The sequence below is a fragment of the Pantherophis guttatus genome, chromosome 1 (genome assembly GCF_059756535.1).
Source record: "Pantherophis guttatus breed Tessera chromosome 1, ASM5975653v1, whole genome shotgun sequence".
NCBI classification, from domain to species: domain Eukaryota; kingdom Metazoa; phylum Chordata; class Lepidosauria; order Squamata; family Colubridae; genus Pantherophis; species Pantherophis guttatus.
The window spans coordinates 102,123,266-102,688,167 of NC_142063.1; the positions used below are offsets into that span (position 1 = coordinate 102,123,266).

The following is a 564,902-nucleotide window of genomic DNA, read 5'->3' on the forward strand; positions in this document are numbered from 1 at the left end:
TCAAAGGGTTGTTAAAAGTGGGGGAGGGACATTCCTACAGCAACCTCTTTAAAATAATAAATCTAAAATTATCTTTGTGAACTTTACAAGCTAGGATCAAGTTTTATGACTAAATCAAAATAGTCCCTGACAACTTGGGGCATACAGATTCAGGTACAACTTCAAATAATTCCACTATCAGTCTATGGCACTTGTTTATTTGCAAATCTGTTATTTTCAGGCTAACCTTACATTATGCTAGATAAAGTTGGACTTAAAAGATTTATCCTCAAACTATCCCTAAAATGAGATAACGTGAGGAAATCACCTCAGTTCATAGCTTCTGTATGGCAGCAATGGGCCATTCTAAATGAGTCTTTTTCAACCATTCTGTTTCTCTGAGAAAAGGCCTGTTGTGAGAGAAGATGAGAGATCCGTGCTTGGAGATGGAGGAAAGAGACCCCTTTCCTCCAACTTGTTCCCTCATAGCATCAGCAAAAAATCATGACATCTACCCTTGTATGACAGCAACTCTTTTTTGGGGGGAGGCAGCAACAATTTTCTGGAGGAGAACCCGTAGCTGGGAATATGGGGAAGTGCACTCTTTAACATGTGAACACATTAAACCGCACACATTTGGAGGAGATGCTATATTCTGGTATATTCCAGAATATGACTATATTCTGGTTGCGAATCATTTTGAAACATATTCTGCATTGAGAAGGAGAAAGAGGGGGGGGGGAAATGATACACCGATGTCTATACTTTTAGTCCTTTGGAAAATGCAATGTAATTGTTGACTTTCTTCTTATATTAGTGATTTGAGTTCACATTAATCATTCTTCTTCAAATGATCAGGAAGATAATTCTGTAGAAGATGTAATTACTACGTATGAATCACCGTTAATTTTTTATTATTTCCCTGCACTTGATCAAGTAAACTTTTCAATAAATATCACCCTCCTTCTTAAAGTCTTAAGCTTACAGTACAAACAGAAATAGTAAAATAGAGATGGGACTGCAAATATCCAGAGTTCTAATGTTCAGTTTCTAACTGCAATATTCAATATTACTCATGATTAGTACATTAGATGCCTAACTGTCTGAGAATTGCAAATTCCTTGCTTTTCATACCACAGATTATGTGCTGTGAATTATGGATTTTTTTTTATTTCCACAGCTTCAACCTTGCCATCATAGTTATCTCAACATGTGAGACAGAATAGCAAAATTGTGTTAATGCTACTTTGATGAGCATTGCATGTGATTTTTGCCATATGCACAAGTTCACCACTACCCTCTCTGAGTAGTACATATACATTAACAGGAGAAGATATACCATGTTTTCCCCAAAATAAGGCCCTGTCTTATATTTTTCTGAAACCCGAAATAAGTGCTTGGCCTTATTTTTGGAGAGGTCTTATTATTTTGGGGGGGCGTGGAACAAGATGGGGCTCCTCTTGCCATCTTACCTGATTTCCAGCTCTGCGTTTAAATATTTTTGGGGAGGGCTTATTTTTGGGGGGAGTCTTATTTTAGCACATGCGCTCAAAAGCCCGATTAGGCTTATCATCAGGGGATGTCTTATTTTTGGGGAAACAGAGTAAATAGCTACGTATATGTTTCTCCACTCCAACTTCCATCATGGCTCTTTTAGAAGCCCACACACACACAAACACACTCCAGGGCATGGCATGTACACATAGGAGCCTAAGTGCCTTTGGTCTCTTTGCAAATGATAAAACTGAGCATGTTAAGAAAAAGATGGAATGTCTTCCAGGCTTTCATTAGCCATTGAATAAGGTGACTATGAATAAAGTGACTATGCTCTAGGTCACCCCACAAATCTTCTGCTTCAATCTGTGGGTGGAGGCAGAAGAAGTACCAGCCTAGAATCTCTACATGGCCACAAGCAAATTAAGTTCTATCTCCTTGAATTCCGTTGACACTTATCTAACTCCTAACAGGTGCTAACCATTAGTTGAAAATATTCCTGAGCATTGGCATGAGTTACAATAAATCAGTTTAATTGGACCTTCACATGTGGACCTGATTTTTTGTGCCTGACATGTGGGTTTATATGAATATTACATGGACCATCTTTGTTAACAGCAAAGTCCATTCTAATTTTTGGTTATGTCCAAATGGCCATTTGCCTGCCTTCCTATCTTCTTTCTTGACTTCTTTCAACTCATTTCCACTTCATATCCTGCAGCAGTTCAAGTCTTTGTGTAAATTGCACAAAGATCTATAAATCTATAAATGTACAATCAAGGCTTATGTTAGCTATCTTCCCTTCAGGCTGCCTCTAAATTCCATGCTCTTCTTCTGGCATGAGAACAGAGATGTTTGAATTGATTCACCAAGGATTTCTTAAAAGGGATTTTTGCAACATATGAAAAAAATTAGTTCCAGTGGCAAAACTGCAGCATGAAATAACCCGCTCAGTTCAATTTACTAGTGACCTCCTCTCCTGGCTCCCCAATTGAGGTTGGGATATGTAAAATAATTATGTGTTTCCTCTTATGTCTCTAATAATGACCGTAGTAATCATCTGGATGATAGTCTCTACTAGATAACAGTAATACTTGTAAAGAAAGGTTGTAGTTGTTTCTAGCAATGTAGAACAGTATATTTTTCTTAGCTTCAGATAAGAATATTTCATGTACCAAAATATATATTGTTGCAAGGGCATGGCATTTTCCATCAATATATGTGTTCACACAAAAAAGATAATTTAAATGCACAAAATCACAAGTCAAACCAAAGGGGCTAAAATCAAATGGAAGCTTCCAAGAATGGGATAGTCAATTCATTGGCTTTATGCAACTTAGAGACCATAGCTGCCACTGTTAGGAATGAAACATTCATTTAATTTCTTAAACTATTCCCAATCTTGGGTCCCTGTATATTTTTGAGTATCAGTCTCATTGATAGCTGGTTATGTTAATCAAAGATTATGGAGATCATAGGCCAACAACTGCTTGAAACCTAAAATTGGAAACTCTGTTGGCCTGAGATTGTTCCCATTAATAGACTATAAAAAACTGTGTCTGGTTGAAGGCTACAAGATCTAGGCTACACAAGTTTGGACAACCAATAGTAGATAATGAGAGCCAGTTTTGTATAGTGATTCAGGCAGGGGTCCCCAAACTCCGATCCATGGACTGGCACCGGGCATGCAAGAAACCAGGCTGCACAAACAAGCAAAGCCCCATCCGTGGGATGCAGGAAACACACAAATCCATGCCCCTCCAGTCCGCAGAAAAATCTTTCTCCCAGTGGTGGGAGAAAGGTACCGGTTCGCACCAGATCAGGCGAACTGGTAGCGGCAGTGGCGGGAGGCTCTACCCACCTGCCTGGATAGAAGCGCCCCATGCTCATGCTCAGGTGTACGCGTGCACAAGCAAACCAGTAACAACGGGATTTCGAACCTGCCCCTGCTTTCTCCACAAAATTGGCCCCTGGTGTCCAAAAGATTGGGGGTCACTGAATAGAAAACAGGAGACCATGAGTTCAAGTCCGACCATGGGTGCAAAAGCAGCTGGGGCCAGTCACTCTCTCTCAGCCCTAATAAGGAGGTAATGGAAAACCAGTTCAGCATTCTTACCAAGAAACGAGTCCAGGAGTCACCAGGAGTCAACACTGACTCAAAGGTGTGCACACACCCCTGTGGATGGCAGTAAAGAATAGAGTTTTCTGGTGGTTTGGGATTTTTCTAACCCAAATCTTACATCCCTAATCCAATCTAAATTATATGTATCCTCTATGGACAATATGGTGCAAGTAAAATCCAAAATCAGGTGACTTTAATCCATCAAATTGGCTTTCTAGATAGATCAGAGGCTTAAATAATGCATCAAAAGCAGCTTTGGGGGAATGGAGGAAGAAAGACTCCTGACATTATTAAAAACTGAGACCACCTCAATGTTAAATAGCAAGTGAAGAATTAGGAGAAGGAGGAGCATGATTGATTCTGTTAAGTTAAAAATGGAATTAGAATTGACTCTAAACAGCCAATTAAAAAGTATACATTGGTTCCAGTTTCCTGCTTTTCCTTATCTTTCATCACATACCGAATGGAAGAAAAACATCCGTGTATTTTTCTGTCCGAAATTAAGAGACAAATGCTGTCTTTTCAATGAAATGGCTTTTGACCCTCCCTACTGATAGTAGCATTGTCTCTTCCAAAATGCTGTTCTCAAGCTGTCCATTTCAAGCAAGAACTGGAGAGTGAATTCCCTACAGAATTAATTCATTCCAATGTTTAGGCTGGAAAGTAGGAACCGCTTTTCTTTCTTTTTTTTTTTTTCCAAAAGAAGCTGTGATTGTGGGGATGGGACAGAAGCACCATTGGAGAAAGTAAAGTTTGATTTCAGTGTTTTTTCCTGGTTGAAAGGCTTTTAGCTCTTTTGAGATTTGTCAGGCAATTCAAAGCAACACACACTAATGACAGTTTAAACCTGAATTGGGCACAGCTTGCCAAAAAGTGTCTTTCTTGATTTGATACTTTTACACTGATGTATTGCACCTTAGAGTGTCTGCTTTGTTTTCCTAATGGTGAACACTATTCAAAGGTTAGTGGATAAAGTAATAGACATCCTCATTGGGACCACTCAGCCAATAACAATGGGTGGATAATGAATACAATACAGGCGAAACCAATTGCCTACCATGATCATTCTGCCACAATAAGGTTGTTTTTCCCCAAACCTCACCCTCAAAATCATCTTTTGGGTGGCTTCTCTGACTTCTTTTGCCTAGAGTGGATGTTGGCAACCCACAGCTCCAGAGCCGCATGTGGCTTTTTGACCCCTCTCCTGCGGCTCCCTGCCGACACGGTCGTGCAACTTGCTCTCTGCCCTGAGAAGGCGCGAGCCTCTCTGCAGAGCCATGCAGCTGAAATGCCCCTAGCATTTTTTCTACTCTGCCTGCGGCCAGCTGCTTTTTGCAATTCTGCGTTCTTTGTGGGCAGTTTAGTGCCAGCCATGGTCCCCTTCGTGTCAGCTAAGAAAGGAGGGGAACGGGGAGGAGCAGCTGCTGCCACTGGATGCCAGGAGGGAAGAGCTCCAGATCTCCTGTGCAGCAAGGCTGGCTACACACCTGAGTGAGCAGTGGTGGCAGCGGGAGGAGAAGTTGCCGCTGCCACTGCCATGATCCCAGCCCGGGAGGGTATTCTACTTGTGCATACGAGAGAGAGAGAGAGATGAGAGAAAAAAGGGAAGAAAAAGAGAGAAAAAGAGAGAGAAATGAGAAAATGATGGAGGGAGAGAATGAGAGAGAGGAAAGAGAAACAAATGAGAGAGAGAGAGAAGGGGGAGAAAGAGGGGGAGAGGGAGGGAAAATGAAAGAGAGCTGGAGGGACAGAATGAGAGAGAGGGAAAAGAGAGAAAAAATGAGAGAGAGAAGTGGGAGAGAAAGAAAGAAAGGAAGGAATGAAGGAAGGGAGGGAGGGAGGGAGGGAGGGAGGGAGGGAGAGGGAAAGAGAGAAAAACAAATGAGAGGGAGAGAAAAAGAGAGAGAAATAAGTGAGAGAAAGCAGGAGAAAAAGAGAGAAAGAGAGAAATGAGAAAATGATGGAGGGAGAGAATGATAGAGAGGGAAAAGTGAGGGAAACAAGTGAGAGAGAGAAAGGAGAGAGAAAGGAAGAAAGAAAAAAGAAAGGAAGGAAGGAATAAAAAAGAAAGAAAGAAAAAGAAGAAAGAAGAGAGGGAGAAGAAAAACAGAAAAAACAGAAATGAGAGGGAGGGGAGAGAGAGAGAGAGAGAGAGAGAGACAGACAGACATTTCCCACAGAAAATACTGGGAGCCACAAAACCTGGGTAGGCGTGGCTGGGGGAGGGTCATGTGACCGGATGGGAGTGACGTTAAGTTGACCATGCCTACCAGATTTGTGGCTCCCAGTGTTTTCTTTTGTGTGGGAAGCAGGTTCAAATGGCTCTTTGAGTGTTTAAGGTTGCAGACCCCTGGATGGAGCCAGGGATGGAGCCAGGGATGGAGCCAGGGATGGAGCCAGGGATGGAGCCAGACATGTCAAGGAGCACTGGTGTCTCCAGTTGTTCCTCATCACATCCAAGAAAAATCTACTGAAATCCGCACCATATTTTGATTTAACTTTGTGCAGTCTGTTTCTTTTTTACAAACAATATATTAAATGTATTAGAGGTTTGACATCCTAATTGTTTATTGCTTTGTTTTGTTGTTTATTGGGAAATTGAACCAATAAATTTCCCAATGATATGAAGGACAATTCATTGGGCACTCTGTTAGCTGCTGGAACATGGAGGGTGTTAGAGAAGTTTCTCCTGAGTGGATTGTTATTTGCCAGTCTTGGATGATTCCTTGGTTTTCTAAGAAGCTCCAAAAATGAAGTGGGTACAAAGCAACACTGGTACAAAACAAAAGGTACAGATATGGGCTGAAATCCAAAGTTACTCTGGAATGATAAGGCAGGAAATAAAAACTACTTTTTGCACTTGCAGAATGTCAGCTAACTGCACTATTTAAAATGTTCCAGACTTTCAGAGAAAGGACTGGGCAGAAGATATAGTAAGTCATGATAATTTGGTAACAAGCATTTCATGGAGAAAATTTCTCATATTTGCCTCAGGTTGGAAGCTAAATGGATTGAAATCTGTCAAAGATTTCATCATTTTCCATAAAGAGAGTATATTTCCTCATGGTTAATTTATGGGAAATATTAATATTTTCACTACAATTTTGTCCATTCTTTGTGTAATGTTCACTGTTCTTTAATCAGTATATATACAGTATGTATATACACACCAGGAGACATGTCTTACTTTCTTGTGTGTTTTTCATTTTAATTTACAAGCAGATACTGAGCTAGGCCAGCTTTTAGAAATGCAGATTTGGTAATTCATTGAAGACAGGATATTTTGAACAAAGGCGGAATTAGGTAGAATGGTAGGATTAGCCCTCACTCAAGATCCAAAACAGGAGGAAAGCCATTAAGACACATTAGGAATTGCCCGACACCCTTTCAGAACACAAGCCTCTTCATTGCATCATCTCACAGCAGCCCAAATTTCAACCAAACTTAGCTCAGACAAACATGACCCCTACATGGCCCCCATGGGAGTCTAATAACAGCCAATAGAATACATGTTCTTGCACAGGAACAGGAAGCTCAGATACAAAACCCAGAGAAGGTATAAATGCCACCCACTCTCAACTCCATATGGTCAGCTGCCCAGACCCCATATGCTTGGTGGTTCTGCTTTGTCAATAAATGGCCCCTCTTTCCTATCAGCCTCCAGCCTCCATTTTGTCTCTAGTGCCTTTCTCCTGGCTTGGAATTGAACCAGATGGATATTTCTTCCAACACTCTTGAACATCCTATCTATTTATGCAAGACTACTTTGTCTTGTCTTTTCTGTGGGTCACAGAAACCAGATTGTGATGCGTCACTGTTGCAATATTTTCAGGATCAGACTCAATAAATCTAGTAAGAGTTAAGAGTTCAAATATATCTCTCTTTATTTACACAAGGCATTCTATATTCACTGAATATTCACAGATAGAAGCGAGGAAATGGATGCATGCAGCTCCTTATATATACAATGGGTGGAGCTAGGTATGGGAGTGGTGAATTATGAATACATTAAGAAGTGAAGAATAAATTAACCCCTGATACCCCGTTCATATACTATTTACACATTAGAGAATAAGGCATTTACATGTGACAAATCCCCCTCTAAATGCCGATTCGTTAAGCTACACCAATTACATTCAGATTCAGGACAATACAAGACATATAACTTGGAAGTCAAGTACTTATGCTGCTTAGAAGGTAGAGGCTTTGTCAGTATGTCAGCTAATTGTTCTGATGTTTCACAATGTACTGCTCTGATAAATCCATCCTGAGATAATTGCCTCACATGCTTAAATTTTATATCTATATGTCTGGACCTTTGTCCAATGGCGTCAGATCTAGATATTTCAATAGCTGCTTTATTGTCTTCATGCATAACAAAAGGTAAAGCAGGTTTTTTCCAAACATCTGAAATTAAATCATTAAACCATACAAGGTTATTTGCAGCTTTAGATAAACAAACATATTCTGCTTCTGTCGTTGAAGTGGCCACTAATTCTTGTTTGCCAGTGTACCAGTAAACTGGACAATCATTTAGGAGGAATACATAACCGGATGTACTTTTTCTACATGAGGTGTCTCCAGCCCAATCCGCATCTGCGTAACATGTGAGGTTTGGTTCCTTAATATTATTAGGTTCTAACATCAAACAAAAGTCTAATGTATTTTTCAAATATCTTAATATCCTTTTAACAGCTTCCCAATGGTACATTGTTGGTTTGCTGACATGTCTGGATAATAAATTGAGGGGTAAAGCGATATCAGGTCTTGTCCAATTGGAAATATAAAGAAGTGAACCTATGACTGATCTATAAAACGTGTTATCTTTGAATTCAGGGGATGATTCATCAGCATTTCTTAGGAAGTCAGTCTGCATGGGAGTGTCACAAGGCTTGGCATCACTTAGATTACATTTGTTTAAGAGTTCTATGATCTTATCTCTCTGAGTAAGTTTGAATCCTCTTTTAGTCTTATTAATTTGAACACCAAGATACTTATTTACTTTGCCTAAAGATTTCAATGAGAAATGTTCATTTAGCTTAGTTACAAATGTTTCTCTTCTCTCTTTATGTTTACCTATGTATAAAATGTCATCCACATAGATCAATACAAATTCTATATAATCATCACCTTTTTTCACAAAGAAACAGTTATCAGCAGTAGTAGCATTGAAATCCATAGTTTTAAGTACTTTTACTAAACAATCATACCATCGTTTACCAGATTGTTTTAACCCGTATAAACTCTTGTTTAACAACCAGGTCTCATTCTTGTTTGTGTATTGACTGTGAGGTGCTCTTACATATATTTCCTTATCTAGTTTTGCGTGTAGATACGCAGTCTGTATGTCATATTGGAATACATCGAGATTGAGTGCTGATGCTACTACTAGAGCTGTTTTGACACTCTCAGTTCTTACTGTGGGGGAATATGTGTCAGTATAGTCCTCCGGATATTTCTGTGCATAACCTTGTGCGACTAGTCTGGCTTTGTATAAAGTATTGCCTCCCTCTAAGTTTTTAATTTTATATATCCACCTAGTACCAATAATTGTTTTGTCTTTTGGTGCAATTGCAGGTGTAAATACGTTTAATCCTTGTAAACTTTCCATCTCTTTTTTCATTGCTAATTCCCATTTTTCTTTTTCTTTACGAGGAAGTTTTAACACTTCTTCATATGTATTAGGTGTCATTGATTCACTATCCATATGCATTATGTAATCCTTGTATTTATTTGGCATTTGATTTCTGGTGTTTCTAATTGTTTTTTCAGGTTTACTATTATTATCATGCAAATATCTTGCTTCCTTTTTTGTTAGTGTGTCTGTCTTTATTTTGTGTTGGCTATTTGTCCATGTTTTGGTTTTGTTTCTATGTTTGTTGTCATTTTGCTTTTCTATAATTCCTTTTTCTTGGGATTTTGTATCTTTGTTGTTACTTGGAAATATTTCATTAAGATGTATTTTAGACCAGTTGGCCTGCTCATGGAACACAGCTGTTCTGGAAACTATAAATTTGTTATTATTATCAATGAATCTGTATCCTTTAGTGCCTGTCTCAGATCCCATAAATCTGAGTCTTCTGGACACATTTTCTCCCTTTCTTCTTAATTGTTTAGGTATGTGTACGTCTGCAGTGACTCCAAATATGTGCATGTGTGCTAATTTTGGTTTCCTATTATACATCACTTCATATGGTGTCTTATTTACAATGCTGGACCAGGTTCTATTCTGTGTGTAATTGGAATAATGTAGGGCTTCTGACCAGAATTGTTTGCTTAAGCCAGCATCTTCCAATGTGCATCTAATCATGGTTTGTAACGTTGAGTTCTTCCTCTCTGCAATTCCGTTCTGAAACGCAGAAAATGGGCTAGATGTGTAATGTAACATTCCTTTGTCCTTCAGCCATTGGGAGAATTCTTTAGACATGAATTCACATCCCCTATCTGTCATGATTTGTTTTATTTTGGTATTGTGTTGTGTTTCTACGCGCTTATAAAATTCTTTAAATTTCTGAAAAGTTTCATCTTTGTGTTTTAATGTATAAACAAATCCATAGCGACTGTAATCGTCCACTATGGTCAAGAAGTAACGTTTTCTATAAGTGATTGATGGAGTTAGTGGACCAACTAAGTCCATGTGTACTAAATCAAAAATTTTGTTGGTTGACCTAGTTGATTTCCTTGGCCTGGGGCTAGTTTTTAGTTTTGTAGATTTACATACTGAGCATTCCAAATAGTTTTCACAATTTTTTATTTTAACACCTTCTGCGTGTTCAGTCATTTTTTGTACTACAGGAAAACTGGCATGTCCTAACTTCCTATGTAAAATATGAGCACACTCATCATGAATTGGCTTACCTATTTTTGGTTTTTTTTCATTATGTGCATCTTTGTGATCATGAGCTATTTTACATTCATCATTGTCACTATTGCTAATGTTTTCATCATCTACTTCAATACAATCTTCCATATTTGAATCAATGTTATGCAAACATTTTTCTTTTGTTATTAAATAAGGTAGGCCCCCTTTAATCATCACTGTACCTATATCTATTTTATTTTTCTCCAAGGTCGCTTTTCCTTTTGAAAAGACAATGTTAATATCAGAATCCCTGCTTAGTTTTATGGCACTTAGTATGTTATGAGGTATTTCGGGTATTAGTAATACCCCCTCTATTTTTCCTAGGCCAGGTAAGGTTACATTCCCTCTACCTAATACTTGAACCTTTTCTTGGTTAGCTACCTTTATTACAAATTTATCTTCTACAAATGAAGATAGTATATTTTTGTTATTGGTGGTGTGATTAGTTGCTCCAGAATCAATAAGCCAATTATTGTTCTCTGTTTGCTGTATGTTAGTGTTGTCTTGTTTATTTAATCCATTCAGTGAACCAGATTTTCTATCCTTTGAATTATCTCTGCCCCCTCTATTCTCTTTGTAATTTGGCGGGCTTCTATTTCTATGTCTATCAATGGAAGACTGTCTATAGTTGTATTTGTTTCTGTATTCTGACCTATGTCTTTCTTTTGAAATTTTGGGGCAATCTCTTCTATTGTGTTCCCTAGATCCACAGTTGTGGCATCTAAATGCTTCATTATATTTTTCTTGAAAAGCTACTTTTCTATATGGTTTGTGTTCTATGTGATTGTTAGAGCGACTCCTCCTTGAATTGTCTTCAGCTATTAACTTATTGGATAGACTTTCTTTGGATAAGTATCCTAGATTGATTGTGTCTAAATGTGACATATAATTATCCCATGATGGGTCAAGTGAGTTGATGATAACACTTTTCATTGTTTGATCTGAAATCACCTCCCCCCTTAAATGCAGTTCAGCTCTTATTTTGTTTAAAGATATCAAGTGCTCACTTATGGAAACCCCTGGTTTTATCCTAGATGAAAAGAAATCTTTAGACATCCTTGTGGTAGTAGCTACACTGTCACTGTGAAATAGATTGAACATGCATTGAATAATTTCTGAAACAGTCAGATTTTGCTTAATGCTGTGATACATAGCAGGAGATACACTAGAAATTAATAAGAAAAATGCTCTATGGTGTAAACAGTCTAATTTTAGAGTCCAAGGTCTTTTTGGGGGACTAGTGATAAAAAACAGTAAGTTTTCTTTCATAAAGACAACCTGGAGCTGCTGATACCATTCTTGTAAATTAATGCCATCTATCCTCAGCTTTGGGAAGTCACTGGGCAAATTTCCGACATTATTAGGTCCATTACTTACAACCTGAGGTAGTCCGTGGTCTCGTAAATGCAGAAAGTTACAAAACGGCGTGGGGATGCTCGCAACGAGCCTGCACGGTCTTCTCAGCAATTCATGTCTTCCTGGGCCGTCTGCGTAGTCTTGCGCATGCGCGTTGTCCATTTCGTCCCTGAAGTCGTCGTGAGAGGTTCTCGTCGTTGCAGCTCGCTCGTTCTGCTCCTCCTCAGACGAATCGGTCTCTGGCTCGATCTTGGGAGTCCTGATGATGTTGGCTGTTCTTTTTCTTCTTTTGAGAGCGTTGGTGCTTGCATCGGTCTGTGGCGTGGGGCGGTATCGGCAGGGCTCTCTGGGTTCTGGCGTCGGCGCTCTCGTAGTCAGGATGGGAGCGGGTAGATTTTGAGGCATTGGCTTGCTCGCTTGCTTCTTAGTTAGCTTTTTGGTAATTTTTAGTTTTGGTCCAAATGCAGCAAAAAGCGTTTTCATTGCTGATTTTATCTGATTATTTGTTGAATCACCTTCACTTTCCGATTCTGATTCTTCTGAGGTGTTTGAATTTTCTTTTTCGTTTTCGTTGTCTGGTAATGTTTTTCGCGCCAGAAATTTTGAATCGAGTTTTCTGATTGGCTCTGCTTCGCTCACCCTGGAGGTCTGTTGAAACCAAGATGGCTGCCATTCAAAATTTTGCGCGGGATCACCGTTTTTCTTCTTCATAGTAATTTTTTCTGCAGTCATATCACTCACTATTTTTGGGTCTTTTGTTTTTCCAGTAGTGATGTGCTTCTCTCTCGCTGCTCCGCTGTTTTTCAGCATATCTTGGAGGTTCGCGATGAGGCTTTCATCATTTTTCTGGCTCTTTAATAGTTTTAATATCTCTGACCTGAGTTCGTTGTTTTCTATTTTGATTTCCTCCTGATCATCATTTTCATCTATTATTTCTTCGTCTTCAGTGGTGTATTCTTCGGATTCTCTCGAAATCGCGTTTGTTGATTCGTCAATTATTTCTTGATCCGTTTCCATTTCTTTGCTGTATGCCCTGGTGTTGGGCCTATCTCTCTTAGACATTCTTTTTAAATTTTTTATTGAGTCAATTAACCATCCTCTGCTACCAGCTTGTTGCAATATTTTCAGGATCAGACTCAATAAATCTAGTAAGAGTTAAGAGTTCAAATATATCTCTCTTTATTTACACAAGGCATTCTATATTCACTGAATATTCACAGATAGAAGCGAGGAAATGGATGCATGCAGCTCCTTATATATACAATGGGTGGAGCTAGGTGTGGGAGTGGTGAATTATGAATACATTAAGAAGTGAAGAATAAATTAACCCCTGATACCCCGTTCATATACTATTTACACATTAGAGAATAAGGCATTTACATGTGACAGTCACAATGTGACAATCATCCTATAATTTCCCTTTACTCTGTAGAATGCAGCAATAGATGCACACTTGTCATTTTATACAGCATCCATCTATACTTGCGTTCTGAATGTCCAGTGGAAAATCAACAGTCTTCCTAATATGTCAACTTGCAATTTAAAAAATAGTCATTATCTGTAAATTTTGCCATCTGAATATATTATCCTTGAAATCAAGTGTTAGAGGGGGCAGAATACCTTCATTTTTTGGCTCATTTCCCACCTGGAAAGTAACTTGGCCACTTTTTTGTGTGTATAATGAATTTGAACCAAATCAAATCAGTTATGCTGCCTTATAAAACTACAGCCTGGCTCAAAGAAACTTAATGTGATGGCCTTCTATGCCTCTGGATGCATAGAAGAACGATTTACTAATGGGCATGCTCACCAAACATACGAACTCAGTCTATGCAATTCTATGGAGAATGGAAAATACAGATTTGGTTTGAGAAGACATGAAGCAGCATTCTTCAACTTGACAGCTGTGCTGGTTTGTGGTTGTAGGGTTGCAGTCCAACATACAGCATCTGGAGGAATCAGCATTGGAAAGTTGATTTAGAGGTTCTCCATTTTTTTTTTTAATTTATACTATTTACCAAAATATTCAGTCATGTATAGAAAGTATATAAAACTTTCTATAAATGTTAGCCTTGACACGGTCTACCATCTACAGGTTGTCCTCAATTTGCAATCCCAATTGAGCCCAAAATTTCAGTTGCTGAGTGAGATGGTTGTTAAGTGAATTTGGCTCCATTTTGCACCACAGTTTTAAGTGAATCATTGCACTTGTTAAATGAATCTGGCTTTCCCGTTGACTTTACTTGTCAGAAGGTTGCAAAAGGTAATCACATGACCTTGGGAAGCCACCACCGCCTTAAGTACAAGTCAGTTGCTAAGTGTCTAAATTTTGATCGCATGACCATGAGGATACTGCAACAGTCATAAGTGTGACTCACTTTTTTCAATGCCGTTGTAACTTCAAATGGTCGCTAAATGAACTGTTTGTAAGATGAGGACTACCTGTATAAGTTCATCCTCCTCAGATATAGGACACAATGTCTGCTAAAGCTTCTCCATCTACTGCTGTGATGCTGAATTGTCCACACTGTCAGGGAGAAGCTAAAGAGTTGCTCAGCATGTAACTCAATCTGTGCTCAGCACAATGCTTTACTTGTAGTATCATGGTTCAAGTCAGCCAGCTACTGTTATTCTCAGCAGCAGGTGTGAAGACTGTCACTTGTGTAATTGTATGTTACCACTTAGCTGAGTTCCACTGCTGATATCACTTCACTCAACATTTAATGAGTGTGGAGGTTTTTTTTCCCCTAGCACATCCCAAGCAAATTGTAAACTACTAATTGTAGAAAGGGCTGTTTAGATACCTGTTTTAGATTGGAAATGTCTGTGTATATATAAATGTGGAAATTTTCAGTTATGATGGACATTGTCAAATTTTCCCCCACTGCTGCTAAGACTTCATTTCCCACATTCAGAACAGCCAATAAGTCTTAATAAGTGAAGGAGTTGGTATATATATATATTGCAATTACAGAAACTGACAAAAGTGATTTGATCAAATTTTAGAAACCTGAGTAAATATTAAAAAACCTTTTTGTAGGCCGGCTTTATGATCATGCAACCTCATGACAGATATTATGTTTCACAGCTTTTTCGAACAAAAAACTTGTATTTCTCCTTTGAACTATCTGCGAAATAAAACTCTGGCTCTTATAAGATAACCAACCTGACTTTCAGTTGTATGAAACTGCAAGGATACGTAGTGAAGTATGCTCTCAAAGCACAGAAGGAGACGCAACGTTTTCTCATCCAGAGAGTACAATGGTTTTAAACAATGCAAGGAACATGCATTTCAGTTGATTCAGAACTTCGGTTGTCTGAAGCAGATCGTGCTAGATGTATGTTTCTTCCACAGAGAGAACCAAGTCATAATCATGAGGTTCAGAGGATAGAAACTGCATTGAGACAAGGCCATTGGCCTTCATGTGGATGGTAACAGTGTGCATTGAAACAGCTGCCAGAGGATGGATGGAGCACCTGCTGTGGAGAGCAGCAGCTGGAGTTCATTTTGGGTGCAAAGGGCTGGGGCCAAGCAGACAGGCTGCATGTGCACTAATCCAACACCATCCCCAACTCCACCACCGACAGGTGCCCCCTTGAAGAAGGAAAACTATTTGGGGAGGAACCAAGTTTTATAAGAACAAATCCCCAGCTGGCTTAATCAGCAGCGCTCCAATTACTTCAAGGGAATAATAGTGGTTTCCACAATTGAGGAGATGACCCATTCATTCCCCATCCAGTTGCTGCCTTGACTCATTCCTGTTCATTTTGCCGTGTTATTTCATTGCTTTATTTGATATAGATTGGGTTCCTATTAGAGTGGTATAACCTGTACAAGAATTTCATTTCACAATATTTGGTCCAGTTTTATTTTGTGACCAGGTAACTGATTCTTCTACTGGTTGCCTTTTTCCTATCCACCTCAAAATCATGCTCTGAATAAGCTGCAACTCTGTATACAACAGGGGTGTCAAACTTGTGGCCCGCCAGCCGGATGCATCATGCGCTGGCTACACCCACTCCCGGTTTAGCGAAGGGGAAAAAAGTCACGATACGTCATGTGATGACGTGATGACATGAGTTTAACATCCCCGGTATACAATGATATGCCGAGTAAATAAGTACAGCACAGAAAAACTGAATTAAATATTGGTTTAATGAATATTCTTTTAAAAAAGTTAAGATGCCTTTTGTAAATGTAGGAACCATGATCCAATGCTTGTCTTTCATTAATATGTTGTATCAATGGTTGAGCAAATTAAAACTTATGAACGCATATGCAGGGTTGCTAGGTTCTCCAATGGCTGCTAGAGTTTAGCTTTCAATGGCAGCTTAATCTGCACAATTCACCAGATGATGCTTTCTTGCTATGGTAAATTTCAGTTGATGTTTTATGAAGTTCAAAAATACCCAACACACACTAATTAAAGTGCTGGCAATACTAGTGGAAGCTATTAAATCGTTAGATTTGATAGAGCTCACCAATTTACCGTATCTCCAACATTATGGACATTTTCTCTCTCACAAGGAGCCACAGTACTATGTGGAGAAACTAGGCCATTCTGGAAAGTTTCGAAGATCCTAGAATTTCCTTATGACTAGCTGCTTGATAAAATCACAATATTAGAGAAGACAATACAAGAAGTTTTTATTTTTTGCAAGCATAGATATAGTAGGGCAGGGATGAAATGCTCCCGGTTCGGACCGGATCGCCTGATCCGTAGCGATGGCGGTGGGTAGTTTGGAGAATCGGTAACAAAAATCCCTGCCCCCCCCATGCCCAGCTGAGTCATGTGATCATCAGAGGCTTTTTTTTTTTTTTTTACTTTTAAAAGCAATTTTTTGGCCAAAGAAAAAATGCTTTTAAAAGTTTTTTTAAAAGGCTCTGATGATTGTGCGGCTCAGCTGGGATCATCAGAGCCTTTTAAAAGCATTTTTTCTACAACCTCTTCGAAGAGGTTGTAGAAAAAATGCTTTTCAAAGTAAAAAAAAATGGCCACGCCCACCCAGTCACATTACCCCCCCACCACCAAGCCACGCCCACAGAACTGGTAATAACAAATTTTACATTTCACCACTGTAGTAGGGGTTTTGTTTTGATACCCTTGCTGACTTCATTTACTAATCATGATTGAATATTTTTGAATCTTCATCCCTGCTGTTTTTCAAATAAAATTTTTAACGCACCTTAAAATGTTTTCACTCAACATGGAGCATTCAACAGTTGCTTTAAATAGAAATGCTTAGAAACTAAGACAGTTATAGCAGAGCTGAAGAGAATTTCAGCTATAAAGCTGCAGTAATGTTGACCTTTTTAGCATGTGCTTTCTTGTTCTATGGGGAGATTTGCACATGTATTAAATTATAGTTGTTTTATTATGGGTTATGGAAAATGCAGCTGGTTGGATTCATACAATATGCAAAACCATAATTAGTTGCCCGTCTACAGTTGTTCTATATCAGTGGTGAAATCCAAAAATTTTTACTACTGGTTCTGTGGGTGTGGCTTGGTGGGCGTGGCAGGGGAAAGATATTTCAAAATCTCCATTCCCACCCCACTCCAGGGGAAGGGTACTGCAAAATCCCCATTCTCTCCCCACTCCTGGGGGAAGGATATTGCAAAATCTCCATTCCCTCCCCACTCTGGGGCCAGCCAGAGATGGCATTTGCTGGTTCTCCGAACTACTAAAAATTTCTGCTACTGGTTCTCCAGAACCTGCTGGATTTCACCCCTGTTCTATATTCACAATCAATTCAGCATAAACACACCATCTTTTGCTTTATGTCTAATTTAACCAGGTTGGTAATAACACAAATAAAAAAGCCATTGTATGCAATGGAATTATCAATAGAATAGCTATTTGTACTCTAGATATATTTCTATTTTATTACTTACAATATTTACAGTCAAAAAGGTAGGACACCTGTGATAGATAAAATATAACACAGAAGCCTATCTTCCTTACTCTGGAAACGAAATGGCAGGTATTCATTTCCCCACCGAAATATGAAGCAGACTATGACTGAAACGGCAATTTTATATACTTGTCTTCTGATTTGCGTAAAGGATTGTGCTATGAAATTTTAGGCAGGACTTTATGTGTGGCTGAGCGATAGCTGCTCACATTGTTCAGGACAAGGATTCCTCAGCAGAAGCCAAATGTCATATAAAAAGTTTTGAGAGATAAATTTCATCTGCAGATACAGGGCTACATTCCTGTGTCCTGACATGATTTACCAAAAGGTAATAAAACAATATCTCCTGTCTAACGTGCTATATATGAACTGTCTGAATATCCAATCAAGCCTTGATCGTTTTCAAGGAAGTAAAGCAGTGGTGAAATATAAAATTTGTTACTACCGGTTCTGTAGGCGTGGCTTGGTGGTGGTGGGGTAATGTGACTGGGTGGGCGTGACCAACTTTTTTTTTTCTTTTAAAAGCATTTTTTTCTACAACCTCTTCAGCCGAAGAAGTTATTTAAAAAATGCTTTTAAAACGCTCTGATGATCCCTGCTGAGTTGCCTGATCGTCAGAGGCTTTTGTTTTCTTTTAAAAGCTTTTTTTTTTTTGCTTTAAAAAAAAAGCCTCTGATGATCGTGCGGCTCAGCTGGGATCGTCAGAGCCTTTTAAAAGCATTTTTTTCTACAATCTCTTTGGTTGAAGAGGTTTTAGAAAAAATGCTTTTAAAAGTAAAAAAAAAGCCTCTGATGATCGCACGGCTCAGCTGGGCATGGGGGGGGGGCAGGGATTTTTGCTACCGGTTCTCCGAACCACCCTCCGCCATCGCTACCGGATCGGGCAATCTGGTCCAAACCAGGAGCATTTCACCCCTGAAGTAAAGGTAAGTTTGACAAACCTGTTTTGGTTTAACCTAAATATGTCTTTGGTAGAGTGGTCGGAAAGTATTGTAGTCCAGTGGGCATTTAGAGAAGAAAGAAGATGGCAAGAGATTGTCATACCTCTTGCCCACTTCCTAGTTCTATCAGTAGAAAGGCATTGTATAGCAATTCTGTTTTTGTGACAAAAGACGATGGATAAGTTGGTAAGTGAAGGAAGAAAATAACATATGGACTATATTAAAACACTATAAGGCAAGTCAATTTCACAATATCACCAGAAGACACCATAAATCCTTCTGTCAAACCTTCTTTTCCAGGTTTTTACCATATTAAGTCTCCTTTAAATTAAGTGAGACTCCTGGTGAATTCTTAAAAGAGGTCTAATTCTAATTCTAATAATTTTATTACAAATGGTTTGCTATTGTCTTCTGGATACATTTTCCCCCCTACTCATCTGTCTAGCCTAGAGGCCTAGAATTGCTGGACTTTCATTCAAATAGTCATCAGCCTAACCCTGCTTAGCTTCTAAGCCAGGGATGCTTAACTATTGATCCGTGGACTTCAACTCCCAGAATTCTAGCATGGCTGGTTCAGGAGTTCTGGGAGTTGAAGTCCACAGGTTGTAAAGTTGTCATAGTTGCCCACGGGCATGCTCAACTAGATGCTTCCACCTGTGGAGTCTATTTGGTGATTTGTGTCTAGATGTGTGACTTTGCTTCATATTTTGTGAATAATGTAGTTAAGAGTTCGATAAGCAGGGATATTTACATCCAAAATCTAATACTAGGCAACCTCAAGCAGAAAGATTAAAGGGGGAATCATGACCTCAGAAACTAAAACGTAATTTTCCACTAGTGAAATAATAAGTTTTAATTTTGCTTTGGGGAATGGAAAAACTACTAAGAATAGCTTAAGCAAGTGAATCCCAGAACAATGTAACATCGACCTTATAAACCCCTTGCATTAAGGGACGGTCAATTTTTTCCTTTGTAAAGCGCTATGTGTTATGGTGATGTATAAATAAATATATTTAAAAGCCCCAAAACATCGCTAGGGGAAAGAGATTTAGCATCAGTTGAGCATGACTGAAACATAAGCTGTGTTTATCTACTGCAGAAACTATTATGGAGTTTTCTTTGAGGTGTGCATTTTATACCCAGCATAACTATGCCACTGTACTGTACATTTTGTCACATTAAGCTTGAAGAAAAGGCCATCAAATGGTTTTAGATTTCACAGCTTTCTATATATAAATCACTGGTTTCAGATTATCTGGAAAGGCTCTTCAGTGAATACTCTGGTACCAATCGGCCTAAAACATGTTTTATGAAAGCTATATCAGAAGTTACAAATACAACTGTAAATTCCATGGGAAATAGAAATGTTGTATATTTAAAGTTTTACAAAGCATGTAACTCCTTTCTGGAAAAGATCCAACAGGGAACTTGGTACAGGAAGAACAAAGAGACAAGGGTCCACAGCAGTGGTGGGATTCAAATTTTTTTACTACCAGTTCTGTGGGCATGGCATGGCTTGGTATGCGTGGCTTGGTACACATGGAAGGGGAAGGTTACTGCAAAATCCCCATTTCCTCCTGATCAGCTGGGACTTGGGAGGCAGAGAATAGATAGGAGCAGGGCCAGTCAGAGGTGGTATTTACCGGTTCTCTGAACTACTCAAAATTTCTGCTACCGGTTCTCCAGAACTGGTCAGAACCTGCTGAATACCATCTCTGGTCCACAGTCCATATTGTTCAATTAAATACAACATATTTTTCCCCTAAGGAAACTGCATTATTTGGGCTCTCCCAACTTGCTGTTGTGATGAGCACACATTGTCTAAACCAGTCAAGTAGGATGTACAAATCCTATAGAAATCAAGATATAGCATATGGAGATTACCATAAAAATCAATGAATGGGAGGCTGATTTAATAATGGAAAGTTTGGTTGATTTGAGAGTTAAATCTATCAATGCTGTCAGCAGGCAAAAAACTATTTTAATGGCCTTAGCTAGTTTTGATTTTTCTCCATTAATTTTGACTACCAGCAATGGAAGAAAAAGAGCTTATGGGAAATTAGCCTTTCCAAGTGAGATATCTACCAGGTGTGCATCTATATTTGGTGCAAAGCCTTATGGAGAGTCATGGAGTCTGGTGGCTTATTGCAGCTAAGAATGTCATGAAGAAAGGAACTGGAAGTGACATTTCGTATAACAGCCCAGTGTGAATTTTGTGAGTATTTCAAAGCCATATACTGAAGATTGAATATAAATGGCAAAATGGGAAAAATGTATAAATTGTACAATCACTTTGTACTAATCTTATGACTTCCGTTCTTCACAATTTAGGACAAGGACTTTAGTCAGAAGTTGGGAGAACTGAGATTTCAAGATAATCCATGTCCAGAACACCTATCTTCTTCTCTGTCTGTCACAAATCTCCTTCTCCCCAACTGTCTTCAGATTCAGGCTGAACGGGACCAACAGATTAATGGATTGATCCAGAGCATGGAGTAGTAAATTTATCACTGCCTCAGATTACTCCCTCATAATATTCTGGAGAAGGAAAAGAGCTCTCAGCGACTCCTGAGTTGGCAATTTAAATATGAAAGCTTCCATTTGATTCAAGCTGAGAGTAATATATTCAATAGCTAAACAGCTTTCTGGTTACCACCATTGAAAAAGATCTTGATCACAAACTGAAATAGCCAGAGCAGCATGACTTTGCTTCCCAGGGAAAAGATCAAACAAGTATATATTTTAGGGGCTGATGTCAGGCTCCAAATACCAAGAAAAACATGTGATTCTTCCAAGCAGATTTCTTTATTGTTCTGCAACTATAGACAGGACCTTGCCAAACTAAAGCAAACGTCCACCACCTTAAATCTGAGTAGGTGCCTCAGTGGCTAAAACACTGAGCTTGTCGATCAGAAAGGTCGACAGTTCGGCGGTTTGAATCCCTAGTACAGGTCTCCTGCATGAGCAGGGGGTTGGACTAGATGACCTCCAAAGTCCCTTCCAACTCTGTTACTGTTAAAACTGTTAAAACTCTGGGAACCATTTCTCTCACATGAACTATCTGAATTATCCGGACCAACCCAGGGATGCCCTTTCCGTGATGTCTAAGTACCTGGAGGCGGTGCGGGTCTGGATGGGTAGGAACAGGCTCAAACTCAACCCCTCCAAGACGGAGTAGCTGTGGATCCCATGATCTAGCGGCCCCATCGCTTTTGATGGGAGGGGAATTACTTACTCCCTCTGAAAGGGTTCGCAATCTTGGCATCCTCCTGGATTCGCGACTGTCCTTAGTTGACCATCTGACGGCCATGACCAGGGGGGCTTTTGCACAGGTTCGCCTGGTGCGCCAGTTGCGGCCTTTCCTAGATAGGGATGCCCTTTGTACAGTCACTCATGCTCTCGTTATCTCTCGTCTGGACTACTGCAATGCCCTCTACATGGGGCTGCCCTTGGGGTGCACTCGGAGGCTCCAACTGGTCCAGAATGTGGCCACGCGGGTTGTTACGGGAGCTTCCCATTACTCCCGAGTTACACTTCTCCTGCACAAGCTGCACTGGCTGCCAGTGGTCCTTCGGATCTGCTTCAAGGTGCTGGTGCTTACCTATAAAGCCCTTCATGGCATGGGCCCAGGGTACTTGCAGGACCACCTTCTACCGGCCTCCCACCGCCCAGCGGGCTCACATAGGACTGCCCTCCTCTGGGTGCCATCAGCCAGACAATGTCGGCTGGTGGCACCCAGGATGAGGGCGTTCTCTGTAGCCGCACCGACCCTCTGGAACGAGTTACCCACTGGGCTCCGGACGGCCCCTGACCTCCGCTCTTTCCGCAGTGACCTGAAGACATGGCTTTTTCAGCAAATCTTCTGATCTGTTTGGGAGCTATAGTTTTAATTTGGGGATTTTAAATTGGATTTTTAACATTATTTATTGTCTTGTTTTATTGCTGTGAGCCACCCTGAGTCCTTCGGGAGAAGGGCGGCATATAAATATTATCCAAAAAAACCCCAAAACCCTGAATTGTCGCTTGCTCGTCTGAAAAGTACGCCCTCCCTCCTGAGAATTCAAGCTATATCCATTACAGCTGGATGGGATTCCAAAACACTATATCCATGCAGACTTTACGCCAATGGAATCAGGACTTTTGCTTTCGAAAATTAATATAGGCAAAGGAACAATGGCTTGTTATCTCTCCATGATACGTTTATTTATTATCTCTAACTGTAGGAGTCCTTATGGATCAAAGAGCTATCTGTGAGGTTTGACATCATCATGGAGATAAAGGTAACTGAGAGGTTCAATCAAAATATTTGGAAACTGTTGCTTTTGAAACACACTCATTATCTTGCCTCTCTGGGATACAGCAGAACACCTTCCTATGAGTAATCACTACTTGGTAAGGTTTGTGACAGTTCAGTTGATAAAGTGACCTCACCTCTGATGACGTAAGCTGCAGTTCACAGAAGTATATATGGTACCTTTTAATAAAAGTTGTTGATTGGAAAAGGGCTATCAGACTTCTTCTGATCTTTTGTTATCACAGACCAGTGTATCTCAACATCCACTAGCCAAAAAATTCTGGAAATTGAAAGTTCATACAGTTTTAAGTTGTTGAGGTTGACTAACACAGTTTTAAGTTGCCATAGACGAACACAGCTCTCCTCCTACAATGAGCATAGCTGAGAGATGCTGAGAAAGGGAGTGAACCAAGAATAAACTGTATGATGAAAATATTCAGTCTGGCTTTATTGAGAAGGCAAGCTGGAATCATAGTGCTAATAGAAACACAGTTGTTCCTATAAAATAAGACAATATATTGGTTCATAAGCTTACTTCTGATCTGTAGTAGCAGTAGTAGTAGCAATAGCAATAGCAGACTTATATACTGCTCCATAGTGCTTTACAGCCCTCTCTAAGTAGTTTACAGAGTTAGCATATTGCCCCCAGCAATCTGAGCCCTCATTTTACTGACCTCAGAAGGCTGGGTCAACTTTGAGTTGGTCAGAATCGAACTCCTGGCAGAGAGCAGACTCAGCTTGCAACACTGCATTCTAACTACTGAACCACCACGGTTCCTACTCAATAGTAATTGAGCTTGACTATCTCTTTATGGCTTTTGAATAGAAACTACTGAATGAATATTTTAGTAAGCTTACATAACTAACAGCTCACAAAATGGTAGTACACATTTTTAAATTTTAATACAAGAAAAAAAAATGAACTAATATATGGAAGCTGTAAGGGGGAAATTTGCAATCTCAACTACCATGCACACGGTCATTTAGAGTCACAGCATTAGCAATACACTTAGTTTGCTCAATCAAATCCATTCATATATTTTTTTCCTATACGAAAACATTCTAACCACCTAAAACTATTACAAATCTAGTGATTCATCAGTCTTTCTCGTTGCCTTTGACTAAAGAAGAAAAAAAAGGAGGGAAACCTTTTCTCCACCATAAAAATGAGCTTTGGAGAGCAGCTGCACATTTTCTGTGCCAAGTGGAGATGCGGTAACTAATCCAGAAAATGAACACAGAGACCATCTTGCAAGACAAAGTAAAACTTGGAAATAGACGGCAAGTTTGCATGGGTGTTTGACTAAAAAGCAGCAACTATGAATTCTCTTTTTCCTGAACATTATTATCAGTTTGATAACCACACGATTTGGAAGAAGACGTTCCTGAAGTTTTTATTACGTAGAATTTTCTGTCTCAAAAATAATGTAATGTATGAGAAAGAATGGCCCAGTGACAGTATGGCTTCAAGCCTTACTCTGACATCAGCAGAATGAAAAAAGCAACGACGATTCCTATCTGCTATTTGTCTCCTGCATGGCCTGGTCATTCATTATTATAAAACCAACGCAAGAGTAAGCTTGGGGATCTAAACCAGTTCATATATATCCTAAAGGGCATTTAAAATACCTGGATGTCAAGTATCCCAATATGACTGGTGTTCTGCAAACAGTCCAGGGGTGGGTTCTATCTACCTTTACTACCAGTTTGCATCGCACCCGCGCGCACACACACACTCTTCTGCGCATGCATAGAAGCTTCTGCGCATGTGCAGATCACCTATGATTACGTCCGGGTCAGTGGGCGGAGCCTCCCGCCAGTTTTACTACCAGTTCTTGCGTACCGGGCCGAACCGGGGGCAACCCACCACTGAAACAGTCCATGAAATTTAAGTGTATGGCTTAATCTGATCTTCATCTTCAGAAAATAATCTTTAAAGTTTTATTAAAAATTATGATATTGTTTTAAAATAAATTTATTAATTACTGGTTATGTCGATGGATGTAAGCGGTGTCACTATATACTGAAAATCTGGGAGTATATGAACCCCAAATTATTATCCCAAAGGTGCTTTTTCAAGAGGCAACTGGACTTCCTTGTTTTTCTTTGAAGACATTTCGCTTCTCAGAGCTGAAGAAGCTTCTTGGATGTGAAGCGAAACGTCTTTAAACAAAAACCAGAAAGTCCAGTTGCCTCTTGAAAAAGAACCTTTGGGACAACCATGACCTGGATGACTGAGAACCTCCATAGACCCAAATTATTAGATTTACAGTTAATAATATGGGAGTTACGTTTTATATTTCCTTTTCTAAGAAAGTTTGACTTTACTTATCTCCTGTAAGATTGGCTTATCTCCAGTGGTGAAATCCAATTTTTTTTATTACCAGTTCTGTGGGTGTGGCTTGGTGGATGTGGTGTGGCTTGATGGGTGTGGCAGGGGAAGGATATTGCAAAATCTCCATTCCCACCCCACTCTGAGGCCAGCCAGAGGTGGTATTTGCCGGTTCTGAAAACTACTCAAGATTTCTGCTACTGGTTCTCCAGAACCTGTCGGAACCTGTTGGATTTCACCCCTGCTTATCTCCCAATGAGGAAAAGGAGTGAATCCTCAAGTCACGGTGCCTATATACCTAAAGGCCAGGAGGTGACACTACAGAAATTATTTCAACTTTTGTAGTATATTATAATTGCCATAAAATTAGCACAAAAGCATGAAAGCTCCCCCCTACATACACACACATTCGCATACACACACCAAAGTTAGAGACTGGACACCAAGATAAAAAGTGGCAACAGGAACAACCCAACTGCCACCTCATAGCAGAAAGTGGAACCAGGTTATGAAGATCCAGAGAGAAGACTTGGAAAGATCACCTTCTACCCTGCAAGCCTCAGACTTCTGCTAGAATGGAGAAAGGCACTAAAAGAAAGAGAGAGAGAAGAGTTACATATCTCCACAATCTATGATAGGATGCTAAAAAGGCAGGACATTCTTGAAGGGCATCTTACTATTCTCCAATCAACACAAATTCATGGTCTAACGCTATTTAATTTTAGAGCAGGTTGATAAAAATGAAAGTTTAAACCCTCAGATATCAATTATCCTTTTTCTAACAAATGACATTTCAAAAATCTCTACCAATGAAGAGTTGGCTTGAATAACTAGTTAGATGATTTCTCCAAAGGAACCCCATCTTAACCCCAACTTCAACATTAACCAACAACTTCAACCCTGTGCACTATTCACTACTGCAATTTCTCAAGAGTAAGATTCTCCCTTAGTGATAGCAGCACTGCTGCATTAAAAAAAAAAAAGCAGTGTAAGGAATTTCCTTAATTATAATTTCTCTTGGGATTTAATTGAAGAATGGGAAGCCAGAGAGGCTATGGACTGATGGAAACAGTGCTTTTCAACCTTGGCAACTTTAAAATAAGTGGAATTCAACTACCAAAATTATCCGCCAACGGTTGAGAAACAGCGCGTGAAACCATGATTGCACAATGAAAGAAAGGAAATTCACGCACTCCTTGCCCCCTTGCTCGACTTCCTTTTTAAGTGGAAGAATGTCAGAGTCTACTCATGGTCATTTCTTTGGAATTTTCTTCATTCTTGAAATAATTTCTAAAGCAAATCCTTATTCATCCAGAAGAATGGCAATCAGTTTTAAAATACAGAATTTCTCTGAACAAGATTATTTCTTAAAACAATTAAGCTATGTGAAACTACTAGGTGACCTTAATGCATTTATGATATTGTAGTTCCTAGTGGTCAAATGTCATAGAAACTTAGCCACTCACACATTTCATCCTAAGCATGGAACTCCCCTAGAACTAGACTATAAATCTAGATTTATTATTGGTTACAGTAAAAAGAAACAGTAAATGTCTGCACTAGGTTTGGTCAGAAGAGAAGGCTACGGGTAAGAATGTTGTATACACCGCATCAAACTAGCCTCTTGTCAATTATGCTAAGAGATGACTTCCTGGAGGACAGCTGGTTGCACTCAACTTAAGTGGTCCTATGTCAAAGGTCAATTCAATTTAGGACCTGAAGTGGTTAGTTGTCCATTAGTTGCAATTAGAATTGGCAAAATTGGAGCCAAGAAGGTTCAAGGTACCCATGTTTGTTTATCTGTCACTTACCTACTGGTTTAAGTTACTTTTCTTCTTCTACTCACCTCTCTACCTATTTAATTTCCTGAATTAACCTGAATTTACTGCATGATACCAATAAATGAGTTACATTTACAATAATCAAGGTCAAACACAACAGTAACAAAATTAGCCACTTGTTTGGCACATGGGGCACTCTAGCACCTTTTCCAATCTGATGCAATACAAATAAAATAATTAGTAAAATAAGAATGCTTTGCTCATTTGTGACATTTAAAATCTGAAATTTGAGGCGACCCCACTCTGTTTCATGATAGAGCTGATTCTTTTGTAGAGCTGAAGCTGGTAAATAACAAACTAAAGAAATGATGTTTCCACTTCTAACCGAGAGGACAGTTCCACACAGCAACTATGAGGGACAAGTAGTCAAATCCTTGGTTGTTGCTATATTGGATGCTCCAGTGTGGAAGGGATTGCCACTCTCGAATTGGCCTTTTTAGTCACACCAGATGCTGTTTTAGGACCTCTTTCCAGAGGTCCTAAAGTATTCTGAGCCTTGTAGAAGCCAGGAACCTTCTGCCATTTATTTATGCAGGGACATTTTATTTTAAGGCTTCTAAATCGAAATAAAGACCCACTCTGTCTTAAAGTAGATGCATCTTTTTCAGATTCCAGCAAAAATATTTGAATTATTTGAAAATAAAATGTACAGCTCTGAAAGTACTGGGGCAAAGATCCCTGTATGGAAAACCAAAGTCAGTTGTTCTTAAAATTCTTAAAAGTGTGTACATGTGTGTCTATAATATGCATTTATTTCAAGAGGCAGGGCTATTTTGTGTTCAGAAAATACAACTGCCCCTCAATACAACTTTCCAGACAGCAATGAGACCTTCCAGCTACAGCCCCTGAACATTCACTTAGAAGTCTGAGTGAATTTGGCTCTGCCTTTTTTAAAAAAACTTTTTATTCCTACCTTTATTATTTTTATAAATAACTCAAGGTGCCAAACTTACCTAATACTCCTTCATCCTCCTATTTTCCCTACAAGAGCAACCTGTAAAATGGTTTGGGCTGAGAGGAAGTGACTGGCCCAAAGTCACTAGGATGGCTCTCATACCTGGTACTAGAAATCAGTCTTTTGTTTCTAGCCTGAGGCCATAACCCACCAAAATGTGCCCAGAACAGTAAACATGGCTTATACAATATAGTATCCACCGCGTGTGTACGTGTATGTAAGCCCACATCTCTTCTTGAAAAATGACATGAATTAGATCAAAGATCGGTAACCAGTGTTTTTTTGTTTGGAAAGAAATACCCAGGCTAGGCGCGCACTAGATGCCCGTGTTGCCTCAGTGCTTTAACCTTGAATCTGAACTTTGTATATAAATGAAGGAGAGGAAGACTGCAGTGACCCGAAGCCTCGCCAAGACTAAGCCTCGCCCCAAGAGCAGCTTCCTCCCCTGCTTCAGCGACCGCTACGAAGTGCTCTGGGGAAGCTTGTGGAGCAAAGCTTCCCAATTGGAATGGAGGAAGGCAGATGCAATGCGACCAATGTCTTACTGGAAGTCCCTGCATCTTTCAGGTGCTGATAAGGCCTCACTGAGCAGCAAAGGGGGGCAACGCATAGGACCAAAGCCTTACAGTTTCACGCGCTCTGGCGCAACATGATCTGGTTTTGTGCGTTTTGAGTGTAATTTTGCTCTTTTGTTACTCAACCTCTTAAAACTGTCCTCTCTCACATTAGTTGGTTGGATTGTTGATTGGTATAGAGTCTCCTGCTTAAGCTAGACTAGAAGACTTCCAAGGTCCCTTCCAGCTCTATTCTGATTTCTCCAAGGCATTCCTTCTCCACCCATTTAACATGATAATGACTTATAATGTCTAAGATTTGTTTAAAGGTGATCAAGGAAAACCAGCCATAATAAAAGCAGTAACTGATCCTCAAAATAATACTTCATTGTTTTATGCACAGCTAGCAAACATACATAAACTTCCTTTTTTTCCATCCCCTCCTTTGTTAATCTCTTTCTCTTCCTTAATTTTGGATTTGCATGCACAAACTCAGTTAGTGACAGCTTGGATACCTGAATAGGAGAGATTCAGTTTTTAACAGATTTAGCTCATTATGATACTTGGAGGCACGAGGGGCAGGAAGCAGTGGTTCAGAATAACTAGACATAGATGGCCAGGAAGGAATGGAAAGGATGAGGCAAAGTTCAGAAATCATCCAAGCCAAATTGAAAATTAACAGAATGCAACCAATGCCAATCCAAGAAAAAAAAAAAAGTGGGGGGGATACTGACTGGGATCGAGTGGTAGGAAGCTGTGACATCTTTTCAGCTGTCACTATAGTACATTCTTTCTAAAAAGAGATAGGGGAAAGTTGACATCAATGGTCTGGTTAAATATAAGAACCAGTTTAAACTGATAATATTCTAAGAATATCAAAACTATTTTGTTACTGAAAACAGTGAAGAAGATTAACATAGCAATGGCCTACAGCTGGAAACTGCTGTTGTGTATTTGGTGGAACTTAATATGTACCTCAATCTCTTTCTGTTCTTCAGATGTAAATATTCTTCAAATCTTAGTGGATGCTTTGTCGAGTTGCCTTTTTGAAATCTTCTGCAGTTATTGGGCATGTCATTGTACCAAATGATGCACGGAACTGCTAAAATCCTTAAATACTGGCAAACCAGAGAAAGCCCATTAAGAGGGTCCATCCAGGGTTGAACAAAGAACTTGGGGGGGGGATTCTCTGTGTATATGTATTGAATCGGCGGTATAGTGGTGCTGGACTAGGAATTAGGAAACCCAGTATTAAGTGCATTCTCAGACATGGGAATTCTTGGGGAGCCTTTGGGTCAATAACTCTTTCTCAGCACACAACACACTCACAAGATTGTTGTGGAGAAAAATGGGAGTGGCCGTGATATAGATGGAGCTACCATTCCCAAACAAAAGGCAGAAGAGAGATAGAGGGAGGGAGGGAGGGAGGGAGGGAGAGAGAGAGAGAGAGAGAGAGAGAGAGATAGAGAGAGAGAGAGAGAGGGAGGGAGGGAGGGGGGGGATTGTAGGTGATATATGATTACTGATAAACCAGATTCTACCAGTGTACTGATAAACACTGCCTAAATAGATGATGGGCAGATCAAGAGGCAGAATTTCTTAACATTATTAAAGTCAAGATGGCAGGTGTACCTATATGATTAAAGCCCTGCCTCCTTTTTTTTACATCTGTATACACATATAAAGGGATGGGATTTTTATTATGTGATTGCAGCCAGCATTTTGACTTGTTTTTAAAGCCTGTTTTTTACACTGCTGTAAGACTAACATATACACAAAAATGGATATACTCACAATGATAGAATGGTTGGTGAAGCTGATGGAACTAACAGAAGTGGCAAAATGAACTGGTTTGTTTAAAGAAGGATGGTTGGTGAAGTTGCCAATGATATCAATCAGAATACATTTAGTAGCTTATATATTCTGAACTTTTAAAAAATCCAGTTTCCAAAAATCAACAGGTAACATTACTAGCAGCATTACATCCAAGAAGCTGTAAATAACTTCTTTTGTGAATTGTGTCTATGGAAGTAAAGGTCAGACTTTGAAAGAGCAGGATAGAAAGAGTGTTGATCCTTTTGAACTCTGGTGTGGGTGAAGACTCCTGAAAATATCATGGACAGCCAAGAAATTAAACAATATATCATGAAGCAAAACCAATCTAGAGTTTTCACTTGAGGCACAAATGACCAGAGTCAAATCATCTTACTTTGGATGGAATGTGTGAAGACTTCTCTGGAGAAGGTTCTTATTTTGGGAAAGGTAGAAGAAAACAGAAGAAGAGGATTATCATCAGCAAGGTAGATAGATTTATTGAGTCCACCACTGAAAGACCAGGTTAGGGATAGATTGTAATGGAGAAAATGTATCATACATGATCCCTAACAGTTGACAACAACTTGATGGCACATAATCATTCTCAAGATATGAGGCAAAAACTTTTCTTCGTATAAGATTTTTTAGTACATCTTTTATCACTTTATTGAGTCATGAAATTCTTTTTTTTTTCATAAATGCAGCAGATATTGTTGTAATATCTGTTGTATTGTTGTAATCATGTTGTATTATTCTGCTGATAGATACTGTCTTAGAAACACATTTTTGATATCTTCCCAAACATTTCTATACATTGTTCTAAATCTGTGCCGGTAGGATTTGGGGAATCCAAATCATATTTGGGATAGACCAAAAATGGAAACATTGGAGAACAATGTAAAATCCCATTGTATAGAAATATTATTATTTATTGTGGCTATTCCCACCTACTTTGCCCACAATCTTTTCTTTTTTTAATTTATTATGTTTCATTAAGATGTAGACTGGTCAATACTACTCAATAGTTATTTATGAGTAAACTGAACATCTGACATAGGGTAGCAACTCTATATAATTTAGAATTATAAATTTAGCGAATATGACATCATCTAAGGAGGACATGTATTCATATTTCTAATTTAAAAAAACATTTAAGGCTGCCAAGAAAAACACATGAGTGTGACCACATAGTCACCAGGAATTGAGGTGACTCAAGGGCATATTTACTTGAATGTGGAATAATGTATTTTTAACATCACTATTCAGTAGTAGCACCTAGCTGATTTTGTTTAATCTTCAAAGAAGCTAAGCAGTGCCGGACTCAAGTAATGGATAGCTAGGAGATTACAAGGAAATCTCAGGTCTCTAAGCTAGACAGGGATGTTGAACATATGTCCAGGACAACAGCATGGCAATTCGATATTGCAGCCAAGAAATTGAGATGGATGATTAAATCAGGATTTGTGGAAGGATTTCTAGAAATTCAGATTGATGTGATGGGCCAGTACAAACTACCTTATCTTTTTATTTTCCCTTGTATCAAACTCTATCTTTAAGAGATACTTTATGTATCCCAATAATAGCATTGTGTTACCAATTTTTATGGAATTTTTTAATAGTTTGCCTTCCTGGGATTCATATAAATAATAAACAATTTCATTATTATTTAACCTTATGAATTAGGTTTCCACTTCTGTTTTATAAACTAGCAAGATCTCTTGTGCTGCTCTAGAATTTTTGTTCTTTTTACTTGAATTTTATGGAAACATGATAAATAAATAGTCTTAGTATATCTTGAATCACCTGATTGTCAACTAACTAGAAAACTGGTGGCAGAAGGGCTGTCTTACTTGATCTGCGGTTTACCTCTGGTTTTCCTCTTCAGGTAATTCGCCTTAGGAAAATTAGTATTAAGAGAAATATAGTCACAATAATAACATGGATCTGGGTTATTTGGAAACTAGGCAAGGCACCCTTGAAACCAAGTAGTGCTGTTTGAATATATTTTAGTACTCCAAGTAATATTGAAAGCAACGTTATAATGCAGAAAAAGAAAAATCTCCACTTAATATGACTCAAGATCAATATAGAGAGAGCATCCTCTAGTGGACACTTAATAGAATGCATTCTGAAGCTCTGTTAAAAGATCAGAGTTGATGGAAGTCTCCAAGCTGAGTTCAGTTCCTGATTATTTCATGGGTATGTCCAGACAGTTTTCTTGGCAGCAGCATAATAGTGACTTGCCATCTTTATTTTTCAGAATGATTTTTAATTTCCCAATCTAGAGCTTGACCCTTGGATTTCCAGGTACTAATCTAAATAATAATCATATCTGAACTTGCTATATATATATATATATATATATATATATATATATATATATATATATATATATATATATATATATATATATATATATATATATATATATATATATATATATATATATATATTAAGTATGTTTCCAACAGATTGAAATTATCACAAAGCTATGCTTGTTCACATAATTCCCATGTAAAAACACTCTGTGGCAACATATTACTGAGTAATTATTTCTACTTATTAACTTATTCATAATTGTGCTGTATCAAAATACAAGAAAAAAAGTAGAAACGTTAGACTGTGTCTTGCAATTTATTGCTATTTACCAGTTATGTAAAATAAGTAATTACTGTATATCTAGGACTATATTATACTGTAGTGTAGTGTTTCCTAACCTTGCCATCTTTAAGATGTGTGGACTTCAACTCTCAGAATTCACTTCTTAAATTTGCTAAGGTTGAAAAATACTGTGGTAATGTAGATAAAAAAGTGCACTGCCTATTTATCTCTGGATGTAGACTTCGATTCTTAGAAAGAACAGTTTGTTAAAGCTTGTCTGCAAAGTACCTCTAGATATAATTCTAATAAACTCCAGCCAACATCACCAAGGATGATCAGTGGAATATAGCAGAAGTACTTTCTGGAAGATATGATCACTCCCACTATATACAGTATATTGCTTATTTGTAACCTATGACTATCATTAAATGTTGTACCTTATGATTCTTGATGAACTTATCTTTTATTTTATGTACATTGAGAGCATATGCACCAAGACAAATTCCTTGTGTGTCCAATCACACTTGGCCAATAAAAAAAATTCTATTCTATATACCGGTAGTATTGGAATACAATGCAGTACATATGGGACCATATAGATTAGAATCCTGTGGGCAGCTGGAGAATAAAAAAGTAAGGAAATACTTCCAAGTAAGGTTAAACTTAATATCTATTTATATAGAAGTAAATCCCAGCCTGTCCAGTGAAAGGTACCCTGTTTCCCACAAATTAAGACATCCCCTGATAATAAGCCCAATCAGGCTTTTGAGTGCATCGCAAAAAGGCCAAGCACTTATTTCAGGGTTCAAAAAAATATAAGACCGAGTCTTATTTTGGGGGAAACACGGTATTTCTAAGTAATCACCAATAAAACATGCTCTTAATTAGTCCATCATTTCCATATTTCTGAAAAATGTTGACTACATCTCAACTTGGTGTCAAGATTTAGAAACCTCCAGCATCTATTTATTTTCCCTGTTTAAAATAACAGACCCTTCTTTCTGGTAGCTGCAGCACTCTCAATGAGCAAATATTAGTTCTCCAGAAGGATAAAACAAGGATTCCCCTGCTCCTTCAGAAAGCCAAATCAACTCAGGCAAAGTCTTTCAGGGCTCTCCTTCCAAAAGGGAAAGAGCTGATAATACCCCTCCCAGATGTACTGCCATTTCAATTTCCCCAAAAGTCCCGCTAAACTGGGGTGGGCACCAGAGATTAGGTTTATCAGGCACCAAATTTGCAAACTCTGTTGGGCAGAATGAAGCTGGCCTTGAATCGCTTGGCGGTTTTTTAGGAGCAGAATACAAAGGGAAGATAGCAACCGAACAAAGGCATAAAACGAAAGTAAATTGGATTGAAGTTGACAAATTCTGCCCAACCGTCCAAAATAGATGTTCCAGGTTGACAATAGGCACCACGTACTCCCCTTCTCGGCTTAGTTTTACTAGTCCGGCCCGAACGATTTGCCTTGGCTTGGGAACGACATGCCTTGCCTAGTCCAGGCTTTCCACTTTTTTGGCCTTCGGAATTTCTTTTCCCACCCCTTGCTGGTCGGCTGGGGGGTCTTCTTACCCTTGCAACAATTTCTTGGGTTGGCTGAATGTTACCAATCATGAGCCAACCCCCCTCCCACTCCTTCGTCCCATTTTATAAAGCACCCAAAGGACTTTTCGCTCTTACTCAAATCAGACCTAGCCGCGGGGGGCAAAGTTAAACGGGTCCGCGATCTATAAATCCTTCCCATCAGACATTGGGAGTTCAATGTCTCCTTCTAACTCTTTTTCTATCGATCTAAATAAAGCACTCTTTTAATTTACTCGCAGCTCAGGACTCCGGCGATTCGGTTCCCGGCGATTCAAAATCAAGTAAATGAATAAAATAATCCCGAAAACTAAAGCAACGAATGCCGGGGATTATTTTGGAAAAAACTCCCAGGCTGGCGGAGAAGAGGCGACATCCCACCCTCTGGTTTGATAATCCCACCCCCGTTTCAAAATCCTACCTCCAATTTGTCCCCAGGGAAAAGGCAAGGTATATAGGTCGCAATCCTACAGGGACTGGCATGGAAAAATGGCTCTTTATTATCCAAAGGGCTGGGAAGAGCAATAGAAAAAGGCTTCATTTTTGTCCGCCTCCTATTCGAACGATAGTTGAAATCGAAAAAATAAATACGGAATCAAAGAGCAGGCACGGTGGAAGCCTAAGGATTTCCTGGCGAGACGCGTCTGCGTCTTTCATTTCCACCGTGAAAATAAAAATGTTGAATCGAAAAAAACTAAAGGGACAATATTCAATAACGAGAAGACGCTTGCCCCGGATATTATGGCCTCCAGTGATAACAGATCGTCATCATTCGTATGCATCTAAATTTAAAACAGGGTTGAAAAAATAATAATACCCAAAGCTGCAACCGATGGCCACGTTTCGGGAAACAACCTTGCGATCGAATATTACCAACTGGATCACCGACGTGCTTCATAGACGGATCAATGAAAAGCAGCGACAGGGGTAAATCAGATTAAAGCAGGTTCAGAACTACGACGGCTTCGATGGAAAAATCCTCCAAGAAGCCTCTTCCAAATAATAATAATAATAAAGCGATATTGGCATTTGCCAAACCTGGGGAAACCTCTATAAATCGCCTCCCAAACGCGTTCGATTTTAAACTATTCACCCTTCTCTGTGATTTCGCGCTCCTGGGAAAAATAAATTTTAAAAAATTCGATGCGGTCTCAAAAGATTATACATTATTATTACTATTTACCTTTCAGTTAGATAGCACAGAGTGTAACGTTCCTGACATGGTAAAATGAAGATTTGCCTTATTGGAGGGGAGGGGTGAGGGAGAAGAGAAAGGATTTTAAAAAGCCACCCGATTCCAAAACCGGCTCTTATTACATAGCTGCATTTATTCCTGTTTTTTTCCCTCCCAAGTTATTCCAAGAAGCCGGACAAAGACTTAAAAAAAAAAAAAAACCACGTTGAAAACGAACGAAAACCGAAACAAGCATCTGAATATGAGGCAGATTTCGACCCCCATTCCGGCTAATTCCCCCGACGGGCGTTTTGACATTTGTCCCCTCTCCAAAACACGGCCACGTTTCTCCCACTCTCGTCTGACGGGCGTCTCTCTTCGGCCTCCCTCCAATCACGACGGCCCCGGTCTCTGGCCTCTCCCTTTCCCGCCCGCTTGGAGACAACCCCCCGCCGCCGCCCCTCCCGTCGACCGGGCTTTGCGAGGCCCGAGGGGATAGGCCGGCAGGTGGGGCAGAGGTGGCTGCGGAGGAACGGCCAGCCTCCTCTCCGGGATAAATAGAGCCACGAGGGGACCCGGTGGGATGGCATCGGGAAGGGCCCGTCGTTTGCTTCCAGGCAGGCAGAGCGGCGGAGGAAGGGGGAAAGCAGGGATAAAGAAGCGGGAAGCGAGACCGAAGCCCCCTCCCGCGCTCCTTCGCTCTCGTTTGGCATCGGAGCGCCCCGCGTCTCCTCCAGCCCGCCTTTCGCCCTAGGAAAGCCCGGGTGGAGAGCCCGGCGGCCACCGCTCTTCCATGGACGTCCTAGGCCACATGGAGCTGACCGAGGGCTCCCTCTGCTCCTTCTCGCCCGCCGGCGATTTCTACGACGACCCTTGTTTCAACACGTCGGACATGCACTTCTTCGAAGACTTGGACCCGCGGCTGGTCCACGTGGGAGGCCTGCTGAAGGCCGACGAGCACGGCCACCACCACCACGGCCACGAGGACGAGCACATCCGAGCGCCCAGCGGGCACCACCAAGCGGGCCGCTGCCTGCTTTGGGCCTGCAAGGCCTGCAAGAGGAAGACCACCAACGCCGACCGCCGCAAGGCGGCCACCATGCGCGAACGGCGGCGGCTCAGCAAGGTCAACGAGGCCTTCGAGACGCTCAAGCGCTGCACCTCCACCAACCCCAACCAGCGCCTGCCCAAGGTGGAGATCCTGCGCAACGCCATCCGCTACATCGAAAGCCTCCAGGCGCTGCTGCGGGAGCAAGAGGACGTCTACTACCCGGTCCTGGAACACTACAGCGGCGACTCCGACGCCTCCAGCCCCCGCTCCAATTGCTCCGACGGCATGGTGAGTCTCAGCGCAAAAAACCGCCGCTAACCGAGGACGCTTCGCTTTGCATGAGGACCCAGATTGTGGGGGGGGGAGTTTTAAGCGGGAGGGGCATATGCTGATTCTCTAAATCGTTTTCAGAGGGGCTGTATTCTTTCTTCCACAATTGAGCCTGAGATTTCTGTTGTTAAATGAGACATGTTTTTTTTAATTTGATTTATATGCCGCCCTTCTCGGAGACTCAGGGCGGCTTACAATGCGTTAAGCAATAGCCTTCATACTTTTGTATATTTATACAAAGTCAGCTTATTGCCCCCACAATCTGGGTCCTCATTTTACCTACCTTAGAAAGGATGGAAGGCTGAGTCAACCTTGAGCCTGGTGAGATTTGAACTTACAGTAATTGCAGACAGCTTGATGTTAATAACAGTATTTTAGTCTGCTGAGCCACCACTTAATTCCTGTTAAGTGAATGTTGCCCCATTTTACAACCTTCCTTGCCACAGTTGTCAATTGAATGATTGCAGTTGATAAGTGGGTAACGTGGTTGTTAAGTGAATCTGACTTCCCCATTGATTTTGCTTGTCAAAAAGTTACAGAAGATGATCAAAACGATTTTGGGAAACCGCAACAGTCATAAATATGAACTAGTAACCAAGTGTCTGAATTTTGATCACATGATCACGGGGATGCCACAATGGTTATAAGTGTGAAAAATGGCCATAAGTCACTTTTTTCAGTGCCGTTGTAACTTTGAACAGTCACTAAATGAACTGTTGTAAATCGAGGACTACTCCTATAAGTCTAAGTGCTGTTGCTATTCGCCTTGATTAGAGAGATGGGCAGTCCACAAGAGCGGCTTCCCCGCATGTCTTGACAGTCCCTCTTAAAGATGAAAAGCTCTGGCCTGAGACGGTAGGACGTCTTGCCCTGAAATTTGTGGCACAGAAACAGGAAGCCCTCATTTGTGCCCCACCCAATCATTGGGGTGGGGGGCAGGATTCAGCCTGCTTTCATGACTTTTTCAGAAACTAGGGTTCCCCAAGTGGGAGAGAGAACCCCAACTTCTAGTCTTGGCTTCCTTAAAAAGCTTCTTAGGGTTGCAGGTGTTAATCTGCCTTTCTGGAAGTGGTAACTACTGCCTTTCTGGAAGTGCTAGGAGGACTTCTTGTTTAGTTTGTGTTCAAGAGGAGATATGGTGCAGTTATTCTCCTTTAGTCAACATGCGTTCTCTCAGGTTTTCTCTGCTTTTAATTTCCAGGACAAAAGAGAAAGCTTATAATCAATCCGAGATGCCTTTTGAGAGCATCTTTCTTCAAGTGCCCTCTGATTCCTTGGCAAGGGAGGATCAGTTTCTGTTCATCCTTATTATGTCCAGGAAAATAGGGAATGCTCTCCTCTGGTGATGAAGCAGGCTTAGTCTCTTAATCCAAGAGAAAGAAGAAAAAGGTCCATAGGCAAGGTTTTTTTTTTTTTTTTTTTTTTTTGTGCTCAGCCTTAGAGTAAAAAGGGAGGGGAGGTTTGCTGTCTTAATCCCAGTTTGGGTTATTTGTTCCCTCAGGAATTAGGGTGGAGACAGGAGAAATTTGATATGGACATTCCTATGCGTCAGAGGTTGTAATAAATGGATGGAATAAATTGTCTCTCTGTTCTGCTTTTAACTGTGTAGTTCCAATTCATCTTTCCATCCAGCCCTAATTGTATTAGTGAGGTTGCATTCTAAGGAATGAGTGCCCACTGAATTGGTGGGATTTCACTTCAAGGGGACATGCTTTCTAATCCACAGAGTACATTTATTTATTCAAGTAACGGGTTGCTTTTCAACAGAAGCTTCTTTGGTGATTCCAACTAAAGAAAAATATATACAGTTTTGAAACATCCTCAGCAAGAGATCCAGATTGGTATACTAGTTAGGGCAACAAGCTAGAAACCAGGAGACCTGAGTTCTGCTTCAGGCATGAAGCCAACTGAATGATCTTGGGCCAGTCATTCTGTCATAGCCCTAGGCAGGAGGCAATGGCAAGCCACTTCCAAAATAAAATGCTGCGTGGAATTGTCCAGGAGTCAAGAATTGATTCAAAGGCATTGGTGCACGGACATGCCCGTACACACAAACACCTTAAGAAAGTCACATATAAAATACTGCAACAGCAACTTCAAATAGTTAGGGGACAAACTTTTTAAGTATCACTCTTTCTGCTCTAGAGGATTTGTGGTATGAAATTCAATCTGTGTCTTCTGAAATTCAACTCCCTCTGGCCTCCTTGCAGTAAAATGAGCCCTTCTGGTGTTTTTTTTTTCTTGGAGCAAATATAATTACTATTTGCTTATGAAATTTAATCACTGGGGAAAATGCATACTTACCCCGTCCGTTAAATGGAACATTCTCATTTTTCTTGTCCAAAGATACACCTCCCCTTTTCCATAGCCATACAGCTATATATCCTAAAGCTAGTATTTTTGAGATGGTGGATGGCAGTTAAAATTACATCCTGACCTCATTCACTTCCTCAGGAACCGAACAGTCCATAGTAAATGCTTCTGAATCTGCTCATTTATGGAGAACCTTCATTGAAAGGTGTTCATTAAACATGCTGGTTCAAAGCCTTTCTGGAAAAAAGCATTATTTGCCAGTGGATCCTCTACATTATTTTCTAAGGACCATCCTGCCTTCTTTGGAACTTACTCTCTAGTAAATGTGCATGGAGTTCTGTGGTTTAGGAAGAAGCCTTACTAGGCAAAAAATTATAACACTGTTGTGAATCTAAGTAACTTATTGAAGATTTTTTTGCAATAATAAAGTGCTTTAATATATCTAATAGCAATTTGGGGAAAAAAAGATTAGCATTATGCCGCAGTAAAATCCGATTTGTAATTTCACACTCTTTTCTACCAACCTTCTTCTCCTTTTCTAAAAAAAAAAAATCTTGTTCATGAGATATTTTTCCCCTGAAAGGAGGAACATCATGGTAACATAAGAGAGTCTTCTCCACCTAAATCCAATCCCCACAATAAGGAGCCCATGAGGTAGGCTAGATTGAAAAAGAATGAGTGTTTTTGTATGATTTAGTGAATTTCATGTTGGGCAGGACTTGGGTTTTCTTGATATTTAATCTTTCGTTGAGCTGATTTTATTCTATTGTTGGGGTGTGGCAGAGGGGGTTACTGTTTAATATACCTGTCAATCGCTCTGAAACCTCCCAGTCTAAAATAGTCCGAGAGTAGGAACCTTCTGGAGGATTTAATCAAAGCACAGGAATTATGATCATTTCAAATGAGTCATGCATAATCCTTGGCCACTGTGCAACTAACAGTTCTCTTGTAATTTAATTTTGTTTCCTACTTTGATGAATATTTGGAATTCAGTTAAGAGTAAAAAAACAGTTCTTCCTGTTCTAAGAGCCAAGGTCCGGTGGTTAGAATCAGGGTAACTCTGACCACAGCCAAGAGTTCAATCCTAGAGGGGCTCAAGGTTGACTCAGCCTTTCATCCTTCGGTAAAATGAGGACCCAGATTGTTGGAGGCAATATGTTGGCTCTGTAAACTGCTTAGAGAGGGCTATAAAGCCCTATGACGCGGTATATAAGTGCTATTGCTTATGCCAGAACCATGGACTTCACATTCATAAAATTTATTGATTGATTGACTTAACTGTTATTTTATTAATTTTTTAAAATGTGCATGGCCACTCTCCACAGACATGGCCACCCATATATATAAAGTACCTCCGGATGCACAACAGCAATTAAATAATTTTTAAAAAGTCAATAGTAATCTAAATAGACCCTTTAAAACATGATCAATCAGAATAATCTTCCCTCCCTTCTCGCCCCGTGCCTGAGGGGGAAAACCAACTTCCTAATGGCCTTCTGGAAGACAAGGAATGCTGCTATCATTAGGTGAGACTTTTCTACCCAAATGGCCAGTAGCCCATTCCAATTTCCAGCACCACTTTGCATAAAGGGCTTGTTGTAAGAGCACATGAGCCTGGTATGTATACATGCAAAATTGTTCCACAAAGTCTAAATAACTAAGATGGTAATTTGTATAATTCTTGAGTTTGCTATGAAATGCAGTAAATATCAAATGAAATGTTTGTGTATGTGTATATACGTGTGTGTGTAATATATAAAAATTCTCATTACAAAAATGAGAAATTTGTGGTATCTGATATATAAAGGACTGCATATCTATCACTATATGAAAGTATCATTACACTTTTGACTCGAGATTTGTGTTCATGTTTCTGATTGAATGCCTTGTATTGTTGGGTTTTGTTTCAGATGGAATACAGTGGTCCTCCTTGCAGTTCTCGCAGAAGGAGTAGTTATGACAGCAACTACTATTCAGAATCACTCAGTGGTGAGTATTTTCCCTTAAAAAATACTCTTCTCAGTTAAAATATATAATATTTTGGGTACCTTTTTATTTATTTACATGTACCTGAAAGTGTATACATTTTATCAAATATACTGTTACTGTTATTAAGTAATTTTCATTGGTGATCAAAATGACCAGTTGTTTTGGTACATAACCTTAGACTTGAACAGTGAGATGGGCAGTGTATAGATTTAATAAATAAATGCATAAATTTTAAAACAGTCCCATTTTGAATTCTCAGCTTCACTTATTCCCAGTTTATGTGCCATTACTGTAATGTCCATTGAATTTGCAACTAGAGGGGAATTGAGTAGACATTTAGCTGAAATCATTCCCTTGACTGCTGAATAGCAATATATGATATAAAACATATGTATTTCATTGTGTGTGGTGTATAAGTGTGAAGACCCCTGCAAAAAATAGCTTTTCAGTATTGTCCTGAGATTGACGGATCTCCCTATCTTTAGATTCAAAGCAAGGGAAGAATTCAGTCGTTTCCAGCCTAGATTGCTTATCCAGCATTGTGGAACGGATTTCAACAGAGAGCACAGCTTGTCCTGCTCTACCCACAGCTGAAAGTGGGATTGAAGGCAGTCCTTGCTCACTCCACGAAGGGCCCAGCCTGAGTGATACCGGAGCCCAAACCAGCTCCCCAGCCAGCTGTACTCAGATTACTCAGGACTCTGCCAACAACAATGCCAGCAACCCTATTTACCAAGTGCTATGAAGTGCAAATATGACAAATGCTCTCTTTTAACCAGCAATCGTACTTAAACCTGCATTTCCAAGACTGAGAATGAACGATACTTAGGCTATTTTTTTTTACTCGCTTTCAAATCTATCTAATAATTCCTTTTTTTCCATGCTTGTATTACTCCAAGAATGCACTTATTTATTGGTTATAAACAAAAGCTATTTAATTTGTATATAGAGGACTTTTAGAATTGTGCACCATGAAATGGCCAATGTTTTTACCGTGGAAAGGTCAATGGACGGGGATCCTTGCAGTCCTGGATAGGCTGCTCAATTCCCATTACAATCTGTATACTTTAAGCAGCCAGATGCATTCAGAATTGCTGCTTTTCTTTGCAATTCCCCCCATCTAAACCCCCACCCCATAATCACATCCACATATACGCAGAAAAGGTTGTGGACCACTTTTTTTAAAAAAAGAAAAAAGAACAAGAGCAATTATTTTGTATACTTTGCAAAAAAGTTTCCATGGAAAGAACAATAAAAATGTATGTATTTAATGTTGCTTGGTTTGTTGTGCAAAACTTTAACTTTATATATTTATACAATATGGATGCTGAGAATGTTTTCAACACTATTCTAAATAAAGATCCTTATTTATAAAATGGTTGGAGTTATTTGTCTTCGGCTAGGGTAATATTGACAAGTAATTTTTAATTCTGTTTGGTCATATTAAGTCCCCAAGAATTTCATGATCAAAATAGAGTTTGGAAAGAACTGGGTGTGCTATTATTGTGCATATTCTGACATTTTCATTGCAGATAATTACTTGGCAAGGCATGCAAACAGTTCAGACATTGTGCTAAGCCATGTTTATTCAATAATTCTGTGCATAGAATCATGTGTTGTGGTAAACCACAAAACATCAACTATAATGACTGAATTCATACCATATGCCAAGTTGTGATCAAATGCAGAGTGACATGTTAAACCCAGTTCATGTTTTCTAAGGATTGCAAACTCAGTCAAAAAATACTCATTCCTGAAATGAGCACTTGCTAGATGTACTATTTTTTATACGTAATGCAATTTTATATTTGTAATGTCATGACCGTACAGTTGCTATTGTCTAGAAATACTTTAAATAGTATGAGCAGTAGACAGGAATCTAGATTTTAGTTAACCCACTCAGATTTTAAGCCGTAATGTGGTTGGTTTGGTTTCAGGTCAATGTAATGCTTGTTATGTGTTATGTGGTTTATTCAGTTTAAGCAAGGCATAGTTTAAGAGTAACTTGAGTCAGTTTGAGGATTGCTTGAGTGTTTTTTTATAACACTTCTTGGGCTGGTAACAGGCAGTTTAAACATTATTACCAACATCTGTTTTAAGAATGGTATTTAGAGTTTGGTTTTCCTGAATCATATTGATATATGTTTCTGAACTCTTTAATAAGTTTGTATGGGAGATATTATTAATTAGGTGTTGTCAACTATCTACTACTGCCAAATGTAAAATATTAAAATCAAATATGTTTAATTTTGAGAAAAAATGCAATATCCCTAGAATATTGAAAATTTAGCGATAAGTGGGACTGTTTTGTTCACAATACCGAATGTATTTACCCCAATCAAATCAACTTTATTGACTTCAAATTTCTAGTCTATTTCAACTATAATTGGCAAATTGATTTTCCTATTATGAATGAGTTACCATGAAACCACAGCTGCAAAAAAATTACAATTGCTTCTGGAATTTCACTCTCTTTTCAAATCACCTTCAGTTGCACATCAGATCTTGAACTCAGTTTCTTTCTTTAAAGCAAATTAGGAGTAAGTCATGACTTCATACTGTGGTTTAAGGTAAGATTCAATCCTCAATACATTCTGCTTCTGCTTATTGCTACTTACTTTATTGCTATTTTGATAATGCCAGAAATTTTGCATGGTAAACAAATGGGATGCTGGTAAAAATACAGGGAAAATTATCCCTTCTAATTAGATCCAATATATATTTCAAAGGGTCACTTACTTACTTTGTGAGGTGGTACTAGTCAAAGAGACCCATAATTCTCACTAAATGAGATTTTTATTATAAGATACTGGAAAAATGCAGATTTTTTTTTTACAATGTTAAGAGATTTGCTTCTTTTTTCTTACAATCAGTTTTCTGCTTTATTTTCTCGTGTCTATTATCTTATATACTATTTTATCAATATGCTTACATTCTATATTCTACAGCACTCTTTATTCCTGTTCTTTAACTTTCCCTTTTAACTTGAATTCTGGCCCCACTAGTATTTTTGGCCTGTGCCTGGTCCTCTATAGCCCATATTAATTTATATTCTCTTACTGGATTGTGCTGGAAAGTGGAGGGTGTTGTAAACTGCTTTTAGCCAGACTTTAATTCCTCACCTACTCCCAGTAGTTCTTTTAGTTGTATTAACTGATGCTTTCTTTCTTTATGGAGGACTTAGGCTGCCTTCAGTGCTCAATTACTGACCACATGTTGGGCTTCTGTCTAGATGCTTATTTTCCCCCAGTGTTTAGTTCTCAGAACTTTGGGTTCAGAGAACTTCTCAGTGTTCTGAATCTAAAGTTACTCACTTCCTGGGTCTTCCTGCTCTGCCAGGAAGTAATATCTGCTTACTTTGACTGGCTAAGCCAGGGGTCGGCAACCTTAAACACTCAAAGAGCCACAAAATCCTTCCTGTGCCTGACTGTTTCTTGAGCGGCCACAAAACTAGCATATGTAGTTGAATTAAACCTGTTTTCTTCTGAAACTTTTCTTGGATTTATCCATGGTTGGCCTACCGGGGGTTGAAAAGCTCAATAAATTGCGTGATGGCGGGTGTCGCACATTGGCAGTTGTGATGCATATTTTGAGTGACGGAGCCGCAGCAGAGGGGTGAAAGAGCCACATGCGGCTCCAGAACCGCAGGTTGCTGACCGCTGGGCTAAGCCTTCCAGATTCCCTGAAATGCTGTTGGTCACCAGAAGGGTCTTCCCAGTCTTTGGAGGCCTCTATTTCTTATGCTTCGTCTCCGTAAGACAGTAGTTGCCAATGCTTCTTCCAGATCCTCTGCTATCTGTGGATTTCTCTTATAAGCAGCCTGGCTTGGACTAGGATGCTATAAATGACTGAATAGCCCTTATTTGTCTTATCTTCCCTTATGCCTACAACTCCCGGGCAACCAGCAGCTGGAGCCAAATGTTATTTCTGGCAGGGACGAGGAAAATAACTTCCATGCAGCTGTTCTTTTTCTGGGTAGTAAACTGGCTTCTTGGAAGCTGTTTTTCCTTCGAAGCACAGGGTACCATCTTCCAGAATGCTGTGCTAATAGCCACACTTACCATTTCTATCCTCCAATATATTATTTGTATTGACATACCAATATACCAAGAATAGTCTTCCTTGGTGCCTTCCAGATAGATCCAACTTCAATTCCCATAATCCTTAATCCACACACATGGAGGAGGTAAAATGGAAGAGGCTCTGAGGATACTGTATTATTCTGGATCTGATATTTTCTGGCTTAAGACATGTCCAAACATTCCATTTTAATGGGACTGACTCATATAAAAATGGACAAAGCTCCAATTACACGATTGAAGTTACCATCATGACTTATTTGACTATGTCCTGTCCTGAGGATATTCCTATCTATAGGGCATGATAAGGACTTACTGTTTTATTTTTCCTTTCATTTAGTTTAATGTAAATTTAAGCACATTGATCTAGAGCTGCCCCCTTTGTCCTGGTTCAGTCTCCAGTTTGAAGGCTGTTCACCAATTTGCCACTCATCCTGAAAAAGATTGTGAATCTTACCTTTGGAGAATTAGGTCCAGGTGACAATACTTGGCTGGGCCTGGAAACTAAACAGGATCTGGACTGGTTAGTATTTCAGCAGGATTCTTTCATGGAATACCAGAACTGGAGGCTAAAAAAATATCCTGTAAGAATAGAGCCTGAGTGGCGCAGCAGACTAATGCTACTGTTAAAGGTAGTATTTAGCTTCCAGCTGCCTGCAATTACTGCGAGTTCAATTCTCACCAGGCTCAAGGTTGACTCAGCCTTCCATCCTTTTAAGGTAGGTAAAATGAGGACCCGGTTTGTGGGGGCAATAAGCTGACTTTGTATAAAATATACAAAAGTATGAAGGCTATTGCTTAATGCATTGTAAGCCGCCCTGAGTCTCCGGAGAAGGGCATATAAATCAAATAAAAAAAAAAAATAGCAAACTACTTCCTTTGCCAAGAAAACTGTATGAATTTCTCCATGCTGTTGCTTAGCATCTCTATCAAGCTGAAGATTTTCCCTTTTCTTTATAGATGAAAACCCCTTTGGAGAGCAGCACCTCTTAGTCCAGTTATTGGGCATAAGAGAAGGATCAGTTCTGGTTCTGAATGCCACTCCAAAACAAGAATTGCATTTGCTTTGGAGTTAACAGTTGCCTCCCTTTCTCTTGGCTTTTAGGAATGGCTAAACAACTTTTAAACTTGGTCTTTAAAGATAGTTCAGTAAACGTTATTGTTTTCTTTAAAGTTAGTCATTATTGGTTCTTATGTTGTTTATGTTCAATTTGAAATCAGTTGTGCATTACTTTGGTGGACTTTAAATATTAAAAGTAAAAGATTTTTTAAAAACTGATAAGAGGCTGTGTAAGTCATATTGAACCCTTTCCATGTTGCCTCATGAGATTGGCAAAAATCTAGTGTGCTAAATCTTGCTTAAAATTATTTGTTTATTTTTATGTATTTATTCTTGGAGAAAATATATGCGGTCACTTTGTGTTGACACTGACTTGATGGGACATAGGAAAGAAGGAAGGAAAGGGAAGGAAGGAAGGAAGGAAGGAAGGAAGGAAGGAAGGAAGGAAGGAAGGAAGGAAGGAAGAAAGGAAGAACCCAACCAATGGATTAGGTATAAACAACACAACTATTGTTGGTTTGGACATAACAGACTTGCAAAACTCCTTCCCAAGTCTGGTAAACTTGTATTTCTCACTGAAAAATTCTCTCACTATTCAAAAGAGGTACTACATATCCACAAAAAATTGTCTCTCAATTCTCTTTTTTTTCCTACAAAAATCTGCATTTTCCTGAAAGCAAAAGAAATGATCTGCTCACATAAAGATGGAACCTTACAGCTCTCTGTCAAAATAGTTGTGCACAATAACGAAGGGTCTATTCTACAAGTAGTCAGTATTGAATTTCAATGATTTATTTTAGCAGTCCAACTTTCCACAGCCTGCTTCTAATGTTACAACAGAGAATATGCAACACATCTCAAAATAGACACATTCTTCACATTCACACTCACTCACAGAGGCACATGGTTTGTATGTGCATTTTTTTTCTAACACAGCAAGAAAAAGCTAGGATAACATGACAGGACAATGAATTAATAGGATATCAGCTTCTCAGTTATACTACCATATGACAGAAAGCTGCAAACACATATCTGTTCTCCATGGATCCAGTTCCAGCAGAATGACCCTATTATCAGTTCTACCCCCACTACTACTGCCTACTGTACTAACTACTATCAGAGTGCCATTAGGTGGGGAGGCAGAAAAAGCAAACTTCAATTATAGAAAAAAAAAGGAATCTGGAAGTTCAGAATCCCTGTAGCCAACATTTTTCTAGCTTACTTAAATACCACTAGTTGTAAAAAAAATGTAGAGGAAAAACAACAATGGGCAAAATAAAATATAAACAGAGCAGTGATCACTTTAAGATGAATGGGATAATTACTTCTTCACAGAAAATACTGGGAACTTTTCATACCTCATGAGAATGGTATTTAATTTAGGAACATTAGAATCTCCCGACTAATGAAATTGAAACTCTGGGGTTTAAAATAAACATTGGAAAAACAAAGATGATAGTTAAAAATATGACAACAAATCAAAAAGAGGAGTTACAAAGGGTAATGGGATGTGAAATAGTCAAAAAAGTTAAGTACCTAGGAGTTTATATTGCATCTTCTAATGGCAAATGGTATAAGTATAATTATGAATTGATATGGCATAAAATACAAGCTGAAATGGATAAATGGGAAAAATTACAACTGTCCTTGTTAGGTAGAATAGCAGTTATAAAAATGAATGTTTTACCTAGGTTTTTATTCCTCTTTCAAATGATACCAATACTAAAAAAGGATGCCAACCTGGAAGAATGGCAGAAAGGTATTAATAAGTTCGTATGGCAAGGTAAGAAACCAAAGATAAAATTGAAAATAATGCAGGATACACGAGAAAGAGGAGGATTGAAAATGCCAAATTTAAAATTGTATTATGAAGCAGCTGTTTTATCAGCAATTAGTGATTGGATTAATTTAACAAATGGAAGGATATTGAATATTGAAGGGCATGATTTGGTTTATGGTTGGCATGCTTATTTAGTGTATGAAAAAAGGGTGGATAGAGCATTTAAGAGTCATATACTGAGAAATGCTTTATTGCGTGTCTGGAAGAAATATCAATATAAGTTAAATGAAAAGATACCTATATGGACAGCACCCAGGCACGCAATAGAGAACACGCGCATAGAAAGTAGACAGGATGTAATTACATATATAGATATTCTCAATATGGAGGGAGGTATATTAAAATTAAAACCTGTGAATGTGTTGAAAGAGGAGAAAATAATTCAAACTTGGTTTCAATATGTACAATTACAAGCCAGATGGAGAAAAGACCAGAAAATTGGTGTTATACAAAGTGATGAAAATTTAATTAAACAAATTAGAGACCAAAGTCCAATGCATATAAAAAAATTGTATAATATATTGATAGAGATGGACTCGGAAACAGAGCTAGTTAAGGATTGTATGATAAAATGGGCGCAGAATTTTGAACAGCCAATAATGATGGAAACTTGGGAAAAAATATGGGTGACAAATGTGAAATTTACTAAAGCGCAAAATTTAAGGGAGAACTTTTATAAAATGTTTTATAGATGGCATCTAGATCCAAAAAAGTTATCTCGTATATATCCGAATGTACAACCAAAATGTTGGAGATGTAATTGTGAGGATGCCACGTATTTCCATATTTGGTGGACATGTAAAAAGGTTAAAGCATTTTGGATAAAAATTTGGTGGATTTTACAAAATATTCTTAAAAAGAGGTTGAAATTTACACCACAGCTGTTTCTGCTGGGTATAGTTACGGATTGTACAGTTATAGAGACTAAATTGATTTTGAATTTAATAACTGCAGCAAGACTGTTGGTGGCACAATATTGGAAGAAGCAAGATTTACCTACAATCCAAGAATGGACAATGAAAGTTATAAACCTAGCGGAAATGGCAAAAATTTCGGTGTACTTGAAGGATCATTCAAATGAAAGATACTTAAGAGACTGGAGAAGATGGATAGATTATATTCAAAATAAATACCGAAATAAGAAATTGCAGATAGATTATGAATGACTATATAGATATTTGGTGTGTCTTTAAATAGTCAAGTTAGTGGGGTAATTAGGGAATTGAAGGAACAAGAGATCTGGAATGTTATAATTATTTAGACTAGGATTGATCATGATTGTTGAAGGTTATACCCTGTAATTTGTTCTGGGAAGAGGAGGGGGGAGGAGGTGGTTGGAAAGGGGAGAGGGTGGGTGGGGTAGGGAAGGGGGGGGGAATATGTAAACTTTTTGTAAAACTTTTCAATAAAAAATAAAAGAAAGAAAGAAATTGAAACTCTGTTGAATCCAGCATCCTGTATCACAGCTTTCTCTAAATCTAGTCAAGACTCCTGATCTCTTGGAATTAAAATTTAGATTTGCCACTGGCTGGAACTATTGTTCCTGTTCTCCAAAATATAAAATCCTTTTTTTTTGGGGGGGGGGGGGTCAGACCTATGTGTACCAATTCATCCCAGATGAAAAATGGAGAAAAGATCAGCTGGGAAATCTTCATCTCAGGAATCAGAATCTTTTTTTTTTTAATTTGTAAACTTTTATTAATTTAAGAAACCACAAAATACATTTATAAATATAAGTAAAACCATATACAACAAGCATCATCTTAATGACATCTAAATGTAATGTCTGAATTATTATAATATCAATAACCTATATTCTTCAGTACATATTCTTTCTCTCACCTTATATAATGATATTATTTTATTGATATCTGGTATTTCTTTATTAAATTTCATTTGATATAGAAATTTATTTTACTCTTTTGAGATCTTCCTTTTATTTGATTTTTCTTTCTTTTCTTTTTTTTCCCTCTAACCATTGATACCACCTTTGCCAGACCAGATAATATTCAGATTCTTCCTTTCCTTGAATTTTCTTGGTGAGTCTATCCATCTCAGCACATTCCATAATTTTAGATACTATTCTATCTTGAGTTGGGACTTCCTCTTGTTTCCAATTTTGTGCATATGTGATTCTTGATGCAGTCAAGATATGTGTTATTAAATATATTATTTTAGGAATGAGAATCTATAGTTTGCATAGAATTACAAAATTACAATTTAAAAGTTGGAAAGGACCTGGGAGATCTTCTAGTCCAACCCCATGCTCAAGCAAGAGACCGTATACCATTTTGGACAAATGGTTGTCTCTAGTGATGGAGCATCCATAACTTCTGGAGGCAAGCTTTTCTACTGATTAATTGTACTCATTGACAGGAACTTTCTCCTTAATTCTAGGTTGGATCTCTTGTTGTGAGTTGAATCCTTTGGGTCAGCCCTGGGTTCCACCAAGATCATACTGTCAAGGTTTATTCATAAATTGTCCAATATACCAGCACAATTTTCCAAGGATTTCAGTAGCAAATAGAATTATTTAAATGTATTTTCTTTGTTACATTTAAGATCTATTTTAATTACCATTTAACTGGCTTTCTTACCCTTCACTAAAATAAATGAAGATTATGTTTCCAAGCTCCATTTTTGTTAAACAGGAAATAAGATATAGTATGTGAGGCTTTGAAAGCAACTTACACAGTATCTGAAAATCCTATTATTAGACACTGTTGCCATGCCCTATCTTTATAAGTTTCTAGATGACCAGGAACTACTGATGAAACTTTCTGTCCAGAAAGTGAGATTAAGTAACATGTTTATTATTCAGACAATAATATTTATTTATTAAATATTTATTATTATTAAAAAAAAATAAGGGACACGGTGGCTCAGTAGCTAAGACACTGAGCTTGTTGATCGAAATGTCGGCAGTTCAGCGGTTTGAATCCCTAGTGCCGCGTAATGGGGTGAGCTCCCATTACTTGTCCCAGCTTCTGCCAACCTAGCAGTTTGAAAGCACGTAAAAAATGCAAATAGAAAAATAGGGACCACCTTAGGTGGGAAGGTAACAGTGTTCCATGTGCCTTTGGCGTTTAGTCATGCCACCACGGAGACGTCTTCAGACAGCGCTGGCTCTTTGGCTTTGAAACGGAGATAAGCACCGCCCCTTAGAGTTGGAATTGACTAGCACATATGTGCGAGGGGAACCTTTACTTTTACCTTATTATTAAGAAAATAAGCTATTACCAGGATACAAAGCATTTCTAGCTCTGAATAGTTAACCAGTGATTTCTATCCTATATGTAGGTGGAATCTGAAAGTGCGAGAGAAGAGGGATAGTTGGCCAGAACTCTTATTCCCTTATGAGTCACTTCTCAATAATTGTCTGAGTGTTTCAAGTTTAGGATGAGAGGTTAGTCAATTTTAGAAATCACAAAACATTCAGACGTTTCCTAGGAATAGATATACCAAGCTTTCTCCTCACATTTCCCCCAAATGTCAAGAGGGCTCTCATGATCTATGTGACTATGACAGAAGCTCAAACTATTGCAGTCAGAAGACGATTCCAGAGTGTGGAAAGACAGTGTCATTACACAAGCAAGTGAAAAAAAGAATGTTATTTAGAATATATCAGAAAATCTTAACTTCCACAAAACCCTTTAAGAAGAGGGATCATCCCCCTTATGACAGTCATGGCCAATCATATCTTTTCTAGAAAGTTTCAAAGCATGAAATGCAAACCTTTTCTCCCTCTCTGATTCAAAAGCTTTAAAAAAATCCCCAAAAGAAGCAAAACCAATTCAGTGCACTTGCTAAGAAAACAAGCTCCTCCATCTATCAAGTTCCTTCAGGCCATATTCAAGGAAAAAATATTTCTGCTGAAAATTCAAGTGCACTTGCTTCTCTTCTCTTCTCTTCTCTTCTCTTCTCTTCTCTTCTCTTCTCTTCTCTTCTCCTCTCCTCTCCTCTCCTCTCCTCCCCTCCCCTCCCCTCCCCTCCCCTCCCCTCCCCTCCTCTCCTCTCCTCTCCTCCTCTCCTCTCCTCTCCTCTCCCCTCTCCCCCTCCCCTCCCCTCCCCTCCCCTCCCTTCCCTCGCCTAAATCAGAATCCTATGTATGATTACTGAGCACTAGCTTTAGAAACTGTTATTTGCCTATATTTTAATGCCATCCTTCCACAGACTCCATTTAAATCATTTTTGTGGCCATGGACCACAGCCATGGACCCCCAAGACTTAAAATTTAAATCATAACATTTCTTCAAGACTTTGCGGACCCCCGTGACATCATTGTGCGCCCCCCAGGGATTTGTGTAGCACAAGTTGAGAACCACTGCTTAAAAAGTCCTTCACAGTGAAAATGGATATGGGCAAATAAAATATATAAATGGAAATTAATGAGTGAATAGAATTCCGTGCATCATGAGATTCCTCAGTCAAAATGGGGCTGTCATTTGCAACACTGATGTATGATGAATTCATAGAGTAAGATTTTATGATGGTGGTGGTTTTCCAAACTATAAATAGAACAGATGAAGAGAATTAATTCTACTTGGCACTAAGGTGTTTATTCAGGCAAAGGCCTAGTTATACCTACAGGTAGCACTTTAGATTAAAGCAACATTTCCCAAATTATTTCTCTCCAGATAGGTTGAGACTACTTGACCATGCTGACAACGAGTTGCTATCACAACATACCTAGGAATCCAAGAGCTTTAATAGCACTTGAAGAAGGAAATATACAGCCAGCATGTTATGAAAATGCTGTTTGGAGTAAACATTTCATATGGGATTCAAAAATAGTTTGATGGAAGAGATATGCATTGAGTGTATCAAACCCAGGGGTGAAATCCAGCAGGTTCTGACAGGTTCTGGAAAACCTGTAGCGGAAATTTTTAGCAGTTCGGAGAACCGGTAGCAGAAATTTTGAGTAGTTTGGAGAACCGGCAAATACCCCTCTGGCTGGCCCCAGAGTGGGGTGGGAATGGAGATTTTGCAATATCCTTCCCCCAGGAGTGGGGAGGGAATGGGGATTTTGCAGTATCCTTCCCCTAGAGTGGGATGGGAAGGAAGATTTTGCAGTATCCTTTTCCTGCCACGCCCACCAAGCCACACCACAGCACACCCACCAAGCCACGCCCACAGTAGTAAAAAAATTTGGATTTCACCACTGTACTTCTTTGGCTCTATAAAGTGAAACTGGATCTCTATGGAGTGACCTGACACAAACTGGGAACAGTTTACTGCTTCTGAGTACCAGAAAAAGGATTCAATGTTCCTGGAAAATCAGCTACACTGAGATTATACATACCTGTAAAATATGAGCAAGGGGATAGGAGAGAAAGGCATTGAATGACATATCAATCTAAGTGGAAAATTTTACTGATTATGTCCAAATAAAAATACTTATTTGTTTACCCAGTGAAAAGCAAACTCCTGGCTGGAATTTGTAAGGTGTTATGCATACAAGAACAGACTATTATGTCTGTAAATGTCATTTAATTTTCCTGAAGATATAAAAAAAAAATGTCAAGAAGCTGTGTTTTAAAAATCTGCACTAATTTTATTGAAATTGGGGATAATGGGAGAGAGAGAGAGAGATGGGTAAAATCTATGTCTCCATATGTGTACCCACAATGTCTGCAGATTGGGGATTTTACCTGAAAAATATAATAAGGGGAATCCATATCTAATTATTCATATATTAACTGCCAGCTATGATTAACAGCTAGAATCATATTCGCACAAAATTGGAAAAGTGAAGAGATCCCCACAGATGAGAATGTGATCAGGAAAATATTAGAATATGCAGAAACTAACAATAGCAATCAAGGAAAAAGAACAAGCTGAATATTATATGACATGGGACTTATTTTATGAATGGTTAGATAATAAAAACAGAAGTTAGAAACAGGGAAACAAAAGAAAAACATTAGTGAAATAAAGAAGATATGTTAAGAGAAAGAAGCAAATATTATGATTATTATATTTAATATTATCATTTTAATATTATGGAATTAATGTTAAAGTAATGAATATTGCTGTAAATTTTGATTATTACTTTACAAAGATATCTGTACCCAGACAACACATTGTTTAATTGAAGATGGAATTATTATATTGAAAAATTAAAAAATTAATTATATAAAAATGTCTGCAGATTTCTTCTTATTATGATCAAAAGTTTTGTTTTGTTTTGTTTTAAGAAAAAAGTTACACATAACATTCCCTCGCAAACTAAAGAAGTGCATCTCACTGTGGAGTCCTTGTTCTCTTTTAATGAAATATACTGTATCTCATTTTGGAGTCATGGCGCCAATCCAAATATTACGAATAGTGTGTAATTTTACAAACTTTTCCAGCCTGTACAAAAATATATAGGAATTATACAATTTACTTTGAGCTGTACAACTCTGCCATCTGCAGGTTAAAATATGAATACAGTTAGAAATGTTTACTAATCATGAAGGTAGAAAGGAGTTATGATCTAATTTGAACTCCTGAATTGATCTGAAAAGTCTAATTAACTTGATTTGGACTTTCATATCTATCCAGAACAATCAATATGATTTAGACTTTTTACTCAGGAGAAAGGCCAGACTAATTCATAATCTTGACAATCATTTGAATTCAGAATGTGAATCAAATGATGAAATGAAAATGCCTTCAAATCATATTTTCAATCAAAGCTACATATGTGTGTTATTAGAACACTAATTCCCTCTTAGCTTTGGTGAAGTATACTAGAACATATGAAGTATTTTTCATTTATATTAGTAGCTTGCATTAGTATCAGTAGGATGCATTAGATATCCTTGCTTTCGTTGCAACCTAAAAATATAAAACACTAAATAAAAAGATGCAATATTCAATGAATATTTTCACGCAGTTCTACATATGCATTGTGATTGATTGATTGATTGATTTATATATGTTTTCTCAGACACAATCAATTTTGGTTGGTTTCAATCTTAGTAATACCCTGTTTCCCCCAAAATAAGACATCCCCGGATAATAAGCCCAATTGGGCTTTTGAGCACATGGCAATAAGACCAAGCGCTTATTTCAGGGTTCAACAAGACAGGGTCTTATTTTCAGGGAACATGGTAGAAATCTCCAGAGTATCCATAACTTGACATAAGTCATCATGAAAGCATGAATAAAATCCTAAAATAATAAAAAGCAATAAAAACTGACATCTATAACTCAAAGGTCCTCTTGGACATTCTTTTTTTAAAAAATAATTTCATAAAGTCTCATAAAGTGACACCATTAATGGCCGCTTGACAGGGGTATAAATCTCCATTCCACACCCGTAATCACCTACCACACAATACAGGTAGACCTCAACTTACAACCACAATTAGAATCAGAATGTCCATTGCTAAGCAACACATTTGTTAAGTGAGTCATGCTCAATTTTAGGACCTTTTTGCCAGGGTCGTTAAGCAAATCACTGCAGGTGTTAAGTGAACCATGCAGTCGTTAAGCAACTCCAGCTTCCTCCATTGACTTTGCTTGCTGGAATCCAGTTGGGAAGATTGCAAATGGTGATCACATGACCCGGGGATGCTGCAACCATTGTAAACACATGCCAGTTGCCAAGTATCCAGATTTTGAGCATGTGTCCATAGGAATATGGCAACCATCATAAATATAAGGACTGGCCATACACAGTGGTAGGATTCAGCCAGTTTGCACCTATTCGGGAGAACCAGTTGTTAACTTTCTACACAGTTCGAAGAACCGGTTATTGGAAAAAAATTTATTTTGTTTTTTTCAACTTTACAGGGCTAATCCTGTAAGGAAGGCAGGAAGGAAACATTCTGGTGTTGTTTCTAGCCTAATCTTTATTGCCCTGCCTACAGAAACTGCCTCTCTGGTTAACCCTTATTACATTGTAACACTTCGCTAAGGTGAAGTGCCCATCGACCTGAGTGACATTGAGTTGGCCACGTCCACACGGTTACATCACCAACGAGCCATGCCTACCCAGATGGTCATTAGGGCAGAGAACCGGTTGTTAAATTATTTGAATCCCACCACTGGCCATACATCACCTTTTTCAGTGCTGTTGTAACTTCAAACAGTTGCTCAACTAATGGTTGTCAAGGACGATCTGTATGAACAGCCCAAAATAGCATTTATTCCCACCAGCAGCAAGAGCTGAATGGGAGAAGGAAATTTAACTAAGGGATTCCATTTAAATTGTCCTGCATTAAATCTGTAATGTGATTAGCTCATTCCTAAGAGCTACTCAGTAAACAGATAGTGGAATTTATATTGGCATCTTTTTCTGCTGACTAGTGAACATCCATGTGGTTGTGAGGATGAATCCACAGATTAAAATACTTGTGTTTGTTGCACTGAGAATAAACACTAGGTGGCAAGCTTTGCACAAAATTGAGGTCTCACTTTAACTCAGATTAATGCAAGTACTTGAGGCCAAATAATCGCTCCAATTTAGTAAGCCATTTTTTTTCACCTTGCATTTTCTCTTTGGAGAAAATACAGAAGAATATTATTGTTCATACATGCATTCCAGTGGTGGGTTGTTACCTGTTCGGTCCGGTTCTTGCGAACCAGTAGTAACAGCAGCGGGAGGCTCCGCCCACCCACCCGGACGTCATCACGGACAATCTGAGCATGCACAGAAGCGTGCTTGCGCGCTCCCGTTGTGAACCAGTAGTGAATGTAAGTAGAACTCACCCCTGATGCATTCATCCTTGGTGGCTAACGTTTCCTGCGTGGTAAATCATATAAGGTCACCATTGCAGCTTACCTTAGAAGTATGTATTAAAATGCTTGAACTCTCCCTGCAGATGGTTCCATAAAGCTGAATTCTGCCTAAACTGATAATGATAAATGTGCTTTTGTAGTCATATCACTGCTATCAGAAAAGCCCTTCAGAATCAGAAGTTTTATTTTTCTAAACATTTACAATATTATGCTATGTTGCTTACTCAGTGCATTTCTACTGCATCCTATTATTTACAAATTGTTTAACAGAGTTTCTCAGAAATAAGTTTACTTGAAAGGTTTTTCTGGATTATTTTTCTGGAGGTTTTTTTTAATAGACGTTTTAGAAGGAGCCACTGGGATTCAGCCTCCCCTTTTCTGGATTTTTGGATGAATGGATACGTGAAAGAGATTTGGTTTTAAAATTTGGTGTCCCTTGACTGTGTTCACAACAACACATTTAAGCAAAAGAAACGAGGATCCAGTGAAAGCTGTTGTAACGTGTGGGAAACATTTGAATCTTGGTCAATATTTACATCTGTAAAAGTAGCTTAGTATTTTATGACCACCTAGGCCCATGATGGCGAACCTATGGCACGCGTGCCAGAGGTGGCACACAGATCCCTGTCTGTGGGCACATGCGCCATCACCAGCTGCTCTTCTGGTTTTGGGTGCGCTGATCTTTGCGGGCACCGGAGCGCCCGAAAATGGCCACAAAACAGGCCATTTTTGGGCCGTTTTCAAGCTGTTTTTGGCACGCCAGCCAGCTGGTTTTCGGATTTCCGGCACTCTAGCGCGCACACATGCACGCAAGTTCCGGTTTGGGCACTCGGTGCCGAAAAGGTTTGCCATCACTGACCTAGCCCATTTCATTAATTCATTACTCAGTGCAGTCTGTGAATTTAAAACATGGATTAAATTCAGTAACAAAGTATGCTATGTGAACGTTGTCTTGAAACAAGTAATGAGCAACCAAGTTAGTAAACAAGTAGTTGAAAAATTTGCCAAAACCTTCTGTGAGAAAAGATTGTGTGAGTATCACTTTAGAACCCTATAAAAGCCTTCCCCGAGGTAGCACGCTGCAAACATATTAAGCTTTACATGTAATCCTTGACTTATGGCCAGTTGCTTAATGAACATTCAAAGTTATGGATTTCAAAAAAGCTACTTGCAACCTTCTCAAAGTTATGATTGCTGCACTCACAATCTATGGTGACTAGATTGTATTTCAGGTGCTTAGCAGTCTGCTTACATTTAAGACTGGTTGAAGTATTCTGTATCATGGACCACTATTTGTGACTTTTTTGCCATTTTCCAGCAGAAAATTATGTGGTTTACTTAATGAACCTGTGATTCATTTAATGACTGTGGTGACTCAATTATGATCATCATAAAAGCAGTTCTAAAAATGAGTCCGGTCTTGTGGTGCCTTTATGTACAACCACAATGATTTATGATCAAAATTCCAAGCTTAATTGTGGTTGTAAGTCAAAAACTACCTGTAGGCCTTTAACTCCAGCCTGGGGCTCATGGAAAGTAGTCCATCACCTTTAGAGGTGCCAGACTGGGGAGGGGGGGAAGGGGGGGCTATCTGGAGCTAATGGCTCCAGATCAGTTCTCTATGATTGAGTACAACAGCAAGTTAGAATGGGCTGTTGTTCTAAGCTGCTTGAAATACCCACCAGCTGTAAGTTAATTAACCTTATTAAGAATGTGAAACTTCCTTTGTCTGCTTGACTAATTTCCTTAAAAAATGCTGCCTAGAGACTACTACCTCTGAGAAGTGTTTATCAATTTAAGAAAACCACCAGATAGCACAGTAGAAACTCATCATGTGCTGGTGGATTCAAAGCTGTTCTTTGTCTCTTTGCAATGTTTGCTCCTGTCTAATGTTTACTGAATTGTTGCATGGAATCTGGAAGACTTCTCCAGTCTCCATAAAAAAAGACTTTATAAAGAAGGTATATTACACACAGCATTTTTGGATTGGACTCCTATTTCTTGACCACAGAAATCAGGATGACCACCAAATGACAATAAAAAGCTAACATTTTCTGTATATCTTTTCTGCCAGCCAGAGCTCTGCACTGTAGATCTAATGCCTCTAGCTAGTGACCTAGTTGAAATTCAGAGAGTGCTCACGGAATAGTTGTCACAAAGAGCTTTGGCGTATCTTTATATTATAAATTCCAAAAAAGGGGGATTCCTAGGGGCTTCATAGGACCCAGCAATACAATCTGAAATAAATATAATGCTGGAGGTTAGTATTTTGCAGTCTGGAAGCATCTGAAATAGTTTACTGTTGGAAATAAATAAAACCAGATTGTATATGGGTAGCAAAGAAAATACCACTGCATCAACCACTTTTCAGAATGAAATATCCAGCAAGAATGTTTCAGACATTCATGGCTTTTAGGCTGAAAATAGAACAGAACAGAACAGAACAGAATAGAAATTTTTATTGTCCAAGTGTGATTGGATACACAAGGAATTTGTCTTGGTGCATACACACTCAGTATACATAAAAGAAAAGATACATTCATCAAGAATCATAAGGTACAACATTTAATGATAGTCATAGAGTACAAGATTGCATGTCCATTTTGCACAGATAGTAAACACTACATGAAACCAAATGGACCAACTGTCTAACCCTGAAGAAGGCAGGACCTTATTTATTCATGACCTGCTCAGGTCAATGAAACATCATCCTTATGAAAAAGATAAAGAGGGTCAAAGCGAAGGTGATTTTATAGATCAGGAGCCTATACTGGTACAAAATGATCATCTCCTTGCTTCTTCCAAAGAGAAGGCTAAGGTTGAGATGAAGCAATGAAAGATGTCCAGCAATAGTACGGATCTTTCAGCGTGATTTTGGGAAAAGAATTGTCAGATGAAAGAGCTTGATTAGTCAAATCACTCTGCTGGCTTTTCATTCCTCTTTCACCCACAACACAAATATGGACTTCTTCAGTGATTTCTAAAAATGCTTTAGCGTCCAGCTTGCAATAATGACTTTTAAAGAAATCAGTATGCATATAAGAAGCAGGCATAAAACTAATCTTAGCACAGGTCCCATTGGAATGACATTCCCAGATTTGATATAACATCATAAAAATATTGGGACTTACTCCTGCTTATAAAATGGGGATTGATACTAAAGACCAAGCAAGGCAATAGCAATGGAGATATTTCACTGTGTCTTCATTTCTTCAAAGATTTTCCAAAGAGCAACTGCAGGGAAAATCTACTCTGTGCTGAAATCATGACCTATGGAACCAAAGTCAATTCTTATCTTTGAAATGTTCCAATCAAAAATGTATCTGCAATGTGAAATCATGTGAAAGGAAAAAAGGTTGACCTGACCCCTCTTTTTAGTACCACATTTCTAATCTACAATATTCACCGCCAATAATAGATGTTTACAGTTGCAATTTATGAACAAAAAATATGGCACTTTAAAAAAAGATATGCGTTCACACATAAGTTGCCACAAAACATGTTTTGACCATAATGAATATTTAATAGAACAATGCATATAAATAGTTATTTATTTTCTCTGGAGCCAAATATAATTTAAGAACAGTTAGCAAAATTGACTATATGTTACAACATTAGTTGCTTCATGAAGACTGTTTGGAATAAATATATTAACCCTGGAAGCAGATTTAATTTCACAGAACAGAGTTGAATGACTCACTTCAGCGAAGATTTTCTGGCAGATATAAGTTTAGTTCTTCCATCATTAAACCTAACACTCTGACAAACTGATGAAAATATCAGTATAGTTCAGAGTTGCCAAGCAATCAGTTTATGCCACTACTTTCTGCCCTTGTAATTTTGAACCCCATTCCAACAGAACCATTAAAAAGCTGTCTGAGTTTAACATGGAATCTCATTAAGAATAGCACAACTGCTGATTAAAGGACTGCGTTGTTTTCATTTGAACTGCAAAATTAAAACATAATTTGCAAGAAGCTTCAACCCAACTTGCAAACTTTAACTTAAAAAAAAAAAGACTGAAATAGATTGGATTTAAATACAATATTTAGAATAGAGCTCCACTAATTCCAGTTAAGTTAAAGACTAAATATCTGTATAACTAAGGGCAAATTCTCACACCCCATTGCCAATATAGGCATCTACTATAGGCGACTGGAACAATCTGAAACTGAACACACTCAAAACCGTAGAAATGGTGGTAGACTTTAGGAGAAACCCTTCCATACTTCCACCTCTCACAATACTAGACAACACAGTATCAACAGTAGAGACCTTCAAATTTCTAGATTCTACCATATCGCAAGATCTAAAATGGACAGCTAACATCAAAAACATCATCAAAAAAGCACAACAAAGAATGTTCTTTCTGCACCAATTCAGAAAGTTCAAACTGTCCAAGGAGCTGCTGATACAGTTCTACAGAGGAATTATTGAGTCTGTCATCTGCACCTCTATAACTGTCTGGTTTGGCTCTGCAACCCAACAAGACAGACACAGACTTCAGAGGATAATTAGAACTGCAGAAAAACAATCGCTACCAACCTGCCTTCCATTGAGGACCTGCAAGAGTCAAAAAGAAGACTGTGAAAATATTTACAGACCCTTCACATCCTGGACATAAACTGTTTCAACTCCAACTCTCAAAACGACACTATAGAGCACTGCACTCCAGAACAACTAGACACAAGAACAGTTTTTTCCCAGACGCCATCACACTGCTAAACAAATAATTCCCTCAACACTATCAAACTATTTACTAAGTCTGCACTACTATTAATCTTCTCATCGTTCCCACCCATCTCCTTCCACTTGTGACTGTATGACTGTAACTTTGATGCTTGTATCCTTACGATTTATATTGATATTGTTTACTGATTGCTTATTTGTACCCTATGACTATCATTAAGTGTTGTACTTTATGATTCTTGATGAATGTATATTTTCTTTTATGTACACTGAGAGCATAGGCACCAAGACTTGTGTGTTCAATCTTGTGTGTCCAATCACACTTGGCCAATAAAAAATTCTATTCTATTCTATTCTATTCTATTCTATTCTATTCTATTCTATTCTATTCTATTCTATTCTATTCTATTCTATTCTATTCTATTCTATTCTATTACTTTTAGAATACAAAAATGGATGATGTCATTCTTCATCTACTCCCAGTTAGAAGATACAATAACAACTCCTTAATCCACAACATATGGCAGACTCAACTTGGAAACTGAGCATTCTAGGCAAAGTTAGATTGAAAAATGCTAGGTACTTCCTGGAAGCTTGATATTCAGACAAAGCAGCCATTAATAGATGCATAGAAATAAACCATATTTACACACCATTCAAAAGAGACAATAGAAAAGCTAAGAAGGAAACAAAAAGACCAGAATACCTTGTCTCCAGCTACACCCAGATAAGCAGAGTTTAATAGCAGGGAAACAAGCAAGCAGAAAGCTATACCCTCATCAAGCAACTATCAAGGAGAAAACCACATGTCACCAAACCTGGCAGAACAAGCAACTATATGTAAACACACAGCAAACACCACTCCAGTGGTGGGTTTCTACCGGTTCATCCCGGTTCATGCGAACCAGTAGTGGCAGCGGCAGGAGGATCCACCCACCCACCTGGGCGTCTTCACGGACAATCTGTGCATGAGCAGAAGGTTCTGCCCATGCACAGAAGCGCTGCGTGCGCACAGTCACAGTTGCGAACCGGTAGCAAAGGTAAGTGGAACCCACCACTGCACCCCTCACACTGATGATGTTACCTAGTTGGGTAACGAAATGTCTGCAAGCAACAACCAAGCTCAAAGACCCCCGATGAACTCATCCATGGCCACCCACAAAGGTAGCCCTCAGCAAGACTTACCTTCTCTGTAGAAAGCAGACTTAGGATAGCTGTAGCCTAGACTGAGTACAGCCCAGGCCTATTGCCAGACCAAATGAAACAAACAAAATGTTAAAAAGTTATGTATGTAGTTACTTATCAAGCACATCTAAATTATGTTAAAGTAACCAAAATATGTTTACAATCCCCAAGGCATGTCACAACTGTTGAGCATGTTTGGAAATTGAAAGTTGAAAAAATTGACATGTCCTACCAGACCATAAAGGTGGCTTCAGGAAGATCTGGGAGCAGTAGAAACAGATTGGTCTGCAATGCTGAATTGCCCTAAGTTTGAATATCCACCGGTTTGTTTATTTTTAACTAGAAAAAGCTTTAAGATTTGAGGGATGACTAAACAGCTCAAATTTCTAAGCCATGCAAATATTTTACAGTAAAGACCATATGTATCAGGACTTTAAAAAAGAAAGTCATGACAAGAACCCCGTAAGGATATATATATATCACTCACACAGAAAAAGAACACCCAAAAAGCTCAACCCACCCAATCATATACAATTATGCATTCCATAACTAACTAATACACCTTATTTCTCAAGGATCATAGTGTGGAAGATGTCATCTAGGTGGGAAATGAAGGAAATAAAACATCTGCAATTGAAAAACCAAAACTTTCAGGAAAATGTAAAAGAATGTAAAAAATTTATGAAAGATTTTTTTATTATAAAATATGCATAAGGGCACATCTATGGAAATGGTTTGGGATGCAAGCAAAGCATATATGAGAGGCATTCTGATATATTTGAATAATAAATATAGACGCAAACAGGGGAATCCAGCAGATAAGAAAATAAAAGAGGCAATTAATTTATTGCGAGGGCAATTTAATATGTTAATGGCTGATCAGGTCGCAACTAATTTTCAATATGCTAAACATAATACTTTTTGTAATGCTAATAAACCAGGGAGGTGGTTAGCATATTTGTTAAGGAAAAAACAAAAGTCATGGACCATAGAGAAAATAGAATATAAAGGTAAAGAGGTTTATCAGCAAAATATGATTAAAAAAGCATTTTTAGAATTTTATACGAGGTTATATGCTGGTGATAAAATTCAAGGTAGAGATATAGATAGATATCTACAGAAAGAGAATATTCCTACAATTACAAAAGAGCAAAGGGAGGGTTTAAATCAACCAATAACCACTGAGGAGATTATGTCTGCAATTAAGCAATTGAAAGTGGGTAAAGCTCCTGGGACGGATGGATTGACCGCTGCTTATTATAAACATTTGCAGTTAGAAATGGTGGGTCCACTTAAAGAATTATTTACTAATATACAATCTGGAGGAGATGTACCCCCATCTTGGAGGACAGCTTATATTTCTTTGATTCCAAAGGAGGAGCAAGACCAGACCCAGCCAAAAAATTATAGGCCCATATCACTTTTAAATACAGATTACAAGATTTTTGCTAAAATATTAGCAAATAGGTTAATGACAGTCATGCAACAAATGATTCATAATGATCAAACTGGTTTTATAAATGGTAGACAAATGAAGAGTAATGTAAGGCAAGTTGTTAACCTATTGGAGTATTTGGGGAAGAACAACCAAATCCCTGCGGTGCTGATATTTCTTGATGCAGAGAAAGCATTTGATCAATTGAATTGGCAATTTTATTGAAAATAAAAGAAAAGATGCAGTTTGGGGAACATTTCACAAAATCTATTAAGCAATATATCAGAAACAAACAGTGCAAATAATAATTAATGGTAGTTTAACAGATACTTTTAATATAGAAAAAGGAACAAGACAAGGATGCCCTTTGTCTCCATTATTGTTTATTTTGACTTTGGAATTTTTGTTAAGTAAGATACGTGGGTCGGACAAAATAAGTGGAATTAAGATTAGGCAGTATGACTATAGACTACGAGCATTCACAGACGACTTAGTTGTTACCTTAACCCAACCATTACAGTTGGTTGTAGGTCTAATGGATATAATTAATCAATATGGACAAGTATCTGGATTTAAAATAAATGCAGGGAAAACGAAGATAATAACTAAAAATATGACTATATAATATAAATCAAAAAGAAGAATTAGAAAGACTAACAGGATTTGAAATTGTAAAAAAAGTTAAGTATTTATATTATGACATCAAATACGAAATTATTTAAGTATAATTATGATCCATTGTGGCAAAAAATACAGAGAGAGATGGAAAACTGGAAAAAATTACAATTATCCTTGCTAGGAAGAATTGCAGCAGTAAAAATGAATGTTTTGCCTAAGTTTTTGTTTCTTTTTCAAATGATACCAATACTTAAAAAAGATGAGAATTTGAAGATATGGCAGAAGGGTATTAATAATTTTGTTTGGGCAGGGAAGAGACCGAGAATAAAACAAAAAATAATGCAGGTGAAAGAGGAGGTCTCAAAAGGCCTAACTTAAGACTTTATTATGAGGCAACTGTTCTATCAGCAATGAGTGATTGGATGAATTTAACAGAAGAAAGAATTTTGAATATTGAGGGATATGATTTGGTTTACAGGTGGCATGCTTATTTATTATATGATAAGAAAGTGGACAAGACTTTTAAAAGTCATATATTAAGGAATGCTCTATTGCGTGTCTGGAAAAAGTACAAGTATAAACTAAACGAGAAGTTACCATTGTGGGCAATACCCAGACATGCGATAGAGAATATAAGTGTAGAGCAAAGGCAGGATGTGATTACATATAAAGAGCTTCTTAACAGGGAAAGAGGTATACTACAATTAAAATCTTTGAATCAACTAAGAGAAGAAAGGACAATTCAAACATGGTTTCAATATGTACAGTTGCAAGCTAGATGGAGAGAAGATCAGAAAATTGGTTTTCTGCAAAATGAGGAGAACTTGGTAAAACAGATTAGAGATCAAAGTCAAATGCATATAAAAAAGTTATATAATGTGTTGCTAGAAATAGATTCAGAAATGGAGTTAGTTAAGGACTGTATGATAAAGTGGGCACAAAATATTGAAGAACCAATAATGATGGAAACATGGGAAAAAATATGGGTTAGAAATGTGAAGTTCACGCAAGCCCAAAACTTAAAGAGAGAATTTTTATAAAATGTTTTATAGATGGCATTTGGATCCTAAAAAGCTAGCCTGTATGTATCCAAGTGTGCAACCTAAGTGTTGGAGATGTGAATGTGATGATGCCACGTGTTATCATATATAGTGGACATGTAAAAAAATTAAGGCATTTTGGATAAAAATATGGTGGATTATTCAAAATATTCTCAAAAAGAAGATAAAATTTATTCCACAGGTTTTTTTGTTAGGCATAATTACAGATTGTACTGTTATAGAGACTAAGTTGATTTTAAATTTAATAACAGCAGCCAGACTCTTGGTGGCACAGTACTGGAAGAAGGAAGACTTGCCTACTATTGAAGAATGGACACTAAAAGTAGTGAATTTAGCAGAGATGGCTAAAATTTCAGAGTATTTGAAGGACCATTTAAATGAAAGATATATATTGGAATGGAGAAGATGGAAATTGTTGTAATGACTGTTAAAACTTTTTAAATAAAAAAAAAAAAGAAAAACCAAAACTTTCTACAGTTTGACATGTTTAGCTAAGTGCAGGGACAAAAAGCATTTCTTGTAGTTTTTTTTTAATTTTTATCCCAGTCTCTTTCTCCTATCATTTCAGAAGCTGAGAGATGCTCCATGCTCTTGCTGTTGAAGCAATAAGCCAAAGTCTCAGATGTTTTCTGAACCTAGTCCTGCTCCCTCTCTGCCATTCCACCTTGTTCTGGAAGAAGACAGAATGAAGGGATTTTAGAAGGGGGAAGGATTAGACCAGTGGTGAAATCCAATTTTTTTTACTACTGGTTCTGTGGGCATGGCTTGGTGGGCATGGTATGGCTTGGTGGATGTAGCTTGGTGGGTGTGGCAGGGGAAGGATACTGCAAAATCTCCATTCCCATCCCACTCCAGGAGAAGGATACTGCAAAATCTCCATTCCCACCTCACTCCAGGGGTGGAGAAGGGGACAATGTTTCTGTGTGCTCCCGTTTCTGTGTGGCACTCTCCCCTCAATGCTAATGGCTACCACTGCCCCCTTCTCCCTCTCCGTCTACACTGCTGGGTGATCGTGTGCGAAGAAGGGGGCTAGCAGAGAGGGGAAGAGTGCGAGGTTGCTGCTTCTGGGATGAGGGGACCCCGGAAGCATCTGGGTCCAGCTTACCCAGTTTCTTTTCCTCTGGATATTACAAAATCTCCATTCCCACCCCACTCTGGGGCCAGCCAGAGGTGGTATTTGACTGTTCTCCAAACTACTCAAAATTTCCACTACCGGTTCTCCAGAACCTGTCAGAACCTGCTGGATTTCACCCCTGGATTAGATTCAGATGAAGTTTTCTCTATACTGTGGATCTAACGCTTCCCTTATCTCCTTACTTTTGATTCTATGCACTGTAGGCCCACTTTTAAAAAAAACAAAAACAAAATACAGGCTATGTTGCTGTTGTGAAACCCACCACTGGTGAAGTACTCCCTTTTTGGCAGTCGGTGCCGCATGCCCACGCTCCCTTTTCGGCACTTGGTGCCAAAAAGGTTCGCCATCACTGTCCTAGGCAGTTTATAAACATATGCTGCATTTCAAGTTCCTAAGTTTTCTGTGTTAGACAATCAGCAATTTCCTTTTTTTCCACTCCTCCTGTCTCTGCTTCTTTTGTCTCTGGATAGCACAGATCTTGATGGCTCTCTTGTTCCATCATTTTTAAAAACTCAGAGCTTTCTCTCCAACAACAATAACTGACTAACTGATGCAAACATTCCAATCTGAGTCACAGATTAAAACATCATCAAAAAACTACAAAAGAATTGGTTATTCATATGTTTAGCTAACGTATTGAAAGAAAGGCGATTCACTAGATATTACCTATTTGAATTTTCAGCAAAAGCTTCTGAGCAAATCCAGCTGCCATGGCATAAGATAATAGATGCTTTCATGGATTTGCACATGGTTAAAAACTCAGAAAACAGGCTAATACCTGGATAAATCTCACACATACAAAGTTAGGGTCTATCAGGCATTGAAATTGGAACTGATGCTTTTTTAATTTGTATATAACCTGATCTGAGGTTTGAGCTGAGCAGTGAGTGATCACATTTCCTGATAAAACAAATTGTTCAGGATAAGATCAGAAATAGCTGTAAAGAGCTCCAGAAAGATCATATTAGAAAAGTGCACCTTAATAATTCAAAGGCAAACAGGAGGAAAAATTATAATAGTGTCACCAAAGAACTATTTCAATTTCACCTATAGATTAATGGAATCTGAGTTGGCAGTGAATGACCAGGAAAAAAATACTGAGTCATGATGGACAGGTAGGGAAAGCAAAGAGCATAGCTCCTGCTTACGTGGGGGTTTGGACTCGATGACCTACAAGGTCCCTTCCAACTCTATTAATCTAAATCTGAATAATTAACAGTGGTCATAGGAAGAATTCCTATTTCACTCTGTGTAATAAAGTGATGCATTGTGTATGTGTGTGTGCACACATGCATATGCATTTCTGTTTTGCATTTGTGATGCATCAGGCTGCATATGTTTTATTGTGGGTCAAATGACCAGGAGGGAGGGGCTTAGAACTGAGCAAATGGCAACATTCTGAGCCGCTGCCCAAGGACATCTGTCATGGAGATGAATTAGGAAATATTTTTTTCTTTGTAGCCCTCAGCCCAGTGGTGGGATTCAAAATTTTTTACTACTGGTTCTGTAGGCATGGCTTGGTGGGCATGGCATGGCATGGCATGGCATGGCTTGATGGGCGTGGCAGGGGAAGGATACTTGGTGGTGCAGCAGACTAAAGCACTATTAAGTAACACCAGCTGCCTGCAATTACTGCAAGTTCAAATCTCACCAGGCTCAAGGTTGACTTAGCCTTCCATCCTTTTGAGGTAGGAAAAATGAGGACCCGGTTTGTGGGGGCAATAAGCTGTCTTTGTATAAAAAAGAACACCCCTGGGGGGGGGGCAAAAGCCCTACTAAGCAGGTATATACAAAAGTATGAAGGCTATTGCTTAATGCATTGTAAGCCGCCCTGAGTCTCCGGAAAAGGGCGGCATATAAATCGAACCAATAAATAAACAATAAATAAATACTGTAAAATCTCCATTCCCACCCCAAACTGCTTAGAGAGGGATGTAAAGCATTATGAAGCAGTATATAAGTCTAAGTGCTATTGCTATTGCTATTTATGTGAGTTAGAGGCTGCCCAGATCTGAATGACTCTGGAAGGCTTACATTTTAAAAACAAGAAGCAACAAGAAATGGACCGTGAGCATCCAGAAGAGAAAAATATACATTACAGTCACAACACTCCACCCGCAATTGATGAATACTCAACATCTACCCTATCCCAATGCCTTGGACAACCGCTAGCTTTTCAAAGACATTTGGAACATCATTAGGATGGGAGCCATAGATATCCCTAGAGGGATACTATTCTAGAGGTTAGGTGCCACAATTAAGAAATGCAGCTTTAATGCAGATGCCTCTCTTTTTATTCCACTATATGACATTTTCTTACTTTCAATGGAATTTGCCTCCATTGCAAAATGCCATATTTAAGATCATATTGAGGTATGAAGAATTTGTATTTCATCTGATGTGTCCGCCATATGTAGAAAACTATTTGTAAAATCAGAACCCCCGAACAGATATAAGAAACAAGTCCTGATGAATTGTTATAACCCTAATGAAATACATTAGGATTGCAGAATCTCACTCCTTTCCCCTTTGAAGGTTAGGATTAGGGTTAGGGTGAGAATTTCACCTTGTAATATTTTAACTTAATAGACATGAGACACCTTCCTTTGCCATATAAAAATACCCTTACTGGTTCACGTTGAACTGATGGTCAGATGATGTAGGACTGACCTTGAGGTGACCTAGGAAGTCCAAACATTTACTTTAGTATACTGTGATATAAGATACATGTATCATTTTTATCCCTGCCTCCATCAATGTACCCAAAGAATAATTGTATCTCTAATATACTGTGATAATGTAGAACAGATATTTGATCAAATTCTATTATTTAGATAATAACTTAACAGCTTAACCAGCTTTCTTTTCTAAGGAAAGATTATATATTTTTGCTACATTTTGGTATAGGCTTCAAATCCAGTTAATTTGGAATAATTCCAGAGCTGAAAACATGATGGCATTGTCCATTATTCACTCTCATGAATATTCTCTGATATTTGCTAAATCACTATTTCTATTTTTTTTCCTTCTGCAATCTTTTGTATCAGCATAGTGATCATTTGCCCAAATTTGCTGCTTAAAAAGCAATTTGACTTCCAAGCAAAGATGATAATTTCTTCAATTAAATCAGAAAGGCAAGTCTTTGCAGGATTCTGACAGCTGTCCTTAGAAAAGATGGATCGAATTGGGTCCAAACTCAAGAAAGAGAGCCAAAGCTCAACCCAAAAGCATAATTCTCACAGGCAAGCTCATGACAAGGGTTAAACAAAATAAAGAGGGAAAGGCAAGGCAAAAAGGAGAGACACAGGTGAATCAACCGTCCAACAATGCATTTTGATATTGGCATTTCTGAATGAAGATGTCTATGTTCTATGAACAGTTACGTTTAGGTTAGTTAGGTCTCCTCCAACTTGGTGCCCCATCCTCCCCATAATCCCCCATCTGGCATGAGAAGAACCTATCACAGACAGGATCTTGAACAGGTCCCTAGCAACCAATCAGCATTTGTGTCTTTCAGCATTGTCTTTCATCTCCTACTAGAATATTGAAAGCATGAAAAAGATATAATCTATTCCCACAGAGAGACCCAATAAGAATCTATGAAAGCCTACTGGCAACCAGTGCAGCTCCCATATATTTTCTATTGAAGAGGTTTTTGCAGAGAGAATACAAACAGTTGCATTTTGCACACTATCACATAGGACTTCAAAGGCGCAATCATGAGTGTCATTTTCTTAGAAATAGCAGTTTGTTGGTTTGTTTTGAAAATACCTGTAATTATATCATTACTTTTTTTTAATATAACTCACCACTATTGGTTAGCACCTTCCACTCATTAACAGAGATTCATCATAATCTGATCCCTGAAATGCTAACACTTTGTTATTGAAGAGAGAAAAAAATAAACTACAGAAATCTATAAAAAAAAATGTTGAGACTTTGGCAAGAGTACAGAAAAGAGCAACAAAGATGATTCAGGGGCTGGAGACTAAGACATATAAAGAATGGTTGCAGGAATTGGGTATGTCTAGTCTAGTGAAAAAAAGGACTAGGGGTGATATGATTTTTTTATTTTATTTTTTTTATTTTAATTTGATTTATATGCCGCCCTTCTCCGGAGACTCAGGGCGGCTTACAATGCATTAAGCAATGCATTGTATTGATAGCAGTGATAGCAGTGTTCCAGTATTTAAGGGGTTATCACAAAGATGAAGGGAGCAAACTATTTACCAAAGCACCAGAAGGCAAGACAAGAACCAATGGATGGAAACTAGTCAAGGAGAGAAGCAACCTAGAACTAAGGAGAAATTTCCTAACGGTGAGAACAATATAATATTGGAATGCCTTGCTTTCAGAAGTTGTGGGAGACCCATCATTGGAGGTTTTCAAGAAGAGACTGGGCAGACACTCTTCTGAAATGGAATGCTTGTGCAGGGAGTTGGACTACATGGCCTCCAAGGTCCTTTCCAACTTTGTTATTCTATGTTCTATGAATAACAGTCAAGCATTCTTTCTTACTAGGATAGAGGAATATTTGGTATTTTCTTATTATATTTCATATTACCTAATATTTATCTCCCTGGAAAAAATCAATATGTAGATGCACATTAGTTAGAACAATCAAAATGGGACCAAGCCATGGAGACCAGAAAAGGCTGTGATAGAATATATTTTATCTGTTCTATCATATATACATATAGAAGGTCCAAGGACTCTAATTCTGGGATGGATGGATGGATGGATGGATGGATGGATGGATGGATGGATGGATGGATTCTTCATACTGTTTTTCTTTGTTACAACTTAGTTAGACATCATACCATTTTTTGTAAGAACATCCAGATGATTGATGCTGTTAACAATGAATAGTTGATGGTTCCAAACCACAGAGAATTAAACTGTGCTTCCATTAAGTAGGTAAACATGAACATGAATACTGGAATATGATACTCCTCAACTAAGTAATTGGCTATATAGCAAATAGGACATACCTTAAAGCTACACGAAAATATTTTAAGAGATTTTAAACTGATACTTTAAATGACATGTATTATTTCTGTATGGATAAAATGGTCAACTGTATTAAGCAAAAAGCAATAGAAATGTAGAGCACATTTTTCCAGTGTCTTTTTCATTGAGTATACAGAGAAAGCAGAAAGGAAGTAAGATGGGAGCGACAGATTGATTTTTCCATTTATAACAAGCCTTTCTATATTGTTATTAAGACAATTTTCTATCCAGCAAGCTATATCTTCTAAGATTCCACAACTCTAAGTCATAGTCATTCATCATTGATGTGAAAGACTATCAAATGTATTTTGTAAATATAAGTGCATTTTGTCACTTGAATCTGTCTTATCTGTTTCAACACAACTATTTTAAAAATAGTTTTGCAGCTTACTTGAGTTTGACTATTTCTTACAGATTCCTTCCACAGCACTATAATCAGACAGCATGCAACACCTATAGCCTAACATTATGCCTTTCCTGATTTATTTGGAAAAGAGTTGCATCAAGAGAAACTTATAAACAGGATTTGTTTCTCCCTGAATTACTCAGCACTTAACAATATAAGTTTTTAGGTAAGATCTATTTGACAGAAGTCACTATTCTTGATGACATCTAGTTGGGCTATGAAAATATATTTTATTCAGTTTTTTTTATTTGCTGGTAAAGGTAGCATCAGAGGTCAAAGTGCAAGTGATATAACCAATGCCACATAGTATTTGCTTTTATACCAACCTAGATAAGAATTCTATGTCCATATATTACTCTCCTCTAATCTATTACTCTCCAGAAGTCTCTAGTCTTCAACTCTCATTTTCTCATTATGATGAAAATGGAATTTGACACATATGGGGGAAATTAAAAACTAGAAATTTGACACATATGCAAGAAGAATGGGGAAGAATGTCTTATGTGCTTTACATTGAGAACACTATGTTAAAACTCAGAAGTCTCACCATGGTTAAATTTATTATACAACTTTCCTAACATCAGTACATCAAGAAGTTTGGGTATAGTTATTCAGATCCAATGCAGAGTCAGAACAGCTGATTTAGTATATTTCAGTCAATAAGACCAGCAAAGCAGATTGAGGACAAATCACAGGTCGATGTTTCTAAACAATCATAAATATGCAAGATGGATCTGAGGACTCCTGGCCCAATGTAAAGGACAAGGATAGGAAGGAGGAAATGTGTTTTTTTTAAAAAAAAAAATCTTCTGTAGCTTTCAGAGAAGAGTCAGGGCCTTACTGCAGCAAAGAGTTGCTTTCTCTTAAACTGACACATACAAAATGTTAACTCTATAAAATTAGACATCATGATTATAGATTAAGAGCATTTGCAGATGACTTCGTTGTTACCTTAACTCAACCAGTACAATCAGCTATAGGTTTAAATGGATATAATTAGCCAATATGGACAAATGTCTGGATTTAAAATAAATAAACAAAAAACAAAGATAATAACTAAAAACATGATGGCAAAGCAAAATGAAGAACTAGAAAGACTAACAGGATTTGAAATAGTAAAAAAGGTTAAATATCCAGGGGTATATATCACAGCCTCAAATGTAAAATTATATAAAAATAATTATGAAATGTTATGGCAAAAAATACAGAAAGAGATGGAGAATTGGGGAAAACTACAATTATCTCTGTTGGGAAGAATAGCAGCAATAAAAATGAATGTTCTACCTAGGTTTCTATTTTTGTTCCAAATGATACCAATACTCAAGAAAGATGAAAATCTGAGGGAATGGCAGAAGGGTATTAATAAATTTGTCTGGGCAGGGAAAAGACCAGGAATAAAGTTAAAAATAATGCAAGATATACATGAAAGAGGAGGTCTTTAAATGCCTAATTTAAGATTATACTATGAAGCAGCTGTCCTAACAATAATTAGTGACTGGATTAATTCAACAGAAGAAAGAATATTGAATATTGAAGGATATGATTTGTTATATGGCTGGCATGCTTACTTATTATATGACAAAAAGGTGGATAAGACCTTTAAAAGCCATATACTAAGGAATGCCTTGTTACGAATTTGGAAGAAGTATCAATATAAGCAGTGATGGGATTCAGCCAGTTCGCACCACTTCGGGAAAACCGGTTGTTAACTTTCTGAGCAGTTTGGTGAACTGGTTGTTGGAAGAAATCATTAGGGCAGAGAACCGGTTGTTAAATTATTTGAATCCCACCACTGAAGATAAGTTAAATTATGAGATACCTATATGGGCAATACCCAGACATGCGTTAGAGAATATAAGTGTAGAACAAAAGCAAGAGGTGATTACTTATAAAGAGCTTCTTAAAATGGAAGGGGGGGTATTGCAGTTAAAATCTTTAAACACATTAAAAGAAGAAAGAATAATTCAAACTTGGTTTCAGTATGGTCAGTTGCAAGCTAGATGGAAAGAAGATCAGAGAATTGGTATCATGCAGAACGAGCAAAATTTGGTAAAACAAATTAGAGACTAAGGTCAAATGCATATAAAAAGATTATACAATGTATTGATAGAAATAGATTCAGAAACGGAATTAGTTAAGGATTGTATGATAAAATGGGCACAAAATATTCAGGAACCAATAATGATGGAAACTTGGGAAAAAATATGGGTTAGAAACGTAAAATTTACGCAAGCACAAAATTTAAGAGAAAATTTTTATAAAATGTTCTATAGATGGCATTTAGATCCTAAAAAGTTGGCTTGTATGTATCCGAATTTACAATCTAAGTGTTGGAGATGTGATTGTGATGATGCTACTTATTATCATATATAGTGGACTTGTAAAAAGGTTAAAGCATTTTGGATTAAAATATGGTGGATTATCCAAACTATTCTTAAAAAGAAGATAAAGTTTACTCCACAATTGTTTTTGTTGGGTATAATCACAGATTGTACAGTTATAGAGACTAAATTGATTTTAAATTTAATAACTGCAGCTAGACTTTTGGTGGCGCAATATTGGAAGAAGGAAGATTTGCCTACTATTGAAGAATGGACATTAAAAGTAGCGAATTTGGCAGAAATGGCGAAGATTTCGGCATATTTGAAAGATCATTCACAAGAAAGATATATATCGGAATGGAGAAGAAGGATTGATTATATTCAAAACAAATATCAGACTAAGAAGTATCAAATAGCTTATGAATGAATAGAAAAATTAAGAGTATTTATGCTTAGTTAGTAAAAGGGGAGTTAAAGTGTGAAGGGGGGGATAGGAATCCTTAGTTTATTAGCTTAGTTTAGCATATGATTGTTAATTGTTATTCCCTGTATTTTGTTCTGGGAAGTTCGGGAGGGGGGGTAAGGAAGGGAGGGAGGGATGGGGAAATACTTGTAAAAAAATTTTTGTTTTTTTTTTCTTTCTGTAAAACTCTTTAATAAAAAAAAAGAGTTGGAGGGCAAAAAAAAAAAGTTAACTATCAATATAAGGATTTGAAAATGTAGCGGGCACTAGCATTCCCAGATAAAAGAGGTGTCACACTTGTATGTCATAGGCTTTCTGGAACATAGGATTATAGAAATATTTCATTCAAAAGCCTGAATGAAAAACTAATATCACTTCAATTTCTATTACCTATGCAAAGGCCCGTGATGGCAAACGAGGTGGCATGAGTAGCCATATCAGTGGGCATGCGAGCTCAGCTCCGGTGGGACCAGAAGTCGGCAAATGGGCCATTTCTGGCCTCTGGAGGGCCTCCGGGTGGGTGGGTAGGGAAGGCCGTTTTCACCCTCCCCAGGCTCCTAGAAAGGCTCTGGAGCCTGGGAAAGAGCAAAAAATGGGTCTTCCAGTCCCAACGGAAGTTGGCAAACTCTGGAGGCCTCCAGGGGGTTGTGGAAAGCCGTTTCTGCCCTCCCCAAGCTCCTAGAAAGGCTCTGGAGCCTGGGGAGAGAGAAAAATGGGTCTATCGTGTCATCGCGTGCCAGGAGTGGGGGGGGGGTTGCACGCGCATGTGCGGGGGTGGGGCGCATAGAATTATGGGTGTGGGCACAGGTGCGCATGACCCCTCTCCCCCCCGATCCTGGCACGCGATGGCAAAAAGGTTAGCCATCACTGCAATAGGCAATTGGGGCGGGGGAGTAATAATTATAGAATGAAATTGAGATGTTTGAATCAAAACCTTCAGCTTCATGTCATGCTGCATCTGAAATCATAAATTCTGGATTCTCTCTGGAAGAATGGGCTTTTGACAAAATACCATAACTCTGGATTTTCTGTTTCCATTGGACACTATGTGAGAAGAACTCATCTATATCTGCTGAATCTTCATCTGCTGAAGCAGGAGTTAGGCAGAAACTAGGTGGCGCCTCAGGAAATCTAGTTTTTCTCAGTAAAGCAAATCTAACTTCAGGCCGGAGCTCATAAACAGATGGATTTCTTCCCTGAAATCCTCTTTAATTTGTAGTTTTATATTTCTAACTGTTGGATGTTACTGTAGCAAATATCTGCTCTCTTAATCAAATCAAGAGCCATTTGTGTCATTTTTCTTTCTACTTCTGCCGAGAAATAACTGACGTCAGGGAGAATTTCTTTCTTTTTTTGCTTGAACTACATACACCAACTGATGGGATGGTCGATGGATATTAGGGGAGACGTACATTTTCTCTGGGGTGTGTGTGAAATGTTATGTGTTTAATGTCAGATGTTGCTATCTTTGGCAAAAGTGTGAGTAGAAAGGTTGCTTCTTCCCTGCAGTTGTCTCAGCTTGTTCTGTTACAATGAAGGCTGAATTGAATCCTTCTATTAGACCTTCAGACCTCAGATGCCCCTGGCCAGTTCCTCACTGGCAGTTTATAGCACCTTCCAGCACCATCCCACCATCCTGTTGCTGAGATATCCATTATGAAGACCGGTTTTCTTATCACCACGGTGATACTCAGGTTGATGTTAGAAGATGCTATCAACCACCGGTGAAGAGGAAATGACCTGGGTGTCTCAAGTGCAATGCAACAGGAAGCCTAGACTTTAATCCCTTTCCCACTTAGGTAATTCCCACCAGGCTCTGAGGCTGGTAAAAGGAGACAGCAGAAATACAGAATCTCTCTGATGCTGTTGCTTCCTCCTTCTTCAGTAGCAGGGCAGCACATTCCAAGGCACGGTTTAGGAATGTTTCAGAAGGTCTCCCCAAATGTTGAAGGTCTTCCATCGGAAACTCTCACACAATAAAACCGGAGATCGGGCAGAACGGAGAACACAGCCAGACGGAGTCAGGTCTTCTCCAAGCTGCGTGACCAACGATATCGTTCCGCCTCTCTCTCTCTCTCCCGGCGCCTCCTGTTGAAAGAAACCGGGAGGGTTGCACGCACCCTCCCAGTTCGCTGCCATCTCGACTTCGATCGCTCCTTTCCCAGGTGAATTCCGCTCCGCATCCTCCCGCCGGGGATCTGCCTCTCCCGGTGCTGCATTAGGACCCAGAGAGAACTGCTCTATTCCTGGCCCAGTGCGCCTGCGCCAAGTGTCCAGAGACCGAACTAGCTGGATTAGCGGCAAGAACGGCGGCGGCGGCGGCAGAGGCGGCAGCAGCTACCAGCAGCACCAGCAGCGTGTTCTCTGGCAACGGAGCCTTCAAGCACCACCTGCCAGAGCTTTCGGGCAGCGGGCGCGTGGGAGGGAAGAACAGAGGGAGAGCGAGGGCAAGGCGCGCCGATCTTCCCGTCTCTTCGCAGCACAACCCACCTGCGGCTTCAAGCCTTGCTCCAACCTGCCTGAATCGCCGGCTCCATCCAGCCTGTTGTGAAGGAGGAATAAATCGCCTTGATTTATTCCGGCTACCCGGTCCCCGCATCTCGTTCCACCTTCTGCTTCAAGACAGATATAAGCCAGCCAAGTCCTCTCTCTCTCTCTCTCTCTCTCTCTCTCTCTCTCTCTCTCTCTCTCTCTCTCTCTCTCTCTCTCTCTCTCTCTCTCTCTCTCTCTCTCTCTCTCTCTCTCTCTCTCTCTCTCTCTCTCTCTCTCTCTCCTCGAGAGGCGCTTCCTTGGCGAAGGTATCGAGCGCTGTCCGTTCAGCACCACGCTACCGTAAACCCCGGCAAACCCCGTGCCTTGCGTTTCTGGCGCTTTTCTTTGCTCAATCCCAGGAGGGGCCCTCGAGGCGAGAGCTGCAGGCGCTGAGGGCCGCTTTTTGGGCTGCCGCGAAGTGTGAACCCGCATCAGCAGGGCGGGCGCCAAAGAAGACACCCAAGAGAGGAGGCGGATTTCGTGATCTTTTCTTTCAGCTGGGGGGGGGATTATTAGATACATCTTCCCCCTCTCCCCCGCCCGCCCGCCCCAATATTAGTTGTTGCTTCATCACCTCCATCGTTTCTTTTTTCAGAGCCTTTGAATTTCACGTGCTTGTTGAATTTCTGTCCTGAAAAAAAAAAATCGACACCAGGATTTGGATTGCTATGTGTTGAGCTCTTCTGAAGAGCTGCCTTTTTTTTTTGCGCCTGCTCCTGCCTCTAGGACTGAGGTACCGAAGGATTTTGTTCAGCGTTTTCAGGAGATTTAGTCTGCTGAACATTTGGTATCTGCCTTTTCTTCCTCCTCCTCCTCCTCGCACTGTATTAATTTGTGTGCTTGTGGTGAGTGCATGTGTGGGTTGTGTCTGTAAAACCCTATTTCACTGCCCTTAGTGTCTTGTTGCAGGCCCCTATTGCCACCCTTTGCATCTTCTTTGTAGGTCAGCTGTGTGGCACTGGAGGTATTAATTGCCACAGCTCAGCAAGGAAGCAATTCCTCACCCACAACCATACTTACCTCCCTAACAAAACACCCCTCACAATCTCTGTTCTTGGAAGGAGCCTTTCATCAGCATATTCTATTTATAGGCACCTGAACCTTACATTTGCATGCTACTCTAAGAGCATGTTGATTTCCTAATAAAGAAGTTGAATCTGCCATCATTAACTTTCACTGGTACTCTTGATTTTGCATCACCTGCTGTGAAGGATATAAGTGGCTAAGAACAGTGGGCGTCTCTTGCCCACATGTCTAAGGTATCAAGTTAGTTACTGATTGCAGATGATTAGCCACCCCTTATGAGCTTGCTGTGTGTTGTGCTTGCTTGGATGATTCCACGACATGCCTAATAAGAGACGAGATGGGCCAGGGCGATGAAAGTGATCGTATTGTGATCAATGTGGGAGGGACTAGGCACCAGACTTACCGCAGCACTTTACGCACCTTGCCTGGCACCCGGCTGGCCTGGATCGCTGAGCCAGATGCCCACAGTCACTTTGACTATGACCCCCGTGCAGATGAATTCTTCTTCGATCGGCACCCAGGTGTCTTTGCCCACATCCTGAACTATTACCGAACAGGTAAGCTGCATTGCCCAGCAGATGTGTGTGGACCTCTATATGAGGAGGAGCTAGCCTTTTGGGGCATTGATGAAACAGATGTGGAGCCTTGCTGCTGGATGACCTATAGGCAGCATCGGGATGCTGAAGAGGCCCTGGACAGTTTTGGTGGAGCACCTCTGGATAGCAGTGCTGATGATGGAGATGCAGATGGCACAGGAGACTCAGGTGATGGGGAAGAGGAGCTGGAGATGACTAAACGCCTGGCCCTGAGTGATTCCCCAGATGGAAGGCCTGGGGGCTTTTGGAAGAGGTGGCAGCCTCGGATCTGGGCACTCTTTGAGGATCCCTATTCCTCCAGATATGCAAGGGTAAGCCATACAAGTCAAAACCCAGACTACTTGTTTCCAGATCCTTTAATCTGGTGTTCTTTAATCCCTATTTGTATTTCATGTCCTGCATGTTCTTGCATATACTGTACTTAGAGACAGATAAGGAACAATACTGACTCTAAGACAGACACCACACAAAGTTAGCCCTTTGGAACAAGGGCAGATACAATGGCACTTTTCTTGCTTGCTTTTTTTTTATTTTTTTGTTTGTTTAGGAGGAGAAAAAACATTCCAACAAGTTAAATTCTCACCAAAGAAAGAGACACCTTCCAAGACTTGCAAGTAATTGCCTAGAACATGTCTTGTGTCAGGATTCCTCTTTAACTTTCATTCCATTTTTCTTTCCTTTCAACAATATTAAGAGAAATTCATTACTAAAGCTTCTTAGTGGAAGACCTGTGTCTTAAAGTTTTTGTTGTTTTTCAATGAACTGCAATGGCACTTTTATCTGATTTCCAAGACAAATGGCAGACACAATGCTCCAGACTTAGTTTTCTCAATAATAATCGCATTTTCATTTGGCTAAAGCAATTCGCATCAAGATATGCATGTAAACAATTATTTCACTATAGGGTAAGATGACTATTCTACATTCTGCTCACCAACAGTTACAGGCAACAGAAAAGGAGTTTTATACTCAGCTTATCACTGGGATTGTGATCATGTTAGACAAAGGATTGTCAGAATAGATGTATATGGTGTTGTGAGGACACACTCCTTTGTGCTAAAATGAGAAAAGATTTTGTTCTCTTTGATGTCATCAAAACACATACTGACGTCACTGGGGGCTGACTCAATCACATGTGGCTCTTGCTGCAGGAAATATGGAGAGAATGGAATAATGGTTGCAGGAAAAATAGGGTTAATTTTAGTATCTTTGTGGCTATATGTGTACATAATCACATACTTATAAAACTACACATGAATGCAAACCCACAATTATTCATCTGTTGTTGGCATTTCTACATTTTCCTTATGCATTATATGATAGTTTTCCCTCTCCCTCTTGCTGAGGCATGTTTTTTGGTGTCTGTCTGTCTATATGTATGTATATCCATGCATGCATACAGAGATGCATGCATGGGCATACATGAATGGCCAAGCATGAATACAGAGAACTAATTCATTGCTTGATTGATATTTTCCATCTGGAGAAGTGGAAGGCTCTAAAGCACTTCAGAAGCAATTGTTGATTATCTAAAGATGAACAGAAAATTTGATGGGAACAACAAAATGAATTATTGGGTACATTAAACCATTTTTGTTATTTACTGGAAGCATTTTGCTCAGCCAATATCTCAGAATAACTGGTGTGGTGCCAGTTTGGCAAAAGAATAAATGAGATGTTCTGTCTGGAAGCGAGCCCCAAGATGATTTCTACACTCTCTTGTAGGTGACATTGTTTTTGTTGTGTCGTTTCTTCTGAGATTCCCTGCTGAACTTAGTGAGTTGAAAGTAGTGAATCTTTAAATAGTAGGGAACAGGAAAAGATTAATTAAATATTTACTACATCATAAAAGCAAAAAGTGTTATGAAGTAGCAACTTTTGAGTCCTAATCATCTTTCCCAGGAGAATGTATGGAAGCCAAGCTGGGGGCCTTTTCAGGTGAATCTTGCTGGCTTTGAGCAAAATTATAGGCATAAATTGTTTTCTGTAAAATCTACCCAATGCCTTGCCTCTCTAGAGTTGCTAAATTACACATATGCATCAAGATTAGATTAGATTAATCTAATTTGCAATTGTTTATGGAAAGATCAAATTCAGTGCATTTTAGGAGAAGCTGTAGTTTGTTGCTAAAGCTCACGCTTTGTAGACAGAAAGCTGCATTCCTAGCAGCTTCAGTTAAAAACTGTTTCAGATATTCTGGAATGTCCTGCTAGAGTATAGGTAGTCTTCAACTTATGACCTCAGTTGAGCCCAAACTTTCTGCTAAATGAGACAGTTGTTAAGTGAGTTTTGCCCCAGTTCACATCCTTTCCTGCCACAGTTGTTAAGTGAATCATTGCAGTTGTTAAGTTAGTTACATGGTTGCTAAGTGAATCTGGCTTCCCCATTGACTTTGCTCGTCAGAAGGTCACAAAATGTGATCACTTGACCCCAGGACTCTGCAACCGTCATAAATATGAGTCAGTTGACAAGTGTTTGAATTTTGATCATGTGATCATAGGGATGCTGCAATGGTCATAAATGTGAAAACTGGTCATAAGTCACTTTTTTCCATGCTGTGGTAACTTTGAACAGTTCTAAGTGTAACTAAGTGAACTGTGAACTGTTGTAAGTTGAGGACTACCTGTAGAAGGCAAAGTAGAAAGCATAAGTGAAGGTTCAAGTCACTAAAGGTTTAAGAGAGTCAGTAGAGGAGCTGTGGTCTATAATATGCATTGTTTCGTGCATTGCCTGCATCAGTTTTGATAGTTCATATTCTGGAATTCTACTTTATATTCCTTTGATATGGTAGGCATGTGATTTGATTTCTTCTGTTAATAGACCTAAACTATGTGTATATAGTCTTCATAATATTTATTAATATGCAGATTTTGCAAAGTTTCTGTAAAGAAGCATAAATGTCCATGCAGAGAGCTCAGTCTATCCTGTATGTTCACAAGCTACACATTGAAAATATAGTAATGGACACTTAACAATACTGTATATCATACAAAGATCAATCAATGAATATGTGTATAAGAGACTACTTGGATGAATGATATAATTTAGCAGCACATAGATTAACAAACCTCAACCCACCTAAAATGCCATTAAAAAGGGAAACTCATGTAGATTGCTTTTAAAACATAAAGCATACAAAATAAAGCATTTATCTAGCAAAGAGTCTCCCAAAAGTATTAGCAATAGCAATAGCCCTTAGACTTAACTCTTCATAATGCTTTATAGCCCTCCAACAATGTCAGCATATAGCCCCCAACAATCTGGGTCCTTGTTTTACCAATCTCAGAAGGCTGAGTCAAGCTTGAGCCAGTCAGGATCAAACTGCTGGCAGTTGGCAGAATTAGGTTGCAATACTGCATTCTAACCACTGCGCTGCCACAATAACTCTTTATTATATTTTTTCCAATATCTGCAGTTCACATGCATAATGATGATTATATATTTAGCTGTAACCAATTTCCAAATGGCACCCATATTCAGATAAAACTCAGATCTACGAAGTGTTTAGAGCTCTCTTATTTAGAGTTCACGGTATTTTTTAGGCTGTGGAGTTGAGTCCAAGAAAGAGATATTACAGTGCACGAAGCATAGCTGTAGTAGTAATCATCACCATTATGCTCATCCTGATATTGAATGAAATGATATAGCTTCATCCAGGCCAAAAAGAATGAGCCTTCATTATACATCTTTCCAGTATAATCTGCATTATATATTCCTGTGCAGAAAGCAGAATGTCTTGACTTTTCATTACTGACTTTCTGCAATGGATTCATCTATGGGGGACCCACTTGTCTCACCCCCTCATATTAGATAGTCAAAAGAAAGGGTTTAAGTTGAAAAACTGCTATACAAGTGTGCAGACTTGTTCTAGGGGTGTGGGGGGGGGGGGAACCAGTTCCTGGTCAATGTAAATTGAGACATTAAGGATTTAATTTTAAGGGTTTGAATGTATTACAGATTTAATTTCAAAACCTTACATAATAGATTTCACTTTAATATCAGAGCATGTGTTACTATCTTAGGACCAAACCAATTAGTATTAAATAGATATGCTACAACCTAGGAAAACACATTCTACCTTCATCTTTGAGACAGCCACCTTCTTCTTCCTGATATATAGGCCAGCTTTGCTCCTATGGGCTGATTAGTGGTTACGAAAGACGCTATAGAGCACTACGCACCAGAACAACTAGACATAAGAACAGTTTCCCCGAATGCCATCACTCTGCTAAACAAATAATTCCCTCAACACTGTCGAACTATTTATTAAGTCTGCACTACTATTAATCTTCTCATCATTCCCATCACCCATTTACTTCCACTTATGACTGTATGACTGTAACCTTGTTGCTGGTATCCTTACGATTTATATTGATGTTGTTTCCTGATTGCTTATTTGTCCCCCTATCATTAAGTGTTGTGCCTTATGATTCTTGATGAACATATCATTTATTTTATGTACACTGAGACTTATGCGCCAAAGACAAATTCCTTGTGTGTCCAATCCCACTTGGCCAATAAAAATTCTATTCTATTCTATTCTAAATAGTTATTGTTCCTAGAAGTTGATGGAAAGGCAGGAAAGGGAGCTGGCTTAGGAAAATATGGATTAGCTAGCATCCTAAATATTGTAATTGCATCCCTTGGCTCTTTTCTTTGTGGCAAGTTCCCGTTATACTAAAAATAGAAACATTAGGACCAATGGTTGTAGCAACTGTAAGGTATCTACATTGGTAAAACCAATACCATAATAAGACACATTCCATGACACCCTGCCTCCGTAATTTGATTATCCTCCTTATTGATTCTGTTTGTCCAATCACCATCATTCTACTTCATTTCCTGGCTTGTGCGGCAGGCAAAATCTCTTCCTTCCCCTTGACCATTGCCCACAACACCTGCCCATCCACACTTGCCTTGGGAGTGGGGCAGAGTGAGCAGAGAGGAAATCCTGGGTCAGCACTTCCTAGCTAAATTAAACAGATTTCAGATCAATCTTAGCATAAATGAGCGGCTTTGGCTTTTAGGATTCCCCCCCCCCGATTTTGAGATTTTTCATCTCTTGTTCTGGGGTGAACTACTACAAGGAGAAATGTTGCACAATGTGAGAGGCCCTCGTGGACTTGCAGATAGATGGCAGCTGTGGTCAGGAGGGTTTTCGCATAACTTCACGTAACATGCCAGTTTCACCCTTTCCTGGGCTAGGAGGCGCTGCTCACGGTCACTCATGCTTTTGTCCCCTCCTGAGTGGATTTAATCCAATGCTGTAACCAGGGGTGAAATGTAAAATTTGTTACTATCAGTTCTGTGGGTGTGGCTTAGTGGGGAGGGTAATGTGACTGGGTGGGCGTGGCCAACTTTTTTTAAAAAAAAACTTTTCAAAGCATTTTTTCTAATGCTTTGAAAAGCCTCTGCTGATCAGGCAACTCAGCATTTTTTTTACCACCTCTTCGGCCAAGAGGTTGCAGAAAAAAATGTTTTGAAAAGCCTCTGACGATCCCAGCTAAGCTGCACAATCATCGGAGGCTTTTTTTTTTTTTACTTTTAAAAGAGCCTTGGTAGTACAGGGGTTTAAGGCACCCTGTTATTAAGCTTATTAAGACCAGCTGCCTGCAATTACTGCAGGGTTCGAATCTCGCCAAGGCTCAAGGTTGACTCAGCCTTCCATCCTTTCTAAGGTAGGTGAAATGAGGACCCAGTTTGTGGGGGCAATAAGCTGACTTTGTATAAATATACAAAAGGATGAAGGCTATTGCTGAGCACATTGTAAGCCGCCCTGAGTCTTCGGAGAAGGGCGGCATATAAATCAAAATAAAAAAAAAAAGCATTTTATCGTCGGAAGAGGTTGTAGAAAAAATGCTTTTAAAAGTAAAAAAAAAAGCCTCTGATGATCGTGCAGCTCAGCTGGGCATGGGGGAGGGGGGCACAGGGATTTTTGCTACCGGTTCTCCGAACCACCCGCCGCCATCGCTACCGGATCGGGTGATCCGGTCCGAACCGGGAGCATTTCACCCCTGGCTGTAACCCCTCCAAAGTAGACTCAGTTAGAAACCAAAGTCATGAATGCTAAAGAAACCGAATCTTGCAAGTCTGAATGAACTTCCCCCCTCCCTCCTTAATCTTCTTGAGAACTAGGAAGGGTATTTGTCTAAGGTGCTTGCTCAGATTACAGTTTTGCCCTGGACTCAGTTTTCTTTTATTTGATTGTTGTCTCAGTGGTTGCCTCCCATTCCTCAAGGGTATTCTTTCTGCCTATAACAAATGTGCTTTACCTTGGGCTACCCTTGAAAAGTTTTCTTAAGCTGCAGCTGGTTCAGAATGTGGAGGCACTGGCAATTATAAGGGCATCTTGGTGTGCTTATGTTATAGCTCTGTCCTAGGAGTTGCACTGGCTGCCAGTGTGCTTCTGTGTGCAATTCAAGATGCTCACAGTCACCTATAAAGACCTATATGACATGGGGCTGTTGTGGGACACCTTCCGTTGACTGTCTCTACTGATTCCATTTGGTATGGCAGGAGAGACATGCTACAGGTCCCATTAGTTAAGGAGTATCATCTTTCTGGATTCAGAAAATCAGAAAACACTATATTCCCACAGAGAAAAGATGGGCCTGATTCTGCCAGTTTTTCATAAAGTCTTGCTTGCGTGTGTTCTCAGACATGGAGGCCAAACCATTAGTTGGTAAAGTTGTTGATTTATAGCAAACTGGTTTTAAGGCCAGGGTTAAAGCTGCTATCTGTGGATTGACCCACTACATCAGTTTTCTTCTGATGCCAGGAGTCTTTGGATTTTAGGAGTAGAGGAATTGGGGGGGAGGGGTAAGGGTGTGGCTATGACACTTGTGGATTATTGTACAGGTTAAGCCCATCTGTCCCCAACTTTAAGGAGTAGTTGTTGCACTTGTAGCAGAGTTATTCTGTCTTCATTAAAAATATTGATGCATGTATTGTGGGTTTTATGTTATTTGTATGTTGATTTTAAATGCTCTTAGCTGTCCAGAGTTGCCATGGCAAAATGGATGGCCATATAAATTGAATTAATTAATTGATGAACAAATAACTGAATAAATCCATCACTACATTAGACTGTTACTTAAGAGGCCTAGAAGGCCATGTTCTTCTACGATATCAGCCCAATATTAATTGGACTTTCTTTTTTTGCTGTCTAGATATGTCATATAGAGTGATAACATTTGTATTAACATAATCCCAGGATCAGCTTTTGGAAAACTTTTACATCACAGATGTTTGCACAGTCTGAAGCCACAAGCCTCTGAAAGTTGTTAACCAAATTGCAAGTGATTAAAGGAGCAAAAAAAAAAAGCAAATAAATAGATTTTTTTTTTTTTTGCTTGGAGTGGTGATTGATTGATAAAATTTATAAAGTCACTCATCTCATAAATGTGACTCTGGGCAGGGTACAATGAAAAATGCCAGTTAAAATGCATCTTATATAATAAAAGAGAGTGATAAGGGGAAGACAGAATGAGCCAGGAAAGCATCTTTTCCCCAGTATGATGAGTAGCTAATTAGGTGACTGAGCTATTTAGTCTGCACAATCAATTAATTAAAGCCAAATGGTTACATTAGAAGTATTCTGAAGATGGAACTTCAAATGGCCTAGAAACAGAATTCCTTGCCTGTAGTCCCTACCCAAATCCAATTCTGAATTCTGAAGAGTAGCTAAAAGATATGCAGCAGAGGAAATCTGGTGGAGGAAGTCAGTTAACCCTAAATGGGCAAGGGTAAAGCCAGTGTCCAAATTTATAGGAAGAATCTTTTCTCTGTGATTTCTATTTTTCTCTCTTTCTGATACCTCCTCTTTTCTCTTTCTCTCTTCCAAGCAACAGGCTGCAGGAAAGCATAAGAGATCTCAACTGTTTAAACTAGGCAAGTGGCACGAAATTAAGTGGAGGATTACAAGATTCCAAAAATGCTCACCCTAGATTTTATGTGATTGCCTAACTGAAGGAAAATTTGTGTTTACGGACAAGGCTGATATGAGTAACCTGCTGTCTAATAGCCTTGTGGAGGAGATGGGCAGCAAATAATCAAATAAATAAGCAATAAGCAATAAGCAAATAATCAAATAAATCAAATTTAAAAAAAATAATCAAACAAACAAACAAGCCAACCAGAATGCATATGCTTAACAATAGGCTAGATTAATCATTCTAAAAATTCAACATATATAAATTTTAAATGTGGATGGGTGGGATTAATTACATATTTAAATCAATACTCAAGTATGAGAACTATTGTATGGTACCGCAAATAAAATATTTCCTTAACTAACACCAGCCATAATTAATTCCTAAACAGCAACAACAACACCTCTAGCTGCTACCATTCTGGTTCATCACACCATCAATCATTCCTACATTGTTTACATTGTAAACATTTCCGTGAGCATAAAATATCCATTAAAAAAGAATGAGAGAAGTTCCCTCCATGGGAAAGTTGTGCCACAATATAGTAAGTTTGCAGTTGAGGCGTCTACTCATGTGAATCAGGTTGAGAAGACTTGAATTTGGATCTAGGTTGTGTGTTTTTTTTTTAATCTTTCACAGTCACCTCATGTGTTTAATCTTGGGTAAGTCATCTTCCTCAGTTTATATATGGAATGATGTACATCATAAGATCAAAGCAGTTCAATACTTACATTTTTAGGTGTAGGAGATGGCCAGGCTGAGCCCAAAGGAGAGGGTCAAATGTGTCATAAGTCATGAGTCCCTGTGTGCCCACAAGTGATTTAAGTCCAGCTCACTTTGAATGCTTTCTTAATTCCTGTTCATTTCCTTTCACCATTAGTAGCTCAGATTTTTGCAGAGAGTTTAAGCTTGCCATAAATCTTTAAACTCATTTGAACTGCCTGAATCTCCTGATTTCCCTAGCATGTGACATCAGGACTACATTCAAAGATACATCCAATAACATAGCAATGTGATAAATACTTATACATTTCAGTGCACTCACAAGGAAGCCATGATTGATTGCCATTTCCTTTTTCGCACTTTTTTGGGGGGGGAAGGGAGGAAAAAAAATAATGTTTGAATGGTGCTTGGGGTAAAAACACTTACAGTTAAAATGGAAAAGCTCTCAGCAACATATGAACTTTCACAGGTTTTGTGTAGAGGAGGGACTTAAAACAGGATTTATAACTTTGAAGGCAGAATATATATTGCCTGCAGAAAGTCCCAGATTTAACTCCGACATCTCAAATAGTTGGTGGGAAAGACTTCTGCCAAAACTCTGGCAAACGTTATCCAGATAGCAGACTCCGTGGAGTAGATGAATAGTCTGATATGCTATGAGGCAGTATTTTATGTTTTAAATTAATTGAAGTGCTTCGCGAAATGAAATGGGAAAATTAAAATGAACATCCTTGCTCAAGTCCTATTTTATTTACTTGCTTGCTAGACTGAGAAATTGAAAAAAAGCATACTGAGAGATGACAGTGACAACCTGCTCCGATATCATGCCAAGAAGTAATGCTGACAGAAGTAGAGCTGAAGTTACTCTACCCTGAACAGGAGAGAAATGATTTTTTTTCACGGAATTTGCTCTTTTTTTCTGTGTGTGCCTACAAGTCAGTCTTGACTCCTAGTGACTGCCCAGATGAGTTTCTGCTGTTTTCTAGGCAAGATTTTGGAAGTGGCTTGCTCTCTTGCCTGCTTCCCAGGACTGAGAGAGTGACTGGCAGTGGTGGATTTCAAAATTTTTTACTACCGGTACTGTGGGTGTGGCTTGGTGGGCCTGGCAGGGGAAGGATACTGCAAAATCCCCATTTCCTCCCCACTCCAGGGGAAGGATACTGCAAAATCCCCATTTCCTCCTGATCAGCTGGGACTTGAGAGGCAGAGAATAGATGGGGGTGGGGCCAGTCAGAATTTTTACTACCGGTTCTCCGAACTACTCAAAATTTCCACTACCGGTTCTCCAGAACTGGACAGAACCTGCTGAAACTCACCTCTGGTGACTGGCCCAAGGTCACCTAGTTGGCTTCATGCCCCAAGTGGGACTAGAACTCCTGGTCTCCTGGTTTCTAGCCTGTGATTTAACTGGCTCTCATAGTTGGTTACCAGGATATAACTAACTTTCAGATTATATGCAAATAGAAATAACCATCATCCCTAACTCTGAAGATACACAAATGAAAGTCATTTAATGTGTGTGTGTGTGCACGCGCGCGCGCACACACACACACACACACACAGATATGCATAGACATTCCATCAACAAATTCCTACCCTAGCATAAGCGATCGTGGTAGGCATATTATATAAAATAATGGTGCATCTCACTATACAGAATGCAAAAATCATGCGGCTTCATTATCTCTGTCAATTTTATCCATATATTTGGAAAGAAAAAAACAATAAATAAAATAATGTGTCATTTTTTTAAAAAAATTGTTAAGTCATGATGATACTAATGAAAATGTTAATACTCTGAAAAGCAACTTGAATTGTGATGCTTAATACTTGATGGTAATTATTTAAAATGTGATAATTGGGAATAAATTAGAGATCAATCCTACTCTTAGTACCAGTCTAATAGGACCAGTTCTACCATTGTTCTTATTCTTACTGGCAATATTAGGGTATTCCTGATTTTATACCGGGAAAAACAAAGTGTCTGGTCCAAACCCACCAGGGTAGTAACCAGGGGTGGGTTCTACTTACCTTTACTACCGGTTTGCAGAGGGGCCACGCACGCGCGCTTATTTTGCTCGTGCGTGCACGCGCTCTTCTGCGCAAGCGCAGATGACGTCGGGTTCAGTGGGCGGAGCCTCTTGCCAGTTTTACTACTGGTTCTATAGAACCGGTGCGAACTGGGGGCAACCCACCACTGATAGTAACCAATACTATTGTTAAGTGGAGACTTGAACCAGTGTTTCTTCAGTCCCAGATTGATAACTTAGCTATTGTACCATATTGGCCAAGTGAGGTAGTGTGGAAGAAGTTGGAGTTCAGCAGAAATAACTCCCAACTCTGCCATACAATGTAGCCTGAACCCACTAAACTAGGTTGCTGCCTTGAGATGCAGTAGAAACCCTTCTCCTACTGCTTGTGTTTGAAACAAGATGCAATGCTTCTACAATGGTATCTGTCTAAGCCCCCCTCTCCAATTTCCTTCCTCATTTTCTTTCCTCATTCTCATATTCACAGATTTTCCATGCTTCCATTCACCCTCTCTCTATATCTCAGAATATGGGTCTGGAGAGATTTAAAATATCCCCCTTCCACTACTACTACGGAGAAGAATGAATAAACATACAGTAGTGGCCAAAATTGTGGAAATCTTTTGGGAAAGATCGGACATAAATACAATCGAGAGAGTCCTGAGATATTTTACAAGAAGAGTCCTCCATTCCTCTAACCGCAATAAAATACCTTATGCCACCAGACTCCAAATTTTGGGCTTAGACAACTTAGAACTACGCCGACTTCAGTCTGACCTAAGCATAGTACATAAAATTATCTGCCACAATGTTCTTCCTGTCAATGACTACTTCAGCTTCAACCACAACAATACACGAGCAAATAATAGATACAAACTCAAGGTAAACCGTTCCAAACTCAATTGCAGAAAATATGACTTCAGTAACAGAGTGGTCAATGCCTGGAATGCACTACCTGACTCTGTAGTTTCTTCCCCAAATCCCCAAAACTTTAATCTTAAACTGTTTACTGTTGACCTCACCCCATTCCTAAGAGGTCTGTAAGGGGCATGCATAAGTGCACCAGCGTGCCTACTGTCCCTGTCCTAATATTCCTTTTTACTTACTCTTTTCATGTATTCAAATTATGTTTATACTTTTACCTGTTATCTTATATATGCTTGACAAATAAATTTAAGATTATGATTATGAAAAGTGTATTTTCTAAAACCAGCTAATAACACCACTTTTTTTTTGGAGTAGTACCATAAAATTATATATCAATGGAAAGATAATTTAATCACGAATGTAATGCAATAACTTTTATGAAGGATTTACTATTAGAATAGCAGTTACAGTATAAAGAAGAAAAGTGAAACATGTAGAAAAAGCAAGATATACAAAAATCACCACCATAGAAAAAACGAGATATACAAAAATTATCCCATCAGTTAATACTTAGTTGCGTAACCTTTAGCATGAATTACGGCCTTACAACGTCTTCCCATGGAGTGAACCAAGTCTTTTAGTTCTGCAGCTGTTATAATGTGAAACCAAGATTGAATGATTGCTTCTGTTAACTGGGTTTTATTGTTGGGTCGCTTCTGACTAACAAATTTCTTTAGTTGGCTCCATAGATTTTCAGTTGGGTTAAGGTCTGGGCTATTCCCAGACCATTCCAGCAGTGGAATATGATTATCTTGAAACTCCCCCCCAAAAAAAGTGGTATTATTAGCCATCAAACCTCAAAAATACACTTTTCCCAAAAGGTTTCCACAAATTTGGTCACTACTGTATATTATGGTATCACTGAAATATGCCTTTTTGGATCATCTTTGGACCAGTGAGGGAGATTACAGTCCATAAGTGAAAGCCATCTTGACAGGATTAGAAGGGTTTCATGGATTGGCTACTTTAAAGAAATGCAATAAAATTCAACTAACAGTAAAAGTGTCTTTATGCTCTTTGTCTCTTCCTTCCTTTCTATGTATCACTGTTAGACATTTAAACTGTAAATCCAATAATCTCTAGTCCACAGATTCTCTGAGCTTTTGCTCTTTGACTCTGAAGGAGAAATTCTGTGATTTATCTTCTCTTTCTCTCCCCATCAATATGTCTGCCTGGCACTTTCTGAAGTCAGGAAATCACAATATCAAAAAAAAATTCTACATATCTGCCTGTCATAAAGCACGAGAGAGAATGCTGGGAGATGCTAAGAATCCAAAGGTTCTTCAAAGAGTCTAAATTTTTTTCTAGGCCACTAACACATAGGCATATTTATATACCTAGGGTGACTCTCAAGCTAGGCAAAGTATATATATATTCCTATTCTGAACAGTGAGGTGGGAACAGAGCCTTTTTTTAAAAATTAAAAGGGAGTTTCCTTTATGAAAAATCAAAGAGGAAAAAGTTGAAAAGAAGAGGGCTTTTTTCCCTTGCTCATTAATAAGATTGTTCTACCCATTCAGTTGATGTTCCTTACTAACATGTAATTTTAATTCAGAGTATGCTTCATTATAAGCTCTAGCTTAAAATGGCAATTAATTACTCAGCAGCTTTCTGGTATAAAGTAGGTAATAAACAATCACCCAAGGAGAGAGTATGTCATTTTGAGTTTTGTTTTGTTTTTAATTTGTAATGTGAATGTAATGGATCTAGTCTTACTATGCTCACGTTTGCTGCCAACATTCCCATTTAAGGCAGAGAGAAAGAAAGAGAATAATGTCTCTTGGGTTTAAGGCAGAGAGGCACACAAATCTCAGTGACACAGTTATTTTTTTTAAAAAAAATACATTATGCATACTCAGATAATTTGGGATAATTTCAAGCTTTCCATGGTTAAAGTCTTTTAAAAAGTAGATAGTTCATAGATGTAATTTCGATAACTGTTTATATTTAGTACCAGCTCACACTACTCTTTCCAGAAACTGCTAGGAGAAAAATTGCAAAGATCTAATTGTAAGGACTATAAAGAACTGAAAAATCCATAAACGTGCTACATTTCTATTACAGAAAACCCTGATATTTTACCAGAAATAATAAGAAATGCTAACAAAATTTATTTTTATCAGTTGTAGTTAAATGTTAGCTTCTATACTTTATACCCAAATTAATTCTGACAATTATATCTAGTACCCTAAAATGAAATGAATCCAAAAGATTTCTTAACACATATTTTAACCAGCAGGCATCCAGATTTTTCCAAAGACAGCTAGAGATCTCTAATTAATTGCACATTTATATTTAATTCATATTAGCATTCACTGAATTTTATTTGCTTTACTTTCTTTAATTAAACAGCAAAAAGAAAAGGAAAAAGGAAAAGTTATACATACATATATAAAATACATACATAAAACTTCAACACAAAACCATTTAAATCAAGGATGTTTGTTTCACTATAGTCTACATCTATCAGCAACTGTTTCCTAAGTCTCAAATAACATCAGATCTTCAGCCTACTAAATAATTGCGATTATTATACATGTATCTTTCCAACACTGAAAGACGTGTCTCTTAGCAGTAAGCATAATGGAGATAACCCATTTTTACTGTCCATTCGTTCATTTCCATATAATACATATTGAACTTCCTTCCAGGAATCCAAATATGGATATCCCCAAAATAATTTTTTAAAAAACCCTTTTTCTACTATATGTAATTATGTCTTCCAAGAAAATAGCACTTTTTGTAACATATTTTGTATCCCACCTTTTAATGTTTTTATAATTAACTCAAGGCCACAAACATATCCAATGCACCTTCCTCCCTCTTTTTTCACCACAATAACAATCCTGTGAGGTGGATTTGGCTGAGACTGACTGGCCCAAAGTCATCCAGTCGGCTTTCATGGCTAAGGCAGGACTTGAACTCATTTATTTATTTATTTATTTATTTATTAGTTCGATTTATATGCCGCCCTTCTCCGGAGACTCAGGGCGGCTTACAATGCTTTTAAGCAATAGCCTTCATACTTTTGTATATACCTGCTTAGTAGGGCTTTTGCCCCTCCCAAGCGGTGTTCTATTTTATATAAAGTCAGCTTATTGCCCCCACAAACTGGGTCCTCATTTTACCTACCTCGGAAGGATGGAAGGCTGAGTCAACCTTGAGCCTGGTGAGAATTGAACTTGCAGTAATTGCAGGCAGCTGGCAGCTAAATACTACTTTAACAGTAGTTTAGTGCACTGCACCACCAGGCTCCTTCTATCCTGGTGCCCTTAACCACTAGACCAAACTGGTTTTCTACGTTTGAATAAAATATTGCCATTGCATCTCATGCAAAAGGATGATTTACTCATTCCTTTTCAAACGCAATGAGATCCAACGAACCTGAAATATTGTTTTCTCGTGACTAAGTCAATCTACAATCAATTGACATTCTTACATAGATGTTAACATGGTCTCCCATCTTGCATTCAGCTGTCAATATCTGCACATCAAATTGATTTATTGACAGCAAATACTTACAAAGACTATTTGTGGGTTTTTAGTTTCAGCCATTTGATAATCAGGTCTAACCATTTAAGTCTCTCTTAAGCTGAAAATTGATATGTCAGAATTTGTGACTATGAAATATAGAACATCTGGATTATCGTCTATTAAAAAAGACCTTTCATGTTATAAACCTGCAAAGTTTATTTTATGTGATGTTACATTTGTGTCAAGGAAAATTGTTGCTAAGTAAAGAGAGAATGAGTCCTTTATTAAGATTCCATTTATGCCAGCCTGCTGCATTTTAAAATAAGCTGGAATAAAAAGCAATTATCAACCATTTTGAGGATTTTGTAATTAGCTTTGCAGTTTTTATATACTTAATATACCTTGCTGCTTACTGAGCTGAGTATTTTCTACTGAGGAAATTACATATTATATACTCCTACTGCAAAGAAAATTCATTCAAATTATTATCACAGGATGGATAAATGTTAGATTAAATGTGTTTTAAAATTAGTTGGCATCTTTATCTCTGATCCTTCTGTTTCAAATTTTAGCCATCTTGAACTGAGTAAGCAAAGTTGACATTAACTAATCTAGGCTCTTGAGAAAGTGCTTTTTCCCCATTTCTCTATGTACCGATAAATATACAACTATATGATGCTGGGCAACCAGTCTTGGTTTTTTAACCTTATGAATCAGTTTAAGACAGTCAAATTTATTTTTGAAGTTTCTTTTGTTTCATAAAGAGTTGCCATATTTTTTCTGTCACTAACAACCAAATCAAGGGCAAATGGATCAGGTTTCAAGGGATTCTTATTTCCTTCAACATGATTTATACATGGCAGTGCTGCCCAAGTTAATCATGCCAAAAAATTAAGAATAAATCTTTGCTCCAAGATTTTTTAAGGTAATTGCTCACGAAAAGCTTCTTTAATAACAGTATGTTAAAATTACATGATAATGACCTGGAATGTGGGGAAAATGTAATAATTCTGTAATTTTAGTGAGCTGCACAAAAAGCTGTAATGTAGTTGCAGCAGATAATACTCCTTCAATAATCTCTTGTTCTGTAGCATTTTTGTTACCTGTCTGGGCTCTTGGATCAGATAATTCAGATAAACAACTATTTCAATATTTAGCAAGATGTGGTAGATATTTGAGCAATTAATTTGCTTTGCTAACCTTAGTGAGAAGCGGTGTAGAAGTGAGCAAAGGCTATCATGTTTTCAAACCCTTTGGCTGTGTTTAGTTTTGGCTCCAGCTAATATATTCATAAGGGCCAGTTTGGTGTAGTGGTTAGGCTAAGAACAGGAGCCTGTCAATTCTAGTCCTGCTTTAGGCACAATGCCAGCAACTGGGTGACCTTGGTCTAGTCCTTCTCACTCACTCCTACAGGATTCAAGGGCAAATCACTTTTGGAAAACCTTGCCAAGAAAACTACAGGAACCTTTTTCAAGCAGTCTCCAAGAATCAGGCATGATTGAATGGAAGAGATAGAGATGGGTGAGTGGGAGGGTGCGTGGGTGGGTGGATGGATGAAGAGAGGGGGGGAGGGAGACAGAGACAGAGAGAGAGATGATAGATGATGGGATGGAGGGATGGATAGAGAGGGGGAGGGGGAGACAGACAGAGAGAGATTATAGATGATGGGAGGGAGGGACAGATGGAGGGATGGAAGGATGGACGGACAGACGGACAGACAGACAGACAGAGATGATAGTTAGAATGCCTTACTTAATTTTCACATGCATGAAAGGATATTATATACAGCAATTTTTCTTCACTGAGGTCTTTATTGTTCTTCCATATCCTATGGAATAGTTTTGAAAAGGAAGCAAGGGGCAAGAGCTTCATCATTAGTTTTCTTTGGTTAATTTATGGAAGAGAATATTTATGACGCAAATCTCTTGTAATACATACCATGTTTAATCTTCCACCCCTTTTCCTCAGATTAACTGATACCAGGTTTTACCAGCAATTTCACCAGGCTGCAAAAAAAAAAAAAATTGTCAAGGATAAATATGTATAAAGCTTAGTGGGACTTTTTTTCTGGGAAAAAGATATATAGGATTGCACAGCAACTGCAGCAGATGCTTAATGTCTATTTGATACAGAAATGAAAGAGTTGTTTTGAGAAACAAACACATTCATAGAACTATACTCAAGCAGTAAAGATAACTGTAGTTGCACTGACTGGTCTAAGTGTTTATTCCTTTAAGAAATCCCCAGAGTATGTGTGACTTTATTAAAAGACTTAATGTAAATTTAAATCACTATGGATTATTTAAAATGTTAGCTACATCTAGGCAGCAATAAATCAATATACCAAAGTGCACTGGGGCTTCTTGAGAAAAGCTCATGTGGGAAGACCATTCCATTTTGTCCTTTCATGAAAATATTTTTGTCAAATATTCTGTCAGATGTAAATGCCTTATTCTCCAATGTGTAAATAATGTATATATGGAACATCAGAGGTTAACTTATTCTTTGGACTTTAATGTATTCATAACTTACCACTCCCATTCCTAACTCCACCCCTTGTATATATAAGGAGCCACCCTCACCATTCTAACTGCTTCTACCTTGAATATTCGGTGAATATAGAATGCCTATCATAATTAAAAAGAAATATATTTAAAGCTCTAACTCCTATTATCTTTATTGAGTCTGATCCTGAAAATATTGCAACAAGCTGGTAGCAGAGGATGGTTAATTGACTCAATAAGTAATTAAAAATGTCCAAGAAAGATAGGCCCAACACCAGGGCCTACAGCAAAGAAATAGAAACTGATCAAGAGATGACCAACGAATCCACCAATGCGATTTCGAGAGAATCCGAAGAATACACCACTGAAGAAGAAGAACTAATGAGTGAAAATAATGACCAGAAAGAAATCGAAATAGAAAATAACGAACTCAGGTCAGAAATATTAAAGATACTAAAAAGCCAAAAGAATGATGAAAATCTCATCGCGGACCTCCAGGAGATGCTAAAGAACAGCGGAGCAGCGAGAGAGAAAAACGTCATTAAAGAAAAACCCAAAGATCAAAAAACCGTAAGTGAGATGACTACTGAGAAAATAGTTGTTAAAAAGAAAAGATGTGATCCCGCGTGAAATTTTGAATGGCAGCCATCTTGGTTTCAACGAACTTCAAAAGAGAATGGAGCAGAGCCAATCAAAACGCTCAGTTCAAAATCTCTGGCGCGAAAAACACTATCAGACGAAGAAAGTGAGAAAGAAGTCTCAAACTCTTCAGATGATTCAAAATCAGAAAGTGAAGACGATTTAACAAAATCTCAAGTAAAATCAGCAATGAAAACGCTTTTTGCTGCTTTTGGGCCAAGACTGAAAATTACCAAGACATCTACGAAGAAGCAAGAAATCAAACCGGCGACTCAAGACCTGCACGCTCCCATCCTGACTTCGAAAGCGACGACGCCCGAGCCCAGAGAGCCATGCCGATTTCGCCCTACACCACAGACAAGATCGTATGCCAACGCACACAAAAAGAAGAAAAGAACCGTCGCCACCACCAGAACCCCAAAAACCGAGCCAGAGACCGACTCATCTGAGGAGGAGCGGATCGAGAGAGCTGAAAGGGAGAGAACCTTCCACGACGCCACCAAAGAAGAAATGAGCAACGCGCATGTGCGAAACTACGTAGACGACCCAGAAGGACTTGAACTGGCCAGAGAACCGCGCAGACTCATTGCAAGCATCCCAATGCCGTTCTGTAATTTCCTGCACTTGAGAGATCACGGACTGCCCCAGGTTGTAAGTAATGGACAGAATAACGTAGGTAACTTACCCAGTGACTTCCCAAAACTTAGAATTGATGGCATTAATTTACAAGAGTGGTATCAACAGCTTCAGGTTATTTTCATGAAAGAAAATTTACTATTCTTTATAACTAGCCCTCCAAGAAGACCTTGGACTTTAAAAATAGATTGTTTACATCATAGAGCATTTTTCATAATAATATCCAGCGTGTCTCCTGCAATGTATCATAGCATCAAACCAAACCTAACTGTATCAGAAATAATTCAATGCATGTTTAATCTATTTCACAGCGATAGCGTAGCTACAACCACAAGAATGTCTAAGGATTTCTTTTCCTCTAGAGTAAAACCAGGGGTTTCTATAAGTGAGCATTTGATAAATCTAAACAAAATAAGAGCTGAGCTACAATTGAGGGGGGAAGTGATTTCAGATCAAACAATGAAAAGTGTTATTATCAATTCACTTGACCCATCATGGGATAGCTTTATGTCACACTTAGATACCATTAATTTGGGATATTTATCCATAGAAAGTCTATCTAACAAATTGATAGCAGAAGACAATTCAAGAAAAAATCGATCCAGTAACCAAACAGACCACAAACCTTTTAGGAAAGTAGTCTTTCAAGATAAACATAATGAGGCCTTTAGATGCTACAATTGTGGATCCAGGGAACATGGTAGAAGAGACTGCCCCAAAGTCTCAAGAGAGAGACATAGGCCAGAATATAGGAGCAAATATAATTACAGACAATCTTCCACAGATAGACACGAATATAGAAGTCCACCAAATTACAAAGAAGGTAGAGGGGGTAGAGAAAATTCAAAAGAGAGGAAATCTGGGTCACTGAATGGGCTAAATAAACAAGACAGCACCAGAACACAGCAGGATGAGAATAACAATTGGCTTATTGATTCTGGTGCAACAAATCACACCACCAACAACAAAAGTATATTATCTTCATTTATAGAAGATAAGTTTGTGATAAAGGTAGCTAATCAAGAAAAGGTTCAAGTACTAGGCAAAGGAAATGTGACCTTGCCTGGTCTAGGGAAAATAGAGGGGGTATTATTAATCCCAGAAATACCTCACAACATACTAAGTGCCATAAAATTAAGCAGAGAATCTGATATCAATATAGTTTTCTCAAAAGGGAAAGCAACTATAGAAAAGAACAAAACAAATGTAGGTACTGTAATGATAAAAGGAGGTCTACCCTATCTGATAACTAAAGAAAGATGTTTACATAACATTGATTCAAATATGGAAGATTGTATTGAAGCAGATGATGAAAATGTCAGTAACAGTGACAATGATGAGTGTAGAATAACTCATGATCACAAAAATACATACAAGGAAAAGAAACCAAAAATAGGTAAACCAATTCATGATGAGTGTGCTCACATCTTACACAGGAAGTTAGGACATGCAAGCTTTCCTGTAGTACAAAAAATGACTGAACACGCAGAAGGTGTCAAAATAAAAAATTGTGAAAATTATTTGGAATGCTCAGTATGTAAATCCACCAAACTAAAAACCAGTCCCAGACCAAAAAAATCTAACAGATCAACTAACAATATTTTTGATTTGGTACATATGGACTTAGTTGGTCCATTAAGTCCCTCAATTACCTATAGAAAACGTTACTTCCTAACAATAGTGGATGACTACAGCCGATATGGTTTTGTTTACACATTAAAGCACAAGGATGAAACATTTCAGAAATTTAAGGAATTCTACAAACGTATAGAAACACAACATAATATCAGAATAAAGCAAATTATGACAGATAGGGGATGTGAGTTCATGTCTAAAGAATTCTCCCAATGGTTAAAGGATAGAGGAATGTTACATTTCACGTCCAATCCTTTTTCTGCATTTCAAAATGGAGTTGCAGAGAGGAAAAATTCCACACTACAAACCATGATTAGGTGCACATTAGAGGATGCTGGTTTAGGCAAACAATTTTGGTCAGAGGCATTACATTATTCAAATTACACTCAAAATAGAACCTGGTCCAGTATTGTGAATAAGACACCATATGAGGTGATGTACAATAGAAAACCCAAATTATCACACATGCACATATTTGGAGTCACTGCAGACGTACACATACCTAAACAATTGAGGAGAAAGGGAGAAAACGTATCCAGGAGATTAAGATTCATGGGATACGAAACTGGAACCAAAGGGTACAGATTTATTGATAGTAATAACAAATTTATAGTATCCAGAACAGCTGTGTTCCATGAACAGGCCAATTGGTCAAAATTGCACCTTAATGAAATATTTCCTAATAAATGTAAAGATACGATATCTTGCGAGGAAGGAACAACAGAAAATCAAAATATTAACAAAAGTAAGAACAAAACCAAAACTTGGACTAATAGTCAGCATAAAATAAAGACAGACACATTAACAAAAAAGGAAGCTAGATATTTGCATGATAACCATAGCAAGCCTGAAAGAACTATTAGAAACAATAGAAACCAAATACCAAATAAATACAAAGATTACATAATGCATATGAATGGAGAACAAATAACACCTAATACATATGAAGAAGTATTGAAACTTCCACATGAAGAAAGAGAAAAATGGGAACTAGCTATGGAAAAAGAGATGGAAAGTTTACAAGGATTAAATGTATTCACACCTGCGATCGCACCTAAAGATAAAACAATTATAGGTACCAGGTGGATTTATAAAATTAAGAACTTAGAAGGAGGCAACACCTTATACAAGGCTAGACTAGTTGCACAAGGCTATGCACAAAAATATCCAGAAGACTATACTGATACATATTCACCCACAGTGAGAACAGAGAGTGTCAAAACAGCCCTTGTAGTAGCTTCTGCACTCAATCTGGACGTATTCCAATATGACATACAGACCGCATACTTACATGCAAAATTAGATAAGGAAATATATGTAAGAGCACCACACAGTCAATACACTAATAAGAACGAAATTTGGTTATTAAATAAGAGTCTGTACGGATTAAAGCAATCCGGCAAAAGATGGTACGATTGCTTGGTAAAAGTACTTAAGACCATGGATTTCAACGCCACCACTGCTGATAACTGTTTCTTTGTAAAAAAGAGTAATGATCATATTGAATTTGTATTAATTTACGTGGACGATATTTTATACATTGGAAAGCATAAAGAGAGCAGGGAAATCTTTGTAAATAAGTTAAATGAACACTTCTCACTGAAATCCCTGGGTAAAGTGAATAAATACCTTGGTGTGCAAATTAACAAAACTAAAAGGGGATTCAAACTTACACAGAAAGATAAAATCATCGAACTCCTAAACAAATGTAACTTAAATAATGCCAAAACCTGTGACACCCCTATGCAAACTGATTTTCTTAGAAACACTGATGAATCTTCCCCTGAGTTTAAAGACAACACATTTTACAGATCAGTTATAGGTTCACTCCTTTATATATCTAATTGGACTAGGCCAGATATTGCATTACCTCTCAATCTACTGTCAAGATATGTTAGTAAACCAACCTTGTATCATTGGGAAGCTGTCAAAAGAATTCTAAGATATCTGAAGGGTACATTAGATTTTTGTTTAATGTTGGAACCCAATAATGACAGAGAACCAAAAATTACTTGTTATGCTGATGCAGATTGGGCTGGTGATACATCATGCAGAAAGAGTACTTCTGGTTATGTTTTTCTATTGAATGATTGTCCAGTTTACTGGTATACTGGTAAACAAGAACTAGTAGCCACTTCTACTACAGAAGCGGAATATGTTTGTTTGTCCAAGGCTGCAAATAACCTTGTATGGTTCAATGATCTGATCACTGACGTTTGGAAGAAACCCACTTTACCATTTATTATGCATGAAGACAATAAAGCGGCCATTGAAATATCCAGATCCGATGCAATTGGACAAAGGTCCAGGCATATTGATATAAAGTTTAAGCATGTGAGACAACTGTCTCAAGACGGATTCATTAAAGCAATACATTGCGATACTTCTGAACAATTAGCTGACATATTAACAAAACCCTTACCTTCTAAGCAACACAAATATTTAACTTCTAAATTATATGTATTATATTGTCCTGAATCAGAATGTAATTGGTGTTGTGTAACGAACCGGCATTTAGAGGGGGATTTGTCAGATGTAAATGCCTTATTCTCCAATGTGTAAATAATGTATATATGGAACATCAGAGGTTAACTTATTCTTTGGACTTTAATGTATTCATAACTTACCACTCCCATTCCTAACTCCACCCCTTGTATATATAAGGAGCCACCCTCACCATTCTAACTGCTTCTACCTTGAATATTCGGTGAATATAGAATGCCTATCATAATTAAAAAGAAATATATTTAAAGCTCTAACTCCTATTATCTTTATTGAGTCTGATCCTGAAAATATTGCAACATATTCATCATCATCATCTCTTTTATTTCAACTTATTTCTTAGGAATGCAAATGTGTGCACACCTACTGAGCCACATAAGCAGCTTATCCCAGCAACATAAGTCTCTGCAAAATGTAGAAAGATGTGTCAGATATCTCATGCTGCTACAGGATTTGCAGGTTGTCCATTGCGCCGTGGCAGCTATTGTTGAATCTTTGCTTTTTATGACACAGTCCCAGAATTGTGATTTCAAAATGCAGTAAGTGACTTAAAAAAAAAAAAAAGCAAGGTAACTCAGTAAACCTTTACATAAGATACATCAGAGAAGCTTGTTCAAGAAATGGAAGAAAGAGCTGGCTTTTTAAAGGTATGTCAAGATTCCTCTTCCTAATTATAGAACATTGCTAATTATTTTGCAAAATGAGATTGGGGAATACCCTCAGTTTAGAGAGTCTTACTAGCCTTGCACAGTCTTATGTAGTCATTTGAAATTGCTAACTCTATGAATCATGAATGCTTTAGATTATTGTCTAAATTAAAATAGTGACCCAGTAGCCCATCTTTCGAGTGCTCTTCTATCCTGAACCCTAGTGAAACAATTGACCTTTGGGAACCTCAAAATCTTCAGCCAATCTGAGCAAAAATTAAACACAAAACATGTCAATAGAAAATCACTTGGTTTGACTTCTTACATAGCTGAATAACTACATGATTCATTAGTATATCCAGCCCACATTTTATTTACAAGGTACAGTGTCTAAGCAATATAAATATAGTAATGCAGCTTATTGAATTTAATTTAGACTGGATAATCTAATTTGTCATCTAGGGATGAAGGAAAACAGATATATTTTTAATATCCTAAAATATTTCCCAATAACAAAATGATAGTGTCTATCAGAGTTTGGGAGGAATAGAAACTCATCTAGTCAATTCAGATTTGGAACCTACTTATTTTTTTTTACCATAAGTTCAAACACAAAATGAGCACAAACCCAAGACTTATGTCAAGCATATTTAGCCTCCTCTTTTAAGTCAGCAAAAAACAAACTACTCTGGGCAGGAAAGACTGAGAGAAAAATGCTAGAAGCTGGTCAGTAAAAGTGGAGAAAAATGATTCCCTGCATAGCTGAGTTTCCTATATTTTACAAAGAGGAACTAATATTATTAATTATTTTTAAAATATTAACTGTCATTCTACTAGGAAGGAAGAAGGGAGGAAGGAAGGAAGGAAGGAAGGAAGGAAGGAAGGAAGGAAGGAAGGAAGGAAGGAAGGAGGTGCCACAGAGAATCCTAGATTCTCCTTGAGAGTCCAGTGAACTTAAGGTGGAAGAGAGGTTTTGAAAGATTTTGAAAGGCCTCAGCACAAAATATTGCTTTGATCTCCCTCCCATACAGTTTTCTTTCCATTGAATATTCCATGGAATATATAAAGGAGCCCAAACACTATAAGAAAATAAAACAAATAACAAAAATACCCAGGCTGGGAAAAGCCCACATGTAGTTCTCTAGCAAAAGATTTCTTTTCTTATGGAAGCCAAGCACGGCGGACTGTGGTTAAAAATCTGTATGACAATCTTTAAAATGGATTCTTCACAGAACACATGGAATTGTCCCGTGGTGACTTATCCTGTGGCAAGATGGTCATGCCGGGTTGATGGCAGCGAAATTGCTGTAACAAGTTGAACACGGCGAGTCATCCTAGCCCAAACCAAGGCCCTAGTAACATCTGTGGAGAGATGTCCATGGAGATTCTCAGTCATCCAGGTCATGGTTGTCCCAAAGGTGCTTTTTCAAGAGGCAACTGGATTTTCTGGTTTTTCTTTGAAGACATTTCATTTCACATCCAAGAAGCTTCTTCAGCTTTCAGAGAAGCAAAACTTCTTCAAAGAAAAATCAAAAAGTCCAGTAGCCTCTTGAAAAAGCACTTTTGGGACATCTGTGGAGAGGCCTTCAGACTGTGCGAGGGATTTTAGTACTGATAGTCCTCGAGTTACAACCACAATAGAGCTCCAAATTCCCATTGTTAAGCAAGGCAGTTGTTGTGAGGGGATGCTGCAATGCTTGTAAATATGAAAACCAGTCATAAGTCACTTTTCTCAGTGCCATTGTAACTTTGAACAATATATATGAATGGCTGTAAATCAAGGATTACCTGTAAAATAAAATACATAATTATGCTTGTTTGGACAATTCCCACATCTGCTAATCCACCTTGTGATGTATTGTGATCTGCATAATATCTATTCTCTGCATGAAATGGTAGAACCATGATTGTAAATTAAAATTATATTCAGCAAGGCACATTAGAGAATAAGAAGCAAGAGGGTAACAATGGAATGGTTTATCTTTGAGCTAAGATCATTGATTATTGGAAAGCAAAGGCTGGGTTTAAAGAAAGGCAAGACAAATACTAATCTCTTACCTATTTGATCATTGGTACTTTAATTACCAAAAAATGTTAAACTGCCATTAGCAATTTCTCTGCAAACATGAAGTCTTGAATGCAGGGGTGAAATGCTCCTGATTTGGACCAGATCGCCCGATCCGGTAGCGATGGAGGCGGGTGGTTCAGAGAACCGGTAGCAAAAATCCCTGCCCACCTGAGCTGCACAATCATCAGAGGCTTTTTTTTTTAATTTTTAAAAGCATTTTTCTACAACCTCTTCGGCCGAAAAATGCTTTTAAAAGTTAAAAAAAAAGCCTCTGATGATCGTGCAGCTCAGCTGGGATCTTCAAATGCTTTTAAAAGCCTCTGATGATCCCAGCTGAGTTGCCTGATCAGCAGAGGCTTTTTTCTTTTAAATGCCTCTGACGATCCAAGCTGAGTTGCCTGATCAGCAGAGGCTTTTAAAAGAAAAAAAGCCTCTGCCGATCAGGCAACTCAGCTGGGATCATCAGAGCCTTTTGAAAGCATTTTTTTACAACCTCTTCCCCAAAGAGGTTGTAGAAAAAAAGGTTTTAAAAGTAAAAAAAAAAAAAATGGCCACGCCCACCCAGTCACATTAACCCCCACCAAGCCACGCCCACAGAACTGGTAGTAACAAATTTTAGATTTCACCACTGCTTGAATGGCTCCATCAAGAGTAGCCTTGGTAGTACAGTGGTCTAAGGCACCCTGTTATTAAGCTGGTTATTAAGACCAGCTGCCTGCAATTACTGCAGGTTCGAATCTCGCCAAGGCTCAAGGTTGACTCAGCCTTCCATCCTTTCTAAGGTAGGTGAAATGAGGACCCAGTTTGTGGTGGCAATAAACTGACTTTGTATAAAACATACAAAAGAATGAAGGCTATTGCTGAGCACATTGTAAGCCGCCCTGAGTCTCCGGAGAAGGGCGGCATATAAATCAAATTTTAAAAAAAGAAAAGAAAAAGAAAAAGAGGCAATTCTAGCCCCCCCCCTCCTGCCAGCCCCCCTTTCTGGCTCTAGGGATCTGGCTAGCATAAACCAGCAGGATTTGGGATAAGAATATAAATTAATATTATCACACCACATCTAGGATTGTTATATTCTTCAGAATTACCATGAAACAAATTATTTTCAGTTGGTCACTAGCCAGCGGCTCTGATCATATTCATAATCTTTCTTGCATAAAGATGAGACACTTCAGAAGCTAACTAGAGTCAAGGAAGCATAATTTATGAGGCACTGCAGAAGATTCTATCGATAATTCTTGCAAGTCAACCATTCAAAATATTGAAATGCATGACTGGCGTGTGACATACAAGAATCTGATCCATAAATGTAGTGTGTGAGCCAAAGAGAACTGGGGAAAAAAATCAGAAAAGATGTGAGAGAAAGTGCAACAGAATACAGGAAGCGGGAAGGACAATGTGATGGAAAAACAGGCAGTGTTCCACTTACCCCTTTGTAACTACATATGTAAAGGAAGATTTATGTATCCAGTAGATAGTTCAAGTTTAAGTAAGTCAGATGAGAAACAGCCACAGTTCTTTAATTTTGTAATGTATTGTTGTGGCCCATCAGCGGCCTGTGCGGATTGTAGCTGATTCTGACAGTGAGGAGGCTGGTGTGGTGTAGCGACAGCAGCCTGTGCAGCTGGCACCCGAGTCAGACAATGAGGAGGCTGGAGAAGATGTGGTGCCAGAGGCAGGGATTCAGCCAGGGCCTTTAGAACCTCCAGAAGCTCCTTTAAGTGAAGAGGATGAAGAGGAGGAGCCTCTTCTCGAAGGCTTGGGGCTAATTGGCCACTCCCTTAGCCTATTTAAGGAGGAACGCCGACTGAAGCAATTTGTAGGAAACAACTTTAGTTCACTCTACTTCGCCTCTGGATTCTCTGAAAATTGCTTCTGGGCTTTCTGCCAACCTTAGTAAGATTGTGATTACTTTATCTTTGGTTTCTTGTAGGCTGTTAAGAAAGTTTATTAACAGCCTTTGTTTTGAAAAAGACTGATTTATTTTAGTAAATTATGTTTTGTACAAACTTTGTGTGTGCTGTGTTCTTTGGGATCCGTAGCTGGGGCAGAACAGGTATTATCTTTTTAGGCAACATTACATTCGAATTTACATCATCCTTGAGTTCCCCAAACATTTTCAACTCAAAGTTAATGAAAGGGAGAGTTGATTTGGATATGTTGGGTTACAAAAAATATATATATCACAGCTATATCCTATTTTGAATCCCACTGGGTTCAAAAATAATGTTAAGATTGTTCATATATCAGAAAGAAAATCTTCAGTTAGGTTCATGCATGCACATTTTGTAAAAGTGATGCTGGTGGTACCAGATATTGAAATATGCTTGCATAGCAGCTACATTTTATAAAGGCTATTTGCTGTTAGAGAATCTGCCATTTACGTATCTTTGTGAATTACAGTATTGCTCTCTGTCTAAACCATCTTCTAATAGGGTTCTGTTCTATTAGAGCAGGGGTGTCAAACTCAAGGCCTGCGGGTCGGATCCAGCAGTGGTGGGGTGCTTAGATCTGGCCCGTGGGGCCACCCTGGAAACAGCAAAGAACCGGCCCTCAATGTCTCTGCCAGTGAAAACAGAGCTCGGGAAGGCTGTGCACGTGCTCCGTTTTCACTGGCAGAATGCTAGCAAAACAATTTACAAGCAAAAGTGGTATTTGATCACACAAATGATGTTGAGCAGGCCACGCCCACCGTGTCCATGCCCCCTCTCCAGATCAAACACAATCCTGATGCGGCCCTCAATGAAATTGAGTTTGACACCCCCGTATTAGAGCCACTAGTTTAACTATCAGACACATATAGAGTTTTTGAAATGCACCAAGAGACTCTACCATCTGGCTCCTATGGTGTTAGACACACAGTATTTATCTTTTTAAAGTTTCTTTGTCCTTGTTGATTCAGAAACAAGCTTACTACAACTTAAAACAGGCCAAAATAATAACAAAAGCCAGCAAAAGTAAGTTAGCAGAACATTTTCATAATGAAATCACATCTACTTTTCTCAAGGTTTATAGCAATAAGTGCTTACCAAGCCTATCTGAAATAGGGTGCACACTTTCATTTCAGATAGATGAAATGGTTCCTTCCATATTTTTTTCCATCTAATTATTCACTTAATAATTTATGCCTCATATTTAGATTGATACCATGTTTGGTTAATTTAAGATAGCACAATCTTCCTTCCCAATTATTGTCATATCTTTTGGGATCAATTTTTATTTTTATTATTTTATTCATTAATGTAATGGTAAAGCTAATGCAGGTAAAATCATACACACAAGATTTGAGTTCTTCGGACAATATTATCAATCTTTCATCTTACCGCTTTCTGTCATTTGCTGAGAAATACAAATTATTTTGACCCATTTTGCTTTTATGGTCCCTCCTCTGGCATGGATTACTGCCTGATGCCAAGCTAAAGAAAGTTGGATGCTTTCTGTTTTGATGGCTGTCACAAAATATTCCTTGCATTTCATTTAATCGTTATCATTAAATTCTGTTTCTTTGGAGCACATATTTATTTGATTCACCGATATTCTCTTCCACATTGACGGTGCTTCCTCCGTCGCATCTGGATTTGCAAAAGGACACTTATAATTCATGAGATTCATATCATCCATGGCTTCCTAGAAAAGCAGTCCTATTTTAATTCTTTGAGGTTTGCTGTTATAGGACAATAGAAAGAATTATCTGACATAAATAATGTTCCCAGCTCTTAAAATAAAAGTATTGCTCACTTGGGTGGACCTGTGAATAGCTGTCTGGATTACTACCAGAGAAACAGAAAAGATGCTGGGCTCAATCCCTCTGAAATTGCAGAGAGAAGAATAGATAATCTTAAATGGTATAAAACAGATCTTTTTTTTTAAAAAAAAGTATTTTTAACAAGGTAAATAGATCTAAATTAGTTAAATGTTCAGGAAATATGTTGATGTTGTAAGCTACCCAGAGTCATTGGACAGTCAGACGGGCAGCATATAAATTTAATAAATAAATAAATCCTTGTTAAAGAGCCATCATTTTAGCTATGGTCTTAGTGTGAACAACCTGTTAAGACTTGCCAAAATATGACATCTTGTATGACAGATCAGAGCTCATTATTCAAAGGTAGGTGTGGTTGCTGAAGGATGAGTGACCATTGTTCTGGCCTGAGGATATTGCAAGAAAACTAAGAATTGACATTGATATTGGAACAAAAGTGCAATGTTAAGAGCTTTTGAGAACTTATGGTAGAAAGGTACTGGGGCTTTTTAAAAAAAAAAAAAAAAGATCAATGAAACTTTGATTGAAACACACCATCCAAGTCAATTTGCAAATCACTGCACAGTTCTGCTTTCATGGAGTAATTTGAATCAGGTAGCTGTGGAACACTCCATATATTCAGGGTCTTTTCTACCCTTGTTGCAGATACTATATAATATTGCAGCTTCACTTATATAAATGCTGATCTCTGAGTGGCAGTGGAAAAGTGTAATGGGCTTTCTCATAAAGACATTAGTTTTATGACCTCTTTAAATTTTCCTTCTATAACAGCTCTTTGAGGAGAGCAAAGTTAACAGAGCTTTGATCTTCATTAACTTTCTCAGTTTTAAAATTCTTTCATATGGGCCATCATAAACTTTAACTTTGCTCTGTCTTTGCTGCAGGGAGGGCATCTGATGGTGACTATTATCTGCGGGGGCTCCCTTTCTTGGGAACAGCTTGCCCCCTGATGTTATACATGATCTTTCAAAGAGCCTCTGAGATAAGAAAAGATCCTATGATCTTCCAGAAGCTTATAAAAATGTGACTGTTCTGGATGACCTTGGGCAGTTAAATAGATCTCCTGGAATGTTACAGTTACTTCTATGGTTGATTTGAACTTTTAATCTACAATCATGTATTATATTTATTGAACTTTGTTGTATGTTATTGTCTGTTGCTCTTCTACACTGCTTAGAATACATTGGTCTACACGAGGGGTATCAAAGTCGCGTTGTCATGGCGGCATCACGTGACGTATCAGGTCTTTTTCCCCCTTTGCTAAACCGGGCAGGGCCAGCACATGACGCACGGGCCACGATGTTTGACATCCCTGGTCTACACATTCAAACAGAAAGAAGGAAGGAAGGGAGAATTACTTCTGTGCTGATCCTGGCAGCACAACTGGACTTTCAACATTGAATGTGGACTTAGCGCTCATCATCCAGATATTGAATTTGGGATTAAACTTTATTCTAAATTCTGCACGATTGGGATAAAATTTCTCAAGAATGTATGAAAGGCCATCGTATGACAGAGCTGGCCTGCTTGATGGCTGAGTGGTGGGTGGGGAGGGGACAGACAGAACTATAAGGCTTTGGATCCCCACTTTCCTGCCCACGAACCATTTCTGTAGCATTGTGTCATAAAGCTCCAGCCTTCATCTGTTGCCTTTACTAATTAAAAAAAACTCAGAGAACTGCCAGGATACTACAAACCCAATCCAACTGAATCCTGCCGAGAAGAGGCCGAGGGGCTCTATCCAAAACCTGTCCTTTCTCAAGCTTACTTAAGTGTTATGCCAACCGTCATGGTATCCTCTCAAATCCATTGGTCAGCTAGGCTGCCTAGTGAGAACAAATCTGTAGTCATTTTTCTGAGACTGCATATAAGAGCCAAGGTTGCCAGTGTGCCCTTCATAGCCTGGCACCCTATCTAAATCAGAGACAAGGTCCCTTGCAACTCTGTTATTCTGAGTCCTTTTCATGAAGGATCAAGCTTCTCAATCAGCTATGCCAAGCATCCAACATTCTATTCGTTTACCCTGCTAAACTGGGTGAGTAGAAGCATCATCTTCAGGTAAGCAGAAAGGCCAGGGAACGACATCTTCCAAGTGTCACATTCCGAGCTCTCTGTCCCAGAAACAGCACGTATGGCAACCCCGAGACGGGACGCCGGACGCTCACCGTTTCGGGGTTGAACACCAAGCCTGCCATTCCAGAAAATGACGTGGGGGAAAAAATAAGAGCTTGCTTGTTAAAATGCTTTTGAATGTTTTAAAGTGAAGTAGAAGTCTTTCTAGAGCAGGCGTCACCAACCTTTCGGACCTCAAGGACCACTAAATTCATAATTGTAAATCCCGCAGACCACTAATATGAATTTTTAAAAAGATAAATAGTATTTAGTGCAATATAAAAAATGCAAATAATTTTTTTCTGACCACCAAAATTTTCTCACGGACCACCAGCTGTCCATGGACCCCCAGTTGGTGACTGCTGTTCTAGAGCCCTTTGCAAACCTTAGACTTTATGCTGGACAATCAGTAGGCAACTGAACTGTGCTTTCCTCTTCCCTGCTAGTTCCCTTTTAAGAGGCACAAGATTAGTAATCAAAGCTTTATTGAAGCTTTCGGAAGTATCTGATAGATACAGTATTTGACAGAGTTACACTATAAGGGATAAGGTTATTCCTTCTCGTATTCATCCCACTCTGCACATGCTATGAATAGAGACTGTATTAGGTTCAATCAATAGTATTTCAAAGAAGGGTGAGAAAACAGTGGAGAAAACAGTGGAGAAAACTGTTTAAAACCCCGGAGAGATGTTACCCATAAGCACAGAAAACACTAAGTCTAATTTGCTTTTTTTCTGTGCTTCTTGTTATAAAATTGTAGTTATAATTGGTTCTTACAAAAATGGGTCTAATATTTGTCCTATTTAAAAATATAATATAATTTCTAGAGTTGTTAACACAGAAGCAAATTGTGAGGTGATTAAACCGCAATAACACCATCATCATTTAGACTTTCTTTTCTCAATGATATTTGTGATGTTGCATGTTCTACTAGAATACCACTAACAAGAGGAGAAAGTACCGTATGAATTTGTGTGTGGTCTGATTTCATAAATAACCAAGCTAGTGGACCTACTTATTCCGGCTCTCACCTCTCGTGCGTCTTATGATGCTTGTGTCACAAAAAAGTTTCTCATAAATTAGTGCCACTGGTATTTTGAAAACATGCTCCAGATTATGTTACACCAATAGTAAAAGAGTAGAATAACAGAGTCAAGAGTCAGTAGAATAACAGAGAGTAGAGAGTCAGTAGAAAGCCAATCTACTACCAGTAGTAGAGATCCAGTTTTGTCTAGTGATTAAGTCGCTAGGCTAGAAAGTGGGGGACCATGAGTTCTAGTCCCGCCTTAGCCAAGAAAGTCAGCTGGGTAATCTTGGGCGCGTCTCTATCTCTCAGCCCAACCATCACACAGGGTTGTTGTTGTGGGAAAAATAGGAAGAGAAAGGTATGCTGGATATGTTCGTTGCCTTGACTCATTTGTAAAACTAAGAAAAGTGAGATACAAATAAATAAATAGTGGATATTTGAAAGTTGACTGACTCTCAGTATTTTGTCTGAAACAGCAATTTAATTAAGGCTGATAGATTGCCAAACATTACTTATTAATTTTCTCTATGAGTTCACGGCAGCTTATGTGGGTAACTCTTTCATTTTATTTCCCCAATAAAACCAGGTGAAATCAGGTAACTCAAAGTCATCCAGTGAGTTTCTATGGCTGATGATGAACTTGAACTTGAGTTGAGCTAATTTTGGCTCAGTCAGCACCTTAACCTTTATGCCACAACGATGTTCCCAAAGATAAAATCCTTAATATAAGTGTCCTCTAGAAATAATTACAACCATCTAACAGTTAAAATAGTTGTTCCTTATACTAGCAGACTGCTGAAGCTGATTTCCTAAGATAATATCTTTTGTTGTCGTTTATGGTTTTCTCTTCCAGAGAAGCACATGACCTGTTCCTCTATCTTTTTGTTTGTTTCTGGTTTTTAAGATATAAAGTGCACAGAATTATTTGGAGTCAGGTGGCCTCTAAGTAATACAAATCAATTAATATAAAAAGCATTTCTGAAGTCCACAGCACAACTTCTGTGACATGTTGAGATTTCCATCTTTATATCAGGCTCTATTGCTACCAAAGTCTAGTGCACAAATATTTCTTCATAGCTACTAAAATTCAGGATTATTGACAAAGATTAATTTAGGCAGCCATGTTGCCCTAAACTTCTTGGTTTCTCTCTTTTAAGTCAGGACAAGTTTCTTCAAGTATACGTGCCCTGCATTTCATTGGCATCACATACAGGGGTAGTCCTCGACTTACAACAGTTAATTTAGTGACCGTTCAAAGTTACAACGGCACTGAAAAAAGTGATTTATGACCATTTTTTCACACTTACGACCATTGCAGCATCACGTGATCAAAATTCAAATGCTTGGCAAGTGGTTCCTATTTATGACGGTTGCATTGTCCTGGGGTCGTGTGATCAGTTTTTGTGACCTTCTGACAAGCAAAGTCAATGGGGAATCCAGATTCACTTAACAACCATATTGCTAACTTCACAACTGCAATGATTCACTTAACAACTATGACAAGAAAAGTCGTAAAATGGGGCAAACTCATTTAACAAATGTTTCACTTAGCAACATAAATTTTGGGCTCAGTTGTGGTCATAACTTGAGGACTACCTCTTATTTGGTAGAGATTTTCCCAGGAAGAGGGGATTTTCATGAATGTAAGCAAAGTATATGCCTGTGATAGTTACCACCATGTCCACCTCACCATGGTTTACTGACGTGTCTTATTATTGGGTCTTTTTTAGGGTTACTAGACATCTGCCATAAAGAGGGCATGTTGAAAAAAATCAAGTTGGTAGCTGCAACTGTGCAATTGAAGCCGTTCACGCAATCTTGGCTCCCCTTATTACTTTCTTTAACCCTCCACATGTCTGCCCCATGTGTTATACTTGAATGACAGACTATAAGCAATACTCTAGGGCCAAGATACCACAATATAGTTTGTCTGAGAGTAAGATATTCATTCGCTGGAGTGGGTAGGAAAATAATAGTTTACTTAGTGCTTTTGCAGATGCTTATACAGTTACTGGTACAAAAACACCACTAATTTCACTCCAAATGTTTCTCTTCGGTCTTGTTTCTGTGTCCTTCTCTGTTCTTTCTCTCCCTGTGGATTTCTTCTCCTTCTTCTCTACTGACAAAGTCAGATCCTTGGAAAGAAAATTAAGATGATTTAAATAGCTAGAACTGCAAAGAATTTCATATAAAATTATCAGCCTAACTCACAAACCACTAAAAGATAGTGATTGAATGCCTGAGAAAGAGGGTAGTTATGTGTTATTGACAGATTGAAATTGCATAACAGATTTCAAATGAAGAAGCCTAGCCTCTTGTGAGCCCCAAGCAAGGCTGCCTTCCCAAACCATGCTGACATGCATATATTACAGATAGTCCTCGACTTACAACAGTTCATTTCGTGATTGTTCAAAGTTACAATGGCACTGAAAAAAGGGACATATGACCAATTTTCCCAGTTACAACCCTTGTAACATCCCTATTATCATGTGATCAAAATTCAGATGTTTGGTAACTGGTTCATACTTATGACCTTTGTTGTGTCCCAAGGTCATGTGATCACCTTTTGCAGCCTTTTGACAAGCAAAAGGGGAAGCCAGATTCACTTAATCTTACGAATTTATCAACTGCAATGAGTCACTTAACAACTATGTCAAGAAAGGTCATAAAATGGGCAAAACTCACTTGATAAACATCTCACTTAACAACAGAAATTTGGGACTCAAGTGTGGTCCTAAGATGAGGACTCCCTGAAAATACATGTGGATTTAGCTCTTCAGAAAGAGAACAGGTAGATTATAATCTTAAAAAATCCAATGCAAACCAGTGAACAGACTTAAAAAGAGACAAAAGATGTTTCACCAAACACTTGATTATTCAGGGGTTTAGGGTTTGAAAGCCTGTGTAAAATTAACTTCTTGTTGTGACTCCGACCCCCGAGCCTGTCCTAACAGAGGGAGAGGACTCAGAAGGTGAAGGAGAGGATTTGGCAAGGCCTCCCTCTCCAGGACCCTCCTCTCTGGCAATGTCTCAGGTTTCTTCCAAAGGCCAAGAGATATCCCAGGAGCAAGGCACTTCGGAGCAGCCGCAGATAGAGAGCAAGGGGGATGAGTGTTGGCTGGATCCCAGACAGCGTCGGAAGGATAAATGCGCTCAGCAGAGAAAGAGGCGTGGGCGGGCCAGAGATTGAGCTGAGTCATTGGACCATACCCCACAAGGGATAAAAGGGTGTGTGTCAGCTATTCAGGCCTTGTGACGGACAAATTGAAAAACTCGGAAGTCATATTGTGTTTCTAGAACCCTGTTAGAATCTCTTTTTGGATTTCTTCGGACTGGACTTTGACAATTCTTTGCTTTGAGGAATTAATTTAGTATATCGGACTGAGGAGTAAAATTTTACTCCCTTAGTGAGTAAAATCTCTTGGCAGGCAGTTCATGGTTCGCTGCCAAGACTGTTATCTTAAAGGAATTCCTGACTGTTTGATTCATTAACTCCTGGCTGTCTGTTTGTGTGTGTTCGTGAGACGGGGACAGAACACTTCTGCTTTTTGGGCACAAAGTAAAATTAGGTATTGGAAGAGATTGTTTGGTTCTAATTACTGAGAAGCAAATTGACTAGCGTGTTTCCCCGAAAATAAGACAGGGTCTTATTTTCTTTTGACACCCAAAATAAGCGCTTGGCCTTATTTTCGGTGGGGTCTTATTATTTTTGAGGTGCAGGAGGTGACGAGTGTGGTCACCTCATGCCTGCTGCTGACAAAGCCGTTCATCAGCTGTTCACTCCTGAGGCCTTGCACGCGCTTCTAGCCATGCTTCCCAGGACTCTGCACCATGCTGTCGGCCCAGACATGCCACTGCGACTGGATGTCCCATCGCCCCTGTCACCTCCCTGTTCTTCGCTAATGGCTTTTGTGGTGGCCATTAGCACGACAAAAGGGGCACTGTGGCTAGGCTAGCGGCCATTTGGTAAGGGCATGTGGGGTGTGGAGTGCATGTTCCCCCTCCCTTCCCCTCCTCCGGCCTCACCTCCTCACCTTGTGTTGTTTGTGTGGCAAGCAACCAGAGGAAATGGCGGGGACTGGCTTTATATGCAGTTAAATATTTTCGGGGAGGGCTTATTTTTGGGGGAGGGCTTATTTTAGCACTTGCGCTCAAAAGCCTGATTGGGCTTATTATCTGGGGAGGTCTTATTTTCAGAGAAACAGGGTAATTAATGTTAGGCTTTAGTTTCTCCAGACATCCTGGACTTAAGAGCAGAAAAGAGAATTGCACACCATGGGAAAACATAAAATCTCTTACAGATGTTGTTTTTAATGGCTGACTTTATTGGTTGTTTGTCTCACTGTTGCCTGGACATAGGGAACTGGTCACAGTAGGCTAGACTTCAGTGCAAAGACAGCCTTACATTTCTTATTTAACATCCTGAAATGAATAAACACCTCTAATGCCTGACTATCTTCAGTTGTGGAATTCATTATTTTTAGGGACAGAGAGAGATGCACGAAACCCCTGTTTTGCTTTACCTAATTTAGAAAGTTATTTGGGGGGAAAAAAACACAGGAAACCAAGTGGCCAAATATAGCAGAAGCAGACTAACCCTGTGAGAATATTGATGCACTCTAAGATTGTTATATAATGATTTACCAGTCTGTAGGCAATGCACTGAATTTATTCCAAGCTTATTCTAATCCAGGTATTGGCCACCAATATATTCACAGTGTTCATCTCCTCCAGCAACTGATATGTCAGGTCAGAAGAGCACCATTGATCTTTCTAAATGGGTTGACTAAGTTCACAGATTGTGCTAAGTCAAAATGCAGCTTGCTTTTTCATGCTGCAGTGAGTTCTATGATCTGTCATTGCAGCTCGCAGACCATCAGTAATAGATTAGTGTATCGCGAACCTCACTGGTTGCAGTTTATTTAATTGACTTTGATTAAACCTCCCATAGCTTAATGCAAGGTGTGAATCTTCTCCTTGTGGATATTAGTGGGAAACGTTAGGGGCACGAGAAATTAATAATCAGCAGTTTGGGGAATGGGTCTGAAAAAGCAAATGCACTGTGCAATAATGTAAACATCATAGATATATACTAGGGTTTCTTTCCATCTTGGAGTATTGCTGTATTTGGTTCTCTTAAACCCACAGTTAGAACCAGCGTGGTACAATGGTGAAGGCCAAGACTAGAAATTGGCTGCCTGTGAGTTCTAGTCCTGCCTTAAGCACAAAGCCACTTGAATGGGTTTGGTCCAGCCCTTCTCTCTCAGCCCTAGGAAGAAGGCAATGGCAAACCAGTTGCCCAATAAATTGCAGGGGCTTGTCCAGGCAGTTTCCAGGAGTCAACACTGACTTGAAGGCAGTTGCCTTTGAGATTAATCCTTGACTCTATTGTTGGAAAAGGACAAGAAGTAGAATTTGGAAGCTCAACTTTCTTTTGTGTCTCTTGCAAATTAGACACAGCTATCATGCCTAAAAAACCATTTTTCTCAAGACAGTTCATTTGTGGGTTCTCTCCAGGGGTGAAATCCAGCAGGTTCTGACAGGTTCTGGAGAACCAGTAGCGGAAATTTTGAACAGTTCGGAGAACTGGCAAATACCACCTCTGACTGGCCACAGAGAATGGAGATTTTGCAATATCCTTCCCCCTGGAGTGGGGAGGGAATGGGGTTTTTGCAGTATCCTTCCCCTGGAGTGGGGTGGGAATGGAAATTTTACAGTATCCTTCCCCTGGAGTGGGGTGGGAATGGAAATTTTGCAATATCCTTCCCCTGCCACGCTCACCAAGCCATGCCACCAAGCCACACCACACTACACTACACCACACCCACCAAGCCACACCCACAGAACCAGTAGTAAAAAAAATTAGATTTCACCACTGGTTCTCTCTCAGTAACTTTTTAGGTTGTTTCATAAACTGAATCCCGGGCCGAAGCAGTGTGTTTTTTCTGGTTATTGTAAAACATTATCACATTTATAATAAATGTTTGCTTAAATTTTTTAATGGTACCTGGGATTGACATCCCAACTCTCAAACTATTGACAATAGTACAGTACAGATTGTACCTGAGGCAGTAGATGGTGTACTGTCACATGATCTATTTATATTTGTAAAATATACTCCCCTTCTATGTGTATTTTAATTTGGTCTCTGACCGCAATAAAAGCTTACTTCTGACAATAGAGGATAGCAAAATGAAAGCTTGGCCCCCAACTATAGCCAGACAATGCTGATCTGTCCTTCCTTCTTTTGTTGAAGGAAAAGTCTTTTCCATGTCTGGGAAGTGGGATTTCTACTATCCCAAGGGCAGCTTGTCCTATTGCTGCCGGAGGCACTTCCCCACCAGCATCAATACAGAGTTGAAAGAACATTGCAGTCAGCCCATTAGCCCATAATGGCTTCTGATCATGGCAATCACAAGGCAAAACAGTCTCAGGTGAGCAGCTGCTCTAGTGCCATTGCCCAGGATGACTTGGAGAAGCAACAGAGCAAGAGCAAACAACCCGCCTAACACTGCCCAAAGCTGGCAAACATAGAAAGAAATGAAGCCCCATAGAGCGCACTAAAGATGCCCCCTGGGATGTTTACTTTCATCAATTATTGTTAGACATCTGCTCAGTGTCAGTCGGGACTAAAATGCATCCTTGGTTGTCTCCTCTCTGATACAGGCAACATCTAGCCTTCTTTCTCACATATTTAATGCTCATCAATGTTTGCTTCCACCAAACACATTCTTGCATTCCTAAATGCAGAAGTGCCTGGTGCAGCAGGAGGGCAGAGGAACAGTAGGAGGCTGCATAGGTGAGGCAGACTTACTTACCTGAGCAACTTTCAACCTTCCCTGCCAGTTTCCCCATTGACTTTTCCCCTGCAAGCTTCCCACGAGCAAAAACTTTGCTTGTGGGAAAGGTGTCAGAGAATATTGGCATTCATGATCAGTTTGACGGTTCATACCGGCTTCCTTGGTGACTTTTGAACAGCCGTCAGGGAGTGTTGGAAATGAGGATTGCATGACCACAGCTGTTCACGGCAGTGCAGAAATACCCAAAATATTCTCCAATTTCATCTCCATGGGGTTCATGGGTCCTGGCATTTTTTAAATTGTCCCAGTTGTGTTTTCTTGGTTCAATAATTGTTGCCCTATCCCTTCCCATTTGGCCCAGTTGAAGGTTACAAGAAAAGAAACATGAGGGGTTTGGTAGAAAATAGCTTTCCTGGCTGTCAAAATCATTTTTCACCATTCATCAGTAGTGATGTTTTTCAAATGAATTTATACTATTATTTTAATTAGCTAAGTAGACAGTAGATTAGATGTCTTTCTATATACGTGGGATTTATATATGCCTGTGAGACGGTACAGGTAGATCTCAACTTACAAACAAAATTTCTGTTGCTAAGCAAGACATTTGTTAAATGTTAATTCATTTTACGACCTTTCTTGTCATAGTTTTTTAAGTGAATCATTACAGTTATTAAGTTAGTGACATAGTTGTTAAGTGAATCAAGCTTCCCCATTGACTTTGCTTGTCAAAAGATGGTCATATGATCCTGGGACACTGCAACCATCAGTTGCAAAAGGTCTGAATTTTGATCAATGACCTTGGACCGTGATGGCGAACCTATGGCACGCGTGCCACAGGTGGCACACAGAGCCATGTCGCCTGGCACGCCAGCTCAGCTCCAGCCATCTGATTTTCGGGCCTTCTGGGCCCAGCAGAAGTAGGGAAACAGGCTGTTTCCTGCCTCCGGAGGGCCTCCAAGGGGGTGGGGAAGGGTGTTTTAGCCCTCCCCAGATGCATAGAGAGGATCTGGAGCCAGGTGAGAAAGAAAAACAGGCCTACCAGGCCATCACGTGCCAGGAGTGGGGGGGGAAGGGGGGGTCGCGCACACATGCACAGGGCGGGGCTTATAGAATTATGGGTGTGGGCACACGCAGGTGCGAACCCCCCCACCCCCTTCCTGGCATGCAATGGCAGAAAGGTTATCTATCACTGACCTTGGAAATGCCAGAAGTGTGAAATAAGGTCGTAACTCACTTTTTTCAGTGCCATTGTAACTTTGAATAGTCACTAAACAAACTGTTGTAAGTGGAGGACTATCTGTAATTTCATCTTACATATCTTGATTCTCATTCATACCATAGACAAGCAGCAAGGAGTTGCTAAACCTCTATTACATGGTTTTTTAAAAAAACTGACAAAAGCTGAATTACAAAAACAAAGCGGAATACTTAGAGAACTGACTCTAAGAGTCATTTTTCTACATTGAAAAATGTAGAAATCCCAAACATCTCTTGGAACTGATTTACAACTTGTTAGTGAAATACAGCTCCAAAATCCAACAAGTTAAAGATGACATGTTTTAAAGAATGAAGCATTTGAACAGGATAATTGATATACAACAATGGGAAATTTGATGGAAGACAAATATTAAATTTGCCATGAATATTACGTTTACAGAAAATGGATACAAGATACTTCGCTATGGATATATTTCTCCAATGCTGACTGCCATAATTGATAAACACATTTTATAAAAACTGTTAGAAATGCAGTAATCAATCCGGATCATTCTCTCATATCTGGTGGCAATGTTATAAAGCTCAAAAAAAGTGTGGAAGAGATTTATTATCAAAATAAACACATTTTAAAAGTTGAATTCTCTTTTCTGCCAGCTGTTTTTCTGTTAAACATCCCCAAATCGCATATCCCTACAAAGTGTACTGAGTTGGCTCAGTATATGAAACCAGCTGCCAGGACAAATTATCCCTTTTATTGGAAATCACACATAATTCCCTCTTTAGAACCATAGCAAATTAAACTGTGGGAGTAGGCATCAATGTCAAAAATAACTTTACATTTGAAAAACAAATCTGGTACAGAATTTAATTCAACTTGGAAACTGCTTATGTATTATAATTCTACTACATATGGACCTTCTAGCACAACTGAAATTTGAGTTTCTTCAACATAAGGCTTTCGTTCATTTGCTTTTGCCTCATTTGTTAAATAATGATAGACACATTAGAAAAGACAGAAACCTTTGTTAATGGTTCATTCTGACTCATTTATAGTATATTGATCACTTTTTTTATTTTTTTTATTTTTATCCAACCCTTTTTTTTTCATATAATGACAAATAAACCTAATACTCCTTCCTCCTCCTATTTTCTCCAGAAAAAACAACCCTGTAAAGTGAGTTGGGCTGAGGAGGAGAGAGTAGTACTACCACTAGCACTTAGACTTATATACTGCTTCACAGTGCTTTACAGTCCTCTCTAAGCAGTTTACAGAGTCAAAATATTGCCATCTGGGTCTTCATTTTATCGACCTTGGAAGGATGGAGTCAACCTTGAGCCTGGTGAGATTCAAACTTCCAAATTGCAGGCAGCTGGCAGTCAGCAGAAGTACCTGCAGTACTGCATTCTAACTACAGCGCCACCACGGCTCTTAACTGGCCCAAGGTCACCCAGCTCGCTTTCATGGTTAAGGCGGGACTAGAACTCATACTCTTCTGGTTTCTAAACCAGCATTTTAACCATTAGACCAAACTGTCTCTCGGTATTTGATATTGGATATCAGTATTAGATATAGAACTGATTTCAATAATGGTTTTGAAATCTGATACAAGATACTTCAATATGCAGAATAGAGCTAAATTTACATCAATGTTTTTATTCAATATTATACAGGTTGTAAATATAATTTTTCTTTTTTTAAAATCCTGTTCTTTCTGAGGGCTATGCTTTCAGACGTCTATTTATATGAAATAATGAATGAATATATAATTACCTAAAACCTTGGACATTTTCTATAAATTAAAAAGAAGTGTCTGATGAATATGACGTTGCTAACAGTTTCATATGCTTCAAAACATAAATAATAAGTTATGAGGCAGATCCTATGCTCTGGAAATTCCCTATGAAGAATGACTTCACAAGGAATGACCAAAGGCTTTGGTGCAAACATTGAAATATATGGGTCAGAAAAACTATACTTTTTAATGACAGGGAGGCATTAAAATCTAAGATAAATTCACTATTCATAAAAATTGTGTTTGTAGTTTTAATTTAAATAAAAGTAGTCATGATAGGTAACAGCATCTTGGATGAGCATACTGTATTTACCAAGAAATATTTGTAAAATTTGATGCATTCTTTTGAAAAAGTAAATTTTGCAGCAGTCTTATTTATTTATCTGTTCCTTATATTTATATATAAGGGTTGTATCAGAAATGTTCCCAAATTTTGCAGGGTGAAGAGGAAGCCAGCAACAATAGGTCTGACACTCTTGCATTATTTACATGACCCAGATCAAGAATTTTGCAAAGGTGTGGCATAGGTCCTAGAAGAACAGCAAGGCTCCAACACGAATATGTCCTTCAAAAACTGAAGCACAGAACTTTGTGCTTCTAAGACCCAAGATTCATAAGAATTTAAATCTAAACTGAGTTCCAAGAGAAGCTGGCTGTCTCCCAAAGCAAGGAAAGGGCACTGTGAATAGAGAATGCTATCAAATCATCAGTTTTTTTTTTTATTTGATTTATATGCCGCCCTTCTCCGGAGACTCAGGGCGGCTTACAATGTGCTAAGCAATAGCCATCATCCTTTTGTATATTTATACAAAGTCATCTTATTGCCCCCACAACTGGGTCCTCAATTTACCTACCTTAGAAAGGATGGAAGGCTGAGTCAACCTTGAGCCTTGGCGAGATTCGAACCCTGCAGTAATTGCAGGCAGCTGGTCTTAATAACCAGCTTAATAACAGGGTGCCTTAAACCCCTGTACTACCAAAGCTCTGGGGCAAAGGTGAGAAAAAGGAAAGAAATTCCAATTGGAAAGCATTAAAAAAACCCTAATAGAATAACAGAGTTGGAAGGAGCCTTGGAGGTCTTCTAGTCCAACCCCCTGCTTGAGTAGAGATCCTATACCATTCCTGACAAATGTCTGTCCAATTTTTTCTTTAAAACCGCTAATGATGGAGTATCCACAACTTCTGGAGGAAAACCATTCCACTAATTAATTGTTCTCACTAGGACATTTCTCTTTAGTTCTTGGTTGGATTTCTCTTTGACAAGTTTCCATCCGTTACTTCTCGTTCTACTATCAGGTGCTTTGGAGAATAGGTTGATCCCCAATGGTTTCATATTCATAATGTAAACTATTGTATATGCTACTTTATAGGCTAGTCAGTCAACATCTTCCCTCTTTCTTTGCCAGAAGCCCATGCATTTGTTTTAAGATCAACACTATGTAATCTACCAAATGTATTCCAGGATGGCCTCCTACCATCAAGTAGTGAAATGACTCTTTTACATGCCTATCTACACCACAAAACAATTCTTAAACCAGCCTTCCTAGCCAGGCTCTCTTCTAGAAGTTGATTTGGGCTCCAAGAATTATACAGCTAGAACGTTAATTGCTGCACATTATAGAAATTGCAGTGTACACATCTGAAGAATAACCAAGTATTAGGGAAGGCTGATAGACAGTCACTTTGCTTTTTTTCTGAAGACAAATATATGACCGATTGTGTCTCTGCACACCGTTTGGCTGTTCTATGGAATTTTGCTGGAAATGGAACATGGTTCCACAGGTTCCATCTAGAGCACATTTCAAATCAAGAAGATTCCTTGGTTCATGCTTGTTCTAGATTACTTCTGTCCCTAGAGTACGTGTAAGAGTGTCTCAGTAGGAGCAGAGGTGAAAGAATCAGTTCAGATATGAACTTCACTTATTAGATATTGTGTACAGTGAATATATTTCATCCTCGTAGGGCAAGGACTATGGGGAAAGTGCTAGATAAATTTTTACTCAAGTATTTTTTATTATTTTTTATGCAGATCCACCTTTTGAAATTTCTGCTTTTTTTATTTATTTCTTTAGCTATTGCTTGCTTTTCTTCTAGGAACTTGGTAACATTCATGAACAGCTTCCTTTTAGTGTTCTCTGTTAAGAATACTATTAGCAATAGCAATAGCACTTAGACTTATATACCGCTTCACAGTACTTTACAGCCCCCTCTAAGCGGTTTACAGAGTCAACATATTGCCCCCAACAATCTGGGTGCTCATTTTACTGACCTCGGAAGGATGGAAGGCTGAGTCAACCTTGAGCCGGTGAGACTTGAACTGCCGAACTGCTAGCAGCTGGCAATCAGCAGAAGTGGCCTGCAGTACTGCACTCTAATCACTGCACCACCTCGGCTCAGTTATGTTGCAACAAGAAGCAGTAACTCACCCAAAAACTCCCAATCAGTTTTTGTTTTGTTCCGTACAGACTTAAATCCCAATACTTTAACATCTGCACTATCCTTTTTCTCATACATGAAATTCAGACTGGCAAATTTTTAAAGGTAGTAAGAACATATAGATTGTGAATACCTAAAGATCATACTTGGATCATGTTTGATAGTGATTTAGCATTTTTCAATTAAACGGTGTTTCTTAAATATGTCTGGATGAATGAGATTTTTCTGCAGAGATTAAAAGTAATGACAATGTTCCTTGGCAGAAAAATTCAAGAGAGTGGCTTTAAAATAATGTAAGTACTGGTAGCATTTCAACAGTGATCTATTACAAGAAAAGTACACAGCCATGGAAGGGTCTCAAAGCCAGTCCACCCAGGTGAAGCCTGTTGAAAGGTACAAATGAAATGTAAAGGAGATAAAATAATTTGCCCAAAGTAGTATAGTTCTGAAGTAATCAGTGTTTTTATTATATAAAAGGGAAGCAGCAGATGAATAATTTGTAGATTTAAAATACATTAATTGGTTTCAAACACATTAATAGATTGGAAACTAATTTGCAAAATGTGGATAATCGTGTGAACCAATTAATGCACAGGCCAAATTTCCTTCCTTAACCCTCCATGGAACTTCTTGATAACCAATGGCTATTTTTTAATTCCCCCCCCCTTCATCTGTAGTCACCGATCACAGGAGGGTAGAATTCATGTTCTAGTTGAAGAGATTAGATTCTTCGCAGAAATAAGAGGCGTGAAGGGATCATCTTTCTTTTTCATGACTTCTAAATTCATTCTCTTCCAGATCTTGTCCCATTTTGTTATAGTGAATGGGATGTGAAGTTAGGAGGGCATGTAAGGTATTTCTTTGGGTATATTCAGCCCATAGCGTTACTGCTTCTCTCAAATGTTTGTTGCTTGCACTCAGGATGTTTCTTGCACAGAACTGTGGAAAAGGAAAACACTTTTACTTATATAAGACTTTATAAATGCTAACTGGAATTGAAGTGACCACATATTATCTCTGTCTTCAGTCTACAGCATTTTGTTTTTGCAACACATTCTGTTTTATTTCCCTCTAAGGTTGTGTGAAGGAAGGAATTCTTAGTCGCCAACCATATAAACAGATTTCAGGCTACTATTACCAGGCAGGAAATTATTAATTATTTACTAGAAGGAGTGTGTAAGTGTGCAAAAGATTGTACTCTATGTTGCTATTTTAGTCATCACTACAAATCATTGTGATATTTTGTCTCACGCTATATGAGCAATAACTCTTCAGTATTTATATTTAAATATTTAATCCTTATGATGGGGGCTATTGTAAGTTTCATTTTACAGATAAGAGTAACAATTGTATGATAAGCTGTGAATTGCTTGAGACCATTCAATTAATTTCATAATTGCATCACAAACTGAATCTGTGTCTCCTGTGCCAAGATTTTATCTATCAAGTGGCACTGAGCAGGATTAGACAAAGTGTTTTTTCAGATATCCACAATAGAAAAGGGTGAGCTTTGCAGAATGAAAAAAAAAAGTTTTAATTGTTCTCTCATAAGGAATAAATCCATTTTTACTTCATAGTTCCATCGTGAAATTAATTCCAAGTAGCTTAGAGGCATAATTTCTTAACCATGATGGGAGAGGGAAGAGACACTGCAGAAGATTGTTTAAGGATGAGATATATAGAGCCGAGGTGGCACAGTGGTTAGAGTGTAGTACTGCAGCTACTTCAGCTGACTGCTAATTCAGCAAATCAGCAGATCAAATTATTTAATCTGGTTTTAATTATGTCTTTTAACCTTTGTATCTATGTATTTTATTTTGTGCCTGTTCACCGCCCTGAGTCCTTCGGAGTAGGGCGGTATATAAATCTAATAAAACAAACAAACAAAACAAACAAACAAACAAACAAATCTCACCGGCTCAAGGTTGACTCAGCCTTCCATCCTTCCGAGGTGGGTAAAATGAGGACCCAGATTGTTGGGGCAATATGTTGTTCATATTGTCTTTGTTGTAAGCCGCCCAGAGTCTTCGGAGAGTGGGCGGCATAGAAATACGAATAATAAATTAATTAATTAATTAATATTATCATGATGGTTCAATGCACAATCAACCACATGTGCAGATGAGATTTGGCATTTTTGTCCACTTATTGAGTGCTTCCCAAGGACCTGGAATAAGCAGATGTGGATGTTTGCTGGTGTTAGAGGTTTTGCTGTAGGATGTAAACTGTTCCAAGTAAAGCTGGGTTTTTTGAAATTGACCAATATTCAATTTATTTATTTCACTTGTGCCACTCAACTCTCAAAATGGTTCACTTGCACAAAGAAATCACAACAAAATCAATAAAAATGATAAAATCAAAGATGGCAAGTGAAATGAAGCGAGGGGGTTGAATCTCCCTCACCAAAGGGCTGGTGAAGAGCTAGGTCTACGTGGCTTTTCTGAACAACAACCTAGTGGATCCATCCAGTTATCAGGAGGAACCTAGTTCCAGAGGGCAGGTGATGCTGCAGACAAGGCATGCTTTGGGGGTCCCAATAAATGATGTTTTTCATTCAAAGGACCCCAGAGAATAGACCCCTACAGAACTAAAGGACTCCTGCAGCATCCAATTGGCCAGGCAGATGCTGTGAGAGAAGGCAGAAAAACTCCTATTAAGAAGCTTACTAACCTGGACAGCTAAACTGCTCTCTGATTAAATATCAGAGTTATCCAATTAACTGATTCTGCATTTTAATCCACATCATACACAAATAGCTTACTATAAACAATTTAAGTTTTGAGTGCTTCCTTCTTTCCGTGGAATAATAAGGTACTATACTCTTATAGATTGATTTTTTTAAAACATCAGAACGGATGCGGCTACATCTACATAGGATGCTGCACTTAAAAAATATACTAGACAGTGGTCCTTTGTATGACTATTTTAAAGAAGCTGTGTTTTTTCATGCATCATGTCCTAAATATGACCCGCTGAAGCAGAACTTTAGAGGCCTTCCAAGATACTATTTATCTTTGTGTGCAAACCAGGATGAGTTTGGATTTTCATGCTGCTGCCTTTCTGCTCATTAGTTCTGTTAGTGGCAGAAGAATAACAGTCATGTGAATGAACCTAATCTTCATAAGTATTTTCATTGAACATTAACAGTAGGGAACACTTTTGAAAGTGAGGGCACGTCAAAGCTGTCTCTCTAATCAGAGTGAAGCAACCATCTCAGGTGGCAGATGTTGGGAAACAAACAATTGTGAGCATGCCAAAGTGATGGCCGTTACTTAATGGCATTTTGGAGTCTGAAGCAGATATAGGGTGTAGCATGTGTGTAATGATTTCACATTTCTCACTACCACCCCTGGAGGAACATATCAGGGGATGAGAGAGGGGAGAATGCTCTATTAGCAACTTCCTAGCTGTTCTTGAAATTCCTCAGCTTTTCTCTTTCTTGACAAATTATGATGAGTTCTCTAAACTAAGGGTCTTTAACCTTGGCAACTTTAAGATTTGTGGACAGTGGTGAAATCCAAATTTTTTTACTACCGGTTCTGTGGCCGTGGCTTGGTGGGCATGATGTGGCTTGGTGGGTGTGGCAGGGGAAGGATGCTGCAAAATCTCCCTCCCCACCCCACTCCAGGGAAGGGATAGTGCAAAAATTCCCATTCCCAACCCACTCTGGGGCCAGCCAGAGGTGGTATTTGCCGGTTCTCCAAACTACTCAAAATTTCAGCTACTGGTTCTCCAGAACCTGTCAGAACCTGCTGGATTTCACCCTGCTTGTGGACTTCAACTCCCAGAATTCCTCAGCCAGCTTTGCTGGGTTTGCTGAATTCTGGGAGTTGAAGTTCACAAGTCTTAAAGTTGCCAAGGTTGGAGACCCTTGCTCTAAACTACATAACTGTCCTCAGATAAAACAGCAAACATTATTCCATGATCAATGGGATTCAGTCAGATTCATCCAACAATAGTTTAGAAGTGGCTTCTATTTTCCCCAAGAAATTAAATGTTTCTGCACTAGCTTGAAAGCACATTTAGCATACAGTACATCTTTGAATAGGTCGGTATAACTAGGCTTGCCCTCTGGAATCAATACTTCTCTTGTTTTCCTTAAACTTACTTTAAAACTTTGGGAATAGAAATCACTTTAAAAAGTGGGGTTGCACGACTTGCTAGATTTAGCCAAAAATGAGATCATGTAGTTTGTAATTCAGTTTGTGATCATATTATTTATACATTGATATTTTATGGGTCAGTAATGTCTTAGATACCATAATGACACCAAAATACAATTTTGGCTCAAATTGTTTGTAGGCATTTATCCAAGGCATCTGTATGTCATTAGCATTGTTGTTTATTTTATTATCATTTTGTTGTAGTTGCTTGGGGCGGCCTACAATTAAAATATAATAAAATACAGTAAATGAATAAACAATAATTCTTCACAGGAAATGAAGAATATGGCATATACTGTATATAAATCTCCACCTTACTTTTTTCAGTGATTTGAGGATTCTGCTGCTCGGATTCAATAAGTCATCTACAGTGCCCTGTTGTGGTTTCAGAGCTGATCTTCCTGTCAGCACAGGGGACCAGGTTTGCATAATTGCAGAGATGGTTTTTCTGGAAGGCATATGACTTTTCCATTTTGAATAATATGCCAGCATTTTAGCCACAGGTTCATAGAGAGGCAGAACAAAGAGGTCTGGAGGCCCAATAGGAAAGTACATCACTGGCGGTAGTTACTGGACTAATGAGCTAACACCCCCCCATCCCTGTGTTCCTGCTCCCTTCTGCCTATCTTTTTAATTTCATATTTTTGTACTTCCATTGTTTATTTTTATTGTTTTATTCCTTTGGTATCATTCTGTTTACATTTTTGTCATCTTTTTTTTGCTGCCCAGCAAGATGGATGGCAAATAAATTTAGCCAGGGGTGGGCTTCAAAAATTTTAGCAAGGGATTCTCTGCCCGGTTGCTGGGTGGGCATGGCCTAGTCAGCCTCCTGCACCACAGCAGGGGGGCGTTTTTGCCCTCCCCAGGCTCCAGAGGCTTTTCTCGACCCTCCGGGAAAGTGAAAACAGCCTCCCCAGACTCCGGAGGCCTCCTGGAGGCTGGAAACTGGCTCATTTCCGGTCTTCCTAAACTTCCAGTAGGCCCATTTTTCGACCTCCCCGAGCCTCCGCGCACACCCTGCACTTGCCTGCATTCAAAACAGGCTGCATGGAGACTCCTGGGAGGGGTGGGCAGGGGTGGACAGGGCCAGCCAGGAGTGGGATTTGGAGGTTCTCCCGAACCCCTGCGAACCACTAGCAGCCCACCCCTGAATTTGGGAAATAAATATACAAAATAGATACCCACACAAATCCAACAGAAAAAAAGGCACAATCTTTTTTTTTTTTTTACTGCTTTCAGGGATACATCATTGGTTATCATTCTTGAAAACTAATTCCCAGTGTGAATACAGAATAGTGTCTGCTAATTGTTATTATAGCCTTCATGGTATCTAAGTATATCTTGATAGAAAAAGAAAACACAGAATAAGAGAAAGCCATTGGTTTTTCAGATTGTTGCCCCTATTATAAACAAATTATCCAATATGTATTTTGTACCATAATATCAACAATATGTTTCCACTGGATATGTTTTAAAACTCTGTTTAGAACATTTTAAAAGACTTACTGATGTTATTTGCCAGGAAAAAGTTCTATAATGTATCAAACTAAGAAGTTATATGAAAAGATTTGAGGTTTAATTTTTGTCTATTGTTATGTGTGGGCTGGTTTCTGCATTTGGGGAGGTAGGAGGCTTTTTGTGGGAGTGTTACTCTGACTATTAAAAAACTGATTCCATCAAGCAAAGGGCTACACCAGCTCTGGCAAGGCAAAATTCACTCCCAAAATAGATGAAGCACAGACCTATGTGGTGTGTTAGTGGGTAGAAGAATAGTGAAATTTTTTACATGAATATTTCAGACTTTTAGACTATCAAACCAATCTGCACAAGTATTTGATGGCTTCATATAAATAGTTATTGATTATTGGCAAGTTAATGGCAAGATTTTCAAACTAACATAATCAATGCTGAATAAGAATTTTAAAATAACATATTCCTCGTAGAAGAATAGCATAGAACAGGGGTCTCCAACCTTGGCAACTTTAAGACTTGTGGACTTCAACTTCCAGAATCCCTCAGCCAGCAAAGCTGAGGGATTCTGGGAGCTGAAGTCCACAAGTCTTAGTTGCCAAGGTTGGAGACCCCTGGCATAGAACACTAATGGTTCTAATTACCCCAAACTTAATTTCCCATGATTTTTTTAAAGATGCCCTCTTTAAAAAGGAGGCAAAATGTTTGGACCTGTCTCCGGTGGAATCTCTCAAAGCCGCCAAACTGACTATTTTCTATTTCCTTTTTTGGTCCTTTTATCCCTTTTATCTTTTTTTCTTGGTTCCCCTTTCAAATATCCATTGAAACAAAATAAATAAAAAGAACAGTTTTTGTGGCAGCAGAGATATCTTCAGATTGATTCTTGAATTGGTGAAGATCTGGCTCAATTCATCATACAATGCAAGTTTATGAGAACTCCTGGTTTTCATTGCTTATTAACAGAAAAAAAACACTCTCTTAATTCTGGTGAGTTTTGACTTATTTTATAATTCTCTTGCCACAGTTGTTAAGTGAATTACTGCAGTTGTTGAGTTAGTAGCAGGGTTGTAGAGTGAATCTAGTTCCCCATTGACTTTGCTTCTCAGAAGCAAAGGCACAAAAGATGATCACATGACCCCGGAACATTACAACTGTCATAAATAAGAACCAATTGCTAACCGACCAAATTTTGATCATGTGACCATGAGGATGCTGCAACGATCATAAGCGTGAAAAAACATTCATAAGTCACTTTTTTCAGTGCTGTTCTAACGGTCACTAAACAAATGGTTGTAAATCAAGGACTACCTGTATATCTCAAATTTAGAAACCGCCATCTCCCTCACAGAGGGGCCCTAGATGGTGGACAGGTAAAATGGAGCTCCAGATGGAAGAGAGTTCCCTCTTTTTTCAAAGAGCAATCTGCCTTATCAGAGAAACATGGCTATGTGCTCTTCCACTGGATCATATTCAGCAGCAATAACATTTTGAAGAATCAGATTCAGACATAAAAAAAAATGGGATCTTGAGAGACAGGGAGAAAGAGTATGTCATTACATAATTATTCTGCACAAAGCAGAAACTGTAATTAATCGCAAAGGAAATTAAAGACTGAAATTAGAATTAGAATTCAGACACTGCATGGCACCTTTGATTAACAATGACTAAGAATAAATACCAATAATGAGTTTAAATAGAGACTTAGATAGGCCTAGCAAGGGAGACAAGCTAAGAAAGACCACAGAAATGCAAAGTGGAACAAACTCTGTGGCTACATCAATCTGGTACTGCCCTTATGGCAATGACATAAAAATACAGCTGTCCAAAGGGATTCCTTCCCACCCATGCTAAAACAATGTGCAGTCATGCTGTTATGCAAGTAAAACATGTATTTAAGATAAGGAGTAACTGTGTCAAAAATATGCTCAGTTAAATATAAGGGAGAAAATGTTGTTTATCATGAATCCATGGTTAACATAACTTTCCTTGTCAAGGTGACAAGGAATAGGATTGCTCGCATCTTCAAAGGAGCATTGGGTTATCAAGGCTGATTGGTTTTATCTCAGCCCCACTGTTCAAACCAACAGAACCACATTTCCATTAGGATGCGCATAGGATTCAACCAAATCCAGAAACAACTTGGACTCATTCAGGCAGATTTGCTCATGTTCTGAACTGAAGCACAACTCCATCTGAAGGCTTCTGTCCTGGAATGGATTTCAAGAGACACAGAAATAAGGCTGTGTATTATAAAGGTTGATGCATTTCTCTTGAAGCTCTCCATGATTAAAAACAAAAACAAAAAATCTTCCAGAATTGGGAAGGAAAGGAGGATTTCAGTTTTCTGTTTGACAACTGTAGTTTCTACTTATATTAAATGATTTTAACAGGCTTAGCAGCCACAGGACGTTGTGACGGTAACGCTGAAACATAACTACTGCTGCACTCTTGGAAAACACGGTGGTATTGCTAGTTTTCTCTTCCAAGGACAGACATTTGAAAGGGTTTCGGTGGAGCTTGTGAAATCTGGATGAGTGAACCTTTAAGTGCATAGATTTTATTTCTTAGAACTTTCTGTTTTCTTGCAGCTGCTATTCTGGAATATTTCCAATTCCCTGTCTAGTCATATATGTGTGATGCATGCTAGCTTCATACAGGTTGCTTAGTGAAAGGAAGAGAAAGCATCATTCATCTCCCTCCCTTCTTCTTCTTCTTTTTTTAAAGATTTATTCCAGGGGAATTACCACTGCTGCTATTCCTCTGAATATTTTATAACATTGCCCACTAAAAGCATAGGGAAAAAAATGACATCCTTTTTTTTTCACCCCTCAAAATCTAAGTGCTGCTCTTACATAATCCACCCTGTGGGTTATTGTTATGGCTGATTGGTTAAACCTGCCGCTGATCTTGTGTTGTTGTTTAGTTGCCTTGGCCTGGCTGCATAAATTGTTATTCTGGCAGACTCGCTGGAGTTGGATTCTTCCAGAGGTTTTAATAAAATAAGGAGCAGAGAATATTAATCCTGATTCAAACATTTTTTTTTAATCAGTAGAAAAAAATACCACAGCCGCAATCAAATAGGATTTTTCAAGCTTTCAAGCTTCACTTTATCTCCAGAAGGGTAGAAAGGGCAGAAGGAAAAACAACCATGAGAAATCCATCATCAAAATAATGATGAACTGGTCACAATCAGTAAAGACAAAAGGAAAATAAGTATGGCAAAGTGGCTAGTTTTATTGAGAAGATTTATGTGTTTGATAGTGCTATAGATTTTCCCCAATTTTCCCAGTTTTTTTTCCAGGCCTTCCCATCTCGAATAAGGAATTGAGTTTCCTGGAAATGCAACTAATTAAAAAGAAGGGGGGAAATTAGCTATTTCTGTTATATTTCTATGTTTATATTGATAGTAAATTCAGGTTCTGCATCAAGATTTGAATTTAGTTATGAAGTTGACTTAGAATGGCTTGTAAACCAATCCAAGGCAAAGTGGTTGTTTCCTGAATCTATCTATCAGAATTGAGATTTGATTGTGCAAATCATGCATTTCCTCATACTTTTTTTTCCCCCTGAACCTTCCCTTTCTATTTTGTAACAGTGCAGGATGATTTGCTACCCATCTCAAATGTAGAAGTAGCAGCATGATGAATCACAAATTGGAATGTCCTTGCACAACTTTTTGTAAAGGTCAAAGGCATGGAGTTGCATTCCCACTTCAGGTACCACATCACATATTCTCGTATGGAAACTACATGAAAACTGGATTCTAAATACCTGATTCCAAGGCAGAAAATAAATCTGAAAGATCAGAAGGAACAACATAAATAAGACTGATTAGCAATTAATTGCAATAAAATAAGAATGTTGTAGGATCCATTTAAATGCCTATCCTTTTTCTAGAATTTTTTTAATACACAGCCAATAGATTTTTTTAAAAAAAATGCTACAGCTTTAAGTGTTACTTCAACTGCAATGAGTGGATTCCTTAAAGCAGTGACATTTTGTTTTCAAGGTTTTCAAGGAAACAATTAGTTTTAGTTCCACATAGAGTGAACAAATGCAATGAAAGATTAAATGTGTTACATAAAAGCAATTCTGGGCATCTCCTAAAGGCTCTACTTATAATTTGTAAACTCACAGCGATAATTCTTCTTTAAAATATATTTTTCATGTACCCTATTATATATTTTCAAAATCAAACTCATCTGCATCCAAGTATTACATCAACCGCAATGAGTGGATTCCTTAAAGCAGTGACATCTTGTTTTCAAGGTTTTCAAGGAAACAATTAGTTTTAGTTCCACATAGAGTGAACAAATGCAATGAAAGATTAAATGTGTTACATAAAAGCAATTCTGGGCATCTTCTAAAGGCTCTACTTATAATTTGTAAACTCACAGCGATAATCCTTCTTTAAAATATATTTTTCATGTACCCTATTATATATTTTCAAAATCAAACTCATCTGCATCTTCTACAATAAAGCAATTCAAGCAAATTTTTGCTCATTCCTCAAGTACTATTTATCAATAAAGTATTCTGTATTTCTGAGAATGCACTCAATACTCAAATATATAAAAGTATCCTTTAGGGAGAAAAAAGAACTTTTATCCTAGTTTTGTCCAGCCTCTTCCACCAAAAGTCAATTTTTACATAAGAAAAAATCTGAGAAGAAAGTATTTCACAGTGTGACATTATTTCAGCGGTAAGAATATCATCTGTAGACTACAGTTTTAGGACCAAGCTTCTTCCACACAGCAAAAATATATAACTGGATAACAGCTGCAGCTCAAAGATGCTATAGAACAGGGGTGTCAAACTCGCATCATCACGTCATTGTCACGTGATGTATCGCAAAAAATTTTCCTTTTCGCTAAACCGGGGGTGGATGTGGCCAGTGTGTGACGCATCCGGCCCGCAGTTTGACACCCCTGTTATAGAATGATGTTTCAAACATCTCTATGAGAACATACATACAGGTTTAGTAATTTTTGCAGAAAAAATGGCTTGGAGAACAGATAATCCTCGACTTATACACATTTGTTTAAAAGTCTTTGAAGTTACATGAAATTGAAAATAGTAAATTAAAACAGGTCCTCACACTTACAGCCATCACAGCATCCCCACAGTCACATGATCAAAATTGAGGGACTTGGCAACGGGCATGTAGTTACAATGGTTGTAGCATTCCAGGGTCATGTGATCACCATTTGCTACCTTCCCAGATAGCGTCTGACAGGCAAAGTCAATGAGGGAAGCTGGATTTGCTTAATAACTGCATGAGTCACTTAACTGCAGTGATTCACTTAACAACCATGGCAAAAACAATCATAGAATTGGGCAAAACTCATTTAACAACTGCTTTGCTTAGCAATTGAAATTCTGGTTCCAATTATAATCATAAATCAAGGACAACTCGCAGCCCAAGGGCCAGATGCATCACACGGTGGGCACGCCCATGCCCGGTTTAGCAAAGGGGAAAAAGTCATGATACATCATGTGACGCTACTGTGACAATGCAAGTTTGACACCCCTGACTGGTATCCATTTATTTCTCTTCCCCCACCCACTTTGATCAACTTATGTGTCAGAAGAAATGAACATAATGTATAGACTTTAAAGGAACACTCCAATTTATTTTAAAAATAAAATCCAAAACTGTGCATGTTACTTGTTTAATATGCATCTGATAACTTACGTGGTGAAATCTCTTCGTGGGGTGTTTTTGCCTCATAGCCGAATCAGCCCTAATCTCTTTGCTCTTACATCAACCAGGCTCAATTGCAGCCCATCCAAAGTTACAAGGGGGGAAAAAGTGGTATTTCTTTTTTTGTTCTAAATTTTTATTTTGTTTTATAACGAACAAAAATTCCAATTTCAATTGAACAGTGTGTTGTCTGGGTACAAATCATTTTAGGAAATAATAATCAGAGTGTTTACAACAGGGGTGAAATTCACTTACCTTCCTTACTGGTTCGCAAATGTGCATGCCCACTCCTCAGCAAAGCCGGCCTGGAGGAGCATGGAGAGTTGTGGGCCTAGCGCCGGAGCATCAGAAGGTGCGCTTCCACATCACCCCAACATGCATTTCTAGTGCATGCTCCTCTGTCCCGAAGTGGGATTGAATGGGGGGTAGGTGGGATTGAATGGGAGGTAGGGGGAAGGGAGTAGGGAACAGGGAACAGGGAGCAGAGAGCAGGGGGAAGAGGGAAGGATAGGGGGGCTTCTAGGAGGAGAAGCCCGGCTGGCTTTCCTTTTGGTGTAAGGACTGGGGAAATACTCAATAAAAATCCAATTTCCCCCAATAAATGGAGAAAATAAAGGCCCGGTGGGTGGGATCTGTTCATCGGAGGATCAGAGAGGAAATCAGTTGAAATCTGGGTGGGAGACTATTCAGAGAGGGATCTGCCTGGGTCTCTTCTTCCCTCCCCCTTAGATTGTCCCCTTCCGGCTTTCTTCCCTAGCCTCATTTTAAGGGGAGGGGGAAGCAAGGTGGGACAATAGTAGCTAAAAGGCTGCAAGGGGGGTTAGGGTTGGGGTTTATTAAAGATGGGGATGGGGAAAAGATGCCATTCCTTTCCCAAGGACCCAGGGAAAGTGGAATAAAAATTGTGTGTGTGTGTGTTTGTGTGTGTGTGTGTGTAAATAACAGCCCGGGATAGCTTCAGCCGCAAACAACAGCTGCTGTTATTTTTGCTGAGAGCTTCTAAGCTACACAGCATTCTTTAATAAATACTAACAATAACGAACCATAATATACAGGATTAAAGGAAGGAAGGTGAAATCAGAGGAGGGGGGAAGGAAGGGAGGGAGGGAGGGAGGGAGGGAGGGAGGAAGGAAGGAAGGAAGGAAGGAAGGAAGGAAGGAAGGAAGGAAGGAAGGAAGGAAGGAAGGAAGGAAGGAATAAGGATGTGATGGCCCACCAGAGGCTACTGCACTACACTTCCATCATTCCTGAGTTGTGCTGTTAAAGAAATCCAGTGCCACCAGGGAGAAGTCAAGTTGTGAAAGAGTTTGTTTCATTTTGTTTTTGTTTTTATTGGATTTGTATACCGTCCTACTCCCGAAGGACTCAGGGCGGGGAACAGCCACAGAATAAAACACATAAATACAAAAATTTAAAATAGAATAAAAACGAATTAAATAATTTGGCTGAGACAAATTAAAATACCCAATAATTTAAAAAACAAATTAAAATTTACATTTAACAGGGGAAAAGATTTAGGCCAGGCCAGCTTGATGAAATAAGAAAAACCTGAGCGCGCGATGGAAGGTGCGCAGATCTGGGATCCTCCGTATCTCCGGGGGGAGCTCGTTCCAGATCGTAGGTGCCCCCATAGAGAAGGTTCTCCCCCTGGGGGCCACCAGTCGACATTGTTTGGCCGACGGCACCCAGAGGAGCCCCTCTCTATGGGAGCGTACTGGCCGGTGGGAGGCTACTAGTGGTAGCAGGCGGTCCTGTAGATAACCAGGTCCTAAGTCATGGAGCGCTATAAAGGTGATAACCAAAACCTTGAAGCGCACCTGGAAGACCACCGGGAGCCAGTGCAGCTCGCGCAGGAGGGGGGTCACATGGGAACACTACTTCGCTCCCATAACCACCCGCGCGGCCACACTCTGCACCAGTTGGAGCCTCTGAGTGCTCCTCAAGGGGAGCCCCATGTAGAGAGCATTACAATAGTCCAAACGAGAGGTGACGAGGGCATGAGTGACTGTGCGTAAGGAGTCCCGATCTAGAAAGGGATGTATTTATTTATTTATTTATTTATTATTCGAATTTCTATACCGCCCTTCTCCTTTCGGACTCAGGACGGTGAACAGCCAAAATAAAAACATTTATACATAAATACGATTAAAAATAGATTTAAAATAATTAAATTTGGCCCATAGTTTAAAATTTATCAATTTAAAATCCATATCAAAATTTAAAACCAACCATAAAATCATAAAATCAAGAGAGACCGGCTAACTGAAAGAGATGAGTTTTTAGGGCCCGACGAAAGGTCCGGAGGTCGGAGATCACTCGTATCTCTGGGGGTAGATTGTTCCAAAGGGTAGGTGCCACCACAGAGAAGGCTCTCCTCCTGGGGGTCGCCAGCCGGCATTGTCTAGCCGACGGCACCCTGAGGAGGCCCTCTCTGTGGGAGCGAACTGGCCGGTGGGAGGCAATTGGTGGCAGAAGGCGGTCCCGTAAGTACCCCGGCCCTAAGCCATGGAGCGCTTTAAAGGTGGTCACCAACACCTTGAAGCGCACCCGGAAGTCCACCGGAAGCCAATGCAGCTCGCGCAGGAGAGGAGTCACATGGGAGCGCCCAGTCGCTCCCATAATCCCCCGCGCGGCCGCATTCTGCACCAGTTGGAGCCTCCGGGTGCACCCCAAGGGGAGCCCCATGTAGAGAGCATTACAATAGTCCAGACGAGAAGTGACGAGTGCTTGAGTGACTGTGCGTAGGGAGTCCCGATCCAGAAAGGGGCGCAACTGGCGTATCAGGCGAACCTGATAAAAAGCCCCCCTGGCCACGGCCATCAGATGCCCTTCTAAGGACAGCCGTGCATCCAGGAGGACGCCCAAGTTGCGGGCCCTTTCCGTGGGGGCCAATGATTCACCCCCAATAACCAGCGATGGCGTCAGCTGGCTATACCGGGACGCCGGCAGCCACAGCCACTCGGTCTTGGAAGGGTTGAGTTGAAGCCTGTTTCTCCCCATCCCCCCCTCATGGCCCAACCAGATCTCCGTAATACCTGCCAGGTCCGCTCCCCCCTCCTGAATAAGATCACAAATGAGGGGGGCTTTATTTACTACGGACCTGGCATTACACAACATCAGCCGGAAACTCGGGCCCTGAGACTCTAAGCAGCCTGAGGAACGGGAAGAGCTAAGGGGACCGGGGCACGCAATCGCTCGGAGATAGCGAGCGCGTGCCCCCACCACATGATGCGGCCCCCTGCTCCCGCCATACCTGCCCCTCCCACTCAGCGTATTGATGGAAAAGCCCTCAATAGAGGGCATTCTAACAGTCCCCTTTCCCCCAGAGTCCGTACCCCCTATGGCACCATTAACAGCCAGACTGGCCTCCGTCCCCACCCCCCTCCCCAAACCCCTTAAAAATTTACACAAAGACAATTTTAAAAAACCCCTCAGCCCCCTCTTTGCGGCATGCCACCTCTCAGGATTCCAAAATCAGTCATCAAGGTAGGCCCTCGATAACGTGGGGGGCCAAGCCTGCGAGAGGGGGGAATCTCGCAGACCAAGAAGCTCCGCTGCTGTGTACGTCTTGCCACAGGGATGGGGTGACCGTCCCCTAAAGGGTCCATACAGAAAAGTCCGAGGGAGAACATAAAAAAGACAGGAGCCACAAAAGGATTCAAGACCCAGTCCACTGTTCTCTCACAACAGAGGCCAAGTCCGTCTCCAGGTCGACACAGTCCAAGGGGGGAGGAAGAATAAATCATACCGCCCTCTCACAGCGGCTTGGCTCGATGGTCTACCCCCTTTACTGGTGAGATGGAAGTAATGGTTCAACTTGCGCACTTGGCACCCATAATATAGGTCCAAAATCCGCCCTCTCACGGCGGATTCGATGATCCGTCCCTCTGCCAGCAAAGTGTAAGTGTAAAGTGCAGGTGCCGAATGATGGTACAACAGAGACAGTACAGCACCCAGGATATAAGTCCCCAATCCGCCCTCTCAGGCGAATCAGGCGAACCTGATGAAAAATCCTTCCGGTCACGGCTGTCAAGTGCTATTCTAAAGACAGCCGTGAATCCAGGAGGATGCCCAAGTTGCGAGCCCTTTCCGTGGGGGCCAATGATTCGTCCCCAATAGTCAGTGATGACACCAACTGACTATATCGGGATGTCGGAAACCACAGCCACTCGGTCTTGGATGGGTTGAGCCTGAGCCTGTTTCTCCCCATCCGGACCCGTACGGCCTCCAGGCACCGGGACATCACTTCAAGGGCATCGTTGGGGTGGTCCGGGGTGGAGATGTACAGCTGGGTGTCGTCAGCGTACAGAGTGATTGAAATTCCTCACAAAACCTCATTATTCAGGTTAAATTGCCATGTTGGCACTTTGTGATAAATAAGTGGGTTTTGAGTTGCATTTTGGGCACTCGATCCCTAAAAGGTTTGCCATCACTGATATATAGGCTAGAAATATTCTGAGAAGCACAAGAGGGCAGCAAAGAGAGTTTTCAGTACCTCCGCTTTGCTGCATAAACATAGTGTGATACACACCTGAAGAGACGTAGAATTAAGTGTGAAATGCTGACAAGGTTAAATAGAAATCTAGATAAAAATGGAATTGGATTAGAGTATCCTAGGAAAGACATAGTTCAGGAACACTGAGTCTCATTCCATGCCTGGCAATTTTTTTCTGGGTCAACAGTTTTAGGAAGTTCATGATTGCTCTATATTTGGGGAAAGACCTTTTCCCTCACTTTGGCATAACCAAGAATCACAATTATCATTATACTTGTTAGAACAGTGGGAAGCCAGAACTGTGAGTTAGCCAAACCAATTTATCCGGTACTTCAATTAGAATGATCTGATGATATTAATTATTTCTTACAGGAAATGGAATTTTATAAAATATCCACATAACTGATTGTGAGAGTTTATTTTTTTCCCAGTAAAATATTTAATATATTTTGGTTAATTTATCAAAGCTTAAGTATGTGGTCAGTGACAGAGTACTCACAACATACGGGTAATAGTAATCCAAAATCACCCAAGTTTGTTGAAACCATGTTAGAAAGGAATAAACGTTACACAGATGGAAGAGACCTGGATGGATTTGACCATGTCATCACAAAACTGAGACAGCTAACCTGAGGGACCCTTATGGTGGTAGAGGCAGGCATTATTATACAAATACAATAGTCATTTTCACAGGTTTTGTTCATTGTCATTTGTTTAAAGTTAATGAACTGATAGTTGCTTCATTCCAGGGGTGGGCTTCAAAAATTTTAGCAACGGATTCTCTGCCCGGTTGCTGGGTGGTGTGGCCAGGGTGGGTGTGGCCTAGTCGGCCTCCTGCACCACGGCGGGGTGGTGGTGTTTTTTTCCCTTCCTTTTTCCTTGAGGCTTTTTTCGAGCCTCCAGGAGGACAAAAATGGCCACCCCAGGTTCCGGAGGCCCTCTGGAGTCTGGAAATGGGCCTGTTTCCAGCCTTCCCAAACTTCCGGTAGGCCCATTTTTTGCCCTCCCCAAGCCTCCGCACGTGCCCTGCACTTACCTGCATCCAAAACGGACCGCGTGGGGACTCCGGGGAGGGGAGGGGAGGGGTGGGATGGGCAGGGCCAGCCAGGAGTGGGATTTGGGGGTTCTCCGAATTGCACAGAATCTTAGCTAGAGGTTCTCCTGAACCCCTGCAAATCCCCAGCAGCCCACCCCTGCTTCATTCTATTTTGCACAAACCTAGAATGTATATAAAAGTATTGGTTTATGCCATAATTATCCAAGGTGTTATCAATAATTATAATCTGATGAAATCAGTAAGATTTCCTTTCACTAAAATGAAAACTGTTCAGCTGCTGGCAGAGCCTAGAAATTTCTGTCCAATGAATCACGGTGGTCATGCCTTTATGTTTCAGTAGTTGGCTTCTCCAGCAAAGAGCCAAAATTGAAATATACAGCATGGGAAATAAAACACAAAATGTCTATATTGTTCTTTTTTTAAAAAAAAGAATTCTATTAAGAATTAATAAATAATTAGCATATAAAATTCATAAGTATATAAAAAATAAAAGTCAATGCAAACTATAAAAATGCAAACAAATATAAAAGCAAAAGAAATGAAAATGGGAGGAAAAAGCAAAAGTAACTTTCCCCTTTATCCCAGCAGGTAAAAATAATTGTAATAGTTTGTCACCGTCTCTAAATAAAATATAATCTCTCTTCTCCCCTTAGCTCATATCTTAGATAAGGAAAACAAAACAAAAATGCTGCATCTGTCAATCTTTGTCAACAAATTTCAGTAAAAGCAACCAGATATAACTATTTTTTTTCTTTCACCCTGATCAAACAATCAATCTTATAAATCATCCCTGATTTGATCCCTTTAAAAAAATATCCTGTTCATTTGTGTTTCAAGTTTTGAAATTCTTCAAAACTTTAACAGATTTCTCTTGTATCCAAAGTTATCCTTTTGTTTGTCACTTCTTAAAAAGTCCTTCAAATCTTGGCAGAGCTCATTTGCATATCAAGAGGAAAAAAGAATATCCAAATCAATTTCCTGATTTAATATTTCTTCATTTCCTGTAGAGAATAAGTCTTTCATCAGATTCATTTAAATTACATTTAAGATCCCTTTCAAATTAATTTCATAAACATTCATTGCAACTTGTTCTGGATTTACAACTTCATAGGAACATGCTCTGTCAATTTCATCAAGCATCTGATCCATTTCCTTCCAAAAGTTTAGCTAAAAGATATTCAAATATTTGCCTTAAGGATATCTGCTCTATTTTCTTTATCCTCTGGCACTGGCAGCCTGGCACTGAAAGTAGCCTTCAAGTCTCCTTATCAAATTAAAAATGAAAAAATTTCCATTTTCCCATTAGAACATATCTTCTAAACAATTAAAAGCTGTAATCCCAAATCTTTTTGGCCCTTTAATCCGTTATTAATCTTCCAAAATCCATATACTAAGTACCCTTTCGCTGCACTACCCCAAAAATTGTGAAAGTATTTTTGAAAGCTTCAAAAGTATATTAGGCAGGAATATTGGGAAGGGGGATGAGTTTTGACCAGAGAAGATGGACTGGACTTAATATCAACAATCCACATTATCTATATATCTTTATATTTACATCAAAAGACATTGAACTTTTCACAACTACACTATTGCAAACAATACCATGGATAATATTATCCTAAACAATGCCAAAGGGAACCTTAATCCTTTTATGTACATAACAGTAGCAGAGTAGAGAAGGACAGTAGGATACCAAGTGATTTATTCTGTACTTTGGAGAAACAATTTAGTAAGAAGCGGGTGATATATCCAATATTATGCAGTTATAGAAGCTTATCTGCACTTTTGCACACACAGAAAGTAATTTTAAAAAGGATCAGAAATAGCTGTATATGAAAAACTTCACAACAAATACTGGCATCTGATCTCCTTTTAGCAATCACAAAACCACAGATAAAATGCACTACCTGTATTTTATTGAGCCGCTCATCATTATTTAACAAATCTCAAATATAGGTGCAAATAGTGGTATATAACATTGCCATGAATGAAAAAAGAAACCTATGTTGCTATTTTCCCAGATTTCACAAATAGCAGTGTGGTGAATGATTTAAAACCACATTCAGAAGTATCCATAAAATGAATTAAAGCCGCAAGCAGTCATATAGAGATGGCTTCTGTAATTAGATACAAGCAGAAAAGGAACAATTTCCTGTGCTGAATGCAACCAAGTAGGACAGGTTTATTCTACAGGGCATTTCCCAAAAGAAAATGTAGCTAAAGGTTAAATTTTAAAAGTTGGCTGCCACTTTGCCCAATTACACGCGCTCAAAAAGAAAAGAAATGCCTCACTGGATCAGGCCAATGCCCCCATCTGGGCCACGTTCTGTTTTCTGCAATTGTCCAAACAAATTGCGTTCAAGAAGCCAATGAGAAAGGCACGAAAACAATCTTCTTTGCTATCAGTTGTTCCCAACATGTGACATTCATAGATATATTCCCTCCCCACAGGGCAGAAATTCCACAGAGCACATTTTGTACATTAGTTAATCTAAAAGATCTCATAGAAATTTCAGTTCCACAGAAATGTATATGGTGGTACATCAAGTGAAAGTGAAGAACCTGTGTCCTTAACTTGTTGACCCTAAGTGAACAAGTTCACTTAGAGTCAACTTATTTTCCAAAGGACCAGAAAAGCAAGACAAGAAACAATGGATGAAAACTAATGAAGGAGAGAAGCATCCTGGAACTAAGGAGAAACTTCCCATTAGCTGAGATGCCTTAGTTCTCCCCATCCGTAATAACAATAGTCTATTGCTTTCATACAAAATGGAAGAAGCTATACCCAAGGGGGAAAAGAAAAGAACAGTTAGTGGAGACAGATTTAGAGAAAAAACTAGACAAGGAACAGATCGGTCACTCTACTGCTTCTTCACAACAAATCGTTCTTTCTGGATGTTATTTTGCAGTGAGGAAATGGGCTGACCTATATTCTCAAACCATGTATAATTAGTAAAGCTGTGCAGCAATCTGGATTCAAAGGGGAAAGGTGATTTGGATTCTAAGACAAGATCCATTTCATTTCAGGAGTTGCTGAAAGAAGGGACATGTATGCCCCACATGTGCTCTGGGTCACTTTCCCCCCTTTGAATCTGAACCACTGCACAGCTTTTTACTATTAAAACTTAAAGAAGATGGGAAGTCGGCCAGAGTTGATTGAAAAATGGGCAGCTAGATAAATGTTTTAATTAATAAAATAAATAAATAAATTAAGCTCATTGAAGATCCGTATGACTGATTATTGAACTGTGTACAAGCATTTATTCTTTCTAAACATCTTGCTATCATACTTATGAAGTGATGAAACCATATTGAGGTCAGTGAAACACTTGATACTGGTCTTAAATTGTTTTGCAGTATTTTTTTAAAAAATCATTGTTAATTGTTTTTGCCCATCAAATAATATAGAAGGGATAATCTGAATGTATTAAAATTATTATGAGGTATTATAAAAACATGATGCATAAAAGAATGATATGATGAATATAACCTGCTTGTGGATCCTAAAAGCACTAGAAATGGTTGTATAAAAAAGATTATTTTTAAGTACATACATAACTGGAAAAAAAATGCCCTTTCATTACATAACAAGCAATCAATGGAAATAATAAATTGAAAAACAAATAATAAAGCCACGACACAATCATGTATCTCAAATTTCAAGAAGGAAGAATAATTTAAAATGCTTGCTAAATATCAGCAGAATATGTTTTAAAAATGGTATGAAGCAAGAAAGTTAAAGGAGCATCAACAAGATCAAGGTGACTTGGGGCTCCATGGGCACCAACATTCAAATTTGGGTAGAGCCCTCAAAAGTCCTTATTTTGCATTCCATGGTGAGCACAGCTAAAATTGCTGGTGAATTGTGCAAGGGCAAACTGCTTATAGCAGTGATGGCTAACCTTTTTGCCGTCACGTGCCAAAAGTGGGGGGGAGAGTGGGGAGGGTTGTGCGCGCGTGTGCCCACACCCATAATTCAATGCGCCCCGCCCCCTGCACATGTGACCCCTTCGCATTCCTCCCGCTTTTGGCATGCGATGGCATGGTGGGCCTGGTAGGCCTGTTTTTCACTCTCCTCAGCATCCAGATGCTTCCTAGGAGCCTGGGGAGGGTGAAAACGCCCCCCCTCCCGGGAGGCTCTCCGGAAGCCGGAAACAGCCTGTTTCCTGACTTCCAGTGGGCCCGGAAGGCCCAAAAATCAGCTGGCCAGCGCGTGCATGCGTGCTGGAGTTGACCTAGGGCAATGCTCGCGTGCCCACAGATATGGCTTCGTGTGCCACCTGTGGCACGCGAGCCATAGGTTCGCCATCATGGGCTTATAGTATTGGTTTTACAGGCATTATTGAGAATCTTCTGCAGCTTCTATGAAGTCATTTTAACTTTCTTTTTTATTCTAATAGTAAAAGCAAATGTAACCTAAGAGAAAGAAAGAGAAATAGAGGGAAAGAATTAAAAATGCGAAGAAAAAGGATAAAGAAAAAAGAAAAGAAATATATAAAGAAGTGACTTCATTACAAATATAAAGAAATTTTTTTATAACTCTTCACTCCCTGAAAGTTACAAACAGATATCTCTTCTTCCTATAATTCATTCCTTATCTATATGCAAATACATAAATCATACAACTTTTCAGTCCTGGTGTCAACGAAAAGTCCACAAAGGGTTATTATCAGAACTTTATAGGGAAGGGCAGTTCTGAAAATAGGTTCAAATGACTAATAGTCTCTCAGGGTTTGAACTGTGTTGCTAACTACTTGGTATTGGTATATGTAACTATATCTTTCCCAACTTCAGACGTGTTGAAAATATAACTCTCCAAATTCTGAGCCAGAACATCTGGAGGACACTGAGAAAGCCACTGAATAAGGCACCCAATTTTTGCTCAAATTGTTTCAATATTATATTTCAAATACCTGCTATTTAAGCAGTGGTTTATGCTCTGCAGTCTAAATAAGCCTTTTTTAAAAAAGTCCAGTCCTTTTGTAGCTTTACAGAATATATAGTATTGGCTTCATTTGAGACCTTATTTGATTAACTTTTTCAATATGCCCTGTCTTCTGGGATACTGAGAGAAAGCAAGGGAATTTGCTAGAGCAAGTCAGGAAAGATGAAATAACATGGTTGCTCAGCTGTGTCAAAGTGTACAGGCACAGATCCAGCCACTGTTTCTCAAAGCAACACCAGAAATCTAAGGAGGCATAGAGCAGCCAGAATGACCAAAACTTGTAGCCACTCTTGTAGAAGAAGTAAAGGATTCCAGGTTGGAAAGAAAGACAAATAACATGATAGAGATGTGGAGAAATTATGGTGACATGGGTATGCACAACAAATGAAATTTTTGCAAAATAATGAAACCTGCCTCTTAAATATTTGAGTGCGAAATTATGGAGAGTATAATTATCCCAGAACCAGCTTCTAGAATTCAAATAGCTACCCATAGTGACAACCAAACATTGAATAAGTAAAGAACATTGATTGATTCTACTTTACCAGCCTCTGGAATCTGGCTTTCTACATGGTTCTTGCTAGGGTTCTTAATTCACCTGATTTCATTTATTTAAATGAATGAATGAATCACATACCCATCCACAGAAAGAGAGGGGGGGAAAGAGAAAGCACGTTGGCATTCTGTAAAGCACCAGCCATGAATATTCTTATTTCATGTTAAAAAGTAAGAGGAGAGTTGCATCAAAAGGCTGGCTTTGTCTGGATTTAGAAGCTAAGCAGTGGTGGACCGGATTAGTACTTGGATAGAAGATACTAAACAACCCTGTTGGGTTATTCTTTCAGAAATATTTCCCTACCTAAACAGATAAACAGAGTGATCACAGATGGGCAAAAATAAATAAGTAAATAAATCCAATGGGCTCAAAGTGACTTCTGACTTCTTGCTGACTTCTCCATTGTCAGCTTGTGGGAAACTGACAGGATGTGTTGGAAATCATGATCATGTTACTACAACTAATGGGGGCAATGTTGCAGTGCAAGGGTGGGTTCTACTTACCTTTACTAATGGTTCGCAATGGGGCCACGCATGCGCAGAAGCATTCTGATGACGTTGGGCTCGGTGGGCGGAGCCTCCCTCTGGTTTTACTACCGGTTCTATAGAATCGATCCGAACTGGATCGCACCACTGTTGCAGTGGTCACAAGTTTGTGAATACAATCGGTGTGAAGATTCTTGAAATTTCAATTACACAGGAGTCATAAGTCCTTGATTTTGTATCCATTCTTTAAGTTAGCAGATTTGAGGTACCTTGATTCAAAAAAATTTGAACAAATATGCACCATTTGAGCTTATTGAAGGCTACAGATAGACAGAAGAGTATTAATAGTACATAAATGTATATCAAAAAATATATCAAAGGAAGCAAAATCAAAATACCATTGTTGAGAAGGCCCATGAACCTATCAGGAGAACATCTGACTCAAAGGGATTTAAGGGGGAAAAAAGGAATAGAAATATTTTGATTTCCAAAGGTAATATATAACACAATTTTTAGCTATTTTGAAGCACCTGATTTTCTTTGGAAAGTCTAAAAATTCATTGTTACCATAGTCACCCGTGCATAGATCAAAAGTAAGTAATCCATTCATTTCCAGTGGAATGCAGTATGTTCTATTCTATACCATATCTTGGACTTCCAAAGATAAAACAAATGTAGAATGTGCTAGAAAGTGGAGTCTGATACTGATTGGGTTATAATTTTGCTGTGAGTTTATTTATGGTCATATGTAAATGTAGGGAAAAGACAGCAAAAAGCAGAGAAGTGAGAAATTAGGTCAACTGATCCAGTCCAGACCTCTTATTTTTCAGAATGGATTTTTGCTCCATGCTATTGCTAAGTAACTAATAAAAAAGAGAAAACAAAATATTACAACCATTCGAAGTTGGAAACAATATAAAACACCAACACATGTTATAAATATGATAACAGAACTGATTGGAAACAAGCCAATCCTAGATGCTGTATAAAGGTAAAGGTTCCCCTCGCCCATATGTCCTAGTCGTTCCCGACTCTAGGGGGTGGTGCTCATTCTGTTTCAAAGCCAAAAAGCCAGCGCTGTCCGAAGACGTCTCCATGGTCATGTGGCCAGCATGACTAAACGGCAAAGGCGCACAGAACACTGTTACCTTCCCACCAAAGGTGGTCCCTATTTTTCTACTTGCATTTTTTACGTGCTTTCGAACTGCTAGGTTGGCAGAAACTGGGACAGGTAATGGGAGCTCACCCTATTACACGGCACTAGGAATTCGAACTGCTAAACTGCTGACCTTTCGATCGACAAGCTCAGCTTCTTAGCCACTGAGCCACCGCGTCCCTAGATGCCGTATAAAGTCTGCCTAATTTACACTGCTGATATTTAATTTCATAGTTTGGAATGCCTTCCCTTTAACCACATTTGGTGAAACATGCTGACTTTTTTTAAAAAAAAAAAATATGACTCACATCTCACTGTTAACATTTTTCAATCTGTTTTACAGATAGATATAATTTGAATTGCTACAGTAGTTCTTTTTCGTTCTGTACTATGATTTGAATCACTAGATGATATTGATTTCCTCTGGGTTTACATGATCAAAAACGTGTAATATATAAACATAATAGCCTGAAGTCTTTGTTCCAGACCTTTAGTTACTAACAAATTCTATTAATGGTATGATCTGATTTGCCTTTTAGAATATTGCACCTCCTTATGACTTATTTTTACATGCTTGAGCTTGTTTTTACTTATTTTAGCTCTCTGCTGTATTTTGTAAAGATGCTCAGTCATCCAGGTCATGGTTGTCCCAAAGGTGCTTTTTCTGGAGGCAACTGGGCTTTCTTTCTCTCTCTCTCTCTCTCTCTCTTTTCTCTTTTTTTTTCTTTTTCCCCCCTCTGCTGTATTTTATTTATAACATTTTGAAAGGATGGGTTCAGGATATTTTTGCTTCTTTTGGTTTGATATTTTGCGATTTGATTGTATACACACTCATGCAAAAAAAAAAAAATCCTTTCTTTTGCCTTTGAAAGAATATCCTAACATAAGTAGTTCTAATGGAGAACATCTAATCCATTTTGATGACATTTTGTATTATCAAAAGAGATTCTCTCTTTCTTCTTTGCTTTCACTCCCCCAAGGAATCCCGAAAGAGAGGGAGCAAGTTGGAGCCTTGCTTTTCTGACAGTTTGTAGGACAACGTGGGCCCTGTTTAGTGCTCGACAGAAGATCATTCATGTATAATAGCAGGAAAGGTTACCCAAGCATTTAATTCAGAATGACAGCAGATTGCTTCCCGTGACTGATCTGCTGCATTTACATACAGCTTTATTTAACCAATTCCTCAGCAGGAGGATGTGAGCCCGCCAAGGCTCATGGCAGTAATCAGAAGTGAGGCGATTGGCGTTCCCCTATGAAAAGGATGGGTTCACGTTGTGCTACTGAATTGAACTGAAAGGAGGAGTATACACCCATGCATATAGATTTAATAGGTAGGTAGGTAGATAGATAGGTACTTCCAAGCTTCTGATTAACCACTTGCCAGTTGTTAACATTCGTCCATGTTCAAGAATAAAGCCAAGACAATTTTACTTCTACACCGTTCAGAATGGCTCTGTGAGGGAGATGGGCAGTTTTTAAATTTGACATATAGAAAATAAATAAAATCAAAATCCAGAGGAGTTTTAGTATTTTTGTTACAGTTTTATTTATAGTTTTTTCTTTAACATCCATAAGTGCTTGGTGGACAAAGTATTGTCTACGTCAATATATTTTACACACAGTAATACCGTACTAGTAGTAACATTGTTTAGATATACATAATCATAACTGAGATTTAGTATTTTTTAAAGAGCTGTATTTTAAGCCATAGCTTGGGATCATCTCCTGGCTGCACAGTGACCCCATCCACCCACCCATCCGTCCCCAGTGAAGAGATGCTTTTATTTATTTCCATATCATTACTGTCATTCATTTATTACTGGAAAATGAGGCTGCCTGAATGCATATGGTCTAAATCTGGCTGTCCTTCACCATTAACTTCATGTAACCTGGCTTTCATCCACAGTGACCCAGCAGGGAGATGCATTGCATTGAGGGTTGACATCAGTCCATTTTCCCTGTGATTATGGGCCTTTTGCTTGGTTTTACGCAGCTGGTTGTTTACTTCTGACCTGCGGTCATGCTGAGCTTTTATCCTGTCCAGATGAAAGGAGCCCAAATGAGTAGCTTCTTCAATAGCCACTGGTAACCTTGACCTGCCTGGACTTAATGGGATTGGTCTTGCGCTGGAAGTGGGTGGGATTTAGCAATCTTCACTCTTCTAAACTCAGTCTGACTCATTTCTCATAAACGAAGTAATAAAGGAGTTACTGGTATCACATATGTTCTTATGTAATAAACGTAATTTACCTCATATACAGGCTCTGAAGAAAACTGCATTTTTATGATAAAAAGTAGACAATATTTTCTTCAGTATCATTGTCCAGATAAAAGTCATTAATTATTAAGTTATTCTTGTAATAATACTTTAGTTTTTTTTAAATATATATATGTTTTATATTATAGTGTTTCTTTAAATTTCCTTAATAAAAAGTGACTTATAGGTTATGATTGGCAAGTAGTTTTTTCAGAGAAAAATCCTTCTCTTTGCATCAAAGAAACAAAACTTTGTTGCTAAACTTAAATTTAAGAGAATTCCAATTATAGTGTACATAGGAAACGATATCATCAAAAGCCAAATGATTTTAATAGACATAATTAACATAACTGAGACATAATCAAGTCAATTATAATTTATGTGCAATTAAAATTCTGTACATTTCCAGGTCTGATTTCTGCAATGATATAATGCTACTTATACTGAGAAATATTCAGCCGGAATACTATTATTCAGTTCTTGTCCTGTCCTCTACAAACTTTGAAGTTAAGTGGTAAATTCAATAGTGCTATATTCACTATAGGTTATGCTCTACACTTCCTATCTATATACTTAACATTTGCTTACTCTGCCTTCCTTTCAGTGAGCATTAAAATGCCATTAATTTCCAGCACTGTTTCTGAGTAAGAATTTTGCCAGTCATTGAGAACTTGTCACTAGCATTATTGATATAATTTCAGACTGTATTTCCTAAAACTTGAGATTCTCTTCAACATTGTTTTCTCCTCCCAGGCATACATATGTTTGTTTGCTACTTTATCCCAAACTGGGCTTTTAATGTTTTCTTTTACTATTTATCTTATTATTTTAAGCTTAAGCATTTGTATAGCAATCTAATCAAGTCCTTTTGCACAGCTGCCATAATAGAGAAGAAGGTGAGTCAGTTACCTCTAGTTCTGACAAATAAAACATGCTCCAGAAAGTTCGCAGAATAAGCTTGGTACCAGTTCTTAATATTTCTACATTTCCTTTCTTGTTGTAGCATCTCTGCAAAGCATCAAAATGTAAATATATACCAATGTTTCCCAACCTCAACAATTTTAAGATGTATGGATTTTGACTCCTATGCTGACTTGGGAATTCTGGGAGTTGAAGTCCATACATCTTAAAGTTATTGAGTTTGGGAAACAGTGATATGTACATTGGCATATATTCTTGTCCCTGTAAGGATAAACAATAAACAATCTATGTTCCCTGAAGTATTAGAGATGCCATAATCTTTGAAAATGAGAACTCATTATGCTTAATGAATTGCTGAGATGCCACTACTCTAAACAAAATTGGTTTAATGATTGTAATTGCATTCTTTGTCATAATGCTGTGTTAAGTTCCCTAGGACTTACAGTTGCTTTTATCGATCTAATATTTATTTGTATTTTCATCTCAAAAATGGGTGAGATTTTCTGGTTGATATTGGCATTGAATTGGTTCACTTTTATATCAGCTATATGGCTATAGAAGTGGCAAGATGCCTTGTTAATCTTGAAAGTATTTACAAAGCCAACACAACCTCTTTCACAACCTCTAAGATTTTAGTCAATATCAGTGAACATTCCACACATTCTAATATTGCATGTTTTTTATATATATTTGTGCTTGGTGGAGGGAATGTATTCCCAAACCAAAACAGATGGGGAAGGAAAGATGTCCCATGTAGCTCCCATAGAATGTTCCATTACCTTTAGAGAAGCTATACATGCGTATAACACACAAAAACAATATTGCATGGTAATGAAATTACAATATCTAATACAAATTGTGCCAAAAAAATGTGAAGTAAGCAACGCACATTGGGTTTAATACATGACTGAATAAGCCCCAGTAATGGGATAATCACATGACACTAAATTGTAAGCCTTGATTTATAAGCCATCAAAGTTGGGCTCATCCACTTTGTTATATTGAAATCAAGTAAGCGCCATAATGGCTTAAACAAATGGGTAAACCTAGCAGCAATATAGGATAGCAAAATTTTAATCTCCCTCTTCTGTTGTAGCCATTTCTTTGTAGAAAGGCCTTTGGCCAATAAGGTAGACTCCCACAGCCTGGGATTTCTGTGCAGCCTCTTTTCTCTGATATGAGAATAATCATATTGTTAGTTAGGGGTGTATAATTAATTAGAATAGCATTTGGAAAGGGATTAACACAGCTTGTTCAGTCATAGTGGAATGACATAATTAACACAGAGCTTTAACTATATGCATGTACTTAGGTATATGAATGTTTCTTAAAAACCTCAAACATTTAAATTTAAGAGGTGGCTGCATTTAAGCAAAGGCCTCTGGCCAAGAAGATAAAAAGGATTATTGGGAGACTCAGATAGCTATTTCTGCCTTATAATATATATCATATTACTTTGCATATTGTGTTACTGGAAAATGTGGGTTTGTGTGTGAGAGATATTACTTTAACTGAAATTAACTCTACTGGAGATGAGGGAAGAGTTTATGAAAATATTTTTTTGCTCTGGTTAAGAAAGGATCATCTTTTTTTAGAAGAGTGAAGTGTTATTTTAATATCCTGAATTTGACTAGATCAGAGTAGGCAGATAACCCAGGAGGAAATCAATGCATGAATGACTAGTAACCAAGCAGAGGACCAGTCACCTTAAGGCTGCTAGAATAGCTTCCCTGCCTGCTGGCTTATTTCTCTTCTATTTGATCCGTCTCACGACAGATGACCCACTCCAACCAAAGCCTTTGGTATTTTTATTTTATTTTTTATTTATTTCTATCCTGCCTTTTATTATTTTTTTTACAAATAATTCAGGGTGGTGAACATATCCATCACACCTTCATCCTCCTATTTTCCACACAACGAAACCCTGTGAGGTGAGTTGGGCTGAGTGAGAGTGACAGGCCCAAAGTCATCCAGCTACTTTCATGCCTAAACTGAGACTAAAACTCTCAAGTCTCCTGGTTTCTAGCCTGATGCTTTAACCACTAGACCAGCTATCCATATCTATATCTATATTTATATAATCTATCTATCTACTGTATATCTATATTATCTACTGTATATCTATATTGATATAGATATGTAGATATAGATAGATATCATCTATATCTATCTTATTTATATTTCATATTTCTGAATCACCCATCTCTCTCAAAAATCTATCCTCTCTCTCTCTCTCTCTCTCTCTCTCTCTCCCCCTCCCTCCCTCCCTCCCTCCCTCTCCCTCTCCCTCCCCCACATTTACATCTATAGTCATATCATAAATACACATATGCACCAATTTCCCCAAAGCATCTACCTTGGTCTGCACAGAGCTGCTGTAGAAACTCAGGCTATGTTCATTTCTAAGTACATTTTACAGCTACACTGTGAACAGCCCACATAATGAGTACATGGCACTCACAGACAGCAGTCTTGGTGGGAGTGCTGGTTTGGATTTAGAGCAGCAGCAGAGAAATTTATTCTGGTATCTCAATCTGTGGTTGTAAAGGTAAACTGTAGTTTCTACATGTTCATAAAGCTGATAACCCATCTATTTCCATGATAGAGAAAAGTCATCTAAATGAGTAATATTTAAAACTGTAGAATTTCCGAACAGAGATGGTTACATTGAATATTGAAATCCAACAAATGCAATAGCAATAGCACTTAGACTTATATACCGCTTCATAGTGCTCTACAGCCCTCTCTAAGCGGTTTACAGAGTCAGCATATTGCCTCCAACAATCTGGCTCCTCATTTTACCAACTTCAGAAGGATGGAAGGGTGAGTCAACCTTGAGCCTGGTGAGATTTGATCTGCCAAACTGCTGGCAGCCGGCAATCAGCAGAATAAGCCTGCAGTACTGCACTCTAACACTGCTCCACCAATGGCTCATATGATGCAAATAACTTTTAGTAAAATGTAGTAAAATTTCATATCCAAGCCAGAAGGCTCCCATCAGTTATTCATTCTTTTGAGGAATTACATTGTATATTTCATCTGAAAAATGAGATAAAAAGAGGAAAGTGCTTGGACCTGGAATTGTTTTCCTAGCATATTTAGATATTGCAATATTGGTGCCATTTTGCCTATCTACATTTTCTATATGTGTGTACAGAGCTTTGGTCAAATCTAACTGATTCTTTAAGAGGAACTGAATAATCAATTTCTTATGGAGATAGTCAGAGCTCAAAGAACAGTGGACGCAATACTCTGGGAGGCTAAATATGGTGGTGGTAGCTTATTATTCTTATTCTTTCTTATTCTAATCATTAATGTTATTTTCATATCAAATATTCCTAATTCAGTTTATCAGTTATACCTGCAACATATCAAACAGAGCAGACCATGTGTTTATGACTTTAATTGTATTTCCTGCATTTAATTTTGCTTTAAAAAATCAATTTTGTTTTATTACCGCTCATATTCATTTTAATTTATCATGTAATAAAACAGAAGCTTCCATTAATCCTAAGTATTTGTATCCTTCTACTAGTGCCAATTGTCTAATTGTGATGGCATTCATTAGCTGTAATCCATTTTCTTCAACATTTTTGCTTCCTTTAATTTCAAACTTGCATATTTCTCCAAAGCAAATTGCAATTGCATTTCTCTAGACCAAATTGCATTAATTGTCAATGTTGCGCATATCCCTAGTCCAAATTGGATAATGTTCGAAGCTTCTGCTTTTCATGTTGTGAAAAAAATTTAGATCACCCATGTGAAGCAAATGGGTTACTTTGATATTTTGTTTTGTAAACTGACAGTCATTGCTTTGTTTAGAGTAGTGTAAGTGGTATCACTGCTAAAGCTAATAGTACAGATGACAATTAGTCATGTTTGAATATTCCTCTTCTGATTTCCTATGATATCTTCATCATTGTACATTAGATTTGTTTTCCATGCATTCATCGACGCTTCCAATTATCTTTGTCTGTTTTTACTAATTCCAAAACTTTTTACTCATTTTCTAATCCAGCAATGTAGGAGTGAATCAAATGCTTTTTAAAGTGATCTATCCAATATGTAAATATGTAACAGGATTTGTTTTTCTTCTTTGAGCAACCAGTCTATTTGCTTTGTAAATTTTAGGAAGGTCCTTTTGGCTCATTGGGGAAAAGTGCATCTTTTTAAAAAGCAGAATATAATAAGTTTGCTATGAATCCTGGGTAACTTAAATACGTATTTTCTTTTATTTTTCTGTATTAGAAAGATTCTGCCAGTTGTCATCTATTCATCATTCTTTGCAGTTTGCGGAAACTCACTGAGTTTGTTGAGAACTTGAAATGAACGTGGGTGTTTCATCCCAAAGCCATACAATTTATCCCTTCCTGAGACACATCTTGACATTGGATACAGAAGAGCCATAATCTCCATTATGGTCCTTGTTCATCTAGCTGGCCAATCAGGGAGGCAAATTGAATTGTTTGTTTTCAACATTACTAAGATGGTTTGAAGGTGTTTAGCCTGGTTTGTTTATAACTTCTGTAAGCAAGTATATGGTCACTATAGCCCTCAGCATTTTTGAAGCATGTAATAACCTCACAATAAGAAGGTGACTATTATGTGGATGATGTTATAAATATTATTGATGTTGTTGTTGTCGTCATCATTTTTATAGCACCAATTCCTGATTCAGAGTCACCAAATCATGGTTGCATATGAGGCTCAGGGCTCATATTCAGACTTCGAAATTTTGGAAATCTGAACTTTAAACCATTTCTCTTTCTCCTTAGGTTACTCAGTGACTTTTCATATGAAACATAATCATACACACTGTGCATTTTGTCTGTATGGTACTTGACAACTCTCTACTGGTTTATTTTGTTTGTTTGTTGATTTATTTATTTATTTATTAAATGTTTATGCTGCCCATCTCTCTGATCCAGTGACTGATATACAATAAAAAAAAAAATAGAATCCTACAAGACAATTAAAATTAGAGGAATTAAATAGAAAAGCTACAAACCAAGATGATGGGTGGCCTGGTGGTGGGGGTCTTCTCTACCCAATCAGCCAGTCCCAATGTAGCTCTCCTAATATAGGTTTCTATGCTAGTTATCAATCAATATATTTACAAACTTGTTCATCAAACTACCTAATGCAGCTGACCACCTGGATGTATCACATGGCAGTTGTTCTTCCATTGGGACTCATCAGACATTAGTCGTCAAAAGTTTTTCTATGAGGTTTGAACCTTCTATGGGGATTAAATTGATAGATCTTTGCACTTTAGATGTTCATGTATGGTGCATTATCTTTAGGAGGTATCCAGATCCTGATGCTCAGTGGTTGCAGGCAGGGAAATCTAGAAGCCCTCAGAAGATATGTGCCTGTCTAGGTGGCTCAGTGGCTAAGACACTGAGTTTGTCTATCAGAAAGGTTGGCAGTTTGGCAGTTCGAATCCCTAGTACAGGTCTCCTGCGTGAGCAGGGGGTTGGACTAGATGACCTCCAAGGTCCCTTCCAACTCCGTTACTGTTACCAGTCCACCTTTCCTTAAGCTCTCAGAGTAGAGAGATATGGATGTTGCATTATATCATGCCTCCATAATGAAATTCTCCCTTTCCCAACCAAGAGAGGTGATAGTAAAACCCTATACTAGGGTCATGACATCATATAACATCTGTATTTCTCTCTTTAGGAATTTAATGGAAGTTGGACTGTATATATCCCATTCAGAGCATTGTTAATGAAGACGGATCAGGCATCAAGCCCTGGCTAAGGAATTAAAAAATGAAGAATGTTGGTTTTGTAAAAGTGCATTTAGCAGACTCTGTCAACGCTTGTAATCGATGTAAAAACCAAATATCATTTCTTAGGCAAGGAAGGAGAAGAAGCTATACCCTGAACAGCCTGTCCCAAGAATTATAAGCATGCAAAAATCTGTGCTGATAACTTGTGTTCCAGAAAGCCATAAAATCCAGCATGCAAGTGAATATACAACCTTGTCAAGCAGGATAAGTGAAGAGGAATGATGAATATTAAAGTAGCCCTGCTTTGCTGAACTACTTCCATCAGTAACTTGCCGCTACAAGGTTCTTCAATAAGAGAACTTGTAGTACATCATCCTTCTTTTTATTGGAAACAGTCAGTGGTGGCCCTAAGAGCTGCCATAAGCACTTCGCAAATAGGCAGGCAGACTCAGTTTAGAATAAGCAGACAGGCAGGAAGCCAAAGCAGGCTTAGTGAGCTCACCTAGGATCAGTTCTGCTGTGTTTGCACACAAAGTGATTAAACTGAAGGCTGGAATGGTAATCAGGGATGAGTGGCCCAGCTCAATGTGGAGAAAAAGGTTTGAAAGGGTTTTTTGCTTTTGAGTGGCCATTGTTTATGCATCTCTACATTTAAACTATGGTTGTTATTTTTCTGACAGAGAAATAGGGTCCTTCCAAGCCGGTCAATTCATATTATATATCAGAGTTAGGCAATTATATTTCTGCCTAGCAACATCCCTGACACTTTTAATCTCCAGGGCATGATGGGCAGAAGCTACCTAATTAACCACACCGGTGTAAAAGGCAAAATTTATATACATTCAATTCAGTGGTGGGTTTCAATTTTTTTTACTAACGGTTCTGTAGGCATGGCTTTGTGGATGTGGTGTGGCTTAGTGGGTGAGGCTTGGTGGGCATAGCAGGGGAAGGATACCAGGGGTGGGTTCTAAAAATTTTTACGACCAGTTCTGTGGGCATGGCTTATTTTGTGAGCGTGGCTTGGTGGGGGGGTAATGTGACTGGGTGGGCATGGCCAACTTTTTTTTTTTTTACTTTTCAAAGCATTTTTTTCTACAACCTTAAGAGGTTGCAGAAAAAAATGCTTTGAAAAGCCTCTGCTGATCAGGCAACTCAGCTGGGATCGTCAGAGGCTTTTCAAAGCATTTTTTTTACCACCTCTTCAGCTGAAGAGGTTGCAGAAAACAATGCTTTGAAAAGCCTCTGCCGATCAGGCAACTCAGCTGAGATTGTCAGAGGCTTTTCAAAGCATTTTTTTTACCACCAAAGAGGTTGTAGAAAAAATGCTTTTAAAAGTTAAAAAAAAAAGCCTCTGATGAGGTGGGTGGGGTTAGTGAGCGGCGACTGGTTACTGGTTCTTGGAACTACTACAAATTTTTACTACCGGTTCTTGTGAACCGGTGTGAACCGGAAGCAACCCACCACTGAAGGATACTGTGAAATCTCCATTCCCTCTCCAATCCAGGGGAAGGTTACTGCAAAATCCCCATTTCCTCCCGATCAGGTGGGCCTTGGGAGGCAGAGAATAGGTGGGGGCAGGGCCAGTCATAATCTTTACTACTGGTTCTCCAAACTACTCAAAATTTCCGCTACCGGTTCTCCAGAACTGGTCAGAACCTGCTGAAACCCACCTCTGATTCAATTACATTATTTTATAGATCAGGGGCTGGACTTGGTGGCCTATACAATGGCAGCATTCATATCAAGCATGACCTGCTTGTATTGATGACATGGACATAAATTCTGGACATTTTTTTTTTCACATGGGAAGCATTATAGCTCAATGACAGAATACGTGCTTTGGCTCTTGGATTTTTACATCAAACCTGCCAGAAGTAAATTCAAAATGTTCTTTCAATTTAAAGTCAAACTTTCTCTGAATGAAAAGAAAGACTTATTCATCAAGTCTACTGCAAAGTATGGATACTGCACAGTATGGATTGTCCCAGGTTGCCAGAAAATATATTTTCTTTTATACCATGGTCTAGCAAGTACGGTATATAACAGCTGTAATGCTGCAGCATCTAACACATTTTATACCATATCTACAGGCTGTCTGCTGGAGAAAATATTATATGCTTTAACACCCCTTTAAAAAAAACAGTGCCACGCTAGGTTCTAATTAGCAAGGCATCTGTAAATTGCCAGTATTGGATTTCTATTCGACATTCTGAGGAATTTACTTGCCTATTAGCTTTTTATTGAAGGCTGGGTGAAATGAAGACAGAACTGAACCTGGTATTAAACAACAGGGATGCCTTTTGATGTTGTGCTCTGTGGCAGCAAATATGGCCTGTATATAAATATGAACAATGAAAGAAAAGAGTTTAAATGCATACTGTAATTAGCAAATACTAGGCCTGTACAACATTTGATGAAATGCTTCACTTCTGAGCAAAGCACCTCTCTGGATTCTCTCCTGGAAGCTGTAAAGGAACTCAGAATCCTGATGTGATTGATTTGGGACTCTTCTAAGCTCTTTTGGGAGTTTTCAAACAAAGGTCGAACAGACAATTGTCTAGGAAGGACTGAGGATTCCCATCTTGGCAGGAAACTAGGCAAGAAGACCTCCATCCCTATGATGCTATTTTGGATAAGATTGAACATGACCAATACTGTCTTGTGACTTTGAGAAGCAGATCCCAGGCTATTTTGCTCAATGCAATACTAATTGTATTGATAGCAGAGACTTAGCTATTTACTTCTTGGAGCTGGTCCTCAGATATAGGCTCTTTGCCCCCAAATTCCTGTCCTATTGCAGTAAGATGAAGAGCAAATGCATCTTGAAATGGTATGTGGGAAAGACAGGGTGGGCTTCAAAAATTTTAGCAAGGGGTTCTCTGCTCGGTTGCTGGGTGGGTGTGGTGGGCGTAGCCTAGTCAGCATCCTGCACCATGGGGGTGAGACGTTTTTGCCCTCCCCAGGCTCCAGAGGTTTTCCTTGAGCTTCTGGGAGGGCGAAAATGGTCTCCCCAGGCTCCAGAGGCCCTCTGGAGGCTGGAAACAGGCCCGTTTCTCAAACTTCTGGTAGGCCCGTTTTTCGTCCTCCCCGAGCCTCCGCACGCGCCCTGCACTTACCTGCATCCAAAATGGGCCATGTGGGGACTCCTGGGGTGGGGTGGGCGGGGCCAGCCAAGAGTGGGATTTGGGGGTTCTCCAAACTGCACAGAATCTTAGCTAGAGGTTGCGATCCCCCAGCAACCCATCTCTGGGGAAAGAGCTTGAGAGATAGGTCTAAGAATCACCATCTAGAAGAGTCAAATAAGAAGTTGCATAGCATGCAGCTGACAGTGAGTGAGGCAAGAGGATCAGAAGACACCTTCCCTAGTATCTCGGATGGTAAAGGAGAGGGGGAGAGAATTGTACTTTCAAAACTTGCAAAATTCAGTTAATGTAGCTTTACAATTAAATAGAATTATCTCATTTGGTCATGTTCCCTGTTAGGTTTATCTAGTAAAGCTGACACATCTTTTGGTTTTGGTGGTCACCACTGGGCCAATGGGAAATAACAGTTACCAGTACAAGGAAGGAAGGAGAGATGGTTGATTCTACAGCATGTAGTGATAAATACAGTGAATTGGCTAACCTGGCAATGGATAGCCACATCTTAGTAGCTTTATTTTTCTCACTTTAACTGGAATATTAGTCCCAACAGGAAAAAAACAATGTTAAAAACGGTGTTTAATTTTGCATGTTTACCAGTATGATATAAAGCTGAGAATGTGGGGCGAGGAGAGGGCAGGGATGCTGCAGTTGGATATAGAGAGAGCGAGGGGGGTGGAAATATAACACTGCTACTAGTGATTCAATTAGCTGAGTTAAGTTGCTGGGATTCTAAATTTATATGTGGGGGTGGTCAGGTTTATTTCAAAGCATTGCTCTATCTGGCACCCTAGGCAGTCTGCTTAGCAGTTTTGGGACAGGAATAGCATAGTGATTACAGGTCACGATCGTAGAAAGTAAGAACAGGCAGCATAGATAACTGCAGAGAAGTATCTTAGCATATGCTCAGTAGCTGTCCCTATTACTGCCTTTTCCCCCTTCCTGTCAGTGGAATTAGCCAGTGATGGCTAACCTTTTTGCCATCGCATGCCAAAAGCAGGGGGAATGCAGGGTGGTCGCACGTGCACGTGCCCACACCCATAATTCTATGCGCCCTGCCCCCCCATGCATGTGCGCGCGACCACCCCGTGCTCCCGCCGCTTTTGGCATGTGATGGCACGGTGGACCCGATAGGCCCATTTTTTGCCCTCCCCAGGCTCCAGAGGCTTACTGGGAGCCTGGGGAGGGTGAAAACAGCCTTCCCCACCTCACCGGAGGCCAGAAACAGCCCATTTGCTTACTTCCGTTGGGCCCAGAAGGCCCGAAAATCAGCTGGCCAGCACGTACATGCGTGCTGGAGCTCAGCTAGGGCAACGCTCGCGTGCCCACCAATATGGTTCCGCGTGCCATCTCTGGCACACGTGCCATAGGTTCGCCATCACGGCCCTATACTTTATATCTATCTTAGGACCAAAGCCACCATGAAGCACTTCTTCTAGAGTAAAGTGAGCTTCCTCTACTATTCTATGCATTTAGAATCTTTACAAGTTTGAGAAATGTAGATTCTTGAAAATGAGATTATTTCTCCTCCCGCTCCCTTCATTACATTGAATATTACAGAGGAGTTCAGTATGGAAGCATTTTTTTAAAATTAAGCTAGCTTCAAATGTGGTGCCAATAGAGATTTTCTCACTTGAGCCTTATTTTTTAAGCATTCTCTTCTTTTGTGCTGCTCGGAAGGTCATATCCCTTCAGAAATCATCTTTAAGCCTGAACTTGGTAACATGCAAAGTGCTGATTCATGAGAACAATTTTATTTTTAAACCTGTCATATGGTAAAGAAATTGATCCCAGCATGGTTAAATGTTCCTTCTATACATTTTTTTTCCCAGATCCAGTTTTAACGGTCATATTTTTGGATATATCTTTTAAATGCCCTGCAAAAGATTACAGTTGTAAATACTTAATCGTGTTGCAGACATTAGTCATAGCACAGTGCGGCACAAAATATATATCATTGGGGAAGCTCTATCGGTTTAGGCCTTAAGATTACATACAGGCAAGAGAATTGTTCAGTAAAGGATCCGATAGGCAAATGAACACCCATGTAATGGGGCAAGGTCATCCAGTTAAAAATGATGCATTGCAACACTTGTATTCAACTGGTTTGCAAGTGGCACCTCCTACTGGATTGGGACATGTACACAAGCCAAAGGATGTTGAATTTTGGATTTCTGTCATGGGTCAACACATCTAGATCAGGGGTGGGTTCTACTTACCTTTACCACCGGTTCACAATGGGGCCGCATGCACGTGCACACGCTTCTGCGCAGAAGCTTCCTGATGACGTCGGGGTTGGTGGGCAGAGCCTCCCACCAGTTTTACTACCGGTTCTATAGAACCGGTCCGAACCGGGGCAACCCACCACCGATCTAGGTCCGTGTTCCACTGCGAGATCACACGGCTAGATCTCTATATTCTGACTCAGTTCTGATTTTTCTGCATTCTCTCTTATTCATAAAGATGCCAAACACTGGAGTGGTACTACTGAATTTACTCAAAGAAGGCTGGCATAAAAGCAAAGCCAAGCAAACTCACAAACAGGTTATACAGAATGTCACAGTGTGACTTGGGTCTTTTTTAAAAATGGAAATATATTTAGGCTTACAAGAATGGCAATTGAGACAAAGAAATCAAGGCAGCGTAGACTTCTTCTTTACTATATACACCAAAATTATTTATAACTGGTATTTACAATATGATTTCAACTTCTATCCAGTGTTGGGTTTCCTTGAAGTCTCTCTCTCCAAAAGTATTCCCCTCGGACTCTCCTCAGCTTCCTTCTTTTTTCTCCACCTCCCGCTCCCATTTCTGAGATAAACAAGGAAGAGTTATAAGGAAGGAATATGCTGGATTTACGAATGTGTTCAGCACTGCTCACTATCTTTCTTGGATCTGCTCAGCCAGTCAGCACCATCTGTGGCTTCTCTGTTAGAAGAAGATCCTCTCTCAGGAGTCTTCTGCTTAGTCTTTCCCCAGAGACTGGGACTTTGCCAAAGACAGCTCTCTCCCTCCTACCTTCTTGAGTGAAGATCTTGTGTCTCTGAGACTTTGTCCATGGAAATACTGCCTACCTCTGCCCCACAATAGTTCCAGCTAGCAACCAATTTAGCTCATCAGCTTTTGTGACAGCATCACTGTACTTCAGGGCCAGAATCAAGTTTCTTCTCTTTTTCTCTCTCCATTTGCTGACTCATGTCAGCATAACAGCAGCCATAATAAGCCACTAAAACCATATGCCACCGTCTTCTTTGGGTTCTTCATTTCATTCACACACACGTACCATTATATTCGGCTATAATTTAAAACATCTTTAAGGACTGACATTGATGGGGTAAAGTATAGGAAAATGACCCATTAAAGATGAGCAATTAAAAAACAGAGGATTAATTAGAAAGATGGTGGCTCATTCTGCTTGATTCTTTAAGTCTGATTTAAAGAGGGAACAAAAGACGCTTCTTTTATATCAAGTCAAGTAGCTTTTCAGTATTGCTTACCCCTTTCTCAGAGGAAATCTATCTCTTCACCCATAGCCTTATTCTTTTAATAAGAAGCAGCAAAGCTCTTCTAAATTCGATGTTCTGATTTTACCTTTGAATTCCCACCATGTCCCTGTGTGCCCTTCAGCTTAATATGGTCCTTAGAAACAAAACTTGTTAGAGCGGCGCAAGGCAACAGGCGAGAGTCGTTAGTGAATTCAGTACCTTTTATTTCCAGCAACGTGTGACTGCACTCTGCCGGCTGGGCTGCTGGAGCTCGCCTTTTTAAGGAGCCCCAGGCAGACCACCTGGCCAATGACAGCAGGTTAAATCTCCCACAATCCGGACAGCCAATCAGTGGTGAGCATGAAACCTTATGCAGATTCTAGCCAATCCGTGGTGAGCATGAAAACTTATGTAGATTCTAGCCAATCAATACATAACACCCAATCCCCTGCCTACGTATGTGACGTAGTCCTCTAGGTAGGCGGGGCGCGCTGGCTTCCTACTGGACCTGCACAGTTCACTTGTCCCCGAGATCTTGGCTGCAGCGGTCGAGTCAGGTGTTCCTCTGGCTGCCTGGGAAGGAACCTTCTGGAGTTCCTCGGCCCGCGAGTCGACTTCCGGCCTGGTTCCTTCAGCTTCAGAGACTGTCGCTTCCCGCTGGACGCCCTCGATCCCCGACGAATGGTCGCGGCTCTGGTTGGTGAGTAGTCCCCCTGTTGGGCCACCAAGTAGGCCTGGTTCCTGCTTGTCTGCTTCCCGGCCAGCGGTTGAGCATGCTCCTTGGGGCGGAGACCTCAGGTTCTGCGACTGTTGCTCTGGCCCTCTGGTCATGGTCCAGTCGCCCTGGTTCCTCAGCTCGGTGTCCCCCAGGCAGTATCTGAGTTGGTTGATATGCCTCCTCCAGATCCGGCAGTCCTCCAGCTCAATGCAATATGACTTGGGGCCAATGACAGCCATGACTCGGCCTGCCAGCCAGGTCGGATACCCCGCATAGTTGTGTGTGAATACCCGGTCCTGTACATTGAATGCCCGCGTGGGCTGTGCGGAGTCCAGGGGGGTCTCAGGAAGGTAGTCCGGGTGGTATCGGTCAAGTTGCGACTTCAGCCTTCTTCCCATCAGCAACTCCGCTGGGCTCTTCTTGGTGGTCGCATGGGGGGTGATGTGTTGAGCGAGGAGGAACTGGTCGACTTTTTCCTGCCAATTCCCTGGGCCCATTCGGGTGAGGGTTTCCTTGGTTAGTCTCACCATTCGCTTGACCTGCCTGTTGCTTGCTGGGTGGAAAGGAGAGATGAGTACCTGCCAGATCCCTTGCTCTGCGAGAAATGCCTCCATGTCAGTTGTGGGCCATTATTGGAAACCAGGACGTCGGGTAGACCATGGGTGGCAAACAGCCGTTGGAGGGCTCAGATGGTGGCTTCTGTCGTGGTTGTCTGCATGATGATCACTTCTAGCCACTTGGAGTATGCATCCACGACAATCAGGAACGTCTGTCCTTCTATTGGCTCTGCAAAGTCAATATGTATGCGGGACCAGGGCCCCTTGGCCGCTTCCCATTCATGAGTGGGTGCCTGTGGTGGCACTGGTCGCATCCCCTGGCAGGGTTTGCAGGTGGCTACCCACTGGGTAATGTCCTTGTCCATCTGAAACCACCGGATGTAGCTCCAGGCTAACGCCTTCATCATCATGATCCCAGGGTGGCCCATGTGCAGGGCGTCCATGGTGCACCTCCGAAGCTTTTGGGGAATGACGACCCTTTCTCCCCACAGCAAACAGCCCTTAATGGTTGACAGTTCGGTTTGCTTGCTGTGGTAACTCTTGAACTCCTCACCCAGGTTCTCCTGTGGCCACCCCCTCAACACTCAGTTCAGAACCTTCATCCCTCATCCCCAGGATGATCCGGTCCTTCATCATTTCTTTGGGATTTATGAACTTGCATCTGGTAGCAATCTCCCGGAGGCTGGCCACAAAATCATTGACGGTTTCTCCCTCTCATTGGCGCCAGTGGTAAAACTCATTTCGGCTGACCATGGGGGAGGTGGATGGTGCATAGTGGTCTTCCAGGGCACATTGCAGGGTGGCCCAGGCGACGGTTTCCATATCTGCTGGGGTGATCAGCATCTGTGCCATTTTGTAGATCTTGGTGCCGCAGTAGGTCAGGAATAACGCTCGCTTCCTGTTGTCCGGCCTGTCCTGGTAATTGTTGGCCTCCAGGAACATTCTGAAATGGCCCATGTATGTGTGCCAGTCTTCCGTCTGTGGGTCGAAGATCGCTGGGGCCAGCAATACTTGCGATGCCATTCGTGCAGGTGGTCGGAAGGCCTTGTTTCAAGTCAGCTGTGTCGTTCATGAGGAGGTTCTCAGGTCCCTTTTGTCCTTCATCGCCAGTGTTAGATCGGTGCAAGGCAACAGGCGAGAGTCATTAGTGAATTCAGCACCTTTTTATTTCCAGCAATATGTGACTGCGCTCTGCCGGCTGGGCTGCCGGAGCTCGCCTTTTTAAGGAACCCCAGGCAGACCAGCCGGCCAATGACAGCAGGTTAAATCTCCCACGGTCCGGACAGCCAATCAGTGGTGAGCATGAAACCTTATGTAGATTATAGCCAATCTGTGACAAGCATGAAAATTTATGTAGATTCTAGCCAATCAGTACATAACAAAACTAGTAACCAGTAAGTAACTCCAGCCCACTGTTCCTAAGACAAGAGTTAGTCCTCCTTATACTGTACTTTGTAACTCTTGTATTTCTCTTCTTTTCATATTTGGATCTCTAGATATTTACTGGTAGGAAAGTAGCCTTAACCTGATGCTCAATATTCTTTAAGAATATGCTTATTGTATGCTTATGGCCATAGTTAAATAGCTGTAGGTCTGCTAGAGCTGGGCTGCAAACGTAGATGGCACCAAATAATTAGTGTTCACTATCACTTTACTGTCATTTAATTTAACTAAATTATCATTAAAATCTTGGCCCCTGAAACTCTAATAGCTATAGATATCTGCAACTGTGCAGAGTCCACTCCTCCCCACCCCCCATCCTCCCGGCTTTATCACCTGCAGATAATTCTTCTGAAGACATTATGGCTTGGCATTAGCAAGTAGATTTCCCAAGCATGCCACGAAACCATTAATGTGGGTGGCCACAAATATATGGACAATTACCATCATGTCTCTAAATAGAACACAGCTTGTGTGCTTCATTATTTTTCATCTGATGAGCAGGAACAAAACTTTGGATGAAAATAGCTGCATTCTTGATGTCAGTAAAAAGAAAATGGACCATGCTGTTGCTCTGTTTAGAGTTTAATGAAGTCTGATTTCCATATTTTTACAATGGTACATCCAGGAATTGGGCACAAGTCCAGGCCCAAACTCTACAGTTGAAATGCCCTCCTTCTAACTTCTGTAGCACTGAAAATATTGAACATGAGGAGAGATTTACATTCAAGTCATTGATAGGTATTGTTTTTCTCCTTCAGATCTGGAGAAATCAAGGACAGAATTTGACTGCCCACTTGTCTGCCACAAATAAATGCAAACAATCCCATTGCTTGTTTTTTATTTTTCACCCTCTAATTTTGTCTACAATACTTTTTTAATTTTCTTCATTGGTTTGAGCCATATTTTTCTATTCATCTTTAAACATAATTAACTTTTCAGCAGTTTCTTAATATGGCTTTTATTTACATTCAATATATTCTTTAACTTAATTCCTTCCTTCCTTCCTTCTTTCCTTCCTTCTATCAATCCATCCATCCCACCATTGCCCATCCATCCAGATGCCTTCCACAGCTACTCTGATCACTTCTTCTCCTTTTAGAGATGGTGAGGCTACTCTGAATGCTGGATTTCAATGGATCCCTCTGTTTGCATTTTGATATCCAATCTATTTGCCTTTGATTTCAGTTGTCCTTTTTGATTGCTTTAAATTGTTGCTGTCAGGTAGCTTTCTGAGGCCAAATGATGAAAATCAATATTTAACTAAATAAATGAATCTTTCCTCCTCTAAAAGTCCACTACCAGAGAGAGAAATATTATTCTTGTAAATAATGGCTAGCTAGTAAATTAGCCCAAGTTAAAAATAGGAGTCTAGGACAACTTGCCATGGCCATCCCTCCACAGCCAATCCAGCACAGCCATCTCACTGCAACCAACACGGTACGGCCATCTTGTTGTGGGACAACTCACTGATAAATGTTATCTGCCACTAGTTTTTTTTATATATTATTTCCATTGACAGAAATGGAAATAGTGAATTGGCCATGGCAAGATGGTCATGGTGAGATGGTGGCACCAGGTTGGCCACAGCAAGATGGCCATGGCGAGTGCACCGTGGCGAGATGACTGTGGCAAGATGGCCACAGCAAGTTGTCCCATTCAGAAAAGATGGGGGAATCTGTATTTCTTTATAAGGGTTTATTCTTGATTTTTAGAGTTATATTATAATATCCATATGATAGTAGGATATTGGACTATTCACTATGTGTTAACAGAGTGGCTTATATATTTTGTTTGTTATATTCTTCTTTATAATATAATGATTTCTCATTTACTGTTGAACATTCTAAATAACCTAGTAATCTTCCCAATTAGTTTTGATTATTAGGTTAATTTAAAATGAAAATAAATAAATAAATGAGATTTCTTTGGGTAAATAGATACTTTCTAATTCTGCATCAATTAACCTCAGAAAGATTTATTTCTGAGTAGATAAGCCTAGGAAGGATTTGTGAAACCTATGACAAAGTGCAAAGGTATTTTACCTGAAGGTTAAAACAATATGATTCTGTTTCTCTGTTAGTTTCCTTCTTTTCAGGTATTACTCACAATTTCTTGATATATTTCATTACTATAGTTTGTCAAGCATAGGATTACCTGGTAAGCGATCCCAAACAATGAAAATACCAAGTGCAGGTACTGGTAGTCCTCACTGAATGACCATTTGTTCAGAGACTATTCAAACTTAAGTCAACTTAACTCAAAGTTCAACTTAACTCAACGTTAAGACAGCATGAATGAAGGGTGACTTATGGCAGCTCCTCATAGCTGTGGCCATCACAGCATTCCTGTGGTGATTTAGACACTTGGCAACCAGTTTGAAATCATGCTTGCAGCATGCCACAGTCATATAATTGCATTTTCCACCTTCACTGCTGGTTTCTGACAAATAAAATCAATGGGGAAAATAGTAGGAGGTTGCAAATGGTGATCGTGTCACTGAAGGACACAGTGACCATACAGGATTTGCCTAAAAGACGGCAAATGCAGCTGCCAGAACTGCTGTCATAAATTGGTACAGTTACACGACATAGAACATTATGGACTCATCATTTAGCAATGGAGTTCCCGATCCCAATTACCATTATTAAGCAATGGCTGCCAGTATTGGTTATTGCTATTTTTAAGTAAGCAGAAGTATTGTTACTTATTAAAATAGAATAGAATATAATTTTTTATTGGCCAAGTGTGATTGGACACACAAGGAATTTGCCTTGGTGCATATGCTCTCAGTGTACATAAAAGAAAAGATATGTTCATCAAGAATCATAAGGTACAACACTTAATGATAGTCATAGGGTACAAATAAGCAATCAGGAAACAATAACTCTACTTTTGGACCATGTTTTTCAACAAATGAATTGGCTGCCATTTTTAAAAAGGCATTAACCAAAGCTTCACTTTCTAATTTTCTTCCCAATAAGGTCCAAATAAAACTGAAACATAAGCAATCAAAGACATCCTTGATGGATTCCTTGTTGGATTTCAATTACCCATAAAACAATCCCATTAGAGATGACTTGAGCAGGAGGATTAGAATAATTCATTGTAATCCAATAAATACTGTATTAAATCTAAACTTCATCGCTTTAAAAAAATAATTTTCACCATAACAAGGGCCTTTTCTGTGTCCAAAGATGCTAAAACCATTAATTTGAATGTATCAATATAACATCTATAATATCAACCTTCAACCAATTATCTGAAGTATCACTCTCTTTCATAAAGCCACATTGTCCCGAAATAATTGTTATGGGTAAATCTTCCATATTCATTTTGGGAAGGTAGCTGTCAAAAACTGAACATCAGCATTTAACAAAGATACCAGGTAATTCCTTGTGCAGTCCATAAGATACTTACCTACTTTCAAAATTACAGTTATATAAAATTCATAATACAAACCAAAACTTGGGCAGCATGCTTAAAAAAGAGACAAGAGCTGATATGTATATGATTTCTAAAGCTCTTTCCAGATCTTGCCTCAAGTCCCACAGACTATTGCATGTAGTAGCAGAAATTTACATTGCCCAGGATATTTTAGAGTTACTACTCCAAACGGAGGCAAAGAAATGAATGTAAACTTTACATGCTCCATAATCAGATAAATCATCGGTCTGGAAGATACTGCATTGGTCTCAATGGATAAGATAAGATAAGATAAGATAAGATAAGATAAGATAAGATAAGATAAGATAAGATAAGATAAGATAAGATAAGATAAGATAAGATAACTTTATTGTCATTTTTTACTATATATATATATATATATATATATATATATATATATATATATATATATATATATATATATATATATATATATATATATATATATATATATATATATATATATATATATATATCACTGTCCATTTTGAATACGTAGCGGAAAGAGGAAATTAGAGAATTCATGAAGTTGATGCTATATGGAACAAAACTGTGACTGAATCTAGATGTTCTGCTTCAGACTAGTGGATGGAAGAACTGTCCCAGAGTCTCACATGTAAATAAGAATCTTTGTTTCCTCCAGTAATGATAAAGGTAAAGCAAGGACCCATCCTATGCTCTCCATTTCACCAAAAATTTATGAGTTCCTTTACTTCTGAAAATTGAAGCAGAATTACAGAGGATGATCCAGTGCAGAGGGACTGAGTTATGAACTAAACAGACTGATGTGTACAATGGTACCAACAACAACAAAAACTTTTGCATATACATAACATTGAAACAATTGGACATAACCATGAAAAGTACAAGGTAAATTCTCCTACTATAAATGGCATTCTTTCTCCTATTCAATACTGCAGATTTTTTTTCTTTTGAAGTATTTTATTCTTCCCTCTATTCAGTTTGGCAGATCCATCTAGAATTCAAACCATGCTGAATTCACATTGAACATATCATTTCATTGATTTTCTCCCTATAATATCTTTGTAGTTTCTTGTCTTCTCCCACGTAAAATTGGAAGTGTCTTGGCGACGTTTTGACGAAGTCTCATTCGTCATCTTCAGGCTGGTGTTCTCGGCTTCATTGCTCCTGGAAGCACGAAGCCGAGAACACCAGCCTGAAGATGACGAATGAGACTTCGTCGAAACGTCGCCAAGACACTTCCAATTTTACGTGGGAGAAGACCCGAATAACCAAAGACCTACATATATATATATATATATGTGTGTGTGTGTGTGTGTGTGTGTGTGTGTGTGTGTGTGTGTAGTTAATATTTCGGGTTTCTTCCCGTGTAATTGTGGATATATCCCTAAAAGGGTAGAAGCGACGTTTCGGCAGAATCCCATCTGCCATCATCAGGCTTATGCCAGTAGTCATTTTGCACTAACATTTTTGATCCCAAAAATGTTAGTGCAAAATGACTACTGGCATAAGCCTGATGATGGCAGATGGGATTCTGCCGAAACGTCGCTTCTACCCTTTTAGGGATATATCCACAATTACACGGGAAGAAACCCGAAATATTAACTATACACACATACATACCCGTGAAAACTTACATAAACATATATATATATATATATATATTCTAACTATTCTAATATTGTTGTGGTCCGTCAGCAGCCTGTGCAGCTAGTAGCTGATTCCAACAGCAAGGAGGCTGATGTGGTGCTGCACCAGCAGTCTGTGCAGCTAGTACTCGAGTCGGACAATGAGGAGGCTGGAGAAGATGTGGTGCCATAGGCAGGGATTCAGCCAGGGCCTTCAGAACCTCCAGAAGCTCCCATAAGTGAAGAGGAAGAAAAGAAGGAGCCTCTTCTCGATGCACGGGCGCGCAGAGCTGCCAAAAGGCAGGAGTGGCTCCTCAGGAGGAGGTCTCCTCGAGAGTAAGGCTTGGGGCTAATTGGCCATTCCCTTAGCCTATTTAAGGAAGGACGACGACTGAGGCAATTTTCAGGGAACAAATTCATTCACTCTCCTTCACGTCCTGATTTTAGTTCTCTTATCAGTTTCCTGCAAATTGCTTCTGGGCTTTCTGCCAACCATAGTAAGATTACGATTATTTATTCTTTGGATTCTTGTAGGCTGTTAAGAAAGTTAATTAACAGCCTTTATTTGAAAAAGACTGATTTAATTTAGTAAACTAAGGTTTGTACAGACTTTGTGTGTGCTGCGTTCTTTGGGGTCTGTAGCTGGGGCAGAACAAATGTATATATATTCATATGGCTTTCTATGAAGAACCAGATCAGAGATTGTCCCTGTAAGGATAAACGGCCCCATATTTCTCACAAACATGGGATACTGTATCAATGAATCCAAAGTAAGCTCAGAAGCAAAGAAAGTGGAAGCTCCTTTAGGAATTAACCCCCAGAATTCCTAATTAGGCTGAGGAGTTTTGGCAGAGATTCTCCCACCTTTTCATTGAACTACTCAAAATAAATATCTCTGGCATGTACAGAAGACAAAGCTTCAGGGGGGATCAAATTATTCTTATCTACAGCGCTGATAGTGATTGATATCAAGTGGCACACTGCAGTGTTGGTGTGGGTGTTAGTCAGACTAATTTACTTGTTTGTTTGCTTTCTGAGGGGTGCTTGGTGCTCTCTGAGCTTGCTCATTTTCTTGCAGATGTTTCATTACCCAAACTAGGTAACATCATCAGTGCTTATATTTATGGCTACCCAGCTTGAATATTGGGACACCTGGGGACATGTAGTAGGCCCTAATAAGTTCAATATTTCTTCATAGTCACAAGGCAGATCTGAAGCCTATTGGCCCAAAACGGTCACAGGTGCAGAAATATGATGAGCTCAAACTGAGAAAGTTTGGTAGCTCTGGGGGTAGAATCAGGGATGGGTTCCACTTACCTTCACTACCGGTTCGCAACAGGAGTATGCACGCTCGCTTTGCTCGTGCACGGCGCTTCTGCGCATGCACAGAGTGTCCGTGATGACATCTGGACAGGTGGGAAGAGCCTGCCGCCACCGCTACTACCAGTTCGCAAGATCCGGAGTGAACTGGTAGGAATTCACCACTGGGTAGAGTATATTGTTCTCAAGATATCTGTATGGTCCAGATTCTTTCCAGATACAAATATGGACTGGAGCTCATTAGTTTGTCTGAAAATTTGCATGGTTTTGAAGTAAGATGCCAGAATTTCTCCAGGTGATAAGCTATGAAGCTCGTGATGAATAATATCCAGGCAAAATATCTCTGGGATCAAAAATGGGATTTAAGTCCCACTGAACTCCTCTAATGCAAACTGAATTCCAGGTTTAGGAGACGTGGAGACTCTGATTGGCTGCTTCTTGCTGTTTCTGATCCAGGTCTACAGATAATACTGAACTTTATGCAAAATGCTTATAGCCTTGTTACTATTTTATTTCCAAGACATGCCAACTCTTTATGAGCTAAAACCCTAAGGAAATAAATGCATAATGTTGTCCTCAATCCATCTCCAGCCTGGACAAAGACAAGCTCTGTCCCTTCTTACTGTCCATCAAGAGAAGTGTTTTCCCAGTTGTGTTAGTAATAGTCATGCCAAATGGTCCTTCTGCTATAATTTATTTTGGTGTGCTCAGGGCCTCCCCTCCAACTGATTAATATGCACTGTAGTAGGAATGCTCCCTTTCCTTCAGTCCCTGATATTTGCCATCCTCAGCCATTTCATCTTTGGAGGATTAAAAAAAAAAAAAATAGCAGTAGCACTTGTATAACACTCCAGAGTGGTTTGCAGCACTCCCTGAATGGTTTACGCCGGCAGCATACAGGTAGTCCTCGAGTTACGACCACAATTGAGCCAAAAATTTATGTTCCTAAGTGAAACATTTGTTAAATGAGCTTTGCCCCATTTTATTATCTTTCTTGACACAATTATTAAATGAATCACTGTAGTTGTGAAGTTAGTTAAGTGCATCTGGCTTCCCCATTGATTTTGCATATCAGAAGATCTCAAAAAGGGGGTCACATGACTCCGGGATACCGCTATAGTCATAAATATGAATCAGTTACCAAGCATCTGAATTTTGATCATGTGACCATGGAGATGCTGCAACAATCATAAGTGTGAAAAATGGTCATGTCACTTTTTTCAGTGCCACTATAACTTTGAATGTTCGCTAAATGAACTGTTGTAAGTCGAGGACTACCAGTATTGCCCCCAATAGTCATTTTACTGACATCAGAAGAATGGAAAGCTGAGTCAGCCTCGAACCGATCAGGATCAAACTCCTGGTTATGGGCAGAGTTAGCCTGAAATACTGCATTCTAACCACTGAGCCACCACGGCTCTTCCTACGAAAAAATGTTGCTAGAAAACAAAACACAATAGCCCGATGAAAATACAGTCTGGCACTGTTATTTTCACTACTCTGATACCGTTTTGTGTACTTTGTGATAACTCTGGATGTTTTGGATGCTTGTTGCCAACATGCCCCTGGCCTCACATTGAGTTTGCATCAGTGGTGAGTTGCCCCCGGTTTGGACCGGTTTGCAAGAATCGGTAAAACCAGCGGGAGACTCCGCCCACTGACCCCTGACATTATCAGGGAGTGAGTGAGCGAATGAGCGAGCGAAGCAACCGCGCATGCATGGCCCCATTGCAAACCGTAGGTAAGTACAACCCACCCCTGGTTTGCATATTTGTGAGCAGGGGGTGAAATGTGTTATGACAGAGGATAGAGCTTCAATAGAGTCCTTTATTGTTCTACTAATTTCACAACAAATGGGCCTGCAATGGCCAGTAAATCTCCATCCCAAACTTCCCTGAAGATGGCCACGCACAGTTCCACAAACAAAGCCAATAATCACCAGAGCCAAATCACAAAGGCAGAGAGAAAGTCCAAAAACAAGGTGCAAGTTCCGTAAGTTGGACATGAGATTCCAGATCCACAGGGCAAAGTCAGAGTCCACAAGTGAGAGTTGAATTCCACAGGCAGAAACACAATGCAAGGCAGAGTTATTCCAAGGCAGGGGAAGTGCATGCCAAAGCAAAATAATTGTTTCCAACAATCTCCTCTGGCCTCTGCTTAAATCAACTCAAGCCTTGTGTTCCTTGCGAGGAGGGGTGGGGAGACCAAGCAGCCTCTCAGACCTTCTTTGAGCTTGCCTCCGCTCTACTCTCTGTGCCCTCAGATCGAGTGGGGGAGGTAGCAGTTCCTCATCAGAGGGGATCTGCTGCCACTCAACACCGCTGTCTGTCTGCAGCCAATCCCCCTCTGTGTCTGTGAAGGCAGGCAGTGCCTCATCCACCTCCCCCAATGTTTGAGGGGTCTGGGACAGCATCGTCCTCAGCTCCTGGCCAAGCATTCCAGGGGAGACATGCCATCCCCGTTAGTCCCAGTCCCAGTTCCAACTCCTGCTCCTGCTTCTCCTCCTCTTCCGAACAGGGATCCAATGGAGTCATGACAAAATGGACAACAGCTCGGTCAGGGGTTTTTTTCTACCTAGAATGACAGAAAGATGTGAAATGATGGTGTTTTTCTTACCCCACCAATGGAACAATGATGCACAGGGGGAACATAAGCAGTAACGTATTGGATCAGAACTCTGGCTCATCTAATCTTGCAGTCTGTTTTCACAGCGGCCAACCAACTGCATAAGCAAACTCACTAATCTCCCAGCAGATGGCCTTCACAGGGATCAAGACTAATAGCCATTGAGCCAATAAGGGAGAATATTTGTAGCTCAGGGTTGAAATGAGAAGCTCTTGGTGCCCTCTGAGCTTGGTTGTTTGTTTACGGACATTTCATTACCCAGACTAGGTAACATCATCAGAACTGAAATGATGAAATGCAAAAAAACAATCAAGCTCAAAGAGCAACAAGGAGCCATTGATCACTTCCAGGAATTGATCCAACCCCTTTGTGAAGGCAGCCAAGTCGGTGGCCTGCATCACTGCACCAGCCCTCATGCTTAGCAAATCTCAATTTTTCTTTATTGCATGAGTTTCACGAGTCATTGCTAGAATGGTGAAGTGGGGGTGTTGTCCCACTTAGCAGTTCACTGAGTGCTCATCATGAGCAAATAACTCCAAGTTATTTGCTCATGATCCTTTCTAACTCTATGATGCTATGATTCCTGAATGTTGTTTGTTCACACAGATGGAAATGTGTCCTGAAAGAACTGCTGCTGCCAGCCCCACTCACACGCATACACACCACATACACAAATTATTGGCGCTTGCTTTCTTGGAACAGGTTGAAGGGTTAAAGAAACAGGGGAATCCACCAATCAAGGCAATCACCATCTGGACAAAAAGTCTAGCCAACATTGTTGCCAAAACATGAAATATGACAGCAATTTCTTAACTAGTTTCATTTCTAGCTAATGTCAACAGAGAGGACAAGAGCTGAAGGATACTATGGGGAAGTGCCCAGAACCAAGATTTTAAAATCAGTCAATCTTCCTCCAAAGCTGTACTTCCGCAAGAAAAATAACCATTAATGATTACGCTAATGCCAAACCAACCATGAAAGAAAACTAGAATTGATATTTGTGAACTTAGTTGTTATAGCTCCTTTTTTTCCAGGGATCTGGAAAGTAAACATGTGGCTACAAAAAATATGAGATTTACTGCCATTAATTGTTTTTAAAAGCCAAAAGTTGGATAGAAACATTCTGATCAACTGACAAGAGAGAATGCCTTACAATTCCAAAGAAAGAGATCAGTCAGAGCAGTGGTGGGTTTAAAAATTTTTTACTACCGGTTCTGTGGGCATGGCTTGGTGGGCGTGGCAGGGGAAGGATACTGTAAAATCTCCATTCCCTCCCCACTCCAAGGGAAGGTTACTGCAAAATCCCCCTTCTCTCCCGATCAGCTGGGACTCAGGAGGCAGAGAATAGATGGGGCGGGGCCAGTCAAAATTTTTACTACCAGTTCTCCGAACTACTCAAAATTTCCGCTACCGGTTCTCCAGAACTGGTCAGAACCTGCTGAAACCCACCTCTGACTCAGAGGTAGAAGTTTATTCCTCTCATAATAGATCCTTCTTCACTATCCCTTAAGCCAATAGGGCTCCTCAGATGCCTTACATATATAAGCCATGGTGGGAGGTATTTTATCTTCAGAGATCCAGGCTGGGCCAGTGAATCCGATCTATTTTTGTAAAAATCCCCTTCTATTGCCTTTCTTCTTCCTTCCTTTCCATTCTTCTCCTTCCATCCTCACTATTCTTCCCCGTAAGCTTTCCGCTGGGATTCTGTTTCTGATGAGACAGCTTGTTTTTCCTCCCCACCCCCATAGTCTTCAATATTTCTCCAAGGCTGCTTATATTATCAGCTGGAGTTAGAATTTATAATGCCTACCAATTTAAATTGCTTTCAGAGCAATTCACTGAGGAATACCTATTGGTGGCTACGGGGCTCAGTGGCAGCATATTGCATCTCAAATTAAAGAAAGTATATCTTGAATAGCAGATGATGGGGAGAAGCAGTGGAAGAGAACTATTGTCCTACTACCCATACTTGTGAGCAGGGGTAGTGTCATTTCGGTGATATGCTATCAGACTCATATGAGTTATTTAAAAAAATGAGCATCAAGTAAACTATATAGTGAATGCTTTAGCTGGTGACTGTCGAGAGGACCATCAATAAACATTACATCCTCAAACCCCCACAGCTTCAACTTAAACTGTCTACCGTGGACTTCACCCCATTCCTAAGAGGTCCGTAAAGGGGGCGTGCATAAGCACACCAGCATGCCTACCATCCCTGTCCTACTGCCCCCATTTATTTGTATTCATTTCCTTCATTCATGTTCATACCTGCTATCTTGTACATGTTTGACAAACTATAAATAAATAAATAAATAAATAAATAAATAAATAAATAAATAAATAAATAAGCAGTTCTTTGCAGCTCAAGAGCAATCTGATCAGTTTCCAGAAACAACTGTTTCCATTTATTTATTTATTTATTTTCTTCATATTTCTGGTGAATTGTAAAATTATATCCACACTCTGAGCCTTGCATTTCCTAAGGCTCATTTATACTAAAGTAAAATCTACATTATCCATAGTATGTTTTTCCACTGAGGTCAGAATATAGTGTGATAAGGTCAAAGTGACATTATAAACCAGCAACTACTGCTGCTACTGCTGAATTTTATTCCATGAAAGGATTTGAAATTTCAGCAGTCCCACATGATATGAAAATATATAAAATATTTACTTATAGTAAGATCTGCAAAGAACAACATCATCCAGAGCTAATTTATTATCCTTGCAAATGTTCTTGCTTTGACCCTTTCTCTCACCTAGGACCACAATCGATATGATTGCATGAGAGGCCTGGACTGTAATACTACCATCTTGAGCCACCAGCCTTTAGTCCAGAGGAGTTTTTGCTGTTTATTGTCATCCCCAAACTGTTCCTGATGATGTCTTTTTAAAAAATGCAATTGTTCATCTCATTTGGGAAGCAACGGACTCTTAGTACAAAGTAGTAAAAGCCACATAAAATTCAGTAGCAGAATTTGTACAGTGAAATGTAGATCTTACCTGCACATTTCTTCAAGAATTCAAGCCAACAGGCTAAAATTATTTCTGCAGGTAACATATAGATGCTAAAATCACATTCATTTGACGACACAAGCCACTCATTTAGTTGAAAAAAGATAATTTTTCTGTTTATCAATTGAGCAGTAAAGCTGTCAAAAACATAGGAAATTGCCACTTGGGAGAGATCCAGGCTTATAAATTCATTGCCATAACACACAGGAAGTGCTAATGTTCCCCTTACTGCAAGAGCAATTCCTTACAGATGAATTGCACTAAGTCAAAAATTGTAGTCTTTGACAAGATGCTTACTTTACCTGGGTGGTTAACCTAAAACAGAAGAGATGACCAAATCACCAAAGAGATTGAAAGGTGCTATACTTCAGTGTTTTGTTTGCATGGTCCATGATTATAGGTTGTAACCTTATAAATTATGCGTTCCATAAAGCTTCAGTTAATCAATCTGCTCTAGCTCATTTTTTTTAATTAAAGGATGCAGACAGTACATTTGTTCACTAGTAATGCAGAGAAGAAATGTTCAAATATCTCTTACTGAGGTTTTTCTATGAAGTGAAGATGATTGTGCACCTGTTTTGCATTTTTTTAATATTGGGGCTCAGCAACTGATTGCATCTATTTTGACTCCATTGCCAGGAAGAGCTACTGGGTTTTATGTTAAATATTTACAAGGAGATAAAATTCCAAGGATAATTCCTTTCATGAATATGTTTCCATTAATGGCTGTTGTTGATAAAAGACCTGTTTTAGAGATCAGAATTACTTTACGGCTCCGTTGTATTACATTTATGCACTTTATTATGGTATTAGTTGGGGGCATATTTTTTACTCAATTTGCTGTGTGCTATTTTACCTTTCAACTATTGACAGTAATAAACTTTAGAGCTATATGAGCTATCAATAATAAGTTTAATCACTTCTCACTAGGGTGACTAGATTGTAGCTTATTTTGTTGACTATGGAGCATATAATATTCAACTGTGAAAAAGAGCTATTTTTCCCCATCAAATCTATATACTGTTTGTACATTCTGAGCAAATTCTTAAATGCATGATACACATACAGTATTATTGTGGTTCTGAGTCATTGTGTCAAACTTTGAATTTGTTGCTGATTTAAAAGATATTTACAAAACTTAATTACCTTCAGAATTCTCAATTCTCACCAAGTCTGCCTTAACCAAATATTCAGTTTATAATTATCACTCTAAAATCCCTTATAAAGTTCTGCAGAGGGACAAGTGGGAAATTCAGGGAAATTCACAAATTTTTTCATCAGTCTGTTTCATGTGAAGCAGAGGCAAAAAATATCTCTATATTGGGCCAACAAATGGTTCATGTGCCATGTTTTTCTGTCCCAGAACCAAATTCATGGTCATTTATTTTTAATGTAATGAAATTCTGTTGCCTGGCTGCTATTTGCATATATAATAACAGTACTTGGTATCTCCAAGATGCATTCCAAGCAGCAGAGCCACAGATATTCCAGTTGTACTTGGTATACTAGATGTGCTTCAATAACAGTTCCATGTTTTTGTATGTTTCTTTCATGTGTGCAGCATAGCCAACAGGTATTGAAGACTATATATTGCAATTGTGTAAAAACGGAAGATTTCTATAAAATGGTATGTGACAAGTTAAATTACAGGTTATTTTCATGATTAGCAGCCAAAAATCCACAAGATACACCTAGAAGTGTTCAGGAAACAAAATATTTGTTGTCCAGTCATATCTGAAGTTATCTATTCCTATTTGCAGAGTTTTCTTCATCCAATGGAAAAAAAGGATGAGGTGGGGCTGAATAAGATATCTTTGCGGTATCTTATATTAATTAATTAAATATAAATAAGATATCTTAATTATATTTCAAGAGACGGTACACATTTCATTCAGTTTTTCTGAGTGCAGTATAATAACCAAGGGAGCGTCCAGATGAAACTCTTATTGCACAATCACGTTTCTTAAATCACAGAATTTTAACAGTTTCCAGTTGGTCATATTGTCTGTAACCAACTCAATTTTTCCCAACACTTTTTCTATATATTTTTTCTTTCCCAAGAAAATCCATTAAGGAAGAAGAGGTCGAGTTGCTATGCCATCCTCTTTGATTCTTAGCACTCAGAGCTGTCTGTATGGAATCAGTCCAAAAGTCATTATATGGATATTTTACTGGAAGGACAAAGAGGATGAAGGTTTGCCAATTTGTCTTCCATTTAACATATGGACTATTATCTGGTTTCAAATGTGTTTCTGGCATAATTTAAGGATCTCATTTGGACTCTCAAAGTCTTAAAGGTGAATCCACCCTTTTGGTTTGTACACAAGTCCCGCCTGGAAGACTCCGGAAGTTGTCTTCCTGAATTAGGATCATTCACATCACAATTGCTTGCAATTCAATTTATAATATGGAAAAGTAATACTTTATGTTCAGCCAAGTACAGCTTAGCTGTATATCTGGAGACAGATAACAAAGGAGTGCCGAAAATATGTAAAATGCCAGTAAGAACATCTTGTACTTAAGCTGCTCATCAAAGAGGTTGCAAAGCAGACAAGCCGTCAGACTAATTAGATTTTTAAAAACTAAATTAAAACAAGCTGCAATCTTTATAATAACTGATCAACAATAGATATGCATGCGAGCGATACCCAAATTGTATCTTTAAAAAGAGAAGAAATAAAACCCAATAGGAATGTTTTTAGAGGGATGGCTTCAGATCCAGTAGTGGGTTGCTCCCGGTTCTGTCTGGTTCTATAGAACCGGTAGTAAAATCAGTGCGAGGCTCCGCCCACCCGGCATGACATCATCATTGGTGATTTGCACATGCACAGAACTTCTGCACGTGTGCAGAAGAGCATGCATACGCGCAAGCAAAGCGAGCACATGCGCGCGATTCCACTGCGAACCGGTAGTAAAGGTAAGTGGAACCCATCCCTGTTCAGAACATGTTTGTAGAAGTAGACTATGTAATAATTAGGCAACAGTATATTTATGAACCTTAATATTGCAGCAACGTTTTTTCCCATTATTAATTGACATCTGAAAACATCCTCAGATTCATCATCAAAACCTCTTAATAAGATTTCAGGGCTAAACCCAGACAGGTGTTGCCATGGAAATGATCATCTGTTTCCCTTTATTCTAAAGAAGTAAAAAGAACCCTCCCTTGACAAGCTTTCTCAAAAAAGATAATTGGTTTCATTCCACCCTCTTTTCAATCAGAGAGCTGCATTTGACACCCCCATGCACGTCTGTGTTTGACAGGACTCTTGCATACACCCACACAGACCTTCTCACCAACCTGTGGAAGCCTCCCCCATGAAGCTGCACAATGAGGATTGTCCTCTTTCCTTCATTAACAGAAAGCTTGCACTGAGAAATAGGTATCCAAACAGGGGTCAAAGATACTGAAAATAGACAAGCCCAATTTGGGGGTGGGGGAGGTGAGCATAGTATACCACATCAGTACCCTGCAGAATTGCCCGGTCACAGAATAGTTCAATGCTGTATTTTGAGGAAAGCCTCTTTTAGAAGAGTCTGCTAAAGTGGACATCCCTTACATTGGTTTGGTACCAAATTCTATGCATTTTAACTTCCCTGACTGGGAATTCAGGAAGCTGCAGTTCCCACACATCCAGAAGATACTGTTTGGGCTTGTGCAACATCAAAAAGTCATACAGTGAGTCAATCAGGGATTTGAGTAAAGAAGGAAAGGGAAAATGGTTTCGTCCATTTTCATATCTCCTGAGAATCAACAGAGGTAGTACAAGGTTTCTGTTTCCTGAAGCCCATCGTGTTATGAGATGAAAATATAAAGCATGAGCAAATAGATTGCAGCATGTTTCACACTTCTCTGATTTGGAGCTATTGACAGCAGACAAAGGTTGAGAAGGACAAAACCACATGATTCTTTGCATGTTGCTGCCCATTGTATTCAGTGTGACTATAAATGTATTGTTCTAATTTGCAAAACACAGAATCAATTATTATTCAATTCTGACCAACTTATCCCCCTTCCCGTGGTGTATCATTCAGAATAAACTGATTTTTGGGATAGAACTGCATGACTTCAACTCATATGCACATATTTAAAAAATCCTTTCTTGCCATAATAGAACAAAAATAAGATTCCTGAGAAAGTGTTCAGACTTATTGTTCGGGGTCAAAATCAGTACAAAAATGTATTTGCTTGTTAACTCAAAAAGTTTTATTTTGCTTTGAAGATGCTGTTATCAAAAAGAAATCTTATATCAACACCATTTTCATTTTTAAAAAATGACACAAAGGATTCTTCAGCCCAAATTATATTGCATATTAACATGCAGTTAGCAGGCCATACATTATTGTTACATCATATGGACTTAGTGGCTCAAAATGGTTGAATAATTTCTTCTCAAACCAACAGAGAACATGAGTAGGTTTGTCTGACTTTACAATAAATAGTATTACTCCTCCAGTTGCCTTGGTAACCAAATGAAACTCAATTACCTTGGTTGCAGTTTTCAAAACCGAATCCGAGCTAGAAGAGTAGCTGTGATGGTCTGGTACAGCAAAAAGAACAAAAGGTTTACCTTGTGATACCTTGAAGGCTAACAAAAGGCTTATTATGCTACAGGCTTTGGTAGATTTAAGCCCATAACAGGAGATTCATTTGATAAAATCAGCTTCTAGTCTCAAAATGCTTATGCCATTATAAATCTGTTACTCTATATCAGAGGTCTTCAAACTGGGCAGCTTTAAGACTTGTGGACTTCAACTCTCAGAATTCTCCAACCAGCATAGCTATGATGGCTGGAGAATTCTGAGAGTTGAAGTCCACAAGTCTTAAAGCTGCCAAGTTTGAGGACCCCTGCTCTATATGGAGCCTCATACCAATAAATAAATAAATAAAAACACATCCTTCTTATCTGTAGATGTATAATTTTAACAACTAAGCCCCATGCTTAGTATAAGCAGTGCTACCTAATGAATACGGTAAAATGCAGGCTTGAAGGTCAAATCCAGATCACTTTGATAGGAATTTAGTTTTGTTACTGCAATATTACAACTCATGAGAACTTTCCCCAGAAGTTAAAGAATAGGAAAAGCAGATTTCTGATACTTCAAAACTATTTTTAAGTTTCAAGCCCCACTTTCTTTGCTTTGATGTGCTTTCGTATCTCAGTCAACCATTCTAATTTTTCACCTCTACTAAAAGGCATTGTCTAGGGCTCCATGAATAATTTCTTTTTGCCAGGCAGCACAAACAGTTTTTGACATTTTCTTCCCTAAGCAATAGCCAGGGTATTGTTGAGTCTGTGCCAATTTTTGGAAGTCTCCTCTTGGCAGAGTTTGGCAATGAGACTCTCTGGGTAATGCACCTTTCACTGATTTGAGTGTTGTTCCCAATCTGTTACAGAGGCTGGACAGTGTCAGCAGTTTGAAGAGAATCTTTGAAAAGAAATGCTATCATCAGAACCTGCCTTGCAATAATTTACTATTGTTATTTCCAATGCAAGAGAGTCTTCTGTTTCCCATCTTATTTAGAATTTATTTCACATTTCTCTGAGTGGTCCTTTAGAGTTGATTTGATTGGGGTGATGGCAGAGTTTAGAACTGATGTGGCTTTCTGTATACAGCTTTCTCACTGACTGCCCTCCTGACTGCCAATACCCAGTTGGAGAAGTTCCCTTAAGACATCTCTTCTCTTGGAATGCAATTGATGCTTACGATGCCAGGGCCTAATAGTAATTCATAGATGGAACTACACCAACTTAAAATTGCATTCTATTCATCAAAGGCTTTCTGGATTGCATTTGAGGGATTATAATCAAATCAGTGCAAACTGCCATCTCTGAAGTCAGGGCCCATGTAGTTATTTCTTTTGGCAGAACATTTTCAAGGAAATTGTTGACTTTATGGCTATCATCTGATAAGAGATATAAAAGAAAAGCTTCGCAGATTGGATGATCCACCAGGAGAGATTCTGCCATAGTTCTCAATTCTGAAGTTTAGGGCAAAATGATGTATATATTTATTTTATTTCCTTATTTCTTTGCTAGCAGCCAAGGCTTCTTAGATATCAATGGTCTAATCCCAGAAAAATATTCAAGGGATAAGTAAGTCCTATAAGATGGCTTCATAGAATAGGAAACAACATCAGGCAATCTATGGAAGTCTGGAACATGGAATGTAATAGCAAAAGTTAACTATTTCCTGTCACACAGAGAAAAAGCCTGAAAGAGCTTAAATGCATCAAGTCCCAACAATATATGAATACATGTAAATCCGGTCTATAAAAAAACTAAAGGTAAAAAAAAACTATTTGCCGCCCTAGCAAAAAAGTAAAAGAAAAGGGGGGGGGGCAGGCAAGACAAGGAATTCTCAAGTGGCTGGCTACTACCTGCATCATAATTTTAGCAACAGTCTGATCCCTTTGATAAAATAAAGCATTTAGTTTCCTTTTTAAAAATGCCCCTTCTTTTCCTGCCAGATGCCAAAGTTTATAAAAGAAAGATGACATTTGTTGAATTGTACAATGCACATAATTGAAAGGTTTTAGACAAATGAATTAATGTTTTCTACAACTAAATATGGTTGATGAATATCCTGGGGAAAATTTTCTTCTGACTGTGCTGTAGGACATTGGCTTCAGTGAAGTCCTTTGCTATGGCAATAGGATAACTGCAAAGACGAAGCAGTGGTGGCTACATATCATGCCAGCCTATATTCAGTGTTTATCCATGCAGATGTGAGCTTAAGATGCAAAGGCTGGAAACATCTAGCTTCTAGGTGTGTTGTGCTCTCGGTCTCTCCTCCCCAACCTATCCAGACCTCCATTCAGGTGTTATTAAAATCAGAAAAGCCCCCTTCCTAAAATCAATCAGTGGATATAAAAGAACTGTCCACCCTATGAAGCCTTCATCTTAAATTGCTCTATAGTTGGGCAAACTATTCTGAAGGCTGTGCAACCTGCCAAGAAAAAAAGCCACATCTAGCCACACAACATTCCACAATGATGTTCTTTGATGAGACAGTATCAGGCAAGAGTTGCTCCTTGGTGATTTTGTTTATTTATTGGAGGGGAGATCATTGTTAAGTGGGGTTATCCAATTTATATATTCCCCTTACTAGGAATGTATAAGATAACTGGATTGTGGTAGGATTGTTTTTCTATATTTGCAATACTCTTCACAGTATTAATGAAAAGCCAAATGCATTAGAGGGACAATAGGCTTTTTGGGGTCTTAATTTTTTAACTTTGGCTATGAGCCTAAAACAATACCAATGTTTGTGTCAATATATACCTCCTTGGACATGATATAGTTGTTTGCAGCAGCCTCTTTAATACCTAAGTAATACAACCTGTTCCATAGACAAAAATAAACCATATTACGTCTTAATCGTTATATGGGATTGGCCAATATTGAGGGAAGAGAAAGGATGCCTTTAAAAGAATTCCCTGGAATGGTAACATGTCCATTAGGAAAAGCTCTGAAACTGCAGCAGAAACCCAGTCGAGAAATTAAAATTGCAAGCAAAGCAGACATGCATCCCCATGACAACAGAATGAGAACAAACACCCTCTTGAAAGCAAAGAAGAATAGATGCTTAAAATGAATAGAGCAGAATTAAAAGCAGAAAGAGAATTTCCTGAAGGAGAGTCAGAAGTAAGACAAAAGAAATTTCCTTGGCTATTACAAACTGCAATATTTATTCATGCTGGTTCATTTTTCAGGTTTTTGCTGACACAGAAAACCAGAGATCTGATTTGGACATAAAATAGAGTTAATTCAGTACCTCCCTGATCTTTGGCATGATTTCATGGAGATGTATGTTTGTACTGGATGGATGGATGGATGGAGAAAGGGAGAGAGGGGGGAGGGAGGGGGAGAGAGAAAGAGAGAGATGAAAAACACAATTTAAATAATTGTCAGTTATTAGTGGGGGGTTTCTTTTGTCCTGACGCCTCTCTTCCCAAGCATGACATGGTTGAGGACAATGACTTACTCAAATTCATGAATGGGATTAATTATTCAATAAATACTCGAAGGACATTTACTTTAATTCTTATCATTATAAATCTATGAAACCAAAACCATCTGTCATTTTGTAAACTTCACCAAACATATTTCTGGAGCAGGGCAAGCATTTGAGATATAAGATAGATAGATAGATAGATAGATAGATAGATAGATAGATAGATAGATAGATAGATAGATAGATACCATGTTTCCCCGAAAATAAAACCCTTATATTTTTTTGAACCCTGAAATAAGCACTTGGCCTTATTGCCATGCTCTCAAAAGTCCAATTGGGCTTATTATCAGGGACTTATTGGGCTTATTATCATTATTTTGGGGGAAACAGGATAGAGATAGATAGATAGATAGATAGATAGATAGATAGATAGATAGATAGATAGATAGATAGATAGATAGATAGATAGATAGATAGATAGATGATATAGGTAAACAGACAGAGATATATACACACACACACACACTACACATAAACCTAACATGCTTAATCTCTGAATGACCTGGGATTTTTCTTTTTCTTTTAAATTCAACTGTTTATAAGCTTCTCAGAGAAGCCAATCTTTTCAGAAGTGTTCTGTATAAAAAAAAAAAAATACAGTTCCTGTTAGTAGTAGTGTTACAGCAAATTTCTTACCATAATAATAGTGTGGCAGATAGGTATTGTGTAGTATCTGAGTCTTAAACAAGAATTCAAATAATGGTACAGTAAACACTATTTCTACTTACACAAGTATTTTATTTTATTTGGTTTATAGTTCGATGCTACAAAAAAATGTAAACTGTTTTTTAGAAATAAGATTTGTTAGGTCAGTTAACAACTGTAAAGCATTCCAGGAAGCTGAAAAGGAATTATTATTTTAGTTGGAAGTGCTTAATGAAAGCAGCTTCACCCATGATGGTGGGAGTTGTTTAAATAAAGATGATGATGATTACAAATAGGAGCCCTGGGTAATCCCTTACATTTTGTTTTGGTGCTTCATGTCAGTTTTTTTTACTTCTGGGGGCTGCCTGGACAAATCCCTGCAGTTTTCTTGGCAAGACTTTAGAAGTGGTTTGTCTTTCCTACTTCCTAGGCCTGAGAGAGAGAATGATTGGTCCAAGGTCACCCAGCTGGCTTTGTGCCTAAGGTGGAACTAGAATTCATGATCTCTGGGTTTCTAGCCAGGTACCTTAACCACTATACCAAACTGGCTCTAAATAGAAAGAACTCTAGGTAGACTGTAAGTGCTCCTTGTGACCAACATAGCATTTAAAAGATGTGCATTTAAAAGCCCCTTCCTCTGCTATAGCATCAGAATTTAGAATTTAGAATAACAGAGTTGGAAGGGACCTTGGAGGTCTTCTAGTCCAACCGCCTACTTAGGCAGGAAACCCCACACCATTTCAGACAAATGGTTATCCAACATCTTCTTAAAAACTTCCAGGGTTGGAGCATTCACAACTTCTGCAGAAAAGTTGTTCCACTGATTAATTGTTCTAACTGTCAGGAAATTTCTCCTTAGTTCTAAGTTGCTTCTCTCCTTGATTAGTTTCCACCCATTGCTTCTTGTTCTACCCTCAGGTGCTTTGGAAAATAGCTTGATTCCTTCTTCTTTGTGGCAGCTCCTGAGATATCCCCTGAGATATCTCAGGGTAGGGCCTGAGATATCAGAACAGGATTATAGCCTTGTGAGATTATTGTATGAACAAAAAGACGGAAAGATTTGCTGATATCTGCGCAGAGGAAAGATAGGTGCCGCAACTTGCTAAAGCAGCCAAACCAGTTTGTTGGATTAGAACAGTGGTGAAATCCAAATTTTTTTACTACCGGTTCTGTTACATCTCATGAAGATGTAGCATGACCACGAATGCGGAGCCAAACAAAAGCAACGCAGACCACGAGTTCAAATCCCCCTGCAACTCAGACCAACCTGAGCACAGCCAAGCCCCCACCCTATCAGAACACACCCCCAGCCAATCAGAGCACAGCCAACCCACCACCCAATCAGAGCACAGCCAAGCCACCTCCCAATCAGAACACACCTCCAACCAATCAGAACACAACCATGCTCCCACCCAATCAGTTCATACCCCCACTGGCAGTTAAAAAGAAGAAACAACCACGATCACACATTGCTCCTAGAAGCACAAGGCCGAAGACACCAGCCTGAAGATGACGAATGAGACTTCGTCGAAACGTTGCCAAGGTACTTCCAATTTTGGACGAGGATAGCCTCGTCCACAGAATTAGTGATATCTGATAGGTGAATACACTATTCGGATTGCATAAGCAGGTGCAAGATGTTTGGCCTGAATAAAGACTTTTGGCATTGCTGCCTGCAGGCAGCTCAACATTATGTCTTTGCTAGCCTGTCATTTACATGGCTCTTTGCAATAAGAAATTTATGCGTACAGCCAGCAAAACTACACTATATATATTTAGGAACAGCTGACACATAAAAACATTAAAATAATTTCTCACACTTCGTGAGCCCTGGCAAATCTCCCATATCCATATATTTATATCACTATCTACTGTTGTGGATGTGACAAGCTGTACCTTTTAATTTATTGCCGAGTCTCACCTGAATAGCACCAAGGACTCAGTGAGCAAACTAAACATCATGACTCACACACTAAATCAAAAATGTCAGCCCTGCTTATTATCTTTTTAGATGTTTCTAATTTTAGGAGCAAACACATCCTATCTAAAGTATCCTTCAATTCAGAGTTATCTGCAAATGTCTCACCTGCTTGCACTTATAAGAAAGGAACATTGTTTTGCTGCTTTGATTATCCCCTGTCTGGTTTTGGCTTCGAATATCTTTTGAAAGGCTAAGCAGGAGCAAATAAGTGCATCAAAATTTCTTTCCTTGACTTCCTTGGTCAGTGTTTATCACACTGCCTTATCTCCCAATTCCTCACTTCTCCAATATAATTGCTTACCTGTCTTCTTTGTTCAGACATCTATTCTGGCCCTAACTGGATTTACCTCCCTTGGAAATTTCCAGGCTTTAGTTATCCAAACTTCTGCCTATACAGTTTCTTTCATGCCTATCACTACACGAGGCTTTTCCCCAGGGGTGGGTTCTACTTACCTTTACTACCGGTTTGCAATGGGACCGCACACGCACTTGTGCTTCGCTCGCTTTACTCACGCGCTTCTGTGCATGCACGGAAGCTTCCTGATGACGTTGGGGTCGGTGGGCGGAGCCTCCTGCCAGTTTTACTACCAGTTCTATAGAACCGGTCCAAACCGGGGGCAACCCAACACTGCTTTTCCCCCAATATCTTATTTTTACTCTTTAAATACTCTATGCTGGTTTGGCATTTAGAATATTCAGAAACACTGAAGGTAGAAGCAGCTTATGATATTTGTATAGCAATGGACACAAACTTCATATAGTAACTAAAGTGTTGCATGCAATGGAATATAAACATAAAGATTCTCCTCCCACAACACCAATGATTAAGTCATCCCTTCTGGCATTTGGTTGACTTGCTTTTCTGGAGAAGCAGCACACATGATTTGGTCAGGAACTTTTTTGGTCCTTTCATCCACCACCAAAGGGACTAATATTGCTTTCCCTGGTATTTTTTTCCATCCTTCGGAGAAAAAAAAAATCAAAATCTACTGCATTGTGATTGCAGTTGGCATCACAGTGGAAGCTTTGATGGGGCTGGGTAACCTGTATCCAATTCTACCTCTTTTTCACCCCGCATGGCCACAGGTAACCTGAAATGATCATCAGGATTAAGTGGGTAGAAAAATATTGTTTTTGTGAGGCTTCTCTAGGGTTTATCTCTACCATAGATATCAGAAAGGACAGTTAACATTCCTCTCTTGACAGCATGATCATTGAGGTCCACTGAATTTCTACAACAGATACTTTGCAGATGAATCTGTCTGGATTCAAGACAGAGCTTGCTAACTTGATGAGGGATAACTTTTATTCTAAACCTGCAGTCGGATTTACAATTACTTAAAATGTCAGTCAATCTTTAATGAAGGTGTTGTTAATGAAGTTGTAATCCCGCCTCACAGATTTTCTGGTGGAAGGATCAGGTAGTAATTCTATGCTAACTTATCTGGGAACAAACCCAACTGAATTTGATGGAGCTTACTTTAAAATAACAATCTGTAGGATTGCATAGTCACTGGGTTAGTTTGACATACTGGCAGTGTTTGAACTCTAAATGAAATTATTGCATTCCTGAATGCCAGGAATTCATTTTAACTGCTCAACTTGATTTTAGATGCTTCAATTAGGGAGCTGTCTTTCAGCACTGCTTTATTCACATTAAAAAAAAACCTTTTTTTTTTGGCGTATAAGATGCACCTTTTTCCCACCTAAAAGGGGGTGAAAATTTAGGTGCATCTTATACACCTAACGTAGCTCCACCCACCCACTGGCCCCCACCCTTTGGCCAGTGGGTCTCCCAGCAGTTTACCTCCTTGCAGCAATCAGCAAGAAGAAACAGCTCGTTTCAGCTGCAGCACAGCCTAATTAGCACAAATTAATTGGATCAGCCTCCCAACTCTCAGATGTTTTGCTCTCAGCTGTTTTGTGTGGGCCTCTGCTGCTTGCTGCAAGGAGGTCAATTGCTGGGAGCAGATTTTTTTCTTTCTTGTGCTAATCAAGCTATGCTGAAAACGAAAATGAAAGTAAAGCAGGCTATTTGTTTTTTGCTGCAATGAGGCAAAATTGTTGGGAGGCAGAGGCAGAGGCTGATTTCTTTTTCTTGTTTTCCTCACCAAAAAAGGTAGGTGCGTCTTATAGTCTGGAGCGTCTTATACTCTGAAAAATACGGTACCCAATATAGACTGAGTACCATTTGCAAGCCACATATACTATGCTTTTCAGAAGATGATAATTAATGAAAGGTGTGTCTCCTATCAGGGGGTGTCTGGAGGAAAATTGAACCCACAGGGCTTCAATCCTATAGCCATGGTTATCATTCTTTTTTTTTTTTACCCCAGCTCTGCAGATACCCTAACTTCCACTGAGTGCATCTCAAAGTTTACTCCATCAAATATTGTCCTTTCTTTTATACACCAAGAACTTAGGGAGGGTTTTTTTTTTTTTTAACTCTCCAGATGGCAGCACATTGATTCTTTCACAGTTTTCTCATCTGAGCGTTCTTCCCCAAGACAAAGCCAGACACCTTATAGAGCACAATGCATTCTGTTTTCAGGGTTGCATAATCGGGTCTTTTAGCTTCTCTGAAAGCAAATGGACACTCTTTATCCTCCAGAGCTAGCTTAGCTTGTCTGCAAGCTTGCGACTTCATTATATCTCACAGCTGGATAACATAAATGCAAAAGGTTCTGTGACTGAGTGAATGGTGTTCATTGAAGTGAATTGTTATATTGATTACCTTAATATTGGTTCATGGCACTAACTGCAAGAAGAGAGAACTAGAAGGCAGATTATTATTTGCAAGAATCCTTCTGTTGAAGAAATGACTCAACCAACCTCCATAAAATTCACATTTGGGGAGCTGGGAGAGAAGAATCCCTCTTGCTTATAACTGTATATTCTTTTTGCTTAATTTTGAATCAGAAACAGGGGAATAGAATAGAATAGAATAGAATAGAATAGAATAGAATAGAATAGAATAGAATAGAGTAGAGTAGAGTAGAGTAGAGTAGAGTAGAGTAGAGTAGAGTAGAGTAGAGTAGAGTAGAATAGAATAGAATAGAATAGAATAGAATAGAATAGAATAGAATAGAATAGAATAGAATAGAATAGAATAGAATAGAATAGAATTCTTTATTGGCCAAGTGTGATTAGACACACAAGGAAATTGTCTTTGGTGCATATGCTCACAGGCAGTGGTGGGTTGCTACCGGTTCTTCCCGGTTCGGGAGAGCCGGTAGCGAAAATCTTGACGTGAGAGTGAACCGGTTCGCTCCAACTGGCAGCTGGGCTCTTGTGCCCATTGCCACGCAATACCTATCTTTATTCCTTTGTTTTTTGCCCAGCTGTAAGGCACGGCAGAGCGGATTGTCATGCCTCTGCTTTTTCGAAATTCGATAGCGCACGAAGCATGTGCGTGAAGTGAACTGGTGATAACACCAATTAGAACCCACCACTGCTCACAGTGTACATAAAAAGACAAGATACATTTGTCAAGAATCATAAGGTATAACATTTAATGATAGTCATAGGGTACAAATAAGCAATCAAATCATACTAGGAAACAATATAAATCGTAAGGATACAAGCAACAACGTTACAGTCATACAGTTATAAGTGGGAGGAGATGGGTGATAGGAACAAGGAGAAGATTAATAGTAATGCAGACTTAGTAACTAGTTTGACAGTGTTGAGGGAATTATTTGTTTAGCAGAGTGATGGCGTTTGGGAAAAATCTGTTCTTGTGTCTAGTTGTTCTGGTGTGCAGTGCTCTATAGTGTCGTTTTGAAGATAGGAGTTGAAACAATTTATGTCCAGAATGGGAGGGGTCTGTAAATATTTTCACCGCCCTCTTTTTGACTCATGCAGTATACAGGTCCTCAATGGAAGGCAGGTTGGTAGTTAATTGTTTTTTCTGCAGTTCTAATTATCCTCTGAAGCCTGTGTCTGTCTTATTGGGTTGCAGAACCAAACAGAGGAGTAGTTACCATTTCCCCCTCTTTCTGGACACTCCGAAGCACTGAACTCTAAAGACTGACACACTATTTGTTCTAAGGCTGAAAAAGACCTTCAGGAATTGAGGCAACTCAAGCTCTCAATCTGGTACACTTTTATAATTCCAGCCCACATATGAAACTATGACCTAGGAACTGCATTGTGTACTTAATCTCCTGACTTCTCCTGAGCAACAATAGAGAAGAGATAGCATCATTCTATGAGACATGTTACTAAGAACATCTCTGTTCATCTCTGCACTATTGTAGACCCGGTTCGGTTCAGGGCCTAGGAATGTTTTTTCCTCTCATGAACATAATGCCTCCTCTTATTAACAGACTAGATTCCATTGTTTGCATGTCTGGGTCTGGAAATGCAGCAAATTCAGCACAGACTGGAGGACCACATATGAAGATCCAATGCTCTTGGATTTAAGGAAGTTCCTAGGTGACCACATGACAACAATGGCAAGAAATCCCTTTGCAGATTCTTGGATAATGCATTAGTTGCATTCCCCTCTGTTATAGGTGGATTTGGCCTCAGTGACCCATGCTTTAATAATTTCTTATTTAGATTACTGTAACATGCTTAAGTATATGCTTCCAATATCTCAGGGGTTGCCACAAAGAAGAGGGAGTCAAAGTATTCTTCAAAGCACCTGAGGGTAGAAAAAGAAGCAATGGGTGGAAACTAATCAAGGAGAGAAGCAACTTAGAACTAAGGAGAAATTTCCTGACAGCTAGAACAATTAATCAGTGGAACAACTTGCCTGCAGAAGTTGTGAATGTTCCAACACTGGAAATTTTTAAGAAGATGTTGGATAACCATTTGTCTGAAGTGGTATAGGGTTTCCTGCCTGGGCAGGGGTTGGACTAGAAGACCTCCAAGGTCCCTCCCAACTCTGTTATCCTATTCTATTCTAAGTATTGCAAGCAAATTATAGCCAGCATGATATATTATGCATTATGCATTCTACAAATCAGAAAGTAGCATACAGTACTTCATTTGTTACTTTGTTCTTCTTTTTATTGGCAGATTTTAGGCTTGTCAGATCTCCTTGAGTTATTGTTTGTTTGTTTGTTGTTTGTTTGTTTGTTTGTTTGTTTGTTTGTTTGTTTTAACAGAATAAGATTTCTGTTAAATTTGTGTTAAATTTAACACAAAATGCAGAATTTCCAAATGTCCATCTAGTAAAATAACATCTCCTTTCGGTCAAAGCTTAACTTCTGATGACTTCATACATAAATCCATGTATTTTTCTTGGCAATACAATGCAACTGATTTCATGCTATTTTCTTTTAGAATAGTTTTTTGCTTCCCAATCTAGTCTACAACTCAGGCATTTCCTTGAAGTCTTCCATCCAAGAACTAACAAAATGTAATCCTGTTTAGCCATGAAACCCAAACAAGGCCAGCCAGTTATATTCACCTGCTGAGATTCTACGTAGAATTAGGACTGGAGACTGGTTTTATATAGTATCTAGTTATTTGCCTGCATTTAAGGTGAACCTATAGAGTAATGCATTTATGGCTACCAGCAATGACATTAATTTCAGCAATTTTTTTTACTTGTATTTTGTTTTTGCTATCATTAAATATTCTCCTAATCTAAATGTTACTGAAAGTATATTTGGGGTTTGTGCATGAAATGGGGAAGAAAAGTAGCCATCCCAATCTTCTGCAAATCAGTCAAAAGCATTGATTGATTGATTGACTGACTGACTGATTGATTGATTAAATGGATTTTGTGTCATCAAGTCATGTTCAACTCATAGAGACTGCATAGATAGATTTCTCCATAACAATCTATCCCTCACCTGTTCTTTCACTAAGAGCCTTGGTGGCTCTGTGGTTAGAGTGCAATACTGCAGGCTACTTCTACTGCCTGCCGGCTGCCTGCAATTTGGCAGTTCAAATCCCACCAGGCTCAAGGTTGATTCAGCCTTCCATGCTTCCAAGGTGGGTAAAATAAGGACTCAGATTGTTGGCGGCAATATGCTGACTCTGTAAACCGTTTAGAGAGAGCTGTAAAGCACTGTAAAGTAGTATACAAGTTGAAGTGCTATTGCAATTGCTATCACAGTAATTGAGCCCATCAATTTCTTGTAGGCATCTGATGAGAGCAACAGTGTTGCAGTTATATTGTATACTGTTGTATTGTATGCAAATACATTCTATCACTTTGTTCTCTATCATGATAAAGCCTAAGAATCATTAGTTAGCCAATATTGATCTATGAATGTCCCACTGCCTACTCTTACTATCATATATGCTTAATGTTTGAAATCACTGAGTCAAAGAAATGCATTAAAGAGACATGAACACATTCTGTTACGTATGACACCAATACAGATATGGCATAAAAACTAGTGCCAATCATTTGCTATTCATGGCAAATAGATGCCAGTTCTTGTACAAAGAAAGCAGCTGCCCATTGTAAGCAAGTATTGCCGTACAATTATGTTCTGTATTATAAAAGCCTCCAATGAAATCCTGAGTGATGATAACACTCATCATGCTATTTCTTAATAAAGGTCACTTAGCTGTAGAGACTGAATAAACAAGGACCATCTGGAAAAATAATTACCCAAACAGCATCTTGATTAAAATCAAGAAGATATTTAGGGACAAAATAAAGCAAGCCATGAGCAATTCAATGGAAAATTCATGCTTGGCATGCATAAAGTTCCAAGTTTAGATCCTGGTATGTCAAGGTCATTTTGTATTGTTTATCCATCATCATCATCATCATTGAAGACCTCAGCACCATTTTTTAAAATCACAATGAGACTAGTTGTGGTGTGTCCCAAGAAGACTGAAGAGATCAATTGAAGCACACTATGATCTCACACATATTGGATAGATATGTTGTTGCACTAAGCTCTGGTCTTATGTAGTTTGTGGTTATGTTGTGCTTTAGTATTGCACCTTGCTTCATAAGCTTCATAAGTTCAGCCATAACTTTGTGGAGGTAGGGCACCTTTATGCCAGATTTTTCCAGATGCTTATGCAACCTCAGAAAGACCTTTAGTGTGTCTTTGAAATGTGTTTTCTGCCCTCTACGCAAGCATCTTCCAGCAGAGTGTTCTCTAAAAAGGAGCTGCTTGTATATGTGCTCATCCAGCATACAAATGATATGACCTGCCATTGGGTCGGTGCTCTCATCATCAGTAGTATGGACTGAGGGTAGACATGTTCTAGATAAAATTTCAATGTCTGACCCTTTATCTTGCCATCTGATGCCCAATTTCCTGCAAAGATAAGTCATATGGAAATAGTTGAGCTGTCTTTCATACCGATGATGCATAGTCCATTTTAGAAGACCCTGGAGAGCAGATGCCCCTCAGTATAAATAAGATTTATCTATTCATCTTTAATACAGTGAAGGTTTTATGCCCAATATTGCTAAGGCATAATGAAGTGTTTGAATGTAATCAAATGTTTTAATTTAGTAGATCTGTGTAATGCTCTGGATATGATTTATTTCCCAAAAAAATTACTAGAAATAGAAGAATGCTTATCCATTGATAAGTAACTGTTCAATAGCCACAGGGCCACTAAAAAGGGTTTTTAGAATTTAATTTGGAAATGGCATTCAAGCCTCACATTTCACAGCCCATAGAGAGGGAGATGTCAACAACAATAACAACTGTTAGTTGTAAAAATCACTTACACTGTTTCAGAGATAATAACCTTCTAATACCGATTAGTAACTGATACTGAAATGAGATTGGAATTAATCCCAGTTTTCACTGAAGTCTTCCATGTGTCATGAAATGCCTTCCACTTTCAGTTTTCCTAATTCCTGCAATTTTTTTTTCTAACTCAGTTTCAATGAGAGAGTACCTGTTTTGCAACTGGAAGACAAGAATTTGGAGAAATATGCTAAAGAATAGAAAGCAATTCTATTCAAGCAATTCTGTGTTTGTATTAATTAGAAATAGGGAATCTAGTTTCTAGAGTAGTTTTGAAGGATGATTAAATGAACACAGCAGCATATATAAAAAGCAGGTATAAAAATCAAATAAAATAAATAATAAAATAAATAAATAAATATGTAACCAAGAAAAGGGAGGGAGGAGGAAAATAATGTAAATAACGAAAATAGGGAGGGGGTAATCTCCGTGAATCTTTCTTTGACATTCTGAACAAAACTTGACTGAAATTAAACAATTCTAGAGTGTTATTACTAGAAGTCTTTCCACTTCCTTTAACAGAAGTGACCATAATGGATTTTTCCCGGTAGTGGTTAAAGGACCATCCCAATGACAGGAAGGGCTATACTGCTAGGAGTATATATTCCCAGAAGTGTCACCTGTGATGGGCAAATCAGAGATGAGGGATTAAACTAAATATGATCCACTGGAGAACCCATTTCAGTATTCTGCCAAAGAAAACCAATTAGACATTCACAACCAAAACAATGTGGACATGATACTGGAAAATAAGTCAGCCAGGTTGAAGGGTATGAGCTACTGAGGAAAAATAATAGAGGACAAATATCAATAAGCACTGGTGCTTATGACATGGCTGAATTAAAGCTGAAAGGATGTCCAGCTGCTAAAGTGGCCAGAGTTAAAAGAAAACTTCAGTATTGCAAAGAGATTCTTAATATTGGAACCATGAATCAAGGATTTGTCAAGTTTGAACATTAATATTCTGGGTATGAGCAAACCGAAATGGATTGGAATGAGTCACTTCATATCAGAGGAGCATCAGATCTCCTTCTGTGGACAAAAAAAAAATTAAAAGAAGAAATGGAGCAACCATCTTTATTAAGAAAAGGCCAACAAATATTTATGGGGATCCAAGAATATGCTTCAACTACAGAATCAGAATAGATAATTTGCAACACTTTGCACAACCCCCCCCCAAAAAAAAACATATCATAAAGATAGGAATGCTGTAGTCAGAAGTAAAATTTTATTTGGAATAATGAAAAAATGGGCTCAGTGTATAAAAGAAAGCTGGAGATAGATTAATAATATTCTGAAAAGAAAATTAGTAACAAATGTCTCCTTCCAACCATCTAAATAATGATTCTTTATAAGGACATCACTGGATAAACAATGTCAAAATCAAAATCATAGTTGGAAAAGTTCTATTTGGTCACCAAAAACAGTGCTTCTCGTGATTGAGGCTGAGCCCATGAATTGTATCTTGCAAAATTACAACTTAAAGAAAATAGATAAAATATTCAGACCCAGATTCATCACATGATGAAGACAAAGTAAAATTTACAGGATTCAATCTGATAAAGAGAGCGCCTCAAAAACTCTAAAATTTCTGACATCATTATACAAAGACCTGCAAATAAAACTAGAACTTCTCAGGCAAAAAAAAGTACCAATAGTAATGTAAAAAATATGAAAATGAAAATCTGTCCAATTAAATGCCCAGTCCCAGAAAAGAGCAAAAAGGGGCAAGGAGTTATATTTAAAGAACCTGAGAATGACAATTGAATGGAAGGGACAAAAGGTTTATTTAACTGAATTACAGAGACAAAGGAAACTTTGTTCATTCAAAGAGGTGTACAATAAAAGACCTACTGGAGAAAGAGGATATAAAGAAAAGATAATGTGAATATAGAGACTAATTATAAAAAACAACTTCCCTAAATCAATGATACATATCAAGACTTGATAACTGAACAGACATTCTGAAAAGTGAAGTGAAATGAACTCTAGGCAATATTGCTAAATGAAATTGGAGGAATTAATGAAATATTATCAAATCTCCAAAATCTTAAAAGATGATGTGGTTTGTCAGCAGGTTTAGGGGAAAAAAATTCCTCCATTCAAAATCTAAATCTTGGAAACTGCTGAACAAGTTCCTGCAATTTTCTTGGCAAATTTTTTCAGAAATGTTTTGTTATTGCCACCTTCCTAAGGCTAAGAGAGAGTGACCGGCAATGGTCACCCACCTGGCTTCATGCTTAAGGTGGAAATGGAGCTCATGGTCTCCCGTTCCTTACCTGATGCCTTAATCAAACTAGTTTTGTGCAGAATATAATATAATACAATATAAGACACTGCATATCGGACATTAATACAATTGAGCGAGTCCAGAGATATTTCATGAGAAGAGTCCTCCACTCCTCTGCTCACAACAGAATACCTTATGCCACCAGGCTTGAAATTTTGGGCTTAGAACTACTTAGAGCTATGCTGCCTTTGGTCTGACTTAAACGTAGTACATAAAATTATCTGCTACAAGATCCTACCTGCCAATGACTACTTCAGCTTCAACCACAACAATATATGAGCACACAATAGATACAAACTTAAGGTAAACCATTCCAAACTCGATTGCAGAAAATATGACTTCAGCAACAGAATGTTCAATGCCTGGAATGCACTACCTGACTCTGTGGTTACTTCCCCAAACCCCCATAATTTTAACCTTAGACAGTCTATTGTGGACCTCACCCCATTCCTAAGAGGTCTGTAAGGGGTGTGCATAAGCGCACCAACGTGCCTACCGTCCCTGTCCTACTGTCCCCCATTTATTCGTATCCTTATCCTGTATTCATAATCATGTTTATACTTATATCTGTTATCTTACGTGTTTGACAAAATAATAAATAAAAATAATAATAAAAAGAATGACGAAGTCGAACAACTAAAATTTATGCAATTTGGAATAAAATTTGAAAAAATGATAGGGAAAATTTGTACAAAACAAACAGCAAGAGTAATCATGAATGACAATACAACAGAACAATTTAGTATAATAAAAGGGGTAAGACAGAAATGCCCCTCTCTCCACTTTTGTATATATTAACGTTGGAGATGCTCCTGAAAAAGGTTAAACAGGATCAAGAAATAAGAGGTCTAAGAATAAAGAATGAAGAATACAAGGTTCAGGCCTTTGCCGATGACATGGTGTTCATAGTAGAAGAACCGCTAGAATCAGGACCAAAATTAATTAAGAAATTAGAAGAATTTGGAGAAGTAGCGGGACTTAAGATCAATAAAAACTAATCAAAACTAATAACCAAAAACCTTACTAACATACAAGAAAAAGATTTGGAAATTAATACTCAAACAACATGGCAAGTAAATTCAAAATTAACTTTATCAGCGGCATACAAGGAAAACCAGTTTTGTTTTGTTTTTTAATTTGATTTATATGCCGCCCTTCTCCGGAGACTCAGGGCGGCTTACAATGTGCTCAGCAATAGCCTTCATCCTTTTGTATATTTATACAAAGTCAGCTTATTGCCCCCACAACTGGGTCCTCAATTTACCTACCTTAGAAAGGATGGAAGGCTGAGTCAACCTTGAGCCTTGGCGAGATTCGAACCTGCAGTAATTGCAGGCAGCTGGTCTTAATAACCAGCTTAATAACAGGGTGCCTTAGACCACTGTACTACCAAGGCTCTTTGAAGATGTTTTATAGATGGCATTTACCACCGACAAGAATTGCAAAGATGTTCCCAAATAATGACCCAACATGTTGGAAGGCTAAGAAAATTCATGGAACCTATTACCATCTATGGTGGACATGCCCGGCGGTGAAAAAATTCTGGACAAATATAAAGAAATGGTTAGAAAAAATAACAGATCAACCAATAGAAAGAAAACCGGAAACATTTCTACTAGGAATATTTACAAGAACATATACCAAAGAAATAAAATATCTGATTTTACACATCATAACAGCGGCTCAAATAACATATGCACAAAAATGGAAACAGGAAGAAACACCAACAGATGAAGAAGTGATAAAAAAAAGTTTTAGAATGTGCTGAGATGGACAAGTTAACAAAAGAAATTAAAGAAAAGGAAGAGACAAATGGTATTTTATTTTATTTTATTTTATTTTTATATGCCGCCCTTCTCCGGAGACTCAGGGCAGCTTACAACGTGTTAAGCAATAGCCTTTATACTTTTGTATATTTTATTATGTATGAATGTCTCAAGAGCAGAAATAAAGAACAACACAAATAGGGGGAGAAGATAAAATGTAAAATATGTAAGTAACAAATATATATATATATATACTGTATATATATCTTAGCTAATTGTTTTAAGGGAAAAAAGTTGTTTTAAGGGAAAAAGTTAAGCATTAATGGGTTTTTCAGGCGAAATGTATAAGATTAAGGCTATTAGGATTAGAAAATACATTGTAATCAATCAAAAAGGGGACAATGAAGAAAATGAAACAATATGAGAGACATGGGTTGGGGAAGTCACAGTGGAAAGCAGACCACGAAGAAACATTTGTAAAAAAGAGGATATATTTATATGTTGTATGTGATGTGTTTGTCATAATGTGTAATTTTAAAACAATAAAACTTTTTTTAAAAAAAGAATGAAGAAGTCTGCAGCATTCTGAGCCACTGCCCAATTGCCTCTCCCATAAAGAATGCAGTAGGGATTTTTCCCCTCTATCTACAGTGCATAGTTTGAAATCTTTTTTTTTTTTTTTGCTGACTGTTTTTTCAGTCTCCAATTTGGTCCTGCTCTGTTGTTTTTGGGAAGTTTATCTGCTGTTGGTAGCAGGGGTGAAATGCTCCCGGATCGGACCAGATCGCCCAATCCGGTAGAAATCTTGGCTGGTGGTTCAGCTATCTGGTAGCGACGGCGGAGCATAGCTCCGCCCACCCAGCCGGGTGTCATTACTTCCTGATTGTAACCAGGAAGTGAAGTAATGTGTTTGGTGCATGTGCAGGAGGTCTGTGAGCACGCACGAAGCAAGTGCACGCACACGGCACATGCACTTCCGAACCGGTAAGGAAGGTAAGTAGATTTCACCCCTGGTTGGTAGGCAGATGGGCAGAGTCCCAACCTCTTTATCAAAAACCCGCCCCCCCAAAAAAATACCCTCTTTAAGGATATCACATCCAATATATTTATGCCTAGATCAGAACACTCCTGCTGGGATCCAAATAAACAAGGCAAAAAGAAAGGACAGTATTTGCTTCCCTTCCTTTCTGCATGTTTTGCCCTCCGCTCCTGATCTGGGAAAATCATCAGAGAGCAGAAGGCATTTGGCTCCCTCAGAGGTCACCAGCTGCTCAGCAGTCATCACATCTCTGGGTCTTTGGGATGCATCTTTTAAAAACCTAAAGCAGGATGCTACAACTCGTGAGTTACCAAATCTTCCTTAATGAGGACCATTGTGAGAATCCCAAAGAAAGGTCAGCAGAAGATGAGGCACTGTCATTACTTGCTCTTTCAGTTAGAAGGTGATAGGAGTGAGATGCTTCCTTGACAAGGGAAGTGAGAGCCTCGCTTTTCACTTCTCTTAAAATAGCCCAATTGAACTATCTGCATTACAATTTGCTGCCAGCTGTAATTGGAGATTATGCATGCATATCAACTCTCCTTTCAAAACATTACATTTTGCATTATTTATCCAGGGAAGCAAAATCTTCCCTGCTTGCCTATAGCTGGTTTTGAAAATCTGAGCCTAAAATCCGTGTTGCAGCTTGATTTTTAAAAGAAGAGACAGCAAGTGGCCCTACTGGCATCAGAGTCTTTTGGCAAATGTGCCCAGCACCTCACTTAGTAGAAAAAGACATTCATTGCTTTGGGATATTTTAATGAAAATGATAATTTAACTGTAGACAGAGTCATATCTGTTATATAATCTGCCACTGGTTAATCGTGTTTGGCTATAAAGATCAAAGAAGGTGATCCTGAATGAGAAGTTGTGGAGAAAATCAACCGTGAGGTTAAGGAATACAAGGTTGAGATCATTTTGAAAAATCTATTTGCAACCCAAGGACATAGGTGAGCACAACAAGTTTTGACTAAAGATTGGTTTTAAATATGTGGCACGTGCGCTCACATTTATTCACTTATATTTCCAACAACACCACGTAATCACATTATCTCAGACCTGTTCATTTTTCAACAGTTGTCTCTGTACAAAATATCAACTCTCGCACATTCAAGCACCAACTGATTTCAGACACAACCAATGCAGTCTTTAAATTAGGTGCTGGGCATCCATGGAAGAGGAAGTCTGGATCTGATTTTTGTCTCTGGTCAGTGGCAGAATGATCTAGAAATAGGGGATTTAATCGCCGAACCCTTGTCGTGGTCTGATCATTCTCTCCTTCGTATGGACTTTTGAACCACTACCCCTTACCGCAGGGAGACGGAACCGACTAGATGGTTCCATCCCAGGTGCCTGATGGACCTTAATAGGTTCCTCTCACCCCTCCTGTTCAACATTTATGTGAAACCACTGGGCGAGATCATCTGTGGCTTTGGGGTGGATTTCCATCAGTACACTGATGATATTCAGCTGTACATTTCCACCCTGGGCTATCCCAATGATGCCCTTGACGTGATGACCCAGTGCCTGGAAGCCATACGGATCTGGATGGGGAGAAACAAACTCAGATTCAACCCCTCCAAGACCGAGTGGCTGTGGTTTTCGGTGTCCCATCATAGTCAGCTAGTCCCATAGCAGACTATTGGGGGTGAGACCTTGACCCCCTCAGAGAAGGTTCGCAACTTGGGTGTCCTCCTGGACTCGCAGCTGGCCTAGAAGACCATCTGAAGGTCGGCTGTGGCCAGGGAGCTTTTTATCAGGTTTGCCTGATCTACCAGTTGCGTCCCTTTCTGGACCGGGACTCCTTGCGCACAGTCACTCATGCCGTCGTCACCTCCCGTCTGGACTACTATAATGCTCTCTACATGGGGCTCCCCTTGAAGAGCACCCGGAGGCTCCAGCTGGTCCAGAATGCAGCCACGCGGGTGATTATGGGAGTGACTCAACGCTCCCTTGTAACACTGCTCCTGCACAAGCTGCACTGGCTCCCAGTGGTCTTCCGGGTGTGATTCAAGGTGTTAGTTGCCATCTTTAAAGTGCTCCATGGCTTAGGACCCGGTGCTTACGAGACCACCTTCTGCCACCGATAGCCTCCCATCGACCAGTACGCTCCCACAGAGAGGGACTCCTTAGGGTGCCATCGGTCAAACAATGTCGACTGGCGACCCCCAGGGGGAGAGCCTTCTTTGTGGGGGCACCTACCCTCTGGAATGAGCTGCCCCTGGAGATTCGTAGGATCCCCGACCTTCGCACCTTTCGCCACGCCCTCAAAACACTATTGTTTCACCAAGCAGGGCTGGCCTAAATGCTATTTTAATGGGTGGTTTCTACTTTAGCTCTTTCGGCCAAATTATTTAATATTTTTAAATTTTCTTTTAACTTTCATATAGTTGTGGGTTTTATTTTTGGCTGTACACTGCCCTGAGTCCTTTGGGAGAAGGGCGGTATAAAAAATTAATAAATAATAAATATTAATAATAATAATAATAAGTCAGCAGAAAGGTTTCTTAGGTTCCTCAAGTTTATCACCATATACAAGACTTCTATTTGTGCTGGTTCTTGGTGAACAAAAAGCTTGATTGGTAGCTACTGCTTGTTTTTGCTTATATTAATGCTTGGGGACATGGTGGCTCAGTGGCTAAGATGCTGAGCTTGTCAATTGAAAGGTTGGCAGTTCAGCTGTTCGAATCCCTAGTGCTGTGTAATGGGGTGAGCTCCCATTACTTAAAACGCCCCAATTTAAAAAGGGCCCAATGAGAGGCTTCCCTCCTAAGATATGCACTTGAGAGTTTATTTACAAAGAAAGGTAGGAAATTCACACAGACACTTTAGTCATCTTCTTGTTGTTGTTATTGTTCAGTCTCTAAGTCGTGTCCCACACTTCGTGATCCCATAGACCAATTAGTCATTTTGCTACTAAGTATAGAAACAACATGCTCCACCCAGGAGTATTTCTCAGCAATTCTCTCGTCCTTTGAAATAAATTTCTGAAGCAAATAAATTTTCTGAAGCAAAACAGCTGGAAGAGAACCTGAAAGAAACAAATGACAAAGAGATGATCTGCTAGCATTCCCAAACATATTTTCACGTTTGTGTAAATCTTGAGTGCCTCTCAGGTTTATACTGAAGTACTGCCAGATAGCATGTTAATGGCAAAAAATGGCTTGCTACAGAACTCTAAAATGAAGAGAATGATGTCAAGGCCTTTTCCTCCACACTTAATTTACCCATGACTGAGCAGTTCTCCAAGAACTCACAGCTGATAGCTAGAAAAGATGCAAAAAACGTTTGGATATAGTGATGTCCAATACTGATATTTAATCATTGGTGACATTCAGTGAACTTGCCTTGGTGTCCATAGCAACTACATGCCAACTAGCTTTCACAATGGGTCAACTTGGGAGGGGAGGGAAGCCTTTGTCAGCCACAACATCTTATGACCAGCACATTAGACAAACAATATTTTTTGTAACAACAAAATATCTTGCCATGATAGCTCTTCTCTTATTACTGTCCATGCATTATCTGGTTAGGAAGCATCGGAGATATGGAATTTGGATGATTAGTTAAGCCTGAATAATTATTTATCCTATTTAGAAAACTTTGGCTCTATGTTGGTTTCTTATCTATGATAAGAATGTGTTTAACACATTCTTTTCTGAAACAGAAGAATGAAGATGATGATGATGTTGTTCAACTATGTGAATTTTGAAATGATGATGTTCTGACTGATGATGATGTTGTAAAAGAGCAACTCTATGCTATATAAGGTGGAAAGAGCCTTGGTGGCACAGTGGACTAAACTGCTGCTGTTAAAGTAGCACTTAGCTGCCAGCTGCCTGCCAATTACTGCGAGTTCAATTCTCACCAGGCTCAAGGTTGACTCAGCCTTCTATCCTTTCGAGGTAGGTAAAATGAGGACCCGGTTTGTGGGGGCAATGAGCTGACTTTGTATAAAATAGAACACCGCTTGGGGGGGGCGCCAAAAAGCCCTACTAAGCAGGTATATACAAAAGTATGAAGGCTATTGCTTAATGCATTGTAAGCCGCCCTGAGTCTCCGGAGAAGGGCAGCATATATAAATCGAACTAATAAATAAATAAATAAATAAATAAATAAATAAATAAATAAATAAATAAATAGTGATGTATTCCAGTGGTATCTGATAGTGCTGTTGAACTCAGAGAAACAGGTGTTTTGGAGTGCATGGAGGTAGCTGGACAGCTCTAGGAAGCTGCTTTTTAAGGAGTTTTTTTAAGGAGTTACAGACAGATGTTTTGAGTGCACTCCTATATGCTCTGAAACATCTTCTTACTTTCATAGCTGAAGCGCTGTCCAGCACTATGGTCTAGCAAGAGTCAATGAAGCTAGAAACAAGGACTGCTTCTCAAAATCTTACACATTTGAATGTCACAATAAATAAAAATGCCCAGTGTCAACTGCTTGATTGCTCCCACTTGACTCCTTTGGCTCATTTCATATTAAATGGGAACCAGAATGGCTCATAGAATCATAAGCCATATTTTATTTCCTGGTTTGTGGTCCTGCTGTGTTACAAAACAAGCAATCCAAAGTTACTGTTTCACACACTAAACAAATAATAGAAACAGCCTGAATCTAGATTAAGCATATGTTAGTTTCATTTTTAAGCCTATGATGTTTTAGTACAATCTCTGACTCTTTTTGGAGGGGGGATTGATATTTAGTTGAACTGACAATCTTTAATTCAGAATATTTGTGTTTTACCTTTTAAGATATCTATCTTAATTTTCATTTCAGAGACTATAACTTGGTAGGCATGCCTAAGGCATTCTTGTAATGCATATGAATAAACCTGTGTTCCCATTTTTTACATTAATATGGCATTCTCGCACAAGTGGTAGCAGCACTGGAGTGAAATAGAAGCAATATTCTTCTTGCAACTAATGGTTACATTGAAAATGACAGTTGTAAAACAATCAATATTTATTTTAAATTTGGCTGTCCTTGACAGAACGTTATCACCTTCAGGATTAACCGTGCAATAACCTGAATAGACAAAGTGATTTCTGAATACAGTCATGATAGTGCACTATTTGGAACTATCTAAAAGCATGGTGCTGTCATCCCAAAACACTTAAGTCTTTTCCAACTTCTGAGATCAGTAAAATAGGAAAAATGAAAACAACAAGCATATAACTGGAGATATTCTTAATAAATATCTATTCATGAACTTTAATAGACTAAAAGAGAATTCTTTATTGGCCAAGTGTGATTGGACACACAAGGAATTTGTCTTGGTGCATACGCTCTCAGTGTACATAAAAGAAAAGATACATTCGTCAAGAATCATAAGGTACAACACTTAATGATAGTCATAGGGAACAAATAAGCAGTCAAATCATACTAGGAAACAGTCAATATAAATTGTAAGGATACAAGCAACAAGGTTACAGTCATACAGTCATAAGTGAGAGGAGATGGGTGATAGGAACAATGGGAAGATTAATAGTAATGCAGATTTAGTAACTAGTTTGACAGTGTTGAGGGAATTATTTGTTTAGCAGAGTGATAGCATTTAGGAAAAAACTGTTCTATAGTGCTATAGTGCTCTATAGCTTCGTTTTGAGGGTAGCAGTTGAAACAGTTTATGTCCAGCATGTTAGGTGTCCATTTTAGGTCTTGAGATATGGTAGAATCTAGAAATTTGAAGGTCTCTACTGTTGATACTGTGTTGTCTAATATTCTAAGAGGTGATAGTATGGGAGGGTTTCTCCTAAAGTCCACCACCATTCTATGGTTTTGAGTGTGTTCAGTTCCAGATTGTTCTGGTTGCACCACAAGGCTATTTGTTCAACCACCCGTCTGTATGCGGATTCATCATTGTCTTGAATGAGACTGATCACTGTTGTGTCATCTGCGAAGTTCAGTAGTTTAAAAGATGGATCGTTTGAGATGCAGTAATTGGTATACAGAGAGAAGAGAAGTGGGGAAGAGCACACAGCCTTGTGGGGGCCCTGTGCTAATTGTACAGGTATCTGATGTGATTCTGCTTAGCTTCACCTGCTGCTTCCTGTCTGTTAGGAAGCTTATGATCCACTTACAAGTGTGTTCAGGTAGTGCTAGCTGGTTTAACTTAGTTAGAAGAATGTCTGGAATGATGGTGTTGAATGCTGAACTAAAGTCTACAAAGAGGATCCTTGCGTAGGTCTTTGGAGATTCAAGATGTTGTAGGATGTAGTGCAGAGCCATATTAACAGCATCATCTGTTGAACTATTTGCTTGGTATGCAAATAATAATTTAATAATTTAATAATTTAATAATTTAATAATTTAATAATATATGTAATTAATTAATTATATATATATATATATATATATATATATATAATTACTTAATTATAATTAATTAACAATAATTTAAATATTTATTTAAATAGTCACCAGACATTAGTAAGTTTCAAGTGTTGTACAGTAATAAATTATGCATTCCTGATTTTCTGTTTATAAAACCCTGTGACTTTGACTGGATGTTTTAGCTGAGTTTCTTGGAACAAGGGCTTTGCAGTATCAGGCCTTCATGTCAGCACCAGGTCATGTGTATGAAACAGCATATGTGGGGGGAGGGAGGGATAATGGACTGAACAACTGGGATTTTAAGCATGTGAAGTACTACTTTCCTGGTGTTACAACATTAAACAATATAATATTTAATCTAAAGTATACTAGCAGCTCTGTTCAAAAGAAAAGAAAAGAAAAGAATATATATGAAACATCCAATTTGAAATGTCAGGATGTTTTCACTGCTTTCTTACAGCATAAGGGCAATTCAGAGAATGCAAGTGTCACCCATTTTCACTAGATGTTTCTTCCACTATTCTGTAATTAGATTATAGATATGGATATGGATAGAGGATAGAGATAGAGATAGAGACTGAGACAGATATAGAAATAGATACCCATACACACACACATATCATAAAGCATTCAGCACCTTGTTCCAAACAAATTTTGCAAATGTACAGATCTTCCCTCTATTCTGAAAACTTTGATCATGATTTCTGGTATCATTTAATTATCAGACTTTTCTTCTAGTTATACCTATGATTACCACCTCCCCTTTTTTTAAAAAAAAAAATGCCTACCTTCTTATTCATTGCTGCATTTCTTTTATTTGAATTCATGACCAGTTTTGCTTTTAATGCAGATATTCAAGGAGGCTTGCAACAAATAAAATGCTCTGATCTCCAAGCTAAAACAAGGCTATGACCTAAAATAATGCAACTTTTAATATCTTTTTCCCCCTCAGTGCTAAAACTTACTAACTGTAGTAGCATCAGCTGTCATGAGATACAGTGATAAACATTGAGAATTTTCCACTATATTAAATGAACAATTGGCCTGACTCTTGTCATCTAAAAGTAATCATGCCATATCATATATTTTGGCCAAACACTTTCCTGCATTTAATATAATGCTTCTTTTTTATGATTCCAGAATGTTGAGTAGCCGAAACAACATCCACTTTCCTCTTTGAAGCAAAATGTAAACATACTAATTTTTTTTTTAAAAAAAAAAAGAGAGAACTCGCAAAACAAATTCCATACAATAGAATGAGACGAAGATTCCCGAGATGGGTCCTGAATTGTACATGAGCCTTCTCTTTGCTCATAAATTAACTAGGCCAGACCTGATTACTTTACTGCATGAGTACCAAGAATCTGCATTTAGGTGTTTGTGCCAGCCTTATTTTCTTTAATGAGTCACAAATGGATCTCTGTATGCTTGGTGGTCTTTCTATCCTTCCCAAAGAAACTTAATTCTCTAACTATTTTCTTCTTCTTCTTTTTTTTTTCTTTCTACAGTACATCGCATTTGCTTCCCTCTTCTTCATTCTGGTTTCCATCACCACCTTTTGCCTCGAGACCCATGAGAGATTTAATCCTATCGTTAACAAGACAGAGAAGGAAATTGTTGGCAATGACACCCAGGTGCGGGTCTATCAGGAGACTGAGACGGAGGCTTTCCTGACCTACATTGAAGGGGTCTGCGTGATTTGGTTTACTTTTGAGTTTCTGATGAGGGTCATTTTCTGCCCCAACAAGATGGAATTTATCAAAAACACCTTGAATATCATTGACTTCGTGGCCATTCTCCCTTTTTACCTGGAGGTTGGACTCAGTGGCCTGTCTTCCAAAGCCGCTAAGGACGTCTTGGGCTTCTTGAGGGTGGTCCGGTTTGTGCGAATTCTGCGAATTTTCAAGCTGACTCGCCATTTCGTAGGACTGCGGGTTTTGGGTCATACACTCCGTGCCAGCACAAACGAATTCTTGCTGCTCATCATCTTCTTGGCACTGGGCGTCTTAATCTTTGCCACGATGATCTACTACGCTGAGAGAATAGGTGCTAAACCCAACGATCCTAGTGCCAGCGAACACACACATTTTAAAAATATCCCCATTGGCTTCTGGTGGGCTGTTGTCACCATGACTACCCTGGGCTACGGAGACATGTATCCTCAGACTTGGTCAGGCATGCTGGTGGGGGCCCTCTGTGCTCTCGCAGGCGTGCTGACCATTGCCATGCCTGTACCCGTCATTGTGAACAATTTTGGAATGTATTACTCCTTAGCTATGGCTAAGCAGAAGCTACCAAAGAAAAAAAAGAAGCATATCCCGCGGCCGCCCCAGCTGGGATCCCCCAATTATTGTAAATCTGTCATAAACTCTCCACACCACAGTACTCAGAGCGACACATGCCCACTCGCCCAAGAAGAAATGTTAGAAATTAACAGAGCAGGTAGGAAACCTCTTAGAGGAATGTCCATCTGACTTTTAATCTCCATCCTTTCTAGAGCTTGAAAGATTCAGTCAGACTGCATTCTTAGCCCAATGGATAGCACGTTATCCCATTATTGTCCCACTACCACAAATGGAATCATGTGTGGGACGTACAGGTTGCAGGGACAGGTGACAAACAGGAGAAGCTGATGAACAAAATTTAGCACTGCACAGGTTTGTTAGGAGCCCTCAGATCAGTCCTGTTTAACGGGATACTTAAAGGCTCCGAAGGAATAACTAGATTGAGGAATATTTTCAGAGTTCTATTATTTTCACTGACAGACTACATTTTTTATTTCAAGATGGTTCACAAAGATTGTCTGCTGCCTAGCATATTAGCAGTCAAGGGCACAGCTTTTGCCCCAGAAAGAAAACACAAACATAACAATACATTTTCCCCTACTTTCCTTTTATACTTAGCTATGTCTAAAGTTGCAGAAAACCATGGATTTGGGGGATTAGAAGAACAAAGCGAACAGTAACTTACATCTACATGCAGATCCATAAGAAAAACACTTTCCCCCTCAAGTGGTTTACTTATTTATTTATTAGAATGGCAGCTTAGATTTCTTAAAGACATGTGATGAGGTTCAGAAAGGAACAAAGCTAAACATAAGGATTTTATTCTGTGGCAGGCAATTCCAACTCAGTAGGATCATACAGAAGCTTAGCACTTAGCATTCAAAACACAAGGCTCATCAATGCTTTCTTAGTCTGAAAACTTAGTCTACAATCAACAGCTTCTTCAACCATCTACTATTAAAAGGCTGATGGAAAAAGGGGAGCATGGTGGCCATTGGGGGCAGATTTCTTCTGAAGAGCCTTGAGCGATAATCTCACAGGGTATCTTTTTTTAAAAAAAAAACAAACAAACCATAGAGATAAATGAAAGCAATAAGAAAATAATTCCATTCGGACTAAACTATTTTTCACATTGGTTCAACATAGAGGTTGGGGAATAAAAATACTAGTCATCATGGAATATGTTATAATATTCCATGGCTAGTGGTCAGTTATGGGACTATCTCAGTTTTATGAGACTCCTCAAAGAGCACACAAACATACAGGGCTTTGATCTGATTAGTTCAACCCCATAATCTACCTCTATCCATGGAATATCATTGACCTATTCTGTGGAAAAAAATGTAATTTTAAGAAAAAAAACACACCAATTATTTTGGCTGGTGAAATCAATGTAAATTGCAAGCCATGTGCAATATTCAGCCTAAGTGTTGGGGGTGGGACATTTCTGATTGGTATATATCGAGAAAAAAATAATCATTTATACAGCAGTTCATGCTAAACTTTAGGGGTAAGAATCTGTTTAAAAGGATGAGCTTATGATGGTCTTGCAGTACCATTTATTTGTTTACTTTTGTGGAAAATCTAATTTATTGCTCCATGCGGTGAGGACTCTTCTCTTTCCATCTCATAGCCATGCATGCAGATGCTATTGAAAGAACACAAAAGAAGTATAACTTTCCTTTGTGTGTGTGTGGCTTTACCAGTGCCAAATGCTAATTTCTAAGAGATGACAAAGAGATAGTACAACTTTTCAGTTATTTCGTTGTGGAACTTGAAAATCCATCCAGATGGGTAAAGTTTTCATTTTTGCCTCTGTTCTTTCCTGTGGATTTTTTTTTAATCCTTTAATTTAATTTGAAGACTTCCATTGCTCCAGGCTGGCCACAATCCATGCAAATGACTGCCTCTTTACTATTTTACCCTTTGCACATACCTACGCATTCTTCTCAGGTTGCAAATGCTTATCACAAAGTCATCACCAAGAATAATGCAACTTCTTCATGAGTAAAGAAGTACATGTATGATTCTGTAACACAGGGACGATATAACAATGCTTATGAAGCAGTATGCTGCATACTTCCAATTGCTGAACAATGTCCCTGCTTATTGGGTGCCTATAATCCAGAGAACCAATTGGTTTTCATGAAGGCTCTAAAATCATATGTGACCCTTGTGTGTAAAAAAAAAAAAAAAAAAAGATCTGTGGCCATCTGTTATCATTGGTCTATTTCTTCTCACATGTGGAATTATGTGCAGTATGAAGTGAACTGTACTGTATATGATATAAGCCAAGCAGCTCTTTTGTACTGGTTATGACTGGGCTAGCCCTTCTATGCAGCCCAGTTCATGTTAGGACATCAACAAATGGTTCTATACATGAAAAGGGTTATGTGCAGAAAACAATTGGCCAGCTTGCATGCATGAGCCTTAAAGTCAACAGTTTGTTTGTGCTTTTCATCAAGCTCCAAGAGCCCATCTGTAATTTGTTTAATAGAGTTGGATTACAGTACCTGGTTGTTTATTCAATACAATAGAAGCAAATGTTTAATACTTAATTGGCAGGGAAGGCATTAAGGAGTTGAGGAGGCTTCTGTCATATCCAGGATAAAGAGATCTGGAGATTCCAAGGTGATAAAGTAAATCCTATTCCCTGTATACAAATGCCATCATAAGCTAAACCCAATTCTAGAAATGAAAAGCAACCAAAAGAGAATCACAACCAACACCCAATTATCAGTGGACGTTGACCTATGAAACAGATAGTATCTAAGAATGACTGTAGATGCCCACTTTATCCTGGGTTTCTTTAATTACTCTCATTTTCATATCTGAAGAAACATGTTTTCTTTATAATTTTGTTATAATTCCTACCATTTAGTGATCAGCTACTACTTTGTTATATAGAATACAAGGAAGTAAGCTGCTTCAGAGGCAGATTTAATGAATGTTCTGTGCACCTTGCAATAAGATATTGATCAGCAGTAGTCAGTTTCTGGTGCAGTACGAAATTTTAAAATTAGATTATTCTACTCTTAACATATTAAAATATCCCAAATTTTATTTGAATCTCCCTCTAATGACTGCTGCTAGTAGTAGCACTAGTAACACTAGTAAATTCCAGTGCAAAAATATTCCTTTATGTTTGCACAAGTCTCTGTTTTCTCCAGCTTTTACAGTCCATCTTAAGGAAGAGGCAGATTTTTTTTTCTAAAGAGTTTTGGAATGATTAAAAGGCTACTGAAAAGAATAAAATGGGTGCATTTGTGCATCAGATATCTAGCTGTCAACAGTTAAAGAGAAATATTTGATGTTCTTCCTGTGCTTGGTGCAACTTTCCAGTGTTTAAAAGTAAGGCACCTGTTCTAGGCTACCAGATGAGCTAAAACAAATGAGCTCAGGCCAAGTCTAACCATGTAGTAAAGGTACGATAGAGGATAATATGTCTGTTTGTTGACTAAGGTGATATGAGCCTAAGTACCACACCATTTCATTTAGGATGGTCTAGCTGTCTCTGTTTGGAGGATTCATTAGAACCCGCATAACCGGCTTCACTATAGATTGCACTACCTACCTCATAATGGATAGTTTACTTCAATAGAACTGTTTTGCCTTATTGAAGGAAAAAGTGATTCCTGATCTTAGTTGCACAGAAGCAAAATTATTAAGCCAACGAGGTATATTTGAATGCAGTAAAAGTCAGGTGAGATGTTGTGTTTGGTGAGCATATTTGCAGTTTTCAGCGCTTGGGGTGAGCACTTTCACAAAATGGCTGCCAAAAAAGCACTTACCTACTCACATTCATTGATATGTTCCATCACAAAACACCCCCATGTATCTAATGGCAGATTAGTGATGGTACTTCCTGCCATCCCATCTAATAATTTCTCCTTCCCCTATCTTCAAAATGCAGTCTGTAATCTCATGTCAGTTTTGCCTTTTTCTTGTAACCTCTTCAGTCAGCCACCATTATTATTTCCTAAGAATGCCTGTGGGCCCCCATGTGAGTCCATAGGCAGTCTAGAAAATCTATATGTATAAACAGTTGTTTGCAGGAAAACAGCTTCCTGCTGTTTTAATTACAGAAAAAAGCTGGTGGACCATAGAATGTATAGAATGTCATCACTTAGGAGTCAAGTTTGTTCTTCACATCCAGAAGGCCCCTGAGTCTATCTCCAATATATTCAGGGGAAACTTGGAAGTGGAATTGCTTCCATTTAATAAAAACAATATGCACCAAGCAGGACCAGTGGTTATACTCAGTAGAAGTCAACTGCTCCATCCCAATGAGAATAACCCTAAACTTTATCCTTCATTAAATGGTAATTCTACCCCAACTCATTCCATGGCCAGACTGGTATTAGACTTAAGACAAAAATGAAGATATTCCAGTCTTCAGATTTATAACCAACTTAAATAACTGATATAATAAATGCTTATTTGTTTTAATTTGGGGCTAGTTATTTTCATGTTCTTTGGACTGGAGCCCTTGCCCTTTTTGATAACTTTATCAGGACCAAGAGCAGACAATTTGCATTTCAGACCTTTTCAAGAGGGAGAGAAAAATCACCAGAGATTTCATGTGAACAGGCCCTTTGTTTATGAAAAGGAACAAAGACCAGAAACAGCACAATGCTATTTTTGTTTCAATCACTTAATTTAACGATGTTTGCTGCAATGATCAAGGCATAAGTGTGATTCAGCTCCGCATAGACCAGAGAAAGAGATATATACACATTACATTTCCATGAGTACACCATGAATATGGAGTTTACATAGTAATCTTTCTCCCTTGTGCCTGTTAGATTGAGAAATATTTTTAGAGGTCTCGCTAACATTACATTAAACATTTCTCTGCTGAGATTGATGAGGCTGGAGAAACTACTGTGTGATTGCATGATAGCATACGATAGGAAGTCTGAAGTCTAAAGCATGATGAGGTTAAGAAAGAAAATATGGCTGATGGATGCAGCTTTATTATACAGAGTTTATAATGCTTATTCACATCTTATAGAGGATCATTTGGGATGGATCCATTCTGAACTGAAACAGCCAAGCATAAACAATGACCCATTGCTATTTTTGATTCTTTTGAGGCACGAAAGTGAGATTTTTCCAGATTTTAATTGAAAGTCAATTTCCCTTTGGCTCTCTGCTTTTGCTATGCCAGAAATAGAGAACACAAGTAGGAACCAAATTTGAATTTGAAGACTTGTTTACTTATTTCCCAAACTTGCACTGAATTTGAATCATTGCTGGAACGTTTCATTCAACCTTGACTTAACTTGTCTCCCTTTTAGACCATAATGGTCTAAAAGTCTACATTTCTTTATTAAAACATATGAGTTTGAATAGGATGCCTTGTGTTTTCTCCTCCAAAATTATCTACAGTATACTGAGAGATTAGGTTAAAAAATAGGGACAGACCCAAATTAACCCCCTCAGTGGCTGAGGTAGGTTAGATCCTGCCGTTCCCTGGTTCTAGGCTTTCACATTTACTGTGATACTACCCTGGCTGTCTTTTCAGCATATTCCAATTCCATGCCTTTGTACTTAAAAGAAATAACTCAATGACGAGGCTGTTTATGATCATCCCAATTTGAAATTCTAGCTTCAGTAATACAATGCCATCTCTCTGTCTAGGAATGTCTAAATCCTGGATTCAGTCATGTCTGACTAATAAATAGAGGCAACTGTGTTACAGCTCCTTAAATACCAAGATTGGACAATCATTCACTCTGCATGCAATGAAAGCCTAGCAGCAATGTTATATAATTGACTTTGGAAATTTGTGAATGTGAACGTCAGTCACCCAATTGAAACTGGGTAGGAACAAAATGAGCATCTCTCTACCTTGTGGCATTATCCAAACCTATTTGCTTCACTGAAAATGATGCAATCACAGGTCACGTTGACAGCCATTTGACTTTCAATGGTCATTTTCTGCACCAGTGCTGATCAACATCAAAGCAGCTGCGCCCCCCCCCCAAAAAAAACCCAAAATCCAAGATAATAATCTGATCAGAATTCAGAATTATGTCTTAAAATCAGAACTTGTAATAAGATGGGAAGCCTAAAGCACTGGTGATTTGAATCCTAGAGCTGGTGATAAAAGTGTATACTAGGCCACGAACAGAAAACAAATGATGGTTAGCTTGCACAACTAGAAAAGGCAGCAAACGATCATTTCATAGGGATCTTTTCAGTGTACTTTTTCTTACTCTCTTATACATGATGTAAACTTCTGCTAAGGTCCTTCTGCATCTGCTATTTTCATTAACTAACCATTCTCACACTCATGGTCCTTCACGTTCATTTCCACTCCATGAATGGCATAGATTATCACCATGTTGCAGTGTTTATTATCTAAGAATGTATCTAAACTCAGGGATCTTAAAGGGTAACAGGGAGAGGTAGTACCCACATTAAATCTCCCTCTCCCAGCTGTACATTGAATGTAATATAATATCCTTCAATGTCTGATTTGTGCATAGTGCATTGTAACAGAGCATTGCTATGGTTTTAGTATGATTTCATAGATAGGGCCACTATCTATGATGGGCCGTAAGTACTGCAAGACCACTTCAAGTTCCAAGATACATTTTGGGAAGTGCTGCTGGGAACAAACCTTTTTTTCAGGATTACCCAACTGGAACTTTCCAGAGTTACCTGTAAATGAAAGACTGCCTGACCTTCTCATACTTATTTTAACCCCTTGGCTTCAGCGGTTAGTAAACCATTGTGCTACCTCATTCATTTTTAGAGATATGAGATATTGTGTCTCTAAAAATGGGGGTATTGTCTAGGAGGGAGATCACAGTTTTGGCCAGTAAGATTTGAGAGAGGTTATTTGCTGAAAGATCTTTACTGGGACCTACACTTCCTGGAAGGATCCAATTCAACACGCTGGTGAGTAACTACTCACAGGTAGGTTGGGTTTAAGGGCCTTTGGGTTTAGTATGCTAAGCTAAAATTTATCAAGATAAGCTCTATTGCTAGAAAGATAACATTGAATCACACACTTAGATACATGCATAAGATAATTCTAAGTTTTATGAAAAAGCAATATTACTTTTTGGTTCAAAAAGCTAAAAGTATAAAGTTTTGAGATAGTTAAAATCAGCTTCTGTGTAGAAACAATTGAAGTCTTTACATGTTCTTCATGTTTCTCTTTTTCTCTCTTTCTCACTATTTGGTTTATTTATTTGTTTCTTTATTTACTCCTATATGTTGCTTCCAACTTATGTATGTTACAGACTGTCACATTTTATATTCTGAAGTTTTTCTTCAATTGTCATCAACCTGAGTTCCATACTGGGCAACAGAAGGACATTAGAGTACAGTTCTTTAAATCCAACACAACAAGGGATATCACAGGCTGTAGGTAAACTCCACTGAGGTTGTGACACACACACAAATCCTGATGAAAAAGGTATAAATACCAAAAGAAAAAGTAAGTACTTGATGCAACATGGCACTAATTGGCTATGTTGTTCTCTTTAGTACTATCTGCATGGAAAACAAGTTAAGTTGCATAGCTCTCCAGCAGAATAATTCCAAAATGTATCCGCTGTAAGAGGATTCCACTACTGCTTTCAAAATCACTTCTGTCATAGCTCGAAGCTGTACTTGTATCCATCATCTTTCTAAGCTGTCATTTTCTCACGTCATCATTACTTGTCTGGGTGTTCTTGTCTCTTCTGTAATTCTTCTCTGTTATAATTAATGGCAAATGTGCTACCCTACCCTTAACAATCAAAATGAGTCCATGGTTTTCAGTGGAACTACTCCTAAGAGAAGGTACTTAGTATCAGAATGAGTCATCTCCTTTCACAGAAAACAATGGAGCAGAGTTGGAGTCCTTTTGGAATTCCACTGGAGTTCTGGTACACATAGATATCTAATGTTTCTTTCTGAGCACAGTCTGCTGCACAAGGCAGACAAATATTTTGTTGATCTAGAGCCTGACTGAAAATGTCCCTTTTGTTTTCAATGAAGCAAATCTTGATAGTGCTTTTGTGTTTATTTCTCAACAAAAGAGAAATAAATATATGGATGTATCATTCTGAATGCAGAAGGCTGGATCCTAATTTATCATATATTAGTTGAGCCTAACTTAAGCCACGTTGATTAAAGTATTAGTAACTAAAAACAATTCCATTAGAAATACACATAAAGGTAAGGGATGGGGTGGGAAGAAGAGCAAACAGAAAGGATATTAACAATTCAGCTCAAGAACCCAAAAATTCTAAACTTAACAGTGTAAAGTGCAATTTCACAAAAACTGAGTTAAATGTATAATTGTATTAGAATTTTACCACATCTAATGAAACCAGGTATATAATCAAACCAATATTTTCATTTGGAACTAAACTAATAGCTAAATAACTTGATCTCAGTTAGTGCATAAACAAACATTGATTTTTACAAAGAAAGAAACTCCTGTTTTTAAGTTAATTTTAAAAATCCTTTATTTTTTAAAAAATATTTTTTAAGTTTGGTTCCATTGTGTCAGTCTGGTCTTTGGCAATTATGCAGATAAATGCCCACCATCTCAACCTTCTACAACCAATAATTCATATTTCTCCCAGGATAGTCCAGGCAACTCCTAAACCCCATTGATCCATCTGTTCTATTCTCTTTTTTCCACTTTCCTCAATTTTGCCAAACATTGTTATTTCTTCTACTCCATTGCCTGCTCACATCTACAGTCCAAAGTAAATGTGACTTTCTACTTTTTGGTCATCCCTTCAAGTGACTAATCAGGACATTATTTCATCAAGGGCCAACTGGATTTTCTTGAAGTCCATGGTACTTAATAATGGTTTCTAAATCTATTATTTAAATCATTTATGTTCTATCTTTTGATCTCTCTCAATGTCCAGCTTTCAGAGTTGCATATTACTCTTAAGTAATATGTTACTAAAGTTTAGCTTTACTAAAGTAAAGCTAAAGTAAAGCTAAGTAATATGTTACTAAAGTAAAGCTGTTACTTTAATTATTCTGATTTTTGTTGTCACAGAAATACCCTTGATCTTGTCTAACCTTGCTTTCTTCCCATGAATCAAATGACTCGGCTGTCCGTTTTTATTTCTGAGTCCCAGAAAATCAAAACTATCATCTACATTCACTCCCTTGCATCAACTATGAGTTCAATAGTGAGCCAGTTGACGTTACCTTTGTAACTTTAATCTTTAACTTTAATCCATATTGTTCGCTTTCCAGGTTTGTTTTTTTAATGAGCTCATTTCAGGCTTTTTGCTTCAGCTAAGAAAGTAGCCTTGTCTAGGCAACTCAGACATTAGTGTTTAGCTTGAATTGTGTTCTAGCTGACATCTCTTCCAGTCTTGTATGTTTTATAACAGATTTGCTGAACAAGTTAAATGAATATAGGAACAAAGCGTGTGTTCCTTCTCTATTCTGAACCACCATATCTCTCCCTACTCATTTTTAAGAGTAGGTAATTTGTGCTTTCTTCTGCATCTCTCTCCAGTATACCCTCTTCCTTTGTGACCTTGGATCTGTCAGCTATTTAAATGCTGCTTCTCCGTTAGCTGTAAAGCTTTTTTCTGTACTGGGTATTTTCCAGTATGGCGGCTATTTCACTGAGTCTTTACTTTGTAAGGGAGTCAATTCCTGAATATGTTGTCTCTGAAAATGTTTCTGTTGTTTATAATCCACCATTACATTTGTAAAGGCAACATACATTTATATAACATTGATATTCACCAGAAATTAATTATAGCAGATAATAATCCTAACATTTATAACCAAGCCATTGTTGGTTATACAACTGTTGAAAAATATTGATTTTTCAATATTGATTTCTTGATTTCTTATATGGTCTTATGCCTGAAATATTTACTATATGGTCATCTGATATATAGTAACTAATCTGGCCCATTTAAATTCACATATGCCTAAACCATCCATTTAGTAGGCTTCATTTCTGCTTTGACCATTTCAATTTTCCCTTGGTTCATACTTCTCACATTATGTTTTCCAAATTGTATATGTCCTTGAAAGATGAGGAGTCCCCTTTTAGTGAAGGCATCATCAGTGGCCAGACTCTCTTAAAGCTTTGGTCTGGTCATATTATCACCACTGTTTCCTTTCCAATAATTATAGGGACTGCCTTCCGATATGAGATTTTCATCATCTGGTATAAATTTGTTTCACTTTTCAGCCATGTTCATATAATTGTGTGCACTTTAGTACATAAGTGGTTTGCCATTCTCTTCTACCAGATTAGATTTTGGAATTCATTCTTCTAGGTGGATTGGCTTTCAACTCATCTGCAGGGCCCCACATTCCCTCATGCCTGTCATGGATCATCTTAACCTCCTTATCAGCAAAAATGACCCTCCAACTCCATCAGTGTTACTCTTAGATAATATTAAATTTACCAAGCCATCCCATCATGTCAAGTTTCTAATTCACAGTAGGCATAACGTAGTTTATCACTCTGTTAATATTAAGTTAAAATATTGTAAGATTTCTTGGCATATCTCCTAAGGTGTTGGATGAAAATTTTATTTTAGATTGCATCATCTGCATTTCTGGCTTCAATAAAGTGCTTCTCTGAATTCTAAATCACAAATGCAGATTTTAGAAAGAACAGCCAGTATTCTTTATAACTTGTGCCCACAGGGATGGTGCAAATAATCTCTTGATAGAGTTTACAGTTGCTCATTAGTGAAAATGCACAAATTAAATCAATCAACTGATGGGACAAATCTGATCCAATTGTCAGTTACCGTAGTGATTATCTCTTAAAATGTTCCTTCCCTTCAAAATTTTAGTTTTTGATATCCATTTTGCTTCATAAAAACTCTTCTCCCAAACCAAAAGGGTCATGAGCTTTCGCCCCTCTCCATCTGGTGACCTCATGATGCTCACATCTGTTGATACTTGGAAACCAAACAATTTTTATGTTTTGAAATGTGGTCCTGCCCACCTGTTTGGGTTTTCTTTTAATGTCACACTGTTCTATCCACAAGTATTCTTAGTGTAGAGGAATTATTTTTTATGTTGTGTTGTTTTGAATTATGCTTTCTAACACAGCTGTGCAATGCTTTGTGTTTTATTGCCATGCCAATTTAAGAAAACATACAGCTGCTTTAAAGCATGCAAAGAGATGGCACATTCTCACTCGCATGTTTTTGGGACTCTAATTCAAAGCACATACCTAATGTGTTAAACCTTTTGCAATTGAGCATATACTGCTCAGTTTGGTTTCATTTTAAAAAAAAATATCCTATATTTTGTATGTACAGAATTTGCAAGAAGAAAGAAGCAGAGGCATGGGGAGATGTACATAATTCCATGTTTTGGGGGGGGGGGGTTGTTTTCTCTTTGCAAACACAAGCAAACAAAATATAATAGAAAGTAATAAACCTGAATTGGACCTTTATTATATTTTGAAGAATTACGTGAGTCAAATGTTATATAAGGAGAAAAATAATAATATCCCTTATCAAGAAGATAATAATTGTCCTTTGTATTTTTCGTCTACTGATATAACTCAGATTTACTAATATTAGTTTTGAAACTCAGGCCTCACTCACCGAAATCATCTGGATATAACAGGGTTTGATATTTGAGCTTTTCTGGCTCTTTCAGGGTCAGTTCTTATTTATTTCCTGGGTTGGGCAGCCATTGTTGCTATATTAGAAAATTGAGAACTGTGGGTTAAGGAAAATGGGCACAGGCCATTGATTGTTGATTCTGATGTAATGTCTCGATTCCTTCCTTGAATTCGGAATTCAAGTGAGAATCAAGTGAGTGGAGGATAAATGTTGGGCATCATAAAGTTATTTTACGAGATGTCCAGATATCTTTTTCTTAAATCATTTTAAAAAGAGGCTGAAATTTCCAGTATCAAACATGGTTTAAGAGTTCAATTATCTTGGCATAGTTCATATGCTGTCTTAAGAAATAAACACATAATACCGAGTTTATAAAAGTGCCATTTCATGCAACCTTCCCTTTTTTCTGGAGGATTAAATGAATCAATTTTATTAAAAAACATGTATTATTTATTAAATGTAATTATTTACATCCTACCAAATGTCCACAAGCTTCCTTGTCTTGGCCCTTTTATATATTGTGATTTAATCGCTCTGTTCTGTGGTAGAACAGATTAAGTGCTTTTAAAATTAATTTTTGTGAAAAATTATAATTCTCCATGATAATTTACAAAATACTATAAGACACGACATTTCCTTCTAAAGAATGGCAATACATGTACAAAGATTCAAACTACCGGTATCTCAAAATCCAAGTATTACTTTTTGATTGGATGAAAATATTAACAAAAATGTGAATGATATAGTAAAAAATGAAGCAATCTGTATTTGCAAGTAGATAACACAGAAAACATAGGTCTGGGATTGGCAAATTTTTCAGGTGGCAGGTACCATTAAGCAATTTTACATAATGACACAAATCACAAGAAAAATAGAATTAAAACCATCAAATTTTCACAAGTTCCTCCAACCTCATGACATGTTGGCAATCTCACTATGAAATCTGTGGAGATTTCAACATTTGCACCTAAGATCTTGTGATATTTCAATATTATCAGCTGAAATCTTACAAGGTTTTGAAGATCATTATACTCTCTAGTGAATTAGCAACCTCGCTGAAATTTTAGCTTTTACATTAAGTTTTAGTTTTGCATTAAAAATGTGGTTGCTTGGATATTCTCTAGAGATGTTACAAGCTGAGTGCTGTTGCCAGTTGTCATTAGGTTTTGAATCCAGTTATAGTAAAGTTAAGGAGAATCAGGGACTTGGCACTATCCATTTATAACTGCTTGATCCAACAGACTTCAATTTTTTAAAAAAGCCAGGTAGAAACAGATCTGGTGAAAATTCAGTATACTAATTTGATAAGGCAAAATATAATGCCATGCCAGGCTATTTCTGTACTATCATATCTTCCAGGTAATTGTAAAGATAAATGTAAAATAGTTAACTCCTAAATAAGCTAGAGTCAGTATAGCAGGTATAAACTACAGAATTGTAAAAATCAAAAGTAATTTGTCCACCAATTCTACCTACTACACAAGATAGGAAGTAGATTCAGAGCACCTTACCTAAAATTTTCTAACAAGAATAAGAAAGGAGATCAACTTAGGAAGAAACATTATTATTACCACTTTTATTAAATGTATTTGCCACCCATCTCGCAATTTGAGGCATCCTAATGTTATTTGTATATGTTATGCTCTTAAAATTATTTAAGTCTCAGGAAGTTTTCACATTATTTACTGATGAATACACTTGATTGTTACATGGTCTCTTATAAATGAGGAGATTGATTTTACTAATTATCCATTATGAAGCAATGAAACAACAGGCTGTGCTGGACAAGTTTGAGCATTAAATTCTAGCATAAGAACAGAATATATTAGGCTCCATTAATTTCCCCTTTAGCTAAAACTGGGTAGAGACACTTCTATGTCTATCCAGCTATCTTTATGTAATAAGCATTGTGCAACTGAGCGTTTGAATGATGCAATTATAGCATGTCAGTTCCTCTGAAAAGGTTACTTTTACATAAGGTGATTCCTTCTTGGCCATAGTGAACTATGCCATATTTCACCTATATTCTTAATATACTAATTTGCACTTTAGTAAAAATTTTAAAAGAGCACTTTAAATTGCTTTGAGATTGTGAAGCAAGTCACACAGAGGAAACAAAGTCAGTTCTCTTTAAAAACATGTAGATGGAAACATGTTTACAAGCCATTTTTAATCATGTGCCATGTATGTTTGTTTTTCAATCTCATTTGATTATCCAGAGATACCCAGCATCCCTGCTGCCATAGAAATATGTGGGGCAAGGCAGGGGCGGGGGAAAGAACCATCAGTCAACTTCTCGGCACATGGATTTTTACTGTGGAAAAAAATCTATGTTCTGCTATCACATTTTCATTGCATGCTACGTGTGTCTGCGTAAAATGAGTGCCACTGTTTTGTATATACGGAAATGGATAATTTTGTTCAAAATTCACGCTGGGGAAAAAAAATGTAAGACAGCAAAGCTAGAAGTTACTCCAATACCACAATCTGAATCATTGTGAGTGCCAACCTCAAAAAAATGTGGTTAGTTCTAGACAGCTAGATGAGAAACAGATCATGTGGGTGCCAGCTTCCATCCTACTAGATATAATCACATTTTTAATTACAGACTTCTGCTCACAAAGTTAGGAGCCATGTTTCTAGCAAGCTAACATTCTCTTTTTTCTGTTTTTTCCCCACATTAACATTTTTCCTTTAAACAAGAGTGCCCTGCACTTCACCAAGCTACCCAGGACAAATGTGTTCATTTTTCTCCCCTCACATACTGTTACCACCTAGTTGTGGAACTCTACCAAGAGATTTCATGTCAACGAAAGCATGCTTAGTGTTTCAATAGCCTTCTGCTTATATGTTTGAAGATTCGAAACGGAATGGGGAGGTGGCCAAGGCGGCGCTGGCAAATGAAGACTGTCCCCACATAGACCAGGCTATGTCGCCTGAGGAAGGTCTGCCATATACCCGTTCTGGCACTCGGGAGAGATATGGACCTTGCTTCCTCTTATCAACCGGGGAATATCCCTGCCCGCCTGATGGAGGAATAAGAAAGGGTATGTAGATAAGGTCCGCTAATCACATAGATAGTAAGATAGTTTAAGATTATGATTTATTGGAGAGTATTAAGTTTGTTTGAGAATATTGGTTTCTTGCACTAAAAGTAACAGTCAGACATCTTGATCCATTCATCAGACAAGAAATGGGCATGGCTGAAATTTGCACTGGTGTACCTTTTGAGGATAATTCCATCTGATAAGGATGTCCGACATATTCTTTCATTGTGCATTATGACCTTAATGGTCATATGACTCCACTTCAGATTTCTTCCATTATTTTTGGTATTATGGCACTGCTGGGCCAGCCTGGTGCCAACTGTTTCATCACCACCGATATTTTCAGACCTGTAGTTTTGCTGCTAGTTCCTTCTTTAACTCTTCTTTCCTGTAAGGCAGGGGTGAGCAACTGTGGCCCTTTTACAACCTGTGGACTTCAACACCCAGAATTCCTGAGACAGCCAAGCTCTCAGAATTCCTGAGACAGCCAAGCCAAGCTGTCTCAGGAATTCTGGGAGTTGAAGTCCACAGTTGCCCACCTCTGCTGTAAGGTTTGTAGAGGCAAGAAGGAAGGTCCACTATGGCAAATGCAGGTGTTTGTTTTTTTTTGTTTGTTTGTTTTTTGCAGTGGGAAAGTGATCATTAAAACATCTCTTTGCCATTTCTCCTGGCAGAAGCTCAAGTCCCTAATGGGCTTCAGGATCCTAGTTTGGAAACCACCAAGTTTAGAAAAGCTCCCTCATCAAGCAGGCTAGTCATCAAGGGATAGTATCTCTTCCTGCTTGTTCCTGAAACACATGAAAATATTATATTGTTGAAGTTAGTAATTAGTAGCTAATTGGACAAGGCAGGCATATTCTATTATTTGCCCACCTCCGTATTTTATGACATCTAAGTGAAAATTCCTAGATAAATTAAAAAGGCATAAATGCTTTATAGTTCAGAAAAATAGCTACCATCAAAATTCTACCGCCATTTTATGCTCCTTTGTTCAGTTGTATTAATTGATGTTGAATTTTTGTTTTTTACTGCAGTTTATTACTGAGCTCCCTGAATATTTCTTACAATATTGCCTGCACATATGAAAGGAAAATAAACAAATGGTGGCATATTTAATCTAAATCCAGGAGAATTAAAATAGCAATTTCTTAAGGTCACACCTATGATAACTTTAACAAGTGCATATTTGGGGGGGGGGAACCTACATTTTCCTCAATTAAATCAGCATAGGCAAAGGCTCTGTTGTGGCCATGGTGCTTCAGATGAGCAGTTCCCTCATATTGAACAGAATACTTAATGTGCTATATTCAGTTTAGTAAATGCAGACTTATATTTTGGATGATTGTCACAAAAGCCTTGTGGATTGTAACTGCAGAGTATAATAATATTACTACAGACTCTGCAAAAACTGGAGTGTGGCCCAAATCAGTTCTTTACCAAACCTGTAGGATGCATTGCATGTTGACAGAAAAAAAAAGGGAGGGGTGGCTATAGAGCAGGGGTGTCAAACTCGCGGCCCATAGGCTGGATGCATCATGCGCTGGCCATACCTGGTTTAGCAAAGGGGGGAAAGTCACGATACGTCACGTGATGACGCGAGTTTGACACCCCTGCTATAGAGTATACTTAATTGTAATTTCACCATTTACTAACGATAAGATATAGGAGGGTCATTTTACTTTCTTATGAAAGTTTTTGCTTAAGTTTACCTTTGTAGCAAAAGTGTTTTACACCTGATTCTATACTGGAGACACGTTGGTCATTTTTCATTCAGCTTGAGCCCTGGTTCTTGGTTCAGTGCTTTGTGAGTTTGCTTCTAAAAGGTTCCCCTTTTAGGATGACAAATGGATAATTCTCACAAAGCAACTGAAAGAATGAGGCTCCACCCAGTTGATTGAAAGTGTGGCCAGCTGGCCGAAGGAATGATAAATGTCAGCATATTGTTGGCTTGTGTTGGGGTGGGTGGGGGAATATTATCAAGGACGCCTTTAGTGTTTCTACAGATTTTCATTCCATAGATTGCATAACAATGCCTCTGATTTGCTGAGCTGTTTGGTGCATGACTAAAAAACTGGCAGAGGGAAGAGGAAACCGAATGCATGCAAAAATGCTGGTAAACAAATTGAGTAGTATCTCTATAGCAACAGAACTATAAATGCTTTTGATAGAGCATTGGGGTGGGGAGATAGAGACATCTTTAGTATCAGATAATACAATGTGAAATGCCAAAGGTTCAGTACAATCGCATACAACACAATGACTTGGTAGTGTGACAGTTTCTCTATGACAGATTGAGGGTTTGCATTTATTTAGAATAGAATAGAATAACAGAGTTGGAAGGGACCTTGGAGGTCTTCTAGCCCAACCCCCTGCTTAGGCAGGAAACCCTACACTTCATTTATTTCCAGCTCCTCTATATCATAGCAGGGGGAACATTGAAACATAGGAATATTTTTTCTTCCACCATTTCTAGCCAAGGCCATGTTGCAAGGGATACTACTCTTGGCATGTCAAAGCATGAAAGATGCTGCTGCAATCAGGCTGTACTTTACTGAGTTTGACCATTCTGTTGTTGATCCAATATTCTGTGATTTTACCTTTTTTTTTTTCCTTTTAAAAGAAGGTTTTGAGATGTTATAAGCCTTAACAGCTTAGTTTGCAGACATGGAAAAATGGTAGAAAGATCCTTCAAGCCTGGAATTCTTCGAACTTCGTGAGACATTCTTGGTCTCCCATTCCGTAGCATGGATCCGTAGCAAAGAATGGTCTTCTAGATTCTAGTATTCTAATCATAAAGCTAATAAAAAGAGGGAAAAGAAAAGCAATGATTTCTCATTAGCTTATGTGGTGTCACTTGTAAGCAGATCCTGATGTTTGAAAGTATCACGGCTTTTGGTAGCATCTCATGGGGTTGATGTTACTACTGGGGATAGTAACACTTATCTCGGCCAGATCCTTCATCATGTAGAGCTAAATTGACACTATTAGTTGCTTTGGCGGGCCATAACACTGCATGTTATTGATACATAAGATGCTAAGCTGGAGGCACCACATAGTTTCTTGTGGTGGTGCACCCCATCCTGGTATGTGCTTTTCTCAGCTACCGGTAGATCCACTGGCTTTTTGGAAGTGGGTTAGATTGTCATATAGTCCAATGCTGAAACTTGCCAATGACTAAAGATTTTTGCTTTTCTCAGGATATTGTTGAGCCATAGGAACCTTACAAGAGTGTGAGCAAAATACAAGCAGTAGGACAAAACTTTGCATGGTGTCTCTTCTATGTTGAAAGCAATAAGATACACTTTAGAGAGGTCTCTAGCTGGCTGGCTGACTGCATGGGGAAAAAAAAATATTGATGGAGAAGAAAATTGGCTGCCTCTGCATGTAGCTCTTTCTCCTTTCTCCTCCTTGCTATAAAACACCCAGCTTGGTTTGAAAAGCACAGGAGAGAAGCTCAAGTATTGATTATATTCTTTACATGCAGATCTTTGCAAAGAAAGTCCTGTCATTGCTAAATATATGCCAACAGAGGCAGTCAAAGTGACTTGACATGGAGAAAACGAGATGGACAATGATGGCTTATAAACGTCTGGGTGGAACTGTGCAGGCATAGAAGACCTCTTCTTTGGACAAATGTAATCTCCCTCCATGCAAGTTTGCAGGATGATATATGTGGTTTCAAAAAGGGAGACATGCAGGATTTCTCTATGGCCAGAATGTAACAAATGGCAGATTTTTTTCGTTGTTGTTGTTTCATAGCATGAATTGCATGAAAAAAAAAAGAAAACCCCTGAGATTGTACAAGTTAACTTACTTTACTATTAAAGGGGTGTTTTGGGGGAAGGGTGGGGAGATAAAGTAATATATTTTCCTTCAAAGCTCTTTACTTTTACATATGTTGTAGTAGCAAACTGTAAAAGATATTCTAAAGCCGTACATTCCTTTGCAATGGATTGTTTATTTGTATACATGATCACAAGGGTGGATGGTTTAAAAAGTGCAATTGGCAGTCACATTGACCATGCCTTCATAAATTCATCACGCAGAACATGAAACTCAAGAACTTTTCATCCAACTAGACTTGTGTAAAATGTACAAACAATCTTCTTTTCTTGTCTGTTTTTGTTGGCATGCTTGTGAAATCTGGGACCAGTTTTTGATCCTGATGGAAACAGCTGGTCTAAACTAATTTTCCAGCTCTGTACTTTATTGGTGTATAGATCCAGTGTGAAGACCCTTTATGACAAATTGTTTATATTAAGTGATCAGTAAAGAATTCAACCAAAAAAGAAACCAACATTGTTTTTTTTAAAAGCAACCACAGCAACACCTGGGGATTTACAATATACAAATCAGGAACCTACTTCGATATAAACTTATCTCAGAGTTTTAAGAAACAACAAAATGGCATTGTATGCAATTTAGAATTCTGAATAGAATGCATGCACAATGTTATGCAAAATAATTCTAGCATGAAATAAATTTTGTATAATGGTTTCAATGCCTGCTGTATAGTGTAAATCAGAATTCCTTCCTGAAATGTTCAGAACGTCCCAAAGAAATGCTTTTGAAATTGTAAATAAATGCCATGCAAAGATTCCCAATGGAACAATCAAAGAGAAAAATGCTTTGCTTGTAAGATGGTAAACTGGTGAGTGCCTAAGGAAGTCACCTCCCAAATCCTTGATACAACTCATGTCTTCAGTCTTCACAACACTAATAAATATTTCCATAATTGAATAGATAAAATCTAGAGATTGGTAGATTTCACTCTATTCCTTTTTTCTCAATTAATAATAAAAGTTTGGCTTTTTAGTTGATAATGTGAATTCAGTTTTTCTTACTACTGTGGTTCTCTTAACAATTGATAGCACTTAGAAAGATGTAGAATTAGATACCTTTTAATCATACTAAATGATGTTTTAATTACCTAACATTAAAGGTAGTGTAGAGGTTTGAATCATATCATTTTATTTCAGATTGAAAGAAAACATTTAGAATTTTTGTCATAAATTTGCTTGTAGTTAAAACAATGAAACAAAGGAATAAGTTTCATCACATCATAAGACCTAACTACTTCCTAGGAAGAAGGTAAGGCTATTGATGATGATGATGATGATGATGATGATAAAGCTTAGGAATGAAGTATTTCATAGAATAAACATAAAAGGAAAAACACAAGACAGTAGCAATAAGAGTTACATAAATATGGAAGCTTTACTTTTCTTCATCCCACTTCCAAAATTCTTTCCATTCCTTAAAACAAAAACGGCAGGAAAAAATTCCAAAAGAATATATCTTTCTTATACTTGAATGTTTAAGTCAGTATATTTAATAAGAAAAATGAGGCATCTAATGTAATAATTACTATATGCAACCCACATTTCTAAATAGTCTTTTAATTATCTATAAAACATGTATTCATATATAGGAATGCATATGTACATTCTTCAGAATATTGTATAAACTGATAAGAGCATGGATATTGCAGTATCAGGATTTAAGCTATTTATTTACATTGCTATCATAAAAACTCACATGTGCCTTTGTTTTTGTGTTTGTTTCACAATTATCAGTATACAGTATATCAGACCACGTGAGAATCTGTATAAACCTTCAGTTTCCAGAACAATAATTATTCTGTGATGTAAGTCTAAAAGGGAATTGCTTGAATATATGATCACATCACATGAACCAATGCAATACTTTGAGCACATGTCCAGCAAGTAACTGAACCAATTAGTTTTTTCACTAAATGGACACAAAGATGTTAAATAAACATAAAATCTTATGGAAATAATCATAATCTGACATCAGTTTAAAATGTGACATAAATGCCAAATTGGACATCTGTTGTCCTTTTTTTTTTCACATACTGGAAATCTCTTGAATATCTGCCTTTTAACACCCATTTACAACTAGTTATTATAGCCTCATTATTTTTCAAAGAACATGACTTTCATGGCAAGAAATTCCACTGCTAAAATGTGCTTGGGCTGGTTGTTTAATAAAGTCCCATTTGAAAGCTAAACTTTAAAGGAAGTAATCTTGTGCTACCTAGGACAGCGAGTAGGAAGAAAAACACAAAGCAGCAGCAATAAGAATTACAAGGATATACAAGAAGCGTTATCTTTCCTCATCCAACTGTTGTGGCCCGCCGGCAGCCAGCGGAGCTTGCAGCAGAGTCGGACAGTGAGGAGGTTGGGGAGGAACTTGGGCCAGTCCTGGGGGCTGGGGAAAACTCGGACGAGGGCTCTGTGTCGGAGGCAGAGAGGGAGTTACACAGCAGCAAGGCAGAGGAACAGCTGGAGCCCATTCCCAGTGTGCGCATGCGCAGAGCTGACAGAAGACAAGAGCAACTCAGAAAGCAGGGTCGACTTGGGAGTAAAGCCACACTTTGGAGGTGATTGGCCCCTCCCATAAGAACTAAAACAGGAGCGAACGGGGAGGGGGCTTTTGCAGGAATCAATTCGTTCGTTCCGTGACTCTGAGAGACTCTGTGCCGGGTTTTGCCTTGTACTGCGATTGGAAAAAGTTACGTGGCAGTTTGCCAAACGAGATAAGGTGTGTTGAGAAATATTCCTTTGCAAAACTCTTTGGACTAACCTTGCTGACTGTGAATGAATGTAATTCACAGTCGTGTGAATAAAAGAAGCTTTGCCGGGACCAATTCCTGCCTCCTGCGTGTTAAGGGAGCCTAGGCCAAAACACCAACTTCCAAAATTCTTTCCAGGAAAAATTCCAAAAGAACATATCTTTCTTATCCTTGATTGTTTAGATTAGTTTAATCTCCTTGAGGAGTAGCAGAGGCTGTTTCCAGAGGCAACCTGTGGAGCTGCAGAGCTCTAAAGCTTTCTTATTCTTCATGCATGCCGTCAAAAGGGTCTCCAAAATTACACCAGCCCTGAGACAGGGACAGAGCATGTTATCTGCAATCGATGGGATGGAGAAACAGTTAAGTTTGAGCATAGAGAGCTTGTGAATTCCTTGGTATCTTTTTAAACCCCCTTTGTTGTTGGAGGTGGCAAAAGATTCCAGTGCTGGTGTTGATGTTTATGGTTGCACATTTTTCAATCTCTCTGGATCTCACATGGGAAAAAGACTCACCGGGAAATTTCCCCCCTGCTCTATTTCCTTGGGATTCAATGAAAGTGAAAGGTGGAAAACTGCTGAAGACATGATTGTACATGGAAAGATAGCATCTTTCATAGGACCCCTGGCTCCCTGGCTCCCTGGCAACCGAGTACGTACTAGAAAACCATACTACATCAATGGCATTTGGCTGAAACTTTCATTGGAAAGTAATTTCCAAAATAATTCCCAACTAAATTCTTTTTCAACAAATGTGGTGATACCAGAGATGTTTTATCACATATTTCTAGTTTTGACAGATGTGCCAAACTATAATTTTATACCCATTTAAAAGGAACTACTCTTATTTAGCATTAGTAAGATTGCTTTTTTTTCCCCCACCAGAGAGTGGTTTACTGCATAGTCATAGATATTCTATATTTCATTTTCTTATTAATACTATAAAAGTATTTTATTTTGGGAAGCATATGAATCCTGTGTGGGTTTTGTCCAACGCAGTCAGAGAACTTTGATTTTTTTATATATATAATAATGTTTGCTGAAGTTTAAAAATACAATGATAAAAAACTAATAACAATTCAGAAAAAATACATAAAAAGCAAAAAGCAAAAAGTGCAGAGGGAGAAAAGGAGGGATGAAAAGAAAGAAAAATATGAAATGGATAGATAGACAGACAGACAGATACTGTAGTTAGGAGAGAGAGAGAGATGATAGACAGATAGATGTATATTCATATATAAGATTTATTTACAGTTATGACATAAATTAAGGAAAGAAGTGTTTTTGTAGTATTACAGAAAATACTAAATTACTGGGTAAAGTAAATGAAAGAAATATTTTGTTTAAATCTAAATGTGTATATATCTTTATTTCTGGTAGCTGTTAATGGACTTTGTTGATTAGTATTCAGTTGTGAATTTTTATGATTTGCTAATAGATAAAAGATGAGATACAATTTCAGTAATATCATCTTCTCTAACATTTCAGCCTACATTTACTGGTCTTAATGAAGGGAATGGTCATATATATGACTATATATATGTGACTTCTCCCTTCATCAAGACCAGTAAAATCTCTTCATTTTCTTTAAGAGATTTTAGACTGAAATGTTAGAGAATTTGATGTTACTGAAATTGTATCTCATCTTTTATCTATTAGTAAATCATAAAACCTCACAATTCAATCTTAATCAAGAAAAGTCCATTAATAGGTACCAGAAATAAATATAAATACATATTTAAAGTAAATCAATTTCATATTCCTTTCATTTACTTTAGCCAGTAACTTAGAATTTTCTGTAATAATACAAAAAATGACTTCTTTCCATATCTTATCTCGTAACTATAAATAAATCTTTAAAGCTTTATCATTCGAAATTCATTTTAAAAATTCATTAAAAGGTACCCGAGAAAACATATTGAAATTTAATCCCATCAAATAATGTCCTATAAATTAATTTCTCATCATCTATTCATCTCCTTTCGGAAACTCCTTCACAAGTTCAACACTTTCCTTCCATTTTAATACCATAGCTCTTCACTTTTTTAAAAAATAAAAACAAAAAATAATTTCTTCTTTCCATATCTTATCCATAAACAAATCTTTAAAGCCTCACCACTGGGTGCCAATTTGCTTCCAGGTTCAAAGTGTTGGTTATTCCTTTTAAAGCCCTACATGGCATGGAGCTAAATTACATGTGGAACCATATTTGCCCCATCACATCAGCCCCTTCTACCCCCTCAAGCAGACCCTATCAGTTGAAGAATTCAAACCAGCACATCTGTGAAGACAGCCTTCTCAGCCCTTGCCCCTGCCCTTCAAATATTCTCCCCTTACAGACAAGGCTGGCCCTGTTTCCTGCACTTTCTAAAATATCTAAAGTCTTGCCTCGGCCATCTTGCTTGGGGCTCACACAAAAGCACGCAGCAGTGCGGTTGGCTAGTGCCCTGAAGACAACTTTTAATGTAAAATTTTAACTATCCTTATTTCTTTTTAAATTTTATATTCAGTTTTTATGTTTTTAAGATTTTATTTGTACACTGCTCAGTCTTTCACATACTCTATGAGGGAGACGGGTAGTTTCTAAATGACACAGGCAGGCAAGCAGGCAGTTCTGACCCAGCCTTAGCAGAAACAAGAAACAGACTCCTTGTCACAAAAAAACCCCTCTTTATTTATCTCCTGTGAATGAATGGCATTCACACACCAGAAAGTCCAGGCAGTAGTCCTTCAAAGAGTTAACTGAAGTAACAGACCTTATCAGTTCCTTGCAATAATTGCCAAGCCGTGAGCTCCCAGCCGCAAAGCTGCAAATTAAGTTCTGGCAATCAGTTTCTGAGGCACGAAACACGATGAGCCAAATCTTCAGAAATCCGAACTGTTGTCTCCTACGATCACCACTCCCCTTTCCTTCTACTTATTCTGCAGCCAGGAAGGGGCCATTCAGTGTCCACGTGCATGTTGCTTCCTGAGTCGCCTCCTTGTCCTCAATTGTTCTCCTCTCCTAACAGCGCTGCGCATACCCGCATCTGGAACAGGCCCCAGCTGTTCTTCCTCCCCACTTATCTCAGCCTCCAAAGGTAGCTGCCTCTCTGGTGGCTGGGAAATGTCGGACGGCCCTGGCTCTATCTCTGCATCCAACGCAGAGCATCCATCAGAGCCTTCCCCAGACTCCAGAACTGGCCCAAGTTCCTCCCCAACATCCTCATCATCTGAGTCACAACAGAGCCACAACAGAGACAGACAGGCAGACATTAGATGATTAGATGGATGGATGGATGGATGGATGGGTAGATAGATGGCTGACTGGACAGACAGACAGATAGACGATATATAATAGATGGTAGATGATAGATAGAGAGGCAGACAGAGAGACAGACATAGAGATTATATATAATAGATGGTAGATGATAGAGAGGCAGACAGACAGACAGACAGACAGACAGACAGACAGACAGACAGAGAGGTAGTCCTCAATTTACAGCCACAATTGCGCCCAAAATTTCTGTTGCTAAGTGACAGAATTAAGTGAATTTTGCCCCATTTTACAATCTTTCTTGCCACAGTTGTTAAGTGAATCACTGCAGTTGTTAAGTTAGTAAAACGGTTTTTAAGTGAATCTGGCTTCCCCATTGATTTTGCTTGTCAGAAGGTCACAAAAGGTGATCATATGATTATATGACCATGGGGATGCTGCAATGGTCATAAGTGTGAAAAACGGTCATAAGTCACTTTTTTCAGTGCCATTGTAACTTTGAACGGTCACTAGATGAATGGTTGTAAGCGAAGTACCACCTAGAAATAAAAATAAAATTCAGTGCCCTATCCTGCTCACATACACACACACCACGGGTGTTAGAAATCCTTGAGGCTTCCAAGCCCCGAATAGTCTTCCCCAGAAATTCCTCACACACACACCAGCGCCATCCCAAGGATTCAGTAGGCTATTCAAGGAAAACCCCATACCAGTCCACAGGGCAAAAGCAAATCTGCAAGACAAAGGCAAGTCCACAAGGCAAAGGCAAGTCTAGAGTTCAAGAAGCACGAGCCAAAATTTTGAGGTACAGAATCAAAATCTGGCAGTCAAGGAAAAAATCACTACGGCTGAAGAACGCACAGCAAGGAAATGGACATGTTGCTTCCAGCGTCATTTCAACTCCACGCGCTGAGGTAAATAGCCACTCCCTGGTGTAGTTCATCAAGAGGGGCAAGGATGCCGACTCACAAATAGCCTGGCTGAACTTTGTTGTGCCTGCCTCAGATTGGGAGTGGTAGGCAGATTTTCCTCATCTCCTGAAGGCTTTGGACTTCCCAGCTGCAGCTGGACCTCTCCTGTCCATTGCTCAGCTGACCACTCCTCCTGTCACTCCTCCTGCGACTGCTCTGTTGTGCTTGGTCTTGCAACTCATGGTAGCCTCCGGCAACCTCCAGATGGTCCTCCATGCCCGCTCCTGATGTCCCTGGACCTGGCTCTTCCTTATCTGAACTATCATCTGGAGAACTATCATCTCCATATATATATATATATATATTAACCTTGATCAAATAAGTCAACTGTATAAATCTTTTTATTTTTTAAAAAAGTCTTGATGTTTATTCCTTTTAAGTAGTGTCCCAGAAACTGATTTCTTTTCATCCTCTACCTTTTCTCAGGAATACCCCCATAGATATAATACATCTCTTCCCTAAGTCCAACGTAAGGAGATTGTCCATGTCACTCTTTTGAATTTTTTCTGATAATTGACACCTCCCAAAACTGCTGAAAAGATGGTTGTTCTTCCCGACTTCCCCTATCCATTTTACCACTTTACCCAGTTCTAAGGCAAATCTTTCCTTTATTTGGCTCTTTTTCATAAAATTGTATCTCTAGTCATTCAACCCTTCCCCGACCTTTTTCAGTCTGCAATTTTCAATAAAGCAGGAGAAGCAGTCTTTCTCTCCATAGTAATAACAGTATGGCAACTAAGCTGTGCACCCTTTGAAAATAAGAATCTTTGAACCTCACAGGAGGATAGGACTTCCCTGTTACTCATTAAAGCAGCCTGGTTTTTTTTCCCCCCAGGCTTCTAGATGGGACTGAAAATAATGTCACTTCTTAAAGATATATTTGAATGACTGCTAATCATTGCTAATTCCAAGGCTGACTGGACCTCAGGATCTTATTTGAAGTTCTCTAGTTGCCCCTAATCTACGGTATTCTTTTTTTTTTTGGCCCCACTGGCAGGATATAACATCTGGCCAAGCAGTTTATCTGCCTGAAAAGAACTGGCTTTTCTGCATTTCTTTACTGCCATCTAGTGATTTTTTTTTTCTGCAGACCAGATCTGATAGCCCTAAATAGTAATCATGCTTTCCAGCTTTGTACCTGGGAAACTCCCAATTGTGGACCTCCATGTCTGGTAATATAGAAGGAAGTTATTTTATTTATTGCATCTTAGGGCTGAAATTTATGAATTCTATTTTTTTTTTACCTAAATTAGAAATAAATGGAGGGTGGGAAGAGCAATAAATTCTATTTCTGTAGTCAACCATACGATTAAACTGCTTAGATGCCATATTGGTCGCTTAGATGCAAATAGCCACATTTCTGTAGTCATCCAGAAATGTTGTAATATTTAAATTGGATGTATCTAAAAGTTGGCAATAGATTGTGTTTAACTTTTTTGCTTCATGTTCTTTTTATTGTTTGCCTGGAATAAATAAAAATAGGCAAAAATTATTTTAGTGCTAAAAGTCAGGCATGAGAATGTTTCAATGTAATCATTGAATTGAATGAAAATCAATGTCATGCATACAGTACAAATGTTAGGCAATAAAAATACAGATGAAATCCATGTTAAAATGCATTTAAATTAACATTGCCATCATATCACTTAACATTTTAATCAAAACTTAATTCTGCTGGTTAAACAGATTCTAGACCTGAGATATAATAGGGCAAAAAATGTGTTAATCAGCTCCTTCCCCAATTTCTGTTGAATTTCATCACCCATCATGAGATCTAAAGACCCCTCTCCCCCACAATAATTCATTTTGGGTAAGATTCATAATTTCCAACATTACAGCAGAAGGGGAAAGAGGTGCCTCACTTGACTTCCAGTGTGTCATTCTTTGATTAACTTCAGGACAGGCTCCAAAATCAATCATCAAATAGTTCTATAGTGAGGGGATTTGGAGGGCAGACGGAGAGCAATCAGGAGGAGACCTCTTTCAGCCTTCACAATCATGATAGGTTGCAGGAGGAAAGAAATTTCCTAAGGGGAGTAAAATCTAAGCTACCAAGTTTCTACTGCTCAACACCAGCCTCTTGATATGCTGGAATGTCACAGCAACCTTCTGTTGTGGCCCACCGGTGGCCAGCAGAGCTTGCAGCAGAGTCGGACAATGAGGAGGTTGGGGAGGAACTTGGGTTAGGCCTGGGGGCTGGGGAAAGCTCAGATGAGGGCTCTGTGTCAGAGGCAGAGAGGGAGATAGACAGCAGCGAGGCAGAGGAACAGCTGGAGCCTGTTCCCAGTGTGTGCATGCGCAGAGCTGCCAGAAGACAAGAACAGTTAAGAAACCAGGGTCGACTCAGGAGTAAGGCCACACCTTGGAAATAATTGGCCCCTCCCATAGGAAATAAAAGAGGACAAACAGGGAGTGGGCTTTTGCAGGAAACAATTCGTTCATTCTGTGACTCTGAGAGACTCTGTGCCAAGTTTTGCCTTGTACTGCAGTTGGAAACAATTCATGTGGCAGCATGCCAAACAAGATAAGGTGTGTTAAGAAATATTCCTTTGCAAAACTGTTTGGACAAACCTTGCTGACTGTGAATGAACGTAATTCACAGTCGTGTAAATAAAAGAGGTTTTGCCGGGACCAATTCCTGCCTTCTGCTTGTTAAGGGAGCCTAGGTCAGAACACCTTCTACAGACTTTTCAGAAAAGGGCTCCTAACAACTCTTCTCTCTTTAAAGGAAAAAAAAGGTGTATTTAAGTAGAGTAAAACCTACTAAGATTTAATTCCACTTTAATGTCACAAGGCAAAAGTATCTCAACATCCACTTCTGTGGAATTGGGTAGCATTGCTATAACACTGCTAATAAAACTAACAAAACTGTTGTGGTATTTTAAAGATTAACAAGGTTGTTTTTGTTTTTGATTCTGCAATGGGCCACAGGCCATTGCAGGTAGATTCCTTCTACCTTTCGCAGGCCAAAGACAATATTTGGCTATTGTCTGTTTTGTTTTGGCAAAGATATTTGATTTGTGATGGAAGCAGCAGCTGAAAAATTAAGGGAAATCAAAGCAAAAGATATCCCCATCTAGACACCCCGTACAACAAATGGGTTCAATGACAGAATGTCATGTCCTCCAATACATTTTTGCCTAAATATCTGCCAGAGTCTCTCATTAGAGTGCATGCCTATTTTAACTGAGGCTAGAAAATATTTCCTGAAAGCTACATAAAAGCCTTTATTGTAAGGCTACATTAACAGAATATTGCAAATCTCGAGGTACAAAGGTACAAACTTCCTGCCACTTTTACCTGCTTGACCCTTTAAAGCAGGTTTTTCCCGAGTTTCTTTATCTGTCCATTAAGCCACTAGGAGTTTCTGCCTCTCTTGTGTAATTGTTTCCTAGGTAATTGTTTTGTGGTGTAATTGTTTCTCTTCCCCTTCATTTTCCAAGTCATCTACATACATTTCATTACATACAAATGCAATTTGCCTTATGTAAATAGACACCATGAATGAGAAAATAAGACTTTGTAGCTCTTATTCTTAGCATCAGCACTGGACAAATCATCGGGCTTCCCTTTACTATTTATTAGGAACAACTGCATTGATGTTTGCTAAATATTGGTTATGCTGCATTACAGGTAGTCCTCAACTTATGATCCATTGCTTAGTGATGGTTCAAAGTTATGACAGACCTCTCCTGGTGTACTCATGAACTGGTTCCTAAGTTAAAACATCTGCCACACACACGCCAGAGTCACATTACTGCACATTGGGGCATTCAACAACTGGTCCATATTCACAGGACCTCATTTTATGATGTTTTTGCCAAAAACTGGCATTTACAAGCAAACAGTGAGTTATCCATTTATGACCTTTTTTTTGCAAAGCAGTTGTTAAGCGAACAACTGCTTTGCAAAAAAAAGGTCATAAATGGATAACTCACTTTATGACTGTCACAACTTACAACTGTAATGGGCAGGTACTATTACAGTCATAAGGAGAACATCAACAGAACCACTGTATATCCTTGTTTATCTGAAGGACTGAGAATTCATATGCTAGAATGTTCTGATGTTTCTTTTAGTGATGGAACTTATTGTAAATGATCAATCCCATGTTTTTTATTATTAGAAGTTTGTTCTAGGGATATACAATCCAATAAAAACTTGTCTAGCAAACAGATGAAATAACATGCATTGTAGGAACATAACCCTTTACAACAGGGATGGGGAACTATGGCCATTTTATGACCTGTGGACTTCAACTCCCAGAATTCCTGAGCCAGCATGGCTCAGAAATTCTGGGAGTTGAAGTCCACAAGTCATAAAGGGGCCATAGTTGCCCACCTCTGCTTTACATGAACAATCCTAATTTAGCTGCATTTAATAATGTTCCATTTTTGTCACACAAAATAATAATTTACCAGCAACTTTCAGAGGGCTATTTGGGTTGCATACATAGATTCAGAAGGGCACATAAAAATGTGGGGTTTCTAGTTCTGTCCAAGGGTACCTGGTAGGCCTTTGCTTTGACCAACAGGCTCGGAATATAATTAACATCAAAAACAGTGAGGAAAAGATTGTTCTATCCATCTATCTCATATCAAAAGGCCAACCCCCTCAAAAAATAAATGAAAGTAAAAAAAAAAAAAATTACATGATAAAAATAAAATATATACATGATCAAAAATAATTAAATATTCTGCAATGCATCTTGATGCCCCTTACACAGATTAAACAACTAATCAGATAATTTTACTGTTAATAATATGCAAATAAAGGAGGAGGGTAAAGGGAAGAAATTCTATTTATTTTATTATGCAAAAAAGATTAATGAATGCAAACAATAGATACACAGCACAGAATTAACAATAGTGTAAATCACTATTGGTGTACACCTTAAATGAACTCAAGTTTAGGAGGAAAACTAAAAAGGAAGAACAAAGGAAGAGGAGCAAAAGGGACACAAAATGCAGCTGTGAAAGAAAATTCAATTCATAATCTTTCCCTGTAGCCAAGGATATACAGATAGAACAAGCAAATGCCTAATCAAGAGCTTGAGATAAAAAGTTTAATAGCCTGAATACAAGCAAGCCTAATAGCAGAACATGATTTTTTTTTTAAAAAAAAAATCCTTCTGCAAAAGGATGTCAGCAAAAACATGAAGAGGTAAAATAGTTTATAGCATGCTCAACATTATGAAATGATTTCTGAGTGCTGATGATGATTAAAAACAAAACAAAGACAGCTGGAAGGACACCTCATGAATACTGTACTTTTTTTCTTTCAAGCAATCTTCCTCATCAGATTGAACATCTTTCTGCGCTATTGAATTTTTATGGTGCAATCTGAGGGAAAGCATAATAGAAGACTTTTTTGTCACCCCATTTAATCTCATTGAGTTAGAAGGAGCTAATTAGTTCATTCCCTTGCTTAATGCAGGATCTACTAGAGGTAGATGTAGAGGTGTCAAACTTGTGACAACACGTCGTCACAAAAGTGTCGCAACTTTTCCCTCCTTCGCTAAAATGGGTGGGTGTGGCCAGCATGTGACTCATCTGGCCCGTGGACCACGAGTTTGACACTCCTGTACTAGAACATCTCTGATACATGACCATATAGGCCTCTGTGTTAACCAGGTCAATAACAATAGTAATACTGCTTAGACTTATATATCATTTTATATTGCTTTATAGTCCTCTCTAAATGATTTACAGTCAGCCTATTGCCCCAAACAATCTGGGTCCTCATTTTACCAATCTCAGAAGGATGGAAGGCTGAGTCAATCTTGAGCCCATCAGGATTGAACTCCTGGTAGTGAGCATTGACTTAGCCTGCAATACTGTATTCTACCAAATATATTTGTGTACATACATTACGATTTATGTTGACTAGGGTATGTACTGTATAAAAGGAGCAGTCACCGCAATAATTTCTGGTAACATGCCTACAGGTAAAGTAACAGAGATCACAAATAGCTAAACAGATCTTGCTAATCCGTCTTAATTGGCTTTCCAAATAAATTGGTTGTAAACAGATGGAACAGATTAGGCTTACAGAGTATCAGACTATTAACATAAAATCCTGGATTGGTAGAGTACTGCTATCACTGATTCAGTTGATGTGGCACAGAACTCCAAAAATTCTGCATTTTATACATATGACAAACTCCAGTCGAGGAAAATAAAACTTTTTTTTAATTAACTAGCTTATTTGTGAAGACTGCTATTATATTTATGCCCCTTCTACGACCTAATATATACATATAAAGGCTATGATTCAATTCCAAAAAACTGCGTTAGAAGGCACAGGAGAGCAAATGTAGCAACTCTTTAAAGCAGCCATATTTTCCCCTATCTCTCACAGGGTATCCATCAAATCCTGAGAAAAGACATGAAAGTTTCAAAGAGGTATAGGCAGGTATTATGTTCACAGACCTGCATATGATTGAAACTGAATCAAAAGGGCTGCACAATTCTAATAAATATATTCAGGAGTTTGATTTGTAAAATATAGGAGATGGGCATTCAATCCAGGAATGCCCAAAGAATAAAGGAAAAGTAAAGCTGCCACTTAGATATTGAACTAATTCAAAGGCCTTTCAAAATACCATCTGGATTCGTGACCCAGCAAAACACCCAGTCAATGGACAGTAAAATGTAGAGTAGTAACAAGGAACCATGAGTTTGGCAACATATTCTACTATATACTTGATTGCTTATGTGTGTATATGCATGTGTGTAAGAGATATAAAAAAATAAATGAAAAAGTGAGACAAAGAAGAAGAAAGATATCTAAAGAAGCAACTTCCAATCTTCTTTGCAGCAGATAACAGAACATATACAACAGAATAATAGAATTGGAAGGGACCTTGGAAGTCTTCTAATCCAACCCCCTGCTCAAAGCAAGAGACCCTACACCATTTCAGACATGTGGCTATTCAATATCTTCTTAAAAACCTCCAGTGATTGAGCACCCACAACCTCTGAAGGCAAGCCATTGCTAGCATAATGATTCACCATTTCCAGCCTCTGAAATTATATATTTTGGATCCCGTCTTCCTGTAAACAACGCTTTTTAATCAGTAAATCCCCCAAAACCACACACTTTTGTCCATTTGCAGCAAAAAGTCCATAAAGGGTTTCCATTCTTTTATTTAAAAAATATTGTTGTACCTTCTTTAATTAGACAAGTCAATTTAGCCATTTCAGTCAGTTCTACACTCCTCACATTCCACTCCACCATTGTGGGTATCTCTTCTAATAAATTTACAGGAACCTACAGTCTACTGGTCCCTATATTTGTTTAAAACTTTTATAGTCCAAGCTTTTAATGTGCTTTTTGCTGCAAGTTAATTTCTGGAGAAAAAAATCTGGTTTTTTTTTCCTGTTAAACACAGATGGTCCAGTTAAACTGCTATTCCAGAGAATTCTTTAGTTTTTAAATAGCTACCATCCGAAGTGCTTAAGAAAGTGGGACTTGGTATCCATTAAAGGCTCCATTGAGGCTGCAAGTCAGATCTTCCTTGGCTCCAAGCACTTCACTCATGAGGTGCCTGTAGAATCCTTTTGGGTGCTGCAGGTTTCCGCATAAGGAACTACTATCCAGAGCACCCATGGGCAATCTTTTTAGCTTTTCATTGTCTGGAAAAGTTGTGTAGGAACAGCCTCACTGGCAGGCATAATTCCATCCTCAGCATCCCTACCCTTTCAGAGAAGCATCAATCCATAATTTTTCTCACCTGGAAGTCTCTATATCTGATTGCATTTGCATTGATGAAACAGTATAGTCCAATTATAAATCTCTGATATTGAGACTAATGCTCCAGTATATATACTTGGATAAAAACTGGACAGGTAGTCTTTCACTTAATTATCATAATTGGGACCGGTAACTCTGTTGCTAATCAACACAGTCTTTAAGCAAGCCATCAGATGATTGTGACTTATAATTTTATTGTTGGCTTCTTCATTGACCTTGCTTGTTGGAAGCTGGCTATGAGGTGTACAATTGGAGATCCCATAACCGCAGGCTGCTGTAAACATTGCAAGTGCAGGGACTGGTTGTAAAATTATTTTTTCAACACCATTATAATTTTTAAGAATCATTAAACATGGCAGTCATTAAGCAAGGACTACCTGAGGTAATCATGTGCTTGATATCAATAAATGTAGGAAAGAGACTGGCAGAACCAGGGGGAGGAGTTAAACTAGGCATCAGTTTAGAATGATTTTGTAACCACAAGCGAACTAAGTCCAATCCACCCTTGTCTGCCATTAATACTTATCTAGTTCTGTCCAGGTGCTAACTCTTAATATCAGGAGACTCCTGTGTATAGGCTGTAGTAATAAATCAGTTCATTAGAAGCTTTACATGTAAATCTGGTTTTTCATGCTTGACAATAAATAAAGCACATTCTGTTTCATTTCATCACACCAAAATGTTTTCATACTTTGCTCCCCTCAAACAAAAGCAATTTTTTTTAAAAAAAAACTTCCTCTTTCTTTTAAATACGAACACGGCAAAATGACTATGTCAGTATATAACATGGATAATCTTGCCATGGCTAGTATGACTGAATTGCTTTGACATTAACTGCATTTTATTAACCAAAGACAAACCTCCAGGTGAATTTAAAATTGTGCAGAGGGTGTTATGTCTAAGCTTGTTAAAGAGCAAAATGCTAAGGAGTGTCCGGCTCCACATCCAATTAAAAGCAGCTCTGAAGAACTAAGAGGTTCCACAGGCTGAGGAAGACAAACATTTTCTTCTGTTTCGTTGCCACACATGCCATGCTCGTTCCATCCCCAGGAAAAACACTGGTTACCTAAGTAAAATGAAAAGAAAAAAAAAAATAATCAGCATATTAAAGCAGCCAGTGAAAAATCGTAACAGCCAAATTCCTAGTGAATCATACTTAGCAAAGCTCACTAACCTTGTCGTCCTAAAAAAAAATGAAGACAAAGAAGGTATACAGATAGTCCTTGACTTACAACCATTCATTTAGTGACCATTCGAGGTTATATCAGCACTGAAAAAAGTAACTTGTGACTGTTTTTCACACTTATGACCACTGCAACATCCCCATGATCACACGATCAAAATTCAAATGCTTGGCAACTGATTCATATTTATGACAGTGGCACTGTCCTGGGATCACGTGATCACCTTTTGTGCCCTTCTGACCAGTAACGTCAATGAGAAAGCCAGATTCATTTAACAACTGTGTTAACAACAACTGTCGTGATTCACTCAACAACTGTCACAAGAAAGATCATAAAATGGGGCAAAACTCACTTAACCACTGTCTCGCTTAGCCACAAAAATTTTGGGCTCAATTGTGGTCATAAATTGAGAACTACCTATGATAATTTACAGATCTTCACAGGGATTAAAAATTCCGATGCAGGGACTGCAATTGAAATGATTATTACATTGTGGATCATTCGTAATTGTTCAGTTAAAAAGAGAATAATGTGTAGTGGGAACTTTTTAATTGCAATCCAATTTTGCTCATATAACATTTCACAATTTTCCATGATATCTTCACTATCCTTTGTCTGATCAAGAACCAAGATTGATTCTTAGTGGTATTTAGAGATAGAAATTCCATATGAAATTCTCATACACTTAAAATAATCTGATGCCAAAGGGAACTCTTGGTCTGAAAAGAAGCAATTTGCTTGTGGGAGAATTATTTCAGCTACTCTAATGCTCTTTTTGGCACTTACCATCGAAGAAAAATACTTACAAATGAAATGATTATTTTTTTAAAAAAACTTTCATTAAAGTATCTACATGACATTTAGTATTAAATAGATTTCTCCAGAGAAGAAAATTCAGCTGAACAATAAAAACCAAACAAATTTCTAACAGCATCTTGGGGAGTACTTCAACCACCAGGGAGGCAATATCTTTTCTAATTGCAAGAAGCAGCTTTGTTTACATCAGCTGTCTTTGTGAAAAAGGAGATCTTCATAGCAGTATTTCTTAACCATATCAACTTTAAGATGTGTGGACTTCACTTTCCAAAATTCCCCAGGCAACATGTAGGCTAAGGAATTCTGGGAATTGGAGTCCACACATCTTAAAGTTGAGAAACTTTGTTTTGTAGAGTTTATGAGAAGCTCCATTCTGAAAGAGCAGACTGCAATTTCCCAGTATTTTATAAAAGTTTTGTTGAATTTTGACAGTGAAAATCTCAAGTCACATGTGGCAATAAAAAAAAAAATCTCTAATGAGGTTTCAGGACATATACTTTTGGCCAAGCTCATTCATTGTCAGTCTTGCCAAAAACGTCAATATATAAAATCTAAGGAAAAAAAATAATATAAGACACTCGTGGAAAGAATCCCCTTGATTCGTATTTTATTTTCTAGAATTGTTATGGCTCTAGCTGTTTTTTTCCATAGTCAGTAGAAGAAATCAATATATGCTTGTGATTTCAGACTCTAGTACTAAATGCCCAGAGGCAAATTCCTTGTGCACAGTCACAACAAAAAAGATATTGCTGATGAATTGCTCAAGTGTACAATAGTGAGGAAGTCCCTGGTGAAATTCTCATGGATCAAACCCCAATCCATCCAGTTGGTTAAAGCATTTGTACATCCACTTGGATTCGGGTCTTTAAAACTGAATGGGACGAAACCAAAAGCATTCTTGTTGTGAAGGATGGACCAGTGAAATTCCAGATCCAAAGACCTAGCTGACTATATTGTCACACAAAGGAGGAAATGACATAACCTCAGTGACATGGCATAGGAGGATTTTAAACCTGTGGAAGGCCCCAAGGAATGTCATTATATTAAAGCCACAATGAAATCTCTACAAGTGTTGCTTTTGTTGATATTCAGGAATGTAAACTGCGAACTACAGTAAGTGGTAAGAGCTATTTACCCTAATCCAGAGAATGGGATCTTTTAACTACATGAAGTGAGTAATGGAAGTTTTATCGTTAGGGTGTAGGGTGTAGGGTATGAATTCAATACAATGACATACAACCAACTAATAGTTTGATTAGAAAAAAAAATGAAAGTTCTTAATAAAAGACTTACACATTGTTATTTGATCTTTCAACCAAGCACCAAGCTACTCCCTTTCCAGTCTTCATATGAAACTGACCCAGAGACAGCTATCTGTACACTGTGTATCACTGACACCTGTGAATGTCCCCGCCCTTTTCATAAAAGAGGAGGGTCCAATGTGCCACCATAGCTTCTTCACCCATTCTTACCCAAACAGAATAGTTTGTTTAAACTTTGCTGATACAGAGATTACAGTAGGAGTTAGTTTTGTCTCTCAAGCTCTCATAGGGGGTAGAGTATACCAGTAAAAGATGCCATGCTGACATTAGAGGTGGGATGAAACCCAACTAGGGAAGAGAAGAAAGCTGGAAATGGAAATAATGGCTGGTGGCCCAAAAGAGCCTTGATAGTACAGTGGTCTAAGCACCGTGTTATTAACACAGCTGCCTGCAATTACTACTGGTTCGAATCTCTCCAAGGCTCAAGGTTGACTCAGCCTTCCATCCTTTCTAAGGTAGGTGAAATGAGGACCCAGTTTGTGGGGGCAATGAGCTGACTTTGTATAAATATACAAAAGTATGAAGGCTATTGCTTAACGCATTGTAAGCCGCCCTGAGTCTCCAGAGAAGGGCGGCATATAAATCAAATTAAAAAAAAAAAAAGCTGAAATGATTGGGTTGCTGGTTTTAATAAAACCCAATAAGGCATGGTAAATCTGGACTGGACTAGTTCTTAGGCAGCTAAAAAGAATGCTGAAAAGAATTGTTTGGACATGATCTGAAGAAGCATGCTGAAGAGGAAGAGATGCTATGCAGAAGGTTTTTGGTGGATTTGAAGATGACAGAAGAGAAGATGATCAAGGGTTTACCTATCATGGGGAAAATAAGCCACGAGATAACAAGTTGCTAATCTGATTGGTGGAGGATGCTACCAATATAACTTTAAGCCCTTTCCTAACTCTAGTTTGAAATACTTTAGTATTTACTACTATATAGAAGGATGTATATGTGCAAGGTGCATACATATCTTAAGTTCATAATATAACCTATATGATTTGTGTTTAAAATGGCTCTGAGCTGGAGTTCAGAGGGGAAAATACTCATTTAATACAATTGCAAGAGACTGTCAGTTGGGAGGATAGAATTGTTCACAAAGAATGCAAAACAATTAGTGAAACTGTGTGACTGTTAAATAAAGTTTGGCTGAAATTGCTTTCTACCATCTTTTAAGTGAATAATAAAGGGGAAAACCACTGGAAAACGGTGCCTCTTTCAATCAGGTCCCTTCAACCCATGTGCCAATCCCATGGCACATTGCCTGTAGAAAGAGCACTCGCACAAATGAAACCCAGTTTTAATTAAACCACTTTATCTGGTGTTATTAAACTTTTTGTCCAATTTTCTGTTGTGATAAGTTATGTAATTGTGATTGATGAATGCTGTTAGCTGATGAAACTGATCAGTTGATTGATTATTTTATTTTATATTTTATTAGACTATTTATTTGTTAGACTAAAATGCCACTTCCTTACACTTTATCCTTGGCCCTCAACAATTAACTTCAGTGCATTCAGGAAAGAGGCTCTTCATTCCTTCATTCCTTAGGAACACCGGTTTTTTTCCTTTGAGACAACCATGACCTGGATGACTGAGAATCTCCACAGAGATTCTGGAAATGGCCATTTGAATAAGCTACAGTTAGTCCCCAATTTATGGCCAGAATTGGGACCAGAAGTTCCAACGTTAAATAAAGCAGCTATTAAATGAAATATGCCCAATTTTACAACTTCTTTTTTGCCATGGTTGTTAAGCAAATCATTGCTGTTAAGTCAACCATGCTCTCTTTTAGCAATTCTGGTTTCCCCCATTGATTTTGCTTGTCAGAAGCTGGCTGGGAAAAGTCACAAATGGCAATTACATGACCTTAGGAGGTTGCAACCATTATAAATACATGCCAGTTGCCAACCACCCAAATTATGATTATGTGACCACGGGGATGCTGTGGAGGTCATAAGTGCGAGGACCTATAGCAAGTCTCTTTTTTCAGTGCCCTTGAAATTGAGAATAATCACTAAAGGAATGGTTGTAAGTCAAGAACTACATGTAAAAGCAGAATGAACCATTTGTAGATCTCCAGTTTGTGGTGTCCCTGTATTCCTCTTGTAGCAGATTCCCTCTGTGTATCCAGTCCACAATGGTATGCTTGCAATTATTTCTCAATATTTTTAGTATGCAGTCTAAATCTTTTTCTTTGCCTGGGCATTTCAAATGGGAAAACAATCATCCTTTATTTGTATGTTTTAAAGTTAACCCAAAGGAAATTTGGAATGGGATTCTATTACTTATTTATAATTTATTTATAAATTTTATTTGCCATCCATCTCACATCCAATGACTCTTCTATAAGTTTTCATAAGAGAAATTGATAACAAATATCCCAAAGGATAAAGATAAGCAAGAATCCACAATAGAACGTTCTTCAGACAGCAGATATCTTGTCTGACAGAGAAACCCTTTGAAGTGAGCTAGTCCCACATTACAGTCACTTTATGGTTGATCTGGAAGCCCCCGGTAACCATTTTGTGAGAGTGCCCACAAAACACGTTCAAAATACCTAAATATGCTCTCCAGCCTCTGCGACAAGATGAAGAGGTTTCGGAATAATATTGTAAATCATAAATAAAAAATATCGTCCATCAAGTTATTTCTTTGAAGCAAAATATAATCTATTACCCATCCGTGAAAATGAATATTGGGGAAATCTCCTCTAACTATGGTGTTGCTTAATATTGCAAATGGTGAAAAGTCTGTTAAATGAGATATAAGACGTTAATGTTTTATGGGATGTTAAGTTTCAAAGTGTCCTCCTGAGCGCATTTATTATTCAGCTGTTATTTGGCAAATAAGAACAAACACACAAATGCTGCCTTCAGTTGCAAAAGGGACCATTTGTGATGTAACTTAATGCACTCTGTGTTTGAGTGCTCTGAGACACTTTCTCTTTTTTCGTGTGTGTCTCTCCTTCTCATATCAGGTGATTCAGCAGTTTATTTCCTTTCAACTGTTCATCTGAAACCACAAGTGGAAATATCAACATAGAATGATAAAAGCTATTCTTACGTTGTAACAGGGATAGTTTTGCGTGTCAGAAATTCAGTGAGAAAACATGTTCTCTTTTTCTAAGTTTATTCTGCTGATTTGAACAAGCAGAGGATATGCAATGGAATGGAATGGAATGGAATGGAATGGAATGGAATGGAATAGAATAGAATAGAATAGAATAGAATAGAATAGAATAGAATAGAATAGAATAGAATAGAATAGAATAGAATAGAATAGAATAGAATAGAATAGAATAGAATAGAATAGAAGGGACCTTGGAGGTCTTCTAGTCCAGCTCCCTGCTCAAGCAGGAGAATCTAACTATTTTAGATAAGTGATTGTCTAGACCAGTGTTGGTGAAACTTTTCGGCACCAAGTGCAGCCTCCCAGAGGTCTTCCGGTTTCTGGCGCGCATGCCAGCGCACAGGTGTGCGCCAGAAACTGGACAATCATCTTCCCAGCACGCACATGCACGCCGGGCAGCTGCTCTTCCAGTTTCCGGCACTCCCGTGTGCGTAAAGACCAGCTGGCCAGTGCGCATGCGTGCCAGAACCCAGAAGAGCAATGGGCGATGGCTCGCATGCCCGGAGAGATGGTTCTGTGTGCCACTTCCATAGGTTCGCCATCACGCATCTAGACTCTTCTTTAAAACATCCAGTGTTGGAGCGCCCACGATTTCTGGAGGCAAGCTGTTCCACTGGTTAATTGAACTCACTATTAGGAAGATTCTCCTTGGTTCTAGATTGCTTTTCTCCTTGATTAGTTTCCAACCATTGTTTCTTGTCCTGCCCTCAGGTGCTTTGGAGAATACTTTGACCACCTCTTTTTTGTGGCAGCCCCACAAATACTGGAATACTGCTACCATGTCACTCCTAGTCCTTCTTTTCTCTAGATGTAGGACATGGATGTCCAATCTTTCGGCTTGCCTGGGCTGCAATGAGTGAAGAGGAATTGTCCTCGGCTGCACATAAAATATAGTTGATGTATATAAATAACAAGCCTTTTAATTTTTATATATAAATTCTGTGGGGCTGCATTACAAGCTCTCCAGGACTGCATGTGGTCTATGGGCCACAGGTTGGACATGCCTGCATTAGGATCTCAAAATTCGGCTGCTTAAATAATTGTTAAACCAAGTAGACGAAGGTCTCTCTAGTTGTAAACTGGGACAATAATATAACTCTACTCTTAGACAGACTGAGTTCGTAAAAGTTTCTCAATTTTAATGCAAGTAGTTATAGCTGCATCCTCTTCTTGCTTGTCTAAATTGGCTTATATTTTTTTCCCAGGGTTTAAAAAAACGTATTTAAGCATAGCATAAATATCTATCAGTTTTACATTACCACCAGCACCCTGATTTAGTAGAAATATGGGCAATTTAAAGAATTGTTAAAAAAAAGAAACTTTTCCAGCTAAAAATCAAGGAAAATGATTAATCCACACAATTCAGATTTCCCTGTCACATAATATGATAATGAAACAATAACCAAGATTGAAAGAAGGAGAAACGGGAATGAGCTGCATGATCAGCATTCCTTGCAGAGATGCACTTTGGCTAAGTCAAAGATCAGAATAATTTTGAACAGAGCAGAAGATCAAAAACAGAAGATTTTTTGTCTCTTGAAATAATTGTGTCTGTGAATGTAAATGCATGCAAGGTGCAAGAAATTTGCTCTGCCAGTATATCCTTTAACTGAGGTTCTGAATATAAAGTTAATGACAGTTTTTAATACAGAACAATTCACTGAAGATAACAATGGACAGCAGGCATAGATTCTGTCAGCTTGTTGGAAACCCACAGCTATTCTCATGCTTTTTAAGAGCACATCACATCTGAAATAGCAAATTATTTCCTTTTACAATATATATATATATATTGTAAGTCTAAAAAATAAACAGCCTTTTTGTCTAAAAAAATTAGTTTTCCAGGAGAAAAGACATTTCTCCCTCTCTTCTCTTTCTTAAGTGCCAGTGCAGCCCATTTTCATGTGCAACGACTTAGAAATGGAAAGATGCTCAATTGTTAACATAATTCTGCTGAATCTAATACCCCTGCAGCATACTTGCTATTTTGAAAGGACAGAGATGCTGGGTTGCTATAGAAACAAGGAGGCAAGTCTTTAGATTGCTCATCCCTGAAGAGCTACCCTGTCAATATATTTAAAGACTGAAAATAAAAATGTAAGCAGCAACAACATGTAAAAGAAATTTTGAACAATTGTTTAATACTAGCCCCTCAGTTTAGACATGGTCATGCTCTTTCTTATGGGCTACCCAAAACAATGTCTTTCAATAATCTATGGTATGAAAACAAAAATCATCAACCTGCAGTAATACCCAGTTGAGTTACTTAGACACATGCTCACAACGTAAGGTGTTAGTTCTTACATACAAACATACCCACAAGCTCTTTCTTTTTAGGATAACCAACGTTATGCTTGGTGCAAAGTAAGACACAATAAGCCAAAAAGTTAAATAAATGAAAAGAAACACAGAAAAAACTAATTTATATCATTTCCTATGCTCCTGTATACTTTACTATATTTGCAAACCATCCTCCTCCTGCATTCATACAATACTATGGATACTGCCTTTTGTGTCTTTAAAGTTCTCACACTTTTTTCTTTTAGAACATTATCAGTTTAATTCAACCACAACTGTATCGGTCTTCCTTTTCCTTTTGAGCCATTTATTCCTTTTCATGTATTTGTTTTGCAGGTTGTTCCCCATCTGTTATGTTTAGATAATTGAACAACTCAAATACTTCTTTCATAGTAGTTGTCTACTTTTGTATTCAGTTCACATGTATTCAGCATCCATTCATTCTTGGCCCAGTCTCATTTTGGTTTCTCACACTTTTTAAAGTATCCCATCCCATTGTATTCAATTTATTATGTTCACCTTTATATACCCAACTATCATTTTCACAAACAAAGCAGGCAGATACATGCATTTTTGCATCTTTTGACTAAACATTCAGTCCTCACACTAGACCAAATACTACCTTCTATATCTCAATTTTTTCCATTCATATTCCCATATTTAATTCACATTCTACCCATTTCCCATTTTTTTTTATTTAGAACTTGCAATCATTCACTCTTGTTAAGCACAACTATCTTGGGTCTCAAAACATTAATTCTCTGTTCCACATTTACCGAAAATCATTTGGGTTTTCAGCCAACATCTGCACGCACAAGTGCATGTACTTCTGCATCATCAACCAAGATACGTCTAATGAATTCCATATATATTTATCCAAAAATTCATTAAGCAACCAAAGTGGCATCACACATCCCTACTACTCAGTACTGACCATTCATAAACTATTCCTTTTATTCTCACACATGCATTGTTCTATAATTAATCATGAAAGTGAGATGGGTGACTTTGATTCAGCCAATCTCTCTCAGCCCAACCCACCATATACCTACGTACTGTCAGTCTATACCGGTCTGCGACTGAGCATTGTAATGTTGAAGCACCAAAACGAAACACCAGCTTGGAGAATCAACGGTTTATTCGCACCAACCGGCAACAGCAAACTCTGAGTTCACAAAGATGAAATAAAGTCAGCTCTGAGCGTTCCATCTATGTAGCTGATTTTAAAGAAACCGTGCGACCGCGCCCCATGCCCCACCCCCTCTAATTGTACTTTGCAGCTGATTCCGGTTTTCCGGGAGGTTGCAGCGGTCTGTGGATTATCATGTGGTTCCGTTTCTGCGTGCGGTATCCTGGTTTCATAGCCGGACTCTCTTAGTAAGGTAATTTGTCCCGCAGCCTAAACGCTTCTAGCCACCACCATTGTAATACAGAAGCCTAACCCGCCACCATTGCTAAACCCAAGTACTGTGTGCCTGTTCTCAGTTGACATGGCTTCAACGAATGCCTTGGCTTGCCTCTCCCTCCGGTATGTATGTCGAGCAGAGCAGAAAGCGGGCTCGATACATACATACATACATACATACATACATACATACATACATACATACCAGTGGTGGTATTCAGCTGGTTCTATCCGGTTCGGGTGAACCGGTAGCAGCGGCACTGGGAGGCTCCATCCACCCGCCCAGATGTCATCACATCCCGTTTTTGATGCTCTGCGCATGCGTGGAAGGTCCTATGTATACGCAGAGGTGGTGTGTGCAATCTAAGCAAGCGTGCACATGCTCACATTTGCAAACTGGTAGCAAAGATAAGTGAATACCACCCCTGATACATACATACGTTATATCAATGGTGGGTTTCCCTCAGTTCGGGCCGGTTCTATAGAACCGGTAGTAAAACCGATGGGAGGCTCCGCCCACTGACCCTGATGTCATCAGAAGTGATCTGCGCATGTGCAGAAGCTTCTGCACATGTGCAAAAGCAACGTGCACATGCGAGCTTTACTTGTGCACGTGCATGATTCCGTTGCGAACCAGTAGTAAAGGTAAGTAGAACCCACCCCTGCGTTATATATAACCATGACTTGAAGGAACCCCCCCCAAAAAATCCTTCAAACCTCTTTAGACAGAAGAGATGATCACCTCTTTAATAAAATATGGCTCTGGAAGCTGGAGCTCCAATCTTCTTTGTAACCAACAAGGAGCTACTTGGCAGGTAAAAATGTCAGAGACCAAAGTAAAGGGGTGGTTCCATAGGAAATTAACGAACTAATATAAAGTGGAGCCACAAGATTGCCAACACATAGCATTTTAGGCTGCTTCCCCAAATATATCAACATGTCCTACATTGCCTGACATTTCAGGTGAGGCAATGGTGAGCTAAGACATCTACAGAGGATGGCCAATGGACAGGCAATGAGCTTGGTCCAACCGAACCTCTCTGGACAAAGAGAGGACAAGAGACTGCCTGCTCCTCATGAGGAGACCACAGGAGAACAGACAACTCACAGGTCTGAAGTAGAGAAGATGAGAGAAGCCATTAACCTCTCAACCAAGGAAGAACTTTCAAGGACACTGGATTGTCCACCTACACTTTTTAAAAACACCCTCGCTTTTGAAATCTGTTTAATTTAGTTTGCTTACATTTAATCCCTGAAGATACAGGAACATGATATATGAAGGGGCAGCTAACTAAGATGGGACTTCATGTTAAATTTTGATAACTCATTTTAATGGTTACAGACCCCCACTGTACAGGGGAGATTTGGTAACAGGATAGGTAACTCATAACACTGTTACTGTTACATATCTGTCATACCTCCACTCCACAGAAAAAGCAGATTGTTCACTGGAGAGGAGGCACACAAGGACCCTGTTAAGGTCTTCAATTCTATCCATGTGAACAGTCATCATTTTCTGTAATGGAAATCTGCCAATGGTTAAAACTTTCTGCAGTTATAGCAAGAACTCTCTGAAGGGTGGCAGCTTAATTGCTGCATATTATCTCCCTTTTTTAAAAAAATCATTAATGATATGTGTTATTAGGCTAAATCTTCATTTTATAAAAAGGAAATAGAGTAGCAGTTTAGATGTATTAATACATCTTAGCAGTCTATTATTCTATGCAGGCTACAGAGATTAAAAGACAATTTGCAACATATAAGAACATTTCTGCCTATTATAAGAATAAATGTCATTGGAAAAAGCAAAATATACAATCCCAGAAAGAACTTGCCTATAAATAAAAATAAATATGTAAAAACAAAAATAACAGGAAACAAGGCTGACATAGCCACAAGTGAGAGTGGCAACTGAATTAAAATACATTTCCTTACACATCTACAGGATAAATTCAAAGGTATATCTTCTCCATGGCAACATAATTGTCTCAAGAATAAGACACCATTTCTAAAAAAAAGTTAAATAAACTTCAGCTCTTGTGTTGTAATAACATTTTGAAATAGAAAATAGTGGCCTAAGAGAAGTTAAATATCCTTCTTTTTAATAGATGTATATTTTTTTTATTCTTATCCAAGATGAAAAAAAATTAAATTTTATCAGCAAATACACCTTTTAGCAGCATAAGGAGACTTCAGCAGAAACCAAGGGATGTCAATTGTTTGTTTGTTTATTTATTTGGATGCCATCTGACTCCAACCAACTCTGAGTAGCTCCCAACTATAAAATAATATTAAAAACCACAAAATATGGGAAATGAACAAAAAAACAAGAACAATATTAGTTACAAAATAATCACAAGATGGCAACCCAACAACAAAACAAACATAAAACCTCACAAATGGTAGAGGCCCATCCACCTAATGCCAAGGCTTGTGCAAATAGCTTTAAGGGTTTTGGGAACATCATCAGCTTAGGATCTCAGAGAGGATCTCACTGCAGAGGGTACTTTATAGGACTCTAGTTTATAGAATGTAGCTGTTTACACGTTGCCCCAATTCATTCCCCTCAAATCATTCGCACTTCAGAGCCATGGTGGAGCAGTGGTTAGAGTGCAGTACTGCAGGCTACTTCTACTGACTGCCAGCTGCCTGCAATTTGGTAGTTCAAATCTCACCAGGCTCAAGGTTGACTCAGCCTTCCATCCTTCCAAGAGGAGTAAAATTAGGACCCAAATTGTTGAGGGCAATATGCTGACTCTGTAAACCACTTAGAGAGCACTGTAAAGCGGTATATAAGTTTAAGTACTAGTTCTAGTGCTATTTTCTGGATGTATAAAGATGCAAGACCAGGGCAGTCCTTGTTAGCGTCCCTACTTTTAGAAGCCACTGCCATACAGCTCTTTCCTGCAATAGAGTTGTAATACTAGAATCCTCAGGTTCCCTGAGAAAGTCTGTAAGCAGCCAGCTAATGCAGGTGACATCTTTTAAGTGCCTTTTCCCATATTGGTGCTGTTCTGGGAAATGGGCTGTTTAGATAGATCAATCAATCAATCAATCAATCAGAATAGAGTTGGAAAGGACCTTCAAGGTCTTCTAGTCCAACCACCTTCTCAAGCAGGAAACCCTATACCATTTCAGACAAGTGATGTCCCTGTCTCTTCTTTAAAATCTTCCAATAATGAAGCACTCACAACTTCTGACGGCAAGCTGTTCCACTGGTTAATTGTTCTCACTGTCAAGAAGTTTCTCCTTAATTCCAGGTTGCTTCTATACTTGATTGGTTTAGTTGCTCTTCTTTGCACTTCTTCCAAAGTCTCAATATCTTTTTTGTAATGTGGTGACCAAAACTGGATGCAGTATTCTAGGTGTGGGTTTATAAACTAAGGGTTTATAAAGCAGTGCTAATATTTCAAGTGATTTTGATTGTATGCCTCTGTTTATACAACCAAGGATTGTATTAGCTTTTTTGGCTGTTACCGCATACTGCTGGCTGATATTTAAGTGATCGTCCACTTAAATATGAGAGAGAGGGAGAGGGAGGGAGAGATGACAGGCAGGCAGGCACGCAGGCAGACAGACAGATGTAATAATGGCATTACAGTAGGTCATAACAGACAGGAGAGGTTCACAGAAGTTCTGATATCGCAAGAGTTGTTGTAGTTATAGATACTTGTGTTCAGGAGCTCAAGACAATGTTTTTTCTTCCTCTCCTTTCTCACCAGAGACCTGTGGACTTAGAAAAAGTGACCAGCATGCTTCCATACGTAGGGTGGACTAGAATGTGGGTCTCCTCATTCCCAGTTCAATTCCTTAACCACTACATCACATTGCCTCTCAGTCACAGGCTCCTTTTTCATCCTAATGTTTTCCAGTTATATAGACTTCAGCTCTCACAGCCATGAGCCAGTGCAATCAACCAAAAGCAACAATACGTAGCAAGAGCCTGTCATAAAAACAGCATCAGAAGGTGGCCTTTGGTGACAGAGGACAATAAAATAAGACTTGGTTTTTTAGTATTAATTTAAAAATATTAAATAATGAAAGACTATTACAAGAAAGCTTGATATTTGTCAAACAGCTGAACGGCAAGCCAAGAGCTTATTTTTGCAGATTTACCTTTTTCAGGATTGAAGATCAACAGAGAACAAACAATAACTTCACTGACAGAGCTTCACTTTTCTGGAGAATGCTTTTCTCATTAAACAGTCCTATTTAAAAAAAAACCATTCTAACTATCTCCCTCCCAGCCCAACAACAGTGCGGGAGCTTTTACCTTGGAGCATTCTGACATTTTCTGCGGCCTGTTTAGACACAGGCAGTCTGAGTAAAATATAGGAAAGAACACCAATTGCCTCTCTCCTCTTGCTGTTTCTATTTATTCCCACTGTGTGGAAAGAAATAAATTGACTCCAGGCCTGTAGAATATCAAATATTTAACCAGGCACAGCTTGTGGGGGAAGATGGAGAGGACTTTGGATGCTGCCAGATGCCCCCCTCCTCCCCACATGTCTCCATTAGGGTCTTCCTCTGGTCAAGATTTCCTGATTTCTAAAACAGCCTGCTTCAAAGTCTAGGAGAGGTAAAAGGTAGATCTAATAATACACATATATTGCTAGTAGTAGTGGTGTTACTATTATTTCTAGTGCAAGACTGGAGTCTAGATAAATTGTACAGCCTGAGGCACAACCCAAAGATATTTTATTTGACACTCCCATTTTGTTTTCCCTTCACGGCAGTCACAAGAGTGGGGGGAAAGAAATTCTTCTTTTTAGAAGAGATCCTATAAGAAGATCCTAGCAAACAAAACTACATTATATGAATCTATTCCATGATGCCCCTGCAACTCAAACTATTCTATATTTAGACTTGCCAAGATGAGTCAGACTCATTCCCAAGGGGAAGTGCTGCCTGCAATGGAAGTAAAATGGATCACGAGAAATAAAAATGACAGAAAGAATCTGTCAAGTAAGATGCTAGCAGAAATCCCTAAAGTCTTATCTTGTAAATGCATATACTAATCTGGATTAAGGGGAACCAGGACTATGGTTGCCAAAAGCAGCTAAAACCACCCACTCTACCAACCCCTTATTCTGGAGGGTTCACTAACTATTCAAATTATTATTTTTTTAAAGGCTCCCAAATTAGATCACTGTCTTTGAGATGAAATATTTAGTTGTTTGTGTAACAGCCTTTTAATTTAGCCAATGAAGTCATGGCTCAGAGATAAGTCTGTCTGTCTGGAATAGGGATTTCTTACATGATATAAGTAAAGGTAAAAATTCCCCTCGCACATATGTGCTAGTTGTTCCCGACTCTAGGGGGTGGTGCTCATCTCCGTTTCAAAGCTGCCCAAAGACATCTCCATGGTCATGTGGCTGGCATGACTAAATGCCAAAGGTGCACGGAATGCTGTTACCTTCCCACCAAAGGTGGTCCCTATTTTTCTACTTGCATTTTTTACGTGCTTTCGAACTGCTAGGTTGGCAGAAGCTGGGACTAATAACGGGAGCTCCCCCCATTATGTGACACTAGGGATTCGAACCGCTGAACTGCCAACCTTTCAATCGACAAGCTCAGCATCTTAGCCACTGAGCCAACGTGTCCCTCTTACATGATATGGATCTCCTTTATTAACTACTCTTTTTTTTTATTACAATATGAAATAAAACTGTTCTTATGTTGCCATTTGTATATAAAGGGGATTTTCTCTCTCTTCCTCCCCCCCCTTGTATCTATACAAACATGGCATTTTATGGATACAGAGAAGAAGCCCACTGACCCAGCAAAAAAAAATGTAGCTCAGATCAAAAAATTGTATTAATAAAAATCTAGGAACTTTGAATAATTGCCTTATGAAATATGGAAGGTATAATTCCTACAAAATTATTTTAAGAAGTGTTGGGAAAAAAAGGAAGTACGGTCAACGGCAGGCAATTTAAAACTTACAAGGCTTGAGAGAGAATGTTAGTACATACAGAAAATAAAATGTCAGTTGCTCGGATCTAGGGATTAATCATATTTGCTTGCATGGGAAACAGAATATGTGTCAGCATTATTTCTGGAGGGTAGCCAGTGTAATACATTTCAGAAAAAAAGACTGCAACAAAACCCATATTGTACCTTCACACACACACACACACACACACACACACACGTACCTTGCGCTCTCTCTCTCCCTCCTCTCTAGGTGCTCACTAAGAAAGGATTTTTCAAAATGACCATCAGAGCATTAGTATTTCCTTTAGTATTAACAGGCTCTGATGCTAAGGAGTTCTACTCCCCATCCCCATCTGAAAAGAAATCTGTTCCAAATACAAAACACAAGCAGAGGAGAGGAGTTTCACTTTCACAGCAGCAACCAGGGGATAGGATAGATAGGCTTCTGTGGGGCAAGGCTGAGGGAGAGAAGGGGATAGGAGAGACTGATCGTAACTACTCATTAATTTTCAAGTTGTGTTGATTTATCAAGCCCCATCACATAGTTTCTTGGCAAAGCACGGGTATCCAGCTAATATAGCTGCAACTTTGTAACATGAAAAGAGCAGTTTTGGGTGTCAACAGCCACCCTATATTTAAGCTATGCAATGATCAGTCGCAAGAAAATTTGTCTCTGAGCCTAAAATGAGATGCTTTGACACCTCAGAATCTTGTAGTAACATGCTCCAGAACAGATGCATGCTTTGGAAAAGATTGTTTAAGTTTAAGTTTATTAGATTTCTATACCACCCTTCTCCTGAAGGACCCAGGGTTGTGTACAGCCATATTAAAACACATACATTTATACAATTTAAAACCAATTAAAATTGAATATAAAAATTTGACCCGCGAATTAAAACACACATACACCCATTTTAAAAATTCAAACTAGGCCAGTCCGGCTTGCTGGAACAGAAGGGTCTTAAGGGCGCGGCGAAAAGTACGCAGGTCGGGGCTAAGACAAAGCTCTAGGGGCAGCTCATTCCAGAGGGCTGGTGCCCCCACAGAGAAGAGTCTCCCCCTGGGTGTCGCTAGTCGGCATTGTTTGGCCGACGGCACCCTGAGGAGTCCCTCTCTGTGGGAGCGTATTGGCCGGTGGGAGGTTGTTGATGGCAGAAGGTGGTCTCGTATATACCCTGGCCCTAAGCCATGGAGCGCTTTAAAGGTGGTAACCAACACCTTGAATCGCACCCGGAAGACCACCGGGAGCCAGTGCAGCTCGCGCAGGAGGGGTGTTACGTGGGTGCGCCAAGTCACACCCATAACCACCCGCGCAGCCGCATTCTGGACCAGTTGGAGCCTCCGAGTGCTCTTCAAGGGGAGCCTCATGTAGAGAGCGTTGCAGTAGTCCAGACGGGACGTGACGAGGGCATGAGTGACTATGCGCAGGGCATCCTGATCCAGAAAGGGACGGAACTGGTGCATCAGGCGAACCCGATAAAAAGCTCCCCTGGCCACAGCCGTCATGTGATCTTCCAAAGACAGCCATGCATCCAGGAGAACACCCAAGTTGCGAGCCCTCTCTGAGGGGGCCAAGGTCTTGCCCCCAATAGTCAGCAATGGAACCAGCTGACTATACCGGGACGCCGGGAGCCACAGCCACTCGGTCTTGGAGGGGTTGAGTTTGAGCTTGTTTCTCCCCATCCAGATCTGCACGGCCTCCAGGCACTGGGACATCACGTCAAGGGCATCATTGGGGTGGTCCGGGGTGGGGATGTACAGCTGCGTATTGTCAGCGTACTGGTGGAACCTCACCCTGAAACCACGGATGATCTCGCCCAGCGGCTTCACATAAATGTTGAACAGAAGGGGCGAGAGGACTGACCCTTGCGGCACCCCACATACAAGGTACCTCGAGGTCGACTTCTGCCCCCCTGCCAACACAAACTGCACACGGTCGGAGGGGAAGGAGGAGAACCACCGCAACAGGTGTCCCCCACTCCCAACCCCTCCAATCGTCGCAGCATGATACCATGGTCGATGGTATCAAAAGCCGCTGAGAGATCTAATAGGACCAGGACAGAGGAGCAACCCCTGTCCCGAGCCCTCCAGAGATCATCAACCAATGCGACCAATGCTGTTTCTGTGCTGTGCCCTGGCCTGAAGCCCAACTGGAACGGATCTAGATAATCAGCTTCATCCAGGTTCTGGGGAAGTTGTCGCGCCACCACACTCTCAACAACCTTCGCCACGAAGCAAAGGTTGGAGACTGGGCGATAATTCGCTAATACAGCCGGGTCCAGGGAGGGTTTCTTGAGGAGGGGCCTCACCACCGCCTCTTTCAAAGAGGGGGGGAAATAACCCTCGCTCAAAGAAGCGTTAATAATCCCCTGGAGCCAGCCTCATGTAACCTCCCGGGAGGCCAGCATCAACCAGGAGGGACACGGATCCAATAAACATGTGGCAGTGCTAAGCCTCCCCAGAATCCTGTCCATGTCCTCGGGAGTCACAAGGTCAAACCCCTCCCAGATAACATTCTCAAGGCCCCCCTCTGTCATCCCATCCAGATCTACCCAATCAGAGTCCAGACCTTCCCGAATCTGAGTGACTTTGTCATGCAGGAATTGCACAAAATCCTCAGCCCTGCCCTGCAAGGGGTCTTTCCTCGCTCCCAGATGAAGGAGGGAGCGGGTCACCCTAAACATTGTCCCCAATGATCAAAGAGTTATTGGCTTGTTGCAGGCAAATTAATTAGTTCTTTTGCAGACAGACAGAAACCTTTCAAGTCAGTGCTGACTCCTGGCAACTGTCTAGACTAGTTCTTGTTGCTTTCTTGGAAAGATTTCAGAAGTGGCTTGCATTGCCTTCATTTTAGAGCTGAGAGAGAGTGACTGGCCCAAGGTCACTTAGTTGGCTTCATGCCTAAAGTGGAACTGGAACTCACAGTTTCCTGGTTTCTAGCCTGATGGCCTAACACTACACAAGGTGGCTCTCTGCAGAATGCAGACGGAGTGTATTCTTCCTGAGAGTAAAGTCTACTGGTTTCTATTCAGAAATGCAATATATTATGCACATCCACAATCACAGACCAATCAGAACACTAATGGCTGCAAATGTTGCAGGAGCACTATAATTTCGTTCCTGTCATCTGAATTTCCATATCAGATTAGAGAGACTATTCATATCAGAGGGAGCATTAGTACAAGCCCCTTTCCATTTAGTCCATTTTTCTGGCAATTTTCTCTCTATGTATGAATCAATATCAAGTCTTGGTGGCATTATGGACACATCAATATGGTTTACTTGACAATAATAGCAAATAATTTTTTGATTCTAGAATAAAAATTCCCAGTCTAGGGATTTCCTAGAATCTCCTATTCATATATAAGTAGGTCCAATACCGCCTAGCTTTTCAATATAAGCTAAGTAAGGGTGATCAGATGCTACCACCTAGCCGGATTATTTTTACTTTTACTTTTACTTTATTTTCTACCCAACTCCAGACTCACTTTGGGCAGCTCACAATATAATAACAAATACTTAAGATAAATAAATAATACAAGAGGAAATAAGCAATGTGGCAAACCTGGAGCACTAATATCAGAACTTATGAAAATATGATTACATCTAACAAGGGTTCCATACACCCTATTCCAAGACCCAAAAGAACAGCCAGATCTTTAAGGCCTTCCAGAACACCATCAGGGTAGAAATCAACTGGGATTTCAACTAGGGGGGGATCTCATTCCAAAGGTCAGATCCGATAGAGAAGGTTCACTTTCTTGCTCCCAAAAGATTACACTGTTTAATCTGTGGTATCCAGAGCATACCCCCTGTTGGCTCTTACCTGCTGGGTAGACACCACGGGATATAGGTAGCCTTTTAAATAACTAATTTCCGTGCCACAGAGGGCTTTATAAGTGGTAACCAGCATTTTGAATTACGCTTAGAAGCATAGTGACAACTCCAGCATGCAAACCAAGAGTATCATGTGGTCTTGTCTAGGTAGCCCACCATTTCTCAGACCAGATATATTCAAGGATATTTGGATATGAATTCACTAAACAAAGAAACATAATGATCTTGAGCTTTGATTTAAAGAAAATTAAGAGTTTTTACAAGTATGTATGGAAGATACATAAAAAATGGTTAAAATAATAGAAACAAAATTGTTCACAATGATAATAATGATTACATATTATCAGAAATAGATATATATAAAACATATGAAATTTGATTCATTTTCATGCCATCATTTCATTAAATATGATTGGACACTATTACAAAAGAAAAGCCATATCAGTTTTTGTTTTTTTTTTAATTTTTGCAGCATGATCAATCTTGTCTCTTTTCTCTGGAACGAGTACTGGTGCTTTGTAGAGCACCACTGACAAATAAAGGCTGAACAAATTTTCTAAATTATCTGAAAAAAATGGCAACCTCCAGTGCAAATTAATAAAAAAGGTCACATTAAATCAGCCCTCCAGATTTTCACTTTTCAAAGACAGCTAGAGTTGAGAGTTCCTGCAGAGATCTATACAATTGTCCCCAGTTATGTCTAGAGCAACTATGATTCCCAAATTCATCCATTAATCAAAACACTGTTAAGGTACACAGTAGGTTCTAAAGCTTTTACCTGGACAATGTCATCAATTTTCAAATACAGTCCTACTTTTCCTTTGACAAAGGAAATCAAAATCAGTGTAAGAGTTTCAGTGAACCAGACTTTTTGACATATTAAAAATGGTCCATTAGTAGTATGAACACTGGCAGCACAAGCTTTTTCCAAAGCTCAGATTTTGTTCTCCACATTTTTAGTAGAACCCATAATGTCATTCTGAGATAGAATAACTCTATAGAGAGAGCTGGTGATCCCATGCTTGATCTCATTTACACAAAATCTATCTGGCATGTCTTGATCCTACAGTTTAATAGGACTGTTCCATGATTTGGACTTAATTCCAATGAGGTGCTTAGGTGCAACTGGAGGCACCAAGGTAGTCTGCAGTTCTTTAAAGCAGCAACATCGTATCCTGATGTGTGACAACTGTGACGAACAGCTATGCAATACCAAGAAAAAAATCATGTCTGGTTTAATGAGTTATAGACAGATGCTACATTTGTATTCTTATATTCCAAAGCATCTTTTTGTAATCAAATCCAAAGCACTATATAGCATTACTGTTGAATACTTAGGTTTACTGTATCTGAAAGATACATAGATTGTTTGAGACTGGAAATCAGACATATATAAATCAATATCAATATAACAAACATTATATTGACATTAAATGAAACATGCCATTCCCCCCTCCCTTCCACCAGCATTATTTCTATGTAAAATTCAAACATTTTTACATTTCATGTCACAAAAAAATATAGTTCTTACTGACCTCCAAAGTAGACTTTAGAAGAATAAGAACTATGATCAGGAAAAGACCACGACATCAGGTGGCAGACAAGGAAGAAGCTGAGGTGCCCATCCAAAGCCAATGCCCATAGCCAGTTGACAGCTCAGTGTTTCATTCTGAAGTCACAGAGTAAACTTTTAAGTAAGCACAGAGTTTGCTAGAATCCCAACCTTTTCCCATGCCTTAAATAGCTATGCAAGCTTGGGCAAAGATGAGTGGCTGGGACTGGGCACATAGGACATTCTCCATTACTGACGCTTTTCCCCTATCCTAATATGTGGTGGATAAAAATGAATGGGATTCCATATTCCTATCTGCCATCAAGAGTTGTGCTGGAGATAACCTGAACATTCCTATCTTAACTAAAAGAGCTTACATGGGGAGAGGTGGGAGTGGGGGAATCGTCCTAAATCTCATGTATGTTTTGATAAAGTACTATTTTTGTTTTTAATTTAAAGCATCAACTATCCCGCTGATCAGTCTAAAAGGACTCCAGTTCTACCACCTCAAACCAGTGGCTGGAGGAGGTTTCGAACTTGATGAAGGTGAATCAGCTGAAGCTTAATCCAGACAAGGCAGAAATGCTGTGAACAGGATCACCTGGACAGAAACATACAGAGGCTGGATGAAGGGCATGCCTCCTCTTGAAGGACCAAGTGAGCAGTATGGCAGATTGCAGGATTTAAGTCTGGGGAAGCTTAACTGATTACAGCAGATGGATACACATATGAACGGTTTTGTACCACAGATCAGAAAATGTGGATCTTGACTTAAATCATGCATGCATCAATTATATCCAGATTAGGCTTCTGCACTTTTCCCTCCACAGGACTGCACTGGAAAACAATTCACAAGCTGTTCAGTTATTTTTGGAACTAAATACTGGTATAGTATCAATACTATACTATTTGCATCAGATTCTGATCCAGTTCAAAGAGTTGATAAACTAAAATCCTAAACTCTTTAAAAGTCACTACAGCCATATGAACCTGCACTAATCTTAAAATCAGCATCAGAGGCCTTGCTGGCTAGTCAACTGCTGAGAGAAAAATTGACTGAGATAACAGACTATGGACATCACAGACAGGATATTTTTCAGTCATAGCCCGTAAAGTGTACAAGTTCTTTCAAGGGAAGAATTTTTGTTTCAAGTGACTTAACTGAGATGATTCTATTATGGCTGCTGCTGCTATCAGATTCAGGATTAATGATTTCTATTCTTAGTTTTGCATTACTGTGCACTGTTCACATTTGCTAGACTGAACAGTGCTAAATGTTTGTAAACTGTAGTTATTGTTCAATTGTTTTTGGAATGTTTGATGTCTACGCTTTGCATTTTAAATTGTGTTATATTCTGGAATTGCAATTTTACTATATTCTCTTTTGTAAGGCACCATGGAAGGACAACGTCCTTTCAGGCTATCTAAAAACCTTAGTAGAAAATAAATAAATATTAGTTTATATGACAGCATTGGTATTTCATACTGCTTCATGTATGTATGTATGTATGTATGTATGTATGCATGTATGTATATATGTATGTATTGTTTATGCTCCAAACAGTGAGTGTGGAAAACCAACCAAGAAAAAAAGAAAAGTAAGAATGGCAAGATTAACAGGGGATGTACACAGGTAGTCGTTGTTTAGCAACCGCACTTGGGACTGGCAACTCTGGTGTTAAGCAAAGCGCTCACTAAGCGAAACCGCAACTGTGCTTATGATCTTATTTCTGCTTTCTTTTCTTTTACAGACCTACAAAAGTCGTCAAAGCAAGGATTGGTGAGCAAAGTTTTCATATCTGTCGTAACTGCAGACAGTCACTAAACAAGGCAGTTGCTAAACGAGGACTACCAATATATCAACATTCAGAGTTATGCCAGAGGCTTTTTCCATGAAGTCTGAGCAAAACTATGAAAGTATATAAAAATACAAAAGTTTTGAAGCATTTATTTTTCTGTGCTTTACTGAAATAGAGGCAGTGATATTTTTTTAAAGCTCCATCAAAGGCGCCACTGCCCTCCTTTCATTTTAAATGTTAGATTCGGTCACTGCATTTTAGTGAAGGCAAAGTGACCTGCAGCATCCCTTCACCAGCAGCATTTACAGGAAGTAGAGTTAATTGCTAGGATGAATCCTTTGCCTAGTATTACATTATAAAATTTGGTGATTTTTCTTCCCTCTACCCTCCTCCTTTTGTAAACAGCTCAGGAGTTAAGAGAAGGAAACGAACAGAGAAAGCCAGAAAGCTGCCTTACACTGAATAAGAATAATGCTCTCCAAAGCCCAATATTACTGACCCTGAGTAGCAATAATTTTTCAGAGTTTTATGCAGGAATTTTTTCATCTTAATCAAGGATATGAATCTGGGACCTTTTGCATGCCAAGAAGGGCCCTCCCACTGAGATACTTATCAAATTTCATTCTCAAGGGGCATGATGAACCCAACACTTAAAATTCTAAACCAAACAAAGGAGTTAAATCCAAAGGATTTGCTTAGCACTACAGCCAAATAAAGCTGGCTTTGCATTCCATGTAGGAGATAACTATAGGAAATAAGCAACAGGGAAATTAAGAATCTCTGCCTATGTTGGTCTTGACTACTTATATCCCCAGATCATGTGGGACATTTGGGAAGCATCTTTGAACTCAGAGAAACACCTCAGGGCAATGAACTAGCAGTGACAGTGATCAAAACAGACACTCATTTGTTGGTACAGATCTATTCAAAGATGCATCACAACCTACAGGATCAACCAAAGGCAACGTGGATTTTACATGCTCTGTCACCCAAGCCAGTGAATATTATAAAGCTATTGTTTGTGACAGGAATGCTCTCATCTCTTCCCTGAATACAGATTCACCCTGAACATCAAGGTTTCACTTGATAGAAAAGGCCATCTCATCCTGTAAGTCAAGCAAGTACAGCGCTGAGAACATCAGCACGCCTGTAATGAATAAAAGACTTCACAAAACAATCCAAAAATAGGTCTGCCCACCTGGGGAGGAGAGGCATAAACGCTTTTGATGGAATGCATGGTGTAATAAAGCTTTTACAGACCTGCCCAAAATTCAGGCCATTAGTGCTAACCTGACACTGTCGGCTTCTGGTAATCAGTCATTGGAAGAGGGGGATACAATTCCCTTATTCACAAACTACAAACTTGTTTACCTATTATAAACAGTACTTTTTAATCCCTCCGACCAGGTATGTCATGAAAGAAAACAATGTTCAATAACCAATATAGCTTTTAGGGTTAAAAAGACAAAATAAACTAAAAAGAGAGAAATTCAACAGTTAATCTGGCACCATAGGGTACAATCCAGTGGTGAAATCCAAATTTTTTTACTACCAGTTATGTGGGAGTGGCTTGGTGGACGTGGTGTGGCTTGGTGGGCATGGCTTGGTGGGCGTGGCAGGGGAAGGATACTGCAAAATCTCCATTCCCACTCCACTCCAGGAGAAGGATACTGCAAAATCCCCATTCCCTCCCCACTACTGGGGGAAGGATATTGCAAAATCTCCATTCCCATCCCACTCTGGGGCCAGCCAGTGATGGTATTTTCCAGTTCTCCGAATTGCTCAAAATTTCTGCTACCGGTTCTCCAGAACCTGTCAGAACCGGCTGGATTTCACCCCGGTACAATCCAAAAGAAACTCTATTTAAGTAACTGGTAGCTGAGTGCTTGGGAGCGTCCATTTGTAATGTGTGGATCATCACTTTAGGGCAATTTATAGCAATAGCAATAGCACTTAGACTTATATACCACTTCACAATGCTTTTACAGCCCTCACTAAGCGGCTTACAGAGTCAGCATATTACCTCCAACAAACTGGGTCCTCATTTTACCAACCTCAGAAGGATGGAAGGCTGAGTCAACTTTGAGCCGGTGAGACCTGAACTACCAAACTGCTGGCAGCTGGCAGTCAGCAGAAGCAGCCTGCAGTACTGCATTTAACCACTGTGGCATCGCGGCTCTATTATGGCAATAATTAGCTGCCCAATAGTTCCCAATCTTATTTTCTAAGATGAAAAAGGTGATAGAGCAGCTAATGACAGAGAAGATACCTAAGAAGTAATCATGCAGCTCAAAAGTTAATTAGGACAAATATGGAATGGAGGGCTTATTTCTTCACATACATTATATGAAACAGCAGTAATACCCAGTAATTGAGAGTTGACTATTATAATTCTTTTTTTTTTAAGGTACAGTAGTCCTCATTTAACAACTGCCTCAGACAGTAACTGTTCACAGTTATGACTGTAGTGAAAAAGTAACTTTGCAACCAATCCTCACTGTTACAACCTTCACAGGAAACCTTTGCTTTTCAAGTAGGCAGACTCTAGCTACCCTACTCTCACCCAGGCCCTCAGGGGGGGAAAGCATCTCATATTCAACATGCCAAGCTAGGATCCACCTCCTCCCCCATCTCTCACCTCAGAGATGATGTCAAGCCACACTATATAAACCAAGAAACGAACACTCTAAGGCTAAAACTACCTTTATTACTTGTTGAATGCTGCCCAGAGTCACTTCTGGTGAGATAGGCAGTTACTAAATTTCAGTAAGTAAGTAAGTAAGTAAGTAAGTAAGTAAGTAAGTAAGTAAGTAAGTAAGTAAGTGGCTATAACAGAAACTTGCAAATCCTTCCCTCCCTCCTTTATACCCATGTGAATTAAAGGGGTTTCCACCTGAGCTGCTTATGTAAATCACCTTGTCCTGATCTCTTTTTTTTTTTTTTGCTGGAGTCCACAATTTAGTCCCACTGGATTTGCCAAACTTCCCAGCAGCAGAGCAAATGCCAATCCTTCCAAGTGCACAGTCCAGTAGAAGAGAGGGAAGACTGCAAAAAATGGCCACTACATCATATAGTCAGTTAAACGGCAGTTGCAAGACCCCCAGCCTGCTTTCACTCCTACTATCCATCTAGAGACACTTAAAGCTCCATTTCACCAATGGTCTATCTCCAGGATGCTGTTACCACTTCAGAGCAGTGCAGTCATGCCAGCCTTGTCTAGCCTGTACTATGTCATTCTCAATACTGGCCTCAAAATGGAATGGGTAGGTCAACTCCACATCTTCTTAGCTGCTTTCTCCAGCAAGATCCCACTAATCAAAAAATAGCTGGTCCACAGCACTGCTGAAATCTCCAGACCACTACTTATTCCCAGAGGGCTCTCTACAACAAGACAGCATGATACAAAATGAAACTGCAACTACATTCTATTGCTGACTGTTGCTGACATCCATCTATCTGTTGTCCAGCTGAACACATATGAAGCTTCTATCTCCACGCTGTCACCACCTTCCCCATCAATCCATACTTCACCCCAGACTGGAATTGGGCTGCTCTAGGTAAGACTCCACCAAGCCTAAACATACCAAACTTACAAAACCACTGGTATCCCAGAGTCCAACATCTCAGTGCCATATTAATAATGCTTTTTTTAGAAAATAGTGCAAGTCCTAAGAATATTCAGAAATCACTGCTAATATTGGGAGGGCAATAGAATATTGCTTTAAGGACCAAATACTGAAGATGTAAAGAACCTATAGTCCTTCATATGTTGTGGTTATCCTTAACCACTTACTATGCTAGCTATAACTGTTCTATTGATACCAGAAGACTAATGCAAGAGAGAGGCAGGAAGTATTCCAAATCTTTCTTTTTTGCAATGCATGGGTTTATCTCTCTGTTAAAACTTGTCACCTCTATAGGAAGTGATTGGTGGTTGTTTTCATCCTAGTAACTGTTGCCAAACAGCCACTTTGTGCAGGGTTAAGGCACCAGGCTGAAAACTAGGAGACTGGGAGTTTTAGTGCCTAAAATTGATTTTCAAATGGTCCAGGTAGTCCTCGATTTACGACCACAATTGAAACTGGAATTTCCATTGTAAAAAATTGCAATCATAAGTCCTCACATGATGGATCCAATTTTACAGTTATTTTTACCACATGAATGAAGGTGAATATATATGTCCCAGGATAATTTTGCAGGATCCAATCTGAGTTGTTCACTGGGACCAGAGAATTTAACAAGTCCTATCTATTTCATAATGTTGATCTATCTTTATACCAGTATGCTTTTTATACCAAAAAATATAATACTGGTCAAAATATGGAGGATAAATTTTAAAGAACAAGCTTAAGTATAAATGATTTCACAATGGAAGATTCAAGGACTGATCATACAATAATACTTAATCTGGTTTCTCCACCTTGGAGCCATCTTGTTACACAGGTAAACAAGCCCGGGGGAGGCAGAGCAGGAGGCGGCTTTTTATTTTTTGGTTTATAGGACTGTATTTCCTCTGACCTATTTTTTTTTTTTAACTAAAAATAGTCCTTCTTAGGTCACTACTGCAAATTGAATTCTGCTGCTTCATTGCCCATCTTAGTGAGCTGCCTACACACAGAGCTTAACTCATTCTCTGCTAAACAGATGTGACTCTTCCTTGGCAAAAAGCAGGCATTCAAAGGAAGCATAGTTTCAACAAAGCCCTGCTAGAATATTTCACATACACATTTATTTGGAATCTAAATTTAGATTCATAAATTCATGGATTCATAACAATTTTTTTCCACAGAATCATAGAATGTAAGTGCTACAAGGGACTTTGGAAATATCTAATTCTCTGCTAAATGCAGGAATTCGATATTTTAGCATTCCCACAGACAGCTATTAAATATCTTCAGTAAAGAACAGTCCACCTTCTTTATTGATATAAGACTCTTACAGTTATGAAAATATTCCTGATTCTAACCAAAATCTACTTTTCTGTAATTTAAACACATTGTCCCTCCCTTGTCTTCTCGAACAGCTAGTGTATGAACAATTCTGCATTGTCTTCCACATGGCAGCCTTTCAGGCATTTTAGAACAATAATCACATCTCCCTATTATTTTTCATTTCCAGGCTAAACAACACACTATCAACTATTCGACTAAGCTTTTCCTTCCAGGCCTTTTATCATCTGGGTTGCTCTTCATTGGACAATCTCCTTCCTAAAATGCAACCAAACTGGACGAAATATACAAAGTGTGGTTTGACCACCATGGAGAAGAATAGAAATAGAAATAAAAATAATAGGAATAGAAATAATAGGAATAGGAATAGGAATAGGAATAGGAATAGGAATAGGAATAGGAATAGGAATAGGAATAGGAATAGGAATAGGAATAGGAATAGGAATAGAAGAGAACAGGTTAGAAAGGACTTTTGGGGTCTTCTAGTCCAATCCCTCGCTTAGGCTGGAAACATTATACCATTTCAGACAAATGGTTGTCCAAACTCTTCTTAAAAACTTCCAGTATTGGAGTATTCACAACTTCTGGAGGCAAGTTATTCCACTGATAATTGTTCTAACTGTCAGGAAATTTCTCCTTAGTTCTTGGTTGCTTCTCTCCCTGATTAGTTTCCACCCATTGCTTCTTGTCCTGCCCTCAAGTGCTTTGAAGAATAGCTTAACCCCCTCTTCTTTGTGGCAACCCCTGAGATATTGGAACACTGCTATCATGTCACCCCTAGTCTTTCTTTTCATTAAACTTGACATACCCAATTCCAGCAACCGTTCTTTATATGTTTTAGCTTCCAGTCCCCTAATCATCTTTGTTGCTCTTCTCTGCACATTTTCTAGAGTCTCAACATCTTTTTTATATTGTGGCGACCAAAACTGGATGCAGTATTCCAAGTGTGGCCTTACCAAGGCATTATAAAATGGTATTAACATTTCACATGATCTTGAGTCCATCTCTCTGTTAATGCAGCCTAGAACTGCATTGGTTTTTTTGGCAGCGGCAGAGCAAGGACTTCTTCTGATCATGACACTATACTTCTACTAATGCAGAATAGAATATTTTTTTTGCAACCAGATCATACATGGTTCACGTACAGCTTGTGTTGCAGAAGACATCTGAGTTCTTTTCACATGGCTTGCTGCCCAATATGCACTCCCAATTCTTGTTCTTTCCTTCCCAAATGTAGGACCTTGCATTTGATGAAATTCATGTTGCTATTTTTACCTACTGTTTGCCAGCATCTTCCTATAGATACCGTCTTCTAAGGTATTTCCATCGACCTTACTAAAATTTTCAGAATCATATTTTCAAACCTCCCATCCAACCCACCTATAAGTATGTTGAACATCATACAGCTGTGAAAAGAATCCTGGGCACACCATTGCATACTTTCCTCCAGTCCAAATAAGAATCTTGTAATGGTATCCAAACCATATTTTTGACATGTCTGAAAAATTTTATGTGAACTCTGTTAAAGTCAAGGTACACCGTCTACCTTACAATCTCATGGTAAGTGAACTTGTCCCTCCATCAAAAAAATATCAGTTTTGTTTAGCATGATTTACCATTGATAAAGCCATGCTAATGCCTATTAAACAATACATTCTTTTCTAATAATCACTGCTTAATAATTTGGTCCAGAGTTTTGTCTGGCATCAGCATCAAGCTAATTAACCTTTAATTAACCATATTCTCTTTTTTTTTACCCTTTTTGAAGATAGGAACAACTTTTATTCTTATCCTATCCTCTGCCACTGCATCTATCTTCTATTTCTCAAAATTCATGAAAGAGGCTCAAAGTGACATCTGCAAGTTCCTTCAAAACACTTGATGCCATTGATTTGAACCATAAGCTCATTTATTGTTAGCAAAGTGCTCCTTTCCTATCTCCTTACTTGAGTTACTACTCCCTTTTTCGTCAATTTTCTCTTTAGGTCTATTTGAACACATTGATTTCAAGTCATGAACACATAATGTCTATTGAATTAAAACACTACATATACATCCTATACATGTTCTTTGTCTAACTGCAAAAAAGTGATAGTGATTATTTGATTTTAGTACAAAGCCTATTTATTAATTATGAATGAATATAAAAAAAAATAGGTTTTAGAATCTCTTTAACAACTTGTCTTCCTGCAAACATATAAGGTTGTAATTGCAATGATCATACTAGGTCAGGGGTGCCAAACTCGATTTCAGGTTAAGGTTGTGTTTGACCATGGGGGGGCAGGATGGGCGTGGCCAAGGTGGGCATGACCAGCTCGATGTCACTCATGTTGGGGGTGCCTATGGTGGCCCAAGCGCGCTGCCAGCGAAAACAGGCTCTCGAGTTCCGTTTTGGCAGTGATGGCCTCCTGCAACCCTCTGCCAGCAAAAATGGAGGTCAGGAGGGACACACGCAGCCCTCCTGAGATCCATTTTCACTGGCAGAGGCACTGTAGGCCGGTCCTTCTGTTTCCAGGGTGGCCCTGTTGGTCAGATCTAAGCACCCCGCAGGCCAGATCCAGCCCCCAGGCCTTGAGTTTGACACCCCTGTACTAGGTAGAGATAATATGATTTTGCCAGTGTATCTGGAAACAGATATGTTTTCACAAATAAGAACAGACAATTTTATACTACCTTCCTAATAAAATAGATAAGGATAATTCAGTTTATGACTATATCTAATTTGGATAGTGATTAATATCTTGATTCTGCCATGTATTTTATCAGTTGCTTCAGAAATTATGGAGGATATATTAATGGGTAAATTATGAAATATTGCTTACTGTAAATTAGGCCATGTAGATTTCAGAAATTTTGTTTATTGTGCCCAAATCGTGGTTGCCCTAAGGAAAAACAAACAATCTGCTCTTCTTGAGTTTGGGCCAGTAGAGTTCAGGACGCGCCATGTTGAACGCAGCTAAGATCACCATGTGCCAGCTATGATTTTCATAATTTATACCTGAAGATATTTTTAGTTTATGAAGACAAAACTTAAACTGTGAGGATGCCCAATCAGAAAATAATTACAAACAAGTACATTTTAAGGACAGCTTCCATTAGAGGACTGAATCCTCCCTTTCTTCCAATATATTTAGGAAGGTCAGGAACCCCTTCTTGGCAGTTTTGAGAAATTCACAAAGAGATCCAGAAACCAGGGAAGCCTCATTGCATAAATGAAATTATATAACACAACAATGTAGCTCTGAGGCAGCCTAATAATATTTATAAAAATATACATTCTAACACAACCTTCTCCACAGGGCGGGGAAGGTTGCCAGCCCAACAAAGTAGGCTAGGCTATGAAATATAAGTCATAAACATCTTTATTATAACAGCTGTAGTAACAGAATCTTGCAAATCTGAATGTGCTTTCCCATCCTTCACTTTATCCTCATGTGAACTAAGGAGGGACTTGTCTGAGATGTATTCTCAAGTTTTCTTGGCCGGGCTCAAGCTCCTCTTATCTGACCATTGCCTTGGTACCGGCTCTTCCTCGGATGGAAATTAGGAATATCACGGGGTTGTTATTGTGCGGAAAATAAAAGGAAGGTGTCAAATACCACTGGACCTGGTTTTTGTCTTTGGACAGTGGTTGAGTGATCTTGAGATAGGGGATATAGTGATTGAACCCTTGTCATGGTCAGATCACTCCCTCCTTCGAACCGCCACACCCCACCGCAGGGAGGCGGAACCGACGAGGTGGTTCCGCCCCAGGCGCCTGATGGATCCTGATAGGTTCCAGATGGAGCTTGTGCCATTTCCTGAGGTTCTGGCACACGACTCGGCTGAGGACTTAGTAGCCGCCTGGGATAGGGCAGCTGCTGGGGCTTTGGACCGAGTCGTGCCTTTGTGGCTTCTGACCCGGCGCCGGTCTCACCTGGCTCCTTGGTATACTGAGGAGCTGAGGGAGATGAAGCGCCAGAAAAGAAGCCTAGAGAGCAGTTGGAGGGCTAGTCGTTCTGAATCCGACTGGACACTGGTATGATCTCATATTAAGAATTACCTAGTGGCGATAAGAACAGAGAAGAGTAACTACTTTTCTGCTCTTATTGCGTCATCAGATAATCGCCCAGCCTGTTTAGGGTGACCCACTCCCTGCTCCATCAGGGGGCGCGGGAGGACCCCTTGGAGGGTAGAGCTGAGGACTTTGTACAATATCTGTATGACAAAATCGCTCAGATTCGGGAACAGCTGGACTCTGACTGGGTAGATCCAGGGGAGATGACAGGGGCAGGTCCTGAGAATATTACATGGGAAGAGTTTGATCCTGTGACTCCTGAAAGCGTGGACAGGATACTGAGCAGACTGAGTGCGGCCACATGTTTATTGAACCCGTGTCCCTCCTGGTTGGTGCTGGCCTCCCGGGAGGTTACACGAGGCTGGCTCCAGGGGATTATAAATGCTTCTTTGAGTGAGGGTGTCTTTCCCGCCGCCCTGAAATAAGCAGTGGTAAGGCCCCTCCTCAAGAAGCCTTCCCTGGACCCGGCTGTGTTAGCAAATTATCGTCCTGTCTCCAACCTTCGCTTTGTTGCAAAGGCTGTTGAGAGTGTGGTTGCGCGACAGCTGCTTCAGTACCTGGATGAATCGACCTATCTAGATCCGTTCCAGCGGGCTTCAGGCCCGGGTACAGCACGGAGACGGCATTGGTCGCATTGGTTGATGATCTCTGGAGGGCTCAGGACAGGGGCTGCTCCTCTGTCCTGGTCCTATTGGACCTCTCAGTGGCTTTTGATACCATCGACCATGGTATCATGCTGCACCGGTTGGAAGGGTTGGGGGTGGGGGGCACTGTTTCACGGTGGTTCTCCTCCTTTCTCTCCGACCGGTCGCAGTCTGTGTTGACAGGGGGGCAAAGGTCGATCCCGAGGCCCCTTGTATGTGGGGTCCTGCAAGGATCGGTCCTCTTGCCCCTTCTGTTCAACATTTATGTGAAGCCGCTGGGCGAGATCATCTGTGGTTTTGGGGTGAAGCATCACCAGTACACTGATGACACCCAGCTGTACATCTCCACCCCAGACCACTCCAATGATGCCCTCGAAGTGATGTCCTGGTGCCTGGAGGCCGTACGGATCTGGATGGGGAGGAACAGACTCAGGCTCAACCCATCCAAGACAAAGTGGCTGTGGTTTCCGATGTCCCGATATAGTCAGCTGGCACCATCACTGACTATTGGGGGCGAGTCGTTGGCCCCCACAGATGGGGTTCACAATTTGGGCGTCCTCCTGGACTCACGGCTGTCTTTAGAAGAGCATATGACGGCCGTGGCCGGGAGGACTTTTTATCAGGTTCACCTGATTCACCAGTTGCGTCCCTTACGCACGGTCACTCACGCCCTTGTCACCTCATGCCTGGACTACTGCAATGCTCTCTACATGGGGCTCCTCTTGAGGAGCACCCGGAGGCTCCAACTGGTCCAGAATGCGGCCGCGTGGGTGGTGATGGGAGCGACATGGCGCTCCCATGTGACCCCCCCTCCTGCGCGAGCTGTACTGGCTCCCAGTGGTCTTCCGGGTGCATTTCAAGGTTTTGGTTACCACCTTTAGAGCGCTCCATGGCTCAGGACCAGGGTACTTACGAGACCACCTTCTGCCACCAATACCCTCTCACTGACCAGTTCGCTCCTATAGAGAGGGGCTCCTCAGGGTGCCGTCGGCCAAACAATGTCAACTGGCGGCCCCCAGGAAGAGAGCCTTCTCTGTGGGGGCACCTGCCATCTGGAACGAGCTCCCCCCGGAGATACAGAGGATCCAAGATTTACACACTTTCCGCCGTGCCCTAAAAACGTTTTTATTCCAACAGACTGGTCTGGCCTAACTCTCCCTTTTAAATTGGGTTTTAAATGTTTTATATAAATTGGATGTTTTTAAATTTGTTTTTGAGCCCAAATTATTTAATCTATTTTTAATAGCTTTTAACTTTTGTATGTTATTGTATTTTTTCTTGGCTGTTCACCGTCCTGAGTCCCCCGGGAGTAGGGCGGTATATAAATATGATAAAATAAATAAATAAATAAATAAATATGTTTTGATGCCTTGAGTTGTTTGTAAAAATAATAAAGGTGGTATTCAAATAAATAAATAATTATAGTCCAAACACATTTCAAGGGTACCAATTTGGGAAAGACTCAAGTCTTGGATGTGGCTTCTCAAATACTTCTGCCCATATCAAACAATGTTGGGGGCAATATGCTGACTCTGTAAACTATTTAGAGAGACTGTAATGCACTGTGAAGTGGTATATAAGTCTCAGCGCTATTGCTATTGCTAATGTGTTTACAATATTACTGTAAACTGCCCTAGTCCAGAAAATAATCATATAATAACTTTGTTGCCATTTGAGTTGTGGAACTGTCCAGACTTCCAAACCTTAACTAAACTACCTTTTAAAACAATTAAAACAAAAGCTCTGTCACTGGCTGTGATTTTCTGTCAAAATAGCCTTTTGGGGTTATTTGGGGAAAATGTTTTAACACAGAGCTGAGAATAGAGGATCAGGTTATCAGAAAACAAAAAATGTTACATCTATATACAAAGAATTAAAAGTAACTGAAGACTTGTCCAATGGGATTCAATAGCAGGCATATTAGAACAAACTTTAAAACAAAAGGGGAAAAAAGATAATAGTTTGTGGGACAGAAGCCAGGACAGAGATGTTACATAACCATAAAAATAAGGGACCATTCCACATTAGTATTTATTATTATTATTATGTATACAAAAATGTGGAATCATAGTTCTTTAGCAGGTATTCACCTTCAAACACATTAAATTCTTCCCAAGAACTTAGGATGTCATAATATATCAGCATAGCATATGTGTGAATCCAAGCACTATGGCTTTTTATATTTGACAAATGGAAATTTTGTTAATGTGCCAATTTACTAAATGCAGTGCAAGACTTTGGCCGCCCAGCATGCCAATAACTACCACACCTTGGTGGGTTTATGTCATAACCTTTCTTTTTTTATTTTCAAACCTTGATACTTTGTGTTCTCCAATTCTTTGTTTTCTATTCTACTATGTCCTGGTATTATCCAAACTTTCTTCTTTTCAACCATAGTTAAATCTGGTATGCTATGAGCCAAGATTTTATCAGATTGTATTCAGAAATCCACAGTATTGTAACTTACTCATTTTCGATTATCTTTTCAACTCTATGTTCCCATCAATTTTTCATTATTGGCACATGATAATTCTTATAGAGGGTCCGGTGAAATCTTTTTGGTCACTGTCAATTTGTGCAATTTTCTTGTACAAGCTGAGCGTATGATCTACTGTTTCTTTGCACAATCTGCACTTTGAATCATTTGATGATTTTTTTTCAGATCTGCCCTTGACTGCATTTGTTTGAATAATTAAATAATAATTCAAATAATACAAATAAATTGAATAATTTATTATTGTTGCTGCTGTTCTTATTGTCTTCATTTTATTACAATTCACTATAGGCCACCAAACTCCCAATGACTCTGAGAAGCTTTAAAGTAAAAAAATTGCAAAAGCAAAAAATAAATTACAAGCAAACTTAAAAATAAGATATGACCAGATATATCTTGTAATACAGGCTCCCTTCACTCAACCACAAAGCCTTGGAGAACACCCAAATTTTAATAGCTTCCTGAATGTCATCAAGATACTCAAGGGATGGTGTTAACCAGGAAAGGAAAAACACAATAAAATGGTTCCTCCCACTCTCAGGCCTTGCAGCTATTCCAGAAGGATACTGTGATTGACAGTACAGAAAGCCACTGAGAGATCAAGGAACATGAGGATGAATGCACAATCTTCAGTGCATTTCCACCTCAAATAATTCACAAGTGTGGCTAATGTTAGCTCCATATAATGATCCAGCTTGAAATCTGACTGAAATGGGTCCAAATAATCTGTGTCCTTCATGATCCTTTGGAGCTAAAGCCAACCATCTTCTCAACAAACTGGTCTCAAAAGGGAAAGTAGGATGTGGATGGAAATTACCTAAAATCATTGTGTCCAATAATGGTCTCTCAATGAGGGAGCACACTACAGTGTCCTTCAAAGCTGAAGGGACAACTCCCAAAAAAGTAAATATCACTGCATGGTCTGCAGTCCCAGACAGTCTGGACCAATGAAGAGGGACCTGGATCTAACAAAGAGATGGCTGAACATAGAGTCTGGAAGAAGACTTGTTCTAACTGCCTATGTCATTATAGATTGCCTAGATTTCTCATTATGCTTTTCCCACTTCTTCCAACTAATCAAATCGGATGTCAAAATATTTAGTAGATGAATTACCATCATGAATTTGAGAGATTCCCTACTTGAAATACGGAATAAAATGATATTAACAATATTAACAATAATTTACTATTATTTTCTACTACAATATGAACTGTTGAAAATCATCTCGAGATACATCAATTGTTAGATTGTATTCTAATAACTTTTCAAGGGGGAGAGGGGAAGCAGAGAAACAGAATTACAGTCCAGGCTTATAACCATTTTTTCATTCATTCCTTTTAATTTTAACTTATTTTTGTTCAAGATCAATTCAGCATTTGTCAAGGTGAATTAGAGCATGCTGTAAGTTCAAATGTTTCATTTGTCCACAGGCCACTAGTTCTTTTTAATGTCATCAGCCCTATAGTATCCCAGCTATATTTGGACCTTATAAAAGTCCATTTATTTCCATTTTCAAAGAATTGTTTTCTAAAAGAAACCTGGTACAGTACAGAAACAGATTATATTTTTGGAGATTGTAGATCCATTTGAACTTTTCTATCTCACATGGTTAGTAGAGAAGCAAAAAACCAAAACAGGACTAGCAGAATATCCAGAAAAAGAATGGCTAAAAATCTTATGTGTAGACCAGGATGAGACTAGTTGGACTAGAGTGGTTAGGGATCATGCTTACCATACACATATTTTATCCACACACACACACACACACACACACACACACACACACACAGCAATTCTTCTTAATCCAGGAACAACTTTTCCTGAAAAGCTTTCTGATATGATTATTTATAGGACAGAAAGCCTCTGGAGAAGAGCCAGTACTTGTCTGAGCTTGCATGGCATTTTTATAGAGGAAGAGCTTGAACTCCTATCACTTCATCATTCATTTTGAAAAGTAAATTAGAATTCTGATAAACACGAGCTGTTCTTTGTGCCTAGTAGCAACTGTCCCACCAGGGATCTGTCAGAAGCAAAACACCCACAAAGCAGGATTTGTGACAAAATTTGTTTATACTTCTGTCTCAGAAAAAAATGCCATTGATATTCCTCTAGTCACTAAGAGGGCTGAACAACATGATATTTGCTATATAATTAAAAGAGGTGCCTCAACCAGATAGTGTCCTGTTCTGCTTTATATTATGAAATATAGAAGCAGCTTAAACTTTACTTCCAACCACTTTCTACAAAATCTCTCCCCAAAGGTTTAAACACATAAAATTTGAAAAAGATAAACCTCAGCTGGTGACGATAGAGGTTTTGTCTTTTAAAATCCTGTGTGGAAAATTTATCAAACCAAATGGGAAGAGAAGCAGCCTTCTGTCTGCTCATGGTGGCTATCATCTGTTTATATTACCACAAACTGTAATTAAAAGGGTAACTATGCACTACACTTTTCACCTCACGTTAAGTCATCATGTAGGTTGCTTGTCCTTTGCTTAGTGTGATTTGCAAACAACTTCATGAATAAACTATAATTAGTTTAGGGCAATTTAAGCCCACCACTTGGACTCCTGTTGTTTTCTTATTGATTGTATGACTATATATGATATGCAACACATGAAGACATTGTTTGTAATTTCCTCAATTTTAAAAAAAAAACTATTTTGCCACACCCAAGTTCAATTCTATAAAGATGCAAGACAACTACAGTTCAAAAGATTTCCTTTAACACCAGTCCCAATTATTGGAGGAATTACTGTAAGAAATCCTTGTATTCTGAGGTTTGAAGTCTATACTTCTCGAAGTCGTTAAGTTTCAGAAACGGTTATTTAGAATGTTCAACATTTCATTCTTAATCCTTAAATTGATTATGCACTTAATCACTGATCAGTATTTTCACCACACCAAGCAATTGTTTCCTTACCTTCACTGCCCATGTCAGAATAGCTAGATTCATGCAAGATGTGAAGGCAGCATCAAATAAATTTAAGGATGTTCTCTGAACCCAGTAAAGTAGTCTGAATGTATCCATTGGGTTCAGACAAATCTAAAATTCATCTGAATTTAGCTTTGTGACCTCAACTGTTCTGGCAAATCAGCTTTCTCAGATACCCTGAGAAGCAGAGTTATTAGAACATAGACAGCTTTTCTCCATCCCACTTTTATGTTATATATGTTTTTAAATAAGCTTCTATATAAGGATCTCAACTTTCCAGGATAGGTGAACATAGGGAAGCCCTGTATAACAGGGCAAAGCCCTCTATAACAGGGCAAATCTATCATGATTAACCTTCTCAGCAATTTCCATCAACATCAGAAAATTTGATTCAAGTAACAGAATAACAGAATAACATAGTTGGAAGGGACCCAGAAGGTCTTCTAGTCCAACTCCTTGTTCAAGCAAGAGACCCTATACCAGTGATGGGTAACCTTTTCCGGACCGAGTGCCCAAAGCGTGCACGTGAACCTCCAAAATGCAATGCCTGCATGCCCCCCACATACGGCCCGCCCCCACATGCATCCATGCCCCCCCCCGCAAATGCCCCGCGCATGCGTGGCAGAGACCCAAAGACCAGCTGGCCAGCGGGAGGCGCACATGCATGCGCAGCAAAGCTGAACTGGGGCAATGGCTCACGTGCCATCAGAGAGGGCGCTGCATGCCACCTTTGGCACGCGTGCCATAGGTTCAACATCACGGCCCTATACCATTCTGGACAGTAAAATCACCCCACTCATAAATTATGGACAGTACAAAATGTTTATTATGGAGGGAAAAGCTGTAAAAAGGCTATCTCTTATAATTACCTGACAGTGATACATTGTCATTGTTCAGCCACTGATATATTGGATTGGATATAATAATGATTGAAAGTCAGAGCTTGCTGGGCGTTTTAAAATATCTGAGTAATGTCTGCATATACATTTGGTTTATTTTAATTTTTCCTTTCAGTAAACAAATACATATGTAAATTCTGATAGTTAGATCTTCCTGAACAAGAAACATGTTAATACCTCCTAACTTGTTTATAGGAGGCCAGCATATTGAATGACTTGGCTGATATATAAATTCCAAGGCTTTGTAAGATTATTGTTGCAAGATATTGTTGCAAGATTCTAAGCTGTTCCAAGTAAAACTGCATTCCATTAATATAGAATGCTATGCTTATCAGTGCCTAGATAAAACTATTTTTTCATCTGTTTAACTTATAGTTCAATATCTCTCAATCTCTTTTTTTATGATAATCTAATAAACCATAAACTCTTACATTCTTAAAAGCAAAATTATTATGTGACTAGTAAAGCTTCCCTCTGTGAGAGTATGAAAGCAGAGTAAGTATAAAAATAGTTTATTGTTAGATCCTGCATCTACATAAAATACATTAATTTTAAAACATGCCTTTTCATTGTAAACTGTACTTGGCAAAAATTCCAAAGATTTTGTTGATTATATTGTTGATTCACTACAAAGCAATGAGACTATGCAAATATCCTTTTTTTTTCTCTAGAGAATTTCTTTTCTTTTAATTATTGCAGTTAGCAAACGTACGGTAAATATTAATTATGCATATTTATATTTGTTAAAATCTGCTTATCAGCTAAGATCCCCTGTATCTATATCAATCCTTCCTGACATAATTCCCTGCTAGCTATGTTTTATTTTGTACTGATATTTTTCACCTATTTTATTATACTTCTGTTTTGCTTGGTTTTCACTTGCAGAATAAATTTGGCTGCTGCCTAAATTAGAATGTATTATTATAATACCACTGAACAAGGATTTTGACAATAAACAACTGAATCGTTATGTCTACCTCTTACTCAAGCATATAAATCTTGATGGAGCAGTGATATAAATGCTAGACCTAAGGAATAATGTTTGGTTGTTAGGAAGAATTCCTGCTAAGTACCCTTTAAGCAAACTATGGATATGATTAGGACAGCTAGGAGAAAGAAGGAGTTGTTAACATGCTGCCATGCTGATCTTTCAGGAAGCTCATACAATGTAGTCTTAGTCAAGGCAGAATTTATCATGTATAATTGATAAAAGTAATACAAGGACATGCTGTGCTTCCTTGCTGTACACAAATGCTCTGTGCTGGGTGAAAAGATCTTGCTACTAATAGAGCATTAAGTGGGAAATCACTGCGACCGCAGGCACTGGAAACAACAGGTTTTTGTCTGTATGTGAGAAATTATTAATTGTATTATTTGAGATTTGTAGCCCAAGGCTTTGCTGGAGTTAGAATTTCACCAACAATTCCAATTACTTCTGTTGAGGACATGATGTGCTGAACATCCTTGAGATGATGTTGCCTCAGAAATCAATGTCCAAAAGGCAAATTCTGGCCACTTTCAATCTCTCCAGAAAAAGGAGAGATCATGAGATTGCACATACGCACTCTGGACAGCTGCTCCTTGTAAGTGGATTACAGAAACCAAAGTTTTTGTGATGAACTCATGATTGAAGCGGCTGAGAGTCAAGGGAGTTCCATCAAACTCATAGCCATTAACATAGTAGTATATATGGACAAAAAGCTTAGTTGAGCCTCATTTCTTTATCACTTTTGGAATTATATTTTAATTGCATTTCAACTATTAAGGACCTCATGAATGAAGGCAAATATACATGTCCCAAGATAATGTTGCAAGATCGAATCTGGGTTGGTCACCGGACCAGAAGTTTACTCTTCAAAGCTTTCAGACTTGTGCTGGAGCCCATCTTCAAAAAAATTCTCTCTACTGGGCTATTCTGTGAAGTGTATTTATGTGGTGACTTCCTATTGGTTGATTGGTATGTTAATGGCTGGCAATTGGCTATGGTTTCCTTGTGCTGCCAAGCCCATAGCTCCTAAGTACCTGATAAGTTGATGGTAAATCAGCACTTGTGTTTGTTGACAGAATTAAGAACCTATTAAGAACCTTTACAATGTTGAGTTTCCTTCAATCCTTGAATAAAGAAGCACTAAGGACAAGATTAAGGCTTTAAAAGGAGGAGATAAACAATAAAAGGATGATTAGAATCTTGATTTCAGAAAGTTATTAACAGATTAAGGGTCCAGAGAGATTTGAAAACATTTTGAAATTAATTATAAGAAACCTTTCCATGGGAAAATGTGGCTTAGAAAAGAACAAAAAAAGATAGGAGTTTAAAGGTTTGACACTAGAAGGATTATAAAAACACTAGACACTAGATTATAAATAAAAACACATTTAAATTCAAATCACTAATACAGAATGCAGCAAAACATTTTAATTCTGGATGAATTCAAGAATATTTGGGAAGAATGGATTCAGAAGGAGCCTGGTTTAGCTCAACAGACAGAAGCACTGTAATTTAACATCAGCTGTCTGCAATTAAAGTAAGATCGAATCTCGCCAGGCTCAAGGTTGACTCAGCCTTCCATCCTTTCTAAGGTAGGTAAATTGAGGACCCAGTTTGTGGGGGCAATAAGCTGACTTTGTATAAATATACAAAAGTATGAAGGCTATTGCTTAACGCACTGTAAGCCGCCCTGAGTCTCCGGAGAAGGGCGGCATATAAATCAAAAAAAAGAAGTTAATCTTAAAATTGTCTGTTATGGAAAAACAGGATTTAAATGAGGTTATTAAAGAGGAACAAATTTTACTGGATAACACCCAGACTGAGGTGAATTCAAACCTGGATTTACCGTATTTTCCGGCGTATAAAACGACTTTTTAACACATGAAAATCTTCTCAAAAGTCGGGGGTCGTCTTATACACCGGGTGTCATTCTCCTGTAACCAGGCAGACCAGCCCGAAAGGCTCTGACGAGCCTTAAATGGCTCTGGCGATCCCAGCTCTGAGGATCCCAGCTCTGACAATCCCAGCTGAGTTCCCTGCAACTCAGCTGGGATCGCTAGAACCATGGCTCTGACGGTCCCAGTTCTGACGGTCGATCCCATCCCAGCTGAATTCCCTGCAACTCAGCTGGGATGGCCAGAGCCATGTAAAAGGGAAAAAGTTTTCCCCCTCCAGCTTGCTTACCTCAGCTGCTAGTCGCAACGCTTGCCTTGCTTTGCTTGCCTGAATCTATTCAGGCAAGCAAGCAACTCCCTGCCTGCAATCAAGCAAGGAGTTAGTTGTGGACTTCATCTCCCAGAATTCCTCAGCCAGCAAAGCAAAGCTGGCTGAGGAATTCTGGGAGTTGAAGTCTACAAGTCTTAAAGTTGCCAAGGTTGGAGACCCCTGTTCTATTGGGTAAGTTTTTTTCCCCTTTGGGAGCTTTAAAAAAAATAGTCAATTGGGGTTTTTTTAGTTGTTCTTTTTTAGACCTAGCCATTTAAAGTTTAGGAAGTTTTAAATTTAGCTTTCATATAAAAATAAAAATAAAATAAAATAAAACAATATTTGTGCAGCTTTCTGAGATTTAGTGTGTTTCTGTAGTGTTTCACTCCAACTACACAAACACACAAAATCTCACAAAGCTGTATGTGGAATTTTGTGTGTGTAAAGTGTGAAAGTTGGTTTTTTGGACTTTTTGTGGCTGTGTGAGGTTCCTGCTTGTTGCAGGGGCCATTTTGGGTCTAGCACAGCTGCTTTTACATTGTGGGTGAGCCAGTTGTGTTGTGTTGTGTGTGTTTAGAGTGTGAAAGTTTTTGGGGGGGGCTTTTTGTGGCTGTGTGAGGTTCCTGCTTGTTGCAGGGGCCATTTTGGGTCTAGCACAGCTGCTTTTACATTGTGGGTGAGCCAGTTGTGTTGTGTTGTGTGTGTTTAGAGTGTGAAAGTTTTTTGGGGGGGCTTTTTGTGGCTGTGTGAGGTTCCTGCTTGTTACAGGGGCCATTTTGGGTCTAGCACAGCTGCTTTTACAGTGTAGGTGAGCCAGTTGATGTTTTTTAATTTTTATTTGGTGTGCATTGGAAGAGGGGCAGTCTTATATGGCGAGTATAGCCCAAACTCTATATTTTAACAGGAAAAGTTGGGGGTCGTCTTATACGCCCAGTCGTCTTATACGCAGGAAAATACGGTATTTGTTTGTTTGTTTGCTTGTTTGTTTAATATTTAATATTTCTTAACTACCCATCTCCCTTGCATTTAATAATGACGAGTTATAAGAATGATATGGAAAAAGATGTTACAATGGATATACAAATGAAATGACTGATTTCTTAATAATTAAAAGGATATACAAATAACAAACTAGAAGAATGACTGGGAAAATGTTCTTATTTTGGATTTATAAAAGATATTTGTTAAAGGATTTTCAGAGAAGAGACAAAAGGAAAATAAAAAGAAATCAAATTCTGAGACATTATTTAAAGTGTTTAAATATGAAGATTGTTAACTCCAAACAGAAATAATACAAAGTTTGTTTATTTAATCAAGGTTAAAATATTTCTGGTAGCCCAAACTTTAATGGCTTTTTGCTGACTAGGACTGAATGATGAAACTCTAAAGATCTGGAAAAAGATAGTTTTTGTTGTATTTTTAGAATAAGTGATAAATTACTTTGTAAATGTAAAGGGGAGGGATATATATAAAGGGAATAATATATATTTTATTTAAGGTTAAAATATATATCTTGCTTTTTTGCAAGCCTTTATGAACTGTTGCTAACTAGGAATGTCAGGTTTAAGAATTTGTTTATAGAAAAAAGAGATATAGGAAGAAATGATTGTTTGTTGTATTCTCAGAGAACGTTTGCAGTTGTTGTAATGAAGGGAGAAGAAAAAATTTACTATATTATTACTCCTTCTGTTGTATTTCTCTTTATATTTTCTTTTCCGCACTTTCTATTCCTTTTTCATTCTTTTCTACTTTTTTAATTTGCATTAGTTCCAGAATATATACCTTAGAATACTTTCTAAATAATTTGTTCTACAATTGGCATACAACTAAAAGAGGAAGACTTCAGAACATTTAATACAAAATATCATACTACTTACCAACTATTGCTAGATTGTGCTCTGAACCACATGCAATCTGCAAAACAAATGATAACAGAATAGTAAACTGAAATATTAAACAAGAGAATGCATTCCAAACACACAACTTTAAAATATTTGATAAAAAATAAACTTGGTATTGAAAGTCATACTGCCCCTCATCTTGGGGATGATATATAGCAATTATATCACAGGTAATTTTGCAAAGAAGTCCAATCTCAGGGGCAATACTGCACAATGTATAAAAGAATATTTTCTTTTATCTGTCTACAAAGTCGCAACCAAGGAAGTTTTCAGGAAAGTGCTTCATAATGAGCGCAGGCAAATAAATAGACAGACATATATCTTCATATATTTTAAATATATGCCTTTATATATACAATTCTTAAAGTTTATCAATTTTGTATGCCACATTAATTACATATTAGATTCTTGATAATTAACATTAACTAACCATAATACATAACTATTTTAAATATGATAAAATTAATAAATTGCAAAAACTGACCAACCACTTACTTTGTCATTCTCCTAAAACTTTCTAAAACAACTCTGTCTTTACTAACGTCATCTGCTTCCTTCATCTTTGACAATGAGGGACTACCACTAATTTCTTTCATGATGTTGATCCTCTCATGAGTTGATCCTAATAGTACCTACAATAAGGTGACCAGACGTCCCGCTTTTGGCGGGACAGTCCCGATTTTTAGCAATTTGTCCCGCGTCCCGCGGCGTTTCAAAAAAGTCCCGATTTTTCATTCTGCCTCCTCAGTCCCGCTGCCTCTTGAGCCCCAGCTGATGGCTAGAAGAAAAAAAAACTGTTTAAACTCTTGCCCGGGGCTTCAAATGGCCGCCCTACAGGCAATCAGTGTAAAGAGTTTTTTTTCCCCCTAGCTAAGCTGCAGAAACGAAACCGAAACCAGGATCTTTGGTGCAACGTGACAAAATGAGGCAGAGAGAGATTTATTTTTATTTTTATTTTTCCTCCCCAAAAAAGGTAGGTGAAAAACTGCAAACAATGGGAAATTTAGGAGGAGAGTTCAAGATTTTAAAACACAAAGGAAAAAAAAGCTGTATTTAACTAGGGAATTGTAATAATTGAGATACTATTAATTGTATATTGTGTTGAAAGCAGAAATGGTTAAGTTGTGGTTCAGAGGAATATATGGGGGAAATTATTTGGTTTATTATTATTGGTAAATATAATTAATTGATTTGTAAGAAATTGGATTGCATGGAAATAATAGGAATATTCATGTTCATATTGATTAATATACAAAAAAGATAGTTTTATAACTAATTGATTTATATTAAAATGTTGAATTTGTATTAAACAACTGTATTACATAATTACATAATTAAACAATGTGAGGATGGATATAAAAATAGATGACAATGGGAAGGGGTATAATATAGAATAGAAGGGAAAAATTGAATTTGATTAAGATTAGAGATGAGGATCTATTTTTTAAAAAAATAGATGAGGAATAAATATGGCAAAAAGGAAATATAGAAATTGTAAATTTAATTGAAGTGACTAAACACTGTTTAAATTTGTGAACTGGCCAAATACTCTGTTCAAAGAAAATAAATTGTATGTTTGTATGTGTGTTTCTAATTACTGCTATTTATTCATATTTGTTCTCTTTTATTCTTTAAAGTTTAACCATTCATTCTTTATCTTAATATCTTTATATTTGTTTGGGATTGGCTTTCTTCCCTTTCATCTTTTTTATTGTACAGCAATCTTTCTCCTCAAACCTACCACCTCTCTCTTTTCTTTCCTTCTTACTTTCTCTTCCCCCCCTCTTCTTCTCCTCCCTACTTCCTCTTCCTTTCTCCTTCTCCTCCTCTCTTCCTCCCCCTCTTACCTTCACTCCTACTCTAATTTCCCTTCCCTTCCTTCATCCCTCTCTATTGCTGTATCCTTTTATGCATATGGACTACTCAGAGGGCTGAAAAAGTTATTTTTGACTGGTCCTCGCACTTTTGACCAGTCCTCGAACTTACGACTGTCTTCACATTTTACGTTTTTTGCTCTATCTTATCACCATGGTGAAGAGAAGCAGTTGTGAAATGAGTGACATGGTTGTTAAGGATGCTGCATGGGCATAAATGTGAGGATGGTCATAAGTGTGAGGACCAGTCAAAAGTGCGAGGACCTGTCAGAAATGATTTTTTCAGCCCTCTGGTTAGTCCTTTTGTGCATATGGACTACTTAGAGGGCTGAAAAAGTTATTTTTGACTGGTCCTCACACTTTTGACTGGTTCTCACACTTATGACCATCCTCACATTTATGCCCATGCAGCATTCTTAACAACCATGTCACTCATTTCACAACTGCTTCTCTTCACCATGATGACAAGATAGGGCAAAAATGTAAAATGTGAGGACAGTCGTAAGTTCGAGGACTGGTCAAAAGTGCGAGGACCAATCAAAAATAACTTTTTCAGCCCTCTGAGTAGTCCATATGCACAAAAGGACTAACCAGAGGGCTGAAAAAAGTCATTTCTGACAGGTCCTCGCACTTTTGACTGGTCCTCACACTTATGACCATCCTCACATTTATGCCCGTGCAGCATTCTTAACAACCATGTCACTCATTTCACAACTGCTTCTCTTCACCATGATGACAAGATAGGGCAAAAATGTAAAATGTGAAGACAGTCGTAAGTTCGAGGACTGGTCAAAAGTGCGAGGACCAGTCAAAAATAACTTTTTCAGCCCTCTGAGTAGTCCATATGCATAAAAGGATACAGCAATAGAGAGGGATGAAGGAAGGGAAGGGAAATTAGAGTAGGAGTGAAGGTAAGAGGGGGAGGAAGAGAGGAGGAGAAGGAGAAAGGAAGAGGAAGTAGGGAGGAGAAGAAGAGGGGGGGAAGAGAAAGTAAGAAGGAAAGAAAAGAGAGAGGTGGTAGGTTTGAGGAGAAAGATTGCGGTACAATAAAAAAGATGAAAGGGAAGAAAGCCAATCCCAAACAAATATAAAGATATTAAGATAAAGAATGAATGGTTAAACTTTAAAGAATAAAAGAGAACAAATATGAATAAATAGACATGGTTGTTAAGAATGCTGCATGGGCATAAATGTGAGGATAGTCATAAGTGTGAGGACCAGTCAAAAGTGCGAGGACCTGTCAGAAATGATTTTTTCAGCCCTCTGGTTAGTCCTTTTGTGCATATGGACTACTTAGAGGGCTGAAAAAGTTATTTTTGACTGGTCCTCACACTTTTGACCAGTCCTCGAACTTACGACTGTCCTCACATTTTACATTTTTGCCCTATCTTGTCATCATGGTGAAGAGAAGCAGTTGTGAAATGAGTGACATGGTTGTTAAGAATACTGCACGGGCATAAATGTGAGGATGGTCATAAGTGTGAGGACCAGTCAAAAGTGTGAGGACCTGTCAGAAATGACTTTTCAGCCCTCTGAGTAGTCCCTATACACATAGCCATGGCCACCCAGTCACATGACCAGCTAGCCACGCCTACCCAGTCACATGGCCTCCAAGCCACGCCCACACAATAAGTCACGCCCACAATGGTGTCCTCCTTACCAATGTTAAAATCTGTTCACCTTACCCTATACACATAGCCATGGCCACCCGGTCACATGACCAGCTAGCCACACCCACCCAGTCACGTGACCAGCTAGCCACGCCCACCCAGTCACGTGACCAGATAGCCACGCCCACAAAATAAGCCACGCCCACAATGTCCCTCTTTGCCAATGTTAAAATCTGGTCACCTTAACCTACAAGTAAAGCCATTTGAGGCCTTATAGGTTAAAAACAGCACTTTGAATTTTGTGGAGATACTGTTAGTTCTGCAACATATTCAAATATATGGTTTATGGCTTTTATAGTTCAGTTTTTAGTCTTCTTGTGAGCTATCCAGATGGGCAGCTACACAGATCTTACACAGTAAGTATAGGTCATACACAGTGATGGCTAACCTTTTTGCCATCACGTGTGAAAAGTGGGTGAAGCGGGGGGGTCGCGCACACACGTGCCGACACCCATAATTCAATGCCCCCCGTGTGTGCATGCATGACCGCCTCTGCTCCCCGTGCACGACCCTCCCCGCACCGCATTTTGGGCCTAGCAGGCCTCCCTAAAGCCTCCGGAGGCCAGAAATGGCCTGTTTCATGACTTCCGGTGGGCCCGGTAGGTCTGTTTTGCCCTCCCCAGGCTCCAGAAGCTTTCTTGGAGCCTGGGGAGGGCAAAAACACCCTTCCCCCACTCCGCCTGGAGGCTCTCTGGAGGCCAGAAACAGCCCATTTCCCAACTTCCGGTGGGCCCGGAAGGCCTGTTTTTCGCCCTCCCCAGGCTCCAGAGGCTTTCTTGGAGCCTGGGGAGGATGGAAACGGCCTCCCCCACCCCCACCTCCTGGAGGCCCTTTGGAGGCCGAAAATGCCCTCCCAGAGCTTCTGTACGAGCCCTGTACTTACCTGGCATTCGAAATGGGCTGCATGGAAACTCCTGGGAGGGGAGGAGTGGTGTGAGTGGGGCCAGCCAAAAACCAGCTGGCCAGCATGCGCATGCACTCTAGAGCTGAGCTAGGACAACGGCTCACGTGCCCACAGATATGGCTACACGTGCCACCTGTTGCATGTGTGCCATAGGTTCACCATCACGAGTATAAGTAGTCCTTGACTTACAACTATTCATTTCATGACCATTCAAAGTTTCAGAAGTGATGAAAAATGTGACTTGTGACCATTTTCCACAGTTACAACCATTGCAGCATCACCTGGTCACATGTTCAAAATTCAGTGGCTTGGCAACTGGCATGTATATATGACAGTTGCAGTGTCCCAGGGTCATATGCTCACCTTTTGTAATCTTCTGACAAGTCAAGTCAATGAGAAAGCCAGATTCACTTAACAACTACTGCTAAGTTGGTGTTACTGATTTAGTGTTACTAACTTTAAAAATGCAGTGATTCACCTAACATCTGTGGCAAGAAAGCTTGTAAAATGGGGCAAAACTCACTTAACAACTGTCTTGCTTAGCAACGCAAATTTTGGACTCAAGTTTGGACTAAGTTAAGGACTACCTATGAGTAAGTAAGTAAATAAACAGATAAAACATATTTTGTGTGTTTTCCTTTTAAAGCAGTTAATAAATCTCAGTCACCTGTGAAATTCCTCAGATTTCCACTGAAAAATGATCTGTTGCAAAAAGAATATAAGCCACTAAAATACTTGATGGACAGGGATGGAAAGAAAATGCCCCATATTCTGTCCCTTTCAGACAACATTAAGGAAGTGAAAAAACATAGAATGTTACCTATATTGAGAAGGACGGGCTGTGAGAATAATCGACATTTTATCAGATGTCCTGCCATTTTTCTTATTAAAGCACCTGATGGCATCCAGAGGAATTTTCCCTGTTTCAAAATCACTATTCAAGTGACCATGAGGTAAACATCCAAGTGGCCTGGACAACTCTCAGAAAAAGTGTTAATGACCTGATGACTGCAAGAAATATAAATTCTATCATCCTCCACCATTCAGTCAGAATCAAAGAAGCTTATGGATGAGAAGTAAAATGTCTTCAGGCAAAAACAAAGCAAGTCCAGTTGCTTTTTGAAAAAGCACCTTTGGACAGCCATGACCAACGGAAAAAATACTTAAAACATCTTGAGGGGATTAAACCTGTTTTTTTAGTTTTGCTACTATGCTTATTCCATCTGAGCCTGCTGAGCTTTTTATGTCTAGCATAATAAGACACTTGCTTGTTCTACATATTTTTTCCTTACAGCTACAAGCAAAAGATTATAAACTTTAGCCTTTTTTGACATTGTAGTTTGTTTGTTTTTTCATTTCCTCGCTCTCATTTTTTTCTCTCAATCCATCTTTGCTATCTAATTTTCTATTACTCTGTCTACTGGATAACCACCAAAAATATTTTCATTTCTTTTTTCACCTTGCACAGAGATAGGCATGTTAGAGGATTCAAGAGAAAGATGATCAATTCAAGAACTGAGGTAAATTTTATTTTCATCACAGAAAGAATGTGAAGCATTAATATTTCTTCAGCTGCCAAGAACCATTCTGGTGGAGATAAAATATTTAGGTGTGGGCTGCCCTACAGCTGCAAGATTGTGAAACTCTGATATTTTTTTCTATGAGTAAAATAAAATAATCTACTTTTCTTGCTCTGTAGGGAGAACAAGAGGGACCAAGAACTGAGGCAACACAAGAGCGCAGAATGCACAAGTCTTTATTGGTTCAACAATGAACAGCGCTAACAGGGCAACTCAGGAACCGGCAACTACTTTCTGTGTCTCTTTATATATAGTGGCTGTCAGATGCTTTAGCCAATGGAAGGGCTTTATTCTCCCGCCAAGGGAACTCCGTGTTTTGTCCAATAGGGGGAAACGTCCGTGTCACCACGGCGTGCATCAGAGGACGCAACATTTCTACAACAGTGTGTCTCTTCAATTGCTCTGAAAGAACTGTCCAAGGTATCCAAAAACTAGGAAGACTAAACCTCTGGTCTTGGATCTTGCAATGATAGAAGCATAAATCTACATGTCTTTTAAAGCATTGGATTTCCCATCCCAGTCCAAATAAGTCCAAATAAGGAAGCAAGGAAGAGTCCAATAAACGATTTCATCAATTTTTAAAAGAGTTTTGCTTGTAAATGTCATGTTTCATTTTTATTTTCATTTTTCAATTTAATATTACATCATAGTAATGTTACATAATATTATTAAGACAGTCACAGTTTATTTATTTTTTATTATTAAATTTATATGACTCCCATATCACTATCCAAGCGACTTGGTTATTGTTAGCTTGTTTGAATAGAATAAAACAAAATATTAGTACATATCATTCAATTTTCTGAGACCCATAACTTACATGTTTTGGTCATCCTATGGAAAATCTGTATACAGGATGTTGATAAAAGACAGTTTATCCTAGATCCGTGATGGTGAACCTATGCCACGCATGCCCAAAGTGGCACACGAAGCCATGTTGCCCGGCATGTGTGGTCTTGCCTGTTTGTCTTCTGGGTTTCTGGCGTGCAAACGCTTACGACGATCAGCTGTCCTTCACATGCGTGGCAGTGCTACAAACCAGCATGCATATGCGCGCTGGCAGGCTGATCATCAGCCGCACATGCATGCTAAAACCTGGAAGTTCGGCTTTTCCGGAGCACAGCCCTGATGAGCGTGTGCGCATGCACACGGGATGTTTCCACATGACATTTGGTTCACCATCACTGTCCTAAAGCAACTGTTAAATTATTGCAGCTATTATAGTTATTGGCTTCAAATCTTATTTTAAATATGGTATATACAGTGACCTTTAAAAGTTTTCCTTTTGCTTTTGACAGCATCGTATTGACTTCTTTCTTGCATTGTATTCTCTCTTTAGGACAAGCAAGAATCAGATGGTGGGTATAATTATTCTGGCCATGACTTGGTTTACTAGACTCACAGACAAAGATTATATATAGAAAGCTGCATGACTTAAAACAGCTGCTCAAATCAAGCTTATTCAATGGGAAGTATGGATGTGAATACCCAGACTGGCATAGAGCTGGGCAACAGCCAGGAGTTTTGCAATATTTAGGCAAAAAACAATGTCTTCCTAGCCAAAAACCTTAGAAGAAATCATAACTACTTTCAGATAAATTAGGATTACTGATAACTATAGACACACATAAGCACATGAGTTAATTCTATGTAGAAATACTCGCCCCACTGAGAAATTCCCCTGATTGCAAAAGGTTAAAAGATGAACAGGATTTTTTTTTTTTAAGTCAGTATCTTTCCTTTCATGAATACATGCCAGTCTGATTATCGGTAATTGCTAACATAAGGCTTAAAGATAAATATGTGTTATGGTGAGATTTTAGCAGAATTGTCATCCTTCAAAACCCACTGCAGATTTATATTTCTGAGCACCCTTTCTGGTCTTGTTTTCCAGATCTGTTTCATAACAATCCCATCATCCCTAAACTGAGGATGATTTGGTGTATAGTCCAAGGGGTCTAATGGGCTCTGGGCTAGAACGGGCTGCCCTCACAAAGCTTCTTCAAATCCTTTTGACTGTTTTCACAGCACAAACATTGTCACCAACTATTTATACAAAGAAAATGACAATATTCATTATTTTCTGTTCAACTTCAGAGGTCTGCCTTTTGGTGCCTGTAAGACCCGGCTTGCCAACAGATGCACTAAGCCTACAAAAAATAGAGGGAGAAAGGGCATGGAGGAGGCTTGTTTGGTTGTGTTTTTAACTATTGAAAAGAATAGTTTCTTCCTGATCCAGGCAACACCATTAAGAGCTGTATTGTGGCAACATGTTTCCATAATCTGCAGTGTCTGTGAAGCAGAACCCATATGGTGGAGGGGTTGCACACACAATACACGTACAAAAGCAGCAGTTTCCATAGCAACCAAGCCACAGCAAAATGCATCAGGACAGCTCTTCACCCTCTTAACAATTATTGGCTAGCATTGCATGAATCAGCTGACACCTAGTGTCTGTTTGGAACACTTCCGCATGGAACACATTCCAAGCGCTTTCCTACAGGCTGTTAAAATCTTCTATGAAAAGACAAGGGAACATTTGGTTTATCAAGCCCCCTTCCCCCAAAAGAAGAAGGAAGTAGGAGATCAAGAAAGCTGATAATCCTTTATGCATATGGGCCTTCCCCCAGCAGCTTCGTTATTTTAAAACTGTAAGGGTGCCAAAACTTGGTATAGTTTATTCCACAGATATGCAAAGCCACAGCCAGTTTCTACCCAGAAGGTAATTAGTATAAAATTGTGCAAAAGCTGATAAGATTAAATGCATCCAGATAATCTGATCGTGAGCTTTAAAAATTGCAGAGAGCGCCCAAACATGGGATTACTTCTGAGGAAACTTCTGAGGAAATAACATTCTAAGAGTAAAGCAGTTGCTGAAATTTCATATATTGGCAAAGCTAGCTTCCCACTCCACCCTCATATTTTTTTGAAGAGTTCAAAAATTATTTTCTCCCAAAGGAAAATAGAACAGAAAAGAAATCTTCAATTTCCCTCGGGCTTTACAACAAATGAAAAACCAAATGAAAATGAAAGACGTTATCAAAATGTTTCTCCTTGCAAACTCAACAGAAGAGTTTCAATCAGTACAGATTTCAGAATCAAGTTGATTTCATTAAAAAAAAATACAATTATATTACAATTGGAGAAAAACCTGAGATTACCATGGATATCCAAGAAAACCAACCAATGGATGACTTGATTCATTCATTCATTCTCATTTGAAGCACAATGACCAAATTATCCTGCTTTAGATACATTATGCAAAGACCCAGCTCTCTGGAGAACATTCTAATGCTGGGAAAGGTGGAAGAAGAATCTCCATAGACATCATCATGGAGAAAATCTATTTATGTGGTCACTAGGAGTCAAAAATTACTTGATGGCACATAATCAAACTATTACAGTATATTAAATTGTTACTAGCCTATTAGGAATGGCTATATGAAGATTGTGGAGCACTATCTGCTGCATTCATATAGATGCAGAGATTTTCTTCCTCAAGCAACCCTTCTATTTAATTCAAATCCAAAATAACATCAGCCTGATAAATTTGAGTTTATCATCCAAAGGAAGGCAGGAATTTTTGTCAAAGAAATTCCTCCTTTCTAACTTTTTATCAATCAACATAATACAACAGATGGATGCACACACACAAATGCGCAACTTTGCAATGTTTGGGCACATCCAGGGGATAATGGAGGAATTTGTAATTGCTTATTTCCGAGTAAAGAATCCAATTTGCAACTGCTGCCATCAAGATGCTTGTGTAATGAAACAAATTCTGGTTTGTTGGGGGGTTTTGTGGGAGTATTGACATTATTTGAGTTCAGAAAAAGGGATAATTAGATCAAACATTTTAAGAACTGCTGATCTAAGATAATAACATCAAAATTTCATTGGAAATGCTCTTTAGAAAATAATGCCTATCCATACCAGTGACCATGCTAAATCAGACAGTCCTACTCTCTCCATTGTACAAATAATTAATGAAAGTATGCTTCAGTACTAGTACCCTCTATACAAAAGAGTCACAGCAAAAATTGGTTATATTTCATGTGTGAGTTGTATTTGTACATCAGCTAGAATCTGTTGATATGGGCATGATTAAAATTCTACTACTAAATAGCATAAATAAATTATATGTTTGTGGGTCATTATATGATGCCTATTGAACAGCATTTGTATTTGTCAATGTGTCTTGGTTTATTCAGTTAATAAATAATGTAGTAGCACACTTAATGTTAGCTAAGTATGGAAGCATCTATTTTCAAACAGAATTATTTGAAAGAACAAAGCAAAAAATGAAACTGCATTCATGGCCTATGAAATGGGCTATATTTTGATAGATCAAGACAATTATCAAACCTCACTAAGCTAAACCAAAAGCAAAAAGCTCAGCTGCTAATATTTTAAAGCTTTGTTTCAAACAGATTAACCATTGCAATGGCCTGTGGCACATTTTCTATTCTGAACAGCTTTAAAAAATAAATCAATAAAGGTTAGTAGCCTACAAAACATTTTAGCCTCCTGGAGGCTTGTAAAGAAGCAATAAAACATTCTATAATATTTTCCCTGTCATTTAATTGTCCCCACAAACCAAGACTATCCTGTCTTAATTCCGAGGAGAGGAAACTTAAATTTCCTTTTCAGTTTCCCCAGGAACAGTTTCTTCTCCTATGAGTTCCAGCAGTCTTTTCATCTTCCTTCCCTATCCATCTCAATGTATCTCAACCCTTCCTCATACCATGAGTGAATTCAGAGAAGGAATTAGTGCAGGGGTGAAATCCAGCAGGTTCTAACAGGTTCTGGAGAACCGGTAGCGGAAATTTTGAGTAGTTCGGAGAACTGGCAAATAACACCTCTGGCTGGCCCCAGAATGGGGTGGGAATGGAAATTTTGCAATATCCTTTCCCTGCCACGCCCACCAAGCCACGCCCACAGAACCAGTAGGGAAAAATTTTGGATTTCACCCCTGAATTAGCAGCTTCATACAGAAAGGCTACAAGACAATACAAGTACAGTTGCAAGAAAAAGTATGTGAACCCCTTGGGATTACGTGGAGTTTTGCATGAATTGGTCATAAAATGTGCTCTGAACTTCATCTAAATCACAACAATAGAAAAACACAGTCTCCTTAAAATAATACTACACAAACATTAGATATTGCCATGGTTTAATTGAACATAACATGTAAACATTCACAGTGCAGGGAGGAAAAAGTATGTGAATCTGTGGACTTAATAACTGGTTGACCCTCCTTTGGCAGCAATAACCTCAACCAAACGTTTCCTGTAGTTGCAGATCAGACCTGCACAACGATCTGGAGTAATTTTGGACCGCTCCTCTTCACAAAATTGTTTCACTGTAGCAATATTCTTGGGATGTCTGGTGTGAATCGCTCTCTTAAGGTCATGCCACAGCATTTCAATCGGGTTGAGGTCAGGACTTGACTGGGCCACTCCAGAAGGCGTATTCTGTGCTGTTGAAGCCATTTTTTTGTTGAAGTACTTGTATGCTTTGGGTCATTGTTCTGTTGCATCACCCATCCTCTACGGAGCTTCAGTTGGCAGACAGATGGTCGTACGTTTTCCTGAAAAATGTCTTGATAAACTCTGGAATTCATTTTCCCATCAATGACAACAATCCGTCCAGGCCCTAAGGCAGCAAAGCAGCCCCAAACCCTGATGCTCCCTCCACCATGTTTTACAGTAGGGATGAGGTTTTGATGTTGGTGTGCTGTGCCTTTTTTTCTCCACACATAGTGTTGTGTGTTCTTCCCAAACAACTCAATTTTGGTTTCATCTGTCCACAGTATATTTTGCCAGTAGTGCTGTGGAACATCCAGGTGCTCTTTTGCAAACTTCAAACGTGCTGCAATATTTTTTTTGGACAGCAATGGCTTCCTCCGTGGTGTCCTCCCATGTACTCCATTCTTGTTTAATGTTTTCCTTATTGTAGATGTGTCAACAAAAATGTTAGCATGTGCCAGAGATTTCTGTAGGTCTTTAGCTGACACTCTAGGATTCTTCTTTACCTCGTGAAGCATTCTGCGCTGTGCTCTTGCAGTCATTTTTACAGGACGACCACGCCTAGGGAGAGTAGCAACAGTGCTAAACTTTCTCCATTTGTAGACAGTCTGTCTTACTGTGGACAGACGAACATCAAGGCTTTTGGAGATACTTTTGTAATCCTTTCCAGCTTCATGCAAGTCAACAATTCTTGATCGTAGGTCTTCTGAGAGCTCTTTTCTGAGAGGCATGGTTCACATCAGACAGTGCTTCTTGAAACCAGTAAACCCAAAACAGGTGTGTGTTTTTAAAGGGCAGGACAGCTGTCAGCAATACATCCAATATCATCACACTGATTGGAGTCAAGGTTGGCTCACTCCTGGCTCCAATTAGCTCTTGGAGAAGTCATTAGGCTAGGGGCTCACATTTTCCTCCCTGCACTGTGAATGTTTACATGTTATGTTCAATTAAACCATGGCAACATCTAATGTTTGTGTAGTATTATTTTAAGCAGACTGTGTTTTTCTATTGTTGTGACTTCGATGAAGTTCAGAGCACATTTTATGACCAATTCATGCAAAACTCCATGTAATCCCAAGGGGTTCACATACTTTTTCTTGCAACTGTAATTCTCATTTATTTTATTTTATTTATTTTTTTATTTTATTTTATTTCTATAGCAGACTTCTCAATCCAACTGTTGAGAAACCACAATTGGAACCAGCCACTCGGTCATTAACTGAAGTGGCTGTTAAGCGAAACCAAAATTGTATTTATGATCTTACTTCAGCTTTTTTTTTAAAGACTTATATACCACTTCACAGTGCTTTACAGAGCTCTCTAAGCAGTTTACAGAGTCAGCGTATTGTCCCAAACAATCTGGGTCCTTCACTGCATAGTGAAGCTTTCCTTCACTGTGCAGACCTACAAAGTTTGCAAATGAAAAGATTGGTCATAAAATTACTTTTTTCATCACTGTCATAATTGTGAATGAATGCAAGACTTCTAAGGACAGCAATGGCAGACTGAACATGGCTCCGCTTTTTTGCCAGTTCATAGATTAGCTTCTCAGAATTCTGAAGATATATCCAGCAGAAGATAACAGAAGAACAATTAATTTTATTGGATTAAAACAGAGACTGAAATTGACTTGAATGTGGATTTAGAGTTTTAAAAATATGATGGATTACGAAAATGACATGGAAAAAGATGCCAGGATGGATTTACAAATGAAGTCAGCTGGTGTCTTTATGATTAAAGGAGACATAGAAATAATAAATTAGAAGAGTGACTTGGAAATCTTGGATTTACAAAAGGAATGTGTGAAATCAGAGAAACTGTTAAGATATAAGAGAAATTATTCAAATTGTTCCTGAAAGAAATAAGAAGAGAAAAAAATAAGAAGAAATTAGCTTGTGGGATACTGCTCGATAGGCTTAAAAATTAAGCTTTTTAAAAATAAACACAAGCTCTGCAAAGTGAATCTATTTGATCAGAGTTAAAATATATATGTTGTGGTTCCTGGTAGCTATTAATGAGATTTCTTTTTGGCCAGCTGAATGACAAGCTTTAAAAATCTGTTTACAAATGGGGAGATATTTATTTTCCTTTATTTCTTTGAGAAAGTGATAGGTTTAGATTATAAAATGGGTATTTTTTCTTAAAATTAAAACTTATTTGTTAACATTTTGGCTAGCTCTTAGTAGACTTTTGCTGATTAGGAGTGAATTAGTTTTTTATGATTTATTATCAATAAAGGATGAGAAGAGTTTTGTATTGAAGTACTAGAGTAATACCAGATTACTGAAAATGTTTATACTTGTCAGGGAGAGTTTACTTTACTTTTGGGTTTTTTTCTTTCCTTTTTATATTTTCCTTAAATTTGTATTAGTGTTTTTTCTTTGTATTTGTAACTTTTATCACAATTATTGTTTAAAAAAAAGTTAAACAGTCACGTAGCAAAGCAGTCACTAAACAAGGACTACCCATACTGCCTAGAAGTCATATGGCATGGCTGAAGGGAAAAAATGCTCATCACACACTTAAAGGAAGGGAGGGAGGGAAGATTTCCCATGATCACTGCCAGTTTCACATAAGGAAACTCAATGGGGAAGCAAACAGGAAGTGAGAAGTTGCTCCTGTTTCCACTGATATAGTTGCTTCCCTGTAATCTTTCTGTTTCTCTGTCTACATATGGAAAAATCTCTGAAATGATGACACAGTGGGTCACAGGTTGTCTTGTCTAGATTAAAATCCATCTCATCAGGGGTGGGGGTACCTTCGCTACCGGTTTGCAAATGTGAGCGCATTGGCCTTCTCGACACATGCGCAGAGCCTTCTGCACATGCGCAGAGGATCAAAAATGGGATGTGATGTCTGGGCAGGTGGGCGGAGCCTCCCACCGCCAGCGCTACTGGATCGCACGATCCGGATAGAGCCAGCTGAATTTTACCACTGCATCTCATACATTATTGCAAACATCATTGCAACAATTGGAGATTTAACCCAGTTCATCTTTACTTTACATACATAGTGATGCTCAATACAAACATACTTCCTGCCTACGTATTTAGATAGGAAGTAATATTGGCTACATATAGAATAATAAGAGACTCTTCTTCAAAGCACTATAGATTAATGTCTTATAAGGCATTAAATTAAATATATGCAAAACTGTCATTGCTGCATTTACTTGGTAATCATCAAAAATACACGAGGGCAAACTCTTAGCAGTGTTTCCCATTATACTTAGTAAGACAGTGCCATACTGTGGACAGTCCTGTTTTCATGCTGTTACACTCCGCAGTCTCTTGCAGGTACAGTAAGCATGTTTTCTGACCCAGTTTCCTCACCAATCTCTACTTAGCAGTATGCTAAAGATGTTTCTAGCATGCCAATTGGGGGCTGCAGCCTGCAGTGCAGTTCATTGTAACACATTCACAGTTCTGATTTGTTAAAAAAAAAATCAGTGGAAAACTACTGGATCTATTAGGTCTGTATGAGCTAAAGCCACGTTCATAAATCTGTTTCATATCTTTACCTGTTTGTGCTCTCAGCAAACAGAACAATTTTTAAAGCTATGTTTGTGATAAAGAGTCTGTTAAGAAGGAATTCGGGTTTCTCTCTTCTGTTCATTGATAGTGAAGACAAGAACTCCCTGAGTCCATAATGAATATAGAAAGTCTATATATACTTCTTAAAATGCCAGGTTTTTGAGATGTAAAAAAAAAAAAATCAGACCACGGTAAATCGCTTCAGAATATAATTTAACATATAAGCTGTACAATTCAATTGAAAAACAAACTGAAATCTTTTAGAGGGGAAAAATAACAATTAAAAACCAGAATGATGCGGCTGCATAAGTGTTCACCCCTTTATATGTAGGGATGTTGCTATGTTCAGAATTAACCAATCACATTCAAACTGATATTAAATAGTAGTCAGTACACATCTGTCATCAGTTAAAGTGACTGATCAAGACCAATTAAAATTCAGCTGTTCTAGTAAAGTTTTCTTTTGATATTTCCTCAGTTGCCTCTAACAGCAAAAGCCACTGTCTGAAAAGAGCTTACAAAGCATCAAAGGGGTCTCATTGTTGGAAAGTATCAGTCAGGAGAAGGGTACAAAACACTTTCCAAGGCATTGGATATATCATGGAATACAGTGAAGTCAGTCATCAAGTGGAGAAAACACGACACTATAGTGACATTACCAAGAATTTGATGTCCCTTCAAAATTGACGAAAAAAACCACAAAAACTGGTCCAAGAGGCTGCCAAGAGACCTACAGCAACATTAAAGGAGCTGCAGGAATTTCTGGCAAGAACTAATAAAAACAGTAATTTTTTGACCGACAAACTCAAACAGAAAAAAGATACCGCTTTGATGAAACAGCGAGACTACAAGTAGTTCTTGACTTACGACTACAATTGAGCCCAAAATTTCTGTAGCTAAATGAAACAGTTGTGAGTTTTGTCCCATTTTACAACCTTTCCTGCCACAGTTATTAAGTGAATCATTGCAGTTGTTAAGTTATTAACATGGCTGTTAAGTGAAACTGGCTTCTACATTGATTTTGCTTGCCAGAAGGTCACAAAAGGCGATCACATGACCCTGAGACTCTGCCACCATCATAAATATGAACCAATAGCCAACCATTCAAATTTTGGTCGTGTATCCTTGGGGATACTGCAATGGTTGTAAGCAGTGGTGGTTTTCAAATTTTTTTACTACCAGTTCTGTGGGTGTGGCTTGGTGGGCATGGAGGGGAAGGTTACTGCAAAATCCCCATTTCCTCCCAGTCAGCTGGGACTCAGGAGGCAGAAAAGAGATGGGGGTGGAGCCAGTCAGAACTTTTACTACCGGTTCTCCGAACTACTCAAAATTTCTGCTACTGGTTCTCCAGAACTAGTCAGAACCCGCTGAAACCCACCTCTGGTTGTAAGTGAGAAAACTGGTCATAAGTCACTCTTTCAATGCCATTGTAATTTTGAACAGTCACTAAGCGAATGGTTGAAAGTCAAGGACTACCTGTACTGTATCACAAAAATGGAAAGACTGTGTTATACCCACACTAGAGAAATGGTTGGTGAAGATATGGAACTATCAGAGATGGCAAAGTTAACTTGTTTGCTTAGAGAAAGACCAGCTACTACATTTATTAGTGACTGGAAACCCCTTATGGACATTTTGCTGAAAAAAGGAAAAAATGAACTTCTAATTTGGGGGTATGATGATTAGGAAAGGCAGTTTATGGAAGAAAAAAAAATATGATGAAACCTTAGAAAAAGAGGGTAAAATATAAATGCATTTATAACTGCTGTCAGAAAGACCGAAAACCACTTCTTTATGCTCTTTTCTTTTTCTATTTTCTTCTTCCTTACTTATTCACTATTGTTTCTCATGTTCTATTATCTTATCTTCTATTTATCAATGCATCCAAGAGAAAAAAGGCAATTTGCAAGTAGATTTGGTATCTAGATGACCTAAGAGTTTTCTTTATATGAAGTTGATATTCTTACAGATCTGGAATGGAGCTCTATAATTCAAGCTGCTATGGGTCTCCTAAACTAGTGCTTATCTAATACGCTGGGACTGCAGTCGATTGTAAGGGTGAACAAACAAGGGCACAGCAGAGACTGTAATTTTGAAACCGAGTCAGAAGTACCCTTTTTTGGGGGGGGGGAGGGGGGGGTCTGTCATAACTTCAAATGGTCCCTAAGTTAAGGACTACTTGAATAGTTGTAATTAATAATATACTAAAATAACAAACAAGCAACTTCAAACAAAATTCAACACTTTTTAGAACACAAAGACACGCAAATGTTCTGCTGAAAATTTGTATTTCTGTTAATTAGAAGAGGGTTTTCTTTTCCTGTTTGTTTTTCAGAGAGAGTACTTCTACAATTAACTTTAGTATGAAATCCGGCATATTAGGGTGATAATAATGAACGGAGGTCATTAAAGCCAGTCTTCCAGAATTCAAATATTTTGTACAATTTAACTTACTTATATTCTTTAAAAAAATTCTCTACGAAAAGTGTGTATTAAGAAACTTTCGTGTCGTTAAAAAAAGCAAATATAGGGAAAGCTGCAGTCAGACAATTTTGAAAGAGTAGTATAAAAAATCAGAGTTGGATTGTCTTTCAGTTTTCACAAACTAAATAACTGGCAGAATATTAGATATAATAAGTAAATGCATGCAATGTTGACTTAATGGATTGAGACAGGACAGCATTCCCTGTGCCAGAGGCACCATTCAAATTAATAAAAGAAAGTCTAAGTTGACAACACGCATAGTTTTCCCTTACCTCAGATGCACCAGAGAGTCTGGGTACTGTAGCAGGAGCATAAGATGACTCTTTCAAATGATGCTCTGTTGATCCCTTTCTGTCTTTGCTCTGTCCTTCGCATGGCATCTCACTTCTTCCAAGTTGACCATAGTCTCCTCTACCCCACGTGAAGACTTTCTCTGTCTCTAAATATCAGTGACATAATTGCAGTGTTAGTTCTTGAACTTAAGATAAAACCATAATAAAACATGATTAAGCTGGGCAAGGTTGGAATACGTCACATAAAGCTTTTCTTTTCATTAAATATTTCCTTCTCTTCAGTTTACATATTTTCCACACCAATGGATTCAGGAGTTGAATTCATAAACAGCACTAATGAGGTTACCTGGTTTTGGCTTAGTACACTTTCTATGAATTCAACCATGGTGATTTGCTGAGCATGATTCCTTTTGCTTGTTTGTTACATTAATATTCTACGTTTCTTCCAGGCAAGATATATTGTATATAAACTCTTTAAATTTTATTCTCACCCCAATTTTGATGGGTAGGATATACTGAGAAATAATGACTGCTCCCAAAGCATCTCAGGAACTTCCCTGTCCCTAATCTAGCAATATAACTATGCAAACATTTTGGTTTGTGACTTAACACAGAGGTGGTAAGTTATGTACTGTACCTTGTACCTACTTTGGAGTTTTCAGACTGGTCAACTTTCATATGCCTTGCAGCTTCAAACCCCCCCCCCCAAAAAAAAAGAGAAGAGGAACTACCCTCCTAGCAGAACAAAATATGTTCATTTCTGCCTTAGTACAATGTGTGAACTTAGTTTGTTAGAATTTAGTCCAACAAGTTTAGCATGATCAATGAAATCAACCACAAACTGGAATGTAAAAACAGGTGTATGTTGAAATAACAAACACATCACTTTCAAGATGAAGAAATGCCTAAACCCAAAGTTACCACCCAAAAATCATGACACTAAAATAGAGACTTGCTTCCCAGTTTCCTTGACTCTTGACAATCTACAGTATCTGTCATTTCAGCCCTCAGGAATCATCAAGAGCAGTTCCCAGGTTTGTCAATATTTTAGCTTACTTCTCACCAGTTTTCTCCTAATCTCCTCACCCTGAGAAGAAATAAATTAAGAAACTCTCCTACATATGAATGAAATACTCAATTTACATTTTTTCCAATTCCACCTGGAAGTCACAAGTCTACCACATTGACCATAGATTTGTCCCATTTAAAATCCATAATACTTTGCCCTTGAAACTTTTAATAGTAATAACTAAATGCTGAGTGCAATCTAATTTTAGTGATTTAATCATAAATATATCAAGTCAATTCTTTGACTTGACCACTGGCAAAAATGGTCTACTAGACCTACTAAGGAGATTTTATATGAAGAAAGTAAGTTGTTCTATTTACAAAGCAAGTTGGTTCTATCTATATTCTTATTTTATATTGTGAACAGTTTCTTAGTTACACATGACTGTTCCTTGCTATTATTATTTAGCTTACATTGGCATTAATCCATTCCATGAGGAAGGCAGCTGCTCCCTGAGCAATAAACGTAAATCCCTCTTGCATTTAGAATGTGAATACCCATTCTTAATTTACACTTTGAAAAGTACTCATTCTTAAAACTTGCATTGCATATTACAATTCCTTTTATTACCACCTCCAATTCTACTTCAACTTGTTTTACACTGTATGTACATTTATATGAAACATACTAAATTCTATACACATGCCACCAGGTGTAAGTCTTCACTGTCTGTGCTAGTTCAATATTTAAGAAAATGTTACATATGAAGATAATACTTTTATTCTTCTTCTATGTTTAGTATTATTCTAAGTATTATGTAATAGCAAATTATTTAATTCTTTTGCTATGTAATACTAATTAAATAGTACTCTCCTAAATTAATTTGGACAACCTGAAGCTCTCTTTTGGATTCCAATCATTACAGCTGCTTTTTATTAGCCATGTTGTGTGGAGACAGATGGCAGTTTAAATCCAAACATCTTTGACAGAATGGAAAAGGTAAACACTGACTGCCATCCTGTTGGGTTACTGCTCAGTCATACAAACTGTAATCATAACTTGAATCTGAAAAAAAGAACAGATAAAGGGCTTCATAGGCAGAAAGTCATGTGTGATTTGGGGGTGGGGGGGAGATAAAAGTGGCTAGGAAGGAAAGACAGTGTCAGGGTTCCAAGTAACACCCCTAACAAAAGAAGACTCTGAGGCTAGAAGTTCCTCAAAGTTCCATTTTATTAGAGATGTCATATTGGCACATGTGGGAAAACCGGAATCTGAAAGCTTCCAGATTTTCCCCACCCAAAAGAAAGTCCAAGTCCCTGCCCCAGCACCCACATATCCATCACATGGTCTAATCAACGCACCGTCCCAACTGGAGATACCTCCCAGTCACACCACTCCAGATGCAGGGCATGATGTCCTTGGCTCTCAGAGAAAAGAATGTTATTATGGCTAGATATCTCTCCAACTCCATACAATCCCCCCCTCCCAGTTTCCCACAGCACAAATGTGGCAGCCCTGAAGATCCAAAGTAAACGATGGCTTCCAGGACTGACAGACAGTAATACACTATTACAAGTAGCTAAAGAGATACATGAGCCATGGTGGTGCAGTGGATAGAATGCAGCACTGCAAGCTACTTCTGCTGACTGCTGACTGCAATTCGGCAGTTCGAGTCTCACCGGCTCAAGGTTGACTCAGCCTTCCATCCTTCTGAGGTTGGTAAAATGAGGACCCAGATTGTTGGGGGCAATAGGCTGACTCTGTAAACTGCTTAGAATGGGCTGTAAAGCACTGTGAAGCGGAATAAAAGTCTAAGTGCTATTGCTACATGTCCCAGAATGATTTATGATGGACACATAGGATCGCTATGCAAAAAGGACAACAGAATGTGAGCTCTATCTACCCTCCACAGATATCCAAAGGGAGAAGAACAGACACCAAAAAAGAGATTCAAGTTTTGCTCACCGTAAGAGGTTGCCAGTTAAGTGTAGCATTCAATTAAGTATTTAGGGAATTTAGTAGCAGTTACATTTTTGGATAATGACATTGTTATTTTAGCAGGAACTATAGTAGCACAGAAAGACACAATCTCTGAACTGTGCAGTAATTAGGTCATAAAATAATTTGCACTTTCCTTTGCCTTTTCTTTATTGTACAAAACTGCTTTAATTGGTTTTCAGAGTGAAATGTTGTTAATTGCTGCCCAGTATCACATGTAAATGGGATGGATGGATGGATGGATGGATGGATGGATGGATGGATGGATGGAAGGAAGGAAGGAAGGAAGGAAGGAAAGTTTTTTTTAAAAAAAAATATTAAAACTACTGTGAGAAGTCTCACCTTCCTTCTGCCACTGACATAAAATGCACATTCACATGTATTTGGCAAAAACTGTAAAGAAGGAACTATTTACACTTACACCTTTTGTGGCCTACATTTAAAATAGAAACACCATGCTTTTTCTAAAGGTCTTACCAAAAAAATAAATTAGTTACAAGCTATTCCATAAAACTGAATTACAAATTATATACTGTTAGCAATTACAGCTAGAAATATAGCTTGACAGTTTGAACATGTTTAATGAGCGTATTTGAAAAGAATTCAGGAAAGCTTTGACAGCCCATACTCTGTTAAATGTCACCTCAGATGTTTGCAGAGCTTCTGAGATTCAGAGTAAAGTCACAGAATAGCTCCAATAACACAGAATATGAATTGTTACTTGAAATATAATAAACTTCCTAAATAGACAGCATTTCTACAATAAAGCTATAATAGCATGTAGACCATCAGCAGACCTAAATGTTCAAGTCCACATGGGTTTGTAAGTCAATCTTTCTCTCCCCTCTCTTTTAATTAATTTTCTAAAAATGCTTCTCATCCACATGAGAAATGGGGCTCAGAGACATTTTTGGAAATAGAGATTATGCCTCAGGCTGATGTGTTGCTTTGTGGTATACTATGTTTCTTGTTTTTTTAATTGAATGACTTGATTTATAAAAAAAATGAACAAGGCAAAGAATTTGGAAGTACCAAGGAACGAATACCATTGTGTCTGGCACAAAGGACCAGGCTCATATGTTAAGCTGCAGCACAGAAGATTTATTCAAGCCTAACACAAGAATCCAGTCAACTAACAGTCAGCACTAAATTGAGATTAGAAAAGGGTCAACGGAATTCAAGGGGAAGCTGGACATGGATTGTTTATGGCAACATAAAGACTCTAAGCTGATAATGTGTTTAACTCCACATTCCATTCTCTTACACGTTGTCCCCATATCCCCAGATCACATCATCCTATACAATGGATTGTACAAACCACAGCCATTAAGTGACAGATGCTTAACCCCAGCATCACCTTCTATCAGAGCAACAAAGATGAATTTCCAGGGCCAGTTAATGCAGGACCATCTTTTCCTGAAGGTATTTGCCAGTCCTTACTACATTAGATAGGATGGGTATGCTCCAGATCCCCTTTCTTAAATATTGCTACCTGATGGCCATGTCTTCTCAATGATGGCCCCAGCGCTTTGGAATAGCTTTCTATTGAGACCTCAGGGCTCTCTACTCTTTTAACCTTCCAAAAGGCTATGACGCTCTGGCTCTTTCCCCAAATATTGAGCTAGGATGGGGATTAAGTGCAAGGTTACTTGGTTTGGTACCTGGAGGGAAAGGATACCTTTCTTTTTAACTGTGTTTTATGATTTGTTGTAAACTACTCAAGTTGTTGCATTAATAACACAGCAATATATGTCAAGGAAGGGTGGGTGGGTGAGTGGGAGGGAGGGAGGAAGGAAGGAAGGAAGGAAGGAAGGAAGGAAGGAAGGAAGGAAGAAAGAAAGAAAGAAAGAAAGAAAGAAAGAAAGAAAGAAAGAAAGAAAGAAAGAAAGAAAGAAAGAAAGAAAGAGTTTCAACCTCATGTATGGACTAGTTATTTCAAAGTACCTGAAAATATTTATTACTTTTTTATCTCACCAGACTTCATCTATATTTTAGGCCTGATAAAAATCCTAGATTAGATAGAATTTGATTCAGACTCTCCCTAGTTTAAAACTTTAACCATAAGACAACACTACTTTTAAAGGTTTTTCAACTAAAAAGAGCACTAAATGTAAGATTGACCCTCTCACATCCCTCCAATTATCATTTTGGCCATTAACCATCTTCCTGGTATTTTCTGACATCCTATTGCCAGTTATGGGAGAGAAGACATAAAATAAATGATGAGGTCTTCCAAAATTTCACATGTTATTTTGCCAGCACTAACTTCTCTATCATTTCTTACCAAAGACCTTGGATCCCTGATTCTTCATATTTCACCTAGGACCTCAAACAAAATCAGACTGCTGAAGAACAACAACAAAGATCTTGTAGGATACATTCAACAACAAAATAAATCCTATTTAGTATTTCTTTAAGACATCACAGTGTACCTTTATAATACTACACGTGAACAGAAGTGTTTTTCAGAAGCTTTTAGTACATGGCCCCAATCCACCACAGAAGCCTACTGAGTGGGACAACATATTTCCTTTCTCCCGCAGAACCTATCTGGAGCTACGCAACTCAGCTTATAATTTCAAGGTTCTGGTATCACTTTTAAAGCGCTCCATGGCATCGGGCCTAGCTATCTTCGAGACCGCCTGCTGTTACCGACGACCTCCCATCGTCCCGTGTGCTCCCACAGAGAGGGCCTCCTCAGGGTGCCATCAGCCAATAAATGTAGGCTGGTGACCCCCAGGGGAAGGGCCTTCTCTGTGGGGGCACCTACCCTCTGGAATCAGTTGCCCCCAGAGATAAGGAGAATCCAAGACCTTAGTGCCTTCCGCCGTGCCCTTAAAACCCACTTTTTCCAGCAAGCCGGGCTGGCTTAAGAAGAAATTTTAAATGTTTTAATTAGTTTGTATTTTTAATTTTGGGCCAAATTTATATATATTTTAATTGTTTTTTTAATATTTGTATTTTATGTTTTTTAATTCTGGCTGTACACCGCCCTGAGTCCTCAGGGAGAAGGGCGGTATATAAATTTAAAATAAAATAAAATAAATAAAATAAAATTTTATGGTATATTCCTTCTCTAGGTCCAATTGAACAGGGAGTGGGGAAGAGCCTTGGTGGCACAGCAGACTAAAGTGCTGTTACGAAGCACCAGCTGCCTGCAATTACTGCAAGTTCAAATCTCACCAGGCTCAAGGCTGACTCAGCCTTCCATCCTTTCGAGGTAGGTAAAATGAGGACCCGGATTGTGGGGGCAATAAGCTGGCTTTGTATAAAAAGAACACCGCTTAGGGGGGGCCGAAAGCCCTACTAAGCAGGTATATACAAAAGTATGAAGGCTATTGCTTAACGCATTGTAAGCCTCCCTGAGTCTCCGGAGAAGGGTGGCATATAAATCGAATCAATAAAAAAATAAATAAATGACATTGTAAGCATTTTTTTTCCATTTCCTTCAATCCATTTACACAAGAAAGTAATGTACTGAGAATTATTTTCCCATTTTAAAAATGCATAACAAACAGACCTGTGAATTTATTCAGAACAACACAAAGATAAATAAACTCCCTTAATTAAGACTCCATTTGTTATTGGCTACCAGCATAAAGAGGAAGGCAGTTATTCTGAACCAAGGATGACTCACCTTTTAAAGGCTTAAGACTTTGTTCTCTCCTTTCTTCTTCAACACATTTCTGCTATATTTAGAACTTCCTTTAGTCAAACCATTTCAATGGGATTCTTACATAACCTAATTTACATCTGCAACATTATAGAATCTACTCCCATTCTCACAAAAATATCAATTATAAAAAGAGTGACTTTCAGTTTTGGCTTTACATTCTTTTTAATAAAACATGCTGCAAAGATGGGCTTTACACAATATTGCTTTCATTCCCAAATCCTTAGAAGCAACAAGGCATGCAAGCAAACAAGAAAAAGAAAATGATCCAGTAACATGAGATCATTTCCCTGACTTATGGGGTAGATGATGTTTGCAGGTGGGAGAATCTAACAAAACGTCTGCCAATTTCACCTTTGTCTGGTCTACTAAATTGAAGCCCCAGTGCAATCAAACTATTATTTCTCTCACACAACTCATAATCTCACTAATGAAGAAATGGAGCCATAGTATCTTATTTAAAGAAAAAAGTTATATTGTATCTAAGACAGAAAATCAACAGCTACTGTGGAAAGCTACAATGAATACCATTTCTGTCCAATATTGATGGCATATTAGGAATATAGACCTACTATTAGAGTCGTATGAAAACCTGATAATCCTTATAATGCATCATTTGAGTTAATTAAACATTAGGGTTACAAACAGGTGACTTTTAGTAGAATATACATGGATATTCTTCTTGTCTGAAGTTGTAGTCTAAGATAATATGGTTTGGGGGGAGGGATTCTTCTAAAACTCATGTTGGCATCTATTGCATTCTGCGTTAAGAACTTCTAATAGTAGGATTGAGAATATATTTTAGGGAGTTTTTCTATTTGGACATATATTTTATTCTTGCACAGCAAGTCAAAATTGCAATTATCTTTGCAAAGTTCCAAAGATGCAATAATACCGTAATACCTCAGCACTACCTCAGAACAAGAAAAAGGAGAAAGGAAGGGAACACAAAAGACTAATTTACAGCTTAGCATGAATACCAATCAGCACATTAATATTAAAAATCAAATATTTTTCTGACACAGTGTTTTGCCATATCTTCCACACATCTCAGTCTAAAATCCCTTTTAAGATCCATAAAAATATTATTTACAATCAAATGGATGTTGTTTTATTTTAGATATAGTTTTTTTAGGTTATACCTGATTGCACCACCAAGTGTGTCCAACCACTCCAAATTCTTCTGATTTTTTCACCCTCAAAATAGTGAGCTTCAATCTTCTGAGGTTCCAAAACAACAGAGTCTTTACTTAATAGTTGCTTGTGCTTATTGTTTCCCCATACATATAAATCTCCATCGTCTTAAAAAGAGAGAAAGAATAAAATAGAAATTAAGACATTTCTCTATCATTTAAGGACACAGATATAATGATTAAATGTCATTGCTCTATGCACAAATAGTAAAGAACTTAACTTTAAAAGGAAGCTACAATTCAGAAATGCCAAAGCACAAGAAACGACGTGTAAGTCACATTGTGTGCAATTAGCCATAGTTGCTAATTAAATTTCTCCAAAACCCAAATTGTAATATATAAACCAAATCATCCCCATGCAAATAAGCGCATCCAGGACATACAAACACATAGCCTTGACAACATCAATGCACAATACATACACACAATGCAAGCATAATAAATATTCCTTTGTCGGCTCCTCATAAGAAAAGAGCATACTGATTAAAGGTTTTTGTATTATCAGAAAAAAACCTTTATTTTATCAAGTCTTAAAGGACAGATGAACACAAACTAGGCCACTCAAAAGATGGAGCCATTAGGTACAGTGAAAAGAAAAATTAAATACAAGGTTTGCACTTTTGTCTTTATTGACCAAGTCTTGGCAAGGATTTTTTTTTTCAAAAGTAGTTTGTCATTGCCTTCTTCCCAAGTCTGAGAGAAAGTAACTGTGCCAAAATCACTCAGTTGGCTTTGTCACTAAGCAGGACTAGAAACTTAGGGTCTCCCAGTTTCCAACTTGGTGCTTTTAATCACCACACCAAACTGGGTATCCTCAGCAGGGCTACCAGCCGCCAAAATTCTTTGGCCTTTAATTTCCTGACTTTTATCATTACATTTCACTTATTCTCAGTTCTTGGATTTGCTTATCTAAGTGGTTCAGTTCTGCTTATGAGGAAGAAAAACATGAAAACAGCTAACAAAAATACAGACAAAAATCCACACGTCAAAGTCACATAAACCATATGAAGGACATCTGAGTGTTTCAAAATGGGAGAAGGAAACAGGTGCTTTGAAGACTGAAACACATAAATCATACACTCAGACACTCCCAATGAAACTTGAACTAATATCAGAAACAGAATGTTTTGTATGGTTCAGCCAAGCCAAAGGAATAGGTGCAGACAAGGAAACATACCTGTGAGTGACACAACATGATGTGAGCCGGAAGCTACACTCTTCACTTTGACATTTTCAAAACCTAGGAGAGTAATCCATTTATGTCATAAGTTAAAGAGACAATTCCTTTCACAGAGATTTTCTGTATTACAGCATGTCAAAACAAAAATAAAGCTAAAAAAATGTTAGATATATAGAAAGCATTGCTGCATAGGTCATGTTGGGTTACTACACCACAAGCAAATTTTAATAGATCAAGGGTCACTTTGATATGGCTGAATAGTCTTTAACAATGCAAGCATATAGATTTACAATTAAATTAATTTTCAAGAACCATGACTTGGTTTAAGTTCCTGAGTTGCTACAGGGGCTTGAACAAAAGAAATGTTGCTATTATGAAAACCACTGAAAATAAATTGAATAGCAATAGTGAGGTTTGGGAATGTCCTCCCTTGAACTATAATTCCTGGATTCCCAGGTTTCCTGTAGTGTTGTTCTCCTCCTTAACATGAAAAATGAACGCTAGGTATTCTTGTCATCTGTAAGTTAAATATGAGCCACTATCATGACGCAGCGGTTAAAAAGGCAAATGCTATCTTTGGATATATTAATAGGATCATAGAATCCAAGCCATTGGAAATATTTGTTGATTTCATTGTGTCCTGGTAAGAACCCACTTGGAGTGGTATACCAAAATTCAAAAAAAGTAATAGCAAAATAAAACAAGTTCAGAGAAGAGCTACCAAGATAGTGAAGGTTCTGCTATGAAAAGTTAAAAAATCTGAATATATTTAGCTACAGAAAAGACCACAAAGACACAGTTATATGCTGCCCACCTCACTCTGCAAAGTGACTCTGGGCAGCATATATGCACAAAAGCCCCAAACAGGCATCAAAATATCATGTATAGCTTTAAAAAAAACAAACCTGGTACTTTGCAAGGTTCCTTTGCCCTCAAGAAAGAAGGAATATTTTTTTCTTGGCACATTCGCTTTGCTTGCAATGCCATACCAATTCCCCATTGAAATACAGAACCACTTTCTGTTCACACAACAGGAAAACAAATTGTCAAGATTAAAAATTATTCCCCTGATAACAGCCTGAAGAAATACATTAATGTGTCTTATTGATATCAGCTTAACAGTTCACATTTAGCACATAAATTGTAAAACATAATTTAGCCATATACATAGTCCTTTGTGATCATTTGTTCAGCAACTGTTCAAAGTTACAACGGCGCTGGGAAAAAATGGACCTACAACAACCCATTCTCAGAGTTCTGGTCATTGCAGCATCCCCGTAATCAAAATTTGGGTGCTTGGCAACTCGCCCACACTTACAACTGCCGCAGGATCCCATAGTCACTTTCAGCAATACCAGCCAGTCTCAGGCCCCATGTCAGTGGTGGGCCTGTCCCTTCCCCTTGGCACTGCTCCACTTCTCACCACCATCTCTGACCCCAGCCAGGACACCATGGGGCTTGAAGCTCACCAGTGTTAGCAAGCCCAGTGTAGGGGAGGTAAAGGAAACAGGGAGGAATGTCTACTGGGGGTCATGGTGGCAGGGAAAAGGCAATGGCGGGATACAGCAATGTCTTCATCTCAGCCATGCTATACAGGGCAGACAAAACGACAAAGATGGGTGGGGGGAAATAGGCAGTGGGGGAGCTGAAGCAAATACAATTCATTCAGAGCAGTAAAATCAAGTTGCCCTCTTCTGGCTCAGTGATCCCTTGAAAGCATCCCTTGCCTGGGAAAAATCAAGGCTCAGGTCTGAGAAGAACCAAGCCAGGAATAGCTTGGATCAGGGTGGGAGCTGTCAGAGAACAGGGTACGTGATCTGCAACTTTCTTTTCTGGCTTCTAGTAAGCACAGCCACTGGGAAAGCTGTGATGTTTCACTCAATAACTACTTCACTTAGTAACATAAACTCACATCCCAATTCGGGTTGTAACCCAAGGACTACCATTAATATTTTCAAGATCCCTACTATGCTCACTGCAACCAGTGAGGGCCACTTTGTGCACCTATTTTTAGAATGAGTGTCGTACCATCCCAGTTTATACCAGAATGTAATATTGATTTCCAGGCTTTCATTAATGAAACTTATTAAGCAATTTATATAGTTTAAACGGCTGAGAGTAAAAGACTAAAATTATCCTAATTATAAATTCCTTTTAAAAGTCTTTTTTAAGGGATCCATGAAAGTTAAATAATCATCATACAATATATTCCATAAAATACCTGATTTGTATTAGCCTGTCACTGAATATTGAATCAATGAATTATTTCTTAAACACTTCATGTTTTTCTAGCAAATTCACAAAACAATTTCAGCTGCAAAAATTAAACTCATCTGATCGGGTATAGTATTACATCTTTATTATTGTTAATTTCACTATAAAGGTGTTAACTCACCAGCCACAGCAACAGCGTGCCTGAGTCCAGCAGCAATATTTATTATTTTATCCTGTAAAGACTATGAGAGAAGTGAGAGGATGGTGAGAGAAATGTACGGTATATCATAAAACATAATAATTCTATTGAATTAAATACTTGAATTTTCAAATGGCTTTACAGACAGGAAGTATGAAGATAGTATAAAATATCCTCAAAACTTACAGCAAAAATTTAAATCATCTCAGTTTTACAAAACTGCTTTTTTTCCCTCTCTCTGACGGGGAGATTAAAAAGCTTTGGTGACAAAAGCACCAACTTTTCAAGACCTCATACCTTAATCATTGCTGGAATAGTGCATCTGCCTGAAATATCAGGAATTCCCAATTGTCCAAAGGAATTAGAACCACAGGAGAACATTTGACCATTTCCTGAAAGACAGAACAGTGCATTTGAACACCTTTATTGTCTACCTCAAGTCAAAACTATTATGAATTTTCAATGCAATATGCCATGAAATACTTATTTGCTCAGCTCTCTGATTGATTCTAATTGATTCTAATTCATGTAACCATACACATTCCTTGAACCTCATGATATCTACAGGTAGTCCTCGACTTACAACCATAACTGAGCTTCGGAATTAGGTCATAAACCACTACAGTCACTACAGTCATAAGGTAAATTCCCTGCCTTTTTTTGCAATGATCATTAAAAGAACATGGCAGCCCTTAAGCAAACACTGTGATCACTAAACAAACCCAGAAACTGGCAGAATTTTTGCCAGAAACTGGTAGAATCAGAGTCACATAACCGTAGAATGCTGCAACAGGTTGTAAAGCTGACCAGGTTGACATGTGGTCACATAACCATAAGGGCTGGCACAATCATTTGCAATATCCATGGCCATCGTAACTTCAAATGGTCGTAAAACAGGTAATTGAGCAAGGGCTACATGTATATTCATTACTTATTTCTAGTGTGACTTAAATGCAGTGTAAGAACTTTAGAACATTAGAGCGATAAGAGAACGAACAGGAGTGAGATAGAAACTGCAATTAAAGGAACCATATACAAAAACAGAGCCAGCAAAACAGCTGAAAACCAGAACTGAAAAGAAGCCTCCTAGCTGCAAAGTAGTTTCAGAGATTTACGTTTAGAAAGAAATGGTCATTTAACATGTTTTAATCTTCTGTAAGTCACCCAGAATAATTGACAAGTGAAAGAAAGAAAGAAAGAAAGAAAGAAAGAAAGAAAGAAAGAAAGAAAGAAAGAAAGAAAGAAAGAAAGAAAGAAAGAAAGAAAGAAAGAAAGAAATGGTGGTAAAATCAATTAAACAGAGCTGTTATTTAACTTTGTGCTCTTTAAATGAGCACAACTCACCATATCTTGTCTAACCTAATTCTTGTTATTTTAAAAAGCCAGTATAATTCAATAAATATGAATTACATCTATATCCCATTGGAAGCAACTTAATGGGACTTTTAATACTAATTTAGCTTTATTTTAGAACTTTATTGTTAAATTGTACAACTCTATAAGCACTGGTTGCACAATGAGTACAAAAGTCTTTGTTCATAGCTCGTTTTCTTAATTATTGTGTTTAATTCAGTTGAAAATGGTCTCATTTCCAAACACTCAATAATAGGTAATTTTTAATTTTTTATACAAAATACACAACTGAAGATCTTGGAACCTCTTGGAGACATACATAGGGTCCAAGTTTTTCACTATATGCAATTATTTGCTTCAATATTTATCCAAGCCTTTGCCAAGATAGAATGAGACCCATCATTTCATCACGCTTGCCAGCTTTATGTTTTACACTTAACTGGTTTTATTGGAATTCTTTGTTTGACTGTTGTGAGCCATCCAGAATCATTGAGAGTTCGGTGGCATACAATAATATATTGTAATATATTACAATAAATTATGACAGATTTACCAACAAGTATAACTGTATAATCCCAGCCACAGGCAACTTGTATGACAGGACAGCCACAAATAGAAGAACATAAGGTAAAATGTGTCACATCCTCAGTATGACCAAGTCCCAATTGTCCATCTTTATTCTGGCCACAGAAAAAGATCTCTCCAGTATCTGTGAAATAAACAAACAGCATCAGTCTTATCTATAGTGAACGGACCATATAAATCAATAGATTTAATCATCAGGAGTATATTATGCCAGCACTCATATCACTCAACCTATGCAAGTATTGGGGAGCTGGCTTCTTAGTGGCAGCACATATCTTGAAGAAAATTTATTGGAACTGTTTTCCTTTAGACAATTAAAGTCATGCCTATTCATTTGTAGAACAACATCTGCTTTAGGACAATACTGTTTTTGTACTGTCTCTTTGAAATGAATTGCTTTCAGCTTTGGATTCTTTCTATTTTTATTATTTTGTTTTAGGAAAAGTTCTGTTATGTATTGTTCTATAATTGCTACTGTATGTTCAAGTTTTGATTATCTTATTCAGCATGATATGGCTCTTTGAAGAAGAATGGGTTAAAAATATAATGATGATGACAATTGTGACAAAATTGTGACAAAATATATAACGGATCCTAAGAACCTGGAGGATGGAGTATATCTTTTACAGGAAGAAACAGGGCTGCTGCAAAACATTCGAGACTCCATTGGGGGGGGGGGGGGGAAGTAATGTCAGAAAAAGACTCAAACTAATTCCACTTTAATTACACTAAGTTATGATGAAGAATTGCTTTAACAAACTTTCAAAATTTGGCCACATTACTACTTGCAATAAAGTTCTTTCCAATCCAAGTGGTTCTTGTTTCCTGAATTTGATTTGTTTTGAAGGGCTAGATAAAAAATGTTGAAGATAGTAATAAGGAGCAGTGCAGCATCATAGCTTTAACTTCCTTTTTTCCATACAATTGCACCTATATTTCAGTTTGTTAAATTATGTTTATAGGAGGAAAGCTTGGATCTATAAACATCATACAAAGATCAAAATGTAGTTGGGACTGATCATGCAGGAAGGATCTACAATCCACAGAACTAAACTTCACAGTACACAAAGAAATGTTATAGTTGGATTTTTACCGGTAAGAACAGCAGAATGACCTCCACCTCCTGTAATGTTTTTGATACAACTCTGATTAAAGAGAAATGACTTCACAGCCTTAGGCAGGAGCACATCATTTTTATGACCAAGACCAAGTTGTCCATAACTGTTTGCTCCCTGAAAAAAAGTGAAGGAGGCAAATAGACTTATTTATTTAAACTGATTAATTCAGATATGCCCAAGATACTATCTATTTGTATCTTATAGACAAATAAACCATACATTGAACTATAGTTATGGTATTTTTAGGAATTGCTTAATGTTAATGCTTTGTAATATCCCTTTTTGGACAATCTGTCAGTTCATGGTTATTCAGAGATCATCTTTGCCAGTCAAGTGATCAAATAAAAGTCTTTAGATATTGAACACAACATTTTACCCATCACACACACATCTCTTTATTGAAGTTTTACATTTACTAATTTATTTTTTGAAAAGATAGTCTTTTAAAACATATGTATTAGAAATTGGCAAAGCTTACACTGAGTCCAATTTTGTCAACAATGAATGGTAGCAGAAAGGATTATTATACTTAGATTGCAAAACAGCAAATTGTATCAAGGTGATTCAGAAAATGCTATTTGTTTATCAGGATTCTTACAGCAAAATTCTGGAATTACAAAAGGGAATTTGTCAGCCATACCTAGAAATATTAAGAGTTGAAATGTGCCTTTTCCAAGGTGGTTATTATATTAATGTAAATTTAAGAAAAGTCATATTTTTTTCTCTTTCTTTTTCCCAGTCATACTTCAATGTGAATTGTGTCATTTACATTATAATTCTTTCAAATTAACACTTTCCTGCTTTCAGAGTAATTTTAAATTTAAAAAATCCTATAAAAATATTTTATATATCATAAATATCTCCTTAGGGAACTCCATCTTATAATATCGGTCATCGTATCACAAATTTTCACATGTTTCTCTTCCAATGTTGTTTGTTTGTCTATTCATTTGAGCTGACCTGAAATTCCATTCCACAAAGCAATTTACAAATACCTCTCCAGTATAAGATAAAAGGACAGTTACAGTGAACTTTGTGAATAAACATCAAACATAAACTACAGCCAGGCGTATTTTATTTATAATTAATTCTCAATCAAGGTCTTTTTGAACATCTGAGCCATAAAATGGAGTCATAGAATTAGAATATCTATGCAGGTAGTCCTTGACATGACCACAATTGAGCCCAAAATTTTTGTTGCTAAGTATTTGTTAAGTGAATTTTGCCTAATTTTACAATCAATGCAGTTGTTAAGTGAATCTCATTTTCCCATTGTCTTTCCTTGTCAGAAGGTCACAAAAAGAGATCACATGAACCCCGGGACACTTCAACACTCATAAATGTGAGTCAGTTCCCAAGCATCTCAATTTCGATCACGTGACCATGGGGATGCTGCAACCATTGTAAGTATGAAAAATGGTCATAAGTCATTTTTTTCAGGGCCGCTGTAACTTTGAACGGTCACTAAGTGAACTGTTGTAAGTCAAGGACTACCAATATCTAGTCCTCTGAAATGGTTAGGAAAACCAGCTGGTCATTGGTTTTCCTGACCATTTCAGAGGACTAGATACTGGTAGAGTACCGGGAGTTCATGACTTCCATGGCAGCCATGGACCTGACTCAGATTATTCAGGGCCTGACTCATGAGGGGGGGCGCACCCCCGATCTTGTTTTTATCTCGGAACAGTGGCGCGATGAGCTCAGTTGGGGAACACCAGTTACTCATCCCCTGTCATGGACCGATCCTCATCTCCTGCGGCTGGGCTTCCATGAGGTCAACTCTCCCCCCGCTGGGATGCGGGACCGACCATCTGGTTCTGCCCCAAGCACCTGATGGAGCCGGAAAGGTTCCAGACGGAGCTTGGAAAAATACCTCTCTCTCTCTCTCCCATGCCCTGGTCAAGGCTCTGGTGGATGCCTGGGAAAAGGTGGCCTCCAGGGCACTTGACCGTTGTCGTTCCTTTGCGGCCTCTGACTCAACGCAGATCCCGGTTGGCTCCGTGGTTCACGGAGGAGCTCCGGGTGATGAAGCGCCGTAGGAGAGGCCTAGAGAGCGGTTGGACATCCAGTTGTTCCAAATCTGACCGTTCCCAGTTGAGATCGTTCACATGATCTTATCTGGTGGCGATGGAGGCGGCAAAGTGGGCACACTTCTCCGCCTTCATCGCATCCACAGATAATCGCCCAACCGCCCTGTTCAGGGTGTCTTGCTCCCTCCTAAATCGGAGGGCAGGGGAAGATCCTTTGCAGGGACGTGCCGAGGAGTTTAGTCAGCATCTGCTAGATAAGATCGCTCAGATTCGGGAGGTCTGGACTCTGACTGGGCAGGATCAGACGGTGAGGAGACAGCTGGTCTTGTGATTTGGGAGGAGTTCAATCCTGTCACCCTTGAGGAAGTGAATAGGATTATGGGGAGGCTGAGTGCCACCACGTGTGTACTGGACCAGAGTCCCTCCTGGCTTGCCTGTGCGGCCCGAGAGGTGACACGGGATTGGATCCAGGCAGTAATAATGGCATCTTTGGGGGAGGGGATCTTCCCCACCGCCCTGAAGGAGGCGGTGGTGAGACCCCTCCTCAAGAAACCTGCCTTGGACCCAACCATATTGAATAACTTTCGTCCGGTCTCCAACCTTCCCTTTGTTGCGAAGGTTGTTGAGAGCGTGGTGGCTTGGCAGCTCCCGTTGGCCCTGGAGGATACAGATTACCTGGATCCGTACCAATCAGGTTTCAGGCCGGGGTACAGCACAGAGACGGCATTGGTCACACTAGTGGATGATCTCTGGAGGGCTCAGGACAGGGGACACTCCTCTGTTCTGGTCCTCTTGGATCTTTCGGCGGCTTTTGATACCATCGACCATGGTATCCTTCTGTGACGACTCGAGGGGTTGGGAGTGGGAGGCACTGTTCTACGGTGGTTCTCCTCCTATCTATCGGGCCGTACACAAGCGATGTTGGCAGTGGGGCAGAGATCGGCTATGAGGCCCCTCACTTGTGGGGTGTCCCAGGGATCGGTCCTCTCGCCTCTCCTGTTCAACATCTATATGAAGCCACTTGGGGAGATCATCCATGGTTTCGGGGTGCAGTATCATCAGTATGCTGATGATACCCAGCTTTTTATATCCACCCCGAACCAGCCTAGTGATGCCCTTGACGTGATGTCCCGTTGCCTGGAAGCGGTACGGACCTGGATGGGGAGGAACAGGCTCCGACTCAACCCCGCCAAGACTGAGTGGCTGTGGGTACCGGCATCTGGGTTCAATCGAGATATCCCATCGTTGATCATTGGGGGTGAGGTGTTACCCCCTGTGGATAGGGCCTGCAACTTGGGTGTCCTTCTGGATTCACAGTTGTCTCTGGAAGATCATGTAGCAACCGTGACCAGGGGGGCATTTCCCCAGGTCCGCCTTGTACGCCAGCTGCACCCTTACTTGGACCAAGATGCCCTACGCACTGTTACTCATGCGTTGGTCACCTCCCGTCTTGACTACTGCAATGCTCTCTACCTAGGGCTGCCCTTGAAAACCACTCAAGGCTTCAATTGGTGCAGAATGCGGCTGGGCGGATTGTGATGGGATTGCCCCGACACTCCCATGTTACACCCCTCCTGTGCGACCTGCAGTGGCTACCGGTTGCCCTTCAGGTGAGGTTCAAGGTGCTGGTTATCACCTATAAAGCCCTTCATGGCCTAGGTCCGGGATATTTGTCGGACCCCCTGCAGCCAGCAACAATCTCCAATCGCCCAGTGTGTTACCACAGACAGAGCCTCCTCAGGGTGCCATCGGCCAGACAATGTCAGCTGGCGACCCCCAGGGAGAGAGCTTTCTCTGTGGGCGCACTCACCCTTTGGAACCAACTTCCTTTGGAGCTCCGGATGGCCCCTGACCTTCGCTCGTTCCACCGTGATTTGAAGACCTGGCTGTTTCACAGCCTGGACTGATGGGGGGGGCGGTTCTTAATAGATTTTAAATTGATTTTAAATTATTTTAATTTGGACATTTAATTTTATATTGTTTTAATGTGCAATTGTGCATTTTATTGTTGTGAGCTGCCCTGAGTTCATTGGAGATAGGGTGGCATATAAATCGCATTAAACTAAACTAGACTAAGTATCTCGAAGTAGTAACACGGTTGTTAAGTGAAACTGGCTTCCCCATGGACTTTGTTTGGCAGAAGGTCGCAAAAGGGAATCAGATGACAACAGGACACTGCAACTGTCCGTGTCAGCTGCCAAGCATCTGAATCCCTGTGGTGATCACGTCACCACAGGGATGCTGCCAATGGTCATTAAGTGTGACAAACTGTCGTAAGTCACTTTTTTCACTGTGGTCGTAACTTCGGTCACTAAATAAACGGTTGCAAGTCAAGGACTACCCGTACTCCTTACAAAGCAACCCCGAGTAGTAAAGTATTTATTAGGGTAGCAACGGGCTAACGTAATAAAGTAAGAAGCATTGGCCAGCAGGGAGCAGCAAATGCCAAAGCTCCTCTCGCCGCCCGCCTCCCAAGACTGGAATAATACAGACTTTCTCCCAAAAATGAGGAGAAAGCCTTTGAAAGAGACCTTTCAACTTCTCTCTTAAGAGCATGAAGCCTTCAAAGCATTTGAAGGGATTATTCTTCAGCGACGCTCTTGAATTGCTGCCATTGCAACTATACTATACGAACAATTCAATTTTTTTTCCCCCGAGCAGCGCTGCTGAATGTGTCGTGAAGCGAGCTCGGCGCCTTTCGAAACCGCGCGATAGCGAAGGCATTAAAAGGGCTTGTTAATTCGGACTGCGATGTGATTGATGGGTGCCTGGATCCGACAAAGGCATTAATTCACGGGTGACCAGAGGAGCTTCTTTGCTTCCCTGCCTGCCGTGTGATTATTAAGAGCCGCAGGTGTTTCCCGTTTAGTTTCAACCCAACCGGACAAGCTTAAATTCCTCCGAAAATACAATTTTAAACAAGATCCTGTCACTTTTACTAATGGGTGAAATGCGGGGAGGGAGGAAGGGAAGGGTAAAAATACTAATCACCGCCCCCGTCTTGCTGCGTGATGAAAAACACACTTCAGACGCTTCATTTACCAAACAAAACAACGACAGGCAGGCAAGCAAAACGCGGGAAGATTTTCCCTTTGCAAAGACAAAAGTCCGCCCCTTTCCTCCTGGGCCGTAGCCTGACCCACGATAGGCCTTTTTTTTTTTTTCCCCTTCCTTCCCGTGCCCATAGGGAGGCCACTTCCTTCCGCCCTCTTATAGCACCGCTTACGGGGGACCTACCCAAGCGAGCAGGGTTCGCGTTGCATCCCGGCGGGAGACGGCCATAGTCGCCGAAGAAGGCGGAACCGCTTGCGGAAGCGTCCGCCTTTCCAAGCTTCTCGCTGCGATTGCAGGAGCGGGTAGTTTTACAGTATTGTTATGTTCAAAGCGAAGGCCGGAGGTTTGTCGACTTAGCCAGGCCGGGCAAGTGGTAAAGAGAGAGAGAGAGAGAGAGGACTATGGCCAATGCAACGCTGTGGTTTTTTTCCCCCCCTTCGGCTTTTGCAGCGGAGTTGCTTTGTTCTGTGTGTGTGTGTGTGTGTGTGTGTGTGTGAGTGAGTGAGTATGTGTGAAAGACAAAGTCTTCTTTGAGTGGAGCTCCACTTCTGGTGGACACCTCCATGTTTCTTGCAACAGTATGAAAGTAGTTTTTTAATTTTTTTTTTAATTTTTGATTTATATGCCGCCCTTCTCCAGAGTCTCAGGGCGGCTTACAATGTGCTCAGCAATAGCCTTCATTCATTTGTATATTTATACAAAGTCAGCTTATTGCCCCCACAACTGGGTCCTCAATTTACCTACCTTAGAAAGGATGGAAGGCTGAGTCAACCTTGAGCCTTGGCGAGATTCGAACCTGCAGTAATTGCAGGCAGCTGGTCTTAATAACCAGCTTAATAACAGGGTGCCTTAGACCACTGTACTACCAAGGCTCTTACCATACTTCCCTGTGTGTGTGTGTGTGTGTGTGTGTGTGTGTGTGTGTGTGTGTGTGTGTGTGTGTTTGTGTTTGTGTGTATGAAAGACAAAGCCTCCTTTGGACACATCCATGTTTCTTGGCAGCAGTATGGAAGTAGTTTACTCATACTTCCCAGCCCTTGGATTTGGGGTCATTTCCCACATTTACATGTAAATGGAAAGATGTAAGGGTGAGAGAAAATCTTCACACTGGGATATACAGGTTGGCCTGACTTAAGGACCACAATTGGAAACATCTTCTTTAAACAATATAGTCATTAAGTCAAACATAACATGACTATACATCCTGCATTTATGATCTCGGAGCCTCTTCAGTGGTTTAAGTTCACACTATCACACAACCGTGACTTATCCGAAGTCAGCTGTGAAGTTTGCAAAGAGCCTTGTGATAAAATCAAGGACCAGTCATAAAGTTGTCAGAAGTTTGAACGGCCGCTAAATGGGGCAGTCATTAACCAAGGACTATCTGTATTTTCTAATGTGCCCACTGGTGGTCTGAAAACAACTCTGAATAAAAGTGACTTGGGGCATTTGAATTACAGATGGTTTCACAATTGCAGCATGTGAGTTATCATATTAGAAAGGGTATATTTATTTGGCTTATTTGTTACAGTATTGGGAATCTTTGGTTTGGTTGAAGATATCAGAATTCGGTATGGTTCTAAAATCTAGTCTGTTTTGTCAGATGGGCCAAATACTATAATAGTTATTTTATTTATTTTTACTTACTTTTTAAATTTGGTTTGCAATCTATCTCACTGCAAGGCTGTCATAACAACACGGTCTTTAATTTATCTCTGTTTGCGCTATAAAGAGGAAAGGAGCTTAAAAAGAACACATGTGTTGACATAATCTCTGGTTTATTTCATCTTCACTTGTCCTAATTTCCCACCTGATGCAACATCTATCAATAGTTCAACTTTATGGCATCCACAATACATTTGTTGTCTGACATATTCATGATGAGCAAGGCTAGCTAAAAAAAATCTCACCATTCAGAAGGTTCTCCTGAAATCAGCTTTCTGACAATAAAACATTTTTCAACTTTCCTGAAGGTCCATCACTGACATTTTGTGTCATTTCAGAAGCTGCAATTTATGAAATATGATAGTGTAGACAGAGAGCTGTCTCTGGTAATAGCTATCTCTGGTAATAGAAAATCAGCAAACAACTGGGAGAATCATTTCTGACTAACAATTTTTCATGAGTTTTGATATAAATAACTGAGCTGATGAAGTGAAATATGTAATACTGAATTTTGGAATTTGGTAATACTTGTTGACTTGTAAGCAAAAAAAACTTCTTGCTGTCATTGTAAGTGCATTTTACAAATAGTATTTCACAATTGCTTTGTTTAGCAAATAGGTTGTCAGAGAACCTGATGTTGCTTAAGGAGAATACAGACTAGCTGGCCCAAGGTCAACCAAAGTTTCCATACCTAAGAGTACTAAAATCTCTGTCTGCCCACTTCTATTCCTGGACCTTAGCTACTTACAGTATGGTGGTTCTCAATGCTCCTAAAGGCTGACTCACAGCAATACATAGTTAATACTTCGCAAAATCTTGTAGCAATAGTCCCGTCTGGACTATTGTAACGCTCTCTACATGGGGCTCCCCTTGATAAGCACTCGGAGGCTCCAACTGGCGCAGAGTGCGGCCGCGCGGGTGGTGATGGGAGCAACGTGGCGCTCCCATGTAACACCTCTCCTGCGCGAGCTGCACTGGCTCCCGGTGGTCTTCCGAGTGCACTTCAAGGTTTTGGTTATCACCTTCAGAGCGCTCCATGGCTTAGGACCTGGCTATTTGCGGGACCACTGCTACCACCAATAGCCTCCCACCGACCAGTACGCTCCCATAGAGAGGGGCTCCTCCGGGTGCCATCGGCCAAACAATGTCGACTGGCGGCCCCCAGGGGGAGAGCCTTCTCTGTGGGGGCACCTACAATCTGGAACGAGCTCCCCCCCCCCCGGAGATACGGAGGATTCCGGATCTGCGTACCTTCCGCCGCGCCCTTAAGACGTTCCTATTCCATCAAGCTGGCCTGACCTAAACTTTTCCTCTTTTTAAATGGGAATTTTAAATTTGGTTTTAAATTGGGGTTTTAAAATGGTTCAGCCAAATTTATTTAATTTGTTTTATCTCTATTTTAAATTTTGTATTTATATGTTTTATTTTATGGCTGTTCACCGCCCTGAGTCCTTCGGGAGTAGGGCGGTATACAAATTTAATAAAATGAAAAAAATGAAATGAAATAGCAGCCAACAAATAGATGAATGACCCAATAAAGGATGTAGTCACAAAACAGTATGTCAAAAAAGGTGCTATTTTGTATGCACAGGCTTTCTGTTGATCAGAATTTGTCATGTCTTTTGAATTAATAAGAGTGATTTGGAGGGTAGGTGAGTAGATGACACTAGGTGATTTTGGGCCAGTCACTCTCTTACCCCAACCCACCTCACAGGGTTGTTTTTGTGGAAAAATAGGAGGAGGAAGGTTGAATATGCTTGTTGTCTTGGGTTATTTCAGTGGTAGGTTGCTCCTGGTTCTGTACGGTTCTTGAGAACCGGTAGTAAAAGTGGCGGGAGGCTCTGCCCACCCTCCCGGACATCATAATTGACAATCTGCGCATGCACAGAAGCTTCTGACATGCACAGAAGCATGCACACACACATGCTCCCATTGCAAACCGGTAGTAAAGGTAAGTAGAACCCACCCCTAAGTTATTTGTAAAAATAATAAAAGATGGGATACAAGGTTTATGAAACAGGAATATAATTACAACAAACATTAAAATTCTGGTTTCTGTCAAAACAAAATGGTCTGATTAAAAATTGCAACTTGCACTGAACAACTAGGCTCTTTGGTCTGGCTTGTAATACTAGTGTAAACAAATGGTATCAGAGTGTACACGCAGGTAATATCATCTTTCTATCTTCATCCTTTATATCTGCAACTAAATTTGATAACCAAATAAAAATATATTGGAATAAGTCAACTTTTTTACTTGTGAGCACATTTTAACATTTGGGAGCATGTTGTGGGCACTAGAGCTGCAATTAGGAAGCAGCGCCTGTCAATTCACAACATAGCTAGCATGATGGCTTGCTCAGTCATAAAATAAAAAATAAGATCAAGATTCTGGCATACAAAGTAGGTTCTTAGGTACCCAATTTGTACCTAGGTACCTGCTACCCATTGGCACCATGATGAAGAGCATGATATGTAAATTCCACCAATTGTGGATGGTTCAGCAAGTCATGTTTAAGTAAACTATGGCTTAGCATGATGTTCAAATTCAATCACAATTTCCCAAATTATAAGCGCTGTATTCTATTTGATATTATTCATATAGAAATGTAATAGGCAAAAATGGAAGATGCTGTGCTTACTCAGAAACAAATATATTGTAGTTAGTTATCCTTAGAAAGAAATATTACATTATTGAATGCAATAATACCCATTGTAGTCAACTGATGTTCCTGCTAGGTAAATATGTATATGGTTATAGCTGTGGTTTGGCAACTAAAAAAAACCAGAACACACGCTTCTTGAAATAGTTTTAAGGTTTTATTGCTCCTTCCATAACAGCTAATACTAGCTATCATTGGATGCACAGAACAGTGGACTATATGGACCATTAGCCTTTAAATGTAGCATTTCATAATATATTCTATCAATTTTTCTAGATAAATTATTTCTACTTTCTTTTCAAATAAATGAGAAAGGGCCTGAAAAGAGGAGGGAAGAGTGATATGTAAACATTGATATGAATCTTCCAAGAAACTATATTAAAACAAAAATATTTTCCTTTCATTGATCATTTTGGGAAGAAGCATTCTGCATGAAGCACAAAAGCAGTATTATCTTGCTAGAATGTGTATGTGTGGGGGGGATCCACAGCTACCGAATGCAGAAAGGTTGTTAGACAGGTTAGACTCCCAGTTACTTGTCCATCTTGCTGAGGGCCTCACTGACAATGTCCAGTTCATGCCGTAGCTCATTCACCACATGTGCAATACTTCGTGGATCTTTCAGGATCTGAACGCTTTGGGTATATGGATTGTAACTCACTCCAAATGGGCGTTTGATTGTCTTTGCAAACTCTCTGTTAAGATAAGGAAAGAAAAAAAGAATTAATTGTCTACATAGTGGCAGTTTCAGTCAATTATAAACATTTAAATAGCTTAATAATTGTTCTACCACTGTTTCTAATCTATTGAATGATTGCCATTAAAGAGGAAAAAGCGTGGCAGCTGTACTGTGGACCAGAAATAGACAAACTAATGGCCTCCAGATGTTTTCAACCCCAATCAATAGATCCAGTGGCAAGGGATTATGGGACCTATAGTCAACATTTTCCTGCTTTATTGTGACCAGTGCAGAAATAGTGTCCCAGGAAAAGGGAGAAATAGTCCACAAATTTGTCCTAACTTGGAAAAAGATAAACCCAGAGAAATAACTAAAAAATGAAGATAATCCAGCAGGAAGAGGCCCCAAAATTAATTAACTCAGAAAAACAAAGATATAAATGAGGAAGTTAAATGGATGCAGAAGATAAACTGAGATCACACAGTAAAATAAGTCATAATTTTGTTTGCTTGCTTGACTTGTAGTTTGTCCTTTGATGAAGCCAGATATAGTTTATTCCACAAACCACAGTAAAACTGCAAATTACCCTTCTCTATGAGCAATTGTTGGAAAAAAGGAAAGTAATTATTTAAAATATTTGACATTTTTTTAGTGTGGCTGTGTTTGTCATTGATAATACAAAATATAATAGAAAAGGCAAACCACAAGACAGCACTGGCATTTATATTACAAGTAGCATTTATATTGTGCTTTTGAATATCAGGCTTTTTAGTAACCTAACACCAACCTAAATGGGATAAGGTGTTATTTTTTTCCAAGGGCAGGGAGTGGGACTAGGACTATATTTCGATGTATTTCATTCTGCCAGCTTTCAGTTTCCCAGTGGCAAACTCTAAATTACCTCATCTTTTCTTTTGCATCTTCAAAGCTTTCAGAAATAAAGTAAACTTCCTGGAAAGTAGTAATCATGCATTCTTGCTTGCAGGTGACACTAGGTTCAAAAGGCTTGACTTTGGCATTTCCGGAGAGTGCATGCTGGTTATCAGAAACACCAAAATAGAAAATATTGAAATGTGCATATTATAGACACATCAATACTGAAGAACCTATAGAGATAGCTCGTGACATTCTACATGAATTTTAACTTTCAATGAGTTTTGTTTGTTTTTATTTTTGTTACTTACTGTAATTTTTAAGAATATGTCTCATTCTATAAAGTGCACAACTTTCAAACCAAGAATCACCCTTGACCTCTGAGCCACCCAAATTAGTAAATGGTGCTAAGATAAAAATTAATATTCATTTCAGTTATATGTAATTACAATTAAATAGAGTTAGTTCTACTGATTGTCATAATTCCTCCCTATCTGTCCCATTCAAGATGATTCTTTGGTAACACATTTTGGGAATTTTTGTGGGCCACACTGAAAATTTTTGAGGACTTCATGTTGCCCAGAGGACTTTAGGTTGTATATTTCTGGACCACTAGTTGCCATTCTATCAGTTGACCAATACTGTACATTAGATTCTTGTTAATGCCAAGCTTCCTTCTGCCAAATTTGCTCTAAATAAACAATATTTTATTGGATAAAATGCTATGTTGGACATATAACACTGGAACTCATGAATATTGTATTCAGTGATCTGTCTAGTGCAAGAAATCAGGAACCCAAGACTGTTCAAATGAGTACAAATTTATCCCATGCTAGCTCATTACAAGAATCAGAACTACTAATGGTCGAGGCAAATTGGCGGTAGATAAGGGTCAATAGAATTCAAAGAGGGCTGGACGTAGATCTGTGATGGGCATAAACTGATGACACACTTGACCCCTCCCTTAGGCTCAGCCTGGTCATCTCCAACGTGACCCTTGGCTCTATTTCATGAGACTTGTGGTCACAAAGAGTTGACATTAACTTTATAACACACAATCAAACACCATATTATATCCTTCACTGAGAAAATAACCAATGACAGATTTCCTTGAAGCTGTTTGGGGCATCAACAGCCATTTAGGTGAAAGTCTAAAGCAGAAGAACAATGAAGCTAAATGAAATAAATAAAAGTTCCACCTGAGTGTACAGTTGTAAAACTATTACACTAAATTAAAGGCAGTATTTTGAAGGTGATTTGGGGGCTTACCTTCAATTCACTAATAGAAGAGAGCAAACCAGCTCCATAGACCCTCAGTTGCCCTTCTTGTTTGCATAAACCAAACTCCACTGTGAAAAAGTAGCACTGAGAAGGAAGAAAGTTAAATGAGAAGAAGTTGCAGCTCTCTAATAGAGATGCACACAGTGAATAAAGCATAAACAGAGTTTCCGCATGGTCTTTTGTTGGCGGAAAGTAAAAGCCATTTCTCCAATATTTCCAGATATATCAGCTGTGTCCATGCAACACACCATCTTATGGCTAATTGAACAATACTAAACCAAGATTGTCTGAACTTGCATAACTAACTAAGCCAAATTCTAGTCAAAAACATTTTAAACTAGAACGTGCTGTGGGCCCAGCCTTCAGTGACAATACCTTAGTCAACGTGACCAAGATGATTAGATGATCTCAGACTTACAAAAATGTGGAAACCGCTCTGAGAAATAGTAGCAGTGTATCACTGAAGAGTTAGGTTCCCTTGCATGAATGAAAAATAGAAGATCCCTTCAGAATTTTTCCTATGGCAGTCATCTTACTGTATCTTTCTTAGCCCCACACGAAAGCAAAGCAACTCAACAGTTCTTTTTTTCCAAAAGCATAAAGCTTCCAGACTGCAGTCAACTTTTTGAAAATGCAGTGTTCCGTTTGGAGAAAAAAATAGTGGAATTTCTGTTATCCCAGAAGGCAAGTACTGCTGCCTCATTTCCCAGTTCATGTACTGTTATTAAAGGCATGGTACTATGGTAAGATGTTGAATGAGGACCAAGATGACCCAGGTTCAGGATCATCATCTGCCACTCTTGGGATCAGTCACTTTCTTACATTTATTTCACAGTTTCATTTGGGGGAGTGGAATTGAATGAGAGACCATTTTGTATTCTGTGTTGAGCTCCTGAAGGAATGGCAGAGTATCATTTCAGTACTATTTAAATTAAACAGTTAATTTAAAAGGCAGATTTATTTATGTTCTGCAGCTCACAACGCAGATTCCAGCAATCTTCCATATCTGGCAAATTTATAATGAATGATCAGAAATAAACTTAGCAGAACTGCATTTGATAAATGTTTTTTTGTAAAATGGAAAGCAAAAATGGTACATGAGGACATCTTGAGGCTTTAGGTACTTTTAAAGCACTGCTGAATGAACAAATCTACCTCTTTGGAAGGAGCCATTTTGTGATTTGCATGAAAAGAAAAATATTTGCAGCAGTTTATTGAGCTCAGGCTGTTCACATAAGCCAATCTGCAATTACTCTGGAATAAACACTCCATTGATTTGGAGTCAGATGACCAGCAATGCTCAGATAACCAAGAGTGGCCATATTCCAACTTAAAAAGATACCCCCTTTTAAAATGTCTGAGATAGCTAAGAGGGATATGTAGATAGAAACACTGACATACAACTGGAACTGGGCAGGATTTTCTACTTACAGTGGCCAGTTTTTGAACAGCTTCATCTGAGGCTCCAAGTGATACCAATCCAATTTCCTGTGAGAACTGAGCAAAACTGGGCTCAGCCAGAAGAGGGACATGGCCCAAAAGCTCGTGACAAGTATCCCTGGAAAACAGAGAAAACAAGGTGATACTAAAACTTGCAATATTTTGCAATTGCTGGGTGTAAACCATCTCACATTAACACAGTTAGCATAATAATAGTTTGTCAAAAAAAGTAACTTCTCAGGTTTGCCATCTTCCCTCTCCCAAAACTATTCTAAAGAAAGAAATCTGTCCCAGTACTAGATGTCTCAGCTAGACATAATCCAGTGCAAGAATTTGCAATATGATAAAATAATAATAATTTGTAACACTCAGGTTCCAAACTGAATACACATGAAGAAGCTTATTATGTAGAGAGGTGGCCTTGAAGAAAATAGACAACCATTAATAAAGAGATTAATCCACTTTAATCTTTCTTAGCATGAGAAAGAAACTCAAGATTGTACCACCTTGACTCTCTTTGGTATAAGTGGGGGAGGAAAGAGAAATTCTGTTAAGAAGCTAATATTTTTTGCACTGCCTATTTCCAGATCTGCTCTACCATTAAGGGCTGACATATAATCAGAATCAATGTATTACAATCCCCACTTACGGTTCTGGTGTATAAAGGGGATCTGAACTGTGCCGAACATATTGAGTGCAGTGAAATACTCTGAACGCTAAACCTGCCAAGAAATCCCTGGGCGACAGATATCCAGCAACAGGGCGGATGGTAAATCCAGTGCGCTCTGTAAAACCAAGGAATAGTTCATAAATGGCTTTTATATATTTCTCATAAATAGTTTTATTAGTTTATAATATAGCATACAAAGAAAATACAAAAGTAAATAGTTGGAAAAATAGGGAAGGGAAAAGTGAGGGAGAGAAAAGGGGAAAAAGAAAAAAAAAGCATTGACTTCCAACTCTCTTTGTTGCAGTAAAATAAGATATTAACGTCAAACCTCAACTTTTTACTTTTACAGAATAGTATAAAGTAGCCATTTCTATAACAACAAATCTATCTAATCAGTAAAACCCAAAAACAAAGTTTCATTTTTTTTCACCTCAAGCACAAAGTCCAGAAGCGGTTTCCAAGTAGAAATAAAAGTATTTGTATTTTTTTTTCTTTGATCAAAACAGTCTTTTATATATTTCTCAATACAATCTTGAAAATGAATATCACAACAGGAGGAGAAGTGGTGATAGCAATTTTCTACAACAGATTTGATAAACAGGCCTAATTAGGATTATAAGAATGTATATCTGAGCAAGAAGCTGGAGAAACTGAGGTATGCCCAAAACAAAAGCACTATTAATAATATGATAAAAAATCAAAGCAATGATAAGCCATCTTGACTTCTTTTGACATTAGGCTGCATGTGTCAAAGATGGCAAAATGGGCAAAACTGGCTTAACAACTGTCTTGCTTAGTAATGGAAATTTTGGGCTCAGGTGTGGTCATAAGTTGAGAATTATCTGTATAGTAGAAAGTGGATTTCCCAGGTTAGAACTGATATAGAAAACAGCTTGTACACATACACTGCACACATCATATAGTGCTTGCTATGGGACAGAATCCTCAAATGGACTTCTGCTGCAGTTATTTATCACCAGGACTGCCTTAATTTATTTAGACTATTAACAATTTATTCTTAAAAGCAACTTGACAGGCAATGCCATTTGATAGTGAAGTGACACTGCATAGCAGTTACTGTCCTAATTATTGCCTTTTGGTAAATGGATTCCAGACTCTTTTCAGCATTCATCCTACCCAATGCACACGACAATCCTCTGAGAACTTTTAACACCATTACTATATGCAGGATTGCAAAGGCGCTTAGCTCCAGAGAAGCACCTACTTGATTCAGTTTCTAAAGCAGTGAGTGATTCTCCCACTCTGCTCTTCAACACCACCTATCCAGAATTTACAGATGCAACACCTCAGGTTGCCCTTCCTGGTTTGGGTTGGGTTGAGTTTGGGTTTTTTTGCAGGCATTGAAGGATGTTCCTAAGGGATACGAAGCAGCTTATCAGGGCAAAAAGCTTCAACTTTACCTCAATCTCTTTACCTCAACAAAGAGCCCCATTGCCTCTTCAGCATGAATTCTCAATCAAGGTAAATGCATCAAACAGAAACCTACTGTAATCTAGACAGAGCACGAAGAACTGTTTCCAAAGCAGACCACCAGATTACTTTCCAAATAAATGTGGTCCTTAGTGGGGAAAGAATTTGCTGCTCCCTTTCTGTAATGGAAGCTCAGCTTCAGCAAGAGCTCAACACTGAACAGGCATCTGACCCTTACCTTTCAGAAAAAGGGACACATCTTCTAACTGAGGTATGTTATCTTCTCGATACCCACAGCACTTTGAAAGCAAGGGCAGATTTTTCAAATACTCTCTGCACGCGTGGGTTGGATACAGTTTATTGAGTTCCCGAAATACAGTGCCCCAAGTCTTGATTTCCTCCTCTGTGAATTTGACTTTGGGAATTGGGTCCCCACTGCAGAAAGAATTTTAAAAATTAATTTTCACTTCATTAACATATGTCCAATATGAAAAACAATGATGTTTTGTATAATGGCATATTTTCTATTATTCTGCAATACTGGCCATTGGTTGCAAATTGGGTTGAGCCAATTGGAAAATGGAAGCTGAGCTTTTACAGATCTGGTGTATATTACTGTAGCTGGACATTGAGTTACATTCAAAGAGGAAAGGGGGATCAGAGTGTGTACAAGCATACATGTAGCACCTGTCCTAGCTGCTTTCAGCCAAATGTGTCCTTAAGAAGCTGATATAAATGTTCCCATAAACTCTTTATCACTTTCTTCAATCCCATGGAAGACAACGTTGCTTTATCAATTAGCAAAGGCAGGAAATGAATCAAGACTTATCTGGAAGCATTAAAACATTCAGTGAAAGCTGCAAAGAGTTTTAAATACACAATTTGATTTTAGATATTTTTACTAGGATAAGTTTTTGTAAAAAAAAAAACTTCTTGGGTTCTGCTTTGTAATGCAAAGTTATAAACAAGCAATTACATTTTTTCCTTATGAACTTTTTTCAATGTTCCCCCTTTTTCAAATTTAACCTTTATTTTTAAATATGGTCACTACAGGAATAAAGCCACTTTGTGAGATGTAGAAGCCCAACTAATTAACTTCACAGGAACGACTTAATTTTACTTTGTACAAATCTAGTGTGGATTTTGGAACACCAAGGAATGCTGCCTGTACTTTCTGTTTTATGGAATATCCTTTCAGTAGATATTTCTAAATGTCTTCAGTGCTTTTTATCTGTCAGTTGTTTTAATATCATCACAGTAATAGCATTTAGTACACACTGATACATACTGTTTGTAATTCATAGCCAAGTCAGCAAAATACTTCCGTCTTTTGCGATAAACATTGTCTTTGAAACCCTAGTGCAAAAAAAAAAATAATTTCCTCATTATTAAGATTAAAATGTCTTAGTTCTCTCAATCAGCTGGACATGAGCCAGAGAAAGAAAATTTGAGAACATTTTATGAGGTAAATATATGCAAACCAGAAACCTATTATCTTTCTTTTTTTAATATACTTACCAGTATTTACCTCAGTCTTCAATCTGGTAACTTCTAGATATATGATATTACAATTCCACCTCCCCATAACTACTCAGCCTTTGATCAGGCTGCCTGGATATAATGGGAGTTGTAGTCCTATATATCTGGAGAGTATCAGAGCAGGGAATACTGATTTACATACATTCCTGCAGTTAATAGCAGGGACAAACTGTCCAATACAATATTATATAGCAATAGCACTTAGACTTCTATACCGCTTCACAGTGCTTTACAGCCTTCTCTAAGCACTTTACAAAGTCAGCATATTGCCCCCAACAATCTGCGTCCTCATTTTACCCACCTCGGAAGGATGGAAGGCTGATATAGACCTCATATTCCAACATACTGCACACACATCACTCAAAATAAATAAAAGGAACTGCCAAAAGAAAGCAACATGGCCTTGGATAACCTTGAACTTCGCTGCTTATGGTCTGACCTAAGCATAGTACACAAAACTATCTGCTACAACGTCCTACCTGTCAACGACTACTTCAGCTTCAACCACAATAATACATGGGCAAATAATAGATACAAACTCAAAATAAATTGCTCCAAACTCAGTTGCAGAAAATACGACTTCAGCAATAGAGTGGTCAATGCCTGGAATGCTCTCCCTGACTCTATTGTTACATCCTCAAACCAGTGGTGGGTTCCTCCCGGTTCAGCCCGGTTCGGCTGAGCCGGTAGCGGTGACGATATGACATCACCGAACCGGTTCTCTTTGTTTGGGAGCTGGGCCCTCGTGCCCCCCCTGGCCCCCCCACGTTATTCTTACCTTTTATTTGGCCCCACCCCCAATCTATTGCTGCCTCCCGAGTCCCAGCTGATCGGCTAGAAGGAAAAAAACTGTTTAAACTCTTGCCACGGGGCTTCACAGCTGATCAGTGTTAAAAGACAGTGTGGTGGTAGACCGGTGCCTCCAAAAACGAATGAGTAGACCGGTGCCTCCAAAAACAAATGGGTAGACCGGTGCCTCCAAAAATAAATGAGTAGACTGGTATAGCTCTGCAAGTAGTTAAAAGCCTGGTAGACCGGTACCTCTGCTAAATCCTAAAGAATTGTCACATAACCATCAAGCCACTCCCACAAAATAAGCCACGCCCACAGAACCGGTAGTAAAAAAAATTAGAACCCACCCCTGCCTCAAACCCCCATAGCTTCAATCTGTCTACCATGGACTTCACACCATTCCTAAGAGGTCTGTAAGGGAGCGTGCATAAGCGCACCAGCGTGCCTACCGTCCCTGTCCTACTGTCCCCATTTATTTGTACTCATTTCCTTCGTTCATGTCCATGTTCATACTTATACCTGTTATCTCGTACATGTTTGACAAACTAAATAAATAATAATAAAATAAATAAAAATCTTCTACCAGAGCTACCAACTTCAGCCACAAGTGATATAACTTTCTGGCATTTTTCTCTCGATTCAACATCTTTCTTCTTCTTTTGAGGCATTTCAACCATCACCAAGCAAGCATTTTTTTGAACTTGCAAGACCATATTTGAGGAAACGGAAGCACATGAAACCTTACATGGCATCAAAAAGTTAAAAATGGATGACTCCTCCCCCTCCACTCCAGTTTTCCTGAATCTCACACAGCTTCAGAGTTCCCAGCTTTATCTAAATTCTACATATTTTAGTGTCTTTAATACTGTATATAAAACAAAATTTGACAATGGAATGGAAATTAGAAAAAAATATATTCAAGATTGGGAGTTAGATTTCCAATGATTAAAGCAGCTTTTCTTCAGAAAAGAACCAAAATATACATAGGCAAAGGCTGTTACAAATCTACTCACTGGATGGTCTGCATCCAGATCCGATCCATACATCAGGACACGGTTTGCACATTTATCCAAATCTGAGATCTTCTTAGGAAACCAGGGTATATTTTCCATATCTAGGAAATGGAGAAAATACAGAGTTATTAATAAAAATTAGGCTGGTTGGAAAAGGAAACTAGCCTCATGACAGTTCAAAGTGGAATCTAGTTGTTAAGTAAATGGCAAAATTGAAGGCAACTTCTTATCATATATATGCACAGCACAAAACGCTTCCTGCTCTGGTATTTACAATGAAACAGGATAGCTATATTAAAAATAAGGGGAGATGCTTGCATTAAATTAGCATCATAACTGCAGTTCTCATTGAAGTCAAGCATGTGCAAAGCGACACCAATATTAAAATGCTCTTGAAATTTTTTTGAAATGAAATGGAGGATAGAAATACTTTAAATAAATATATAATTCCAAAGTTAACAAAATAATTATTTACTAACAGAATTGCTAGTCAAGAATTGTTCTTCATTGTCCCAAAAGGCAGAAATCTGAAAATGAGTTCCAGTTGCAGAAAAGCTTACTTTTGTTGAATTTATTTATCATTTATCAGTAAAAGCTTAAAACAGAGAGACAAAATCAACTGTATTTTTAAATTTCGTTCAATAAGCCTTGGAGTAGCAAGACATCTTTATAATACACATGCAATTTTAATAAATCACTTTCTTCTTTTCCTCCTTCTTACCTTCTTCCTGTAGGTTGTTGATTGGGTTCACAGTCAGAAAATTGACATGGGATTTCAGGAGATGGAAGATTTCATCTAGCTGTTCCCTGTTGCTATCACAATCAATAAAGATCTCAAATTCTGAATTTCGTCTTCTGGATTTACGAGATTCAATGTGCACCAAATTCACATGTTTTTCCTGAACAATAAGATATTATAGTGGGATCATGAATATCATCTGAGAACAAAAATCTAGGTACAGTCTTTCTTTAACATTCATTTAGTCAAGATTTACACAATTAAATTTATACTTTGAATTAATTCATAATGAAGTTAAAGTTATGGTCAATACTATTTATATTAAACATACTCATGTTCAGCCTTCTGTTCTTCCTAGTTCCTAGTTCCCATTATATGACTAAGTCATAACAAATACATCCTTTCACCCTTTCTATCTCCTTTCTCCTCCTCTTCAGCACAATCATCAAACCCAGAAAGAGAAATACCATTTCTATTTTTTGGAAAAGCTGTGATCCAAACTAGATTTGATATGCTTGAATTTACTAATTATATATCTTTAAAAAGTCATTGCTTTATGTTTTTGCAACAAGGAATTGTGATTTATTTCCAGTTAGAAGAGTAAACTTCCAGTCTACTTCTTGTAGAAGTGAAATGGAGAAAGTTTGCATAAAATACAAATTTTTAGTTTTATAGCCAGAGGCAGTGAGAGGATGGGGAGGAGTCAAATCAGTCTGTCCCATGAAAGGGGCATTGCACTATCCCAATGCAAGTGTGCCTCTGTGAACCTATTTAATGACATCACTTTATGGCATGATGCTGCATTCATTATTTTAACAATAACAGAAGTCTGTGGACATCCATGTTTACAGCTGATCACTTTTCCATTTTACACTGGCAAATTCTGCTCCCAATGAAAATTATAGTAAAAAGTGTAGGAAACTGAACTGTGACCAAAAAACAAAAACCTAGGATCATCTCCACAAAAGTTAATTCTCTTTTTTCCATCCTTGAGTCAGATTGGATTCCTAGTATAATACCGGTTGTTGTGTTCTACAGCAGAGAATTTCAGAATGTTTTGTGTGATCAGCTGGTGGTGTGAAGCATCATATAAGGAGACCATGGAACATTTTGGTAGACTTGTTCTGCTGTGCCATTTTTCCAATAGGATTGATACACACACAGTTTTTATTCTGATCTCCATTGCTCAAATTTTTAGGAAATTCTTGTGGACTAGCCCTTTAGATAAGACTCTGGTATCTCATTCATCAGTAAGCAGGCTGTTTATGATATGGAATGGTACTTAACCAGCTGGAATATTTAAGGAACAAAGCAAAATGGAGAGTGTGTTATGGCATTCTCAAGGTTGTTCCTATCTACTGGAAATGCCCACACAATATATTTATTCGTTCAACTGTAGGTAAGAGCAACAGCTTACCTGAAAGAGTTTTAGGGCTTTGACAAGTCCTCCAACTTCATTCTTTAAAGAGAAAATAATAGCAGCTCTACTCCGTTCAGATGAATTGGCCTTGTTCTCTTTATTGTCTTCATTTGTAGCATAGTTTGGTTTGAAGATCTAAAATGAAATTTTGTGGCCATCAGTGTTAAATAAGTCAAGTCTATTTTTTTTTATTACTTAGAATGTCATCAAATTTGGGCAATGCTCTATTATTTCAAGGATAAGTATTTTCCACTGGTTGAATCCAATGATATCTGTCAATGGTGGTTTTTTTTAAGATGGAAAGTAATCCAATGGCCATAATTCTTGTAGTCATGTCTCTTCAATAAATCTTGCTAAGCTTTAGGTCTGAGAACATTTCTTGGAAAAGAATTACTTTTGGTTCACAATTTATAAACGGTCCCTCTTGATTTCCTTGGAGCATGCCTCATTCAATTAAGGACCGTTATGATCATAGCTTTGTCATTGCTTTTGAACTGACAGTATTTTGAAGTAATCCCACAGATACACCAAAGCAATAATAGATGCAGAGATGGCACTTCAATGCTCAAATGCATTTCATACTTGCTTCAAATTTCAAGGCATATCATGGCTGCATGTAGTAAAATTTTTAAAGGTTTAAACAATTTTAAAAGTTTTGCACATTTTATTTAATATTTAAAACCAATTATACAGAATCCTATTTTTGGATTTTTTTAAAAAAAAATTGAATACCCAAACATAACACATTCGATGCACTTAATCTTGATTTTAGTAAGCATAAATTCACATATGATTCTGCAGGATTAAAACTTCCTAAGGTAACTTTAGCAGGTCTCAGAAAACCTAATCTGGATTGGATCTGGTTAATTCTTGGAGGGGAGACCCCCAGGGAATCTCAAGCTATAGACTAAACTGGGAAGTCAAAAAAATAAATCACAGAAGATGGCAACAGCAAACCACTTCCATAATGTTGCTGATGAAATTCTATGAATGTGTCTACATGGACACCAGGAACCTAGCTCAGTTTAAGGAAAAGTTGCTTTCTTTGTCAATAACTCTGAAAGATAAACTAGCAAACAAGACCTGTTGAAGCCTCCAGCAATGATTAAAGACTGAGATTGTGAGAAGACAGGTACCACCCAGACGTACACAAGTGTGATGCATTGTGTAGAAATTTGATCAATAAAATAAATAAATAGATGAAAAAGTCCACTCTATTAGCATAAATCTATTAGTCTTTCTTTGAGTTTTGCTTTGCTTCCTGGTGCAATGCAAGATCCCTTTGGCAGAGATGTTCCTTCTCACTCTAGGAACTTGTACAATTGTTTGAATATATTTTCCACATATTTAGATCACTTTTCAATGCAAAAAACAATTTACAAGGAAAACTAAAATGTAAATATTAATAGCTTATGGTATAAGATAATGGTAATAGTTGTCTGAGCTTCCCTAATTCAAGCCAAATATTTCTGTTTGTTTAAAACCAGTTGTCTGTATACAAGTTTTAATTCCAAAACTAAAAATTCACAATCTCTTGCCAAAATTCTTTAAATCACACCAAACTGTAGAGTTAATTCTCTACAACGTTTGAGAAGTAAATCTGTACAGCATGAAATAAAGTGCCTGAAGAAAGTGCAGACCAATCCTATGAAAATGAAATTTCTCCGGGAAATCTCCTGTAGTCTCATTAGCTATTAAAATTTTCTTTATCAAAATGATTTAAAATTATACCATGATCAAAGCGTTCGTTTCATTTTCTGATTGCTGGGACTATGAGGGATGCTTTGGGTTGTTTTCCTTTTGTATCCTGTTGGATAGGCTTATGATAAAAATTAGGAGCCTATCCAACAGTATACAAAACAAAACAACCCAAAGCATCCTTCACTGATTCCAAGTTTTTAAGCTTATTCTACCTTATTCTCTTCTAAATGCTATATGTGGAAGCGGGAAAGGGAGAATCTAACTAGGAAAAAAAACCTAGCAATCTAAGCCACCTTAAAAATCAACAAAATCTATTGCTGTTCTGTAAAAGCAACCAGTTTGATGCAAAACAGTTTATAAATTCTAGTACCTAAGAAAGCAGAGTAAGTTCTCACAAGAAAATCTTCAAACTTCATCATCATCAATTCCCAGCAATATATTTGCTTAAAAAAAGAGTTGGAATTCTTTCTAATAGTTCATCCAACTTGAGGTCTGAGCCTCCAGTAGAAATTCCATTATTTTTCAATTAACCATTATTGGTCAACACTATGACCAATAACCATGACACCTGAGGGAAGATCAGTCAGGTTCATTTGGATGGCACACTAGGCTGGGGAGGCTGAATGGCAACATTCAAGGCCAGAGGGAAGCCCAGAAGAGCTCTCCTTATGAACAAGTCAAAACTTCCGGTATGGTGCTATTACGTTCACTCTATCCTCTGTTATCGGTCCTATAGCACCAAGGCACTTCTATCTATGCCCTTCCTTTCTTTGCTTTCCGCATCCAGGCCCCTCTCGTTTCCTAATTCTTTCACAATCCGAAGGAAAGAAACAGTTCCATAATTGCTAGAAGCATTTTGTTACTTGATCATGAGCGCAGAAAAAAAGATAATGAATGCAAAATTTGAATTTATTTGTTTGAAGAATTGTTATCTCACTTTTCGACCACAAAGTCCCCCAACACTAATTATAAGAGAGTGCATTCTGTCAAACTTACCACCTAAACAATTCATCTCAACCGAAAGAGAAATTGTGGGAGGGGAAGGAAAATGAAGGAATTAGATTTTGGTTGCTGAATTTCTAGGCATGGAATACTGAAGATTTTTTTTTTCCAACTGAGTTAAATTTTATAATTTTTCTACACCATTGGAAAAAAATATTTTATGTCTGGCCATTCACTTATATGAATCTCTGTGTTATGCTGAGCTTTTCGGTTTCTCACAGTATTCACAGCATTTTTCAAATACAGGTGCCTATCAAGTATTACCAGCCATATATGTTTATTGTGAAAAAACTATACTCTCTGGAGTCTGGAAGCTTTTGCCTAATTCTACCAGTGCTACACTGTAATTCTTCAACTTTATTACTCAGAAATGCAAGTCATAGAGCATAAAGTCATAGAGTTTCTTAACAACTTTACGATGGATGGACTTCAGCTCCCAGAATTCCTCAGCCAGCCATACTTTATTCCATTTACTTTTTACTTTAAGATCAATATTGGCATTATAATATCTACATGTAATTTTCAAAGGATGCTTAGAATAATTTTCTATGGTTTTTTTTAGTGTACATCTTTAAATCCCAAAAGTAGAAAAATATAAGAAATATGATAAATCAGGAATTGAAGACCCATAGGCTAAAGCTAAAAAATGCCCTGGGGGAAAAATGCTGTAGCAGTGAACCTTGATGCATATATCATTGTAGAAAAAGGCACAGTTCTAGGAATCAAAATCTTGTCTGCCAAAAATGCAGCCTTCATTTTCCAAGCTGGATTTTCTTGCCACCACTTGTTGACAGTTAATATACATTGATGCTCATGAATATACTTCATATTTGATAGAAAAGAGGTAGGTGGACCAATCGAGAAGGTCATGGGAATGTGTGCACTATTTAACATTTAGTATTACTAAAATATGAACAGGAGCAGCAGAAACTGTACTGCCAAAAAAAGATATACTCCTTGGCTACATACCAAATAGGTAGCCAAGCAGTATATCGAATCTAAGTTAAAGACTACACTCAGCAGTCTTTTTTAAAAAACAGTCTACAACATAAGCATGTTCATGAATCACTATGCAAAGAAGCCTTTCTAATTTACTGGGCTGCTATAAACGAACAATATAAGAGGACCAACACAAATGCAGTTGTTGACCTTAATGCACAGAATGGCTACCACAACATAGAGCAAAGAATACCAGGTGGACAGCCTACTTTTCTAGTTGGCTGCTGGTTTCTGGGTGGCCGCTTCAAAAAGAGTGCTGGGTTAAATAGCCTGTTGGCAGTATCCAACTTCTTCCTATAGTTTATGGTCAGTCAATCCCTTCCCAAAGAGCATTGGGATAGGAAATTATTCTGGTTACCTAGAATTTGTGCAAAATTAAGAGACCTAGGTCTGTCTCACTGTTTATTTCCCACTGAAGGATGCAAGACAAAAAAAGTACATGCAACTTTTCCCAAGGTATGCTAAAAGAGCCAAGCTAGGAAACAGGCAATGGGAGAGAACAACCGTACTTAAATAAAAGTCTGCCAATTCTCCAATTATTTCATTCAAGTTCAATTGCATTGTGCATTTTTTAACAGCGGGGCTATAAAACAGAAATACCAGGTTCCATACCCAATACAGATCTTTATCTGAGTAATTTTGAACAGTCCTCGCCACATTTTTTTTTTTAACCGTTATAAGAATTGCCAATTCACAAGGGAGGCTCGTTCCTCTTCCTCTTCTCCCCACAAATCTCCTGTTCGGTTCAACCAGACAACCAACTTTAACAGGAGTTCCTGCAAAGAACCGACCGACTCTGGTGCAGAGGCACTCACCATGCTCTTCTATAATATGGACAGATGTAGAACTGAAGGCCCCCAAAAGCTCGTCAAATCCCAATGCATTTCTCTTCTGAAGCACAGATGCAGAAAAAGCACCAAGCAACAGCATCGTCAGGTGTGCAAAACGTTCAGGGGAACAGTAGGAAACAGAAAATGGTCACTTACAAAGGAAGGGAGAGTGTGAAATTCTTTAAAGTGTGGCATTCCAAAGCAAGTCTAAGTCTAAGTCTTCTTTTTTTGTTTTTTTGTTCTAGCAACCCCTTATTTGGAGAAGGGGAAGAAGAGGAAGAAAAGAACCAAAGAAGAAAAGTGTCAGTGGAGATTCTCAGTCATCCAGGTCAGGGTTGTTTTTTTAAGAGGCAACTGCACTTTCTGGGTTTTGGGGTTTTTTTTTTTTTCTTTGAAGACGTTTGGCTTCTCATCCAAGAAGCTTCTTCAGCTCTTCAGCTTCTCGGATGAGAAGCCAAACATCTTCAAAGGAAAACGACAACGAAGAAAAGAAAACCAAAGAGCCAGAAAGGAGGAGGAGGAGGAGGAGGAGGAGGAGGAGGAGGAGGAGGAGGAGGAGGAGGAGAAGAAGAAGAAGAAGAAGAAGAAGAAGAAGAAGAAGAAGAAGAAGAAGAAGAAGAAGAAGAAGAAGAAGAAGAAGAAGAAGAAGAAGAAGAAGAAGAAGAAGAAGAAGAAGAAGAAGAAGAAGAAGAAGAAGAAGAAGAAGAAGAAGAAGAAGAAGAAGAAGAAGAAGAGGAAAACCGCTTTCCAAACGGAGAAGGAGAAGGACTTACCCCATTCAGAACCGGGGGAGATAAAAGATCGCTGAGCTGATTCTCATCCAAGTTGGAGCTCCCGGAGTCGAAGGACCGACCGCGCCGGGGCAGCTCGATTCTGTTGGAGTACATGATGAAGACGAGCGAACCTCACTGGACGGCAAGAGCAACCGGGGGCCGCGCCGTCCCCCTCACCGCTTCTGCTGCTTCTCTCGCTGCTGCTGGGCTATTTATGGGCATGGGAAAGGCGGAGGGGGCCCGGGGCAAGGCTCCGATCTCTCGCCAAGCCAACCGGCGCAGGGCGGGGCGAGAGCGACGCCCCCTCTCCATCTTCACGTGAATGTAAAGGAGGCACCGTTCGCAAGACAAGAGCGGCTGTCCCAGTCCTGGCCCTTAACCCTTTGCCCTAGTGCCCGTCCAGGACGAAGGCTACGGCTGTTCCCCTCGATCCCTCCCTCCTATCCAAGAGGCCTGATGAAATCCCTTCTTGAACTTCTTGAACTTCTTGAATTGCCATCTCTTCCTTTCTGCCTTGTTGGGGCTCAAGGGCTGAGCAAGTATGTGTCAGACAGGCATTCTATTGGTGTGACTTCTTACAGGGGGTTGGTAGCAAGATTGGTCTACAGAGGAACTCTGCCTTGAAAAAGAGGAACACACGCACACACACATTTACACACCCCGGTTTGTTCTGTCATGAATCGTGAACAAGCTTGGTATGGGGGTTAAATGTTGGGCCAGGAGCAAGGAGGTCCACATTCCAGACTATAGCCAACACAAAAGTTCTCAAGGGCATTTTGCAGTGGTTCCTCTCTTTGAACTCAACCTACCCCACAGGGCTATTGTTGTAAGAAAAGTGGGGAAAGGGAAAATTTGGTGTGCCATCTGGAGCTCCTGAATGAAATGTTGGGTATAAATGTAACACATAAATAAATGCGCACCTAGATAGTGTTGCAGTGAAGTAAAAGCATTGCTTTCTTGCCATCTACTGGCTGAGCCAATCCCATTCTATTAAGCGTCTTTTGCTTCCTGTTTAATGCTTAGGACACAATTGAGAGTCAGTGTGATGCAGTGGATCTCGGATTAGGAGAGGGACCCAGTTTCAAATTCATTTCTCCCCTGGCAGTTTAGAGGATGGTTTAGTAGGATCTTTTTTAAAAAAAAATCTATTTAATTGTGTCCAATTCTCAGAGACTGCCTGCAATGATCCATGCAGTTTTCTTGGCACAGTTTTTCAGAATTGATGTGATCTTGCCTATTCTAGAGGGTTGAGACAGAGTGACTGACCCAAGGTGACCCAGCTGGCTTTCTGCCTAAACTAGGACTAGAACTCCCTATCTCCCTCTTGCTAAGGGTGATGCCTTAGTCCTGGGGTCAGCAACCCGCGGCTCTGGAGCCACATGTGGTTCTTTCATCCCTCTGCTGCGGCTCCCTGTTGCTGATCTGTTCCACAATTGATAGGGCTTTCGGTTAGGACAGGTAGAGGAAAAAGGATGCCATGCTAGGAGGAGACTCTATGGTGGGGAAACCGACTTCCAGTCGGCAGAGGAAAAAGGACACTGCGCTAGGAGGAGACTATGATGGGGGAATCGGACTTCCGGTCGGCTCCAGAATTGAACAGGGGGGCTTCCGGTTAGAACCTTTGTGGCTCTTTGAGTGTTTAAGGTTGCTGACCCCTGCCTTAGTCACTGCATCTGATGCCTTAATCACTATAGCGAACTGCCTCTTAGTGCATCTACTTTATCCCAAAACTATCTGTTCCATACAGCTGCTCTGGGGTGAACATAGATATTGGAAGACAGAGAGCTCAGTATACTATTTATTTTATTTTATTTTATTTATATACCGCCCTTCTCCCGAAGGACTCAGGACTGTGAACAGCCATAATAAAAACAATGTACAAAATAGAATTTAAAAGCAGATTAAAATAATTAAATCATAGGCCGAATTTAAAACTCTCATTTTAAAACCAATTTTAAAACCCCATTAAAACCAAATTAAAATCATTTATCCCATCAGAGCGGCTTGCTGGAATAACAGGAATAACTATCCTGAGTACCTGGAAGAAAGACAGACTATAAATCTAACAATAACACATTATAGAAAAATTAGTGTCTACTATTATTCTCACAGGAGCACATTGGATGGATTTGGGTTTAAATCTAAGGAACCACTCAGCCAAGTAATTGAAAAATGATGACTTATCTAAGCAACCCACTGAATACCAGACATGACAAAGAAATTTTTCTTATGTCTCCATCCCATAATAATGATTTGTTTATTTATTTATTTATTTATTGGTTCGATTTATATGCCGCCCTTCTCCGGAAACCCAGGGCGGCTTACAATGCATTAAGCAATAGCCTTCATACTTTTGTATATATCTGCTTAGTAGGGCTTTCGGGGGCCCCCTAAGCGGTGTTCTTTTTTATGCAAAGTCAGCTTATTGCCCCCACAAACCGGGTCCTCATTTTACCTACCTTGAAAGGATGGAAGGCTGAGTCAACCTTGAGCCTTGTGAGATTTGAACTTGCAGTAATTGCAGGCAGCTGGTGTTAGTTAACAGTACTTTAGTCTGCTGCGCCACCAAGGCTCTATTCAATAATAATTGAATCCACCTTCTTTCCCTCAGTTCCATCCTCTGAACTGTTATAATGCAAAGGTGATCATACGGGTGAGTCAAAACCTGAAAGCCAAAAATATAATTTCAGCTCAGCTACTTGAAGAACAGGATGTTCTCCACATCTTGCATTAGAAAATGCACTCGCTGAAATAGAACTCAGTTGATCCTGGACCCATATCTGGACTCCCTGACAGACAGGATGCAGAGATGCAGAAGCAGTTACATGTGCTGAAATCATCTGGAATGCGTACGTATTGTTCCCTGGGCATGAAGAAATTACTTTATGAAATCCATTTGTATTCTTTTCTCTAGAAAATATGATTTTTCCTCACCAATGGAAAAAAAGAAGGAAAGGAGGGAGGGAGGGAGGGAGGGAGGGAGGGAGGGAAGGAAGGAAGGAAGGAAGGAAGGAAGGAAGGAAGGAAGGAAGGAAGGAAGGAAGGAAGGAAGGAAGGAAGGAAGGAAGGATCTCATATCATTTTTTTGTTGTTGGATCAATACACTTGCACATTGTTGTTCTTGTTTAATCATAAGCTGGCCAGCTAGCCAGCCAGCCAGCCTGCCTGCCTGCCTGCCTTCTTAAATATATATATAGATATCACTAATTTCAGCATATTGACCCACAGTGGTTTGGTTGAGTCACCATTATCATATTTTCAGTCATCCCAGTGGCTGGACAATTTCACCACCTCAAGTGACAGAGCAAAATTAGAAGCTGCAGAGAAGAGCTTCTATTGCTTCTAAGTGCCCTATGTTCACTCAGTGTCAAGGGCCTGCTTCATAGTGGCCCCCATTCCTCTCAGGAAAACATAAATATGTTCCCTGCTTATCACAGCATTGTCATGTGGACAAATTGGGAACTCCTCAAAGGAGAAATGGGGCAGGAAGAAAAGAAAAAACGCCAATCAGCAGTTTTAAGGTTTTTCTCCATCTTTCTCTTCTGTAATTCTCCTTTCTTTAGAAGGAAGATTAGCATGAAAATCAATTTCCCGCCAAAATTGACAACTGTTACTTTAAGATATTGAAAGGAGAAATAAGAGCCAGAAATTACCTGCCAAGTGGTCCCCCTCCCAAATTAGTGCAGCAATGTGCCTACCCTGAAATTGTGTTCTTCCTGATCAAAATTCAGGCATCCTTGAGTACCCATTGAAAGCTTTATTCCTTCAGGGGATGCATACAGATAGCCTCAATTTATAACCATTCATTTAGTGACTGAAGTTACAATAGCACCGAAAAAAGTAACTTTTGAACATTTTTCACACTTATGACCATTGCAGCATCCTCATGGTCACATGATCAAAATTTGGCAATTAGGTCATGTTTATGACAGTGTCCCAGACAGGGGTGAAATCCAGCAGGTTCTGACAGGTTCTGGAGAACCGGTAGTGGAAGTTTTGAGTAGTTCAGAGAACCGGCAGCAGAAATTTTGAGTAAAAATACTACCTCTGGCTGGCCTCAGGAGTGGGGAGGGAATGGGGATTTTGCAGTATCCTTCCCCTGGAGTGGGGAGGAAATGGGCATTTTGTAGTATCCTTCCCCTGGAATGGGGTGGGAATGGAGATTTTGCAGTATCCTTCTCCTGCCACGCCCACCAAGCCACACCACGCCCACCAAGCCATGCCCACAAAACGAGTAGTAAAAAAATTTGGATTTCACCACTGGTCCCGGGTCATGTGATTACCTTTTGCAACCTTCTGACAAGCAAAATCAACTGACTTAACAACTGCTGTGATTCACTTAACATCTTTGGCAAGAAAGGTTGTACAATGGGGCAAAACTCACTTAACAACTGTCTTGCTTAGCAATAGCAATTTTGGGCTCAACTGTAGTCATTAGTCAAGAACTATCTATATTTTCCCAGAAGCTTTTGGCACTGTTTCTCATCCTTTTTAATGCTGTTGCCAGCTTATCTGAACTTTCCATCAAGATTTCCATACCAGCAGTTAGTGAGTCATTTGCTGTTTAGTCTTCGTTTAGGCACTTTGATTAGAATCAAATACATAGAAAAAATCAGTAGATAGGAATAAGGAAAATAGGAGGACATTCCTCTGGCATTATCTTGCCCAACTTGAAATACATTCAAAAATTGGAACCTCAGCCAATTTTGTCCATACAGTAGTGGCCAAAATTGTGGATACCTTTTGGGAAAAGTGTATTTTCTAAAACTAGCAAATAACACCACCTTTTTTTTTTTTTTTTGGAGTAGTACCATAAAATGATATATCAATGGAAAAGTAATTTAATCAAGAATGTAATGCAATAACTTTTAGGAAGGATTTGATATTAGAATAGCAGTTACAGTATGAAGAAGAAAAGTGAAACACGCAAAAAAAAAAACGAGATGTACAAAAATTATCACCATAGAAAAAACGAGATATACAAAAATTATCACCATGTCAGTTAATAGTTGGGTAACCTTTAGCATGAATTATGGCCTTACAACGTCTTCCCATGGAGTGAACCAAGTCTTTTAGTTCTGCAGCTGCTATAATGTGAAACCAAGATTGAATGATTGCTTCTATTAACTGGGTTTTATTTAATTTAATTTAATTTAATTTCCAATTTATATACCGCCCTTCTCCCTGAGGACTCGGGGCGGTGTACAGCCAAGATCAGAACATAGAATACAAATATTAAAAACAGTTAAAAATATATATAAATTTGGCCCGAAAGTTAAGAAGTCACAAACTGATTAAAAGAATTTTAAAAATTTAAAAATTTCTTCTTAAGCCAGCCCGGCTTGCTGAAAAAGATGGGTTTTAAGGGCACGATAGAAGGCATTGAGGTCATGGATTCTCCTTATCTCAGGGGGAAACTGATTCCAGAGGGTGGGAGCCCCCACCGAGAAGGCCCTCCCCCTGGGGGTCACCAGCCTACATTGTTTGGCTGATGGCACCCTGAGGAGGCCCTCTCTGTGGGAGCACATGGGTCGATGGGAGGTCGTCGGTAGCAGCAGGCGGTCTCGCAGATAGCTAGGCCCTATGCCATGGAGCGCTTTAAAGGTGATAACCAACACCTTGAAGCGCACCCGGAAGACCACCGGGAGCCAGTGCAGCTCGCGCAGGAGCGGTGTTACATGGGAGCACCATGTTGCTCCCATCACTACCCGTGCTGCTGCTTTCTGGACCAGTTGGAGCCTCTGGGTGTTCTTCAAGGGGAGCCCCATGTAGAGAGCATTGCAGTAGTCAAGGCGAGAGGTGACGAGGGCGTGAGTGACTGTGCACAAGGAATCCCGATCAAGAAAGGGCTGCAACTGGCGAATCAGGCGAACCTGACAGAAGGTCCCCCTGGTAACAGCCGTCAGATGTTCCTCCAAAGACAGCTGCCTATCCAGGAGGACTCCCAGATTGCGAGCCCTTTCAGTGGGGGCCAAAGACTCGCCCCCAATAGTCAGTGATGGAGTCAACTGACTATATCGGGATGCCGGGAGCCACAGCCACTCAGTCTTGGAAGGGTTGAGCTTGAGCCTGTTCCTCCCCATCCAGATCCGCACAGCCTCCAGGCACTGGGACATCACTTCAAGGGCATCGTTGGGTCACTTCTGACTAACAGGTTTCTTTAGTCGGTTCCATAGATTTTCAATTGGGTTAAGGTCTGGGCTATTCCCAGGCCATTCCAGCAGTGGAATATGATTATCTTGAAACGTCAAAAAAAAGTGGTGTCATTAGCCATCAAACCTCCAAAATACAGTTTTCCCAAAAGGTTTCCACAATTTTGGCCACTGCTGTAGGTTCTGCCCAAAGCCAATACTGCATAACAAAAGAATTGCTTGCATATATCAAGCCAAGCATTTAACTGAATACAGGTAGTCCTCAACTTACAACGGTTCATTTAGTGACTGTTCCAAGTTACAACAGCACTGATAAAAGTGACTTATGACTGTTTTTCACACTTATGACCACTGCAGCAACCCCAAGGTCAGGTGATCAAAATTCAGACACTTGGCAACTGACTCACATTTATGACGGTCGCAGTGTCCCGGGGTCATATGATCTTCTTTTGTGACCTTCTGAAAAGCAAAGTCAATGAGGAAACTTAACAACTGTGTTACTAACTTAAGAACTACAGTCATTCACTAAACAACTGTGGCAAGAGAAGTCATAAAATGGGGCAAAATTCTCTTAACAACTGTCTCACTTAGCAACAGAAATTTTGGGCTCAATTGTGGTCGTAAGTCGAGGACTACTTACAATCACTTCTGGGAGAAGTGAAATCAGCATTTGTATCTAGAATAAAGCATCACGTTAACATTTTAATGGTTTGTATGGGTGGAAGATAGGAACCCCTTTTTCAGGATGACTTGAGCTATTTTGTTATTACAGATAGTCCTCAATATATGATTGATCATTTAATGACCATTCCAAGTTACAACGGCCTTGGAAAGGGTGGGGTGTGTAGCCCATAAAATACTTCAGGCATCACAAAATATCTGCCTTATGATTGATTTCCAACTGTCCCATTACCATTTGCAATCTTCTCTGCTGGCCTCCCCAGAAAGTCAGTGTCTCTACTTGCCAAGATGTCAGGGTAATAGAAAGCATCATGAATATGTTAACGCATTCAGCTTTTCAGCTTTAAATGGAAGGAGTGTCAGGGTAATGAAGACTTAAAGCTGACCAGCCCTTTAAGACTAAGGTTGAGTCAGCAGGATTATTGCCCTTTAAGAAGCTGTCTATATAAGGGAGGCCATTAGAGGGCGTCATTCTCTCTCCTCGTGTATCATTCTCCTCGTCTGTTGTGTTCTATCTGCATTGTAGTAGAGTTGAAGATTGATTGATTGCCTGGTATGTGTATGTATGTATATATAGAAATCTTGTATATAAGCCACTGTTTGTAATGACAAAACCTCTTTGTCCTGTATTTTTCTCCTGGGTTATCTCAAAATAGTAGTCTGACACAAGATGATGCCCTCTTGTCTCCGGGGGATGGCTGAAAGAGCCTACCAAGGAACAGAGAGGAGAAACAAAGCTAAAATCCCAAAGCTCATAGCTCCATTCCTGCAGTACGTTGGAGCAGTTGTTTCCACACATGGAGGGAAAATAAATTGGCAGGCAGCTCTTTCTCTCCATCTGCTTTATGACCTGAGAGATCACTTAGCAACCACAACTGAAAGTGCCAGGTTTGTGATAGTAGAACAAGCAGTCATGTGGGCATCTCGCTTAATGACCACTTTTCTCAATGGCTAAGATTCCAATCCCCAATTGTGCTCGTAAATTGAAGACTACCTGTAACTACTGGTAGTAAATCGATCACCTACAAACCTGGCCCAGGAACAGGTTTTGATGAACATGTCATAATCATATTCATCAGGTAATTTGAAAGTCTGAAAGAAGATGCACCATTTACCACCATATAGATCATATATTTTAATAATCTAAAAGGTTTTCACATTAGAAACTGGGGAGGCGGGATGAAAAGACAGAGACAGAGATTTCTGTAGTAGATGAAGGCATCGCAGCTAGTCCTGTGCAAACAGAAAGAAAGACACCAACTCCTTATAGTGTTAGAAGGAGCTGTTCTTTTTTTCTGGGTTCTGAAATTGTTTCTCGGTTGTCATTGATTGCAATTAACCTAATCAGTGTTCTGAGCAAACTTCAATTTATATATTATGAGATCACTGTACTAATAATATAAAGTAATGAATCTGTAGAAAGTAATTTATTCTATCAGTAAATGTTTTGTGTGTATAAAAGTCGTTACCCTGCATCCCAGCTCTATTCTCCCTTTGCGTGATTTGCTTCCGTTTTCTTTAAATATTAATTTTACTTCCCTTTCCTTTAAATATGGCTATGTCAACAGTGAGAAAGTAAGGCTCAGTCAGATGCAATGTTTGCTCATTGATATGAAAATGAAGAGCAAACTAGTTACCTATTATAGCAAACATCTGTAATCCTATGAGCATATCCTTCTACGTAGAATTTTCTGCCACTCACTTTGAAGCTAATGGGTTGGCCAATTGGCTGAACAAAACAGTAGACTTCAGCAGTCTGTTGTTTCCCAGATGTTCAAGACTTCATCTCCCATATTCCCCAGCCAGAGGCCACGATACCTTAGAACTGAAATCCAACATACCTGAATACCAGTGGTACCAGGCTGAGAAAGGCTGAGAAAGAAAATGAGATGAGATATGTCCCCTTAGTCCTTGAATCAAATTAATACAGCTAAAGGTAGTCCATGTAAGCATGTTGGATCACTAAATAAATATTAGCCATGCATGGGGGAAGATTATTAAGGGAAGAGAATTTCAAGCCCTTAGTGTAATGCTGAAAATTTATATTGCACAGAAGCATGAACATCTAAGGTGTATACATTGTTGTTGTTAAGATTTATATAGCATTTGATACAAAATGAGTCTTGGTCAGTTTAAGTAAAAACATAAATAACAAGGAAAAATACAATAGTAGACAAATTGAAGAACAAGTGGCAAAGATGACAAACAGTAACCAAAAAAAAAAAAAAAATCCACAAGAGCCTTCACTCCCCTCATGTAAAGAGCCAGGTCTTCAAGGCCCTTTGAAACACTAGGTGCAATGTATTAAGTCTGCTGAAGTAGGAAGTAACATTCTGTTCGTTGATTGGTTAAAGTAACGTTCTGTTCGTTGATTGGTTAAGCCGCCTGACAGCTGGCTTTATAAGAGCTGTCAGGCAGAGTTCCAAGCAGTTTCAGTTATAGCTGTGGCAGTTAGCCCAGCTGTTGTTAATAAACGGTTAATTACATGATCTTCGCATTGTCCATCGTCCTTGATCCAGCCAATACATTTCAACTGGCGACGAGAATCAACTGGTTGATCTACCGGTCATAGTAATAAGAAAACAAGGGAGATTTAAACCAAAGAAGCAAAACATGAGTCAGTTAGGAAAAAAGAAGAAGAAGAAGAAGAAATGGCATCCACACAGACTTTTCCTCCTTTCAATCCCAGTGCAGAAATGTGGGAGGCTTATTTAGCATGTTTTGAATGTTTCTTAATTGCAAATGATTATACAAAGCTGACGCCTGAGCGCAAACACGCTTATTTCCTAAGTTTCTGCGGTACTGAAATGTTTGATACTGCAATGACATTAATGGCCTCACAATCTGTACATTCGGGAACATGGGAAGACTTTATAAAAAAATTTAAAAAACATTACGCACCAGCCCCCTCAAGAATAGCCCGCCGCCAACACTTTTACCATCATGATCAGGCCCCTGGAGAGACTATTAATCAATATGTTGCGGCTCAGAGGAGGACGGCCAGGCATTGTGAATTCTTTGATTTAGAAGATTATCTCTTCGATAGACTTGTCAGTGGGGTCAGGGACCAAAGTCTTAAAAGGCATCTGATTGCAAATCACGACCTCACATTTCAAATGGCATTGGATGAGGCGTGTGCTGCAGAACTGGCAGCATTGTCACTAGCCGAGTTGTCCCATGGATATACTCCACCTAAGACGGAAAAAGACTTATCGTCTGTAAATGAGACAAATGAGAATCTGTCAGATTCTGATGGTGACTTTGAAGTGTTCCGTCTTCAAGAGTCTAGAAAACAAAACTCTGGCCCAACTAGCATGTCAAGGGGGCCGAACGCATGTTTCAGCTGCGGAGGAAAACACCTGCGCACTAATTGCCATTTTAAAAATGCAGAGTGCCGCCACTGCGGCTGCAAAGGTCATCTTGCCAGAGTATGCAGAGCCCCTCAGCCACAGTTCGAATCACGTGTGCCACAGGATGGGGGCCGACAATATCATCCTAATCCATCTAAAGTTCGTAATAGTAACCAACGATCTTCTTCTGATGTGAATTTAGTAACACCACCAAATATGTTGAGCCAGCAGAAGATTCGCCTTACAGTACTCATCGAACAGAAACTGTGCACCATGGAAGTTGATTCCGGCTCCGCTACATCCTTGGTGTCATAGAGTACAATTAAACGATTAGTTCCGAAACTGGCTAAACGACAACTAGACCCCTGCCATCTCCTGCTAAAAGATTGCCAAGGAGCCAACATTCCGATTGTCGGAAGTGGCACATTCCAAGTACAATTTAAGAAGTTTAGTGGATTATTATCACTAGTCATTGTGGAAGGAAAATTCCCCAGCCTGTTGGGCCTTAATTGGTTCGATGCATTAGGTCTAACTATACAAGGAGTTAATGCCATCTCATCATCTGAACTGGACATGTTATGTAATGAATTCCCCTCAGTTTTCTCTGAGGAATTAGGAAAATACACCGGACAACCGGTTTCGTTCAGTCTCAACCCTCAAGTGCAGCCTCGCCACCTTAAGCCGCGAAGAGTACCATTTGCATTGCGACCAAAGGTGGATGCTGAACTTAACAAATTAATAGCACAACGTATCCTGGAGCCTGTTGAGTATGCATCATGGGAGACCCCCATTGTTATTGCCATGAAGGCAGATGATTCAGTGCGCATCTGCGTAGATTACCGAGCAACAATTAATCGTGCATTACAGGCACATGCATACCCCATTCCTATTGTGCAACATTTGTTGCACTCCTTGGGTAGTGGCTCCGTATTTGCTAAATTAGATTTAGCACAGGCATATCAACAACTGCCTGTGGATGACCAAACAGCGGACGCACAAACTATAGTGACACACCGGGGTGCTTTCCGTTGCCGCCGCCTCCAATTTTGAGTTTCAGTTGCCCCAGGAATCTTCCAGAGCATGATGGAGCGTTTACTTCATGGAATTCCTGGGATTGTACCGTACTTTGACGATGTATTAGTATCGGCCACCAGCACCACCGAACTCCTTAAAAGACTCCGATCGGTTCTAACTGAATTCCAGAGAGTGGGGCTCAAAGTTAAGCGAAGCAAATGTATTGTAGCTGCTTCCAAAATCGAGTTCTTGGGTTTCCTAATTGATGGTAAGGGTATACACCCTACAGAGTCTAAGACAAACGCTATTTTACATGCCCCTGCTCCCACCAACAAGGCCGAACTTCAAGCCTTCTTAGGCCTTTTAAACTTTTATGCAATTTTCATACCACACAAGGCATCTATTGCAGAATCTTTGCATTGTTTGCTGAACCAGGGACACGTTGGAACTGGGATTCAACTGCAGCCACTGCATTTACTAATGTATACTCATTTCAAACTCTGTCCTCACTCACTACTGCAGGTCCCTACCCATTGTGCTAGCATGTGATGCTTCTCCTTATGGGGTGGGAGCAGACTTAAGTCACCATTTCCCTGATGGCCGTGAAGCCCCCGTTGCATTTTTCTCCCGGACTTTGGCTTCAGCGGAGCGAAATTATTCACAGCTAGACAAGGAGGCTCTAGCATTGGTAGCTGGAGTCAAGCGGTTTCATCATTACCTATATGGTCGACCTTTTACACTAGTGACGGATCATAAGCCTCTGCTTGGTCTACTAGCAGCTGACCATCAAACTCCGCAATTCCTATCCCCAAGATTCACCAGGTGGTCTGTGTTTTTATCCGCCTACGACTACACACTCCTGTACATGCCAGGCAAGAATCTGGCCCATGCTGATGCCCTCAGCCAGTGCCCTGTTCCAACGTTGCTCTCTGATCCAGCTCCCGCCTCGTCAGTCCTGATGATTGAAGACTCACCTTTCGTTTTGACGGTGGCTGACATCGCTCGAGTCTCATCCTGCAATCCAGAGATCTCCACAGTCATGGACTGGGTGTTAAGGGGGTGGCCACAAGGGCCCATGGACATGAAGTGGAAACCATACACTATCCGTAAAATGGAATTATCTACCATGGGGGGTTGTTTATTGTGGGGACACAGAGTGGTGATTCCAAAATCTTTACGGGATTCTGTGTTAAAATCATTGCATTCCGGACATCCAGGAATAGTCCAAATGAAGGCTCTAGCTAGAGCCTATCTCTGGTGGCCTACTCTTGATCAATGTATCACTGACTGGGTGGCCACTTGCCGCCCTTGTCAAGAGTCTCGGCCAATGCCCCCTAAGGGTAAGCCCAGGGAATGGGAAGACCCCGCTGGCCCATGGTCCCGCCTTCATATAGATTTTGCGGGGCCATTTTATGGTCAATTTTTTTTAGTGGTGGTTGATGTGTACTCTAAATGGATTGAACTGATACTTATGCACTCAACATCCTCAGAGGCCGTCATAAAGGCCCTTTGTACACTATTCTCAACCCACGGGTTGCCCGACCTATTGGTGTCAGATAATGGGCCCCAATTAACTTCTACCACATTTGTTCCTTGCCCAATTAGGTATCAGGCATGCACTTATCTCTCCTTACCACCCGGCCAGTAATGGCCTTGTAGAAAGGGCTGTGAGATCTGCAAAGGAGGCATTAGGCCGCATGGGACCAGGGAAATGGCATGACCGTATAGCGGAGTATATGTTAGTGCAACACACCACCCCTTGTCAGGTTACCAATCGGAGTCCGGCAGAATTACTGATAGGTCGCCGGCTGCATACAATTTTGGATAGGTTACACCCCATTACGCCCCTGCCAAGCCTTTGGATTCAAGTAGGACATCTAAACCTTTTGGTGTGGGTGATAAAGTATACGCCAGGAATTATGGGGGCCAGCCATTATGGCTACCAGGTAAGATGGTGGATATTACAGGTCCATGCTCATATAAGGTTGATATGGAACAAGGCAAGGTTTGGAGACGTCACCAAGACCAGCTACGGGTCAGATGGGGTACTGAACACGATATAACAGAAAGAGAGAACCAGGCAGGAGAAAGTTTCAGCCAGGGGTTAAGGGGCATACCAGAAGCTGAGAAGCTACCAGATGCTGAGCAGCAGATTTTGAGCCGACAGATTACTTCGGACAATACAAACCCCGAGGGAGAAATTGAAACACAGGTCGAAAGCAATAACATGCCTGTAGTTATTTGAACTGCTGGGGAAAGTAATTCCTTGCAAGAGTCTGTGAGTGAGGCAGGGTTAAGACGTTCGATCAGAAGCTGGCGCCGACCGGCATATCTCCAGGACTACACATGTGCCATCCAGGTGGAAAGGGGTGCAATGTATTAAATCTGCTGAAGTAGGAAGTAACATTCTGTTCGTTGATTGGTTAAACGTTCTGTTCATTGATTGGTTAAGCCGCCTGACAGCTGGCTTTATAAGAGCTGTCAGGCAGAGTTCCAAGCAGTTTCAGTTATAGCTGTGGCAGTTAGCCCAACTGTTGTTAATAAACGGTTAATTACATGATCTTTGCATTGTCCATCGTCCTTGATCCAGCCAATACATTTCACTATTCATATGGGAGTCATCTGGGGAAGGTACCTCACACCATGTTGTGGTCCACCAATGGCCAGCAGAGCTGGCAGTAGATTCGGATAGTGAGGAGGTTGGGGAGGAATGTGGGCCAGTCCTGGAGTCTGGGGAAGGCTTGGACGAGGGCTCTGTGTCGGAGGCAGAGAGCGGGCCAGGGCTACCTGGTAGTTATGTGCTGCTTCCAGAGCCTCCGGAATCTGACATCAGCGAGGCAGAAGAACAGGGAGAGCCTGTTCCCAATGTGAGCATGCGCAGAGCTGCCAGGAGGCAAGAACAGTTAAGACAAAAGGGGCGACTTGGAAGTAAGGCTTGGAGATGATTGACCCCTCCCATAAGACATAAGAGAGGAGCAAAGGGACATGAGCTTTGCAGGAAGCAACTTGTTCATTCTGGTTGGTTCAAACTCTGAGAAGCTCCATTTGACTCTGTGCTCCATTTGGCCTTGCAAAACTAATTGACAATTAGGTCTCTGGCAGCATTTCAAGGGAGATAAAGGTGGGTGCTTATCAGCATTAGCTTGAAAGACTGTGGCAGACATGTGTCGGACTCTTCACCGAATGTTTGTGAATTATTACGGGCTGTGAATGACCATAATTCACAGCCGTTTAAATAAAAGAGGGGTTTTTTGGGACTAAGCGTGTGATTTAAGCTTTCTCAGGGAGCCTAAGTCAGAACACCCAGAGAGTTAGTACTGCTATGAAAAGGTGTGCTTCTGGGTTCCTGATAGATGATGTTGCTTGATTGAAGGAATCCGGAACATGCCAACCCTGCAGATTGATTTGGCTGGGCACATATTACATGAGACAGGTATTATGATCATTATTTTTTTTAAAAAGTCTTCATAATAAGTAAAAGTGTTTAAAGAAAAAACAGGCAAGTGTCTTTTTGGGTGTGCACCCCAGGCATGCCAGTAAATCCCTCTGCAATAAAACAGACCCACACTCATAAAGCACATGATTCATGGACAAAGGATAGATAAATGCATACAGTATTTTTCGGAGTATAAGACATACTTTTTTCCCTCCTTAAAGAGGCTGAAAATTTGGGTGCGTCTTATCCTCCAAATGTAGCTTTTTCCGAAGCCTTTTTTGAGCCCTAACGAGGCACAAGCGATCTACGTGCTTTGCCTGCTCCCTCCGACTCTCAGCTGTGCTTTAGAAGTTTTTTTTTCAGTGAAGCAATCTTCAGTGCTTTGCCTGCTTCCTCCGACTCTCAGCTGTGAAGTTTTTTTTCAGCCCTAACGAGGCGCTAGCAAGTGAAGCGATCTCTGTGGTTTGCCTGCTTTTCTCATTGCTTCTCTCTCCAAAGACCAGTTGTGCTTTAGAAGCTGTTTTTTATCCCCAAGCAGGGGATAAAAACCAGCAAACAGAACTGCTGAACCTGACCAGACTAAGGACGCTAGCCAGATGAATCCCTGGTAGGCAGATTTTTTTTTCCCTATTTTCCTCCCCAAAAACTAAGCTGTGTCTTATACTCCGAAAAATACGGTAGCTGTATTGCAGATCCCAAGCAATTCTCATGTCAATGAAAATCAATTTCTACTGGGTCTAGGAATCTAGTTCAGATCCAGAGTTTTGTTCTCCTGCTCCTTTCACTTGCTGTCTGCTTCTTACTGTTGATGACTCCAAGCTGTGTTTACAAAAGAGTTTCTCCTTCTGTAACCTATCTCTACAAAACAAACCTTGTTTTCTGCCTTGCCAGCTCCATCTCTCATGCCACATTTTCTTTTAAATTAAACTTATTTAGCATACTTAATTCAAAGATTGGTTTATGAATAATCATGTTATTAAAAATTGGGAAGATATTTCTTAAATGATACTTTTAATTGAAATTTTCACATTGCTAAGCCATAGTTTGGTTTCACAGTGGTTTGCTGAACAAGTCAAAGAGGTTTGATTCACACATAATATTAAACCATAACCGTGGCTTACAAATTGTAATAATGTAGGTAATTCACACATTGTTGTTATCTCAAGATAAAACAAGTTATGTTACAGTTCATATAATGAATCAATCTAAGTATTCTTTGGGCAGAAAAAAAGTCATTAGCACATATGATATATATTTTCATCCAGAATAGGGAAGTTGTTTCCTAACATAGAAACATTCTTGAGCACAATCCACCCACATATGGTTTTTTAAAATCCCATTAAGTTCATGGGATTTATTTAAAAGCTATCAAACTGACTCCTTAGAGTATCTTGAAACACAGTTTGGCTCTCAACTAGTAGAGACCATTGCATAAACACTGAAAATTGCTTTTAAAATTGAGTTTTGAGAGTGGTGAGAGATAATGCAAGGCCTTGTTAGAACTTATATTTTTAAAACCATAATCATATTCATTCAAATTACACCTTTTTTTAAAAAAAAAGGTAATTTTAAATAAAATTTGATGATCCAGTTTGTTTATTAACCGCCCATCTTGTCTGGAGGCATCTAGAAGCAACAATCTACAAAAAGCAGGAAAAATGTATGAAATTCACACACACACACACAAAACCTTGTGGGAAAGTATCATCTTACTATCCATCAGAAAAGAAAGGAAGGAGATGGTAGTTACTGTCTCTTGAGCAATGTACTTCTCTACCTAATTGATCTCCCAGAGTTAGAGCTTTCCCCTCAGCTAGTAATTTCTATTCTCTATATAAATTCATTTCATCCCCTGCATTTTTATAAAGCCACTTCTGCTATTGTTGTAGACCATCAGCCTTGAGAATCCTCACCCTAATACAATCTTTCTAGAATCTGGGTCAGCTACCTGATCCCCCTGATGAAAAACAAATTTCTTTTACATGCGTGCCAGTTGGGAAACAGAGGATTTGGTCATAACCCACAACTAACACCCTTCCTGAGGCAGGTCAGTAGCTTTGCTTCTAATTACATTAGCTTTGATACTCTCATGTGAAAAGACTCTTTTCTTACCTCCTTATCCAAAATGTCATGATTTAGCTGCAGAAGGAATATCGCTGCTGACTCTTGATCCATGGAAAGACCTTGATAGCCTAGAGATTATTAAGCAACGCTCATTTATACAACAGAACACTTTAGCCATTTGTACTTCTGCACTTAATATCAGTAACCCAATAGCAATTTTTTTAGTAAGTTGGAAAATAAACTGCAATTAGGGTTAGGAAACTGCCTTGGCCCCTTTAACCCAGTATTGTTAATTGTGACAGCCAGTCTCAGATAGCAGTGTTCCCCAGTGGTGAAATCCGAATTTTTTTTACTACCAGTTCTATGGGCATGGCTTGGTGGGCATGATGTGGCTTGATGGGCATGGCTTGGTGGGCATGGCAGAGGAAGGATCCTGTAAAATCTCCATTCCCACCCCACTCCAGGGAAAGGATACCGCAAAATCCCCATTCCCACCCCACTCTGGGGCCAGCCAGAGGTGGTATTTGCCGGTTCTCCGAACTACTCAAAATTTCCGCGACCGGTTCTCCTTAGATAGATGGGATCTCTCCCAAGTAATTCCTTCATACATACATTTATAAACTTACAAGTGCAAACAACATATTTAGCATAGCAGATAGCCTGACCCAGAATTTCTCTCCGTAGCATCCTTCTAATCAGTTACAGTGTCAGATTGCCAAGTATTGAAGGAGTTTATAATAAAAGCAATGAATTAAACATTGTTGCAATCAATGAAAAGTATGCTGGCATAAAGGACCAATAGAACTTTATGTTTTTCAGGTTGTAGCTTTTTTCAAAGACTTCCACGGTTCACAACTTTTCCTAACCTAAGAGTCTCATTTAGCATTCTGGGTGTCACATTCATGGATAGTTGAAGAAAGAATACATTTCATTGAATTTCACATCTATTTAATTTAATTTAAATGCAGTTTCTGTCAGATAATATTCTCCAGTCCCACACATTTCTTGTTTTGTCTCCTTAGAATTCAAATTTGACAATAACTATAACTGTGACTGGGCTAAGACCGGAGATTGCTTAGAATCTGAGTTTTAAAAAGCAGTGAATGGTAATAGAGAACCTTATAAGACACTTAAAAAAACAATAAACATTAGATTCCTTGTTTATTTATTACTCAAAATGCCAAAGGAAAATTAGCTCTAAGAAGGCCAGTTTCAAATAATTCCTAAAGAACTTCAAGTGTTGGCTCCTCACCAAATCTAAAACAAGGCAGTCAATGTACAGGCAGTCCTCAATTTACCACAGTTCATTTAGTGACTGTTCAAAGTTATATCACTCAAAAAAGTGACATGACTGTTTTTTGTAGTGACATGACATTGTACTGTCCCTGAGGTCCTGTGATCAAAATTTGGACGCTTGGCAACTGGTTCGTGTTTATGACGGTTGCAGTGTCCTGGGGTCATGTGATCACCTTTTGCAACCTTCTGACAAGCAAAATCAGTGGGGAAATCAGATTCACTTAACAACTATGTCACTTACTTAACAATTGCAGTAATTCACTTAGCAATTGGGGCAAGAAAGATTGTAAAATGGCCAGAATTCACTGAACAAATGTCTTACTTAACAAATTTTGGACTCAGTTGTGGTCATAAGTTGAGGACTACCTATATCTGAAATCAAAATTTAACACAGACTGTTGAAAAAGTAATGTTACAAATACTTCTAGTAACCACATATTGCTAGTTCATTCATGTAGTATTTTCAGTAATGCAAGTCCAAATATATCAAATGAGATAAGGAAAATGAATATAAAGCAGATAAACAAACTATCTTCTGAATTTAATTATCAGAGTACATACTGTTGTATGCCCCAATATACCCTATTTTCATCTCCTCCATCCCTCAGAAAATAGAACCAAACTTTAACCAGAAGACAATATCATGTCATGAACTGCCACAGACAATTTAGCTCCTAGGAATTTGGGTTCTGTATTTCATTTAACCATTTTATATATGTTTAACTTTCATAACAGCATTTATTTTGAGTAATTGTTCTACAATATTTATTATGTTGCCGACTGAGCTAATAATGATTGCTTTTGCCTTTATAATATTTACCGAGCTTTAATAACTTCACTTTTGTTCTCTTTGGTATGAATTTAAGAACCTGCTGTAAATACTAGATTATAACAATCCAGTTGATTCTGAATCTTGTTAAATTACTTCAAGATAGGTGAGTCCAGGATTAAAGACTAAAGGCGATCATGTTTGGCTGACCTGCATGTAATGTATTTTGAGGCTGGACTCTTTGGTTATCCTAATCCATTAATTCCAATTAAAAACAAGGCACTTTGGGACTTTCTCTCTCAAGCTACATTGAAGCTGGTGAAGCTTTTCCCTTGATACAACTAACTTGAAGTTCTGTCAAGGCTAAAGTGGAGATGTAGTTCAGCGCTAAATGTGCTGCCTTTCCCTGCTCCTCCCTTTGCCCCAATTAATCATCTATTCAGTGGAAGATAAGATTAATCACCTGCCAGCTATAATAAAGAAGGAAGATAATCAGATAGCTGTAAAATCTTCCCAACCCTCTCAAGGTTATTTGCGTTGTGTAAGCTTTATTTCACTTTCAAAAGAAGCCACTTTGTGGCATCCTTCATTTTATTAATATAGTGTTTTGTGGTTTAAAATGTATTGTCATTTATAAATTTCCAAGCTGCCTATGGAAAACCTTATTCCAAATGTGTGTTTTTTTCACCCATAAATACATTCTGTCAGAAGAGAGCAGGCTATGGGGGTTGTTTTGATCCTCACTTTGTACATACAGTACTCATCTTTTTCAGCCTAGAGGAGTGGCACATGAATAACTGAAGATGTAATCAGGTGAGAAAAGGCACAAAAGGCCTTTCCTCTTGCACAACTGGCTTTGAATTCATCCTTTCACTAAGACCAGATTGCTGGAGATTCGCTCGATACATTAAAGATAAACAAACATAGGAATAAAGAAAATCCCTTTAGAGGGAGAAGTAATTAAGAAAATATTGGAATGTGCAGAAATGAATAGATTAACATTGGTAATTAAAGAAAAGGAAGAATCAGAGTATTTTAAACTATGGGGGCAATTATATCAATGGTTAGAGAAGAGATATATATAAAAATTTAGATAATTGATGAATTAATATAAACATAAGAAAATTTGGGAAGAACGATGTAACAATCTAAATGAAAATATAAAGGTATGATAGAAATATGATATGAAAATGATGGAGAAGGGAGTAGAAGACACAAAATATGCACTCAGATGAAACACTGAATGATTAAGGATGTATTGTTTGTTTGTTTGTATGTTTGTTTGTTTTTAAAAAAAGGGATAAAGGAAAATCCTAAACATTTTTTTCTCAGAGTCTAAGTCCCAATGAGTTTAGGAAGGGTTAATCCAAATGTAATGTACTTTTAACACTCCTCTAGGTTGTACTACTTCCCACTTCACAAGTTCTTCTATGAAAAGAAGTGCATTTTGCTCTTTGGTTGTACATTTCCCTCAGTGCAGTATTTAAAAACAACAGGCAAAATGAAACAATTACGTATATTTGAGTTTAAAGTTTGTAAGTAAGATCAACATCTTTTGAAGTTGGAAAGCAAGGCATGAAGAGAGAAAAACACACAGGACAGGATAGACACTAAGAAGAAACGATGTTGCCATTCCACTTCATGATTTTTTTTCCCAATGCCACACCGATTTTGAGATATATATATATATATATATATATATATATATATATATATATATATATATATATATATATATATATATATATATATATATATATATATATATATATATATATATATATATATATATAATCATTTATCTTTGGCAAGCAGAATTGTATAGTGATCAGATGTGAACACAATGAATAAGATAGTTGGTTATTCAAAATAGTGTAAACGTTTATTGCACATAAGGAGTCAGGGTAGAGTTCCCTTCCTCAACAAAGAGGAGAGATCAAAAAGAGAATTAAATGTGGAAAATTAAATGAAGCAGTCAGGTGGGAAGACAAACAGAAATTGGTTTTAAGTCCTGGCAGCAGAAATGCAATAGAACAGAAGCAAAAATAAAATGGTTCTGGGTTTCCTCAAAATGAGCAAAATAGGCACAAAATTGTGGCCTGATAAGAGACATCACATCATTGGGGTTTAAATCACAGATGAAGCAGAAGTGAATGTAGCCAAAATATAACTAAGATATATTTTAAAAAGCAATATATCAAGCAATTGCATGTATAGGAACAGAAATTAGTCACCCATATGCATCTTTGTAATTTCATTTTTTTAAAAAAATACCTCAGTTGCAGGCAGTGAGAGATTAGAATGCATAAATTAGGTAAATGGGTAAATCATTGCATTCTTGGTGCGATAAAACCTAATTCTATGGAAATGGAATAGATCATTCATAGCTAATAACTATAGACTGATAATAACTGGTCTTGTCAATCAAAGAAGAGAGACATAATATAAACCAAGAAAAGCACATCTACTCATACCCTAATCATTGTTTGCACATTTGCCTTTGCAACTGTTTGAAGAAGTAATTCTGACCTTTTCATGTGAAATAAAACAATCATTTATACAGAAATCAAATACCATTGGCACTGATTAGTGAAGGAACTACTCAGAGCAAACAAGTACGTAGTCCATTTAATCACTGGCCAAGTTGCATGTTTTCTAAAGTGGAACAGCGGATTGCATGTGATGTGTGTTTATAAGGAAAACTTCCATTACTCTAAAGAGAAAAATAGTGGAAGGTGACCCAAGAGATAAATAGAATTTAGGTAGTATCTGAACACACTTCTATTATTTCTCCACACCCACTTCCTACAACAATTGGCATCCATATATATTAAGCACTCTATTGGGTTCTTGGTGCTCTCTGAAGTAGGTGTTTTCACTGATGAAGTTATGTAGTTTGGTAATGAAACATCTGCAAGGAAACCAGCAAGCTCAGAGAGCACTAAGGATCCCACAGTTCAACCCTGACTTACAAATACTCTAGTCTATCAATAAAGCACTCCTCCTGTTGGAATTAATTCCATTTATCTGTCAAGACCATGGTAATTCCCAAAAACATATATGCTATGAAAAGTCTTTCTTAATTTTTATTCCACTAGTTTGCCAATGGACATTGTGTGATTGAAACAGTTTCCAGACACAAAAAGGATGGAGGTAATTTGTCCCCACCCCCCAACACCTCCATAACATATACATATGGTTAGTTTGGAATCTGCAGGGGGAAAAGATAAGAAAAAGTCTCTTTGGGTGGACCTAGAATCTGGCTGCTTTATTTGCCACATGCCTCATTCTGTTCTCACTTTGATTCAGTGTGTCTTGCTAGAAATGTCAAGAAGCAAGAGAAAGATGAATGAAAATCTTTTGAGGTGAGCACCTTCAGAACATGATAACATTATGTCAACATGTAATACTGCCTTTGCATATAGATAGGCAGGGAAGTAAGAAATGGCTACATTGTGATTGATGGCCTAAAACTGCCTTAACACAGACACACACACACTGAAGAAATAGAACATGAACTATTGGGGGGGAAATAGAGAAGAGAAGAGAAGAGGAGAGGAGAGGAGAGGAGAGGAGAGGAGAGGAGAGGAGAGGAGTGGAGTGGAGTGGAGTGGAGTGGAGTGGAGTGGAGTGGAGTGGAGTGGAGTGGAGTAGAGTAGAGTAGAGTAGAGTAGAGTAGAGTAGAGTAGAGTAGAGTAGAGTAGAGTAGAGTAGAGTAGAGTAGAATATTCTTTATTTGGCCAATGTGATTGAACACACAAGGAATTTGTCTCTGGTGCATAAGCTCTTAGTGTACATATAAGCAACAAAGTGATAATCATAACATACCAATAGGAGTAGGTAATAGGAAAATGAGAAGGATAATAATAATACAACCTTACTACATGGTTAGATATCCTTAGGCATAAGACAGTCCTGTGGGAATTATGTATATAGCAGAGTGATGGCATGGGGGAAAACTGTCTTTATGTCTAGTTGTTTGGGCATGCAATGTCCTATAGCGGCATCCTGAGGGGAGAAGTTGAAACATTTTATGTCCAGGATGTGAGGGGTCCATGATATTTTCTCAGCTCTCTTTGTGGCTTGTGCAATATGCGGTCCTCAATGGAAGGCAGGTTAGTTGCACTTGTTTTTTCTGCAGTCCTAACTATCTGTTGAAGTTTGTACCTGTCCTGTTTGGATGCTGTACCAAACCAGACTGATTTCAGAAAACAAAAACAAAAACTGAAGTTTAAAAGATGAAACTGTAGCTTGAGAACCGTGTCCAGAGCAACTCGAAATATTTTTTCAGCCCACTCTCAATGCTCCCTTGATTCATGCGGCTCTTTTTCAGAGACGCAAAATAATCAAATTCATAATTACAGTAAATAACAGCTGCCAAGTGTTTTGCTGCAATAGCCAAGTGGAAAATGTAAGCTGCTTATTAACATCAAGAGAAAGACATTACAAGCATTGTGCAATTGGTCAGCCTTTGTAGTTTAAAAGATATGAGTAAGCAGTTTGGGGCTGTGCAGAGGGCTTTGAACAAAGGTTAAGCTTCCTTGTTTTTATGTTCAGTTCCTGGTTTGTGTCAGTTCTTTTACATTTAAACTTAATCACCCCAAGTGGGTTTTTTTTTCTGTCTTTGCCCTATCACACTCTCAAGCAACAATTCTGCCTCTCTGGCTAAGTATCTAGATAATCTTGCCTGTGGTCAAACACCACAAAGAGCTCCTTCCTGTGTTTATTAGCACACTCTCAGGCTAACTTTCAAATGAACAGAGCTGAAGAAACATGAACTTGCCAACTCTAGAATACCTATCAGAATAATACCACAAATAACAGAATAGCAGAGTTGAAGGGACCTTGGAGGTATTCTAGTCCAACCCCCTATTCAAGCAGGAGACCCTATACCATTCTGGACAAATGGCTATCCAGTGTCTTCTTAAAAGCCTTTAATGTTGGAGCCACTCATAATTTCTGAAGGCAAGTTGTTCCATTGGTTGATTGTTCTTACTGTCAGGAAATTTCTCCTTAGTTCTAGGTTGCTTCTCTCTTTGTTCCGTTTCCATCCATTGCTTGTCCCAAAGGTGCTTCTTTAGGAGGCAACTGGACTTTCTTGTTGTTTCTTTTGAAGGCGCTTCACTTCTCATCCAAGAAGCTTCTTCAACTCTGACAGGATAGTGGAGAATGGAAGGATTTATATTCCTTGCAGACAGCTGGTAATCTGCATCCTTTTAGAGGGTCGTTGAAGCACTTGGAGGTTTATCTATGTCCTCAGGGCCACTGGAGTAGTGTTCCTGGCTCCTGTAGTCTGCAATTTTTCTCTGGAAATCCATTCCTACTCCCAATTGCAGACTACTACAGGAACCAGGAGCACTACTCATTTGAGAAGCAAAATGTCTTCAAAAGGAAAAAAAACAACCTTTGGGACAACCATGACCTGGATGACTGAAAATCTCTACAGAATCCATTGCTTGTCTTGCTTTCTAGCGCTTTCGAAAATAGGCTGACCCTCTCTTTTTTGTGGCAGCCATTCAAATATTGGAATATTGCCATCATTTTATCTCTAGTTCTTCTTTTCATTAAACTAGACATACCCAAGTCCTGCAACTGGTCATGTTTTAGCTTCCCATCCCGTAATCATCTTTGTTGCTCTTCTCTGAACTCTTTCTCAATGTCTTTTTTATATTGTGGTGACCAAAACTGGATGCAATATTCCAAGTGTGGTTTTACCAAGATATTATAAAGTGGTAGTATCACTTCCAGTGATCTTGATTCTAACTGTCTGTTAATGCAGCCTAGGATTGAATTGGCTTTTTTTGGCAACTGCAGCACACTCCTGGCTCATATTTAAGTGATTGTCCACTAGGATTTCAAGATCTCGCTCACAGTTACCATTGTTGAGCCAAGTTTCACCTAACCTGTACCTGTGCATTTGGTTTTTCTTGCCTAAGTGTAAAACCTTACTTTTTTTAATATATTGAATTTCATTTAGTTAGATAGGGCCCAGTGTTTGAGTGTATCATCCATCGAGAAATGTTAATGATGCACTGTATGGTAATGTGCAACAAAATTCTGGGCACATGCCAGGTCTGTAGCCCCAAAGATTAAGCTTTTGCTTCAGTCTGCATCAGTGGTGAAATCCAATTTTTTTTAGTACAGGTTCTGTGGATGTGGCTTGGTAGGCATGGTATGGCTTAGTGGGCGTGGCAGGGGAAGGATACTGCAAAATCCCCATTCCCACCCCACTCCAGGGGAAGGATACTGCAAAATCCCCATTCCCACCCCACTCTGGGGCCAGCCAGAGGTAGTATTTGCCGGTTCTCCAAACTACTCAAAATTTCCACTACCAGTTCTCCAGAATGTGTCAGAACCTGCTGAATTTCACCCCTGGTCTGCATCTCACGTGGGTCTTTCACCTGTTCATGGGGGTTATTGGAAATATATAGAAGTTACACTTCACCACAGATGCACAGACACAAACCATCACCTGAGAAGGCATCCTCAAGGAACCTGGAGGGCATAGATAAGAACCTGGGAAATGTTCCCATGTGTATATGAGTTCATTTTTCACTTGTGTTAATGTTGTTTTCTCTTGCAATTCCGATTTTACGGATTTTTGCATTTTGTTTAACACTGTGTTTTAAAATGGTTTTTGGAGAGCTATGTGATGAAAAGCAGTATAAATTGTTATGCTTTGTGCATTCCAGCTCTTGAAATGAAATTACATATTATATATGAAGAGTAATATGAACTGTCTCCAAATTTGAATGAATGAATGAATGAATGAATGAATGAATGAATGAATGAATAAATAAGGCAATTACGGCATTATTTTTACAATGTGGAGTTTTGGAGGTCAATGTTATAAATTAAATAGCCTATATGCCATTGTATGCAGATGAAACATTTATTTGTTTAGAATAAATAAGGATACAAAGCAAAATCAATAGCAAACATTATAAGGAATAGAGGCATTGGCACCCACCCAATTCCTAGTTTTCAGTAATTTTTTAAAAATCATTAAGACCAATGCTAGTTGTAAGTCAGTTATATTTACATAATTTTATCTAATTTACCTTAGCCAATATTTTCTAACATCAAGGAATTGTTCATTTAGTCATTAAAATTGAAATCGTTTCATGTAGTCATTAAAAAACAATAATTTCAATTGAAAATGAAATCAGAAAATTGTCCTGTCACTAAAATTAAAATTTTTACAAACAATGATTAAAAAGGAAGATAATGTGTTGTTATATTGACAAAGTTCAATGATTTGAAAAATTCTAATTCATTCCTTTTTGTTTCATTCTCTATATAGACTTTCTAGGAACAGATGTTAATTTCTTCTTGTTATATTTACATTGTCATAAGAATTAGACAAGTTTTTTAATGGGACAAACAATTAGCATCAAAGCAAACCTTTCTCAAAATGTGATGCAGAATGTAGTTCACAGAGCTGATTAGAAGGATTCGCCCGGTTCCTTTCAACATGGGCAAAAACTCACCTCAGAGAAACTCTACTTCTTGTTTTCAAATGACGAAGGTAGGACCAGTCTAACATTCAATGAAAGTGCAACAGCCTTGGTCCTAAAACCACTTATTGAATCTGGGAATGCTTTAAAGAACTGAATTAGCCTTCTAAGTAATTGAATGCATATATGAGTCGTGCATATGTAGCTGTAATTTATCTTCTTAAAATCCTTTGCCAGTTCTGAACAGTTCAAGAACAGGGCACATAAGGACTCCTGGATCTGCTGATCCATAGGATGACTGAATTCCTTTTGGATCTAGTTTCTTTTGTGAAACAAAAAAGTAATTTGGGCTGTACTGTCTATACCAAGGGTGTCGAACTCAATTTCATTGAGGGCCGCATCAGGGTTGTGTTTGACCTCGGGGACGTGGCATGGCCAGGGGGTTTGGCCAGGGGGCATGGTCAGGGGGCATGGCCAGCTCATCATCACTCGTGTCAGAGGTACCTGTGGTAGCCCAGGCAGGACTGGAGGGATCCATTGTCTCCAACGGAGGAAGGCAAAACCAGGGAGAGCGCTTAACCCTTGCCATCTGCTGGTGGCCAAATGCTAAGGCAGGACTTTCCTTCCTTCCTTCCTTCCTTCCTTCCTTCCTTCCTTCCTTCCTTCCTTCCTTCCTTCCTTCCTTCTTTCCTTCCCTTTTCTTCTTTTTCCTTCCCTCTTCATTCTCCTTTCTTCTTCCTTCCCCTCTTTCCTTCTTTTCTTTCCTTGCTCTCTTCCCATCTTTCCTTCTTTTTTCTTTCCTCTTTCCCTTTTTCCTTTCCTGTCCCTTTTTGGATGCTCAAATGCAAAAGGGGAAACATTTCTCCTGTTGTTTTGTTTTGCTTTTAGTTTGTTTTGCAGCCAAAACGCAGTGTGCGTGCATGCGGCCCTCCCAAGCTCCATTTTTATTGGCAGAGGCACCGCCAGGGAGTCCTTCGCTGTTTCAGTGGACCCAAGGGCCAGATCTAAGCACCCTGCGGGCCTCGAGTTTGACGCTCCTGATATATACATACATACTAAGACTACCAGATCTGAGCTGCAAAAGTCCAGGCAACCACTAGGTGGTGACACGGAGATACAACAAACTATTTTTAAAAAATAATTGAATTGTCATCTTGGATTTTTGCCATCTAGAGTGGGTAGCCCAAATACATACAATCTTGATCATAAAGATAACCTCTTGGAGATACTTAATACAGGAATCCTGTGGAGGTCTGAGTCTGTATTTCCATCAGTGGCAAACACAGAAAATATAGAGACGAGGCAGTGGCAATACAAATAGACACTTTGCTCTCTCAAAATGAGACTGCTCCATTACTTCAGGAGTATTTCACAGTCCTTAAATAAAGGCATTCTTTCTATAAAAAATGGATCTAATGTAAGAAAATTAATTTACCAAATACAAAACTGCCATCGACCCAATGTCTACCCAACTAGTAATCGTATTTTAGTTTTTTAAAGTGTACCACCAAAAAATACAAGTGCAATTTCACCCCAAGTTCTATTTAAAAACCGAATGGACTAGAACTTTCCTGTCAGCCAATTACCAGTTGTCCTTCTTTATGATGCGATCCCAAAGTTAACTGGGTACATATTTACAAAAGGAACAGCATCTCACTGATATTTATTGCCAGCTGCTATATCACACATGCTCGTAGATTTACGGAGCTCATTTTAACATGTTCCTGCGCCCTGTTCCTCTTCACCCCATCCTTTACGCATGTTGCACCTGGACGTCATATTTCCTTCATTACTCTTGCTTGACAGGAAAACAAAAAGCAGGGCTCCCATTATTTATAGCTTCTTTGTCATCTCCATGAAACAAGAAAGGGACTTGACCATGTAAAGACAGGAAGGCTTTGTTTAATTTTAATTAATTCAACTTCTTTCAGATCTGAGTAAACCCCAGAACCAGAGCAACCAAGCTAATTATATTGCGAAAGCTCTCCTTCCCCCATCTTAGAAAAGATAACATGGGGCTATACAGCAATTGACACGTTCCTCCAATGGTGAACTCGAATTGTTTTGAGTCTAAACAAATATTCCATCACCAAATTCTGCAGGGTCATTTTCCAAAGCAGGAGCTGATTACATAAATCATGCATGTTGCTGATCCAGTTAAGACCCACAGTCACAGCCTGATTCGTGAATCTTCAGATACTTAATCCTGCATTCTCAGTACTGTAATTAACTAACAGCAGAAGATTCATTCAGTAAATTTATTTATTTTATTTATTTATTTTTATTTATTTATTTCGTCAAGCATGTATTAGATAACAGATATAAGTATAAACATGATTATGAATACATAAAATGGATTTGAATAAAAGGGAACATTAGGACAGGGACAAAAGTTTCATTACAAGCAAGAATTTGTCATATTCACACAGATTAACATTACAAATGATCAGAATCCAGTCATCTATATATGAGTACATGTGCCAGCCCCAATTTTAAATCCTAGGTCTCTTTCTCCTTTCGTAATATTTTTGCTGCTTTTTCTAGAGTGGAATGTGGAAGGAATCTGCCCCATATTGACATAGGGTTTGTCTGGATTGAAGGTTTTTGTTTCCCTCCTTGCTAGCTTCAGCACGGATTCATTCCAAGAATACTGTATTAAAAATTAAAACTCTGAACCTAAATATTTCATCATCACCACCCTATCTCACTGCTAGCTTTTGCTTTCTATAATGGAATAGCCACATAGGTGTACACTGTGTGTCTGCCCAACTAGCAATTTATATTTTAGATTTTTAAAGTGTACCACCAAAAAAACCTCTTATTTTTTACAATAGGGGACATGCATCTTAATTTCACCACTTATTTAAATTAACACTTTCTATTTATGAATGGACCATAGATCTGTCATACTAATTCACATCAACAGGAATGCCGTTTTCAATGAACATAAGTGACATATATTCATTCATGTGAAAAGATAGAGGGAATTAATAATGGATTTAGTTGTTAGACTTGTAGTACACATAATACAAATATTGTTTTCTATATTTGTAGTGATGTGATGGTGACCAATTTAGATTGTTTTAAAAGGGAGCTGGACAACTCTATGGAAGATCTGATTCTGATTCTGGAGATGGTTATTGGTGATTACTGAATTTGTTTGCCATCTCCAGAATCAACAGCATAGCTGATAGGAATCAACATTGGAGGAGATCAATCTCTTTCTTGCTTGAAGAAATTGTGAAATTTGAGTGGTTACAATGTGATATAGATGCTAGGCTAACAGTGTTATTCTGATGTAGCATCATATTAATAACCACAAAAGGTACTAAAATATCTAGAGGACTGATGGCGAATGATGGAGATGAACGATTTTTTTAAAAAGCCTGTTCTGGTATTTTTGAGATGATGATATTGTTCAGCTTACAGCTGTGAGAAACAATCATTCTGTATTAGGAGGACATGTATTTATTTGCTTATTAAATACAAAAGAAGTTTAAAAGTAGGGTTCAAATTTACAGACCTCAGCTGAACTAGTGCACCCAGATCTAGTCATACCTCAGATAAGGTATTGTGAAGCTGGGAAAAATGCAGAAAAGGGATGACAAAAATGATCAGGGCACTGGAGTTGTTCTCTTCTAAATCACAACAGTTGGGACTTCTGCATATACAAAAAGGTGAATTGAGGGTAAGTTGACAGAGGTTCATAATAACATAGATAGATAGATAGATAGATAGATAGATAGATAGATAGATAGATAGATAGATAGATAGATAGATAGAATGAGAGAGAGAGAGAATATAGATATATAGGGGATGTGTGTGTAGACTTTCCTATATCCTCATACCACTAGAAATCAGAATTAACACTTGAGTTTCAAGGACAAACAAAAAGATTGATCCGTCTAGTGAGATTGATACTTTACCCTTTGACGTCATTAGCTATTGAAGATTTCGCACAAGACTGCATCTACAATGTAGAACAGCCTGAACTTCCTTGTATGTACGTCTCTTACCACCCTATTGACAGTAGTTACGGAAATTGTGCTACGAAAGCAGACCAGGAAATATCAGGTGAAGCAACTGATACAAAACACTTCCCTTTCAAGGAAGAATAGCAGATGGCCCATTAAACATACAACCACCACCCCGTGCACATTATATGATAACAAGAATAATATTGATGCAAGCTTGGGGTTGTATTAAAGGGTGGCCTGTTGAGTCTCAGTTGGGACTCGGTTTCATTGCAACAAAAAATACATTTGATCGCTTCTGGATTTTTATGAAAGAATTTCAACATGGAAAACAATAACACCAATGCTGAACGGAAACAGAAGGAAAAACACCACTCGAAACAGTCTGATAATGCCTGGGTATTATCTGTAAATCTTCTCTTCTATGGGGAAACACTAAGCAGCCTTTTTCTGCATCAAATGTATGCCTGTTCTTTGAATGAAATGCCAATCAAAAGGAAATGAAACATACACACTCCAAGTTTAGTATACCTTTTCTCCCTTTCTGGATGCAACTTGGGGAAATGAGTCATCTTTTGGTGCCAAAAGATCGTAATTTATGTATTTTGATCCTTGCCTAATATGCATTCTCTCCTTCCCCAAGTAGCAAAATGAATTTTTCATCCAGATGTTCTTTCAAGAATTGAGGTATCATTCTTTCCTCCCATTTTTCCCCTCAACAGCAATGTTTTCTTTTTTGATTGTTTGACACAGAACAGTTTTAAAATCCATTATATTAGGCATAAAGTTACCTCCTTTTCTAAGAAATATAGTTAATCAATTTAGCTTTATATTCAAAGCAATCTTCCTAAGGCATTCATACAAACCATATATAAGATAACAAATGTTATCTTATATAAAAGATCTTAGATAAAAAAGCTTTACATTAAAAAAATTAAATTAAAAAATTAAAATTAAAAAGTTAGCACCGGTGTTTTAAATTTCCATCTTCTTCAAAGCAAAGACAAACTCTACAAAGGTAACTTAACTATTAATATTTTATATATAATGGAAAACTTGGATGGAAGCTGATCATAAAGATTCCTTGTTAATCTGATATTTGTAGATTTAATTTTTTTTACTCACAGAAATAGAAATCAGACTATAGGTAGTTCTTGACTTACAACAGTTCATTTAGTGACCATTCAAAGTTACATTACTGAAAAAAGTGACCTACGACTGTTTTTCACACTTATGACCATTGCAGCATCCCCATGGTCATGTAATCAAAATCCAGACACTTGGCAACTGACTCATATTTATGATGGTTGCAGTGTCCCATGGCCATGTGATCATCTTTTCTGACCTTCTGATAAGCAGTCAATGGGAAAACCAGTTTCACTTAACAACCGGGTTACTAACTTACCAACTGCAGTGATTCACTTAACAACTGTGGCAAGGAAAGTCATAAAATGGGGCAAAACTCACTTAGCAAATGTTTCTCTTAGCAACAGAAATTTTGGGCTCAATTGCAGTTATAAGTGGAGGACTACCTATATTTTCATGTAGATTCTAATATGATACAGATTCCATAGTATCTACTAATACCATAACAGAGTGACAATTTGTAACAATGAGCTGCATGGGTGCAGTGGTTTGAATGCAGTACTACTGAGTGCCAGCTGCCTGCATTTTGGCAGTTCGATTCTCACCGACTCAAGTTTGACTCAGCCTTCCATGGTCAGTAAAATGAGGGCCCAGATTGTTGGAGGCAATATGCTGACTCTGTAAACCGCTTAGAGGGCTGTAAAGCACTGGGAAGCGGTATGTAAGTCTAAGTGCTATTGCTATTTCTCTTAGTGGCATCCCACAAATTTTACATACAAAATTATGTGTCAGGTTTATTTAACGTACACTCCGTTAGCTTAGGATGACTGGAAATTCTATCTGACAGGATCGGTGCACATAGCTGCATAACGTATTCAAAAATTCTCAGGCTTTTTCTCCCCTTATCTTCCTTTAGCTTCTTTGTGGTACCTCAGAGGTATTTGGGAAATTGCATCATGTCATGGACAAATGAGTCTGGCTAAAGTAAAGGAAGCAAATTTCCATCTCGTCTAAGGGTTGTTTTTCATATATATATGATATGATTATTTTTTGACTCATCACCAAATAGACTAGAAAGGATGGGATTCTTAAGCTGTTTGAAGAAGTTATGAATGCTGTAATTTTGTACAATTAATATTAGCAGGAGGTTGCCTTTGAATTTAAAAGGCAGCTTACTTCACTGCAATGCCCAAGAGCTGGTAGCCTATTGTATTTGCCATTAATCACAATGAACTGAACATGAAGACGTGCTACAGATAAAGGATATAGGCCATTATGATTAATGTTTTCATTTTTGATATTTTGGGTTCAGGCTCCACCATCTCTATTTTTCTCAGCCACTGTGAAAGGTTTAGCATATTCCCATTTGAATTTCTCATTATTTTTCCGACTGGAGTACAACTCAATTGTCTGCTGAAGACTACAATGATTAACCCAATTCCTGTGGCTTGTCTTCAGTATATATACATGATAGAACATCCATCTTTCTCCAAAGTTACGAGTGTAGCCAATCCAGGAATAGTAGGCTAAGTGGGATAGCTGGTTTAACTTAAAATACGTGGGACCTCCAGGTTCACTCAAAATAAGGAAATCCCTTATTAAAAACGTGTTGTTACTTTCTCTGACAGACACCATACATTGTAAGGTTAAGTCAGAGCAAATTAAAATTCCTTATTCTTGTCTACAATATTTACATCTTTCTATGTTACTATTTTTATTATATTTTTATCACACCACACACACACATAAACTCAAGATGGTAAATATACACAATTATTCATGCCTATTTTCCCTACAAGAACAATCTTGTAAAGTAGGTTGGGCTGAGTGACTGGTCCCAGCTCACTTTGATATCTAGAACTCACACTCTTGTAGCCAGCACCTTCATCATATAACCTGCTTCCCTGAAAATAAGACCTCCCCAGATAATAAGCCCAATCAGGCTTTTGAGCGCATGCGCTAAAATAAGCCCTCCCCTGAAAATAAGCCCCCCCCCAAAATATTTAACCGCATGTGCAACCGACCGCCATTTCCTCTGGTTGCTTGCCGTGCAAACAGGTGAGGGGAGGCCGGAGGGGAGGGAGGGGGAAACATGCCCCATGCACCCCACATGCCCTTACCTAACGGCCGCTCCCGCGACCCTAGCCACCGCGCCCTTCTGTCATGCTAATGGCTACTGCAAAAGCCATTAGCGAAGAACAGGGAGCCGACGGCAACGCGGGACATCCGGTTGCAGTGGCATGGCCGTGCTGATGGCATGGTGCAGAGTCCTGAGAAACATGGCTGGAAGCGCATGCATGGTCTCAGGGGCGAACAGCTGATGAGCGGCTGTGTCAGCAGCAGCCATGAGGTGACCACTTTCATCACCTCCTGCACCTCAAAAATAATAAGACCTCCCCGAAAATAAGGCCAAGTAACAATGAGCTGTGCTCATTATTTCGGAGGTCAAAAGAAAATAAGACCCTGTCTTATTTTCTGGGAAACACCGTATCTAACCAGCTCTTTGCTACATGTTATGTATATTATATGTTGTGTACTATATGAAATTCTTATGAACCTTCCTCCAATACTGTAATTTCCATACCAGTGGCAGTGGCAGAGAGTAGCTACTGCAGGTTGTTGCATGGCACTAGAAGACCTGTGACACATCTGAAGTATAATTGAATTATAATTTATTTCATGTAAAAATAATGCACAAGCAGAACATCTGTCACATAGGTCCAAATATTGTTTATTAATTACAAAACTCTCCAATTTTAGATGTTACTATAATTAAGCTTCATTTTGGTAATTTTTTGAATTATTTAACTCTGTAAGACAAACAAACCAAAACAACCCAATTATTCTCTATAAAAAAACATCTTAACTAACTTTATTAATACAGAAAAAGGAAGACCTTTTTCAGACTTAGACGAAGGGTTGTTCATTTTTAGCTGAAATTTACAACCTCAATAGTTACTAAGATATAAAATTATGTTGCATATGCTAAACAGTCTTCAGGGAGTTTGTTTTTCCAGACCATTTGCTATATTGCCTCCATTTAAAAAGGATTCTTATATAGGTTTCAATTTGCTTGGAATTCTTTACCCAGTGCTTTCTTCATAGGGAAACTAATTATACACAGTCTCCTTGCAGCAAAACAGACATATGGACCTATGCCTGGAGTTTCAAATTTGGGAAGCTTTTACTCAAGTTGTCAGCAAGAGTCTGATCTGCTCCATGCAGTACTTCAAGAAAACTCTCCACCTGGAAAAAAAGCGAAGTATATTTTATCATCTACTGTATAGAAAGTTGAATAAGGTAAAACATGGGAATTAAGCAGGATGAACTTATTTTGTCAAGCACCTTGACCAGGATGTAGATTGTTGCCAAATTTCATGCTGACTCTTCACTAATTTACAGGACATCAAATAATAATTTCTACAGAGTTAAGTACACAAATGCCTTCAAAGCTTTCTAGGTTTTGAACTTCCCAAATATCAGTCAATATCACTTCGGTGACAATGGGAAAACTTCTTTTGTAATCTATTCACTGATGCTCTTTTACATATATTAAAGGTATGGGGAAAGCATTGTGTAAAGCGTTTTTTGGGTTAGAAAACAAAACAAACAAATAAGATTATAATATAGGTAGTCTTTGTCTTTGAACCACAACTGAGCCCAATATTGGTTGCTAAGTGAGATAGTTTAGACCTTTACTACCACAGTTCTTAAGCGAATCACTGCAATTGTTAAATTAGTAACATGGTTATTAAGTGAATCTGACTTCCTTATTGATTTTGCTTATCAGAAATTAAGTATGAGCCAGTTGCCAAGTGTCTAAATTTTGATTCCATGGCTGTGGGGATGCCGCAAAGGTTGTAAGTGTGAAAAACGGTCATAAGTCACTTTTTTTCATTGCCATTGTAACTTTGGATGGTCACTAACGAATGGTTGTTAGTCAAAGACCTGTATTTATTTCACCAAATTTATAACCCCATTTCTGAAAAACTATAGGCAGTGTACAATAAAGAACAAAATTACAAGACCAACCTGACAATAAAAATCCTCTAATCTTAATACCTAGGATTGATGCTCTCAGTCAAAGGAATTGGTGAAATTCAAAAGGTAGAAAGCTTTGAAGGCTATGTATATCTGTAGAAATTAAACTAGAATTTACCTCCCAGGACTACAAGAAATCCTTCTGTGATCTGGCAGCTTAATCACCAACAGTTTTTCCGGCACTAACATGTTCCCTTATTTTACCAGTGGGAACCCCAAAATATTGGCAGAAAAATATATTCAGGGAAGTTATTTATTGATAGATATCCTTACCTGTAGTTAAGGAGCTCAAAATTGTAGGACTCCCTTCTATTTTTTCCTCACTGCAACAACCCTGTGAGGTAATTTGAGCAGCGAGGACTACAACAGCCCCAAATCACTTGGTGAGCTCCCCTGGCTGAGGGTGGACTCAAATCTGAGTTTTCCCAGTGCCACCCCAACAGCTTAACAATTTTTAAGGCATAGGTTATATAACTTGAAGCTGGGAGGGGAAGGAAGAAAGGAAAGAGAAGAGAGCCAATTTTTTATTCTACCAATAAAATTTTACCAGCCACGTTTTTGAATATAAATCTCTAAAAAAAAATTAGATGAAGCCATATGTATCAGAGATATTTATCCTTGACAATATCTCAAATATAGCTTTTGCTTATTTCAGAAGTCATACATACCGAAGATGAATAAAAAGGAAGGAGATTTTGAAATGCACAGGAGCATTTCTGTTCATTTATATGACCTTGCTTGAGCCCCTCCAATATGTTTTCCTAAAAATACCAGCAAAGAGTTAGATGCTGTTTGAATAAAGAATTTTTAATAAAGCTTATTAAGGTTGGTAACTCAACTGTGAAAGACAAACATAAACAGTATGTTCCAATAAAAAAATGTGAGCCATGGCAACCCAGTGATCAAAGAAAACATTTTAATATTTAATATTAATAACAATTCTGCATATGAAGAATGCTAAATGTTAAATATTGAACACTGAACTATTTAATATTCCACTGTGTTTCATGTGCATAAATCAGCCTTTGAATCAGTTTGGCTGTAGAATATGTGTTAAAAATGTAATACTCTATAATTGCTAGAAGGGTTCTGTAGGGTAGTTTTATACAATAGCTGAAAAATAAGCACTTAAAACAAAAGGATAGATATATATTCTATCTCAAACTAAAACAATTTATTTCATTAAAAAAATACTCATCTCACAGAGGACTGACATTCTGTGTCTACTGAGATTCTTGCACAAATTATAAAATGCAAGCCAGCCAGAGTTTTCCATCATTTTTAACATGGTGAAAATGTTCTACACTTCTTACGTGTATATGCTCATACACATAAAAATATAGGTTCCATTCCTTTCCATTCTAGAAGATAATTTTATAATTAGTAAGACAACAAATGCTTCAAAAATTATTCAGAAGAACTTCAAAAGATGTGACAGTGCAAGTACAGCTCCAATATAATCACCCAGTTCTTTTTTAAAGCATCTGTATGGCCCTTGGGGAACAAAGCTGCTCTAATAAATAACACATATTTTTATATTTTATAGGAGGTTTATAGCTAGAAAGCGGGAGACCATGAGTTCAAGTCCCATCTTAGCCATGAAAGTCAGCTGGTGTCAGGTCCAAGAAATAAGAAGTTAGTATACACTTCAAAAGCACTACGAGTTTATTCCTTGCTACCGACACAAAAGAATCTCATCTACTATCAGTGAAGCCAAATTTGTCGTAGATAATTGTCAATGTACTTCAAGGAGGACTGGACTTAGATCTCTTGCAGGAACATAATGAGTCCAAACTGATGATGTGTTTTACCCTGTCCTCAGTTCAGCCTAGTCATCTCCTACTTTGTGCCGGTTACACACACACACACACACACACACACACACACACACACACACACACACACTTGTTGTAGTGAGGTACAGGAGCAGGAAGATGTGTTGGATATGTTTCTTGCCTTGATTTATTTGTAACAATAATAAAGGCAGGATATAAATAAATAAAACATTAAAGATACAATTCCTTTAATGCATACATGCATACATGGATACTTGTTACTACACTACCATAGTGATAAAACCTGGGTTGAAACCATTCCTTAACTTTCAAGTTTATATGATTATTTTTTTTACCTCAGATAATTCCTGCAGCATATTGGAGAGTAATTCACAACAGATGTCCTTCAAGATTTTTAAATGGAAATCTTCATCAACTACTTCCAATTTCTCACACTCTTCTGTCTGGGATTTCTTTGAGCTGTCTACAGATCTCTTCTCACATTCATCCATATTTTGTAACACTCTAATCACGCTGTCAATCAGAGCCAGATCTGAAATGCAAAAAAAATTTAAATTATGAATGAAAGTGTGTCGGGGGGAAAAGAGGAATTCCTAGTAGAAAAGTAGGTTTTAAAATAAGTAGACTTTGGAGTCATTGACAGTATCAGAACAATCTAAAAAAGACCCAGAACAGACAAAAGATAAACAAAGAGAAGCAGCTTTTTCTTCACAAATTAACCTAATAATTATATTTGATTATAGATCAAATGAAAATATTTCCCATAAATATTTACAGACAACAGTCCATTTAAAAGAAAAAAAAGAGGAAATGCACCCGTCTTATAATATTCTATATTAAAAAGGACAATGTCAATTTGTTAGAATGTTATCATTTCAGTCAAAAATCTATGGCCTCAGACAAATTGGATATTTATCATACATATTTATTCAAATCGAATATAGGAAAATTAACAACAGCTTCAATTTATGTCCAAATGACAATAAATAAAAAATTATGAACTGCTTTTCTTTTAGTTCTTGAAATTGCAGAAAGAAATTTTAGATATTGGGAGATAAAAATGGGACCCTTTTATGTCACTTTTTCCTCTTTTAGATGTATTGAAAAACAAATGTCCTTTAAAGAGATTTATTTCATTAAACTTATTCAAGTACACAGTAGGCTATATCTCTAACTCAATAATCAATTTTATAGATGTGCAAGGTGCTAATTTCATTAATGCAGATCACAATCCAATAACTGTAAGACTACCTAGAGGAATTTCCAGACCAATGAGAGTGGAGGCTGAATGGCCTATTATTATTGCAATCCTTCAAATACTTCATTTTGAAATTCTGTGATTATATTCCCCACCATAACACTTACTCTTTCCCATCTTGACATAGTCCTGATCTATCTGTGAAGCAAAAATGGCTGATAGCACAGACAAAATAGAAGCCAACAGGGTCTTCTGTTCTTGAATAATAATTGGTGGATCATCTGGCTGGCAGAGTTCATTGCAAAAGAGATTATACAGCAGGCTCCATGTTTCCTTTCCTCTATCAGAAGATTTGACTGAAAAATGAGAAAAAAAATTAGGCAATCTCTGAAAAAAATTCTTTATTAAAGAACTCTCTACAAATACTTGGTCATTACATGCTTTAGAAAACATACCAATTGTTTGAATGCCTTCATCCACTGTAGTGAGCAGCTGTAGAATATGCATATAAACTTCAAGTCCTTCGGAATTGTTATCTGAGCTGCAGTAAAGCATTATGAATTTTAGTTAGAATTATTCATTAAGAAAGATTTGTGTGTCTCTGTATCCATATGAGAAAACTCACAGTTGAAGGGGGACATATTGCTGAAAAAAGCAAATATTTATTGAAATGTTTCTATCCCATTCAGAGTTAAAATTGACATGATTTGGTGTTCTTTTGCTACAAAGGCAGGTAAAATGAACCTGAACATTACTTGTCCAATATGAAAAAGTACCTTATATTGCTATGCTTGCATGCATACTGATAGATGCTTACCAAACTTGTTTTGCAGCTTCAAGCAGACAAGGTAGAATTTTAAAATCAGGAACATCATCTGGAGAATCATCTGTGGGCTGTTCCACTGATGGACAAGAATCTTTTTTAATCCAGTTTATCATTAATTCTTCATCCAAATCAAACAACTTATCAACCACTTCACCAACTTTCACCAGCAAGTCCACTGAAACAAAAATTAAAGTACAGTTAAATTAAGACCACATAAAATACAAAAGCAAAATATTTTAGCATGCTCTAGTACACTACTATATAGTATATACTATATTACTACTGGTAGCTAATAGTAATTTGGATATATGCTGCTTTGAGAATCTTTACATAGCATTGGTAAATCAAATATAATTTTATTTTCAACTAAATAAATACAAAATGACCAGAAAAGTACTCCCCCCAAGCAATGTTTTTTTTTTTTCCTTTTTAACTTTTATATTTCTTTTTTCAACTCACTCTGCAGGAGCGTTAAAATAAATCATAGCATTAAGAATTAGAATGTGGATTTCCAAACATCAGTTTAATGCTATTACTAAATATTAGAACAGCACTTTGGATTTCAAGGCCATAATTTTTTTTTTTTTTTTAATTTGATTTATATGCCGCCCTTCTCCGGAGACTCAGGGCGGCTTACAATGTGCTCAGCAATAGCCTTCATCCTTTTGTATATTTTATACAAAGTCAGCTTATTGCCCCCACAAACTGGGTCCTCATTTCACCTACCTTAGAAAGGATGGAAGGCTGAGTCAACCTTGAGCCTTGGCGAGATTCGAACCCTGCAGTAATTGCAGGCAGCTGGTCTTAATAAGCTTAATAACAGGGTGCCTTAAACCCCTGTAGTACCAAGGCTCTTTGTGCTTTGGATTATGAAAGGACATGCACATATCATCTGTCTACAACTTTTTAATTGGAAATGTTACACATTTTCCTTTCATATCTTCCCCTTTTAGCCTATGTTTACGTTTTAAAATATATTTAAGACAATTCAGAAAATCAGAACATCAGTGCCACATATGGCACTTACAACTCAAGGTCATTTTACCGAAGACTTGGATTTCAGAAAGATGTTTCCATTGTTCTTTCAGTTTGTAAACTAAGTGCTGAGTACTTTATGAAGATCTAATCACATTCCTATTTTATATTAATGTAAATATAGCATGTTATGGACATCCCAAAGGTATTATAACCATAGGAAAAGAAGGCACAAAAAACTACTCCACTGATTCACATGGTTTCGCTTTATCCTGGATTCTTTCTTTCTTAACTAAAAATGCTTTAAGCGAAGTTTTCCCTAGAAGTAATTTAAAAATATTTGATTCCCGTATAGGAGTTGTGCATTTTTCCTTACTTTAAAAATGCTCTATGATGCAATAAAATACATTCTTCAGCTTACCATTTGTAGAACTAGACATGATAAAGCAGAAACAGTTATAGACAGACGGACTTTGTCTGATTCTCTCCACCCATATATTAGCCACTTCAGATTGACAGAGGCAAGTCAACAGTAACCTAAAATACAAATGGAAATGTAACAATGTGAGATTTTTTTGAAAAGCCCAAATTTATATGCCAGCCCTATAAGCATCTAAAAGTAAGCTCATTAAATCTGTTTCTAAATTAACTTGTATAGGGTTGCACTCTTAAATTTTTATCATGGTTTATGTTGATTAAATATACAATTAAAATTAAAATTCAATAAATGATATGTGAAATCAATTTAATTGTGAGGACCAAGTAAAGGGAAAGTAAGAATACCATATAGAAGTCCTGGAAGTATCCTACTGAGTTCAGTAGCACTTCTACCAAGTAAAATTAATAAAAAGGGAATCTACTAGCTTTCTAATTGCTTTTTAATTTATATTGCTAACGGAGACTAAAGTAATACCTTGCCTTAACAAACTGCTCTAGGGACCAATGGTCATGAGGAGATAGGACCATGAAGAAAAACAACAGATCATTTAAATCATTTACCGAAAGGAAGATCAACTAGATTCCTTACTTCAGCCTTTTTGCCAGCTAGAATACTCAGATATCCATGACAGTTGCCAAGGACTAGAAAGATTAGAAGCAGCAAACTCCATTATCAGAATAATAATTCTAATACTATCTATTGTCCAAAACTATAAGGACCAAAAATAGCCACTTCAGCAAGGCCTCTATGCACAGAGTAAACATATTGGCACTTTATTTTACTTAGACATTTGAACTTTAGAGCATTATATAATAGCCTCATTTACACTTAACACTAAACCAAAATTATGGCTAACTTATAATCAAACAGCAACAATTCCATCAGTGGTTTATCTTTACAAGCAAAGCAGGCATGTCTGGCTTGTGATCTGTGGAAACAACTTGAATGAATTAAACAAAAATCTTGGTTTGTATAAAACAACCATACAGAGAGTTGACCAAATCAGAGAATAGTGTTTCACTGTAATAGAAGCTACAAGAATTTAGCATTTACAAACTACAAGCATACAAGTTACAAGTGTACACTGTACACAAACATTCTACCATTCTAGCTTACCATTGCCTCTTATGCTAAATACCTTTATGCTAAAGGTATTTTAATCACTCAGAAACCAACTAGCCAACCAACCAACCAACCAAGAAAGAAAGAAAGAAACAAAAACAAGCTTACCTGCTTGTTTCAAGCAGAGTCGGGGAATCAGAATCACATAAACGATGAAGCACTATTTGTCTGGAAAAATCATGTATCGATTAAGCATACAACATGACACAAACATTATTTTCTATACCTTTACTCAGACATCTGTCAATGTTTCCTGAGCCTTCCCATGCTTAACGTTTAGAGTTGCCAAAATAAAGTGCAAGTGCAACGGAGAACGTTTTACTACAGGTAGTCCTCGCTTACGAACCGTTCAAAGTTGTGACAGACCGGACTTCCTGTTGGCTCCGCGAGCTTTGAAGACGGTCTTTTATGAGCGCCCGATCCCCGGTTCCGTAAAAGCCCCAGAACAGCCGAAAAACAGCTGTCTGGAGGCTTGGAACCCTCTCCCCGGGCAAAGGGGAGAGAGAAGAGCCGACAGGCGGAGGTAGAGCCCCCCAAGTGCCCTAGGAGAAATCCTGGGCTGCGAAGGGTGTGGGCTCCCTATTGAAGCCTGTCAAGCTGCTCCGGACCAGAGACGACTCCGCAAAAGCGGAGCTAGAAGCCGTGACCAAGATCTGCTGGGGAAAAAAAAAATGAGGGGACTTTTAACATCTTTACCTTGATTGCAGACAGAGCAAACCAGGAGAAAAAAGAAAAAAAAATTGCAAGTAACACTTTAACTCCGTTTTAAAATGCAGAAAATGGCGCCTGAGGGCGGGAGAAGGAAGCTACAAGGGAAAGTGCTTGTTACGCTTGTTAACGTTTGCAACATTGATATAGCTACTGGATTACACCTTAAGAGAAAGTTTTAAAGTGGAAGCACCTAGGAAAAGAATTTGGTACTGAGGAAAAGAATTTGGTAATGACTTTAACTAAAATTTTGCTCTTATACTGTGTGGAAAATAGTTGGAATTGTCGACCTAATAGCTGGATAAATACAAAGTGGCTGAAATATGGCTGACTCCAGAGCTGGTGAATCAGCAAATTCTCAAGCTGTAACTGTTAAAGCTTTTCAAGAACTTCTAGAATCCTTTAATTCTGCGCTTTTGGATATAATTGAAAGAGCTTTTTCAAAAAACAGCTTGGAAAATTATAAGGAGTCATTAGATGGACAGCAGGAAATTTTTCAGAGGAGTCTGCCCTTGGAAGAACAAGAGGCTGTTAGGACTGAAAGGCAGGCTGGCACAGCTGAAACAAAGAACTGGGTAGATGCTTCCATTCAACTGATAGAAAAGCAACAAATAGATTCTTTATTGCAAGCTGACAAACTTTATGGCAACAAATTTTGGCTATATGGACAAAGGAATGGACTGAAGGATTATACAAGCAAGAAGAGTTGAAATGGAGATCTCAAACTAGAAAAAGTGATTTTAAGAAGAGAGCGAGTATTTCAGAAACATCAACCTCAAATCAACATTTTAAAACTTTCAAAAATAAAATTGGGGGGAATGTTGAAAGAATTAATAAAAAAGGACTGGAAAAAATATAGAAAGAAGAGAAGAATAGAAGATTAAGTATTTGCTTTTTTCTCTCTCTCTCTTTGGGGAAGGAAGATTCTAGTAATAAATTGAAAAGTTTAATTACATTGGTATTAAAGGCTATTTTAGGAATTGAAAATTTGAAAGATATCTTCCTGTAGATTTTGAAATCTGCATTTGGCAAATATGTGTTTTAATGGTATTAAGAGTTTTTTAAAATGTTTAACATAAGATTATATTATTTTAAAAGATATATGAGATAAATTGTGTAAGCTTTCAAGATGCCCAACTTTTTGAAGCAAAGAGGATTAATGTTAAATTCAGAATTCTATTACAAAACGATAATTAGTTTTGGATAGTAAAAGGGCTGCTTTCTAAAAAGTTAGAGGTATTAAAATGGTTAATTGAAAACTTGAAAGATATCCTCTTGTAGATTTTGAAATTTATATTTGGTAAATAAGTGTTTTAAAGGTATTAAGAGATTTTTAAAATGTTCAACATAAGATTATATTACCTTAACAGGTATATGAGATAAAATGTGTAAGATTTCAAGATACCCAATTTTTTGAAGGAAAGAGGATTAATGTTAAATTCAGAATTTTATTAGGGAGTAATGTTCAAAAAGAATGATGTTCGAGGGTATGAATATGAAATTTACTTATGACTTTTACTGTTTGTAATATTGCTAAAGTACTGGATTATACATCAAGAAAAAGTTTTTTTTTATAATTAGGATGAATGAATTTAACGTAATTGGTCTTGAGGATTTATAAAAGGGAGGTTGATGAATTGGAGCAAGGGGAGTTAAAGAATGTGTGGGAATTTTGAAATTTATAATTAGTTAGTTTATTTTAGCATATGTTTGTTAGATGCTATACCCTGTTTTTGCTCTGGGAAGTCAGGGGGGTGGATGGGGAGGGTGGGATAAGGGTTGGGATGGGGAAAAAAAGTGGTGAATAGAGAAATGTTTTAACAGAAGAAAGTATCTACGATTAGAATACAGGAGTTGCTCAGATACTAAAGGAGGAGAATATTTCACAGCAAAGAAGTTAGAAAGGAGAGAGGAGAGGGTAGGAAGAGGAGAGGGAGGGAGAGGAATGGAAGAAGAAGAGGAAGGGAAGGGGACAGGAGTAGGAGTGAAGGTGAGAAGAGGGAAAAGAAGAGAGAAGTGGGGGAAAGGGAAAGGAAGTAGGATGAGGTAGGAGAGGAGGAAGGAGAAAGTAGGAGAGAAGAGGAGGGAGGGAAGGGAAAGAAAGGAGAAGAAGGTTTGCTGTGGAATGAGGGAAGAAAGAGAAGAAGAGCAACTCCGAATGTAATTAAAATGTCCTATTTTAATGCTTTCTTTAAGGTAAACATGCATTTATTATGTATAAAAAAATGTACACTTTCTATTATGTGGGGAGGGGGAAAGGGTGGGGGCAGGGCCGGATTTAGATGAAAAGAGGCCCTAGGCTATTCCACTTATGAGGCCCTTTCACCTATAGTGAAAGTGTAATTTTAATTTTACTAACAATTTGAATGTAGGCCCCTCTTGATCTTGAGGCCCTAGGCTGAAGCCTAGTTAGCCTATAGGAAAATCCGGCCCTGGGTGGGGGGGGGAGAAAATTGTTTGTATTTCTTATAAAACTTTTCAATAAAAAAAACAAAAACAAAAACAAAGTTGTGACAGACCCTCCCCCAAAAGCTACTTACGACTCAATTTCAGAATTCACATGCACACACAACCTGGTCACATGACTATATTTTGGTTGCTTGGCAACCAGCCCACCTTTATGGCCAGTTGCAGCATTTCACATGGCTGTGATTTATGACACTTTTTGCCAGTTTCTGGTCTTTGGGGCTGGTTTCTAGCAAAAAAAAAATAAATCCAAAAGAATATATGGATTCACTTAATGAGCGCCACAAAACAGTCATAAAATCAAGCAAAGTTGTGTGTATGCCTTGGTTTACAACTGTCACGACTAAAATGCCTTGCTCCATTACAGTTGTAAGTGGAAGATTACCTGTCTAAACTACAGAAGGCAGACTTTTTCAAGTCTAGTCCCAATGTGCAGATACTACATTTTTTTGATCTACAGAAGAATGCTTAAAACTGTGCTTTATAAATAGGTCTTCAAAGGTTAATGCCAGCTGGTGTTTTTAGACTACCACTTTTTATTTATTATTGCTCACGCTGAGTGAGATGCTCGTAATGCTATAGGGAACAGGGCCACACAAGTAGTGGGTGAGCATGCACGCACAGCTCCACTAGTGCAAATGAAGCTGAGCTCTTTTGCGCACTTGTCTGCCACTCACACAGAACCATCCCCTCTCCCCCCATCAGGCCGCCAAGCCAGAAAGGTTGGGGACCACTGCTATTTTTTATTCCTAGTTTGATTACATTGAGTGGAGCAGCATACATTTTCATTAATACATACTTGACTTATTGAATGATTCAGAGAGAATGATCTACGACATCAATCCAAGTACCTGGTTCTACACAAATATACTTGTAACATTTCTAATAAAATCTGTAGCAAAGCCATTCAGGAGGAAACAGTAAGATTTATTGCTTCTACTAATTAATAATTCAACAGCAACAACATTGTCCTGTTTTGCATAGTGTAAGAGATGTTATATAGGACACTGAAACAGGAATACAGGTAGACCTCATTGGTAGGGTAGGGTAGGGTAGGGTATGGCAGGACAGGGCAGAATTCTTTATTGGCCAACTGTGATCGGACGCACAAGGAATTTGTCTCAGTGCAGAAGCTCAGTGTACATATAAACAGCAAGTAGTAGGTCATAATAGCAATAGTAGTAGCACTTAGACCACAGGTGTCAAACTGGATTTCTTTGAGGGCTAAAGCAGCACTGTAGTTCTCCTCCGCGGGCCTGCTGGGGAGAGGGGAGGTGGGACAGATGCTTCCTGGAGCACCCTGCCGGCCAAAATGGGGCATGAGGGGCCCACACACACCCGTGCCCCATTTTCAGCCTGGATGGCCTCCTGCAGCACTTTGCCAGCCAAAACGCTCCCCTGCACCCCATTTTGGCTGCCAGAGGCACCATGGGCCAGTCCTTTGCTATTTCCAGACCGGCCGTGCAGGCCAGATTAAGCACCCCCTGGGCCAGATCCAGCGCACAGGCCTTGAGTTTGACACTCCTGACTTACTTATATACCGCTTCATAATGCTTTATAGCCCTCTATAAGCGGTTTAGACTCAGCATATTGCCCTCCAGCAATCTGGGTCCTCATTTTACCAACCTTGAAAAGATGGAAGGCTGAGTCAATAATCATAGTTTAGTGACCACAGTTGGGACTGGCAACTTAATTATAAAGTGAAACGGTTGTTAATGAAATCATGACTGAGCTTTCCTTTTATTTACAGACCTGTGAGGATAGTCGTTACTTTTTCATCACTGTCATATACACAATGATTGCTGAATGAGGCAGTTGCTAAGCATGGACTACCTGTATGGCTATAGCATTAAACAGGTAGATTACTGGTCTATAAAGCACATCTTTTACCATTGAACTACTCATGTTCCACATTTCCTATTTACAAGATCAGGTTTATAGAGTCTGGCATAGATATGAAAATATCCACAGGTATGGCCTCTTTTAGTCAATCTTTACATCCCTGCCCTCTCTATTGGTCTGTGTCTGAGATTGCTATCTTGCTCCCAATTTAAAAATCAAACAGAATATTAAGTTGCAGGAAAGCCCTACTGCTTTTCCAAAAACATTTCTTTCTTGTGATTCTCTTAACCCTGAAACCACTTGTCCTTGATAATGTTTGCTAATACATATGTATAAAGTCATTTTTTTCTAATATTCTTTTTATACTTACTTCTGGACTGGACACCGAGTTTCCTGTATCTTCCTCCTTGAGAAACATTTATATCTGCCTGCCATACCTTACAAACTTTAACACCGACCAAGTATATTTTTTTCTTTCATTCTACAGTATATTAATAATCTGTGTGTACTAAATGGTGTTTTTATAGCAACAGGAACTAAAACTGGAGTCTGAAAATCATGAAATAAAAACTTACCCCAGGTTCTCATCTTTACTAATAGACATGCACGTATCTTGGCAGCAGGCCATATTTCCCAGAATACCTACACAGATTTCCTGCAATGAAAAATATAGTAAGTTAACATAAAGTTATATATACAATAAGGTAAACATTATCAAGGAAATATATGCTTAGGTGTGTTCTCAATATATGGAGTATCAATTGAAGCAGGAATCTAATTCTCTATGCTCTCATATTTTACTCTCAGCAAAGAGCCAAAACTTTTAATAAAGTTTAATAACATATTTATTAAGTATTACATTTCTCATATTGATAGCCTTTGCACAATATGACATTTTGGTATATATATTGTCATTTTCTACAAGCTGCATTACCTTATAAGAAGAGGAGGAAGTGCTGCATATACTGCCTTGTGCTCCTAAAGGAAAGGTGCAATAAATCTAACAAATCAATCAATCTCTTGCTAAGAATGTGACATGGTTCCACCTCTATCAAGGTACTCCTTATTTTAACTATCCAATTTGTAATTTTTTATTATATGACAAAGAAGAAGGGGCAAGCAAAGCTCTATAACATCAAATCTGATCCAAAGTTGAACATACAATTGAAAGAAGCTGTGTTAGTCAGAGTAGCATGGAGAGCACTTGCTATAAAGAGACCAAGAGTTGGACACAACTAAATGGTTAAAAACAACAATTTTGGAAGTCATATCCAGGTCATTCAAAACCTTAATTATGCCAAGTCATGGCCCATCAGGATGTCAGTTAATATTTCTTAAATAGAAGCACAGAAGTACACAATCCTGTGTTTCTATAACTGTACTGTTTCTCAAGATTAGTAACATTAAAATCTATGAATGTCCCAGAATTCTCATCCTGTTGCTAAGTCTCTCAGATCTTAAAGCTGCTGACGTTGAAAAATACTGCTATAACCAGTGATAAACTATTTAGAAAACTACACAAGTATACTAAAAGTAATGAATTAATAACAAGAGGTACTAACAACTCAGAAATATTTAGTCAGTTGCATAGATAGTCCTTGACTTACAATAGCTCGTTTAGTGACTGTTCAAAGTTGCAATGGCACCGAAAAAAGTGACTTAGGAGTTTTTCACATTTACAATAGTTGCAGCATCCCTATGGTCACACAATCAAAATTCAGATGCTTGGCAACCAACTTATATTTATTACGGTTGCACTGTCCCAGGGTCATGTTATCACATCTTGCGCCCTTCTGACAAGCCAAATTCGTTTAACAGCCATGCTAATCAGCTGCAGTGATTCCCTTAACAACTGTGGCCAGAAAGGTCATAAAACAGTACAAAACTCACTTAACAACTATTTCAGTCAGTAACACAAATTTTGAGCTCAATTGTAATCGTAAGTCAAGGACTACTTGTATTTAATGGCTTTCTTCTACTTTTTAAGATTGTATTTTTATTTGCTGTTTGCGCTTTATTCAACTGCATAATTCTTATAGGTCCAAAACTCAACTACGTAAGTAATAAACATAGATTCATAATAGAACTTACAGTAAGACGAGGACATTTGGACTTTGCAAGAAAAACCATGAATATGTCAGGGGCTTTAAACTCTTGTAAAAATAAAGCAACATCCTGAAAGGAAGAAAGTTGGATTTGTTGATGTACATGAAACAAATCTTATTTGGTGAGGAGTAGCATAATTTTTAAAAGTTCATTTTGGAGTTCAAACTTTTCTGCTAGGACCATGACAAATATTTTTTTCTATTTAAAGTTTGAACTTCTATTGATGTTATCTCCTCTGAATGGTTCTTGGCAACACAGGAACTTAAAGACAGCAATGTGGTTGACATTACATACTTTCTTTCTCTCATTTATTCAAAAGACCAGCTGATCATAAACAAATGATCTAAACATTAATGAATAGATAGTATAAGACAGGTTATTTCTTTTGGAAGAGGTATATCAACAAAACATTTCAGTGCTTAATTTAAGATATGATCTGGAGAACACAAAGAAAATAAGATCAATGTAAGGAATTACACATAAATTTAATAAACAATCTATGCCAAAGTTTCTTGGGCATCAATATGTCACTGCTAACCCACATAACAATAAATCTGCGTAGAAAATTATGAGTAAGTTTTATAGGGGTCAGTTTGAGGAAATAATAAATATACAACTTAAAAATACCATTCACTTTTAATAATTTTAATATGTATATCTCAGAGATTTTTAAATTTATTAACTTGTATAGGTAAAATGAGTAACAAAGTATGGAAAAAATTTGATCATGTTTCAATGCTGTCTATACAAATCTGATCAGGTGTAAAAGAAAAATGAGATCCACATTTTGAGAATCCCTGTCTCTTACAAAATTTTGCTTAAAATCTTGCAAAGAAAATTAGAGCAAACCAGATAGAGAAATGCCAGATAAATAGGTGGGTTTCTGAGGGACACAACCTGAGATGGATAATGCCAAGAATGAAAATACAAAAATAAATTTGACTTCGTTAACTATACCAAAGATCATGTAGATTCTTAGAATGTGAAACATGTTCAGGAGGGGGGAGCGGACCTGGCAGGTATTACGGAGACCTGGTTGGGCCATGAGGGGGGGGTTCCCCTCGTGGATATGTGCCCACCAGGTTTCCGAGCATTCCATCAGCCGAGAGCTCAGGGCAGGGGTGGGGGGGTGGCGGTTATTATAAAGGAAAGTCTTGATCCGAGGGAGACCACTGTTCCACAGATAGCCGGATGTGAGTCCCTTTTTGTGAGATGGGGTCGTGGAGTACAGATGGGCTTGTTGATCACGTACCTGGCTCCCTGCCGCGTGGCAACGGCCCTGCTTGAGCTGCTCAACGTCATAGCTGAGGTGGCGGTTGGTACCCCCAGACTTCTAGTCATGGGGGATTTCAACCTGCCATCTGTCGGCGAAACGTCTGAGGTGGCTCGGGAGTTCATGGCTTCCATGACGGCCATGGACCTTACTCAGTTAATTCATGACCCCACTCACATGGGTGGACACACTCTGGACTTAGTTTTTGTCTCTGGTCAGTGGTCGAGTGGCCTTGATACAGGGGATATAGTCATCGAAACCTTGTCATGGTCTGACCACTCGCTCCTTCGACTGGACTTTCTAACCGCTGCACCCCGCCGCAGGGAGGCGGGACCGACCAGGTGGTTCCGCCCCAGGCGCCTGATGGACCCTGATAGGTTCCAGATGGAGCTTGGGCCATTTCCTGAGACTATGACTCACGACTCGGCTGAGGACCTGGTGGCCGCCTGGGATAGTGCGGCTGCCGGGGCCTTGGACCGTGTCGTGCCTTTGCGGCCTCTGACCCGGCACCGAACTCACCTAGCTCCTTGGTTCTCCGAGGAGCTTAGGGAGATGAAGCGCCGGAAAAGACGCCTGGAGAGTAGTTGGAGGACCAGCCGCTCCGAATCCGACCGAACACTGGTGAGGTCTCATATTAAGACCTACCTAGTGGCAATAAAAGCGGCAAAATCTAGCTATTTTGCCGCTCTTATCGCGTCATCAGATAATCGCCCGGCCGCCCTGTTTAGGGTGACCCGCTCCCTCCTCCATCTGGAAGCGCGGGATGACCCCTTGCAGGGCCGAGCTGAGGACTTTGTGCAGTATCTGTATGATAAAATCGCTCAGATTCGGGAAGGGCTGGCCTCTGACTGGGTATGTCCGGATGGGATGACTGAGGCAGGTCTTGAGAGTGTTATCTGGGGGGAGTTCGATCCTGTGGCTCCCGAGGACATGGACAGGGTCCTGGGACGGCTGAATGCGACCACATGTTTATTGGACCCGTGTCCCTCCTGGTTGGTACTGGCTTCCCGGGAGGTGACACGAGGCTGGCTCCAGAAGATTGTTAACGCTTCTTTGAGTGAGGGGGTCCTGCCGGCCGCTTTGAAAGAAGCGGTTGTGAGGCCCCTCCTCAAGAAGCCCTCTCTGGATCCGGCTGTTTTGGCTAACTATCGTCCAGTCTCCAACCTTCGCTTTGTTGCGAAGGTTGTTGAGAGTGTGGTAGCACAACAGCTTCCCCGGTACCTGGATGAAACTGTCTATCTAGACCCGCTCCAGTCCGGCTTCCGACCTGGGCACAGCACGGAAACGGCATTGGTCGCGTTGGTGGATGATCTCTGGAGGGCTCGGGATAGGGGTTGCTCCTCTATCCTGGTCCTGTTAGACCTCTCAGCGGCTTTTGATACCATCGACCATGGTATCATGTTGCACCGGTTGGCGGGGTTGGGGGTGGGGGGCACCGTTCTGCGGTGGTTCTCCTCCTACCTCTCTGACCGGTCGCAATCTGTGTTGACGGGGGGGCAGCGGTCGACCCCGAGGCACCTTGCTTGTGGGGTGCCACAAGGGTCGGTCCTCTCGCCCCTTCTGTTCAACATTTATGTAAAGCCACTGGGTGAGATCATCCGTGGCTTCGGGGTGGAGTTCCATCAGTACGCTGATGACACCCAGCTGTACATCTCCACCCCAGGCCACCCCAATGATGCCCTTGAAGTGATGTCCCAGTGCCTGGAGGCCGTGCGGGCCTGGATGGGGAGAAACAGGCTCCGACTCAACCCCTCCAAGACCGAGTGGCTGTGGCTTCCAGCGTCCCGATATAGCCAGCTGACGCCATCGCTGGCTATTGGGGGCGAATCACTCGCCCCCACGGAGAGGGCTCGCAACTTGGGCGTCCTCCTGGACGCACGGCTGTCTTTAGAAGACCATTTGACGGCCGTGGCCAGGGGGGCTTTTTATCAGGTTCGCCTGATACGCCAGTTGCGCCCCTTTCTAGATCGGGACTCTCTACGCACAGTCACTCAGGCACTAGTCACTTCCCGCCTGGACTACTGCAACGCTCTCTACATGGGGCTCCCCTTGAAGAGCACCCGGAGGCTCCAGCTGGTCCAGAATGCGGCCGCGCGGGGGATTATGGGGGCGACGAGGCGCTCCCATGTGACACCTCTCCTGCGCGAGCTGCACTGGCTCCCGGTAGTCTTCCGGGTGCGCTTCAAGGTGTTGGTGACCACCTTTAAAGCGCTCCATGGCTTAGGGCCGGGGTACTTACGAGACCGCCTTCTGCCACCAATAGCCTCCCACCGGCCAGTACGCTCGCACAGAGTGGGCCTCCTCAGGGTGCCGTCCGCCAGACAATGTCGGCTGGCGACCCCCAGGGGGAGAGCCTTCTCTGTGACGGCGCCCACCCTCTGGAATAACCTTCCCCCGGAGTTACGTATAATAACAGACCTCCGGATTTTTCGTCGGGCCCTGAAAACTTATTTATTTCAACTAGCTGGGCTGGCTTGAGCTAAATTTTAAATTGGTTTTAAATTGGGTTGTTTTAATTTACGACCAGAATATCTAATTATTTTAATACTGTTTTTTAAATTTTGTATGCTTTGTTTTTACTTAGGCTGTGCACCGCCCTGAGTCCTATTTGGAGAAGGGCGGTATAGAAATTTAAACAAATAAATAAATAAATAAATAAATGTTAAGATGAAATGGCATAACAAAACAACTGATTCTTCTTCACAAATTTTTAAAAATAAATTAGAAATTACTGTAAAAATTGAGTTTGCAGTAAAAATAGTACAGAGTATATTAGATAAGAATGCATATCTTCTCCATATTTAGCAAATATATTATAAGAATGGAAAATGAGAAGAACTTACAGCTGAAAACTAACAATTTGAGATCCACAGAGGGTAACATTTTCTTAACCAAATGTAAAAAAGACTTTTTTAAAAGTTGTTTTTGAAAGTTAAAAATGGAATATGAAATATCTTAAGTAAGACAAAGATAATGTCATCTGGCATGCTAAGTGAACTTGCAGTTAACAGTGATAAAGTGAAAATAGGTAGTACGCTGGAAAATTAAAAAAATCTGATTCTAGGAAGACAATGACAAACAAGGCAAAATCTTGATAGAAAAAGACATTTCAGAATAGTGAAAGCTTTTTTGGTTCTAAGGGAAGCATATGAAAGCTGGAAATGCCATAACAAAGAACAGAAATAAGATACATATTTTCAAATAATAATAACTATGGAGACAGTTACATAGAGAAACAAATAAAGGCAGATTAGAAAGCATAAACTCATAGACTTTGGCATATGACAGAAGCAGATAATGGCCTACAAAAAAAGTATACCTGAAAAATTAAGGGATACAGAAGAATGGCAAGAGATTAAGAAAATAGACCCTATCAAGGATATTACAGGATTGTTCTTGGAAGAATAACTAGATATTAGTAATTAAAGACAGGCCAAGATACCAAATATTTGTATATATATATGAAGTTTTTCTGAGAGAGAGAGAGAGAGAGAGAGAGAGAGAGAGAGAGAGAGAGAGAGAGAGAGAGAGATAACATAGATGTAGATATATAAAATAGATACATTTTTGCTTAAAAAAAATACTCCCCCTCTCAAAAAATTATTTCAGAAATCTTTAATTTATGACTAGCAACCTATCACAATGTCATTCCCATGGTTTTAATAGTTTCTAGTTAATATTATATATACTCAATTCTATTCTCAAATGATTTTAATACACTTCAGAAGGTACTACTGACTAATACCTTATCCATTGACATGTCCCATACTTTGCAAATATCATTCTCCATCTCTTCATCTAGTTCCATTTGTTCTTCTTCATTGTTCAGTTTTGAAGTATCCTTTTAAGAGTTAACCAAGTTGTAGAGTAAATAAAAACATGGATATAAAATTACAAAGTAAATTTGAAAAGCCTACCAGTAGACTTAAGTAGTTATTGTAACAATTATTGTTAGCTACATAAAGCATAACAAATATATTTATGCTGCAATTAAACCACTGTAGCAGTTATGGGAATGTTATTCATTGCAACCAGAGTCCACCCAGGTTATTAAAAGATCAGACTTTTTAATTTCAATGTAATATTTTGTTTTACATTTTATGTATTCTACATATAAAGCTATGTATGTACCCTTGCATCTATAACTCTTAGCTATTGGCCGGGAGCACTGTGGCTCACATGGTTAGGATGTTAGGTTGGAGGTTAGCATGCATGTTTGAGACTTGAGTGCTGCCTTAGGGCAGAGTTGAGCTCCCATCCTTCACCAGCTGGGTGTCCCCCAGGGAACAATGATGTCACCAGCTAATCCTTTCAACCTGGAAGTGCCTCGGTATTTCTGACAGGCATGCAAGGCAAGCTATTAGCCAATGATAATAATCAAATGATATTTATCACCTTTAAAATAATAGATTAGGTTTCATGGTCCTGTGCCACCCAAATTAATCTAATTGAGGATTACAAATAACCACAGATATGCTGACACTTTGTTAATGTGTACTTTGCTTACATATTCTGCTACTCTGTCTCTCTTTGTTCAAAGCTAGTTACTGTTTGAAATAAGAGCATTTATTGTTTTTTACTCCTATTGGCTCAGTTAATTATATTAAAAGGAACTTCTCTGGAAAGTCCCAAACTCTACCATATCTTTGGACTGTTGACATTCACTCTTGATAACCCAGAGTGGAGAAGTTTGAAGTTTACATATATATTAATATTAGTGCCATGATAGGAAATCACCTAACAGTTCAACATGTCTACATCAGAACTACAGTAATTGCATACAATGGGTTATCTTTTATCCAGGGCATCTGTATTTTGTTAATACAATGAATTCATTTAGAATATGACCTGTGGGTTTTTCTTTGTTTCGATACATCCTGAATTAATCATTGAATAACTGAATATTTTTAGTAATTATTTAACTCCCATTCAGTTTCTCCCATTAGAAAACTGTTCATGTTTTGACTGACCTTGTTCAAATTTTAACAGAAGACCCTTGGGTATTATTTTTTAACACTCTCATTACATCTTCAGTATCTGCAAACTTGAATGATAATTTAAGCTATTTCCCAATTAGCTATTAAACACCTGTTCCCAAGGTACTGACACTGATGTATAACCTGCCTTATGCTTGCCACATTTCTATGAAAAGATTTGTTTCACATTCAGCATATAAGTAGTGCACACAAAGAAGATAATCAATACAGATACCTCAATTAATTTCTCAAGCACACCAATCAGCCAGTGTTTGCTGTAAACTGTATTTCCAATGGAATCCCCAGCAGCCACTTCTTCTTCCTCTGAATCACTTGAGGGGGGTGAAGGATTTCTGTCCATATTTACGCAATGCTATCCAATTAATAGATTGAAAGGTTCCTAAAGAATGGGTAGAAAACAAGACTTCAAACGTTTTATTTTGAAAAGAAAACTGTCTTAAGGATAAGGCCAAAAAGCATTAATTTCGTTAGGAAGAGAGGTGGAAAGCCACAGCAGTAAGATTCTTGCACTGGTTGAAGATATCCATAGTCCCTCCCAATTTTAACATTTCAAATTCCTGTGAATTATTTCTAATTTCCAATTTCCTAGGAAAAAATAGGGATGTTCAATATAATTAATTACAGGTAGTCCTCGACTTACGACCACAATTGAGCCTAACATTTCTATTGTTAAGTGAGGCATTTGTTGTGAATTATGCCCCATTGGCGCAGTGGTTAGAGTGCAGTACTGCAGGCTACTTCTGCTGTCTGCCAGCTGCCTGCAATTTGGCAGTTCGAATCTCACCGGCTCAAGATTGACTCAGCCTTCCATCCTTCCGAGATTGGTAAAATGAGAACCCAGATAGTTGGAGGCAATATGCCGACTCTGTAAACTGCTTAGAGAGGGCTGTAAAAGTACTGTGAAGCGGTATGTAAGTGTTATTGCTATTTTACAACTTTTCTTGCCACAGTTCTTAAGTGAATCACCAGTTGATAAATTAGTAACAGGTTAAGTGAATCCAGCTTCCCCATTGATTTTGCTTGTCAAAAGGTTACCAAAAGGCGACCACACATGACCTTGGGACACAGCAATGGTCATAAGCAGGAGTCAGTTGCCAAGCATCTGAATTTGGATTATATGATCATGGGGATGCTTTCCAAGGTCGTTAAGTGTGAAAAATGGTCACAAGTCACTTTTTTCAGTGCCACTGTAATTTTGGACAATCGCTAAATGAACTGTCGTTAAGTGAAGGGCTACCTGTACAAACAAATATAAAATAAAAGCAGAAAGGGGAAAACAAAGTCAGAGAAATTCAGTGGCGAAGGGAAAGATAATCTTTGGGATTTTTTTCAACCTCTGGGGCAAATTAAGAGCCCTAGAACCGAAAACAAGTCGGGGCCGACCTATCAGTTCAGTTATTGGACTGAACTATTGTTCAGTTAACAATTCAGTTAACAATATATAACAATTCATCATATATGAATTGTCATATATAACAATTCAGTTATATATCAAGTTAAAGGCTTGGCCTCCTAGGGATTTTGTTCCTCCTCGCCCTCGTTCCTCAGGAAAGCCCCATTGACAGAAAACCAATTTCCACACAAGCCACGAGATCCAGGGACCCGCTCCTCCCGCCGTCCACGCCAACCTCCGCTGAAATTCCAGCGCCCCAACACGGCTTCCCGTTTCTACTTCATTCCCCCCCCTTCCCCTCCCCGCGTGCGCACTTTGGCTTCCCGCCATTCCGGTGGCCGATTCTGATTGGCCAGAGTTTTTTGTATTGTTCCTAGATGACTCCACCTCCTTCGTAGCTTCCCTTCTGTTCCCGCCTCCCCTGGGCTGAACTAACCCATCAGCGGCGTCGGGCCTGGGCCGCGCTCAGGCGGGCGGGGCGACAAACCTCGTTCCCTCCCGCAGTTCGAAAAGAACCCGGGTTGGACCTGGAGCGGCTCCTTGGGGCCTCAGGTCTACCGGGGGTTGAAGGGTGCTTCCTCTCGTAACGGCCAGGAATTGGTAGCGTCCCCGTCTCGGAGAAGACGCGAACCGTCCTCGCACGCACGCAGCCCTTCGGCTCTTCTGACGCGGAGGCGAAGGCGGCCGTTCCCAGACGTTAGCGCCCTCCGCCGGCTTTCTCGGTGCAACTTCTTCCTCGGGGGTTGGTGCGAGCGAAGCGCCGAGAAGCCGGAGGACGGATGGCACGTCGAACGTGACTCACACGTTCAAATGCCACGGCTTGGTTGCTTTAGGACAGAGGTCTCCCAGCCTTGGCGACTTTAAGCCTGGCGGACTTCAACTCCCAGAATTCCCCAGCCGCTTTGCTGGCTAGGGAATTCTGGGAGTTGAAGTCCGCCAGGCTTAAAGTTGCCAAAGTTGGAGACTCCTGCTTTAGGAAGTGACGGCGCCCGGGCCATCTTGACTGCCATGCAAGGTTGCTTGGTCTCGTTAATATCTGGATTAAGTAGGGAAAGACTGTTGAGTAGTGTGTTTTTTTTTAAAAAAAAATTGTTCTCTGCTGCTTAACTGTAACCCCTCTGGGTCAGTCAATTCAAGGGTTTTGTGTTGGTTTTTTTATCTTTGTACTTGTTTGGTTGTGTGTGTGTGGTTTTTTTTTTTTTACACATCAAGTAAGGTAGGAAAAGCCTGTTGAATAATGTGGCTTTTTAAAATGCTGCTTAGCTCCTTAACTGTTAACTCCTCTTGAGTCAGATGATCGGGAAAGATAAGAACGGTGAAGGTCCAATGGAGGAGCTGATAACATTGGGAGTCTCTATTCAATTGCCTTTCCTCTCAGGATTTGATGGTGGTTTTTCTTTCTCTACTACCCTTAACTGGATTTAGCCCATTTTCAAACTTGATCCTTCCCCCCCCCCCCACTGGTTTAGGAGAACAATTGAAATGTGACTCTTGGAAGATGTTGCTGCCTTTATTGCATACCCAAGAATCACTTATTGGGAATTTTTTTAAAAAAAACACACACCACTTCAAACTAAGGCAACAGCAAACAATTTCCATACATTTTCCAAGAAACCAGCATGGGTATGTCTATGTAATCAACCAAGTACAGGTAATCCTCGAGTTACGACCACAATTGACCCCAAAATTTATGTTGCTAAATGAAACATTTGTTATATGAGTTTGCTCCATTTTATGACTTTTTTGCCAGTTGTTAAGTGAATCATTTCATTTATTAAATTAATATCTCTGACCATTAGTATCTCTATTAAATTAGTATCTCTGGTCAGCATCTCAATCATTTTCCCCATCCACATACACACTTTAAGCAAGGAAATGAAAGATTAGGGATATGTGGCCAGACAACACTAAACAGATAGTGGAAGAAGCATTTTATTTGTAATATTTGTTATTTTATCTATTTTATCTACATATATTTTATAATTCAGGTTACCCACTCATAGATATATTAAGTATATACTAAACAGGAGAGGTGTGAAAGAACTGATGTTAAAGCTCCTTCAGCTCCAAAATGCGAGACTCAATTGCCTCCAATTATATAGTTGAAGGCAAATCTATATATGCATAAATAAAATTTAGAAATACGTTATAAAAGTTGCTATTGCATCAAATCCAATAAAATGTTTAAAAATTAAAAATATTGGGAGAAGTGACTGTTATTATTCACCTGAAAAAAAACCTCAAAGCTGTCAGACTAACAGATGTTCTTGGCTTTAGAACAGTGTTTAAGAACTATGTTAGCAACTTTAAAATGTGTGGACTAATTCTATAGCCAGCCATGCCATATTTTAAACTTGCCAAGGTTAGGAAACACTGCATTAAAATAATAAGATATGTAAGAAGAAATTTTCACATCGCACAGGAAGGAAAAACTTTTTAAGGATTGCAATCCTTGCTTGGTTTCTTGAATTCTTCTCTTTTTATTCCTTAATAGATAACCACAGGAAAGCTTCTTTCTGATTTAACTGCCCCAGCACAAAGACCAACTTTGGCATTACACATCTATTTGGAAGATTTGATTAAAGTCCAAGTGCCAAAATAAAGCTTTCTCTCTGTGCTTTCTCTCTTGGGGAATCTTAGCTGAAAAGTACAGGAATTTCAGTTTCAACAATCCTAAGCTTTCTATGTGATTAAATTTATTAGTCATATTTAAGAAAAGTGAAATGTTTTTCAATGAAACACGTACATTATAAAAAGGAACTAAATCTAACATTCTATGATAAAACTTTATCATGAAAGTCCTGAAAAATAAAGAAACAACAAGGAAATTATATTAACTTTATTAAACATCAGCTTAGGTAAAAAACTGAACATGATTCCAGATTTCTGTTAATATCAAAATGCTTACAAAGTAATACTGAGTGCTTGTTAATTGTTTCTTGTAAAAATTGAAGACAAATAAGACATACACTAAAAATAATTTTGAAAATAGAATGCAGTGCAAAATATAAGTACTATTTCATGAACTCTGTGCATCTGAATCAGTCTTAAAACAAACTTGAGGTAGTACTCATTTATACAACAGGGTGAGCCCAGATTTCAAGGGTTAAACAATGTGGCTCTAGCCTACCCCCCTGGTTCCATCGAAAACCTTCCCAAAATAAAACAATAAGCTGCTATGTGTCTATGAAGATGAAACAGATCAGCCTCTGCATGTGGGAATGGGATTTTTATCTTTGGATTGTGGCTTATAGTTATCAGGTCTTTTTTATTTAGCGCTCTTTTGCTTTCTTTTGCTTTATTCAACCTAAGAGAGAAAAAGACATTGCACGCTTTCTACCCTGAAACACATTAACAGCATGAAATGTCTGCCCTTGAAATACTGTAAACTAGACAATAAAGATGGTGCAATTCTAATTCGATTTAATAAAATGCAAGACTAATCATAATAAATTTATGATTAATCTTTCCCTTCCCCAGCTACCAAAAATCATTACCTTAGTGACAAAAAAAAAAAATCATACAGTAGTATATGGTCCATGTCATGGATCATACATAAGCATAATTTAGATGCTTATTCAAACCATTGTAAGTGCATACATGAAAAACGCAATCAGATGCAAGGTAAGAAAGTTTCATTTATCTACCAGCAATGCCTTCAATTTTTTGAAAATCCAAGTAAGACAATTCTCCTTCCTACCTCTCCTCTCAGACATGTTTTTAGAAAAATGTGGGTATTTTTTTTACTCATTCTATTAGACAGTGAATTGTACCAACTCACAATGCTAAAATAGGCAAGTTTTAAATACATGTAAGTTACATGAATGTCTGTTTGGAATTGTATATTAGTATTGCTGCTTAATTTTATTAATTACTTCTTTCATTTTTTAATATAACTAGTAAAGTTTTGCAATATTGTTACATATGTAGAATGTTAGATACAATCATATAATGCTTAACTGAACAATGCACCATGCTGAAGGTTTCAGTTTAATTCAGAAAGTACATCATAGTTTTTTTAATGATAAAGTAGTTGTAATTATATTCATTTGCAAGCTGTTATTAAAAAATCCAAAACTTTTGACAGAAAAGTTGTTAAATATTTCATTATTTTAGTATAACCAAATTTAACACTTAGTGTTAAATAGTGATGGTGAAAAGGGAATGTGCGCGCAGCACCAAGTGCCGAAAAGGGAGCACTTTGTGCGTGCTTGTCAGGCCCGCAACCAGGAAGAGGAACTGCCCAGGGGGCATGCACACACCGGATAAGGTTTCCGGTTTCCGGGGCCTGTATGCATACCGGCCACCAAGTCTTCCGGTTACTGCCGCCCATGTGCACGTGATGATGAGCACACACAAAGGCCAGCTGATCTTCGTATGCGCATGCATACCAGAAACTCGGAAGAGGAACAGGCGACACTGCATGTCGGGCAACATGGCTCTGTGTGCCACTTCGGGTACGCGTGCCCCAGGTTCACCATCACGGACTTAGTACATATATAGTACATAATAATAATAAAGAATTTCATCTTCATGCCTGTTCCCATTAGTTGAAAAAATATTTTGCATATAAATGATTTTCTGTCTTTTTGGTAATGTCATGCAAGACAACACTTATAAATAATTTGAAATATAGTCTCTAATACTGAAGAGATATCTAATAAAAAATCAAAGCTTTATTACATTCATTACTGCACCTTTTCTATACAGGAAGCTTTTTCTTTAAAATGATGCAACGTAAGAAAAATGAATTCTTATCAAACTTTACAATCCAGGGTGCTTTTATGCTTGTTGAGACCACAGAAATCGGTCACATCTTTCTAGCATGGACTGGATCAGGGCTCTGCCAACAGAAGTGAAGAATAAAGGGGGAAAATGGTAAAGAAATAAGTTATTTCATCAAGCTAATTGACCCAGAAATATAACATACTTGTCACTACCACAGCTCCAAGTTTTTATGTGCTTATAAGACCTTTCTATTATCCTCTTTGCTAAACTAAATAAAATTAAAATCCTAATTCAAAATAAATTTTTAAAAACTCACAAAGAAAACTCACAAAAGTACCTTAATTTTCCTCAAAAGAGATATATTTATTTAATCTAGTTTTAAGAAACTATAGCCAGGAAAGGCAACTTTCCATATTTTGTTTACTATCAAAGGAAAAAACTCAGTATTACATCAAATACAGTAGAGTATCTTGGACGTCTTTACAAAGTATGGGCACTGGATTTGAGAATTTTTATAGTAAATCATGAGAAGCTGTCTATAATAGTAATGCTTAAATATAACCTTTAAAAATGACACATCAGTCAAAATCTTTCAAGACTGATGGAGGAGTTGCTACCTATTACACCTCTGGTGACAATACCTGTTTAAATATTAACTTTGGTCAAATATTTTTCAGAAAAAAACTTTGGGGAAATCACAGAAAATTTTCCAAATCATAAATTTATAAACTGTTCAGAGTTGTTGAGGGTTGAGTTATTTTGATTGGCAGATTTATTATACTGAAATCCTGGAAAACTTTCTTTTGATCAATGCTCTTAAAAGTGTAGAAAAAATTCTAATGGAAAAAATTGCCACAACAGAAAAAAAGCACAAAAGTAAAGAGACTTGAATTCTTAAATTACGTATTGTTTATTCAAATTTGCTCTCCATTTTTAATTGTTCAGTCTAATGAATTATTTTTGGATAGAAATATTGAATATGAAAATGTAATATTTGTACATTTGTCTTTAAAAGAAAAGTGCTCATGCAACCAAAAGTTTTGCTTTTGCATTTTATTATTTCATGTTCTATTTGTCAGGAAAAAAAATCATAGTACCAAAGCCACTGAAATCATAGTACTTAAGAAAATAGATTGTGAAGCACTGATCTGTTGATCTATTCACATTTCTAAATCATAATATAATATTCTGGATATAGTCTGTAAGAAATAATTCTCATAACACGTACCTTTGCCGTTTTTCAGCAATTCTTAGTATCTCACAAATCTTGGCAAATCTTTCTGATAATTCAGCTACCAAATCACATTCCTGTAACATCTGCAAAGAGCGATCTGGACCAATTATTCTGGCTGCAAGGAGTGCAATATTTTCAACAGTAACAGAATTTGACCATTCAGGAGTACCATTAGGAACAGCTGTGTCCCTTTGTGAGACATGGATGTTATGATGACTCTTCACGAGGCAAAGGAGGAACTTCCATTCTTCTGTTGTCTTCGGAATGGTTCCTAAATACAGATTTGATTTATGGAAAAAGTTTTTTACAGCAAATCACTTTTATTTTACTTGATATGCAGCAAATACCTTAGCTCTACGCATTATGGGACATGTCTCTCACTACATTCTGATCTAGACAGTAGTCAATGGATTTATAAAGTCCAACACACATCAGTGTGTACAATACAAAGCCATACTAGCAACATGTTATCCTATACATCTTATCCAATATATAGGATAAGATGGAATATGTTCAATTTCATTTTGCATTTATATAAGGGAATTGATGGAAGGAGGGCCATATTCAAATCATAGTGACTGCTTTTTAGTTGTTGAAAATTGGAAGGAGACATTAAAATGAATTTGTTCACAATTTCCAAGTTAACACAGAAGATATGCAGATAGTCCTTGACTTACGATCACAATTAAGCCCAAAATTTCTGTTGTTAAGTGAGTCTTGCCCCCATTTTACGACTTTTCTTGCCACAGTTGTTAAGTGAATCACTAGTTAAGTTTGTAACGTAGTTGTTACAACCTTCTCAAGACTACCTGTATCCATAAGGGAAGATAAAGAAGACTGATTAAGAGAATAATATTTTGATTCTCTAATGGCTATTGGTTGCTATAGAATCCTTCCCACTGACAAAGAAGGAACTCTACAGTGAGAAGTCTGGAGACGTTTGGGCTTTTCTCAGTAATCTGGGGTCATATTAGATTGCCAAGGATACATTAAATCCTACATTCTTAAATTTCCTCAACTTACATAATAAGCAGAATGGAATGGAGTTGACTAACTAAAAGTAAAATACTGGACGTTACTTTTAATACTGGAGGGAAGAATGGCAAAAAGGGACATCATCACCAATTACCACTACTCAACTTCTGGAGCCAGATGATTGATTTGATTTCTATAGCTGCCCATTTCAACAGGTGCCTCGGCAAGTTTTTAGGAAATCATAATACTTTGACTCTACTCTAATTATATGGATATAACAAATCTAAAATAAAACTAAATATAATAGGTTTTCAAAATCCACAAATTGCTTTTTAGTTACTTTATAGCAGAACTATATTTTTTAAAAATCACATTGCATGCAAAATTTATGTTCTAATGTCTCCTTAGATAGAATTCCAAAAAGAAGGGGTTTTTTTGTTACATGAAATCGTTTTATTTCAGTGTTAATTAAATTAAAATGCAGGCCTTGGATCAGGGGTGTGAAATCCAATCACATCGCATGACATATCGGGATGTTTTTTGCCTTTGCGGAGCCGGAGTGGGCGTGGCCTGCACAGGCCATGTCCAGCCCGTGGACCGCCTGTTTGACAGGCCTGCCTTAGATACTTAATATTCATAATTGATTCATAAATTAAACTAACCGTCTTTGATATTCAATAACTCCATGTCATCCAAATGAACAATTTTTGTAAATACTTCTGATCTTCTATCCAACTCCAAGCAGAGAGAAAGATATCCAGGCCAGAAGCTATAATAGTAAAATGAAATATTAGATTATAGTTCTAAATGGACATTTTCAACTTAAATAACAAGCTGAAATAATTTATTTCTAATTTATTGCTCCAATTTATTAATGTCTGTGCATTTGACAATATATGGTATGATTTGTGATCTGTTCTATGAAGTTATATATACAATTAGTTGAAATAATTAATGAATTGGAGCATTGAAATCATCTGGAGAACATTTCCATAAGGATAAGGGGGAGGGGGGCAATATCATCATGGGAGTTTATTATAAATTGCCTGGATAGGTAGAAGATATGAAGACTATCTGTGCCAGAAGATCTTTCAAATATGTAGTATTCCATTGCAGTATTCCATTTTTACTGACATCTGGAAATCTACTCTGCCATAAGACAGAGGTCTCAAAAATTTTCAGAAGATAAAAAAAGGAATAAGGGGTCTGTTATCTTGGATGAAATCCTTACCAATAGACAAATTGGTTGAAGAAATAAAGATGATAAAAATAACCATGTTCATAATATCAAGGGGAAGAATAGAGGAAAGTCAGATTTACCGTACTTTTCGGAGTATAAGACGCACTTTATTCCCCCCTAAAAGAGGGTGGAAATGTTGGTGCGTCTTATACACCGAATACAGCCATTTTTGGCCTTCCAAAACTCCACCCCACATGTTCTGTTTTTGCAAAAAACAGGCCCATTTTTCACAAAAAGGGGGCACGCAGAGAGGGTTTGGGAGGCCTGCAGAGTGCTCCTGGGGGCTGGGGAGGCCAAAAACATTTTTTTGCAAAAAAATGGGCCAGTTTTGTGAAAACAGGGTGCAAACCCCCACGCGTCATGTTTTTGCTGTCCCCAGCCCCCAGGAGCACTCTGCAAGCCTCCCAAACCCTCTATGTGCCCTGTTTTTGTGAAAAACGCAGAGGGTTTTGGAGGCTTGCAGAGTGCTCCTGGGGGCTGGGACAGGCAAAAAAATTTTTTTCTTGTTTTCCTCTTTGAAATATTGATGCATCTTACACTTCGGTGCGTCTTATAGTCCAAAAAATACGGTATATATTGGATTTCACAAGACTGCAGTTTGGTGAACTTAGAAAGTAGGTAAAATCTAGTGGCTTAAAATCCTGAAGAGGAAGTTTCCAGAAAGGATGTGTTACTAAAAGTGTAAACACAAACAATTCCCACTAGAAAGGAAAACTGGAAAAATCTAAAGAGACAAGTATGGATACAATAAGAGGCTTCTAAAACATTGTAAAGAAAAAGAGACGTCTAGAAAATGGAAGGAGGAATTTATAAGCAAAGGATACAAGGTAGTTGCCAGAAACAATGGAAATTCGATCAAAAAGATTAAGAAATTGGGATAATAAGCCTTGGGAGAAACGGGCGCTAGCTTTTGATCTCCAAGATGGCAACTCGGGAGGTTGAGCATTGCACAAGTACTGACCGTCCTCTTTGTAAATAGGCATCATTTTAAATATTGATGATGTTGATGATCATATGTTAAGGAATGTTTTAGAACTATTGTATTTTGTAATTTCCTGAAAAGGACTATGCTTTTGAGTTTGAGCCGTGTTGCTGCAGATAATCTGACTGTATTTAATCTTGCAGCCTTGGAAAATTTCCTTTTTTGCTGTATTGGTCATAACTCATGGTCTTACTGAGGCAAGCTGAAAGTTATAGTACAGGTGGGGACAGGGACAGTTCCTTTAAAGAAAAAACAAAGAAAGAAATCCAAGAGATTGAAAATGCCCATCTTTATGTAAGGAATAAACTGACTATAACAGGAAATGACTTAAAGCATGTACGCTTTATAACTAAACTATAACTATCTTTATAAAAAGGACAGTCCAAACTAGACGCTCTCTTCCAAAAACATATTCCTATTGTATACTTTTGAGCAGTGGTTGAGCAACGGTTTAACAACCGGTTCGCTGAGCACGCGTGCGCAGTTTGCAGAAAATTGAACTTCCATGTTGCTGAGAGCAAGGCAAACAACTGAGAAGCGGCAATCCACTCTGCCGCCCCGATCAGCTGGGCTTCGGAAGCAGAAATATAGATGAGTATAACACAGCGGTAGGCAGGCGGGCCCATTTCAAAGAAAAAGAGAACCGGTTCGTTCACGGCTGAAAGTCAGAGCTAACGGTTCACCCGAACCGGTCTGAATCAGTAGAATCCCACCACTGTTTTTGAGTGATTCAATAGAGAAAAAATATCTCAGTTCATTATCAGATTAAGAAATTAGGGTACAATGTAGTCCAAATATTAGACCCAACTGAAAGAAAGCAAAGGAGCTGAGAACCATTCATGTTTAAATTTTTCAGTGTTGTATTTTTTACAGGTAAATTTAATTCAATTTTCAAATTTGGTCAAACTAAAGTAGCAAATTACTGAATATAATCCAATAATATTTCCTTCCTTGTTCTATTCAGATGCATCCTGAGAAAATCTATGTGGTTAAAAGTTGACACATGGTTACACAAAATTTATTCAGCAACCATAATCAAGATTTCCATATATCACCAGCCACAAAAGAAATTCTAGCAATGGCAATTATGAGCTGAAGTAATAAACTGATTTTTAAAAATCTACCAAGAAGGATGGAGGAGAGAGGAAGACAAGTTTGTTTTAACTGATTTAATAAATTTTGATAGGTAAAGCAGACAGATAATGTATCTGAATATTAAGAATACAAAATACACAGAAGCAAATTAGTCACCATTAGACCACAAATATATAGGGAGAATGGTGGTGCTCAAGAATAATGTATATCATACACTGAAGCTGAACTATGTGAAGGGATAAATTAGGAAAAAGGACAAAACAAAAATACATACAGTATATGATTAAAATGAAGTTTTTTCAAGAATGCTTTTAAGAAAATATTACCCATTGCTTTGACATATATCAGTCATTTTCTCCTTCCTTACAACATCAGTCGGAAGATTAAGCAAAAGTACAATCAGTTGATTATACCCCCAAGTAAACAAATGCGAATGTGGCCTGAAAACAATAATTGAAAATTATATTAGGTTTTTTGTAAAGAAGGCTCAATAAATAATTGTAATCAAAATCTACACTGACAATATTTGTTTATAGTTTTAATACACTGCTCTAATCAGAAGACAGGGCGGATTACAGTGGAATAGCGACATGTTGCCTATTTTTGAAATGCCAAGAGAGAGGGAGCTACATTTTCCTGGCTCCTGCTATCTATATCACCAGGGAGTATAAATACTATTAATACCTAATATCAATATTAATAGAGGAAATATTTTATACTACCATTAGCCAGATAAAAGACTACAAAGGGGAACAGAAAGAAGGAACATGCTTAAGGAGAAATAAAAAGAAATTTACTGATAAACCTTTGAAAGCAAGCCTTGTTTTTAACAGCTTCCCATCTAGGACAAATTATTTACAGGCAGGAAATATTCTGTTGGAACTTTTCTTTTAAGGGAACTAGTTTCAAACGGCTTTTACTGTTTGAAGATAAAAATGGTTTCTGATTCATGCAGTCTAGGATGTGCAGTTACTTAGACTAGCACTATAAAAAATGTTTGGAAGAAGCTAGAGGAGCTTTTACTTCAAATAGTGGCATAGTTTAAGTGCATATTTAAAAGCAAAGGCTTATTGCAACTTTATGATACTCATTTATCATTGAGGAGGAATTAAAAATGAGCAAAATATAACTTGTACATATTTTGTTTCCTAACACTAGGATTTGATTATCCAAACAGAGCCTTAGGAAAAATGTGTAAATGAAATCTAGGAAAAAGATTTTTGGAGCTATATAGTTAATCAGAAAAGCTAATAAATTACAACCATGGATTTCCTTGAGCATCCATTGTGCTTGTTTTATGCGGGGCATCATGAGACATTGCCAAACACAGCCACTCCAATTGTAATGAATCAGGATGGAGAAGAGCTCTAAGGAAAGACAAGCTAGGAAAAAATATATATAATTAATTCATCTGCTTTATAGTATCTAATTAGGCCTCACGTTTTTTTAATCTGGATTCAATATAATGTACCGTATTTACATATTTAAATAGCAAAAAGAAGCAAAAATTACCACACTAAGTTTATTTAGTTTTAAGAATTCTGGGGTTTATAAAAACAAAGAAAATGCATTGTGTACTAGTAGTATTAGTTTTGTAAATCTTTTTGAGCTGACAATAGCTAGATCATAAAACTAATAGATAAATTTTTTCTTATAAATTACTAATACCAATTTAATACTACTTTCTTTCCTCAAATGTCACTAAATGGGATTAATATTTTTATCATGTCCTTGTATCCCATCCCTTGCATCCCTTCTCCAAATTAAGGAAACATAATACATACCGTTCATCCTCATCCTTTGATTTTATAAGGCTGTCTAAATATGCTAGGAAATGTTCAGGATTATTTTTACAAATTTGCTGGATATCTGAAGGTCCAATCAAAGGGTAGAACCGGGTCAAGGGCCTTAGAGAAGTTTCTCTGAATTTTTTATAAAGCCTACATTAAAATAAGACACAGAAGATAAAATTATTTAAAATACAATTCTTAGAGGGAGTAGCTTTAATAAATTTCTTGCACTACTTATGCGAAAAATGGTCGGAATAAAGTTTGCTTAAATTTAATTTATAAAAATGAAAAGGAATATGAAGATAACTCTACTGTTTGCAACAGCATGCTTACAAAAGTACAAGATTTCTTCAAAAACTACACGTGTTTGATGATGGCTCTTGAAAAGTAAGAGCCTTGGTAGTACAGTGGTCTAAAGCACCCTGTTATTAAGAACAGCTGCCTGCAATTACTGCAGGTTCGAATCTCGCCAAGGCTCAAGGTTGACTCAGCCTTCCATCCTTTCTAAGGTAGGTAAATTGAGGACCCAGTTTGTGGGGGCAATAAGCTGACTTTGTATAAATATACAAAAGAATGAAGGCTATTGCTTAGCGCATTGTAAGCCGCCCTGAGTCTCCGGAGAAGGGTGGCATATAAATCAAATAAAAAAAAAAAGAATATGGTTTTTTTCTGTGTAGAGATCTAAGAATTAAATTATAAGCATTCAAACAACTCTAATGCTTTATACCTTTCAGCATGTGCCAGCAAAACAGGAGCATCCCAAGGCCCTAAATCAACTAGCAACTTCAGTGTTTTAAACATATCTCCGTTTTCAAGGGCCACTGTCACAGGGCTAGTCAAAGTCAGTTCTGAAATCAATAATTGTATGTTACAAGCATTATACTTAACAGCAGCATTAGGCAAGACATTTTCATAGTGCCAATCTTAAAGCAACTTTGCTGAAAAGGTAAGAATTTTTGTATTTTCAAAGTACATGTGTTTCATTGCAAATCCAAACTATTGTACTTACGATAACTAAATTATGATCATACATACACAGCTACATTGATGGCTTCTTGAGTCCTAGCATTATTAATCGAAATGCACAGTATTATTTGAGATGATTCCCAGTCATAGTGGAATTTTATTCATTCCCCTCCACATCTATAAAATCTATTTTAAATTATTCCTAACCAAAGTATAAAGGAATATGGGGGAGCAAAAGAAAATTGATGTATTAGAAGTAGAGGTAGTCCTTGACTTGCAACCACAACAGAGTCCAAACTTTCTGTTGCTAAATGAGACAGTTGTTAAATGGATTTTGCTCCATTTTATGACTTTTCTTGCCACAGATGTTAAGTGAATCACCTCAGTTGTTAAATTAGTAACCTGGTTGTTAAATGAATTTGGCTTCCTCATTGATTTTTCTTGTCAAAAGGTCACAAAAAGTCATCACATGACCCAGGGACACTGCAGCCGTCATAAATATGAACCAGTTGCCAAGCATCTGAACTTTTACCCCGTGACCATGGGGATGCAGCAATTATCATAAGTATGGAAATGGTCATAAGTCACTCTTTTCAGTACCATTGTAACTTTGAACAGTCACTGAACAAATGGTTGTAAGTCAAGGACTACCTGCAGCATCTTCTTTTGGGCTAAGGTCTGCACTTGGCTCTTGAATGGCATTCCTAGATTCAAAAAAAATGGGTAGGCTCAGAATTAAAACTGAATAAATAAACTGAAATATTAAGAAAAATCTAATATGATTATATTTAACCTCTCCTTCATCTCTTTGATTCTGAGATGGTAATACAATTGGATCACCCCTTGGAATCAAATCTCTGATTCAATCTGGTGCTTCAATCAAACCAGTCAATGGATTTTGGTATGTGCACAATATACGGTATTACTGACAGCTTTTCAAGCGGCAATTTCAAGTCACACTAACAATTTGAATTTGATTATTTATTAGTGACTTCTAATCCTTGATTGATCAGTAGCAACTTTTAAAGATATTCTAGAGATGGGAGGAATTGCACATGACACCATTCAGATCAATGTGCGACCATTCTCTCTTTATTTTAATGAGTTTCATAGAAAAAAAAGACATGATAAAGTTTAGATGTAGGTTTCTTGCACTCATAATCATAGTGTGCACTTATATGCACTGGATGATAATATTAGGTTTCTTCAAAGAATCCTGAACATTATAATTCAAATCAGAAGAAATTCCAAGGCTAGTGTGGAAAACCGCCAGTCCACAGATCTAATTCCAAAGATTTTCTACAGATTTCTCTGCAAGACACAATTCTACCAAATGGACAGACACCAACACACAAGACCCTGAAAATTACTTGCCTTTCAGACCTTCCATATAGACATCCCAGACTTCAGGATGATTGTTATGACAGGTAATAATACACCTCTTCAACCTTTCTAAATCAAGGAGGAAAAAATAGTCTCTAATGAATTTAGAAGCCAGGGCACATGAACCATTGGGTAACACACCTGGCTCATTATTTACTTGTGAACTTTTATATACATTTAATTCAAAACATAAAGTTGTCAGCTCTGTCAGGTCTTTTTTAACGTTCTGTGTTATAAAAAATGGGGGATTAATCTGGTAAGGCTGGTTGAAAATGGTCTCTGTCCTCAAAGGCTGTTCATGTAGTACATTATCATCCTGATAATTTGTGACTGAATTAGTATTTTCTTCCCAAGTTTCATCCTGTACTGTATTTGGATTTTCACTTTCACCATTTATTCCCACTTCCTTATCTTCGGGCTCATTGTGTTGATCCTTTAGCACATTTTCTTGAAAAGTTCTGTCTTCAGATTGAAAAGGCATTTCTTTATCTCCCTCGGTTGTCTCGTTATTTAAAATAACAGCTGCTTTTAATCCACAGGTTTCTTCAAGAAATGGAATCCAATCCAGCAAAGTTGCCCTCATATTTTGTGGTTGTAACAAAACAAGTGGATCCTGGAGTCTGGACCTAAAAAAAAAAAAGAAAGAAAGAATATTCAACTTGTAGTTTAATGAATACAAAAGTGTTGGCAAAGAATTCTGTTGAGCTCATACTACAATTCTATTTCAGACTCTTCTAATGGACTACAACATTCAAATATCTTTTTTATTTTATCATAATTTATAATTATTCAAATAAACACAATTATGAAGCCTGCCACTTTTTTTCATTGACATTTTACTTATACTTTAATGATTGCAATTGCAATGATTGCAAATTGCAAATCAGTACAATCTGGCTACTACATGTAAAATTTCAATGGATAGATTCCTAAAGCCTCTGTAAAATATAGAAATGTATTTTTCCTTCTTCCTACAGCATTGAACTATCTGTGCAAATTCCATATTCTATTATGGTGAAAATTATGATGAACTTCCATACTGCCTGCAACTTCCAGAAGAAATTGAACTGAAAAAATCTTTATATTCAAGCTGAATATTCAAGTTGGATTAACATCAAAATACACACCCACACACAAATAGAAGTCCTTCTGTACTTCTGTACAGAAGGGGAAAATGCTTTTTGTCAATTCCATCATCTCCCTATAAGCTTATACATGCCAGCGATCTGCAATCCGCTCTGAATGAAGATAATTTTTAAAAATTATCTTTTCCCCCTTTTCTTCTAGCAAACATCTCTGCTGGATTGGAATTCCTTCCACAGAAAGATGTAGTTCGTCTATATGCAGAACATATATCTGATCCCACCCAATATACCCGACAAATAAGTTTATTATATTTAATACATCTATTTTATTAAAATATTATAATATTTATAATATTATTTATTAATAAATAATATATCTGTCATTACTCAAAGGAATACATAACAGTACACATTTCATTTTAAAAGACCTTGATTTACTTACAGAGTTTCTGTAGTTACTGCTTTGAGGTCTTTAAGGTAATCCTCTTCTGGAGACTGGCTCTGTAGCTCAACTCTTGACATTTTAATAAATAATAGGTGCATGTTAAAAATCCTCTCTTTTGTTTTATTTCTGTACAGTTCTGTAGCATTTAGAAGATCAGTCTAGTCTTATGATTACTTCTACATTAGTCTCTCACATTTCAACAGTACAAATAGAGTTTAAAATCTAAATTTAAACATCATTCTTAGAAGCATTCTGAGTAGAGATTTAACCATGTTTGTTATCAAATATCTATTTTGTATGCTTGATGCTCTACACTTACATTCAATGTATTTTTTTTATCCCAGTTCAATTCCCATAGTAATTTTAAATGGCATTTTAAAATGGATCAAAATAAGAACTTTTAGGCATGCATCTGCAATATGAGAAGTTTAGCAAGGTTCTCAATAGCTAACTGACAAAGCAGTAGTTTACCTAATTCATTATCATACCAAAAGAAAAAAAGGTTTGGGCACCGGGTAAAATGTAATGGGACTCACTCTTTTTCCAGAGGCTGAGCTTCTAATCTGGCAGGCACTTCTGAGAGTGGCTCTTCATCTTTAATATCTTGTCTGATTCTATCAGGATTCAGATGAAGAGTACCAATTTTCTCAATCTTTTCTGTGGTTTTCCGTACAAAACTAGAAACACTAAAAATCAAAGTAAAAATGGTATGATTCTCAGAAAGAGCAGAATGCTAAATGAAAGTGGATATCTTTAACACCATATTTGTTTTCATAGGCCGTTAAGTAAATACGAAAGTATTAGCATAGATTCTGAATCACTAAGAATCATCCGATTTTCAATTATTAAAGCAAAATACAGAAAAAAGTGCTGGTTCTACAATTAAGATGCTTAGCATTCCTTGATAAATGACACTATGTTTCATCTAAATATTTAACAAAATGTCGAAACTCCACTATGAAAAATTAAAATACTGGCCAACGTATTTATGATATAAAACCCACTAAGTCTTTTCATGATTTCATTTCTGAGTAACTTGCTTAAAATCTAGTCTATTAAATCTAATTGCAATTTTATTGTAATTTCACATTTTACCATTTGGGGGGGCCTGAACCAAACAAAATTAAATGGAATATTGCAGGCAACAACTGCCAGAATTAAGTGCACTACTTCTCTACCACTCATATAGATTTGTTAAACATGTATATTTTCTAAAATACATAAAAGTTGCCAGTACGTATAGATGTACACTGTATTAATCTAAAACATAAACATACTATTGCTTAATGCATTGTAAGCCGCCCTGAGTCTCCGGAGAAGGGCGGCATATAAATCAAATTAAAAAAAATAAATAAATAAAATTAAAAAAAAAATACACTATTAGCAGTATTACCATCTATAAATGAAATAGTGGTGATTAATATTTCAGTGTTTTCAGAACTATTCTTAGGATTTAAAGCTATATGATTGGAGGGCATAGAGAGAATGAATACTGGACATGACAGGACTATTCCAAAGCCTGAACTGTATACTCAACTAGACATATAGAAGAACATAAAGACTTCACTGACTGGATTTGCTGAGTGTAAAATATCCAGTAAGGATTACTTGAAAGGAGAGGGGGGGGGAAACTGCTGCTCATCTTTGGAAAAAAGTCACCAGCAGTTTCTTCCATATACTAGAGTTAGATCTAAATAATTGTTGGTGATTATCTTTTCAAAGAAAAAGCAGCTGGTGCATTTACTGTAGCTTTCAGAAATAAAAGAATTAACCATAATTGCCTGAGCTCAAGAACATACCCTGTATGCAAATCAAAAAATAAATTCTGTAATTTTAGACACACGCGGGTAATTAGATATCACTTTTATTACAACCAGTAAAAAAGCATTTTTTTCAAATAACAGCATAAATAATAAAACACAGCAAAACCTGAAAGTAATTTGTTACCATCCTCAAAACAGCATATCACTATTTAGAGCAAAAAAAAAAAAAAGTAATAAAACTTTAGTTTCATTTTAATTGTAAGTCACATTCATTTCCTATGTGGTTTCAACTGTTTGTTCTAACTGAATAGAATAGATCCAAAAGATAGCAAACATGAATAAAGAGGAACTTCCATCAGGAAATATCACCATATTCTTCTAGTTCCTCCATTGCTGCAGTTCTGACATCCATAACATATTGGGGTCCCTCTGACCTTCAAGGTCAACTTCTGGGAGGCTTTAGTGCATGGGGAAGATCTCATTTCCTCTGTCCATCACTAAACTGAAATGTCTTGAATGTCTGTGGGGCATTACTCCATGAAACTAAATGATAGGAAGTTCAGAACAGATAAAAGGAACCATTTGCTCTGCATAATCAGTGACTAGCAATTCACCCAGCTTTAAGTCTTAATGTATGGAAGATAATTCTATTAAATAGTCATGAGAACTACGCTTCATACAAGTAAAAGTACTACAATATTGATAACCTGTTGGTGAGTTTCCCGTTGGCATCATTTGGCCATTAGCAGATCAAGGTCTGATCAGACGAATCTTTTTATCTTTGGTTTTTCTTATAGCCATCTTCTCCTATTAAGACTGTCTCTTCTGCCCTTACTAGTCAGGCTTTGGGTATACTGTAATGGAATTTGTTCCTGGAACATTTTTCTTTGGAAATGGTACAACTTGCTCTTCTGATTAGATTCCATGCTCCTAAGTGGTTTGTATATAATACCAGGGGTGAAACGCTCCCAGTTCGGACCGGATCGCCCGATCCGGTAGCGATGGAGGCGGGTGGTTCAGAGAACCGGTAGCAAAAATCCCTGCTCTCCCCCCACATGCCCAGCTGAGCCGCACAATCATCAGAGGCTTTTTTTTTACTTTTAGAAGCATTTTTTCTATCACCTCTTCAGCCCAAAAAATCCTTTTAAAAGTTTTTAAAAAAAGCCTCTGATGATCGTGCGGCTCAGCTGGGATCGTCAAAGGCTTAAAAACCTCTTCAGAGATTGTAGAAAAAATGTTTTCAAAAGGCTCTGACGATCCCAGCTGAGTTGCCTGACCAACAGAGGCTTTTTTTTCTTTTAAATGCCTCTGACGATCAGGCAACTCAGCTTGGATCGTGTCAGAGCCTTTTGAAAGCCTTGGATCGTGTCAGAGCCTTGGATCTGACGATCCAAGCTGAGTTGCCTAATCGTCAGAGGCATTTAAAAGAAAAAAAGCCTCTGCCGATCAGGCAACTCAGCTGGAATCGTCAGAGCCTTTTGAAAGCATTTTTTTTTACAACCTCTTCACCGAAAAGGTTGTAGAAAAAATGGTTTTAAAAGTTTTTTTAAAAATTGGCCACGCCCACCCAGTCACATTACCCCAACACCATCAAGCCATGCCCACAGAACCAGTAGTAACAAATTTTAGATTTCACCACTGTATAATACCAATCACAATGCATTTATTTGTTTTGGTCTGCTTCCTCTACCTTTATCATTAATATTTATATTATGGTATATTCTTTTGGATCATTGGCCAAGAACTGATTCTTACTTGAGAATAAGACAAGAAGAAAATTGAAATTGCCCCTAAGTGCTATAGAGAGTTGCTCCTCGCAAGAAGACTGCAAGGCAGCAGTCTTCAGCTGATTTAGATCTCTGAGAGATGAGGAAATAGCCAACTTTGCGCAAACCATAGTTACAACCTTTATGGACATTGGTTTTGCATACTTCCTTTTCCAATCACTTTTGGAAATTGCTTGTTGATTGCTTTGGATCAGCCAGTTTTACAGCACCAGATGAGTTTCCTTCAATCCTTAGTAAAAGAAGTTTTAAGCACAAGTTTAAGAACTTTAAAACATTCTCTGTTTTCTAGAATAAACAGCAAAAGGGCTATTAGAACACTGATTTTGAAAAGTTATAAAAAGGCTTAAGGTCCAAGTGGATTTGAAATAACATTTTGAAATTAATTATAAGAATCCCTACCATGGAAAATTTCTGAGTCCTTTAAAAGAAAAAGAACAATCAAATGGGATCTTGAAGGTTGAATATTAGATGGGACCATTTGACTTACTAATACAGAATAGAACAAAATACTTTTAACACTGGACATTACAGAAGGATAACTATGACCCAGAACTTAATTTTAAGAGTGCCTGCCATTATACACGAACTATGTTTAAAAGATGTTATGAAAGAGGAACAAGTTTTACTGGACAAGACTGAGATTGATCTGAAGGTGGATTTAAAAATGAAAGGCTACAAGAATAATATGGAAAAAGACACTACACTAGATATACAAATGAAACTAGTTGATGTCTAAATAATTAAAAAGGATATACAAATAACAGACCAAAAGAGTGAGCCGGATAGGTTTCCTGTACTGGATTTACAAAGGAGACTTGTTCAATTATTGTATGAGAAGGGAAAGAAAAAGAAAAAATGAAATAAGGTTCAAATTTTAGAACCTTACTTGAAGGGATTAAAGATCAAGACTGTTGAAAGTAAAAGGAGGAATATAGAGTTGATTGTAAAGTATAACCAAATAAAACAGACAAGCTGTTATCTCTGGTAACCCTGAATGGACTTTTGCTGATCAGGATTGAACAATGAGGCTTTAAGAAATTGTTTATAAATAATATATGAGGTATGGAAAGAAAAGATCATTTGTTGTATTTTAACAGAAGTTGATAACTTACTATAAAATTGTTTATAATTTTGAATGAAGGGGGAAGCCATTTCTTTATACCTTTTTCTTTCCTTTTACTATATTCTTATTTTTCTTTTCTTTTTTTGTTTTCTGCACTTTCCGGTTTTTTTTTTTTTATTCTTTTAGTTTGTATTAGTTTTTATCTTTTTAATTGTAACATTTAGTAAAATCACTGTAAAAAAGGAAAGATGAGCAGTACAGAATAAAGAGTAGAAAAGAAGTGTATCTTAAGAGACATATCAGTAAAAAAGAAAAGTATTATTCCATAAATAAAAGGTTCTTACCTCTAAAACAACTTCTATATTCAAGAAAATGTTCTTTTGTTCATAAAATTAGCCATCTAGGTAAGGATAGAGAGACTACTTCCCATGCCAAAAATATTATATCAGGAAATGAACAGAGAAAAGGGGCACATATTACTTGCAGCCTTGTTATCTGCAGGTTCACATATCTGTAGTTGTCATAGACCAAATCTCACTTCGAGGTTTGCACAGTTAATGTTTTTGGTCCTCTTTTTTGTTACTTTACAAAATTCGTAAAATGGCAGATGGGCTTTTGGTAGGAGTAAAGTACCTTTTTCAAAGGATGTGCTCTTCCTCCTTCTTCAGCAGGAGTAGCAGATCTTCCTAAGTCAGTCTAGTCCAGTGATGGCTAACCTTTTTTTCCTTGGCTGGCCACTCCCCAGGCTCCAGAAGCTCCAGAGGCTTTTCTGGAGCCTCCAGGAGGGCAAAAATGGCCTCCCCTGGCTCTCCGGAAGCCCGAAACATCCTGTTTCCAGACTTCCGGTAGGTCCGTTTTTCACCCTCCAGAGCCTCCACACAAGCCCTGTACTTACCTGGCATCCAAAATGGGCCACATGGAGACTCCTGGGAGGGGCAGAGCAGCATCGGCATGTGCACGTGTCTCCCGCATACACAGCAGAGACCTGAAAATCAGCTGGCCGGCGGGAGGTGCACGCCCGTGCGGTGGAGCTGATCTAGGGCGACGGCTCACGTGCCTGCAGAAATGGCTCCGTGTGCCACAAGTGCCACAGGTTCGCCATCACGGGTCTAGTCACAAGGCTCCATGCAGCCTCCTTGTGGCAGAAGATCATGTACTTCAAGGCAATTTGCTTTGCTGGTGACAAAGGAAGTTGCTTCACTCATACCATATAGCTCACATAGACTTCTCTAATTTGTGCCACTTTTTCACAATCTGGTGAAGGAATGTTGAATTAGTGCTGCCCACAGAACATTGGCAGCTTGTTCTAAGAATCTTGAGGTGCTTGTAGTTAGGACAGTTCTTTCTTTTGAAGCCTTTAATCACAATATTGGTGATAGTGGAAAGTCTATACTTAGCAAGCACATGGTGTGAGTGTGAACTCCTCTTATTGCCAGCTAAACAAGTTGTCTCAAAGAAAACTAGCTAAACTATATGGAGTTTCAAGACAGGGTTGATCCATTTAAATTTGTCACAACCAAGCCAGAAGAAAGAAAAAATGGTACAAAGTACAGGCAGCTTCTCATGAAGGAAGTGGCCAATGTTGATTCTAAACCCTATATTTCCTAAAGGCGCAAGATCTTTTAACTACTTAGTGATATCTCGAAACTCATCAGCAAAATACATCCTGGAGAAGTCTATTGCTCATTCCACCATTGTGACATTTTAAAAAGAAATCTTAAGTCTCTATTACCATGTTTCCCTGAAAATAAAAGTCGACTGGAAGATAAGCCCTAGCATGATTTTTCAGGATGCTTCTAATATAAGCCCTGCCCCCAAAATAAGCCCCATTTAAGATTGTCAGCCAGACGAACACGTTTAGTACTGTATTTCCCCGAAAATAAGATCTAACTGGAAAATAAGCCCTAATGTGTCTTTTGGAGCAAAAATTAATATAAGACCCGGTCTTATTTTCGGGGAAACACAGTAGCTAGCTTGGGGCAAGTTGAAAGCTAGGTGAAAGCTTTGGGGGAAAAAAGATATGGATTAATATGTTATGTTTAAATTAAACTAAACAAAAAAAATGATGTAATGGATAAAAAAATTGACACACAATTTTTACCTGTCCTTAACCGCTTGAAGGGAGACGAGAGGAGATGGGGAACGGAATGACAATGGAATACTGAATGGAAGAAAAGTCTCATTCCGAACATTGTCCACCACCAGAGAAGCATGAGATATGCTGTCTAATGAATAAAATTAAAATGTAAAAGTCATAACATAAAACAACATTTAGGAATTTTGTCAAGTGATTTACCTATAATGTTTAGGAATGGCCACATGACATTCCCCATTAGTTTTTTCAGATTGAAATAGATTTTTAAAAAATTATCCAGCCACAACTGCCACTTTTTAAAATTACTATGGAAACAGGTCATTCATTTTGAATCTCCGAAGATCTGCAAAACTTCTTTCCCACAGGAAGGTACGATTAGAATATGACAAACAGTAATGGGAAAAAATCAACAGGATTTTCTGATAGAATTCATTCATTTTTATGTGTCTCACAATGAAAAATGTCAGGAACGTAATTTCTTCATATTATAATTTATACCATCTGCACATCAATTATTAAAAGACTTTTTATATTCTAAAAGGAAGAGGTTCAACTGAAACAAAAATAGAAACAATTTCCATTATCCTTTTATAAGGGAGCAGGTCTAAATGAATTTGTATGAATAATTTTATATAGAAACATGCAAAACTTAGTTATCAGTGAATTTTCACATTAATTAAAATATATTATAGCTTACAAGATGTTAGCACATATCTGTCCTTATCTTGGTTTGAAAGTTAGTCAGAGTCATATCTAATTGTTACTTGGATGGGAAAGCTACAGAATTCCTACAGACTCTTGACTTATTATATAAGCAGCCACATATTATCAATGTTACCACAAAGTGCTCAAAAAACACAGCATACAAATTAAATGTGATCTTACTCTATTTAGCAACTTAAGGTTGTCAAATGACAAATAACTCAAACATATACAACAAGATAGCTGACCAACAATTTTTTATTAAAAAACAGCTTTTGTGAACTGTCATTCACAATATAATATGCCGTTGCTTAAGTGAGGTGCAGCTCCTGAAAGCTTATGTCTTTTAATAAAGTTTATTAAACTAACAAGATGCTACTAGATTCCTTTTTGGCCATGGTAGAGTAACACAATCCTCTGCCAACAATGTATACAACTCTACAGTGTATTAATCTTGTTCAGCATGGTCCAGAGAAGAACATTAAATTCCAGAGTTCTTCAGAATCAATGAGTTCTTCACCAATCTACCAATTTTGCATAGATCTACTGGGGTGCAATGTAGATTAGCCTCCTCATGGTGCAGTCCTGGGCAACGTTAATTTGTCATGGCTAAATAGTAAATAGTCTACACATTCTGGCTGCTGGACCTCACAAGGATTTCCCAGCAAGAAGAAGCAGAATAAATATAAAAACAAAGACTTTTTTAAGATGTAATAATGCTGTATCTGTTACACCATATAAAATAAATAATAGACCTATTTATGAAAGCAATAGAGTATTAATAAGAAAGGGAAACTGTCCCAAATGTGGATATTCTAATATATTAAAATGTATCAAGTATATAAAGATTATCATGTCAAATTTTTAAACCATGATGTTTTAATAAGCCTAAATGGCCAGATTCACACATATTGTGATTTACAAACCACAATGGCTAGACTCATGTAGCACACTAAGCCAAAATGGAAAAAAAAGCATATTCTGCTTTGGAACAATGGAGCAAAGTTGATTACTTAATTAGCTAATCAGTTAACTTCTGACAGCTCATTAAAATTCAGAATTACTTATAGCTAAGTAAGAAAAGGGGACAAAACATATGGGTGAACACTTATGAAAATAGAATAGAATGCTGTCATTTTTATTATTTAGTCTTAATATGAAATTAGTATTCAAAAATCAATGCAATCCTATCTTGATTCAATGTTATAAAGTCCAAATAATGCCAAATTATTGGAATTAGAGCAACCGTGTTCTCCAAATAATCAAAGGATGTCCAACTGCATGTTTATAAAAGTACCCAACAAACATTTAAATTACCTTGTTCAAGCTGTTCTTCTTCTTGTTGTATGTGAAATTCTTTCAGCCTTTCATCTTCTGATAAGGTTTGGCTATGTAAGGAACAAGAATCTTCATCAGACTGACTGTTTCTTCTACTAATAACACGATAAATTCCAGAATCTAATATGTTGAAACTCTCCTGTTAAATAAAAACACAATATAAACTATGTATTTGCTCTTACAAAATTAAATGCACATTAAAATATTTATTTTATGATAAATCAAAGCCAAATTGCATTAAGGGCCTATAGATTTTAACAAGAAAAATTACATTTTTAACTTTCCAAGTAAATGAAATGTATAGATGGGGCTAGTATTCATTTCTACAGCACAAGAATATATCACTATCCCAAACACATATAATACATCATATATTATATATATGATGTAAATATAGCAAATCATTGTTAGTGCTATTATGGCAATGGTTATTTGCAGAAGGAAAACTCTTCATTTCCCAGAGAATTTTTATTAAAGGCAAAATACATACTGAATTTCTCAGTATGCTCTAATTTTCTATCAAATCAAGTTTATCTTGGGATAAAACATAAAGCCAAATGTTAGTTTTAATTTTAAAAAAATGTAATACGTACTATATCTGACAACTTCCTAATATATCCAATGTAACACATATAATGAAAAAAATGTATTGGAACATACTTACATGTGAAGAAATACTGCTTCTTCTGCTGCTGCATGCAGAATCTAAAGGCTCAAGTTTTGAGATCAGTTCTTCAAGTTGAGTAATGAGATCAGTTTCTGTTGACAGATCCAACTGTGACTTCAGATGTTCCAGCTTATCTACAGGAAGCAGCTTTCTTGCCTAACAATGCACAAAATAAATGTCTGAGGAAAAAAACACCAAGGCTTTATAAAATTATAGCAGAGTTTAAAATTTGGGGAAATATATTACACAGCCATTAATTATACATTATTCTAATAATTATTTTTATATAGTCATTATTAATAAATCATTAGTTATGATTTAATTATTTAATATATTTATTATTACGTTATAGTTTAATAATTCCAATTTAATTCCAAGAGCCAGTTTGGTCTATTGCTTAAGGCAGCACTAGGACTTGCAATCTCCTTGCAATCTCCTGACAAGTCAGGAAAATATGAGTTCTTGTCCAGCATAAATTATAGATTTTTAGTAAAATTATATTGGTAGTTAACATAGAGGAAACAATGATGCTGAAGATATTAAAGAAACAATAAAATTTCATTACTAAAAATTGATATTAGAAAGATTGAATAACGAACTGAACAAACACAAACCATCTTAAATCATCTTAATTTATGAAGATGTAAAATTCTAAGTATTAAAAAATAACCCACTATATGCTTGGGAAATACCCATCCCATATAGTTCAAAACGATCTTGTAATCCCTAGGGCACGGGTGTCAAATTCGATCACGTCACATGATGTATTGCGAAGTAATGTTTTTTGCCTTTGTGGAGCCGGAGTGGGTATGGCCTGCGCGTGATGCAGCTGGCCCGCAGGCCACCAGTTTGACACCCTGCCCTACAGAGTCTGAAGGAGACACAGGGAAAACAAGCTTATAAACCTTAAAGGTAAAAGGTAAAGGTTTCCCCTGTCCAGTCGTGTCCGACTCTAGAGGGTGGTGTTCACCTCTGTTTCTTAGTTGGGGGAGCCAGTATTATCCAAAGACATTTCATTGCTGGTCATATAGCCAGCATGACTATATGCCAAGGCACATGGAAAGCTGTTATCTTCTCACCAAAGTGGTACCTATTTATCTACTTGCATTTGCATGCTTTCGAACTGCTAGGTGTGCAGGAGCTGAAGCGAGTAATGGGAGTTCACCCCATCACTTGGCACTCGGGTCTCAAACCTGGGCTGGCAGCTTTCCAGCTGACAAGTTCAGTGACTTTAATCGCTGAGCCACCATGCCAGCTGTAAACCTTAAGATGAGTTAACTTTAAAAACATAGCAATAAATTTGTATGGTTAAAAAAAAAGGTATCAGAATTGTTTTAAATAAAATGAATATATTAAACAGTGAATAAAAACATTAAATAAAAACATTTATTACCCGACACAAAACAATAGAATTCTGGAAAAGACAGCACATTTTGGCTGCAAGAGTCCAAAAACTTCTTCTAAGCAATCGTTCCACACATTTTTCAATTGTCAGAAGAGAGAGATGGGAGACTTTTCCATTGGTATGTAAGCAGAAGAGTTCATTTTTATATATTGCAATATCATAGATGTCTAGAAAGAAAAAGATCACAACTTTAGTCAAAACTTTTGTTCAAAACCAGGTTCAAATGCTGCACATACATCATAGTTAAGAATAAATTTGCTCTTCTCTTAAAAATGTTCTGTTTACGGTAATGTGAAGGACAAGATGATAGCATATCTGTTCTGTGTCAGAAACAGACAATTTTCTACTGGGATATCTAGCCTATCTCATTTATTCAACACAGAATTTGGACTTTTTTCTTTCCTTAAAGGGAGGACCTCCTTTATGTAATTCAATAATTAATTATAATTTAAGGAAATAAATAAAAGAGAAAGCAAAAGGAGAGCAGCAGCACCACCATCACCAGCAATAAGTCAATCACTGTTACTCTGCTCAAATCAGAACTGCAAATCACTAAGTCTTGAGTCCTTCAATACATGTCTGCATACATTTGTTAGGATGCAAGTTTACAAGACATAATATAGGTATAGTAGTCCTCCTTTAGTGATCGTTAAGTCATTAACTTAATCATTAAGCAAAGCAGCCGCTAAGTGACAAATTATGTGACCGTGACCATCTTATGATTTTATTTCAGCTTTCTTTTGGCTGACGGCATCAGAAGGATATGAACCCAAACAGCAGGGTGGGCACAAACGGTGGAGAAGGTTCCTAGAATTTGAGTCACGAGGGAACCAGGTAAAAGGACAAAACCCCACCCTATAATTAGCAAGAAAAGAACTGATGTTTGTATTAACATTCATTGGAAAGGAAGGGATTAAAGAAAGTAAAGTAAACAGGCACAAATCACAAATAGAAAGGAATGTGTTGCAAGCCTGTTTGCCTACTAGCTCAATGTAGCTGGTTTAGGAGGCGAAGAAAAAGGTGTGAAACTGATCAGGGTCTCCTCAATTTCAGAAAACAGCTGGGAGCCAGTCAGAGTTCTAATCAATTAAGGTGTTTTGTGGTTAGCAGATTTTAGGGACTCCTGTGCATAAGAGAAAAGCAGATCAGGAAGATATAGTGTTTAGGCAATCTGGAGGAGGGAGAAAAAAATGGCTCAGGCACAGGACAATGCATACTGACTGACTGTAATGACAAAGACATGACTGAGAGAGAGGCTGCAAAGGTCACAGAGTTGTTTTTCCCCTGTCATAACAGCAAACAGAGTTGTATTAAATTGTGATTTGTCATACAATAAATGCTTAAAACTTTTGTAGGAGGATATTTGGGCATATTAAAACTTCATTGGCATTGTTTCAAAAGCAATTTTCTCTATATTTACCTTTCACTTCACTCCAGAGGAGAACTTGGACATTCTGAGGAATGAAAATATAAATGCCTCTTTCTGTCCACGTCATTATACAGTGCTCACTGTAAAGAAACAGAATGCTTGTAAAGAAAATGTATGTGGCCAAAATGTTTTGTGTTTGTTTTTCATCAATACTATTCTTAATTTTTGACTATTCAAAAGAGGAACATCCCCACTGTATGAGACGCATTCACTTCCTTAGAAACAGGTGGAGGGAAAGAGACTCTTTCCTCTCAAACCGCAAAACTGGCTTATCCAAGATTTGTTCTCACCCATCCTCTAATCTGCAAATTCCCCCTCCCCAACTCAAATAATTGTTACAGGCAGCCCAGAGTCACTTTCTCATGAGGCTCTATAAATTAGAAAATTAAATAAAATAAATTTAAAAATAATTGTTTTCACATAAACAAGCATAGAAGATAAAAATGTAATGTGAGAAGCCACTTGTTTAAGATTGCAACACAGAAACAATACACTGCACTCATACTTGTTAGGACAAGAAATGTTTTTACTGCAAATAAAGGAGGAGAAGTTTCTGAGTCATAAAAATTCACAGAAATTGTTCCTACAACAACTTAGTTCTAAATCTTTATTATGTGGCACTTACATAGTACATTAATCCATTAAATCTGATTCTGATAAGAAAACAGTATGATTTTTAAACAATTACTATCTCTGTTCATATATCTTGCAAGTCCACAAGGTGATTTTATTTGGCTTTTGGCTGTGTGAAAGGATTTATTTATTGTATTTTGTAAAGACAGGATTACAAAATCCAATAAATAAACCATGATTAATAGCTTGCATGTTTGCAAACATGCAAACCCAGCCAATTTTCCTTTATTCAATAAACACTGGAGGAAAACCATGGATTAAACTAATATGTAAAGTGTCACTATCTCTTAACATCACATTGTTTTGGGAATAATAAAAAATATATTTGGAGATGAATGACATATAAATACAATTCTTACATAAGCAAGAGAGATAAATCAAATAAAAATTTAAGAAATCCCAATTTATAAAAATAAAAATGTTGCTTTATATTTACCTTAAATAAAGCAGCTTGGGGAATGCCAAGGACTGAGGAGAACACGCAGAAGCGTTATACTCTGGATCCTCCCTTTTAAAAAAGCACATTTATGTATGTTAGGGTTTAGCTCTACTAATTGCATCAGTTTTATTTTATGCTTCAGAATTAATTTGTTAAATCACAACAAGCTGAAGATTTGGTACTGCTTATAGTTTTATAATCTTCATGATCTTGTATATATGTCATTGGAATGACTACATCAAAGTCATAGACAGAATTTGCACGAATAACTTCAGGTTTTTGTTTCAGCTTCTCACTTTAATTTACATGTTGGAACGCTGATGAAATCTTTCCAAGTATTAATCAAGCCTGGCACACACCCCACTAGATTTCAAGCCTACGCATCCCATGGTTGCATTAGAATCAATACCTGATAGTAATTACAGGAAGAGGTGGAGATGACAACAACTGTTTGAACTGATGTGTACTCAGCACTTCCCCTTCAAAGTTCACTTCCCATATCCGTGAACCAGGCCGTGCACAATATATCAATGACTGTTGATTTGCCCCACTCTTTCCAACAGGAAAAAAACAAGCTCCATATTCACCATCTCTTTCCTTATTTCCAATCTTCCAAAACTTTTCCCTATTTAAAAAAAAACATTGAGAATTTAGAAGAAAACTTACTGAACACTATTTTAAAAAACCCAAAGATTTAAAGGCATTCACATCTCCATATTTTAAGGTATATATAGTAGATGTTATTATTTTTGTTTATCTTATAAAAAATACAAGGAATTAAACCCAACAGCAGAAGAATGAAAGTCCTTTAGGTTAACGAAGTTTTCCTGTCTCCTTCCCTGACCTTCATTTTTCTATAGTATCAAAAGCCACTCCTGAAAATTAAAGAACTTGCAGGAACAATATCAGAACTTGTCTGTGCTATCTTGGCTTGACTTCTGGGGAATTTGAAGGATGAGGCAGTCAACGCTTACGTGAGTCTTAAATTTTATTATATTTACCCTCTTTTGGAGCACAATCTCTAAAGCAAATTATTTATGAAACTTTATCTTGGATTGCGCAGAGTGAGGACAAAGTAAAATAAATAGAAAGCCTTGTAAATTGTCTGATACTCTTGGAAATAAAGTTAGTAAAGTTACTACATCAGCATACTTCAACGTTATAAAATGTACAGGCTTTAACACTCAAAATATTATAACTGAACATAAAGAAATCAGGAGGTTGTGAAATTAGCTATCTAAACTAGACGGTATTCTGGGAATATTGTAAAGAGCAAATTTTCAATTTCAACTGTGCTTTTAAAGTAAAAAAGCTAATCCTCAATTTACAACCACAATTGAGCCCCACATTTCTTTTTCTAAGCAAGACAGTGGTTTTGCCCCATTTCATGACCTTTCTTACCACAGTTGTTAAGGGAATCACTGCTTTGCTTGTCAGAAGGTTGCAAAAGCTGATCACACACCATCCAAGACCAAAGTTGATAAAACTCCCAGATGCAGAGCAGTCCACCCACAGCCACACTCAAAGTTTGGATGTGGAGGAACTATTTCTTTTCAGGTGCTATTCAAGATATTGGTCACTACTTATAAAGCCCTACATAGCACATGGCCTAGTCACCTGAGGGACCATCTGTCTCCCATAGTATCATGTTCAATCTTGACATGATTGGCACACTCTGGGTTCCATTGATTAAACAATGCCACACATTTGGATGTCAGAAGAATTGTTTTTCTATAGCAGCACCTGCCCTCCAGAATGGAGCTCCCCCCCCCAATACAAACAGCTCCTACCTTGCTAGCACTTGGAAGGCCCTTAAACATCTGGTTCATTGTCCAGACAAATGATATCCCTTTCTTCCTTTCTGCTCTCTTCTGGATTTATTTTATTGTTGTTTAAAACTTGTGCTGTTTTAGTTTCGTACTATTGTTTTTAAATTTTCTAGGAATGGTAAACCAGCCACAGTTGCTAGGCAGTTGCTAAGCATATAAAATGATTATTCACATGATCTGCCATAGGTGCCGCTTCTGGAATGGCACCAGTCTCTTGACAGGGCAGCAGAGAGATGAGGTTTGGCCAGGGGAGATGAGCTGTGAGACTGGAGAAAAAGATAAGGTAACTAAGGAGAAGAAGGGCTGGATTTAGCCACCCAAATTGAGAATGTGAGCAAGAAACAGGAAAGCAAGCAAGCAAATATCTCAGTGGAAGAAGGTAGGATTCTCCCTGACAAAGAGGGAATAAATGAAGGAAGATCTCTACTCAGCAAGAAGAAAAGTAGAAGCAGATTTATATCATGTGTTCTAGTTAATTAAAAATTGCTGCCAACTGAGTAGCCACAATAAACTATATTACAGCTCTGTTCTGCAATTTAAAGTATTTAACTTATATTTTATAGTTTATTATATTACTTATTTTCAATATAGTTACAACTATTACCTCAATGTATGCAAGACTTTCATGTTGTAGCTTTCAGGCTAATTAACTAGTCCTCCTGTAGAACTCATGACAATCCGAGTTTGAGATCCTTGAGCTAACACATATAATTTGATGTTACCTTTACATGTGTGACAAAACTATATGCCCTTATTTCTAAGTGCAAGGTATTATTTTCAAAGGTGCCTTGCAAATTACCTGCATGGCATCAAATTTACAGACAGTAATTAATAATATTTTAATTACCTCTCCGTGTCACATAAGTAAGAGCGTGTAAGAGAAGAGATAAGCAATCTGCCATCTAGATAATCAAGCTGAACCACACGAGAATCAACCGTAGTTATAATATGAATGGGAAACATCACAAATGCAGTAGCAGCCTATAGGAAAAAAATGAAAATACACTCATGTTTTTCATGTCTGAGTAATCCATTCATAGAGAACAGGAATTTCAAAATTAAATTACTTAAATTTTTCATGAAAACAAAAGCAAAAGAAAACATACATATAATTAATCTTTTTAGATACATTTCATGTTGCACTTGAAATATCTGGAACTGCACATCATTAATATCTAAGGATCAGTGAAAATTTTTTTCTAAATATTAATATGAACTGGGGGAAAAAGAGTATGAGTGCAGGATAGCTTCTTCTTTGAACTGAAATCTGCATCATCCTTTGACATTATCTTCTTACCCAATTCAGAATACAAATGGATCCTCCACAAGGATGCCACAATGACCCAAAATGTATTTTTATGTGTGGTTTTTTTAAATCCAAACGGTCAAATTTGGCTCCAATGAGTTTGGACCAAAAAGTCTACCAGAAACCAGAGTTTCCCATTATATCACAACTCACAAACGACCTCCTTTCCTCATCATGGAAGCAACCTATTTCACCCTGGCAGTTATCATCAGACCTGGGTTTGAAACTGAGAAGAATAAAGGGGAGATCCATCCAACAAATTAACTCATTAACCTCGCAAAGCTGCAGCTTGTGCTTTCTTTAAAGACATTGGTACCTTGGAGATCAGAAGTCTTGACTGTTAAGACTTGCTAATGCTTAGCTCTTATGTTCAAAATTCAGTAAGAAAATATACCTTTCCTTGTTTGGAGGAATTAATCTTGATCACAGACACTTTCCCTACATGATCACCAGCAAAAACACGGAGTGCATTAGTATCCCAACAAAGAGCTGTTACTTTTCTGCCTTTGTGCTCAGAAGAGATATAAATCCTCTCTGGCTTCCCACGACGCTCTTGATTTAATTCCCATACAACAACAAGGCCTTGACTGTAAAAATAAAATTTATTATTTGTAAGCCACCATTCATTCATTATATTACATTCATTATAATATCAAATCCAATAGATATTAAAAGATACAACTGAAGTCAAATGTTAATTGTAAAATGAAGTCATTTCAAACATTTCCACTGCCAGCTGAAGGTTAGCCCTTACAACAACAACAAAAAATTACTAAACAATGTTATTTGTAGACAGAATACTCTGAAGGACAAATAATATTAGCCTTGTTCTGACAAACCATGGTTTGACCCTTGAATTTAAGTATTTCATCCTTGTCTTTCCCCTTATTTGTATAAAAGGTGAAGAAAACATAATATTCCACTTGTGATATTTTGCAAGTCAGAACTGATCACAGCATCCAATGTTTCTGGATACCGAGACAAGCTGATAGTATACATATTTATTCTTGATCCCACGCACACAAATGAGTGGTAGGACAGTGGGGCATCTGAAGTTCTAAATATACTATTAGTGAAAAGAGTATTAGTTAAATGGATGAGCAGCCTGGAAAAAAGACTGGACATCTCTAATTTTAACATTCATTTCACTTTCATTTTTCTCAACACATATACTGTATGAACATCTTGCCTGCATCACTGAAATAAACCTTCCCTTGCCAAAATGACATGATGGACAGTACATACATCATTCAATTAACATGTCGTTACCTGGTAGCCACAGCAACATAATCCTCATCATATAAACAAAAGGCAACACAGGAAATGGCACCTTCCTATAAAAAGATAAAATGATCAGACTTATCCTAGGTAACATATTGTTTCCACAATGTCTGATGCCCCACATCACATACATTTTTTAAATTATCTATTCCAATCATAATAGCTGGTATTACTTATTTGTAATCTAAACTCTAAGATTTTAAATGGATTTTTTCAATCTCTTAACCCTCAAAAAACTCATACATGAGCTTTATAAATCAATGAAGTAGTGAAGATACTTCAATGAAGTATCAATGAAGAAGTAATACTGGTAGCAAATCCATTCTCCCAAATGGACTTGTTTTTTGCTGAAAACTAGCAAAAACAGCATAAATAGTGGTCACATGACCATGATAAACTGCAACCAAATATACAGTATTGTAAATGTGAACTGGTTACCAAGCATGTGAAATGTGATGGGGGAGGGGAGCATTATAACTTCAAGGACCAGTCATAGGTAATTTGGGGGAGGGGAGTGTTTCATAATAGGAACAGTTGTTAAGCAATAAGTAATTAAGCAACGACTACTGTATTAGGCTTCTAAAATAAATTTTGTTTTCTTTCAAAGTTGTTTTTCTGAATCATCCTTTCCAGTTCCTGCCTATTGCAATCTATTCTTACACTAAGGTTGCTGCAAGTTTAATTCAGTCTTACCTTATGAGTGAGGAAAAGCCTCTGTTTCCAACAATCTTTCTGGATGAGATTTAAGCCTCCACCTGAACTGCCTAGTGCTAACCATTTTCGAGAAATTCCTATACATGTACACTTAAGGGAGGGAAAAGGAAAGTTGTTATTAACAGGCCTTACTTTGTATCTGATTCATATAATTAATCATATTTTCACTTCCAAGAAACAGGCAGGGAAGATCAAATGTTGGCTTCTACCATGTTAATTTTGAATTTTAGAACCCACAAATCTTCTCAAGAGCTGTTTAGCATAAAACACATTGCCCATAAACTAGTAGCTCTTTGAGGCTTTTTGTGTGGCTCCCATTCCTCTTCATGTATTTGACATTTTTTTGATAAGTTAACATTTAAAAACACTGTAATAGACTCGATAAAATAGAAGAGCTAGGATACGGAGATAACCAACATGAAAAATGGAGAGAGTTTGAAGACAAAAAATATCTCTCTCTGGGCAGAGAGCCACATTACTTTGAGACATTTCCTTCCTTTTGCATCTCACCAGGTGTATCCTGATACATACCACAATGACTATATGCTGCCCTTGATCAAAAAAGAGGGTATACAGTTCACAAACACCACCTATTATGTTTTAATGTTAAAGAATAACCCTTAGTATTTTGTATTGTGCATGCCCCTTCACTACCTGCAGAATTTCAGATACTTCTGCTTTCATTTTAGATTAATAAAGACAGTGTTTGTGATTGTAAATCTACTGCAGACAAAAGATCTAACATGAAATAAGCTATTGTTTCTTCCAAACTTTAAACAGGTTTGTCGAACATGCACAGTTAAAACAAACAAGGGTCAGAGACAATTGACTGAAATTGTCTTAATTTAAATACAGGTAGTCCTTGACTTACAACCATTTGTTTAGTAATCATTTAAAGTCACAATGGAACTGAAAAGGGTGAGATGATCATTTTACATATGACTGTTGCAGCATCCCCATTGTTAACAAGATCAAAAATTGGGTGCCTGGCAACTGGTATGGATTTATGACAGTTGCACTGTCCTAGGGTCGCATGATCACCATTTGTAACCTTCCCAGCCAGCTTATAACAAGCAGTCAATGAGGGAAGTCAGATTCGCTTAACAGGTGCATGATTCACTTAACAACTGCAGTGACAACTGTGGCAAAAACAGTTATAAAATGGGGCAAAATCCACCTAAAAACTGCCCTGCTTAGCAATGGAATGGTAATTTTGGGCTCAATTGTGGTCATATGTCAAGGACTACTTGCATTGATATAAATCCCTACCTGTGGTTTAGAATAACTACATACAAGAGGCTTACACATTGGTGACCCAACAGTCTATTTTGGTCATAAATTGAGGCCCATCTGTAACCAATTTTGATAATTATCATATTTCTGAGCCCAAGATGCACTGAGGGAAAAAATCTGTGGAGAATTATTATTTATAGTGTAGCCAGGATTTAACTTACAAAATTACAGCAGATTTACAAGAATTGCCAAATCATTCTTTGCTGATAGGTCTAGCTGAAAAGCTGAAAGAAGAGCTAACAAGAAAATGCACAAATTAATGATAGAGGGCATCTGTTTTGATAATTCCTAATAAAAAGTGAAACTAACATTCAAAATATTTTGGCTGGCCATTAATCAAGTACATAGCTGAAACAGGAAGCAACACTTAATCTGGCTAAATTACAGACATTATATCTGAGCAAAATATTACCCTTTCAGTTCCTCAGGTAGTTTGCAATTCTTTAATTCCATTTGTTATTTTGTTTTTAGAATTTGTTTTTTACTTTTATTTGTCCAAAACTGTTTCAGTTGCACACCAAATAGCATGATTACCTACAAGAGACCAGCTACTAATATATGGGATGTCAAACTACAATAAAAAAGGGAGAAATGGCAGAAAAATAGCTGTGACTCAAACACACCTTCAGACGACTGGAATCCAGCCTGAGAGCAGAAAGCAGGGGACTAAGACATTCAAACTCTGCCAACACATGACTGTAAGGTTCAGATATTGCTGCCATGACAATGGCCTCTCACAAAATGTTATTGCTTCATTTTTCTATTCCTCCTGTAAAGGCAAATGTGAAATACAATTTCATACTGTTAATTTAGCTTCCTAAACTTACAATGTTGATACTCAAAGTGTAAAACGCCCAACATGGCAGCTATATTTTAACCTAGTTCATCTGTGCTAACCTATATTTTGTTCCATAAACCACTGTAATTTACTGTAACATAATGAGTTAACCTAAAGCCTATCTTTTAAAAGAAGCTGTTAAACTTATGTTTTGTTCTAAGCCAGAACTACCCAGTCAACTTCAGGAAGATGATATAAACTTGTCAGATTATAGCCAGTTGGCTCTTGAATGCCTATTTTCCTTGTGCCATTGGGGAGTTGTATTTTATTCTTTGACTCTAGTTAGTATATCACATTTGTACTTTTAGCAAATTATATGGAGAAACTACAGGTAATCAACTTATAATCATTCATTTAATGACAGTTTAAAGTTACGGCACTGAAAAAAGTGACATGACTAGTTTTCACACTTAGAACTACCGCAGCATCTCCACAGTCATGTGATCAAAATTTGGGTGCTTGGTAACTTGTTGCACTGGGGTCATATGATCACTATTTGTAACCTTCCCAGCTGGCTTCCGACAAGTCAAAATCAATGGGGGAAGCCAGATTCGCTTAACTACCACAAGATTCACTTAACTGCAGTGATTGGCTTAACTATGACAAAAAAAAAAGATCATAAAATGGGGCAAAAGTCACTTAACTGCTTTGTTTAGTAACATGTTGGGCTCAATTGTGGCCATAAACCAAGGATTACTGGTATTCATATAAATCCCTACCTGTGGTTTACATACAAGAGATTTACACATGAAGCACCCAACAGACTATTTTTCTCCTCAGTCTGTTTCCAAAGTACATTTTTTATAGTGTTTGGTGGATCTTTCCCAACTGTTTAGTTTTTATATAAAGCACTTTAGTCATAGGGCGGCTTAATCAGGGGACACAAAAATTAACTCTTCTCTTGGCACTAGTTTGAGTGGAGGAGCAGGAAGAAAATATAGGAGGTGCAGAATGACTTGGGAACTGCAGACCGGTTTTCAGGAACTGAAAGTACAAGTTAAATCACCGACCCTCCAGCGTTTACCGAGAAACGATCAGAGTCAGGGTTGAGATAAATAATACGAGCCATGGTTTCAAAACCTGATTAAAACTCTCAACTTCATCCACAATCTGTCTTCATCCTGGCTAATATACCTAATGCTTTTTCTCTGCATTCATTTTGTCTTCCATGCACTTGTGTGGAACAAAGTGACACCTTACTCCACTTCCCCCAGCCTTTCTTTCCGCATCTCCGTGTTGTTCCAGAAACAGATGATCATTTTAACCTAATGAAGTTTTATCATTAGATGAATCAAACACAATTCACACAAAAGTATCAGAAACCCGCTTTGGATTTTTTTATTTGTATTTTTTACCGAAAATTACTCCTTTATCTAAAAGCATGGCTGAGTAAACGGCGGCTGTATGTCTGTGTATTAATTTAAGTAACTCTGCCGAGTCCATTTCCCTTCCTGGAGGGGGAGGGACGGGGGCTCTCTCTCAGCATGGGCAGCCCGAGATAACTCCGATACATTCGTGCAGAGAGAGAGAGGTATGTAGATCGGACAATCCCTTGTGAATCGAAGACGCGGCTCTGTTATTTCCAAAATCTCCTTTCGTGCAAAATCCAGAGAGCTCCTCATTTCCAACGAGCAAGATGCAAAAAGTAGAATGGGAGAAAATTAAAAGCGGGGCTTGGGGGGGGAGGGGGTGTCCCAATCGTCTCCCCCCCACCCCGTTACGCGGGAGACAGCACTTTGGCGAAAAGATTCATTACAAAAGAAACAGCAAGTGAGCGAGAAACGGCTTCAGCTACAAACATTGAACCCACCCACCACCCCAATACCTGTCGGTGACAGGTCTACATATTTACGAGCTGAAGGGGCAGTCCGGACTTCAAAAAGGACTCACCACAATTTATAAAACCAAGTCGTCGTTTCCTTTTAAAACGAAAAGGACCAGGCACCCGGGAGCCTTTAAGGGTTAACCGCTGAAGCCCGCAGAGATGCAGCAACTCCAAGACTCTCTGCCGCTCCACAGCCCCGCCTCTCGATAGAAACCCCGGCGCGTGACAGCGCGAGCTCCCCCTTTCCTCCCGCCCAAGACCGCCTCCTCCTCCTCCTCCTAACCCCGCCCCCCTGCCGAGACCTGCGTCATTTCGTAGCCGCTCCCCCCCTTTTTTCGTATCACGTGACCGCCGCACGTTTGCCCCTCCCCTCGCTGCTTTCCTCTCCCCCCCCCCACTTCGAATCCTGGCTCAGGCAGGATCCCCCTCCCCCCCCCTCAGTGAGGCGCCGGCAACCGAGAACGGATCCATCCGATGTACGCTGAGAAGGAAGAGGTTTGGGAAGAAAAGCAAAGAAAGGCATCCGTTTTACGGGACTCGCCCCCCCCCAAAAAAAGGCTCGTAAGGAATGAGGCGGGAGCGACCGCGGCGTTAACTCTATGGTCACCCGCCCCAACCCGTGTTTTGTTTTGTTTTGCTTTGCTTTGTGTGTTTTTTTTTTCCGGAAGGCTGTCATGGCGGCGGAGATGCGAAGAGACCGTTACGTGACCAGAAAAGAGGCCTGGGGAGCGACAGGTGCTGTCACGTGAGAGGGTAAGTGTCATGGCGGCGCCTACCCGTCACGTGACGTGCCCTTCCTGTCATGCGTGAGCGCGCGGCTTCCGGTCACGTGTTCCTTCGCTGCACTCCTGGCCGCCCCATGGCTCCGGTAGAGGAGGCGGCGGTGGCCGCTGAGTTTTTTTACAAGCCGTGAAGGGAACGGCGTGGAGGCTTAGGACCGCCTTTCTCTTTTCTTTTTTTTTGGGAAGCTTGTGGGGAGGGGGAGGGGAGTGTTCCGTGGGCCGAACAGAAAAGGAGGAGCCGGGGGGGCGAGAGCACAAACACGGTATAGTCGCCCTAACGGTAGGTTGATAGGACCTGTTTCAACGGTTCCGGGTTTGGGGCCCACCTCGCTCTCTCCCAGCCTTAAATGTTGAGGTTGTGGGGAGTGAAGTAAATTGGCCTTTCATGTTAGAGTTGCTCTTCCTTCCTGGTTCCTCCCTCAGGCTCTTCTTTTAGGTGATCGGGCATTGTGAACCTTCCAGGCAGGTGGCAATGCGGTTCATGTAGGAGGGGAGCGTGTTTTTCAAATTCACCCTGCTCCTTGGAAATATTTTCATTTTCATTATTACCTCGCCGAATGTTTCTAAGTGGAGTACGTTTTTCTCTCCCCTTTAATGGGAAATGAGGTCTTCATGAAATACAAGTTTCTATTCCTTTTTTCTTTCCCTAGATTCCCTTTCTTTATCTAATCCTTGAAGGAAGAAGTATAATCAAGTCTTTTTCTCCGGAATTGCTTCTGTAAGAGCAAGGAAAGGATTTGCTTAGTAATTTTGCTAGCGTGATGTAAGAAATGGGAGTAGGATTTGGGAAGATTTTTTTTTTTTTACAGGTTCACTGAGGTAAAAGAAAATGGATCTAGAATTAGATAATAACATGGCTTGTGCCATGGAGAAAAATGTAAAGAAAAACATAATCATGCTGTTTATAACAATGCATTTTATAATTATTGCTTTATAAACTGTGGTTAACTAATGCACTTTATGAACTTAGAGCACTGACTTGCCTTGCTAGTAACACATTCTTTAAAAATGAGAATTCCATTTATATTGGTTTAAAAAATATGTTTGGTTGCTGTGTTACAGGATAGTTTATTTCAGAGCAGTTAAGGATCTCCAAATTTTGTTTAGTGTTTGAGGAGTCTAGTTGTGAAGTTTGTGTAGAGAATTACTGGAGAAGAAAAATGCTACAAAGTAAATAGGATGTGTACTTTTACTGGGCTGGGAAGGAATTTTCTTGGATGATATATGACATTATGGAGATGATAGAACATTAATCTTTTTCTCTATCTGATGTAAAGAATAAGAATTTGTAAATCATTTACTTATAGCAGAAAATCTCTGCAATAATTTTTGCTCCCTGATGAATTGCTATGAAATAAAATATATTGTATTAATTCATCTGTGCAAATTTTGTGATTATGTAGTTAATATAGATCCATAAATGAATATATTAATATTACAATTAGAAATTATTGTTAATTTACTTAAAGCTATCTTAAAATGCCTCTTCTCATTTAAAATCTCAAAACATTATAGTAAAATTCAAACAATGAAGCATTTGATAGAAATTATACAAGATACAATATAACAATATAGAGAGTAAAAGCAGTTATAAAGATATTTGAAACATTACACCTGTATTAGCCCCTTCTTTAGATAAATGTTTCTTCACCTGTTATCAGAAAGAAAATATAACTCTGCATACTTTAGTGGCATCCAAAATTCTACTTCCACCATTCTGACTAGGAGACAGCATATGCTGTTGTAAATGAGTACTGGAAGATTGCCTTGTCTGAATATTCCCACTTAAAATAGTCTTGAATAAATACTTTTAAAACAACATGGACATATGTTTCCCTTTCAGAAGGTAAGCATTAATTGTTTGGACTGTCTGTGCATGAAGAGATTATTCTCACGTGACAATGACAGCAAGTACATATATTTTTCTGGCATTGGGGGGAGTCTTTGAGAAAATCTGCACAATATGCATTATATATCTATATCTCTCTTTAGCCTTTTTCTATCTTTTTACCTTGGAGAAATCCTTGAATTTTTAGATACCAAGGAACTTGCATAAAAATAACAAAAAAAAGTGAAACATCACACTAAAATTCATTTTAGCCTACAGAATCCAGATTTTACAGTATTTATAACAATAGCACAGTGGCAGTCTGGCACTTGAGAATGGCATATAAAAAATTCTCACCATTCTATGTAGTGCAGTCTTCTGTGCCCTGATATTGAATAGCTGTGAAGTAGAATACATGGTACTCAAAGTACTCAAAGCTATGATTTTTGTTGCTTTGATCACAATTTATTGTAAAATCCCCAATAACTTTTGTGTAGAATCTAAAATTGAAGTTTTATAATGAAAAAGATTGCTCTACAACTTCAAAATGTTCAGAATTACTTAGCAGAATTTGAGGGAACACGGAGTAAAAAATTAATTATGTCCTTGTTCCACACTAAAAAGTAACTTCCTGCAAGTAAGTAGAATTAATTTGATACCTTCCCTAAAACCAACTGTTCTTCATATAGTTTGCAGGCTATAATGGACATGGGTAGATTTCATTGCATATACTATAGTGATTAGAACTTAACATGAAAGTACCAGTTTCAGAAACAGCTTTATAAATTCTCTTCAACTCAGTTTGTCCAGACAGATTTTAATCTTTGATTAGCAAGCTAGTTCTTTACATGTAATGGTGGGGTTCAAATCAGAAAGTTACTGGTCTGTTTTTTCAAAAGGGTATGTTAAAGCTAATGAAATTCAGCTGAGTATATCCATTGAAGTTCATTCTGGTCCAGAATGCGGCCGCGCGGGTGGTTATGGGCGCACTTCGTTACGCCCATGTAACACCACCTGCGCGAGCTGCACTGGCTCCCAGTGGTCTTCCGAGTGCAATTCAAGGTGTTGATCACTACCTTTAAAGCGCTCCATGGCATAGGACCAGGATATCTACGGGACCGCCTTCTGCCACCAACAGCCTCCCACCGACCAGTTCGCTCCCACAGAGAGGGACTCCTCAGGGTACCGTCGGCCAAGTTATGTCAGCTGGCGACACCCAGGAGGAGAGCCTTCTCTGTCGGAGCTCCTGCCCTTTGGAATGAATTGCCCCCGGATATTCATAACATCTCTGACCTCTGGGTCTTTCGCTGTGCCCTGAAGACCCTACTGTTCTGACAGGTGGGGCTGTCTAACTGAATGATTTTAAATTGGGTTTTAATTTTGGGTTTTAAAATTCGGCCAAAACTATTTAATGATTTTAATTAATTTTAACTATGATATTGTATATTTATATTTTAATTCTGGCTGTACACCGCCCCGAGTCCTTCGGGAGAAGGGCAGTATATAAATAAAATTATTATTATTATTATATAAAGTGTGCCACCTAATTTTGTAGTGTTCTCTCTGTCCCACAACAGCCAGGTGGTGGGGGTTTTTATATGTATGTGTATTCTTTTTTTGTTTTTGTTTTGAGAACCCTGGAAAGATAAAGGGGAAGGAACATTTAGCTCTGTGTGCTTTCTTCTACTTTACAACTGTTAAATACAGCCAAATATACTTACAAGCCAATTGTAACATTCAATAGATTTGATTTTCCACCTAAACCAAAGTGTGCTCCACATAATTGATGGCCTTGTATGGAATATTTTGAGTAGGAGTTATAATGGGGAATTGCATTTCTTACATAAATTCATCTAATCTCACTTCTAGGTGAATTACTAGCAATAAGATAATTGGGAGGTGTTTTCTCTATATACATTTGTCAGATGAAAGTTTTAGAACATTCTACCTGGTAGCAAAGAAGTAATGCCTATGTTTAGAAATGTTTGGACCTATGTTATGTTTTGGTCTATGTATATTTATGTATCAATTATTATATGTTAGACTTTCTTTGTCTTAATTATAGGTCATAATATCTTTTGAATGTGTGTACGTGTGTGTATTTTAAAAGGTAGATACTAAAAGCACATTCCTTTGGTTTAAATTTAACGATAATCTATTGCAGGAATGGCACTCCCATTGTCTTAAGTGACCCATGTATTGTTGGATGTAGTCCAGTATGTTAAGTTAATAATACCCAGATGCATACACATTTCATGCTGTCCTTGCGACTACTATCTCCGTGTGCCCCCATTGTGTTCTGCTCTGAAATATACTTTTGAGAACAGATATTAAGAATCAATTGCACATTGAAAGAGAATATTATCTCTTCTATGAATGGAAGCACTTAATATCATGAAAGAAATTGTGGTTTTCTTTAAAACATATATATGAGGACTTGTGGGGGGAAAGCAGGGAAATCTATGCCTTTATTTTAAATGTAATATTTTCAGCATTTATGCAGATGCAGTATTTGACATCTGCGGTTTCATTGCAATAGATGCAGTCTCTTTTTTCTTAAATCCTCTAACAATACAGTATGTCAGAATAATAGATATCTAAAATTAAGAGAAAAATGGAACTCCTGTAATAATTGTATATATCCAATAGAAAGGCTCAATAAAGTATGCTGTGATACTTTAAACATTCTTATGAGATCCTGTACAATCCAAATCTTTACAAAGTCATGCAAATCAAATTAAATATAAAATATTACTGGTAGTGATTTCTGACATTGGTAGCTAAGTTTACACCTAATACTAAATCATGGCTTCTTTTAACCATCATAAGCCAAAAGCAAACAAACCTTATAAGTTAGTATGATTTGTTAACTTATTAAAATATCTCCAATTATGGAAACGAGGGAATATTTACTCTGCTCTTAATTTTTTAATGATATGCACTAATAGCAACCCAGTAGTATAAAATCACAGTATAAATTTAAATACTTAGCTATGAAAATAAAATGACAAGATTATTTTTAATTCAATATCCTATAGTCATCATGGCAACATCATCTGAAGAAGTGTTACTAATAGTGAAGAAAGTGCGTCAGAAGAAACAGGACGGTGCTCTTTATCTCATGGCTGAAAGAATAGCTTGGGCACCTGAGGGCAAAGACCGGTTCACTATCAGCCATATGTATGCAGATATAAAATGTAAGTGAAAACTTCGGGGTTTTATTTTTTTGTCTGATCATACATATTTTCTAAATATTTAATTACATTAATTGGGGGGGCAAGTTTATTTTTATTTAGTAAGATTTATATGCTGTCTTTCATTCTGGGGCTCAAGAAGGTGTACATCAACGGTCTCCAACCTTTCTGACTTGGCAGCCCAGCATGGGGGAGGGAGGGGGATAGTTCCATGAGAGTGGCATGGAATGGAGCTTTGTGAGTGCAAGCATCCACCACTCGCACAAGTGGAGTTTCACACATGTGCTCACCCACCACTTGCATGGCTCAGTTCTAAACGGGCCACAGCCTGGTAGTGGACCCCAGCCTGGGGTTGGGGATCCCGGTGTACATAATAAGCTTTCTACATCATTCATTGCCATAAAACAAAGTCAACCCCATTTGTACTAGTATTTTAAGAAATGCAGGGAAGAGATGAATATATACTTGCTCTTTCTAAATAAGAACAGAACACACTCCTTTTCATGCTTAGTTTTTGTTGAATTAATATACAGCATTAAATTAAAATGTATATAATTTTGTTGACTTGGTTTATTCTCCAGGACATCCTTTGTAAAAATATTCTATGTACATTGTTCATTACACCGGTTATTTTCACTATTCAATATTATTTGTTGTTATGTCAATGGCATGTACTATTCATGATGACTGTTTTTTTAAACTTAAATTCTGTGGTTTTTTCATTGCTGTTTATAATTCTTTTATAGCAGAAAAATTAAATGCCTTTTTGGTTTGCAACTGGATGACTAGCAAAAGAACTCATTGGTCATTAGAGCTGTAGAAGAAAGACTGGGAGCTGCAGTTATGAAAGTTACCATTTCAAGATAGTTGAGCCCCAGTGGATAGAGCAATGGCATAATGACACATAAGTGAATGGTGCCATTGTTCAATTTTTGTATGATTTGCTTAACCCAGAAGTAATGCCATTTTATGGGAGCTCTAATGACTGCAAAAAATAAAGGTGGGATCAAAATCAAATAAATATACAGAATTTTGGGACTCTGCGACCTATAAGCTATTTACCTCTGATTAGGAAAATTCTATATACTGGTATTCTAGAGAAAGGTTGTAACTACCATATAAGCCTAATGTGTATGTGCATTAAAAACAAGGATTGATGTGCTGCTTTTTAAAGAGTAGGAGTTTCATGGAAGAGTTGGCCAGACTTGATTATGGGTTATATTAATTGAAATACATAATACGATTTATGTTGTAGTTTAATGAGTGTTCAGGATGACATTCAGAAAATTAAGTCCTATTTTCATAAAAACTAATTTTACAGTAAAAATGGGAGTGATCTGTAAGGCGATTTCTTTAAGATAGATTAATAAACCATTTGATGTTACGTAATACATGTTCTCTTTAATATAGGTCAGAAAATCAGTCCTGAAGGAAAAGCGAAGATTCAACTTCAGTTGGTATTGCATGCAGGAGACACAACTAACTTCCATTTTTCTAATGAAAGTACAGCAGTAAAAGAACGTGATGCAGTTAAAGATCTTCTTCAACAGCTGCTACCAAAGTTCAAGAGGAAAGCTAATAAGGAACTAGAGGAAAAAAACCGGTAAGAGCCTTCAATTAAAAATAAACTATTTTGGGGTAATCTGTTAACATTAACCAGTAGTAATAAAGACTGATTGTAGTTTAAACATTAGGAGCTATTGTGCCAGCTAAAATGAAACCCTATTTTTTTTTCAATGTATCTACATTTTCTGCTATTGGAAGTATATGTATCCTGTCTTTTATTAGAGATAGAATATATTTTTCCACTATCTTAGTGAAAACCTGCAAGTTGTACAATCAGTTATAAATCTAAATGAGATTGCATAATAAAATATAGTGTATATGGGGACATCAACACTACACTTGAGGTCCCATTTTTCTGTGGCTCAAAGTATTTTACCTGAATTTATCATTCTGAAGAATTGATAAAATAAACTTTCTGGTTGGTTACTAGCAATATAATAAAGTAGAGTAGCAAGCACATTTAAATATATTTTTGTAGAATTGCACAAAAATACTTTTATGTGTGAAAATTAGGAATTTATTCAGACACCATATGATACTTCCTTGAAATATGTGCTTGTTTTATATCCTTTTATCTGTAACTTGATGACTTCCTAACTAATTAATCAGGACATAATTTGGGCCTATGATGGCTTATATAATCATTACTTGTTTTGATTCTCCCACTCAAATTTATTTCTTACCTGGTATCTTTAGGATTTTGCTACATGTCTGGGAATCCTGAGACTTGGATGGAAGTCTTCATTTTTTTTCCATGTACATTATATACATATCAGAGCTGACAGTTGAAGTTAGTTGCCCCAAGTTTTCATTTTCCCCTTTCTCTAAATTTGCTTCAGCTGCCTTAGTATGAGACAGGAACAGTGCTCAGGTGTACAAAGTAAATGAAAGGCATGGAAAATCTTATTGTAAAACAGAAGCTTTCTTAGTGTACATTAGATAAGTAAACTCTACTTCTTAATGCCTAATAAGCTTAACAATATGTTTTAAATATCTTCTTCACAGAATGTTGCAAGAAGACCCTGTTTTGTTTCAGCTTTATAAAGACCTTGTTGTAAGTCAGGTGATTAGTGCTGAGGAATTCTGGGCCAACCGTTTAAATCTGAATGCTTCAGATAATTCTGCAGCACCTAACAAGCAAGATGTTGGCATTTCTGCTGCTTTTCTGGTATGTTCATTTGATTTGTTTGGTTTTTTCAATAGGAGAAATGCAGGTTCCTGTATCTCTTCAATCACTGATTTTATTTTTAATTCAACCCATACTTTTGGTAAGTATGGGTTGAAAATGGGATCACCTTGTTATTAATACTTGAAAACCTCTGGGAGTTTACAGGAAAAATATATCTAGCGTAATACCTGCTGAATGAATGTTTTACTTTAAAAATGCTAATTTTAAAAAAAGCAAATTGGAAACCCGTAGCATGTTGAATATTGTATACAATTTTTAAAAAGGTAATACAGATAGTCACTGATTTATAATCACTTAATGATGGTTTGTAATTACAAAAGCCATGAAAAGCTAACAATACTTCCTCAAAGTTATAATTGTTGCACTACTACCATCCCATGGTCATGTGATTGTAATTTGTGTGCTTAGGAATCAGTTTACATTTACAATGGTTACAGCATCTTGTGATCATTTGATCATTATTTGCAACTTTCCCCACTATCTTCTGACAAGCAAAATCAATTGGGAAAGCTGTGATTTTCTTACTGACCATTGTAGAAATGGTATTAAAATCATCAAGGCACATGATGACTTACTTAACAACCACATTGATTAACAACCAAAATTCCAGATATAATTATGGTTATAGTTCAAGGACTACCTGTATACTAACAATTCCATTTGATCAATAATTGAAGTAAATAGCAGCAGAATCTCAGTCATCCCCACCAAGCTGAAAGCAGGAAGCAATAGCTGAAAGGGATGGGACAGGGATCATCCAAGCAACTGCCACCTTAAGTAACACAATGTCACACCTTCCAAAGCCAACTGACCAAAAAAAAAAAAAAAAGTCTGCAGAACAGGATGAAGGCAGTGGACAAATCAAGGTTCTTTAAGGTAGCAAAAAGAGAGTCTCACTCATTCACCCCAAGCAAATCTATTTATTGGGGTTGATTGGATTCTCAACAGATGTTTAAAAAATTGATTGTGTTCCTGTGCTGTTGATCCAATAGATTTGAAAGCATATTTATCTACAAGACTCAGTCAGGTCTTATGGTTTCTCTATATTGATTGAATATTCTTAATATGGTGAGCCAGGTTTTAATGAAAAAAGTTAAGATTTAATTGTGTTAATGTATTATTAAACCATGTTCCAAACATACATAATTTATTTGTGAAGAACTTTGGGTCTTCGTGGTTAGAATGTTACTCTATATATATATATATATATCAGTATATATATACTGATATATACTGATATATACCCTTCAGTAATGCTGTGGAAAGATTGGACAATATAATTCTTTGTGCTCGTTGTGTTCATAAATTTATATTATTATTATTTATTTATTTATTTTGTATACAGCCCTGTCCCTTAAATAAATAAATTTATTTATTTTGTATACCGCCCTTCTACTGTCCTCCCCGAGGACTCGGGGCGGTGAACAGCCAGCAGATAAAATACAGAAAATACAAAAATTAAAACAATATTAAAAAAACCAATTAAATTAATTTGGCCCACAGTTAAAACACCCCCATATTAAAAACCCATAATTTAGCAATTTAAAATTAAAGCAACTTAAAAAATATGGTCAGGTCAGCCCTGCTTTTTTTTTTTTTTTTTTTTTTTAATTTGATTTATATGCCGCCCTTCTCCGGAGACTCAGGGCGTCTTACAATGCGTTAAGCAATAGCCTTCATACTTTTGTATATTTATACAAAGTCAGCTTATTGCCCCTACAAACTGGGTCCTCAATTTACCTACCTTAGAAGGGATGGAAGGCTGAGTCAACCTTGAGCCTGGCAAGATTCGAACTTACTTTAATTGCAGACAGCTGGTGTTAAATTACAGTGCTTAGTCTGCAGAGCTATCCAGGCTCCTGCTTGATGAAACAAAAACGTCTTTAAGGCATGGCGTAAAGTGCGCAGATCCGGGATCAGCCGTATCTTCGGGGGCAACTCATTCCAGAGGGTCGGTGCCCCCACAGAGAAGGCTCTCCCCCTGGGGGCCACCAGCCAACATTGTTTGGCCGACGGAACCCTGAGGAGCCCCTCTCTGTGGGAGCGTACTGGTCGGTGGGAGGCTACTGGCGGCAGAAGGCGGTCTCGTAAATACCCGGGCCCTAAGGCATGGAGCTCTCTAAAGGTGGTAATCAATAGCTTGAAGTGCACCCGGAAGACCACTGGGAGCCAGTGCAGCTCGTGCAGGAGAGGTGTTACATGGGAGCGCCAAGTCGTCCCCATCACCACCCGCGCAACCGCATTCTGGACCAGTTGGAGCCTCCGGGTGTTCCTCAAGGGGAGCCCCATGTAGAGAGCATTACAGTAGTCCAAGCGGGACGTGACGAGGGCATGAGTGACCATGCATAAGGCATCCCGATCCAGAAAGGGACGCAACTGGTGGATCAGGTGAACCTGATAAAAAGCCCCCCTGGCCACAGCCGTCATATGTTCTTCCAAAGACAGACGTGTATCCAGGAGGACACCTAAGTTGCGAGCCCTCTCCATGGGGGCCAACAACTCACCCCCAAAAGTCAGCGATGGTACCAATTGACTATATCGGGATGCCGGAAGCCACAGCCACTCGGTCTTGGATGGGTTGAGTCTGAGCCTGTTTCTCCCCATCCAGATCTGCACGGCCTCCAGGCACTGGGACATCACATCATGGGCATCGTTGGGATGGTCCGCGGTGGAGATGTACAGCTGAGTATCATCAGCGTACAGATAACACTTCACCCCGAAACCACAGATGATCTCACCCAGCGGCTTCACATAAATGTTGAACAGAAGGGGCGAGAGAACCGACCCTTGCGGCACCCAACACACAAGGCGCCTCGAGGTCGATCTCTGTCCCCCTGTCAACACGAATTGCGACTGATCGGAGAGGAAAGAGGAGAACCACCGCAACATGGTGCCCCCTATCCCCAACCCCTCCAGTCGGCGCAGCATGATAACGTGGTCGATGGTATCAAAAGCCGTCGAGAGATCTAATAGGACCAGGACAGAGGAACAACCCCTCTTCCGAGCCCTCCAGAGATCATCAACCAACGCGACCAATGCCGTTTCCGTGCTGTGCCCAGGCCTGAAACCCGACTGGAACGGATCTAGATAAACCATTTCCTCCAGGAACTGGGGAAACTGTTGCACCACCACACTCTCAACAGCCTTCGCCACAAAGCGAAGGTTGGAGACAGGACGATAATTTGCTAATACAGCTGGGTCCAGGGAAGGCTTAAGGAGGGGCCTCACCACCGCCTCCTTCAAGGCGGCGGGGAAGTTACCCTCACTCAAAGAAGCATTGATAATCCCCTGGAGCCAGCCTCGTGTAACCTCCCGGGAGGCCAGTACCAACCAGGAGGGACACGGGTCCAGTAAACATGTGGCCGCGCTAAGCCTGCCCAGAATCCTGTCCACATCCTCTGAAGCCACAGGGTCAAACTCCTCCCAAATGACATTCTCAAGGCCCGCCTCCGTCACCCTGCCTGAAACTACCCAGTCAGAGTCCAATCCTTCCCAAATCTGAGTAATTTTGTCATACAGATATTGCACAAAGTCCTCAGATCAATTGGATTGAACTATTTTTTAAATCTCAGTTTAATTTTTCTTGTATTTGTATTTTTTCCCTTTTTTGTTGAAATATTAGTAAACTAACAAAAATGATGGGCAACCATTTTGAAGATATTTTTATGTTGTAGGCTGATGTTAGACCTCAAACGGATGGATGCAATGGACTAAGATATAATTTGACTTCGGATATCATTGAATCAATATTTAGGACTTATCCAGCAGGTAAACTTATATAATGTAATATACACATTTGCAATATTCCTGTTACACATATACTACACTTTTCTTCTGAACTTGAAATGTGATTTGAAAGTATTATCTCTTCAATTAAATATGCCAATTATGCTAATAATACTTTAAAATTCCCATAATAAAAATAATGAGGCTGTATAGCAATGTGAATTCAAAGAGAGAAAATTGATTGAAAGTATGAGCATGCCCTCTGCCCTTATCAACAAATTCTTTAAAAGCTGTCTGGTCTTAAGCTCGCTTTTCCTACTTGAAATATAGATCAATGCATAACTAACGAGTAATATGATCCATTAATTACCTTTTACAAGAAAATACCTCCACTTGATCTTTTATATCAGCTGAATCATTCATTTGGCAAGTGTGCAGATGTATGTGGAAATGGAGACCAAGAATTAATCCAGAGTAATTTTATTCTGTTTCATTATGGGGCAAATTCTGAACAAGGATCCTGGTCAATGCTTGATGGAACCTTTTTGAGTTGTATTGCCACATCCTTGTTAGGCAGAATGTAGAAGCACCACAAATGGTTAACGTTTGGAAGAGGGATTCAGTGGTGGAAATTCTCTATCTTGGATAGAGAATTCCTGGCAACACAGTTTATTCATTGCTTGCCTGCTGTGGTTTTTTGCCATGCTTGATAATCTTTTCCCAGCATATCACAGACGACCTCATTGGGAAAGATCCTGGAATGATCAGGCCAAGAAGCAACTCTACCCAACCTATATACCTCAACAGGCACTGTAGATTTTGTAAGATAATGAGTGTTGCTGGTCTGATGCACAATGATGATAATGTCATTCTGCATTTTGAGCAGAGAGTAGTAGTAAATGTTAGAAAAAAGAACCTGTCTATTCCTTAAACTGAAGACTCTGATTTTCAGTGCTGAAATACTCAGTATCTTTATGTGGAATATAGTACCATATTTGTGTCGGGGAACAATGCTAAAATCCTTTTTATTGCATTCCAAATGCTCTTTTATTTGATGTATAATTCAGTATATTAAACTGATAATGTTTGTGATTACATGGTAACTATTAAGTCTTAATCTTTATGTTTATTACAGTAAAACTTAAATATGCAGAAAACGTTCCACACAATATGACAGAAAAAGAATTCTGGACACGATTCTTCCAGTCTCACTATTTCCATAGAGATAGATTGAATGCAGGATCAAAGGACCTTTTTGCAGAATGTGCCAAAATGGATGAAAAGGGTATGTATACAAGCATTGTGGTATTTATAGCCAACTAAACTATATGTAGTATGAGACTTTAGAAATACTTATCTATAGCTTCTTTGGAAGCAAGTAAGTCCTATGAAGTCACCACGATTTCGGTTTTATAATGAAAATTACTCAGATGTAAATCCTGTTTTTAGTGGGATTCACTGCCCATTTTTATATAGGCAAGGAGAATGTTTTTCCAGATTTCTTTTGTCTTATGTGTATTTATCTATTTGTGTATCAAAAGAATGGAAATTAAAGACCATACAGTAATCATTGCAACCTCCTTCAGAAAAGGTTGCCATAATTTTGAGTCAAAGTGTTAATACATCTGCAAGAAAACAATGGACCAGTCAGGAATATAAAGTCTTTTTGGAGTGTCTTAATTGTATCATGTGTAATAAAATAAACTTGTCTGACTTACAAATTAGTCTAAAAGGAGAGAAACTCTAAAATGTATGCACGTATATATTTATTCCCCATCTTCTTTATTTCATAAATAACTCAAAATGGCAAACATACCTAATGGCCTTTCCTGCTCTTAGCTTCCCACAATAACCCTGAGAGGTAGGTTGGACTCGAGAGAGCGATTGGCCCAAAATCACTCAGCTAGCTGTTATGGTTAAGATGGGATTAGAACTCACAATGTCTTAGTTTCTAGCCTGATGCATTGATTACTAGACTTCTCTACAAAAGACACTGGTCCAATTTGCATGTATGATGGACTATGTCATGGCGAGAATAGCATATTGCTGCTTCCACTCTCACAGGTCTGGGTGGAGAATATTAGAATCTTCTTCTATTCTTGGTTATTCACAAGTGATAGTTTCATGTGAGAACTGGGATGCAGGCATGAGGAAAAATCACTGTGTTGCCATGAACAGAACCATTTCCACCACACAATAATACACCAGTGGATTCTCCTTAGTATTTAATGTTAACTACATTATAATATCATAAATCATTATGAAATAGTATTCCATGAATAATACTAAATTATTCATGGAATATTAATTCTATGACAGAACTATTTCCTGACAATATTATTAAGCTAGATGGTGAAAAGTATATCTTGGAATAAGGTAATGTCCTGTGCTTCTTTGGGTTTTGAAATAGTTTATCCTTATATATCTAATCCAAGTTAAATTTGGTTCATTCTTTTGCAGGGTTAAAAGCAATGGTCTGTCAAGGAGTGAAAAATCCTTTATTAGATTTAACTGCCTTGGAAGATAAATCATTGGATGAAGTAAGTAGAGGAGATTTGAAAATATAAAATAAATTCTATACTGAGGGTGAGCAGAAAGGATACTTAAAAAGATTCATAATTATTTAACCTTGACAAATATATTTTTCTTCTTTTATAATGATAGCCTTCCTTATCAGCTTGGATTCTCAAAAATAGATGCAAATTATATTTATATGTGATGAGAATATTCCCTCACTTCTCAGTTGCTTATTGGAGAATTTACAATGAAATTCTGTGGCCTTTTCCAACATATACTAGATTTTTATCTGAATGTGCATGACACATCGTCTTATTCAAGCATGGATCTTTAAAAGATACCGGTTGTTAGAAGCTCCAAAGATACCGGTTGTTAGGTAAATTTGTAACATACTGCTGATCTAAAGAAACTGTTATACATCAGTGTAAGTGAAACCCAAATTGGCTTATGTTTCAATTTTATAAGAACTGATACTCACATTTCTCATTAACTTTATTGCAAAATCTAAATGAATTTTGCTAGTTTAAAAGCAGTATTTGATAGCTTCAGAAAAACATTTTCCATTGAGCGATTTTGAAGAATAATAATAACATAATGTATCACTTAAGGAAACTTGGCTTAATTGCACAAAAAGAGAAAAGGTGTGGCGGATAGGAAGCTTAGAACTGGATTTCTTTTCATAATCATCCTTTTACATGGTGCTGCTGACATTGTTAGACTTAAATTGTTTCAGCTTGATTTTTGTTCGAAGGCAGAAAAAATGAATTCCTATGAAAACTGTCAAGTATACTTTGGTACAGCCCATATTTTAATTAATTCTTCATCCATCATGAGTCAACATGTCTTTTAGGGTTTGCTTATTTCTTTGTGGCAGGGTTACGGTGTGTCCTTGGCACCATCCACATCCAACTCTACAAAATCAATAAAGGAAAGTAGCAACGCAGCTATTATAAAACGCTTTAATCATCATAGTGCCATGGTCCTTGCAGCTGGGCTCAGAAAATCGTAAGTCTCAACACAGAACAAATCTAGATATGAGAACTCAGAGCCTGGGAATTTTCTGCCTTTGTATTGTCGTGAAACTTCTGCAACAATGACGCAATAATGTAGTGTTAAGCTGTGGCATACTTATTATGATATAATTGGGGAAAAACAAATCACACCTTAAATTATCATTTGAAAATCACTGTTGATTGACTCTTCTCCAAACACTTCTTAAATATACACCCCTCAAATATGGAAGATTAGGGACATTCACCAGAGCAAATTAGAAAGCACAAAACAGAAAGATGAATCCTGTGCTAGGAAAGGAATGAGCAAAATTGATTAAACATGTAAGATACCCCTTTTCAAAACCTGCTGTATAATTATTACAATATTGCTAATATAACAAATATTTCAATTAAAATGATTTTATCTAAGCTTAAATTTTTTAAACTTAGGAAAGTATTTAAAAAATCATAAAAGTAAAGCTATTGCTCAACTTTAGCATTTCAATTTGCAGTTGGGGGATTATGTAACTGCATCATCTTTCTCCAATAAATATTCCTCCAAATATGTATTCCATCACATAGGAAATATCTCAGAAAATATTTATAACACTTTTACCCCATTGCAATCAAATGATTCCTGATGACTTACAGGCTATATAAACAAAGAGTATTGCATTCATAACCCCGTCTTTCTTTGTTTCGCGTAATTCGAATGAGACCAGGCATTTGCTGATCCAGGCACCAAGTAGGTGCCTGGATCAGCAAGTAGGTGCCTGGTGGCTCAGCAGACTGATAGCATTGTGATTAACACCAGCTGTCTGCAATTACTGTAAGTTCGAATCTCACCAGGCTCAAGGTTGACTCAGCCTTCCATCCTTTCTAAGGTAGGTAAATTGAGGACCCAGTTTGTGGGGGCAATAAGCTGACTTTGTATAAATATACAAAAGTATGAAGGCTATTGCTTAACGCATTGTAAGCCGCCCTGAGTCTCCGGAGAAGGGCGACATATAAATCAAATTTAAAAAAAAAAGTAGATCTATCTAATCATATCTAAGATAAGTATGTCACATGCTGTCAGACAAGTATTGTTTAGCTCTGGATTTCTTGGTATTTTCATTTGCTAGGGACAGATGTGTAGCACATGTATGTACAAGTTAAGTATGTATAAGACATGCTTATGCATAAATTGAATGATGACAACAGGAATGGCGAAAACAGGAATCTGAGGGGAAAATCATTTTTGTTTGATCTTCAAAATGTAACCTTTAAAGCATTATACAAAACTAATTCAAATTGTGTGAAGTGTGTTATGTTCTTTAAAGGAAACACAGTGTTTGGCCAAGAGAGCTATGGAGTTGATTTTAAAGTAAATGTTGAATGATAATTTATAGCTCTTGTTCTTGCCACACATTTTACTTCTGGATGAATGTGTTTTTTTTCCATCTCCTGTGGATATAAAACATTTTACATGGAGTATAGTTCTGTTCTGCATGTGCATAGAGGCATTTCACACTATCTTCTTCCCAGGGTCAGTGAATATTCTGTAATGGCATCCCATGAAATTTTAAAAGCTCTTAATTAGAACAAAACAAATCCACACTTACCCAGATTTTCCCATTATACATTGTTTTCTGCTTTCATGCAGAAATGAATGGGTTTTATTCATTCATTGTGCAGATTTACCGGTACTTAAACATGTCACTATTCAGAAGACAAAGCAATTGTAAATACTTTGTTTTCAGAGAAGCACAAAATGATCACTATAATGAGACCAGCAGTATGGATGGAAATTCGAGGGATTCAGATATCTTCCAGCCACCAGTAAAAAGGGTAAGAATATAGATTTATCCTATTTTAATAATGCAAATCTTGTTTCTTATGCTAGGTTTTACAGAGCTCTGATTATGTCATCTCTTGTAGGCAAAGCTGCAAGAATCTATAGAATATGAAGATTTGGAACACAACAACAGCATTAAAACTATTGCACTAAATCTAAAAAAATCAGATAGGTATGTTGTGTCCATTGTTATGTTATTTTTAGCAAAATATTATTTGCAAAATTTGTTGTGTTTATTGGTGTTTTTGAGCATCTCAAAGAAAACAAGGTAAACATATTTTTATCTTATAATTGTTACCCTTAAAATAAGAATAAGATCATATATTTATAGTTATAATTTAACAGACAAAATAAGCTGTGAAAGGGTCATGATAATATTACACTAAATATTGTTTGTGAAAATTGATATAACCTTTGATACCTTGCAGTGGAGGAGCCAATTTCTTATGTGTATTTATTTTGTGTATCTATTTGGGTATCAGAAGAAAAATGGAAATTAAAGACAGCATACAATGATCATTGCAATGATCCTTCAGAAAAGGTTTTCAGAATTTTGAGCCAGTTTAAAGTGGGATTAGAACTCTCAATCTCTTGGTTGCCCCCATTTTATGATCGTTCTTGCCACAGTTATTAAGTGAATTGTTAAGTTAGTAACGTGGTTGTTAAGTGAATCTGGCTTCTCCATTGACTTTGATTGTCAGAAGGTCGCAAAAGGTGATCACATGACCCTGAGACACTGCGACAGTCATAAATATGAGTCAGTTGTCAAGCATCTGAATTTTTATCGCATGATCATGGGGATGCTGCAACAATCATGAGTATGAAAAACGATTATAAGTCACTTTTTTCAGTACCATTGTAATTTTGAACAGTCACTATACGAATTCTTGTAAGTCGAGGATTACCTGTACTATATTGTCCGTATAAGGATGTAAGGAGATACATTTCTCTACCAATTTAGTGAAGAGAGGTGAAAATCCAAGTTCTAAGCAACCCATTATAAGATTTATGATAAAAGTTTTATCATTATCAATTTAGTTTTGTCGCCCTGAGTTGAGACACACATGATCTGCATAATTTATCTTGAGAGATGGAAAAGTGCAGATGTGGAATCTATCAGTACTATTTACAGAAGCACTGCAGAAGTGGTTTATTTCTCAATGCTGAAGCACTAGGAACCAGTCAACAATGAATCAGCCCTTCCTGAGCCAGCCTGTTCTTCCACTAGAAAGGCAATCTTTTGGTTTTCAGTACAGATATCTGGCATAGAATATGCTGTGTCTGCTAAATGAGCTAATATATCCATAATTTTCTGAATCATCTGTCCCATTTTTAGGGTACTAAAGTCTTTAAAATAATCTGAAAAAACTGAAAATTACATTTTTATTCCCAGAAAGTTAATTATAAGCTCTTTTCTTTTCAACAGGTATTATCATGGTCCAACACCAATTCAGTCACAGCAATATGCAACGAGCCATGATATTATTAATTCTTTGTGTAGTATTAGAGAAGAAATGGAAGGCTATGTACCCAAATTAACTCAGGTAGGATAAAAGTTCCTGCTTTTAAAAGAAAAGCACTCAAAATGGAGTATTTAGTATCCTTAGGGTATTCTTCAATGCCCTATTCTTTGGCACATAGGGTATTGCTTGAAACGGCCTATTTATATACATGACTGGAAGGAATATGGAATGGTTTCAAAATTATTTTCAACAAGCATAGAGTATTTGGCTTGCAGGCTAGAGGAACTGTTACTGTTGTGATTTCTATAGTTACATGTATCACCTATTTTTATTTACTCACCATTAGTGCACATATTTTATTGATAACAGTCTTATGTTTCACTACAGAAAGCCAGCTTGGTCTAGTGGTTAAAGTACCAGGCTAGGTTCTGATATCAAACTGATTGACGTTTGCCTTTAATCTGATAGATTTTAGCTGTGCCTTATGTTTTAATTGATTATATTGAAAAATAACTTGCCAATAATTAGAAGAGATGAGATATTCTAATTCTAGCATATGTAGGTACAAAAATTCCTGTCACTTTAGTGGTATAATAGCTATTACAGCCAAGTCCTTACAATTCAAGCTCCATTGTCAACTTTTTGGTTTTTTTGTACTACAAAACTAACTGGAAAAAAAATGTTTAATTATCCTTCCAGGTTCTCTCAAGTGGTGCTGCCAGTAGTACTATCACAGCCCTGTCACCTGGAGGAGCACTTATGCAGGGTGGAACCCAGCAAGCCATAAATCGTAAGAACTTGATGTCTTGGCTTATTTGTGACTAATCAGTTTGCAAAATCAACTCAGATGGTCATGTCAGTACAGTTGATAAATCAGTCTCTTCAAGCAAGATTGGGAAAATATGCAGAACAGCACTTCTCAAATTTGTTTCCAACTTTTTAAAAGTAGCTCCACTCTAAGAGTGATGAACTGAATTCCAGAGTTGTTAATGTATCTTTAAACATTTTCTTGGGTTGGAAAGAGTAAGAATTAAAATACATTGTTATACAGTCTTAACATTAGCCTAAGTGTTGACAGACTTTAAAACAATTTGCTATCCCTCCAGTTTCTAATCTGCAGCACTGAGAGCAAATTCAAATTTTCAAGCATTCCTTATTATATAATCTTCCACACTTACTTCAGCATATCCAGAATGATTTCAGAGCCATACCATGACTAGTTTCTCTTTATATGGAGTATCGTCTAGTCAAGATGTACACAATATGAACTTGGATCCAGCACTTCTTTCTGCCCAGGGAAAGTTCCCCTCTAGCTGATAGGTGTGATGGTGCTTTTTGCCAAGTCCTTCCTTTGTCTTGCAATTCTTGCTATGTATCCTAAAGAGCAGATTTGAGAGTAACTTTCCCTTTCTTCCCCTGGAAACCATTTGCTGAATCAAAAGCTTTTTATGACCTGAAAGAATCTCAGTGTCTGGAAGGAAGATCTTAAATGGCACTCTTGGCCTGAGAGCTAAACTTTTTGAGATCTTGTTATTACATACGAGAGACCTTTTATGACTTTGTACTTTCTTTCTTTATGTTAATTGTAGAGATGTTGCCAAATGATGTTCAGTCTGAACTGAAGCACTTATATGTTGCAGTGGGAGAGTTACTACGACACTTCTGGTCCTGTTTTCCTGTAAATACACCATTCCTGGAAGAAAAAGTAAGAAGAATCTGCATTAAGTGTTTCATAGTGGGAGCAATTAATTAAAAGCAAAGATGCTCCTTAGAATGATTATATTTAAAAAAATATAGGGCACATGGGCATTGATACTGATATATGGACATTGATAAATTTAATACTAATTTTCTAGCTTTTTGTTCACATTCTCTACTTGCTGTTCCTGTCGCTTGCTTACATTGCAAAGATTTTGAAATTGGAGTACAATATGTTATAGAAGTTATTATCTCTTAATTGGGCACAAAGCCTGGACTGTGTATGCAGTGTAGGTCAAATGCAGTATTAAGTATGGCAAAACATTACATGCATGGGTTATGTTTCATCCCAACATGGACCTAAAGCAGTCAGTGGTGTTCTAGGATGAGCAGGAAAAACAAAGATCACTGAAAGAGACAGCAATTGAAGGGATGTTAGAGAAAGAAACACAGTTTTTGTTTGATTGGATACCCATGATACTTACTAAAATGTATCTGTTCAAATTCATAGATACTATTTTTGAAGGAATTGTGTGATTTAAGCCAAAGAAACCATGTGGTTAATATTTTCTATCTCCTTTCAGGTTGTAAAAATGCAGAGTAATTTGGAAAGATTTCAAGTTACAAAACTCTGCCCATTCCAAGAAAAAATTCGAAAGCAGTATTTAAGCACAAATGTAAGAAAAAAACATTCTTTTCTTTTATCCTCCTTAAAATGTATAAGTTTGTAAATTGCTTTGTTCATAAATAAATCAGCCAATCTTACTGTTATTAGAAAATAAAATGGTTAAATTAGTGAGACTTTATAGGTTCAGAAGCTTTTAATTGAATAAATGTTTCTGGAGTGAATAATCACTATAGGGTCATAGGAACATTTCTATAATTATATTATAATTTGATATAAGATAATTATCTTTCATTTGTAGAATCTATTGAAATTTAGAGAACTGATATCCACTTATTATTGGGTAGTTTTCTGTAGATTCTCTGGAGGCGATTTTGATCTATCCATTGTCTCTCAAGAGAGAGATGTTTGATATAAATTGAAAATAAATATGGTGCCCTTTCCTACTATTTTAAGAAGTGTCTTCACCTTATATGCAATTGTTAGGCAGTGAAAATATATTACTTTAAAATGGCTAAAATAGTAAAATCATAGGTTGGTGGAGAAAAGTCTTCAGTTCTACCTTTATATATTTCTTAATGCTGCTTATTCATTGTGGCACATCATTTTGTAGAAGCAGCATCTCTTTTTGCAATAAAGTCTTTTTTTTTTCCAGCTGGTAAATCACATAGAAGAGATGCTCCAAACAGCCTACAATAAATTCCATACATGGCAGTCCCGACGTATGTTGAAAAAAACGTGAAGACCACAGTGTTTCCAACAGGGGACAAATTTGCAATAGCTGTAGGAGCCACAACTATAACTGTGTGTAGATCTTACAGAAATTGCAGGGGATGTCAGCATCATAAAGACTCTTTGAAATGATGCTAACTGAGCTTGCACCTTTTGGGAAGAACAGAGGTTAAACTTGAAAACAAAGGAGTTTAAAGGAACCAAATCAGAAAAGCTAAGTGGCAAACACACACACACACACACACACACACACACACACACACACACTGTTTACTGCAGTTACTCAGGAACTGCTTTTTATTTTCATAAGAGCTGCTTTCAGAAATAAAAACTTTAACAGATGTGTATTAATAAACTCCAAGGTTGTTCATCTAATTTTTTAAAATGTATGGCACAGGGTAGAACTTAATATTTCTGTTAATGCCGTCTCCTAGAATTTTATTGATTTCTGTTTGTACTTCTAGAAATAAGTTTAAAATTTTACACAGATTAACTATTTCAAGTTCTTAAGGAACCTACATGCAATAGGACAAGTTTTTGTCATGGTTTCCTTATAAAATCAGTCAATGCACAGAAATACTTAGTGTTTGAAGGAGACATACTTGCAGACAATGCAGAATTTTATGCAGAATTTTCACCAGCCATTTGCATGTTTTCTTTGGAAGGTGAGTGTGTGCTACTGCATTTTGTTTTGTTTTTTAGCTTCCTTTGGAGGTGAGAAAGTCATTTGTAATGTAAGTGTAAGCACTTACAAAAATAATAACTTTTATACTTTTCACAAAACAATCTTAAATGTGCTTTCTTCAGTTCTTTCCTGATGACTGTTAGCGCTGTATTTGGCGACTAGATAATCATTGAAGAGTGAATATCCCATATCTTTAAATATATTGGGAATCCTTACAACATTTAGATACAAAAGAGAGGCAGATCACTCTTATCTAAAATGTACCTGCCATGTATTAAGTACTTGACTTACTAAAGCAAAAGTAAACTTGTTTTGCATAATCTGTGGAGTCAGACTCCTTATATTTGTTGTCTTAATGTCTTCCTCATTAACAATTCATTCTTGGACCAAGCAAACGGCTTAGCTTATATGTAATAAGATGTATCAAAATAATGAGCCAGAGGCTTATGATTGCATAAACTATTTTATTGGCAGACGTTGGAAACGTGGGACCCTTCTGTTATATTCATGCCTCCCTCCATTAAAGAATACTAGAACTGTATTACTAATTTACAGTGGATTGAGATGGTGGGTTGCTACCTCATCTCTGTACACTGTAGCACTGATCAGTTTGTGAGCTGCAAGAGTTACTTACTCCGTATATAAGAGCATGTACTTGTATACATGCTCTTGGTTTATGCCAGTGATTTTGATAGATTGCAAGAAGTAAAACATTTTAAGCAGCTACTATTCTGTACTATGTGGTAGAGTTAAGGCATTAATTTTAAATTTGCTACTACTTTTGTTTTCAGAGAAGCTGCATGGTATGTACTACAAAATGATACTTTCATCCACTTACCCTTTCGGGACAGAAAAAAGTCCCTTTGTATTTTACTTCAGTTGTCCCAGTTAAAATGATTTGTGAAAAGCTGAAATTAATCATGAAAAATAAAGAATTGATGCTGCTATGGGAATATCATCTTGCTGAGATATGATTCTGATGGTATATGATTACTTAAATTTATTTGGATAAGTTAATTTTTGGTGTCCTTGTCATTATGCCCAGTTACTGATGTTACAAGCAAATCTCAAACATCAACTCTGCAACAAAGAGCAAATTGAAACAGATTCTAGAGCAAAAGTGTTTTGATTGAGGCTGAGAGCTAGATTGACTTTTACTAATTCCAGATCATGTTAGATCTGTGAAGACATACATTTGCACTGATAGTTCTTTGAGCAATAATTAAATGATGCACACTACAAATGTGGATTTAAACAAAACTTGCTTAGGCAGATAATTAGATTTATAGTCATTTAGCAGAATAGAATAGAATAGAATAGAATAGAATAGAATAGAATAGAATAGAATAGAATAGAATAGAATAGAATTTTTTATTGGCCAAGTGTGATTGGACACACAAGGAATTTGTCTTGGTGCATATGCTCTACCTTCTTCCTGGCCTTTTATTTAAATATATAGGCTTTGAATAAGTACTTGAATAAGTACAATGGCAAAAATACTAAAATTTTAGCTATATTATTCGACAAATAAGAACCATTAGATTATTCTACCAGAAGGTGGCAACAGCAATTACTTGGCACTCTATTTATAGACAGCTCTTTTCTACATTTGCTATCTGACTTGCTGATCCCATTTCTGCTGAAGCATGGTCCAATAAGTGATTTGAATATTAACTCCGAAATGTCTTTTGCTAACCATACAAGCATTGAAATCTGAACTTATATTTAACAGAAAATCATATAACTTGTATCACTGGCATTGATAAAAACTGTAGAATAAATCTCAATTCTCTACTCAAGTGTTTGCTGGTGGTTTAGGACATATTTTATGATTTTCCTTATATACAAAGCTCTAAAATCATGTATCTGTTAGTGTTTTATGCGTCTGAACATTTTAGAAAGCTGATTGTTTCTAATATGTTGATCCATAACTGATTTTCAAACTTCAGTCTGCAAAAAAAAGGTTAGGAATCTATTTCTTGAACTTTTCTATTTTCTAACTACTACTTTAGATTTTAAAAATAACATTGCATTGGCAATCACAAGAACTAGTTAAACATTGTTATATCAGAAGAAATATTTTTCACTTTTTTAGCTATGACATTACTTAGGGAGAGATTGTGTGACTTGGAATATTTGAGTTAGGAAAGTACCACTAATACACAGAAGCTGCCTACTTTATTGCTCCATCTGCCCTTTAGCATTAGACCAATGTGGCTCCCATCCTATTGGTATTCTGTAAAGAGATTGAAGGCAAAAGAAGAAGGGGACGACAGAGAACGAGGTTGCTGGATGGAGTCACTGAAGCAGTCGGCATGAGCTTAAATGGACTCCAGAGGATGGTAGAGGACAGGAAGGCCTGGAGGAACATTGTCCATGGGGTCACGATGGGTCGGACACAACTTTGCAACTAACAACAACAACAAAAAGACTCAGTTCTAGACCTCAGGATGAGGTGTGGTGTGTATGTGTATTTCTATCTGTATATTGTGCTGAATTCTATTTTGCTTTAATTTCTATTGTTCTTTATGCTGCCAGGATTGTTTGACCTGGTGAAAAAAGTGCCTTTGATAGATTTTGCATACCTTCTTGAAAACAGCCTATTCTGAGAAGATACTAAGAGGCATTTATATTCCCTTATCTAAACCCCAGACTTTCAATAGGCACCAGGAAGTCCTTATAAGACTCCCTTCCACAAATGTTAATCTCTTAACAATGTGAAACCTCTTTTAAGAACTAAAAAGCTAGATAAAAGGAGGTGGGAATTGCCCTATAAAGTGCAAGGCATGGGAGTTGAAGACTTCCTGGTAAAATAAAAGGAATAAATCATGCCATAGCCTTAGCATAATCATGGTTGTCTGACAGCAGTCTGGTTGTAGGTTTGCAGTTCTTCTGTAGAGTAAGAACATTTTAAATTGGGGCACTGTGGCTGAGCATCATAGGCTGCCTCCATATTTGTAATTTCAAATATGTGCCTAGTAAGTAACCCATGATTGGGTGGATCAGAGTTTGAAATTTTAAGATTATTCAAAAATCTAACTATCAGCCTGAAATCAGCCTATGATTCAATGTGGCTGTTTTTACTTTCTCTGGGAAAGTAAAGGGGGAAATGAAAGGAATCATGCAACAGATAGAACACCAATCATATTTTTGTAGATGAATATAAATTGATTCAGTCTTCATTAATTTGTTCTTGTATTCATTAGATCCATTCATTACTACGTATGCATCTTTTTTCAAGGAACTTGATGTACCACCTTCAATTTATTTACATAGCAATCTTATGGGCTGACAACTTAATGGAATCCAACCAGGTTGCTTCCACAAATATCTTTGGATGGCCAAGAATGCTAGATGGTTGTTGAGTTTTTCAAAGTAGCCTGCATAATTTTTTTTGACAGCCATTAATGTTGTGATTTATTTCTTGTTCCAGTGAAGAAATTCAGACCAAAATAATAACTAAATACAAAACAACAGTATGTCTGATGACATTTGGGTTGTTCCAGGCATCAGAGGATTCACCTCAGGAGTAATGCAAGCTTAACTGTACCTGCTTGTGATAAATGCTTCAAAGAAAAATACCAACAAATAACATCAAACAGATTGATCATAAATTTCACTGTGATGTTGTCTCTAAAAAATTACTCCAAACTATTCTTGAAAGTTTGAGCAAACGTTTCAGCTAATGGTTTTGTAGCTGGGTGACAGGATGCTCATTTCATTCTTTTCAGGAATGTTTGAACCTTTAGCTACTATTCAGCTACAAAAAAAAGCCAAGATCCCTTGTAACTAATAGTTTTGCCACAGCTGTCCTTCCAAAGAGTTCTCTATAGCAGGGGTGTTAAACTCGTGTCATCACGGCAGTGTCATGTGACATATTGCAACTTTTTCCTCCTCCACTAAACTGGGTGTGGCCAGCGCATGACGCATCTGGCCTGGGCTGCGGGTTTGACAGCCCTGCTCTATAGTATAAGTAACTTGCTGAAGAAAAGACACTTTATGGTCTATTTGAACATGCCTCCTTCATAACTAAAACGTTTGTGCCCATAAAGGGCCCTACAAAAGTTACATCAATATTTTGCAATGGCAAAGCAGGCCATTCCTAAGGATAAATGGTGATGTTTTAGATGGATATAATTTGAGCAATTTTGCAAACTAAGCAACTTTTTGCTAGCTGTTTGACTTGTTCTATTTATAGTCACCAAACAAAATTACAAATAAGTATTGTCATTACCACTGAGATATATTAACATGTTTATTCTGTAGAGACAAATAATAAATCCATCTGCATTTATATGAAGTGTGTCCTTTTGAATTCTATGTTTGTATCCGTGTTCTCTGCAATGCTGCCTCTGAGCACTTGCTATAAGTGGAATCTGTTTTGTGAATTGAGGATTGACAGCAACCACTGATGTTTAATGACGACAGTAAATTCCCTTCCATATAAGTTCTAGCATTGTAGTATTTAACACCTCAAACTAAACTTAGCACCTACCTATCTTTTTATGCATAGTTTTGTCTGCAGCTATGAATGAATGAATGTAATGCAAAAAATACCAAGGGATTACTGTCATCTTTTATGATTTTCATAACCATGCTATATGCCATACACTGGAACATCACAAGCTAAATTCACTGTCCAGGTTATAATTTATTAGTACAATATCTGATTCACCATTTTTTTTTTACTTCTGAAAGGTTGTTTGCATTGCCATTCCTCCCCACTTATTGCAACATGTTCAAGAGAGTACAGCAGCTAACATTTGGCAGGAATTTGGTATAATTCCTAAAAGGTTTAGGACTCCTGACTTGGGAGCATTTAGAGCCGTTACTTACAGATATTTCATTACCCAACTAAGCAACGTTATTGGGAAAAAAAAACCCCAACAAAAATGGCAGGGCAAGATGATGTACTTCTATACACAGGGAGCAAATTCTACACGCAATATAGTGTTACAAGTTAGGTATTGAAATGTCTGCAAGCAAACAACCAAGCTTGGAGACCACCATGAACTCCACAATCCTAACCTACATATTCTGTTGTTTGAATTTTCTCTGTTCACTTGTGTAGGCTTTGTACCTCAGTGATGTGACCACCTACTGTTACATTTAAAGCACACACATTTATTGCATCACATTTAAAAGCTATAGTCTGTCAATCTTTGCAACACTCCCTCAAAATTTTGCAGATGCACTTCAGTGATGATATCTAAATAGCACGAAGTTTCTGGACAGCCTTGTAGCACTTAGTCTATGGCTGTCGGCCAAAGGGCTGAAACAGACTCCTAAAACAAGTCTGGTTTTTGCGATATATTTATTAACCTTGAAGTGACTTTCAACTTAGGGATGGTATTCTTCCAAACACCCAGTTGTTTGGGTAGCAGAGGAAGGAAGGTTCTCCACCTGCTTGTAAGCACCCTAGGATTTCTGATTGATTCTCATGTAAAGCAAAATGCTAAACCAGTATGGACTTTGGCCTGGTCTAGAAGGATATTCTGTTCCTGCAAACTTGTATTTCATATAAGCAACAATGGTGTACAAATTGGCAACATTCTACAGAAAGCAGTTAATACTTTGTCTTTGAGATTGATGATCTACCATCAATTTGATGTTGACTCAGCGACCATTCATGACAATCTGCCCCAATCCTAGTCCTGCATCTATGACCACTGTCACTGAGCCCATCCACCTCGCTATTATTCCTCCTCTTCCTTCCACCATTCCCAGCATTAGAAAGCTATTCAGAGAGAGCTAGGTCTTTGCATAATGTATCCTGAAGTAAGCTAATTTGAGTACTGGTCATTTGTGCTGAGTGACAACGCTAGATTGATTTGCCCATGGGATCCTCAGCAGTCTTGTCCAACACCAATGTTCAAGAGCTTCAATACTCTTCCTAGCCTGCTTCTTCAAAGTCCAACATTTGCTTTTATTGAGCATCATAAGAAATATCAAGTATGTTATCTTCGTAAGTATAGATACCTATATTTACTTTCTATAGCTTATAGTCATATACAAGTCCTAGAAACAAATTCTTTTATAAATTAGACATTGTTCCCTAGAAGGTAGGTAAGCCATAAGATTTTATCTGCTGTATCTGACAAATTGTAACATTTTATTCCTTTGACTGGCTAACACTTCACTCAGTCCTCAAAACTGGACAACTGCAATTTGCTATATATGGGTCTGCCTTTGAAGGCCATTCAGAAGTCACAGCTGGGTCAAAATACAGTGGCACAGGAACTAATAGATTCTCCTCATAACTTCATATATCACTGCAACTTTAAAAGCTGCAGTTTACCAGTTGGTTTCTGAGTAGAATTCAAGGTACTGTTCATCACCTATAAAGCCCTTCATGGCCAACACCCTGGTTATATGCTCAATTAAATGTCATCTTGGGTCTTGGAAATATACCATTTCTGCCATAGCCCCTGACCTGGAACAGCATCCTTCCCAAAATGTGGATGCCTCCCACCCTTCAAATGTTCTGAAAGTCTCTTAAGACTTGGATTTATTCCAAGGTCTGAAGTTAGGATATTTGCAAAGCCTATCTGGATGTTATTTATGCGATTTTATCTGTGCAATTGTCTTCCTTAAATTATATGTTCTTTCCAATATTTAAGCCAAAGTATACTTTTGTAATCAGATGGCCTTGAAATCTAATAAACAAATCTTTCTCTCTCTCTCTCTCTCTCTCTCTCTTTTTGTTTTGCTGTGCTAAATCTTGTTTTCTCCCTTGATCTTTGGTTAAAATTATTAAAAAATTATTAAAAAATCTTCAAGAGGTTCGTTTTGCTGCCAATATTCTGAGAGTAGTTTCTAAATAATTCATGCATGTAACTGCATCAGTGATGAATTTATATTTGTTTTTTTTTTATATTTGTCATTCAAACTCTGCTATGAAATCAAATGCAGAAGTATTCTCAGCTCTGAATAAACCCATATCTGGATGCTAGCTAAAGCAAAACTGCAGTTTGTCTAAGACCCCAGTCTTATATGCAGAGTCTTATTTCAGGAATAAAATCCATGGAATTTGGCAAAGCAGAATTCTAAAAAATATCCTGTACACAGAATTGAACTGCATGCCTACAAAGTTCATCAAGAAGCTTGTAAACACACATGCATCTGCCATTTTGGGGTTGTGGTTAAGGCATGAAGCTGGAGACCAGGAATTAAGTGAGTTCTACTCCTGCTTCAGCAGAAAGCTAGCTTGGTGAACTAACCAGTCACTTCTCGGACCTAGAAGGAACTTGCAAGCTATTTTATTCATTCACACACACACACACACACACACACACACTCTATGTATGTGTGTGTATAACTATGTATTAATATTTTTCATCCGGTGTTCTGCAGAAACCCAGGGAGGTCATAACTGAAAATAATATGAGCTGTAGATATAGTAATTTTTATGCAGGCGTTCCCTGAGAATTTGAAAATTATCAACTTCTAAAGAAATAAGAGCTACTTGAGGGCTTCAAAAGTGTATTTTGAGAATACTTTTTATCTTTTCCAGATTTTCTCCCTCTGGTTTTCTCCAGATGTGTTGGACCATAACTACCATCACTGCCAGTACTGGCTTGGAAAATACTGTCAAAGACTTACTTTTTATTTATTTTTTTAGTTAGGCTCACTTGACAGAATAAGCCAAATCCAAACACTACTGTCTGATACTCTGGATATGTGACTCCAACATACTTGTAATCCATTACTGGGCTTTAGCCTCTTGTACAGACCCAGCAATTATAGCTTAATACATTACAAGTAGAAAGACTGTCTTATAGCCCAGTGAGATCTCCTTCGTTGACCAGTTATCCCGGGAGCTACTGGCCAGGTTCAGTTTTGCTATTCTCTGTGTCAATTCAACATGCTAGGTTAAGGAACCTGGTTCTCTGCATGGTAGCATCTAATATATCCCACCATTACCACCACTGGGCTCTTTAAAATAAAGAGTTCAATTTCATCTGAATTCAGAGAAGCTGCCATTTTGGGTTTGCAGCAAGAGGAATTAGATCTTTATGCCAAGCCTTCCAAGTAATCCCAAATGGTGGCTGATCTGAGTTCTGATGATGCCAAAAATTAAAGAGGCACTCATAAGAGTAGGTAAGATGGAGGCACAATTGCTTGTTATAAGAATGTCTAGTCAAGGGTTCTGCCAATCAAATTGGCTGGGGAATTCTGGGAGTTGAAGTTCATACATTTTGAAGTTGCTAAAGCTGAGAAATGCTGATTTGGACCAGGACTTTATGATTGAAGAGCCTGTGCAACTCAGAGGAGGAAAGAGAGCAATGTTTATATTGCACAATTGCAGGCAGCATCTTCAGTCCCCACCCTCAAATGGCCCTCGGTCTTAGCATGTCATGCAAATGTTCCCCTGCTGTTTTCTTTTTGCAGATTGCCTATATTAGTATGCAAAGAATTTCCCCCAAGTAGGAGACTGAACAGATAACCTCTTATTAGCAGTCACTTCCAACCTCTTGGTCCAATTGTATCTATTCTTTGTTTTTCAAGGGACTGTGATTTCCACAGATTTAGCACTTCCTTCCCCCTGGTTCTCAAGCCTTTTTAGTCTTCTTTGTTTCCTTGTGTGGCTCCTGCCAAAGTGATGGTCATTTTCTGAAATAGGGTATACATAGGCTTGCTAGCCAACTGAAATAAAGGATGCCCTTGCTTGATGCTAAACGCTGGTTTAACTGGATGGGTGTAGTCAGCAGGAGCTGGGCTCAACATGAAGTCACTGAAAAAATAAAATGAAAGGCTTACCTATAATTTCAGCTATAATCCTGCTTTCCAAATGTAAAACAAACCAAAACAAAAGCCTTTTGAAGCAAAGACTGGGCCCTACAATCATCACTCCTCCTATCAGTACCAAAGCAGAGGTGGCAATTTGATAAGCATGAATTCAGTGGCTCCTCAAAGCTCTGTCAGCTGCGACAATGGATAATGCCTATTTTCCATGAGATAAAAGTATGAGGCCTTTGAGGCAACATTCAGAACATAATGCTAATAATTCTCTCTCATTAATACTGAAGAAATCTCAGGGCAGATGGCAGACACACTGAATGATCCCAACTTGTTTTAAGAACACCAAGTATTTTACAAGTAAAACAAATTATATTTTAAAAATCGAAACAAAATGATTGCTTACTTTTTTCCATTTACTTTCATTTACTTTCTGATACCGGTATCATGTTTTGGACTAAATTTCCACTGAATTCAATGAGGCTTAGAAACAGGTCTACTAGACTTAAGACAGCAAAACTCTGGATGACCTTCAAACAGTAGCAAGAAAATCCAGAACACTCTAAATCTTTGCTACCATCCAGTGGTGAAATCCAATTTTTTTTTTACTACTAGTTCTGTGGGCATGGCTTGGTGGGCATGGTGTGCCTTGGTGGACATGGCTTGGTGGGTGTGGCAGGGAAAGGATACTGCAAAATCTCCATTCCCACCCCACTCCAGGGGAAGGATACTGCAAAATTCCCATTCCCATTCCACTCTGGGCCAGCCGGAGGTGGTATTTGCCGGTTCGCTGAACAACTCAACATTTCTGCTACCAGTTTTCCAAACTGCTCAAAATTTCCACTACCGGTTCTCCAGAACCTGTCAGAAGCTGCTGGATTTCACCGCTGCTACCATCTCATGATCATCTGGGTATTTGCAGTGGAGATCTAGCAGAGATCTACCTACCAACCAATGTGTTTATTTGCCTGGACAAAAAGAGCCTTCCTGCAACTGTAAATTAAGATTACAGAGGTTTTACAGGCAGACAGGAGGCAAGAGGAAAAGCCTTCTTGACCTTCCAAAATGCTATTCTTGGACGTTCAATATCTCTTACAGGAGTTATAACCCAGATGAAATGTCCTTAGTCAGTCTCTGTTGAGAATGCTGTTAAGTATTTCTCAGCATTACATCCCTGATTTGAGAAGACACGAACAAGTTGGAATATTGGAACAATCAGTGTTCCAATATTTGAGGGGCTGCCACGAAGAAGAGGGGGTCAACCCTCTTGAGGGAGACCCCTCAAATAAATACTGGCCCAGTTCACATAACACAGTAGGCTAAAGGGGGAGGCTGACTGGAGGATAAGGGTGTCCTATGAACCCAGCAAACAAAGTAATGGTTCAGTGACCAAACCCAATAAACTCAATAAACCAAAGTTAGAGCTCACATAAGAGATTGCACAAATCTGCAGGACCGCTGGGTGGCAACAGAACTAATGTATTCTGCCATCTAGCGGTCAGGAATGGCAGTTGCTTGATTTTCTCACCCTGAAGCATAAAGGGAGATCCCATTCACACACATAACTTGACCTCAGAAGTACACGCAAGAAAATCAGGTTATAGCATTGGGAAACTAGCCTAAATTATTTGAAAATTCTTTCTTCTTCATCCACTTAAGCGGAGTGGTGGGAAAAATGCATAATTATTTGGGATGGTCGATGGTAATGGTCAGTAATCCACTAGGAACTATCGTCTACACTGCCCAGGCTGTCTCCCATCCCTTGTTCTGAAGAGGTGACATGAGGACCCTGCCTCTTTTTGCCACCCTAAGAGATTTTCCAGGCTCCTTGGGATTGGGTGATACAGTACAGATAGTCCTCAACCTACGACCACAATTGAGCCCCAACTTTATGTTGTTAAGTGAGAAATTTGTGAAGTGAGTTTTGCCCCATTTTATGGCTTTTCTCACATTTGTTAAATGAATCACTACGTTCTTAACTTAGTAATACGATTGTTAAGTGAATCTGGTTTTCCCACTGACTTTGCTTGTCAGGAGGTCACAAAAGGCGATCACGTGACTCTGGGACACAGCAACCGTTGTAAATGTGAGTCAGTTGTCAAGCATCCAAATGTATTCACTAAATGTCTATGGAGATTCTCTGTCATCCAGGTCATGGTTGTCAGAAAGATGCTTTTTTCAAGAGGCAACTGGAACTTTCTGGGTTTTGTTTGAAAATGTTTCGCTTCTCGTCCAAGAAGCTTCTTCAGCTCTTCTGAGAAGCTGAAAAAGCTTCTTGGACGAGAAGCGAAAAGTCTTGAAAGAAAAACCAGAAAGTTCAATTATCTCTTGGAAAAAAAAGCACCTTTGGGACATCCAAGTGTAAATCAGGGGTGAAATGCTCCTGGTTCGGACCAGCTCGGGCGAGTAGGTAGCGATGGTGGCGGGCAGTTCGGAGAACCAGTAGCAAAAATCCCTGCCCCCACCCTCCCCCATGCCCAGCTGAGCCGCGCGTTCATCAGAGGCTTTTTTTCTTTTAAATGCCTCTGAGAGCTAAGCTCTGACGATCCCAGCTGAGTTGCCTGATCGGATCCTCAGAGCCATTTAAAAGAAAAAAAAATTTCTTTTAAATGGCTCTGACAATCAGGCAACTCAGCTGGGATCGTCAGAGCCATTTAAAAGAAAAAAAGTTTTTTTTTTCTTTTAAATGGCTCTGAGGATCCGAGCTGAGTTGCCTGATCGGCAGAGGGTTTTTTAAAAACCCTCTGACTGCTGGGATCGTCAGAGCCTTTTGAAAGCATTTTTTACCATGGTTTTACATGTAAAAAATGGTTTTAAAAGTAAAAAAAAAAAAAATGGACACGCCTCCCCAGTCACATCACCCCCCCCCAAGCCATGCCCACAGAACCGGTAGTAACAAATTCTAGATTTTACCACTGATGGGGATGCTGCAAAGGTGGCAAGTTTGACAAACGGTCGCAGGTCAGTTTTTCAGTGCCTTGCAACTTCGAACCGTCACTAAAGGAACTGTTGTAAGTCGAGGACCACCTGTAGAGTAGAACGGAGGAACATTGGAGCCCGGGCACCTCCCCCTGCCCCACACACACACACACACCAGCAGCAACTACGAAGCACCTGCGAGAAAGGGAAACCCGCCCAAGCCGGGGGCGGGGGGGGGGGAAACCTTCTCCTCAGCCAGACGTGAATCTTGGCACGTCTCCCAGCGGCCGCCCTCCCGAGGTCACGTGCGGAGTCCCTATTAAAAGACCTGCCGCCGCCTAACCAGCCTCGCGGTACTAGAGCGGCAATTGGCGGGGTTGCAAGGGGCTTTTGCATAGACCACCAGGTAAGGGAGCGGGCTGGAGGGCGGGCGTGTGTGTGTGTGAGTGAAGGCTCGAGCTTTTCGCACAGGAAAAAGCAATTTGTGGGGGGAGGGGAATCCGCTGCTCGGATGAAGGATGCGGAGAGTTGAGGAAGGGGATGCGCGCCCACGCAGAAACGACGCCCGCGCGTAGGAATTAAAAAAAAAGCGCGGACACGGTCTTCCGAGTGGGGATTTGGAGGGTCGGCCGTTTTCGTTGCCGTATGGTTGAATTGCTTGGGGAGGAGGGCTACGGAATTGCTCCCTTCCTCGGCCTCCTTTCCCCCTGCAAAGGACAGCGGAGAGTCCCGAGCCTCTTCGTGGGGGGTGGGTGTGTGTGGAAACGGGGGAGCCTCGATATGTAAGGATGGTACATTGAAGGAAGATGGCCGGATCACCGGATCGGGACCGGTAGGGATGGGGGTAGAGGAGCAACTGGTTGCTCTGAAAGAGAAGCCGGTGGGCTGCTAAGCGTTTGTTAAACTTTGCAGCGTCCCGGAAAGGCAGCGGGGTCGTCGGCTTGTCCAACGAAGCCTCCTCTTGGAGGTACTCATTGCTACACGACAAACCCCCTCCCCCACCCCACCAGTCGTATCTTTTTAAAATCGGCTGGCCAGAACCGGCTTTCTTTTTTTCCTAAGGCTGCTTTTGTCGCCTCGAGGCCCTTGGGGGGGGTCACTTTGGCTCGGCCCCTCCCAAGTGGAGCTTAACAGGCTTCTCGAGCGATGTAATCGGGCTTGGCTCCATCCTCTCCGCCGCTCCTGGAATTAGTTTTCTTAGGTCCCAAAAAGTGCTTTTTTTTCCCCCCTCCCAAGAGGCAACTGCACTTTCTGGTTTTTCTTGAAGACCTTTCGCCTCAATCAATCAATCAGTGGAACGCCTCCCCCCCCCCCCAGGTTGTGGGTGCTCCAACTCTTTTTTAAAGAAGAGATTGGACAACCGTTTGTCTGAAATGGTGCAGAATTTTCTGCCTGAGCTGGGTGGGGTTGGACTGGAGGGTTTTATATTTATTATTACATCCAGTCAGAGCTGAAGAAGCTCCTCGGATGAGAAGCGAAACACCTCCCAAGAAAAAACCAGAAAGTCCAGCTGCCCCTTGAAAAAAAAAGCACCTCATGCTGTGGATGACCGAGAATCTCCATAGAGGTTTAGTTTTCCTAGGCAAACCCGGCGACTCGGGCAGGCTTCGAGGCTCGTGGTCTCACCCTCGAAGCCCTTTTGTCTTCCGGACAATGGTCATTCCCCTCCTCTTTGCGACCGGAATGCGTTGAGGAGAGCCTGGGGAATTGATTCGTTGCTTTAACCGAGGGGCATTTCCCAGCGAGCTGCATCGATTTTACCACCTGTCTCGGAATTTAGAGTCAGGAAAGTAAAAAAAAAAAAAAAAGGTGAGGGAGGGGAGAAAAGGTTTTTTGTTCTTTCTTTTGCTCTATATAGGAATCAGCCGCTGGAGACATGACTTTCTTTCATCCCTATAGCTGGATGCGATTGTTCACTAGTTGCACACTTTCCCTGGAGCAGCACCACAGGAGACAGTGCAGTTAATTTATATGGCCCCCTCAGGAATGCTGGGCAGGAGAAGCGGGTCTTATGGCTACAGGGGTTAAAAACCGCATGCTGATGCTGTGTAGAATAATCTTCCTACTGTACATAATGAAACAATTTTTTTCCCCACCTCCTGATACTTACAGAAATATCCTGGCTTGTCCTGTCCTTCCTGCTGGAAGCTTAGTGGAGCCAGATAGTCTCCGCTTTTTCCAATATTACTATTGCAGCTGCCCAGGGGTGAAATCCAATTTTTTTTTACTGCCCCTTCTGGTAGAATACTACCAATTCTGTGGGCGGGGCTTGGTGGGCGTGACAGGGGAAGGATACTGCAAAATCTCCATTCCCACCCCACTCCAGGGAAAGGATACTGCAAAATCCCCATTCCCACCCCACTCCTGGGGGAAGGATATTGCAAAATTCCCACCCCACCCTAGGGCCAGCCAGAGTTGGTATTTGCCGGTTCTCCAAACTACTCAAAATTTCTGCTACCGGTTCTCCAGAACCTGCTGGATTTCACCCCTGCAGCTGCCCCATCAGATGCACTGAGAAACAGACTTTCCCAGGGCCCCTTATGGAAAAGGGCAACTTCCAAAGAGCGATCAAAACTCTGCAAATGCAAAGGTGTAAGAAGACCTCTTTAGTTGGATCAGTATGCAGGGTCACCGGAGTTCATGTGCCTAAGTGAAATTGTGTATCAGATTGTACCCTGAACCAGACTGTCTTTCTAGCCAGAGACTTTCTGGACTTTTAACTTCAAACAATCCATTTCATACTGTCTGTGATCTTTAGGTCCATAGTGCAGTTTGCCAAGGCAAACCATACATCCCTTTCACTGCTTTTGTTTATATAGGTCCCATCTCTGTGCGTTTTCCAGTTGCCATCTAGATTTTGTGTCTGACTGTGCAATGAGCAAATTGAAAAGAGACCGTAGGACAATGTCTCTCCTGAGGCTCCTCTTGCCAGATCCTAAAATTAGAAAGAGTAAAATGTTGACTATGCAGATTATTGTGCTGCTGCTTCAGAAATCCGTGCGATCAAAGACATGCCTCTATGGGACAAATTCAACATGGATCTCATATTGAAAATTGTACAGCTTCTATGATCAATGAGGACAATGCTCCTTTTCTTCTGTTGCATCCACATTTCTTGTGAAAAGAAAATCTGGTAAAAACCAAATTGAAAATAAACCAATTCTGGCACATTTCCATAATTAAATTGATATATGTGGGGACATAAAATACCTGAGTGTGGAGATAAGGCTAGAAATGAACTCTGACAGCAAATGTGATAGTACCGTACAGCAAATGACAAATATAAGATAAGGAGCTTCTTTTCATTTTTTTTTTCTTCTAGTGTTACAAGATGTCTCTCAAAGAAAAACTGATTGAACATGTCCATAAAGAAGAACAAGAACATGCCCACAACAAAATCACTGTGGTTGGGGTTGGTGCAGTTGGCATGGCTTGTGCCATAAGCATTTTGATGAAGGTAAGTGCTGTCCGAATTGCAGGATGTTCTTTGCAATATTTTGCATCTTTACAATTTGTTTGAAATAGACTTGGCTGCTGTGGATCCAAAGCATAGATTGGGAGCACTACAGATGTAATCAGTATATTTAGTTTAGTTTAGTTTAGTTTAGTTTATTAGATTTGTATACCGCCCTACTCCCGAAGGACTCAGGGCGGTGAACAGCCATGAAATAAAACATATCAATACAAAATTTAAAATAGAAATAAAACAAGTTAGATAAATTTGGCTGAACCATATTTAAAACCCCAATAATTTAAAACCAAATTTAAAATTCCCATTTAAAAGAGGAGAAGTTTAGGTCAGGCCGGCTTGCTGGAATAGGAACGTCTTCAGCGTGCGACGGAAGGTACGCAGATCCGGAATCCTCCGTATCTCGGGGGGGAGCTCGTTCCAGATAGTAGGTGCCCCCACAGAGAAGGCTCTCCCCCTGGGGGCCGCCAGTCGACATTGTTTGGCCGACGGCACCCGGAGGAGCCCCTCTCTATGGGAGCGTACTGGTCGGTGGGAGGCTATTGGTGGTAGCAGGCGGTCCCGTAGACCGTAAACCAGAATGTCTGCTTCTAATCTGTCTCCGTTCCTTCCTTCAGTTTTTGTCCATTGCCTTCAATAGTGCTGTGACTTGTTTGAGGTCACATAGCATTAATACGACTAATAGTAACCTAACATGTTAGTCATTTTTAATGCAAATGAGAGGAAAAATATTCCTTAAGGCAATTGATTTTGTTTTGGAAAACTGCTGAGCTTCTTTAAGGTACAAATACAAGAAGATGTTTTTGAAGTATCCGGTATAAGCAAACTATATTTCACTATAGTTTCTGTGTTTTTGTGTTTTACACACTACTAAACCGCTCAGGGTTGTAAAGTACTGTGAAAAGTACATAAATCTAAGTGCTATTCCTACATGTTATATTACTTATTTTTGAAATGTTAAAAAGCCAGTCCTGTCTGCCTAGACAAATAGATTTATGGATAAAAAGCTTTTCATTCTGTTGAAAATATTAATGCTAGTAACCTATTGAAAGGATCTGAATTCAACCAACAATACTTGTACCAAAAGTCATTTTATGGGATATATTATTTGAGTGATGTCATCTAGTGGGACCCAAGAAGTGGGCCCACTGTGTTGCAACATCTGCCCCTTGGGACATCATCCATTTGGAGATTTGTTAAGTTGCTTTCAAGTGAGCCCTAAAACATCATTCTTCCCCCCAGGCCTTGATTTAAGTATCTGTAGGTTTGAGGTAATGGAGGAGGTTATTATTTTTTATTGTTCTCTCAGGGTAGTTTCTAACATGTTTGACTTGTATATAATTTTGTCAAGTTGGTTTTGGCAGCCTAGTAATTGGATAAATAAGTCTGATACCAAACATAAGCTATGCATGAGAGATTATTGGAGGCTCAGTAAATCTCCCGGCTTTGCCCAGGAAAGTGATAGATTAGAGTTGGTACTGCATTTCACTACCTAGATAAGAGCTAGAGAGAATCTAATGTGCCATTGTTCAAGTCAGTAAAAATATGTGGGATGCTATTCTCTCCCCCCCCCTCTCTCCCCCTCTCCCTCCCTCCCTCCCTCTCTCTCTCTCTCTCAACCTTTGACCCTTTTTTTAGGAATTGGCTGATGAACTTGCTCTTGTTGATGTTGTGGAGGACAAGCTGAAGGGAGAGATGCTGGATCTTCAGCATGGCAGCCTCTTTCTCCGAACACCAAAGATAGTCTCTGGAAAAGGTTATATAATCTTTTATGTTACATAAACCCTCTTTTGTTTTAGGGAAGTGGCAATATCTGATATTTCATATAAGTGAATGGGACTTTGGCCATGGGAACAAATACAATTCTTTTTTTTTTCTTTTTCTTTTTTTGCTAAAATAGCTCTGACGTTGGTGCTTCTTAATTTTGCTTCTCTTATGGGTAATAAGCTGCAGATAGTGGATTTAATCAGTTGAGACCTGAAGATGGTTTACAAATTGGTGTGGTAGCTACTCATTGTTAATATGCTTCAGACACACACACACACACACACACATACACACACACAAATTCCAAAACAATACCAACATGGGTAGAATCATATATCACGTGGTATATCTACAGTATTACCGCAGTTTTGGAAAAGTTAATCATGTCTTAATAGTGATTTTAGTGGAATTACTTAGAGCAATTACTAAATTTGGATCCTTCCCACTTGGTTTTTCAGAATGGTTAAAAACAGATGCGCTTCACTGTCCCTCTCTCCTGATGGGAGAAGTTTTAAGCCTTACTTTTTTTTTCCTGCTCTTCTTTTGGCTGTACTGGCAGAAACAATCTCCAATAACCAAAAATAAGTTTATTTCTACACTGTTCCATTAAATTATTTTGTAGTCAGACTGCCATGATTACAAAAAGGAATAAATGGATTGTAGCCAAATCAGACTGATGTAACTTTTTTCATTCATTATCAAAGATAAGCAAAAAAAAAATTTTTTTAGACTACAATCATGTGAAAAAGAAAGTATACCCTCTATGGTTTTACATATCAGGACATAATTTAAAAAGTCTACTCCATAGCCAGTTCTTAAAAGTAAGTAAGTACAACCTCAGATGAACAACAACACATGACATATTGCACTGTGTCATCATTTATTATACAAAAAGAAAGCCAAAATGGAAAGGCCATTTTGTTTTCAGGTAACTGCAGACAGAAACAACAGAATCAGACCTCCCCCCTTCATTATTCCAGGTTTAAAATGGAAAGATCTTAATACTATTTCTATATCATAATAGCCCTTCAGGCTGGTTCTTAAAATTCTTTAGGCATCATGCATTCCTTCTTTGGAATGTGCAAGGTCATATGAAAGCTGACTGGCATCATGTTGATTGTATGCATCAGTGCCTGCATGTAGTTCTTTGCTATTAACTGATTCCTGTTATAGCTATTAAGAAAAGTGAGATCATGTTGGACTGGTTTATGTGTGAAGAGCAGAGATACGACTTCACCTGATAAAGGTTACATTAGTTGGGAGATCCAGCTTTCAGTTGGTTCCTTGGCTAATCTTAGATATGATAAATTTGGAAGAAAAACAGGGAAATGTATAAATTGACCCTTGCTTCTAGATCCAGAAGGCTATTAAAGAGTGTAGAACATAATCTGACATTGAACACTGGACAAATCAAGAAGGGTTAAAAAAAAAACTTGGTGTATGTCCAGAAAAGATGGTTTAGAAATAGACATTTTGGCTCCAGAATGGTCTTTGGCCCACAAACATAAATGTGGATTTATGGGGCAGATCATAAAATAAAAACAGAGACTCACAAATCAGAATTCTAAAGAGCAGTGAGCTAAATACTGAATAGAGCAGGCTACTGTTTCAACTTGATGTTTTCTTTTTGCTTCATTTAATCACAGCCTTGCCTGTGTTAGCAATGTAGGTCATAGCATTTCATGACACGCTATCTCCGTCGCTCTTGTCAGTATCATTTTTATCAAACCGAAGAACTATGGGTTTGGATTAATTATAGCTCTGCCTCTGAGGCTAGAGAAGAGACTTGGGCCCTTCATTGACTCTGCTTGAAAAGAGCTAGCTAAAATAAAAATAACATGATAGTTAAAGTTTTGTTTTACCTCACATGCTCTTTTTTTTTTTTTTACTTGGAAATTTGGGCATGCCTGAGACACGTTTATACTTCCTCTTGGATACGTTTAGAAACACATAAAGTATTCATCCTCAATCAACTTTCAGGAGTGTTTGTAAACCAAAATTTACAGACTTCAGGATGGGGAAGGCTGATGTAACTACTTATTTGCAACTTGTAAGTCTAAATAAATAAATGTCACCATAGGGCATAGGTTCCCTTTTTGTAGTTTTGCAATTCTCGTTCTGTAGGCCAATTCTTCTCTGACATGAAAGATTTCGTGCAGTCGATTCATCCGTTGCACAGGTAGATGCTGAAATGTATGTTGAACGTACAATTATTTCTTGATTGGCAGATTATGCAGTGACTGCACACTCTAAATTGGTCGTCATCACTGCTGGAGCTCGTCAACAAGAAGGAGAATCTCGTCTTAACCTGGTTCAGCGCAACGTGAATATCTTCAAATTCATCATTCCCAATATTGTCAAGTACAGCCCTCACTGCAAGCTGCTTGTTGTTTCCAATCCAGGTTGGCCATCTCCTTTTCTGAATGTTTACAGTCTATTGTTTATTGTCCAGGGTTTTTAATGGGAGAGGCACACACGTTTCTTAGATGGAAATTTAAAGAAATTCTCTGAGTTTTCTCTTGCAGAAACTAAATCCACTTTTGTATTTAATTGCAAACATCTGTCAGGTCCAGTACAAATGTAGCAATACCTTCCTTCATAATGAAACTGGAAGTCAGTCTTGGACATGTTGCTAGAAACGAGGACCCGGATTGCTGGGGGCAATAGGCTGACTCTGCAAACCACTTAAGAGAGAGCTGTATAGCACTATGGGGGTATATGAGTCTTAAGTGCTATCACTAGCCCTATCTTGGCCTTCTCATCATTGAGAAATCCCTATGTACAAGTTAAAATAAATGGACAAACGTGTCTAATTTATAATTTTGACCTGGGGACAAAGTCTGCTAATTTTCTATAATGATTAGCAATCTTTCTTCACAGTTTCTGCCCTTAAAATAAGAGATGCTTTCCAATTTAATTTTTTTTTTAAATCAACAGTGGATATTCTGACCTATGTGGCATGGAAAATCAGTGGCTTTCCTAAGCACCGTGTTATTGGAAGTGGCTGTAATCTGGACTCTGCCCGTTTCCGCCATCTGATGGGTGACAGGCTGGGTATCCATCCTCTCAGCTGCCATAGTTGGATTATTGGAGAGCATGGGGATTCCAGCGGTAAGCAATCATTTTTCTCTTCGCATTAAACCTAATTACATACTAAGCAGAATGGAGAAATTGTTCCAGAAAAAGTTGCAGTTTTGCAACATTTTAAGAAAGAGCCTAAGATTGTAGAAGCCTGTGTTGTGTAATCTACTTGCTGAAATCTTCTGACTTCTTTCATATTCTTGGGGTATGTGTGTAAAATTTTAACAAAATCCTTTTGATCTAACTAGAGCTCTGTTGTACTAGTGGTACATTTGGCCCCTGAATGTTAAATTTACACGCTGAGCAAACCTAAAGGAAGCTTTCTCTATTCCCTTCTCAATATAAAAGTTAATCTACCCTGCCCTGCTACATGAAGGTAACACTAGATGAGCTATATTTGACTTTTAGTTCTGTTCAGAAAAGGTCAGTTCTGTAATCCAAGTAGGCCAAACTCTATCAATCTGAATTCTATACTCATAACATGGGAGTTCAAAATAAATCTTATAAGAGTTTTATAAAGGAAGGTTTGGGCTTTTTTAGAGTTTGTCCTATTGACTCCCTGGCCATCCTACACAGAAATCAATGTAATAGCTCACAGTAACTAATTTAACAATCTGTATGCATAGCATAGAGTATTAAAAAAAGTATATAAAAAATTACTTGCAGACTTTAGGGAAAGGTCATCTTAATAACATCTAATTGTAGAAATGTTTTTCTTAACATGATGCAAAGGCTCAGATTAGCACGTTTTACTCCCTTTGTGATAGATTATTTTCCTCTAGCACAGCCAGCGCATTTTGCATATGGAATAGCTCACTGGTGGGTTGCTACCAGTTCGCACTGGATCTGGTGAACTGGTAGCGGCAGGAGGCTCCGCCTACCTACCCGGATGCTTCTGCGCACAAGCACCCACCAGCAAACCAGTAGCAACGGGTTTTGAAACCCGCCTCTTAGAATAGCTGGAAAGATATATCAACTTCCCAGTTCCATCATTGCATTGCTTCACAGGGCACACTAGCCGGTCAAGAATTCCTTCAACTTTGGCAGATCTAGAGCACCTTACTGTTTTCCTTTCTTTTTTTTTCTTCTTAGCACTTGATTTTTCCTTTCTTTTTTCTTTACATACCTCCTATAAACTCAGTAGACCTCCCAATATAGCTGCCAAGCATGCAGATAGAAATTTGTTGTCCATAGATATATTTGTTTCAATTTACTGGAGTGGAAACAAGATTCTGGATACCATCTGGCCTGAAGACCCATTGTATATTTCCATCCCTACCATTCCCACTAATCCCCTAGGTTTCTGGCAGTGGTGAAATGTAAAATTTGTTACTACCGGTTCTGTGGGCGTGGCTTGGTGGGGGGGTTAATATGACTGAGTGGGCGTGGCCAACTTTTTTTTTTTTTACTTTTAAAACCATTTTTTCTACAACGTCTTCGGCTGAAGAGGTTGTAAAAAAAATGCTTTTAAAGCCTCTGACGATCCCAGCTAACTTGCCTGATCAACAGAAGCTTTCTTTTTTTAAAAAAAAGCCTCTGACGATCCCAGCTGACTTGCCTGATCGGCAGAGGCTTTTTTTCCTTTTAAAAACATTTTAACATGTAGAAAAAATGCTTTTAAAAGCCTCTGATGATCCCAGCTGAGCCGCGCGATCATCAGAGGCTTTTTTTTTTTTTTTACTTTTAAAAGCATTTTTTCGGCCAAAGAGGTTATAGAAAAAATGCTTTTAAAAATTAAAAAAAAGCCTCTGATGATTGCGCGGCTCAGCTGGGCAATGGGGGGGGGGCAGGGATTTTTGCTACTGGTTCTCCGAACCACCTGCCTCCATTGCTACCGGATCAGGCCATCCGGTCTAAACCGGGAACATTTCACCTCTGGTTTCTGGGATTAGTGCAAGACAATGGAGCTGCGAGTGATAGCTCTCAATTGGCCCAGGAGACATAGGTTTTTATACCTGTTTACCTACTTAACATCCTAACTGGGGAGTTTTTTAGCATCATCAGACATATTGAGTCAAGGGAGATTGAACCACTTTGGTTGCGAAGGACATGCTTGGAGATTGAGTAGGACTGTTTCATCAGCTGAGGACAATAAATCTATATAGACCAAGCCTTATTTAAACCCTTCCATGACTCAACCATGGAGCACCTGGCATGGGAGGTGGTATTTATAAATTGTCATAACTTGGGGCCCAAATCTCAGCAATTAGGCATTCTCTACAAGAAGGATTTCTGCATCATCCACTCTCTGCTGAGATCCAAAGTTCATGAATAAGGTGAACTTGATCTTTCAGTAGAGCCAGGAAGAAATACTCCCCTTTGCCCCAGTCCCCAAACCAAGTTATTACAGTAAAACTGTACAATAGGCGAGTTGTTGAGATTTATCTGGGCAAAACAGGAATTCAGATCTAGTGCTATTCCCAAAACCCCACCTAGTCTACAGGGTGTTTTGGCCATGATGTCCTGGTGGATCAAGATATATATGTAAATAGGTACAATGGTCAGAACAACTCTGCCTTGTGAAAAATAATGGCCCATTCCACTAGACGTTTTGTATCTTCCTTAATAAAGCATTGAAAGCTTAGCTCTTGTGCTTTGGTTGACGTCACCTTTGGCAGAACAATACTGCAAAAAGTAGTTCAGGGCAAGGACCTAGGATTCCATGCCAAGACACAGCTCTAGTACGTTTTATTATAGAATGCCTTGTTATTACCATTAAGGTGTCATGTCTCTTCTTTGTTCCTGTGTGTTTCACGTTTTCCTCTTCCTTTGAGCTCTTTTTCTAGTTGGCCATTCCAAAACTAGGAAGGGAGGTCCTTCACTGAAAGAGAAGTCAGAACTTTCTAGTCTTGCATCAGGAGGACGAGGGAGTTACTCATTGTAGAATGTCCTTATCTTCATTGTAGACAAGGGATTTTCATACTTGAATCCAATAGACCATTTGATGAGATTTGAGGTTTCTTACAAGTGCCCAGGGATATCTATTCTCAATAATGTGGTGTTACATTAAGCATTGATAGTTTATTCTTCATGCAGTTGTGTAACCCTGTACGCAGGAAGGTTTGCTTTACTTTGCACTTTGTGATACAATACCTACCTACCACTATACCATGTATTACAAAATACTTGGCTAGCTACTCTAAACAAAAATTAAGTACATAATAAAAGAAATACTTGTTAATCATTCTTGCTTTGGAATACAGTTTTGGATCCTTTTCACTTCTCCTAGTCCATCTTAGCAAATCAGTCCTCCATTCCAATAAAATTATCAGGAAAATGTTAGTCAGATCTCATAAATTTGCATTAATTCCTTGGGCTCCTTTTCATTTTGGTATCAAGATAAAATTGCTACAAAATTCTGCTTCATCCAGTAAACTCTTATGTAGTGAAACTAAGCAGAAATAAAAGATCAGAAATACAATAACAGAGTTGGAAGGAACTTTAGAGGTCTTCTAATCTAACCCCCTGCTTAGGCAGAAAACCCTACACCACTTCAGACAAATGGTTAAAAATCTCTTCTTAATATAATATCTTAATAAAATATATCCAACGTTTTAAATCTGTTCCTAGTTTTCCTGTACCTGAAAGGAGCAGTGTTTGCTGTTTCACAAGCCCTGCAGAATAAATTATATACAGTACATGGTGTCCAAGCCAAATTCTAGTTGTAGAAGCAGAGAGGACTATTCAGAGCTTGCTTACCCACATCCAAGCCATTTTGTATATAATAGCCATGATTTAATAAGAAAATCAGTCATGTCAGTATGTTTGGGCTTCATTAAAAGGATTAAACTGATTAATTAATCTGATTTTGAGGAGGATGAACCTGGGGGATTTATCTCATTCCATAAGGCTAGTCACTTATTAATTATACAAGGAACTTGTGTTCTGAAGGTAAGGATAAGGTTGAGGGACACGGATACAGAATTTACAAAGAAAATGAGGGTACTTGACCATCTCAAGAGAACGAGTGTTGCGCAAAGGGTATAAAAGCTGGAGGAGCTTCACATTAATTCCAATTCTGTTTGAAAAAAGATCCAAGGTCCACAATAAAGAGGCACTGATTGGTCAGCAAGTCAGTATGAAAAGGAGCTGCTGTTAAAGATTTACTCACTTCTTTTCCTGCCAAAGTTGTTCATTCAAAAATGAGAGTAGGTTTGGGTCCTGATTATCTGGAGCTAATCCAGTATCTCTTTCTAACCAGGTCAAAGGCTCAAACTGTTCCTTTACAGTAAATGGATCTTCATTGCTTACTAGAATGAAGGCCATATTTGGAACCAGCTCATCAATTTTCACTTGTTTCTGAGCTTTCCTGAGGCTCGTGTGGAGAATTAAAGTGGTAGTTGTTTTTTTTTACACTAACCTGTATATAATTTTGTAAATATAATGAGCTTGTGTTTTGAAGGCATGAATAACCTGGAAAATTTTTATTTAGTGCCTGTCTGGAGTGGTGTGAACGTTGCTGGTGTCTCCCTAAAAGAATTGCATCCTGAAATGGGTACCGATGCAGACAAGGAGAACTGGAAAGAAGTCCACAAGCAGGTGGTGGACAGGTAACACTTCAAATTTATGTGGCTAAGAATAATATAAAACACATACAGTGCATTAATATTGTGATAAAATATACCGTATTTTCGCACTATAAGACACACTTTTCTCCCCCCCCCCAAAAGTGGGTGGAAATGTCTGTGCATCTTATAGAGCGAATATTGTGGCAGGAGAGAGTGGGGTTGGTGTGGCGGCATTTGCTGCCGCTGCCTGTCACTGCTGCCGCTGTTTGCCACCGCCTAGAACAACTGATTGGCAGTATTCCGGGAGGCCAATCCAACCACCAATCAGATGCTTGGCAGTGAAGGCTTCAGCATTCTCCAGCGGCGGCGGCAGCTCAGCTTAGTTGACTGATGATGGGCGCAGCAGAGTGGAGCCCTGACGAGCCACGTGCCGAAGCTGACCAGGCTGTTTGCTGCAAGGATGAATACCAGATGGATGCTGGCAGATATTTTTTTCTTGTTTTCCTCCTCTAAAGCTAATGTGCGTCTTATGGTCTGGTTCGTCTTATAGTGTGAAAAATACGGTAATCACCAACTTAAGTAGTTCCACAAGTATTCTGAAACCCAAAAATTAAGGTATATTGGAATTTATTAGCATGTACTGTCTTTTTATATATTTCTGGATATATTTCTAAAGTATGTATATTTCAGAACTAAACAATCTGAAACCATTGGTTTAATTTGCAAACTAGTTTGTTGTGTTTTAGATCATTTCCTAGCAATATCATGAGTGCTGTCATAGTTTTGGAAATCAATCTTAATGTTGTAATCCATTGCAGTGCTTATGAGGTGATCAAGCTGAAGGGATACACATCATGGGCAATTGGTCTGTCTGTGGCTGATCTGGCTGAAACTATCATGAAGAATTTAAGGAGAGTACATCCAATTTCTACAATGGTGAAGGTAATCAACTACTCATTAAGTCATTATGTTTTTTTAATTTGCGTATTTAGTCATGATTCAGTTCCAACATCCTGGATCCAGCAGGAATTGGAATGCAAGCAAGACTAAATTAAATATCTGAAATATTCTACACATGCCAGAGTGAATATGGACCTCAAAAATACCACTCCTGCATACCTCAGAAAGGGACTGGATTTTGTTAAGAAACAGCCCAGTAAAGGCAGAGAAAGGGCAATGAAAGACACCCATGCAGCAGAAAAATATCCTTTGCAATAATAGAGGTGAGGGAATAGCAATCTGAAGGGAGAAAACATTAATGAAGCACTTAATGGGGAAAAGAACAGTCATGGAAGACAAAGTAGCTATCACTGTAGAAATAATATTCAGTGGGGAAAACATGTAAGCAGTACTGGGGGATAAAAAACAGCAGCAAACAATCCTTAGGAGTAAGAATGGGTAGCATGCAGGTTTTTGGGAAGAGAGTAATAGAAGCCCCCCCTTTTTTGGTCTTGCAATATATGTGTGTTGAATATATAGAGGGAGAGGGGGTACTGTGCTTGCTTTGGGATTTCAGAAAGAGAAAAGAGGGACTAAAAGATAGCTCATGTTTAATCATGGTAGATTGTGGAGGGGCAGAAAAATAGGGAAAGCGGGTAGATCAGGGTTAGAAGAGGAAGGCTTGGATACCTTTCAGTCACATGATCGTGGTTCTCAGGAAGGCGGTTAACCAAGCCTTCAGAAGAGGGAGGGGGGTCCCTTTCAATTCTGAAACCATGGTTCTCCTAGGGTTCAGGCAAATCCAGAGGGTGATTCTTGGCATTCTGTTCCTTTGTCTGATCTGGACGAATAAGGCAAAGTCTGGGCTATTTTTTTTATACCGCAAAACCCAATTCTGAAAGGGCAGCTCTAGGGATCTGGGAAGGCTTTGTTTACAAAGCCTAAGGAGGCAATAAAGCAAAAAGGGCAAGTTTGCTTCTGGGATACTCGGTAGTCCTCTTTGCAGCTGTAACTGCAAACCCAGTTGCTGGCAGTATGGATTTCAAAATGGGCAACACAGCAGCTGCAGGAGTGCAATCACTCCTTTGTACAAATTGATACATATGCAAATGGGCTGGGCTTGACCACTGTTGCAGCTGCCATCTTGATTGTTTTTGCTGTCTTCTCCTGGGTATGTTGGTGATCTTAAAACATGTGCCCTTCCATTTTTATTTTATTCAAGCAAATAAGTACCAATGGGGTGTGTGTGTGTGTGTGTGTAACAAGCTTTTTAATCACTCATCTCCCTCAGAGGGAGTTTTTAATCCAAACATAGCCCACATAATTATTTCACCTGTTCTATTTGAAGCTTTTTAGTATATTTTTCCCTATAAATTATGTGGCTTTCTCTTAATTTCTTCCAGTGGTATTTCATGGCCATATTTTACTTTTCCAGGGTATGCATGGAGTTAAAGATGACGTTTTCCTAAGTGTTCCATGCATTCTGGGCTCTTCAGGCATTACAGATGTGATCAAAATGACTCTGAAGACTGAAGAAGAAAATAAATTGAAGAAGAGTGCTGAGACACTGTGGGGAATCCAGAAGGAGCTTCAATTTTAAGTCTCTTTTTGCCATTTACTAATGTGAAACAGGCCTTAGTTGATGGTTATTTGCACTTTTCAAATGAGACAGTTCCTTTACAAGTATGTATCTGATGCATCAATGGTTAATTTACAACAAAATTCCTGTTCCTCATTTAGAAACAGAAGCTGCAAGATTCCTATCTTGATCTGTGACCAGAATAGGAATATAATGTAGTTTTATGAAGGGACATACAGTTGATCCAGCATCTACTTAAAATGCTACTAAATGAAATTCTCCTGCTTTTTCCCAGTTAATATCAGATCAGAAAATAAGTTACTTGGTTTTCCAAAGACTTTGCTATCAAAAATGATTGGCAAATTCACTGACCAATATTTTCTGCTGACAGGTGACTTAAATTTCCACTACTTAGCAATGTATTTTTCCTGACATCACTGCTTCAGGTCTTTGTGTATATTTTTCAAGAGAACTCACTGTACTCTCCTGTGGGAACTGTGTATGCAACATTTCGAATTGATGCAATTGTCTAGCTTTAGTACCAGCCCAAAAGAGCAAAATAAACATCAATTACTTTTGTCTGCCTTCGTTCATTTCATAAACACCCACGATTCTGGCAAGTGCTCAAGACATCTAACATCATTTTAAAAAATGAACTAAAATGAATGCCAAAAATTAGTTTCAGTTAAAACTGAAAATTTGATAAAGTGGATGAACCCTTCTGAATGCCAAGAGTGTGGACTGGATGTATCCATTGCTGAGGAGCATTACCTAAAAAGGCCGTTTCCTACATGCCAAAAAGATGGTTCTCTTGAGACAGCCTAGGATCTTCAGTAAGGACCTTCTTGCAGAACTTGCAGTCAGATGCATTTGTAATGGGAAAGACCCTAAGATGTTTAGGGCTTCAGAAGTAACATCAAAACGTTAATTATGTCCTGTAAGAAAGTTTCAACTCATGCATTTTCTTTTAATGCTGGGATTGGATACAAGCCACAGTTATGAAGATAAAGCACATTATGATGGTCAATATGGGGTCTACCCATGGCATAACAGTTTCCTACTCTAGAAGGGCTGAGTAACTACCATGCCACAATTGAAAATCAAGGAATATGTTGATGATCTGGAGCAGTTTCATGAATGTGTTGAACAGTGGAAGACGAGAAGAATTCCTCTTGCTCAACAGCATAGGTGACCAAAAATAATCTGGTGTCACATTCTGGATATGGCTTAATTGGAAATTCTATTACAAAAGCAGTTGCCTTGTTGCAAGATAGGTGGCATTTTTTAATTACCATACTTTTCGGAGTATAAGACGCATCTTTCCCCCCACCTAAAAGAGGGTGGAAATGTTGGTGCGTCTTATACACCGAATACAGACATTTTTGGCCGCCTGAAGCACCACCCCACGTGTCTTGTTTTTGCAAAAAATGGGCCTGTTCTTTTGCAAAAACGGTGTGCAGAGGCTTTGGGAGGCCTGCAGAGTGCTCCTGGGGGCTGGGGAGGGCAGAAACAGTTTTTGCGAAAAAGGGTCCATTTTTGGCCTCCCAAACCCCTCCCCCAATTGCATTTTTGCCCTCCCCAGCCCCCGTTTTTGCGAAAAAGAGGGTTTGGGAGGCCTACAGAGTGCGGGGAGGGCAAAAACATTTTTTTTCTTGCTTACCTCTTATATACCAGTGCGTCTTATAGTCTGAAAAATACGGTAATAAAACACTTAAAATGGTCTATGAAGTTGTCCAAATGAAGCCATGGCTGATGGGTATCAAATGCTCCAAGAAGTCTGCAGAGCCATGCTGCCGCCTCCCCCATACAGTTTCATCTGGTTGAAGCATTAAACAAGAATTAGATTATACAGTTATCAGCAGGAAGCTTCAGGAAAAGGTATAAGCCCATTTAAAATTAAGTACTATAGTAAATAAGCTTAGTCTTTCCTGGTTTCAGCAGAAAGGAACTCGATGAAGCTTTGACCACACTACGGTAATTCCATATTTGCTTGAAACAAGGTAAAGAAAAAGCTTTGGTTCTTTTTTAGAATTGATTGAGAAATATTTTCTGGTAGTTAAATGGACATTTTTTATATACATGGTCTCAACCAGAACACAATACCTTCCTTACTAAGGCAGTCCTAGTATTTCTAAATATATGCAAGGATTTGTTAAAATTCAACAGAATTTGCCTGCTGCTACAGTTTGTAAATTAGCATGATCTGAATACCACCTATGTAATGGGGATCAATGCAATACATAGGTGAAGAATTCCAAGCTGATCTCAAAAGAGTATTATTATGAATAGCAGACTGGATAGAACCATCAATATTTACAAATACAAAACAGACTACCTGTGTTTCCCTAAAATAAAACTGGGTCTTATTTTCTTTTGGGCCCCAAAATAAGCACTATGGCTGATTTTCAGGGATGTCTTATTTTTCCCATGTACAGGAGGCCCACTTCTGCTTGTTCGCCGGGGGGGGGGGGTAGGGGGGCAGGAGGCCACATGGTGTGCTAGTGCCGCTGCCACAAGGCAGGGAGGTGGAGCTGCCTCATGAGCCCTGCACCAGCTTACCTCAGGGTTCCTGCAACCAGGCCACCCATGTCCCAACGTCTTGCCTTGCAGAGGCAGCGCCAACAACCCCATCCAGCAAGACCTTGCATAGCCACCGGCCCACTTCTGCTCACTCGCAGCCACAATGGAGCAGGAGGTAAAACAACACACCGGTGCCATGACCATGAGGTGAGATGGGGGGGTGGAGCTGCTCCACGCATCACACACTGGCTTACCTCAGGGCCCCACAGCTAGGCCATCCACACCGACACATGCCTCACCTTGTGGCTGCGGCACCAACACCAGCACACCACTCTGCCTCCCGCTCCATTGGGGCTGCGAGCAAGCAGAAGTGGACCTGCGGCCATGTGGGCTCCTGCTGCACGACTGTTGGTGCTGCTGCCATGCGGCAGGAATTGGAGTGTGGATGGCTTGGCTGCGAAGGCCCTGAGGTAAGCCGGTGTAGGTGTGTGAGGCAGCTCCACCCCACCTAGTGGCCAAGCACTGCAAGCAATCAGATGGAATGGGCGGCTGCGCAGGCTCTTAAGTAGGTCTTATTTTCAGGGAAACAGGGTTTATATAGGCATACACCGAATTTACATAACACCATAATGGCTTGTGGTTAAGCAGTTCTGCAAATCCCAATGCATTTACTGAGGAAACTGTTAATAAAACATTTCATGTTTGATCGCTATTCCTATCTGAGATTGTGGGAAGCTAAAAGATTAAATGTAGCGATAGGTTTTTTTTTGTCTAAAAACATGGTTTAAGTCTTGGAATCAGTCTGTTTTTCCAGTAGGATATTATTTCAATCTGTTATTAAAAACAATAACTATTTACCAGTAATTTATAGTTATTCTAGGCATTTAGCAGATAAAGTGCTGAAATCAGCTCATAGCTGGGCTCCAGATGGGCAGATCTATGGAAGTTACTGAGGTATGATCTTGCCTGGTTATCAGGGAAGTTTCAGCTGCTTGGTCCTGCAGAAGCGGGCAAGCTCCTTGCTACTGTGAATTCTGCCACCTGTTTTTTTTATATTCATGTTGGATTCAAGCAATACTGAATGCTTTTTTTGCAAGGGGTGTGTGTGAATTGCCCTATCTTGAAGCAGTAGCAGCCCATCCTCTCCTCAAGAGGTAATCCTTGGATGTAGGAGATACTGGTTTAAGTTTCATCCAGCTGCAAATTTCCCCTTTTGTTGAGAAGGTGGTAGGTGCACAACTTCAAAGGACCCCTTTTGAAGTTCAATTCATGCCAAGTTACATCATCCAAGATGGCAGAGAGTGTGGGTTTATGGATAACTTCTGGAGGATTCAGGATGGGGGTGGTGCTTCTATTGTTGCCCTCCCTGCCTGATTTATACAGTAAGTAGTCCTCACTTACTAACCACAATTGGGACTGGCAACTCCCTCATGAAATGACACCCATCCTATCAAATCCAGCATGAGAGGCATGTTATAGGTCCATCCATGAAGGAATGTCATCTGACAGGACCCAGGAAGAGAGCTTTTCCCTATCCTGATGCCTATCCTTTGGATCATCTTTCCCCTAGAACAGTGTTTCTCAACCTTGGAAGCTTGAAGATGGGTGGACTTCAACTCCCAGAGTCCCCCAGCCAGCGCTGCTGGCTGGGGGATTCTGGGAGTTGAAGTCCACCCATCTTCAAGCTACCAAGGTTGAGAAACACTGCCCTAGAACTTAAAATAGCTCCAGCCCTTCTGGCCTTTAGGAAAGGTGTGAAGACATGATTGCGTCATTGTGCTGGGGAGTGTGGTAGTCGCGGGCTAGAGGCTGTTAAAGGATTACATTGTTACTAAGTTGAATTGCACTCTCAGAGATGGTATTTTCCACAGTCTTAATAATTTTTATTATTTTAAAGGTTTTTAGTGTATGAATTTGGTCATTTTTTAATATGTGAGACTGGTGGCAAGACAAGAAAAGAAATTCTCCCTCTTACAAAATCAGTTCCAGAGGCTTTAGAGGTCAATGATGAATATGGGAGAATCAAAGCACGTAGGATTCCTGTAACATAACACTGTTTTATAGAGTTCAATCATAGAATCGTAGAGTTCAGTCTACGTATCTTTCATTGGTTTATTTGATTATAATTCTTCTTTAAAGTATTCCAAGATACTCACCACCATCAAATTTGTTATTAATTCATTAAATTAATGGCACATTTTAAGAGACATCCTAAAGAATTAATCTGATTAAAAAAAGAATAGGTGATTTAACAATGAGAAAATATACAGTATTTATGGTTAATAGGGGAGAAGGGATAGTTTTTTCAATGCTAAGAAGTGTCTACTAAACAAGCAACGGATCAGATCATACAACGATTTTTAAATAATGTAAAACACATTTTAGCCTCCAGCTTTCTTCTAGGCTTTTATTACAAATTGATCTTAAAAGTACACAGATAACAATTCCAGCTATATTTTGCAGATGTTAAATGAAAAGAATGACATGCTCACTGCACAAATATCTATAGCACAAGAAAAAAAAAGGTTATGCAATGTATTTAATTTAGCCATCAGTCCATCAATGCAAAAGGATTACAGAAAATTGAAAGTGCATTCATAAAAGCTAGTCCTTACCAAAAAGAAGAGAAAGAAAAATATATTATCCATTCAAAATATCTTACAATTGAATGATGTAATAACTTATTTTTTTTCCACCTACATATTCAAAGGAAACTCAGAATATGACCATTTGGCCCCCACTACACTTTCTCATTCTGTTGATTAGTAGAGATCACTGAGTCCTGCAGTCTTTCTTGCTTTCTGCATAAGTGCCCTCAGTTGGAATTGCTTGCGAGACAAGAGACGGACATGCTGAAAAGAAGTAAAACAGATCTAGGATAAATTGTACAAGACTGATAAAACAAACATGATATACATGTATTTGGGATCATCAATTAATCCATTATTGAAATAAATATTTACAACTACTAGTCAGATTTTGATTTTGAAAAGGGCTGGTCAAAATAAAATGTACTGAAAAATTGTTTGATTTCCTTCCCCAATGGATTTTAAGTTTACTTCTTAATATTTTCAGGAGACTTAGCTTTGCACAATGTGTATTGAGGTTATCACTAAAAGACATTTTATATTGTCAACTACATATTGATAAAGCCATAAAATCAACAGGAAGCTGCTCTAATTAGCAGAAATGGGACAATATTCTAAGGCACTATAGGATGTAAATGTGGATCATTCCTATGCAGGTAGTCCTCGATGTATGACTACAATTGAGCCAAAATTTCTATTGCTAAGTGAGATAATTATTAAGTAAGTTTTGCCCCATTTTACGATCTTTCTTGCCACAATCTTTAAATGAATTCATGCAGTTGTTAAATTAGTACAAGGGTTATTAAATGAATCTGGCTTTCCTTGTCAGAAGGTCACAAAAGGTGACCCCACGACACTGCAACTGTTATAAATATGAACCTGTTGCCAAACATTAAAATTTTGATCATGTGACCATGGGGATGCTGCAGCAGTCGTAAGTATGAAAAATGGTCACAAGTCACCTTTTTCAGTGCTGTTGTAATTTCAAATGGTCATTAAATAATGTTCGTAAGTCGAGGACTACCTGTATAATAAAAATTAATATAATAATATAACAGTATTTTCAAATACCAATTTGGAATGTATTAACTTAATGAAGCAGAGATTATAATTGGTTAGGTTATCAGAGAATGCTGGAAACTGTAGTCCCAATTCTAGAAAACATTAACTGGGAGATGTATTATATAAAGGTACCTAAATCCATTATTTCCCAGTCTTTAATTGACTGTACTACCTCTTCTCATCAGAGATAATACACAAAGAACAGAAGATGCTTCTTTATAAAGCATGGTGTTGCTGTGAAGTATGTATGAGGGAACTGCAAAGCACTCTACCGATTTTGCTCTGGTGATTCCATTTTCTTCTCTCAATAGATCTCACTGTTGAGAGAGCTTTATTTTATGCAACAAAAGTAAGGGGGATAGGCCAACAACCAAGCCAAGCCAAGCCAAGCCAGATTCATAAAATACCTCTCTGGAACTTCAGTGTATACAGATAGATACTAAGTATTCCACTGAAAAGTAGCAAGATAATAGTCTGAATATCCAGGAGCAGAGAATTAATTACTGGCAGAATACCGGTGGCAAAAATCAATTGCAAAGTAAATTAGTTAAAAAAACAAAGATAAATATGGGAGAGAGAAAGTAAACAAAGAGATGAAATAAGTTTAATCACAGCATATGTACTGTATCTTTGTAGTTACCATGTGAACAGTGGGTCCACAATTGCTGTCTACATACTATACTAGATCAGGAAAAGAAAACTCTGCATTTGTATATCACATTTACTAAATAGCATTGAAGTTCAGAATTAAGGTGGACAAGTGGAATGGCCACTATATTCATGTATATTTGGACATTTCATTAAAACTACCTTGAGAAAGATGTCAAGGTCTATAACTCCACGTCGCAGTGCTTCCCCCAGATAAAAGATGGTATCTTCAATAGCATTTTCCTCCGCATACAAGTTCAGTATCTGTTTGTAAAGCGGTGCGGTAGGAACAATAACTTCATCTATGTCATTGTTTTCTGACTGACTTTCCATTTTTTCCAAGGCAGAACTTAACTCTTCATCTTTCTTTTTCAGGAGATCAATATTTTTGTCAACTTCAGCCTAGACAGACAGACAGACAGACAGTAAAATGACTTTATATCCATTTAAAATTAACATTCTAAATTCCACCTTTCACCTTCACCTACTGAGTATTGTACTTTTTGGGGGTTGTTGTTCCTTTGAGTGAGTCTTCACTGATACAGTAAGTCCCTGTGGTTTTCTTGGCAACATTTTGGGAACTGGTTTGCCATTGACTTTATCCCAAGGCTGAGACACAGTCACTAGCCCAAAGTCATCCAAGTTTCTAGCCTGGTAACTTTAATCACTGGCGATCAACACAATTACTAATATAAAATAGCCCAAGGGAATTAAGAAAAGACTTAACAGATTTGAATTAAATCCTGTATTTCCTACATTAACTATTTTCTTCTGTGATTCAGTAGTGATATCAGCCACATGCACATTGCCACTATTCTTAAAAAAGGCTTAGAATGTTTTTTGCCTTGCTGCTCATAATCTTAACTATATATTATTTCATCTACCTTGAATCATTTATCATTAATTTACCTAGATTACTCTAGTTTCAAATATAATATATAAGAAAATGAATAATCAATTAACTTTCTTAATGCCCTCATAATTGTATAAGCTTTTAGCATGAACTCTTTTATTCATCTTTTCCTTTAACTCACTAGATATTACTCTAGATCTCAAATACATTTGAGTATTTGACTACATTTTTTCTACTTTTTTCCAACGTTACAGTAGTCATTCTGAAATGCAACAGTCTGGCCTATCACATATTTATATAAAAGCATATTTTCAAAGCCCTTCTTAATAATTTCCCTAACTGCTTGTCATGACTTCAGATCCATTTTGTGCTCAATCCATTGTTTAGGAATAGTGCATTTTCCCCACTGGAGCTGCCCATTTTGATGGTGTCATTGTCTCATTATAGATATGTGAGCTCCCCAAATAATTAAAAACTGCTCCTTCAGATTCAGAGTAAATCACATGCATGTTATAAAGCAAAAATTATTTCAGCTTGCCTTCTTATAGCGACACATGCTCAGGTGCTTCCTTCCAAGATTTCCCAGATTTTAAAATACATTTTTATGTATAAATCATTTTTGAGATTTATTTATTAGATTACCAGCCATGCAACTCAAACAATTTGGGGTCTTAACTATAAATAAAATTCTAATCTCCATCGGAAAGTTAAAAAAATGAACAAAAAGCCCCTTTTCAAAGGTTTGCAGTCACATGAATTTCCAAGGGGATGCTATTCCAGAGGACAGGTGCTGCAATGCCGAAGGCCTGCCTCCTGGGTTCTGCTACTGCTTACTTGATGGGAGCAGGAGTGAGTTAACTCTATCAGATTTTATTTGGTTGGTATAGACTAAAGGCAACAGATAACTAGGCTCTTTGCCATGAAGGACTTTAGAGATGACAACCTGCACTTTGAGGCACATCCGAAAACCAAGTGGTAACCAGCTCACAGAACACGGGTGTTACTAAGCTGCTGATGAGATAAAGAACTGCAACAGTATTCCAGATGCAACCACAACATATAGATTTACATGTTGAAATGTGAAAGGAAAAGCATATAAGCATGAAAGAGAGAGAATTTCTTTCACAGGGAATCTTTACTTCCCAGATCAAGTGTTTTATTTCTATCCAGATGCCTTAGTTCAGAGATGGCGAACCTTTTCAGCACCGAGTACCCAAACTGGAATACAAAGACCAGGTGGCCAGTGCACACATGCGCACTGGCCAGCTGGTCTTCGGGTTTCCGGCACTCCGGCACACGCAAAGACAATTTGTCTTTCCCACCATTATGAAGATACGTTTGATCACAGGTCATGTGCTCTAAGCAGTAGAAGTAGATGGAGCGGGGGTGGGGGTGGGGGGGGGTGGAGAAAAGATACAAGTACTAATGCACAACCAAAATTATTCAGGGAAGAGTCTTTCCTCCTGCTTACCACCTCTTGGTCTAGACGAGTTACCATCTCTTCAAGCTTCTGATGACCTTTTTTCAGATCCTCTTCCGTGCGCTTCAAGGCATTGAGCTCTGCCTGGGCACGATCCATTTCTTCTTTCATTCGCCATCTCAATTTATCGCTGACTGCTGATATAAGGGAAGCTCGAATAGTGTCTTCACTAATTGTGCCGTCTCTGCTGGGACCTGCAGAATAAAAATCACAGTCACAGAAGTGCTGCTGTCCATGTCCTCAGACGGACCCTTAGGCGTGACCTCTGAATATTTTAAAGAAAAAAACACACACCAAAGGAATACCACCTCGTGCTAACTTGGAAAAGTCATACTTTAGAAGGTATATCTGTGAACTTTCAATGCATTCAAGAATACAGATAGTCCTCGACTTACAACAGTTCATTTAGTGACCGTTCAAAGTTACAACGGCACTGAAAAAAATGACTTATGACCATTTTTCGGAGTTACTACCTTTCCAGCATTTCCAGGATCATGTGATCAAAATTCAGATGCATGGCAACTGACTCATACTTGTGACCATTGCTGTGTCCCGGAGCCATGTGATCACCTTTTGCAACTTTCTGACAAGAAAATTCAATGGGGAAGCCAGATTCACTTAACAACCAGGTTATTAACTTATCAACTACAGTGATTCACTTAACAACTGTGGCAAGAAATGTCGCAAAACTCACTTAACAAATTTCTCACTTTTTAACAACATAAATTTTGGGCTCAATTGTGGTCGTAAGTTGAGGACCACCTGTAAATGGATCCCTGGCCAATTTAATATGGGTTTACTTATCTCATCATAGTTTATATGAGTTATAAAAACCTCAACCAATTCTCTAGTTTTCATCTAGTGAAAAAAAGATTCATTAAGCTACCATATATTTATTAATTTAAAACAATTTTTTAAATAAAATAGCAGGCCTTTCTTAGGAATTCAAACTTCATAAGCATCTAGTGCACTTGAATTACTCGGATGTAGGTGGATACACCATAAGTACAAATTTTTATTAGGAAAACTTAAGATGTGCCTATCTCAGACTATTACTGATCATTATTGCTTGATACACTTATTTTTTTAAAAAGAATTATAAGAGAGCTATATACTGAAAACAAAGAAACCCTACTTTATTTTTATACAAATGTTCTTTTCTTTCCATCCTAGTCATAAAAAGCTACAGGGCAAATATTATGATCATTTGACATGTGATGCCAGGTATTTGTCATGCACAAATGATTTTTCTTATTTTAATTCTTCTTCTCATTCGGGCTAAAAATTCACACACATTTCAATCTAAAGGTTTTCCATCCTCTCCTGTCTGATAACATTGACTAAGGAGTTTACTTAGATATCAAATTTTGTAACAAATGCCCCATTCTTAATTGGTATCATTTACAAAAGGTTTTTTTCAGTTAAGTGTTTTTTAAAAAGTTGTTAAATTACATGTATTACAACGGTATCCAAAATAGCAAGAATTAGGAACAGCCCTTTATGATAAAAATTGTATTTTACCTTAACACACCAACTCAAAGTGCCACAGGTTTCACATGTAGTCTGAGTTTGCCGCATCCATAAATGTTCTTAATATTAACATTCTTCTTCTAAATCACAGCCTTTTTTCAAAATCATAAGTCCTTTTTGTTTCTTAAGATTTCCACTGCTGAAGCAGCATCCAAATTATGAAAGGGATTCTGATATGTCCATTCCAGTAATACCAGTCATTATTACATATCAATATAATACCAATATTTTTGAAGTGTCCACACAACAAAAAAAGTGAATTACTGAAAATGTCTATTCTTCCCACAATTTCCATTCTTTCTTGTCAACTTCATTTATTCTGGTTTGATCTTCAGATGAAATTGACTTTCAGGGTCACAGATTCTGATCCAAATGTCTTCATTTTGAACTTCATATGATGCTGAACAATATGCTATAATTCATTTAAAAATTTTCTTTCTTCTGGTTTTCACTTTTCTAAATTCAGGTTTTAATGATGTGCAACAAAAATGAATATAAAATCTTCAGGTTCAGAATCTAATGAAAGATGGCTGAACAGTTCAGTTTCTATATTATTTTCAATGCATTTAAAGTTCATTTATGAATTTCAGCATATATCAAAGTATTCTTATTCTTTTTCATACTTTCATTTTGAGTCTTAGGAACAAGTTTAATCGAGGCTCTGAATGTCTATCATGCTGATCATTGTTCCCTAAAATCTCTCTTCTCTTGAAAATAAGCAAGCCTGCCATATACAAAGAACTCTGAAAATTGATATCAAACTAAGAAATCTTTCTGCATAACAAATGTTACATAAATTAAACATTTTTAGAACTCTAGATATTTTCCACTAATAAATACAATTTTTCTCAAATGCCATTATTATAGCGGTATATTAAAAGTACAATTTACAGACTATATTGGATAGTGTTCAGTTTGCCAAGAAACATACTGAAAATCTCATAAAGTTAATATCATAATGAAAAACCACAATTTTTACATTACTTGATATTAACAGTTTTATTGTAATACAGTAAAGGACATATATATTTTGAAGAATGAAATGAAGTGGAGAAACTGAGGCTGATAATGCTGCTAGATGCATTCTGTTTGTATGGGCAAATAAAAGAGCTCCAAACTGGTTTTAACTATTTCTTTAAAGCTCCCAAGCAAAAGACTAACAAATGGCAAACATAGAAAACAAGTAAAGAAAAAGAACAATAAAGGGCAACTATGTATGTTTTTCAACAAGCCACTTTTACACACATGAAAGTGCTGTCGGAATTTCAGTGTTAATGTGCTTAAGTGACAAAAAATAAAATTCAATTAGAATAGAAAAGGAAAGAAAGATGTAATATAGAATTTCTCTTAAGTTTAAAAGGGTACCATGATTTACAATAACAGAGTGAATTCAAAATTGTATGTAATAGTCTTATTTCAAATTCACCTACCTTTTGCCTTAGAGCTCTTTATGTGTCTAAAAAAGTGTTGAAAGTGTAAAGAACCAAGGAAAATTATATATTCCAAACAAGAAAAATATACTGGTTTCTCCTTTAAGAATATGAGTCTTAGCCTTTTCTCCTTCCTTCTTCCATAATTAGCCACACACTAAAAAGATACTGTGGCATGCAGCCATTTATTACAAGGAATACTTGAAACATTTAACCTTTACCATATGGAATCTGATTTCAGAAGTGACCTTAAGGTACTGTGACCTTACAATATATAGACTACCAATTAAGCCCAAAAGAAAAGCAGCCCCCAGCACTGAACTTGGCTGCTGAATAAACTGACATTTAATAGAACATAAATATGTGTCACTCATAAGACAATTTTTTTCTCTTAAAATATTAACACTGCTCAATTATTTTCTTAGTTTAATCTAAACAGATTAAATTGCTACCCATGGCAGAAATTTTATGTAAGAGAGTGAAATACATTTAATGTTATAAATCAAGATGGGAATCACTGAACAGGTGATTTGCTGACTTCCAAAGAATGCTATGTGCCAAGTCTTTCCTTAATTCAAGTTCAGAATGAAATGGTTTTGAGACTATCTTAGTACAATAAAGTCATTTTTCTAATCTAAAAGAGAGAACACTGACAACAAGCCATCACTATTGATTCCTTCATTAATTTCTTCTGGCCTGAAATGTCCCTTGGTCCTTGAGAACAGCTATAAATCCAAAATAACAGCCACTGTCATATACAGAATTTTCAGTCTACAAAACTGATCTGTGGAATCCACCAAGAGCATTATGGTGAGTAAAGTTTTTGTTTGCTAAAAATAAATAGGAACAATTATATTTCTTTTAATGGGAATTATTTTCTGGAGAAAAACAGTATCTTTCGACTTCTGCATCACTTTCTCCTAACCTGCTCAGAAGAGCTCAAGTATTTATAAAACTCATCTCTTAGAGAGAAAACTATTTGGGAGATATAAAATATTTATTAGCTTTAGTTAATAAGGTGATCCTGAACTGAAGACTAAACAACAACAATCTTGCCTGCCACATCTGCCAAAACTTCTTAGCAAATGCAAGATCTTACATTTTAAAGAGAAACCATTTGAGGAATGTAAGTATTTATTTCAGGTAAATACACATCATCTACCCAGAATGCCACCAAGATTATTCTTCACCCACTTGCAAATATAAGCTTAAAAGGACTTCATAAACAACACAAAACATTTGAAATCCAATCCGTTTCAAGTTCAAAATGACCTATTTCAAGATGGAAACAATGGTTTTTATTTGTAAAGTTTTCACATGGGCTGAACCAAAAGCTCTACAAGGGATCTCATTACAGATGAGATTTAGGTACACAGAGAAACCGTGACAAGCCCAGCCACTTGTCCATTTATACCAGCATTGGCCAGGCTGCCTGTAAGAGGCTCTTTGAATATCAGGCTGTAGTCTGACTCTACTACCTGTTACATTTAGCTAGAAATGCCGGAAACCAAGTCCGAGATGTTATGCATGCACAACATCTCTTCCTTTCATCCCATCACCAACATAGCTCCTTCAAATTATGAAGTACAAGAGTCATCCAATGCAAGGAAACATTACCAGTGTAGAATATCAAAGTACTTGTCCTGTGAGGTTTTGGTATTTGGACAACATATAACAATTACATTTGCTTTTATGCAAAGGACACTGACAATTTTAAAAAATAATACTAGTACCAACCAGTAGTGTGATGCTGAATTAAAATGTTTGCATCTGTGCTACAGAGCTCTGTGAAACTATGCTCACCCAGGGAATCCTATGAAACATATTACTAGGTTCATACTGCTGAAGGTAATTATGTGCCAAATGTATCTGTATTATCAAAATCTGAGATATATAGAACACCATATTGGCTGTGGACAGAGAAACTATTCCCTAATATTTAAATACAATAGTAGGTCTTTTATTGATGGCAGTATTGCTTATTCACAAAGAGAGAACGAACACTTTAGTTGTTTCAATGATTTTATACATATTAACCAAATGTAAAATATATATTCAGTATTTGTGACTGAAAAACACCTACTTCTAATAATTTTAACAAATTATTCTCCAAAGAATAATTCACTGTATTTGTAAAACAGGTCACCCCCCCCGCCTCTTCTTCTTTGCAGAGCCCAATGCCTCTCCAGCACAAAGCCAGTTTGGCAAATATGTATCCTAAGAGTGGAGCACAGGGATGAATATCTGGAGAGGAAAAATTAGGAGACTACCATGTGCAAATAGTAGGCATTTTCAAGTCCTGGTAAAAACAAGCTTGAATCAAAGCCATTATATTTAGCCATAAATAATAGCTATTAAATATTGGCACCAACATTTACTTTCAGCTTTTAAAATACCACATGGTTGCTTTATTTTCATGGTAGCCAAGATAATTGAAAATGTAACCATTTCCAGTATATCTGATATTAGACTAAGTGCCATGTCAGCACATGATTGTTAATGGCTCCAAAAACAGGATTTGGAGAAAAATAAATTGCAGGATATTACTAGATGCCCATTAATACCATACAGTACAAGAAAGCAAACGCTAATGTTTTATTATTTTTTAAACAGAACCCCCCAAATTATAGAAATCAGATGATTCAAACGGATGTTCAATGTCAATAGTTTATGAAAGATAAATCCTGACAAAATACTGGAGCTTAAAGGCTCTTTTACAAGCAAATATACAAAAGGTAATCTGTAAACTGCTGTTTCTAGCAGTTGTGCTGTTAAACCCTCACTGGAAAAAATTGAAGCATGCCATACACATTTGAACACAGTCCTATTTGCTCTCACAGATAGTATAATTTTCCTCATCTGGCTGGAAACTTCAGAGATATTTAAGATAAATTACAAAAAATAAATCTGCTCAAGTGTTTCACTCTATGAAGTTAATATTTAAAAGATGCAGTCTCCACACCTCAGTCTTCTACATTCTATTCCTCTTGTCTTACTTTCAGTCTTTCAGTTCATTACGGAATGAAGCTTTCAAAGTCCCTCTCCTAGAGGATGAGCAGACTTGGAAGTCTTTTGAGTAAGGAACTCACTTCAGAAATGACAGAAAATCGACATAAATAATTAATAGTGAATTCCCTCTTGCTTGTTAAGAAAATTAAAGTCACAATACCACATAACGGCAGTGTAAATTGAATTCAATATTGAAACACAAAATGAGTCTTGATTTAATTTGTTTTCAAAATTGTTTTCTCCTTAATAACCAAATTGTTATTGCACAGGGGTTTTTTTGGGGGGGGGGGGTTGAAAAAAAATACACATCTCTGTATTTTAAATTTTCCTTACTTACTTCTAAAATTGTACTTCCCTTGAACAATCCTTCAAAGCAAATTTTGGTTCAGATCAATGATACCAAAACATAAAGTGGCATTGTTCTCTTATAGAACTACTGTCAAACAGTTCAACAATACCTTTGGGATAAGCAGAACATCTACCTTTATGCATTTGGAATCAAAGAAAGATTTTCTTCAAGCACAGCAAACGAAAACTCTAAAGGGCTTTGTTATCTCAGGGGAAATATTAACAGGAAAAAAAATTACAATTTCATTTTAATTATCACAAGAGATGTATTCAATCAGAGTTAACAAAACCATAGCAACAATACTTTGTAGACCCTCTCATTTAAAATAGCATTTTACAAGTATCATAACTGCTCTAAGAAGCATATGATACTATTTTGCATTCATTAGGAAAATGAATCATTGAAACCCTTCTTACAACAAGTCTAAGAGCTGTCATAGCTAGAACAATTGCTCCACCAATTCCAAAGGAGAAGCAATTCTTTAGTCCCCATTTTTTAAATCAATTTTCCATTACACCAAAAATAGGGAGATATGGTTCAATGCATATTATTAAGAGCTCAGTAAATGAAATAACTTTATACCACAGTTCAATACTAACAGATATTGTGATTTGGATCAAAGCTGGTACAAAAGGCAGAAAGGTGGAGAAGAATGTGTGGGATTAAAATGGTATTCCTAGTTTAATAAATTATGTGTATTAAGTTGGGAATACTACATTTAAACCAGCCACTAATTGCTGCCTATAAGACATGCAATTGTGAAATAGAATGCTTAAATTTTTAACTAGGAAAAGTATTTTCAAAAACCAATGTGTCAGAAACTAGATCTTCATTTGATCTTCCCATTATATTTAACTAATCTTCCCCTTTTTGAAAAGCAGAACAAATGTTCTAAGGTGCAATGCTGAATTGGTAATAGTGGGCTATATCCAGTACACCTTAGCTGGCTTCCATTTGCGTAATGGGATTTTCCTTCCTTTCCCCTCCTTGTGCATGATTCTCAAAGCATACACAAAAGGGCTTGTCAAACTTCTACAGGATAACTGGAATGACCCCACTAACTCCTAACCCCAATATGATAACACTTAATAATTAGTCCCATTTGACTCACATGAAACAGCTTTATAAACTGTTAGTTATACAGCAGATTGATATAATCATGCTATATTCACTTTGGGGAGATGGGATCAATCAAGGATCAATTTGTTTGGCAGTCTCATTCAACGTACATGAGAAGTGAATTAAAGTAAATGAAAAAATAAATTGTATTTGCAAAAAATAGTTAAACACATTACCACAAAAATTCTTTGCAGATTATAGGGCAATGTCACAGACAACCGCATTAGCAATCAGTACCCAGCTAAATCATAGGCTAAGTGTTATCTATAAATTCATGTTACCACGCTGTTCAGAACTTTCTCTATTTGTAGAAAGTGTCCACAGTTGTTAATACGTAACGGGTATCATTTTTCTTCCAATTAAAAATCAAATCAAAGTTTCTAAAGCACTTTGTAAATCCAGGTTGAAGATATCTGTGCCACTCTGAGATAAGAGTACACCATCTAGATGGAACAATCCAGGAGAATCTGGTACAAGTAAATCATGTTGGATCACAGTCCCTCCAATATATTGTATAAAATAGCCCATTTCCTCATTGAGTATTCTTCTGCTTCTCTCCATCACTTTATGGGGTATCTCTTGAGTCCATACTTTCCGGGGTATGATATTAGACCATACCAGAATGGTATTCTTGAATATCTGTTTAAGAAGTCCAAAATCTTTCTTCATTCGGTTTATGACATCCAAATTACTGGCTGTCCCCAAGTCATTGCCTCCTAGATGGATCACCAATATATCAGGATCTGTTAGCCTCCGTCGTGTATGCAACAGGATGGGTACTAATTGATCCCACACCATTCCACTCTTTCCTAGCCAATGTAATTTGGCATCCTCCAGTCGAATTCCCAATTGTGGACCAAAGCTTCTTTCAAGTGCCCGTTTTTCTGCCCAGAAAACATAAGAATGACCACAAATCCATACCTGTTTCTGCTTTCTTCTGCCATCTGCTATTAAGAGAACAAACATACATTAATCCTTCATAAACTTTGTGGTCAAAGCCCTTTCTGAAAACTCTACCCAGAATAGTTTTCTGTATTGCTCCATGTAAAAACAATCAAAACGTTATACATAAACACACGAAAACCTTCCATATTGCCAATATGATTTGAACACTACTTCAAACAACTGCTAATATGTTGGTGTATTCAGTTTACAGGATAAATGATTGCATCTCTAAGTTATATAACAACAAAAAGAAAACCATACTTACCCCCCATTCCCCCTATCTACTGACATTTTCCAGAGCAACTCAGAGCTGTCTTTGCCAAATGAAGATTCTAGTACACATTTAGCTCTTGAAAGAGCAGTTAACATTGTTAGCTTTCAATATTCAGAGTGACCAATTATTGATAGACTGAACCTAGACATAATCCTCCCCAAAACAATTAAGAGATTAATAGAGATAAGAACAAAATATAATTTCATAGGCCAAAAAACACAGAAAGTAATTGAATGCCAGAGTTAATTGAGATCATCAAGCAGGGCAGATAGCGGTTGAGAAAGCAGTGCAGATAAAATACTTTTTTTAATTATATCTCTTATAGTTATGTATCCACGAAGCCATGTTACAACTTTTTGAAGGAGGATCAATATTGTTTTGCTGAATTACATGCAAATGCTTAGGTTCCTCTTTAAAACAATACAAGAAAAGTGTGACGAGAGTACAGATTGCCCATTATGATTTTGAGTCTCCCAAGACTTTTCTTCCTCAACTACCTGACACTCTGGTGTCTCTGCATTTTGCTAGGCTTCTTGTCCTTGAGAATATTCAGTGAATGTGCTGAAGTCACCCAATAAGAAACAGTACAGTATTTCCAGATTTGGGAACACCTGTCCTCACTAATATCAAATTCCATACATGGAACAGGATACATTCTTGATTTGGCATTCAGTTCAAGAAGAGTTGGTAATACGAGGTTCAAAGAGTCTGTATGAAATGTTCATAGAAGATTATGAATCTCTGCAGGTATGATAGCTTAAAAGTGTCTGTGCCAGGCAGTTAATAGATCTGAATGACTGCATAAATGCATTTTTTTCCTGAGTCTCTGAGCAATACTGTCAAAAAAAAAAAAGTCCTGCTTGATCTGTAGAATACAAAATAATCCCAGGCAATGGACACTGTTGATTCAAAGCATACTTCCCTCTCTTACAGACTTCTGATTAAGTAGGTGGATGCAAATGATGAAATAGGAGGAATGACAGTCTGAACTCCAATAAAGAAATCCCAGGAACCTCAGGCCGAGCAAGTACTATCATCTATTTGCATTCTGTAAAGTGAAGGTAGCAAAAGGAATAATATCTTTGCATTCTTATTGTGCCAGATCGAAATACAGGTAGTCCTCGACTTACGATCACAATTGAGCCCAAAATGTCTGTTGCTATGCAAAACATTTGTTAAGTAAATTTTGTCCCATTATATGACTTTTCTTGCCACAGTTGTTAAGTGAATCACTGCAGTTGTTAAATTTTGACTTGCAAAAGGAGATCACATGATCCCGGGACACTGGAACTGTCATAAATATGAGTCAGTTGCCAAGCATCCAAATTTTGATCACGGGACTACTGAGATGCTGAAATGGTTGTAAGTGTGAAAAACGGTCTTAACTCATTTTTTTTCAGTGCCTTTGTAACTTTGAATGGTCACTAAATGAACTGTTGTAAATTGAGGACTACCTGTTGCTGTTTTTCCATACTGAATGGCATTTTCTTCTTTAGTATGTGGAGAAGAATAGTAGACAATGAACAATGCAGCAGCAGATAAAGTTGACTATTCATTGTAGATCTTGAAGAAGTGAAGGTCATGATGATTTTGTTGTCCCCTTTAAAATTTCCACTGTTAATTAAAGTAGCCAAGACTATCTTCATGCTTAAACACAATGACCATCTTCTGACTTCAAAGAGGCAATTACAAGATTTTTTTTTAAATTATAAAAAATCCTAAATTATAAAAAATCCTAAATCCAAAAGATTTGTGTAATTACAGACCAGTACCACTTTTAAAGCTATGAATAAATAGCTCTGGCAGATACTGATTAACCTGAATAATTTCAAGGGTTGGGCAACACTCTGATTGCTCCCAAAAGTCTTTGAGAAAGTCCTCTTTTTTTTTTTTTTTTTTTTGAGACACGAGTTCAGAACGCAGGAGAGGGGCTTCTTCCATGATGCTCCCAATTTAGGGAATAAATTGTCTTGGGCGCCATATTTAGTTCCGTCTATCTTAGTTTAAGATTTACTCTCTTTTTTGAAAATTTTATAATTATTTTAATATTAGGCATTTAATTAAATCTTAATTACTATCTTTTTTTCTACATTAGCTGCCTTGGTAATCTTGGCTGTATAGGAAGAGGAGATACATTCTGGCTTTTCAAACTTACATAATGGTGCTAGACAAAATATAATTTACAAGTGAGTCAACATGTCCTGGACTGCGCTCTGTACTAAATGATGCTGTGCCTTCTAAACAAATTTTTGAGTTTCAAGATTTTTGTTTCCTTCTTCGGAAGGTGAAGTCCCAATCAGAAGAACAGCCAAGTTATGGTCAAAGCTTCCAAATTTCTAGGACTTTTTACAAATGGACTTAATTGTAAATGCACCATTTAGTTCAATGCAGTAAGGAATTTTTAGTCATGTATGGAATAAAAAACAGCCACTGATCTGAATTTTTATCTGACAGAAAGTAAAATTTACATACAAAAGTCACACATTTATTGAGTATCTACCCATGAAACTGGATATTCATGCTACTTCTAACATGATATATCTGCTCAATAATACATAAAGAATAGAGATCTGGAGGCCTGAAAATGCATTGAAGAACATATTGAAGATACTTAACTTCAAGCCTATTCAAACAAAGTTTCAGCAACATTGACTGTCAAGGTTTCCTATGTTTATCTGTAATTATATTCTTTACTATACTATATTTAGCTTCAGCATCACTATTGTAGTGATTATACTCTTGGTATTCCCTATGTACTTGTTAGCATGTTAAAACTTCTCCCAAAATCTAAATGTCAAAACTAAGATTGGCTGCCCACAATAAGATTAGAGAATAAAACAATTGCGTAATTTTGTTCTATTTGCTTTTTAGCTTTAATTCATTTTCGACTTGCTAAGATGACAGTTTCAAACACATACAAAATTTTTATCACATACAGCAATCAATTAAAAATAAAGACTCTTCATGAGTGAAACAGCGGGAAGTCATTCATTGTTTTGTAAATCAAATATTGGAGCAAAAACAATACATGTAATATATGAATTAGTAAAAAAAAATCAAATACTGCTTTTATCATAGGTCTCTTTTGTTGCTAACGTCAAATTAACCATTTCTGTAAATGTAAGTATTTTGGTTTGTACTTTTGCAGATGCAAATCTCGTTTTCCACCTTTGAAATGGTTCTTTTGAAATTACTCACCCACAGTGGTTACAGGAGGCTGAGAAGGATAATGTGGTGTGTTGGTTGTTGCTGGAAATGGCCCACTAGGTGCAGGATAAGGGTAGCCTGGATAACCACTTGACCAGGAAATGAAAGGGAAAATAAAATAGGATTATTGAAGCTTAATGGATTCAGCTATAATCAGATTACTATTCAATCTAGTGACAAATGCATTGATGCTTATATGTTTGAACACTACTTCATGTTAGTTTTTTTTTTTTATAAATTAATATTATATTTTCAAACTTGTGCTCAAAACATTTTAAGGAAAGACACCAAACTCAGCTATTCAAGGCTTAGTCTCTTGCTAACTGTTTTCATTCTGCTCTGTTACTTTCATGAAAAGAAAACTGTGTAATCTTTTAAATTATAGCATGGACACCAAGCAGATTCCTATATCTCCCAGAAGATAAAATTGTTTTTTTTGCATTCTGTATTTCACATACAGGTGATCAAAACGAATTGCTACTTTTTAACAGAAAAGTACACAGAATGCTACAGGAGGACAAAGAAAACCAATAAACTGAGTATATTGTGGATTTACATCAAGACCGTAAGTACTGAAAACATCCCTAGTAATTCACCTAACTGTGTAGCCATTAATTAATAATTAAAATGAAAGAATATTCAAATGAATACAAATAATGCAGCCTTTAGCTTCCTTAAAAAATACTTCAAATTTGCCTAGTGTTGTAGTTCTTGGATGTTGCTGAATTAGAAGGCTGAGCAATGTAATCCAGCATGATCAGTAGTGAAAATGTTCTAGTTTTACTGCAAAGCCACAAATTTGAGACATCCTTTATACATTTCAGAAATTCATAAGGAAAGGAATAGCCTTGCATTTCCCAGTACTGTTTCTGTAGCATCCACTGCTGACTCTATCCCTAGACTACATGTGAGAACTGCTCACATATGGGAACCTCATTTGCCTTCTTGTTGTGTACATTTACATATGCATTTGCATGTTAGTGTGGCATAGCAGCAAGAATCGGGACAAGGATCTCTGTTACAGAGCACAGTCATTTTCGCAGACACCTGTGCCTTACATATACATGAATTCAATACACATACATGAATTTTCTGACACTGAACCATACCCGTTTAAGGGAAATCTGGCATTAATCCAAATATCAGAGAAAAGTTCGGAAGGCTTGTTAACGCAACTGAAGCAGGCTAAAAACATATTGGGAATGATAGCCAAATGATAGTTGGCTTTGCGAATAGATCAGGGGGAATAAGGATCACATTTAAAACACAATCATGAAAGGTGATAAGGAAGATCCAATGAAAATAATGTATTCCTATTGAATACAAGCTTCAAGGTGTTTTGGAGAGACTGGGCTTGCAGTGAAAATATAAAAAAAGCACGCATACAAAGAAGATATTAATTGGCTTCTGGACCAACTACAGGAGTTAATGCAGAAGGAATCTATCCTAACTTTTCTTGCATGTGATGAAAGCTTCTTTAGAAGAACAGGAGAGAGAAGGAAAAGAAAGGGGGGCTTGTTCAATTGAGCACTAAGTGTACCTTTCCTCAAAGGGGAATGATGCCCCTCCTAAATGTCTGCTGGCTTTTCTTGCAAACCACTTATCACAAATCATGATGTACAGGTTAATTTAGGATGCAGATGACATAAAGGCTATTTCAAAAACATGCACAACTAAAATGGAAGCCTTCTTTCTCTGAGTGACTGCAGAAAGAACTACCATATCCAAACAGATCACAAGCTTGCTGCTTAAACATTTTAAGTGTGATATGCAAATGAGGTTTTAGATTTCCCTACAGATTTTCTACCCAATATGCAAAGTTCTAAAGGTGGATCTACTGGAAATGAAGTAACACATCTTGTTCAACCTTCTGATCAAGCAACATCTACTTTCTGAAGAAGATTATTGTCAAAAAAAAAAATTAGCAAAATAAAGTTACCGGTAAATTTATTTAAACAATTCACTGATCTAAACTTATTAAATAAGCAGTAATTCAAAAAGAAAAGCTTCATTGGTCCATTCAGAAATTTGCATATTTTTGAAACATATGTTTAGACTAAGATTCCATCTCAGAAATAGCACAACAGGGCATAATCAAATCACTGTTTCTTACCGTGCAAGCAGATTTATTTTACCTTGGGTTAGGAGGTTGTCCAGGAGGAAAAGGAGAGATTCCACTTGGCATTCCTGGCATATAGGAAGCTGAGTACAAAAGTAATTTTGCAAACATTATCAGTCTGAGATAACTTTACACATTAAAATGCTACTTTTATCGTGCAGAACTTTTTGAAATATTCCATTTGTGAATATTTATAAAAATAAATGCTTCAAATGTTTATGACATATTCTTCAGCAGTAAAAGACAACTTGATGCCCTCTGAAACCCCTCTGGCATCCCAATGACCTTATTTTCAGGTTCAGTGAATAAGAACAGGATGCTTGCTGATAACCCAACTAGCAGTTTCTAGCACCATCTTTATTTATACAAATGTATTAATAAAATGATGTGTGGCTGCAGTTTGATGCTTTACTTGGAAATATGTCTGTCTGACCAGGAAAAAAAAGGACAAAAGACAAGTGGAACTGATAGGTATTATCTTGGCAGATTGGAAGAAATGAAATGAAGCAAATACACTACTGTTTCCTATTTTATGAATAGCTACCTCCAGTTAGAGAGCTATTTTCTGTAGTCTTGTCCACATTTTAAAAATTGCATCTACCAGACCTAAAGGCTCATTCTTGGCCTAAACCACAAAACCTAGAGCTGTACATGCAAAAATTTGGCAATATAATGAAGTTTTCCTTTTAATTTTTTCCACTGCATTTCTTAAAATCTACTTTAATATACAGGAAGTGATAATCTTGGGGAAAAAAATAATGAAATTTAATGGATTAAGTTTAAATAACACCTCCTATATGCCAATTTAACCTACTTAAACTGTATTTTAATCCTTTTTCATTACAGTTTGTTACATCATCAACTTTTGTTTTCTTTAACATATAGCCTGAATAAATTTCTGGAAAATTTAATTGCTTGGTCATTAATGTGCAATATTCCTATAATTTGTAAAATGTTTACTTTTGTATTCAAAGTCATTATTAACTAGAAGATTTCAAACTAGTGGATAATAAATGTTTGACTGACATCTACTGGCAGATAATAAATTCATTATGTACGTGCTTGGCAGTATGCATCTTAAAGATTTTACTGCTGAGGGATCTAACAAGAATAGATTTCTACTCTATGTAACATAGAAACATATTTTCCTATGGCAATTAATTATTAAATTAGTAAATATATAGTATATTATGAAAATAAACCCTACATACTCTACAGTAGAAATTACAACAAGACTACTAACATTTAAAACATGGAACATTAAAAACATGGAAATCACACACTTTGGACATATGACATAAGTGGATCATATGGAAAAAATATTCTTGGCCAAATTGAAAGAATCAGAAGAAAATGAAGACACTGGATAAGTTAAGGAGGAGCATCCACAACAATGTTCATTGGCATTGAAATATCAGGTGCAACTCACCCTTTTTAAATGTATGTTCAAGAAAATGAAAACCACCATCATTATACAAAAACTGTAACTGATAGAGAAATCCTGTTTATTTCATATGTATTTCTTTCATAGAAAAAAAATACTGTAAATTTAATAAGCTGTTTAAAGTATTTCAGTGGAATAAACATAAGTAATGTTCCCCAAAAATTCAGGTAGTCCTCAACTTACAACAGTTCACTTAGTGACTGTTGGAAGTTACAAGGGCATTGAAAAAAGTGACATATGACCATTCTTCACACGTATGACTGTTGCAGCATCCCCATGGTCACATGATTTACATTCAGTTGCTTGACAACTGATTCACATATATGACGGCTGCAGTGTCCCAGAGTCATGTGATCCGCTTTTGTAACCTTTAGACAATGTCAATGGGGAAGCCAGGTTGACTTAACAACCCTGTTACTAATTTAACAACTTGAGTGATTCACTTAACAAATGTGGCAAGAAAAGTCGTAAACCGGGACAAACTCACTTAGTAAATGTTTCACTTAGCAATGTAACTTTTGGGCACAACTGTGGTCATAAAGGCCTACCTGTATTTAAAAATTGATGTAACAATCGTTTTCCCCACATTATGTCTTCTCCATAAAATTGGATAGTTTCAGATACTTATTAATATTGTTTTCCATTTGGTTAATGACACAGAAATAACCTTACCAAATCAACATATTTTCCTGGGATAATAGCCCTCCAGGTATTTAACAGATTATGGGCAAGAGATAATGTTTACCTATATCCAGCAAGAATTTCTTACCAATTCATGTAATACTTATTTCATTTCAGTACATACTCAGAATATTTAATATATAGTTCTATCATTTGCAAAACATTAGAATACTAAATTATTATTCATTAAATAACTTTTGCTGGAAGTCTAAATTTGATGTGTTACTTACATCAAAAACTTAAGCACTATATCTAGGGATTTTTCTCCATCCTATTAAACTAAAATTGATTATTCAAGTTTATGAAGATATAAAACTAGTATCAGCCAAAAGTCTAATGTTATTTGAGGGATGACACCCTTTAAAATAACCAATTATTGTAAATAATACTGCCATGCCCCCATCAGAATCTGAATCTGCAGGGGAAGATGAGCTGGAACAAGAGCCGACAGAGATCGAGAGGGCGGCTCCGTTGGCCTTGGAGGAAACTGGGGAAGGGCAGAGTCAGTCTGGGCAAGGCTTTTCAGGATTGTAAAGGCTTGCAGACCGGGAGGAGCAGAAGAGACAGAGCTCAGGTGAAGAGCAAGGACCACCCCCTCCTGAGCACAGAGAGAAGAGAGAAGGCAAGACCAATGCAGACTGAGCCGGCTACGAGGGAAGAGAATGCTCTGCGTCCCTTCACAAAGCACACCTGGGGACTGAGATGTAAGGAGGTGCCAGTGGGAGGGGCATTTGTCGGGAACAAGCATTGAATCTGTGCAGCCTCGTGTGCACTTGCCAACACCTGGAGATTAGAGCCTTGGTAGTACCGTGGTCTAAAGCACCCTATTATTAAGACCAGCTGCTTGCAATTACTGCAGGTTCGAATCTCGCCAGGCTCAAGGTTGACTCAGCCTTCCATCCTTTCTAAGGTAGGTAAATTGAGGACCCAGTTGTGGGGGCAATAAGCTGACTTTGTATAAATATACAAAAGGATGAAGGCTATTGCTTAGCGCATTGTAAGCCGCCCTGAGTCTCCGGAGAAGGGCGGCATATAAATCAAAAAATTTTTTTAAAAAAAGTGTGCTCTGTCTTGTGGGGTTTGCCCGGTTTGCCTGCTTTGCTGAACTTCTTGTTCTGGTTACTGTTTGGCTAACCTTGCTTATTGGACTGTTGGCCCTGGTTACTGTTTGGGTAACCTGGCTTACTGGACTACTCGCAGCCAGAGGCTGCTGAAGGTTCATGTGAGAGCTTTGCTCCATGACTTGTAGTAAACGTGGGGACATTTGGGGGCAAAATTGGAGCAATAAAGGGGAGTAAGACCTGTTCTCTGGCTGTATTGCTTTCATGCCACACCCCGGGTCATCACAAATACTTTCTATAACCTTCTCACTAATGTAGCTGTTAAAATCTTAGCTCATGGTTTAATTGAGATATCAGCCAAGAATTTGTACAATAGGGTTATCAGACTTTAAAACTAAAGCCATATAAACATCATAACATGAATTTGACACGTTATTTATATAAGATACCCAATATAACTCCCAAAGTATAGCAACTAGTCTCTCAATTTTTTAAAATCAATTTATAATTTTTTCATAATTGCCCTGGGGACCTCTGAAATTTATTCAATTTAATAATTTTATAGCTTTCCTATAATATAATAGAGGGAGCTAAGTCCCTATCTGTATAATGAAGATTTCTGGAAGCTACAGAATTTTTAAATTGCATTTAAAAAGTATCCCTCTGCTCTCTGGTAATATTGGCATTTGCAGAAGCAAGGAGAACCGAGTGTATTGGAAAAGGCTGATACACTATTTATTACTATCATAAAATATAATCTTATTACACTGCTATTTTTATTAAAATTTCTCTCCCACCATTTTCTTTTTTATTTTACTTTCTTTGGGATTTTTAAAAGTTAATTTAGATTAAGTTTTTTCTTTTTTAGCATATAGGTTATCATTTTTAAAAAGTTATATTCTGGACTGGGCAACTATCAATTGCAAGACAGAAATCTATTATGGATGATCAACAACATTCTTCTATTCAAAGTAATAACAATTTTAAAAATCCTTTTTTAAAAAACAAAACAAAAACCCCACACTGCTTGGAACTGCCTATATTCTTAGATGCTACTTTAATCATTCTTAGGTCCTTGATTTGGACTTAAATTATTAAGCTTTCACAAGGCTTATGACTGTGACTGTAACTGTAGATTACATATATGTAATCACATGAACACTATTAGCAATGACAAAATCACTATCAGTCAATTGCCAAAAATAGTTTTACTTTGAGCAGCTTATATCTTGCGACATTACCTTTAATACCACAAAACTACACATGCCTATTCCAGGCCCTTAGGAAGGACTCGATATGTGGATAAAAATGCCAAAAACAATCTAAATAACTGGCTAATCAACCAGAATAATAAATAAACACAATATTTATTGATCCCTTCTTTGATTATGTTTGTAAATAACTCCTATTTCCCCCACAACTCTGTGAGGTGAGTAAGGCTGAGACAGAGTGACTGGCCCAAAGCTGGCTTCCATGCCTAGGAGAGGACTAAAACGAACTGTCCTGTTCTCTAGCCCAGTGCCTTAACCATTAGACCAAAACTGGCTCTATTATAACAGTTAAAGTTATGACAATGATTTTTGCAATTATTGTCATTCTGTAACAACCCAAATAAAACATCATAATAGGAGGACTTTTTCAGAGAAACAACCCACAAATTACATGTTTACACCCACGATTATTCACATATGATAGTGGATATAAGATGCTTACTGTTTGGTGGCCCTGTTGGTTGATAAGGTGGATAGGAAGCTGAAATGGTCGGTCGAGAAAAGACGGGAGGTTCCTCTCCAAACACCACAATCATAACTTGGATCAGTCCTATTAAATCTGATTGTGGCTGGAAGTTAAAGCAGAGAAGACAGTTACTTTTTTTCTTCTACAAAAATAATTTGGTTGCTGTTATCTGGACCGCTAGCTTCATCATCTCATCAGTTGCTGAAAATTAGCTGGTTATCCTTTTCTTCCATGTTAAGATTTCACTCCCCTTAGTTGTCATTCAATTAACAGAATTGAATGTCAAAACTGAACATGGGAACATGCTTCATGATACTGTCAATTCCCATCAATGAATTATACTAATTACAGACAACAGCAATGGTTATTTCAGTTGCAATTCTTAATAACAACAAACATTGCAAAATTATTAAGATTTAAATTTTGTAAGACTCTATTATATTCAACAGAGCTCCAAGTGTCAAAGTTCATTTTCCTATTATATTCAACAGCCAGAGAAATATGAAATCAGTATTTATATCTCAAAAGAGTTTATTATTAATGCTTAAACACCTTAAAATTATACTTACATGTTTCCATTCATGTAGATATGGAAGATATATCCTGCCATTTGCATCAACATGCTTCCCAGTTTTAATTGTCATCGAACTAGTTGGTTTAACAAAACAGATTGGGGGATTGAATGGATATGTATCCAGTAGCCACAGGCATATTGGGATGTTGTAAATGTTGCCTAAAGAGATTTTTTAAAATGATGTTATATATATCCTTGTTGATAATAAATGGTTCTATGATAAAATACTGAGGTGGCATAATTGTTACTATAGTATATTTAAGTGCATAGGAATGGTTTTGTAACACAAAACTGAAGTATTTTTATAAGCACATACAACATGGCTTTGGAAATTAATAAACAAAGTATTAGGAAAGCAAGTCTATTATACAAAGCATCTGATACTTAGTTACACTGCATATAACAATCCTCCTCAATTTTGTCTACTTTTGATACTGGTGGATTTATTTGCATTTTATCACACTGAATCTTCTAATCCTCCTCAACCCTCAGAAACCAAAATAAACATTTTAAGTGTTCACCACCTCCCCACTTTCCATTATCTGTTCCAGACAGATGATGAAGAGCCAAAGTTTTTGAGGAGCTAGTTCCGAGTAGATGAAGATGAGAAGGGGAAAAATGTTATTTACACACAATACAGAGACTGGCTGGGAGTTCTGGGAAGCTAGGTATAAGCATGCAACCTGTTCTGGAAGAGTAGACTTCTATTTAAAAATTGAACTTGCATCAGATTGCTTGTAGAGAATCAAAAGAATAGGTCCTAATGTCTTTTGTAAACATGTCCCTGAAAACTGGAATTGTTATAATTGGTTCACAGCAGCAACATCATATGACATAGCTAACTTTGGAGATAGTCATACAAATCTGGAACAGATAGTTACAGCCAATGTATCTTCAGAAACCTTTTGAGAGGTCCACTTCTATGAATTATATATGGGTAATTTTTTAATCCAATCTGATTGGATATAATTTCCGTATATTGTCACCTGTTTTCTGCTGATCAGTCATCTGAAGCCAGAGAATGTTTCAGGAGATTGAGATTATTAAAAAAAAAGTTAAGTCTTGATACTGATATCTCAACCCAATCTTCCCTACCTGCATGGCACCTCTCCCATATTGATCCGCACAGAAATGCTCATGCACCCTTCCAACCTGCAAAATACCACAGATACCCCCTTGCACTCTCCCTGACCCAGGCGGTGCCTCTTGCCCAATTGCTCACAAATTCCCCAAATTTCACTCTCATGGAACTAATTGGTCCTGGCATTCTGCAAGTTAGATATCTTGGTTCAAAAACTGTTGCCCTATGATGCACAGTTTTGCCCGTTTGAAGGTTACAAACAGACAAGGGAGTTTTAGTAATATATAACTATTAACATCATCCCTCAAAATTAGCAAATAAGCATTCAGCAATATCAGCAATACGACACTAATAGTGTTTTTCTCACAGATAAAAATTTAAAATTAAAATAGGATTAGGATTTTAAAAAGCAGTAAGGATAATAGCACTATTTTTGTACAGAACACTTGCTAAGAATTTTGGGACACACACTCCTATAAAATGGAAGTAGTGAAATCTCTGGTCCAAGTCTTCTTATATTTTTATCATTGCAGAAAGTTGATGCAGATTAATAGCACATTATGAACAAACTCTCCCAGGTGAACTGACAAATTCTGTGTTCAACATCTATCTGATCAAGATTCAGAGATAACTACAGCAATATAGTCAAGTTCACCATAGCAATTAGCAGAATATGGCAGCAATTACAAGCAATCAGATTTCCTTGTGCCATGGAAGCTCAAAACTTCTTTGTAATAGGGTTTTACTCAAAATTCCTAACATTTCTCACCACCTGTCGTTGAGCTTCTTCTGCTATGTTAGTGCTAAATGAAGTGTAAAACATTTAAACTATTTTAATGCTATTGCATTGCTAACTACAGTATATTGGTATCTGTGAACATCATGACAGACAGATATGTAGAGGTTATGCAAAGCATTCAAATGAGATGCTTCATAATGTGTGGGAGCATGGAATATAGGACGTGTCAAATTTTTCAGCTTTCAATTTCCAAACATTAGGGGTGCTCAAAAATTGTGAGAGACCTTGGGAATTGTAATATTTTGGTTACTTTAATATAATTTAGAGGTGCTTGGTAAATAACTACATAAATATTGTAACATTTTAACATTTTGCTTCATCTGACAGGTTCAGCTGCCTTTCTCTTTTTGTTAAACATTATTTTGTCTGAGAGTATTAATACCACTGGCCTCGTTTCCTGTGAGTGTGATAACTAATCTGTAATGGTTCTAAAAAAAGAACAAGACTGGGAACATTCACTCATATGAGCAACATAATTGGGCCTGGCAGAGACTTGTTGCCGTCTGAGCTCCCAACACTGCAAGACATTCTCAGATATAGCCTATTGTTAAGAGAACAAAGTAGTGATGATGCTAGAAACTACCCTGCAGCCAGCCTTGCAAGAGACATATATCCAAAACTGCTTGAAAAGTGGGAACGAGTGAAGTTCTTTTGTGACCCATCGTAAATTCACGAGTGACAATCTTGAACAAGATCCAAGAGACCTGGGATCAAGCCAAAAACATATCTCTCAGTAGAGGAAAGCTAGATGTCAAAGAGACTTTCACTGTGAAACTTGACAAACTGACATCCTCAACTGCAAGTGTGAAATTGTTCTGTGGGCTGAATTTGATGAGCCTCTCATTTCATTGAGAGACAGTGTTCTAAAGGATCTCTCTACTGAACAAGCATATGGATATAGGATCACACACGCAATAAGGACAGGAGAACTTCCCACAGATCTGGCTCTTCTGGAAATTGGTCCTGTAAGCCATTCACACTGGTTGACAACTGCAAATAGGCTTTGTCCAATATGGGTTTCAAACATGGCTTTAAAGGCAAAACTCTCCAAAACTTAAGAATGATAGTTGAATACATCGTTGGTGTGTGCTATCCTTGCTGGTTCAACATCAAAGTAAAACATTCCTGGATTGAAGGCCTGTGTCATTTGTTGATCCAGCTGCAGCAAGTCAGATTGCAAAAGAAGGCTGTAGTAGATGTTTTGCCAACCATTCAGAGTTCAGCATGGTACGTTTTCAGTGAAATGAAAAACCAGACATTGTTGTGTTCAGATGATATTCAAGAGAGGACAGCTGGTGTGCAAAAGTTCATTGACTTGAGGGGTACAGACAATGATGTGCTGGGAGATTTTTCTGTATGTGCAAGAAAAGCGCCTTTAATCAACGCCAGAGCATCCACTTTGCTGGAGCTGACTGACTGGTCTGAAGGTGTACATGAGCCACCTTTGACGTACAAATTGACTACAGCAGAAATAAAGAAGTTCATTGATGAACCAATGCAAGTACCACAGTGGCCCTGTCATGCTCAATCAATAGAGAGATGTGTGAAACAGGTCACAAAGGCAGCAAACAGAGTGTATATACATGAGAAATGTGAGGGTTATATCAGAGGCCGAGAAGCAAGTTGGCAGCTGATGTTGAAGAACAAATCAAAACAAGACTTGATGAAACTTGCTTAAATATTTTTGTAACTCAGGTAATTGCTTTCTGATATTAGTTTATGATTACATGGATTATTTTTTGCTTGGCTAGATAAGATTCATGCAAAAAAAAAAACCTTTAATTTTTTAGCACGAAGTGTAATTTTGAGAAATTTTTAACAGTATTCGGGTTACAAGGGACTGTTGTGGGGTATATGATAAGACATGGATTTACCATACCAAGCTGAATGTTGTGCAATTGCAAAAATAACAGATGATTTGAATTCTTAGTGTAAAAATACTTATTTTTAGAACTGTCACTGAAAAAAATTGCAAAAATTAATTTTCACTCCATTAAATGACACGCCCTAAATTAGATGTCTTTGAATCACCATCAGCCACATCTTTTGAACAACATGAGAAGCTCCTTCTAGCTGATTCTTTGGGTATGCATATGCATAGCTACTTTGCTTTCAAACCATCTCATTCAAATGCTTTGTATAGTTATGTTATAGAGGCTTGTATCTACCTGGATTTTGCCAACTCTGTTCCAAAGTAATGCCACCTAACCACATGAGAAGAGATAGGAAACTATAAATTCTTTTGCTTTGAGATGGTAATTTTTAGATCGCAATAAGTCTGTGTTTTAGTTTTGCTTTCATTGTTCTGACTGATTTAAAGCAATGTATCTGAAATATGCAAACTAAATACGTTATAAAATGAAGAATACAGTTCATGGTAGTCCTCCACTTACGACTATAACTGAGTCTGGAATTACAGCTATAAGTCATAGCAGATGTTAAGCAGGATTTTACTACCTTTTTTGCACTAGTTATTAAATGAATACCATGGTTATTAAAATCCATTTTAGCCAATGGCCATTTTTTTTTTGCCAGAAGCTAGTAAAAATGCCAAAAATCAGGATGCTGCAAAGGACTGTAGTCAATTGCCTAGCACCGAAATGTGATCATGTGACTGCAGTGCACGCATGCACATGTGGTCATCAGGAGTCCAGAACTGGGTAATAATACCATTTTTGGGGGGTGAGCGGCATTGTAACTTGCTAAGCAATTGATCATTAAGCAAGGACTACATGTACAGAGACAATGGTTTCAAATAATCTATGCAAACAGTTCAAAATACATACATACCTCTGTAATTTACAGGAATGGTTCCAGTAAGGCTCATCAATTCTCTTGATGAACCATCATTAAAGACTGAAAAGAAGCATTGATTTATTCAATATACAGATCACAGACACTGAGCACATAAACAAAAATAAGCATATCAACTCAGTATCAATACTTCATTCGGACCAGAAATAAGTACACATCTTCTAAGAAAATAAATTCTGTACAGTATAAAGTGTTTCACATGTCATTTTGTGCCTTTTATAGATAGCAATGATTTCTTCACTATAGGTTCTATGACAAAGGCTGTTTGCCAGCATTTTATTTTAAAAATGAATTGGCTATAGAAATTTTCAAAACAGACATCAAGTGAAAATAATATATAGTCTAAATGAAGAATATATTATTTATTTCTACCTTACTTGAATATTTTCTTCCTCAAATGAGTGACTACTTCTACCAGTAGAAATAATGACTACCAGTACTTCTAATATTAGAAAGCAAAACAAGATTGTGTGTTAGCTTCATGACCTAACATCACTCACTAAAATACCTTAATTATGAGGTAAACACATAATCTTGTTTCACTTCCTCAGTACAGGTAGTCCTCACTTAACCACAATTACAACAGGCAACTCCATTATAAGTGACAGAATCCTTAAGTAAAACATCATGTGACTATACTGGCTTACAATGTAAGTTATGTTGTGGTTATTAAGGGAATCATCCAGTCATTAAGGGAATAATCAAGTGACTGCAACTTGTGAGTTCATTGTAGCTCCTCATTGACTTTACTTATGGGAAGCCAGCTGTGAAGCTTGCAATGGCGATCATGTGACTAGGGGATTCCGCTATGGTCATAGGTTTGAGAAACAATTTTAAATCACTTTTTCAGCGCTGTTGTACAAATAGTTCTTGACCTATGAGCATTCGTTTAATGACTTTTCAACAGGGTGGATAAAAATCAATGATTTTTTTTAAAAAAATCAGATTTTTTTAATTTAAATCGGATTTTTTTATTTAAATTGAATTTTTTGATTTTTATCAAATTTATTTTAATAAAAAACTTTTGGGGTAAAAATCTATTGTAAGATAGTTTTCTATTTAAGATACATAAATAATTTAGTTTATTCAGCATGAAATCGAGCTTAGTTATGTAGCATGAGGCTGTATATTCTGCAACACTGGGACTAATGGTGAGTCAACAATGGGTCAAAGGAGTAGCAGAGATGACAGTTGCTCTTTAAAAATTATGATTTAAATCGAGTTGATTTAAATCAAGCCTTTTTACTAGTGATTTAAATCATGATTTAAATTGTGATTTAAATCAACTCGATTTAAATCAAATCCACCCTGCTTTTCAAAGTTATGATGGTGCTGAAAAAGTGACTTCTCATTAGTCTTCTCACTATTATCTTGATGTCCCTCGGTCACATGATTGCAATTCAGATCTTGGCAACTGGCATGTATTATGGTGGCTGCTGATTGTGATTTTAACCTTTCCATCTGACTTCCAAAAAGCAAAGTCAATGGGGAAAGTCGCAAATCTAGATCACTTGTCTTCTTAATGATTGCAGTGATTCACTTAACAACAGTGGCAAAACAGGTATAAAATTGGGTGCAGTCACATGATTCCTCACCTAATGATTGCATGACTTCAACAATGAATTTTCAAATTCCAATTGTGGTTGTATGTCAAGGACTAACTTGAGTGGTCACTAAACAGGTTAGTTGTTAAATGAGGAATAGCTCAGTAAAACTATTTCCTTGCAATGCAATAAATTGATTAAATATTACTATATAATAGTTGAATGTTAACAAAAACCATCCTGCAAAATACAGAAAACAGCAAGTTACCATAGTTGTCCATAACAGGTTTGAGATCTTTGTACTGGCCAGTAACATTGACAGTTTCCTGAACAGCCAAGTCTCTGTACTTGTACTAGAGAAAAGAAAAACAATGTTTTAAAACACTTCTAACAGCAAACCCATATATCAGTTTACTAGTGTTTGGAATCTTCAACTGCAGGTTATGACATATGAAGTTCTATGATCACAATGTGCTTTACTTTAAACATTTTTACCTGTGAAATTATTCTATTGGATTATCAACAGGAATTGCAAAGCAAGTATGATTAATCAGGGACAGTTATAATGTCATGATACAAACATGAAATTAGAATGACCCTATTCCATGTTATTTATATGGAGGTCAAAAAAGTAAAGGCATTTTCTAATGAATCAACATTAGGAAAATCACATTGCAATTACATAACATGTAAGTAAATTAAAAGTTAAGTACTTAGGATAGTCCAGAAGTTGCTGAATTCCCAGTACTCCTTATCACTGTTCATTCCTGTATGGTGCTGGAAAAGGAGTCTGGAGATACCTGGAGGACCATAGACTTCCAATCCTTAAGGTGGAAGGATATAGGCTTTATCCAATGGTGCCATTCCACATACAGAATGGCTTCTAGCACTTGAGACTATATTATTCCTTTCCTGGATTCTTTATAATTACTTTGCAGAGTTGGATGATTTGCAAGAAAGAAAATGTGGGTATAAAAATAAGAAAAACTCCTGCTACACGAAACAGAACATCAGAAACAGTATATACACAGAGACACATATAGAAACATGTATGTGTGCAATAAATATCATTATTGGACTGATCAGATGACTGTGGTGATAGATAGCAAGATACAAATACCATTTCCAAGTAAAACTGTCAGTTTTCTCAATATCACTGTTTATGGGATAACAAACAAATATTAAAACCATTTAAACACATTTAATTCTGCTTGGTCCACAAATATGTGTTTGCAAACATGCACATATAAGTTATCTTATGGTTTACAAAAATATCCACAAACTTTATAAAAAGTTGATAAACATCTTTTACATACAATATGTAATAGTCACATTGGATACATTTCTCTACCAACCCTTCAAGATGATGTGTTATCCACAAGTCAAGATGATGCCAAAATGACAACATTCATGTTCTAACATCTAATACAGTGAGTTGTAGCATTCGCATGATGACATTTGCATGCATTGTCATTTGCCCTCCTCAACCTATACTGAAATGGCATATAAGGATTTTTATATGCTACCATATCCAGGTGACAGAGAGTGCACATAAAGGGCAGAAAATCAAAAAGAAGAAAATCCTCAGATATTAAAAAGCCTATTTATTGAAGTGTAAGAGAAACCTAAAAGCAGCGATTCTTGCACCAAATTCATCTTTCAAATGCATGAAAAAATTAATTTCTTTAGAAAGTTTATTTCTACTTCCTTGTATTTCTTTAAGTTAAGTCCTACTATGCAGCTAATTTTTAAAAAATAATAATAGAAAATAAGGAGTGGCTAATTGTAAAATGTTCTGGAAGAAAAAGGAAATAAAACACAAGGGGAGACTAACTGAAAACTTGGAAAAGGCAAACCAAGCAAAGGGTTACAGAGAAAGACCAGCGGCTTTGTATTTGCCCTGAATGCAAAGACAATTTATAGCAGACAAAACCAATAGTATATACAAGACAATTTGGTAGTATTACTTTCAAATAAAAGGAGGTACTCCAAACTTCCTATAACCTGGTCGAATCTAATTGGGGGGGGGGATTGCTCCAAGACTTCAGACACCAAATTCAGCTCATATCTTTTTCTCCTGAGATAACTAGTGTACAGCAGTCCATAACACAAGACTATCTGAGAACCAAGAAGAGGGTAATGATGTACAGAGGGAGAACTTGTTTTCTTTTCAAGACTGTAATAATAAGTTTTGAAACAAACATTCAGCCTTTCTCCCAATAAGGACTACTCGGGGAAGAGAACTACTGGCCTGCAGAAATTTAGTTTTTATTTTAAGGCCCCTTTTATCATTCAGGGATGCAAGGGTGGAGAACTAGAAGAGCCCAAGAAAGCCTTATGTTTTGGGAGAATAACTGTCTTAATTTCAAATCTCCGCACTTTCCGTAAGGCCCTGAAGACGTTTTTATTTCAGCAAGCCGGCCTGGCCTGAATAGGTTTTAGGGTTTTTTAATTGTATTGCTAAGGGTTTTAAATTGGGGCGGCCGTTTAATTTAATTTATTTTTAATTATTTTAACTTTTATATTATATTGCATGTTATTTTAATTCTCGGCTGTTCACCGCCCTGAGCCCCTTTGGAGAGAAGGGAGGGATATAAATATAATAAATAAATAAATAAATAAATAAATAAATAAATAAATTTCAAGATTAAGAGCTGAGTTGCAGGAGATTGCCCCTCAAATAGGAGCCAGAGTTTTCAAAAAAAAATTATGGACGGCTCATACGGGAGATAGATGGCCTCACTGGAAATTCCAGATTTTAGAGATTAGAAAATTCCCTGTAATTACAGCCTCCTGGAATGAGGGAAAACTGACTTCGATGTTTTTCTCTTTAGGCCAGGGGTGGGCAACTGTGGCCCTTTTACAACCTGTGGACTTCAACTCCCAGAATTCCTGAGCCAGCTTGGCTGGCTCAGGAATTCTGGGAGTTGAAGTCCACAGGTTGTAAAAGGGCCACAGTTGCCCACCCGTGCTTTAAGGCTATTCGTGTTGAATTTAGAGCTGACTGTTGGACTAGGCAGGCGCCCAAAGTTTTAGCCACTGCTTATTGGTGGGTGCAAAAGTTGGGTCTCTGGCGAGGAAGCGGCAAACACCGTCAGTTCATGGGGGGGGGGAGTGAAAGGCGAACGCCTCGGAAGGATCTCTCTTCTCCCAAAGGGAGGGAAGGCGCTTTGGGGCTTTTTGCTCTATTGTCGCCGCCCCCCGCCCCTCCCAAAGAAAAGACCGGGCGGAGAGGCCTTCAAAGAGCGCGACTGGGTTGAACCGACTCAAAGGCTGCTTTCAGGAGCAGGCGGGCTTTTTACCTTAGCAAGCATTTTCTTCAGCTGACTCTCGGAAAAGGCCATGGCGGCGGCGGCGGCGGTCCCTCCCTCGGTCGTGCTACCCTTCTACGACCTCCACCACCCCCCCACCCTACTCTCCACTCCCGGACGAACAAGAACCTTTCTCAGCTCCGCTTCCGACACAACCTCCGCGATCCGTTTCCGCTCGGCGATACTGCGAAACGTCACTTCCGGCGGCTAACTGGTGTTTTTTTTTTTTTCCCCCTTTCCCCTCGAAAAAAATAGCAATAGAGTTTTCCCTTTAGTCCCTCTGCGAAGACGAATCATAGAGAGGGTCGGAGGGCGATCCGATTTTCCAGTCTGTTCTAGGTTGTAGTTAATTGGATAGAAATGGGGTGTGTATTAATCACTAAGATAGGCGACTAAGAGCAGAGGGGCTCAGGTTCTAACCCTCCCTCAATTTAGAAAAAAAAACAAACAAAACTATTCGGTGAATTTTCCTAACAGGGAGGACAATTTAGCCAGCGGAACAGCTTGACTTCAGGAGCTTCGTCGCTGGCGGGTTTTAAGAAAAGGCTGGACAGCCGCTTGTCTCCTTCAATTCAATTCAAACTTTTATTGTCAATGCAAAACATGTGTACAATGAGATTGGATGAGCCTCCCTTAATGCAGCCCTCCCCCCAACACAAAAGACATCTCAGCAACTCATAAGTGGGGGGGGGGGAGGGGGAAAAAGCCCTCATACTAACAGACACACAGTCCTATATACATATATGTGCATAACATTACATTATATCATATTGCACCAGTGTAGACATGTTGCACCTTGTGCTGGCCCTGCAAGTCTATCATACTAAATAGTTATGGTCAGTGGTGGGATTTAAGTAATTTAACAACCGGTTCTCTGCCCTCATGGTTTCTTCCAACAACCAGTTTGCCAAACTGCACAGAAAGTTAACAACCGGTTCTCCCGAAGTGGTGCGAACTGGCTGAATCCCACCACTGGTTATGGTGTCATATTACATTCAGAAATCTGACAGCCCACAGGTAGAAGCTATTTTTCAGCCTGTTTGTTACTGCCTATGCTTCTATATCTCTTGCCTGATGGTAGGAGAATGTTTCAAATGGTATACGGTGTCCTGCTTTTTTTTTTTTTTTTTTTTTTTAAATTTGATTTATATGCCGCCCTTCTCCGGAGACTCAGGGCGGCTTACAATGCGTTAAGCAATAGCCTTCATTCTTTTGTATGTTTTTTTTTTTATACAAAGTCAGCTTATTGCCCCCACAAACTGGGTCCTCATTTCACCTACCTTAGAAAGGATGGAAGGCTGAGTCAACCTTGAGCCTTGGAGAGATTCGAACCAGCAGAAATTGCAGGCAGCTGTGTTAATTACAGGGTGCACTGCTTGAGCGGAGGAGGGGGGTGGACTAGAAGTCTTCCAAGGTCCCTTCCAGCTTTTATTCTGATTGATTGGCGACAGTCCTATTCTCTTGACCTGTTGTCAGGTGCAAACAACCAGATTCGTACTTGAAGAGTTATTTATTTATTGGTTCGATTTATATGCCACCCTTTTCCAGAGACTCAGGGCGGCCTACAATGCGTTAAGCAATAGCCTTCATATTTTTGTATATACCTGCTTAGTAGGGCTTTCGCGCCCCCCCCCAAGTGGTGTTCTTTTTTATACAAAGTCAGCTTATTGCCCCCACAAACGGGTCCTCATTTTACCTACCTCGAAAGGATGGAAGGCTGAGTCAACCTTGAGCCTGGTGAGATTTGAACTTGCAGTAATTGCAGGCAGCTGGTGTTACTTAACAGTGCTTTAGTCTGCTGTGCCACCAAGGCTCTTGTTAGCAATTTTTTTGCTCAGTATACACAGGAATCTTTTCAGATTCACAGTTTGCACCTGGGTGAGATTAGATAAGGTTCAACAGCATTGATTGCGCGGGGGGGGGGGGGGGGAGATCAGACTTCACCCTTTAAACTAAGCCCGTCCCCCCCAACTTGGCCAGTCTCTCTTGTACACTTATTTTAGAGGGTTGTAGGGGAAAAAAATATTGGAGGACAGAGCGCCACTTTGAGCTCCTTGATCAAAGTTGGAGTATAAATAAATAATACCAAGAACAATGTACAAACCTTTTAAGTGAACTCATTGTTGGAAGAAAAATCAGATCCAGTTCCAAGCCAGGAGAAAGATGTTGAAATAAAATGGAGATAGGCTGCAGGAAAGAAGGTTTCGGTTTAGTTGGTAGCAGAAACTTCAGTGACAGCCACACGTTTCTGGGGTGGCTGATAAAATGGGGTTGAGAGTAGGTGGCCTTTTATGCATTCTTTGGGGCTTTGTGATTGAGATTTATTTATTTATTTATTTATTTATTTATGTATGTATGTATGTATGTATGTAATCAAATTTCTATACCGCCCTACTCCCGAAGGACTCAGGGCGGTGAACAGCCAAGATAAAATACAGATAATACAAATATTAAAAATCCCTTAAAATTATTAAATATTTTGGCCGAAACACAGATTAAAACACCCAATTTATAAGATCACAAATTAAAAAATTTAAAAAATTTAAAAGAGGGGAGTTAGGCCAGGCCAGATGCCTGTTCCTGTCCACGAATGTGTTCTTTAATATTTTAATGGCTGTTGCCAGTGTTGTGGATTTAATAAGACAAACACAACTTTTAGATTAATCAGAGACAAATTTTATATATTGCGCAATAGGTTCAAGGCTCTGTACATGAAGCGTTGAACAAAGACAGAAATTAGGTACAATGGTTTTATACCCTTCTAGACAAAGGATTCTGTTAACTCAGCAATTCATATGGTCATATACATTTGTCATTTTTAATTGACATTTCCTAATTACTGAGTTTCTTTGCAAAATAGTTATATTTCTTTTTGTAGATTACTGAAGCATAGATTCAAATCATCTTCTGACGATAAGACAACTTTTAACTCATGTGGATCCCCTTGACCTAACCAACCTTTAAGCTGTATGTCATTAGAATGTTCCTTTCTTCTGACAACTTAGAGGCCTCCTAGAGGAACCAAAAGGATTTTGGCTGAGTTTGTACTTTTTCTAACCGGATGCATTGCTTTTTAGAATAGAGTGAATAGAAAGTTATCCAGTGGTCATCTATCAGAGCCCGCTTCATTTACATTACCAGATTCCTATGGGGTCATGTAGGGGTCATGGATCCCAGAGTTGCTGAGAATTGGGTATTATATAAATTTTAATTTTTACTGATTCTTATTTTTTAAATAATGGTTTATTTTTTATAATGACTATTTTATAATTTATATTTTTCTTTCATGGTGTGCACCATCCAGAGTCACCTCTGGTGAGATGGGCGGCTATATAAATCTGATAAAAAATATAAATTTAATTTATTATTGTTATTAAAAACAAGCACAATTAATCCCAAGACAAATTCACAAGTGGGCTTACTCTTTATTACTGTTATTTGTTTTAAAATTAGGATAGGTGGCTTCACAACCTGCTCTTTCTGCCCTGTTTTTTTTTTAAATGTGTTTTTAAATCAGCTGGCGATTGCCCCCTGCAGTTTTCCTGGCAGCATTTTTCATTAGTGGCTTGCCAATTCCTTCATTGGAGTGTTGAGGGAAAGTAACTGACCCAAAGTCACCCGCATGTGTGCTGAAATTCTGTAGGTATTATTACTGCTGATTCAAAATACCAGCAATGCACCCATAAAATTGTGCATCACTTCCTCATTAAATCTTTACCTCTGAAAATCATAGAATTCAAAGCAAAAGATGTACATCAGATACCATTAGCCTTATTAATATCTCATTAAGAAGGGGTTTTTTTCCATATCGTAATTTTTGGAAAAATAATCTACGGAAAATTGGCAAAAATCATTGTAAGCATACATAATTACACAATAACATTTTATTAAATTTAGTGTGGCAAATCTTTTTGTATTGCTAAAAGCTTAGTGCAATATTAGAACTGAGCAGCCAAATACATTAAAACTTAACTACTGCATAATAATGAATAGTGCATTTACATGTTGTTCCTGTCCGTTTCCAGGAGTGTGGATCCAGCTACATGAAAAAGATTACTTTGGTAGGTCCTCCTTAGTTTTAGGGTGGGATAAAGGAGGATAAACAAAGCATGTTCTGTGCCTAAAACAGAAAGAATCCTGTTTTCTCTCTGGGTCTTGGGAGCCAAAAATGCAGCAATGTATTATGCTACTATTTTTAAAAGCCTTCGCCCAAGACTTTCCCCTAAATCTTTAGAATCTATACAGAACTCTAATTAGACAAAATGAGCCTAAAGTAATATTTGTGCAATATAATGGCAACATCACATGATTGACTTGGTAGTATAAACATTTAAAAAAACATAAATATCAGTTGAATCATGAACATTGATTTTAGACAATACTGTGCTGCCATTTCTTTCTAAGAAATGTATATTATCTATATACAGTCAATAATGTATGGGAAATAACAATCTAATGGTGATATATTACCTCTGACTGCCTAACATCTCAGATTAAAATAAAAATTTACTTAAGAGAACAAAGTTGAATAGTAGTATTGAAGGTCACAGCATGAAGAGGAAAGGGCAAAGAAGTACAGTAATTTATGATTATAAAATATCTTACGTGTAAGGCCATGGCCGTTAATACCTTCCCTAACCTAAATGTTTTTGTCTACTTTTAGTTACCATATAATAATATTCACTAAAGTTTCCACACTGTGAGAATTTGATGTTGGACCCAGTTGGTTGTTAATACCTTTTCTGCAAATCTCAAATATTTTAAGAACAAAAATCTATGGTTCCTTGGCAATCAGAGCTTCAGTTGCTGTTGAAGGTCATTGACAGATGCAGCACTGGTTTGAAGTTTTTCAACTACATTATCCTCTTCCACAGGCTTCATCATTTCAATTACACCACTGATTCCAAGTACACAAGGCATACTTAAAAATACTTCACTGTTTATATTATAACACCCCTAGAAAAAAAAAACATAAGCATAATATTTTTACATGTATCTGGATTTCATCAAAGGTATATGAAATTTAAGGCACTTCGGGCTTGAATTTTACATATTCCAGTCACTAATACTTGTAAGATTTAAATAAGCTTGCAAGTAATTACACAATTTAGATGTATTTTTATCTGAGCTGTAAAATCCCAGATTGACACTAAATAACAGCAAAGAGATAGAGAAACTAATTCTTTGCTGTTACTTAGTGACCATCTGGAACTACAGTATTTCAAGTGATTTATAGCATACAAACCACAAAACCAAAAGTGAACATTTTCTGCTTTAAATGACATTGGCTGTTTAAACCATATTAGTTATCAAAAGTTATAACTGAGGTAAGCCAGCAAAAGGACTAATCATTTTAGTGTCTGACCTTTGTTGCTGAGAAACATAATTTATTCTGTTAAAAGTAATATTTAGAATTGTATTTTCAATTGTATTAAGTATTTTTAAAAAGTTTTTTAAAATGGCTGTAGAGGGATGCTGACAGCAACCAACAAAGAGGACCTTTGACATCTGGAATGAAAAGGTGCTGGACCAATTTCTGATGCTGCCATGGTGGCCACTGTAGCAACACAAACCATGAAAATAGCAAATATATTGTCAGATGAAAATTGAAAACAATATTTCCATTGGATTTGGATCAGAAAAACCCAAAATCAGCTGGCCTCTACCATGGGATATGTAGGACAAGAAGAAATGGTTAGCCAGGTATCCTCAAGCCAAAGTCAGGGGCACCTGTAGATCCTTTTTTCTTTTCTTCTCATGGTTTTCAACTGTTATCTATAACCTTAATATTCAGTCTTTTTCAAAAGTAAAATCAGTTTCCTGCTTACCTTCACCGTGGTTGATACAGAATGTATTTTTCTTTTATCATTCAATATAGTGTCAGTCAGATCAGCTATTGACAGACCAACAGACCAAGACCTTTGGCCTTTTCCTTTCAGAATTTCCATGGCTCTAAATACAAGAAATACATCTAAGACTTGAAAAAGACTTTTCCAACAAGCAATATATTCTTTTCAATATCCACATATTTTCACCAGAGCTGTTGCTATACTCAAAATATAAATGTTTTATAGTTAAATAATGTAGATTGTGCTACTCAGATACAGGTGAACATTTATATGTGGGCTAAAATCCTATACCAGCTTATATAGAAGTCCCATTAAAATAAGTGTCATTTCCTACTAAATATATAGAGGCATAGAAGTTTTACCTGTTAGTCAATACCTGTTGATCATTTGTTAACTTATCATCAGGATGATTTATCACTGAATTAGAACTCCATGCTGCCACTGTATAAGACAATTGCAATTAATTTTTTTTTCAAACATTTGGATAGTTAGATAACATGTCTTGGTTTTCAACCTATGTACTTTGTAGTCTTATTGTGTCATGCTAATAGAGGTACAATACTCCCTCTAATTTCTCCTATTAGCTATTAATTAAAGCAGAAGTTGGCAAATGTTTTAAAGTAGACTTCACTTACCAATTGCCTCAATCAATTGCAGCAACCATTTGAAGTTATAATGGTGATGAAAAAAATAACTCTGCAACCAAGGCAAGTATTTACAATCTTTGCAGTGTCCCTCAGTCATGTGATCATCATTGTAATCAGAATATGTTGTTCTGTGCCTGACCCATTGTTTAGATTTTTCACCCTTGCAGAGCAGAAAGTTTAAGGAAGGATTATAAGAGAGTAAGCAAGGGAATAGACATCAAAAGGAATGTGCTAGCAAACATCCAGTGTATTCCCCATTTTTTGCCTCTAACTTTCTTGTAATCTCCTCCTCTCCAATCTCCCTACTTCATGAGGGAAGGAGAGAGAAAATGAATCAGGCACAGGAAAGATTGTTTAAACATTAATTCCTTCTTGCTAATTATCCCACCATTCCAAAGGGTGGAAAAATGAAGAAAATCAAAGCATAATTGCACTCACTTGATTTCCCACTTAGTGATGGCTTTGTTTAATGACCAATTTCTAGTCCCAATTGTGATCACTAAAAAAGGACTATCCTACATTTTCCATTTATAAAATTGTACCTTCAGCATAAATTTCAATGTTTTCTCAAACAAATATAAAAGTGCTCATTTATGTTCTAATTCAAAGAGGAAAGAAAATCTAAAATGTAGATTCCTAAGTCATACTGTAGTTCAGTGTTTTACCTTTGTTTACTCCTTGTTCACCGATAATCCAATTGTCTTTACTTCTGCTTTGGGCTTTCAACAGATTTGTAATAACATACTGGAATCTTGCTGAATCCAAATTGCAACCAATTCCAATAACTCTGCTTTTGGGGAATCCACTCAGCTTCCACGACACATAGGTCATTATTTCTACTGTAGTTGTGATTTTAAAAAAAATTAAGAAAATTGACAAATATTTTTAAGTGAATATCAAATAGTGGTTTAAAGTGTCTTGTAAATATTCCTGATTTTTAATGATTTTTGTATTTACGGTAAATTCCATTTTTAACTTTAAGAAAAATTATACTGTTATTTGGGCAACTGTTTGGGATAAGTGGAATGGTGTGCCATACATAGGCACATACATCTATTAATTTCTATGATTGCTGAGGAATCAGAGGTTTACTATTTCTTTGTGAACAGCTGCAGGATGTCAATAAAAGGTCAGGATTTCTTGCATAATGAGAAGCTTTAATCGCCATAAAGATTTGATTGTGTTGGAGAAAAGATGTGAAAGGACTAAGTTTAGTATTATTTATTATGTATCTATTAGACTTTGGATAACACATACTATTCAAGTTTCTTGTACCTTCACCCATTCTCATTTATAGCAGAGATATAACTCTGAGAATAAACAGGGAACAAACAGTACTGATGATGATATCTAGATAGGTAATGAAATGTCTACAAACAAACAAGGAACCAAGCTCAGAGAACACCAAGGACCTCAGCCTGAACTACAGAATGGAATCTTCTAATGAATTCAGAACTGGAGAGGGAGTCTTTTTGGAGATCTCTGATTAACTAACAGTCTATATGTCAACTATTAGATATAATAGTTGTATACGAGATTATAATATAATCTCGTATAATTTGGAAAAGAGCAATTATAAATTTTGTCCATTACTTTTTTTTTTTTTTTTGAGGGGCGGGTCATTTTTAATTATGTTCCTCTACAGTAGCAAGCAAGCAAAAAAAAAAAAAAAAACCAATGTCAAATCTCTTCCAAAATTTTTCCAAGAAACTGTAAGAACATATGCAGGCAGTTACCAGGAGTCAATATTAACCCAAATGTTTGCACAAACACACCAAAGCAGGCACAAATATATATATATATATATATATTTAGAAGAGCCAACAATATCCACAGGGAGTCAAAAAGTCAGTATGTTTTGTTGCAATGATGCAGCTGAAGCCCTGCTCCTTTTATATGTGTACCAACACTCTGTATATCAAAACTTCCTTCTACGGATGCCCTGAATAGAGCTCATAGTAATTGGTCTTTGTTAGGTTCCAAATAGCAAGATCTCTTCCTATGTCATTGGATTTTTAAATTATTCTTTCCAAAATTTACATAATTTATGTAAATAATTTTTAAGATTGTCAAAATTCCCTTCAACATCAAAAATTTGTCCTTCCCTATTCTGCTGATGTCTTCCTTCAAATCTGAATTGGTGTCACCCATTGATTTCAATGAACCCTCCCAATATATTAGGCAGTCTTTAAAAATATGAATTATGCTTCTTAATAGGAAGCAAACTGAAAAAAGATCCATCTCTGCAATACTAAACACACAGAAAATATTTGAAAAGACTGGCTGGAAGTACAAAAATGGTAAAAAGACATTTATTTTAGTTTAGATTATTTAAATTTATATACCGCCCTACTCCCGAAGGACTCAGGGCGGTGAACAGCCATAAATAAAACAAATATAATATAAAATTTAAAAACAAGTTAAAAGACATATTAAATAGATTTGGCCCACTAATTAAAACATCCCTATTTTTAAGAATAGATCCGAATTAAAATTAAACAATTAAAAAGGGTTAGGCCAGCCCCGCTTGATGGAATAAAAAGGTCTTGAGGGCACGGCAGAAAGTGCGCAAATCCGGGATCCTCCGTATCTCTGGGGGGAGCTCGTTCCAAAGGGCAGGTGCCCCCACAGAGAAGGGTCTCCCTCTGGGGGCTGCCAGTCGACACTGTTTGGCCGACGGCACCCTGAGAAGCCCCTCTCTGGGAGCGTACTGGTCGGGCAGAGGCTACCGGTGGCAGAAGGTGGTCTTGTAGATAACCAGGTCCTGAGCCATGGAGTGCTCTAAAGGTGATAACCAGTACCTTGAAGCACACCCGGAAGACCACCGGGAACCAGTGCAGCTCGCGCAGGAGAGGTGTTACGTGGGAGCACCATGTCGCTCCCATAACCACCCGCGCGGCCGCATTCTGGACCAGTTGGAGCCTCCAGGTACTCCTCAAGGGGAGCCCCATGTAGAGAGCATTACAGTAGTCCAGGCGGGAAGTGACGAGGGCGTGAGTGACCGTGCATAAGGAGTCCTGATCCAGAAAGGGACGCAACTGGCGAATCAGGCAAACCTGATAGAAAGTCTCCCTGGCCACAGCCGTCAGATGTTCTTCTAAGGACAGCCGTGTATCCAGGAGGACGCCCAAGTTGCGAGCCCTCTCCATGGGGGCCAACGACTCGCCCCCAATAGCCAGCAATGGCGCCAGCTGGCTATATCGGGACGCCGGAAACCACAGCCACTTGGTCTTGGATGGGTTGAGCCTGAGTCTGTTCCTCCTCATCCAGATCCGCATGGCCTCCAGGCACTGGGACATCACTTCAAGGGCATCATTGGGGTGGCCCAGGGTGGAGATGTACAGCTGAGTATCGTCAGCATACTGATGGTACTTCACCCCAAAACCACGGATGATCTCACCCAGCGGCTTCATATAAATGTTGAACAGAAGGGGTGAGAGGACCGACCCTTGTGGCACCCCACACACAAGGCGCCTCGGGGTCGACCTCTGTCCCCCTGCCAACACAGACTGCGACTGGTCAGAGAGAAAGGAGGAGAACCACCACAGAATGGTGCCCCCCACCCCCAGCTCTTCCAACCAGCGCAGCATGATACCACGGTCTATGGTATTGAAAGCCGCTGAGAGGTCTAATAGGACCAGGACAGAGGAACAACCCCTCTTCCGAGCCCTCCAGAGATCATCAACCAACGCGACCAATGCTGTTTCCGTGCTGTACCAGGCCTGAAACCCAACTGGAACAGATCTAGATAAACCGTTTCATCCAGGTATTGGGGAAGCTGTCGCGCCACCACACTCTCAACAACCTTCGCCACAAAGCGAAGGTTGGAGACTAGACGACAATTTGCTAACACTGCTGGGTCCAGGGAAGGCTTCTTGAGGAGGCCTCACCATCGCCTCTTTCAAGGCGGCGGGAAAGCCACCCTCACTCAACAAAGCATTAATAATCCCCTGGAGCCAGCCTCGTGTAACCTCCCAGGAAGCCAGCACTAACCAGGAGGGACACGGGTCCACTAAACATGTGGCCGCGCTCAGTCTGCCCAGAATCCTGCCCACGTCTTCGGGGGTCACAGGGTCAAACTCTTCCCAGATAATATTTTCAAGACCTGCCTCCATCAGCCCACCTGAATCTACCCAGTCAGAGTCCAAGTCTTCCCGAATTTGAGCGATTTTGTCATACAGATACTGTACAACGTCCTTGGCCTGACCCTCCAAGGGGTCCTCCCGCGCTCCCAAATGAAGAAGGGAGCGGTCACCTTACTCATATGATATGGGCTGTTATTATTTCATTTTGGCTTAATATCTTTACGTTTTTAATATAATATTACAAAGATCAGCATGATTTAAATATGTTAATTGAACTGCATGGACCAAACTCAAAACGTATGACTACAAGTAATATGGATTTATGGATTTATCAACCATGGAAAGCAGCAAAAATATTACTCTTCAATGTTAGAAAAATAGCACAACCCCATCTTTACAGTCTTGGATTGTCAGGATTCACTTTTTGTATATAAACAGAACAGAAAGAATTATTATACCAAAATAGTTAAGATGTTAACAAACTTGGTTGATTTTTTTGTAAGTGGTATACTATATTTCTGCTCTTTATTTCCGTGCTTGTGTTTGTATAGTTTTAAAAGACTGTAATCCTGGTACTACCTCATTGGAGATAAGCAATGGAGTTGAATCATGTAACAAATTACACAACCTTTATACAATATTTGGAATCAGAAAAATCTGTTGAGGTTTTTAAATTGCCTAAAAGGAAATTTCCAATAACTGTTCATCACGTAGAACAAGATAAAACAACCAGCAGATTTTTTTTTAAAAAGTTGACCTAATACTTGATACTGTTATTTTGTGGCTGAGAATTATGACAAAATAAGATACCTTTTAATCCTCACTAAGATGATGTCAAAAAACCCTAAGATAATATCAATTGCAAATCATATCTTGTGATTGAAACTTCATAGAATTATATTAAACTTTGCCATACAGTACCTGGCTGAGAGGCAATAAGGAGTACACTGTGTTGACTGTAATGAGCTATTGAGGGAATAATGCCTCTGAACAATTCCACATTGCTCTGTACAACCTCCAGATAGGACTGAGCATTCCCTAAAGAATTAATGGTAAGCACCACCAACTTTGAGTCCGCTGATGCAGAAAAATCTATAAAAATATAAAGAATTGCAAATTATTATTGAATATGTCTTATTTTCAAGAATGGCATTTTTAAAAAATAAATAAATAAATCTATGATAATACATGGTTTATTTCCGGACTTGAGATAAATAGGCAAAAGTATCACTTCCAATCTCTTCCCACTTATATAATTAATAGAGGAATTATTATTAATACTACTGAAATTGAACTAATGTCAAAAATTCAAAGAGAATTCAGTCTATTACGTAGTAATATGTCTTTACACATAACCCTTGCTATGTTCTGCCAATTTTGGAATGCAGATCAAATCTCAGGAAGAATATAACATGGATTAATATTTCATATATGTAAATAAATGAGTATGCTTTGACTGTATTTGCTGAGCTCTGGGATGAGTACATTAACCATTTTACATGTACGTAGGATTATCTATGCAGTACAATCTTTGTCCAAGACTGAAGCACTGAAGTGAAAGAAGCTTCCAAAACTTTTTGCACCCTGCAGAGCAGCCCAGGTGAATACTTCAGTTTGCAATATTGCTAGAAAATACTATACAGTGTAATATTACCTCGACTAATTTCCACCTTTGGCAAGTCAAAGATTTCTAGGTCCATTGTTCCTCCTTTCACTGTAGCTTCTGAGCAGTCCAAGACAACCACTTTGTCAGCAATATCCTAAATTGATTCAAAAGAAAGAAAGAAAGAAATGTTTTTCATCAAAGCAAATACGAATTGTATTCTGAGAAGAATTCTGTGGGATTCAATCCAACAAGAATAATAAGTACAAAAAGTTAAGCAGCTTTTTTGAAAAATATCACATTCAAATAAACTAAAAAGAAAGTAAAAGTGCATTCCTAATACATATAATCAAAAATTACAGAGTTCATAAGTATTTATTCTGAGATTAGATGGAAAACATCTCTTAATGAATTTACACAGAAATGCATTATTAATCTCTAATAAGGTAATGCCTCCAGCCATAATTTAGAAGACTTTTATGGAGAAAATATTCTGTGAATATGGTCTCAAATATTCCCCTGCTCCAATTATTTTATTACAATATAAATTTATTACAGAAACGAGCATAATAGTAACAGAAAGTGCATACCTTTGCCGAAATAGCCAAAATACAAGCAAGGCCTAGATCTCCAGCCCCAACTATTGTAACTTTGCGTAATCCTCCATCATTTTTCTTTTCTTCTCCCTTTGATTGTCCATTGTTTTCACCTAAAAACCACATGCTATTTAAATAAACGATTATGCATTGTAAATGCATAATACTGATGCTCAAAAAAAATAATTTTTAAAAATGCTTTGGTCTGGACAACTGTAATTATGGTACTGAAAAATAAAAAAAAATGTTATGCAAACAAATCCTATGCATAGATGTTTACTTAAACGTAGGTTTGCTGGGTTCTATTTATCTTACCCCCCAGATAACATGCAAGGGATTGCAACATGATTTTTTTTTTAGGTGAAAAGAGAAATGTTGTTGTTGGAACTAATGGGAGATTGTTCCCATTCCAATCCAAACTGTGGGAAGGGCAAAGACTTTCTTCTCTGTTGTTCCAATTTGGCAAAGGCTCTTCCACTCTAACCATTTGTTACACAAAAAATTGATCAATACAAGCAATACCAAACTCAAAAATACATTAATAGCTTGATCCTAGGGACAGTAGATTTAACAAAGGAAACTGAGATTTCTTAATTGTTTCAGAAACTATATGGCATTAACAGTGGTGGGATTCAAATAATTTAACAACTGGTTCTCCGCCCTAATGACTGGCTGGGTGGTCATGTGACTGAGTGGGTATGGCCAACTCAACGTCACTCATGTCAAGGGGTGCCTCATCTCGTCTGGCCTCTCCTTGCCACGACCGGCCACGCCTCTCCTCGCCTCGCCTCACCCCTCCCCACCACTCCTTCTTCTCACGCCTGGCCGCTCACCTCGCCGGAGCGAGTAGTTTTCAAATAAAAAGAATGCTGACCTTGTGCAAATAATAAACATCTTGACTTCAGGTTTGATGCATCTTGCAAAAATATTACTGCTCATTCTAGTCTCCTTTCCTACTAACAGGCCCATCTCAGATTGTAATTTGCTACAACCTCTCTTGTCTTTTGCATCATTCTATGGGAAATTATTCTAAAATGTTATCTGTAATGTTTGCAGCTTTACAAGTTTGTTTTCTCTATCCCTGTTTTTGCATGCAATTCTTATAAGTTATTTTGATATTCCTTCCATCTTTTTAAGCAAAGTAGTGCTTAAGGTGCTGGTCTAGAAACCAAGAGACTCTGAGTTCTACTCCCATTTTAGGCGTGAAAAAATGGCAGTGACAAGTCACTCTCTCCCAGCCCAAACCACTTCTTAGATTGTGGTTTTGGGCAGTGGTGGTTGCTACCGGTTCAGGTGAACTGGTAGCGGCGGAGGGGGGGCTCTGCCCCCACGAACGTCTCTGCACATGTGCAAAGGCTCCTGCGCATGACATGAACCAGTAGCGACGGGATTTGAATCTCACTACTGGTTGTGGGGAAACTAAGAGGAGGAAGGAATATTAGATAAGTTCTCCACCTTGAGTTCCTTATAAAGTAATAAAGACAGGATAAACATCTAACAAAATAAATAAATCATTTGTGAGAACTACTGCATTTATTTCATTTTTATCCACTTTATTTTTCTCTACTTTTTTATTTATTCTTCAATGATGGCATAACCTGTGAAATTCTTACCTGTCTCACATGCCAGGGTTATGTGGGAAAGCATCAGGTAAACACATCCATGTGAATGGCAGGCAATAGCAGCAGAAATCACTAAACAGCTACATTAAGACAGAAAGGTGGAGGCACCAAAGTGCAAAAAGCAGAGGATCTCAGGGAGAAGAGAGGTGAGACATCCACCTTTCATCAAACTGGCACAACCTAGTCAACTACAGAAAGTTAGGAAAGGCATCCATGTCTCTGTTAGCTCTTTCCATTGGAAAGTTTTGAGATTGTTTCAAACTGACAGTGTAAAAATTGCCCCAGCTCTACAATACTGGTGACCTTTTTAATGATCTTTCACTTTTTATCTAGAGAAGTGCTAACAGGATTTAAAAAGCAAACCATGCCCTTTTTTCCATTTAATCAATTTTGCTAAACATCTCCCCAACTCACAATAAAATATCACTGTTCCAATATTTGAGGGGCTCCTACAAAAATGAGAGGTCCATCTGTTTTCCAAAACACTAAAAGGCACAACAAGAAACAATGGATGGACACTAACCAAAGAGAGAAGCAACCTAGGACTAAGGAGAAATTTCCTAAGGGTGAGACCAATTAACCAATGGAATAGCTTGTCTTCAGAAGTTGTGGGTGCTCCATCACTAGAGGCTTTCAAAAAGAGTGAGGGAAGTACACTTCAAAAGGACAGTGCCAGGAACCACTAAACTAATGCAGAAAACTTAAAACAGCCATACCCTTTTTTTTAAAAAAAGTCAAAACTGGAAAGCAAAAGCAAAAGCAGTAGCTAAGAGCAGCCACTCAGGCTAATTGAAAGCCTGTGCATGCTGCCAAAAGCCATTAACCCTTCCAATTCTATTATTCAACTCTATGTTCTAAATTGGGTATATATAATAGAGTCAATATCTATAAATATCACTACAAAGCACATAATGTTAAAAGTTACAATCTTGTGGGGCGATATTACTGACTGCCCAGGGCCTCATACAGGCCTTTGGCCATAGGTTGGACACACCTGTTCCAGATCTTATGCTTTGCTGGAGCCACGGTGGCACCGTGGTTAGAGTGCAGTACTGCAGGCTACTTCTGCTGCCAACAGTTTGGCAGATCAAATCTCACCAGGCTCAAGGTTGATTCAGCCTTCCATCCTTCCAAGGTCAGTAAAATGAGGACCCAGATTGTTGGGGGCAATATGCTGACTCTGTAAACCGCTTACAGAGAGCTGTAAAGCACTATGAAGCAGTATATAAGTCTAAGTGCTATTGCTATTGCTGCTATAATGTAACAGTTTACTGATTTGGATTCTTCCAGGAAAATCCAAAACAAAATTATCAAGATACTATGAATTATACACACAAATAACAGATGGTAAGTTTCCAGAAAAGATGAATACCGTCAACAATTTTTGTGATATACGAAAGTAGGTCCATCTGTCTGGCTTCATCAGAAGATGATAATGCATATAACGGAAGTTCCTCTTCAAATTTTATGCTCATTTCCTTTAACAACCCTATAATTACTGACTGTGGCTGCAATAAATACAGGACAAATTAGAATTTAATTATATAACAGATATACCACTTAAAACATTGTCTAGTAAATTTTTAAGATAGCGCACTAGATATATAAACTGCTTGGGAATATGAGGCATGGATTTTAATCATTGACACAAAAAAATTGGAATACTTGTCAAAACAGTATTTTTTTTCATTGTTTCATGATCCATTTTCCAATGTTTTCCTGGAGACTAAAATAATCAAGTAAAAGCAATAGGAGCAGGGCTATATAGATGGAAGGGCCCTGACTCACATAGCTAGATTTACAAAAGGACAAGAGCATATTTTAATACTGTTGCTGATGGAGTCCTTAATTTTTTAATGAATGAGTTCTTTTATTCATTCAGAGCTGGGATGCCGCTGAAGTCCCATCTTGGTGCCTGAAACTGTGAGGGTTTACTGGAAGGAAACAGAACCCAGGTTTTGTACACTGGGGTCTCTTTCAGCTATGGTGATTACTGTGAATGAAGAGACACCATTTCTGAAGAAGATCCACAATTTATAGGCCCTCCTGGACATGAAGCTCCTGTTGAGCCTCAGGTGATGGATATAGTCAAGGGGGTTGTTACCCAGCTTTGGCTGATGTATAAATTGTGACCTTCCCTGGCACAAGAGGACCTTACAACATTGGCTCATGATTTATTTACCATCTATCTACACTACTACAATGCACTCTACGTGGGGCTGTCTTTAAAAACTATCCAAAAGCTTCAGTTGGTAATAATGTGGAGTAGCCCACATGCTTACTGGCAAGTATTGCTGGGAACCTATCATGCCTTTTTTGGGAACCCCATGTTGGTTGTTCAATAGATTCTGGATGTAATTCAATTATTGGTGTTAACCAGGGATACTATTTAGCAGGTTCTGGAGAACTGGTAGTGGAAATTTTGAGTAGTTTGGAGAACTGGCAAATACCACCTCTGGCTGGCCCCAGGAGTACAGAGGGAATGGAGATTTTGCAGTATCCTTTCCCTGGAGTGGGATGGGAATGGAGATTTTGCAGTATCCTTCTCCTGCCATGCCCATCAAGCCATGCCCACGAAGCCACACCACGCCCAAGCCACGCCTACAGAACCGGTAGTAAAAAAAATTGTATTCCACCACTGGTGATAACCTTTAAATCCATTTATGGGTTCCTGCCAGACTACCTAAAGCCTGCATCTCCTTACAGAAGTCAGGTTGGCCATTATAATTGTGGTGGGAGAAGCAGCTGATGGTTCCCCACTTTTGGGAGGTCTGGGAGTCAGTGTTCAAAAGCCAGTCTTTTAGAGAGGCCTTGAAATAAGGCCCAAAGGTATTTTTTCAGGAGGCAACTGGACTTTCTTGTTTTTTTCTTTTTGTTTTTTTTTTGAAGACGTTTTCGCTTCTCAGAAGAAAAAACAAGAAAGTCCAGTTGCCTCCTAAAAAAGCACCTTTGGGACAACCATGACCTGGATGACTGAGAATCTCTACAGACCTTGAACTTAAGGTTAGATCTGCTCCTGCCTTCCTCACCTTTTGGAAGATGCTGGATACCACGTTTTTTTCCAGAGGTATTTGAGTTGTAACACCACTTTGGTATTGTATGTTTATTGCTTTTAGTCCTTTCCTGTATTTCTGTATTTTTATTTTGTTGTATTTGTAACCTGTTGTATTTGTAAAGTTGGTTAAATAGTAGTAAAATAAAAATCAAATAAAGGATGGATGGATGGATGATGGATAAAAAAAAGGCATGGTTTGGGGATGAAATCTTCATCCGCTCTTGAGTAACACTGGTTAACTTGACTTTGTTAATAAGGAACCTGAAAACCTAATACTACCATCCATTCTACATACATTATGATAACCATTTTGTATTCAAATAAATTGTATTTTATCTCATATTGCACATATTTATGTATGTAATTATATGTGGAAAAATGATAACTGCTGCGAAGAGGTACAAAGGTATATCACCTTTATATAAATTTTAATAAGATAATACATATAATTTTATGTAATGTATTTATCTAATTCTTACATGACTCCAGGCTTGTAGATATGGCAGGTAAATCCTTCCACGGACATCGACATGTTTTCCAACAGAAATTCCCATATTAGCAGTAGGGTTTAGAAAACAAATGGGTGGAGTAAAAGGATAAGAATCTAAAATCCATATGCAAATTGGAATATTATAAATGTTACCTGTCAAAATACAAAATAAAAATCTGTTTAGCAAAGGTTCCATGCTTCTCATTTCAGCTAGGAGAGAGAATGAATCCCCTACCCTTCATGACAGGGATGGAAAATCAGTGCCCACCCTCTGAAATTGTTTTCCCTCTCCCCACAAGTTAAAACTGTTCCTTAACTCCTGTTGATTTTCCAGGAAGACAGGTTAAAAAATGCTACTCTTCTGAAGAGACACTGCAGCATATGTTACATAAGAATTGTAGATTTGTTGTCCAGCTATGGCAGTATTTACTTTTGGACTTGTATTAAATTGTTAACTTTTGACACTGAAAACTGATTTTCTGACTTGATAATTACCGGCTGTTATTTGTTGTAGATTCAGTTTAAGATTATAACAAACCCAGGCAGGTCCCATGAATAGAGTAGTTTGATTTGAGATGGGAATAAACTTCCTTCCTTCCCCAGGCTGCTTTATGAGGGGCAGGGTGTATGCTGCTGTCCCCTCCCGCCTGGGTTAATGTGAGGGTCCCTTCTCTGGTAATATTGAACAGCAAACTAGGGCATACAAAACTTTTGCCAGACCAATTCTTGAATACAGCTCATCTGTCTGGAGCCTGCACTGCATATCGCACATTAATACAATCGAATGAGTCCAGAGATATTTCACAAGAAGAGTCCTCCACTCCTCTGCTCACAACAAAATACCTTATGCCACCAGACTTGAAATTTTGGGCTTAGACAACTTAGAACTTCACGGTCTTCAGTCTGACTTGACCATAGTACATAAAATCATCTGCTACAATGTCCTACCAGCCGATGAATACTTCAGCTTCAACCAAAACAATACAAGAGCACATAATAGATACAAACTCATGGTAAACCGATCCAAACTAGACTGCAGAAAATACGACTTCAGTAACCGAGTTGTCGACGCCTGGAATGCACTACCTGACTCTGTGGTTTCTTCCCCAAATCCTCAAAACTTTAACCTTAGACTACCTACTGTAGACCTCACCCCATTCCTAAGAGGTCTGTAAGGGGCGTGCATAAGTGCACCAGCGTTCCTAACATCTCTGTCCTAATGTTTTCTTTTATTCGTATTGTTTTCATGTATTTATAATGTTTACACTTGTATCTATCATAAAATATATGCTTGACGAAATAAATAAATAAAAATAGTTCCTCTCGGAACCACTAGAGTTTGTCATTGAGCTTGCTACTCGGGCTACCTAACCAAGACAACCTAGTGTCAACTCTATCTTGGGGTTTATTGCGCACCCTCTTCCAGGAAGTTTCAGCCTCTACTGCTGGACTTCTTTGATGGGGCATCAGCACTGTAGCTTCTTCAGCAGGTCTTTTCTGATTGACCTTTTTGATAGCTTTCCTTTCTTTGATAGCTCCATGAATTCCTCCAAAGTCTATTGCCAGACGTTTGGGATAGCTGCTGACTAATTTCAGCCAAGAACTGATTTTTTTTTTTTTTTTGAGATTCCATCCATGGACTTTCTCTGGACAATATCCATCCAGAAACCTCTGCTGCTTCTATAGCATTGTGGCAAGTCTGTTACTTGAACTGCTGCTGAATCTCCTCCTGACTTTCACACTGCTTTATCTCCCCCTATTTCCATTGTTGCAGTATCAGCTTCATGCTTAGCCAGCTGCAGATTTTCTTTGTTTTTCTGCTGCTTAATTTTCACCATTATAGCTTAATCCAAAAAGTCTTTCCAGCTCCCTTGCTAAGAAACTTCAGCATTCATTTTACTTACTTTGTTACTTAGTAGATTCATAAGGCTGTCTAGCTTAAGTAATGTGACTTTTTGTCCCAAAGGTGCATTTTTTTTCAAGAGGCAACTGGAATTTCTGGGTTTTCTTTGAAGACGTTTTGCTTCTCATCTAAGTAGCTTCTTGAGCTCTGACTGGATGGTGGAGAGCTGAAGAAGCTTCTTGGATGAGAAACAAAACATCTTCAAAGAAAAACCAGAAAGTCCAGTTGCCTCTTGAAAAAGCACCTTTGAGACAACCATGACCTGGATGACTGAGAATCTCCATAAATGTGACTTTTTGTTTCTTACTTCAGACTTCAAGGGAAAAAAGACCTCTAATTATGCTGTACTATAAATTCCTGCTTTTTATTTTATCAGAGCCATCCACATAAGTAAGTAGACTAGGAAGGAAGGGATGGCAAGGTATTTCTTCCCATGCTGATCCAGACCCTTTCCTTGAGAATATGATACTAAAGTTGCTTTATTTTATTAGCTGCTTATTGTACTAGAGGTAAGCTGTACAATATATATATATATATATACACATTATAGCCTGTGATTGAAGCAACATATAATTTTTGTATCTAAATACATTTTGAAGTATATTATTTGGAATCTTCAAATAACAAGAAATACAAAGGAAACATTCCTCGAACTCACCCTTATATTTTACTGGAACAGTACTAGTAAAGTTCAGAAGGTCTTTCTGGGATCCATCCTTGAAAGCTAAAATTCAAAACATTATATCACTAAGGATTTAATTTTTCCTTTTAAAATTGTCTTAATTTAGTACTGATGATATGTATTGTTCCTAACATTTCAAATTAGCTAAAGCAGTCATTTATTTTATTAATTTCTTAAAATATGTGTCTGTGTGTGTATTAAGGCACTGAGCTAGAAAGCAGGAGACCACGAGTTCAAATCCTGCCTTGGCCATGAAAGCCAGCTGGGTGACTTTGGATCAGCCACTCCCTCTTAGGCCAATCCACCTGACAAGGTTATTGTTGTGGGGAAAACAGGAGGCTGAAGGTGTGTTGGATATGTTTGCCACCCTGAATTATTTGTAAAAATAATAAATGCAGGAAACAAACAAACAAACAAAAGCATTACACGCACATATGCAGAAATAGAAATTGCATAGAATTTCAAAACATCATAATAGGACATAAAAAGTAAATTCAGCAAACAGAGATTTTCTAAGGCAACATAATGCTACAGAAAATCTATTCAAAAACTACAGGGATCCTAATTAAAAAAATAGCAGCATATAAATATACATTTTTCTCTACCATGCCATTGTTGTAAAGGTTAGTAAAAGTGATCAATTAATTGCTGAAAATTTAAGAAAAGTATACAGTAAGATTGCAATTCCATGCATACTGCCCAAATAATTGAAAGGAAACAATGAGTATAATTCCTAATAAATACATTATAGTATTAATATGCAGGTTATACTATTATACTGTGAATACACAACACACTTCAGGTGCTAAATAATAGGCACATAGAGTATATTAATATTAATATTCAGCATTTATTTCACTTTATTTATCTGATTTATACGATCCCCCAATTAAAAAAAATTGCAGGTACAGGTAGTCCTCATCTTACGACCACAATTGAGCCCAAAATTTATGTTGCTAAGTGAAAAATTTGTTAAGTGAGTTTTGCCTCATTTTATGACTTCTCTTGCCACATTTGTTAAATGAATCGCTGTAGTTGTTAAATTAGTAACATAGTTGTTAATTGAATCTGGTTTCCCCATTGACTTTGCTGGCAGAAAGTTGGAAAAGGAGATCAGATGACCCCGGGACACTGCAACTGTTATAAATATGAGTCAATTGTCAAGTGGCTGAATTTTGATCACCTGACCTTGGGGTTGCTACAACGGTCATAACTGTGAAAAATGGTCATAAGTCACTTTTTTTCAGTGCTGTCACAACTTCAAATAGTCATTAAGCAAACTGTTGTAAGCCAAGAACTACCTGTAATATATTTATCCCCAAAATAGGAATTCTTACTGTAGGTGCTCATTGTGAACCTGATGTTGGGATACAACTCATTTATGTGCTTCAGTTCTTCTATGGTCAGATCTCGGAATTTATACTGGAGACATAAGAAAGACAGTTTTGATCATCTTAAACATGAACTACAGGGCCATGTGAAGGAAAATGTCTAAACAGCCACTTGGATTACACAAGAATACAACACACATATATCTGGAATTCTTCATTGAGCAAAATTCCTAGGGAATGTGGTAAAGGGTGATTTGATGACAACATTCTCCTATGACAATATTCAATACACAATCATGTGGCATGTTTGCTGCAAATCATGCTCCGACCATAGACTTCACAAGCAGCAATAAGCAGAAGATACACTTTCATAGCAAAGTTTGTATTATATAAAAACATCATCCTAAACCATAAAGGGATGTTTATAATTTGGGCTTAGAGCACTTAAGAGAGCTGTCCAATCCACAGGTCTCTGAGCTGGCAGAAATAGCACGTCAGCATAAATTGCCCTCCTATTCTCTATCCTTACTTAGCAATAGTAACAAAGCTGTCTTTATATACTGCAGGCTAAATTAAGGAAAAGGATTGGCGGATGCCCTCAGATTTGTTTTCCCTCCCTCTTGCAAGCAGAGGATCAACCACCATTCATTCTCCTTAACATGAGACGGGGAGAATCAGGTAAATGAGGTTGGTGCTTACAACAGTGAATTTAGTCATCTGGCCAGTTGCCTTAGAGCTTGTGAATGTGCAGTGACATGCCCTTACTCAGCTCAATGCTTCAATCACTCAGGCTATTTGTGAATAGAGGCTCATTCTCCTCACTGCTACACGGGTACCAAAACAGAGAGCACATGGGCATGGAGAAAGGGTACAGGATCAAGTGGGAGATAATAATGCTCAAGCAATGTGCCTCACCCATCTTGGAAGAACCCAGAGGTGCTTTTTCAAGAGGCAACTAGACTTTCTGGTTTTAGTTTGAAGACATTTCGCTTCTCAGCCAAGAAGCTTCTTCAGCTCTGATTGGATGGTGGGGAATGGAATCATGGATGGTGGGTAATGGAGGATTCCATTCCCCACGATCCAGTCAGAGCTGAAGAAGCTTCTTGGCTGAGAAGCAAAACATCTTCAAAGAAAAAATAGAAAGTCGTTGCCTCTTGAAAAAGCACTTTTGGGACAACCATGATCTGGATGCCTGAGAATCTCCATAGACATCCTGGAAGGAGTTCTAAGAAAAGAAAACTCTATTTTAAAAAAGAAGCAACTAGGGAGGACTTTATGGTATCTCAACTGCACCCTGGGGATAAGAGAAAGTAACCCCACCAGGACAGAGCAGAGAAAGGCTGATATATACATACTACAATTTGGGGACCATGAAAAGCAGCATGAACTATGAATTTTATGCACACTCCATTGTGATTTATTCAATAGAAATATACGCTACTTCCACGTTAATGTGCTATTTACTGGGTCCATCAGGAGATCAGCTTAATAGAAAAGAGATTGTACATCAAACAAGCATGTCCTATTGTAATAATGATGAGTCTGCGATTTCTATTCCCAGAACAAAAAAAAGGTGATGGGATTCGATGATATATAAATTATTGAGGAGGAAATAGCCAATGTTTGAAGCAGAAAGGAAAAAAAAAAACTAACTCCGCAAGATTGAGGAAACCCTGCAAAAACAGACACCATTCACTGCGGCTGAACAGGGAAGATCAGGTCCAATAGCAAACGGGAAGAAATCGACCAAGAGAGAGAGCGGGCAAGGGAAGCACGATCCAATGCAATATTTTTCAATAAAGGAGAATATTTATAGCTCAGGGTTGAAATGAGGAGTCCTTGGTGCTCTCTGAGCTTGCTTGTTTTCTTGCAGACGTTTCATTACCCTAACTAGGTAACTAGAGCACTAGTTACGTTACCTAGTAACTAGGTACCTAGCAAACATGTTACCTAGTTAGGGCAATGAAACGTCTGCAAGAAAACAAGCAAGCTCAGAGTGCACTAAGGACCCCTTAATGTTTTTCAAATTTGGCAACTTTAAAATGTGTGGACTTCAAGTCCCAAAAATCCCCCAACCAGCCATGTTAGCTGAGGAATTCTGGGAGTTGAAGTCCACACATCTTAAAGCTGCAAAGTCTGGAAAAAAAAACCCATTGATTTAATGGATTCAGGCAGTCGCTCCCTTTCCCTTCAAGCCAAGCCAGGGAGGGAAGGTGCTCCAAAATTGGGACGCCGAAACCAGAGCTTCCACTAGCTCGCGCTTCTTAAAACTCTTCCTCCTCCCACTTTCGCCGCTTGCCTTGGTCAGCCACTTCCGCAACTTCTCCTCCGAGAACTCCATGGTTCGCTCTCCCAGCGGGTTCGGAGGCGCCGGCAGCGCTTCCTGTTACTGTCAGCCCGAGAGAAGACGGCAAGCGGCAAGGTCCAATCAGTCGAGCAATTTGGAGGGCAGGGCAGGGTTAGAGCGGGCGCATCTGTTCTGTTCGCGCTGCTCAGGTGAGAGAAGCAGCTACGCGCAGATCTTCTCCTTCTGGGAATGTTGAAAAGTCAGGCTGCGCCTCAGGTGGCCGCACAAAACGTCAGAGCGAATCAGCTGTTGGAGCTATCTTGGTTCGAGTCGAACTGGGAATCGTTCCCCTGCGGCATTCTTCACTAGACGAACTGCGTATCAGCCCTAATTAAAAGACATTACCTGGCATAGCATTTTCCCCTGGGACAGCTACCTCTGAAAGAGATGCTCGTCTGGCCGGGCTGTAAAATAATATACAGGGAATCCTCAATTTACACAACAGGTCATTTAGTGACCGTTTCAAAGTTAACAATGGCACTGCAAAAAAGTGACATGACCATTTTTCACACTTACGACTCTTGCAGCATCCCCATGGTCACGTCATCAAAATTCAGACTTGGGCAACTGACTCATATTTATGATGGTTGCGGGTCCCAAGGTCATGTGATCGCCTTTTGTGACCTTCTGACAATGGGGAAGCCAGGTTCACTTAACAACAGTGTCACTAACTTAACAAGTGCAGTGATTCATTTAACAACGGTGGCATGAAAGGTCGTAAAATGGAGCAAAATTCATCTAACAAATGTCTCACTTAACAACAGAAATTTTGGGCTGAAGTGTGATCATACATCGAGGAGTTCTTATATTTAGAAGGCAGCCTCCCTAACCAAGCAAAGTTAAGCGCCATCTCCCAAGGGTACCCTAATTATTGTTGGAATAGGCTGCTTGGTATCCTCCAGGCATGTTTGACAACAATTTACATAGTTCTTTGTAATTGGCCAAATTAATTTGAGTTGAAGGGCATAAAATTACCTATCTGGATAACTTTCAGAAAAATTTATCATGGTTTTCTTGAAAGCAAGTCTGGATGGAAATGGTAGGATTTGACAAAAGACTTTGCAAATGATGGATGAGAAAACCACTTGAAAAGATGAGCTGGGAATAAGTGCTTATTTGATTGGTTGGGTTGGCACTTAAAATGTGGCTTGCTAGGTTTTGGCTTAGCGTTGTAGGGACTTTAAGGATTATTGCAGTTTATAATCCTAGACAGTGGTAATTAATCAGGATAGAGTATAAAAAGAAGAGCCAAGGTATAACCTGAAACAGCTTAAAATACTAATAACTGTTATGCAGAAGATTGGAAGCCATTTATTTATATTTTCTTTTTTGCACTTCTAACTTTTTCATTTGTTTCTTCCTTTCTCCATCTTGTTCTACTTTAGTTTGCATAATATTCTTTGACTTTTGTTCCTCTGGTTTCCTCCAAAGGAAATGTTTGATTCCTGTCAACTTTCCAAATGTTGGTAATAAACTGATAACACATCCGTTGAGTTCTTCAGCTGTTTGAAGTTGCATACAGATGAGAAATTGCTTAGGTAATGAACTGTCTAGTTACTCGTATTTCCCACTTTACTGGTGCTTAATTGCCAGCTGGAACTTAATTTGCTTAGCTATCCTTATTCTTTAATCTTGGCAGAACTATATCAGTATCATTAAGGGTATGGTGCTAAATATTTTTGACCCATTTGAGAGGACAACTGGGGAAAGATTAAGGAGGAAGTGGATATATTTTGTCTTGCAGGAGCTTAACACATTCCTTCTCACACTTATTTTAAAATAAAAATCCAGGCATCTAAAATTTGGCCATTTAGTCACTGATTTCAGTGGTGTAATCTTGGTGAGCTCTTAGGACAGCAACATAAAGGCTCAGGGTTGCATGTGACCTGCATTATTTTGTTGTGTGAAGACAGCCATTATGTATAAGTGTGAAAGCTGGTTCTTACTTTGGCTAGAAGACTAATAGAATTTATAAACACTCTTTAGGTGCAAGCCCTTCCCATTAGTTGCATTAGCAGGAGTAAAAAGCATGGGAAGAACTTATTCATCTCGACCATGTCCTGGTTGGGACCTTACTTGAAATACTGTATCTTCTTTTGAGCACTGCCATCCAAAATGGACAGTGACAAATTGCACTTCAAAAGTCCCATTGAAATGATGAAGGATTTGGAAACCAAGTACTATGTGGAATGAATACAGGATCTGAATTCTATACTGAGTACAGAATCCAGAGAGTACTGAGAGGACATGATTGCTGTCTTCAGATATTTGAAGGACTGTCATATAGAAGACAGATTCAAATTATTTGGTGCCTTAGGGGGCAGGACCAGAGTCGCTATGTCAAAACTACAAGGAAGGAAATTGAAACTAAATGTCAGAAGGAATTTCCTACTTGTAAAACTGTCAGTCAAACAACAGCTTCCACATAAAGTGATAAATCCTCCTTTGCTGAATCATGCAGTGGGCTGGGGACTGGATTAAATGACTTCTAAGGTCCCTTTCAACTTTATAATTGAATATTTGGATGCAATTGTCTTCAACCTCTGTGCTCTATAGTGTTTTAGACTTGATGTCCAAAATTCCCCAAGTAAGTTGCTGAGAAATCCACACATCTGAAAAAAATTTAGATTTGGATAGACTAAATTAATATCTTATGTGAATACAGCCTAAAAGTAATGGAAGATCCTTTTAGAGGCTATGGAAATAATACATTAGTCTGAGTGTCTCTACCATCACTTGTATTCTAAACTGTAAAAGGAAAGAAAAATTCATACTGTGAAGATGACTCTCTTTTCAACGGAAATCACTCCACTAGATAACATCATGTCTTTCAAAGGAGCCAAGTTAGATAGCCTCAAAACCAGGGGTGAAATGCTCCCGGTTTGGACCGGATCTCCCAATCTGGTAGCGATGGAGGCGGGTGGTTCGGAGAACTGGTAGCAAAAATCCCTGCCCCCCCCCAATGCCCAGCTGAGCTGCACAATCATCAGAGGCTTTTTTTTAACTTTTAAAAGCATTTTTTCTACAACCACTTTGGCCGAAAAAAATGCTTTTAAAAGTAAAAAAAAAAGTCTCTGATGATCGCGCGGCTCAGCTGGGATCATCAAAGGCTTTTAAAAGAAAAAAACCCCTTTTTTTCTTTTAAATGCTTCTGACAATCCAAGCTGAGTTGCCTGATCGGCAGAGGCATTTAAAAGGAAAAAAAGTCTCTGCCGATCAGGCAACTCAGCTGTGATCGTCAGAGCCTTTTGAAAGCATTTTTTTTACAACCTCTTTGCGGAAGAGGTTGTAGAAAAATGGTTTTTTAAAGTAAAAAAAAATTGGCCACGCCCACCCAGTCACATTGCCCACCCACCTGACCAAGCCACGCCCACAGAAGCGGTAGTAACAAATTTTAGATTTCACCACTGATCAAAACCACTGACTGCTCAGAGTGGTAGCAGTGGCTAGGAATACTTTTAATAAACTGAGTTCCAAAGCTGTTTTCTATTTATGTTTATTGTTTTAAGCATTCCATTGGTCACATACTGTTTTAACTGCTAGTTATATGCTGCTGAGAATCACATCAAATGAGAGGGGCAGCCATATAAATTTGCCAAATATACAAATAAATTAAGTTAGCTTTTCTTTTTAATAACATTCTGGCACAACAAAACATCATTTAAGTTAGAGAGAAAAAAAAAAACCAAGAAAAAATAGTAATAGAATCGGATAAATAAGGAATTTACAAATGTGATAAACCTATGACTTTCCAGATTCATAAATGATTCAATATTCCTAAATATACTTGATCCATAAAACCCTGTTAAGCGCTACACAGAATAAAAATTTTGTGGGAGTCATATAAAGCCCTGTACATGGAGGAAATATGTAATGCTTTTATTTCTTCCCTGAGAGCTCAAGTGAATGAAATATATGTATGTATGTATGTATGTATGTATGTATGTATGTATGTATGCATGCATGCTTGTTGTCTGAAGAAGCCTAGGAGAGTGGATGTGATTTCATTGAGTTATGGCTGCAATTTGAGAAACTTGGATTACGTAGGAAAATACCTGGTTTGAAGAAAAATACATACAAAACCTACGATAAGAAAAGAAAGCAAATACTTAGCCTCTACGGGGAGGGAACATATGGTAAGGGTGTGGCTAACTGATGAGGACTAATCAGTCCGAAATAGATCTATATTAGTCTCCCAATAGGCAACAAAATGTCAGAAGAAGCCTAGGATAGTGGATAAGATACCTTGATGTAAATTATCAAAATTTTCAAACCTTGGGGTTTGTTTGCACAAAACCAAACAAAAAAAGTGTACAGATGGTAATTAGAGTATAATTCAGCAAGAATTTTAAGGATCTTCCAAGCATCAAGAAATGGGGGGTAGGGGGGTTGTCTTATTCTCAAATATGCCCCTGGAAATGCCAGAGAAATGTGTTTACCATTAAATTCTTTTTTAAAAAATTACCAAGATAAGGTTGGTGCTCTTCTATCTGCTATATGTAGTCCAAATGTTCTCTGCATGAGAAACTGGAAATTCCTGCATTCTGTTCTCCAAGTTCCAAAAAATGTGTCAATTGTTGTACTGGAGATAAACTAGTTTCAGTGGAAGGATAGACCTGGTTCTTTAAGATTTGGCTAAAGTTTACTTTCATGTAATCAGCTGTAAATTCTAGAATTCATGCAATTCTAGAATACAGATTAAAGTGCCTGGAAGAGAACCCTAGAAGAAGAACATTGGTTCTGTTTTCCTTCTGTGATTCATGGAAAACTCACCCAAATTCAGTGCCTATGCCTAAAGAGGATCTAAATGAGTTTGTTAGTTCCAAAGCAGTCAAGGATCTCTTGCACCCAGATAAGCAAAAAGCAAGAACTAGGATACATAAGATAGATAGATCTTATTTCAAATGTTGATCAAAGATAGTTCAACATGCGTAAACACTACCAGAAGACCTGAAATACAGAAATAATTGCTTTACAACTAATAAGAAAACAAACCAACTATAATAGCTGTAAAGAGAGGCATGTGTATTTTTAATGGTAAGAAATAATTACAGAAATATTCACAGAAAAGAAACTTAGTAGCTTTGATAGATGAACTGAGACAAAGTCCAAATTGTTATTTTAATGGATTGACCGTGAGTTTAGAGCAGGAAGAGATAAGGAAACATGGCAACAAATTCTTGAAATTTCAAGGTATGAACTGTACAGTTAATAATTATCAGGTACAAATTGGAGAGCAAGAGAAATTTCTTTCAACAAAACTCATTAAAACCCATTAAATAAGAGCCGTGGTGGCGCACTGGTTAGCATACAGTATTGCAGGCTAATTCTGCCAACTGCCAGCTGTTCGATCCTGGAGCTCAAGGTTGACTCAGCCTTCTATCCTTCCAAGGTCAGTAAAATGAGGATCCAGATTGTTGGGGGCCATATACTATAAACCACTTAGAGCGGGCTGTATAGCACTATGAAGCAGTATATAAGTCTAAGTCAGGGGTGTCAAACTCATGGCCCGTGGACCACATGCATCACACACTAGCCACGCCTACCCTCATTTTAGCGAAGGGGGAAAAGTTGTGATACATCACGTGACAACAATGTGATACCGCAAGTTTGACACCCCTCGTTTAAGTACTCTTGCTCTTGCTAAATGAAGGGTAATTACAAAAGTATATGTGGGCCACCTAATATGATAAACAGTGTGACAAGTTGATTCAAGCTAAATTCTAATTCCACCCACCATACTTGCTATCTCAGGCTCTGAAACTGCCAAAAGAACAATTAGGCAGTACTGTATATTTAAGGCTCCGGTTTACAAAATAATTTGATTTCACTTTCCAGTAATTATACATCTTTGCCAGAAACCCCAGTTTACGAATTAAGTATGAATGCTGCATGTTTGCTGAATATTGATATAGGTAGATAGATAATCATATAATAATATTTGTGTACTGCCCTAATCAATAGGACCTGGGGAATACAGAACAAAACCAGAAAAAGGATGCTATATAATCTTTAACATAATAAACAAATGTTCACTCTACAATTATACAGTGGGACAAACACCCATTGGCCTAAAACAATGGGTGCCTTTCTGAAACAAAAGGAGAGCCAACACAGGCCATCCATCCATCCATCTGGAGGGAGGGGGGACAGAATATTCCAGAGTATGGGGACCAGAGGTGGGTTTCAGCAGATTCTGACCGATTCTGGAGAACTGGTAGCGGAAATTTTGAGTAGTTCGGAGAACTGGTAGTAAAAATTCTGACTGGCCCCGCCACCATCTATTCTTTGCTTCCCAAATCCCAGCTGATAAGGGAGGAAATGGGGATTTTGCAGTAAGCTTCCCCTCGATTGGGAGGGAATGGAGATTTTACAGTATCCTTCCCCTGGAGTGGGATGGGAATGGAGATTTTACAGTATCCTTCCCTGCCACGCCCACCAAGCCACACCCACCAAGCCATGCCACGCCCACCAAGCCACATCCACAGAAATTTTAAACCCACCATTGATGGGCACAGCTACTGAACAGGCCTTTTTTCTTATCTCAGCCTCATGGATCTCTTGCAAGGCAGAATTCAGAATAGGACTTCTCCTGATTGGAGCGGAAGGGCAGAATCATGTTTGAAGCAATCTCTGTCATATCCCAGAACCATACCATACAAGATTGTCCTTGTTTAGTGATCACAATTGGGACCACAATGGTCATTTAGCAGAAAATCACGTGGCTATAGGATGCTGTGGTGGGTGCAAATGGAAGGATTGGTTTCAAAGCTGGATTTTATTTTTTTTTACACCATCATAACTTAAAATGGTTGCTAAACAAGACAGTTAATAAGTGATAACTACCTGTACAGGGCTATAGAGGTGATAACCAGCACTTTGAATCAGGCCCCAAGCCTTATTGGCAATCAATATAGCAATCTAAGAATAGGGATATACTTTCAAAAGCAATTTTCCCAGCTACCAAATTAGCTGCAGCATTATGAACCAGTTAAAGCTTCCAAGTCATCTTCCAAGTCAGTCTCTGTGGTATACATTGTAGTAGTCCAGTAATACGATGATTAGAGCATTGATAACTGTCAGAAAAACATCCTGCTTAATATAAAGCCACAACTGACACACTAGCTAGAGTTTTATGTAGTCCTGTCTTGGATATAGTTTTTGATGAAACTCACATAGAACTAAATGCTTAACAGACACAGCGGAAAAGAAATGAGAAGAAATGATATATTCAAATTGGCACCCAAGATTCAGCAGGATGTGATCCTTTACCACAGAAACACAGGCTGTTGATTATGAGGCCATTATACTTTCAGGCTATGGGCTACGATCCATAAGGGGCAAAGGAAGAGTTTTACGGAACTCTAAATCAACAAAAATAAAATGAACCTAAATCTCTCCGCAAACACTGAAATGCCAAGCTCTTTAATAAGAGAGCAAAAAGCTGGGAACAAGGAGCTATGTTTCTAGAGGAAAAGAGAAAGAGATATTTAGTCATAGCAAAAACTGCAGCGCGTTACATGGAAATAGGAGCTAAATAAAGCAGAATTACAAAGCTGAATCAATTTAACCCACATCATCACTGGGAGTTTTAAGTAGATATAGATTCATAATGAAAGGCCAAAGTCAAGGCAAGCAAACAGAGTTACATTTATCAGAAAGTGAATCATAAACCAAGCCCTAAGGCCAGATGTTTTTAACATTTGTGGGGCCAGTGAGATGGAAATTATGAACCAGGTTCCTGCTGTCATCTTTTTTAATGACATTGATTATACCCCTTTTAAGATGTTTTCCAGGAAGCGAATATGCATATTATCTTTCTTATCGCCTCTCAGATTAAATATTTGGTATCTCCAGCAGTATGGCATCATTTTTCCTGTCTCGTCTGGTTTTAAAATTTAAGACACTAAGATTTGTATTTCTTTTCTTTTTCTTTTCTTTTCTTTTCTTTTGCTTAGGTTCTGTACAGATTGTACAGAACCTAAGCAAAAAAGAAAAAGAGAAAAAAAACACAGATTGTGTTTGTTCTGTGGGTTTGTCTGTTATTCAATATTGTATGCGCTGATCTTTTAATAATAACCTAAAAATAAACTAAATAATCATGTTCTGTCCTTTTGCATGCATGGCAAGGTGGCAAGGTTTCTGGTTCAGCAAGCGTAGAACTTTTTGTTTTGAAGCCAAGTTGTGTAGCTAAAAATGGTTTTGTATTTTTTTTCTCTAAAAATGGCCTTGAAAAACAAAACAAAGAGAAATGTTATATTTTCAACCTTCCCCATACATACACCCACACGCATGTGCACACACACACCCCCACGCAACAAAATATGTGCAGAGATAGTTCAGGGCAGATTGTCAAAGCTCACATAACTTTCAATGTAGTGCTAGCACCAACAAAGCCAATAGTTCCTGAACTGAACATCTACTGCTCTATAAATCTTGATTCCCATTCATTCAGTTCTAAGTATCTCCTGTAACTATTCTCCTGGTATCCTTTTCTTTTTCCATACCCATTTCTTTTCATATCCATTCTGTTATTTTCTTTTGATGAAAACATTATGCAAAGTACAGAAAAAGGAGTAAGCCAAAAAATTTAAGACTTGAAGTGTTATAATAGATTCTTAAAGACCTTATACAGTTCAGACTAATGCCACAGTAAGAATTCCATTTAACTAGCCAGAAGTTTGATTATTAGCAGAGTATATTCAGCACACATGTGCATACACACACATATTCACTATCCATACTGTATCTACCCAACCCTTCCTGTAATTGGCCAAACAAAAGGGAGTGGAACAGGGGTGGGTTCTACTTACTTTTACTACCAGTTCGCAACGGGGCAAAGTGGAAGGTAGATCAGCTTATTTCTCGAGAAGAACGGAGGTTACTTTCAGTTTTGCATTAGAATTTATTCGATTGAATATTTTTTTGCCATCATGTTTTGACAAATTAGATACCCCTGGCTTTGAGCTCTATCCACACTGTCCCACCAGCATCATATATATCTCATATATATCATAGCATCATCTAATTGTTGTTTACATTAACGAACATGTATTCCTTCTTGTTTTGGTGTAACTGTAAAGTCTCTACTTATCAGTTCAGAAATTCAAGACCTGTCATAATGCTGAGTGCTCCACTTCTGAATCTTGAGATGCAGATGTTTATTACTATGGTCTGGTATTTGGTACCAGTCTTCAAGTGTATCACCTGCTGGCCCTTAATAATGGGTATAATAAAAATATGAATGGATGGACAGATGCAATGTGAATAAGGTGAATAAAATAGGAGTCATACAGAGTCAGCTACATGGACTCTAAAGGACCCTCTCTATTCACATTATTGTAAGAAAGAAATGTGCTGGTTTGGAAGAACAATATTTGTTTGGAAGATTACACTAAGTCAGCTAAATTACATCCTGGATAATATATATATATCTTCTGAAGGGGCCTAGTTGTCAAGGACATCCTGGGTAATATATATATATTTTCTGAAGGGGCCTAGTTGTCAAGGACATCCTGGGTAATAGATATATATTTTCTGAAGGGGCCTAGTTGTCAAGGATGTAAGGACATCCATATGGAACCAAGGAAGACATAAATCTATGCATCAGCAATCACAGAACTAATAAAGGATGTTTAGCTACGATAATCTTATGAACTAGAAAATAATATAGGAATTTAGTAATTAGGAAATGTCAATTATCTTATAATGGATGTATGTTAACCATATATGGAAAACTGCTGTGCCAGCAAAGTCCTTTGTCTTGGATATGTATAAAAGCAGTCCTACCAGGGCTCTTTCTTTGTTCAGATAGCAAGAACCAATCTGCCTCTGAAAATATCTAATTATTTTAAACTGTTTTTAAATTTTGTATGTCCTGTTTTTTACTTTGGCTGTTCACCGCCCTGAGTCCTATTTGGAGAAGGGCGGTATAGAAATTGAAACAAATAAATAAAAAATGAACCTTGCGCAATAAAAACTGTCTCTGGCTGACCCAGGAATGTTGTTTGGTCCTATCATTCCATATCAGATGGACACAGACATACATACAGTGGTATCTGAAAGTGGTTTAGAAAAGTGAAAGCCTATATCAACACAACTGAAACCTCCTCCTTTTTTATGTGTGTCAGATAAATCTGATATGTACATAAAGGTAAAGATAAAGGTTTACCCTATCCAGTCATGTCTGACTCTAGGAGGAAGTGCTCATCTCCATTTTCTAACTGAGGGAGATAGCGATGTCCAAAAACCATTTTTGTGGTCATGTAGCCATTATGACTATATGCCAAGGTGCACAGAATGTTGTTAGCTTCCCAACGAAGTGGTACCTATTTATCTACTTGTGTTTGCATGTTTTCAAACTGCTAGGTGGGCAGGAGCTGGAGCAAGTAATGGGAGCTCATCCCATTGTGCAGTACTTGGGTCTTGAACCTGGACTGACAAGCTCAGCATCT

The 564,902-nt window shown here is 38.4% G+C and overlaps 10 protein-coding genes and 1 long non-coding RNA gene across 28 annotated transcripts; 4 read left to right on the forward strand and 7 right to left on the reverse strand.

The window, feature by feature from the left end:
- Positions 1–35,440: 35,440 nt before the first annotated feature.
- MYOD1 (myogenic differentiation 1) lies at positions 35,441–42,873 on the forward strand. The gene is made up of 3 exons (XM_034416956.3): positions 35,441–37,153; positions 41,419–41,497; positions 41,983–42,873. The coding sequence occupies exons 1-3, from the start codon at positions 36,608–36,610 to the stop codon at positions 42,240–42,242; spliced, it is 885 nt and encodes a 294-aa protein (XP_034272847.2). The 5' UTR covers positions 35,441–36,607; the 3' UTR covers positions 42,243–42,873.
- Positions 42,874–78,610: 35,737 nt separating this feature from the next.
- On the forward strand, positions 78,611–267,041 carry KCNC1 (potassium voltage-gated channel subfamily C member 1). 2 transcript variants are annotated; one of them, XM_034416950.3, is made up of 4 exons: positions 78,611–79,994; positions 210,118–211,051; positions 225,341–225,529; positions 229,014–230,352. In XM_034416950.3, exons 1-4 carry the CDS (start codon positions 79,425–79,427, stop codon positions 229,076–229,078), a joined length of 1,758 nt encoding a protein of 585 aa, XP_034272841.1. In that variant the 5' UTR covers positions 78,611–79,424; the 3' UTR covers positions 229,079–230,352. The 2 variants fall into 2 exon arrangements, with proteins under 2 accessions (XP_034272841.1, XP_034272842.1); XM_034416951.3 differs by lacking the exons at positions 225,341–225,529; positions 229,014–230,352 and adding an exon at positions 266,039–267,041.
- LOC132710724 (uncharacterized) lies at positions 205,049–205,579 on the reverse strand. The gene is made up of 2 exons (XR_009621452.1): positions 205,501–205,579; positions 205,049–205,304 (listed from the first exon to the last, which is right to left on the reverse strand). It is a non-coding gene; the product is annotated as an uncharacterized LOC132710724 (long non-coding RNA).
- On the reverse strand, positions 229,468–329,514 carry SERGEF (secretion regulating guanine nucleotide exchange factor). 5 transcript variants are annotated; one of them, XM_034416954.3, is made up of 12 exons: positions 326,107–329,514; positions 320,815–320,953; positions 319,690–319,845; positions 318,081–318,175; positions 317,766–317,826; positions 316,276–316,389; positions 315,368–315,430; positions 314,140–314,298; positions 306,297–306,463; positions 288,428–288,464; positions 244,963–245,168; positions 229,468–237,810 (listed from the first exon to the last, which is right to left on the reverse strand). In XM_034416954.3, exons 1-11 carry the CDS (start codon positions 326,149–326,151, stop codon positions 244,975–244,977), a joined length of 1,230 nt encoding a protein of 409 aa, XP_034272845.2. In that variant the 5' UTR covers positions 326,152–329,514; the 3' UTR covers positions 229,468–237,810; positions 244,963–244,974. The 5 variants fall into 5 exon arrangements, 4 of the variants coding, with proteins under 4 accessions (XP_034272845.2, XP_034272844.2, XP_034272846.2 ...); XR_004591297.3 differs by lacking the exon at positions 229,468–237,810 and adding an exon at positions 265,563–265,696 and having other exon boundaries at positions 245,082–245,168; XM_034416953.3 differs by lacking the exon at positions 229,468–237,810 and having other exon boundaries at positions 241,140–245,168.
- Positions 329,515–330,395: 881 nt separating this feature from the next.
- Positions 330,396–347,630, reverse strand: TPH1 (tryptophan hydroxylase 1). The gene is made up of 11 exons (XM_034416948.3): positions 347,434–347,630; positions 342,126–342,263; positions 340,691–340,868; positions 339,970–340,070; positions 337,914–337,981; positions 336,864–337,060; positions 335,174–335,309; positions 334,516–334,642; positions 333,073–333,168; positions 331,832–331,965; positions 330,396–330,946 (listed from the first exon to the last, which is right to left on the reverse strand). Exons 1-11 carry the CDS (start codon positions 347,545–347,547, stop codon positions 330,784–330,786), a joined length of 1,452 nt encoding a protein of 483 aa, XP_034272839.2. The 5' UTR covers positions 347,548–347,630; the 3' UTR covers positions 330,396–330,783.
- Positions 347,631–381,422: 33,792 nt separating this feature from the next.
- On the reverse strand, positions 381,423–404,793 carry SAAL1 (serum amyloid A like 1). Of its 8 annotated transcripts, none has more exons than XM_060687717.2 (14): positions 404,382–404,789; positions 403,558–403,738; positions 402,716–402,880; positions 401,250–401,345; positions 396,217–396,300; positions 394,701–394,780; positions 389,218–389,277; positions 387,970–388,085; positions 386,565–386,748; positions 386,203–386,288; positions 385,915–386,103; positions 384,885–385,081; positions 383,422–383,514; positions 381,423–381,958 (listed from the first exon to the last, which is right to left on the reverse strand). In XM_060687717.2, the coding sequence occupies exons 3-14, from the start codon at positions 402,839–402,841 to the stop codon at positions 381,866–381,868; spliced, it is 1,404 nt and encodes a 467-aa protein (XP_060543700.2). In that variant the 5' UTR covers positions 402,842–402,880; positions 403,558–403,738; positions 404,382–404,789; the 3' UTR covers positions 381,423–381,865. The 8 variants fall into 8 exon arrangements, with proteins under 8 accessions (XP_060543700.2, XP_087735847.1, XP_087735853.1 ...); XM_087879721.1 differs by having other exon boundaries at positions 404,331–404,756; XM_087879727.1 differs by having other exon boundaries at positions 403,286–403,738; positions 404,331–404,562.
- Positions 404,794–406,718: 1,925 nt separating this feature from the next.
- HPS5 (HPS5 biogenesis of lysosomal organelles complex 2 subunit 2) lies at positions 406,719–442,531 on the reverse strand. The gene is made up of 23 exons (XM_034416941.3): positions 442,290–442,531; positions 440,185–440,330; positions 438,248–438,358; positions 437,543–437,607; positions 436,668–436,860; positions 435,815–435,948; positions 433,548–433,763; positions 433,136–433,207; positions 432,058–432,146; positions 430,626–430,804; positions 429,230–429,388; positions 428,545–428,704; positions 426,532–426,655; positions 420,354–420,503; positions 419,815–419,886; positions 418,279–418,913; positions 416,666–416,786; positions 415,933–416,088; positions 415,411–415,530; positions 414,475–414,588; positions 411,494–411,600; positions 409,851–410,127; positions 406,719–408,737 (listed from the first exon to the last, which is right to left on the reverse strand). Exons 2-23 carry the CDS (start codon positions 440,281–440,283, stop codon positions 408,677–408,679), a joined length of 3,414 nt encoding a protein of 1,137 aa, XP_034272832.2. The 5' UTR covers positions 440,284–440,330; positions 442,290–442,531; the 3' UTR covers positions 406,719–408,676.
- Positions 442,532–442,734: 203 nt separating this feature from the next.
- On the forward strand, positions 442,735–466,011 carry GTF2H1 (general transcription factor IIH subunit 1). 4 transcript variants are annotated; one of them, XM_034416938.3, is made up of 15 exons: positions 442,735–442,977; positions 447,873–448,031; positions 449,439–449,631; positions 450,600–450,762; positions 454,458–454,551; positions 455,645–455,794; positions 456,970–457,049; positions 457,901–458,031; positions 459,761–459,848; positions 459,939–460,027; positions 461,282–461,399; positions 462,018–462,108; positions 462,908–463,023; positions 463,601–463,693; positions 464,297–466,011. In XM_034416938.3, the coding sequence occupies exons 2-15, from the start codon at positions 447,878–447,880 to the stop codon at positions 464,381–464,383; spliced, it is 1,647 nt and encodes a 548-aa protein (XP_034272829.1). In that variant the 5' UTR covers positions 442,735–442,977; positions 447,873–447,877; the 3' UTR covers positions 464,384–466,011. The 4 variants fall into 4 exon arrangements, with proteins under 4 accessions (XP_034272829.1, XP_034272831.1, XP_034272830.1 ...); XM_034416940.3 differs by having other exon boundaries at positions 462,959–463,023; XM_034416939.3 differs by lacking the exon at positions 442,735–442,977 and adding an exon at positions 443,024–443,286.
- Positions 466,012–476,874: 10,863 nt separating this feature from the next.
- Positions 476,875–492,637, forward strand: LOC117665261 (L-lactate dehydrogenase A chain). The gene is made up of 8 exons (XM_060687719.2): positions 476,875–477,122; positions 480,039–480,173; positions 481,824–481,941; positions 484,181–484,354; positions 484,890–485,063; positions 489,466–489,583; positions 490,360–490,483; positions 491,916–492,637. Exons 2-8 carry the CDS (start codon positions 480,048–480,050, stop codon positions 492,078–492,080), a joined length of 999 nt encoding a protein of 332 aa, XP_060543702.1. The 5' UTR covers positions 476,875–477,122; positions 480,039–480,047; the 3' UTR covers positions 492,081–492,637.
- Positions 492,638–496,968: 4,331 nt separating this feature from the next.
- Positions 496,969–530,817, reverse strand: TSG101 (tumor susceptibility 101). Of its 3 annotated transcripts, XM_034416936.3 has the most exons (10): positions 530,230–530,817; positions 527,196–527,280; positions 525,360–525,425; positions 520,685–520,848; positions 520,092–520,218; positions 515,209–515,275; positions 513,065–513,162; positions 501,202–501,404; positions 499,040–499,279; positions 496,969–497,431 (listed from the first exon to the last, which is right to left on the reverse strand). In XM_034416936.3, the coding sequence occupies exons 1-10, from the start codon at positions 530,269–530,271 to the stop codon at positions 497,342–497,344; spliced, it is 1,182 nt and encodes a 393-aa protein (XP_034272827.1). In that variant the 5' UTR covers positions 530,272–530,817; the 3' UTR covers positions 496,969–497,341. The 3 variants fall into 3 exon arrangements, with proteins under 3 accessions (XP_034272827.1, XP_034272825.1, XP_034272826.1); XM_034416934.3 differs by lacking the exons at positions 496,969–497,431; positions 499,040–499,279; positions 501,202–501,404 and adding an exon at positions 506,109–509,594 and having other exon boundaries at positions 530,230–530,434; XM_034416935.3 differs by lacking the exons at positions 496,969–497,431; positions 499,040–499,279; positions 501,202–501,404 and adding an exon at positions 506,751–509,591 and having other exon boundaries at positions 530,230–530,434.
- Positions 530,818–534,110: 3,293 nt separating this feature from the next.
- Positions 534,111–554,854, reverse strand: UEVLD (UEV and lactate/malate dehyrogenase domains). Its single transcript, XM_034416932.2, has 12 exons — positions 554,401–554,854; positions 552,108–552,192; positions 550,747–550,812; positions 548,175–548,338; positions 546,013–546,148; positions 543,013–543,131; positions 542,474–542,579; positions 541,741–541,911; positions 537,400–537,573; positions 536,450–536,528; positions 536,067–536,190; positions 534,111–535,194 (listed from the first exon to the last, which is right to left on the reverse strand). Exons 1-12 carry the CDS (start codon positions 554,440–554,442, stop codon positions 535,030–535,032), a joined length of 1,431 nt encoding a protein of 476 aa, XP_034272823.2. The 5' UTR covers positions 554,443–554,854; the 3' UTR covers positions 534,111–535,029.
- Positions 554,855–564,902: the final 10,048 nt, after the last annotated feature.

Bases quoted from the DNA above. Each gene is read 5' to 3' on its own strand.
- MYOD1 (XM_034416956.3), top strand. From the start codon at position 36,608: ATGGACGTCCTAGGCCACATGGAGCTGACCGAGGGCTCCCTCTGCTCC. The intron at 37,154-41,418 runs GTGAGTCTCAGC...GTTTTGTTTCAG, and splicing joins CCAATTGCTCCGACGGCATG to ATGGAATACAGTGGTCCTCC. The intron at 41,498-41,982 runs GTGAGTATTTTC...CCCTATCTTTAG, and splicing joins CTATTCAGAATCACTCAGTG to ATTCAAAGCAAGGGAAGAAT.
- SAAL1 (XM_034416945.3), bottom strand. From the start codon at position 402,841: ATGGACAGAAATCCTTCACCCCCCTCAAGTGATTCAGAGGAAGAAGAA. The intron at 396,301-401,249 runs GTATTAGTCAGT...TCTTCCTTTCAG, and splicing joins GGGACATGTCAATGGATAAG to GATGTTGCTTTATTTTTACA. The intron at 385,082-385,914 runs GTAAGTGTTATG...TTTGCATTTCAG, and splicing joins CTATGTCAAGATGGGAAAGA to ATCTGGCTCTGATTGACAGC.
- KCNC1 (XM_034416950.3), top strand. From the start codon at position 79,425: ATGGGCCAGGGCGATGAAAGTGATCGTATTGTGATCAATGTGGGAGGG. The intron at 79,995-210,117 runs GTAAGCCATACA...TTCTTTCTACAG, and splicing joins ATTCCTCCAGATATGCAAGG to TACATCGCATTTGCTTCCCT. The intron at 225,530-229,013 runs GTATGTAGATAA...CTTTACATGCAG, and splicing joins TGATGGAGGAATAAGAAAGG to ATCTTTGCAAAGAAAGTCCT.
- HPS5 (XM_034416941.3), bottom strand. From the start codon at position 440,283: ATGGCAGCAATATCTGAACCTTACAGTCATGTGTTGGCAGAGTTTGAA. The intron at 438,359-440,184 runs GTGTGTTTGAGT...CCCTCCCTTAAG, and splicing joins TGGATTCCAGTCGTCTGAAG to TGTACATGTATAGGAATTTC. The intron at 429,389-430,625 runs GTAATAAATGTT...GTGCATTGTTAG, and splicing joins ATTCTATTGTTTTGTGTCGG to GCAAGAAAGCTGCTTCCTGT.
- TSG101 (XM_034416934.3), bottom strand. From the start codon at position 530,271: ATGGCCTTTTCCGAGAGTCAGCTGAAGAAAATGCTTGCTAAG. The intron at 513,163-515,208 runs GTAAAATAAATC...TTCCTGGTCAAG, and splicing joins GGACAACCTCCTAACCCAAG to TGGTTATCCAGGCTACCCTT. The intron at 509,595-513,064 runs GTGAGTAATTTC...TTCTCTTAATAG, and splicing joins GCCTCCTGTAACCACTGTGG to CAGATGGCAGAAGAAAGCAG.
- GTF2H1 (XM_034416938.3), top strand. From the start codon at position 447,878: ATGGCAACATCATCTGAAGAAGTGTTACTAATAGTGAAGAAAGTGCGT. The intron at 450,763-454,457 runs GTATGTTCATTT...TTTATGTTGTAG, and splicing joins GCATTTCTGCTGCTTTTCTG to GCTGATGTTAGACCTCAAAC. The intron at 457,050-457,900 runs GTAAGTAGAGGA...TCTTTGTGGCAG, and splicing joins AAGATAAATCATTGGATGAA to GGTTACGGTGTGTCCTTGGC.
- UEVLD (XM_034416932.2), bottom strand. From the start codon at position 554,442: ATGGAGTTCTCGGAGGAGAAGTTGCGGAAGTGGCTGACCAAG. The intron at 542,580-543,012 runs GTATGCACTTTC...GAATCAATTTAG, and splicing joins TTTTGGCTATTTCGGCAAAG to GATATTGCTGACAAAGTGGT. The intron at 541,912-542,473 runs GTAATATTACAC...ATATTTTTATAG, and splicing joins AAAGGTGGAAATTAGTCGAG to ATTTTTCTGCATCAGCGGAC.
- SERGEF (XM_034416954.3), bottom strand. From the start codon at position 326,151: ATGGCCGTCTCCCGCCGGGATGCAACGCGAACCCTGCTCGCTTGG. The intron at 320,954-326,106 runs GTAGGTCCCCCG...ACTTTTTTTCAG, and splicing joins CGCGAACCCTGCTCGCTTGG to GGAGCAAACAGTTATGGACA. The intron at 318,176-319,689 runs GTAAATCTGTCA...TCTGTCTTTCAG, and splicing joins TTATACAGTTATACTTGTTG to GAAATGGTCAAATGTTCTCC.
- LOC117665261 (XM_060687719.2), top strand. From the start codon at position 480,048: ATGTCTCTCAAAGAAAAACTGATTGAACATGTCCATAAAGAAGAACAA. The intron at 480,174-481,823 runs GTAAGTGCTGTC...CCCTTTTTTTAG, and splicing joins CCATAAGCATTTTGATGAAG to GAATTGGCTGATGAACTTGC. The intron at 484,355-484,889 runs GTTGGCCATCTC...TTAAATCAACAG, and splicing joins GCTTGTTGTTTCCAATCCAG to TGGATATTCTGACCTATGTG.
- TPH1 (XM_034416948.3), bottom strand. From the start codon at position 347,547: ATGTACTCCAACAGAATCGAGCTGCCCCGGCGCGGTCGGTCCTTCGAC. The intron at 337,982-339,969 runs GTGAGTAGATTT...TTTTTGCACTAG, and splicing joins ATCTGGATGCAGACCATCCA to GGTTTCAAAGACAATGTTTA. The intron at 333,169-334,515 runs GTAAGTAGAAAA...CTTCCTTCTCAG, and splicing joins CTGTTCAAAAACTGGCCACT to TGCTACTTTTTCACAGTGGA.